General features: G+C 38.3%; 23 protein-coding genes, 2 long non-coding RNA genes and 1 pseudogene across 40 annotated transcripts in view; 9 read left to right on the top strand and 17 right to left on the bottom strand.

Moving 5' to 3' along the window:
- The first annotated feature begins 47459 nt into the window (after nucleotides 1-47459).
- On the top strand, nucleotides 47460-49075 carry LOC132140433 (atypical chemokine receptor 2-like). Its single transcript, XM_059549210.1, has 2 exons — nucleotides 47460-48763; nucleotides 48959-49075. The coding sequence occupies exon 1, from the start codon at nucleotides 47465-47467 to the stop codon at nucleotides 48365-48367; it is 903 nt and encodes a 300-aa protein (XP_059405193.1). The 5' UTR covers nucleotides 47460-47464; the 3' UTR covers nucleotides 48368-48763; nucleotides 48959-49075.
- A 14683-nt stretch (nucleotides 49076-63758) lies between these two features.
- Nucleotides 63759-75930, bottom strand: traf2a (Tnf receptor-associated factor 2a). The gene is made up of 11 exons (XM_059550818.1): nucleotides 75735-75930; nucleotides 75244-75494; nucleotides 74836-74914; nucleotides 67117-67215; nucleotides 66691-66852; nucleotides 66461-66535; nucleotides 66290-66364; nucleotides 65695-66195; nucleotides 65435-65612; nucleotides 65131-65279; nucleotides 63759-64120 (listed from the first exon to the last, which is right to left on the bottom strand). Exons 2-11 carry the CDS (start codon nucleotides 75429-75431, stop codon nucleotides 63902-63904), a joined length of 1725 nt encoding a protein of 574 aa, XP_059406801.1. The 5' UTR covers nucleotides 75432-75494; nucleotides 75735-75930; the 3' UTR covers nucleotides 63759-63901.
- Nucleotides 75248-84774, top strand: LOC132141368 (TRAF-type zinc finger domain-containing protein 1-like). Of its 2 annotated transcripts, none has more exons than XM_059550820.1 (11): nucleotides 75248-75382; nucleotides 77100-77137; nucleotides 77638-77773; nucleotides 78217-78270; nucleotides 78346-78751; nucleotides 79914-80275; nucleotides 80749-80997; nucleotides 81875-82004; nucleotides 82120-82324; nucleotides 83842-83902; nucleotides 84024-84774. In XM_059550820.1, exons 2-11 carry the CDS (start codon nucleotides 77103-77105, stop codon nucleotides 84060-84062), a joined length of 1677 nt encoding a protein of 558 aa, XP_059406803.1. In that variant the 5' UTR covers nucleotides 75248-75382; nucleotides 77100-77102; the 3' UTR covers nucleotides 84063-84774. The 2 variants fall into 2 exon arrangements, with proteins under 2 accessions (XP_059406803.1, XP_059406802.1); XM_059550819.1 differs by lacking the exon at nucleotides 75248-75382 and adding an exon at nucleotides 76580-76849.
- Nucleotides 84775-91553: 6779 nt separating this feature from the next.
- LOC132141366 (corticosteroid-binding globulin-like) lies at nucleotides 91554-93532 on the top strand. Its single transcript, XM_059550817.1, has 5 exons — nucleotides 91554-91650; nucleotides 91817-92456; nucleotides 92554-92836; nucleotides 92974-93118; nucleotides 93235-93532. Exons 2-5 carry the CDS (start codon nucleotides 91856-91858, stop codon nucleotides 93430-93432), a joined length of 1227 nt encoding a protein of 408 aa, XP_059406800.1. The 5' UTR covers nucleotides 91554-91650; nucleotides 91817-91855; the 3' UTR covers nucleotides 93433-93532.
- Nucleotides 93533-96149: 2617 nt separating this feature from the next.
- LOC132140431 (uncharacterized) lies at nucleotides 96150-97028 on the top strand. Its single transcript, XR_009433807.1, has 2 exons — nucleotides 96150-96183; nucleotides 96607-97028. It is a non-coding gene; the product is annotated as an uncharacterized LOC132140431 (long non-coding RNA).
- Nucleotides 97029-101387: 4359 nt separating this feature from the next.
- On the top strand, nucleotides 101388-102008 carry LOC132140430 (uncharacterized). Its single transcript, XR_009433806.1, has 2 exons — nucleotides 101388-101586; nucleotides 101682-102008. It is a non-coding gene; the product is annotated as an uncharacterized LOC132140430 (long non-coding RNA).
- Nucleotides 102009-117454: 15446 nt separating this feature from the next.
- LOC132141365 (corticosteroid-binding globulin-like) lies at nucleotides 117455-119428 on the top strand. Its single transcript, XM_059550816.1, has 5 exons — nucleotides 117455-117551; nucleotides 117763-118380; nucleotides 118478-118760; nucleotides 118896-119040; nucleotides 119153-119428. Exons 2-5 carry the CDS (start codon nucleotides 117780-117782, stop codon nucleotides 119351-119353), a joined length of 1230 nt encoding a protein of 409 aa, XP_059406799.1. The 5' UTR covers nucleotides 117455-117551; nucleotides 117763-117779; the 3' UTR covers nucleotides 119354-119428.
- A 1493-nt stretch (nucleotides 119429-120921) lies between these two features.
- On the top strand, nucleotides 120922-123169 carry LOC132140160 (alpha-1-antiproteinase-like). Its single transcript, XM_059548971.1, has 3 exons — nucleotides 120922-121010; nucleotides 122114-122731; nucleotides 122829-123169. Exons 2-3 carry the CDS (start codon nucleotides 122131-122133, stop codon nucleotides 123167-123169), a joined length of 942 nt encoding a protein of 313 aa, XP_059404954.1. The 5' UTR covers nucleotides 120922-121010; nucleotides 122114-122130.
- Nucleotides 123170-124624: 1455 nt separating this feature from the next.
- Nucleotides 124625-148965, bottom strand: npdc1b (neural proliferation, differentiation and control, 1b). 2 transcript variants are annotated; one of them, XM_059550814.1, is made up of 9 exons: nucleotides 148675-148965; nucleotides 133190-133336; nucleotides 129632-129727; nucleotides 128200-128409; nucleotides 128002-128068; nucleotides 127821-127905; nucleotides 127657-127733; nucleotides 126637-126736; nucleotides 124625-126137 (listed from the first exon to the last, which is right to left on the bottom strand). In XM_059550814.1, exons 1-9 carry the CDS (start codon nucleotides 148757-148759, stop codon nucleotides 126060-126062), a joined length of 945 nt encoding a protein of 314 aa, XP_059406797.1. In that variant the 5' UTR covers nucleotides 148760-148965; the 3' UTR covers nucleotides 124625-126059. The 2 variants fall into 2 exon arrangements, with proteins under 2 accessions (XP_059406797.1, XP_059406798.1); XM_059550815.1 differs by having other exon boundaries at nucleotides 129632-129724; nucleotides 148675-148964.
- A 1709-nt stretch (nucleotides 148966-150674) lies between these two features.
- Nucleotides 150675-183397, bottom strand: niban2b (niban apoptosis regulator 2b). The gene is made up of 14 exons (XM_059550812.1): nucleotides 183017-183397; nucleotides 172945-173075; nucleotides 172627-172755; nucleotides 172333-172438; nucleotides 171660-171827; nucleotides 164220-164335; nucleotides 159599-159703; nucleotides 159293-159455; nucleotides 157547-157734; nucleotides 157289-157444; nucleotides 156459-156572; nucleotides 156247-156354; nucleotides 152401-152512; nucleotides 150675-151824 (listed from the first exon to the last, which is right to left on the bottom strand). The coding sequence occupies exons 1-14, from the start codon at nucleotides 183069-183071 to the stop codon at nucleotides 150896-150898; spliced, it is 2580 nt and encodes an 859-aa protein (XP_059406795.1). The 5' UTR covers nucleotides 183072-183397; the 3' UTR covers nucleotides 150675-150895.
- Nucleotides 183398-187393: 3996 nt separating this feature from the next.
- stxbp1b (syntaxin binding protein 1b) lies at nucleotides 187394-198983 on the top strand. Its single transcript, XM_059550811.1, has 20 exons — nucleotides 187394-187522; nucleotides 189742-189791; nucleotides 190129-190210; nucleotides 190331-190407; nucleotides 191039-191117; nucleotides 191213-191316; nucleotides 193447-193595; nucleotides 193849-193933; nucleotides 194081-194211; nucleotides 194378-194485; nucleotides 195031-195091; nucleotides 195176-195241; nucleotides 195321-195401; nucleotides 195477-195615; nucleotides 195867-195976; nucleotides 196611-196715; nucleotides 196799-196884; nucleotides 196967-197121; nucleotides 197885-198011; nucleotides 198206-198983. The coding sequence occupies exons 1-19, from the start codon at nucleotides 187486-187488 to the stop codon at nucleotides 197992-197994; spliced, it is 1815 nt and encodes a 604-aa protein (XP_059406794.1). The 5' UTR covers nucleotides 187394-187485; the 3' UTR covers nucleotides 197995-198011; nucleotides 198206-198983.
- A 1791-nt stretch (nucleotides 198984-200774) lies between these two features.
- whrnb (whirlin b) lies at nucleotides 200775-270686 on the bottom strand. The gene is made up of 12 exons (XM_059550810.1): nucleotides 269494-270686; nucleotides 245082-245300; nucleotides 235642-235767; nucleotides 229503-229711; nucleotides 227141-227180; nucleotides 209552-209755; nucleotides 209148-209357; nucleotides 207610-207678; nucleotides 206121-206721; nucleotides 204894-205075; nucleotides 204224-204340; nucleotides 200775-201574 (listed from the first exon to the last, which is right to left on the bottom strand). Exons 1-12 carry the CDS (start codon nucleotides 270220-270222, stop codon nucleotides 201398-201400), a joined length of 2883 nt encoding a protein of 960 aa, XP_059406793.1. The 5' UTR covers nucleotides 270223-270686; the 3' UTR covers nucleotides 200775-201397.
- A 4066-nt stretch (nucleotides 270687-274752) lies between these two features.
- Nucleotides 274753-282514, bottom strand: noxa1 (NADPH oxidase activator 1). The gene is made up of 16 exons (XM_059549209.1): nucleotides 282296-282514; nucleotides 281888-282067; nucleotides 281115-281197; nucleotides 280787-280895; nucleotides 279588-279722; nucleotides 279276-279383; nucleotides 278943-279002; nucleotides 278808-278845; nucleotides 278537-278675; nucleotides 278248-278316; nucleotides 277677-277755; nucleotides 277237-277316; nucleotides 276090-276244; nucleotides 275833-275938; nucleotides 275082-275205; nucleotides 274753-274972 (listed from the first exon to the last, which is right to left on the bottom strand). Exons 2-16 carry the CDS (start codon nucleotides 282059-282061, stop codon nucleotides 274866-274868), a joined length of 1566 nt encoding a protein of 521 aa, XP_059405192.1. The 5' UTR covers nucleotides 282062-282067; nucleotides 282296-282514; the 3' UTR covers nucleotides 274753-274865.
- A 1642-nt stretch (nucleotides 282515-284156) lies between these two features.
- On the top strand, nucleotides 284157-288898 carry dpp7 (dipeptidyl-peptidase 7). The gene is made up of 13 exons (XM_059550809.1): nucleotides 284157-284448; nucleotides 284599-284743; nucleotides 284839-284978; nucleotides 285125-285288; nucleotides 286107-286242; nucleotides 286361-286442; nucleotides 286549-286715; nucleotides 286990-287050; nucleotides 287160-287278; nucleotides 287944-288100; nucleotides 288258-288322; nucleotides 288486-288556; nucleotides 288663-288898. The coding sequence occupies exons 1-13, from the start codon at nucleotides 284353-284355 to the stop codon at nucleotides 288763-288765; spliced, it is 1506 nt and encodes a 501-aa protein (XP_059406792.1). The 5' UTR covers nucleotides 284157-284352; the 3' UTR covers nucleotides 288766-288898.
- A 331-nt stretch (nucleotides 288899-289229) lies between these two features.
- LOC132141358 (endoplasmic reticulum mannosyl-oligosaccharide 1,2-alpha-mannosidase-like) lies at nucleotides 289230-296912 on the bottom strand. Of its 4 annotated transcripts, none has more exons than XM_059550805.1 (14): nucleotides 296550-296912; nucleotides 295585-295731; nucleotides 295329-295437; nucleotides 294978-295051; nucleotides 294683-294831; nucleotides 294458-294549; nucleotides 294101-294280; nucleotides 293541-293689; nucleotides 293255-293443; nucleotides 292959-293149; nucleotides 292657-292777; nucleotides 292383-292577; nucleotides 292159-292290; nucleotides 289230-290952 (listed from the first exon to the last, which is right to left on the bottom strand). In XM_059550805.1, the coding sequence occupies exons 2-14, from the start codon at nucleotides 295681-295683 to the stop codon at nucleotides 290746-290748; spliced, it is 1887 nt and encodes a 628-aa protein (XP_059406788.1). In that variant the 5' UTR covers nucleotides 295684-295731; nucleotides 296550-296912; the 3' UTR covers nucleotides 289230-290745. The 4 variants fall into 4 exon arrangements, with proteins under 4 accessions (XP_059406788.1, XP_059406791.1, XP_059406789.1 ...); XM_059550808.1 differs by having other exon boundaries at nucleotides 296707-296912; XM_059550806.1 differs by having other exon boundaries at nucleotides 296721-296912.
- Nucleotides 296913-297434: 522 nt separating this feature from the next.
- Nucleotides 297435-344367, bottom strand: si:dkey-61l1.4 (collagen alpha-1(I) chain). 3 transcript variants are annotated; one of them, XM_059550803.1, is made up of 68 exons: nucleotides 344118-344367; nucleotides 330514-330694; nucleotides 329057-329215; nucleotides 328759-328951; nucleotides 328104-328232; nucleotides 327432-327566; nucleotides 320025-320642; nucleotides 318518-318562; nucleotides 318328-318447; nucleotides 315750-315788; nucleotides 315603-315656; nucleotides 315313-315366; nucleotides 314562-314669; nucleotides 314325-314378; nucleotides 314160-314213; nucleotides 313843-313887; nucleotides 313673-313726; nucleotides 313550-313594; nucleotides 313149-313202; nucleotides 312764-312808; nucleotides 312610-312663; nucleotides 312434-312478; nucleotides 312275-312328; nucleotides 311983-312027; nucleotides 311820-311873; nucleotides 311604-311711; nucleotides 309798-309851; nucleotides 309542-309595; nucleotides 309054-309098; nucleotides 308911-308964; nucleotides 308722-308766; nucleotides 307913-307966; nucleotides 307667-307720; nucleotides 307525-307578; nucleotides 307369-307422; nucleotides 307222-307275; nucleotides 307079-307123; nucleotides 306955-306999; nucleotides 306506-306613; nucleotides 306344-306397; nucleotides 306211-306264; nucleotides 305893-305946; nucleotides 305676-305783; nucleotides 305083-305136; nucleotides 304866-304973; nucleotides 304711-304764; nucleotides 304536-304589; nucleotides 304384-304437; nucleotides 304139-304192; nucleotides 303951-304058; nucleotides 303814-303867; nucleotides 303617-303670; nucleotides 303424-303477; nucleotides 303196-303249; nucleotides 303055-303108; nucleotides 302897-302950; nucleotides 302752-302805; nucleotides 302618-302671; nucleotides 302433-302486; nucleotides 302293-302346; nucleotides 300555-300572; nucleotides 300400-300453; nucleotides 300252-300314; nucleotides 299947-300067; nucleotides 299738-299844; nucleotides 299174-299251; nucleotides 298915-299097; nucleotides 297435-298836 (listed from the first exon to the last, which is right to left on the bottom strand). In XM_059550803.1, the coding sequence occupies exons 1-68, from the start codon at nucleotides 344200-344202 to the stop codon at nucleotides 298681-298683; spliced, it is 5427 nt and encodes a 1808-aa protein (XP_059406786.1). In that variant the 5' UTR covers nucleotides 344203-344367; the 3' UTR covers nucleotides 297435-298680. The 3 variants fall into 3 exon arrangements, with proteins under 3 accessions (XP_059406786.1, XP_059406785.1, XP_059406787.1); XM_059550802.1 differs by having other exon boundaries at nucleotides 297438-298836; nucleotides 299947-300112; XM_059550804.1 differs by lacking the exons at nucleotides 327432-327566; nucleotides 328104-328232; nucleotides 328759-328951; ... (1 more) ...; nucleotides 330514-330694; nucleotides 344118-344367 and adding an exon at nucleotides 323362-323460 and having other exon boundaries at nucleotides 297442-298836; nucleotides 299947-300112.
- Nucleotides 344368-345678: 1311 nt separating this feature from the next.
- Nucleotides 345679-471006, bottom strand: cacna1ba (calcium channel, voltage-dependent, N type, alpha 1B subunit, a). Of its 5 annotated transcripts, none has more exons than XM_059550794.1 (47): nucleotides 470688-471006; nucleotides 470282-470421; nucleotides 429859-429950; nucleotides 429293-429445; nucleotides 428990-429177; nucleotides 408808-408911; nucleotides 402684-402799; nucleotides 401130-401213; nucleotides 400895-400978; nucleotides 400417-400650; nucleotides 399051-399163; nucleotides 398671-398783; nucleotides 397479-397610; nucleotides 394591-394663; nucleotides 394386-394503; nucleotides 393532-393599; nucleotides 392867-392973; nucleotides 391756-391818; nucleotides 386828-387625; nucleotides 386049-386233; nucleotides 385748-385868; nucleotides 384721-384850; nucleotides 384531-384590; nucleotides 383931-384037; nucleotides 375889-375985; nucleotides 373020-373180; nucleotides 372406-372543; nucleotides 371510-371711; nucleotides 370402-370566; nucleotides 369806-369916; nucleotides 369357-369440; nucleotides 367602-367718; nucleotides 367425-367490; nucleotides 367159-367250; nucleotides 365607-365757; nucleotides 363639-363766; nucleotides 362365-362461; nucleotides 359709-359814; nucleotides 358989-359096; nucleotides 358629-358756; nucleotides 358226-358365; nucleotides 357993-358119; nucleotides 357793-357903; nucleotides 351883-351921; nucleotides 351009-351219; nucleotides 349741-349943; nucleotides 345679-348176 (listed from the first exon to the last, which is right to left on the bottom strand). In XM_059550794.1, the coding sequence occupies exons 1-47, from the start codon at nucleotides 470865-470867 to the stop codon at nucleotides 347646-347648; spliced, it is 6876 nt and encodes a 2291-aa protein (XP_059406777.1). In that variant the 5' UTR covers nucleotides 470868-471006; the 3' UTR covers nucleotides 345679-347645. The 5 variants fall into 5 exon arrangements, with proteins under 5 accessions (XP_059406777.1, XP_059406779.1, XP_059406778.1 ...); XM_059550796.1 differs by lacking the exon at nucleotides 391756-391818 and adding an exon at nucleotides 389682-389717; XM_059550795.1 differs by having other exon boundaries at nucleotides 400417-400635.
- A 4044-nt stretch (nucleotides 471007-475050) lies between these two features.
- ehmt1a (euchromatic histone-lysine N-methyltransferase 1a) lies at nucleotides 475051-487616 on the bottom strand. 2 transcript variants are annotated; one of them, XM_059550799.1, is made up of 24 exons: nucleotides 487466-487616; nucleotides 486731-486797; nucleotides 485796-486193; nucleotides 484832-484931; nucleotides 484632-484738; nucleotides 484291-484528; nucleotides 483774-483919; nucleotides 483382-483525; nucleotides 482065-482267; nucleotides 481844-481936; nucleotides 481628-481710; nucleotides 481441-481547; nucleotides 481138-481260; nucleotides 480867-480968; nucleotides 480570-480674; nucleotides 479963-480117; nucleotides 479368-479535; nucleotides 478372-478516; nucleotides 478189-478266; nucleotides 477862-477977; nucleotides 476952-477038; nucleotides 476248-476326; nucleotides 475922-476097; nucleotides 475051-475803 (listed from the first exon to the last, which is right to left on the bottom strand). In XM_059550799.1, the coding sequence occupies exons 2-24, from the start codon at nucleotides 486747-486749 to the stop codon at nucleotides 475602-475604; spliced, it is 3174 nt and encodes a 1057-aa protein (XP_059406782.1). In that variant the 5' UTR covers nucleotides 486750-486797; nucleotides 487466-487616; the 3' UTR covers nucleotides 475051-475601. The 2 variants fall into 2 exon arrangements, with proteins under 2 accessions (XP_059406782.1, XP_059406783.1); XM_059550800.1 differs by lacking the exon at nucleotides 486731-486797 and having other exon boundaries at nucleotides 487466-487599.
- Nucleotides 487617-488093: 477 nt separating this feature from the next.
- Nucleotides 488094-497239, bottom strand: LOC132141353 (arrestin domain-containing protein 1-like). The gene is made up of 8 exons (XM_059550793.1): nucleotides 497022-497239; nucleotides 492905-493015; nucleotides 492758-492808; nucleotides 491495-491649; nucleotides 491228-491410; nucleotides 490604-490780; nucleotides 489828-490362; nucleotides 488094-488854 (listed from the first exon to the last, which is right to left on the bottom strand). The coding sequence occupies exons 1-8, from the start codon at nucleotides 497137-497139 to the stop codon at nucleotides 488817-488819; spliced, it is 1368 nt and encodes a 455-aa protein (XP_059406776.1). The 5' UTR covers nucleotides 497140-497239; the 3' UTR covers nucleotides 488094-488816.
- Nucleotides 497240-498197: 958 nt separating this feature from the next.
- On the bottom strand, nucleotides 498198-504723 carry LOC132140159 (P2Y purinoceptor 4-like). The gene is made up of 3 exons (XM_059548970.1): nucleotides 504554-504723; nucleotides 499385-499445; nucleotides 498198-499235 (listed from the first exon to the last, which is right to left on the bottom strand). Exon 3 carries the CDS (start codon nucleotides 499218-499220, stop codon nucleotides 498198-498200), a length of 1023 nt encoding a protein of 340 aa, XP_059404953.1. The 5' UTR covers nucleotides 499221-499235; nucleotides 499385-499445; nucleotides 504554-504723.
- A 279-nt stretch (nucleotides 504724-505002) lies between these two features.
- On the bottom strand, nucleotides 505003-506132 carry LOC132140158 (P2Y purinoceptor 4-like). The gene has a single exon (XM_059548969.1). The coding sequence runs from the start codon at nucleotides 506130-506132 to the stop codon at nucleotides 505143-505145; it is 990 nt and encodes a 329-aa protein (XP_059404952.1). The 3' UTR covers nucleotides 505003-505142.
- Nucleotides 506133-531435: 25303 nt separating this feature from the next.
- Nucleotides 531436-541574, bottom strand: nelfb (negative elongation factor complex member B). Its single transcript, XM_059550792.1, has 13 exons — nucleotides 541300-541574; nucleotides 536548-536708; nucleotides 536345-536444; nucleotides 535903-536133; nucleotides 535149-535334; nucleotides 534729-534841; nucleotides 534533-534635; nucleotides 533429-533524; nucleotides 533192-533334; nucleotides 533012-533118; nucleotides 532753-532894; nucleotides 532513-532621; nucleotides 531436-531937 (listed from the first exon to the last, which is right to left on the bottom strand). The coding sequence occupies exons 1-13, from the start codon at nucleotides 541399-541401 to the stop codon at nucleotides 531779-531781; spliced, it is 1752 nt and encodes a 583-aa protein (XP_059406775.1). The 5' UTR covers nucleotides 541402-541574; the 3' UTR covers nucleotides 531436-531778.
- Nucleotides 538291-539696, bottom strand: LOC132140428 (zinc finger BED domain-containing protein 4-like). Its single transcript, XM_059549208.1, has 2 exons — nucleotides 539121-539696; nucleotides 538291-538997 (listed from the first exon to the last, which is right to left on the bottom strand). The coding sequence occupies exons 1-2, from the start codon at nucleotides 539544-539546 to the stop codon at nucleotides 538557-538559; spliced, it is 867 nt and encodes a 288-aa protein (XP_059405191.1). The 5' UTR covers nucleotides 539547-539696; the 3' UTR covers nucleotides 538291-538556.
- Nucleotides 541575-542187: 613 nt separating the features above from the next.
- On the bottom strand, nucleotides 542188-545837 carry LOC132140427 (ectonucleoside triphosphate diphosphohydrolase 2-like; annotated as a pseudogene).
- Nucleotides 545838-546460: 623 nt separating this feature from the next.
- On the bottom strand, nucleotides 546461-556799 carry entpd2a.1 (ectonucleoside triphosphate diphosphohydrolase 2a, tandem duplicate 1). Its single transcript, XM_059550791.1, has 9 exons — nucleotides 556600-556799; nucleotides 551308-551425; nucleotides 550360-550510; nucleotides 549486-549645; nucleotides 549153-549380; nucleotides 548792-549055; nucleotides 548378-548497; nucleotides 547978-548112; nucleotides 546461-547219 (listed from the first exon to the last, which is right to left on the bottom strand). Exons 1-9 carry the CDS (start codon nucleotides 556726-556728, stop codon nucleotides 547016-547018), a joined length of 1509 nt encoding a protein of 502 aa, XP_059406774.1. The 5' UTR covers nucleotides 556729-556799; the 3' UTR covers nucleotides 546461-547015.
- Nucleotides 556800-562603: 5804 nt separating this feature from the next.
- LOC132141350 (glutamate receptor ionotropic, NMDA 1) overlaps nucleotides 562604-563892 on the bottom strand; it is a 25169-nt gene continuing 23880 nt past the window's right edge. For all 4 annotated transcript variants that reach the window (XM_059550786.1, XM_059550789.1, XM_059550787.1 and 1 more), the window contains one exon: nucleotides 562604-563892. This exon is cut by the window's right edge and continues 705 nt beyond it. The gene's annotated coding sequence lies outside the window, so the exon portion shown is untranslated.

Genomic DNA, 563892 nt, shown 5'->3' with positions numbered 1-563892 from the left:
GAGTAATTGCATAAGTCTACAGAGATGTCCATGATGGCGTTTCATAGCAACAAGCTGCCACCAAGCAAAAATCTCTGTCCTTAAAACAACAAGCCCTTAAAACTCCCCAGTAATTTAATGCCTAACTTCAAAGCTAAGGTTTGGTTAGAGAAGATGGAGACATAGTGGTGGCCAGAAACCATAAGATATAGTTTAATCATGGTGTTTTCTTCATCCTACCGCATGGTGCTCCACAAACTATGGTGGTGAAGACACAAGAGAGACACATGAAGGCCTTTCACTCAAAAACTCATCAAACGAGTCTGAGCTATTCAAACAGCAGTTAAATCAGCGGTCCTCATTGACTGGCTGCCAGCTCAAACATTCAAAGATATGCAGAGGAACAGAACATGGCCGTGTCCGTGAGCAATGGATAAAACAGCATGAGTATTCTGCAGAAATAACTGTACATATTTACAATTGTAAAATTGACTCCCTTTCATCCTTTCATTCGTGAGTGAATATGAATTTAAATTGCTACACACCAGGGGAAGTGGAATCTTTATTGAAGCACTTTTTACGCTTTCCTACTTGATAAGAATGAATTATGATTCTTTAAACAAATTTTTTATGTAATTTTGCATTCGGTTTGCTATTTCAGTTTTAATTGAATTAAATTCAAAAATTTGCTTGGAACTGAAAAGATGAATAAATACTGAGAGAATTAAATTTAGACATGGTATAAAGATTTTTTTAGCAGATGCATATTCAGATATAGGTAACCCAAGTTCATTTCACAATATGTAAAGTTGTGAAATCAACTTGGAAACTTACAAAACCTCAACATTTGTACTTGGCCCAGTTATGTCTTTTAAGCAATGCAAAAAACAGAGTTAAAAACCACTTCTCCTGGAGCCAGTGGAACCATCTAACATCTGTAGATTATTCGTTCTCAATGAGACAGCACGTTCGAGGAAAGAACTGAACCCCTCTGAAGGGCATTAAAACCAGAGTCAAGAATGTGAAAGAAGCCCTAGACAGCGAGAAAATGGAGATCAGAGAGGAAAAGATTTCATGATAAAGTGAAAAGATGTATGAGTGAGAGAGCGTGACTGACATTAAAGCGCACAGAGGCAGCTCGGCTCTCACCTCGACTGTCATCAGCCGTCCCCTCAGACGGGTCTAAGACCTCAACACCACTCGGATCCTAATTTACTCTACCTCTCTCCTCCGGTTTCCCTTTTTCTCTTTCCGCCTGTTAGTCAGCAAGCGTTTCCGACGGCAGTTTTAAAGCAGCGACGGGTCTAGGAATACGCAGAGGAAACGTTCAATCAGAACATCCTCAGTGGAGATTAACAGAGGTGAATAACTTAAAAGTTCAACAACTGTCTTTCTGAAAACCCAGTGGCAATGTCTGGACTTTTTCCCCCCTTTAAAAACCCACCAAGCTGAGTTGTATAATAGAACTCTGTATTATTCACTGCTGATTTTAACCCCCACCCAGCCCATCTAATGACTGGTGCATCCATTTATCTCAATATTCACTCAGTGGCATAAAGGAAGACTGAAGGGGTAAGGCTTACAGGGTTCATTCATGTGTGACTGACGTGCACAGCAGACCCCCAATGCCATTGTGGGCTGGGCTGCAAACGCCTGCAAAGTCCATTAGAGAAAGGGGTGTGCATTGAAATGCTGGGAGAGTATCTCCGAAGGATGAATGGACATGGTGGCCCTCTTGTTTTTGTTTCCGTAACTTCAACTGTGTGTGCCACTAGGCAGTGTTTAAGACAAAGAGCACACTGTTTCAGTCTCAAGGTGCAAAAAAGAGGAAGGACAAGACACACAGCAGCACGTACACATTCTTCTGCCACTGCTGAAAGATGCTTATTACTTCCAGCTTAGTCCTGGAAATCCTGCACTTTACATTTCAGTGCACATGTTAGTGTGTAATCATATAGGTAAGTGCAGAGTTAACTGTAACATTTAATATGCACAAACATAATTGCTATTCAAAATTATAATTTTTTTCAAACTTATGTTTTGATATATACACTGTAAACCGTTTTCATGTGAACTTTATTTTTTATTTTTTTAAATAGTTAAGTACAATCAAATTGGCTGTATGTCATTTCAACTCATTTGTAAAAAATCATGAAATGCATGTTAAATATGAATAATATAGGCCATTTAATATATTATACATAAATATGAATTAATGAGTGAATAATTTAATAACATTTCTACCACCTCTGGCATGCCCTCAAATAAACAAATAAATAAATAAAATGGTGCATTACACCCCTAATATGCACATTGTAGTGTAACTATATCAACTGATGTACATTTTTTTAAAATTATCTGACTCAAAACCTGGAGTTTGTTGTCCAAACATGCTAAGTAAATCCTGCCGTGCAGGATTAAACTGAACATCTATACTGGTCTGCATGACCTCCCATCGGTTAGTACCTGGAACATCTCATCCCTCCACAAAGCATTAATGAGTCATCTGTATCCAACCAGAAAAGGTAAGCCATGGATATTCATAGTGCTGCCTTTCACAGTCAGTCTAATGTAGTGCCTCAAACAGCAGGTTGCAGCCCTGGCCCGATGCTCCAATCATGCCCTGAGAGTATTAGAGAATAGTCTGATTGAGAGACTCTGGGATGTCTATATGGGCTCACCCAGTCCCAGCATGACATGTAATACGGATCAGATAGAGATTGTTCAATATCTTCTTGTGTCCAATAAGCTCATGCCTGGGTTCAGTCTCCCTCCAAAAACAATCACCTGTATTGTGAAAGCATTTATACTAGTAAAAGATCTGCAATAGATCATCAAATCCTGAAATATAAACCCACCGCAATGACCCAGGACCCCTCCACTCATTTTCTTACCTCTTCCTTCTATCACCTACAGTGAAAGACTGTGTCTACCCAATATCCTCTTTCTCCACAGCCCTGTTTGAGACAATTTTATCACGATCCCTCCTCATGAGACTGGCATATGGTAGCACCATACTGGCCGTCTGTGATGTGCCCTGCTATTGACACGCAGAGTTATTATTGCCTCCTGGGAGCTCTTAAAGCAGCAGCAGTAAACACATCTCCATGCTCTATTAATCTACTGGTATGATTGCTTGTGTTTGTGCAAAAACCAGAATGCACATTAACTATTATTTTAATAATACACTGTTCTGTTGTGGATTTAGTTTTTTGTGCATAATCCTAAAGAAAGTCACTATCAGTTACTTACGTTAACTTCCTTTGGACATTTAGACCTCGAAACTCAAAAACAGTGATTTTTATAGTGGTAAAAAAGAAAAACTCTTAATTTTTTCCCCATTCAAGACCAAAGCACTAAAAAAAAATTGTGTGTTAACCTGCATCCTTCTTTTTTCTTGTTTTTTATTTCCCCCAACTTATTCAGCAAGGATGTTTAAATTTGATAAAATGATCAAAAGTGACAGTACAAACATATATGATGTTACAAAAAAACAAATTAAAATAAATGCTGTCATAATAGACTTCTTTCAAAAACATTAAAACATTTTAATACACATAGGTGATTAAACGTGTCAACCTACTTATTTGATGTGTTTCTATATCTTAAGTGGTAGAGCATTGTGTTAGCAAGCGCAGAGTTTGGGGGTTTGAATCCCAGGAAACACATGTTAGGAAAAATTGTTAGCCTGAATGCAATGTAAGTCGCTTTGGATAAAAGCATCTGTTAAATGCATAAATTTAATTTATTGAAGAGATGTCTAATTAAGATGCAGACAGATGTATATACACAAATGCTACATTTCTTCAAGATATTCTTAGAAGCATATTCTTCAGAAGTTTGAACAGAAGGTTCTTCCGGTGTAGTATCTTGGAGCAAACAAGCAGACTTGACAGTTCTTGTCATTAATTCATTAACACCTCATCCTTACACAAATCTGAAACTGTCTAACAGTTTCTGCAGCCACTTATTTTTAACATTATACTTCAGAGCAAAACATCTCAGATACAGAGGGAAATATGATCATGAACATATTACTTAGACAAAAGAGTTGTCTTAATCATATTACTTTATCTTACTGAATCTGTTTGATGTAGTCAAGGAGCATGATCGTATGAACATATGTTCACACTCTCCTGACCCTGGGCGTATCACCTTTTCCAAGACTTCCATGTATAAACTCTGTGAAGAAAGGGCTATTTGTCCAGAACATTACCCTGATCATTTGCAACATTAAGCTACCTCATCCTGTAGGCATGAGTCACAGCATTCACATTTTCTTTCTTTCTAAATCAGGATTTTTTTCAGTGGAGCTAAACACTTTGGTGATTGATTTGCTGCCATTGCAATCCTCATGTCTGGTCAGGTTTGACTATCAGATGAAGGATACCTTTTCAGGAGAAACTTGGAAAATGACCTCACTGTTTAAGTCTGCTAGAAGAAAGCTGAGGAGGTTGTGCTTTTTTTGTCATTGGGAAGAGAGTAAGAATCCAAGCCATGCTTAATCCTATTTGTCCTCTAGGGCAGACAGTCTTCTCTGATTACCACCAGACCAGGCCAATGTCTGGCCATTTTGCACAGTTCAATGGTGAATTGGAAAGAAAGCCTTGGATGAGGCAAAACAGACAACAAACACAAAGCCGCAGAGTCAAGAACACGCCAGTGGCTGCTGCACACCTCTGGACCACAAATCAACATTATTTCTTCTTTAAAATATACACTCAGGAGTTTTTGAATTTCGTTCTTCCAGTTCAAAAAGCATCGAGCCTACGTTTGAAAAGTGACATACATGTATCCATTAATCTGAAGTGGTAATTGGTTGCTGTGGCTGGAGAGTACACATCTACGTCATCAGTTTTCTGAGCTTTTCTCAGGATTGTTCATGAGAATGAACTCTTATGATCCAATCACTGCACTGCATTATGCATGAGGTTGTCTTACAGTGGAGAATTCAAATATCGTGAGAGAGCTTCCGCGCTGCCAGTTCATTTCTGTAAACCCGACTGTAACAATAGCTAAAGTCCGCATGAAATCAAAATTGACTTTTTATTTTTTTTGTCTTGGAAATCTTTAAACAAAATCTGAACATTTACTTTCACTCTGGAATGGCTTTTCTGATGACTTTAGTTTAACCACGTCCTTATCAACGCCCCTCAAAGATTGCTATGAGAGACAGAAAGACAGAGGCTGCATCTGAAAACACTACAATGCTGCCTTCGGAGCCACACTCCTGTGCATTCCATTCTGTGATTGTTGAGCTAAAAAAAAAAAAAGGTTGTTTTCTGAACGTTGCGTTTGGTGGTCAGTTTGTATGTAAATGTATATTTCTGACTAACTTTTTGCACTTTTGATGTTAGGTCTAGCAGGAAATCCATATTATAGCAATTAAATATTTGTTTAGTTATCACAAAAACTTTTTTTTTGTAGATCATTAAACCATTATGCTGCCTCAGAAGTCTGTCTGAAATCAGTTTCTTTAGGTGCCTTCGTGCAAAAATGCTGACTGCAAAGTTATTGTCTCATATGGCAATGAGGCAGCAGGTCAGCTGCCTAAATTTTCGGATTATTGTGATGCACAATAAAAGAAAAATTCAAAGAAGAGTAAACAAAGTAACTGCCTTTATTCTTTCTGTTTAATTAAGATTTTAATATTCATTTGGCTGTATAATGAGTGTGTTGTAGGTCTGTGCTTTATTGGTTTTCTCCCCTCTTCACTCCCACTTTTCCACACTTGCACGCCCATTTCTAGAATCTTTTTCAGGTCTAGAAGGTGTGAAAGACCAATGCTAAAACAGGGGGTTTCATGACACTTTAATAAGAAAATAACATACCACCTACAGTAGTAAACCATACCCTAAACCTAACTGATAACAAAATTGTTAAAGGGGATCTACAGTATTATGAACCTTTTAACAAGATGTAAAAAGTCTTTGATGTCCTAAGAGTATGAATATGAGGTTTAGATCAAAATATCAAACAGATAATTTTAATAGCTTGTTAAAATTGTATGATTTGCAAGCTTTTGTTAACATGCTATCACAAACTCAATAAGTCCCATTTGTGATTATGAGCTCGACAAATTCAAGCGGTCAATTGCTTTCATATGCAATTTTTCCTGTTTATGATCATTCTGGTAGCATGTGAAGGCAGCATCGTGAAAAGAAGCAGAGACAACGGTAGCTTTAGCAACATTAGCCTTACAGAGTGCTAAGAAGCTCTTTCAGAAATGCAATTTGTAATACTTGTAATACTTCTTAGGAGCTGACATTATATATCCCCAGTAAGAAAACAGTAATGGTGGACTGCTGCTTCTCACTCAGGGCCGTTTTTCTGCTAATAGGGCAGAAATAGTCACAAACGGGCAGGCCTTTTTTTAGAATCTGGAACCGCTCGTTTGTAGAAACTATGATTTACTGGGATTAAAGAAAAATGAGTGGGTGGATTTTTACCATCATAGGCTGGTTGTTTTCACATACTGCTGCCACACAACTGTTTTCAAACACCATATAAAAGCAATTTTTGTATAACAGTTCCCCTTTAACAAATCCATGACATTTTAGCTGGCTTCTAAAAGTATTTGAACTGTTTATTAAGTGTTATGACTCGTGTTTTACAAGACTCATACCCGAGTGCCCTATAGACGGTTTCAACGGCAACAACATAAACAAACGTTACTGTGCATGCGCTCTTTTGTGGACCTAACTTAACTTCCGGTAGACTTCCAAATAGAATTAATAACAACAACCAAGTCCCTCTAGAGTAGATATTTTTTGATAACAAACAAAATTTGTTTGCTGCGTGGATCAGGCCGACTTAATGAAAATGCAAATTCATTCTTTGCCAGCAGGAGATGTTTTAAAGCATAGACATAAAGCGCGAGAAATAGAGGTTTCCCCAGTAACAGCTGTAAACAAAGCAGAGCTACGCTCACAGCTGCTTTATCAGACATATAACATGCAAGTCTTCCTTCAGAAATACAGCGATATATAAACACTTGTGCCTCGTTTTGATATTTAAACATATAAATGTAAGGAATTATTATTATTAAACGTGCAGTACATAACGTTACTCATGTTTATTCAACGAAGCCTTTTGAAAATCGATCAGTTTTAAAATTGTGGCGAGTCTCCAAAAATAAATAAATGTATGGGAAACACATCCCGCAGCACAACCACCTGAGCCCAACTTCAGTCTACTCATCACCTTGACTTTAACTGCGTTTGTAGAAGGCACCGCAGCCAGACCGATATACAAAACACAGACTGGAAGTTAACTTAGGGTCAGGCGCGTGCGCCCGATGAAACCGTCTATATAGAAAATCTATCAAGCTGATTATGTGATGCAAATTTCTAAATGTGTTAGTCTATAAATCATGCACTATGGTAAAAGTATTTTGAGGTCATAACAAATATTTATTAATCAATAATCTGCCCTTTAAGTATATTTTGTGTGAAAAAGAATAAAAATCATTGGTGTTTCTCTGCCACTTTTGTTCATTTCTGTTGGAAACTGCAGTGAATCGTGCTGTGCGGTTATACATATTTTTTAAGTTTTGCTAAAACCTACGTTTTTTTTTTCCAACGAGTCGAGGTTATAACAAAATAATAAAAAAAAAAATTATAAAATGAGTGCACTCTTAATGGAACACTATTCTCCTAATGTCAGTGTTTGTCCTAAAAGTATGACCTATCGGTTACAGTATCACATGGTCATTCAGAATATCTTGCAAGTATCGGGAGTTCACCTGTTTCCCATGGACAGTTCTCATCTTCAGAAGAAGTTCCTTCTGTCCTGTTTACAAAGTGACAGAATGGTCATCTGCTACTTAAGAGCGTCTGAGAGAGTATGATGTCAGAATGCTTAACCACGGTCCCATGGATCTGGAAAGCTGAGTGTCGTTGAGCATCGATGGGCCTGTTTTTAGCAACACAGCAGACTAAATAATGCCATTGGTTGTTGTGAAGAATGAAAAGGAGCTGGCACTGATGCTCTTCAGCTGGCACTGGATCCTATAGCAGAATGTTTCACTCTCAGAGAGAAGAAAAGGTCTTCAAGAGTCCCTAGCAGTAAATAACACTCAGACACTCCGTTTCAAAACTCAATTTCTTCACATATTCGTCAAAGAAAAACAACTTGATTGAGCTTGGAGGAGTTAGATGTATTACCGGTCCATTTTGATGGCTAATTTTCCTCTCGCCCAAAGAAACAGCTATAGCAAAAAGTGCCGTGGAAGGTGTTTTTCTCCACATCTTTTTATCATTAATTGGCTGCCAAGTGCACTTGACTGTGGAAAGATGAAACTCTCTCTCCGTGGACACTGTGTTCAATCCAGGGGAACTGAGGCCAAATGAGTTTTGTTTGTGCCAGGGCCCAGTGGGGAGCAGCAGGACAGCTGGGTAGTGTGTATTCTGTGTGTTTTCAGTTGCTGTAACTGGCCGTTAAGTGTCATGCAAGCTAAGCTCACAGCCCCTTTTAGATTCATTTCAGGAGCCAAGACGGGCATTTCATCAAAGAACATTTCATTGTGAATGTTTAGTCTCATACAATTTCTTACAAAAAGCCAAGAGTGTTGTTCATAGAGACTGAAACAAAACAAATCAAACAGCCTGAGAATGGTCCACTGGTCAAGACATTTGAGAATGCAAATTTATCAAGCAAATTTGATTTGAGCTTAACCTCTCGGATTCTTTTTGTAAACTATGCCTGCAATGAACTGCTGTCTATAGACAGTGCTGACATGTGCTGACTTAGCAGTGGTACACTTAAACTTAAGCTTATTTGCTTATTTCAACAAGGAATCCTCTGTCCAAGCAGACTCCTGTCACTTTTTCGACTTTTAAGGGCAAATATATTCTTGATCCCGCCAACTATGACCATTCCATTAGGGTCAGCTTACAGAAAGAAGCCTTTGGCAGTCAGGGAAGAGGTCTGGACAGATATAAACAGGAGTCATTGAGCCAAAATATCCATTTAACACACTACAACAGGCTATCCTTCAATCAAATGATGCTATTAAGGCTGCTCAAATGCTCTATGGATGATCAAGCAATTCTTAACCCTTTAATTGCCTATTTTAGCTAGCTGAATGCACAAACAAATTAACCCTAAACACTGAATATTGTGTTTTGTACTTTTAAAAACTCTCAAGAGCAGTGTCTCACATTTGGTTCTCATTTTGCATGGCAGATCATGACTTTTCTGGTTCTGCAAAACCTATCATTACATATATAATTCCCATTGAAATTTTTGTCTAATCCATCACCTGACAAAAAATGGCATAAGGGTAGCTATTTTTTAAACAGCAAATTGTTTTTAAAGCCTTATAAGTCATTTTTACTTATATTGCCTTATATAAAAGGGTCTGATAATTTGGGATGGTAAATGATGTGACAAGCTTTTCTGAACGATGAATTGGTTGGAATTGGTTCTTATTAAATGATACAAATGATAAACAATGACATTTCATAGTCATCAGTGGCTCTCAAGTTCCAAAAGGGAGGGAAAAACATTGAAAGTGTCATTAGAAAAGGGAGAAATTCTATTTTTTGTTATAGAAGAGGCTTTTATGCAGTGGCGCAAAAATATGCGCTATATTGGCGCCGCACTATGGGGGGTGCCAAAGCGATGGTTAATTAATTTTTTTTTTTTTTATAAGAAAAGTTATATATATTTATATCAAAATGTATATATAAAAAATATATATACATTTTAGAGGACTAACAGGCCCCGATGCCCTCATAATATTCCATCATAGAATTTAGACATAGAAGGGTAATATCGCGAGTGGGCGGGGCCCCGTGAGCGCTAGTGCGTTGTCGTTGAAACTCGAAAAATATGGATAAAACAAAAAAGCTATCGGGGGCTAAAAATAGAAAAAGAAAGAGGGAAAAGGAGATGGCATGTCAAGGAATGCGACAGAAGCTAAATAAGTGGATGGTGAAAGTCAAGCGGTAGGATTTAAACTGTGACGTCTATGCTTTTGAGGCTTGGAAATACGTTTGCTAACACTGGGAATGTAGCGGACAGAATATGTAGATATCTTAGAATATGCAAAACCGAGGTTGCTGAGCTGAAAACTGAAAGGTAGCATCTGGAAAACAACTTTAATATCTCTGGTTTAACGTGGAATCATACGTAGATTTGCTACCAAACTTGGAGGCTTGCATATATTAATGTTGACTGGCAAGTGTTTACTAACTTTCTGCAAAATAATGTTGCTGATATCTACATTTAGATTTTGGTTAAACCCTATGGTACCAATCCCATGTATGACATATCTCAATTTTATTAAAGTAAAATATAAGCTGCTAAATATAAGGTAGCATGCACAATAAATGATAGCGATGGCACGGTTTGCTGAAAAAAAACAAAACAGACCGTTCGGTTCACCACACACGACAACTTAAATCTGACAAAGCATCTGTAATATGGTTCGCTATAAATAGCACGTAAAACAAACAGGTTTCAGCTAATATATGTTTCTGTTGATGCATGCGCATTCTGGATTCCCAGACATAAAAAACGTGGACAAACCATGCACTCTAGTTCAATGTGAATGCCTTATGCTGGAATATGAGCAGTCATTCATTCCGTAATCACCCGGGTGCTGATAGCGCGCGCACACAGATGAGACCTGATCAGCACACATTGATATCTGTGTTTAAACTAAACTCATTTAAGCTTTGTCAGTTTAAACATTTAAGAGCCAGAGGACGCGAGCTCGCGGGTGCAGTGTGAAGATTTGTGCATGCCAATCCGAAGAGCAAACCCGCGCTTCGGGATGCGCGCAAATATAAGCTCTCTCTGAAGTATTGTATTTAAATGGACAAATGCACACAAAAATTGTCAAAATGCCCGTCTTGGTAAGTATCCTATAGCAGACATAGCCGGCTGAACGTAGGCCACTGTATCAGTGCATTCTCTTAAAGTGACAGTCTTTATATTAATCGAACAGCAACAACAGAGAAATCACTCACTGCTCTTGATTAAAAAGCTTTTGTAACTTTAATAAAGAACAATCTTTAACTTATACAGTCAAATATGCAATGCTGTTTTTCATTTGATTACTTTATTCAATTTCTGTACCTAAAACTAATGCTAGACCTCCCTAAAAAATATGGTATATATGTGTACATATACCATATAATTATGGTAGGTTTACAGTGGCTGTCTGATATACTTTAAAATAAACATTTATTATTTCAAGCCCATACATGATGATGTCCGACAATTATTTATTTAGAAGTGGGGGTGGGGGCGCCAAAATGTTTTGCTGCATACCCCTCTAACACTGGATAGTTGCGCCCCTGCTTTTATGGACTGCTTTTATCATGTTGGTGGTCCTTTTTGGAGCTTGACAGATGTGGAGACCGTAAACTGTCATTGTTTTGCAGGTTTGGAACAACATGAGTGTGAATAAATGAGGACCATTTTTTATTTATGTAGGGATTTAAGAAGCTTCATTTTCTCACAGTGCTTAAGGTTGATTGTGTGCAGAAATGCAGACTAATTATCTTTCATTTAAAACATAATAACCACCGTTGCTCGACATGCTCATGAGAGATGATAAAAGAAAAAGAAGAAAAGCCATTAACAAAACAGTAAGGCAGTGTATTGCTTGCAAACACATTGAACACTGCAAACATGATAGCATAATGATACCCACTGCTCTCCAGGCAGAGTTCCTCTCCTCATCTATGGAGTGTAGCCTGCATTCTTGCCAAGGTAATTCAGTAGCAATTCTGCAATCAAATACCTCAGAAAGCCTCTCTTGTCAAGCCACTCTCCACAGTGCCTCTGTGTCTCTCCTAGCACTGTTTTGCTTATTATCTTTGGACAGCCATGATTCTTATGGGTTTTCTTTGGTGAGGTTTAGCAACCAACTCATCTCATATATTCTTGTTAAGTTTAGTAAATACTAACAGGAGGACAAAATCTCCATCATATCTGGTAGCACTGAGAATGGAAGCTGGTTAGCCTTTAATCGTGCCATTTATCCTGAACAGCTTTCCTTGGTTCGCTTATAAAAGTTTACTTTTCAGAGGCGGTACGAGGACACACTCATAAAAGTATATCATTGTTTATGACAGCTCAGAGGCTTATTCAATATTTGCTTGGCTATTAGCTCTTTTCCCAGTATATCATAGCAAAATGAATGCATATAGGCGATGTCATATCCTTCCGTTCCTACTGATAACTGTGAAACAGGGGCACCAACTCTTACAAATAGGAAAATAAATCTTGTTGAGGTTTTGTTATTTCTGAAACAAGTACAAACAAACACTGTATAAAAGATAATCCATATAAATCATGCCTATATCATTGAATTTACCAAGGTTCAAAAACAGGGATGAAATCACTGTCATAGATTACCAACGTCTCTATGAAAAAATATAAAAGATTGTCAGGATTAAATTGAATTGAGATGAAACAGTGAATTGGCACGTCTGGCTCATAATTTGATTGGCAATCAGGTCAGTAAATGTTAAATCAGGGAACTGGTACTGAATCAGTTGCTTTCAATGCTACGGATAAGGCACATGCCTTTGGTGTGAGAGACCGGGTTCGAATCCACTGTGAGACACCAATGTGTCCCTGAGCAAGACACTTAACCCCTAGTTGCTCCAGAGCTGTGCGACCTCTGACATATATAGCAATTGTAAGTCGCTTTGGATAAAAGCGTCAGTTAAATGAATAAATGTAATGTAAATGTAAATGTAAATATACATTATATATATAGGAGCAGAGAGCTCTTAATTTTAGGCTAGTGAACTTGACAGTTAAACAGAAAGCTACCATCCTTTCCACTCCTGGACCTGAACATCACCACATCCTTCATGATGTCATGCACAAATCAGCAATGTGAGCACAATAATTTATGCTGAACTTCAGAAGAGGTGTGTGTGTGTTGTTGGTTTGTGGTTTGAAGCATTTCCAACACAGCTAAAACCCTGATGAAATATTTCAGACCATACCCTGGAAGCTTTGAGGGACTCCAACACATAGGAAGCCACAAAAATATTCCACTTGTTGGTTTGTTAGAATAGTTTAAGCCATGTATCCATAGCATCACACAGCAACACTCTCTCCGGTAAACAAAGACAACTTTGAGCCTGATTCAACAAGTAATAGCATCACTAATACAGGGCTTGGTAATCACAACCAGTCCATCTTTGCATGCAGTCCTTGAAGCTGTCTAAAAAGCTTCATGTCCCTCCTCACCCCTTAATCCCACATCCAGACAGGCTGATTCTAGCCCAGAGAATGACACAGCCTCTGATCATCCTACGCCCAGCAACACTGGATCTAAGTTCATTGCTATTTATAAAGTGTGCAGTGGAATACCAAACCAATGAAAATTTAAGCAGCTTTAAATGTCCATGTGACATTTACACAAAATTAGTGGTTGACCGATGTATCGCCAAGGCCGATATATGCCATTTTTTTAAATATCGGTATCGATATAAGTTTTTCTGCTTGGTCAATGTGTTCGAGGCGGGACTTTTATTTTGATGGTGCTGAGAAAGGCAGCACCCGAGCGCACACAGCTCACATTCCCCCTCTTGTTCGCTGTCGTTGTTAACAGTTCTGTCTAATATGGATAGAAGTCTGTCTAATAATCAGATAGAACGGTTAAACAATGAAATTAATGTATACAAAAAGTGTTAATGTATACAAAACGATTGCTTTTATATTATTAGTAATAGAAAGGCAAACATTATAATACTTTCTCATTTCCCGTCAGCGTTAAGCTGATACGCATTTATATCATTTAAACAAATCTTTGAATGGCTAATGAACATTTAATTTCACAAACTTGAAAACTAAGTCGAATCCGACTGTGAGATCTTGTGAAGTGTGCGTCTGTATCCATGATGACGTGTTCTCCGTGTGACAGTCGCTCCATGTGAATTGAATGCTTTGAACTTTAAACTTGTGATTTCAAATTATCCTGCACTTCATGCATTTGTACATATTCATGTCATTTTCTCTGTGTGCTGTATGCAAAATGAGTGTTACCCTTGCTTTATTTGAAAAAGATGATTCCCAAATGCACACTAACTTCCCAGAAGTGCCCTGTTGGTTACAGTGTTTACTTTTTATTAAATATTTATTTATTTGTGAAAAATACTTTGCCATCTAAAGTATAAGTATGTTTATTTTACACATATATTTTTTAATCCATTGTAAAAAAAGATTTCAAATTTCTTAAATATATTAAAAATAATGATTATATATATATATATATATATATATATATATATATATATATATATATATATATATATATATATATATATATACAGTACAGACCAAAAGTTTTTGGACACACCTTCTCATTCAAAGAGTTTTCTTTATTTTCATGACTATGAAAATTGTAGAGTCACACTGAAGGCATCAAAACTATGAATAAACACATGTGAAATTATATACATAACAAAAAAGTGTGAAATAACTGAAAATATGTCATATTGTAGGTTCTTCAAAGTAGCCACCTTTTGCTTTGATTACTGCTTTGCACACTCTTGGCATTCTCTTGATGAGCTTCAAGAGGTAGTCACCTGAAATGGTTTTCACTTAACAGGTGAGCCCTGTCAGGTTTAATAAGTGTGATTTCTTGCCTTATAAATGGGGTTGGGACCATCAGTTGTGTTGTGCAGAAGTCAGGTGGATACACAGCTGATAGTCATACTGATTAGAATTTGTATTATGGCAAGAAAAAAGCAGCTAAGTACAGGAAAACGAGTGGCCATCATTACTTTAAGAAATGAAGGTCAGTCAGTCGGTAAGATTGGGAAAACTTTGAAAGTGTCCCCAAGTGCAGTCACAAAAACCATCAAGCGCTACAAAGAAACTGGCTCACATGCGGACCGCCCCAGGAAAGGAAGACCAAGTTCATAGTTTTGATGCCTTCAGTGTGAATCTACAATTTTCATAGTCATGAAAATAAAGAAAACTCTTTGAATGAGAAGGTGTGTCCAAACTTTTGGTCTGCACTATATATATATATATATATATATATATATATATATATATATATATATATATATATATATAGGCTTTATATCGGCACCCCTGCTTTCCAAGATATTGGCATTGGCAAGAAAGTATATCGGTTGAGCACTACACAAAAGCCAGCAGTGCCTTTCAACTAAGGTCAATCATTCAATTTTAATAAAACAACTGAAAAATTTACATGAATTTCACAACTTATTAGTATGTAAGAACATTTTGGTCACATTTTATTTTAAGCTCTAATTCTTGCTATTAAAGAAACATTAACTACGACTTTTGGCTCAATAAACTAATTTGCTGCTTATCAATTAATAGTTTGTAAGGTAGTTTAGGTATTGAATATAATGTAGAATATAGTAATGCAGAATAAATGCTTTATAAGTACTGTACTAATAAACAGCCAATATGTTAATAATAGACATGATAATAAACAACTATTTAATAGTGAGAATTAGTCTCTATACTAAAGTGTTACCAGTATTTCTTTCAACAGTATTATTATCATAAAAAAATGAAATAAACAATATAAATCAAACTGCAAAAACTAAACTAAATTAACATTTTAAAAAAGTAATCAATGGAAAACTAAAAGAAAAATGGCCACAGATTAATTTTAATCCATTTTCGATACATGGTATAATGTATAACTGGAAACTTTTACAACTTGCCTTCATTACGCATACAAATTGCCACTACATAGAAATATCGTAACACTATATTGTGCCAAGAAATGTTATCTTTTAAAATCATGCCAGTTAGAATATTAACTTTGGCAGCCTTAAAATACTAAAATTAAAATAAAAGCTAAATTAACTAACAATGAGAGAAAAAAGAAAACTGGCATAAATGAAACAGAAATTGAAAATCAATTAGAATAAAAAAAAAAATACACCCTTTCTTATTATTCTTAAACATGTCAGAATTTCTTTATTTTCGAAAAAAAATTAGAAACCTAAAACTTTAATTACTTAAATATATAAAGGATTGTTAGGATTAAATTGAATTGAGGTGAAACAGTAAATTGGCACATCTGGCTCATAATTTGTTTGGCAATCAGGTCAGTAAATGTTAAATCAGGGAACTGGTACTGAATCAGTTGCTTTCAATGCTACGGATAAGGCACATGCCTTTGGTGTGAGAGACCCGGGTTCGAATCCACTTTCGATGCACGGTATAAAAAAAAAAAATACACCCTTTCTTATTTTTCTTAAACATTTCTAATTAATTTTATGTCAGAATTTCTTTATTTTCAAAAAAAAAAAAGTGTTATAGTATAAGTGTACAGTATAAGTGGCTAAAATCTCACCAAATCCACAGTACACCATTGAAGTTTGCCCATAATAGCCTTCACACCGAGTCATTAATATGTCGTATATGTCATCATAGTGTGGTGCTCTGTTTTCATTTTAAACTACATCTAGGTACAAACTTACTGACCTTTACTGCAAAGCCTTCTCTAACACCAAATGCCAACAATGCCACTTTATTGTTTAAACAGAATAAAGAATCGCAATGCATCTCTACCCTATCATTTGGTTTCTCGCTCTCTCATTCCCTCCTCTTGGATCAGAAAAAGCGATAAGAGAGCAGCAGTCACTTTGTTTGCAGTAGATTTTTATTTACAGGACATGCATAAGACCAGGTTTCAATATCACTCCTGAGCATGCCTGGAATCCTTATGAGAGCTCAGGCCTTCTCCATTCTGCTAGGTCTCCCCTCATCTATCTCACTTCCCACTATGCACCATTCCTTCAGAGAATGACCCACATCTTCACAGTGCCACTGTGTAATCACCATGGAGTGTCAGTCTTCCTGTGATTTACAGTCAGCATTATACACCAAACACACGCAGAGCTTTCAAAATATTCCCTCCGAGATGCTGCATGCATTACTGATCAGAGGGCTTTTTAATCTTATTATCCAGGTCAAGAGGGGGGAGAAATAAGCAGAATCCTGGCCAAATCCAACAAGAGCACATGAAATGTATGAAGACAGAATACTGCTTAATTTTAGATGGGCATAGATCAATACTTCATATGGGTGAGTAGGCTTTTGGGAATTTTGTTTCTGCCTGGTTAAATTTCACAAGAAAATTGGTAATGAAAACCAAATAAATATTTGATTAAGCAACTTATTGCTTTGTTGTGGAAATGACATAAACACATGGATTCCACAAGGTTGAAAATCTATTAATTTCTGGATTATCAGAAAGCTTTTAAATTGAACATACGCTATTTGATAGAAAATGTTATGAATGTATCAAATTGAAAGGGAGAAAAAAAATGTGGGTATCTAAATCCCTTCCTCTTTGCCCAAAATGCAATTCAAATACAGTTTCCAACCTAGTAGAGTAAAAAAAAAAATTTTTACCTTTTCAGATGGAAATAAAGTTCATCAGTCCTCGTCTTCTGTTGTCTGAAGGTTGCTGCTTATCTGCTGGTGGTTCCCCTGAGAACTGAGACAGATGTCGGTGGGGACACCTGCTTGACTATAAACCCAGTCCCCTCAACAGCTTTAGGCCCACAGGATCAGATGCCTGGCCCAAAAATGAAGCTTGTGACCAAATATTTGCAAAGTGGCTTCAGTGAAATGTGTGATGTCATTTAAAAATGAGAAGTTGCTTTGTATCTTTATTCATAACAGAAGTAACATACTGTAATTAATCAGAAAATCCTGGAATTCCAAAAATCTAGAGGCGAGAATCAGTCAGAATGGTTAATTCACAAGATTAAGAACCAGCAGTAAATTGTGGCGAATTCTGCATAAGTCTGGAAGAGGAGTTTAAACAAATCCAAGGAGCTTACAGTATCTTACTAATGGTTTATTTTCGGGGTTTGTTGGGGGTGGGTGAGGAAGCTTCATTCTCAAGACACCAAGCCATCTGTTTGCTCGTTTCCTGGTGGGTCCATATCTAGACCAGAGCGATTGACTGACAGCTCTGTAATCCAAACCCTCTTGTTCCGCTTGTGAGGTCCACATAAAAACTGTAATTTCATGAAGATACAGTATCTCATTTAGCTCAGCATAGGGCAAATCAAAAAGGATATCCATGGATTTCAACAATTTATGAAAATAAATGGCTGCACATTTTAGGGCACAAGGAAACAAGAATGTAAAGAGCATTAGACTGCCTGTTTCATATTAGGTATTCATGAAGATGTATTGCATTTGTGTATTATTTCACACCATGATAACTTTAACCTTTAAGAGTTACACAGATAACACATGTATTTTCATTCAGTGGCAAATACTCACATTTGACATTTTAGTAATGATTGTGCAGTTGAGGTCAAAATAAATGTATTCATTTCAATTATCAACAATTTAATTCTTATTAAAATTGTCCTAGCTGCACTCTCCTCTATGAACTCTTTTTTTTCTGTCCTGCTGTCTGTTCCGGTCATCAACAGATTGGTGATGTACCGTAAAAACGATGAACTGAAAGGAACACACAGGAAAAGCATCTGGTTGATAAACTAGTAGCATTTTGGCTATTGTAAAACATATGCTTACTGTAATTGAGTTTTAATAGTCAATTTGACAACAAATGTCTATGTACAGTAAGTGATATTTAGGCCATTAAGTTATTCTGGAAAGTTTTTAAGCCCCAGTGTATTTTTCTTTGGGGTTGTGTCCTGCTCTGGATTCAGATCATATTTAGAGGGTAGCCCTTTTGCAATCTGCCACGACAGATGGCTGTTTGTAAAAATAAATAAACTGTCCCCTTCCCTACAAATGTTTCAAGACCGATCCAAGATGAACTGGCCAATTCAAACTTGTGCACAATTTATGATGTCCCCCCAAGGCTAATGGCAATTTAACATGGAGAACATGGAGAACTTGTAGAACCTTTCTGACATTTCTGTCTAAGATCATCCAGAATAACACATGAGACAACCCTCCCTTATTATACTTAGAAAAATCACAGAGGTTTCTTTGTACTTCAAAGATTTAATGAATAATTATAGACTTTTTTATGACTTAGGTCCCTATTTTAATTTTCTACAGCTCAATTGGTAGAGCATGGAGCAAACAGTGGCAATGTTTGATTCCCAGGGAACCCTTGGACTAACGAAATGTATATCCCAAATACATTTGGATAAAAGAGTCTGCCAAATCAATAATCATAACAAAAACATATCTGGCAAATATTGTACTTAGCAAAGCATCCATTATGAACACAAAAGAAACATCGGAAAATGTCTGTTCAGCTTTTCAATTATCTCACCAAGAGATATATCACTGCCAGAGTTGGAGGAAATATCTATTACACCAATATTCAAAGCGTCTCAGTTTTCCCAAGCTATACCCTTGATGTGGGGTAAGAGGTTTCGGTTTATTCTCTGAGTAAACTATCTAATTTTTCCAAAAAAACGTTCTGAAAAAAAAATGCCCATCAGAAGATCAAAGCTTTCCATGAGCAACCGCAACAATGTTTTTCCATTAGTCAAATAAATACAAAGCCTTTACGGATCATATTCCTTGTTTTATCCTAGTACTGAATAGAATATCAAACATGAAAACTTTTCAAATGAACAGATATTCTTTCAAAGGCAAATTTTAGCCATGGGCAAAGGTAACCTCATAATAGTCCTTATCCTTTCATGCTTTCATTAGCAGCAATTACATGATGGTAACATTCCATTATGTATTTGTTTTCCAATCCCTTGTATCAGCACTAAAATCAAGTCTATTTACTCGAAGCCTTTCCAGCCTATCTTGACTCTGAGGAGTAACACAGAATTCTAATAAACTGCTATCACTGAACCACAGGGGAAGGTTCTTATCTGAAGGGGCCCAGCTTGTATTACTGTCAAGAGTTATTTTTTCCCACCCTGTGAAAAAGGACCATATTTCTGTCTTTGTTCAAATGCACCCATCCAAAACTCATAAAGCATCCCTCCTTTGGCCAGTGCATGGCTTTTTCCTTATCCTTTCTGAGATTTTATATTTGGTTGCCAAGGGAACAGAGGACACAAGCTCTAGAGCTTCTAGACGTCTGTAGGATACGAGGTTGAAGCAGGATTATTATTTATGGCAATAAGGCTAAATTTTGCACCTGTAAAGATGGGAGACAGCCACAAACCAGAGATGAAATTAGGTCAAATTGGTCTGAATAGGAGCCTGTGTTCTATAATGTTGGACAGAGTGTCAGCGCGATGTGGAAAAATCAGGAGTGACAGCTGCAATGAGTAGGGCCTATCTTCCAAACTCATGAAAATGAATGAGCACTGAAATGTGTTTATCTGGAGACTAGGGTTAGACTAAACTGATTGGGGATCATTAAGGCCTAAGAGTGGATAGAAAGGAGGAGATTCACACTATAGTCCACTGGGAATCATATTCCTGGCTTCTCTCTCCCATGATTGTCCCATTGTAATCACAGCATGAAAGGAAATTCAATCCTGTTCAATTTCAGCTTTTCATTAAGAAAGGTCTTTAAATGAATGTGTAACAGAGGGCAGCCTGGTCTAATTCAAAATTAGCTGTAACATTTTGTCTCATTGATTCAGATTACTGTAAGGCCATTGCTTCTTTTTCTGATTCCTGCCAAGTCAGTTTGGGTCTCCTTCTGTATTAGATTGTCAGCGTTCTTTTGTTCATGACACTCAGAGAGCTTTTAATCACTTTTCCTGCTGAGGTCATATGTCATTTAGACATCTCTAAATTGTGCTAACATATTTATAGGAGAATGTTATTGAATAGAACCCAATAACACAAGGTTATAATCACTGTATTTAAGTATATTGCTTTGACTGATATTGTTTAAATGAACACATAGCTTTTAGAAATAACTGTTGGTTTTGCCATTTGTTTTAATTTTTCTACAGTTTTTGTAAAAAGTAAGAAGCTCACCAAGGTTGTAAAAACATTGATATTATGATATATATATATATATATATATATATATATATATATATATATATATATATATATATATATATAATGTAATTTATTCATGTGATGATTAAACTAATTTATCAGCAGTCACTGCTCCAGTCTTCAGAAATCATTACACACTTATTTAGAATTTAGGACACGGTTCTTAATTTTATGAATGCTGAAAACAGTTGTGCTGCTTAATATTTTTGTTTAAACTGTCAAACATATTTTTTCCCCCACAGAATTCTTTCATGAATAGTAAGTTTGAATCTTACAACACTGCAAATGTCTTTACTGTCCGTTTTGATTAATGCAATGCATCCCACCTGAATGAAAGTAGGACTTTGTGTTACAATAAAATTTCGAGGGAGTTACTGTCTTTAAATTTCTAGCTTTGTTGCCATGGCATCCAATGTGCAATAACAATTCCATCTGTGTACTTTTCCTCTCCTTCATCTTTTAACAAGTCATGCCCAGTAGCCAATGCAGAGGTTGTCCTGAGCTGAAGGGAAGGGAAATAGCTATAACCACACACCCACGTTTGTTTTTGTGAAAAGTGGGGACATCCCATAGGCGTAATGGTTTTTATACTGTATAAACTGTATATTCTATCGCCCTTCACCAACCCTACCCCTAAACCTAACCCTCACAGGAAACTTTTTGCATTTTTACTTTCTCAAAAAAACTCATTCTGTATGATTTATAAGCGTTTTGAAAAATGGGGACATGGGTTATGTCCTCACAAGTCACCCTCTCCTTGTAATACCTGTGTCATACCCATGTCATTATACAAAGTTGTGTCCTGATATGCCACAATACACACACAAATTCTATCTAGTTAAGCCTCCTCTCTAGTTTTGAGGGAAGGTTAATCCATCGAAGGAAAAAAAAAAAAGTGTTGCTTAGTCATTATGGTTAATAACCACCTTTTTTGATAACCACTAATTCACTTACTCATCTACATATAATTTCAGGCAATTCAGGCTGGTTTTCAAAGTTATCCCCTTCACATTTATAGCATGATTAGAATCTCAATGAGTATGCAATAATGTCAAATGAGGCAAAAGATATTTATACACTCTGTGATTGTATATTTTGTGACATTTCCATTGTGGTATTATTATGTTACACATTTTCTCATCCTAATTGTTTTGAGGTGGCAGACTCTATTTCCTCCTAAGATGCATGTATATGATGACATGAATTACATATTAACTAGACAAAGTCTTTTGCTCATAGTTCTTAACAACAGCATCTGTGAAATCTCAGGAAGCACATCATATCATCATAACTCAAGGGCCACCATCTGTTGTGAAAGGAAAGATGCTGAGTACTTGGGTAATTTTGACTATGTTGCCAAAAATAAGAAATAGTTTCCACAGCACTGATAAATGTTTGTTCTGACCAACATTATGTGTCTACAGTCATCATACATCTTATTTACGCCTATCAGCCCATTAGATGGCTAAATGACTATGAAGATGCAGTTAGAGCAATTGTGATTTCTTTCACTTAGGGGAGTATCTATAAAATGATTATGAATAATCCTTTAACATCTTACTCCTACTTCTTGCACTACATTTTTGAGGTAACCTGGTTACCTCATCAGCAGACAAGCTCACAGCGCTGTCGAGAACACACTACAAGAACATCCCTCAGTGAGCTCTGCAGACCTGGAGGAAGTACCCTTTCCCTGGGGAGATCTCCTGAAATGTCTTTTAGAGATCAAGCTGAATAAAGCTCCCTCTCGCTCCTGTGCTCAAAGAAAATCCCTGAAACTTTCCCATGGATGCACAATTGAAATGTAATAATAAATTATCTAAGTAGAAAAAGAGTTTACACCAGAAGATTCATTCCTCTATATAGTGGCATTATGTGACAAGCAGATTTGAAACTAATTTACATTTTAGTTTTAATGTAAGACTGATTAACAGAACCACTGATTATTGAACTGATTAAAACTTATGGTTAACAATATGTCATTACTTAGAATTACTTTTTTATATGCACAACTGTTTAAAAGTTTGGGGGTCAGTATGATTAATTTAATATAAATTAATACTCCTGTTCCACAAGGATAGTATTTTTTTCAAAATACTATAATTTTACTGTATTTTTATCAGATACATGCAGCCTTAACTTAATTTTCTGTAAAGTTGCTTTGCAACGATTTGTCTCATGAAAAGCGCTATACAAATAAACTTGAATTGAATAATGTAATGTAAAATGTTACCAAATTACCTGCCATCGCCATTGTCATCTGATATATTTTTGAATACACATCGTAACACTCTTATCAAAATAGCTCTAGGAATGATATTGTGAAAAGAAAAATGAAAAAAAAAAAAAAATAATAATAATCAAACTGCTACATATTTTGAACAGACACTCAAACCACTTTTTCTTACTTTCACTCTAGCCTTTTCCAGTCAAACTTTTCCATAAATTTCAGATCCTAAAAATGTCCAAGTTGAACACACATAAATGGACATTTTCTCTGATGAAACACTACAATCCATCTTTCTTTATTGCTTTGCTGCCTCGCCGAGAGCTTGTGGTGCTTTGGTGGATAGTTGGGCTCAATAGAGTCACTGTGTACACGTGGAAATTTGAGCTCCCGAGAGATCAGCCCCTCCACTTTCAGCTCCTGATTGCCCTTTAAGACCCTCAGGAAAGTGCAGCTAACCTCACACCTCACAGTACACACAGATTTTATCATCCTCTGACACTGGACCCAGTCAGTCACCTCAGAGAAAGGGTGTCACTTCACAATGGCCTATCAATTACCACAAACACCTCTGGCAAACAAACTCAGGCTGTCTGTTCTATGTCAGCTATATTACACTAATTGTTGCTTTTACTAATTTTCGGCAAATCAGTGTTTATCCATTTAAAAAAATCAAAACAATTGACATTTATATCCAGTACCAAAGTATCCAATAAAAGTATATTTCCCAAATCTGTTTAGATACAAAAATTTGTGTAGAGTATTATAACTTTCAATCTGTCTTTCATTTTCTATATCTATTATATTTCTATATCACATTTAATTATTGTGGTCAAAATTTCAAAACTGTATGATAGTTGAATGTTTTTATTTTTATGGTTATTCAAAGTGCTGCCCGCTTATACCTGAATTAATAATGGGTCACACTAATTTATACGTAATGAGTTTAAAATAATTGCTGGTTGTAATGAACAGCATGCCGAAGAATGTGGTACTTAAGCTGAAAAAAATATATATTTTCTTGAAATCTCTTTAAACAGACAAGCCTAACTCGTAAGCTTGGTTCACACTCAATTCAAACCCGATATGCAAAAACAGTCCAACTGATTCTTGCAGACTTTCTCTCATTGCGAATCATCTCCCTCTATAATACCATCTCAAAGTTATCAAACACACATTTCAAGTGTTCACATGATCATATAATGTATGAAACAGATGTGAAAAACTATAGAAATGGAGGGGTTGAAACATCTTGACAATTTAAGCTTACTTCCTCTCCCATCAAGAGACGAGACTGCAGAGGTGAATGGGGTATGCTGGAAGAATTGGCAATATGAATGAACTAAGCAGCTGTCTGTTTACCATTACTGATTTGTTAAATTAAATACATTGTATTAGGCTCTCTTAATAGGATGTCTCAATTCAAGTTTTTCAATTCAAGTTTATTTGTATAGCGCTTTTTACAATACAAATCGTTACAAAGCAACTTTACAGAAAATTATGTTTCTACAATATTTAGTAGTAGCTAGTAGTTTGTGCACGTTTGACAGGATTTTAGAAAAATAAAAATAATAATAATAATAATACAAGACGTAGTCAGCTAGATGATGAACTATCAATATTATTAATTAATAGTAATTATAGGATGCAGTCACACATGTAGCAATAATTGTTAGTTCTGTTTGTTGATTCAAGGTTAGCATCATCTGGGGTCCTCTGAGGGTCAGCATCATCTCTTCTCAGGTGTTCTGGATCCAGACTGGAGCTTGTGTAAATCCTAGTTACCACGGGATGTAAATCCCGTGGCAAAACATAGAAACAAAATAGAGACATCATTAGCATAGCTGCTGATCCAACAAAGTAAAATTAGTTTAACCCAAGCTAAAGAATAAAAATGCAGATGCAACTACACTCACAATTTAAGAGATACATTATTCGAATGCTTGGCGAAAGAGATGCGTTTTTAATCTAGATTTAAACAGAGAGAGTGTGTCTGAACCCCGAACATTATCAGGAAGGCTATTCCAGAGTTTGGGAGCCAAATGTGAAAAAGCTCTACCTCCTTTAGTGGACTTTGCTATCCTAGGAACTACCAAAAGTCCAGCGTTTTGTGACCTTAGGGTGCGTGATGGGTTGTAGCGTGGTAGAAGGCTAGTTAGGTACGCAGGAGCTAAACCATTTAGGGCCTTATAGGTAAGTAATGATAATTTGTAACTGATACGGAACTTAATAGGTAGCCAGTGCAGAGACTGTAAAATTGGGGTAATATGATCATATTTTCTTGACCTGGTAAGGACTCTAGCTGCTGCATTTTGGACTACCTGTAGCTTGTTTATTGACGAAGCAGGACAACCACCTAGAAGTCCATTACAATAGTCCAGTCTAGAGGTCATGAAAGCATGAACTAGCTTTTCTGCATCAGAAACAGATAACATGTTTCGTAGCTTGGCAATGTTTCTAAGATGGAAGAATGCGGTTTTTGTAACATTGGAAATATGATTTTCAAAAGTCAAATTGCTGTCCAATATAACACCCAGATTTCTGACTGTAGAGGAAGTAACAGTACATCCGTCTAGTTGCAGATTGTAATCTACAAGATTCTGTGTGGTGTTTTTTGGTCCAATAATTAATATCTCTGTCTTATCCGAATTTCATTGGAGAAAATTATTTGTCATCCAATCTTTTACATTTTTAACACACTCTGTTAGCTTAGATAATTGGTAAGTTTCATCTGGTCTCGTTGAAATATATAGCTGAGTATCATCAGCATAACAGTGGAAGCTAATTCCGTATTTTCTAATAATATTACCAAGGAGCAACATGTATATTGAAAATAGAAGGGGACCTAGGACGGATCCTTGTGGCACTCCATATTTTACTGATGATAAATGAGATGACACCCCATTTAAGTAAACAAAATGGTAGCGATCGGACAGGTAGGATCTAAACCATCTTAGAGCCTGCCCTTGAATACCTGTATAGTTTTGTAATCGATCTATGAGTATGTCATGATCTATGGTGTCGAACGCAGCACTAAGATCAAGTAAGACTAGAAATGAGATGCAGCCTTGATCTGACGCAAGAAGCAGGTCATTTGTAATTTTAACAAGTGCAGTTTCTGTGCTATGGTGGGGCCTAAAACCTGACTGAAATTCTTCATACAGATCATTTTTATGCAGGAAGGTGCTCAATTGAGCAGACACAACTTTTTCTAAAATTTTAGACATAAATGGAAGATTTGAAATAGGCCTATAATTTGCCAGTACACTAGGATCTAGTTTTGGTTTCTTAATAAGAGGCTTGATAACCACCAGCTTGAATGGTTTTGGGACGTGACCTAAAGATAACGACGAGTTAATGATATTGAGAAGCGGTTCTTCGGCTACAGGTAACAGCTCTTTTAGTAATTTAGTGGGTACAGGATCTAATAAACATGTTGTTGGTTTAGATACAGTGATAAGTTTATTTAGCTCTTCCTGTCCTATATTTGTAAAGCACTGCAGTTTATCTTTGGGTGCGATGGATGAAACTGAAGTGTTAGACGCTGTAGAATCTACATTCGCTATTGTATTTCTAATGTTATCTATTTTATCAGTGAAGAAATTCATAAAGTCATTACTATTTAACGTTGGTGGAATATTTGGATCAGGTGGCATCTGGTAATTTGTTAATTTAGCCACTGTGCTAAATAAAAACCTTGGATTGTTTTGGTTATTTTCAATGAGTTTGTGGATATGCTCTGCCCTAGCAGTTTTTAGAGCCTGTCTATACCTGGACATACTGTTTTTCCATGCAATTTTAAAAACTTCCAAGTTAGTTTTTCTCCATTTGCGTTCAAGACTACGAGTTACTTTCTTGAGAGAGTGAGTATTACTGTTATACCATGGCACAGTACGTTTTTCTCTAACCTTTTTCAATTTGATGGGGGCAACAGCTTCTAATGTATTAGAGAAAATAGTGCCCATGTTGTCAGTAATTTCGTCTAATTCATGTGTATTTTTGGGTACAAATAGCAGTTGAGATAGATCAGGCAGGTTATTTGCGAATCTGTCTTTGGTGGCTGGAACAATAGTTCTGCCCAGACGGTAACGCTGAGACATATAGTTAATATCAGTTATACGCAGCATGCACGATACAAGGAAATGGTCTGTAATATCATCACATTGGGGTACAATATCTATAGCAGTAAGATCGATTCCATGCGATATAATTAGATCTAGTGTATGATTAAAACGATGAGTGGGCCTGGTGACATTTTGCTTGACTCCAAAGGAGTTTATTAGGTCAGTAAACGCAAGTCCTAATGTATCATTTGCATTATCAACGTGAATATTAAAATCTCCCATGATTAGCGCCTTATCAACTGTAACTAGAAGGTCTCCTTTTTGGGGCAGTATTCCTGAAATCTCACATATAGGATTTTAGGCATTGATATGTTTATGACCAACATGATTTACACAACAAAAGGGATAATATAATAAATACATGTAGCAACCCAGTCAGGGCTGTTAAAGGGTTAGTTCTTTTAAAGTGGAATTTAGAGACAGGTCTTTTAATAATTAAAAGACATTTTGTGTTGAAAGCTTTTTTTATGCTGTTGAGTACAAGTACTCATCTGATAAACCGGTACACGTGTTCATCCTGTGGAGTGTAATCTTGTGTAAAACTCAAACAGGTTTTTTTAATATGTTGAGCTATTAAGTTTAATCTGCTTTTAGTATAGAGATAACATTTAACTTAATGTTATCAAAGAACAGAAATGAAAACCATCTCAAATGGGCTTTCTAACTCTTCAAGGGTTCTTTTTACATAATGGTCAATAAAGATAATTACGCCTAGAGCCACATCTGTTTCACATAAATGTTTGCAGCTTCTGTTATCAACAGCCATACTGTGCTTGGGAGAGATTTTTAATCACTGGGAGATGTTGTCCTGTCATGGCTCTCGTTAAATGATGGAAAAGGAAGTGAGTTTAAGTGCTTAAATTCTCAAAGATGTGTGCTTCCAAAAAAGATCAAAGGTCAAAGGATACTCAAACCAGATGGTGTTTCTCATACTTCCCAGGTAGAAAATAATAGCTGCCTCTGTCTGAATAAGTTACAATTAGAATCCTTGTGTCTTGGGGTTTGTAAAAGTAAGAAATGTACAATATGAACAAATATAAATATAATATACAGTAAACACTGCTGTTAGAATATTAATAGTGCACATTTCAGTGCAAATATATCATGCAATGTACATGTGCTAGAATCCTTTTATGCACAAAAGAGATGACACTGTGTCCAGAAATGCATCCTACAAATATAATTAGTAGCAATTAAAATTAAATGGAGATCTACTACATATAAGAATTATAGCAAATGTATTATTATATTTATGTAAAGTGGACATCCATTTTTGAATTAGCAAACAGTGGCACAGGTTATCTCATTCTCCCCAATATATTAATCTTAGAGAAATGGACTCTCTGAATCTTTGATCTTCAAAAAAAAAAAAGTTAAATCTTCTGCATCTTACAGATTTATTCATTAGGATAACTTAACCCAGTCATTTGAGTCTTGGCACAGAGAAGATAACTCCAGACGCTAAAGCAACAAGGCTAAATGGCCTATAATCGGGCAAAGGTACTTCAAGTGAAAAATCATCCCTGAGCTCACGCACAGCTGGACCTCTAACAAATGTTCTCACTCCAGGCGTGACTCCTACAGTACATGAGTGTGCTGCAGAGCCTGTAAGAATAGAGGCTGGATCAAGGCGTTTCTGCATAATTATGTATTGAACTAGCCGTGGGGAATGACCCAGTTTCATTGTAATTGCCAGCAACATTCTGAGTGTCCATGGATGACATCTCTTTCCTGTCAACCCACATCTCTAACAGCTCAACAAAGATTCTCTATAATTGTTTGTTCTGGGTTGGAGGATTTTTACAAAAGGTGAAAACTCATGGGTAAACAAGTGACAGAACCAAAATACAAGCAACCAATCACAAGTCGTGTATCTAAGGACCATCACGGTTGCCATCATAATTGAAGACCTCCTCTAGTGTAAATGAAACACATGCTATTGATTGAGGGAACAGTGATTTCAATGAAAGTTTAATGCAGATTAATGATATCAGTGTGCAGAAGAGCCAATTTGAGAGCACATTAAGTGCCAGTTGTAGTGCACAGCATATGGACACTTTCACACTCATGACGGTGGGAGATTGAGTTTGGGCTGGAAGTGGCAAATCAATTCTGTCTCTTTGAATCCGAGTCAACTAATCCATTCATGCTGAAAACAAATGATCAGATCTATTGAAAAGACTTAATGAGAAATACAGTGCCTTGCGAAAGTATTCATATTTTTTTTTATGTTTTATTATGTTATGCCTTATGTTAAACTGTTTTTCTTTTTACTTTACTATTGTTTTCCCACATCAATCTACACTCCATACACCATAATGGCAAAGCCATTATAAAAAAAGAAGAAGAAAGAAACAAGTTCATTGCATAAGTATTCATACCCTTAACTCAGTACTTAGCTGAAGCAACTTTACAGCCTCAAGTATTTTGGGGTATGATGCGACAAGCTTTGCACATCAGCGATTGGCAATTATCTGCCATAGGTTGGATGGGGGCAGACACACATTTTCAGGTTTCTCCAAAAATATTTGATTGGGATCAAGCCAGGCTCTGGCTGGGCCACTCAAGGCCATTCACAGAGTTGTTTATAAGCCACTCTGGTGCTTATAGACAACGTGTGCTTAGGGTCATTATCCTGTTTGAAGGTGAGCCTTCTGCCCAGTCTGAAGTTCTGAATGCTCTGGACTGGGTTTTTATTATAATTATCTCTATATTTTGGTGCATTGAGCTTTTTTTCTACTCTGACAAGACCCTCAGTCCCTGCCCATGAAAAACAGCCCCACAGCAGGCTGCTACCAGCACACTTTACTTTTGGGATGGTACTCTGCAGGTGATGAGCAGAGCTGGTTTCCTTTAAACATGATGCTTGGAATTGAGGTTCTTCAGACCAGAGATTCTTGTTTCTCAGAGTCTGAGGGTCCTTTAGGTGATTTTTTTTTTGCAAATTCCAAGTGTGTATTCATGTGTCTTCACTGAGGAGAGGATTGAGTCTGGCCACACCGCCATAAAGCACAGATTGGTGGAGTGTTTTTTGTCCTTCTGTAGGTCATGTATGATCATGGAGCTCAACTATAGTGACCATCAGGTTCTTGGTCACCACAGTAACCAAAGCCCTTCTCCATCAATTGCTCCATCAATTGCTCAGTTTGGCCAGGAGGCCAGCTCTAGAAAGAGTCCTGGTTGTTCAAAACGTCCATTATGGATAATGGAGGCAACACGATTCTGTGACCCTTCAGTGCAGCAGAATGTTTTTCGGAACTCTTTCCCAGATGTTTGGTTTGATGCAATCGTGTCTCTGAGCTCTACAGGCAGGGTTTTTTTTTTTTTTACCTCAGGGCTTGGTCTTTGCTCTAATATGCATTTTCAGCTGTTAGACTTTTTATTAAGGCATGTGTGCCTTTCCATATCATACCCATTCAATTGAATGTGCCACAGGTTAGCTTCACTCAAAGTGTGGTAACATTAACAAACAAAATGAATGCTCCTGAGATCAATTTCAACTGTCCCAGGTAAGGGTATGAATAGTTATGCAATGGAATTTTTTAAGTTTTTATCTTTAATACATTTGCAAAGATGTTAAAAACCTGTTATTTGCTTTGACATTATGGTGTATGGACTGTAGATTGATGTGGGAAAATAAGGAATTTAAAGCAGTTTAACATAAGGCTGCAACATAAGACAAAAATTGAGGGGTTTGAATACTTTCGCAAGGCACTGTATATGGTATTTAAATATAAAATTTATACATACGAGTATATAATGTTATTTAAAAAAAAAAAAAGATCTCAAACCTCCAGTGACAAGAAACTATATATCAATCCTTCAGTGGTTCAACAGCATTGCACATAATGACTTTAGCATTGAAACCACTTGTTTGTTTACTGTGTTGAGACGTGCTGCGTTTGGTCTCGTACTCTATCCATACGTTGTCAGTGTTGTGCGCTTGCTTAGACCTTTGTTGTGATAAACAGTAAAGTGTGTTCAAGCGCCACCCAAGAGAGTGTAAAGAAATACCCTTTGTGAGAAGCAGTTAAATCAGCGGGAGTTAAAAGCAGATCGTAAGTGTATTTATTTCTTGTCTCATTAGTGTTTAGCGCAGTTGTCGTTGCTAGGAAACACTTGTTTGTTTACTGTGTTGAGACGTGCTGAGTTTTGTCTCTTACTCTATCGCATACGTTGTCAGTGTTGTGCACTTGCTTAGACCTTTGTTGTGATAAACAGTAAAGTATGTTCAGCTGAATTCAATTTCCGTTTTGTCGGGTTTAAAAAAAAAATTAGTATACCGCGGCAGCGGTCGCGGCAGCCCTCCAGTTAAGCCCTCCTCGTGTGAAGACCTAAGAGTGTAAAGACCATCGACTCTACCATGCGACTCCACCAGGCAGGGACATCGGCAGGGAATATAAGTATTGTTAGAAAGCCCATTTTTTCCTTTTTGTTTCATTTCTGTTTCAGTTGTTTTTTTGTTTATAACCAAATCTTACTATGTGTTTCCAGATCCCTATAACTACCACTCGCAAACCACACATCACACAATGTAGACAGCGCAATCTTAACAACCTACACACTTTGCCTATATCTGCTAATACACTACTTTCTTTTTCTATTGGTCTCTGGAATTGCCAGTTTGCTGTAAACAAAGCCAATTTCATTACTTCTATTATTAGTCATTCAAAGCTTAATCTCATGGCCCTAACAGAGACCTGGATCAAACCAGAGGACACTGCTACACCTGCAGCACTCTCCAATAATTTCTCATTTTCCCACTCCCCCCGTTTGACTGGAAGAGGTGGAGGTACTGGTCTTCTCATCTCTAATGATTGGAAATTTAATCCTTTACCATCTTTGGGTATCAACAGCTCCTTTGAATCTCATTCAGTTACTGTTACCTACCCTTTTAAAATACATTTTGTAGTTGTCTATCGACCCCCAGGACCACTGGGTAACTTTTTAGATGAATTAGATGTGTTGCTCTCAACCTTTTCTGAGGATGGTACTCCCCTAGTTATGCTTGGAGATTTCAACATCCACCTAGATAAACCTCTGTATGCTGATTTCCTCACTCTGCTTGCCTCTTTTGATCTCAACCGAGTGTCAACTACTGCTACTCACAAATCAGGAAACCAACTGGACCTTATTTATACACGACACTGCTCTACTGATCATGTTCTGGTTACTCCACTGCACACGTCGGATCACTTCCTCCTCACTCTTAACCTCAACATGGTCTCTGACACTTCACTTACCCCTCCACATGTCATCTTTTGACGTAACCTACGCACACTTTCACCCTCTCGGCTTTCTGCAATGGTTTCATCTTCACTTCCTTCCCCTAAACTGTTTGCGCAAATCCAGAAATACTACTGACCTTAATATGTATCAGTCACTCCTATCTTCTTTCTTTGCTAATGTCTCCACTGCTAAAATGACATACTAACATAACAAAATTAACAATTCGTCTAACTCTCGCATGCTTTTTAAAACATTTTCCTCACTTCTTTGTCCTCCTCCTCCTCCCCCTCCTGCTTCATCTCTAATATCTGACGACTTTGCAACGTTTTTCATTAATAAAATTAAACACATTAGTGCACAGTTCTCCACACCACAATCAGTCAAGCTCATATCACCAGCAAACTTACACTCATTTACATCATTCTCTTCACTCTCTGAGGCTGAAGTCTCAAAACTCATCCTTTCTAATCACCCTACAACTTGCCCGCTTGATCCTATTCCATCTCATCTCCTTCAAGCCATTTCTCCTGCAATTGTATCTGCACTCACTCACATCATCAACACATCCCTCCACACTGGTGTTTTCCCCTCATCATTTAGACAGGCACGTATACTCCACTACTTAAAAAACCCAACCTCAATCCATCTCTTTTAGAGAACTACAGACCAGTTTCCCTTCTTCCTTTCATTGCAAAAACACTTGAACGAGCTGTGTTCAACCAAGTCTCTACATTTCTCACACACAACAACCTCCTTGACAGCAACCAATCTGGCTTCAGAAGTGGACATTCAACTGAGACTGCCTTGCTCTCAGTTGTTGAAGCTCTAAAACTGGCAAGAGCGGAATCCAAATCTTCAGTACTTATCAGTACTTATCCTGCTTGATCTGTCCGCTGCTTTTGACATGGTTAACCACCAGATCCTCCTATCAACCCTACTGGCAAAAGTCATCTCAGGAACCACACTTCAATGGTTTGAGTCTTACCTATCAGATAGGTCCTTCAAAGTATCTTGGAGAGGTGAGTTGTCCAAGTCACAACATCTAACTACTGGGGTGCCTCAGGGCTCAGTTTTTGGACCACTTCTCTTCTCTGTCTACATGGCATCATTAGGTTCTGTCATTCAGAAACATGGCTTTTCATACCACTGCTATGCTGATGACACTCAACTCTACCTCTCATTCCATCCTGATGATCCAACGGTAGCTATTCGCATCTCAGCTTGTCTAACAGACATTTCTTCCTGGATGATGGACCATCACCTTCAACTCAACCTTGCCAAGACAGAACTGCTTGTGATTCCAGCAAACCCATCGTTTCATCACAATTTCACCATCAAGTTAGGCACATCAACCATAACTCCTTCAAAAACAGCTAGAAGCCTTGGGGTTATGATTGATGATCAGCTGACTTTCTCAGACCACATTGCTAAAACTGTCCGATCCTGCAGATTTACTTTATTCAACATCAAGAAGATCAAGCCCTTTCTTTCGGAACATGCTGCACAACTCCTTGTTCAAGCTCTTGTTCTGTCCAGGCTGGACTATTGCAATGCCCTCTTGGCAGGTCTTCCAGCCAATTCTATCAAACTGTTACAATTAATTCAGAACGCGGCAGCAAGATTAATTTTTAATGAGCCAAAAAGAAAACATGTCACACTTCTGTTTATCAATTTGCACTGGCTTCCAATAGCTGCTCGTATAAAATTCAAGGCATTGATGTTTGCCTACAAAACTACCACTGGCTCTGCACTCATTTACCTAAATTTGTTACTTCAGACTTGTGTGCCCTCTAGAAGCTTGCGTTCTGCAAGTGAACATCGCTTGATTGTGCCATCCCAAAGAAACACAAAGTCACTTTTACAGACTTTTAAATTAAATGTTCCCTCCTGGTGGAATGACCTCCCCAACTCTATCCGGACAGCTGAGTCCTTAGCCATCATCAAGAATCGGCTTAAAACACATCTCTCCCATCTTTACTTGACCCTCTAACTTTAACACTCACTATTCTAATTCTATTCTTTAAAAAAATCTTACTACCTTCCCAATCTTTTTATATTCTATTTTCTTTTCATTAATTATGCAATTGTATGTGTATGTCTGTATGTGTAAAGACCTCTAACACTAGCTTGCTCTATTCTTTTTTTATTCTATCTGTTTTCTTTATATTATATTATTTAAAATCCCATGCTAGGTGTACTGTGTTAACCTAACTGAGACTTGTTATAGCACTTATATATCATTGCTCTTTTTGTTGTTTTTGATTGCTTCCACTGTCCTCATCTTTAAGTCGCTTTGGATAAAAGCGTCTGCTAAATGAATAAATGTAATGTAAATGTAAAAGAACTGTAAACAGGAGTGTTCACCGGAAAAGTAAAAGTTCCAGTAAATGCATTACACGCCACAGAAACTGAAAATTAAAACAAGACTATAATGACTCATTTATACAGAAGAATCTTGTAACAGACAGGTCTATACTCTGATAATTAGAACCAGGTTTCCCTTAGTTTTTCTGTTTTGCCGGTCTCTTCAGTTTTAGCTAATGTCACTGTCAGTGTTCTGAAGATACTGTCGTCCTCTGCTATTACACTCATGGCATTCAATTACAATAATATGAGGCACACTGTGACGTTATCTAAGGGCAGTGTTTTAGTCCAGAATAGCTGACCAGAAGAGGGTCGAGTCTAAATCAGTAATAATGACTTGGCCTCAAATGAGCTGACTACTATGATACTTTATGGCGTTTTTGCCACTTGAAAGGTATAATGACCCACAACAAAGAAGAAAGTAAGTCATATGTCTGAGAATGAACTTGGGGTGAATAAATTGACAATTTTTGGTGAACTACTATTTATTACTTACCTCTTCAAAAGCAGTTCAAAAGTTTGTGGTTGGTAAGTTTTTTAATGCTTTTGAAAAACATCTCTCATGTTCACCAAGACTGCATTTATTTTATTAAAAAAAAGGGAAATTTGTATTGTAAAATGGTATAACAAAGTAACTGTTTTGTTTCTAAAAAAAAAATTAGTTGTACCTTTGATGGTGAATTACTCCAGTTTTCAGTGTCATAAGATCCTTCAGTCATTCTAATATTGAGCATATTATGATGATTTCTGAAGGATCTTGTGGTATTTGGTGCTCAAGGATTTCTTATTAATGTTGAAGACAATTGGGCTGCTCAATATTTTTGTTACCACCATGATGCATTTTTTCAGGATTCTTTGATGAATTGAATGTTCAGAAGAACATAATTTATTTTTGTAAAAACAGTAAAAGTATTCAGTGTCACTTTGATTTAATGCATCCTAACTAAATATAGATACTGACCCCAAACTTTTGAACAGTATTGTAACTATCTTTAAGCATCCAATAACTACAGTAGCTGACTGCCCATTTCCTGCCATCTCTTTCAATTACTAAAGTGATTTTTGGCTTCTGTTTCTGATCAATAGGTTTTGCGTCTATCTTAGAATTCATTCTGAGACTTATTTATCTATTGCCTTATTTCCTGCAAAACAAGCTTTTGTGTATGTTGCCATGATGCCAAACGAAAAGACATATTCTGTCACTGAACTTGAAAGCAAGCTGGAAGACTGTATTAGTGAACTAAGTATCCAAACACAGTTGCATAACTGGCCATGAAGTAAGAAAAAAGACAGAATGCTTCCTGCCTTCAAGTTTATATACCATATATATTAATGCTTGGGTGAAAACACACATGAGCAGAGCAAAAACTGCATCAGAAGGCCAGGTGATTTATTTTTATTCTAATCACAGGAGCAGAGCACCACTGGAATGTGTCCCAATCACTACCAGCAGAAAACTGCAGGAAACACAGCTGTCCCTTTCTGTCTCTTTTACGCTCATGCTGGATTTTTATGACTCCTGCTGCTCCTTACTCATAGTCTGTTCATTCATTCTCTCTAGTGTAAGCAAGTTCTAAAGTAAACTGTCTGTGGAAAAAGAGAGCCCAATACCACAGAAAAACTGACTCATCGGAAAAAGCACCAGCACAATCCAATTGAAACCATCGGACAAGTCTCGATACAGTGGCGCATTGACAATAGGGCTCTGTTCCAGACGGCTGGGCTCCCCTCCTAGGGCTTTGTCTGAGGTCAGGGCTTCCCTGGTGACATCACTGCTCAGCTGATTTTAAGCGCCCAGTTTTAATTATTTTGTGAGAGACAAAAAGACCTCACAGGCTCTCCATTCACATTTGGTGGACAGACTTGAATTTAAGTCCAAGTCACAAAAGGACTAAAAGGATGGAAAGCCTGATTCTGAATGTCAATTTCTGTGAATGGTCCTATATCACAATTTCTTCATTAGAATTCAAAACATGACATTACTAATAGAGTGCTTCACTTGATTACTAACCCATGCGTTTGAACAAATGAAATTAAACAAACAAGAAACACATAAGTAATTGTATCCACTATTATATTAAACTATTATCCACATTATATTAACCATTAATTATATTCCATGGGCCATGTCCTATGATCAGCAAGCTAATCTAATTCTGTTAGTTTTGGGGAATTTGGAAATATGGGAAGCGCAACAATAAAGTGACCCAGCTGGATTGTTCCTGCTCCAGATTTGAGAGCTTTTAAAAGCTCAGGCCTGGAGCCATAGACTGCTTTCAGAAATAAAGAGACAGGAATATAAAGAGAGGAAATGAAACAAAGGATTAGATATTGTATAGGAATCATCTGCTTTGCAATGAAAGAACACTGCAAAGTTAATCGATACTACTGGTGTAGACCAGTTCTAATCACAAGAGCAGAGCACCTTCATATTTGTATGTTTAATGTATAAAACACCTTTGACATGCTGTCAGTATGGGTAAAAGGTACATGTATGTGTCTATATAAAGAAAATGTGTGAAAATGTATGTATGCTATACTGCAGTTTATATACTGTAGGAATACCTGCCATTACTAATGTGTTCAAAAAGATATGCGTCTTCACTCATTGTGTCCTCTCATAAGTACCTAATTGTCCTTCTCTATAGGAAAGAGAAATTAAGCTCTTATCCATCATCGTCCAGAATAAAGTCACAAAGCATAATGTCAAAAAGGAAATTTCTGGATTAATAATAAAAAATACTGTGTTGAAGTGCTTATATGTGATCTGCATTCAAGTTGCATAGCTGGGGGCCAGAACCGTAGTGGCATCAAGTTTCAAAAAGTTAAGGGGTAAATGGACATATAATTTCACAGGCTTAACTTTATCCGGGTAGATGGCAGGCAGACAGAAAATAATGCAGTTCCCCTACATTTCTCACGTTTTGGACACAATGTCAACTATGTGATAATGGTGTTGAATCCTGACATATTACAAACATATGGTTTACTCAGTTCAGTCAGTCCATCTAAGCTATATCTGTATTTAAATATTTAGCCAGCAGATATTACCCAGTGGTCTAGCAGCTGAAACTGGTTTAGGAAGCTGTTAACCTGTAGAAAAGGTATCTTTATACAGTCCTCTGGATTCCAGAACACAGTTGGGGATTGAAAGAGAAATGGAGATCTATGACCTTTCTCACTATTTATCTTTCCTCGTGGGGTCAATCCGGCGTAAAACAGGGGCACTTGTTACCACGGGTCAGTGCGCATGGCACCAATTAAGAGTTCAGCAAGATGTCTACAGACATTAGTTTGTGCTTTGTGAATAAACGAACAAGACATGCCATGAGTTTTAAAACTGCAATGAGACAAGGCGAAATCAAGACTTGATTAACATTAAGTTTAAAATAATATTCCAGATTCAATACAAGCCAAGAGATCTTGTGCCATAATGTGCACACATCTTAATATTAAGCCTAAATGTATTTTAATGTCACTATTGATGAGGACTGTATGATCTTTGAATAATATCAGTCTTCAAATGCAAGGTATTTAAAGTGCACCTGAAGTATATTTGCAAAAGTTTCACTTTAGCACAATCAAATATTCTTCAATATATAAGTTCTGTACAATTAAAGTGCATTAAGCACAAAAATAGTTGTTCCAATTTAGCTGACTTTCAGAGTATTTCTTTAATGCAGTATCTGAGTGAAAATAAAGCAAAACTGACTTGTAAACAAACGTGAAAACTTATAGTCTTAAATGAAGGAGTCATTTCAGAGCATATACATAGCAAACAGTACATCTTTGTTTTCCCCCTGAGGTCATGACCTCCTTTGGCTTGCCAGAAGGTGTGCATACATTTCACAGGCTAGGTGAACCCCTATGTATGTTTATACAAAGTATTGTGCCATGCTACAGGCTTTTACGGAGACCTTTAGTCATCCATCAATGTCTATTTCTGACTTCCTCTGTCTGTAGGCCACCATGTCATTCATTATGTACTTGTTTCTCAAACACATACAAAGTCCTATTAACTTTTTAGTTTTATTTAATTTTCAGGTTCTTTTGAGATGATTGATAACAACATCCCAAGGTTTCAGATTCAAGAGGAGAAACAAATGTTTCACACAAAAACTGTTTCCTCACACAAGTCTCACAAGGCTTCAAGACGAAGGTAAATTGACTCAAGCTGTCTTCTATGAAAACCATTTCTTCTCAGAGTAACTGAAACAAAATTTAGTGCCGGAGCATTCACAGCTTTGGGGCTGTGAAATCCCCAATCTATTACCGCATCCAGCAGAGGGGCAAAATGAGTTCACCATGTTGTAGAGGTGTCTAGGCCTCTACTCAACATCTCTCTCTCTCTCTTGCTTCCTAGAACCACAGAGGGACCACTTACTGTATGCTGTCCTCTCCTTTTTTCAGCCTCCTTCTGTTATATAATTTAATGCTACTGTTTAAACGCCTCTACTTCAGACCTCCAAAACAGAAGTGTAGCCACCAAATAACTGTCATTATCATGTACAAAATATCCTACCATGCAAAATACAGACGTGCTCCAGGTGCCAATGTAGGTGCATGACCCTGAAAACTATGTTAGTGACATGATCAAAGCGCAGGGTTATTTTAAAAGGTGTAAAGCTGTCTGTAAGATACGTCTGGAGAACTAAAAAGGTAATCTGCAAAAATTAAGAGAAGGTGTTAAAAGTAATAAGCAGTTTTCAACTAAATGAAAATAGCAATGCGGCTAACTTAAAGGGTTCGCTGAAAAATGACTCTGTGATCATTTACTCTCTCTCATTTCATTCCAAACCAGTATGACATCTTCTGTAGAACACAATGGGAGATAATTGAATGAACATTCGGTTGGGTGAATAGCAGAAAACTGTGATTCACTTTAAAGCTAAATAAAGCACACAAAAGTAAAAATAAAAGTGGCTCTCTATTCATTTGCCAGGTGTTTTGTGTTCTGCTGATCAACACCCTGATATTTAACAAAAAAAAAAACACCTTAGTTTGCCAAACACCAAAAAACTTATTCATTTAATTCATTCTTAATATATATATATATATATATTCTTAATGTATTAAGAACAGGATGATGATGTGTACAATTTTCTTTTGTTTAAAGATCTTTTCTTTTTATTTTAATTAGGCACTGTTCTTAAGAAGCTACATATGTACTTAAATGTTTTCCAGAAGCCAAAATAAGTACTATTTACCCTGATCATCCAACTCAATTTTTACACCCCCAGCTCTTAATGCATTGTCTTCTTGAGCATCAGTAAATATTTTCACCTTATATTATAGTTACTGTATGTCTGAATCCCCTAATTGTCCTCCATGTAAAAGGATGGATCCCAAAATCATAGTTACTGTTGGAAAGGGTTCAAATATGCAGAAGATGCTGGAAAACCAAAGAATGTGCAGGAGCTGGAGGATTTTTCTGAAGAACAGCAGGCAGTTGAACTGTTCAGGACCAACAAGGGACTCATGAACAACTATGGATCATCCAAGAAACGATACACAGTATTAAGATTCAAGGGTAAACTTTTGAACGGGGTCATTTGTAAAAATTCAGTTATTATTTGTCTTGTGGAGAATATATGAACATCTGTTATGTGAAATATCTTATTCAGGACAGTATTAAATAAACAATAAGATGCAATTTTCATGACCTCTCTTATTTTGTTAAAATTATTAACATTTTGCATATTCTGCAAAGGGCATGTCAACTTATGAGTACAATTGTATTATGTAAATATATTAACTACATCAAAATAGTACCTTCACTGTATTTTCAAATTAGCTTCCTCTACACTGCTAAAGTGTAATCTGAAATGAGAGACCTAATTAAAGACAAAAACCTGTATTTTCAACTAACTTTTTTCATAATTGCAGTCTTCAATCATACCATTCACCTTGTTAGACCATGTCCCCATTCCGTCCTAATACCTCCTGAGAGCTGACATGAGAGGAGGAACAACATCATGTATTCTGTGCATTGCTCTGCAATTATATTCTTTCTTTAAAACAGACGTCCCTTTTTATTTCTTAATGACCCACTTTTTGAGTTGTGTTTCTCATGTCCCCTTCAATTTCCTCAGTAGCTGCGGCATAGTGGGTGGTTGCTCATGCTCACGGGAACGTAGGTTTGGTTCTGACCTGTGCCGCTTCCCGGACCTGTTGCCTCTCTCTCTCCTTCCCTCTCTCTACTTTCCTGTCTAGTCCTCACTGTCCCATAGAGCAAAGACTAAAGGCAATAAATAAAGTTTCTCAGTAGCTGTGAAGACAAAGCATGTTACTTGATGAAGATCAAGCTTTTACATCACAGTTAACATAGGCGGCGATATGCGACAAAGTGCTAACATCTGTGAGACTGTCTGTGCCAAGCTGAACATACAGCAGATCTGCAATAAACCCCTTCATAATACACTTCCTAATGAGAGCCATATTGAGTTACTGCTTTTTTGAATGATTTTCCCCTTTCTCGCAGGCTTTTGCAGATGTGAAGGGAAATTCTTAATTTAGCACCATGCCTCTCCACGTCAGCAACGCTCGATCAGCGAGAACACAAGCCCCCTCGATCAAAAACAGTAGCCGTTGACAAGAAAAACACAGCCTTTTCGAGAGGCCCTCCTGTCTCACACTAGCCGTGTTCCTGAAAGGAAAATAAAGCCTGGTGATCCAGAGAGTTTAGAGACAGAGCCTCCTCTACATCTAACCACACAAACCTCCGCTAGGTTATAAAACCGCTGAAGAATGGATTCTTTGTTGAGTGCAAGGACATCTTACAAGGAGAATCAGTTGATAGCGAGCTTAAAGGGCTTCTTGGAGACTCGAGGAAAACAAAGTTCCAAAAAAGCATTAAATCATCATGAAAGTCCTATCTTTTATTTGCTTGATGCTTTCTAAAATCACTTGTAATGGGAAATATAGACTGAATGGTTGTGGTAGTCATCCCATTTCAAAAATGCTATTCAAGTAGAGAAAAGATAAAAGCAGACTAGTGTTCTACAGATACTATCATTTTCTTGGATGAATTCTTAATAAAAATGACTTTCACTGCCGTGTTCCAGCTATACATTCCAACCATCTGGTGGTCCAGAACATTTCAGGTTTTTTTCAATAAATCAGTCTACTGTAAAAGCCAAAACTTGTCAGTTTCCAGTTGGTTTTAAACTTTTCATAAAGTCATTCTCAACACGAACAATGCTGAACAGATCTGCAACAGGCTCTGTATTTTAGTGTGTAATGCATAGTTTTAAACGAATAAGCCAATTTGCAAAATGCTTTAGCAAGAAAGAATCTGGCAAAGGCATAAATGAAACATACAATGTGTAGCTCTGTTCCAAAACCCACTGCACTGCATCGCTGTCGACAGCCCGTATAGTCATAGTCATCCTTCTAAAGCTGCAGTTGCAATTACTATTGCTCGCAAGTGATTGAAAGCTTTTTCTTTCTTTCTTGCCACATCGACCACTAGAAAGGTGTTTGATTTGAAAGTGACTTCTGTGCAAGCTGTGCTTCCTACACCAATATAACATTGACTATGGACAGGTAACCTTTTTCTTTTGTTTGTTTGTTTTTTTTACCCACAAAAGTTTGCTAATATGACTGCACCTTTAGGCAGCATCTTTATTTTCATGGAACCTCACAAGCAAGCAGCACGTATAGGAGACTCCTTTAGCATGATGCTAAGCATAAAAATATAATATTGTACAATACAAAACTGAACACTGAACTGTTTATTAGTACTGGCAACACTTCAGTATAGGGAGCAATTCTCACTTGTGACTAGTTGCTAATTAGCACGCCTATTACCATCGGTTGTTTATTAGTACTTCCAAAGCATATATTCTGCATGACCATATTCTACATCCCTAATCCTAACCCTAACTATTAATAAGCAGCAAACTAGGAGTTTGAGGCAAGAGTCATAGTTAATGGTTGAATTGTGAGAATTGGACCTTAAAATAAAGTAGGGCCACTTTTCTGGTACGGAAAGGTATCAGTAGCCTAGTAACAAAAAAGATTTATATATTTAAAATACATTTAGTTCATACTGAGTATAGTTCAAATCTATTAACATATTAAGCTATTAAAAATTAATTAACATATAAGCTATTTAAAGTATACTTGCAATAGTTCCACTTTAGCACAATCAAATATACAGTATATCTTTAGTTGGACTTCAGCACTATTAAAATACGTTAAGCACAAAATTCAGATTCAAAAAAATTATTTGCTCCAATTTGCCAGACTTTAGGTATACCAGTTTAATATAATAAAAGTACAACTGCAGGGTATTTTATTTTTAGTACTTAACTATGTAAATGCATTTGTAGCATAGATACCATGATATATATGCATTTCAAAATATTTTAGTATATTTACGTTTCATTAGGGTATCTATATTTTAAATTAACATTTCTTCTCTGCCATATTGTTTTTTTTTTCTATTAAGCTTGTCAGTCTGTTCTTAGACTTAAAATCTGTCTAAAAGAAGGCACAGCATAAACAAGTTGCCTATTTTATCTAATGCCTTAAAATATGTTTGAAAGATTCTGACACAGACCATTTGTGCAAAGCTAAGCTACAATAAAAACCTATGTATATACAGCTGTGGAATACAAATTCACTGACAACCTTCAGTGGGCAGTCATCTCAATAGATATAAATATTACTCCTCTCAAGCACAGAGACAAGTTTCCATGAGCTCTGTGAGCTGCCTATCCAGAAAGAATGCAATGGATAAACCTCCGATAGCCTCATAATTTACTCCTTTCTGCCACGCAGGCATGCTAGATTTCTTGCCATGCTTCTAATCTTAAAAATGACAAATTACTCCCTTCCTGCAAGGAATTTCTTTATTGGAGCTTCTGGTGTCTATAGTAAATTTAGGCACTGCCAGATGGGGGTAAAAAAAAAAAAAAAAAAAAAAAACAAAGAGGAAAATTAGCTGTTGCTCTAACAAATAAAAGGATTGCCATTAATTACCATCAATTGTAGAAGACACATACGGTCTTTAAAAGATTGTTAATTTTGTGATCTGCATACTGGTGAGACTCTTCCTTGAAAAAAAAGACATGCAGCTCTCTGTTTGGATTTAAATGGCATCATTAGTGGCATTAGAAATGTGGTCACGTAAGAACACATACTGGAGTTTTTAACTCTGATGCTAATGTCTGATATGAGTGTAAACATTTTTGCAGTCAAGAACCATAACAACATGGAAAGCAACATCCACCCACTGCACATGGAGTAATCACATCAAACCTTGCTTTACACCCTTTCACATTTCATATGTTTGTGATTTCAGACCACTTGTTGCCAACCTGTCCAATTAGAATGCAGCAGAGGAAGAAGAGAAATGACCAAGACAACCTCAGGGCCCATTTTTACAGACATGTACCAATCCAGGATCCTGCTGACATGTCATTAGTTACTCTCGGTCTCCTGGGAAAAACTGCACTGCTCTCAACTTTTCTGACCTTGAGAGCAGGGTTGTGTACTGTACCTTACAGAGTTTTAAAGGTAGGTGCAAGTTGAAAAAGAAAATACTCAGCCTATCATAATCCTTTTAATACAACTATTTCCCATTCAGTTGGTTCCATCTCATTCTGTATAAAGAGGCTTTTGCACTGTGTAGTTCTAGGATCCAGTGAGCAGGGTCATTCCTAGAGAACCAATTTCTCCCATCGGGACGTTTTCCGACATTTGGACAATCAGCGTACACTTACGTCACTGGCCTATACTGCCATGACTCCTAAAATAAACTTTTTCATTCCACATCGTCCCATTAAGCTCTTGCTGGCCGCTCCTCTGCTATCAACGGGAGGAATGTCTGTACTTACGCTACAGACAACAAAACTTTTTGGTTGTTAAAAAAGGTACGAAACAGGTGTGTTCGATCCTTCGCTAGCTGTGCTGATTTTACGGTGCCTGGGAGAGGACATGGTCGGTTCACTTAGTTTTGTCGTGGCCACATGTATTATTTATTAAATTAATTTGTAATTTATTATAGAAAATATTAAATTATTAAATTATTGTATTAACCATATACCTTGGCTACTGGACTTCGTTAAGTGTAATAGTCAGCATTCAAATTAAGTTTATCTTGAATAAAGAAAACATTTTTATCCATCCTACATTCTACTAGTTAGGATTTGATTTAAGGCTGAGCAGGCTGCATCGAATTATTTCTGCAAAACACGTGAGGGAGTGTTTATAAATGTATTCTCTAAATCCCTAACAAGGTGTTCTAACTCAAGTTGTTTTTCCAGAAGAATTTTTTTGCATGCAGCAGAATAAAATATTATTGAGCCCCTAACATAAACCTTCACTGTTTCCCAGAGGAGAGATGGATCTATATCAGGCTGCGTATTGGTTTTACATAAAAACACCTATTCTTTTTCAATAAACTCCAAGAATTTAGGGTTACTAAGCAGTAAAGATTGTAATTACCAATAATGTGATGCAGGGATAAAATACTCTATTCTACTGAACATACATTGCAGGTGCAAATAATATGTAAAGTCTCTAACTTTAGGGTTTATGATTCTCTATGCATAAGCAGGCCTAAATTTTCACAGAACTTTTTCAATTTAGCAGCCTCAAAGTTTCTTTTAGATGGTCTGAGCTGGGGCTGAGTGCATAGTTAAAATCTTCAATAATTATGTGATCAACACAATATATATATTATATATATATATATATATATATATATATATAAAATAAAAAAGGTTCAAATATATTTGGGGAATACACATTTCTGATAAGGACCCTTTCTCTGGCCTAGAATAAAAAGGCAACATCCTCCTGCATCTGTCATCATATCCTTAAATCTGAAAGTTAACCTATAAATTAAGATACTCTGAAAGTGGAAATGAAAACCTGACCCAGCTACACTAATTTGAGCTTCGAGGGGGTTAAAATAGTAATCTGAGCTTGTTTGCTTTTAAGGTAACCCACATGGAAAAAATACTATAGTAGTTAATAGTAAATACTATAGTGTTTTTTAACCATACTATAACAAAGTACTTGAATTAATTTGTTGTGGTAATTCTATAGCTGCTGTGGTAACATAACTGTAGTAAAAACAAATTATAGTATTTACTATAAATTACTATAGTATTTTTTCATGATGGAAGAGATTTTTTTTCTCTTAATTACATGGTTGACCCCTTCAAGATTTAATGAGACAATCTTAATATCATTCATAACCTACCATCCATAAATGATATGAGTAGATTGAGTAGAGACATCTGAAATTTGGCTACAGAGCGGAAATGATAGTAAAATAAAAATGGGATGTTGACTATTGAGAGCAGGGTTGTGTACTGTACCTTACAGAGTTTTAAAGGTAGGTGCAAGTTGAAAAAGAAAATACTCAGCCTATCATAATCCTTTTTATACAACTATTTCCCATTCAGTTGGTTCCATCTCATTCTGTATTCAGAGCGGACATGATAGTAAAATAAAAAATGGGATGTTGACTATCCAATCAGATGATGGTGGGTGGAGTTAGTGTAAATAGCCTCTGCCAACAAAGCGAAAATTGGGTGAAAGCAATTGCCACAAACATGATCAGCTTCCGCTCAAGTTGAAAATTTTCAACTACAGAGGGAAATTTGCTTGATGCGTTGTCACGCAAGCCAGTCAGAGAAGAGAATATTGACATGTCCGGTTTGACATCCAGTTGTATGGAGGATAGCATTATTGTAGCCATCTGTGGGCATCCCAAGATTTGACACTTTTTTTATTCATACAGAGAGCAGTCAAAAATGGACAGTACTTGGAGAAAAGAAAGCAAGGAAGTTGGACTACCTGTTAAGGATGGTAGTGCCCTTTACCATATCCGCCTGCAAGCTTCAGTGTAATGATTGTAACCCCTCTAAGTTCGTCTGCCTTGGGAAAGCTAGTTTGTCTCCGACATAGTGATAACACTCGATGCCTTCTCTAGTGCAGCTCAACCAGGTCTCATCCCGTTCGTCTGTATTTGTGATAGCACTAATGCCAGAAAATAAGCGTTTTAATACAAATTAGTTTTTGAAAAGTGATTTCTGTTGAATGAAATATGTCCTTTTGAACTGGACTTTGAGCTTTGTAACTTTGGAGAAGGTTTTTATGCCCTTTTAAGTTGAAAAAGTGAAAAAGCATAATAGTACCTTTTAATCACAACAGCCATAATCAATTGTTTAATTGTGCAGGAGAATTTTTTCCCCTTTATCTTGAATTTGTGAGAATTTTTTGTACATTTTACTGTATTTTTCCCACTGATATATTTATATATATAATGTTTTACATGTTTTAAGGAATAAGATCAAGACGAGACAGGATTCGGTCTTCAAAAAGCATTTATGCATTTTCTTGAAAACAGAACCTAATATATTCAGAACGATACAGTAACTTTTTGTCTAGGTAAAAGTCAAATAATGTTGACAGATGCGGCAGCTGGCCTCTGTGCACCCTCCCAAATACACAGTATTGCATTACATTTTTAGATGCTTAAGAGAGAAGGAAGTGCAACTTACAAACCACATTCATGCACCTTATACACCCAGACTAACTAAAACTAAAAACAGTAAAACCGGTCCTCTCCCTTAGCTGTTGCTGGGCAAACCTTCATATTCACATCAGCAACTGGCAGATGAAGATGGAGTACCAGAACATTTCTAACAGCTCTCTGTTTGCCCGTACCTCAGTGGAGGAGTTAGTATCCAGCACTGTTCTGGGATTGTGCTGTGCTCTGGGTGTACCAGGTAATATAGCGGTGCTGGTCATGCTCACCCAACATTTAAAGGAGGGCAGTTTTACTCCCAAACTGATGCTGAGTCTGGCTGTCTCGGATCTATTGAGTCTGATTTCTCTGCCTGTGTGGATCTATGCCCTCCTGAATGGCTGGGTTTTTGGTGAGGAACTTTGTAAGTTAATTTCCTATGTAGTCTACTGTAGCCTCTACAGTAGTGTGCTTTCTGTCACCTTGTTGAGTGTGCAAAGGTACCTGCAGGTGCTGTATCCACAGAGATGGGCAAAACTTGGACAGAAGGGCCAAAAGGGGCTGATATTTGGGATATGGACATTCAGTGGAGCTCTGGGTTCTTATGCTCTTTATTTCCGAAACGTGAATCAGAAGGAGGACAGGTTTCCAGAGTGTCATCAGGATTATAGAAATAATCAAGAAAAACTAGCTGTCTTACTTGTAGAGACTCTATTGATGTTTGTTGTGCCTCTCTTCAGCCTGTTGTTCTTCTACCTTCGACTTCATCAACGGATAAGTCAGTCAGTTTCCTTCAATAGCCAAAGGCTGACAAAACTGGCCGTCAGAATCGTAATGGCCTTCTTCATATTCAGCACCCCCTGTATGATCAACAACTTTGTCTTAATGGCATTGTCATGGGAATCAGATGTCAGCAATAATGTTACCGGGGCTCTTTTCTTCATCAACAGTTGTGTGAACCCCTTTCTTTACGCCTTCTCAGCCCGAACACTGCAATGCAGAAGAAAACAGCATTCAGACGAGCAACAACATCAGAATATAACAGAAAACACACTCTGACTAAAAACGTGCACTTCCAACGTGCAGTATTTTATGTTCTTTTTAAGTGATTTGTTATGCGTTTTTCTTTTTTTTATCTTACTGTATCTAGGGAAGTACATACTAAGAGTTTCTTCATACTCATTTTCATCATAATCATTTCCTCAACATGTCTCCTCAATTTGAAAAAAAATTTCCTTTTAAAAGTACATTGAGCCCTACGTTTTACAGGCTTTTCTTACAGTGTTACTTGTGTACTAATATAGCTTATACTTTGAACTTAACATTGTGTATAAATATTGGCTCTTATAACCCATTGTTCAAGATTTCCTCATTTCTAAATGTTGTGACATTTGTGGCAAAAAGTTTTGAAAATGTACTTTCTTGCAAGAAAAAGGTCATCATTCAGGTTTGGCTGTAAATTTTGACAAAAAGAAAAACACCCCAACAAATCACAGTGCATATTCAACATATGTGTCCACTTAAGGTTATTCAACAATGTCCCATTGATGTGTTTCTAAGTATTTAATGCAAATTATTTTCTATGAGGCTAGGACATCTAAGAAGCTAAAATAAATTTAGCAGTTTCATACTTGTATTGAGCAACAATAGATTTCCTTTTATCGCTCAGCTCATGAAAAACTCAAGCATACTGATGAAGCATCTAGCGCAGAAAAGTACACTGTTTGGTAGAGTAAATCAAATAAAGCTAATAATTCAGATAAAAATAAAATGTCCTCTATAGTAAGTCACCTTCAAAAAAAAAATCTGTTAAATGTATATAAAAAAAAGTTAAAATATATATTTCTTCTGTAGCAAAAAAATAATTAAAATAAAAAAATAAAAATGAGTGAAAATGGTGGTGGTGGTGAGCCTTAATTATTCACATTACCTGGGTTAATTTCAGCTGGGAGCGGGGGTGGTGGTAATTATGCCTTGTAAATAAAATGTTATACGTTTTTCCTTATTCTTTGCTAATGACATGCTAATGAAATGTGAGAACATATGGCATTGTGGCTCCTTTCATATTTCATACTCTTCTGCTATTTTGGAGTTTACAGACAATATGCAGACATGATATAGGGCCGATCTACCATTACATACAGGAAATACGTGGCATGGATATAATAAAACCATACAAATAAATCACAAATTCTTTATGATATTAGTAGTTAAGTATAAAAGACCTGAGTTGTTGTTAAAGGGAACATCGGATGCCAATTTTCCACAAGATGATATGATTCTTCAGGGTCTTAATGAAAAGTCTATAACATACTTTGGTTAAAATTTCTCAATGGTAGTGTAAGAAAAACACCCTTTTTACCCTGTCAAAATGAGCTGTTTTCAGCACGCATTCAGCAACAAAACACCTCAATCGCTTAATCAGAGATGTTCTTGTCTTCCCCTGCACTGGAGTTGACACAATGGCCGACAGCTCTCAGCTCACTCAGAGCAGGCCTAAGGTAAGAAATCCTTGTCAATCAACTATCATGGGAGGGGCCTGTTTAGAACTACATCATTCTGACAGGAACCTCAGAACAGCCTGATTTGAGAACGGGGATTATAAAATAGGGATTAAAAAAAAAACACATTGTGGATTTTTATCATTATAGTGTGGATGTGTGTACACACATTTATGTTCAAACAACAACAAAAGTTAATTTTGCTTCTGATGACCCCTTTAAAAAATTCTTAAACTCTTATTGTCAAGTCAAGTCTGAAGTGACTATTGCAACTTAAGTCACTAATTCAAGTGCCCATCTCTTCTTAAAATTATTGAAACACATCAGAACTTTCAGAATACTGAAATACATGTTTCTCTATGTGGCATGAGGGGAAAATGTCCAGTAATTCCAGACTCCATACTCATATTTGTGAAAACAGTGAATATAATAGTGATGCGATAGATAGACACTTTTTTTTTCTTTTGAATAGCAAATTATATGTTTTATTTCCATAGATTAATGAGGCTTATTGGGGGGCAATGGCCATATGAAAATCCACACTGGTCATTACAAGCAGGGTGATGAAGGAGGTTTCATTTTTAAGCCTTACCAAATCTTCTGAAGAACTATGAGGTAGAGCCACAGACTGGAAGCAGCCATGGAAGTGAAGTCAGCCAAGAAAAATGCACGAGATTTGGAGGTCCACCACATGAAAAGGTCTCCCAGGGTTTAGTGGAGAACTTTTCCCTGAAGACAGCCTCCTACAGTTTTAAGATGCTGACACAAAACTTACCAACAAACTATAACATATCTTATTTCACACAGATGAATGGACAACAGACAATCTTGTTGTCACTAAAGAATAATAAAATAAATTGATTAAACAGTCACATAATCTCACACACTATGAAGATGTATTACAGGAAAGGGCATGATTACAGAACACACATTTTCCATCAAACATGCAAATGCTGCCGTCAGACATTTTAAAGCAGCCATCAAAGGCATGGAAACTCCATGTGGGAAAAGGCTTACCAAACCCAGTCACTCTCAGCATGACTCATTCATGCAGAGCCATGTTCTCTCATCAGGTAGATCCATTCTGTCCAGTCACCTTCCCCAAAAGACCACTCTAACTTTCCCCACTGTGAACCATAATCATGCCATGTTACCCCTCAGAGCCCTGCCTCTATGATGTAAGAGTAACAACCACGTGCAAGGGATAATTCACTTAAAAATAAAGGTTCAATCATCATTCACTTACCCTCTTGTTGTTCCAAACCTGTGGTCCAAATAAGATTGGACCCCACAGATCACTTTCCAAACATCTTCATTTGTTATGCCTAATTTATACAGGTTTGGAATAGCATGAAGGTGTGTAAATGATGACAGTTTTATTTTAAGGTGAACTATCCCTTTACCGTAGAGGCAGACAGTGAGGATAGGTCTAGATAAACTAGTCTTTTTGTGCACTTTTCACTGCACTTTTAGTAAAGATGTACAAGGCAGCAAAAAGATGTACAAGGCAGCAATATACAAACAAACTGACTTGCTTTTCGTAACCAATCTAATGTGGTTTTGGTTGACCAGTATACTCTGAAATAATTGGCTGTGTATAACACCAGACTGCTAGTGGGACCTGTTCATTAACTCTGCTACAATGGTTGCTTTTTTGGGAGTTATTTTTTAAGTCTTATTACAATCAGTGTGATTTTAGTATTATTAATAGCAAAGTAGGACTGCAGCTATTTATTGTTTTAGTAATAGAGTATTCTACCGATTATTCCATTGATTAATCAAGCATTTGTATAAAACATATTTTTTCTTTATTAAAGAACAATATTTAATACACAAGAGAAAATAAGACATGTCTCTTAAAATAAACTAATTTGTTAACTTTCTACAAATTTTTATATTTTTATTGCTGAAATTGCATACATTAATAATAGTGAAACCTAAACCCATTTTATTGCCAAATTACATTCAAAATGCAAATACAATTAAAGCTGCAAGCAGCGATGAACGGGCCCTCGCACCCGGGCTCACCACCAGCGTGTTGATGTAGTAAAAAGATGAACGGTGAGAAATAGGCATTTCATGTCATAAACATAATTGCAATATGTCCAAGTCATTAATATGTGCCAATCTTCATGTTGCCAGCAGGTGGCGCTATCATTATAATGGAATATTGGCCTTCAGATGTGTTCAGGCCAGGACTCTTATCGATCATGTGAAGTTTGGGGAAGATAGAACATTTTATGCCTGAGTTACAACAATTTCTCTTGCTGTGGCGAGACATCAAATTTTGTCACAGCGCCATGGACACGCCCTTAAACAAAAATTCAAGATCTCCACAATTTAACATTGCAAAGACCTTTAGATTAGACTGACCAAAATAAAATGTTGATGTCATTAAATTTCTAGGAGTAGTTTGTTACAACGTAAAACATGTCACTTCCTGTTGCCAGCAGGTGGCGCTATGGCTATAACTGAATATTGGCATTTAGATCTGTTCAGGTCAAGAGTCTTATCCAACATGTGAAGTTTGGGGCAGATTGGACATTGTATGTCTAAGTTACAACAACTTCCTTTTTCATGGCGAAACATCGAAATTTGTCAGGCCGCCATGGACACGCACTTTAACGAAACCTCAAGATCTTCGCAATTTAACATCGCAAAGGCCTTTAGATTTAACTGGCCAAGTTTGATGTTGATCTGAATAAATCTCTAGGAGGAGTTTGTTAAAGTACAACCCCTGAAAATGGCAAAAACAACGCCAATTTTGCAGAGAAAATTCTAAATAACCGACTTCCTGTTGGGATTCGGATTTCGTACCAAGAGACTTTTTTGTAGATATTGGTGTGGTACATGTGTGTACCTATTTTTGTACATGTACGTGAAACATAGCTCGAGGTGCACTCCGTTGAAAGTGTATATGCACTCAGTTGAAAGTGTATAGGTGGCGCTATCGAGCCATTTTGCCACACCCAATGGAATATTGGCCTTCAGATCTGTTCAGGCCAGGACCCTTATCACACATGTGAAGTTTGGGCAAGATCGGACATTTTATGCCTGAGTTATAACATCTTTTATTCCCATGGCGACACATCGAACTTCGTCACGGCACCATGGACACGCCTTTTAATGAAAACTCAAGATCTTCTCAACTAAACATCACACAGGTCTTTAGATTAGACTGACCACAAAAATAACATTGATGACATAAAATTTCTAGGAGTAGTTTATCGCAGTGTAAAATATTTCCCTTCCTGTTGCCAATAGGTGGCGCTATGACTATAACTGAATATGGGCATGTAAATATGTTCAGTTCAGGAGTCGTATTAAACATGTGAAGTTTTGGGCAGATTGGACATTGTATGTCTGAGTTATAGCAACTTCCTTTTTCACGGCGAAACATCGAAATTTGTCAGGCCGCCATGGATACACCCTTTAACGAAACCCCAAGTCCTACGCAATTTAACATCACAAAGGCTGTTAGATTTGGCATACCAACTTTGGTGTTGATCTGAATGAATCTCTAGGAGGAGTTCGTTAAAATACAACGCATGGAAATGACAAAAATGACACAAAATTTGCTCATAAAATTAAAAATAACCGACTTCCTGTTGGGTTTCGGATTTCGTACCATGAGACTTTTTTGTAGGTATTGGTGTGTTACATGTGTGTACCGATTTTTGTACATGTACGAGAAACGGAGCTCGAGGCGCGCTATGTTGAAAGTGTATAGGTGGCGCTATCGAGCCATTTTGCCACACCCGATGGAATATTGGCCTACAGATGTGTTCAGGCCAAGACTCTTATCACACATGTGAAGTTTGGGGAAGATCGGACATTTTATGCCTGAGTTATAACATCTTTTATTCCCATGGCGAGACATCGAACTTCGTCACGGTGCCATGGACACGCCCCTTAACGAAAACTCAAGATCTTCACAACTTAACATCGCACAGGCCTTTAGATTAGACTGACCACAAAAAAGACTTTGATGTCATAAAATTTCTAGGAGTAGTTAGTCGCAGTGTAAAATATGTCACTTCCTGTTGCCAATAGGTGGCGCTATGACTATAACTGAATATGGGCATGTCAATCTGTTCAGGTTCGGAGTCTCATCAAACATGTGAAGTTTGGGGCAGATTGGACATTGTATGTCTGAGTTATAGCAACTTCATTTTTCATGGCGAATCATCGAAATTCGCCAGGCCGCCACGGACACGCCCTTTAACGAAAACTCAAAATCTTCGCAATTTAACATCGCAAAGGCCTTTAGATTAGGCATACCAACTTTGGTGTTGATCTGAATTAATCTCTAGGAGGAGTTCGTTAAAATACAACGCATGGAAATGACAAAAATGACACAAAATTTGCTCATAAAATTAAAAATAACCGACTTACTGTTGGGTTTCGGATTTTGCTTCAAGAGACTTTTTTGTAGGTATTGGAGAGATACATGTGTATATCAATTTTCATACATGTACGTGAAACGTAGCTCGAGGCTCACACCGTTGAACGTGTATAGGTGGCGCTGTCGAGCCATTTTGCCACACCCACTTCTGAAACCCATATCAGACGTAAATTTTCTGAGTTCTGAGGTGTGTGCAAAGTTTCATGACTTTTCGAGCATGTTTAGGCTCTCAAAAATGCGATTCATCTTAGAGAAGAAGAATAATAATAATAATAATAATAATAATAATAATAATAATAATAATTAAAGCTTGGCCTTCAGATCTGTTCAGGCCAGGACCCTTATCACACATGTGAAGTTTGGGCAAGATCGGACATTTTATGCCTGAGTTATAACATCTTTTATTCCCATGGCGACACATCGAACTTCGTCACGGCGCCATGGACACGCCTTTTAACGAAAACTCAAGATCTTCACAACTAAACATCACACAGGTCTTTAGATTAGACTGACCACAAAAATAACATTGGAGTCATAAAATTTCTAGGAGTAGTTTGTCGCAGTGTAAAATATTTCACTTCCTGTTGCCAATAGGTGGCGCTATGACTATAACTGAATATCGGCATGTAGATCTGTTCAGGTCAAGAGTCTTATCCAACATGTGAAGTTTGGGGCAGATTGGACATTGTATGTCTGAGTTACAGCAACTTTTTCATGGCGAAACATCGAAATTTGTCAGGCCGCCATGGACACGCCATTTAACGAAACCTCAAGTCCTTCGCAATTTAACATCGCAAAGGGCTTTAGATTACACTGACCAAGTTTGGTGTTCATCTGAATAAATCTCTAGGAGGAGTTCGTTAAAGTACAACCCCTGAAAATGACAAAAACAACACCAATTTTGCAGGGAAAATTCAAAATAATCGACTTCCTGTTGGGATTCGGATTTCGTACCAAGATACTTTTTTGTAGGTATTGGTGTGTTACATGTGTGTACCAATTGTTGTACATGTACGTGAAACATAGATCGAGGCGCACTCCGTTGAAAGTGTATAGGTGGCGCTATCGAGCCATTTTGCCACACCCGATGGAATATTGGCCTTCAGATCTGTTCAGGCCAGGACTTTTATCAAACATGTGAAGTTTGGGGAAGATCGGACATTTTATGCCTGAGTTATAACATCTTTTATTCCCATGGCGAGTCTTTGAATTTTGTCACGGCGCCATGGACACGCCCCTTAACGAAAACTCAAGGTCTTCACAACTTAACATCGCACAGGCCTTTAGATTAGACTGACCACAAAAAAGACATTGATGTCATAAAATTTCTAGGAGTAGATAGTCGCAGTGTAAAATATGTCACTTCCTGTTGCCAATAGGTGGCGCTATGACTATAACTGAATATGGGCATGTCAATCTGTTCAGGTTTGGAGTCTCATCAAACATGTGAATTTTGGGGCAGATTGGACATTGTATGTCTGAGTTATAGCAACTTCATTTTTCATGGCGAATCATCGAAATTCGCCAGGCCGCCACGGACACGCCCTTTAACGAAAACTCAAAATCTTCGCAATTTAACATCGCAAAGGCCTTTAGATTAGGCATACCAACTTTGGTGTTGATCTGAATTAATCTCTAGGAGGAGTTCGTTAAAATGCAACGCATGGAAATGACAAAAATGACACAAAATTTGCTCATAAAATTAAAAATAACCGACTTCCTGTTGGGTTTCGGATTTTGCTCCAAGAGACTTTTTTGTAGGTATTGGAGAGATACATGTGTATACCAATTTTCATACATGTACGTGAAACGTAGCTCGAGGCGCACACCGTTGAACGTGTATAGGTGGCGCTGTCGAGCCATTTTGCCACACCCACTTCTGAAACCCATATCAGACGTAAATTTTCGCCAGTTCTGAGGTGTGTGCAAAGTTTCATGACTTTTCGAGCATGTTTAGGCTCTCAAAAATGTGATTCATCTTAGAGAATAATAATAATAATAATAATAATAATAATAATAATAATAATAATAATAATAATAATAATAAACGGAGCAATTCCAAGAGGGTCCTCACACCATCGGTGCTCGGGCCCTAATAATAATAATAATAATAATAATAATAATAATAATAAACGGAGCAATTCCAAGAGGGTCCTCACACCATCGGTGCTCGGGCCCTAAATAGATCAATAAAAATAAATATATACTTTTTTTAAAGGTAAACATTACAACCTAAAACTAATGCATAAAACAAGAAATATAAAAATCTACTTCACATTTCTTTAAAACAAGTAAATAGTACAAACCTAAAACGAAGGCATAAATAAAAACAATAGTAATAAAAATAATCATCATCATCAGTGCTAAACATTGCATTTGTTGTGCAAATTAACTTTAATTTAAATTAAATTTTCAGCCTTACTAAAGCTCAAGCATGACATAAGCTTTCACTGTCTTCTTGGAAGGCTTTGTGGTTTTGTAAGAGGCAAAAATCAGTGGACAGGAAGGTAACTTGGAACAAGAGTCCATACACAATATCTAAACACATTTTTTTTTTTTATCTGCATCTGAAGAGGCATTTAGATGTAGGCCTATTTAAATGCTATTTAAAGGATTAATTCACTTTCAAATTAAAATTTCCTGATAAATTACCCCCATGTCATCCAAGATGTTCATGTCTTTCTTCAGTCTAAAAGAAATTAAGGGTTACGATAAAACATTCCAGGATTATTCTCCGTATAGTGGACTTTAACGGCTACCAAATAGTTGAAGGTCAAAATTACAGTTTCAGTGCAGCTTCAAAGGGCTCTACACGAAACCAGATGAGGAATAAGGGTCTTATCTAATGAAATGATAGGTCATTTTCTAAAAAATAAACAGAAATGCTCACCTTGCACTGCTCTGCAATGCACGTCCATGACTTCATGTAACACTTAATTATGATGAAAGGGTCATGCCTGACATAGGCAGAAGTATCGACTCAGTGTTTACAATTCGAACGTACAGCGACTAAGTCAAATGCCGTTTACAAAAAGGTAAGCATTTCTGTTTAAAATGGAATCGTTTCAGCCCTACGGCATAGTTAATATTTTGAAAAAGTTTGTTCATTTTTAGTAATTTAGTTGTGAGCGTTTGTCATTTTTATTAATATTTTTATTTTAGTTTTAGTTCCAAAGGCAACATTTCAAATTGTCATTTAAATTAAACATTTTATTTCAGCTAAATTTCAGTTAACAAAAATGTTTTCAATAGTTGCAGTTTAAGTTAACAACAATAACACTAATAATAACCCAAGAGTAACCCAGAAATAGTAACTTTGTGCAAGAAAACAACGTGCATATTCGTCATACAGCATATTGGCTATCTCCAATCAGACAGACTTAACTTGATTTTTTTATTATCTTCTATAAAAGTCGCGGTATAAAAGACAGCCCAAAGAGTGGTTACTGCCTTTTATTTTTCTAAGCATTACAACTGTTTCTTTTGAAAGGATTTGCTGGTTGACATTGGCATCAGGTGCAATACTTAAAGGAGCATGTGGAACAGCAAGTGTAATCTGTTACTGCTAAGATAAATCAGCAATTTTTGGGTTCCAGGAGGATGTCTGAGTCTGTTTTCCCAAGTGGGTCAAAGCGTTCTTTGTACATCCCTAAATGGTAATCTGAGCCCCAGCACAGGGGATGTCTTTAGGGCTGCTGAGATGATGGGAAATCAGTATGTTACAGGGGAAACAGACTCAGAGGAAGTCTCTTTGCTTGGATGATGTAACAGGACTCAGTAATACAGCATATGATTAAAACTCAGGTCATCTGTTTTCCGCACAATAAACAAGAAGAAATAGAAAAGAAACCCCACCATACTTCACATTATTACATGCAACCACAATGAAAGCATTTAAAACATATCCTAATGCGTCTAATTTTTTTAAATGCTACTGTTGGACATGTAACGATACACTGAGCCTATAATCAAGCAAAATGTTTAACAAGAGAAAATTGAAACTTGTGCCTTATATGCTTGAGCTGCATTAGTCAGTCTTGCTTTCATTGACGAGTAGGCTAGGTATCGACATACAGTATTCAACTAAATTAATTTCAGATTTTTATCCAATCCCATTTAGATTAAAGTTAGTTTAAAAAATATGCTGATTTTGAGTTGAAAATTCATGAAATTTCCATGTTTGTGAATCGCACTACTCTGGTCACGGGGTTTATTTTTGCATCAAGAGAAGACTTTTTCATGCAACAGTCAATTCAATTATGAATTCAAAAGTGAATTCAATACAGACTGTGAACTTGCATTCACCACTCAGCTAAAATATGATTTCTGAAGATGGTGAAGAGGATGTCAAAATGAACAATATGGCACAAACTATGCAGTTAAGGGGGGGTAGTTCAAAAGAACGCAGTGACATCTGCAGGACAGACACCGCTATACAAATACATTAACATGCCGCCACTAAAAATAGCCACAGAGTAAAAAATCTCTTATAATTAAAAAAAATCAGCACCATGTAAATGAAGCAATTGCGATTAATCAGATTTTTTTTTTACCCAGCTTTGCTGATGAGCCTCGGGCATTGGACAGCTTTGTTTCTTTCAGACCCATCCTTTTCTATCTGCCGACTACACACAGAGAGGAAGCTGTGATGGAGGGAATGCCCTCTTGCTAATCCTAAGATTAGGGTCTGTTAACTGTGATACAGAGCTCCAGATTTGCCCAGGGGAAAAGTCACGGACAAAAAGCCTAAGTGAACACTGTCTAGTAAGAAAATATCTCTGGCAAAATGTGCAAAATATACTGAGCTCCAACAAAAATAATTTAAATAGGAATACTCCCCTAAAAATTATAATTCTGCAATCATTTACTCAAATTAATACAATTAAGAGTAGGGTTGCAAAATTCAAGACTGGAAACTTTCCATGGGAATTAGCGGGAATATATGGGAATAAACTGGAAATTTGCAAAATTGCAGTAACTGGGGTCTTAAATGTTGTTGAGAAAAAAAAAAAAACCTGCAACATAATCTTGGTTAAAACAACTAGATTTCTACCCTACAAATTGCTCATTCACAAGCATACAGCACACTGCTTAATGCAGGGCTATAGAAGCCACACCCCATACATGCAGAACGGATAATTTCTTAAATCCTTCACAAAATGTCTTGGTGAGTATTCATGTAAATTATATGAATATTACAATAAATATTGTTTAAAACTTTACTGTGCTGTGTGTAGTATACTGTGCAACTAAATTAGGCTTTAAAAGCAAATACACTGACTGAACAAACATTTAGATGACATAATAAAACAAGTCTAAAAATGACCCTCCCCCACACACAATCCCCCCAGTCACCTTAGAGGGGGATTCCCATCCATTTTCTCTGAAGCAAGACTTGCTGCATGTACTACACCTGCCCAAATACTACATCAACAACATTTTGATTTTATAAATATATTTGATTTATGGGATTCAAGTTTAACTGGTAAATATAAAATGCATAACAAAACTGTAATATTGTGCAGTATGTTTTTTTTTATATGCTTTAAAATAAAATGCATTTATGTAATGCAAAGCTGAATTTTAAACCTCATTACTCCAGTCTTCAGTGTCACATGATTCTTCAGAAATCATTCTAATATATATATATATAAAAAATTCAGGATTCTATACACTACCATTCAAAATCTTGGGGTCAGTATCTTTCTCTCTCTCTCTCTCTCTTTTTTTATAAATTAATATTTTTATTCAACAAGGATGTGATAAATTAATAAAAAGTAATAGTAAAGATTGGAATGTTAGAAGAGATTTCTATTTTAAATAAACATTGTTTCAATCTTGAAAAAAGCATCAGAGTTTGCATGCATGTGAGCCTATGAAGTGTTTTTATTTATGTTTGTATATGATTTTATAAATTTCCCCAAATTCCCAATAAATTCCCATTAATTCCTGGTAAGCATCAAAATTGGAATGTTGGAATTGGAATCCAAAAATCCCAAGATGAAGTTCCCATGGTAAGAAATTTTCCGCCATTTTGCAACTCTACTTGAGAGTTTAACAAGGCTTCGTTCATGGACATATTTTCTACAGGACAGCCCTTTTAGGCAATCCACCATCTTGTACTTTCATTCAAATTGTTTCATAAACCAAAAGACTGAATCTGTACAATGACAGACTCAAGGAATGGGGAAAATCTAATTTATAAACCCTACACTTGCTCCACTGTAAGCTATTAGGCTTCATCATGACTGGCGATCTTGAAATCTTTATTAAGTATAGGCCTACATGTCTGGAAATTAACACAAAAATTTACTATATTTTCATACTACTGAATTACAAAATATTTTTTCCAGAGATATTATCACCTTGAAGAATTGTGGCTGAATACTTTTTAACCAGATAAAACGAACCGCATTCAGCTGTGCCTCATCTAAACATCAAGTAACGCAGGATATGTGAGATTGGCTAGAAGTGCCTTTGCTCAGACATCACCCTCTTCACCTCATACTGTAGCTCTCAGTCCAACAGGGAAGCCCTGAACTCAAGAGCACTTTACTGGACTCTGTGAAAGCAATCAGTCTGAGAAGCCCTTTTATTACACCCCCATAACAGCTCATAGGCTATTTCCTGGAATACAGAGTGAGAAATGCATTTACGCAAGAAGAGAAAATGTTTGGACACATACTATACCTTTGATTTGTCCATTATTATATGTACAAAATAAATCACAGTTAACAGGAATTAAATCTCAGCTAAGCTCAACTCATCTTCCTAAAATAACCCCCCACAGTGCAAAATGATCAATGGTGCATGAGCACCCCCATGAGGTCAAGTGTGATCCAACAGACCATACCACGATACAAGACTGGAGAAAGGAGAACAAAAAAAGGCTTTATTTTAGATTTCACTGAGAATTAAATCATAACACAGGATGAATCACACAGAGGTTCCTTCCTTGGCACATTGACTACAACAATTAGCGGAAGAAACCCACAGTGCCTTCACAGTAACATCTCTAGCTCTGTAAAACAGAATTGGGAAGATCAGTGGCACTGAGACACCATGAGAAAGGCATACAAAGTTACGTAGAAAGTCGGATTATTAAAGTAACCTCTATGAAATGCAACCTTGGAAATAAAAAGTATACAAATCCTAAGTCAGCTGAAGAAGGAAAAAAAATCAGTCCTGGATTCCTTAAATCATTATTTCTGCGAGTTTTAATCTCAACTGTATGCAAAAACGTAAAAAATAGCATATTTCTAGTGTTAGTGTATGCTTATCCAAAAATAAAGCGCAAGTCAGAGTCAGTTAACATATTACAGATAAAGGGGCTCTCACCCACATAAAGTCAAGCATTTCACCTCTTCAGCATATGAACATGAGCCCAGATTGAGTGAATGCAAACAGTAGATTTCACACTCAAGAACAAGAAGGACACTTGTATAACTGCATCAGCTAAAATGTGCACTACTACTAGTAAATCATCTACTAACATCTACTCAAAATAATAGGCAAATAAAAAGTGTTTTCCAAAACTCTCAAAAGAATATCATTAATATTATTAACAATACAACACCCTGGCCACATGCAATGTTAGCTAAAGCTATATAGAGAGAACATTTGTATAGAAGCAGTTATGCTACAGAGGCACGTCACATCTGTAGAACTATTCACACAAGTACTTTGAAATCTCATCGGGGCAAAAAGCAAGCGAGGAAATCTACGGCGGTGAGATTTATTAATGTAGACAGTATCTTGAGAGAGAGAGGACAATCCGGAAGATCTTTCAGAATCTCATTCCCTCAGAGGATGCTGCCAAAGTGAAGGAGAACTTACCAAAGCCCAAAAAGAGCCCGAACACATTTTGAAACCATCCCAACAGGAAATAGTACATGTATTATCGATATAAATCTATGATATATATTTATGATTCATATTTGTTATATCCACAGCTACATCAGTCGTAAAACCGTGTACACTGTATAGTTTATCTATTTATACTTAAATTAACAATATACCACACTCACATTTATATACTGCATCTCAATCAACAGATAAAAAAGATAAAGCAATACAAATAAAATGGTGGTCTACAAAGTAAACCAATAGTTTACAATATGGTTTTTCTTCTTCTCTATCAAAACATCTCATGCACAGAGAGATTTCGATATCTGTGGGAACTGGTTTGAAAATAGGCTGGGTCCAGGTGCTTTGTTAGCATGAAGGCATCTTAAAAAAGCATCTCAGACTCGGTTTCAGAAAATAACCAGACCAAAAAGCTCACATGGAAGACTCACTGTATACTAAAAAGCCCTTATGTAGGAGTTATGCATTGTATATGTATATTAATGCCTTCTCTGGTTGCAAACAAACCAAAAGAAATCCCATGGACTAAATGCATTGAACTGACTGTCTATTAAGGACTGAGGCTACTTCAAAATGGCATAACAAATCACATTCCTCATTTTCTAGCACATTTACAGAATGCAAACCCCACAGCCTTTCTGCGAAAAAGACGACAGGAATCACCACCTACGAGTTCTCAAACATCTGCTTGGTTTATACTGATCGACACGGTCCAAAGCAAGTCATATAGTTTTAATGGCATCCATAATGTTTGCTCAAAGCAGCACAATATCAATGGAACACCCAAAAACACAGGAAAACATCAAAATGCTAACAAAATCAGCCTTTCCACGTCACAATAAAGCACACGAGAGTATCTGTCCTACTTACACTACCTTTAGGCTAAAGGCTGCATCTTTTATTCACGTTTAACCACGTCGGCTGATGAGGCATTTGAGGTCCAAAGAAAAACTAGATGGTTTTGACACCAGCATGATTTCGTTGTTTTCTTCGACAGCGATTTTACAATGAAACTGCCTTCGCTTCTCAGGCTTAGGGTGTAAAACCTGGTTTGCTGCTAACTTGAATGTATCTTCCACAGATCCAACATGCAAACTAATACATCAAAGAACACCGAAAATGGAAACGAAGGCCAAAAAACATATCACATCTTCACACACACACACACAAACTCCTCAACTCACAAGCAGGTTATTGAAACCCAAATTCTGCACTTTAAATTCAAGCAATGTCCACCACTACAGAGAGCCAATGAAAACGAGAAACAGTCTAAGCACACAATGCTCAAAGGGAATGTCAGAAGACTGTCGATGCGTATGAAGCAAGTTAACTACACAGTCGCAAAATGAACGCATCGACATCATTCATTAGTGTGACTCTGTGTCCGTCTACACACGAAACATTCACTTAAGAGTAGCTCAAACACTAAGGAAAGCATAAAAGTACCCAAATAGTGAGTGCGACACAAGCCAAGCGCTTGGAAATGAAATGACGTGTGTCTTGTGGAGAAAGTCTTCTCAATCTCTATAAAAGGCAAGGTGCCACATCTATGGCACAGGCAAGTAGTTACGTTACAATCACAGCTGACAGCTATCCCACTACGAGAGAGTGAGAGGTTCCCAAAGGGCAACTATATTACAGTAAAACTGCAGAAACTCTGGGAACAATTTTGGTACAAGAGTGGTGTCGTAGTCCCTTTGGGCTCACGAGAGCACGGCAAAGAGCTCGGACCGAGGGAACAGGCCTCAGGAAAACAAGTACTGCACAGGAACCACTACAGGCTGGAGAGAGGAGCATGACGGAGCAGTGGCATCTGACACCTTAAAGGCCTGTGAGGTCAACAATGGCCTTGATGAAGATTGTGTCATCTCGGATGTAGGAGTTCTTGGAGTCTAGTTTGGAGAGAGGGCAGAAGAGAGGGCAGCCGCTGGCAATGTTCATGTCACTCACAGGCCTCTGGAAGGAGGAAGAGGAAATGTCTGGCCGGAAGGCATCGATGATGTGCTCCCTGTTGTTCTGATCCAGCAACATGAGGGTGACCTGAGGACCAAGGTGTTGGATAAATATATTTAAATGACAAGAAAGGTGTGAGCTGAGACAGGTATGAATGGATGCAAAGCTGAAGCCAGCCATTCGGTGGAAGGAACAAGGTCCCCATAAAAAGCATAGAGTGAGAACATAAAGGGATGAAAATGGCCATGGTCATACATTATGTTTGTGTTAATGACATACTTTAGGAGTGTCCACAACAAAGATATTACATGTTGGTTGCACATAACTGACAAAAATGTTTCTTGAAAATAGTATAAAACAAATTAAATGACTAAAAATGCAATGTTGTGATAACCAAGTGAAAAGCAAAACATAACACTATCATTCAAAATTTTGGGGTTAATTTTGTTAAAAAAAATTAATTATTAATTCTATGCCGTAAGGACAATGACAGTAAAGACATGTTACAAAATATTTATATTTTATATAAAAGCTGTTATTTCACTTTCTATTAGAAAAATCATAAAAAGAATGATGCATTTTTTAACACCAAATCACCATATAAGAATTATTTCTGATAAATCATGTGACACTGAAGACTGGAGTATATTCACCTTTGCCATCATAAGAAAAATGAGTGACTATATTATAATATTATTATAATTTGAAATATTAGTGATTTTACTGAATATTTAATCAAATAAATGCAGCTTTGATGAGCATTAGAGTCTAAAAAATAAAAAATTATACAATTTAACCAACCCCAACATTTGGAACAATTATATATTTTTCTTACATCTTAAATACATGATGTGAGTGCATTCAAGGTTTAGGTTTTTCTTTTTTTCAAAATACTTTCTTCATTTTTTTTTTATTCATTACTATCAGTAATTTAGTAATGAGTCACACCCCAAATCGCATTTACGGTATGTAGTTTTGAATAAAATAATAGGACAAAAAATAGCCAGCACTTCACTGACTTCAATCTGAAAAGTCTGTCAGGATTTCAGGAATACACAATGGTCAGACACAAAATGTTAAAAGTTGATCACACTGACCTTCTGATTGAAAGGCCACTTAAGCAAGGCATCACTGTGTCCCCTCATCACCACGAAGAATAGAGACAAGTGAGTACCACGTCCTGTCCCATCTCCATTCAGATAGATGCGCAAACACATCTTATAGCCATATTTGCTTGTGTAAAATGCTGTAACAAACAACAGGGCACCTTGGAGTGAGACGCCATACCACAAAATATATCATATCTAAGCTAAACAACAAACACAAGCAATCTCTCACACTTTTCTGAATAATTAATATGAAACTGTAAAGGTAAAAGTAAAACGTGCAAAATAAAAATACCAGGCGAGAACATTGCAGGTGCCCGTCCGGCTACAGCATCTTGTCTCTTCTTCGAGAAGTCAGAGATCTTCCACACAAATACACCATCATAAGTGGCAGCGGACATCTCCCTCATCTTTGCCTCCATCTCCACGATGGAGAGATCCCTAAGGCCTACTGTCCTCTCCAACTGCCGTACCTGCATAAAAATCTAGTATTGAATTAAACTATATCTCAGGCTAAAAAAAAAAAAATACATGCTTTTACATCAGACACTTTACCTTGTTGTTGAGTATCTCAATCTTGTCCTGGTCAAGCCGGTGCTGGCGGTTATAGGCCTCCATGGTGGTGGCGGAGCGCTCCATCTCACGGTTGAGCACGCAGACGATGTTCTCAAAGGTGCTTACCTTCAGCTCCAGCTCCTGACAGCGACGGCTGAGCTCCGCCACTTTGGTTTTCTCACTATGTAGCTGCAGCTCCAAGGCTGCCCCGACGGCTGTAGGGAGTGGGGTGAAAGACGTACCTAGCGTCGGAGCTGGTGGTGGCGGCAGCAGCGCAAAAGCCCCCTGCACGGGAGCCCCAGCTCCACTCAGCTGGCCCATCTTCAGCTCCAGCTCCCGCAGAGACTGGTGCAGCTCGTGGATCTTATGGCTGGCCAGTTCCAGACTCTGAGGCTGCAGACACTCCAAGTTCACCTTGATGCCCATGATGAAGTGCAATAGGAGGTTTAAGTGCTCGTAGGAACAGGCTTGCTCATGTTCACTGATCTTCTCCTTTTCCACCTTCAAGAAATCAGAGAGCCTGATGCTAATAAACATTTGTGGAACCGAAATGAATATGAAGTCTAATGGATGCAGAAAAAGGCAGATTACCAACCATCATATCACAGCCTACAACGTGAAATCTGCAAGGTGTTCTGAATTTGGTGCACAGTTTAATGTGGTCCATGTACTGCAGAAGGACAAGACAGATACCCAAATGAAAGTAACTATGAAAAGTTATAAATATAAATACAAAATAAAAAAAGCCTAAATGCTATTTACTTACTTTCTCTCTGGGAATTTTTTTCTTGGCACAACCTTCACAAATCATTGGGTATTTCGGACATATCTCATCATGGGCCTAAAAAAACATGTTCTTTAGTATCACAAGTATCATAAAAATCCAAAACTAAAAAGATGAAGCCATGAATGAATAAATGATTGATTAATGATCCTCACATTATATTTAGGGGGAATAAAACCTGTTCTGTTTTTTAATGTTAATAAGAGTCTTACCTTAATGTTTTTAAAATGAAATGGCTCCTTGCAGTATTTACAATTAAGAGTCCTTTCTGGGCACTCTCTCTCATTGTGACGTTCCAGTTCGTTGGCTCTCAGGAGCTCTTTGCATGATGGGCAGGGAAGGATCCTGAAGTCACACTTTCCCTCATGGTTTGCCTTTGAGAGATCAAGAACCATTCAGATGGTGCATGTCATTTAAAAACGGCAAACAACACTGCCTAAAAAAATAAATAAAAGATTATAAGATTTAGGTTTTCTGGTCTTAGTTGATCTTCCAGTCTGGTCAAGCTGGTTTGTTAGTGGGTTTAGGGTGCTTTTCAGCTGGTCAGGTTAGGAGATCTGCTTGCCAACCAGTTATGTACGAGCCTGGCAAAGCTGGTTTAATCAGTTTTTTGAAAGCATGGAAGGGACACAAAGTACCTCATATTCTTTGATGGTGCCTGTCCAGCTGCATTCCTCATTGATGCAAACAGCTTCAAGAGCTTCAACTTCTCTTTTTGCAGCATTATCGGGAAAAGCCTAAAAAGAATTTGCACATAGTGAAAGTGAAATCTTCTTCCAGCTTTCATTTGTCCCATTTCTGACAGTGAAAAACAGGTTAAGGCCTGTTCACACCAAGAACTATGACTACAAAGATAATTAGCGTTCACACCAATGGAAGATGATATTCTGTTTAGTTTAAGCAAACAGAAAAGAAAAAAAGAAAAAAAAAACGTTTCAATAATAACTGTTCCTCTGTGGTGTGGATTGTTCTTTTTTTATTGAATTACTATGTGTATTAATATATATATATATATATATATATATATATATATATATATATATATATACACACACACACACACACACACGTGGTGATGGCCCAGTGGATAAGACAAATGCACTTGGTGTGAGAGTTTGAATCCACTGTGAGGCACCAATGTGTCCCTGAGCAAGACACTTAACCCCTAGTTGCTCCAGAGGCGTGCGACCGCTGACATATATAGCAATTGTAAGTCGCTTTGGATAAAAGCGTTAGCTAAATGAATAAATGTAAATGTAATATATATATATATATATATATATATATATATATATATATATATATATATTTTAGGGCTGGACGATTATGGCCTAAAATCAAAACCTCGATTAATTGAACATTTTGCCTCGATTATGATTATTGAACGATTATTTTGTTTTCGGTTTTGTTTTGTTTTTGCCCTCATAGTTCACTGACAAGGTTTGTACTGTAAATATGATTGACTTTCAGCAATTTTATCTATTTTCGTAACATTTCTTTTTTCCGATTCTTATCGATTCCTAGTTTCGATTCCAATAAGATAAAAAATCCAATATAAAAAAAATTAAGTCAAACATTTAGATGTCAAACATTTTTACAAAGCATTCTGTTGCAGCTGAAAAACATGAGCAAAAATAAGCAGCCTACAAAACACTGCAAGAGGAATTTTGCCTGTGATTAAAAAACAAATACCATAGCAAAAACAACTAGATTTATATAAATTTCAAATATTAAAGTGTAAGTAAATTAAAGACAAGTAATAAGATAGGTCAGTAATAAGAAAGGAACAAACAAATCAATTAGCAAGATCATAAATAAATACAACTAAACTAAATTTCAGTTACAGAAACTGTAATTAAAACTTTAAAAACTGCATAGTTTTCTTTTTATAAATAAAATAATGATAAACCAAGCAAAGTTATTAAATATATTCAGTCAAGATCAGTGAATGATTTTCTTTTGTTCTTTGATTAACATTAATGACAGGCAGCGCGTTTATTAGGCTCTTGTCTCTTTAAGCAAAAATACTGTACATGTGTGTTTTCTTTCTCATCTGTTTATGTTCACGTAAGACAAAAACGGCTGCGTTTATGATGATATACTGATGTAGTTTTCTGTATCGTAGTTTCGACTCGGAACAACCTTTTCTACAGTTAAAATACACAGAACAGTCCGAGAACGGACACAAACCGGGAACTCGCAGCGCGACCGCCGACCGCTGCTCTCTATGCACGCGCTTGTGCTTCATGTGCGCTGCACACAAACATGCTATAATAAGTTTTGAGATTCTAAGCTACTTTAGTGATAAATCACAGGACAGCGCTGACAACTAGTTTCTGTGTTCCTCTGTGCGCGCGATCTTCACATCCACTGTTTATATGAGTGTTCGTGCCACAATGCAGCTGCGTGAACATGGTAGCTCGATATAATAATACACATCCGTTCATCTAATCGTTTGAATGTCCAAACCATAAATCAAATACAACTGACAAAGTTTAGTGAAGACGCAAGCCTCACCGCTCACACCGCTTTGCTTTTATGCCACTGACTGGAGAGCAGAGTCATGTGACTACGCACGCGCTAGTATGCTTTTAAGGGGGAAGTGTTAACATGATTAAAAAACCGAAATAACCGACATGGGAAAATTACGTCGGTTAGAGGTTATGAATTTCGGTTTTGATTATTTTTCGATTGATCGTCCAGCCCTAATATATATATATATAAAATTATGGTGGTTTTATCATTTGTGACCCTGGACCACAAAACCAGTCTTAAGTTGCAGGGGTATAGTTTTAGCAATAGCCAAAAAAAAAAAAAAAAAAAAAAATTCCTTGTATGGGTCAAAATGATTGTTTTTTTTCTTTTATGCCAAAAAGCATTATGATCTTAAGTTAATATCATGTTCCATGAATATTTTTTTGTAAATTTCCTACTGTAAATATATCAAAATTTAATTTTTGATTAGTAATATGCATTGCTAAGAATTCATTTGGACAACTTCAAAGGCGATTTTCTCAGTATTTTTTTGCACCCACAGAATCCAGATTTTCTCTGCCAAATATTATCTGATTCTAATAAACCATACATCAATAGAAAGCTTATTAATTCACCTTTCAGATTATGTATAAATCACAATTTCGAAAAAAATGACACTTAAGACTGGTTTCATGGTACAGGGTCACATTTTAGTAGATGTGGCACTTAAGTGGAAACTAGTGATTATACTGTGTGAATACTCATTTTATTTTTATTTGCTTATTTATTTTTGAAAGGGTTATCAGCAGAGGTGGGTAGTAACGAGTTACATTTACTTCATTACATTTACTTGAGTAAATTTTTTGGGTAACTAATATTTTTGGAGTATATTTAAAGATGGGTACTTTTACTTGAGTACATTTTTTGGGTAACTAATACTTTTGGAGTATATTTAAAGATGGGTACTTTTACTCTTACTTGAGTAAATTCTTTGGAAAAAAATCTGTACTTTTACTTTGTTACTGTGGGCGAAGCTCCTCTCGTTACTTTATCTTAATGCAATAAATGTTATAAATGCTTCAATTTGTTCCAAACGCGACGTCTACTTTTCTCTGGGCAATGAGCGATGCTCATTCGCGAATGATTCATTCTTTTGAGTCAATACCGTTCAAAGGCTTGATCAAACCAGTTGGCAAACGAGTGAATTAGTTCATGAATCTGTTTGAATGATTCGTTCAGTATCCTGCCGCGCACTGAGCGTTTGAAACGGTTCACTCAGAGTTGTAACGTTTAAAATCAGCAGCGTTGAAAACGTGGCTATGGAACTGCACTGAATTGAAAGCAAATCTGCAAAGGCTATTTGCTAGCGATGAAGATCTTTATTAGATGAACACCGCCGTGTGCGGTCTACTGTTCAACAGGTAATAACTTGGGTTACATTTGATTACAGTACACGATACAATTAGTTTGTTGTACGTGTGACTTACATAAGGGAACCAAGTTGAATGAAGCTTCCAAAAGACAAAAAAAGTCGATCAATATTTGATTAATTTTAATACAATCACACCGGAGTGAATACGTTCAGCAAGTCATATCAACAGCTGCTAAATTCAGATCTGTGATCGCTGGCTGGCGCTGAGCCAGAGATAGATGCATTTTTAAATCGCTGCGCATTATAACCAATCACACACGATTTTGTTGAGCTTATGAAAGCAATGGCCAATCAAAGGTGTTCAGATGAGTCATCAGTAAAATGCCGGTGCTTCCTTCACTCGCTTGCTGACTGAATAACTCTTTCTGGCAAATTCTCTCGTCAGAAACAAAGTGCATTTGTGCGTGTACGAATCTGTAAATAAGATATTGATTGCACAGTAATACCAGTTTCAGTGATTTTAATGGGAGTTTCTGAGAGTGACTGAACTCTAGACTGTCAGTGAAAATGATCTTTGATAATGTAAATGTTGTATTTGCTCTCTTTCTGAACAATGAAAGATTAGTAGCAGTTTTTATATCACATTAACTTTCAATGTTAAATTCACATTTAATATAAAGTCAGTCATATTAAAAATATGTTATGGCATGACACCTATTTCTGTTACTTAAGTAAACAGACAGGGTTTTTATAATAAATAGCATAATTAGGCTACTTTGACCATCGCATATTATCATTATTAACAATCTATGAAATGTGAATATCGAGATATTTCATTATATAGTTCATGCGTCTGGGAATGTTTCTAATAAAAATGAAAAATAAATAAATAAATAATGCTCAATAATAATTTGCCAATATGCTGTTGTGGCTGCTGTGTGTCACATGACGACCCCCCTATGCCTAGACACAGTTAATTATGATATTTCCACAATATTTATGCTTGCAGAAATATACTTCTGCGAGCAGACAGAAGAAGATCCGTTAATGTGCATTTGGTTCGTTATGTTCAGATGTTTGGTAACTTAGCGGTCATGTGAGGAGTTTTCACTCTTCTCTGTGTCAGAGGTTATTTATACATATACAGTCGTGGCCAAAAGTTTTGAGAATTACATAAATATTGGAAATTGGAAAAGTTGCTGCTTAAGTTTTTATAATAGCAATTTGCATATACTCCAGAATGTTATGAAGAGTGATCAGATGAATTGCATAGTCCTTCTTTGCCATGAAAATTAACTTAATCCCAAAAAAACCTTTCCACTGCATTTCATTGCTGTCATTAAAGGACCTGCTGAGATCATTTCAGTAATCGTCTTGTTAACTCAGGTGAAAATGTTGACAAGCACAAGGCTGGAGATCATTATGTCAGGCTGATTGGGTTAGAATGGCAGACTTGACATGTTAAAAGGAAAGTGATGCTTGAAATCATTGTTCTTCCATTGTTAACCATGGTGACCTGCAAAGAAACGCGTGCATAAAAATGGCTTTTTTTGACGGGATCAGAGTGCCACCAGTGCAGAGCTTGCTCTGGAAGGGCAGCAGGCAGGTGTGAGCGCATCTGCACGCACAGTGAGGCCAAGACTTTTGGAAGATGACCTGGTGTCAAGAAGGGCAGCAAAGAAGCCACTTCTCTCCAAAAAAAACATCAGGGACAGATTGATCTTCTGCAGAAAGTATAGTGAATGGACTGCTGAGGACTGGGGCAAAGTCATATTCTCCGATGAAGCCCCTTTCCGATTGTTTGGGGCATCTGGAAAACGGCTTGTCCGGAGAAGAAAAGGTGAGCGCTACCATCAGTCCTGTGTCATGCCAACAGTAAAGCATCCTGACACCATTCATGTGTGGGGTTGCTTCTCATCCAAGGGAGTGGGCTCACTCACAATTCTGCCCAAAAACACAGCCATGAATAAAGAATGGTACCAAAACACCCTCCAACAGCAACTTCTTCCAACAATCCAACAACAGTTTGGTGAAGAACAATGCATTTTCCAGCACGATGGAGCACCGTGCCATAAGGCAAAAGTGATAACTAAGTGGCTCGGGGACCAGAATGTTGGAATTTTGGGTCCATGGCCTGGAAACTCCCCAGATCTTAATCCCATTGAGAACTTGTGGTCAATCCTCAAGAGGCGGGTGGACAAACAAAAACCCACTAATTCTGATAAACTCCAAGAATTTATTATGAAAGAATGGGTTGCTATCAGTCAGGATTTGGCCCAGAAGTTGATTGAGAGCATGCCCAGTCGAATTGCAGAGGTCCTGAAAAAGAAGGGCCAACACTGCAAATACTGACTCTTTGCATAAATGTCATGTAATTGTCGATAAAAGCCTTTGAAACGTATGAAGTGCTTGTAATTATATTTCAGTACATCACAGAAACAACTGAAACAAAGATCTAAAAGCAGTTTAGCAGCAAACGTTTTGAAAACTAATAATTATGTAATTCTCAAAACTTTTGGCCACGACTGTATAATACATTAGTGTTGCACGGTGCACCGATACTTCAAAAGTATTGCAATTCTCAGAAATTAAAAACGTCATGATTCCTAAATGTATTATTATCGATACTTCAAAGAATGACTGCGTTCCAGATTTGTAAGAGACGTATTTCATGTTGGTGTGTGCAACGCACGCTTCCAGTGCCTCCCTATGGACATCTGTGTTTTTTCTCCTCACGCAAGCAACAAAAAAGCACTACAGCGAGATGGCTGCATTAGTGGCTTTACTAAACTGATTTGGCTTTACTAAAATGTGTGCATAATCGCATTAAATAGTTTAAATAACTCCGTCACATCTTGAGTAACTCTTTGACAGGATGAAACAGTTCACAGAGCTGTTCACGAGCTGCGCATGCGCTGCTAATAGCGCCGTGCTCTCGCGCTGCTGTGGAGGGAGGAACTTCAGTGAACAAGAAATATGAGTCAGTGGATTCCCTGAATGAGAACGATTCGTTCACCTAAAAGATTCGTACACGGACGAACCATCACTAGTACAATTCCCTATAGCCTATATTAAATATTTGGAATATATATTTTCATATTTTATTAGGTTCTTTGATAAGGTTACAAAACGAAGGTCTAAGCAGCAATGTATCTTCCATGATGTCCTCGATGCACGGGTCGGGGCGGGTAAAGAAATGTTAATTTATTTGCGGGCTGGGGGGGGCCAAATAATTTCATAAAAGCGGGACCCGCGGGTTGGAAAGAAACCTGACCCGCGCATCACTAGGCTGCATGTGCGAGTCTAAGTGATACTGTGGCCGCCAGTCCACGACTGGTAGAAAAAGATGACGCTCATTAAAGCTAACTGGCTGAGTTTTCTCCTCTGAAAGAAAAGGTTGCACAACTGACAGAATAAGTTACAATATCTGAGATATTGCTGCTAAATTTTATTTGCTTTTTTTTTTACTTGAATGCCATTGCTTAAATTGATATTATTTATCTTTTGACATTTAGCCTTCTGAGTTCAGAAACATTAAATATACGTTTAATATAATTGCTGTTCATATTTTTATTCAAAGTTCAGAATCAAGATAAATGTATTACTCTTATGTTTCTTATGATAACTCAGATAATAATGCTAAATTTATTCTTTCTTTCCCTTGAATGTCATTGCTCTAATTTATTTTTTATATTTTGATATTTCATATTTTGTTCAAATGTTTAAAGTATCTGCTGTTCATATGTTCATTTATTAGTGTGTTATATGATTAGAATGTTGTCCCGGTTTTAAAATAAAGCACAGCAATGATATTTGAGAGTGTATTTTCCCTTTTCAGGAAAATTGTCGAAAAAGTATCGCAATCGCAATTCTTGACTAGGTATCGGTATCGAAACAATAATTTTGGTATCGTGACAACACTATAATACATACTTTAAAATATAATTTATTTCGTGATGCAAATCCGAATTTACATCAGCTGTTATTCCAGTTTTCAGAGTTATGATCCTTCAAAATATAATTATAATATATTGAATTATTACCAGTGCTGGAAACAGTTTTGCTGCTTAATATTTTTTTTGGAACCTGTGACATTTTGTTTAAGATTATTTGATGTATAGAAAGATAAAAAGAACATCATTGATAGTAAATCAACATATTGGAATGATTTCTTAAGGATTATGTGACATTGAAGACTGGAGTAAAGGCTGATGAAATATATATATTTACACACACACACACACACACACACACACACATTTTATCTATATATCTAAATAAAAATAGACTCAGTATCTATAACCCAAAGTAACTTGTAACTAACTACTGGAGTAGATTTTTTTTTTATCCGATACTTTTTTAATCTTACTCAAGTAACTAATCAGACTAGTACTTTTACTTTAATACAGTTTTTGGGTACTCTACCCACCTCTGGTTATCAGCACTGAAAATATTTCAAGGCGATTTTCCTACCATTTCAATTGTACTGTATAACAAAACGAACACTTACACAGCCCAGTTTCAAAATTGATGTTGGTTCTTCAAATATGTCCTCCTTTATACAGGCACTGCATTTCTGTGGTCCAGAGCTACGATGCAAAAAAATAAATAAAGATTTCATACACACAAGCACTTAAAATAATAATAAATACAAAGGCGCACCACATATAGTAGTAATAGTTGATTTTGACAACAGCTACAACAGTCTGGCTATCGTAGTTTCCAGCGAGCCCAGCTAAACAAGAAACCGAACACAACCTGACAGCCTGCATTTATTTATGTTCCCCAATCTGAAGCAACGTTTACTGCTTGTATACCCATAAAATATACCATAAAAATGGCACGGGAGGCCTGACAGGTCGTGTTCATCTTTTGTAGCGTCGTATCAGGTGGGCCATCTGGACTGAATGCCGCTTACCTCACTGCTTTATTAAAACAATAAGAACAGAAACGATGTCCGCACTGCGCCTGAAACGGTCTCCTAAGGATTTTCAGACAGATATTGCACAGATGCTTATCCTCCAGCTTGTTGGCGAGTATTTTCTTGGGGAAGCCAGGTTTGTTGCCTTCTAATGAAGATGGTGGTGAGGGTTTCTGTGCAGCCATTATTCCCGAGCGCGCATGTGACCAGGCTCCGGAGAAGAGACACGGATCTTTCTACACATTTCACTGAAAGGGGTTGTAAACAGACGATTTTGCGTTGTGTCACATAAAATGATTAACTTAATATGCAAACGTCAGTTAAATACATCTAAATACACGCAAGGGTTAATGTTTATACAGGCATGACTGCTATGACAAAATAGCATCGTCAAAATAAAGTTTTATAGTAGCATGGTACGTTAGCATTTATTGTTATATTTTCATAACATTAAATATTGTTACGTTTTAAAATCACATATGTCCTACCATATTATGGTCCAATGAACATTATAAAACCCCCTGCAGTGCTGTGAAACATTGTATCAATTACATTTATCGTTTTTGCCGTGTACAGTCATAATTTATTATTATTATTATTATTATTATTATTATTTATAGTGTTCCTTAAAAAGGTGAGTAAGGGTAGGCGTCGTGTTCTCTCCAGCTGCTCATAGATGGTAGTGTCCACTAGGGGGCGAATGTTTTCAAAAGATGTGAAGCTAGAACTTTAACGTATTTAAAATTACAAAACAAAAGTCTTCTTTCTTTAATTGAATGTCATAAATTTAATACAATTATGCATAATAGGATGGATATTTATGATGAATTAATAAATGAATGAATATTATTATTACTACTACTATTACCGTTAGTGTTTTTATGTAAAAAAATCTAAACTAACGTTAGTCAGTGTTTACCATGACTGCCCAAAATCTGTCAAAAATAATCTTTAATCTACACGATGTATTCTTTCTGATTTAATAAATAAATACAAATAAAATCCACAAAACAAACGTCTAGCGTAAACACGTCATATGTTGCAGTAGAGCTCCTTTCAACCATTACTGGATAATTGTAATAAGTATTTTTGCCGATTATCTTCGTCTTTTATTTTGAAAATATTAATAATAACATCACCGTCACTATCTGTCAGTGTTGCTGTTTTCACGGAGACCGCCTCTTGTTTATACTGTTCTGTCACGAAACGAAAGCTGAACTGATAATTGCGATAGTTGGCACAGATCTACCTTAGGCCAGTAGTAGTTTATTACTTGTTTCGGTGTAGATTTACAGAGTCTTACAGAGTGAGCATTATACTGTAACTTAGCTGACCAGCAATGGACACTCTTCGAGATGGCAGCCCAATCATCTAGATTCAACTAATCAGACTTCAAAGCAGATATTTAAAATACCTGTGTGCCTATTCTGATATGACAAAACAATGTTAACTGTCTCTGTGTCATTGAATAATTCCTTTAATGTCTACTTGTTCTTGGACTGAGAACAAGAAAAAAAAAGGTACTAACGTTAGCGAGTAGTTTTACTTCTCTAGCCAAAACAGCAGCGTCAGGTGGTCGCTAACAAGCTTCAGCAATAATAAGGTAACTTAAGTGTGTAATGTAAGCATGTCCATTCTAGCAAATATTTTTTTTTAAGGAAAACCCGAAAAAAAAATAAGTCATATAGTAATAAAGACTGTTAGGAAGTCTGTGGAGAACGAAGTACGATCTTTGTTTCACTACGGTGTATTTTTTCCTTTTTACCATCTATATTTTATTAAGGACATCTTATCCAGAAAACCGTTTCATGGAGTCGGGTATGTGTTTAATGAGTTTTCTCTTTTTAACACAGAATATGGCCGATGAAAATACGCAGTTTTGCAGTAATTGGTAAGTAAAATAAATATAAATGAATAAAAATTATGCCGGAACGAAAGGGGATGTTAGTCAGAAGGACAGGTACAGTAATCAATCACTTTCATTTCACCACCCCAATGAAAGTAAATGGTGACTTAATCTGTCATTTTGCCAAACATGTTAACGTTGCACTGGAGGGCCGGTATATAGTTTTTATTTTTGGGTGAACGACTCCTTTGGATAAGGGATGCTGTTTAGTAGTTTCAGTTTATTAGAGAACCCTTTGCTTTCACTTAGATGTGTTACAGTCCCTCCCATCTGTCCGTCTGGCTGTACTCCCGGTCAGTGTCCTCCCTTCCCGACTATCATGATTTGGCTGATACGCTTTTGTCCAAAGCAAACTTTTACAACGACACTTTCTCAGGAATAACCATCAGTTAATTGTCTTTAGTCAAGAGGACAATGGCAATTGTGTGGTTTACTTAACTGATTATGTCTCAACCAACTGATTATGATATGCTCTTTGTCTCTAGCAAGCATGACATTCCAGAAGCCAACTTTACAACACATGAGATCCACTGTCGGCGGAATATTGCTCTTTGTGAGGTGTGCCAGGAGCCTTTTCCTCATGCTGAGCTTGTGCAGCACAAAGAGATGGACCATGCAGAGGTACGATCTGGACGTGATGTATGACATAAAAAAAAAGAAAACTTAAAAGTCGACAAATAATTCTATGGGTTCAGATAATCAGATTAAAACTTTAGATTTTTTTTTTCCAGTTCACTGTCCCTAATGTTGATCCAAACCAGTATGACTTTATTCTTAAGAACACACACACACTAAATATTCAGCTCTACTTTATTTCCTCATTCGAAAAGAATTTTAACTCGGATATATGTAGCATTAGAGAGGAAAAGACAATCACAATTTTGGCTCCATGCTGACTTCAAGACAGTAGAATATATTGAACATCAGCACTGTTTTAAAAAGCAATCATTTAAATATAGCATCAGTGTTATGTATATTGCAGAATGACACAGAAACAGTTGTTGTTGTTGTTCTCTCCAGGCTGCTAAATGTAGGTTTTATGAAATCTAAACCTGTTTTTACAGGAACAGTGCAAATGTGGATTAAAGATAGAGAAGAGGTTCATGGAGGTCCACCAGGTACAAAATAAACAGTTATGCATTTGTTGTATTCATTGAGGAGTTCTGTATTTGATGTTTTCCTACACCTTTCAGAGGTCAGAGTGCAGTCATCGACTGGTCCCGTGTCAGTTCTGTGATCTGGAGGTGGCCTCCTTTCAGACTAAAGAGCACGAGGATTACTGTGGGACCCGCACCGAGCCCTGCCCCGTCTGCAAGTGTAACGTTATGCTGAGAGAACAACAAATCCATCCAGCTCTGTGCGGAAGTCTGACTCCACCTCAGGAGAGGCACAGTAGTAGGGCAGGGGCCCAGTCCCCAGGAGCATGGTTTGAGGCGCATTCAATCCATAACCTAATATACAATAATAACAGCACAGGAGCAGCAGACCGCAGGGGTCCGCCACGACCTTTGGAGGACAGACTACACAACAGCACCAGAGGAACAGTGAGGGGAGGAACCAGGAGAAACACAGCAACAAGGAACAATGATTTTGCTTATTGTATGTATCTATCTGGATGTTTTAGTCCTTATTCAGAAAAAAATATTCACAATAAACTAGGGATGGATCATGAAATAGCCTTGACAGATATGTGCAAATATTCGATTTTTTTTATTTTTTTATTTATCCAGTCTGTAGATATTGGATATTTAATTGTGAATTTCCCATGCAAATGAGGCACAGACACACATCTGAAGTGGCAACTGCACAGACTGTTTAACGGTGCTTAAAAGTGGCATAAATACATTTAAACAACAATTAAAAGTACATTTCTAAAATTATTCTAGGGGCTGAGGTGGGTTAGAGCAACATTTAATCTGTTTTTTTATGCTGCATTGCATCTTCACACAGAATATTGAACAGACACAAAGCAGATGTGTAAAGTTGCCTTTAGATTACTTTTGTTGTCATCTAAAACACTATGTTAATCTTTAAAAACTACAAATAATTTAATAAAACTGTTAAATGTGATATATAGCAAATCTAAAAATTAATTTTCATTTTAAGTAATCTAAACCCCCTGGTTTTGCTGACAAGGCTTAAACCTAGTCCCAGACTAAAAAGCAAGTCTGAGTTGTTTCAATTTAAAGAAACGTGCACTGATTGATCTTAAAACATGTCCGTATCTTTTTTTTGTCTGGAGTTGCACACAAGTGATGTGTTTTTCTAAGGCATGGTTATAAAAATTACTTAAATGTCTTAATTGAACTTTGACCTAATCCTGGCTTAGTCTAAGCCATTTCTGTGAAACCAGACCTAAAATAAAACAATATTAAAGCTTAAAATAATGCTTCTATGTTTAATTTTACTTGTAGCATTTAAAATAATTTTTAATGATGGTTTTAATTTTTTTTTTTTTTTATTTAGACAAAATATGTTTGTCCACTTATTTTGGATAAATCCAAAATCCATCTTGGAATTGCATAAATGTGAAATGTAATGTAATAAAAATTGCGTAGAATTTAAATGTTGGCCATAACATTTAATTAATCTGCTTATTGTATGAGTTGGAGTTCATTTCAATATCATTTCATCCCAACAATGGGGTTTGAATGGTTTTTAAACATTAAACAAATTGTTGAATACAATGGGAGCTTTGGTTGGGTGTTAACAGGATGCTGGAGGAAAAAAAACTAACCTTCCACTCTGCTCATTTCCTCAGTGCTGGATCAGGAAACGGAGCTGGGTAACAACAACAACAGCCCGCTGTGGTCTCTGGGACAGATGCCAGACTATGAGTCCTCCAGTCTGGACTACATGCTAGCCCTCAGCCTGCAGAGTGAAGGAGACTTGGAGGACCCCCGTCAGGAGGGCGTGTGGACTGAAGTGTGGGACCTTCGCCTGGGAAGGACACCAGCCCCGAGCAATCTCACATCCCAGCTCTCCTCCAGCACTAACAACAACTGCACTGCGGCCTCCCCTAAAGCCAACCCGACAGTGGGCCACAGCCCCTCCTCGAACATCATGCTTCCTTGTGAGTTCTGTGAAGAGCTCTTTCCAGAGGAAGACCTTATCTTACACCAGGTAAGTGATCAGGCATCAATCATCCCATCACGTTACACTCCCTCTTGGCTTGATATTTAAGCCAGGCCTCTTGTGTCTTGATAGAGCTGGCAAGTGTGAAGTTGCAACAGCCACAGTGGTACTTAAAGCCTCTAGAGTCACCTCTTTTGAGCACCATTACACATCTACGTTAACGGAGTACAACATAAGCCATGTATTTCACAGCAAGCTATTGTAATGTCAGCACTGATGTCGACTCTCCCACTTCATTACTTCTTGTCAGGTCTCTGTTGTTTCACAATGTGGTGTTTAGTTTCCATGGGAACCTCCTCGAATTTCAGCCCTCTAGCTTCTCCCACAGGCCGAACCCTGATCAGATTCTTCTCCTCTTTCTAAGACCATAGAGGAGGGGTTTGCTATTCGAGTTGATTGTTTTGGATTTTTTTGCCTTTAGTGGCTAGGATGAAGTAAATATTTGTTTTTTTGTCTTTCAGACTGGCTGCAGCCCGACCTCTGCTATCGCTTCCTTCAGTAAACAAGCTCCTTCTCTTCAATATGAAGAAATCTTCAGTCAAGGGGCTAGTCATGTCATTACTCCCCGCACACCCAGTCCACCTACCCTGCCCCTCTCCGTTTCGCCGCTTTCCTACAGTTCCTCCTCCAGCCCTGTTGAGGGCGATGTGCTCATTCCTTGTGAGTTTTGTGGTGTTGCCTTGGAAGAGGACGTACTCTTTCACCATCAGGTATAACCCCCTTTGATTTTCTGCAGTACTTAGTAGGTCTTACATAAAAAAGTTTTACATATAGGATTTTTTTTTTAAGAATCTGCTATATTGTGTTTCATATTTTGCCAAAATCGTAATATTATTGACAACAAATGCAATTCAGTATTTCAACATTCTAATTGTGAATGGCACCCCGAAATTCTTTGTAAAAATGTTTATAAATAAAATGCTACATCATCTCCACAAAATAGGCACTCGTTATAATTCATATTAAATCTGTCTCAAAACATTCTGAGCAAACATATTTACATGGTTTTGTAAAGAGAGAAGCTTTGTTATGGTGGATATCTACAAAAGAATACTATTTCATATTATTTACGGTAATATGATTTTTACTGTCATAGCTCATGTGGTATTAAAGGTATAGTTCATCCAAAAAACAACATTTCTCTCATTAATTACTCACCCTGATGTCGTTCCAAACCTGCAAGACCTTTGCTCATCTTCAGAACACAGATTAAGATATACTTTTTGTGAAAACAAAAAGAAAACAAAAAGAAAACAAAAATAATGACTTTATTCAACAAATTCTTCTCTTCAGAGTTAGACTTTGATGCACGTTCACAAGTGTACTACAACACGACAATTAACGACTGAACTATCCCTTTAAGAAAACCTTCTAGAACCTTAAGTAATTTATACAAATTATTTATAAAAATGTGTAAATTTGGCTTGTAATTTTCCATTTTCCATCTAATTTGTTTTTTTTTTTTTTTTTGTTTTTTTCATTCATGATACATACATTTGTTTCTGTTAGAATTTGCAAGCACTTGTGAAAGTAGAGCAGAAATAGAGCACGCCTCTTAGTTGACATTCTTCAATCTATACTGTACAGGACAAGTGTGACCTCCGCCCCCAGACAGCTTATTCAATCGGTGGATTGTCTCCACGGAAACCACCCCACACCGCCAAAGAGGCCCACGAGGGGATATCTCCTGAGAGGCAGAGAAGGGTGAGACATCAAGGTGAGCCACCAAAATAGATGAAAACAATCTCATTGTACAGTCCACTTATTAATTGTACTTCTTATTTACAAATCACGTGTTTAAAATCAGTATGTACCTCTGTATCTTTCTGCAGCTGACCCAGATGAGGAGCTGCTGCGGGAGACGGCTCAAGGGTGGCAGAAAGGCACCTCAGGTTTGGACCTGTGGCTGCCCTCAGCCTACACTAAGAACACGAATGCTGAGCAGCAGGTGAAGAGCAGGAACCAAAGGCACGGAGCAGGAGAAGCGAACACATGCCTCAATGACACCCTCAAGCCTCGTTCTACAACCAATTCGGGGTATGCTTAAATCTTTTTGGTAACACTTTCTGTGAAGCCTATAATTATAATACATAGTAAGAGTATTCTTAAGGCACTATAATGTTATTGATTGATTAATAATGATTAATAATGCTTAATCTATTTAAAAACCTTGCAATATGTTATATCATCTTATGACTATTAATAAGAACTGTTTTAATGTATTGTAATTAGGGGTGCACGATATATATCGGCCGATGATTAATGCGCATCTAGTCAGTAAAGCCGGTTATCTAATCAGTGGTAAATTCCATCAGGTGCGTGATTTCACATAGAGCAGCTGGTACTACACGAAGCCGTTGTTAACAGACAAGCTGAGCAAATCCACGTTCATTATCAGCTTGGATTTGTGCAGCTTGTCTGTTAACAATGGCTGTGTGTAACTTACCGCTGATTAGATAACCAGCTTTACTGACTAGATGCGCATTAATCAGCGGCTGATATATATCGTGCACCCCTAATTGTAATATTTAGTTATTTGTGGTTATAGCTTTTAAGAGTATGATGATTTATAACACACAGTGAACATGGTGCATCCACTTAAGTTACAATGGATTATATTTACCATAGTTATAATGTATTATAAATCTCATATCTTGCCATCTTTCTTATGCTACTTAAAGCAATCAAGAGACCACTTGTAAGGTTAGTAGTAATAATAATAATAATAATTTTCTCAAACAGCCAAAAGATCAAATATCAGATCAGATTAATGTGTAATTTGACACATTTGCTTTGAACTATTTTTTATTGTAATATCAGTTTGATTAATTTGATGGTGCACAGAGCTGTTGATAAGTAATTCTGCAAATACAAGCAGTCATTGGAGAATTAGTAGTATGTCTGCTGCTAACACTTTATTTTGATGGTTCCCCAAAAGACAAACTGACTAAAAGTAACTTTGCTAGTATGTCAACACTCTACCAACCCTAACCTTAACCTAAGCCTACTAATACTCTAATGAGAATTAGTTGACTTGTAATTTCAAAGTTGTTTATAGTCAATAGACTGAGGGGACCATCAAAATAAAATGTAACCTAATATAAACAAAAGTTGAAATTATTAGCTCACATCCGAATTAATATTAGCCTCACAAGAAACACTCAAATAACACTCAACACCTAACCACTCACAAGATGTAGTAAGATACTGTGCAGACCTTAAATAAACAATGTCAAGAAGATTTATGTAGCCCACTATAAATGTAAAAGTAGATTTAATATGGTGTTCATTGTGTGTTGTAAATAATCATAATCTTAAAAGTTATAACAACAAAACTGTAAGTTTATAAAGCATTATAATTGTTATTATGATTATTTATAAGATGATTTAACATGATGTCACATCACCCTTATAATGTATTATAAATATGGGCTTCATAGAAAGTGTTACCATAATTTTCAGAATTAATTACTATGTATACATAGGTATGATGAGGATGATGATGATGAAAATTCTGGTTACAAAGATTAAATGTGTATATTTTTCCATGACAGACCTCCACACAGAGGAAGATTGGAAGGTCGAAGGAGTGATAACAACACAGAGACTCCAAAGGTATGTACGTGAATTGTTACAAGATCATAAGATTTGGAAGACCTGATATATTAGATGATATGACATATTTTGATTCTACAAATACTTTTTGACCTGTTCTACATTGCATTTTAATCCCTAGGTGCCTAAAAAACATAATGTTGAAAAAGAGGAGGAGTAGAAAAGGGGAAAGATTCTAATCAATCTTTGAGTAAAAGCAGTGACCTGTTATTACTGTCTATATGCTATTATGTTTGTGTCTGTAAATCATTTACATGTCCAGCTGAATTTATAAATTATTTGCCTTGTAAATGTATTTCTTTAATTGCACTAGTTTTTTTTTTTTTCATTGTATTTTTTTCTATGGTGTTTGTATGTGATTTTAAATGTTAGTTTTGTGCTTTGTCTTTGTTTCAGAGACATTGGAAAAATGTATTATAATTTAATGCAAACTCTACACGTTATCGTATAAATATAGAAACTCAGATAAAACTTTACTGTATTGTTTTATACATTAGTTAATGCAGTGGTTAACATGAACAGCTGAACGATGCTGCATTTATTAATCCTGGTTAATATTATTTTTTACATATACATTTTAACATTAATATTATTAGTTCATAATGCGTTGTGAACTAATAATGCTCTAATGATCAATATTATATTCATCAATTTTAATTAACAGATTAATTAATGCTGTATTAAAATATACTGAATGCATTCAATAAAGTGTAGTGTGTGAAGTGCTACAGAAATGACAAATTCTTATTTGATCCTGAGTGTGAAATAATTTTACAATGTACAGTTAAAAACATCAAAATGAAATAAAAAAAAATCAAACTGCATATCTGAGAACTTTTTATTGTAAAGCTGTCTGTATTGTGGCAAAATTTGTTATGTTGTCATTCTGATTGATTATGTTCCTTTGGTTATGTAACTATCACATCTTTTTTAATAAAAAGTATTTTGCTGTGCTAAACGTTGGATGGCCATCAGGTTTTTTTTTTTTTTTTTTGTAGTCTACAAAGTGTTAACTGGGCATTTCAACTATTTGAAGATCAATATGGACTCTTCTTTATCATTTTTTGGACATGCACTCTGTACCCTGCTTCTTGCACAAGAAAACCGTAAAGGGGTTATCAGAACAAATGAATATTCTGTTTGATACCAAATGATCACTTATCTTAAAACTTTGCATCTCTGTTCACTATAAATGAGAAATATTTGTATTTGCTTTAATAGTACTGCTATCATCTGGTCTACTGTATGTAGTACATACAGTATCAACAATTATATATATTTATGATAATATTAACCATTATATTCAAAATTATATTCCTTCTTAGACAAAAATGTTTTATCTGTGAGGATTTCCAGTCAGGATTTAGACCTTATCATAGTACTGAGACTGCACTCATTAAAGTTACAAATGACCTGCTCATATCATCTGATCGTGGTTGTATCTCTCTATAGTGTTATTGAATCTTAGTACTTCCTTCGACACTATTGACCACAACATTCTCTTGAATAGACTAGAAAACTTTTCTGGCATTAATGGAAGTGCATTACCGTGGTTCAAGTCATACTTATCTGACTGCCATCGATTATTTGCAGTGAATGAAAAGGTATCATATCGATCACAAGTGCAGTATGGGGTACCTCAAGGCTCAGTACTAGGGTCGTTACTGTTGTGTTCTCACACAAGTGTTGTTTGATAATGCATTGAGCTAGTGTTCAGTGATGCATCGAGTTTGATTGTGCTGTAAGCTTTCTGTCATGCCTGAACAATGTATGTGCTTGTTTACTGGGGTCTAAAAAAACAGAGAGGTTTAGTAATAAGATACGATAAGATGATGTTACTCGCTGTGTCGGTATGATCCTTGTTAAATGCAACATTTGGCAAAGAGGATGGCTGATATCACACTACCACCTCCTGCTCCCTTCTTTGCTCTACCTGGCGAGCCTCCGATTCCCTGGACTCACTGGCTACAGTCCTTTGAGACTTTCATCTTGGCAGTGGGGGTGACTGATGTGAGTGCAGCCCACAAAAAAGTGCTGTAACTCCATTGCTTGGGAGCCAGGGGGTCAACGCATGCTGCTTTTGGACACTGGTGCCAGTGTGTCGACCTGCAAGCAGTGTCTCTCCAGAATATGCACACATACAGCATTTTTTTTTTTTTGAGCACTGCCACTTTCGGCACCCTCTGCTTAACTCTGTGGTTATGGCGACTCAAAGATTGACTTAGTGGGTTCCCGGCAAGTTGACCATTGGGTATGGCAACAAAATTAGGCCCAGCATTCAATTTTGCCCATCACGGGGCCAACCTGATGGGTCTGGATTTGTTCTCAGCTTTGGGATTTTCTCTTGTTGACACAAAGTAAACAACGAAACTGACTGTATCCATTCCTTGGCAGGAAAAGTGTCCATCCCTGTTTGAAGGCTTGGGCTGCTTTACTGCTTTTGCCCATCAGCCTATCCTGAACTCTGCCATTAAACCAGTCATCCAACCACTCCGACGCATTCCATTGGCATTCCATGATGGTGTCTTGGCTGAACTTATGCAGCTGCTGAACTTAATGTGTTGCCCTGGGTCTCAAACCTGGTAGTAGCTCAGAAGAAATCAGGGGCCCTATGGGTGTGTGTCGACCTACCTCAGAAGAGCTCATTGCTCAGTTCCATGGCTCAACCGTGTTCTCTAAACTGGATCTCAGACAACTGTGATAGCAAGACCCACATACTATAAAGAGCAAAATTCCTCATCCTCTCTCAATCACTGATACGAACCTAGACTCCCCGCTTTTTCAAGGCGAGCTCTCGTTCGAGAAAATAAAACCTCTCACCTCTAGGGCTGTCAACTTTAGTCGTTTAGTTGACTAATCGGTCGATGACGTCTTGGTCGACTGACATTTATACTGGTCGACCTGTTGCATATTTTTTTTTCTTTTTTTTCACCAATGAAGAAATTTTCATTGATTTACTCCTAGATATTTATTCCTTTTATTACCAGTTATATATTACTGCATTCTAAATATAATTAGCCTATGTTTTATCCCAAACTTTAAATGCTTTAATTTAGACATAACAGCGCCAGAGTTTAGTGCACCACGTGAACACTCAGGAACCGTACCTGTGGCTGGCTGCACTGCTGCTTCGCTCTCAGTAAGGAATATAAGTAGGTTTGCTGTATTCATTCAATTAGAACGCTACTTGTTTTGGCTTTTGTCGACAAAATGTCCAAGGAATTTAAATCTTTTGTCTGGCTGCATTAAAAAAAAAAAAAAAAATCGACAAGACCGTTACTCCAATCCTCCCTGGCTGTAGGTCTTGCATCTGATTTGTGATCTACGCTTAGAATGGAGGCATACATGACAGTTAAAGCCCATTTTATCGATGCGGACTGTAAAATGAATAGCATTGTGTTAGAAACAAAGCAGCGCACACGGGAGAAAATGTCACTCAAGTCGCGATGCTTACCACATTCCACCAGAGAAGCGGGTGTCAGTGGTAACGGACAACGCTGTCAACATGCTCTCGGTGGAATTACTGAAGGGATCCGGTCAGTGGCCAGACATGAGCTCCTCACTTTGCAGTTAAAAAAATCACTTAATTTTCAAAGAATTGTATTATTATTATAGTTTTATGTATTATTGATGTTTTTCATTGTTGTTTTATAAATACTCTATGACAATTGTTAAATAAATGTTCAATCAAAATGCAAAACATCGCGTCTTTTGTCGACTGATCGTTGCGCAGGACAGGACTTTGGTCGACTAAGCATTTCTTTGGTTGACTACAGCCCTACCAGTGTTGGGAAAGTTCACTTTCTACATGAACTAGTTCAAAGTTCAATTCACAAATTTAAAAAAAAAAACTTGTTCAGTTCATAGTTCAAACTACAAAATTTTGAACTAAAGTTCACAGTTCCAAAAATGAACTAGTTCATAGTTCTTTTTTTTCCATATGTTGCTGCGAGCTATTATTTTTCAAAATTATTGCCACAGCCCATATAGAATCACAGACAGCAATTATTTTATCAGTTTTAACAATGAAGCTATGCGTCAGATTTCATCTTCATATCCAATTTTGAATCCTTATCCAACCAGGGTTTACATTAGCATTGAGGGGACAGCATTTTCCCATTGTTGCTTTAATGCTTTGTCTCCCATTCTCACCGACCTTGTCATAAACATCATAAATTTCTTTTAAATGATCATACGCCTTCTTGCTACATGCTGCTGTCGTTTGCTGTTTTTTTTTTTTTTTTGATGACGCGTCACGCATGCGGCGGACGGTGGCTGGTGTTGCCAGATTGGGTGTTTTTCCGCTACATATTAAGACCCGTTTACGGTGTGTTTTAGCCGGGTTTTCGCCTGGAAGGCTCTATAGAAATCTGGCACCCTATTGAACGAAGTTAACCTGAGAGAGCGTGCCGTTCACAGACACCAGAATGAACGAGTTCACAATAACGTTCATCAGGCATTAATACAGCACGTTCAGTTCACGTTCGCCCAAAATATGAACGAGTTCATGAACTATCGTTCAATGAACGCGTTCAGGCACAACACTGAGCCCTACTCACCTCCCATTAAATGGCCTGGTTAGCCATTCTGGGAATCTCGAGATGGGTTTTGGAAACAATTTAACGAGGCTACTCGCAAGAGTTCGCTCGCAGACCGCCTGCTGCTCAGTTGTTCAAACGGCTTTTTCGGCTGCTATTTCCTCGACCCAAAGAGAGAGAGTGGGCTCAGACCAGGCTTATGCGCTGGTCATTCAAGATGATGACGATTAAGAAGATTCTTGTGCATATTTGCCCCTAGGATTGGTTTTTGACCATGGATTTTAAAAAAGATGCTTACTTTCACATCCACATAGCCCCCCGTCACAGACCGTTCTTGAGATTTGCATTCGAGGGAGTGGCCTATCAGTATGCATACCTTATGTTTGGACTGTCCCTGGCTCCACGCACTTTTACGAAGTGCATAGATGCAGCTCTGTCCCTTCTCAGGGAGATGGGAATCCGCATATTGAACTACCTCGATGATTGGCTGGTTTTAGACCGATCAGAACGAGAAATGAATGCTCACAAAGAGCTGCCGCTCAATCACTTAGAGCACCTCGGGTTGGTCATCAACCCAAGCAAGAGCCAGTTGTTTCCCAGACGACAAACTGTCTTTCTGAGAATGGTTCTAGACTCCATCCTAATGCAGGTGTTGTTCTAGCTGGATCGGTTCCTGACAATTAAACGATAGACTGCGACATGCCCCCTGTGGGTTTTTCAGAGGCTGCTTGGCCTTATGGCTGCTGCTCCCTCTGTAACTCCGCGGGGCCTGCTCCAACTGCGGCCCATCCAATTTTGGCTAAAAGCCAGAGTTCCAGCCCATGCTTGGCAGTTGAAGAAATTTCTGGTCAGGGTGGACCACCGCTGTATCAAAGCTGTGGCCCCCGGAGGACCATTTGCCTGTTTCAGACAGGAGTGGGGATGGGCATGGCCTCCAGAATGAAAGTGATCATGACAGCATGATCAGCAATCCGGCGTTTGGCTCCTGGACAGCTCAGCAGCGATGCCTACATATCAACTGCCTGGAAATGTTGGCAGTTTCCTTAGCACTGTGTTCCTTCCTTTTGGCCATAAAAGGCCACCACATGCTGTTCCGTACAGACAGCACGACAGTGGTGTCTTACATCAATCACCAAGGCGGTCTCAGGTCTCACACCTTATACAGGTTGGTTCGTCGCCTCCTTATCTGGGCACAGAAAGAACTCCTCTCGCTAAGGGCAGTTCATGTGCCGGGCAAGATGAACCTGGGAGCAGACATGCTGTCTAGAGGCAAGGTAGCCCTGGGCGATTGGGAGTGCTGCATCCTCAGATGGTAAAATGAATTTGGGCGGTCTTTGGGAAGGCAGAGGTCAACCTGTTTGCCTCGAAAGACAACTCTCATTGCCCAATATTTTTCTCGATACAGAGAGACGCCCTGTCCCATGACTGGCCCAGGGCTCGTCTGTATGCGTTTCCTCCTATCGCCCTGTTTCCTCAGATCATCAGGACGAGTCAAGGAAACCAAATGCTCCCTCTTCTTAGTAGCTCCACTCTGGAAGAACCAGATTTGGCATCCCCACCCAGAGTTGTGGAGCCTTCATGTCTGGTGCCTTGACGGGAGTCTGATAGGCTCCCAGCGAGAGTAAGCAACACCATTCTTAAGGCAAGGGCGCCATCTACAAGATAGCTCTATGGCCAGAAATGGTCAGTATTCCTCAAATGGTGCTCTGGATGGCAAGTGGACCCTTTTTCATGTGACATGTCCTGCATGCTGACTTTTCTGCAAGAGCTGCTGGATAAGGGGTACGTCCCATCCACACTCAAAGTATATGTGACGGCCATCGCGCTGAATCATTCTCTCGAGGCTGGCAATTCAATAGGCAGAAACGACTTGGTCATTACATTTCTGAAGGATGCGAGGAACTTTCTAAACTGTTTAGGCATTCTGAACAATTAGTTTGCTTTGGAGGCCACCAGAAGGGTCTGCTGGTTACCAAACAAAGACTGTCTCACAGGATTGTTGATGCAATAGCTCTTGCTTATGCATCAGAAGGACTGGAATGGCCACAAGGGGATCAATGAGATCTGTGCGGCCGCTGACTGGCCACTTTTGCCAGATTCTATAACTTAGACATCCCCACCCTGCAGGTGCAGATTGTATCTTTTTGAACCTCCCATGTGGGTAGTGGTTTCTCATGCCCTCAGCTAAGCTTGGGGCGAGATAATGGCCTTAGGGCCCTTATTAGTGCTCTAACACTGGGCTCGCAGAGCAGCATGTAATTGTTGCTCGTAGTGTGGGGTAATATGATTCGTTCCCATACATAATGAGAGTGAACATTCAAAAGGGAATGCTTCAGTTACTTAACATAACCTCGGTTCCCTGAGATAAGGGAACAAGCATTATGTCACTTGCCACACTACAAGCTGCATGAATCGATGATCGTCGCTTCGGTCGAATGATCTGATGAATGGCACTATGGACTGACTTATATAGTGGTTTGTAAAACTGAAATTTTCAATCTAAAAATAAATATCTAAATTACAAACTATGCTCTCAATGTCAAATGTAGAAATGTACTGTAATGCTTTATTGGGTGGTTGTTCTGCATGCTTAATAAACAAACTCCAGTTAGTCCAAATGCAGCAGCTGGAGTTCTTACTAGAACCAGGAAGTATGACCATATTAGCCAAGTTCTATCAACACTGCACTGGCTACCTATCAAACATTGTATAGATTTTAAAATCTTGGTTATAACTTATAAAGCCCTGAATGGTGTAGCACCTCAGTATTTGAATAAGCTCTTATTACATTATTGTCCTCCATATCTGCTGTGTTCTCAAAACTCTATTTGATAATACCTAGAATATCAATAAACATAAACATAGGATTTAAAAATAGGATTTTTAGGCTGCATTATGCATTATTATGATATCTCTGAATTCAATGATGAATTGCCTTTTTGCATTATTGACAAACTATTTTCCTAATGCTGTTCAGTTGCTTTGACACAATCTGTGTTGTTAAAAGCATTTTAAAAATAAAGGTGACTTGACAGTCATGAGAGAGCTTCTGTTCACTGTACTGTTTACTCTTTGTAGTTAATAATTGTAGCATTTTCTACTAAACAAAAGAGTAAACAGAGTAAAGGTTGGTTTCTGATCAAACTTCAGGACAAACTGGCTTTATAATCCAGTCCAGCTTGAGGTAAGAGACGGCAGCTGTCTGGACAGGTAGGAAATTTATGTTCACAATTATATACAAAGGACTTGATAAATGCATAAATTTGATTTGTAAGAAAACTGGAAATTAAAACATTTATATTATATTTATAGTGTGACATGAATCTGTGTAAGTTTATACCATAATGTTGTAAAACTCTCTGTTAAATTTCCTCAGGGCCTAAATTCATCTATTGGCTAAACTTGAAAAGGAATCATGGAAAGGAAAATCGTACATTTGTGGATTTGTGCTTTTGCAGTAGTTCATGGAAATCAAGAGACTTCACCACAACCTTTCATCAGTGATAAAATCCCATCACTGATAAAGATGAACAATGATTTTGCTTTTCACCTGTATAAGAGAATTGTAGAAATACCCGAGTATCAGTCCAAGAACATCTTCTTCTCTCCTTTCAGTGTGTCCATGGCCCTTTCTGAGCTGTCTTTAGGAGCCGGTAGTGAAACCAAAGAACAGCTTCTCAGTGGCATCGGCCATAACAGTTCGGTCTTCAGCACTGAAGAAATGCATCAGATGTTCCACAGTCTCCTGGAAGAAATCGACCAGAGGACAGGGGTGGACATTGATGTCGGTACTGCTCTATATGCAAGCGACAAATTAAAGCTCCTTCCTGAGTTCTTGAAGGAGATAAAGGAGTTTTACCACTCTGACGGATTCACTGTGGATTTCACCATCAAAGAAACACTTGATAAAATTAACACGTATGTGAAGGAAAAAACTCATGGGAAAATAGTCCAAGCTGTTGATGATCTGGAATCTGACACTTTGATGTTTCTTCTCACTTACATATATTTTAAAGGTAAACTCACACACTTATACAATATTCACATATCTTTATAATTCTGGCAATGCCATGGTCTCAGATCCCTTTAAAAATGTCACTCTTTCTTCCAAAGGAAAATGGGACATGCCTTTTAACCCAAGCAAGACCCGTCAAAGTAGATTTCATGTAGACGCTGAGACCACCGTTCCAGTACAAATGATGCACCAGTACAAATCCCTCAAAGTTTATTATGATGTGGAACTCACTTCTAAAGTCCTCTGTCTAGACTACAACGACTCTTTCTCCATGTTTCTGGCTGTACCAGATATTGGCAGGTCAGGTAAGACCATCAAAGATCTGGAGATGGCCATTTCTAGACAGCACATTGAAAAGTGGAGGACAGCTGTTAGAAAAAGGTTGGTTGTCATAATTATTCAATATATATCAAAATTAAGGTTATCCTGAATGTTTCAAAAAAAGCTTTTTGATGTTAAAATGTTTTTAAGTTAAAAATCTCCATATGGACCAGTCAATGATTTCTTTTGTATTTCAGAAAAACTGACATCTATGTCCCCAAGCTCTCTCTGAAAACATCATATTCCCTGAAAGATATTTTGAAAGGAATGGGAATGGCTAATATGTTTACAGATCAAGCCAACTTCACAGGAATTTCAGAGGAAAATATGCTAATTTCAAAGGTAACATTTCTAGATCACTTTCTAAAATACTATTTTAAACTAACTGACCATTTTTAATGTACCATTTAAAAATAAATAAATACATTTTAAGAGGATTCGCTCTGATTCACTTTCAGGTTTTACATAAGGCCAGTCTGGATATAGATGAGAAAGGAACCACTGCAGCAGCAGTGACAACTGTTGATTTCAGACCAATGTCCGACAGCCCATTGAATACTTTGAGTTTTGACCATCCATTCATGATCTTTATCACTGACCAGAAAAATGACAACATCCTCTTCTTTGGAAAAGTTGTCAATCCGGCGGAAAAATAGTAATGTGACATTTAAGATGTCATGACATCGTTAGCCAGCAGGTGGCCGTGATTTAAAGGGTTAGTTCACCGAAAAATGAAAATTATGTCATTAATAACTCACCCTAGGGCTAGGCGATTATGGCCTAAAATCAAAACCTCGATTAATTGAACATTTTACCTCGATTACGATTAATGAACGATTATTTTGTTTCTGTTTTGTTTTTTTTGCCCTCATAGTTCACTTACAAGGTTTGTAAGGTACACAGGGCCATAGTTGGGGTTAGCAGGGCCCCGGTACAGGTTGTACCAGTGGGCCCTGTTTGAAAGTGTTTATTTTGTATGTTCGTTCTGTTTATTTGTTTGTGCTATTTACACAGTGTTTAAGTTTTTTTCAAGTTTGTAAGTGTCCAGGTACAGAAACTGAATAATTAAATGTAAAATAGCACTGTAAAAATTAAACATAGTCAAACCAAAATTTATTCAGACACCTTCAACATTTCTCACATTATCAGTTTATTTGCTATAGTTTAGAAAATGGTAATAAAATATGACTCAGAGTTAAACTGTCAGAAACAAATTTATCTTGATAATTTCAAATAACTTTGTTAATCTTTGTTAATAAAATTGTAATCCATTACATATCTTTCTATCAAACAAAACTTCAGACAACAGTCAATACTTTGTTGGCCAATTACCAAGCAATGATTAATTGTGTTCAGTCTGTGGTGTGAAAAGGTTTCATTAGCAATTCTGCATAGGAGAGCTCAGTTCAGTGTTACTGTCTGTGAGACGCGGCTCTCTCGCTGCATGCGCACCGACCACAGCGCGAGTTACCACAATGCAGCTGCGCGAACATGGGAGCTAGAAATAATAATACACATTCGACCGTCTAGCCAGCTGCTCAGTTCAGCTTTTCCGCGTCTTGAGTTTAAATGCTTTTTTTGAATGGTTAAATTGGCAAGTGGCAAGGCTTAATACCACGTGAAAATGATACTATTTCATGACGACACGCAGCAGCTTTCTGTCAACTGTCCTGAGCGTCTTTTTAGACTGGCCTCAGCCTGACGGTTGAGATCGACTATTAAAGGTGGGATATTCTTTCCTATTGAAAGAACGATCATAGCTCTCTATCAGCAGTTATTTTATCTATGTTCGTAACATTTCTTATAGATTATTGCTCAGTGTAAGAGATAAATAAAGATCAGATAAAGATAAATTGGCACAAGTACCAGTACGAGTGATTGCGTGTGTGAATTAGTCATACTGTCTCTATATTATTGTGAAGCTGTGGGTTGTAAATTACCTGGTTTCTTCAAAAGTAGAAAAATCTGCTATAATAAGTTTTGAGATTCTAAGCTACTTTAGTGATAAATCATAGAACAGCGCTGACAACTAGTTTTTGCGTTCCTCTGTGCGCGCGATCTTCACAGCTAACGTTACTGTTTATATGAGTGTTCGTGCCACAATGCAGCTGCGCGAACATGGGAGCTAGAAATAATAATACACATTCGACTGTCTAATCACTTGAATGTCCAATACATAAAACAAATACAACTGACAAAGTTTAGTGAAGACGCAAGGCTCACCGCTCGCACGCCATCACTATGTGTTGAACCTCCGTGTTTTGCTTTTATGCCACTGACTGGACGGGGCAGAGTCATGTGGCTTTAAACGCGGTAGTATGCTTTTAAGGGGGAAGTATTAACAGGATTAAAAAACCGAAATAACAGACATGGGAAAATTAAGTCAGTTAGAGGTTCTGAATTTCGGTTTAGATTACTTTTCGATTAATCATCCAGCCCTAACTCACCCTCATGTTGTTCAAAACCCGAAAGACCTCCGTTCATCTTCGGAACACAGTATAAGATATTTTCTATTTAGTCCGAGAGCTCTCAGTCCCTCCATTGAAACTGTGTGCACGGTATACTGTCCATGTCCAGAAAGGTAATAAAAACATCTTCAAAGTAGTCCATGTGACATCAGAGGGTCAGTTAGAATTTTTTGAAGCATCAAAAATACATTTTGGTCCAGAAATAGCAAAAAAATATGACTTTATTCAGCATTGTCTTCTCTTCCGTGTCTGTTGTGAGTGCATTCACTGCCGTGTAGTAACATCCGGTTCGCGAACGAATCACTCGATGTAACCGGATCTTCTTGAACCTAGCATTTCTGATTCCTCTGGTGAATGTATACTTGTCTGCCAAGTGGTAACTGTAACTAATTAATTGGGGAAAAAAATGAAAAAGTTAAAAGAATAAATTAGGAAATACAACCTGTCTTTACAGTTACTATCATACTCCACACAGTTGGTGTAGAAATGAAAATCTGTGTCTGTTGATTAGATTACCCAGATCTGAATAGAAATAGAGCTAATAATTAGGGAAATAAATAAAATAGTAAAAAAATCCTAAACTGTAATTCTAAAGGGCTCTCCTGAATAATCTCAGCTGCTCTCAAATTGTAATCATGCGTATACAAACAGGATGATTTGCTGATTGAAGAAGGCTAAACTTCTGCCCACTGGTATTTTTTTATTTACTGCATATATATATATATATATATATATATATATATATATATGCTAATCAAAAAGTAATAAAGTAGCAGCAATTAAGGGGCTAAGAATTACAAAGGCAAAATGAGGAGCTAAGCATGGCATGGAGCATCAGACCACATGCATCAATGAGTAATTAAAGCAAGTTTAGGATGATTTGATGCAAAATGGTGTTCATCATCATGCATGTGGTGTGTTCTGTGTGAGGTAACAATGGTTTGGTGTCAGTATGTCAAAGCTTTGCAAGAGACACAGCCTCAGACATAATCTGGCATTATGCGTCAATTTAGTAGTGGCGCTATACAAAAAAAAATCTTTGTGTATCAACACGAATTCCATAACTTGTTCTTATTCGATTTTGGTGGAAATTGGACCAACGGTCGAGGAGCAGTTAGAAAAAACAGGTTCAACATGGCCTTCAAAATGACGGACAGGAAGTTCGCCCACAATGGCATAATTGGTTTCTATGTTGTCGGCGTGAACCAAGGAATATTTTAAGACCAGTTTCATTATAATATGCTAATGCAATCAAAAATCATTTATGGTTAATGAATGTTTTATCACTATTGACCAATAGCTGGCGCTGTTACCAAAATGATGTGGCCTGGTTAGTGTGAGGTGACAATGGCACATAGAAAGTTTGGTGTAAATATGTCAAAGCTTTGCAGAGATACAGCCTCAGATGCAGTTTGGCATTTTTCCAGCAAATTTGTTTACATGCAAAACAAAAACCGTGTCATGTATCAAAACGAAATCCATAACTTTTTGACCATCTAGGAGGAGTTTGAAAAAGTAGGTTTTCAACATAAATCATAATGGCGGACAGGAAATTCAGCAAATTATGCCTGCCATAGACTCAAGAGTAGAAGAAACTGAAAAAATGGAAATGGAAGAAAAAGAATAAGAACGCCAATGTACACAATAGGTGCTTACGTACCTTCGTTGCTTGGCCCCTAATAAATATTTTGCATAAACCTCTGTAGTCTGGCTATATTTATTCAGTACAGCACTTGTTGGGAATTTAGTTGGTCATCAATTTAAAACATATTGTTCTAAAAATTGTAAGCCTGCTATCTTAACGTAATGTGACATATAGGTCACATTTTCTCAATAAAAGGATTTTGCTGACACTGAAGGTCAACGGCTTCCCTTCTCTTTACCCAGCCTACACAGTAATCTCTGTGTATTTCAACAGTAAGAGGATCAATATCTCTTATTTATCACTCATTTATTGACATGCACCTAGGTTTTACTCCTCTTTCATAATAATAATAATAATAATAATAATAATAATAATAATAATATATGTTATGCATGTCATCTATAGGGTCTAAGTAGAACTGTGTTATGAAGACTAAATTAAAATAATAATAATAATAAAAAACATTAGCAGAATACTCAAAATACATATTTGCTGGTAAAATACTGCATTTTATAATTAAAAGATATACTAAATGATACTTCATATTGAAAAAGGGATGAGTTTGAAAATGATGTTAATATTTGGTGCTCCTGCTCCTGCATATCTACGGTGCCCATAAGGTGTCATGTCCGGTTCACTTAGTTTTGTCATGGCCACGAGATATTAATTTGAGAGAACGTCATATTAACTAGTGTGAACGCGATACTATGTCATGGCCACAAGATCATTTTGCTATGTTGAGAGAACAACAACCAATCTTTTGTGGCCACGACTTCTTATGTTGAGGGAACTACATATGTTTCTCGTGGCCATGAGTTTAATGCATAAACAAACCTGCGTGACCATAGCAACCCTGGATTATCTGAGATAGATTTAGTCATATTTTATTTTAAATTAAGAAATGTATTATTAAATAAATATATTAACCATAGGCCTTGGCTTGACTGTATTTTGTGCGATATTCAGCATTCAAATTTAGTTTATCATGAATAAATTTTACATAAATTGTAAAAAAGTGGACCTCTGTGGAAAAAAGTACTGGATAAAGTGCATAATATAAAATATCCATCCTATGGTCTTGTAAGTCCATTAACTGATCGTCTTTTCCCTGTAATACAGGTGCTGGTCATATAATTAGAATATCATCAAAAAGTTGATTTATTTCACTAATTCCATTCAAAAAGTGAAACTTGTATATTATATTAATTCATTACACACAGACTGAAATCCTATTTAAACTTATTATTAAGTTGGCTTGAAAAAGCCAATTTACTGATCTACTATTTAATCTTATTATTATTCTTCTGAGCCAAATTTTAAACACTATCCCCTCCTAGAGCTTTCAAGCTAGAACCACCAAACTCGGGTCAGACCTTCAGACTGGTCTGACTCGGGTTGCTAAATCTTTTCTAATTGATTTGACTTTCAGTTTTCTTAAAAATTAATATTAAAATCATAAAAACCCCATAGACTTACATTGTGGAGTGCTCAAATTGAGCCAAGACTACGGTGGCCCATTAGGGCACAAGCCAAAAATTCAAATCAAAACTCCCTGAAGCCCTAAACAATTAAACTACCATTCTATGTCTATCTATCTATCTATCTATCTATCTATCTATCTATCTATCTATCTATCTATCTATCTATCTGTCTGTCTGTCTGTCTGTCTATCTATCTATCTATCTGTCTATCTTTCTATCTATCTATCTACTCATCTAATATTTCTAATCTATCTATCTATCTGACTGTTTCTATCTATCTATCTATCTATCTATCTATCTATCTATCTATCTATCTATCTATCTATCTATCTATCTATCTATCTACTCATCTAATATTTCTAATCTATCTATCTATCTATCTATCTATCTATCTATCTATCTATCTATCTATCTATCTATCTATGTTAGAAACATGCTAGTCGCATTCTATTCATGATAGAAACATGCTAGCAACATGCTAATCATGCTAACAACATGCTAGTCGCATGTTAGTCATGCTAGCAACATGCTAATCATGCTAGAAACATGATAGTCACATGCTAATCATGCTAGAAACATGCTAGCAACATGCTAATTATGCTAGAAACAAACTAGCAACATGCTAGTCTAATGCTAATCATGCTAGAAATATAGTAGCAACATGCTAATCATGCTAGAAACAAACTATCAACATGCTAGTCGAATGCTAATCATGCTAGGAATATACTAGCAACATGCTAGTCATGCTAGAAACATGCTAGCAACATGTTAGTCGCATGCTAATCATGCTAGAAACATGTTAACAAAATGCTAATAATGCTTGAAACATGCTAGCAACATGCTAGTCGCATGCTAATCATGCTAGAAACATGCTAGTAACTTGCTAATCATGCTAGAAAAATGCTAGCAACATGGATAATAATGCTAGAAACATTCTAACGACATGCTATCAACATGCTAATTATGCTAACAACATGCTTATCATGCTAGAAACAGGCTAGCAACATGCTAATCCTGCTAGAAACATGGTAACAACATGCTAATCAATGCTAGCAGCATGATAATAATGCTAGAAACATTCTAATGACATGCTATCAACATGCTAATTATGCTAACAACATGCTTATCATGCTAGAAACAGGCTAGCAACATGCTAATCCTGCTAGAAACATGGTAACAACATGCTATTTGCATGCTAATCATGCTAGAAACATGCTAGCGACATGCTAGCAACATTCTAACGACATGCTAGCAACATGCTAATCATGCTAGAAACATGCTAGCAAAATGCTAATCATGCTAGCAACATGCTAATCATGCTAGAAACATGATAGTGACATGTTGATCATGCTAGAATCATGATAACAACATGCTAGTCATGCTAACAACATGCTAGTCATGCTAGCAACATGCTTGTCACTTGCTATTCATGATAACAACATGCTACAGACATGCTAGTCACTTGCTAATGACATGTTAGTCACTTGCTAGTCATGCTGGGAACATGCTAGTTCCATGCTAGCTTCAATCTTTCTGGCTAGGCTTTTTCAAGCCAACTTAAAGTTTGACCACAAACTTTACTATCTAGTTATTATGTAACATACTGTTATGCTGTTTAAACTTATTATTATTATGTTGGCTTGGCAAACTTCTTTTTATTATTATTATTTTTCTGAGACTAAACGTATCTCCTCCTCGGGCTTTAAAGCCATAAGCCCCAAACTTGGCAGACACCTGCGGCATAGGGGGTGCTTTATGCTATATCTTTTCAGACTGATCAGACTTAAAGTTTTTGTTTTATTAATTTTTTAATATAAATTACCCATGGACTTCCATTGTCTGAGAAAAATCGCGCCCCTACTGTTGCAATACCCGGAGAGGAGGGAGGAGTCTGGTTTAGTTTCACTTTTAAATCGGTTAAAAATACAAGTAAATAATACAATTTCCTTCAAACTGACAAGCTAAACCAACATATCTGATTATTACAGGGGTTAGGGCTCATTAATAATTTATTTCTGGGCAGAGAGCAGTCAGAAAGACGAGAGAAGAATCACTGCTGGTTAGCTCAGGCATTGTCTCCACGGAGCTCACAACGAGGCAAATTTATTCTTATTTAAGACCTTTTAAAAATAAAATATTACAGCGATTTCACGCAATCTACCCATTAGAACACACCAAGAGCTACATTCAGATGTTTCTGAACTGTTTAAAGTAATAACATGATATATTCGCAGCAGCCAACTGCCCGCGAGCTCGCGATGTATTTCTCTGAACACTTGAAGTCCACATAGAGAATTTACAGCCTTTTACATTAAAACACTGCAGCGAAACGGCACAAAACAATTAGAAGAATATATTATACACATGAAAATGAGTGTTTATATGTGCTTGTGAGATTTTCTCTGTCAGGCTGAACGTCACATCGATTGCTCGGCGCTGCATAACATGGTAAAGCAGGGAACTACACTGAGACCTTTAGAAATGCCATTGCGATCCAAATTTTTATGAGATCGCAAATGTATCACTGATTATTTTTGTACCTACTTATGTGTTATGCTATGATTTAATATGAGCATTTATTAAAACAGAAATGTGTATTTTAAGAATACGTTTTATAACATGCTCCGATCGTTCAACTCATCAAGTTGGCTTCAGCCCCGCGATGCGGGAAAGCTGAACTGATCATGTGGTTGTGTTCGGTGCGCACGAGAGAGCCGCGTCTCGCGAACAGCAACACTGAACCGAGCTCTCCTTTAGGACGTTCGCGTCATCCTGCACCTGTACGAACAAATAAAAATCGCAGTTTAAATAAACAGAAAAAAAGAGCTCAATTCAGCACCGTGGTGTTCTGGTGTTCAGGGAGCAAGCAGAGACGCGTCTCGAAGTCTTCTTGCTTTTGTACCGACAAAATATGTTTGAAATATTCAAAATATGTTTTGAATAATACATTCAAAATATGTCAAAATACCGTCTTGGAAAGTGTGTTCGAAAAAGTATATGTGGTTATGTTGAAAAAAAATCAGATGTGTATCATTATAATGGATGCGTTTGTCTCTTAAGGTGACCGCGCCTAATTTACTAGCTCTGCTGTCAGTGTCTTTAATGTATGAAAATGAAAGTAAATCACTCACTGCTCTTGATTGAATTACTTTGTAGTTTTAACAAGAATTTATCCAAAGTCAATCCAAAAATCAGATAGAATTGTTTTACTAATGGGTGCAGGGCACTATTTCATTTATGTAAGGGAGGATGGCAAAATAGTGATCTGTGAAATATTATACCCACAGATTCTTCATACTGTAGGCTACCAGTGAAATTGATTTAAAAAAAAAATAATTAGGGACCTGACCATGTTTTGCTTAAGTGTTTCTTTCTTTAATTGCTAATGCAACCTTTTCACACCACAGACTGAACCAAGTTAAGCATTGCTTGCTTGGTAACTGTTCAACAAAGTATTGATAGTTGTGTAAATATTGTCATACTGACAGTTGTCTGAAGTTTTGGTTGATTCCATTACATATCTTTTTATCAAAGTTATCCGACATTATCAAGTTGAATTTGTTCTGAGTTATTGTCATATTTTATTACCAATTTCTAAACTACAGCAAATAAACTGTGATAATGTGAGAAATGTTGAAGGTGTCTGAATACATTTTGGTTTGATTGTGTATTTTATTTTACAGTAAAGACTATGCAGTGCTATTTTAAATTAACAAAAACAAACTTAAAAAATTTTAAACATTATGTAAATAGCACAAATAAATAAATAGATTGAACATACAGTACAAATTAAACAATTTTAAACAGGACCCACTGTACAACCTGCACCGGGGCCCCTCTAATCCCAGCTACAAGACGGAGCAATGCACTGTGTGTACTGTAAGAAATAGAACAAGGCATGTGGTTTAAAAGATGGCAAGTAAAATAAAAAGCACATCTGTATGCAATACAGTTTCATTATTGTTCATTATTATCCAGTAATTACTATAAATAATTTGTGCAACCAAATCATGTTTTGCGCCAGTAACTGAAAAAGTAGCGCAAGTGCCACCAGTGGAAAAAGTAAGTGTAATTCCCTCATAAATTTTTTATTTATGCACATAAATAAATTTGAAATATTACATGAGTTTGAATGAGTTTAAATTGATTAGAAATAGTTCATAGAAGCAAAGTTTGATTTAGTCTAATGGGATTTGGAGCTTGGCTCATCTGAACATCCTGTCAATTAAAGTCTATGAGATGTTTATGATTTTTAATATCTATTTTTATGAAAACCGTAAGTCCAATCAGTTAGAAAAGATATAGCACACCTCATCTGTTCAAAGACTTGAAAATGCTTCATTGATGTGCATAAATAAAAAAAATAAATATTCATAATTTTTTATAAACTTTCATAAAACCCAATATAGTAATTATGCAAAAACGATCATCTCCTAGATACCATTAAATTTGATCATATTTTAATAGTATTGCCAATATTTTTATCAAGTTATCACACATTACTGAAAAAGTGAAGAAGGGACACTATGATAGTTATCTATTTTCATGTTGTGCATATAATAGTACTCACAAAAGGACTCATAATTTACTTGAAAAGATACATGTCCATTGTGTAACTGCATCATCTATACAAACCATTGTGCTTGGACCCCTTATGATCACCTTGATTTAAACTGCATTGTTTCAGTTATCTTGTGTGTCGTTGCCCACAACGCGACGGTGACAGGACTGTGAAATAGCAAACACGAGAAAAATAGGCATGACTTATTTCGCATCCAGCTAGACAACCCTGTCGTAGTTATCATAGCCTAGGCTTTTTATTAGAATAGAGGGACCATGGAAAAAAAATATTACAGGTGTATTTTTTTTATTTTTATTTTTATTTTTTGCAGCGGGGCAGCTCAAGAATGTTGGGCACACAAGTACTGTGGCTCTTTTGCCCCATGGCCAAGCCAACATCAAAGTTAGTTCACTAACTTTTAATTCTAGTTATTCTTCTTTTTCTTATTCTTCTGACCCAAAATTTTGCAACTTTAACTCCTCCTATAGCTTTAACTCTACAAACTCCAAACTCGGGTCAGACTTTCAGACCAAATTAATATTAAAAATCATAAAAACCCCATAGACTTACATTGCAGAGAGCTCAAATTGAGCCAAGACTACGGTGGCCCATTAGTGCACAAGCCAAAAATTCAAATCTAAACTCCCTGAAGCCCTAGACTCAATTAAACTACCATTCTATGTCTATCTATCTATCTATCTATCTATCTATCTATCTATCTATCTATCTATGGTCAATTGATGACAGATCAGAAAAAGGTAGCTAATTGTTTAAATGAGTTTTTTACTACGGTGGGCGATAATTTAGTAAAATAGCTTCCAGCAAAATCAGATTTATATGATGATAATTTGGTTAAAGAATATTTGTCAAATGTGGTGTTGCCTTAGGAAGTTTTTCATTTAACAAAGTAAAAGAGGCGACAGTTTATAAGAAACTAAGTGAATTGAAGTGCAATAAAGCCACAGGGTTAGATAATATTCCGGCCAAGTTTATTAAAGATGCTGCTATTTTTATTGATGTAAATGGATCAAATCCTATCTTACGAACAGGTGTCAAATGGTCGATGTAAATGGAGTGTGCTCAGACTTTTTGCCGATCACTAGTGGAGTACCTCAAGGTAGTGTATTAGGGCCCTTACTTTTTTTAATTTATATAAATGATTTAAAGATGGCTTGTTCTAGCCACTTATCATTATATGCGGATGATGCCATAATAATAGTTACTGATGAAAATAAAGAAACAATAGAAAGCAAGTTAAGTAGAGAAATTGTAGAAGTGTCTAATTGGTGTTTTCAAAATAAGCTATTTTTACACTTAGGGAAGACTGAGGTTATTTTATTCGGTTCTGCTGCAAAGTTGAAGAAATGTCCCAACTCAGAAATAAGGGAGGGAGATGAGTATTTTACTTTTAAACAAGAAGTGAAATTTTTGGGATGTGTTCTTGATAACAAAATGACTGGAGATAGCATGGCAGCTGTAGCTTTATCAAAAATAAATAATCGAATAAAATTTTTAGCAAGACAGGCTGCTTATTTAGATAAACAAACAATGACAATGTTAGCTGGTGCATTAGTGCAACCTCATTTCGACTATGCAGTAACTTTTTGGTACAGTGGCTCTAAAAAACATGTTAAAAATAAATTACAGACTGCACAGAACAGGTTGTGCAGAATCGTTTTGGGGTTGCATCCTCGTATGCATCTTAACAATAACCATTTCAGGGAATTGGGTATTTTAAAAGTGGATAAAAGAGTAATGTTTATTAAAATTATGATGGTGTACAAAATAATTCAGAGAACTGTTCCTAAATACTTGTGTGATTACTATGTTTTTGTGAGAGATGTACATTGTATCTCTACAAGGGCAAGGATAAATAATATATATCTGTACCGGTTTAAAAGTGTAGTTGGGAAAAATTCTTTCTTTCTATCTATCTATCTATCTATCTATCTATCTATCTATCTATCTATCTATCTATCTATCTATCTATCTATCTTAAAAACATGCTAATGTTAGAAACATGCTAGTCGAATGCTAATCATGCTAGAAAACATGTTAACGACATGCTAGTCGCATGCTAGTCATGCTAGAAACATGATAGCAACATGCTAATCATGCTAGAAACATGCTAGTCAAATGCTAATCATGCTAGAAAACATGTTAACGACATGCTAGTCGCATGTTAGTCATGCTAGAAACATGATAGCAACATGCTAATCATGCTAGAAACATGCTAGTCAAATGCTAATCATGCTAGAAATATACTAGCAACATGCTAGTCATGGTAACAACATGCTAGAAACATATTAGTCGCATGCTAATGATGCTAGAAACATGCTAGCAACATGTTAATCATGCTAGAAACATGCTAGCAACATGCTAATCATGCTAGAAACATGCTAGCTACATGCTAATCATGCTAGAAACATGCTAGTCAAATGCTAATCATGCTAGAAATATACTAGCAACATGCTAGTCATGGTAACAACATGCTAGAAACATATTAGTCGCATGCTAATGATGCTAGAAACATGCTAGCAACATGTTAATCATGCTAGAAACATGCTAGCAACATGCTAATCATGCTAGAAACATGCTAGCTACATGTTAATCATGCTAGCAACATGCTAGTTGCATGTTAATCATGATAGAAACATGCTAGCAACATGCTAATCATGCAAGAAACATAATAGTCACATGCTAATCATGCTAGAAACATGCTAGCAACATGCTAGTCGAATGCTAATGTTACTAGAAATATACTAACAACATGCTAGTAACTTGCTAATCATGCTAGAAACATGCTAGCAACATGCTAGCAGCATGTTTATCATGCTAGAAACATGCTAGAAACATGGTAGCGACATGCTAGTCATGCTAACAACATGTTATTCGCATGCTAATCATGCTAGAAACATGCTAGCAACATGCTAGTCGCATTCTAGTCATGCTAGAAACATGGTAGCGACATGCTAGTCATGCTAACAACATGCTAATAACTTGCTAATCATGCTAGAAATATGCTAGCAACATGGTAGCAGCATGCTATGCTAGCGACATGCTAGTAACATGCTAATCATGCTAAAAAAATGATGGCGACATGCTTATCATGCTAGAAACATGCTAGCAACATGCTAGTCGAATGCATTCTTTCTGTCAAACTTATCTATCTATCATTCTTTCTTTAGAACTAATCTATATCATTCTTTCTAACTAATCTATCTGTCATTCTAACTAATATATCTTTCTTTCAACTAATCTATCAATCTAACTTTAAACTATAAACTTCTAACTTCTTTAAACTTCTTCAAACTTTCTGGTCAGGCTTTCTCAAGCCAACTCATTTTTTTCTAGTTTCTTTTAATTTTGATGTTTATAACTGACAACTAAGGAAAATCCCCAAATTCATCTTAGAATATTAGAATATAACTTAAGACCAATACAAAGAAAGGATTTTTAGAAATCTTGGCCAACTAAAAAGTATAAAAATGGAAAGTCTGAGCATGTACAGAACTCAATATTTAGTTGGGGCTCCTTTTGCCTGAATTACTGCAGCAATGCGGCATGGCATGGAGTCGATCAGTCTGTGGCACTGCTCAGGTGTTATGAGAGCCCAGGATGCTATGATAGTGGCCTTCAGCTCTTCTGCATTCTTGGGTCTGGCATATTGCATCATCTTCCTCTTCACAATATGGTATAGATTTTCTATGGGGTTAAGGTCAGGTTTCCTGGCCAATTAAGAAGAATGATACCATGGTCCTTAAACCAGGTACTGGAAGCTTTGGCACTGTGTGCAGGTGCCAAGTCCCATTGGAAAATGAAATCTGCATCTCCATGAAGTTGGTCAGCAGCAGGAAGCATGAAGTGCTCTAAAACTTCCTGGTATACGGCTGCATTGACCTTGGACCTCAGAAAACACAGTGGACCAATACCAGCAGATGACCAAGCACTTCTCACTGTACTCCTCCTCTAGCAACTCCAGAACATGTTGGATGCTTTTGGATCCAAAATGACTGACTTTGTCTCTGGTGACCAGAGTATGGATTCCCAGAAATCTCTTTTTTGTAAATATGGGCCTTGGTAGAGGTTAAATGAGTTTTATTTTGCTTTGCTACAGTAGGTAATTCTAGTGGTGACAACATCCATGCATGTCACTTCTGCAGGCTGCGTCATACTCTGTGAGATAAAGTGTCACTCTTTTTGGTTTTTGCCGGGTCTGAGACACGTGTATGTTATTTCTCCTGCTCTTCTATAGCAAAAATTCACTCATCACTAAATGAAAACCTAAAGTGAAGACCTGAGTATTTTGAGAGCCTTATCAAAAGTCCATTGTTTTTGAATGTTGGTTTTACATTTGCTATATTTTCAGACTTAAAACAATAATTTGGAATTGCTCTTGTACCATTGTCCTCTTTTCTGCTAAGAAATAAGTCACCTGGCAGTTCTCTCCCAAGTGGTTCCACTGTTGACAGCATTAAGTCGGAGTATGATTCAGTGGGCTATATAACACTTTTAATTGTCTGGAAATTACTTGTCTTTAAAGGTTTTGGTTCAATATACTTACCTGTTGATCAAAAATAGCCTTTAAACTTTTTTTTGTTTGTTTTATTTAGTAACTTTAAGGAGGGTGTACTCATTTTTGCAACACAAAATTGTATCACTTTGAATAATTTTGGCATTCTACGTTGGTAATTGATCAAGAAGGCTTGTTGGAACAACTCCAAAGAACCCTAACATGTCATCTAAGTAGAGAGTAATTGCTGAATTTGTTATGTTTTAAAGGGGGTGTACTCATTTATGCTGTGCACTGTATCTATTTATATGTAAATCTATTTTTGACAATCCCAGGTTGCTATGGCCACCAGGTGTGTTTACGCATTGAACTCATTGCCACGAGAAAAATATGTTGTTCCCTCAACATGAGAAGTCATAGCCATGAGAAATGGATGTTGATCCTTCAACATAGCATCTAGATCTCACACTATAGAGACTGTGTCTGTTCCCCGAACTAGAAAATACAAAAAACGTCCAAACCAAGTAAAGATTAACAATTTAATTGAGGTACAACAAATAAAAAACAGATGCAATATGGATAAAGCTTGGCTTATTGAATATCAGATCCAGATACAGACTTTTTGTAAATAATATGATCACTGATCATAATATAGATGTGCTCTGTTTGACAGAAACCTGGCTAAAACCTGATGATTACATTATTTTAAATGAGTGCACCCCCCAAGATTACTGTTATAAACATGAGCCGCGTCTAAAAGGCAAAGGGGGAGGTGTTGCTTCAGTTTATAACAACGTTTTCAGGATTTCTCAGAGGGCAGGCTTCAAGTATAACTCGTTTGAAGTAATGGTGCTTCATATAACATTACCCAGAGAAACAAATGTCAATGATAAATCCCCTGTTATGTTTGTACTGGCTACTGTATACAGGCCACCAGGGCACCATACAGACTTTATTAAAGAGTTTGGTGATTTTACATCCGAGTTAGTTCTGGCTGCAGATAAAGTTTTAATAGTTGGTGATTTTAAAATCCATGTTGATAATGAAAAAGATGTATTGGGATCAGCATTTATAGACATTCTGAACTCTATTGGGGTTAGACGACACGTTTCAGGACCTACTCATTGTCGAAATCATACTCTAGATTTAATACTGTCACATGGAATTGATGTTGATAGTGTTGAAAATATGCAGCCAAGTGATGATATCTCAGATCATTATTTAGTTTTGTGCAAACTTCATATAGCCAAAATTGTAAATTCTACTTCTTGTTACAAGTATGGTAGAACCATCACTTCTACCACAAAAGACTGCTTTTTAAGTTATCTTCCTGATGTATCCAAATTCCTTAGCATATCCAAAACCTCAGAACAACTTGATGATGTAACAAAAACTATGGACTCTCTATTTTCTAGCACTTTAAATACAGTTCCTCCTTTACGCTTAAGGAAGGTTAAGGAAAACAGTTTGACACCATGGTATAATGAGCATACCTAAAGAGAGCAGCCCGAAAACTGGAGCGCAGCTGGAGGAAAACAAAACTAGAGGTATTTCGTTTTGCTTGGCGGGAAAGTAACCTATCCTACAGAAAAGCATTAAAGACTGCTAGATCCGATGACTTTTCTTCTCTTTTAGAAGAAAACAAACATAACCCCAGGTATTTATTCAATACAGTGGCTAAATTAACGAAAAATAAAGCCTCAACAAGTGTTGACATTTCCCAACACCACAGCAGTAATGACTTTAGGAACTTCTTTACTTCTAAAATCGATACTATTAGAGATAAAATTGCAACCATTCAGCCGTCAGCTACAGTATCGCATCATGCACTATAGACCCCCTGAGGAACAGTTCCACTCATTCTCTACTATAGGAGAGGAAGAATTGTATAAACTTGTTAAATCATCTAAACCAACAACATGTATATTGGACCCTATACCATCTAAGCTCCTAAAAGAGGTGCTTCCAGAAGTCATAGATCCTCTTCTGACTATTATAAATTCCTCATTGTCATTAGGATATGTCCCCAAAACCTTCAAACTGGCTGTTATTAAGCCTCTCATCAAAAAACCACAACTTGACCCCAAAGAACTAGTTAATTATAGACCAATCTCGAATCTCCCTTTTCTGTCCAAGATACTAGAAAAGGTGGTATCCTCACAATTATATTCCTTCTTAGAAAAGAATGGTATATATGAGGATTTCCAGTCAGGATTTAGACCGTATCATAGTACTGAGACTGCTCTCCTTAGAGTTACAAATGATCTGCTCTTATCATTTGATCGTGGGTGTATCTCTCTATTAGTTTTATTGGATCTTAGTGCTGCGTTTGACACAATTGACCACAACATTCTTTTGCATAGACTTGAACACTTTGTTGGCATTAATGGAAGTGCATTAGCATGGTTTAAATCGTACTTACATGACCGCCATCAGTTTGTAGCAGTGAATGAAGATGTATCATATCGATCACAAGTGCAGTATGGAGTACCTCAAGGCTCAGTACTAGGGCCGCTACTCTTCACGCTTTATATACAAGGCATAATCATTGACAGACATATTCCCTTGTTTCAAGTTGTATAATCTCTCACCTATAGAGGAGTCCCAGGCAGGTTTGCCGAAAACTTCCCGGAAGTGTTCGATGAAGCTAGAATATGACTGGGTTATAGGATTATTCTGGGTCCAGAGAGAGTCTGCCCATTGTAAAGCCTTGCCTTTTAACTGGGAGATAATGAAAGCTACCGTTGGGTACGAGAGCGGTTGCATCTCCAGGACCAGTGAACACTGAAGCAAGAATCCGCTGCATTCCTCCGCCGAACCAGAGTAGGGCGCTGGCCGTGCCATGGGACTGGCGTGCACGGCAGGTGAAGGAGGGATGATAGGATCCGCGGAAGTGCTCGCTGGTGGTGGTGATGCAGGTGCTGACATAAGTGTACGGCGGAGTGCATCTACTAATTCCTGGAAGGGATCCGTGAGGCTCATGCTTGTGTCTCTTGGTGCTGGTCCGGTCATCTGTTACAGATCACTCGGAGACAGAGGAGTAACAGATGAAAGATGTAGTTTATTAAATGGACACAAGCAGAGGAGCGGGAAGTGAGGAGTGGATGGGTGCTGGGATCCGTGCCAGGAAGGAGGGTACCACACACACGTACCGTGGGGTCTTTAGGAGGATCTTGGAGGTTATCCTTGGAGAGAAGACGGAAGAAGAGACTTCGGAGGTTATCCTTGGAGAGAATGTAAAGAGGAGTTAGTCCTAATAGTTAGCGCAGGAATGATCTTGTCGCGAACGTGACCGGACAATGACTGAGTGCGTGTGTGTGGCTTTTGTGGTGCTGAGGTGGATGAAGGTGATGCGGATCAGGTGGTGATGATTAGTACTCAGGTGAGGGTGTGCGTCGTGATTGTGTGGAGGAGGAACCTGGCGTGTTTGTGACAGTACCCCCCTCCCCAGGGCCCGCTCCTGAGGGCCGGGGACCCCGACGTCGTGGTGGGCGTCCTCTACCCTCGGAGCTGGTCGGTTGGGGTGTCTTGAGTGGAAGGTATACAGCAAGGAGGGGTCCAAGATGTCGTTGCGTGGGACCCAGGAGCGTTCCTCTGGACCGTATCCTTCCCAGTCCACTAGGTACTCAAGCTGCCCACCACGCCGCCGGGAGTCCAGGATGTCCTTGACCGAGTAGGCTGCGTCGTCATCTAGGAGGAGAGGAGGGGGGGCTTCTGTCTCGCCAGGTTCTGTGGAGGGAAGAACAGAAGGATGGTGAGGTTTCAGGAGTGAGACATGGAATGTGGGGTGAATCCGGTACTCGGGAGGAAGTTGCGGTTTGTAGGTGACCGGATTGATCTGCTGAGTGATAGTGAACGGGCCAATGAATCTGGGACTAAGCTTGCGGCAGGGTAGACGCAGGCGGATGTCCCGGGTAGACAGGCAGACCTTCTGACCGGATTGGTACTGGGGGGCCTCGGAACGGCGAAGGTCGGCTGCCGTCCTGCGTCTACGGAGCGCCCGTTGAAGTTGGTGATGGGCCGCATCCCAGACCCCCGGGTGACCAGTGCCAAGAGATGTATGGGTAGCGTGGATGAGAGGAGTGCGACGTGTCCTGGGGATGTACTGGTGCCCTGGTGGGCAACCCGGCGGAGCGTTGGCAGGAGTTTAGGCTGGAGGTAGGGTTTCGGCAGACCAAGTGATAGGGGCAACAATAACTTTGTCTGGGAGGATGGGTTCGGGGTTCTCAGACCTCTCTTCGGGTAAGTAACATCTGGACAGAGCATCGGCCTTGACATTCTTTGCCCCAGGCCGGTAAGTGATGGAGAACTGGAAGCGGGTGAAGAATAGCGCCCAGCGGGCTTGTCTGGGGTTGAGTCTCTTGGCTGCCCTAAGGTATTCCAGGTTTTTATGGTCAGTGAGAACTTGAAAGGGGTGTTTGGCTCCCTCCAGCCAATGTCTCCACTCCTCCAGGGCAAGCTTGATGGCAAGTAACTCCCTGTTGCCAATGTCGTAGTTCACCTCCGCCGGGTTGAGCTTCCTGGAGAAGAAGGCACATGGATGGAGGCGGCTGGGCGTCCCCTGCTGCTGAGACAGGACCGCACCCACTCCGGTGGTAGAGGCGTCCACCTCCACAATGAATGGTAAATCTGGGTTAGGATGCACGAGGAATGGGGCGGTCGTAAAGGCCAGCTTCAGGGCCTGGAAGGCTTCGGTGGCGGCTGGAGTCCAAGACAGGGACTTGGGCTTCTGACGAAGGAGGTTGGTTAGAGGACTGGTGATGGTACTAAAGTTCTGAATGAATCGTCTGCAGAAGTTTGCGAAGCCCAGGAATCGGTGTAGTTCCTTGATGGTGGTAGGAACGGGCCAATCCCGGACGGCGCTTACCTTCCCCTCGTCCATCGGGATGCCACTGCGGTCGATGGTATAGCCAAGGAACTGCACTGAGGGCTGATGGAATGAGCACTTCTCTGCTTTTAGGTAGAGCTGGAAGTCCCTCAGGCGTTGCAGGACCTCCGCAACGTGGCGTCGATGTTCGGCCTGGCTCCGGGAATATATCAGGATGTCATCGATATACACTAGGACGAATTGATGGAGGAAATCCCGGAGCACCTCATGCATGAAATCCTGGAATACGGAGGGGGCGTTTACTAGCCCATACGGCATCACGCAGTACTCGTAGTGGCCAGTAGGGGTGATGAAGGCGGTCTTCCACTCGTCCCCCTCGCGTATCCGGATGAGGTTATACGCGCTGCGGAGGTCCAACTTGGAGAATACAGTGTCACCACGGAGATGTTCTAGGGCCGCTGGGACGAGGGGAAGAGGATAGCGAAACTTCTGAGTAATTTTATTCAGGGCTCTGTAGTCGATACATGGCCGCAAACCTCCATCCTTCTTGGCCACGAAGAAGAAACTGGAAGCAGCAGGGGAGGTAGATGGGCGGATGTATCCTTGAGCCAGCGCCTCCCTGATGTAATCCTCCATGGCCTTCTCCTCGGGAACGGATAGGGGATAGATCCGTCCCCTAGGCACTGGTTCACCCGGCAGCAGATCTATGGCACAGTCCCATGGTCGGTGTGGAGGCTGCTTGGAGGCCCACTTCGGGCAGAAAACATCACTGAAGGGGGCGTAGCACTGGGGTATGGAGATGGACTGGTTGACGACAGGGCTTTCAATAGAGGTGGTGTAGACAGGTAGTGATTCAGAGGGACGTTCCACGGGAACTGGATAGCCGGAGATACAGGATTGAAAGCAGGCTTCGCCCCACTTCAGGATTTCTCCGGTCTTCCAGGAGATCACCGGGTTATGCTGCTCCAACCACGGGCGCCCTAGGATGACGTCAGCGGTGGAATCCTCCAGAACCAGAAGATGAATCTCCTCATGGTGAAGGAGTCCAGTTTGGAGAGAGATTGGACCCACGCAGTGGCGTACATACTTCTTGCTTAACGGCCTGCCGGTGATGGTGTGGATTTGGTAAGCGGCCGCCGTGGACGAGGTCGGGAGCCTGAGTTGAACGGGGCGCCGGAGATGAAGTTGCCGGCTGACCCAGAATCGAGGAGTGCGGAAACTGGAAGAGACACATCAGCCGCAGTAAGTGTCACAACAGTGGTGAGTGGTTTCATAGAATATCGTGAAGGAAGGATGGCACTCACCATGGGACGAGGAGGACGGACGGGGCACCCAGCTATGTTATGCCCCGGAGCTGCACAGTACAGACAAAGATTCTGGGCCAGCCGTCTTTGATGCTCCGCCATAGTGAGGCGGTAGGAGTCCACGACCATGGGCTCGCTGGCTGGTTCTGGGGAGCTGACGTTCTCTGGCCGGCAGAGCGAAGAGGAGGTATGTGCCTGGCCCTGGTGCTCTTCTAAGCACGACTGCATACGAGTGGCGAAGCGGATGGACAGCTGGATGAATCGCTCGAGGCCGATGGTATCCTCGTATGCAGCGAGATGCAACCGCACTCTGGGCTCCAGTCCTTGGCGATAGGTAGTGAGAAGGGCCTGTTCGTTCCATCCACTAGAGGCCGCCAGAGTCCTGAACTGCAAGGCATAATCATTGACAGACATATTCCCTTGTTTCAAGTTGTATAATCTCTCACCTATAGAGGAGTCCCAGGCAGGTTTGCCGAAAACTTCCCGGAAGTGTTCGATGAAGCTAGAATATGACTGGGTTACAGGATTATTCTGGGTCCAGAGAGAGTCTGCCCATTGTAAAGCCTTGCCTTGTAACTGGGAGATAATGAAAGCTACCTTCGCTCGATCCGTTGGGTACAAGAGTGGTTGCATCTCCAGGACCAGTGAACACTGAAGCAAGAATCCGCTGCATTCCTCCGCCGAACCAGAGTAGGGCGCTGGCCGTGCCATGGGACTGGCGTGCACGGCAGGTGAAGGAGGGATGATAGGATCCGCGGAAGTGCTCGCTGGTGGTGGTGATGCAGGTGCTGACATAAGTGTACGGCGGAGTGCATCTACTAATTCCTGGAAGGGATCCGTGAGGCTCATGCTTGTGTCTCTCGGTGCTGGTCCGGTCATCTGTTACGGATCACTCGGAGACAGAGGAGTAACAGATGAAAGATGTAGTTTATTAAATGGACACAAGCAGAGGAGCGGGAAGTGAGGAGTGGATGGGTGCTGGGATCCGTGCCGGGAAGGAGGGTACCACACACACGCACCGTGGGGTCTTTAGGAGGATCTTGGAGGTTATCCTTGGAGAGAAGACGGAAGAAGAGACTTCGGAAGTTATCCTTGGAGAGAAGGTAAAGAGGAGTTAGTCCTAATAGTTAGCGCAGGAATGATCTTGTCGCGAACGTGACCGGACAATGACTGAGTGCGTGTGTGTGGCTTTTGTGGTGCTGAGGTGGATGAAGGTGATGCGGATCAGGTGGTGATGATTAGTACTCAGGTGAGGGTGTGCGTCGTGATTGTGTGGAGGAGGAACCTGGCGTGTTTGTGACAATTACGGCCTATGCTCTCAAATGTTAATCCATGCATTTATGACCTCAAGGTTAGATTATGGTAATGAATTAAATTAAATTAAATTAAATTAAATTAAATTAAATTAAATTAAATTAAATTAAATTAAATTAAATTAAATTAAATTAAATTAAATTAAATTAAATTAAATTAAATTAAATTAAATTAAATTAAATTAAATGTATGCATTTAGCAGACGCTTTTATCCAAAGCAACTTACAGTGCATTCAGGCTATCAATTTTAACCTATCATGTGTTCCCGGGGAATCGAACCCCCAATATTTTTTTATTTTTATTTTCTTTATTGGGTGGTTGTTCTGCAATGCTTAGTAAACAAACTACAGCTAGTCCAAAATGCAGCAGCAAGAGTTCTTACTAGAACCAGGAAGTATGACCATATTAGCCCGGTCCTGTCAACACTGCACTGGCTCCCTATCAAACATCGTATAGATTTTAAAATATTGCTTATTACTTATAAAGCCCTAAATGGTTTAGCACCTCAGTATTTGAATGAGCTCCTTTTACAATATAATCCTCTACGTCCGCTAAGTTCTCAAAACTCAAGGCAATTTGATAATACCTAGAATATCAAAATCAACTGCTGGTGGCAGATCCTTTTCCTATTTGGCGCCTAAACTCTGGAATAACCTACCTAACATTGTTCGGGAGGCAGACACACTCTTGCAGTTTAAATCTACATTAAAGACCCATCTCTTTAACCTGGCTTACACATATCATACTAATATGCTTTCAATATCCAAATCCGTTAAAGGATTTTTAGGATGCATTAATTAGGTAAACCGGAACCGGGAACACTTCCCATCTACGCCAATATTTATCTGTTTCTCTCTTATTCTGAGGTCAACGTAGCCACCAGATCCAGTCTGTATCCAGATCAGAGGGTCACTGTAGTCACCCGGATCCAGTACGTATCCAGTCCAGATAGTGGATCAGCACCTAGAAAAGGACCTCTACTGCCCTGAAAGACAGCGGAGACCAGGACAACTAGAGCCCCAGATACAGATCCCCTGTAAAGACCTTGTCTCAGAGGAGCACCAGGACAAGACCACAGGAAACAGATGATTCTTCTGCACAATCTGACTTTGCTGCAGCCTGGAATTGAACTACTGGTTTCGTCTGGTCAGAGGAGAACTGGCCCCCCAACTGAGCCTGGTTTCTCCCAAGGTTTTTTTCTCCATTCTGTCACCGATGGAGTTTCGGTTCCTTGCCGCTGTCACCTCTGGCTTGCTTAGTTGGGGTCACTTCATCTACAGCGAAATCCTTGACTTGATTGCAAATAAATGCACAGACACTATTTAACTGAACAGAGATGACATCACTGAATTCAATGATGAACTGCCTTTAACTATCATTTTGCATTATTGACACACTGTTTTCCTAATGAATGTTGTTCAGTTGCTTTGACGCAATGTATTTTGTTTAAAGCGCTATATAAATAAAGGTGACTTGACTTGACATAAGGATGCCGTTACCTCTACAAACTGATCTCGTGGCCATGACATAATATCACGTTCAAACCAGTTAATGTGACATTCCCTAAAATTTATATCTCGTGGCCATTACATACTATCATGTTCCCATGAGTTATTGTGTTGTGGCCATGAACAAAACCAAGTGAACCGAACATGTCACCTTATGGGCACCATACATATCAGCTGTCATCAATGTAGTTAAACACTGCAACTCCATTCTTGGTAGTTTATAATAAGTTTACTCTGCAGAGTAAAATAAAAGGTAAACAGAGTAAAGGTTGTTCCCTCTCAGTCGGTCACTCTTGACATCAGGTTGGATGACCAACGAATTGGGATCTCGCTTAGAGAGACCAATCCACTTCAAGTATAAACTAAATGAGCCAATACATATTGGCATGCTATATTTATTCAATATGCTGCTTGTTGGGAATTTAGTTGGTCAAAAAAAAAAAAATATAGGCTATATATATATATATATATATATTGTTCTAAGCATTGTAAGTCTGTCATCTTTTCGTAATGTGACATATAGGTCACATTTTCTCAATAAAAGTATTTTTCTGAAACCAAAGGTCAACGGCTTCCCTTCTCTTTACCCAGCCTACACAGTAATCTGTGTGTATTTCAACAGTCAGCCGATCAACAGTCAACAGATCAAAGTGGATCAATATCTCTTATTTATCACTCATTTATTGACATGCACCCAGGTTTTAGTCCTCTTTCATAATAATAATAATAATAATAATACAGGTTATGCATGTCAACGATAGGGGGTAAACTGTGTCATGAAGACTAAATCTTAATAATAATAAAAGAAAAACATTGAATAGCAGAATACTCAAAATACATATGTGCTGGTAAAATACAACATTTTGTAATTAAAAAATATACTAAATTATACTACATAATGAAAAAGGTATGAGTTTGAAAATGATGTCAAATATATTTAGTACATATCAGCTGTCATCAGCGTGGTTAAACACTGCAAACGTTTATTCACTGCACTGATTTGAGTCCATTCTTAGTAGTTAATAATTAGTTTTCTCTGCAGAGTAAAATAAAAAGCAAACAGAGTAAAGGTTGTTTCATGACCAAACTTGAGGACATGGGCTTTATAATTCAGTCCAGTTTGGGGAAAGAGAAACAGCAGCAGTCTGGAAAGGTTCATAAGATAAATCATACAATTATTAACAAATTATACATTTAACCCTCAATAGGATATTGTTTGATAAATATGTAAAGTTAACAAAGAGTGAAAATAATGGTTAAATGAATTAGGAAATATCTTTCTTTGTCAGTATGTTAAACTGTCCTGAGCATTTGATGCATTTCTGTCAATAAAATGTAAAAATGTTTTTGTTTAATTTCATCAGGTCCCTCAAACAAGACCATGGAAAGGAACATCATATATTTGTGGATTTGTGCTTTTGCAGTAGTTCATGGAAATCAAGAAACTTCACCACAACCTTTCATCAGTGATAAACTCCCATCACTGATAAAGATGAACAATGATTTTGCTTTTCACCTGTACAAGAGGCTTGTAGAAATACCCGAGTATCAGTCCAAGAACATCTTCTTCTCTCCTTTCAGTGTGTCCATGGCCCTTTCTGAGCTGTCTTTAGGAGCCGGTGGTGAAACCAAAGAACAGCTTCTCAGTGGCATTGGCCATAACAGCTCGGTCTTCACCACTGAAGAAATGCATCAGATGTTCCACAGTCTCCTGGAAGAAATCGACCAGAGGACAGGGGTGGACATTGATGTCGGTACTGCTCTATATGCAAGCGACAAATTAAAGCTCCTTCCTGAGTTCTTGAAGGAGATAAAGGAGTTTTACCACTCTGACGGATTCACTGTGGATTTCACCATCAAAGAAACACTTGATAAAATTAACACGTATGTGAAGGAAAAAACTCATGGGAAAATAGTCCAAGCTGTTGGTGATCTGGAATCTGACACTTTGATGTTTCTTCTCACTTACATATATTTTAAAGGTAAACTCACACACTTATACAATATTCACATATCTTTATAATTCTGGCAATGCCATGGTCTCAGATCCCTTTAAAAATGTCACTCTTTCTTCCAAAGGAAAATGGGACATGCCTTTTGACCCAAGCAGCACCCATCAAAGTAGATTTCATGTAGATGCTGAGACCACCGTTCCAGTACAAATGATGCACCAGTACAAATCCCTCAAAGTTTATTATGATGTGGAACTCACTTCTAAAGTCCTCTGTCTAGACTACAACGACTCTTTCTCCATGTTTCTGGCTGTACCAGATATTGGCAGGTCAGGTAAGACCATCAAAGATCTGGAGATGGCCATTTCTAGACAGCACATTGAAAAGTGGAGGACAGCTGTTAGAAAAAGGTTGGTTGTCATAATTATTTAATTATATTAAAATTAAGGTTTTCCTGACTGATTCAAAAAAGCATTTTGTTGTTCAAATGTATTTAAGTTCAAAATCTCTATATTGACCAGTCAATGATTTCTTTTGTCCTTCAGAGAAACTGACATCTATGTCCCCAAGCTCTCTCTGAAAACATCATATTCCCTGAAAGATATTTTGATAGGATTGGGAATGGCTGATATGTTTACATATCAAGCCAACTTCACAGGAATTTCAGAGGAAAAGATGCTAATTTCAAAGGTAACATTTCTAGATACTATTTTATAATTATAAAATTATGTTTATACTATTTTAAATGAACTGAAGATTTTTAATGTACAATTTACAAACATCAATTTTGATTCACTTTCAGGTTTTGCATAAGGCCAGTCTGGATATAGATGAGAAAGGAACCACTGCAGCAGCAGTGACAACTGTTGAGTTCAGACCTAAGTCCTTCAGCCCAATGGATACATTGAATTTTGACCGTCCATTCATGATCTTTATCACTGACCAAAAAAATGACAACATTCTCTTCTTTGGAAAAGTTGTCAATCCAGCGGAAAAACAGTAATGTGACATTTAAGATGTCATGACATCGTTAGCCAGCAGGTGGCCGTGATTTAATCAACTGTTGCATCATTATATTTCTGGTCTTGGAGACCTAGCATGTCTGTTTCATCTGATGAATGTATATAATTGTCTGCCAGTTGGCAACTGTGACTTCTTAACTGGAAAAAAAATCAACTTTAATATTTAAAAAAAATAATAATTAGGTATTACAACCTATGTCTTACAATTACTTTCATACTCCAGTTGGTGTAGAAATGAAAATCTGTGTCTGTTGATTGGATTGGCCAGCTCTGGATAGAAATGGAGCTTATTAGTGAAATAAACAAAAAAAGTACAATAATTCCTAAACTGTGATTCTAAAGGGCTCCCCTGAATAATCTCATCTGGTCTCAATTTGTAATCATGCGTATACAAACAGGATGATTTGCTGATTGAAGAAAGCTTTGAGCTAAACTTCTGCCCACTGGTCTTTATTTTAATTCATTGCATTTTGTATTTTAAATGTTAATCAAGAAGTAATAAAAATAAATATTTTGCATAAATCTCTGTGGTCTGGCTGCACTTGTTGGGAATTTAGTTGATAATCAATTTAAAAAAATAATTAAATTGTTCTAAACATTGTAAGCCTGTCATCTTATTGTAATGTGACATATATGTCTCATTTTCTCAATAAAAGGATTTTGCTGAAACTAAAGGTCAGTGGCTTCCCTTCTCTTTACCCAGCCTACACAGTAATCTGTGTATTTCAACAGTAAGAGGATCAATATCTCTTATTTATGACTCATTTATTGACATGCACCCAGGTTTTACTCCTCTTTCATAATAATAATAATTATAATACAGGTTATGCATGTTAACTATAGGGGGTAAGTAGAACTGTGTTGTGAAAGTGAAAAAAGAAAAAAAAAAGATGAAAGTGACATGTGGCCAATATGGTTACCCATACTTGGAATTAGTTCTCTGCATTTAACCCATCCTAATTGCACACACACACACACACACACACACACACACACACACACACACACACACACACACACACACACACACCGGAACAGTGGGCAGCCTTCTTTGCTGCGGTGTCCAGGGAATAGTTGGGGGTTAGGTGCCTTGCTCAAGGGTACCTCAGTCATGGTATTGAATGTGGGAGAGAGCACTGTACAGTCACTCCCCCACCTACAAACCCTGCCGGCACAAGACTTGAACCTGCAACCTTTGGGTTACAAGTCCGACTCTCTAACCATTAGGCCACAACTCCCCCCTTTTTTAATTTATGAAGACTTAATGAAAATAATAATAATAATAATAATAATAATAATAATAAAACATTGAATAGCAGAATACTCAATATATACATTTGCTGGTAAAATACAACATTTTGCATTTAAAAGATATACTAAATTGTACTACAAAATGAAAAAGGGATGAGTTTGAAAATTATGTTAAATATATTTAGTACATATCAGTGTGGTTAAACACTGCCAACGTTTATTCACTGCACTGATTTGAGTTCATTCTTAGTAGTTAATAATTCGTTTTCTCTGCAGAGTAAAATAAAAAGTAAACAGAGTAAAGGTTGTTTCATGACCAAACTTGAGGACATGGGCTTTATAATTCAGTCCAGTTTGGGGAAAGAGAAACAGCAGCAGTCTGGAAAGGTGAGACATTCACATGTTCACAAGATACATCACATTTATTAACAAATTATAAATTTTTCAACCTCAATAGGATATTGTTTGATAAATAGGTAAAGTTAATCTGTTAGAAGAACAAAAAGTGAAAATGGGGGTGAAGAGGCCATTTTTTTTAATTAATCGGCATTGGCCGATTGTGCTGCAGATTAGGCCGATTTCTAGATAGGCGCACTGACGGGGAGCTTAGCGTTGTTGCTGAATTCCCTCTGAAGCTGTGTGAGAGACAGATCAGCTCACACTCTGCAGTAGAGGCTTGTTTTCACACAGCTTCAGCTAATGGCTGGGCAGCACAGCCCTTTTCAAAAGCATAATTACGTTTTACCCTACTAGAATTGATGCCGGAAAGTTATCATATTTAAACTGTAAGTGCAACAAGTCATTTGCATGTGAAAGTAGAAACACATTAAATTCAGATGAAACTCCTGGGTTGATTATAATGTGCACAGTTAACTTTCCTCTTGAAATGTGCGTGGGGGTCCGACAAAATCCTCCACGATGTCACGCTCGTGATCAGCGCACTAAGCAGTTATGAGCCGCAGGCTGTGTAGGCCTTATATGTGTGAAATCTTTTATTTTTGTTATCACTATGGCCATTTGACTAATAGCAGTGTCCAGTGTTTCCTATACATTGAGTTATTTGTGACGGCTCATCACTATATCAAAACTGACCCCCACAAATAGATTTTCCAAAAGGGTTATACTTTGAATCGATTGTCTTCAGAAAAGCATTGATGTTATTTTAATATCGTAATTTTTCCTGTAATGCCTGATAAAGCAGCATTTGTGAGCAGCTTATTTGATTGCAGCCATTACACTGCAATAATAATTTGCTCAATCTCACTTTTATAAGATGAATGGGAAAAAAAGGAAAAACGGTCAAACATATCGGCCAAAAAAAAAAAATTGGCAATATTTATTGGCCCTGATTTTTAAATATCACCATCGGCCAGTGAAAAACCCTTATCGGTCGACCTCTAATCTTTCTTTGTCAGTATGTTAAACTGTCCTGAGCATTTAATGCATTTCTGTCAATAAAATGTAAAAATGTTTTTGTTTAATTTCATCAGGTCCCTCAAACAAGACCATGGAAAGGAACATCATATATTTGTGGATTTGTGCTTTTGCAGTAGTTCATGGAAATCAAGAAACTTCACCACAACCTTTCATCAGTGATAAAATCCCATCACTGATAAAGATGAACAATGATTTTGCTTTTCACCTGTACAAGAGGCTTGTAGAAATGCCCGAGTATCAGTCCAAGAACATCTTCTTCTCTCCTTTCAGTGTGTCCATGGCCCTTTCTGAGCTGTCTTTAGGAGCCGGTGGTGAAACCAAAGAACAGCTTCTCAGTGGCATTGGCCATAACAGCTCGGTCTTCACCACTGAAGAAATGCATCAGATGTTCCACAGTCTCCTGGAAGAAATCGACCAGAGGACAGGGGTGGACATTGATGTCGGTACTGCTCTATATGCAAGTGACAAATTAAAGCTCCTTCCTGAGTTCTTGAAGGAGATAAAGGAGTTTTACCACTCTGACGGATTCACTGTGGATTTCACCGTCAAAGAAACACTGGATAAAATTAACACGTATGTGAAGGAAAAAACTCATGGGAAAATAGTCCAAGCTGTTGATGATCTGGAATTTGACACTTTGATGTTTCTTCTCACTTACATATATTTTAAAGGTAAACTCACACACTTATACAATATTCACATATCTTTATAATTCTGGCAATGCCATGGTCTCAGATCCCTTTAAAAATGTCACTCTTTCTTCCAAAGGAAAATGTGACATGCCTTTTGACCCAAGCAGCACCCATCAAAGTAGATTTCATGTAGATGCTGAGACCACCGTTCCAGTACAAATGATGCACCAGTACAAATCCCTCAAAGTTTATTATGATGTGGAACTCACTTCTAAAGTCCTCTGTCTAGACTACAACGACTCTTTCTCCATGTTTCTGGCTGTACCAGATATTGGCAGGTCAGGTAAGACCATCAAAGATCTGGAGATGGCCATCTCATACTTTACTCTCTGGCTCTCAACGAAGGCGGTCGCATTTTCTCTCCCTCTCCTCTCCCTTACCTTCCCTGCTTTGCTCCTCTTGTCTCGTAAACTCTGAGAGACTCTCTCTGCACTGCTCTCCATCTAAAAATCATGGATTTGATAACTGGTCTCTCAAAGCAATTGACACCATCTTTTGGGTTCGGGGGAATCTGACTGCCCTGCCGGAACGTTCGCAGCTGGCTACACGATGGACACGTGGGAGAGGTGGCAGGTCGTGTGTCTGGTGGATCTTTCTGTGGAGGACATTATATCTACCTATTTGGAACCATGATAAAAGGTATTCTGCTGATTGGATTAGGCATTGCCCTGGTTTATCGAGGAATTCAGAAAACGGTGACAGCTCTCAAAGGCTCACAAGGCTGCCCGTCATGATCGAAGCAGTGGGCAGAGCGGTCAGCATTGAGACTGAGACTATTAACCGCAATATGGATAACAACATGGAGATGAAATGCAACATGGAAAAAATCATAGAGAAGCTCATGGCTTTGGAAAAAGCAATTGGATCGATCGGACACCAGAAATGGACAAAGAGAGTAGCCGTGGAATTGGAATGCGGCTACTCGCCCCAAGACCAAACAATTGCAATCTTATCATCTTTCGGCTTCCCTCATGCATTGTGGGACTTTTGTGAATGCACGACGAAGACTGACAGGGAAAAGAAGAAATTGTTGAATAAAGTAATTTTTTAGGTTTTCTTTGCACACAAAAGTATTCTCGTAGCTTCATAATGGTACTGCCACTGCCACTGATGGTACATGGACTATTTCAATGATGTCCTTGCTACATTCCTTGGCCATGGAGCATTTCAGTTGCATTGTTATCTATGCAGGATCAGAAATCTCTCAGATTTCATCAAAAATATCTTTATTTGTGTTCCGAAGATGAACGAAGGTCTTACGGGTTTGGAATAACATGAAGGTGAATAATCAATATCAGAATTTTCATTTTTGGGTGAATTATCCCTTTAAATTTAATGTGACATTCATATAGCATTTTTGCATTCACTTTGATTTAAAGTGTACTCTGTGATTTTCTGTCAGGTTAAACATCAAGCTGCTTTTTAAGTAGATGAGGAAGGAATAGAAAGAGCAGACTTTGGGATAGATTTATCCAGGACAAAACCACCAGTGTACAGATCTGATCCATTCATGATCTTAATTGTCAAACCAATGAATGACAACATACTTTTCAGGGGAAAAAATGATCAATCCAGTGGAAAAGCAGTGACGTGACATTCAAGATATCATAACTGACATTAAGCAGCCATGATTTTGTATAACTGCTTACTGAGTCTTGTAACAGGTACAGCTAGCATGTTACTGTCCACATGTGTTATTTAACCATTTAATAAAGTCTCCATCAGTGTGTTCAGGTTGAACTTCATTATCCTTAAATACCCTTTGGAAAAGGCACATAAAAAGATTCAAGTAAGCGTCTCATGTTGTTTGTCTGTAAATGCCTTCACATTAAAACTCCTGGTAGGTTTAATATCAATGAAAACAGGACACTATTATTTGAGCTGATATAAATATTTATCCCCTCTTTTATATATTCCATCTCTACATGCATGTCAGGCAATCTCAGTAGCTGAAAACAGTTTATCGGGCTCAACTAAAGACCATCGTGACTTATTTTTGAAAAGTGTAGGTCATTTCAGAGGTAACATCCCCACAATGACTGTCTAACAGAACAATAAGAGTTCAAATTTGAAGGGCTTCCCTTTGCCCCAATGCAACATCGAAAGACTGATGACACTGCCACAGCTTTTGACTAAAAGATTAAAAGGTATAAGATCCAGAGGAACTTCCCCTGCAGGAATTACAGTAAATGCTGCACAGAAACCGGCTACTATTGGCAGATTCCCTGAGAAACAGCAGCGAGCGACACGCGCTCTGGAATCAAACTATATCACGTTACCTAGTGATCTAGCATAGAGGTTAACCCACATAGATCTGAGAATCCTGGCCAGTACACAAGAGCAGCTATATATACATGTTACGCTGCAAATCAGGGTGTGATGCAAAAACTCCAATTTCATGTGTTTTTGCTCTATAAATGAACCAGAAATGCACACTGACTTTCTTCATTACACAGCTTCAAATCATGCATAGTAGGACCATTCTAATTATACAGCGGCTACATAATATCATTTAGGGTTATTTTTGTGAGCACAATTATAAAAAAATATTAAAATCACCATTGATATTTTAAAAAAATACAGTCACAGACGAATTTGGTAGAAGAAACCATAAAATATGCTAATTGTACAATTTACGTTGTTCCTCAAGGGGAGTCAACTTCCACGTCCATTCTAAAGATGACAAGCATTCGCAGGCAAGATATGTTCAAACAGTTAATGCTATAAATAAGTTTCCTTTCCATTGCACAGTACTCACAATATACTACAGAAGACGTCATAACAGAACTCAGCAATGACCTGATATTAAATGAGTCTTGAGCTTGTATCAAAAGCTTTTCGAGGATGCACAGTCTCTTACGTACAGTATGTTTATAATGGACATTACTATCAAACAGGTCCAGAAGACGTAAGGAAAGAAACAGGAACTCTGCGTGATTATACAGAATGGGTGCAACTCTTAGTCAGAAATCCATGCAATGTTTTTACACATCTGCCATTAAACTGAAAGGTACTACAGAGCAGTTTCCTGGTCCGAAGGGGCTGGTCTTTAGAAAGGATGCTTGTGTATGTGTGAATCAACATGTTAACAAGTTGAATTCTTTCTCGCAATGTTGCAGTGCATTTCGTTTTCTGTTCACAGATGGAAGCTGCAACACCAGTGTCAACTTGTATTTAACAGCACAAAAAAAAAATGCTCTCAAATGAACCATGATGACCTTTGTGACCTTTCCTGAATGGATCAGATAAGGAAAGCACATCACTGTGATTTAATGCATGACGTGATGCGTCCTCTGAGTACTCGTGTTCAGTTGTAACTTCTCTGCAGGTGAAGATGAAAGGTGGAGTCATCGAACAGTGGGTTCTTCACTTCCATTTCCCCAGTCTGGAAAGAGAAAGATACTTTAAAACACATTGGCACTACAGGAGACTTCAAACTGTAGCACAGTGGGTTACATTTAATACCAACGATTACACCTGCAGGAGTCATGATTTATGACAGTGACAAGTGAGATCTCTCTCATGTGTGTGACGAGTGGGGCGGGGCTGAGAGCCGTGGGAACGGAGCGAGGCTGGTGGAGTCATTGGAAATCAGCGACACTCACTGGTCTCGAGTCCCACGGGGGAGATCGGAAGCATACAAAAGAGGAGCGACGACAGTGAAGGACGAGAGAGGACCAGGCCTGGGCTTTATTTTGTGTTTGGTTTTTGTTTGTGCACGGCAGTAGTCCGCAAGGGCCGTTGCACTGTTTTGTCTTTATTTGATTATTAAAAGTTTCATTTGAATGTCCGTCGGTTACCGCCTCCTTCTTCCGGATGATTGAGTTTGTACGTTGTTACAACGTGATCCCTCAGAATTATGTATAGAAACATATTGCTCTTACCGGGGCAAGTCCTGGGCACTCATACACAGTGAAGTCTCCGTCTTCATTTTCCTCATCTGAAGTGGCTCCTGACTCAGGAATCTTGGAATCATTTCGTTGCCTGGATGATAACAAAACACAGAAGGCACAGAAGAGTTTTGAATAATAATGTAAATAATGTCAGTGCATGGTCAGAAAATAGACTGATGTATTTAACCTGATAAATTATAGCCAAATGTTCATGGGAAATCACATTATTTCATTTTAACCAACATATTTTTAAATACACACAAAAAAAGTACAAATAAAAAAAAAAGACTTAAATTGTTTTTATTAATGATTTGCATACATTTTGTTTCTCTATAACCTGTTATGTAAATTTCTCATGAATAATTTCTAATATTCCAGTGTTCCATTATTCATAAAGGCCTACATGTTAAATGACCGTGTGGATTTTTTATTCAAAATGGAGTAGATGACATATACAATACCATTCGAGAGTTTGGGATCTTTTTTTTTTTTGTCTCTTGCTAAGGCTGAAATTATGGGCTCAAAATATAATAAAAAGTAATATTGTAAAATGTTATTACTGTTTATTCCTGTAATGGCCACACTTAATTTTCAGCAACAATTACTCTAGTCTTCAGTGTCACATGACAGAATCAAACCAAATCTTGAACAAATTTGAAGAAGGATTTCTTATCAACAATATTTAATGGAAATTTCATTGGAGCAGAAAAACAGAGTAGAAATACAATACTAATTTAAACAGTTTTAGTTTAAACAGAAAGTCCAAAAGAACAGAATTTGATTTATTTATTCTTTACTGTCATGTTTGACCAATTTCACACATTTTCTGAAAAAGTCTTTCAATCTTTCAAAAAATAAAACAAAATAAATCTTACAGAACAAAATTGTTGAACAGAAGCATATATAATATACTCTAATCATTCCAAATCCAGGCATGCATGATAAGGGTTGCTGGGAAATGTGTTGTATACATAAAAGGCAGTTTATTTATTCTATTTGCCAATGACTTACTTGAGTGACATCATTTGCTGCTTCTGAAGCTGAAAGTGGTACATCTGGGCACTCTGTGCAAGTGTTTTATCACCAGTCTAATAATAGAGTAACAGGAGAGTGTGCATCACAACACATGCAGGAATGATGCTTTGCTTTTTTATGTGTATGTATGCTCTACTCACCATGCCACTATCATAAGAACTGGCACCCATTAACCCAAAAGCGGGATAATCAACCTTCTGGGCCAGATGACTGCCTCTCTGCATCCTGAGAAGAAAGCATCATCTTCAGTATCATTCATGTCTACTTATTCATGCAGGTATTTGAACCGAAAAGGTTTGTAAAGATTATATAACATCTCACCTGACCCAACACACTCCGGTCAAGACCATGGCAACTGAGCCCACCATGAGAAACACACCCAAAAATACTAAAAAAGAAGATTAAAAAGATTGTCATGAAAAAGGTTGAAGAAGCAAGAAGGAAAAGCACTGCAGTGACACAGTCCACAAACTCATATACAATTATAGACATCAGCAAACAATATACAGTATAACGCACTGATGAAAGAGTGGTCCTCAGAGGGGTACGGGATGATAAAGGGGCCGCTGTGCACAGCAGAGATAAAGGGAGTGTGTGAGGTTGGGCTGGTGGTCAGGGCACTTGTCAGAGGCTGTTCTGATGTAGCAGCAGCAGGAGATGCCTCTGCTCCACGCTGACTGCTTGGCCAGGATCGATCCTCAGGGGCTTTGGAAGTAGCTGGAGAGGGGGCTGAAGAACATAAGAATTTGAAAAAAGAATGAGACAGACAGATAGACACTGAATTTATTTTTGAGTTTTTATTATTATTATTATTTTTTTTTTATGATGTGGAATGTGTGGCAAATAATGGTAGCATAATTCACAAAAAACAAAACAAAAACTAATGCCTCATGTTGTGCTAAACTGTATGCTGTTACAAAAGGAGAAATAATATGCACCTTTTCCACACAACTTTATAATTTGTGTCAGAAGCTATCAATTCACCCTTCGTAGGGAGTTTGATTGACAGGCAATCTGACCAGTTATAATGCTGAATCTGCCAATTTTCTCCAACAAGCAAACCAGACAGGAGAGTAGATTAACTTTGGTGAACTTAAACTTGCACGTGCAGATTTCTTTCAGTTGTTGAAACAAGACCTTCTGATGTTTATTCATGTTTATTTTTCATGACACTTCAAAAAGACACAAAATGGTATTTATTGTTTGAATTAAAAAAAATTATAATAATAATTTGAAAGCTTGTTTCATATCTAAAGTAACCTGCTCTGTCTTGTCTATTGGTGTGTTGCTATGCTTTTCTGACTGCGTGAAAACAAGATAACGCGTGAGAGCGCCATGAGGTGTTGGACATAGCAACAGTAACAAAGGGTCAATTGCTTTTTTTATATACTGTATTTTTCTGACTATAAGTCGCACCTAAATATAAGTTGCATCAGTCCAAAAATACGGCATGATGAGGGAAAAACATATATAAGTCGCACTGGACTATAAGTCGCATTTATTTAGAACCAAGAATCAAGAGAAAACATTACCGTCTACAGCCGCGAGAGGGCGCTCTATGCTATTCAGTGTAGACTACAGGAGCAATGAGCAGCATAGGGCGCCCTCTCGCGGCTGGAGACGGTAATGTTTTCTCTTGGTTCATTTCTCTCGTTTCATGTCAAATTAATTTTGATAAATAAGTTGCACCTGACTTTAAGTCGCAGGACCAGCCAAACTATGAAAAAAGTCAGGAAAATATGGTATATAAATATTGAAATGTGCTTCTCACCGAAAGCTATTGTATGGCTTCAGAGACCCTGAGTAGACTGCAGTGCACATTTAGTATGTATTTGACAATATATGGAAAACAGGAGCACAAATACTTTCTCCTTTTATGTCTTACAAAAGATAGAAAGTTATACAGGTTTGGAATGCCGTAAGGGTGAGCAGGATTCCCATGCTACATTACCTGAGTGTTTCATCTCTGATTCTCTGTGTTTGCTGATGATGGAAGAGAGAATGTCTATCTCTTCATCCAGCTCTGGGAGATGGCTGACCTTGACTGCTAGGGCAAGAAAGTGGGACAGAGAAATAACATGAGAGTTACGAAAAGTTACAAAAAGTGTCTCATATGGCTCCGGGGGGTGAACAAAGGGCTTCAGTAGTGAATTGATGAGTTTTTGTAAGAAAAATATCCATATTCAAAATGTAATAATCACTTTAATCTATCTTGCGCTCACTGATGTAAAATGGAAGCAGTTCCTGGGGAATGACGTATGAGGTCAGCGTTGCATATGCGAGGGTGAGTCTCATGAAAACAAACATTTGTTAACAGGAGCAAAGGAAGCAAAGTTTCCTTACTTTAGCAAAGGAAAACCAGTCTCCTCTTGGCTTATATTGAAATCCTCTGACATTCTTCTTTACAAATCCTTGTTTTGCATTTCTAATTAGTGACAGTTATTTTGTTTTAATCTCTCCTCTGCGTTTCTGCGTGCGTCACTTCTGAGCTCCGTATGTGCAAAGCTGACCTCATACATCATTCCCCCAGGACTGCTTTTGTTTTACATCAGTGAGCACAAGCTAGATTAAAATAATTATTATGTTTTGAATATGGATATTTTTCTTACAAAAACACCTTTTTTAAAGGATGAGCTTTTTATTAAACTTCTCATAAACCGATGCAGTGCAACACCCGCTGAGCGGCATCAAACAGCTTAAAAGATCAAAGATAATTTTTTGAATAACTCTGACTGAATTTGTATGAAAGAAGATCATATACACCTAGGATGACTTCAAGGTGATTAATTTATGGGCTTATTTTCATTTTTGGATGAACTAACCCTTTAAGACTGGTTTAGTGGTCCAGGGTCATATATTTGAAAGAAGTCCTTTATGCTCACCAAGGCTGATTTATTTAATCAAAAACAGTAAAAACTTTACTACTGTGAAATACGATTACAGTTTAAAAGACGCATTTTCTGTTGGCGCCGATAGCCTAGTGGACATTGTGCTGACATAACAACACTGTGTTACAGGCATCCCAAGTTCAAATCCCAGCTCGAGTACCTTTCCTGGTCCTGCCCCCACTTCACTTCCTGTCTGTTCTACACTGTCCTGTTGTAATAATGGCAAATATATATATATATAAAGAGATCTGTTTTCTTTTTATAATACATTTTTTTTTTATAATTTACATTTATATGATGACAAAGATTAATTTCCTGTCTTCAGTGTCACATGATTCTTTAGAAATAATTTTATTATGTTGATTTGGTTCTCAAGAAACCTTTCTGATCATTACCCATGTTTAAATCAGTTCAAAATAGAAAGTTAAAAAGAACAGCATTTATTACCAACATCCCTTTACTGTCACTTTTGACCAATTTAATGCAAACTCGCTAAATAAAAGTGTTAGTTTTTAAAAAAACAAACAAAAAGTCTTACTGGACCTGAATGTTTGACTGGTAGTGTATTTGCAAATCGTATATACACATGAAACTGCATCTTATCTTAGAGTTAAAGCTTTCACTGTCACAGGTCAGTTATTGAACTATGTAAAGTGGGAACTGATAAGGTAAGTAAAATAATAATGCACCACGGAATATGACATATATCTTGGCATAGTTTGTTTTGCATTGGGTAAAATCTGCATGCCATACTGCTATATTTATGAACACCAAAAATGTGCGTGCTGAAGTGTTATGAGCTTATGCAATGCAGAATCCGTGAGTGTGTGCACTGCAGTGAGTATAGGTGGATTTGGTCAGTCGGTCTGCTGTGTGGTACTGCTATGCGTATGTGGGCAGTGGGGCATACAGTCGGGCAGGAAGAGGATGGGGGAGGGGCTTCTACAGATTCATGAATGAAAGCTGTCACCACTGCAACCACTGAGTAAGTGCCAAGAGCAAAAACTTCACGAGAGAAAAGAAAAAACGATAGAATGTTTGAGAGTGAGATCGAGAGAGAGAGAGAGAGAGAGAGAGAGAGGGAGGGTGTGTGTGACAGAGAGAGACAGAGATGCTTCAGCCATTCAACCATGAAAGATCTATTTTTACCAGCGTGGGCTAAATTTATTTAAAAGTGACAGATTATTTATTTTCCACTCCAAATAATGTGGAAAAAAGCTTTTGTTTGCTGTGGGCTACACAGTTAAGGGAAACAATTTGGTCTAGTGACCTCGTAATTTCATTAATAGCTAGACTGGATAATGGGAATTGCAATTTGCATGATTTATATTTGTATACTTGCATAATTAAACATAAATTAACAAAAACCTTTTTTTTTTTTTTTCAAAAAACACTCTAAACTGATCTCAGTGTTCTATGTAATGTTTCATTTACTAAACGTGTACAGACATATTTGTGTGTAAAACCTGTTTCATAACTTTCATAACTTATGCAATTCCTTAGGGTCTCATTGACTAAAAAGTGTTCTTGTGTGTAAAGGTTTTCCATGTCAAAATTTCTGCCATGCTTTATTAGATGAATCCAGACAACAGCACTGTTTAATTCCGATCAAACTATCGATCAATACTCTTCAAGGTTGTAGACAAGATGAACTTTTTTTTTTTTGTGGCTGAAAACAAAAATGAAATGCTTGTGGATATTTACATCTAACTGCTGCTTGCTTGTATGGATCAAGCTAAAGCAGCATTTGTCAATCCCTACCACTGCAGTGTAGAATGAGACCGCCTGAATTATTTCATTAGCCCCCCTCCTTCCTTTTGCATCTGCAGCAATGTGTGGGTGGGAGAGGGCGAGAGAGGGCGAGAGGGAAGCCAGACTGAAAGGTTGCGAGGAGTGACAGGTCTTCCACTGCAGTCCAATGCATATGATGGGGAACCCTTACATTTTGAAATACTATGTATCAGATTAGCATGTGAAATTATCTGACAAAATCACTGTAAACTGTTTTCATTGCTGCTACAAAAACATTTGGATAAACAAACCTGTAAAATGCGTGTACGATCAAAGATGGTATACCAAGATGGTTTAACAATATTACGTTGAATGGGAAAGGTGCAGCACGCAACATGGTGGAAAAAGTCCACTTTCTAATTAAAAAGAGCTAATCACCAGTTGGTAAAGCAATCGTGTCAATGCATTAAATGCTAAAGTACTCATAGAAAGTCAGCTTCCTGAGATGCATGCTTGGGATTATGCATGTGCATGGACCAACCTGAATTAAATTCTTCTTAAAAGCTATTTTATCATTAGAAACAACATTAAGGGCCCTATGAAATCGGTTTTATTTTCTTCCAGTTTCAGTTTTTTTCTACTTTAATTCTGTTTTAAAGGTTTTATTAATAAAAAACCATATCTAATTGATGAAATTAAAATCATGGAATGTAAACAATTTAACAGCACTTTATTTGAAAAAAAAAAAAAAAAAAATTATTTTACCAAATTCAATTCAGTTAGATAGAAGTTGGTTTTGCATGTCTGAAATAGCTGCCCAGAGCTGTTGAAAATATGCCTGTCAAGTGACCAGACTTTTGAAAGGCACTATTGTAGGACTCAGTACTCACCAGGTTGATTTCGTCTCCTGATCACACACTTTCCTCGTTTGTTCTCAACAAAAGGGTCTAGGCATGGGCCGCAGTGTGAAGAGCCGGGCTGGCAGAAGTGCCGTCGTTCCCGGGCACAGTCCAAACTCCGAGGACAATGTCCCTCAACTATAACAGAAAAGACAAAGACACTGATAACTGAGGTTGCCTCACGTTAATGACCATTGTTTTTCTAATTGTCAAAATGGCCTGACTGCTGATATCTGAACCAGTGAATGCAAAACTATAAATAACTCAAATAAATGAATTATCACCCAAAAATTACATTAAAAAGATGAAAGCGGATTAACAAAATTCTCTTGGTTCTCTCAGTCTAATTTGAGATGCCTCAGAGAGCAAGATGCAGCTTAAGTGATCCTCACATAGTATTGCTTAGCGTCCACTTGTACAACAAAACATGTCAGGCTATTTGTCATACAGAATAATTGCATAAAGAGCTAACAGTAATAAGGCTGATTATGTAAGAATAGCTCTCTCTGTGTATTGTGTCTTGTTACTGTTATGATGGAGAGCTCAGGAACAACAGTGCATCAATAAAACAGCAGTGCAACTGTATGTGGGCACTGCTGCTGAGGGCAGAACTGGGGCAGCAGGGCGAAGTGCAGAGGAGATCCAACACCCACAAATATCATATAACGTCCGAGAACAACAAAGTAGTCGTGTGTCTCTCTCCCACTGATTGTCAGCAGGTATTCATGCTGAGCAAATGTTCATCATAACACCACAAGTGCAAGAATCATTCTAACGAACATTGTTGGTGGAGATTGTAAAGCTTAATGGTATTCAATAGGGAGATCTGAATAATAAATAATTATTATATACATCTTTAGAAGATAAACTTCTTTTGAGTGCCTTGTGGCTGTTTAACGCTTGAGGCAAAAGATGGAATGCAAAAATGTGTTCTATGTGAGAACAGGTTTCATGTAAAATAGAAAACTGGTTGAAAATATATACAGGGAAACATATCTATTTCACAAGGTGGCAAAACGTTACAAATAAAAACAGTTGAATATTGCTTTCCTAACCAGTGGCGGCTCCAGGATTTTTTTGTTGGGGTGCAAAGGAGGAGCTTAACAGTTCAGAGGGGGTGCTAAAAAACGAATTACATTGAGTGAAAGTAATGAACGTCTATAAGCCTCAGCTATCTAAATAGCATGCAAATTCAGCCACCTTGTGTTTTTTATATACAGCAGCTCCGAAAAAAGGCAAATATTAAAAAAAAAAAATTATGTGGTATTAAACTAAATGCCAAATATTTTTTAACACTATCTATCTATTTAGTCATTTTTTCTGATCATCAAGTGTCAGTCAATCTCAATTCCAATTGGAAGAAAAACAGGGTAAATTCTAACAATTTTTAACAATAGATAAAGTGGCAACATTATTTCCATACTATTTAACTATATAACTATTTCCACACAGAGGCATAGCGGATGGTCACGCAGTGGGGCCCCGCAATCATCTCCCCGTGCTGAGATGTGTTATAATGTGTCGATGACAAGAGGTCGACCGATGTATCGTTTTGCTGATTAATCGGCACCGATAGTTGATTGCTGGAACAATCGGTTATCTACAAAAATCCATGCCGATAGTTTTCCGGGTTGTGTCCGTTGCTGGAGCGACTGAGAAGGGTCTGTTTTCACTATACAATGCGAGAGTGGCCTCTAGTGGTTGAAAACATTGACAGCGTTTGCTATTTGTTTAGACATGTGATGCTGCACACTGAACAGAGCGAGAAACTTCAGACCGCAAACTGCAGCTGAGAGAAAATCCTGCCGCGCCACAGAGCGCCATTCACATAGTTTTCCATTAAACTGCATTATATTCGCCCCGAATCATTGTTAATGTACATAATGAATTGTATATTGAGCATTTTCATTTTAATGTTAGTCCTTCTGTGGACCTAATAAAGTCTGTATGCTTCATTTATAGAGCTGTTTAGAGCTTCATTTATAGAGTGTAACAGTATATTGGATCCAGTTAGCTCTTAAAGTGACAGCAGTTAATATTCCTGCTGTCTGTCATTCATATTACTCAAACTACAAAAGAAAGAAAAACTCTCAGTGCTCTTGAATAAATCTCTCGTGTAACTTTAATAATAAGAAGCATATATTTAATTTACACACAGTGAAGAATGATTACTTCATACAATATATGTAGCATGTCTTATTTATTTGTTCTACTGTATAGTAGTATTGCTTGTTATTAGTTTCATATCCTTATTTAATCGCTGACTGTTGTCTTCAGTGTTTTTTTTTTTTAGGCTTGTGATATTGACACTGACAAGAATTGAAATGTATATGGTATCAAACATTTTGATATCAAAAAGACCATATTTAAAGCAAATATAACTAGCCTACATTGTGAATGTGATATATTTTGTTACCATGATATAATATTACTCATATTGTGATAAAAGATTTTGGTCATATCGCCCAGCTCTACTGAGAACCATATATCTTGTAAGAAGAATTGTTATTCATAAATATTATAAAAATATAATTCAACATAAACGTCTTTGATCTTATTCATTTTTCTTACCATTAATGACTACAGACCTGTGGCTCTAATGTCTGTCATCATGAAGTCGTTTGAAAAACTGGTTCTGGCTTATCTGAAGGACATCACTGGACCCTTACTGGACCCCCTGCAGTTTGCTTACCAAGCAAACAGGTCCGTGGATGATGCAGTCAACATGGGATTGCACTTCATCCTGCAACATCTGGACAAATCAGGGACCTATGTGAGGATCCTGTTTGTGGACTTTAGTTCAGCTTTCAAGATTAGAGTTGGCTTTCAACACCATCATCCCAACAGTCCTCCAGACCAAACTGACCAAGCTCTCTTTTCCTAGCTCTATCTGTCAGTGGATCACCAGCTTTCTGACAGATAGACAACAGTTAGTGAGATTGTGGGGAAATTCATGTCAAACAGCTGCTCCACCAACACTGGTGCCCCTCAGGGATGTGTTCTCTCCCCACTGCTCTTCTCGCTGTACACCAATGACTGCACATCTAAAGACCCTTCTGTCAAGCTCCTGAAGTTTGCAGACGACACTACAGTCATCGGCTCAAGAGGTTGAGGAGCTGGCTGTCTGGTGCAGTCTTAACAACCTGGAGCTGAACACGCTCAAAACAGTGGAGATGATCGTGGACTTCAGAAGAAACCCCCCTGCACTCCCCCTACTCACCATCATGAACAGCCCTATTGCTGCAGTGGAGTCATTCAGATTCCTGGGAACCACCATCTCTCAGGACCTGAAGTGGGACAATCACATTGACTCCATTGTGAAAAAGGCCCAACAAAGGTTGTACTCCCTTCGCCAGCTGAGGAAGTTTAACCTGCCACAGAAGATGCTGAAACAGTTCTACTCAGTCGTCATTGAGTCTGTCCTGTGTACTCCAATAACTGTCTGGTTTGGTTCAGCCTCAAAATCAGACATCAGAAGACTACAGAGAACGGTTCGGACTGCTGAAAGGATTATGGTCACTCCCCTGCCCACCCTTCAAGAATTGTATACATTCAGAGTGAGGAAAATGGCTCAGAAAATCACTCTTGTTCCCTCACATCCACGTTGCCCCATCTTTGAACTTTTCAAAGATGGGGACAGTCAGGCACAAGAACAGTTTCTTCCCCCAGGCAATCTACCTCATGAACAGTTAAATGTTCCCCACTTTTGCAATAAAAACGTGCAATATCCTTATATTTATTTGTTACCCCTCCATCCTAGAACATCCCTGCATCTTACTCAATCCTATTCCATTATCATTTATAGCACAATAGTTTTTACACTTATTTATTTGCAAATAATATTTTTTTTTCTTTGTCTGTGTGATGTTGTCTGTCCCACATGGAAAGAACCTATATGTGGATATATGCGCATATATGAAACCTATATGCAGTGTAAATGCACATATATGCTGCATATATGCACATATATGATAATATATATGCTGCATATATGCGTATATATACTACATATATGCTGCATATATGTGTATATATGCCACATATAGGCAAAATTGTAGATGCATATATGTGCATATAAAGGAAATATAGGTCTCCTGTATTGCTTCTTCATATCCACATATAAGCCCTATACATACAAGATATGTCTTCTATATACTGTAGCTAATGGCAGGATTTGTTCATTTTGTAGCTCATATCTCATTTTTGACTGTCATACATGATGCATAGCTCATATTTTCTATTATCAAGGCAAAAACTAAGAATTACGGAAAAAGAATATTCAAGAACGTATGTATGTGCGAACACGTGAAATTGTTATCACATGTAATTGGCATGTTATGGAATTTAACTATGGCAATATATTAACATGATATACAGAGCCGGACAGTAACGGAGTACATTTACTTGAGTACAGTACTTAAGTACAGTTTTGAGGGATCTGTACTTTACTCTAGTATAATTTTTGGGGAGTACTCATGACTTTACTCTACTACATATGAGAGGCAAATATTGTACTCTTTACTCCGCTACATTTTATCCATAATCGTAAGTACCCGTTACTTCTTCTGCCCCGTCCACACGGAGATGGACCCCTGATCTTTTTTTCCCTCTTCTCAAGAAATATCCGCGTCCACACGAAACCGATGTAGTAAACATGCCAGACCAGCATGTGGCGCTGTAATTCTGCCACAGACATACACTTAAAACGGAGAAGAAGACATGGATTTGCTGATAAACCTTGCGCGTGGTACACAAACGAACATGGAACAATACATTTATTAATCCGTGTTAATGTTAGTTAATAAAAAATACAATTGTTCAGTGTTTGTTCATCTTTTTGTTGCATCACTACGTGATGTAGTGGTGTTTGACTAGGGGCGAGACGTGGGCTGGGACGTGTTGCCTAGCAGCTATGGATTAAAATTTTACTATTATAGGTGAACATATAGGTGCATATATACGTGTATATATGTACCTATATAGGTATATGTATGCACATATATATGTGTACATATATGTGTAAATATATGTGTGCATATATGTACATACAGGTGTATATATATGTGTACATATGTGTCACATATATTAAAAACCTATATCAAAACCTATATTGAAACATATATGTATATATAGGTTTTTTCCATGTGGGGTGTACTGGAAGCTTATGCCACAAAAACAAATTCCTTGTATGCGCAAGCATACTTGGCAATAAAGTTTTCTGATTCTGATTCTGCACTACAATGATTATGACAAGCCTATGGGGGATTTTGGCACCTCATTGCACACTGTGGCTATAAGAACACCTCTTATGTATGGTAAAATCATAATGAACAGCCTTGAATTCTACTTCTGAAAGACTCAGCCACTGAAACCTTGGCTCTTGTTTCCATAACAACTGCTATGGCAACTGAGTAGGTGTGACATCATCAGGTGTGAGTCACTGCCAAAGCAGCATTTGAAAAGGGGGCGGGGATAAACTCTTCTGAACCAGAGCCAGTCATGGGAGACAGTGAAGGAAATAAAACACAACAATTGACGATACGTTATAAAATTTGCATTGTTTCAAAATAATTTATTGCAATGTGCAATATAAAAAAAACAGTGCAAATTGCCTAAATGTATTCATCCCATATGTACCACATTGTTTTTAGATTCATGAACAGATCTGTGTCACCAAATTAATTGCTATTGATTTCAAAGCTCAAACCAAAAATCATTGCCTTGCAATTTTCTTTTTACTGGAGCTGCCCATTAAGTCACTCATTGAACCTACAACGCATCAGCAGTGATGGTTTTTACCAGAATCTTTTATTGTCACTGCATTAGAAGTGATGCACACAACAGTTTAAAGCACAGCTGTTCAACGTTGTCTATCAGTTTCAGATCTTAATTTCATTAAGAGAGGAACATAAGCTTTTTTTATGTGAAAGCCTCTCAATCAGACGTATAGGCACAATTATGTATGCTTCTGCACAAACACAGACTCATTTCCTGCACTTTATCACTCTTAAAAACACAACAATGTAAGAATCTCTTTCTACATCACTTCCTCACCACATATGGTGATGGCTATCACAAATGCATCTGCATGTGACCATCTCCATCAAACCATGTGAATGTAGATCAATATACATAAAGATGTGTCAAGATAAATATAATTGTTTCTATTCTTTCTTTTTCTGTTCCGTTTCATTTCAATCAGCTATGTTTAAACACACATAAAAAAATAATGCTTTAAACCAGACTACTCAAATTTTACAGGGCTTTCGTAAGACCAATTAGCCAACTAGTCCTTCAGACATCCAGATGACTAGTTGATATTTTCAAATATGTAGATTTGCACATACTTGACCCAGACAAGAAGTTCTGTCGCAGTTTTGTAAAACTTTTTAGTTAGAAATTAAGGGAAATAGATCACACACACATCACTGCTATGGAGCACCACTATCATCTCTCACTCCATACTGCTCCCGCAAACTACCAACAAAGGCCAAAGTGGCTCTGCTGAGGGTGGAATGTGTCGGCGCAGCACAGAAGGTGTTCGCATAATTTACCATCACTCTAAAACAGGGATTCCCAAACTTCTTTGTCAGCTAAAATCATTTAAACTAATTTATTGACTGTAACAAATAACAGCATGGGATTTTAAGTTAATATTTCAATAATTTAATAATTTAACAGCATATTTGCATGTTCAACATTCATTGATAACAGTTAATGTTCACATGACAAGCAAGTAAAATATTTTGTTCATTATATATACAGTATATAATATTATATAATGTTATGCTATCCATCATACCCACTGAAGGCTCGTCAGTAGATCTAATATAGAGTAAAATATATATCGTCAGTAGATCACGCGTGCGCTGAAGTGAACTAACCCTGGAACATAACCTTCTGTGGAGCAGGTTATCTTCAGGGGGCATGTTACTATGGTTACTTACATACCCTGAAAGTAACCTCCGATTTTGGACCCAAAAGTTGAGGTTATCTGCTTGCTTATCCTCAGACATACCTGGGTATGTCACATAACCTGGTTTTTGGAATACCCCCCAGTTTGAGAAACTTAATTTTGGGAAAAGAGGTATGTGTAGTTTCAGAATGTCAGATAAAGGTCTGTCGAAAATCAACAATACATAATATAACACTATAAATACTACAAATAGGGCTGCACAATAAATTCTATTTTATTGTGATTACGTTTATTTGCATTATCTCAATTTTTTTTGCACATTTATTAAAAAAGAAAAACTGAAATACCACATGGTCCTAAGTATTCAGACCCTTTGCTGTGACACTTATATATTTAACTCAGGTGCTGTCCATTTCTTTTGATCATCCTTGAGATGGTTCTACACCTTCATTTGAGTCCAGCTGTGTTTGATTAAACTGATTGGACTTGATTAGGAAAGCCACACACCTATCTATATAAGACCTTACAGCTCACAGTGCATGTCAGAGCAAATGAGAATCATGAGGTCAAAGGAACTGCCTGAAGAGCTCAGAGACAGACGTGTGGCAAGGCACAGATCTGGCCAAGGTTACAAAAATATTTCTACTGCACTTAAGGTTCCTAAGAGCACAGTGGCCTCCATAATCCTTAAATGGAAGATGTTTGGGACGACCAGAACCCTTCCTAGAGCTGGCCGTCTGGCCAAACTATATCTACCCAAAGATCACTGTGGCTGAGCTCCAGAGATGCAGTCGGGAGATGGGAGAAAGTTGTAGAAAGTCAACCATCACTGCAGCCCTCCAGCAGTAGAGGCTTTATGGCAGAGTGGCCCGACGGAAGCCTCCTCAGTGCAAGACACATGAAAGCTCGCATGGAGTTTGCTAAAAAAAAACACCTGAAGGATTCTCTGGTCTGATGAGACCAAGACAGAACTTTTTGGTCTTAATTCTAAGCGGTATGTGTGAAGAAAACCAGGCACTGCTCATCACCTGTCCAATACAGTCCCAAAAGTGAAGCATGGTGGTGGCAGCATCATGCTGTGGGGGTGTTTTTCAGCTGCAGGGACAGCTCTGGTTGCAATCGAGGGAAAGATGAATGTGGCCAAGTACAGGGATATCCTGGACAAAAACCTTCTCCAGAGTGCTCAGGACCTCAGACTGGGCTGAAGGTTCACCTTCCAACAAGACTAAAATAACGAAGGAGTGGCTTCTCAAGAACTCTGTGACTGTTCTTGAATGGCCCAACCAGAGCCTTGACTTAAACCTAATTGAGCATCTCTGGAGAGACCTGAAAATGGCTGTCCACCAACGTTTACCATCCTGACAGAGTTGGAGAGGATCTGCAAGGAGGAATCCAGGCGTGAAAAACTTGTTGCTTCTTTCCCAAAAAGACTCATGGCTGTATTAGATCAAAAGGGTGCTTCTACTAAATACTGAGCAAAAGGTCTGAATACCTAGGACCATGTGATTATTTCAGTTTTTCTTTTTTAATAAATGTGCAAAAATGTCAACAATTCTGTGTTGTTCTGTCAATATGGGGTGCTGCGTGTACATTAATGAGGAAAAACTTAAATGATTTTAGCAAATGGCTGCAATATAACAATTTAAGGGGGTCTGAATACTTTCAGTACCCACTGTATGTGCATACCAGATTTTTTTTTTATGTTCCGTGGTTTACTTCTTTCACGTGGTCATTTGCAACTAAACCTGTGATCAAATAATGCAAGTTGATGTGTGGTTAAAGTGCAATAATTCTGACAGAATGTAAAAAATAAATAATTAGATAAATAAAATACCAGACAAAAATCATGGTTAATAATCATTTTTCTATTTCTTTAAAAAAAGATAATTTTGATTAACTGTTTAAAGGGATAGTTCACCGAAAAATGAAAATTCTGTTATTAATTCCTCAAGTCATTCCAAAACCCGCAAGACCTTTGTTCTGTGCATTGATCGTGGTAATATTTTTGCTGTCTATGGAGTGTAAGAGAGCTCTCAAATTCCATCAAAAATATCTTTATTTGTGTTCCGAAGATTAACGAAGGTCTTGCAGAATAAATGGACATGCTGAACTAAGTTGCCATCCACCAGTGTTTAAAGGTAGGTTTGTTCATCTTTTTAGTTCAGATCGACAAAGCCATGAAAGCTATATTATACAGATGCAACATATCTACATCTCCTTTATACTGTCACTATTTTTCCCATGAACTTCAATTGGATGTCTTATGAATCATCATTTGCCTAGCAACACCGTTCAGCAAACACAACAGAAAAAGGAATAATGTTGTTATTCTTTGCTCCAGACTATGACAGTCTTTTAAAAGTCCCTTTATGTAAACTTGCTTCTCAATACAAAGTTTGAAAAACGCACTGAAGCAGTGTGGACTGCATGTTGTCATTCTCAAGAACTTTGTGCTCTATGTGACATGACAAGCTGACTGGAAGGAGACAGAGCAGAGAACAGAGCTGCGGGGTTTTTTCTTGATGAGTGCCTTGAATTCTCTCATTGTGAAATGTCAAAAACTATTATTTCTGAAATGTTAAAAATAACATTGCAGCAAGTTAATATAAATCCACATTTCAAGCTGACTTATACTGTAAGAGCACAGAGCAAAATAAATGGTTACAGTCCTGTCGCTTCTCATCATTTAAGTATTTTCCCTGTTTCTAGAGGTTTTGTGCTAATCCTTTCCTTGTAAACTGCTAAAAAGTTGAATTGCATATTTTGCAGCTATGGGAAAAGTACCTTACAGAAAAGTGATGAAGGACAATGGAATACATAAACGTAGAAAATAAGGATTGGACATTATAGTGTACTGTTCAAACTGTATTCAAAATGTACAAATATTTTTTTTTTCTTTTCACATGTAGACAGAGAAACACAACATCTGCTATAAATATATAACGGTGTTGCGACGCAAATTTATATTTATTAACATTATTATTGACCAACTCTGAACTAGACATGTGCAAGTATTCGGGTAATGCGATATATCACGTTAATGAATATGCACGATATTGCTATCTAAATACCGTGAATAATTATACATTACAAATTATTCCGAATTTGAATGCATTTTAAGAATAATTTTCCCATCAGCTGGCCAAAATGCACAAACACCTCTGTATGCTGCTTGAAAGACGCATGTGCGTTCTGATGTAAACAAGCACGTTTGAGAAGCACATGGAGGAACACGTGAGAGATGCGCTGAATGAAAGTACATTCACTCTCTGACAGCAGATGGCACTAAACTGCAGAAAATGCAGCCCTTAACCTGGAAACCGATAAATAAAGCAGCTGCACTACTTTCTAAAACATATTTAAATAATTTCAAATAGCCATTCAGATTTTGTGGATTTGCTATGATCTTCATCACAGCTCCAAATACTTTGACTAAATAGGCTATTTATTTTCAAACTTTTTTTTTTCATTTTAATCTGGACTACAACATGCCCTAGATATTGTTTGAAAGTGTTTTGATTCTTTATAGTTCATTCACACTTTACATTAAGGCTTCATTAGTTAACATTAACTGCCAATGAAAAATTCTTCTGAACATTCAGTTATCTTAGATATTCCAATATTTAATAACATGTTGTTAAAATCGAAAGTTGCAGCTGTGTTAATTTTTTAACAAAAATTAGTAACTTCTGTAGCAAATGTAGCTATTGCTTATTGTGATTGTTAAAGGTTAACTAATGAAGTCTTATTTTAAAGTGATACCGATTTGTCTTTAATCACTTTTATCTGTATATAACTTTTAACTTTATATTTTTCTGTATTGCTTTATTGTATGTCTATATTGTAATGTTCAGTTATTTTTGTTATAAGAAAAAAGTTATTTAACCTTTTATACTGTATTATGACCACTGATATTTCACAATATCGTGATAATACCATATACGGTGATAAAAGCATTAGCAATTAATCGCAACAGGGAAATTTGATACCGGTTGAAAGTTGAGTTGTCTCCAGAAATAGTATTCTTTCATCAGCTGCTGCCACGATGAACTGTGAATATCTTAAAAAATGAAACATCTTCTTTTTTTAGCCACCTCACACTCTTACATCACGTCTGTTTCCTGGCCTCAGACTGGTGCTCATGTGTGAATACATTTCTCTTATTCAGGGCAGACATTAGGTGGCCAGTCTTCTTTCTAAATTAGTAATGAGGTGAAATCCATTGTGTCACTTAGAGGGAAAACATAATTATCCAATTAATCAACAATGTGCAGTAAAAACATGACATGCATCTATAATTGTCTCAGTCTGACAATATGAACACCAATATGACACTTAAAATATGTACATCTATGTGCAATGCAAAACTTCCTCTCTTACATATTCTGTCCTTGACTAAGCTTATCACAGAATATGCTATTTCAGGATAACACCTCTGCATCTAGAGCTAAAATCATTATGGACTGCAGAGAGAAGAGCCACCATTGTTCAAACAAGGAGAGAGAGCATTCTCAGGTGAGCATGACCTTATCCGACACATGTGCATCACTCCAGCCACTCTGCAGACACTGCATTGATCCTTCAAAAAGGAGCCAGAGAGATTTCACACATGCACTATATCAGTGTCAGGATATAAGAACATTTTTACGGGTGTCAGCCTGTCAGGTGGGTCTCATGTCACGGAGAACATCTTAATTAAGCATAGAGAGAAAGTTAGGTTTAATCCTGACAATTTCATACACATGGGAAATTATTTTATTACATAATTAAACCTACATGAATCTGTGTTAATAACCATTTTCCTGGATGACTGATTACCACATTATGAGATGGAGAGTAAAGAATTTATTTGATATAAGTAGTACATTTTTTGCCTTTAAAAGTGATTTAGTAATACAAAGCTTAAAAAATACTGTTACAGAAGATTTATATTTAAAATAAATATAGTAATTCTGAACTTTTTATTCATCAAAGAATCCTGAAAAAAAAAACATTATGGTTTTCACAAATATATTATGAATTTCAATTTCCAGTCGAGTTAATATTAATAATAATAATAATAATAATAATATGTCTTGAGCAGTAAATCAGTAAATTAGACTGATTTCTGAAAGATCCTGTGACAATGAAGACTAGAGTAATGAAAATATAGCTTTGTCATCACATTAATAGAAATTGAATTAAATGAACAATTCACAAATAAAATATAATAAAATAATATATATATTTTAAATTTTAATAATATTACACAACATTGCGGTCTTGCATGAAAAATCTTATTTTAAAAAAGATTTTAAAACCATAAAAAATTCTTTCTGACCCTAGACTTTTGAACAGTAGTGCATACAGATACCCTTTCCTTTCATAAGAAAGACTTTTCAGTTGATATTTATGTTCCTCTCATACTCCCTAACATTTCATGATCCTGGGATCATTCCCAAACCTCGCTGACTTCCCTTTAAATTACCTCAGAATCCATATTTAGAGGTCTATAGCACAGGTGTTCTGAGCTGTATATCTCAGCAGCAACCCTAATAATATGTTCTCTAAACTGCATCATGCTCTGCTGAAAATGGTTTGGAACTTTTACTTTTATATATTAAATGTTGCATTTTTCCTCATTTAATTTTTGCAATGTTGCAATTTTTTCAACTAATATATTTTAATAATAAAACAAATAATTAAGATTGTTCTATTTGATTCAATTGTGTCAATAGACAGTGACCATGTTGTGTGAATTTGGCATGCTGGAAGATTCTGACTGTAAATGTTTTCCTGTCAAACATGTTGCTATGATACATGTCAATGAGTGAGTTGCTGTTCACCCATATTTAGTGAAGAACAGGTATTTCATTACTTAAACATGAAGCAATTTTTGCTGCAGTGGGTCTCTGAGGGTTAAAAGAAAGAGAAAAACATGAAACAAACAGAAAACAGATAAGCAAAAACAAGTAATACAGAAAGCAGAATGCAAAAAATGAAGGCGAAAGGGGAAAGAGCAGAGAAAGAAAAAGAGAATAATAGATTAGAATGAAAGAAAGCAGCATAAGAGACAGTTTGAGAATAATCATGATGGATGATTTTTATGGAGCAACACTTGAGTGGCAGCTGTAACCTTTGAGTCTCAATAACACATTTCTCTATTGTGTCCCATTCTTACAACAAAAGAAAGCAGCAAAGCTGAAACAATGAAGAGTGGCAGAACAACTGAATTATACTTATTATACCAGACATCTCTCCAGCTGTTAAAATATACACAACGATTATAGAGCACAAGAGAAAAACACTCAACTTGATGGCAGATCTCTTCACTCTCAAAGTGGTGCGGTGCAAATCTTAGATTTAGGTTTCTACTTTGAAGCAAGATTAAAATGACTAGCGCACGAGGATTATAGTCAACCCGACGGGCTGCTTAAAACATCTCACCCTCTTTCACGGTAGCTTAAGTCTGACGTGATATCATGAAGCCACACAAACTCATGCAGACATGCGAGATCACAACTCAAACCCACAGGGAGCAGTTAGACACAGAGAGAAGCTGATAAAGAGAGAGAGAGAGAGACAAACTGGAAATGAGAAAGACTTCATGCGCTCCAGGTATTAAATCAGAGCATCTTGTACAGGAGGCAACATCAGCCAAAGGCAAGCACCAGAAAGCCAGACTCAAGATATTAATTGCATTAATCTCTTTAGACTTTTGGCTGAAGTGTTCCTTTAAGGATATATAACTTAAAAATGTACACTGGCAAAACCAGATAAACTGATTTAGTCATTTTATTCAGTGTATTATTCTTATATTATTTGGTGTAGCCCCTTGAACTGCCATTCAGTTATTTCTCTCATGGTTTCTTCTTTTCATTCCACTCTTTAGCAATAGCAACAACACCTACCTCTTCCCTCTGCATCTAAATGATCTATATTCTCTCTGGTTTCATAACTGCTTCTATACAAGTTCTCTGAAAGAAGAGCCATTTAGCGCGCTCATTTTTGAAGGTTACTTAAATTGTCTTCTTTCTCATTAGATGGTCAATTATCAAGTTCACAGCTCCTTTACAGCGTGAGCAAAGCCCTGGAAACTCACAAAAGCCTAAATAAAATGTCTTTGCTTTGGTTAAATATCATCTACCATGGTCACATTGTTTACTTTACTACTACTACAGCACACAACTGAAACGGTTATGGTCGATAATGGCAAATAATAGTATTCTAAACTATTTTTACTATTAAAATAAATTAAAGAATCAGTTTTAAGAGTGTTTTTTTATTTTAAATTTTTTGTATTGTTACAATGTTGTTATAATAAATAAATGAACAATGTGTATTAATTTACCGTGTCACCTGCACCAAGATATGCCTGTTTTTTTTTTTATCAGCAAAAACTGACAGCTCCAGGGCTTATGTCAAATCTACATATAGCATTTTTGTAGCTGGATAGTCTGATCAAACTCAAAACCAAAATACACAAAAGTGCATTATGGGTGTTGAGGTTTACTATTTTTTTCACCACAACCCTTTTTCTGTTTTCTCTAGTTGTGTAGCACCGATTGAAAAAAAAAAAAAAAAAAAAAAAATTGGAAATCAGCTTCTTGTTGGCCTCTTAAAAAGGAATTTAGGCATCCCTAGGAATATAGACATATTAAAGGTAATACAACTTTTTTTGTGTATTCTGTAATAATTTATCCTTTCAGCTGCTGAAAATATATACAACAGGAATTAAATAAATATCCCAGTAAGAATCAGATGTGAGTGCAAGGTATTGGACAATGAAAAAAAGAAAGAAAGAAAAAAGTCCTTTGTGGTTTAGCTTTTTCCTTGAGTTTCCAGACTGTCTTTGGTCTTGTGGTTTGAGGGACTCTAGTAGCTGTCATGTTCTGCATTCTTATTTTTCTTATTTATAGCCCAGACCTGAGTGGCAGGAGGAACGTGGCAGGGTCTGGAGTTCTCATTCCTGTCTGCTGATTGCCGATTTCCATTACACAACACTGAGGGGTTAAAGAATTGCCCTTGGGGTGTTAATGTCAATAAATGCTATGACGTTACCAGGACATTAACAGCATATCTTAAGTGCATAGTGGGAAACTCATGATGACATCAAGACACAATGTGAATGCACCCAAGAGTGCGCACATTTCCCAAAATGGACAGACAGGGGGTCCACATCTCTCCCACCTGCGTCACAGAGCACCTCTTCTCCCTGTACCATAACATCTTATTACATCTCATATAGACTTAAAATGTAATGTTTTTCAAACAGCAGAATAATTTATTTAAATCAAAGACAATTCTAAGAATCTTGAATTCATTTAAAATGAAAAACCTTCAGTCACTGAACGCAAGCAAAAACATTCTACTATTATTCATTATTTTAAATAAGTCTGATTTAAGGATACTTCAATAGTCTAATTATGACTTTTACAAACACTTGCAGTTCACGTGTACAGAACAAGCAAAATATACAAAACATCCCCACTATGTGGCAGCACAGAAACTGTTTGTTTGATCCCAGATATCAGTCTGGCATCACGTTAATCATAAATAAGTTTAATTAAGCGCATCTCACCTGCCATTGCAGCGCTGACGGCGACTGTTGTGATGAGGAAAGCCTCGGTGAGTAGCGAGGCCCACGGTGGGCTCAGTGATCGCATCCTTACGAACAGTACAACGGCCCGGGGATCCGGGGTTTATCATTCCCCCGTCCCACAGTTGTTAAAAACCTTTGACTGTAATTTCTGAGCAATGACACTTAAGTGTGCAGTCGGTAAGATGCGAGCAGATCATTCGGTGCGCGTTCACCGCCGATGCTGATGCGGATGCCTGTGCGCTGCTCGAGATGATGAACTCTCTCTCTCTCTCTCTCTCTAAACGAGAAAATACCACGAGCTGAGCTGAGGACTACGTAAAACGATGTCGTCATCACGTCAGGATATTTTCGGTCCCCTCTAAAGTAAAGATATATTATTTTAACAGGTGCTTGTTGGGGATAATAACGACGTGGGAGGATAACGCCAAATGGGGAGGTTGGAGTTCAAATATGTCGAACAATTAATGAGAAATATGTTTAAATGTCACGTATATTGTATGTAACCCAAATAACTAAAAATTGAAATAATATGTGATCCCGGACCACAAAACCAGTCATAAATAGCACGGGTATATTTGTAGCAATAGCATTGTATATGTGAAAACTATTCATTTTACTTAATGCCAAAAACATTAGGGTATGAAGTAAAGATCATGTTCCATGAAGATATTTTGCAAATGTCCTACCGTAAATATATATATATATATATATAAAATTGATGAATTCGGACAATTCTAAAGAAGATTTTCTCAATATGTTGATTTGTTTGCACCCTCAGATTTCAGATTCTCAAATAGTTGCAAACCAAATATTGTCCTATCCTAACAAACCATACATCAATGGAAAGCTAATTTCTCATTTCAAAATCTGTGGTGGCAGAACAAACCTTTGTACTGTCGCCTGCTGGTGTGGCCAATACATTTTACTTGTATCAAATACCATCGCGAAAACATCAGCTTAAAGACAAAAATATGCAGTCTCTCAGCAATAATGATTTATTGTTCTAAAAAATAATATAATAATAACACAAAAGGATTTGGGCAGGATACAATTAAAAAGGATAATGTATAGTACCAAGTGCTGTAACTAATAAATAAAAATATCCAATTACGCTAATTAAAAGTTGAAGTCGTTGCCATTTCATAGATAAAACTACTTTAAAAAGTCAGAAAAGAAGAAATTAGGAAGCTGTTGTGGTCATATACATGAGTCAGACTCTATTGATAACATTTTACACATCAAAAACTTGCTTGTAATTTCAGTCTGTAACCGTGGCGCTGTATTAATATGAATACCAATTGAATTGCTCTCATCTGCTGAATTGCCCTTTACAAAAGCCACTTGCCCTTAAATCAAAAAGCATCATAACATGACACTTATTTCCACTAGGACCCACAATTGATAGAGCGGTATCCTCTGCTTGAACTGAACTAAACTATATCGTGCATGCAAACCATAAGATACTGTCTGATATCATAATGCAATTACCAAATGCAATAAAAAAAATCCAAAGATTGAACAATTAAAAAGGAGGGAAAAAGCACCATATGAAAATGGCTTGCAGTCAGTTACACTTGTTTGACCTGGTTAATGAAAAATCTAATGCAGTCAATTCCGTCATCACAACAAATGATGGCAGTTTAAGAAAATAATGCTTACTCCACCAGCTGCAGCAATACAAGCAATACTCCAGTCTTAAACAAGCTTTCACTAGATGCAGCTTGTTTGGCATTCCAGGAAGTATTAGTGCACTAGCTAAATGTCTCCAACTCAACAGACTTCCTCAAAAAGATGCCTTGATTCAGCATATCACTGATGCATAAAATAAAGACATCATTCTTCTGCACCATGCACAAAGGAAATGACATTAAACTAGGAATGGAGATCTCTAATAAAGGTGAATATCGTGAACAGAAAGGTGAAGACATTTTGACCTAGAATGTGTTCATATTTGAGCCCAGCTCTAACTAAGAAGTGACTTTAAGTGCAAAAAAATGTGACAGTGTGCATGCAAAAAGATATAGACAATAATGTCTATACAGTCAGAGTAGTGAGACAAAAGTGTTTTATGGGCAAAAACGCCACAAAAAAAAAAGCCCCCGTCAATCAGGCAAAAGTCATTTTAGAGCAGTGGGTGATGCATTCACTCATTGTTTACAGGCATAAACACAAAGTAAATGAACAGAATTCATGAGATATTTTACTGGTGATCCATATGTGCACTTTCTCCTTTCCCAGTGTCCTCTCCTGTTTCAGAGTCATTGCATTCTTCCTTTCCAGCCTGGTGCTCCTCCTCTGCTGCTTCATTAGTGGACGACTGGAATCCGCTGTCGTCCGGCTGTGATGAAGCGAGGGGATTCTCCATCTGGGAGTCTTGAGTGCTCGCCGTAATGTGATTTTCCTGCTGGTCTGGTGGTGTCACTGCTTTCTCTTCCCTTACTGGCGAATCTGAAGGCTTCTCTGTGCTTGAAGCTGTATCTTTCTTTGTCTCTGCTGGTTTTATTTGTGCCCCATCTTCACAATTTGAGGTGGATTTTACCTCCTCGGCAGCAGTTTCTTCTTTTGGGGATGACGACTCTGCAGTTTCCTGTGTCCTGACTTCATGTTCCTCTTCCTGTACTGCTTTCTCGATTTCCTGTATGGCACAGTCTATGGCTGACTTGCTCGCTGTGCCCTGTAGTGACCTTTCTGTTGTGCTTTCTTCCTCTTTTAGTATACTTCTGTTTGTTGGTGGTTTGTCATCAACTGCATTTTTGTTTACATCCTCTTTGGTTCCATTGGACACTTGCTTTTCTGACTTTTGGGATAATGAGGTGTCTGAACGTACCTCCGTCCCCTCTTCTGGAATATCGTCTACAGCGGGCACTTCCAGGCATGATTCGTTGGGCAGCACAGAGGCATTGCCTTCTATCTGGATCATGGAGACCACCTGCTTCACCCTGCGCCGTCTTTGAACCTCCGGATCTCCTGTGTTCTCTCCATCCACCTCCTCTGGGCCTCCTCCATATTCCTCAGCCCAGTCGATGGGAGGATTCTCCCCCAGCAGGTGAAGGTTAGGGTCGCTGTCGGTCAAAACGATGCTGTCTCGGTACAGGTTGTGTCTCCTTTGGACAGCTGCTTCCTTCACAGCTGGAACATAGAAGGAAAGTTGATAAGGTCACAGTGTTAGTATGAAGGTATTTTGTAAAAGCTTATGAGATCTTACTGTGAATGAGTCAACCATGCAAGATTCGTTTATTTATTTTTTGAGCTTGTAATGTTTATACATTACAAGGTGGTGACGTGCCTGGCTTTTCTAATCATTTAGTCCAAATTTATAAGGCATCTAAAATGATCAAAATGTTGCTGTTGTACACATCTACCACATGCCTTGTGTATTTTGATAATACAGATAACTCTGTATTTTGATAGCCTTTTAAGAATGTGAAGAATAACTTTTATATTATAACTAATATTATCCAGATTAATGTTTTCTGGGCTGAAGCAACTTGAGTGTACTTTTACATTTTTAAGGAAAATCAACTACAAGCTCCTATTCAGACCAATCGATGGAACCAAGTACACGGCAAAAAAAAAAAAAAAAAATTACGACAATCTGTTTTACTTGGATGTACATCACAATACACAAGAAAACATTTGATCACTACTTCCAATAAATCACAACTTTAAATGTTTTAATCTTCTTGGCTTGTAAAGAAGTCTTACCCATCATTATATCTTTCATGACGGTGTGCAGCACCACCTCCTCGAATATGTTCTCCACCAGAATGAAACGAGAGAAATCCTCAAAAATGAGCTCCTGGAAATGAGGGAGTTCCTGAAAAAACAATAGAATGTAGTAAATGTGACAGACATAATTCACCATTGTTAAGTGTAGTTCTGCACACTGTGTTCTGCATAACTGTTCAGGTATCGTGGTCCCTTTAAATGTTCGGAATGCGTGATGACTTAACACGCCGGTCAGTGCCATTGTTCGAGTATTCTATTTTCTGCTTTGAAATAAACGAGACACGTATTCGTGTGCTCAAAGTGAGAAGTTGTCCCTTGCAAATTACTGCAATTTCCACACTGGTGACCCCGACATTAGTCTGGACGTATCCAGAGACACGACGCGATCATGACCACGAACGCGGTCACCCTCAAACTCCCCGAATTCTGGGAATCGTCAGCATCAGCATGGTTCGCCCAGACTGAAGCGCAGTTCGCATTGCGTGAGATCACCATGGATACGACAAAATATTACTACGTTGTGTCTGCTCTCGGAAATTCAACAGCATCCAGAGTGGTGAGCCTTCTTACGAATCCTCCCGAAAATGGGAAGTATACGGCACTTAAAACTCACCTGTTGAAAACATTTGAACTGTCAGACGCTGAGAGAGCCAGCAGGCTTTTTCTCACTTCTGGATGACAGCAAACCGTCCGAGCTCATGGACCGTATGCTGGACTTTTTGGGTGAACACAACCCTGATTTTCTTTTCATCCAGCTTTTCTTGCGTCAGCTGCCTTCCCAAGTAAGAGCTGCATTAGCCAACACCACAATCACTGACTGTCGTAAACTAGCTGAAGAGGCTGATAAATTTTTCCTGGCAAGTCAGGGACATTTTGCGGCCGCGCTTTTTCCCGCGCACATCTCTTCAGTGTTGAGGGATGACGCCACACTCATTGCTGCGGCCACTTCTCATCGGCAGCAGTCTTCTGGCACCCAACAGCCCTCAGGATTGTGTTTCTACCATGCAAAGTTTGGAACCAAGGCTAACAAATGCCGTCCACCATGCAGTTTCAGTGTTTCGGGAAATGCCAGGGCCGGCGCTCAGTAGTAGCCATGAGTGTCGGGCGCGTAGGCAGGCTGCTTTTCATCCGCGATAGCATCTCCGGACGCCGTTTTCTGTGCGACACGGGAGCACAAAGGAGCGTCTTGCCTGCATCCCGTTTGGACATGGTAAACGACAGCCACAGCCCCCCTATGGAAGCTGCCAACGGTAGCCCCATCCGCACATATGGAACGAGGTATGTTGAATTGTGTTTCGGAGGACAGCACTTCGGTTGGGACTTTGTTACTGCAAAGGTTGCCGTTCCCCTCCTCGGTGCTGATTTTTTGTGTGCACATGGACTGTTGGTGGATGTAAAGAACCGCCGTCTGATTGATGCTGTCACGTTTTGTTCTTATTCATGCACGCTCAGAGAAGCGGACTCCATACGACTGTCTAGCATGCTCTCAGCTGCCATTCCTTTTTGTGTACTTGGATGACATCCTGGTGGCGAGCACGTCCAAGTTTCAGCACCTGGCGCACCTCCGAACCCTTTTTGAGTGGCTTAGCCACCATGGACTAATTGTCAACCCTGCCAAGTGCCAGTTCGGTCTCTCCACCATCGACTTCCTAGGACACAGAGTCACTAAGGACGGGGCAGTTCCTCTCCCATCAAAGGTGGAGGCAGTCATACAGTTTTCACGCCCGCTCACTGTCAAATCCCTGCAGGAGTTCCTCGGCATGGTGAATTTATATCACCGCTTCATCCCTCGAGCCGCTCAGCTCGTGGGGCCCTTGCACGAGGCCTTAAAAGGTAAACACAAACACGCTGTGGACTGGACTGAGAGCAGAGTCGAGGCTTTTGATGCCACTAAAGCAGCATTAGCGAACGTCACCATGCTAGTGCATCCTTCTCCTACAGCCCCCAATGCCATCACCTCGGACGTCTCTGATTATGCTGTCGGTGCGGTTTACGAGCAGTAAGTAGGTGGGGCCTGGCAGCCGCTGGCTTTCTTTAGCCGTCAGCTGCGCCTTTGTGAGCGGAAGTACAGCACTTTCGACCGGGAGCTGCTGGGTATCTACCTCGCCATTAGACACTTTCGTTCCCTGCTGAAAGGCCGACACTTCACTGCTTTTGTGGACCACAAGCCGCTGACTTTTGCCATGGCCAAGGTGGCTGAGCCGTGGTCCGCCCGCCAGCAACGGCATCTGTCTTACATTTCAGAGTTCACCACGGACTTGCAGCACATTGCCGGTAAGAGCAACCACGTGGCGTATTGCCTATCACGGGCTCTGGCGGGGGCAGTCCATCTTGGTTTGGATTACAACCGCATGGCCGCGATTCAGACCACAGACCCAGACGTGCAACGTCTGAAAACCTCGACTACAGGGCTGCAGATCAAGGACGTGGTTTTTGGCAATGCCGGCACAACGCTCCTGTGTGACATCTCCACAGGTAGTCCTCTGCCTATCGTTCCCTCGGGGTGGAGGCGCCAAGTTTTTGATGCCATCCATGGTCTCTCCCACCCAGGTGCGAAAGCTTCACAGAGGCTTGTTTCAGCAAAGTTTGTGTGGCACGGCCTCAAGAAGGACGTTAGGGACTGGGCTAACACCTGTGTTGAGTGCCAACGGGTCAAAGTACACCGCCACACTAAAGCCCCGTTAGAAACATTCCCGGTTCCTGAGAGGCGTTTTGACCACGTAAATGTGGACCTGGTTGGTCCTCTGCCCTCCTCTCAAGGTTTCACATATTTGTTAACCATGGTTGACAGGACCACCCGCTGGCCTGAGGCTGTACCACTGACATCAGGGGCATCTGTCGAGATGACACGGGCATTTATTGGCACCTGGGTTGCCCATTTCGGCACCCCTTCGGACATTTCCTCTGACCGAGGTGCACAGTTCACGTCCGAGCTTTTGGACGCTGTCGCACAGAGCCTCGGAGTGAGACTCCACCGCACGACTGCATATCACCCGCAGGCTAACGGACTCTGTGCGTTTTCATAGATCGATGAAGGCTGCCCTGCATGCCAGCCTCAAAGACAGCAACTGGGTCGACAAGCTCCCGTGGGTGATGCTGGGTATCAGGACTGCGCCAAAGGAGGACCTTCAGTCCTCATCCGCGGAGCTTGTTTACAGGCAACCGCTGCGAGTACCAGGGGATTTTGTCCCTAGCACCACGGTTCCCTGGTCTGCCACTCTCCAGCGGTCTACTCTACAGGATAATGCGAGGTTTTTTGCACCTGTTCCTACTTCCTGTCACGGCCTCCCTCAGTCGCACGCGCGGACGGCCTCCTGCTCTGCCCCCACCCAGTGCTCCCACCCCACCCAAGCCACCCACACCCCATGCCCCTCTCCCGGGTAATGACGGTACACCAGCTGCAGTGGGGTCTCCTCGACCTCCGGTAGAGCGCAGTCGCTGTGGCCGGTTGATACGCCCACCCCCCCGTTGACAGTTGGGTTTTTCTGATATGGTGAATTCTGGGGGGTCGTGTGAAGTGAATGTGACAGACATAATTCACCATTGTTAAGTGTAGTTCTGTACAATGTGTTCTGCATAACTGTTCAGGGATCATGGTCCCTTTAAATGTTCGGAATGCGTGATGACGTAACACGCCGGTTAGCGCCATTGTTCGAGTATTCTGTTTTCTGCTTTGAAATAAACGAGACACGTATTCGTCTGCTCAAAGTGAGAAGTTGTCCCTTGCAAATTACTGCAATTTCCACAAGAATAACTTTAAATATTTTCAGAGCAGTTTTAGATTGGATAATGCATTATTGCTATACCAGAGCAAAGACTTACAGCAGAGCATGATGGTGAGAGCTGTTTCAGCATGTAAGGGATGAAAATCTGCAGAAGAGCCTCTCTGAAGAACTTCTTACGAACTGTGCTGCTGTCGTAGTCAAATTTCTGGACATAAAAGTTTGAAAACCGGTACACATTTTATAAACATTAAACAAGAACCTACTGGTTCAGAAAGATAGGACATTCTGCCGATGGATGTTCTGTTTCACCTTGATGACACGATCCTGGCAGCGCTGGATGGTTTTGCAGAGATCCTCCTGTTCCTGGCCCTCCAAACTCTGGTGCAGGAGCTGCTCAAATGTGTACATCGCATCATCCATTTGCTGCACGAAAACAGATGGATATATCCTTAAGGCAAGAATACACTACAATTTACAGTCTGGAGTAGACAGTGCTAGTTTCCAAAAGTCAGTTTGGTTTGTTTAAGCTTTTAGCCAAGTGTGACAGGATTCATGGAAAACAAATAGACAATAGAGACTGTGTCCACACCTTTTAATGATTCTTGCCACATGGGGGCATATTTCACCACACAAAAGGGTGGGAACTAGTGGAAGCACATTATGTTGATAATTCACAATGCATGTTCAGTCATGTTTCTTCACTCCCTGTGCTTTGAAAATCTGTCTCTGTTGTAAAGATATCTTCTATAAAGTGCTAAAGCATGATTAGCACTTTATATAAAAGACACACCTTTCTTTCTTGGGCTCACAATCAGCAGTCATATGCTAGTCTTAAAACTGTAGCTATGTAATTTAGTGACCAAAATGAGGTTTAACATACAGTTTCATACACACCACAACCACAAACCAAACCCGAAGTGGCACAGAGGCAAACACAAACCACTTGTTTTGCCCACAAAGGTATAATACCCTGTTAACAGAGACATTTGTATACTTCTTCAAACCAGCTGCAGTTTAACAAGCATCCTGATCACATAAACGCAATAAAAAAAGCTCAGATGTGTGGTACATATCTGTACTTTGTACTGTTTTAGAGTACTAGTGGTTTTGCTGTTGTTCTCGGTTCAAAGATGACTGACCTCTCGCATTAGGATTTGGGCTCTTTGGACAAACACGGAGGGGCTGGAAACGTCAAAGCGCTGCTGAAGTCCCTCTAAACTCAGAGTCTCAACCTTCTCATAGCAGCTCTGCATCTTTACAGGATGGAAGGCTAGCATGGAGATCTTCTCCATGTGCTGGACAGCAAAGGCAAAAGGGTATTAAGTCTATCAAAGTCATGGCTCAAGCAGCCTATTAGCAATGAAAGAGTAATAAAATGTCATGAGGGGGACCGTTACCTCTCCAAGTTTTTCCTTGTTGCCGTCATTGAGGAGGTTCTTGCTCATGTCTACTAGTTCTCTAAAGAACAAGTCTTTCACCTCAAAGAAGCCTCTGCTGGTGGGCTCCATCAGCGCATCCAGGATTGAGCTGATGTACGGCTGGATACTCACCTTCAGAAGCTTCTCTGCCTTGGGCAGCACAAGTGCTACAGACAAACAAAAAAATCCATTCAGTTGTATAAATGACAAAATGCTAGGGATGCACTGATATTAAAAATCTGGCAATAAACCAATATTTATTTTATATTAGATATAGTATAATTACTACACTTAAAATTACCTTGTTAAAAAGAAACTAACAAAAATGCTATTTGATAGATTAAAGAATTAAAGTGGGTTACAGTGATTTTAAGGATCACAACATTATAGTGTGATTGAAGCACAGCATAAAATCTAATAAATAGAAAATACATGTTATATTATGTTTATTAAAAATATCAGCCATCACTGCATGCGCATAACTTTAATACATTGTGTTCTTAAAGGGTTAAATCTTTGCCATAATATGTTAGTGCTAAATGATAACATAAATATTAAAATTAGGAGAAACAATTAATATTGACATTATTGACAGGAAGGATAAGCAGGAAAAGATGTGTCATGTGAACACCTCTGAAATCATGTTTTCTTCTCATTCATAGAAGATAAGGTCACCATAAAATGAAAATTGTTGTTTATCTGCTTACCCCCAGGGCATCCAAGATGTAGGTGACTTTGTTTCTATAGTAGAACACAAACCAAGATTTTTAGCTCAAACTGTTTCAGTCTGTCATTCTTATAATGTTAGTGGATGAAAATCACGTCTAAAACATTTAATTAAAAAACAGAACAGAACAACACTGAACAGTATTTATATAGTTTATTACCTCTGATTCACACAATGTCCAAACTTTTTGAACTCTCCTGAGCACGTCCTCCTGTGCGTGTTCTCAGCAGCAGGTGTGTGAGGCGTCGTCTTCTTGCTTTATGGCGGTTTGCAGAGTGCATTACCACTACCTATCTCTCAAGTGGACCACTGACACTCCTGAGATTGTAGATAGTGTCAACGTCCACTTGTGAGACAGGTGGTGGTAATGCACTTATAAGTCAGCGATCTGCCATAAAGCAAGACGACGACGACGCCTCATGCACCTGCTGCTGAGAACACGCACAGAAGAGTTCTAACAGTTCAGACATTGTGTGAATCAGAGGTAAAAAACTATAGAAATACTGTTCAGTTGCCTGCACAGACCGATCGTTTCGTATCTTTACACATCAATGTATCATCACGAGCTGCAGGGTTAAATTTGATTTTGTTTGTGTATGTTTTTTTTTTTATTGTATGTTTTAGCCGTGATTTCCATCCACTTACATTATAAGAATGATAGACTGCAACGGTTTGAGCTAAAAAATCTACTTCTTGTTCTACTGAAGAAACAAAGTCACCTACATCTTGGATGCCCTGGGGGTAAAGCAGATAAACATCAAATTTTCATTTTTGGGTGAACTACCGCTTTAAGGTAATCTGTCAAAATGAGACATCTGTCATCCGCCTTCTTTCACAATTCCTTGTAAATAATTTTCCTTAAAAGTGGATCACTAGAAACTTGATATGATCCAGTGTCAGGTTTCCTCAGATAACTGTTTGGCAGTTTAAATTCCAGATAAGCTACTTGACACCTGTGCCACTTTTAAATGAAGGAACAAATTGACAGTTAAAGTTACCTTTTATTTTGCTGGTCACATGTTCTTTGGAAGTGATGATCTGGTCCATGTCTGTGCGGATGGTGGTTTCCAGTGGGGGGCGACCTGCTTCACAGCTCTGCACTACTGCTTCATACTGCGTCTGAGTCTGGCTCTGAACCAGTCCGTACACTGCATCTGATATCTGGCCAAAAATGAAAGAAGCCACTGTAATACATCCAGGTTGTTTTAGAAATGCTTTTGGGCTACAGCCACACCTTCATAGTAATGCTCTGACCCACATATTATACTGTTGTAAAAAAACAGATTCAAAAATCTGTGACGTACCAGCATCCAATTCCTCTGTCTGTCATGCATCTTGCCCTTTAGTTTGGGGGTAATGAGGTCTCTCATCTCAGGGAGGAGGGTGTCCATGACAAGATTGGCAAGGATCTGGGAAGACAATTATAAAGCTGAATGTGTGACGATAAAACACCACTTTAACATGTGCCTTTATTAAAATCAACATCAATTCTGAAAAATCTAAGTTCTAAAACACTGCATGTGTTTTTTGATCATATAAGCCCGGAGGGTATGCATTTAAGATATAACAGGAAACCTGGCTTACCTTGAGCACATTACAATTTTACTATTGTCATACTGGTTAGGACACAGATCATATATCATTAAACTAGTTAATGTGACATCCTTTCAAAGCCTACCGGATTGTAAAAATGAAGAAAAATGAACCTGTGTAGGCTTAACCTCTATTATTCAACTACAACCCGAATTCCGGAAAAGTTGGGACGTTTTTTAAATTTTAATAAAATGAAAACTAAAAGACATTCAAATCACATGAGCCAATATTTTATTCACAATAGAACATAGATAACATAGCAAATGTTTAAACTGAGAAAGTTTACAATTTTATGCACAAAATGAGCTCATTTCAATTTTGATATCTGCTACAGGTCTCAAAATAGTTGGGACGGGGCATGTTTACCATGGTGTAGCATCTCCTTTTCTTTTCAAAACAGTTTGAAGACGTCTGGGCATTGAGGCTATGAGTTGCTGGAGTTTTGCTGTTGGAATTTGGTCCCATTCTTGCCTTATATAGATTTCCAGCTGCTGAAGAGTTCGTAGTCGTCTTTGACGTATTTTTCGTTTAATGATGCGCCAAATGTTCTCTATAGGTGAAAGATCTGGACTGCAGGCAGGCCAGGTTAGCACCCGGACTCTTCTACGACGAAGCCATGCTGTTGTTATAGCTGCAGTATGTGGTTTTGCATTGTCCTGCTGAAATAAACAAGGCCTTCCCTGAAATAGACGTTGTTTGGAGGGAAGCATATGTTGCTCTAAAACCTTTATATACCTTTCAGCATTCACAGAGCCTTCCAAAACATGCAAGCTGCCCATACCGTATGCACTTATGCACCCCCATACCATCAGAGATGCTGGCTTTTGAACTGAACGCTGATAACATGCTGGAAGGTCTCCCTCCTCTTTAGCCCAGAGGACACGGCGTCCGTGATTTCCAACAAGAATGTCAAATTTGGACTCGTCTGACCATAAAACACTATTCCACTTTGAAATAGTCCATTTTAAATGAGCCTTGGCCCACAGGACACGACGGCGCTTCTGGACCATGTTCACATATGGCTTCCTTTTTGCATGATAGAGCTTTAGTTGGCATCTGCTGATGGCACGGCGGATTGTGTTTACCGACAGTGGTTTCTGAAAGTATTCCTGGGCCCATTTAGTAATGTCATTGACACAATCATGCCGATGAGTGATGCAGTGTCGTCTGAGAGCCCGAAGACCACGGGCATCCAATAAAGGTCTCCGGCCTTGTCCCTTACGCACAGAGATTTCTCCAGTTTCTCTGAATCTTTTGATGATGTTATGCACTGTAGATGATGAGATTTGCAAAGCCTTTGCAATTTGACGTTGAGGAACATTGTTTTTAATGTTTTCCACAATTTTTTTACGCAGTCTTTCACAGATTGGAGAGCCTCTGCCCATCTTTACTTCTGAGAGACTCTGCTTCTCTAAGACAAAGCTTTTATAGCTAATCATGTTACAGACCTGATATCAATTAACTTAATTAATCACTAGATGTTCTCCCAGCTGAATCTTTTCAAAACTGCTTGCTTTTTTAGCCATTTGTTGCCCCCGTGCCAACTTTTTTGAGACCTGTAGCAGGCATTAAATTTTAAATTAGCTAATTAAGTGGATAAAAGTGTAAAATTTCTCAGTTTAAACATTTGCTACGTTATCTATGTTCTATTGTGAATAAAATATTGGCTCATGTGATTTGAAATTCCTTTAGTTTTCATTTTATTAAAATTTAAAAAACGTCCCAACTTTTCCGGAATTCGGGTTGTAGAAATATTGTGAACATGGTTTTAGTGTCACAAGTTACAGGCGGACACACTCCCACGACTTTCACATGATGTCCCTCTTTGTATTGGTTTCACTATTCTAGAGAGAAAACAATGGCATTAAAGAACTTCGCTAAGAAGGAAAATAATACTACTGTAATACTGGCAGGAAGATCACAGGTTAAACGCTATGGAATTACATTTGCTTCAATAAAAATGAACGAAACTTTATAAAACTGAACGTAACTTTTTCAGAAACTATCAAAAATATGCCATTACAAAAGAAGAAAAACACAATGAAAATGAAAAAAATTAACACAGTTGCACAAATGTAACAGGCTCTTCAAATATATTTCATTTTTGTTAATGTTTTTCAAAGATTCGTTTTCGCTGATCGTGGATTCTGAATGCATTGCCACAGATTTCGCTTTTGCTTCGCAGTTTTTCGTTTGGAGTTTTGACACAAACTTCTCGTGGGGGCGGGGTTAACGGTGATCTACTCTAATTGGATAGTGAGCTTTTGATGGACAGGTGCTCTCTGACCGGGAAGTACAGACATCACTCAGTGATGCCCAGAGAGTGGCGCGCATATTGGAAAGCTCTCGTGGTGATTTGTATTACTAAATATGTAAATAATATTTGACCTCCGATCGTCTCAGTCTGTAAAGATGAGCTGTTGTCTTTCAGGGCAGCTTGAAGTAAGCCTGTGTTACTGTATGACAATAATTACCCGCAACAACTGTTGCACACTGTAACATGAAAAACTTGTATCGATGTTATTGGTCACTCCAGTAACACAAGCTTACTACTTCAAGCTGCCTTGAAGAACAAGCGGAGGAGGAAGAAGATGCTGCTCCATGTCTATCCTGTGAGCTCATCTTTACAGACTGAGACGATCGAAGGTCAAATATTATTTACATATTTAATAATACAAGGCACGACCTATTGCATACAAATCACCGCAGGAGCTTTTTTTTCTTTTTCTTTTTTTTTATTAATGCAGAGAACAAAAACACACAAAAGTATAAAAATATATCACACAATATCAACCACAAAAAAAAACAAAAAAACAAAAACAATAAAGAATAAAATAGAACTAAAGGAAAGAGGGCCAAAATCTAAACAAAATTACACATGATCAAAGGCGGAACAAATTCTAACAGTCCTTATAGCTTTCTTTTTAGTAGATACTGAAATTACATTCAAATAGTTTTCCATTTCTTTTAGAAAAACAGAGAAGACAGGTTTACAGTTGGAGAATTTGCATTTGTGAATGTGAAATTTGTTTAGGAATTTTTTTTTAATAAAACTGATATTTTCGTTTGTGGGGTCAGAGTCATAATACCCAAATATAATGTTTTTCATATGTACTGAGAAGCCTGGCAAACTCTTACACTTGACAAACACACCAATATCATCCCAAAGTTTCTGAGTGTAGTGACATGACCAAAATAAGGGTACAGCTTAAAATAAATGTCTAACTTTGTCTGTGAAAAATAATTTTTGGGGTAGCAGATTTAATCACCGCGAGAGCTTTCAATACGTGCGGTGCGCGCCACTGAGTGACGTCTGTACTTCCCAGTTAGAGAGCACCTGTCCATCAAAAGCTCACTATCCAATCAGAGTAGATCACTGTTAACCCCGCCCCCACGAGAAGTTTGTGTCAAAACTCCAAACGAAAAACTGCGAAGCAAAAGCGAAATCTGTGGCAATGCATTCAGAATCCACGATCAGCGAAAACGAATCTTTGAAAAACATTAACAAAAATGAAGCATATTTGAAGAACGTTACATATGTGCAACTGTGTAAATTTTTTTCATTTTCATTGTGTTTTTCTTCTTTTGTAATGGCATATGTTTGATAGTTTCTGAAAAAGTTACGTTCAGTTTTATAAAGTTACGTTCATTATTATAGAACTAAATGTAATTCCATAAAACACTGGCATGCTACAGTTATTACTTTGTACTTCCGAGATACTTCTTTATTAAATTATCTGGTAAAGCTGGTTAATTAGCCACAGTATAGCATACTGTAGTATAAAAGATTTAATTGTTACAGAGATCACAATGACAAAAAATTTCCCTGTAAATCATGGTCTAATTACACTGATTCCACTATATCATAGTTGTATGAATGGTAATCCAGCATAATATATGCATTTCATTTGCAATGACTGGATGGATGGATACCTATAAACCCCTACCATTAATACCATCCTCTCTTTCTCTAACACCACAAAATAACTTTTCTACAGGGACACCATGATTTGAAACCGGTCACTTCCTGTGAATCAATTTAACTCGGACCATCATCTGTATTCTATTATAACCAAAACAATCACTGTGTTATTTCCTTTCACCTTCCTATGCAGTGCCTTTAAAAAAAAGATCATAGATTTGTCATATGTAGGGTCACTAGAGATGCAAACAGGTATCACAGGAGATTTCTATAAACTGAATAGTTTTTTGAGCATTCCTTAACGTGCCCTAAAACTCTTGGTAAATAAATAAACACTCAAACGTGCTTAAGAACCTAACAAAAAGAATCTAACAAGAGCTTCCCAGGATGCATAAAAGTATGTGTTTTACCTGTGGAGGCGTCCCACACATCATGTCCCAGGTTCCATAGTGACCATGTGCCTGTCGATAGAGTCGCACTGCATCTGTGAATGCGGGGGTCTGAACTTTACATTCCTCAGGCAGTCCTGAGCATGAGAACAGGACTTTATCAATATCATCATCATCATATTCAACATATGCAAGCAAGTAACAAACATTTTCATTTTTAACAAATTATCAAGAATCAAACACCATAAGTTATTAATTTCTAATGACATCATAACATGGCACAGTTCCTCTTGATTTAGAGAAGTGAAAAGACCAAGTGACAAAAAATGAAATAGGGCACATCTTTATATACACACACTCACAGGCACATCAGACTTCAATTTGCTTTGGTCACCGTGGTAAACAGGAAGCACTGCCTCATCGGCTACCATGTTATTTCCCTAAACAATGCCATAGTTACCCCAGTATACCGATGAGTCTTAGAGCAATGATGTATTTGATGTGTGAATCGAACAATTTGAAGACAAGCCATCTCGAGTTCGGTGCTCTGACAATCTGCTTCATATCTATATGTCAGTTATGATGACACACTTATTGTAAAAGCCTCCTTTACATACAGTATATGTGCACGATTGCTTGAACCCTTACAAAGAGAGGAAGTTTGAGCAGGCAGGGTGTGGGGGGCAGGAGGAGAACAGGCAGGAAGTCCGGTACTCCACATCAGCACAGCTTGACGCTTTTGTGAGTGCATGCACACATGGGCAAGCATGATTATGAACACGTGCAAAGAGAGAACCAAAGAGTGTTACTTGAAAACAATAGTTATGGGTCGGTCACTCAGGCATAGTCAAAGTAAAATAATAAAATAAATGCACATAGGTACTGTAAGTATATTCACGAACACAAAAGAAGAACTGGAGAGGTGTTAACAAAAGCAAGACAACATATATTAGGCTTCACTTATTCTGGCACAGAAATAAAATAAAATAAAATATTTATGAACATATTTATGAACATCTGGGGATAACCTGAGAAGTGTTATGCAAAAACTATAGAACAAGCGTAACGGGTCGCTTATTCTGGCACGGTCACTGTAAAAACAACTGAACTTAAGTCAGTCCAAAAACACCAGATGATAAAAGTTCAATGAGAGAAAAATGAGGATCCTTGGTGAAGAAGAAAAAAAACAGCTTTACACACCATGCTCCAATAACCCTATGACACCAATGAGCTGATAAATACCTTGCACAACATGAGGTTGGATAACACTAGACTAAGTTTAAGCATTGAGGTTTCACATTTTAAACCCTTTCAGTCGTAAATGTAACTGTGCATAAATACTCATTGTACAGGAATTCTAATTATTCTGAATACTATTCTAAATACGTTTCTGCATATTTGTGTAGCTTTTGTCAGGTTGTCAATCTAAGGCCTTTAAAATGACATTCAATAGGCTTTCAAAGAGCAACTTTGTGTCTGGACAACGGAGAGGTTTTAAACCACCTGGACTTAATTCATTAACATGCCTCTAAACCGGTTTAGTTGCCTAATAAAACCTTCTCCCAAGGCTGACATGCACCATATACATTATAAATCTCTGTAGGACTTTGTGTAGGCCATCTCATCATAAATAACAGAATTAAGTAAGGTTTGTGACATGTGAAGGAATTTTGACCTTAAAGGGTTACTTCTGGCCAAAATCTATAATCCATAATAACATTTCCTCCAGTAAAAAAAAATTCCCTCCCCTGTTGTGCTGTCACATCCAAATCCACCAACATGTTCATTTAGAACTGATTTTGCTTGTAAGAAAAAAGTGCTTAATCTGTAATGATTTCAGATGAGCCAATTTTTCCACTAGAGAAAGCATTTTTTCACTTTTTATTTCACTCCATAAGACATAAACTGATGGACTTAATCATGAGGATTTGTTGTGATTTTATCTCTCATTCTGACGGCACCCATACACTGCACAATCCGAGAACTCAATGAAGACATGTAATGCTAAATTTCTCTAGAGCTATTCCAAAAAAACTAAAAGAAAAAACTCGTCTACATCATGGATGACCCGATGGGGAGTAAATTTCAGCAAACTTTCATTTTCGGGTGAACTATTCCTTTTAAAGCCTGTCTTGCCTGCCAAAAATCACACAGGGAAAATCAGACAAACAAAACTATGAACAGCATGGTTAAATTGCCATTGCATTCCAGACTTTACTGGGCCACCAGTACAAACAGATTGCTCATGACAGCATGAGCCCGCTGAACTCAGTAAGCCAGGATACTTACTGCAACATCTAGTATAGTACACTAGACATGCATTAAGCGGTTTAAATATTGTACATGTAAATGATGCACTTCCAAAAACATGCTGTGACTTGTCAGGATCCAGCCCTAATCTTCCTCTGTTCATGCACGCTTGGGTTTACTCCTCTGGGCATCCAGTCACAGAAATAGCACCATCCTTTTGAATCACTGCATGTTCCTAATGTCCTGGCACATTTTAGGCCACAGATGAGCTGTTATAGACAATATATTAAGTTTCACATCACATTTAGCTCTTTATGGAGAAGTGCAATTTGAACCAACACAATTCTGACACAATGCTCACCCACAACCATATCTAAGATATATGCCTGGCTCATGTTTTCAGTTTAGATGCCTTAATTCTCAGCAGATGTTGCGTCAAATAAATTCACAGTGCTCAAGAAATAAAAAAAACTTAATATAATGTCAAATAAAGAAAGAGATTAGTATACGTCTACTTAAATACATTTAAATATTATATTGATAGTCAGGTTAAACATTTTAATTCACAGTGGATTTTTCAGATTGAACCAGTAACTAATGAGTTTTGAACCATTTAAAGGACTGGCTCAGAGTCATTTGTCCATGAATCATTTCATGTTTCTGATTTACTAAAAAAAGAACTGGCTTAAATTAACCCTCTACTGCACGGTGTTGCCATATGGCAACATACCCTTTTTTTGGACATTTCTTGAAATTTGAAAATAAACATGAGCTCTGATTGGTCTTAAATTCATGGTAGAACCTGGTGGTAACCAATGATATGCTTTGATGACATCACATGACACTACACACCCTTGCACTGTCATTCTTTTCACACACTTTTGATGAGTGCTCGTGAATATGTGAAGATTTTCCTCAATTTGTCATACTTCTTCAGAATTTAAAAATTACATCAAGCATCTGGGGTAAGTTCTAATCTTTTTTCAATCATTGTCACATTGTTTTGATACTACTATTACCTTTTTATTCAATAAAATAGGTATGTTGCCATATGGCAACATTGTGCGGTAATGGAACAATATTTTGCCCATGCTAATGCAGAGTAGCTTTGTATGAATGACAATGTATGGATGCACTGATATAGTTGGATGGTTGTATTCTACTCATATATTTATATATATTTGTATATATTTATAAAAGTAAAAGTAAAGTATAAAAGTATAATATATAAATGCTTATTTTGTTCAGAGTTTGGAGGTCCGTATAGAAGAGAAGCAGCACAAAGGACCCACTGCCCCCCTTCCACCAAGCAGCATCCGACTTGACCGCTTTGATCACTGGCCAGAGATGGGTGCACCAAAAGGAAGGTGCAAGAGTCCTGGCTGCAAGGGAATCGTCAGAGTGGTTTGCTCTAAGTGCAAGGTGCACCTCTGCCTTAACGGAGAGAACAACTGCTTTAAGGTGTTTCACATAGAGTAGTTTCACTTGAACAGTTCTTATGAGTTTGCGTCAGATGTTTTGTAAATATTGTTGAAATAATCGTTTCACATTGAGTAGTTTCACTTGAACAGTTCTTATGAGTTTGCGTCAGATGTTTTGTAAATATTGTTGAAATAATCGTTTCACATTGAGTGGTTTCACTTGAACAGTTCTTATGAGTTTGCGTCAGATGTTTTGTAAATGTTGTTGAAATAATACTTTGAAAATGAGTTTCATATTTTGTACACAAAGTTCTTGAAAACATTTTAAATAATAAAAACTATTTCATTTCTAAAAGACAGGTCTGTAATCATCTATGAATTTCATGTAATTTCGGGAGAAAACACATCAGGCTGTTCCATTGTCGCACAATGTTGCCATATGGCAACGCACCCAAAAGTACCCCACGAAAAATAAAAAAAAATAAAAAAAATATATAAATATGTTAATTTGAGTCTATTTTATATATATAAAAAAAAACCGTAACATTTTTTTCCATGATTGCATAATAATGCGTGCAGTAGAGGGTTAACTAAATTTAATTTAGTTGTGAATCAAACATCTCGATAAAAAGACATGACTTCTTGTCATCAGCTTTTCACATTAAAATATTAACTGCAAGCTCACATACACAACTTGAATTAAATAAGATTATTTTTGGTGTGGTGAAGTAGATTTAACAGCAGCAATGCTCAAAGTGTTGCAGGAAACACTGCCATTCACAAGCTCACAAAATTATGACTCAGTACCAGGACAGTACTTAACATAATTACAGTACTTACATAATGAATGTGTGATTTTGAAAGGTAAAAGGGAAGGGCAATCACATTTGAGTTCAAATTATGAATAACAGCCCATTACGAATTACTTAAACCTACACTCCTTCTGCAGGGCTTGCCTTAAACTGCCATGGTGACCAGGTACATACATACTCACAGAAACAACATCTTTTTAACCAATGAATCAGACCAAAGTTACATAACATTACAAAGAGTGTTTATTTAATACAGATACTGAAATGAGCACGGTGTTTAGATACCTTTCTGAAATTAAGCACTACGGTTTACTGCATGCTTCACCTATCCACTCCTATTATTGTCTGTAATAAATAGAAAACGACAGGCTAACATATTTTAAATATGTTAAATATGTCAGGGAACATCTTAAACAGACTAATGAAAAGCAAAGAACTTAACCAGAACTGAACCATCCCTTATTTGGGAAAAAGGCTCTGCAGATGTGCTTGCATTCAGAACTTACACGCAGCAGGGATTTGGCTAACTCTAACACACACACACACACACACACTTTCAGATGGCCGCCTTAATACCCCAGGGGACATTACTGCCCTCACCGCAAGTGTGCATTCCCTCTTGGCAGCCTCCCATCCAAACTGAATTATGGGTTGACAGCCCCAGCTGTGACCACTCTGGAATCTGGACTACAGTGGAGAGAAAACAGCTCTAGCAGCCGTGGAAGCTATTGTAAGATGCCTATGAGACACAGAGAACCACCTCACACTCAATACCGTAAGTATAATTAGACTGAATTTCTATTAGTCTTCTCTCTCCCACACCTACTGAATAGGCTATACCATAGGTACCCCCAAAACAACGCTTCCTTTGAAAACCAACGAACACGGCAAAAACTGGTGTAAAAACCAGACCATCATTTTTATAGAAAAATGCTACAGTAAAAAAAAAAAAAAGCCAACTTTAAATACCATATTCAATGAAAAACTCAAAATGGTTTAGCAATCAGATTATACGTACTTTTACTGTAAAATAACTTTTTTTCTTGTTTTTGGAAGTAAAAATTTCCTTTTAATTTACAGTGAAAAGAGTGAACATTACCATTTTCAGTGAAAAACTCCAAATGGTTTAACAATAACACTATATCTACTTTTACTGTAAACTACTGCTTATTTTATTGTATGTGGAAGTAAAAACTATGAATTTACAGTGAAAACTGTTAAAATAACTTATAACCATATAACTTAACCATATTCAGTAAAGAAAAAATTCTAAATGGTTTAACAATCACATTGTATTTACTTTTACTGTACATTACTGTTTATTTTATTGTTTGTGGAAGTAAAAACTATGAATTTCCATATAACTTACAGTGAAAACAGCGAAATGACATTCCCAAAAGTTCCTGTGTGACATTTTATTTTGTATACATAAATTAATTTCTTCTTTTTTTGTTATTAGTAATGTACATTCATGTACATCATGGCATTTTAAGTTGTATTATTTTAGTGCCGTGTTGGACATTGTAAACTGGTCATGTTTTATGGACAGGCCATTTATGACAACTCTTCATCATATGGCTTTGTACTACTTGTAGGGGCGGCAGTGGCTCAGTGGTTCATGTAGGTTGTCTACAAACTGGAAGGTTGGTGGTTCAATCCCCGGCTCCACCTGACCAAGTGTCGAGGTGTCCTTGAGCAAGAGACCTAACCCCAGCTGCTCCCGACGAGCTGGATGGCGCCTTGAATGGCTGACACCGCAGTCGGTGTGTGAATGAGTGTGTGAATGGGTGAATGTGAGGCAACTTGTAAAGCGCTTTGGATGGCCATGTGGTCTGTTGAAAGCGCTATATAAATGCAGTCCATTTACCATTTGTATTATTATGGTGGTTATCAGTACAGTTTAAGGTAAAAAAAATGTTGATTTTAGTAGTTCAAGTAGCTTGGTATAGCAACACTATATTATTTAAATGTATGTAAATTTAAGTATGTTAAGTATGTTAAGTATGTTTATGTATGTTTATTTAAATTGTAAAATACACCGTACAGGCACTAATGCCAACCCACAATGGCGAAAACATCGGCACAGTATTTTCTTTTTTCTAAGTAATCACTACTGAATTTTTTCTAACAATAAATTGAACAATTTTCAACAGTGTATAGTAGCAGGTGACAAAACCATAAGTTGGGACAATCTTAACACTCTTCAATAGACAAGTATACTCTTGTATGAGTGGCCTGACAAACAGCATATCAAAATCTAACAATGACATCACTGTGAAAGAGCAAAACTCTCACAGTAACAATAAACTTTCTGATAGCCCTAGGCATGGTGTAACTATTTTTACATGAGCAGATACTTAACTAAGATTTGTAAACTTAAATTTCAGTATATCGTCAAGAAATACAATCAAGATTTTTGCGCAACATACATGTCCAGCCTGGGAATTGACTTTGACTAGAATTATGCAACAAATAAAGGCCTGCTCAAATAAATGTTATTTAATGGCCATATACAAAACACAGAAAAGTGGCATTTATAGTGAAATGCTATAATTTCTGCTAATTATATAAAGTTACAGAAGCTCTACAGAATAAACAGTCATAGAGCTCACACACACAGAGTGAATCTCCAGCTTTCCCCATGATCTCATCAGACTCTTTTTACAGCCTTGAGCGGCAAAATTCTTTCTATTATCAAACAGGCCAAATGAATACCATCAACAATGCCAAACGTTCTGCTCGAGTTTCCTTTTTGATAAAGTGATGTCTAAAAGAACTGATTTATGAAATAGCTCATCAGTTCATCTAGCAAGTCTTAAAGCGGTTTATCCTCACAGAACAACAGAATAACAATCACTGTAATGAAAGCAGATTACCTGAAGTAAGGAGTCATGCCTTAAATATGTGTCTGAGTGTTAAAGAGACAAGGGAACGTGGACACTAGCCAGGCTGTTTTTAAGAACAGGGTTAATACTCACCATTGTTGGTGTGTCTGACGCAGTCTTGAAAGACAGCGCTCCACTTTTGCTGCTCCTTCTCCGTGACCACGCAGAAATAGTAGTGACGAGCATAAGGATGCCAGAGAATGAGGGGAAACTGCGTTGCACATTTCAGGAATGGAGAACTGCCAACTTTAGCTTTTACACCTGCAAAACGCATGTTACATGATTCAATATTCTATTAAAAGCGCCCTTATGAGAAGATCTCCATAGTTATCATGACTACATCTGCACAACACACAAAGATCACAGCCCATAACTTTACATTCCATTTATCTAGACTTGCTTAACTCTACTCTATATTTATTTAAAAGATAGGCTGCAAGTTCAACATTTTTTTTTTATTATAGCAAGGCACTTAGAGTGGGAGTACAGAGGTAATAAATATTTGGTTTTAAATGCCATAACCACATGACTTAAACATTATACATGTTCACATTAGTCTTGTGCGATAGAGCCGTTTTCTGACCTTGAATGTAAAGTTATCTAATCTTTCAACTTCTCTGTCATGATAACACAACGCTAGTAAAACTTGTAAGCCTGTAACTTTTGCTTTGTTTTATAGAGTTTAGCTTTCCTTTGGGAAAACTCCTTAAGAACTGAGGTTTTCCCATCTTTCGTTTTCATTGACCTCTCACTCCTTCAGACTAACCTGGTAGGCTGGTGTTAAGGAGCTCGAGATATTCTTCCATGGAGGTCAGGACCCTGTACCCAGCACAGTTAATGGTGCCTTTAGGATGCAGCCCTCTGTCATGAGCCTAAATTAAAAGAAACCGATAAAGAAAGCCGTTTTATTTCAAATGAATAAATGAATAAATAATATATTTAAAAACATTATTAAATACATTTATTCATTTAAACTTCTAGAATCATCAAACGTGCCTTTAGGATGGATGTTGATCAGCCAATTCCAATTTTTTGCATTTTGATTTATTACACACATTACCTGTTTGTTTTCATAATAGTTGATGTTGTAGGAGTCAGGAATAAAGAGAAAACGATTCCTCCATTTTTTGTTCTCTTCTAGATACTGGAACAAAGCACCTGAGAAGATGGACTTATTCTTCAGAGGCACCTAAGAAACACAAGAATTGAAATGTGGAAAGAGACGGTGAGAAAGAGACAGTTGTCCGTCTACTTTCAGTAAGGACCCAGCACTAATTATACATTATGTAGAGGGATGTTAAGACTGGGAGAACTTAATTTGTGTTTACTTTGCCCACCCAGTGTGTGTGTCCACAGACATACACCAAAAGGGCTTTACCTTCCTGTGCAGGAGCTGATTCTGAGGTCCTCCTCCACTCTCGAGGTCAAAGCGCATCTTGTTAAAGAGAGCGACTGCATACTGTTGCTCATATAGCCGACCAAACTCTCCCATCAGTTCCCCTGTCCGTGCTAAGAAAGACAATCGTGAATATACATAGAAGTCAAACCACCAGCATGATTATTACAAACAAACAATATTATATTACAGTTAAGTTAGAAATTAAAAAGTTATACATGTCTATGGTAAAAAGTAGGGCTGTGTATTGCCAAGAATCTGGTGATTCAATACGCATCACAATACAATGGTTCTGATATGATATGTTGCAATACTGTAAGCAAGGCGATATATTGGGATATTTCTTATTTTAGGAATAGGATATATTTTTAGGAAAGCTGTCATTCAGAAAAAACCACCATATGCAAACCTTAGCAATGAATAAATAAAAAAATATTTAACCAAAACACAATGGGATCTCCATATGCAATAATCAGTTCCTCTAACACTCAACATTACTGAACCACTTTTTGTGCGGTATGTAAAGGAGGTAAATATAAAGTGCTTGAAGGATCTTTTAGTTAAATGTAGGGCTGTGCAAAAAATCGAATGCGATTTTCATGCGCATCTCATCAGTAAAGATGCTCCTGTAATTAGAAGTACATCTCCAGCACGTGCGTTCAGATCAGGGTTGCCAGGTTTCACAACAAATCCTGCCCAGTTGCTTCTCAAAACTAGTCCAAAACTAGCCCAATCGCGCTTCCAGAAGGTTCCCCGATAAAAAATTGCTTCCCGGGGTTAAAATATACGTTTTTTAGCAGGGTTGCCTTGGTAAAATTCGCATTTTAGGGGCTAAATATCACATTATTTGTATTGGGGCCGCTTTGCCCCGCGGACATGAAAAACAACCACAGACTTGGCAACACCGGTTGGCATTTACTACACCGAGCCGTAATTCACTGACAATCTACACAAAATCCATTTTAAAATCGCAGGCGATTCTTTGTCGATTTTGAAAAACGATTTTGTGTTAGCTGTCTGTAGACCACGGCTCTGTGTAGTAACTGCCACTCCACCTTTTATGTCCGCGGTTTGATCAACCCCAATACCAATAACGTGATATTTAGCCCCTAAAATGCGAATTTTACCAGGGCAACCCTTCCACAAAATATATATTTTAACCCCGGAAAGCAATTTTTAATCGGGGAACCTCCCAGAAACGCGATTGGGCTAGTTTTGGACTAGTTTTAAGAAGCAACTGGGCAGGATTTGTTGTGAAACCTGGCAACCCTGATCTGAACGCACGTGCTGGAGATGTACTTCTAATTACAGGAGCATCTTTACTGATGAGATGCGCATGAAAAATCTCATTCGATTTTTTGCACAGCCCTAGTTAAATGTATAATACATATAAAATGAATTTTATAAAAGGACCATATATATCTTTAGACCCCATTTTAAAAGGTTCACAGTTCAAGTTTACAATTGTAATATACAATGTCATAACATTTTGATCTGAACAAAATAATTACATCTACTTAATATCAATGAAAAATAAAGCGCTTACAGGATTCCTAAAGAAAACAAAACAATTGTAAAATAATAAATAAATACAGATACTGAACCTTTCCACTTGGATTTCACAGGTTTTTCAGTTTTTATTTATGTCCCAAATGGAATCGCCTAAACCGCAACGCGAGCACCGCACCAACTGCACAAAACGCCCCCAAAATGATAGAAAACTGCAGCTGCGCAGCGACCCTACTGCCCGCGCGAGCCTCTTCACATGGGACACGGCAAGCGGTTGAACGAGGCCGCGCCCGTGCCACATTCCCGGTCGGGATATAAACTCAAAACGAAACAATTGCCATGAATCTTGTATGATTTTTTTGTTTTATTAAATATCGATATTCTGTTTTTGAGAATCGATACAGTATCGACAAACAAAATATCATGACACTCAAGTGTATCGATATTTTCTTACACCCCAAGTAAAAAGAATGTTTTCATATTCCAAACAATAATCTTGACTGGTCCATAAGTTTGCAAAAATACACCTCACCAAAGAAAGTTTAATTTAAATAATAAAAACCTTTTTAAATACACCTAGAGTTAAAGGAAGAACTAGTACTGTATAAAATATGCACATACCAAATATATATCAGCATGACATAATCGCTTAACCAGCCTTGTTTTTTTTAACTTTGATATTGCCGTCCAAGTCATGTCATGCTTGCCTGGTAGGTTTCCATATTAAGTGTAGTACTATAGCCAAATAACTAAACTCATAAAACATCAGTGAATAATACAATTTAAGATTCTGTATAATAATAATTATAATAGACACAAAAAAAATTATGCAAACACAGCAATAAACAATAAATAAATAAAATATATTATGTGAAAGGCAGTTTCATTAAAATTTTACAAGTATTGTAGGCCACTGCAGGCCAACAAAAGATAGTTATGGTATGATGAATCAATGGGCATTAAACATTAACAACAGTTCACACCAAGCTCCATGTATCTGATCAGAAGAGGAGATTGCAATGTTTGAGCTTCACTACTTTGCCCTTCACAACGCTGCAGTTGGCACAAGAACAAAGACAGCTCCATTATTGACCGCTTTCTGGAGGGATGTTTTCCAAATGACTATGTAGGGCTTGTTGTAAAACTTTGGAGGCATTCAGTCTCTTGGAAAGACTCCGGGAAAGGTAAAAAAAAATAACAACATTCCTGTCCGTTTACTTACAATGTGCTTACACCATTAAATTAAAGGAGAGGGGAATGGAATATAAATCACTTTACAATGGTCAAAGAAAGACAAACGTAAAACTTATCTAATTGCATTTGAATGTCCATTGTGGTTAGACTTAAGAAAGGTCAGTTAAATCACCTGCACATAAAAATAACTCCTAATACAGTTAACTCCAGTTTAACTCCCCTACTGTTATTCGCATTGTATATTTCAAGGTTAAATATATTTGCTATGACTGATAAAAATTACATTTCATACAGGATGAGACTCAAACAAATCAGATCCATACAGTTAAATGCTCAAATTCAAACATCAAAGCAAATTATAAACAAGCCTGACGTGTAGCATTTACATAATTCAGTCTGCCAAGTCAAATGCACAAAGGAACACCCTAAAATGTGTACGGTCTACACTGCTGAAATTAAAGTCTGTGGAGCTCTGCTTATGATTTCTCCTCACCAACTCTCAATCTATCATATTTGCCCCATAAAGAATATGTAATGAAATGAACTGCTAAAGCCATTAGGATGTTGTGCAGCCATTACTTAGCAGAGGGGAATGTGAAAAAGGAGACAAGGAGACTCAGAATAAGGTCAACCTGACCATCTGCATTGTTTTAACAAGTACCATATTAGAGGCGATGGAAAATACGTGATGACCTTACTTGCCAACAAAGCTATGAAATATGAATTGAACCTACAGTACTACAGTGCTGTTACTGTTAAATAAAACTATCGCTTGTGTTTATTTAAATAAAGCTGAAATAAATAAAATACAAATTTAAATTTTGTATGTCGGCACTAATAGCCTTGTGGGCAGTGTGCCGACATATAGCACCATTGCGCTTGGGGTGTCCCCAGCTCAAGTCCTGGCTCATGGACCTTTCCCAATACCATACCCCCTCTCTCCCTCTCCACTTTGCCCTAATATACGGTCCTATCCTAATTAGGCATGGGCCGATTACCGGTTTCAAGGTATACCGCCATTTGAAAGATTCATGGTTTCAAAACCACTAATATTTTCCATTATACGGTTCCTGCGGTATGCGCTGCTTTCCATGTCTCCTCAATGATTAAAACAGTAGGAATCCCTCAGGCTGAGTGCAGTGTAGAGAGTAACACACTGACCCCTCCTTCTGGAAACGCTGTATCTGGTGTTCCAGAAGCGCCTCCTGCTGTCAGAGAGTGAATATGCATCTCATTCAGAGCTTCTGCTGTTTGTTTCGTTCAGGCATGTAGGATAATTTCACAAAGAAAAATTAAGTTTTTGCTTCAAATTGGGTTGTTATTCAATCAAATTATGTGTATGATTATTATTATATAACTAAATGATATGAAATTATATACATGATTTGTATATGAATTATATAACAAATTAAATAACTGCAATTATAGATTTAGGTTAAATAAATGTCAGTCTTTTTATTTTAGGAAACAAATCAAAGAAAAAATAAAGTAATTCTACTATTTCTAATATTCTGTATGTTGCTCAAAAACTAAATATATTGTGTCTGGTGAAAAAAAAAAGTTTTTTTTTTTTTACCAAGTCATTTAAAAATAACATTTCAGAGCTATAACAACAATACCGTGATACCGTGAAACCCTGATATTTTTGCTTAAGGTTATCATACTGTCAAAATCTCATACTGGCCCATTCCTAATCCTAACAAAGGCAAAAATAAAGGCCAAAAATACATCTCAAATAAATAAATACAAATTTGAATTTTGCACTGGAAACAAACTGAAATTAAATGAGAAAGTATTCAAATGACGAAAACACATAGCAAAATAATAAAAAAAATAAAGCCAATATAAGATATATGAATATTATAATGGTCTATAAACAATTATTTGCATGTGTTCTTTATTTGCATTGTTTTAGCACCTGACGAATCACAAAACTACAAACTTTGTTTTGAAACAAAAACGAATTTCTATAATAGCAACATGTGTGAATATTAAAAGTGCAGTAGGAGATCTTGGAAAATGCTAACTTTAGCCTGATAGGACTGAAAGCAAACGTCCCACCCTCCCCGCAGATCACCGTCCAAAGCCACACCCCCACTCCATTTGAAGTCGTGCTGGAGATGTACTACTAATCACAGAACCAGCTTTACTGACGAGATGCACATGAAAATCACATCTGATTATTCGGCCAGCCCTATGTACAGTTAGTAAAAGTATTACAATACCAGGAAAGAAGATTGTTGAGGTTTGCTTGCCATTCTCACTCCGTCTCACTCTGTGTGTGCAAATACATATGTTGACAGGCAGGTAGGAAAGCCAATCAAAATGCTTGGAATGAGCATTTTAATTGGACAAACATTTATTGGTCATGCACCTTCCACAGAATATATAAATACATTTACCACTTAACTTAATGATTGATACCAGGATGTGAACAGACTTTCAACCAGCATAACAAAAAATGTTTATTGAAGATAAATCACCTACTGCACCTTTGAAAAACATTTCAGGATTATGGGTAATGTAGTTAATATAAGTACAGACCGTGATGGTGGGAACAGAGCTGACTGTAAGGGCTGGGCAGATGTTGCTGCACCAATGTTTGCACACTGATCAGGCATCAATCTTTTACATACAACCTTAGGCAGATTCCCAATGATCTCCTGTCATGCCAAATCATTCCTGAGACAAAATTTCACAATCACCATCTCATTACAAATCCAACGAACGGAGCTTGCTTTTTCTCAGTAACTGATTTCGACACTAAAACAAACATCTCAATAATGTGCATGAAGCTGAAGGTGGGAATTAAATCTTTCTAAGCTCTGCTTTGTTAATGTGGAGGTAGGAAGACAGACACTTAAAAGAGCAGTTCCACTAGTGAGGATAATTACAATACCATCGTGCCGACCACACAGGGGGCAGCTGGCCTTCGGGGGGGTGGGGAAAGAGGAAAAGGAAGTTTCTTTGGAATGTGTCCATGTCAGAGCTGATGAAGTGAAAGCCCTTGAGAGGGAAATCTGGGAGCTCAGATCCTGGTACTGACAACAAGAATATGCTTTGAATGTTCTGGGAAGGAGAAAGGTAACATGACCAAAGAATCTCTCCAGGCCTGGAAATGTAAAGTTGTTCATGACCATAGGAGGCTTGCAGCATATATGATGCATGAAAATACATTACTATACATTTCAGAATGCATTTAAAATAAAAAGGGTGCTAACAGAAGACATTTCTTTGAGAGGTTGAAAGAAAACAATGATTATGAACTAGGCCCAGGTCGGGAAGAAACCACAAGATAGAGGGCATGTGCATGTTCATGTGAATCTCTAAGGCTGAGTGCGTTTGTGTATGTGTGTGTGTGCTGTTTGTTTATGAGTCACTCACTGAATGAGTCTCATGTGATACTTGGTGCCACACCTTGTTCCTTTTTTATTTCATTACAAGTTCAAGAACAAATCAAGTTAGCATTACCGTATAACAGCCACTTCAAAGAGAGACTCCGAAGCCACACGCTGAAGATACTGCTTGCACTTCATTAGCCAATGAAACAATAAACTATAATCACAGAGCAACTCAATTACACTTAAACAGTGCAATCAGAAAAGTCTTTGTAAGAACTAAGACTGCATCTTTCCTTTGTTATATTCATAAACATAGTAAGCGTGTCTGTTGGAGTCATTCAGGCTCGTCTAGTTGAGCTTGCAGCAGGAAATCCCAAAACACTTGGATCATGGTCCTCTTTGATTCCTTCAAGAAGAGCATGATCATGGATCATCCCGAGTAATACCTGAATTCTTGATTTTGATTGGTTGACACACTTCCCAAGGGTAATTTTCTATAATTGCATAGCAATAATGCTGACAGCATTGTAGTTACACATCACAATGTTCTTCTTTTAACACTTCTAAAGTAGTAGTGTGGTTTGTGCATATTTTTAAATTGACCAACAGTTCCATTGGCCCTGCCACAAATTTGATAAATGTGTATTTTATTGTGTCAGGAAATATTATTTAACAGTTTATTTTATCATTTAAAATAACCTTTTTCTATTAATATATTTTAAAAATTTATTTATTTCTATGATGGCATAGGAGAATTTTCAGCAGCCAAACTTAGTGTATATTTGAATGCATCGTTGTTGAATACAATTTTTACTTTATTTCCAAAAAAACTGACCCCACACTCAGCATTACATTTGCTTTGGTATATGTGAAATAGCTGATCGCAAACTGCTGAATTGTTGAAATTTTAATTTTGAACACTTACAACTGCTCCTCATCTAGTTTATAAAACATTCCATTAATATTTCTAACAAATGGGTTTTGAATTTGACCGCACAAACAGTTTAGATAAATTGTATTGCCTATTTATATAGTACTGGCTGAAAACTGAGCTTTTGAATTCCTGGAATTTATGTCATAATCAGGGATTAGAGTGCATATAAAATGGGAATTTGGAAATTGTTAGGTGCTTTGTTTAAGGACAAAGCAGCAATGCCACACATCTCCTTTTTCAAAAATATTTCAAAATATTTTTGCATATGATGAAAGGTTATGCTTGGTATACATTATGACCAAACTGCAGTGTTTTTTTTTTTTGAGGATCTGTTGCTACAGTAAGTGAAGCATGCCGGGATGAGATTTATAAACATGCTGTGCTCATCATTTGTTTTAATTGTCATGAGAGCCTCATTGGTGCCGAGTCCAACATTGAGCAAGCCTGATGTTCATCATGGAAAATTCCCATTTAAACCTACACTGACTGCTGATGGAGTCACACAAACCCTTCTGAAAAACCCTAATTCTGAAAAATAAGCATATGCCTTCTATCATAAGAAGCAAATTCTGTGTTTGTTTTCCCACAATGACACTGCCATTCCAGCCAGATGATTTTTCAGACTAACTCCCCACTCACTTCCATTTTTGCTTAAATTCTAGTCAGTTTGGTGTATGACTAAGAATTGTTCACTAGAAAAGAGGATGAGTTAATGTAAGGAATATGAGAGGGGCTACACACACACACACTAGGAAGTTGAATGGATTGTGCACTATGACCTATAAAGTTCTATAACAAATATATTGTTCTTAGACAATTTCCGCTCTGTGTTCTACAACTTCCTAAGAAACACCCTTCCATGAACACTCAATTAAAGCATTTCCTGCAAAAGCCCCCTCATCCCCCCAGCTACTCATAACATTTGTGTCATTTACTTCCCAAACTGACTCAAACGTCACAATCTCTTCAAAATGGAAGAGCTGACCCAACAGTATGCTTCAACAAACATAAAAATACCATATATTTTAAAAGCTAGAATGTAAAATAAACATTTGCAGCTACTAAATGGGTCAAGCATTATAAACTCAAAGATATGAGACAGGAAGTGCTGAGGTCATTTTATTCCCTATTCACTATTGTATTTTGAGAAGATGACTTCATTCTAGACTACCGGAAGTTCTTACTTGGACACTTTTCAGACTGGGGGACTCCCTCTTTACTGACAAGAGAAAGGTGAGATCATGCAGTCAACAACAAACAACAGCCCACTGTAGATGTTTTCTATTGTCTGACAAGCTGAATCTGCATATAGGCAGGTTCTACTACAGTTCCACACATTTTGATAGAACCTGAACATTTAAGTCAGTCACACCGCCTATAATTTAGCTTATGACAGTAAGCATACACGGCCTGTTGAAAAAAGTTTATCTAAATGTTGAGTATGACAGATCATCCAGGCAGCCTCCTCAATGCTGTTTGGCTCTGCATGCATTCCTGAGATTCCTTATCTGGTATGCGCTTTCTCTTAAAATGTGCAAAAGGAGATAAATGGAAAGTTAACAGTTCTCTCTTGTATTTCTCAAATCAAATTCAGTCTTAATTTTCTCTTACAATGTTTTTAAATTATAAGCAGCAAAAACTGATAAAAGATAAATTTACATTATCCTTTGAGTTTAGTTCCATTTTTTTTTATACAAAATGTATCCAGTAGTTAAAGTAACCAAGTAGTTAAAAGGGTAAGAAATTAACCAGGACTCATGCAAAATTGCACAAGCATCCAAAAATAATAATAAAAAAACAAATAATAGTTTTATCATAGACCAGGATTCTATTATAGGATTGTATCATTTGGGTTTTAGTTTCTCAACAGACACCTGTAGCTGCCAAATATCAGTATTTACTGTATTATAAAATAATGTTGCAAAATGTTTTGATTGAAAACAACAACAAAACAACTGAAATCAGCCTTCAAATACTGAACATTTAAGCAAAATCCCCAACAGCTCATGGAACAGATTACATCTCAACCTATTCTGACCTTAATGCATTAAATACAAATACATTGTATTTGATGCTGATAGGACTTCATAGGAAATACCCATAACTATTCAAACTGGCCATTTAAGTCAGTTAAATGAGTTGTTTGTACATAAATGTACTACATGTTGTGATTTAACTTTTGTATTTGTTCCTAAAAGCAAAAAAAGTTAACTTCTGGCACTGGTAGATAATCTAATGCTACTAGTATCCACTGTGAATGTCAGCATTTACTCAAACACGTTCCACCCAAACCACAAAGTTCTGAACAGTTGCAGGCAGCCTGGTCACCCACCCACACGAATTTATTTACAATTCTCTTTTCTTTTTTCATGATTTAAGATATAAACAATAGTGTTTGTTTATTTCTTTCTTAACGCCAATCCAGCATCTATGGCTATATTCATGGAGAGAACCAGTTAATCCATACACAAGTTTTCTTTACACACACGTCCAGGGACAATTTAGAATGTTCAATTAACCAAACCTGCATGTCTTCGGGCTGTGGGAGGAAAACGGAGCACCCGGCGTAAACCCACGCAGACATAGGGAGAACAAACTCCACACAGAAAGGCCTCCGGACTCCGGTCCTTGCCGGGGCTCGAACAGGGAACCTTCAATATCAACAATAGCTAGTGCAACTCACATTTATCTTGTACATCCTAATGGAGAAGTATTATGAGTTTAATCCTCTCTCTCTCTTTTAAATTCTTACTAATTATACAGTATTTATTTGTTTATTTTTTGCACTGTGTTATTTAAAACGTGTAAAAAATAATAATAACAGGAAATACTGTGTCACGTCGCAACAAACTTTCTCTTTAGTGCGGGAATGACGGCACAATGTTCTTATCGCACGTTTACTTTTTGGAGTGGAATGTAAACCCTTTCACAAAAAAAACCCCAGCCCTGGCCTTAACTGAAATTGCATTGCAACCCTTTCGCAACACCTTATTTTACATACCAAGACTGATTATCTATCACATCTTGCAACTAGTTAAGCATCGCGGTTAGCAGACAGTTCCATCAGAGCGCTTACCTGTTATAACCTCCCGTTTGGCCTCGTCCAGATGAGTTGAGATCAAATCCCCCATCACTCCGCTGAAAGTTGGCAAATACTGCTGGATCGGTCAACTTCGTCTCTGACGAGCAGCTCTGTAGTAGCAGCAGGGCGCTGGTTTCTTATGATAATATATGAACTGAAGTTGATTTTAGCGGCTCCTCCCTCTTTTTACTCAAACAGTTTGTTTGAAGGCAGGAAGAATGGCTGGAGTTCGAGTTGACAGGAACCGCGCTGGATTACAGAAGGTTTAGTTTTCCATAACTCTTGGTGTACTGCTTTTTTAGTCCAGTGAAGCACAGACCCTGAGCTCGGTTTCTGTGTCAAAACACACGTTTCGTTTGAAGACATACGAGCGTGCTGAAGGCGGGGTTGCAGGATCTGAATTCACCTCCAATTAGAGGCGGGGCTGTGCGTTCATTCTAAGCACGCGTGCGTCCCAATGTGCATATCATGCATCCTGAATTCTATGTGATTTTAGTAATTTCCAGTATTATTATAGGGCAGATAGGATGGATATGCACATTGGGAAACAGTGTATGTCTATTCAATGATTCAAAGCGTTTATTGTCATATACCCAGTGAGAAAAACAAGTTTCCCTGAGAAATTAAATTCTTACTTTGCTGTCCACAGTGAATGCCAAGAAAGTGCAAAAACTATATACATTGTAAGAAAAAATAATAATAAAACTATGCTGCAGTAGTAAGAATATAGACTATGAAAATATAAATATATGTATATATGCGAGGATAGAGTAGGAATATGGAATGTGTAAAATAGAAATATAGACTATGTATATATATGTATGATATCTATATATGCGAATGTACAGTATTAACTTATGTGCAAAAAAAAAAACAATAGTGCAGTAATGTGGAAATTAAGTGCAACTACATGATAACAATAGCAGCAGTAACAGTAACAGTTGTGAAAATACATGAGTATGAGGCTACATGAGTAATATATCAACAAATATACAATGGTTGTAATGTTCAATGAGATGAAACAATTTGAACCGATTGTTCTCTGAGATAGATACAGTAAGTCCACTAGCTAGCTACCTGTTTAAGAGTCTAATAGCTGAGGGGAAGAAGGAGTTCCTTAATCTGGAAGTCCAGCAATTTACACTCCTATACAGTACCTCCGTCCCTTTGGTAGGAGTGTGAACAGTCTGTGTTGGGGGTGGGAGGGGTCTATTATGATGGATGCAGCTCTTTTGTGGATTCTACAATCGTCGCCAAAAGTTTTGAGAATTACATAAATATTGGAAATTGGAAAAGTTGCTGCTTAAGTTTTTATAATAGCAATTTGCATATACTCCAGAATGTTATGAAGAGTGATCAGATGAATTGCATAGTCCTTCTTTGCCATGAAAATTAACTTAATCCCAAAAAAACCTTTCCACTGCATTTCATTGCTGTCATTAAAGGACCTGCTGAGATCATTTCAGTAATCATCTTATTAACTCAGGTGAGAATGTTGACGAGCAAAATGCTGGAGATCATTATGTCAGGCTGATTGGGTTAGAATGGCAGACTTGACATGTTAAAAGGAAAGTGATGCTTGAAATCATTGTTCTTCCATTGTTAACCATGGTGACCTGCAAAGAAACGCGTGCAGCCATCATTGCGTTGCATAAAAATGGCTTCACAGGCAAGGATATTGTGGCTACTAAGATTGCACCTAAATCAACAATTTATAGGATCTTCAAGAACTTCAAGGAAAGAGGTTCAATTCTTGTAAAGAAGGCTTCAGGGTGTCCAAGAAAGTCCAGCAAGCGCCAGGATCGTCTCCTAAAGAGGATTCAGCTGCGGGATCGGAGTGCCACCAGTGCAGAGCTTGCTCTGGAAGGGCAGCAGGCAGGTGTGAGCGCATCTGCACGCACAGTGAGGCAAAGACTTTTGGAAGATGGCCTGATGTCAAGAAGGGCAGCAAAGAAGCCACTTCTCTTAAAAAAAAAACATCAGGGACAGATTGATCTTCTGCAGAAAGTATAGTGAATGGACTGCTGAGGACTGGGGCAAAGTCATATTCTCCGATGAAGCCCCTTTCCGATTGTTTGGGGCATCTGGAAAAAGGCTTGTCCGGAGAAGAAAAGGTGAGCGCTACCATCAGTCCTGTGTCATGCCAACAGTAAAGCATCCTGACACCATTCATGTGTGGGGTTGCTTCTCATCCAAGGGAGTGGGCTCACTTACATTTCTGCCCAAAAACACAGCCATGAATAAAGAATGGTACCAAAACACCCTCCAACAGCAACTTCTTCCAACAATCCAACAACAGTTTGGTGAAGAACAATGCATTTTCCAGCACGATGGAGCACCGTGCCATAAGGCAAAAGTGATAACTAAGTGGCTCGGGGACCAGAATGTTGAAATTTTGGGTCCATGGCCTGGAAACTCCCCAGATCTTAATCCCATTGAGAACTTGTGTTCAATCCTCAAGAGGTGGGTGGACAAACAAAAACCCACTAATTCTGTCAAACTCCAAGAAGTGATTATGAAAGAATGGGTTGCTATCAGTCAGGATTTGGCCCAGAAGTTGATTGAGAGCATGCCCAGTCGAATTGCAGAGGTCCTGAAAAAGAAGGGCCAACACTGCAAATACTGACTCTTTGGATAAATGTCTTGTAATTGTCGATAAAAGCCTTTGAAACATATGAAGTGCTTGTGATTGTATTTCAGTACATCACAGAAACAACTGAAACACAGATCTAAAAGCAGTTTAGCAGCAAACTTTTTGAAAAATAATATTTATGTAATTCTCAAAACTTTTGGCCATGACTGTACAATGGTAAATGGCCTACAGAGAGGGCAGTGGAGTCCTGATGATCTTCTCAGCAGTCTTCACCACTCTCTGCAGACGTTTGCGGTCCCTCAATGTAGTGCTGCCATACCACGCAGTGATGCAGCTGGTCAAGACGCTCTCAACTACACAGCTGTAGAAGTTGTTGAGGATCTTCGTTGACATGCCAAACATCCTCAGCCTCCTCAGGAAGTACAGCTGGGTGGTGTTGAGTGTCCAGGTGAGGTCCTCACTGATGTGGGCCCACAGGTATTTAAAACTGCTCACCCTCTCCACTTCAAGCTCTTGGATAAACAGTGGCTGGTGAGTTCACGTCTTTTCCATCAAGTCCACTGTCATCTCTTTTGTCTTGTCAGTGTTGAGGGTAAGATTGCTGTCCTCAAACCGTGTCACAAGACTGGCCACCTCCCTCCAGTATGCCTCTTCATGTGTGTCATCAGCAAACTTCAGTATGATGTTGTCCTTGTGGGAGGCTACACAGTCATTTATGAACAGTGTGATATGATTCTAAGAGCGAATCAAGGGGTTTGAACAAATCTTTGAACGAATCATTCCCATCAACTCTATGTACTGTAAGTTGTTCACTTTTGGAAGGGCATTTCAAGACATTAGGGACTGACTATAGCATGAGAAAATGAAGGTGACGGCACATCAACAAATTTAGGCCAATTAACGAGGCATCTCGTTATGAATGTGGGCAAATGACTAGCTAGTATTATACACAAAAAGTGGGTATAGGTCTAATGACGTAACTGAAACTCCCAATTAAGTCTATTGTCTTTTCTTCTATAGCTCAAAGTCAAGCCTAACATCTTCCGAAAGATTCAAAAGAATCGAATCACTTGGATGAATCAAATTTCTCGCCACAATATGCAGAGCTTGATTTTAAGACATACAAGAAAATGTATGCAATGTTCCAAAAATACTTTAAATAAAGCATTCAATTTAATTTAACTTATTCAGACTAAATAACTGTTATTTTGAATAAACTATGTATTTATTTTTATTGTCTGCGATACTTTGCTGTAGGAAAGATAGATGCAAAACAAATGCAAAACAAAATGCATAATCTCATGTATGAAATAATAATCTTAAATATATAAAATATAATTGTATACAGAGATTTTAAGACATTTTAAATTAAAATAAATGAGTGAAACATTTGTCTGAAGCGTCCACTTGCATTGGGCAGAATAAAAAGACGATGTCGCCCTCTAGCGGTCGCTAGTGCTCTTTTCTGGTATTCTTACAGAAGTACAACTACAGTAAATGCATTGTAACGCAATTATTGCGATAACGTTTATTTTTCTTGATGTGAATTTAAAATCCCTTTTTCATATAGCGATTCATATAACTGTATGCAATACCCCAAAACATGACTAAAACAAATCGCTCACAAAAACAGTCAATGCATCATCAATACATGACAGAAGCCACTGGAAGGCTATGCTTAATATGCACAAATGTGTGTGTGTTTAGATTACAAGACATGCAGCATATGTCAACAATGGGGCTGCGGAGGCGTGTGGTGGGATTAGGCATCGACGCAAGCACTTCATCCCGTTTACACCAACTGTAGCTCTGAGCGCGCTCACACTGCGAGTTCGAGTCCAGCAGGGAGAGACAGGGAACAGGAGACAGCATGGCATCTCTGGGGCTCAAGGCGATTGTCGGTGAAAGTAAGAAATGTTTTGTTTAAGTTGATTTAGGGCTAAACTTCTTATGTCTTTAAAAATGATATTTCAGCTTTTTTCTCATTTGTGGTATTATTGGCATTTCCTTATAAGTTTGTAGTGATTACATGTAATGTTTACATGTTAAATGTTACTGCACTATTTAACAACATAATCCTCATACAGTAACACTGCTCTTCTTAAAATCTTTAAATTTAACACCCTTGTTATATTAATTATATTATATTATTATATTGCACTATGCAAATGATTGTGATGTAGCTAAAAGCACACTGGAGATTGGAGACACACAGTAATTTGTGTAGTCCAGTGGGATTAAGGCTCTAGATGAAGGGAGGCTCATAGTGCTGTTGGGTGGAAGCATAAAGAGCGGAAAAATAGGACTGAATACAAATAATACAGGCAGGAATTTGTTCTTAGAAAAAACTGTTAAGAAATGCTGTTAAACAGAGCTGGCGTTAGATGTTAATTGTTCAGTCTGACATATGTTGTGTTTATTTTTTCTATCTGTCTTTTCTATCTATCTATGCAAGGAATTATGAATGTGATTCCATTACACCATAATATTAGTCACCTTTTGTTAAAACTATAGTATCAGCTCAGTGGATGTTAGATTTGTCCTATACTCCATCCCTTTACAGTTCTGACATGCCAGTCAAAAAAAAAAAAGTTCACTCTTTGCCATCTGTCCGGTGTCAGATGTGTCCTGTGTTCTTTCTTGTTATTTCTGTTGCCATATATAGGCTGGTGTTGATTAAATCTTAAAGATTCTGAGGAAAAACATCACCAATTATCACTTGTGAATATGTGTTACTTTTGCCAATGTGTAGATCAAGGACTATGTTTTCATTACCGCATCAACATCAGGAAAAAATACACTGATTACAATACAAAAATGCTGCTGGATGGTATTTGTCTATTAATGTATTTAGACATATTGGTTTGTAATATTAATATTGTATCTAGTTTTAGTCCGTAAGTATCTAAAAAGATTTCAATCCAGTTTCCACCCTTTTTAATCTCACCAGTAACTTTTTTTTTTTTCCTGAAATTTGACTGGATGTTGATTTGTTGTTCAACAATTTCAGTAATAGCCTGTGAGGCTCATCACAAGTTTATTTTAATGCAACAACACCCCTGGGTGTTGAAGTGACAGATCCAGCATCAATAGCTGTGAAATGTGTTATATGACTGCAGGAAGCTGTTGTGTTCAGGTTCTAGCCATTGAATGGAGCTTTTAAAGGGGAAGTAAAAAAAATCAGTAAAAAAGTCCACTGTGCTCACATCCAGTGGCAGAGATACACAGAGAGAAAGAGAAAGAGAAAAATAAAAAAAGGAGTAACAAAGAGCAGGAGAAAGAGATACAGAGAGACAGAGGAAGAACAAAAATAGAGAGGCTGGTGGTGTAAGAGGATTGGCTAGAGATTAGACCTGCGATTGCTGGGTCTCTCTCTCTGGGTCTCTCTGCTGTCAAAAAAGACATGAATGGTATATTTGATTTCTTTTTTTATTATGTGGTTTCATTCAATTTTCTTAATCATTAACTTATTACATCAAGTAAACAGTAAATGCAAAAAGGGGAAAAAGTCTCTACACACCAAATCACATTGAACAAATTAAAAAATATGCTAAGCAGCAAATATTAACGTTATAATAATAAATTCAGCCCAGATCCATGTTCTTCAGTCTCTGAATAGGGTTTTTTGCCGTTTTAAACATATTAAAAAAAAAAAAAGGAGATCAGCAACACCTCTACCTGACACTTTTGGCAAACTCTGCATAGTTGTCTCTGTGGACTGTGTGCAAGAAAACGTCTGCCAGAGAGAGTGTATGATTATGCAGTGTTTTAACACAGATATATTTGAAGTGACATTCTCTCAGATATATTTAAAGTGAGGTAGACATGCTTCCATTATCACACACCTATACTGGATATTTCTTACTCAAACATTACAAATGACAGTTTTTCCTCAATATTCTTAACATATATTGAGTATAAAAAAAGAGTAGTAGAAGATCTTTGTTTGGATATCTGTCTCAGTCAATGCTATCATCATTTCCGATCAATGTTGGTATATATAACATATATCTACACATTGCAACATCAGTATTACAGTCACAATGGTAAGAACCAAGGCTAGAGAATGTAAGGTTTTTCATGTGGTTTTTTTTTTCTTTTTTTGTTTTGTTTTTTTGTGCTACAGAGGTTATGAATGATGTCATTAAGAAGGTGAAGAAGAAGGGAGAATGGAAGGTACACATCAGTCTCACCGTCCGCTCATCTGAAGAATATGTCAATCATTATGAAGATTGTTCATGTTGTAATGTACATTATTTGTTTGTGTCTAAACACAATCTTGATTTAATCTGTGCAGTATGATAAAAAGAATCTTGAAATTAACTTGAATCAAAGATGACTCAAGTGTCACATTAGGCCTTTTTGCTTAAAAGACCATCCTAAACCAGCATTAAACATACGTACACAGAAGCATCCAATGTTGGCAAACAGCATTTAAAACATGTTGTGCTGCACTGGTCTCTGATTTGTTATGTATTGTTCTACATATATAATGCATGCTGTTCTCCCTCAGGTATTGGTGGTGGACAAGCTCAGCATGAGAATGGTCTCATCATGCTGTAAAATGACAGATATTATGTCTGAGGGAATTACAAGTGAGTTTCACTCCTGTAGAAATGCTTCAAACAGGCACAAAACCACTTAGCTGTATAAATTATACCGCAATTTGGCTCAAATTGACTTTTTTTCATAGCCATTTCCTTTAATTTCTCCAGTTGTTGAGGACATAACCAAGCAGCGTGAGCCTCTTCCTACCATGGAAGCCATATATCTCATTACTCCATCTGATGAGGTAAGTTGTCTCATTTATTTTTAGACATAAAACAGAGCTCATATGGGAGTTTGTATTATATCCCAACATATACAAGATGATAGTTATTGATATACAATACAATGATGAAATGTTATCAACTGTAATTTCAGCAAGGATGCTTTCATTTGAATAAGGAACAGTAAAGAGATTCATAATGTTACAAAAGATTCCTATTTTTAAATACATGTTGTTCTTCTGAACATTCTATTCTTTCAAAGAATTCAAAAGATCTAGATTCAAAGACTCCTGAAAAACATTTCCACTGTTTTCAACATTGATAAATAAGAAATGTTTCTTGAGCACAGCAGCATTTGAGAATGATTTCTGAAGGATCACGTGACGCTTAAGACTGGAGTAATAACTGCTGAAAATTCAGCTTTGCCATCACAGGAATAAATTACTTTTTAAAATATTTTAAAATAGCCAAACTGTTATTTTTTAAAATCATAATATTTCATAGTATTAATGCTTTACTTGTTTTATGATCAGATAAATGCAGCCTTGGTCAGCATGAGAGACTTTAAAAACATAACAATATGAACCAATCCAAAACTTTTGAATTGTAGAGTTTTTATTATAAATAAATATATAACATATGTGTTTTCAACAGTCAGTTGAGGGTCTCATCAATGACTTTAGAGATCCTCGTAATCCCATCTACAGAGGGGCACACGTGTTCTTCACAGACAGTGAGGACGTTTTTTTCCTGTTTTTTACCACATCTACTAGATATTTATCTAGAATATTTATCTCACTCGATCTCTGTTTTTATTTTCGATTTTAGCAATCCCAGACTCTTTGTTCAACTTGATAAGTAAATCCCGTGCTTCTAAATCCATAAAGACACTGACTGAGATTAACATCGCCTTCCTGCCCTATGAATCACAGGTGAGTAGCTTCTACTTTACACCCTGAGACTCGCGAAAGAAGGGATGATGCATAGGAGGATGTATGGAGATGTGGGGGGAAGTGTTTGTATCATGCTGGAACGTTCGAGAGCAGCTTTGGTTGGGTTGTCTCTGTGCCGCCAATCCTCTGTTGTTGTCCTCTATAATTAATCCTGAGGCGTGGCTGAATCAGCCCTCCTTATACCAACCCTAATCCTGCTCCCCATTGGCTAATGCCCCATCAATGAGAGAGAGCGTGCAGTTGGAATTGGGTTGGATGTCAGTAGGGTTATGTACTACATGTGACAGATGGGGCAGTGTGTTGAGGCTAGTGTGTTAGGACAGGGAGAGAGAGATACAACACTGATATGGATTATAGGTCAAGCTGAGGGAAGAAAAGAGGATAGTGTAGTTATTATGTGGCGGTAGATTAATCTGAAAACCATGTTTTCGTCAAACATGCAGATTGTACGGAATACAGCACACACATACTGGCACAGGCAAGGCAGGTGACATAGTGAGTTGTTATTACTATTGTAACAGAGGATTATGAGACCGTAACAGCCCTATAACAGCCATTAACATATATCCAGTGGTGGATGAAGTACCTTCACTTTTACCTTTTAGGTTGTCATGGACAGATGGACAATGGTGAGTTGCCATAGGACAGGAAGCTGCTTGGTAAAAAAAGTTACCTTTGGCACTAAACAATTACAAATAAGCAAGCTGGCTCAATTTTAAACTGCTTCTGTGAATCAGTAATATTGCAATAAAAATATCACATGGCTGAGAACATCCTGTGTAGAGTTGGTTCACAGTGGTGTAACGATGAGCCAGAGGCGTTCGGATCTATATGCAAAACTTTATTATAAGGATGGTCAGACAGGCAGTAATCAGAAACGGCGTCAGCTATGTCAGAGATATCCAGGATAAGTAACCTTAACAAGCAGAGATCGGGGCAGGCATCAGAGAATCAGAGTCGGTATAAACAATCCAAAAGTCAGACACGGAAGGAACAAACACAGGGAAAAACGCTCGGAAATGTCAGACAGGCTAAACAAGACTTTGCACTTAATGAGAGTCCAAAAACAGTTTGTAAAGGGGAGTGGTAATGGGAAATACAAAATGCCAGAGTCCTGAGTGGAGTGCCCTCTATAGGAGTTCATGGGCACTCCAGCTGATGATCGTGACAAGGGGACTTTATAGTTTTATTTTCAGATTAATTTTAAGAAGTGGTTCTCAACCAGTGGGCTGGAGCCCACTAGGGGGCCTCAGCACACTTCCAAGGGGACAACAAGATGGCTTAAACGTAAATATGTTACAATTATTTAAAATAAGACAAAATAAGCATCAAATAAGCTAAAACAGCTGAAGATGTGAACTGACATCATAAATATTTTGTATATCATGTTTGTCTTATTTTAATATTTTCCATCAACAGCTTGCAGTCTTTTCAGTCAAATAATGAGGGTTCCCATGGTCTAAATAAATAAAACCGCAGAGTAATAGGAATTTTTATAGTGAGTATACATTTTTGTGGTAATGTCAGGCTCTAAAATGTTTTATTGGGTGGAAATTACTGAAAAACTACTATTTGTGAGTCGAAAATATAATAATAGGCTGATAATAATAACAACAATAATTATAAAGCCTTTATCCTCTAATGACTGAATAAAATAACATGCAAATACAGAAAGAGTGTGAAAAGTTTCTGAAACTTCTGGAATTGCAGGAATGATTCATAATAGTTTTAATTATTTTAAATAAAATTAATTATTCAATTATTTTGTCACTCCTAGTTTCTGTTAATAAACATGTTAGCTGTCCTTGTTACAGCAGTAGCATCAGAAATATCTTCAAATATAGTCTTGGACACTGAGGGGCCTTTAATTTACATAGGCTGAAAACCACTGATTTACGGCCAGAACATGTAACCTGAAGAACATATATAATATTTGTTTACAGTTATGTGAAGCAGGTGTGTTTCAAATTAAATATACAGTAGTACCTAGTCAACATTATGCAATTTCAGTGATGCAGCTCATGAATCCACGTTTGACTACATTTGAATCTCATTGAAGATCTGAGATGTTAAGAATAAATGTATCTATTTTTGCTACGTTGTACTCAGGTGTTCTCAGTGGACAGACAAGATGCCTTCCAGGATTTCTACAGCCCGTTTAAAGCTGATGTAAAGAACCAGGTGTTGGAGCGTTTAGCCGAGCAAATAGCCACCTTGTGCGCCACACTGAAAGAGTACCCAGCTGTTAGATACAGAGGGTGAGCGAGGAAGAAGCAGCACACACATGAACGTCTTCCCATCAATCTCACATTCTCATAAACACCATCTGCTGATGAAACTCCAAGCATCATCAGCCATCTGCAATGAAAATATATATAATATATAATATAAACACAAGCCCACAACAGTTATTTTAAAAATCAGATATAACGTATTATAGTGATTAGATTTCTTTTGGAAGGTCATTGATGGTCTACATCATGATTGACTATGTGTTGCTATGTTTTGAAGAGAGTACAAAGACAATGCAGTCCTGGCCCAGATGCTTCAGGATAAACTGGACGGTTACAAAGCAGATGACCCCACTTTGGGAGAGGTGAGTCTAAGAGCTTGTAGCACAATATTTTGTCTCCAATGATAAAAATAAACTGCTTCTGTCTGGCATCGGTGATCTTAATTTCTCACTGTCCAACTTTAATTCCTTACTGTAGTGTTTTGTGCTCCATCTTTGTCTCTTTCGCAGGGACCTGATAAAGCACGTTCCCAGCTATTGATTCTGGATCGGGGTTTTGACCCAGTCTCGCCAATTCTACACGAGCTCACGTTTCAGGCCATGGCCTATGACCTGCTGCCCATTGAGAATGATGTCTACAAGTAATAACTCCAACTGTTTGTAATTCATCTATATACTGCTCTAAGGTCACTCAGATCATTTCAAGTGGTTGACTCTTCATGATGTTAATGTCTCCATCCAACATCATGCTGTACATGTGTGCTATAGGCAGTTTACTGGTGCTTATGGTGCATATGTGTTAATCAGGTATGAGACCAGTGGAATGGGTGACACTCGTATGAAGGAGGTGCTGTTAGATGAAGATGATGACCTGTGGATGACTCTGAGACATAAACACATAGCAGAGGTGTCCACGTAAGTCTGTTCAGTCCTACACAGGTTGACATTTATATATAAAAATAAGGTGGCATCCATTTAATAATTTGAATTAAAATTATAATTTACACTCAATACGTTATTGCATACTGTTTTTTACTGAGGCGCTGATAATTGCCACTATTTGCGATAAGTTGTATAAATAGCAGAATTTTAACAGTGTAAATAGAATCTATAGCTGTTTGCATCTACCTTTATCACCGCTGCCTTTAAAATTATTGTTTTCTATTTTTATGTATTTTAAAATATCATTTATTGCTGTGATGGCAAAGCCCAATTTTTGGCAATCATTACTCCAGTCTTCAGTGTCAGAAGTCATTCTAAAATACAATATCAAACTGAAATCTTTTGTAACATTATAAATGTTTTTACCGTTAATGTTATATGTTATACTGGCAAATTAAAAACAACATAAAATGTATTAATTTTTAAAGAAGAAAACGTTTGAATAATTCTAACTAATCAAATGAATAATGAATAATTGTAATATTAATGTATTGAAAATAATAGTTTCTCTCTTTTAGGGCTGTGACTAAATCACTAAAGGATTTCTCTGCAAGCAAAAAGATGAACACCGGAGAGAAGGTGTGTTATTAATCATCGATTAAACATTAACTGCAATTTCTTGATTCTTACCAATAACTGACAAAGTGTTTTGGTATCTTCCAGACCACCATGAAAGAGCTCTCCCAAATGCTTAAAAAGATGCCACAGTACCAGAAAGAGTTAAGCAAGGTACTGAGATCATTTATATGTTTTATATGAACTGATTCAAGGGGATAATATTGCTGATGGTGGTTTTATAATTTTGCAGTATTCAACTCACCTGCACTTAGCAGAAGACTGTATGAAGCATTACCAGGGCACAGTGGACAAACTGTGCCGTGTTGAGCAGGTAAAGCTTATTTTGGATTGGTCTTTTTGCACTCACATTAATTAGTGTTAATAGTGTTTGTATGCTCTGTCCTAGGATCTAGCGATGGGCACAGATGCAGAGGGTGAGAAGATCAAAGATCCCATGAGAGCTATTGTACCCATCCTACTAGATGCCAACGTTACCATTATGGACAAAATCCGAATCATCCTGCTCTACATCTACCTCAAGAATGGTGAGAGAGCTGCAAAATGGCCAATTCTTTGTATTCTCTCTGTTTTGCTGTGTGTGGGTGAGATGGGGGTGGTACGTTTGACATGTACAGTTTATACACACAGTCATTACTAATATTACACAACGGTGAGCCAAAACTGCGATAACGCTGTAATGCTGGGCTTCAAGGATTAAGAACCAGTTCAAACTCTATAATTACGTGTATAATTATGTATAATTATTCCTGACTGACTGTGTGTGTGTGTCTCATAGGTGTGTCAGAGGAGAATCTCTGTAAGCTCCTCCAGCATGCTCAGATCCCTCCAGAGGACAGCGACATCATCTCTAATATGGCCCATATGGGGGTTCCCATCATTTCAGAGGTCATTAATACACACAAAACATGTTTCCCTCCATTCTCCGACCATTTTAAAAAGCTGTATTTTCAGCATCGTTACTCCAGAGTCATTGTAATATGCTGATCTGGTGCCCAAAAACAGTTGTGCTACTTGATATTTTTGTGGAAACTATGATACATTTAACGAGATTCTTTGATGAATATAACATTCAAAAGAACAGGATTTATATGGAATAGGAATCATTCGTAATATTACAAATTACTGTCACTTTTGAGCAATTTAATGCATGCTTGATGAATAAAAGTAAAAGTAAATAAATCCTTATTGACCCCAAACTGTTGCATGGCAGCCTATATATATTGGCCGTCATTTCCACCTACGTTGACATTGAGATTAGACTATGTACTCACTTAATCTTTAATCACACCGTTAAATGTAATCTTAAGTAAATCTCAAAATGAATAGTGTGAATATTAATACTTTATAGCATGCATTCACTTGTAGCTTCAAAAATAATTTTATTTCTAGCTTGTTCTTAGACAACATAGAATATATCAGCCATAAAATGACAATAATTATCAGCTTTTTCAATCAGAATACAGTGCATCACTAATCATGTCTGAGGTCGAAATGCATAACTCTAAATATGTATCTACAGCAAGCAACAACACGTAAAGGGAAGAAATCTGACCGCAAGGAAAGAGTCAGTGAGCAAACATACCAGCTCTCCCGGTGGACTCCTTTGGTCAAAGATATCATGGAGGTGAGCTGAACCAACAGTACTTGCCTCACTTTGGATATGTCATCTTTCTTTTACTTTAATTTATCCTTATTGCATTACTATAGGATGCCATTGAAGACAAGCTTGACCCAAAACAGTACCCTTACATTTCCACACGCACAGCATCGTCAAAGACGACCACAGCTAGCAGGTAGGATTACCTGCACAAACACATGGATGCAGTATGCAACATCTTCATATCTAGTGATAATACCACTGCTGTCCATTTTCAGTGCACGTTATGGAAACTGGCATAAAAACAAGAGCCCAGGAGAGATACGCAACGGCCCACGCATCATCGTCTTCATCGTTGGGGGTTTGACCTACAGCGAGATGCGCTGTGTCTATGAGGTCACACAGGCCAATGGCAAATGGGAAGCTCTCATCGGTGGGTTGCAGTGCTCAAGGGCCCTTTCTGACACCACAGAACTATCAATGACTCACTGTTTGAGAGACAACTATTACAACAGACAGCATTACACAATTCTGCCTTGTCACTGTGCCTTTAAAAATTCCAAGCGATATATTGATCAGACTTTTTTTTTATTATGCACTACTATTCAAAATTTGGGGTCATGTACTGTAGTACTTTTATATTTAGCAAGGGAGTATTTAATCAAAAATAACATAAAATATTGGATTATTATTATTTAAATAATATTTTGTTTCCACAAAAATATTAAGGAGCACACCCATTCTCAATATTCATAATAATGAATGTATCTTAAGGACAAAATCAACTGAAGACGTTGACTTAGCAAAATTAAATTACATTTGAAAATATATTAAAACAACAAACAATTATTTTACAATATTGGTAACAACATTTCACAATAGTCTTCTTTCAAAATCATTAAAACATCTTACAGTCCCAAACTTTTTAATTGTAGTGTATATTTTTTGCTGACTTATGAATTATTGAGCATCAAAAGCATTCTGTTGTGGGACACATGGATTATGGTTATAAAAACACTGTCATTTACCTTGACAATAAATATAAACTGCAGTTAAGTGACAGAGAAGATCAATGTTTACTGATTATTGTATGTATGTGATTAGTGAACTGCTTTTAACCACACCCACCCTGTGAGTTAATATCGTTTTTCTGGTCCCAATAAAATCCCTGATCATGTTTCTGACTTCCCTCACAGGCTCCACTCACACCATCACTCCCGTTAAATACCTAAAGCATCTGCAGCACCAAGACTTCCTGGACCCCAATGCGGCCCCAGAGGACCAGCTTCCTGCAGAAGATAAGTGATGAAGACAAGAAAAGAGGTCAGACCTTTATCATTTTAAATGGATTAAATTGGATTTATTTTAAAGCCATTTTTAATAACACTATTGCTTCAATATAAAAAAATCTGCTGACATTTTTATCTTCACATTTAACACTTTTAATAGAGGCATTATGTAGATATCTTTTCATTTACTGTAACATTAATCAAATTTGATTCTTTTTTTCCTTTTAGAATGGGGTGACGTCATTACCCTGACTCACTATTCTGATGTCATCAGTGACATGTTCCAACTAGATGAGCGTTAAGACCCCCATGCAATATATCAGGCAGTCTGCCACCCTTCAGCACTTCCCTTGTCAGTAATAGGCTACAGTGAAGTATATAACATAAATAGCCTCTGTTACATTTATAATCACCTTAACATTAACCTCAGATAACATCAAAGAACATTATCTTCTCCATTGTTGGTATTATGGGAGCAGTCGACTTGAGTGTACCTCATAGGTAGATAAAATAAGAAGAGAAGATTATTTGAACACAGTGTAGCAAATTGAGTTTCCAGTTTCCTCTTCTGTAAACTTATTTTGAATTGAATCAGTACTTTGACCTGCCATGCAGTGTTAGCCAAGCATGATCTGTGTCTGTTGCGTGATCAGTTCAATACCGGATGTCCCATTGTGAATATTAAATGCAGTGTTATTTTAATATTGTGGTTTGGAGATAATAGTTACTAGTCCTGTATATAGACTGTTAATATAGTAAAACCTCCCTTGTTGATATTCTATTTTTCTTTTACATCTCGACTGCTCCTTTTGTAGTAAGGTAGTATGATTGTTTTTTTTATGTCATAATCTGTTATTTATGCTAAGAATACACATTCATTCTGTGTAAATATATCATCTATATGCCATATTCAAATATATTTAACATGTTTAACACATACGAGGTTATGAAGTGCAAACTATTGTCTTGTGCATATAGTAAAATAAACTGGCTTCTGTTAAAAATCTCCTAATTATGACATTTTTCATGACTTTCATGACACCACACATTCTCATAATATGATTGAAAATACACATTCGTTCAGTTGTAATGTTATTCATTTGGTTTTGAGGCAGATGCATCTGGATGTGCATTTAATATTTAACAGTTGGATATGTTGATATAAGAAACAGAAGAATGAAGAACGACAAATCAGAAGAAAGAAAAAAATATCTACTGATTCAGACTCAGATTCAGCCATTTTCAAACTCTTGAAAAAGAATAATGTTCTAAATTTAAATTCGAAATTACCTACAAGAATTTGAATGGTGTAACATTACTGCAGAGAAACCACATTAATTGCAAAAAGTATGGTATTATATTGTGGAGGTATAATATATTTAATAGGTATAATATATTTAAATTGTGTACTGCCTTACAAGTGTTGCAAACCTTGAACACACGAGGGCACCAAAACACAGCTTCATCAGAAAACAAAGCCAGATGTACACATTTTAGGATGACAACATTGATTTAACCATAAAATAGAAATATCAATAAATTACAGACATTTAATTCAGTCTTTATATATTTATTTTAGTCTCTTTTGCAGTTTGGCATAAATCAAATATTTCAGGCATAATATTGATACCCTCAGATTGTGTCTTTATATGGTGTTGTTCTATAATCAGCCTATGATAATTTACGTCCTGTAAATATACAATATTATGTGTTTTTCACATTGCAAAGCACAACAAATGACAAGCAACGAATCAACAAAAAGCAGATCTTTATCAACTTAAAAGCAGACTATCTGCATGTGGTATATGAATAAAATATCTGAAGGGACAACACTGAAAAACTAAAATGCTTCTATGTTACTATTCTAAGTATTGATGTTTTGGTTTCATATTTAAGGGTTTTAATGTCTTTGATGCAGTCTTTGAAAACATTATATCAACAGTATGTGCAAAAAATATATTACATAAAATATATACAGCTTTACATTATTTTACCTATGTACAATAACTCTCTGTATGTTGCATAACCAGTAGCCATGCATTTACTTATTATTCTGAACATCTGATCTTCAAATTCAAATACTGCTATACATTTCTTCATTATTCCTCTCTATAACCTCTCTTTGAAGTATGCACACTGACATACAGTAAGAGCTTTAAAAAAACAGCCTGATTTTGTGTGTATGTGAGAGAGACAGAGAGGAAAAGAAAAGAAAACAAAAGAAAAGAAAAACAATGAGAAAACCGTAAGAGACACTAGAATCCTCCTCCTCGTTCCTTCCGTCCTGGAATAACTGATCTCCATTCACATATTACAAAAGTTTATTAATATCCCTTCATTTCACTGTTTTCACTGAATTCCGTTCCTTTCATAAAAAAAAAAATATATATATTAAACACCTCTGAAATCAAGGACGAGTATTAAAAATAAAAAATAAAACACCTCCATAACAATGACTATGCCATTTGATATTATAATTAAAATGATATGTGATTTTCTGTAATAGCAAATCTATATATTTATATATTTTGTATAAATATATTTTCTGTATATATGTATTAGCTATAATAAATATGAATAGAAATGAATGAACGATTTGATTATATATACACAACTCTACCATTCAAAAGTTTGGGGTTAGTACGTTTTTTTTACTTAATACATTCATTCAGCAAAGATTCATTAAAATCAGTCACAAGTGACAATACAGACTTGATCATTGTCATATTTTTAAAAATATCAAATAAATTCTGTTCTTCTGTTCTTTTCATTTTTCAAAGAATCGTGAAAAAAGTATCATGTATCAATGCATGGCAAGGTTTTCACAAAAAGAAATTTAGCAGCACAACTGTTTTCAGCATTGATAATAAGAAATGTTTCTTGAGCACCAAATCAGCATACAGTATTAGAATGATTTCTGAAGAATCATGTAACAACAAAGACTAAAGCATATGGCTGTATACGGAGTGAAATATATTAAAATATACACAGATAAGACAGCATAAGAGACTTTTTTCAAAAACATAAGACCCCAAACTTAACGGTAGTATACGTATGTGTGTGTGTGTGTGTGTGTGTGTGTGTGTGTGTGTGTGTGTGTGTGTGTGTATGTGTGTGTATGGCACACATCTGACAGACTCGATATAACCCTGATCTCATCCTATCAAACATATCAGCATCAGTCTTGGCTCTGCAGATCATCCACTGGAACATACCAGGAACAGGTTCAGTGAAGGTGTGTGGCAGCTGCTCGTTGTTATAGCGAGAACACAGACGTAAGGTGGGCGTTGCAGCTTTTGAACTCTAAGCTAACTGTGACTCAGATATGACAAACATGACTCATTCAGCCCCTCTGTGTGGACGTGACGTAAAGTGACATTCTTCGCAGTGGCGTCTAGTAAAACTCTCGAGGGTCGACTTCTACAGAGCAGAGTTGAACTCGGTGATCAAAAAGTCGACATAGTCTTTGGTCTTAAAGGCCTCGGCAATGACCCGAGTTGCGTCCCGGTGCTCCATGCCTTTTAGAGACACGCCGTTCACCTCCAGAATCACCTGACCCACCCGCAACTGTCCAGAGATATGCACACAGCCCCCCTTCTGAGAAAGAGAAAGAGAGAAACAAGCAACTGACTCAAACTTTCCACAAAGAGAGATCATCTATCAAAAGTGTGAGAGAAAAGACAAGTGGGAAATGGGGAAGAAAATGACCGCTTGCTCTCTCAGATATGGCACTTTATATTGACAGGTCATTAGCTAACCTCTTATAAGATATAAGATATAAGATTTACAAAATATAAAGATAAAGTGCCTGAGGAGAGGAAGAAAGAGATAACCGAGATGAGCGTTCTGGCTGTCTTCTTCTGTTTAGCTGGAGGGAGGCCTGTCTAATAGTCCTGCTACCAACTCCTCTACAACACAAATGTCATATAATCCTGCTGGAGTCTGATCTAATTTGTCAATATTTATTACAGTTTAACATGACACCTGAGCTGTACGTGTCTGATAAAGACAGAATAGTGAATGCTCTCATAATGAACATTTGATTAAAACCAAAGTAGATCTTAAGGAGTCTGGAAGTGCGGTAGTCATGGTTACACTTATGACATCGCCTCATTGTGCTGTGCATTTCTTTCAGGTTGCATTCAGTTCGTAACTGTGTCAGGCGACATGTAACGTCAAATACTGTATGATGCTTTAAAAAATACTGCATTAATGAAGAGTCATTATGCGTGTTTTGGCTTTGAAATATGATCCACAGCACATTACAAGTCACTCTCTGAATATGGCATTTTAATAAATGGAGAAATATTAGTATTATCCTGGTGTAGGGTATCAAGGACAATCAAGAACAACTCCATTTACTATTCATTAGCTTAAAGCTAGAAAATAAATCTCTATTTTTCTAATGATTTTTCCTTCCTTCCAGCATTTTCAGGACAATCAAATAAGCAGAGGAATAATCTGATGGTATCAAACAGCACTTTAAAAAGCTTTTTGTTTTACAGTTGCTGTTTCAAATAGACCAGCCAACAAATTATGGTGTGTTCAGATCCTCCTGGGAAGTTCGTTTTTTCGGGGGTTTGAAAGCAGCAATTACGGTTTCAGGTGCATTCGCATCTCTTTGTTTGGAGTAAGATACTGCAGTAAATACAAGATGTGCTTTATATTTTTGATGAATTCATGAAGTTGCTGTAAAATGAATCAGTATATATATAGTATCATAATTACACAATACAACTGTATTTTTACATGCAACTATTGTAAACAGTGTTGGGAAATAACTAGTTACATTTAACGGAATTATATAATTTGGTAGCACTGTATTGTAAGGTGTCCTTGTTACATGTTACATACACTTACTAATATCTAACAATTAATTATGCATAATTACATGCAAGAAACCCTTAGATAAACCCTGATCCTAACCATATAGTAAGTAAATAATACTACTCAGTACTTAAATGTAAAATTACACTGTTACGAGGATACCTTAAAATAAAGTGTGACCTAATTTAATTACAAAATAAATGTAGCTGTAATCTGTTACAGTTACTGAAAAAAAAATGTAATTAAATTAGTTACTTGTGAAAATGTGAAAGATTAAATCTGAATATTTTTACACACATACAGATTTAATTGATTTCTTTCCCAATTTAACTTATAAATATGATTTTTCTAACATGACTGATCGCACCATTAGACAGATTCCAGTGGTATCAGACATCTATATACTGTAAGCGCTAAGAGATGCAAGTTATCTTACTTTTTCATCCCCTAAAGCTATAGTCATATCACTAGCTGCTTGATCCCAATCTGTTTTAAATATGCAAGCAAACATATTTCTGTGCAAAGCTACTTTGCGCTAAAGGGGAAATCTCTCACCTTCATGTTGAGGGAACACAACACTGAGAGAAGTGAGCATACGGAGACATAAACGGGTCCTGAATATGCTAATGTGCTCCATTTGCTAACAGATGCTGGGCTAAAGGTCATAAAAGAAATTTGAGGAAAACAAACTGGCTCCTTTATATTTAAAACTTCCTGTAAAGTTGTGACTAAAGATTAAACTACCATCTAAAATGCTCCTTGATGCACAGATGGGGGTCTATCTAATGGCAAAAGTATCAACCGTCTCATGACTCATTTTTAATAAGAAAACTGAAATTGTATTTCATGCAGAGTGGTAATTTTAGTCATGATGGAGAAGCAGGTTTTACTGACCTAAGCATTTATGTGACTATGATGCAACGGCTTTTAAAAGCTTTTTTAGAACCACATTATATAAAGTTACGACTGTATCTTGCACCTCGATGGGTGTAATATCAGAGCTTCACAGTACATTAGCTACCCTTTCCATCAGAGGAACAAAAGATACTTTGTGGGAATAGTAATTTTAAGACTTTGTGTTACTTTTATGCTAGCATTTCACATTTATTACAGAAAAACAATATGTGAAAACTACAGAATGTCAAATCAACAAACCATATGCTACCAAAACCTAATGAGCTACCTAGCTTTCTAAGCTAATATATAGGCTTGTTTTTATTATTAATATTTTGAAAACTGGAAGCTCATAGGTGACTATGAGTATTGTGTATTGCTAAGCTAACAATACAATATATATTGTAATAGTGTATGTATTTATACAAGATTTTGAATAACCTTGCTGTTGTGCATTCTGGGATTACTTAAAAAAAACGAATCTTTCTAAGCCGTGGCTTTGAACAGTGACCCACTCTGACCCACCTGTATGGTGGCGATGCGTGGCAGAGGCTGTCTGGTGTTGGCACCCCCTTCAACAGCAATCCCCAGTGTACTGGCACACTTGGGCACCCGTACAAGTGTAGGCTCCATTACTCCCATCTAAAACAATCACAAACAGGGAAGCTACTTTAGACGTCACACTCAAGAAGTAAGGCCGGCGACACACTGGATGCTTGGCACAAGCGTCTTAGCTGCGTGGTGTGTCTGTTTTTAATTCGGCTCCCATGTTAACAGGATAGAGCTTGCAGACTGCCTGCGTGAGACGCGTGTCTCAGGGGCGGCTCGAGCCGCGCGGAAAATGCGTGCATGCTAGAAATAGAACCGACGCCTATTTTTCACGCGACACGCAAGCGTGTTGGAAGCGTTTCCAGGCAAAATAGAATAGGAAAATATGTTTATATGTCATTTTCTACACAAATACATATTAATTCATTAATGCCATTAATTCAAACGCCACGCTAACGCCACGCAGCCAGTGTGTCACCGGCCTAAGAAAATACAGATTCCAAGGAAGGTAGAAGACACAAATGAAGAGTTTAACATGAAATAAAAAATCAAAAGCAGGGCAAACAAGACTAAAAAAGATTCCTGTATAATGGTTATTTATATGATGAAATGACTATAACTCATTTAAACAACTGAACTCTCTCACCTGTTTTGCGGTGGCCTGTGCGAGTCCATCTGCTCTGCGTGTGTCAGCTGTGACCTGGAGGAACGGAGGTTTACCTGGTCGCGGGCTGCTGTCCTTACTCAACCCCCCAGCCTCTGCGATATCCACTCCACTGTCCTCACTCAGAGTCTGTCCGCTGTCTGACAGCTGGGACAGTGTGGCTCCTGGGAACACAGACAAATGAGCACAAAGCCATAAATAACCCCACAATTTAGCTTTCACAGATTAGAGATCTGCATTCAGGGTTTATGTGGACCACACACATTATTTGGATCTGAAATGAGTTACAGAAGCTGGATGGATTCCCTGTGCTGAACTTCATCAAAGTTTTGATGGACCTGCTAGGACTGTCAATTTAGTATGTTAAATGAGTGTAATTAATTCTTTTAGATGAATGAGATGCCCTATGACCATACGTACAATTTGTAATAAGGTGTCCTGCCATCTGAGAAATTAAAGCCTCTAAAGAGAATTTAGTACCTCCTTTATGTTTAGCCAATTTTTTTTCAACCGTGCTGTTATCAATAGATTCCCCTGATTCAATTTGATTGTGATACATGCCGTCGTATTTCCATTTTGCTTGTGTATTTTCCCTTTTCTCCCACTATGAATGCTGTAAATACATAAAACTTCATATATTTCAGAAATATACATTCTGAAACTTACAAAACATTTATTATATACAGTATAATCATCAACACATCCAAAAATGTTTTGTGAATACCAACATAAGTAAACTTTAACATTTCTTGAAACAAAGTAACAAAGTTGTTACTTGAAAGTTCACAGACTTGCCTTACAAATAAAATGATCTACACTGGTTGTGCTGTATGTTGCATGAGTGAAGCTGGTGTAGATTTGAGAGCATTTAAATCAAGTTTTTAAATCATCTTCAATTAGAGGCTTTTCTCACAATATACTGATCAATTTCAGTCCCAACTCGAAGGGATAGTTTATCCAATAAAAAAATCCTATCAACATTTACTTACCCTCATGTTGTTCCAAACTTCTGTTACTTTTTTTCTTTTGTTGAACATAATATATACATGAAAAAAAAAGTCTCCGTTTTTTTTGTTTATACAGTGGAAGTCAATGGTAACCGAAACTGTTCATTCTTCAAAATATCTTCTTTTGTGTTCCACAGAAGAAAGTCATACAGGTTTGGAAGGACATGAGGGTGAGTAAATTATTACAATAGAGTGTCTTCACCTCGTAGTTGGGGCTGAGGCCTTTCCTCTGTCGTCTCTGGCTCGGGGTGTAGTGGGCTGGTCTGGGTGGCACCGCAGCGGTGTGTAGAGGGGGAGCCCTCGAGCTTCTCAGGGCTACAGGGGGGCGGTGCAGGCATTAGCAGTGAAGGCGAAATCGATGGAGAGGAGCGTGGAGAGATCATGGGGGTTCCTTCTCTAGAACGGTTTGGAGACTCTAGGTGTGGGGAGAGCACCGCCGCTTGCCTGCTCATCAGAAACTGAACCAAATCTTTACATGGGGGTCCAGAAGAAGGGCTAGCATGGTAGGATAATGATCGTGGAGAGCTGTGATGGTGAGAGCAGGGTGGAGGAGTGTGACGGACAGAGCAGGTGGAGGCGGTGTGGTGGATGGTACATGGGGAGGTGTGAGCAGAGCAGGGCGAGTGCGAGTGATTGTGGGTGTGGTTCTCCTGATGCCGCCTACAGGGGGCGGTAAAGAGCAGGTTGGTCTGGGACAGCTTGGACGAAGGTCGTTTGCTCTGATTTTTAGGGCTGGCGTGTCGAACAGGTGGAGGGGGAGGCTTGAACGAAGGGGGTGACTCGGATGACGGCTGCACCTTGTCCTGAAATAAAACATAAAACTTACTGTCTATATTTATCTCCTCACTGTTGCCTTCAACTACCAAGACAGGCAATTAAAGGATGCATTATCACTGAGGCAGGTTATGATAACACAGAGAAAGAATAGAAGAAAAAAACACACTCTGACATTTAAAAGCTTTTAAAAGGTGACATTTCCTTCTAAATTATCAGCACATTATGAAATTAACAGATGATAAGAGTTGTCTTTATGTACAAAAATTTAGCATAAGTGCACGTTTATAACAAGACGGTCAATTATGGATTCATCCAAGATAATCGTTTATGATTACAAGAGTTAATGTAGGGCTATTGATGCTTAATTAAAAGAGAGCAAGGAAGGGTAGGATAAAAATCTACTGAACTCAACTCAATCTTCAGCAAATTGACTAGATAAAAGGGAAATCTATCAGATGATCATGCTCTAATTTAGCATATATATTTAATTTTATTAATAAATTATGATATCATCATGCAATTTCAGCAAAATCAATACACACTTTACATATACTGTACATTTTTAAGTTTTAAGGTCAAGTGGAGGCATACTGTACATATACACTGCCTCTGCTAAATTTCAAACTATGAGACTGATCTATTGATCTTTGAGATATCAAAAAATAAAAGAGTATGAGTTTCCATCCAAAAACAAAATAAATCTTCTGCAATTTTCTTGTGACAGTATTTGTAGTCTTTCAGGGATAAATATTTTGTTCTCCTCCTGCTAAATTATGTCCCTTTCTTTTCTTGCTACAATCAAATGTTAAAATACAAAAGCCATTTTAACGTTGGCTGCTTTTTCTCCATAAAATGTTTATTTAATCCAATCTAACAGCATGCAAAAAACACTGCAAAAAATGTAAACAACTCACCAGAGAAACATCAGGAAGAGAATTTAGACTCTCAATTGGCATCAAACTACCGTCCAACCTGCACTCATTCTATAAAGGCAAAGCAAAAAAGCAAAAAAAAAAACAATCGCTGAAATAACTCAAGTGTACACAGCAACAATCACTCCAGAACAAAATACAATCAAAAAGATGTTTGAGTTTAAGAAACCGTTGCTCTACTTGAGATGCAGCTCTTTTTTTATTAGTTCAGCTCAATTATGGCTTGTGCGGATGACATTTTACAACAGTTTTGGAATCAAATCATACAAATACCAAGACATATCAGATCAGACCAATCAATGCAGGCACAGAAAAATCAGTCTGAATAAAGTTGCAAATAAAGATCTCTCTCCATCCAAATACTGTAGGTATTATTAGGATAGAACATCAAAAGCTATGAACGAATGAATGAATGAATGAATGAATGAATTTATTTATATCTAACTAAAGTTGGTATACATCACTACTTTTGATGCGTAAACTACTTTTCATTTACATTGTAAGTATTTTGAATTTGAGATTTATACATTATCTGAAAGCTGAATAAATAAGCTTCCAATTGCTGTATGGTTTGTTAGGATCAGACCTTTTGAATATCTGGAATCTTAGGGTGCAAAAAAAGAACAATACTGAGAAAATCGCCTTTAAAGTTGTCCAAATGAATTCTTAGCAATGCATATTATTAATCAAAAATTAAGTTTTGATATATTTATGGTAGGAAATGTATAAAAATATCTTCATGGAACATGAACTTTACTTAATATCCTAATGATTTTTGGCATAAAATAAAAATCCATAATTTTGACCCATACAATGTTTTTTTGGCTATTGCTAAAAATATAGCCCAGCGACTTAAGACGTTAAGACGTTTTGTGGTCCAGGGTCACATTTGAGGTCAAAAGTTTTAAAGAAATTAATAGTTCTGTAAATTGTTTCAATAAATGCTATTCTTTTGAACTTTTTTAATTAAAGAATCCTTTTCCTGGATCCTTTTCTATTAACCAAAAAATCCAGTTCTTTAAAATTTTAATACCATTTCACAATCTTACAGTTTTAATTGTATTTTGACTTCTTTCAAAAACATTTCAAAAGCTTTTCAAATTTGAATGGTAGTGTAAACATTGGTTTTAGTGTTAGTGAGTTTTATGTATTTTTCAAATTTATTTTATAAATAAATATGTATATATGCATATAAATATGGAACTATAGATTTATACATCAGACCTTCAAAACTTTGAGGTCAGTTGGATATATATATATATATATTTTTATAAGTAATTGAAAAAAAAAAATGCTGTTCTTTTAAATGTACTATTCCACAAAGCATCCTGAAAGAACATTATTGTAATAACATTTCGCAATATTACTGTTTTGTTCAGAAAAATAAAATATTCAAAAGCAAATACTTTTGTACTTTTATATAGGTACTTCTAATATAAGCAGAGTAAAACCTGTCCACCAGTGGATACTAATATTCACAGCACTGCATTACGCCAAATGATGCTCGCACATCCACGTGCCTTGTTGTAGCCAAGGACTGCATTGGTCAGCTGGCAGGCAGCAGGAATGTGGCCCTCTGGATGGGTGACACAGATAGAGTCAGGGTGCAGGAGGCCCAGGCCTCCGTGACGAGCTCTCCACGCTTCCATCTCACGATGTAACACCTGCCCATCGAATCGTTCCAGATCCTGCGGGACGACCAGAGTCCGCACCTCAGCCAGCAAGGACAGCTGGGGAGCAGGAACAGCCAAGAGATCATTAAAAGAAACACCTGAAATCATCCAAAATATAATACATTTTTCATTTGAATAGAATGCTGCTAACGATCAAATAAAGAGTTTTCAGTGACACTTTGCATTACATTACAAACATGCATTATGGGTTGTTATCAATTGTCCTGAGATTTTTTGTTCAGTCATTTCACCTTGGCATGTGTGTTGAAGAGTTCAAACAGGGCCATGGCCAGAGGCTCTGCCCCGATGTGTGCACGCTGGTACTCTTGAATGTAATAGCTCATGGTCTGTCTCTCTGTCTCTGTCAGAAGCATGTACGCCTGCTCCTCCAGTGAGCTCCAGGCTCCTGCGCGTACCGCTCCGACCGCTGGCACAACACCTTTACAACAGATTGACTGCAAAAGAGAAAAAATAAAACAATAGGAGGTGTGTCTACAGTGCAGTGTTGTACAGGCATGTAAAATCTCTTATGTTTGCATCATAGATGGCTTCATTTGTTCCACTTGTTGTAATCATAACCTATCAAATGTGTTATTTACTCCATCTCAGAACAACACACATCAGAGCTTTGTTACGAAATGAACTAATTCATTCATAATCATAAACTGATATATGTTCAATTTTTTTAGGGTTTTTTGGTTTGGTTTTAGTTTTAGTTAACTAAAATACCCCTGTTTTGAAATAATTGTTTTAATAAATTATTTAATGACTTGCCACCATAGAACTGGTGGATTTAGTTTCATATATTTATTCTTTTAATATAATTCATACATCAATATTCAATATTTTATTTAAAAAACTGTTATTCTAGTTATTTTAATATTTTAAATTCATTTTTTTTTCATTAAAATTTTAGTCAAATTAACTAATTAGTAATTTTGCTGTGTATGTTTGGCACTTTTATTGCTTTTTTTCTTTCAAAATTGTATTTAATAAACTGTTATTTTAATAACTTTTGAAAAATAATAATTGTAATAATTTTTCATTTGAATTTTAATTACAGTTTTAGTAATTTTGTTGTGTGTTGTTATTTTTATTGGTTATTGTTTTTTTTTAAGTCTACATAGTTTTCACTCATTTTTATTCTGAGATTAGTTATTTTAGTATTAGTTAGTTACTAAATAAAAATAATAAATGCTGCTTTACATTTCTAGCTGAATTTAATACAATTTCAAGTAACAATTTTTGGGGATTTTAGTTTGAGTTAACTGTAATAACCCTGAAACAGTCTCACAGTGTTATTTATGCAATTGCAATTTTTGACTTATACTCACAAATTAGCATATTAGTCACTAAATGTTTGCTTGTTAAGCTCACGTGACTTTTTTAGATCATTTTGAATGATGTTATGGTGTCCTGGAATCCTGTCTGAAACCCTTAGGAGATATTTCGTATTAAAATGCTCCCTTTGAAGTCTGGGAAAGCATCTAAGTTCGGTTTCGGATACAGCCAATGTTACATGCAAATAGTGGCATGTAGTGCTATAGTGGTATAAAATAGTTGTGCATTCATTAGTCAAACCATGTAGTTGATATGAACTGATGTAATGTGCATGTTCAGGTCAGTGTGTGGGCAGCAGGCACTCATGGGAAAGAGAGAATAGCAGCTGCAGGACTGCATCGCTGAGACCTCACCAGCCAGCCATGTCTAATATGTAATGCTACATACCCTAGGGTAACAAGCTCTCTCTCTCTCTCTCTCTCTCTCTCTCTCTCTCATTCAGTCATGCACCTTCTATTTGAAAACATGCTGCTTACTACTTTTAGACATTCTCCTTAATAAAACCTACATCACAATAACTCCGATCACTGTCAACAAGCTTCCTCTCTCTCTCCTCTTCCTGTCTCTATCCAATTTGCTCCACATCTCCCAGTCCTGCTATTGCTATAAAAAACAACAAACTCTGAAACACCATGTATTGTATATCTATGCCCCCGGTGTTTAGCTGGTGACTTACTTAGAGAAATAAAATCATCAAGTAAGAAACAACAAACCTTAAAAGTTCAACATGAGAGAAAATAGGGACGGATCCACAGAGCAGTGGGTTGTAACCTAAAAAAGGGTCTGATATGGTCTCAAACAACATAGAAAAAACAATACTAAATGTATCTAATTATATAATCACACATAGTTATCAACTTCTAAAAGGGAGGTGAAAATACTTCACATATCTTTTATTGCTGACATTAATAGGTGTGCATTCAATTTAACATTGACCCAGACTTCATGAAATACAGCTTCATTTGCAAGGAGGATGAATATGGTTGTGTTCACCACAATTTATTTTGTGCAGTGAACTACTGCCTCCTGGGAACCATCATTACTAAACAGATAATTAAATCATTTTGAAAACATTTTGTAACCCAACACTCAATTAAAAATGTAAAAAAAAAAATGGTTGTCTATTCTGCCCATATCATGATACAAAACCAGCATATTGATAGACCAGAGATACTACATTTTACTGTTAAGAAAGGTAAAAGTCATTTTGTTTACTTACAATAAATAATTTTGGTTGGTATTGGGTTGCCATCTAATGTCCAATGTAAAAGTCATCAAGTCAAGTCATCTTTATTTATTGTGTTATTGATCGTGTAAAAGCAGCTTTACAGTATTAAACAGGATGATATTGTGGTGATAATGCATGAGGGCATTGATGTCATCAACCAGCTCAGTTCAGTTCAAATAATATCTGTGCAAGTTAAGAAAGTGAAAGTCATGACATTTGCCAAGTATGTTTACCCATACTCAGAATTGGTGCTCTGCATTTAACCCATCCAAGTGCACACACACAGCAGTGAGAAGAGAACACACCGTGAACACACACCTAGGAGCAGTGTGCAGCTATAGATCCAGCACCCAGGGAGCAACTGGGGGTTCAGTGCCTTGCTCAAGGGCACTTTAGCCATGGGTATTGAGGGTGGAAGAGAGTGCTGTTCATTCACTCCCTCCACCTACAACTCCTGCCAACACCGAGACTCAAACCGGTGACCTTCGGATAACTAGTCCGGCTCTCTAACCATTAGGCCACAGCTGCCCGTGAAGTCGTGAAGGAAAACCATGTAGCAAATTAGCTCAAAAGGGAAATGTATATAAATGATTACAATTAATTATGATTAATTATAATTATTTATATCAGCTGCCAGTAGTAACAGTAGCAGAATTAAATTGCCATCAGCTAATCTGTTTGTCCAGTGAACAATCAGTGTAAGTTCATATCAACTCTAAAAAAGGATATTTTCATGGCCACAGAAAATATATTTTCTACTGTATTAATGCATTAGAGCATGTAGCTGGATCAATCGTAAAGGGACATTATTCACAAGCAGGACCAGAAACTCATGTAAAACAAAAGTTTTATCAACTAAACTCTAACACACATAAGTAAACAAAAAACCATACAGTCACTCATATATCCGGAAAGGGGAAATGAGACTTGATGAATGAAACCATCAGGAAAACAAGAGAATGAAGCTTTGAAAAGAGTCAGTTAACCAACCGAGTGAAACCATCAGCGCCATTTTACAATGAGGTCTATAGCTTATACTAAACCTCTGTTTTGTTTGGTCATTGATGAGTGTCCGGATGCATTCTCAGATGAAAGTCTTGATGTTTCAATGTTTGGACTTGCGTTCTTCCGGGTTTGAAGAGTGATAAACTCCAACAATGTTCTGACTCGGTGGTGACTGGGAGTTTCTTCCAAGGTAGAAATTGAAAAGAGAAGACCGTGGAGCTGGACAGACATCAGCTGAATTCCTTGGTGAATAAAAAGACAAGGACAAAGCCTGGCGCCAAAACTTAAGGGGTTCAGAAGAGTTCAAACTCAGCATCCCCATCCTCTTAGGATCTAAAGGTACCACAGAATGAGCTATGTCAAGCAGCAGCAGCGCCAGTTCTGAGACTTAGCAACCAGAAGATAGAAGGGTTATGAGAGACGAGTGCAGAGACTAAAAAGTAAGGCGGGTCACTGAAGTGAGGCCTTTTAAGTTCTGTGGAGGTCACACCTCTCGGGGGTAAAAGAGCCAATGGTGACTTGCACTTCTGGAGGGAAAGTTTACAACTCTTTGTCTCCGAACATTGTCATTTGCATATGTAACTGGATTGGATGTTTATGCAAATACTACTAAGGATTCTTAGAACACTAATATGTTGCATGGGTATAAACATAATATAGACTCTCAATGAGATCATATGAAGACGAATACATAGAGACCAAACATGCATAGGTGAGTTTATTTTAACTAATGATCTATCATAAGACCATATATAAAAGGAGGTAGTAATCATACAAAAAGACCTGGGGATAAACATGAAAGGAAAGTCAGAGAAAAATGTGTCTATGAATTAATGAAAGAAGTAATTTCCAATAGAAGTATGTGTCTGTTTTAGAGAGAACTGAGTAGGGAGGAAGATTCTCTTTATGTACTTTTAGGTTGTAAAGTTTATCTGATCTGAGGTGTTCTGGCCTGGAGATTGTTCATAGACATATAGGCCAAATCAGATATTACTAAGATTTCTAAAGGATCATGTATCACTGGTGAAGACCTGACTGGATCAAATGCATGGAGTCTTGATGAGCATAAGACACCTCTTTCAAAAACATTTTTACAAAAATCTTAACCCTAAAACTGGGAAACAGGAGTATTATATGTGCTACCAATTAATTAAAGTGACAGAAATAGAAAGAGAAGAGATCAGAGAGTGAGACGGATAGAGAAGAGGCGAGTTTGCTGTGACAAGCGTTATGATTTGCTTACGAAATCAATACTTTTTTGAATTCATTTGCATCTGTCCTTGAGTGCTACCATTTGAAGAAAAACAGGAGCATCTTTTCCTTCCTCAAGGACTTACTATTCTATTTCTCTACTTGCACATAGTCAGTGTTACAAACTTCTTCAGACCAATTCATGATCAGACTCTAATTATTCAGTATGAAATGCACAGACAGCCTATTTTATTCAACTGTTGTGTCTCTTGCCTCTTTTCAGTGTTCTATGCAGTGCTAATTCATGTTTTCAGCCTGCTATATAAATAACTGACAATAGTTAGTTATAAGTTGCAAGGTAGAGTGCTTATGTTGACAGTTTATTAGAGTTCCTGACACCTGGGACCTCATTTATAAAATGCACATTTGAACTTCTTGGAAAAAAAACTTCCACACTTTTCACACTTCATTTACTGTAGCAGCATAACCATTTTCGACTAATAATAATCAGAAGAAAAGTTTTTTGAGTGATCATGTGACACAGAAATAAATTTAAATTTAAATTTAAATTTAAAATGCATTAAATAGAAAACAGTTGTTTTAAATATTTAGCAATATTTCTCAATTTTGATCAAACAATTGCAACTTTGGTGAGACCTTGGTTTCTTGGTGAGAAACTTTCAAAGACACAAGACATCCAAACTTTTAAATGGTAGTGACTCCAAACTTTTAAATGGTAGTGTAGATATACTGTACAGACTTTTTATAAATTGTTCAAAGGAACATTTGGGAAATGATCAAAGATCAACATGTAGGTGTTTTATGTACATCTTATGAGGCCCTGAGTCCAGAAGTTTGAATTGTGCCCAGGGGAAAAAATTTAATTTTCAATAAAATCTTAATAGCTTGCACAAATAGATTATCATACAGCAGATTTTAAACATTCATATCTGCCAAAAAATCTAATTTTACATGAAGGACAGTAGCAGGTTTCATTTGGCACTCTGGTTCGCACTTTATCTCAAAGAGCCTAGACTGATGATGCCAGGAGTCTGGAGAGAGCCATTCATTCCTCATTACTGCCTGCATTCCTGGATATTGCTGATCCACAGCCCTGATCACTAAAACTGTCCCTTGGCGTTCCACTATGCCAGCCTTTATCATTAACCTGGGATAAGAGTGTCTCTGCCAATTTAACTCTCAAGTTTATACGGACATACACAAGCACCCTACTCACAGACTTGGCCCTCACAACAAACATGCCACCATGACTACAGCTGAACTGAGAAATTTCTAGCTGTTTTTCAAGTATGAAGAGTCATAGTGATTTTACAGGATGTATTGTACATTACAAGGACAATGACTATGGATGCTGATGTCACAAGGTCTGAATTAGTTTATTGAAATTAGTTATGACTCAGAGCTGGATACAGGACTAAGAGAGTTAAAACGTCTAGAACAGGAAGATGAGACAGACCCTCTCTGTCATGATAATGTGATGATTACGTTAGACAGTCAAACAGTCTACAAAAATATGTGGGAGTGACAGAGACAAAGAAAAGGACGCTGTTCTCTGTAAAACACTATATTAATTCGTAAAGAAACAGATCACTCAATCCAGTTTTTACTCACACTCCAGAAATCACAAACATACACAATACCATTCAAAAGTTCGGGGTCAGTACAATTTATTTTTTTAATGGATGTCTCTTATGCTCAGCGAGGCTGCATTTATTTTGCAGCATTTAGAAAAATGCAATCAAAACAGCAATGTTTTGAAATAGCCTGTTGTTCAATTTAAAATCACTTTTTTATATGAATATTTTTCAAATATGTTTCATATAACCCCTCCCCGAACTTCTGGCTGCCCTCTATCTTGCTCTCTCATTGGTTGTAGGTCATTGCCGATGTATTTTTCAGTCAGAACTCATTTCACACACCGTGTACCTAATTCAAACCAGTTTACAGTTTGAACTGGTATATCGCCCAACACTACAGTAAATCTACTGAGACAGACAGAGAGAGGGGAGACTGGCACTCTGGGTACACAATAGTGTTCAACCAGGTGTAATCTGAGTGACCTACATAAGTCCCATTGAAGTGGTTTGCTCAGGCTTGCTAAAGCTCTGATTCTTCAGGCTACATATGATGGACAGCTTGTATTGTATCCGTTCCGTCAAGCTTTCTAGAAGGACAAGGCCCTCTCATCTGCTCGCAGAATGATGGAAGATTTAGGTTCATTCCGACAAAATAAAAGCATGCCAGGTCTGAGGCGCGGGGGACAGGAGGCAGCCCAGCCTAAAGCACCATGTTTTGAAACGAGAAGGGTTATTCGTGCGCGACCAAACAAGCTAAACAAACAGCTTAAGGTTACTGAGACAAAATACAATTTGAGTCCAACAACCATAGAAAAGGTCTGATGGTCCCTGAACCAATCACTCCCCTTGTCTCTTGTAAGTTCAGCTTTTATGCTACAGTAAAAAACTGTCAAAACAATTCTCTAAGTCAACCTTAAATGTGACAAAGCATAACTATGTTGACTCTAAACCCCCATAGCTTATAGATGCCGCCATTTGCCTTTTTAGCACAAGGATTAACAACAAATTAGCAAATAAATTATCGCTTAATTTATGTTTCAGCACTGATCGCGGCATGCATTTTACTGTCTTCATTCAAATATAATTGTGTAAGCCTAAAGCAGTTCTGACGGTAATCTTCTGAGTAAAGATGAATTAGTATGCCTTGTCTCCAATCCGCAATTATGAACTAGCTGATTATTGTGAGAGGAAACACAGTGGCTGCTCTGGATAAATCGTTGGCTTAATTTGAGAAAAGCTTTTAATTACATTAATATGAAAAACATCATGGGTCTAAAAATTGTTTGTCACCCAACATTAAAAAAACAATTTATTTACATAGTTAACAATGTGCATTAAGTCAGAGCAGTGGCTTAATGGTTAGTCAGGGTGCTCTGAGCATAGCCAGAAAAAAATTATATTTATTAAAAAAAATTTGCCATGACTACCTCCGAGATTCCTAAATCAGATTCTAGCACCAGCCAGTCTGAAGAACCAAGCAAATCATTCACAGAACAGTTTGCAACATTAACACAAAAGAACACTTGGTGATAATGCCAACTCAGGAAGGAGATTGTCGAATCTTGGGCAAATAACCAAGATGATGGTCAAAGAGATGCACAGAATGACCATTCCATGTAAATCCATGATAATAATCACGATCACAAGCTCTTTGGATTGACCCCCCCCCCCCCTAGAAGACAAGAACCAGACTGAGTTTCCTTATGAGACCTTATAACCTCGCTCGTCTTCACAGAACATGTCCTTATGTTCACAGAATGGCACAGATGTAGAATTTTACAGATGTAGGTACATCAAAATGGTCTCAAAAGAATAAACAAATAACAGCCCATTGCTTATCTCCATATCATGTATGTAACCCACACATTTGACTATTATGTTCTAATCACTCACTGTGTGTTTTTTGAATAACTATTGATTAATTTATAGGTTTATATTCATGTTGGGTATATATGAGTTTGAAAATTCATGCTTTAAATGTTTCTATCAATCAATACTTTGTCAAATGTATTATATTATTGTTACAGAAATCATGTCCAAATTATACCCTGCAAGAGTGGGAAAATTCAGACCATGTGACTGATAAGATAACATGTTGATTCATGTATTGGCAGGAGAAACAAAGCAACACCCCGAGCAAAGACAATGTGTAATTGGTCAAGACACCATTTGGGATGTGTACAACAGCCCCGTTTAAATACTCAAGACACCATCAAGTCATGTCATTTTAGAAAAATCCTTTTAGTCATCACTTTTGTTTTGTGCTTTTTGCCATCACTTTTTGTATTCTTTGAGTGCCATTCCAGCATGCTTTGGACTGCACGCCCGCTGCTACTTAGCCATGTTGAGAAGAAAAACCATCTAGTCTCATTACTTATATTACTTTACTTTAGTTTCTTTTCTTTCCATTGAGAGTTTCTTGTTCTGAGTTAAGTTTTGCTGCGATGCAGTGTGAATATCTGAATGCATGTGTATTCATGTATTAGATTAGTTTATATGTCTTATATTTATCCAATAAAGTCTTATTGATATTGAAAAGAGAAGTATCTTGTGTTTTGATCTTACAAGTTAATGTCTTAAACTGACAATCTTATTACTGTGCTAATTAATAGTGTTTTCACTATATTTCACAATATCCAGCGCAGAGTTGATGTTATATGGCTTCTTCAATGAATCGCTTGGCCGACTCAGTGATCAGCCGTAAAAACAGTGATTCTGTCCAAATTCCCTATTAAAACATAAATGATTCCCTTTGAGCTAAATTGACCTGTTTCCCTTACAAGGCTTTCAATGATCAGAAGAACCCTAAAATAGGCAACCACCTAATTTAATTAGCTCTATAAGCTAACTAGAAGCATAATATGACTGTGAAGAACATACTTTTTAGTTTATTGCTGTTTAACATCACTGCTGTGTGAGTGAGGCTGTATTGCCAGGTCTTTAGAGTGACACGTCAATTCTCTGCTGCAGATAATGGCTCATCCCTCTATATGGTTATAATACTACTTCAGTGAAGATCCTTGTCAATCCGTTAGGTCACCTTGGACATAAATGGGTCTCAGAAATCCTGCACTTGTGCCAAAGTTCTCTGACAGGTCTTGGAATGCACAAATGGGAAATGGAATAGAAGAGCGCTTGCCATCAAATCCATAATAATTTGGTGTAAAAAAAAAAAAGCAATTCTCTTCAAAAGCTTATTTTTGGGGTTGGAACACTGAACTAAGTAAGTGACCATCACACAAAAAGTGTCATATGCAGCAATTTCGCTGTCGCTTTCTCTTCCACAGGGTCCTTTAACCATTCTTTAGTCACCCTGGGTAAAATACAACTCCAACCATGTGGATAAACATCATGTGTTCTCCACAGCTCAGAGAAGGCCACTCAAACCCTAAGAGAGCTTTGATTTGCCCAGCAGGATGCAAGTGTTCCTCCCTGTGTTCAGCAGATGAGACAGACGCTTCACACAATCAGTGCAGTTTGATGTCTCCCAGCTCAGAGCTGTCCTTTGCACTCAGTAATAGAGTGATGTGAGGGAGTTAGGCAGAGATCACAGCCTTGCAGCTGTGCAAAAACAACCCTTTAACAACCATCAGATAAAACCTCCAAAGACAATAGATCATGCCATGTATGGCAGACACCGTTAGCAGACATTGGCACAATGCATGTGCACACGTACACACACAGACACAGTGTGTTTACTCTGAGATAGCATTGTTTATTCAATTTGCACACTAAAAAGCTTGATTGCTTTGATCTGTGGGTAGACACCAAAGGAATATGATGTGGAGCCAATAGAATTCCTATTTTCAGTATCACACTAATCTTAAAGGGGTCATATGATGTGATTTAAATTTTTCCTTTCACTCTGGAGTGTTACAAGATCTTGAGTAGCAAAGACTAAACACTCAAATCCAAAGAGATATTCTTTATAAAAGATAAAAGTCAACCACTCCTACCTAAATACCTTGTTTAAACATCCCCCCATATGTCTACGTCACGATGGGGTAATAATTGCATAAGACCAGACAAATGTTCATGCAAAAAAAGAAGGCGTAACTTTGGTTCTTGCTGTTGCAGCTGGCGCCATGTTGTGGAGGAGACACTGTGCTTCGTTGGAAAAGCAAAACTTCTTTGTTTGTTCTTCCAAAAGAGGACACAACTAGAAATCAGTGGTTAAGTTGTATTTCAACACTGTTTCAGAACAGTTCAACCCAACTATTCAGATGTTTGCTGCACATTTTATGGAGGATGAGGACTGTTTCCTAAACCAGTAGCCTACAATGCATCTGTGGCACACGGCTGTTTCTATAAAGCAAGGCAGTTCCAACTTTGCAAGAACATCTGGCACTTCTGACTCCCTGCCTGTAAGTAACGTTAAGTTTTTTTATATTTAAATAATTTGCCAATGATGATTCAAACACAAGTTTTGAGCAATGTAGAGTAGGCTTGTTGTTTCTCCGATCACAAATACGGACATGGTTTTATGTTTACTTAGCGCGATACGCAATGCAACGCATAAAAAGACAGTATAAGTCATTATAATCAGTCATTTTGTCTCCACTGGATGCAACAAATGCTTGGTTTGTAATGGGTTCTCTTACGAGAGCTCTCTCGTACTGCGTCTTAGCTAAGACGCTACAGGAAAAGTCTCTTTTCACGAAATACTGAAGCAAAAAATTATCCTTAATTTTGTATTTTTGTAAAGCGCATTTGCAGCAGTACACAGCCATAGGCGAGACGGCTCGTTCGCTCATTGGCTTGTTCTGCGGCAACTGCACAGCCTATCGAGCGCGGGCTGATGCAACATCAGACCAATAAGGGTGCTTCGCGCCCTTCTTGCCACTTCCCGCCGAAACGGGTGTGGCCCAACCTATAAAAGGAGCTCGAAAAGGCTGACTCACCTGATTTTTCATCTCTTCAGCGAAGCTCACGCATCGCTGGATCACGGAGGAAGCAACGCCGTCTGAGAAAGCACATCAGCAGGACGAGCCATTCTGAAGCTGCTGGCATCGCCGCCTTCCATTGCCGTTCCTGCTGCGCTATCCGGCGCCTATATCCTTTCAATCCTGTTATATACAAGCTGTTCTTTATGTGTGTGTGTGTGTTCGCCCTGCGACACACACTCGTAAAAGAGCTCGCGTCTTTTTTAAGATGCCTTCCTGCGGCTCGTCAGAGCCCCACTCAGCGAGGGAGACCGGTACGTCATCTGTGTCTCCTGCCTGGGTGAAGATCATGCAGCGCTCGCTCGCTGACGGCGGATGCCCCCACTGCGAGCTGTTGCCATGGTGACTCTGAGGACTCGCCTGGCCTTTTTCTCTGAGCCTGCATTCTCCGCTGCGCTGAGGCGCCGTAAAAGCATCGCTGCCAGCGGATTCCGGAACCGTCTTCAGCTCAACCGAGCTCGCCGGTTCGCCCTGCTTCACCGGCCCCCCCTGCATCGCTTCCCGGTGGGCAGCGCCCGCTGTTTGCCGGCGCGTCGTCCGAGGAAGTCGATCTCAGGGCCGCGTCGGGGGAAGAGGACACGCGCTCTCTGCTAGCTTCGGGCAGTGAGGGCTGGGCGAGCTCCGAGGATCTCGCGCCTTCTGCTCAGAAACCCAGCAGACGAGCGGACATCGAGAAGGAGCCGGGGCGAATGCTCGTGTTGGCCGCGATGAGTCTCGGCCGCGAGTGGTTTGCACCAGCGCCCCCCCCTCTCGTTCCCGGCTGGATGGTATTTCCCTTTCGGATGAGCGTACTTCTCAAAGCCCGCCTCATTTCTTCCTGAGCTTCACGAAGAGGTGGCGAAGGCTTGGAACGCTCCATATTCAGCACGAACTCGTTCGTCTGTCTCACTAGCATTCTCCACACTGATGATGCTAAAAACAGGAACTACCACTCACTTCCGCCGGTGGAACAGGCGATAGCGACGCACCTTTGTCCGCCCTCTGCTGGACGGCGGCAAAAGCGGTGTTGCCATCTAAAGCCTCCTGTGTGACGCTGCGTCGGCACTACTAACGATGGCTGCTTCATCGAAGCGCAGGTGTACGAGTTCCGCTGTGGCCGAGCTCTCACCCAAGCGCGCCGCTGTTTCAGTTCCAGGAATTGTGACTGTCTCAGCATTTTCTGCAATGCGCAAGCCTGCACAGTTGCCCGCTTGCCTGCACACAAAAGCCGTTATCACAACAGCTTCAGCAACGCAGCTCGAGACCCCCGTTCTCGCTCTACTGGCCATCGCCCCGCGCCGCGGGGACCGCGGCAGAGGATTACGGTGAGGCCGGGAGCCCCGAAGCCATCCTGGGAAAGCCATCTACGCATGCTGCATGACGCTGCGTCGGCACTACACACGATGGCTGCTTCATCGAAGCGCCGGTGTACGAGTTCCGCTGCGGCCGGGCTCTCACCTAAGCGCGCCGCTGTTTCAGTTTCCAGAGATTGTGACTGTTTCAGCGTTGTTTGCAATGCGCAAGCCTGTACGGTTGCCCGCTTGCCTGCACACCAAAAACCGTTATCACGGCTACCCAGATATTTCCCGAAAAAGGTGTAATTTCTGGTGTCCCGGCCACGGCCGATGGTGCTATAAATGTAGTGACGATGCCCACTGCTCAGTGCCCATCTCCGCATATAAGCACAGCCCTTCACACAGGGCTCGCGCCTATAAAAGCGACTCAAGTCGATCACGCGCACTACATAGTAGACGTGCCCACTCCTCAGTGCCCACAATCACTATGTCACACGCGTCATGTGGTTTCTGTAAAAACGAAACCCGTGCACGTTCGTCCGGCCACGGCCGATGGTGCTATAAATGTAGTGACGATGCCCACTCCTCAGTGCCCATCTCCACATGTAAGCACAGCCCTGCACACAGGGCCTGCGCCCATAATGTCGACTCAAGTCGGTCGCGCACACTGCATAGTAAACGTGCCCACCCCTCAGTGCCCACAATTACTATGTCACACGCGTCATGTGGTTTCTGTAAAAACGAAACCCGTGCATGCTCGTCCGGCCACGGCCGATGGTGCTATAAATGCAGTGACGATGCCCACTACCCAGTGCCCATCTCCACATGTAAGCACAGCCCTGCACACAGGGCTAGCGCACATAAGATCGACACAGATCGGTCGATTGCGCCGCATAGTAAACGTGCCCACTTCCCAGTGCCCACATACACTATGTCACATACGGCGCGGGGCTTCTGTAAAAACGAGGCCCGTGCACGTACATTCTGCACAGGCAGACAGCGAGTTGAAAGTGGTAAAAGTGCACACATGCAGCCCACGGTTACTCGCAGATATATCGAGTCCCACGGGACCCGCTCAGCCTCCCTACAGTCGGTTAAGCGCCGGAACGGGGTCGAGGAAGAGCGATCTGCCCGCTGTGATCAGCGCGCTCCCCGCCTCAGATGCGCAGCACACTCGAGCGCCGCCGTTGCCCAGTCAACAGAGCGCGTTTCGCATCCAGCCCTTAGCCATTCATGCAGATGCATGGTCAGTGCTTCCAGGGGTTTCGGATTGGGTGCTAGGCATTATAAAGAGAGGCTACTCGCTACAGTTTTCTCGACGCCCACCGTGCTTTTCAGCGCGCGTCGAAACTACGGTCAAAACAGAAGTAGCACACATACTTCGGGCCGAAATATCAAAACTGTTGAGCAAAGGGGCTGTAGAGCCTGTGTCTCAAAGCGAGGGGGGGCTGTACAGCAGATACTTTCTGGTGCCCAAGAGAGACGGGGGTCTCCGGCCCATACTGGATCTAAGACAGCTGAACAGGCATTGATGAAACGCAGTTTCAAAATGCTCACGACCAGGAAGCTCCTCGCGCAGATTTGCAGAGGGGACTGGTTCATGTCAATAGATCTGAAGGACGCGTATTTTCAAATACAAATAGCGTCAAACCACAGGCGATATTTGATATTCGCCTTCAAGGGGCAAGCATACCAGTTTGCAGTCCTGCCATTCGGCTTGTCCGTAGCTCCTCGTACGTTTACGAGGTGCATGGATGCAGCGCTCGCTCCTCTTAGACTCAGAGGCACACGAGTGCTGAATTATTTGGACGACTGGCTGGTTCTGGCCCGATCATGAGCGGAGCTCATGGACCACAGAGCCGTTTTACTCGATCACCTCGAGAAGCTCGTCCTCAGTGTCAATTGGGTGAAGAGTTCGCTGAACCCCAGTCAGACGATCCTGTTTCTGGGTATAGTTCTGAACTCGTGTTCCATGACGGCGCGGCTGTCACTACAGCGCGCGATGGGCATTCAGCGTGCAGCGAGTTCTTTCCGCTGTGGCGCGACTGTGTCGCTCAAACACTGTCAAAAGATGCTGGGTTTCATGGCCTCAACATCTCCGGTTCTGCGGCTGGGCCTGCTCCGCATGCGCCCCCTGCAGTTCTGGCTGAAGGCTCGGGTGCCGCGCAGAGCGTGGGCGTCTGGCCGGCTGCATTTCAAGGTCGATCAGAGCTGTGTTGCGGCTCTAGCACCTTGGACAGCGAACGGCTGGTACCGATCAGGTGTAAGCCTGGGGACTTCCCCGAGTGTGAAAATGGTGTCGACGGACGCCTCCACTTCGGGATGGGGAGCGCTGCTCGAAGGCAGACCGTCCTTTGGCCTATGGTCAGAACGGGAAAAGCTCCATCATATCAACTGCCTGGAAATGCTGGCAGTGGAGAACGCGCTGACGCGCTTTTGTCCCCATATCAAGGATCACCACGTCATAGCCCGTTCGGACAACATGTCCGTGGTGTCCTACATAAATCGCCAGGTCGGTCTCGGGTCCCAAAACCTGTGCAGGCTGACGGAACGCCTCCTGATTTGGGCTCAGTGCAACGTGCGCTCGCTGAGAGCAGTGCATGTGCCTGGACTGCAGAATCTGGGTCCAGACAGGCTGTCCAGAGGCAATGTTCCTACGGGCGAATGGTCTCTACACCCGAAAACAGTCCGGCTGTTGTGGGAGAGATTTGGCATGGCGGAGGTGGACCTCTTTGCGTCCCACGAAAACGCTCACTGCCCCGCGTTCTTTTCCAAGAACGAAAGCGCGCTGTCACGGAGATGGCCGTGCTGCCCGCTTTATGCGTTCCCTCCCGTCTCCCTCCTTCTGCAGGTGATAGAACGGGTGAGAGAAACGAGATGTTCAATACTGCTTGTAGCACCTCTTTGGAAGAACCAACCATGGTTCCCAGATTTGATGCAGTTAGCAGATGTCGCCCCGTGGCCGGTACCGTTGAGGAGAGACCTCCTCTCGCAGGCCAGGGGCTCGATTTGGCACCCTCAACCGGAGTTGTGGTCCCTCTATGTATGGGCACTCAATGGTTACCCGCTGATCTCGCAGTGGGAGTGCTAAATACCATCACTCAGGCTAGAGCTCCGTCGACACAACGTCTGTATGCCTCGAAGTGGTCGGTGTTCTCCAGCTGGTGCACAGCTCGAGGTTATTCACCCCTTAGTTGTGAGGTGACGGAGGTCCGCTCCTTCCTTCAGGAGCTGTTGGATAACGGCAGAGCCCCATCCACGCTCAAAGTTTATGTGGCTGCCATCGCGGCGTTTTCTGAAACGGCGTCCGGTCAGTCAATAGGAAGGAATGATTTAGTCATCCGGTTCCTCAGAGGAGCTAGGAGGCTGAATCCTCCCAGACCTCCGTCAGTCCCTATGTGGGACCTCGCGGCGGTTTTGGAGGCCTTGAAAGGTCCCCCTTTCAAGCCTATCCAATCGATTAGCCTTCAGCATCTGTCGTTCAAGACAGTATTCTTGTTGGCTCTCGCTTCTGTGAAGCGTGTGGGTGATTTGCACGCGCTCTCGGTGAGCCAGTCGTGCTTGGAGTTTGGGCCCAATGACTCAAGAGTCATACTCAAACCTAGGCACGGTTATGTGCCGAAATCCCTCAACACACCGTTTCGGGCTCAGGTTATTGCCCTGTCTGCCCTGCCGGTGTCAGGGGAGGATGGAGACTCGAGTCTTCTTTGCCCTGTCAGGGTTTTAAAAGCTTATGTGTCTCGCTCTGCTGCCTTTCGGCAGACGGAGCAGCTATTTGTCTCGTTCGGTGGGCGTTCCAAGGGAATGGCTGTTTCGAGACAGACTCTATCCAGATGGATAGTTGACGCCATTGCGTTAGCTTACGCTTCCAGGGGCCTTCAGTGCCCGTTGGGCGTCAGAGCACACTCCACAAGAGGCATCGCCTCGTCGTGGGCGTGGTCTACTGGGATCTCCTTGCAGGATATATGTATGGCGGCAGGTTGGGCCTCGCCGTCTACATTTATCAGGTTCTATAACCTGGAGGTTCCTACCTTGCAAGCAAGGCTGCTGTCGGTATAGGCGAATCAGGGCCCTGAGGGGAATTCTGAGTTCACGAGCGTTATGCGCTGCCGACTGTTATATGGGCAGTATTGCGTAAGACCCGCATTGCCACATTGGTCAGGCCTTGCCTCGGCTGTGTGACGTCATATTGCCGCATCTACGGATGCTGCTAGATATGGGACGGAGGGCTTTTTCCCTTTTCTGTCCTGGACTCTCTGTGAGTCCCTCAGGTGACTGTGCACTGTAAATCCTGGGCGTTGCTTCAGGTTTATTGGTGTGTGATCCCTGCGCCTATGGCTGTGTACTGTTGCAAATGCGCTTTACAAAAATACAAAATTAAGGATAATTTTTTGCTTCAGTATTTCGTGAAAAGAGACTTTTCCCGTAGCGTCTTAGCTAAGACGCAGTACTCGTTCGCTCTTCTAGAGAGAACCGAGGTTACGTTTAGTAACCGAGTACGTTTTATTGGTTTTGTCTCGTCTAGTAATGTCCGGATCCCAAACGAATCGTTCTATTTAACCAGATCTTCTTAGTGAACCAGTCAAATTAGTTCACTTAATCAAACTGAATCGTTTGAAATGGTTCACATCTCCAGTACACACTAATCCACAAACTACTTAAGTTATTTGGTTTATAAATGTGCCTGATACTCCCTCGGATACAAAATAAACCAATATCCCGAGTTATACATTTACTCCTAACAGTACTGTACATTGACTGAACTGCTAAAGAGAACCGATGATGGGATGGAAACAAGCAGAGCAGCTGGAATGAGTCTCGTCCTGCTGGGAGACGGCATCACAGTATTAAGGAGTGTAACATTTCTGTCACACGCTTGAGGCATTCGGCCAATCACAATGCACTGTATCGCTGGCCAATCAGAGCACACCTCGCTTTTCAGAACAATGAGCTTTGTAAAAATTTATGCATTTCAGAAAGGCGGGGCATAGAGGAGACAAAGCAATGTACATTATATGGAAAATAATGTGGTTTTTTTACCTTAACCACATAAACACATTGCATTACACTAAATACACATAATAATGTTCTTTTTAGCAATGTCATATGACTCCTTTAATATCAGCTTTTTGTATTCTTATTTCTCAGACTTCCATAGGAAAACCATAAAATGGCACATTAAATAGAACATTAACCCTAAATGCTTATATTAAATGTGAAAAATTCAAACAGGTTTGTATATCTCTTTTTTGTACCTTACCTTTACTGAACTTCCTGCTCCAACATCCACAGGCAGAACACTGTTAGGAGAGACAGAGATTTTGTTTAGTAAAATGGAATGGATAAAATGAATAGTGCATAAACTAACAACTTTATTATGACAAGATCCTCTGCAATACTTGTTTCTGATCAGTTAATCTCCAAGAGTCATTAAGTAGTCAAATATATAACCATTGTCTATAGCGCCATACTTTCACATCTCTCATATCATTCCTTGGTTTCTCTTTTCATACCAACAAAATAATTGCTAATTGGTTATATATTGTGAATCAAAAAGGATAGTCAACAAGCCCTGTAACTTAGAATGGAGATTAATAATTAATATTGTAATACTAGTACCGTGTCATCGCATTGCTAAGCTTTTCTTAGGAGAAGCTTTATGAGCAGTAAGTACTTTAATGTACAAGAATAATTTTTTTTGGCAAGTGCCTTATAATAAGTGTTATGCTTCATATGAAGGGCTTTGTTTACTCTGAATGGGTTTATTTTGCAATTGGCAGACTGCCTATACATTGTACATTACTTATTATTTGATTTCCATATCATACAGTGTGCTCTTATTGAAAGACTGACTTACTTATATAGTGGATACAAAAGAAAGTAATCAAAATGCATCTTAGAAGTCAAGACTAATGAAGCATGGAACTAAAAGGCACCTTGCCGGATATCCAGGGGAGCACTTTAGAAATGAGCACACCCTCCAGAGATCCCAATCTGCCCATTTCCATTTGGGCCATTGAGAAAGCAAGAGAGACGAGATCCCTGCTGTGAGTCATAGTGCTACTGTCATCCATCTAGCATGTCATACATATTTCAACCATCACTGCTTATAAGGCACATCATCTAACAATAGCATCTGCATCTAGCTTTAAAATCATCACACTGTTATATTTAGACACTCTCTTTCAAACCCACTATCTGTATGACTAGATTCACTGACCTGAAAATAATTTAGTAAAAGAGTGAGACCACAGTTGAATTTCAGAGGAAAGCTGAAATATTGAATAAAGTGGAGCTATTACAGTAATAAAAAGAAATTAATTAATTTTCCAAATAAATGTCTAAATGTGACCCTGGACCACAAAACCAGTCATAAAAGTAAAAATTTTTAAAATTGAGATTTATACATCATTTGAAATCCAAATAAATAAGCTTTGTTAGGATAGGACAGTATTGGGCTAAGTTACAACTATTTGAATATCTGGAACCTGGAAAAAAAATAAAAAAATATTGAGAAAATCGCCAAACGAAGTTGTCCAAACGAATCTCTTAGCAATGTATATGACTAATCAAAAATGAAGTTTAAATATATTTACAGTAGGAAATGTACAAAATATCGTCATGGAACATGATCTTTACTTAATAGCCTAATGATTCTTGCCATAAAAGAAAAATCAATAATTTTGACCCATACAATGTATTTTTGGCTATAGCTACAAATATACCCCAGCGACTTAAGACTGGTTTTGTGGTCCAGGGTCACAAATTACATTAGGTAAAGGATCATTAAACAGTGTTAGATCTAATTATTTTATTTTATAATCACCTATTAAAATGAGTGACTCTTAAGGCAGATTTCAGCAAATGGTCTCATTGATTGTTATTTTACCATCTGACATGCAGTCACAAATTAAGATCTTTTTCCAAGCATACTGTATATTACAGCTCTTTATTACATTTTTTCTGAACAGTTTGTTTATTGAAATGTAACAAAATATATCAGTAATACAACAATAGTGCAGTTACATATTTTTAATATATGAAAGCAATGGAAAACAACAACAAAAACTTAATTACATTTCTAACAAAAAGAAGGTGAAAGAAAGCTAATCAAGGTTTTGGCATATATAGGCAAAAAAAAAATCCCATTCTTTTGGATATCTAAATTGTTCTTCTTAGAACACCACAAGATTAAATGGGTAAATGTCTGAGAAAATCAAGTAACCTCACATATCCCTTTTAAAGTTGCAGAAGAGCTTTTAACAATATAACTAATTTTTACATTTTTATTAAATTTCTTACAAAGGCACATTACAGTATCTGTACAGTGCCATCAACATTAATGTTACAGCTCTGTACTCTCATTGTATGTCAACAATTGTCTCATTTACAGTATGTTTGTCTTCCTGCCATTTATTTCTTGTATGAAATTATGGGAGAAACGTCTCTGAAAAAGTTCATATTGTACATCACGTGTGGCTCTGTCAAACGTGGCACTTTTTCAGCCCAAACAGCCCGACAGCAAATCTACTTGGTGATAAAATTCCATTTTGGTGGCGTATGAATGACCAGTATTAAATGAATCACAACTAAGAACCTGAGCTCTAAAAGAAAAGCTTTACCTCTGAGTGTTGCTATTGGCCGAGCTCTCAGCGATCTGTGCACTGGGAATCCATTTGGTCTCATCCACCACAGTCCGTGCGTGAGGCAGCCGCCCCACGTCCTTTATGGTCATCAGCATGTGGTGGGAATTCTTCAAGATCTGCACAGCCTCGTCATGAGAAATGCTCCGGAAGCTACGTCCATTGACCTCCAGAATCTGATCCCCTACCTACAAAGATGGAGACAGAGAGACACTCCAAATGAGACAAAATGAAACGCAACAATGCCTGGCACACTAGCACAGGGCCCATGCATCCCAAGAACCTGTTTGAAAGAGCTGCAAGCAAATTTACACATGGAGATATCAATTACGGCTGATAACTGATGAACAAGCTGTCCCTTCAGTGTGATTTGTACTTGAAATCATTTAATCTGTATTGCCAGAGCTTTTGCAAAGTGTGGCAGATAGACAGTTATGAATATCATCTGTCCTGTTTCCAAATTCCCTCAGTAACAGACTGACAGGAAGTGATGGGAGTAGACAATGAAGAGAAAGAGGACCATTCACTGGAAATTATTCAGTTACAAGCTACAAATAAAGAGCTCAATCTGTTCTCATTAAACCTACTCAGCCATAGCTGAATATTAGTGTGTTCTGCAAATCAATATAATGAACATAACTCATGAAAAACTCTCTGAGCAGTTCAGCACAGTGGGACAACAATCAGTGACTATAACACTGTTGTTTTACTGTGTCTAAATCATCTCGCATCTTAATATCTCATGTCATGAATCCATTAAAGGGACAGTTTACGCAAATGTTGAAATTCTATCATTATTTACTTACACTCAAGTCATTGCAAACATCAAAGAGTCTATTATTTTACCGCATATTTCATGTATTTCAAGGTTGCGATGTCTTAAAACTCATCCTGACTTTTTTCATCTAGTCAATAAAATAAATACCCTGCCAGCTTTTGTCTTAGCAAGACAAATTCTAAATGATGGATGGATGTTCTATGAAATGATAGAAGGAGAAAGAACCGAACAAAAAGGCCCAGGAAACTGCAGACTGTAGACCAGTTTTCAAATTGAAGAGGAGATTTTCCCGCTTTTAGACCCTCCTTAAAAAAACCTTGAATATTCCTGTTCCTTTCACTGCAAAAAAAAAAAAAAAATTAACTATTGACATAACATGATTTTTGTTTGCCCAACAGTCTTCCATCACTGGTGCAAACCAAACCTTTTCCATTACTCCTTTTGTTCTCCTCAGCAAAGGAGAAATAATAAAGAGAGATTAGTTATCGACGTGTGTCTGTTTCTTCCTCTCTGTGCAAACGTTCTTCATGCAGTGGAGTCAGCAGCCAGAACGCACTATAACTCACTGTTGTAGAGAGAGAGGAATAGTGAAAGAAAGACAGAGGGAGAGAGGGAGTGCGAGAGAGGGTGATTTAAAGCTGCAGGAACTCAAGGATCCTTCATTTACTCACAGAAGGGAAACCACTGGCATTCTTCTACCAACCATTTCTTCACCTTTATGACACTCTTCAATGCTCCGCTGCACTCTGCATCCCTCTATTCTAGCATGACTACTCCTCCACCCTCTGCACCATTACACCATTTTCTCCACCACTCTTTCATCCCTCCATCCCACTCTCCTCTAATAGCCCTCTACATGAATATATCCTTTATTAATCCTTTGGGGACAATCAACACTAACATTAAACATGTACTGCACAAATGTATGAAAGCAAATGCAGTATTGCTAAACAGCTGAGAGGGCAAAACATTCAAATAAACACAGTGAGACATGCATTTCGTATGCATTACCAGAATGGACTCAGACTGTTAACAACACTAAAATATGACAAGAGTGCAATGGAGTGTTAACTATACACACCCTGTGTGCATTAAAATGTATTTAGACATTTAAGCCAAATTAAATGTAAAAAATAACAATAAATAATAATAATAATTTTTAATAATAATAACAATAATTCTTAATAATAAATAAATAATAAATGACTATGAAAATTGTACAGTAACACTGAAGGCATCAAAACTATGAATTAACACATGTGGAATTATATATGGAATTATATACATAACAAAAAAGTGTGAAACAACTGAAAATATGTCATATTCTAGGTTCTTCAAAGTAGCCACCTTTTGCTTTGATTACTGCTTTGCACACTCTTGGCATTCTCTTGATGAGCTTCAAGAGGTAGTCACCTGAAATGGTCTTCCAACAGTCTTGAAGGAGTTCCCCGAGAGATGCTTAGCACTTGTTGGCCCTGTTGCCTTCTGTCTGCGGTCCAGCTCACCCCTAAACCATCTCGATTGGGTTCAGGTCCAGTGACTGTGGAGGCCAGGTCATCTGGCGCAGCACCCCATCACTCTCCTTCTTGGTCAAATTGCCCTTGATGCCTTCAGTGTGAATCTACAATTTTCATAGTCATGAAAATAAAGAAAACTCTTTGAATGAGAAGGTGTGTCCAAACTTTTGGTCTGTACTGTACACCCACTGACAATTGCATTAAATAAGCTGGATGCAATTACAAAAATGTCTCAGAAAATGCAACAATTCAGACATTTTTCCAGGGCCTATCTATGTGTTATATATTATAAAGCAACCATGTATCCATTAAAATCAAACAAGCTTAATCTTGCTTCACTCTCCTTTATGTACTCTAATAAATCCCTATACACAAATGGTTATTAAGAGAGTATGGGTCTGTCCCAAATCAAGACTTGAAACACCTTAAGGAGCAATAACTATGTTGGACTATAGACATGACCAATATAAGCTCTTGTATGGCTTCTCACTGGGTCATTTTGTAGCTCTATTTCCATGCTCGGTCGCCTCTGGCTATCTCTTTGTGTTCTCCAGGTGGGTTTAAATGAAACAAATATAAAAGACTCAGACAAAGTTATTAAACCGCAGGCAGGCTTCAGGCCCCCTCTTAAATATACAAACACACTGCTTGGGCCTCGCACATCCATCTGTCAGCTACAGTTTCACCAGACACTGGCAGTGGTGAGGCACAGATAAATGTGTCTGACGGATGTCCGCCACAGATCCAGGTGAGCCCATCTCATCTCAGAGGGGAACGGACATTAATTAGGCCCAGTGTTGAGCTACGCAGATGGGACAGATGCCGAGCCATCAGTCAGTTTTACCTCCAGCGCAGCTGAAAGTTTAATCTGCATGACTCTGAGTTCAGCAGACAGGGAAAGGGTTTATGGGAAATAGTGGGGGTGGATGCTTGAAGGGAAATGCAGTTCAGACGAAAGGAATTATGGAATAAGTTCAAAGGCCAGGAATTTTGCCAGAAGCTCTAACTAAAAAAAGAGCTAGTAGGAGGATCCAAAACTTTGTTGGACTAAGGAACACTGCTTTGTACTCCACACACACACACACACACACACACACACACACACACACACACACACACACACACACACACACACACACACACACACACACACACACAAACACACACACACACACACACACACACACACACACATGATAGGCAATGATGCACATATAAAATCAAGGATGCATTAATATTCTAAAAATGTTCTATTTCAAACAAATGCTGTTCTGTAATTTCACAATATTACGTTTTTACTGTATCAAATTAATAGCTAAACATTTCTCTAAAGAGGGTAAAAAAGATGTGCTGTCAACATAAGTAATTATTTTCCTTCAGGACTGTGACAAAATAAAAGAAAACAGTGGTATTTGCTTCAGGACAGAGAAAATATAAAATCGTATTATTTTTATTTGAAAAACAACATGTTGCTTTTGTAATATAATGCTAAATATATATTTTTTCAAACAGTAAAATGGGTGTTTGTCAATGAAAATATATATGGATCGTCACTATACTGCAAGTCACATAAATTCCACTTAGGTTAACATACTTGTCCAATAAATCTTTTTATCAAGACACAAGAAACATTTGCCTCTGATTCTCAAAGCTTTTGAAATTTTAATTAAGCATATCATTCATGGTAAGTGTGTCTAGCATCCTTTCATTGCTTATTTAGTTCTGCTTCAAGTGTCTATAAGAAAGAGAGTTTTTCAGTGGTCTAGACAGAGTTCTTGAGTAGAACCTCTGGTCAAATGATGAGGGGTTCATTGAAGAAGCACTAAAACCAAAACAATTATAGATAGAGCAAAATGAAAAGCCTCTCCAAAAAAGCAAGCAGTCAATCTTTCATCTCCTCATTGCAACCACCGCTCTCCATTAAAGCAGTACTGCAACAGTTGTTTGTCCAACAGAACACTGTTGAGCTAAGTAGATTTATGTGTTCTTGTAATATGGTAAGGTTTAAATCTATCGTAAGGAAAGTAATTTTTGGGGCTGATAATTACAATATGCAAATAAATGGACAAAAAGTGGGACCTTTTCCCAGTAATTTCTGGGAAAGCTGCAATATGGAGGTAGAAATTTTAGTAACATTCAAAGCATGTGGTATAGTGTAAGTGCAGGTGTATATGCAAGGTTATTTGTATGTACAGGTTATGCAAGAGCTCTTTTTGTATAAGCTGATATCAGCATAAAAGTGGATTTGACCTTAAGTCATATAATAACCAATGTTCTCCTACCTCACTGTCTGCTGCCTGCAAGGTAGACCTTCTTTAAAGTAGATACATCTATTAAATTTGTGGCACAGCATGTACTACATGTAACATGTATTGAATGCAATGCAAGAAGCTTCAGATAAAAGTGTTGCATAAATGTTATGTTTCCAGTGTAGAATGAGGCGCCTCCCCTCTACTTGTTACAATAAAAAAACAGCAACGCATAGTATACATTTTTATATATAGCCATTTATACGGTGTACAAATTATAAAATAGTAAAATATCATGCTATTATTCAATATTATAAAGATAAACAATAAAAAATAAAATAAGTTGGCATTTATACTGCACACTGATTTTTGTCATTTCAGTGCAGATGCACCAGATTTTCTAACACTGCCATCCTGATCCAGCATACATTCTACAAAATTATCTCAATATTGTGTTGTCTCACTATCCTGCCAAAATTATGATAAGAAATGTCTGACTTTTTATCACCAGCTCAAGTAAACACCAGCCCTGACATGAGACGATTACAAATCAACCCTTTTGTTAATATTTTCCCCATGCAGCAAAGCAGCAAGAATACAAATGAATGGTTGTGGACATGCAGAAGCACGGAGCTGAATTACCAAAAAGGTGATGTAAAATATTTATCTGTCTCTGGTAGGCCAGAGCTACTGTAGTTGCTGAAGCCCAATCACTGAATAACTCAAGCACATAAGGTTACAAAGAGAGACAGAGACTGAGGAAGAAGACGGGTAATATCATGAAAAATAAACACAATAAAAAAAAACAAAAGTTTATTATTATGAACAAAACAATTCATTTCAACAGATTAAAGCAGACTGATGCTATGATGAAGACTTGTGAAGGCTTGTGATATTTTCCAAAAAGTCTACCCGGCCCATTCTCCGGCTGAATGGAGAAAGAGGAAACATCTTTCATCTTTCTGTCCATGGACTGATGCCAAAATGTTAAGAGCTCGCTCAATCTTTTATGAGGCCAGCTTTGGATTTAGTGTCGCTTTGTTTCTACCTCTTCCTGCTTGGCAGAGGCCACCTCAACCAATATACTCACATCACAAATTTAACTAGACACACTAAATGCAGTCATGTTGAACCCCAGCAACACTTTTGGCCACTTGCGGCTTTACAAAAAAATAAAGTCAGATGTCAACATGTCTGAAACAATTTGTGTTTGTTTTAAGCGAACAGATGAAGAATACTCCCAGTCAAAACACAATGACTTGCATTTTCAAACATGATTAACTTTCCTGTCAGATGTCAGATGGCATGTAAATTTTGCACCCAGTAAATGAGCTGTTTTCAACAAAATCATTATTGATGAATCACTGACTGACTGAATCTCTGATTGACTGATGACTTCTAGCAACCTTATTAACAACTCACTGCACACTGCTCCCATCCAAAAAAGATTTAGACTGAAATAAGACTCACATCCGAGTCGAGGCACAAATAACTGTATTAAAGTCAAAGTAGGCTCTCAGATAGTCTAATATATGCCTGGTTAGTTTCTTCAATTGTGACTCAAGATATTTTACCTTTAGTCCGCTGTACTCTGCAGCAGACCCTCGGTCCACTCCGGTGATATAAATGCCCAGAGCATACTCAGCACCTCCACGGATCATCAAACCAAGAGATCGCCCATCATCCAGTGAGATATTCACCTAGGGAGAGAACACACACATTTGTATTTTATCCTGCTCATCTCACTTGTTTATGTATTCACTAACAAGTCTTCACACCAGCGCAACTCCTAAAGCAATCCAACAGTACACGTCCAATACATTCTCTAGCTGAGCAATAGGCTCCCTGGGGAAACTTTGGGATTGACAGCCAAGAAAGGGTAAAAAAAGTTCAACTTTATACAAATGAGAGGAAAAACAGCTGTGACGTCTGCCACAAGTGTTTCAAAACCTGCCGATAATGCTGGAGTTTGTGTTGAATTCAATGCATAAATCACATCTACATATTTCTAGATTCATCTTAGATTCCAAACTCAGCTTTGCACTCTTTCAATTCAATTACATTTCATTCAATATTCAATTTAGGCTGTATGTCTAATTTAAAAAAAAAATCACTTTTTTCCATCTGTAATCTATTGTAATTGGATACATTTATTAGTTTCATTAACTTTAGACACCATAAATATGTCATTTATGGGGCACTGTGTTTAACAGCATTTTGTGTGTGAATGTGTTTGTGCACTTTGGATGGGTAAAATTCAGAGCACTAATTTGACAGAATTAAATAATATTTTTACACATTTTGCATAATTTGACAAATTGTATGTTATGGTACTTTAATGTGACCTTCATACAATGTAAAAAATCTTTTTAAACCTGTCCTTTGAACAGACTCCTCTTACAATGACTGCATATTGAAATAATTTCGAGTACATACTAAATATAGACAGACTGCTGCACATTTTACAGGCACAGCTTCAAAGTAGCAGATATCCAGAACTGTAATTGAACACATATGACACAATGGACTATTAGTTAGCGGGTGGGATATTTACCCCCTAGTTGAGACTGTGGTTGCACACTTCATTTTGCTCATCAGTTATGGACGCCCCATAGCTAAAGGAAAATGCTGAGGCAATGAATTGGAGGTGACTATAAATTGACTCACCCACCCATCAGGATTCTAGTGACGTTCGATATGAATGAAATACCAATAAGATTCAAGTCTGGAATGCAGCACAACCAACCACTGCGGCATCTAAACATGATGAACATTTACCAATAAATCAATTAAAGCAGTGTTTATGACCTCTCTACGGGCTTGAATGTGTGTTTGAGGTAATTATGTTTCATCAGTTCTCATTTGTCTTACATTGTTTCATACTAAAACAATGCACAGATTCTCCTGAGCATTATTCAGACTATCAATGACGGTACATTCTGTGTCTGTTTGTAGAATAATGAAGCAGCCACATTCTGACCTCTGACAGAGGCATGTACATATCACAATCCCTCATAGTTTTGTCTGATTGGTTACACTGATGCAATGTACTGATTATTGGCTGGATCTACAAAGAATTCAAAGTGTCTCATGACCTTAAATGTCAGCTCTGCAGATATTAATCTAAAATATCAATATTATTAAACACAAATGTACATGTGTAGACAATTCAGTACACAAACATCCTTATTCATTCATCATGCATTACACATAGTGTGATAAATGTGTAATATGGATTTGGCTAGTTCATCTTAACTCAAGATGATAGTTCAAATGAGTCATATCAATCACATTGACATAGAGAGAATTTCAGGTAAGCCGGGCCCAAAGCATGCCTGAAATACTCTTTCAGCAGCCCCACATCTGAACCAAAACAGCACAGACCCCTGCTAAAGAATCTCTGCAGCTAACATGCTCCACTGCCTCCATCCAAAACAAATAGATCACTGTCAGTGCTTGTAATTAGGTCTACCTTGAATCATCCACAATCAAACCTGAGAAACAAACAGTTTTTGTTGTTGAATTAACCATTGTCTGGAGTTTAGACAGTTATTATGAGTTAAAATCTCTGTGTCTGCATTTATGGCATTATAGAGTTTGCATGTGGTTTTATAGGCAGTTGAAGGAATAGTTCACCAAAAAAAGAACATTTTGTTATCATTCACTCACCCTCATGTCATTCCAAACCTGTATAGGTTACTTTCTTATGTTTAACACAAAATAAGATATTTTGAAGAATTTTGAAGAACCAAACAGTTGGTGTCCCCATTGACTTCCATAGTAGGGAAAGAAATACCACAGAAGTCAGTGGGGACCATCAACTGTTTGATTACCAGCATTCTTTAAAATATCTTCTTTTATGTTCAACATAAGAAAGAAACTCATACAGGTTTGAAACAACATGAGAGTGAGTAAATGATGAGAAAATAAAAACATTGAGGTAAACTATCCCTTTAAGGTCCAAAATAAGGTCCACATCTGTCAGTTAAGAGAAGTGAATTAAGAGAAACTTATTTAGCATTATTTTAGTTTTTACAGATATTATTATTTAAAAGGGTCCAATTATGCTTTTTCACTTTTTGAATTTTAGTCAGTGTGTAGTGTGTATGTTTTTCTACCTTGCTGGGCATTTTAACACAGTTATTACACATGCACCTAAATATTTATGTATGTAAATATGTATGTTCAGGGCTCCAGACTGCGACCATTTTTTCTGCCTGTGTGACTAAATTTTGTGTGCGATCGCACTGGCACGACCACCTTATTGTTCAACTGTTTCAGAAACTGAAAGCATAATGAAACATTGCTACTCGTTTGTGTCATGTCCGCTGTCTGATCACCCCGTTCTTCGGTGTGTGCGTGTGTTTCTGTATATGTCTGCAGCTCGTGTGCACATGGTGTTTGGTTTTGGTTTTGATCGTTCGTCTTGCACCTATCTGTGGCGTTCATCCCTCCCCCTCATCACTACTGTTTCCGCTTCTAATTGTTTGACTCCGCTCACCTGAATTCAATGTCTGTTCATCTCTTGCTCTATTTATTCTCGTCTGTCGCGCCTATCGGTGCCAGATCGTTGTTCGTCAATAGTCCCGGTGTAGTCTTTCTGTCTGATCCTGTCAAGCCTTGTTCTGTCGTGCCATTGTTTGCTGCTACTGGTTTTGTTTTGTTTTTCTATTTTTCCCCTCCCTCATTTCCTAGACCGGGCACCGGCATACTTCTGAAGAGTTTTGTTTGCTCCGTCACTGGCTCTCTCGTGGCTTCCTCCCCTCACCGCTCTCTACGCGGCCGCGCCGTTGGGCACCCCCTGCCGGGCATTTTTGCAAGGACATTGAAGTCTCTTATTTTTGTTGGACCTTTTTCCTCATTTCCCGGCCTGTTTTTGTTTGTTGGAGGGAGCTTTTCTTTTGACTTTTTTGAATAAATTGGTCTCACACTGTAACCTGCATCTGTGTCCAGTTGTGTTCCTGACAGAACGATCTGGCCAAGATGGACACAGCAGGTGCAGATCCTGTCAGAACCGCAGTCACCCAGCAGGGTGTTCTTTTGGGCCAGCACGAAGCCAGACTGACGAACACCACAAGGGAGGTGGAGTTTCTAGCCAACCAAGTGGCTGAGCTGACCAACCGCATCCAAGAACTGCAACGAGAGGCTGCTCAGGGTGGTGCAGTTCACCATCTTCCTCGCCATGAGCCTGAGCCCCGATGCAATAACCCACCACCCTATGATGGGGACCCCAATTCCTGCCGGGCCTTCTTGTCCCAGTGTTCTGTGGTGTTTGCCTTGCAGCCACGCATATACGCACTTGAGATATCCAAAGTGGCTTTTGTATTGACTCTTCTAACCGGCAAGGCTAGAGACTGGGGAACCTCCGTCTGGTAGACTAAAGCTCCGTGTTGTGCTTCTTTTAAAGATTTCCGGCAGGAGATGGAGAGGCTATTCGACCGCTCTGCCAGAGGTCAGGAAGCGGCTGACCAGCTAGCACGGCTCCGTCAGGCGGGTCGCTCCGTAACAGACTATGCAATTCATTTCAAGACTCTGGCAGCTACCTGCGATTGGAATGAGGAGGCCTGTCGAGCTATGTTTCGTGCTGGGCTAGAGGATGACATCCAGGATGAGCTGGCCACTCAGGACCTGCCACGTGATTTTGACGATCTTGTTAACATGGCGTTGCGGATCGAGGGTCGCCTTCGCCGCCGTCGTCAACGCCTGGCAGTTCGTGCACCCTGGAGGACTGAGGAGTCGTCATCTGTTTCCCCCACAGAAACCACTGAGCCTGAGCCCATGCAGGTGGGGCGCCTTCGGCTCACTCCTCAACAGAAGCAGCAACGCCTCGCCCTAGGGCTATGTCTGTATTGCGGCAAATCAGGTCACTTCGCAGCAGGCTGTCCGCTAAAAGTCAAGGCTCACCAGTAAAGAGGGGGATCCTGGTGAGCGCTACCCCTTTATTGCACCCCCCCTCCTCTCGCACTCTCCTTCCTGTCTCCATTCAGTTTGGTGATGTCCTTAACTCCTGTACTGCACTGGTTGACTCGGGAGCTGAGGGCAACTTTATGGACCTCTCTCTAGCCACCCGCTGGGGAATTCCTGCAATTCCTCTTTCCGAACCTATTCCTGCCCGTTCATTGAATGGCACTTTGATCACAACTGTCTCCTATGCTACTCCTCCTGTCAATCTTATAGTCTCGGGCAATCACCGTGAGGTGACCACGCTGTACCTTCTTGAATCCCCGAGTGCTCCCATAGTTCTGGGGCACCCGTGGTTGGTGCAACATGGCCCTCACGTGGATTGGTCCAGCAACTCTGTCTTGTCTTGGAGTAAGTTTTGTCTTGCGTCTTGTTTGGGTGCTGCCTCTTTCCCTGTGTCTGTGTGTCCTGTCTTGCAGGTGGAGGCTGCTGATTTGAAAGGGGTCCCGGTGGAGTACCACGACCTGTGCCAGGTGTTTAGTAAGTCCCGGGCCACCTCCTTACCTCCACATCGCCCTTATGATTGTGCCATTGAGCTCCTCCCAGGCACTTCTACGCCCAAGGGTCACTTGTTTTCCCTTTCAGGTCCTGAAAGAGAGGCCATGGACAAATATATTAATGAATCCCTCAAAGCCGGTCTCATCCGACCCTCTTCATCTCCTGCAGGTGCTGGGTTCTTCTTTGTCAAGAAGAAGGACGGCTCCTTGCGTCCTTGTATAGATTATCGAGGCCTGAATGACATCACTATTAAAAACAGGTACCCCTTGCCTCTTATGTCGTCTGCCTTTGAGCTATTGCAGGGAGCCAAGGTCTTCACCAAGCTAGACCTTCGGAATGCCTATCACCTAATCCGCATACGTGAGGGGGATGAGTGGAAGACAGCTTTCAACACACCCACGGGACACTTTGAGTACCGGGTCCTACCATTTGGTCTGACCAATGCCCCAGCTGTCTTCCAGGCCCTGGTTAACGACGTGTTGAGAGACATGGTGAATCGCTTTGTCTTCGTGTATCTTGATGATATCTTGATATTTTCCCCATCTCTGCAGGTACACACTCAGCATGTTCGCCAGGTGTTACAACGGCTGCTGGAGAACCAGCTCTATGTTAAGGCGGAGAAGTGCGTCTTCCATGCCCAGTCGGTTCCGTTCCTGGGGTTCGTTGTTTCCGCGGGGGAGATCAAAGCGGACCCCTGTAAGGTAAGGGCCGTTGCCGAGTGGCCAGCTCCTGACTCTCGTAAAGCTCTGCAGCGGTTCCTGGGGTTTGCCAACTTCTATCGGCGGTTCATCCGGAACTTTGGTCAGATTGCTGCACCTTTAACGGCACTCACCTCTCCCAAGGTACCGTTCAAGTGGAATACTGGGGCACAGGAGGCCTTTGATAAATTAAAGTCCCGTTTTATCTCTGCTCCTGTCTTGTCTATTCCAGACCCTGAACGTCAATTCATTGTTGAGGTGGATGCCTCCGATGTCGGAGTGGGCGCGGTCCTATCTCAGCGGTCGCACGAGGACGGAAAGGTGCATCCCTGTGCCTTCCTCTCCCACCGCCTGAGTCCCCCAGAACGGAATTACGACATAGGTAATCAGGAGTTGTTGGCGGTCAGGCTGGCTTTGGGGGAGTGGCGTCACTGGTTGGAGGGCGCAGCTCGGCCCTTCCTGGTCTGGACGGATCACAAGAACCTCGAGTATATCCGTTCGGCCAGGAGGCTGAGCTCCCGACAGGCTCGCTGGGCCCTCTTCTTCGGCCGGTTCAATTTCACGCTGTCTTACAGGCCCGGGTCCAAAAATGTTAAGCCCGATGCTCTTTCTCGTCTCTTTGAGGTTCCTGGGAAGGAGGAGTCAGCAGACACCATCTTGCCCAAGGGGGTGGTGGTGGCTTCCCTCTCTTGGGACATCGAGAGACGAGTAGAGGAGGCCCTAATTAAGGGGCCTGTGCCGAAGGGGGGTCCAGCGGGTAATCTGTTTGTTCCCACCAAGTTGCGTTCTGAAGTCATCCAGTGGGGTCACTCGTCCAGGCTGGTTTGTCATCCAGGAGTCCGGAGGTCACTGGCTGCCATCCGCCAGCGATTCTGGTGGCCATCCATGGCCAAGGATGTCAGGCAGTTCGTGGCTGCCTGCTCGGTGTGCGCTCAGAACAAGACTTCCAATGCGCCTCCCGTTGGTCTGCTCCACCCGTTGCCCATCCCTTCTCGCCCCTGGTCACATTTGGCCCTTGATTTTGTCACTGGCCTTCCGGAATCTAAGGGTAACACCGTCATTCTTACGGTGGTGGACCGTTTCTCTAAGGCGGCCCATTTCATTCCCCTTCCCAAGCTCCCCTCAGCCAAAGAGGCTGCTCAGGTGATGGTTGATCACGTGTTCCGGATTCATGGTCTTCCGGTCAACGTGGTCTCTGATAGGGGTCCCCAGTTTGTCTCTCGGTTTTGGAGGGAGTTCTGTCGGCAGATCGGGGCCTCTACGAGTCTGTCTTCAGGATTCCATCCCCAGACCAACGGGCAGTCTGAGCGGGCAAACCAGGATTTGGAACGTACTCTTCGCTGCCTGGCATCCCAAAATCCCAGCTCCTGGTGTCAACAGCTATCCTGGGTAGAATACGCCCATAACTCCCTTCCGGCTTCTGCCACAGGTATGTCCCCATTCCAGTGTTCTGTCGGTTATCAACCTCCCTTGTTTCCCACACAGGAACCCGAAGCTGCGGTCCCGTCTGCTTTGGCCTTCGTCCGACGGTGTCGACGCACCTGGAAGAGGGCTAAGGCGGCCTTGGCCCAGGCTAGTAGGCGGACTAAAGCAGCGGCTGACCGTCACCGGACTCCTGCTCCCCGCTATGTGTGTGGTCAACGGGTATGGCTCTCCACCAAGGACCTGCCTCTCAGGGTAGCCTCACGCAAGTTGGCACCCAGGTTCATTGGCCCATACCGGATCACCAAGGTCCTGAGTCCGGCGGCGGTACAGCTCAAGCTCCCTACCACGCTTGGTCGGGTGCACCCTGTTTTCCATGTTTCCAGGGTTAAACCTGTGTTCCATTCCCCTCTTGTTCCTTCTGCCCCAACCCCCCCTCCCCCCCGTCTAGTGGATGGCTCCCCGGTCTATACGGTGCGGAAGTTGCTAGATGTCCGACGTAGGGGTCGGGGCTTTCAATATCTTGTGGACTGGGAGGGCTATGGCCCAGAGGAGAGGAGCTGGGTTCCGGCCCGGGACATCTTGGATCGGACACTGGTCGAGGACTTCTACCGGCGACGAGGTGAGCCCCTTCCTGCGGCGCCTGGTGGCGTCCGTCGGAGGGGGGGTACTGTCATGTCCGCTGTCTGATCACCCCGTTCTTCGGTGTGTGCGTGTGTTTCTGTATATGTCTGCAGCTCGTGTGCACATGGTGTTTGGTTTTGGTTTTGATCGTTCGTCTTGCACCTATCTGTGGCGTTCATCCCTCCCCCTCATCACTACTGTTTCCGCTTCTAATTGTTTGACTCCGCTCACCTGAATTCAATGTCTGTTCATCTCTTGCTCTATTTATTCTCGTCTGTCGCGCCTATCGGTGCCAGATCGTTGTTCGTCAATAGTCCCGGTGTAGTCTTTCTGTCTGATCCTGTCAAGCCTTGTTCTGTCGTGCCATTGTTTGCTGCTACTGGTTTTGTTTTGTTTTTCTATTTTTCCCCTCCCTCATTTCCTAGACCGGGCACCGGCATACTTCTGAAGAGTTTTGTTTGCTCCGTCACTGGCTCTCTTGTGGCTTCCTCCCCTCACCGCTCTCTACGCGGCCGCGCCGTTGGGCGCCCCCTGCCGGGCATTTTTGCAAGGACATTGAAGTCTCTTATTTTTGTTGGACCTTTTTCCTCATTACCCGGCCTGTTTTTGTTTGTTGGAGGGAGCTTTTCTTTTGACTTTTTTGAATAAATTGGTCTCGCACTGTAACCTGCATCTGTGTCCAGTTGTGTTCCTGACAGTTTGAGAGTAGAGCATGGTTTATCCACCTCTTTCTGGGGGGTGCTACAGTAAAAAAGATGAGGTGGCGAAAGCAGTATACCAATGGTATTTTGTGTGCTAATTAGTGAAGAGCTAAGTGTTTTTTGGGTCTTTTCTACTGTCGGGCCAGTGTGAGGCAGTGTTTTCAGTAGTACACCCCAAAACAAAATCAAAACTTTGTAAAAGAGCATAATATCAATATTATATAAAAAAAAAAGTGACATGACATTCAGCCAAGTATGGTGACCCATACTCAGAATTCGTGCTCTGCATTTAACCCATCCAAAGTGCACACACACAGAGCAGTGAACACACACACACACTGTGAACACACACCCGGAGCAATGGGCCGCCATTTATGCTGCGGCACCCGGGGAGCAGTTTGGGGTTCGATGCCTTGCTCAAGGGCACCTAAGTCGTGGTATTGCCGGCCTGAGATTCAAACCGACAACCCTAGGGTTAGGAGTCAAACTCTCTAACCACTAGGCCACGACTCCCCCTATTATTAAATATACATAAAAAATATCCCTCTAACAATATGATTATTTAGCTGTTTTTAATTAGCTGTTATTTTTCTCCACATACAGTATGTGATATCACATGGCCAAAAAACTCCTTTAGATATGCAATATAAACCTCTGATGATACATTTTTAAATTTGTGAGTCACTGACAGATGTTGTATTTAGTACATTTAGTGGCAACTGTTTAGGACTTTTCGGACCTTGTTGGCAGTGTTGTGATTGGTGACTGCTGTCCTTTGGGCATTTTTAGCTGAAGATGCAGAATATGGGATGAAGGTGTGAGAGGGCATAGCAGGGAAAGTTGATGAATGTGTGAGTATGTGAGTGTTAATGCACCTACCGAGAAAAAAAAGCCCTGCAGAGCTGGTTTTCAGTTAGCAGAGAGGAATCACTAAGGCATTACAATAATTTCTACACTCGTTAGAGCTGTCATTTTAAATATGAATAAACTGAGTGACAAAACACGTAGAGGGAAAAGCCACAGATGTTTAGCACTTTACAACATCACCCTGAATTTTAAATTGCTTACATTCCACTCAATCTGTCAACATGAGCGCTTATTTAGACTCACCTTCTTCTCAGCACCCTCGTGCCGAATGTGTGTATGGCCAAGTTGCTGGATTTCCAAATGTCTTCCTCCCGAGCCATGCTGCTCCAGCAAGTCTGGTGGTGGGGACACACTGCGGCCCTGAGGGTCCACCCATGTGTACACGTGATTGGTCACGTAACCACCTGGGATCCGTCCCATAGAACAGACCGACATGAAGAGCTTCTTAGAGCCTTTCAATACCTGTGAAGGGAAAACAGATGGATGAGGACAAGAAAGGAGGGAACAAGAAGAGCAGTGAAGAGGAAATTAATAAATAAAGGATTGTCTCTCTCTCAAAGTTATTTCTCTTTCTTCTTATACATATAGAAGTACTACATTTTGTCCCAATTAATGTAATTTATCTAATGTAACTATGATAAATATGATAAATATATGATGTAAATAATGTAAACATTAGATGATAAATGTTGCTTTGGAAACTAACTGAACTAATAACTAAAATTATTGAAACCTAAATCAAAACATAAAAAATGCAGGAATAATATATATATATATATATATATATATATATATATATATATATATATATATATATATATATATATACAGTATGTATGTATGTTTGTATGTAAACTGTATATATTTGGAGTGAAACAATACACGTATTCATATTGAACCGTTTGGTACGAGGCTTTCGGTTCGGTAAGCATTATAAACCGAACTATTCATTGGACTAATCCTATTATATTTGGAAAATAAAAGAGCTTAAAGTGTGTGAAATATAATGTTCTGAGTGCCACTGTGCTTAACAAGACGTAAAAAGGAGGAGGGGATGCCTCCATCGTGATATGATTTGATATGATCGGTTTTGATTGGAAATGATTGGTTCATGCGATAAATCTCGCCTCTTGTTTTCGTGCGAGCTCTCGGCCTGAATGAAGAAAATGATGGCATGATTGACTAAATATTAAGTAAGTAAACAACTCACCCGATTAGATATAATACTGCTATGTGTCATGTCAAAATAAAAATCTAAATGGCGTGAAAACGTGATGTCTGTGTCAGTGAGGATTCAGCTTGATAAAATGAAAGATGTTTTCATGTCTGTGACAGTGTCTACAGGGCTTTTATGGCGATGACTCGAAAATAAGTTGACTATTAAAAAGAAAAGCTGAACATCAGTTCACTTAAAAAAAAACTTGTAAATAGGCTGCCTTGTTGGCACAAACTATTTACACTAACTCTGGCCATCAGTGTAAGGTTACTTTAAAATTTTTATTAACAAGTCCAGTAGCGTAAAGCGTGTAGTGAAGTAATTTTTAATGCCATCGACCTGGGTTCGATTTCACCATTTACGATTTTTTTTATATATATATACAGTATATATATATATACTGTATATATATAAAAAAAAAATTTTATAACTGCCTCATCATTTTAAAACACCACACACACACACACACACACACACATGTGTGTGTGTGTGTGTGTGTGTGTATCTCAGCTGTAATTTTCTCCTCCTCAAGACTGCACAGTGATTTGACCTACTGTAGAAGTGTTTCTGCATTCATGGACTGCAAGAGCCAAACAAGTCCAATAAAATATCTTACTGACTCTAGAGCAGGTCTCTTTTGAATTGCCTCAAGTCATGTAAAACAGTCCCACCACCTCCCTGTACTGCTCTCATCTCTAGAAATGTCCACAGACATCCATCTCTGACATTTAATATGCTTTATAGGGACAGAGCTGGAGGTCTCAGTGGGGCTGAGAGTTGTTTTTTCAGTGTGACTGCAGATACAGACTGCACTGAGCAGGAGGTTCAGACAGACACCCGATTTTGAAGTCCCTTGGAAAGGTTAGATCAAATCACTTAGAAGCATTTCCAACAGTATTTGCAACTCTGTGTTTTGGCTTCCTCAAAGCAGACAGAGGAGGACATGAAGAAAAAGAATAAAGAGAACGATGGGTATAGAAAGACAGGGTTACTTGAGTCAGTGCTACAGAGAGAATATGAACAGTAGCCACTGATTCACCTTGGAGAAGCCTGACACTGACTTCAAATGATCATGAGTAAGAACAATTAGAGACATATATGAAACGTTGATCTTCAGAAAGCATCTCAATCAAGATCAAAGCATTCACTGGCATACACAGACACAGACACGCAAGTGAATGAAATCCCTCTGGCTTATGTTGGTCATTAACATGGATCTACATAGATTAACATAAATGTTTAATTGGAGCAGAACAACACATTCAGTGTTGCTTTTTCTGGTGCTGCTGTTGCTGCATGAATTATGAACAATGGCATGTGTGTCCTGGTTTAAAACTGCACTCACAAACACTTTTAAGCAAAGGTAGGCAGGAGGCTAAAAATACGAGCACCAAACCTGTGAAACCGCTTGGAGCGTTTCATCTGCAGCCTCTGAATGGAGCACTTGACCAAATGTGGTCAGCTACATAACAACACCTCAGTGTGCAAAAACAACAGCACGGACAGCTAGCAGAGCTGCTGAGCAGATCTCTTACATAACAGACAGTATGTGGGGAGTTTACAGTCACTGAGTAAGAGAGATGGAATAGGAGAGCGACTCAGTGCTGTGTGGATGTACAGCAGATGAGTCACGTTATTCTGTCTTAGGAGAGAGTAAGAGGGTTCAAAATGTATTTTCTAAAATGACAGGCTTTTCAGATGTCAAAAAGATTCATCATTTCATCAAACCTCAAACATCGAACTAGGAGTAGAGACTTACTGCTCAAATATAAATGAAATAGAAAATAAAGGAGTGCTAAATATGGCAGCTGTAGTAGTCTGGCTTACAGCTAAATAAGAAAAGAAATGCTCAATATGGTGACTGTGGGAATGGAAGAACTGTCTGACAGCTGAGAGAAGTTTGGTAAAGTTTGTTTACTCTAGAATATGAATGAGCATTAGCTGAAGTAAGGTGACAATACTGCTAAAGCAGCACATTATACAATATCAAATTGTGTTTAAATTTTATTCCCAATTTATGGAAGCGGAACATGGTCTTGACAAACAATTTTGGATATTTAAGTGTTTCCCCATTCAAGTAGATTGGAGTGTTTGCATGACTAGATATAGTTACCAAGATGGACATGCAGAGGACATTTTAAAAAACTTTTTTCATGAAAGTATGCCAGAAAATAAAAAGATTTCCGGAACAATATTAACCACAACTGTTTTCAGCACTGATAATAATAAGAAAAACACCAAACTGGAATGATTTCTGAAGGACCATACAATCCCAAACAATGGTGACATTTCAGAGAATTCCACAGAAAGGCTCAAGACAACAGGATGTTGTAAATCAAATCCTAGTGCCACAAGACAGAAGCAAGTCCATTAACTATCAGTTTGAACAGCTTTCAACATTAGAACAAAAGGACAATTATTGACAATTACAATTCCGAAAGGAAATTTGGGCAAGTAATCAAGATTGATGGTCAAAGAAATGCACAGTATGACCATCACATGTAAATCCATGATAGTAATCACGATCACAAGTTCTTTGGATTGACTTCCCCCAACCTATAAGAAAAGGGGACCTTTTAACCTCTGGTCTCTACAGAATGTCATTAAGTCAAAGAATGGGACAGAAACTGTCTTTTACAGATGTAGATACACCAAAATGAACTCAAAAAGAGTTATAAAGGAATATAAGTCCATTGCTTAACCCTCTGTAGTCTAAGGGTATTTTTGGGGCCTGGAGAAGTTTTGTCATGCCCTGAGATTTGTGCTTTTTTCAGTTTCTTATAAATATCTAAATGGCTAAAGTCTAGTCTCATTGTAATCAGCACAAACTGTGCTATAATAATATGTGAGCAGCATGTATGTACAGTACATGATTGTGTTTTTGAGGAAAAAGAAAGTTATGCATGGTAAGTGAAAAACTAAAAATGTTATGTGTGGTGTGCAGCCACACGGCAAAATCAACACATCACACACGAAAGTCGGGGCCTAATGGTTAGAGAGTCGGACTCCCAATCGAAAGGTTGTGAGTTCGAGTCCCGGGCAGGGCAGGAATTGTGGGTGGGGGGAGTGCATGTACAGTTCTCTCTCCACCTTCAATACCACGACTTAGGTGCCCTTGAGCAAGGCATCGAACCCCCAACTGCTCCCTGGGCGCCGCAGCATAAATGGCTGCCCACTGCTCCGGGTGTGTGTGCGTGTGTTCACTGCTCTGTGTGTGTGCACTTTGGATGGGTTAAATGCAGAGCACAAATTCTGAGTATGGGTCACCATACTTGGCTGAATGTCACTTTCACTTAGAACCAATTTGACTCCCAGGCTCCCAAGCATTCCCAGGTCAGATGGGAAATCTCGCAAAATCCTCGAGATCAAATGTGACTTCAGAGTAAACAATCATGGCGGACGAAGAGGATGCAGTGGCCATAGTTTGTGCTTTGTTTGTAACCAAAAAAAACATAAGAAAAACAAGAAAAGGCGATGGTCAAAAAAGTGGAGACGAAGTCCTCCATCTCCGACGTCCACCGGACTTTCTGGTGCGCCATGCCGCCGGCTGCTTTGATTTTGTTTCCTGGTACTTCCTCACCGCCTCGTCACCTCGCTTTCTGATTGGCTACACGCCACAGTCCACAAGCTGCGTGATCGTTTGTCCTCGGGGGACACCACACACGAGAAGAAATCGGGCCAAATAAATCCAACATGTTGGAAACATCGCAACACCATGAGCAAAGACAATATCTAATCGGTCAAGACAACATTTGAGGTGTAGACGAAAGGCCAGTTTTAAATGCTCAGGACACCATCAAATTTTGCTCTTAGCTTTTGCTTTTAGTTTAGCTCTTAGATGTTGCTTTTTTAGTCATCACTTTTAGCCATGCTTTTTGCCATTACTTTTTGCATTCTTTGAGCACTGTTCCAGCGTACTTTGGCCTGCATGCCTGCTGCTACCTAGCCACAATGAGAAGAAACACCACCTAGTCTCGTCAAACTTTACCTCTATTCTTTTACTTTAGTTTCTTTGCTTTTCCGTTGAGAGTTTCGTGTTCTGAGTTAAGTTTTGCCAAACACTGTCTCAGAGTCTGACCTCGAGTGCCCGTCTGAATCTTCAACCAGCCCACAACTCTGCATCTTCAGCCAACACCCAACCACTGGCTTCCCAAGACGTCACTTCAACGACTACTGAACTTCCAGCCAATCAGCAACATCAGGAAACCCCCTTTTCGACGACAACAAAGGGAACCCCCTTTACAGAGGCAACACAAGTAACTTACCTCCTGATTCTAGCTTAACTGGTGCATATAATATAAAGTTTAACCTCATTGAGGAACTCAAAGCGAGAGTTAATTAAGTGATTGATGGTTGTTCATGTCTATGCAATTTAATGTATTGCTGTAAATTTGGGATTTCACATTTTCATTCTCTTAAACTTATTCTTTCCTAACTTTCTCTCTTCCTGCAACTTGTGTGAATGTGTGAGTGTGTGTGCTTATGTGTTAGATTAGGTTATATGTCTTAGATTTATCTAATAAAGCCATATTCATATTGAAAAGAGAAGTATCTTGTGTTTTGTGCTTACACGTTAATGTCTTATACTGCCGATCTTGTTACTGTGCTAATTAATAGTGTTTTCACTTTACTTTGGATATTAATATCTATTGCAGAGTTGATGTTATACGGCTTGTTCAATGAATCGTTGGACGTCTCAGTGATCAGCCGTAAAACTGTGATTCTGTCCAAATTCCCTTTAAACTCTTAAATGATTCCCTTTGAAAATTATATATTATTATATATAAATATAAATTATAATATATTTGAGCTAAACTGACCTGTTTCCCTTATAGTTAAGAAACATGCATTGTGCACAGATAGTACTCCAAATAAAGTTTAATTATAATTTTTATATCAGTGACATGTCAGTAATTGATATGTACTATATGTAGTATGAAATAAATGTGTTTTAAATATATTACAGTTTACTAGGGGAGCGTAAGATTTCTTTTAAAAACACATACACTAGGGCAGAAAAAACTAATCGATAAAATAGATTATTATCGATAAATAAAAATCATTGACAATGATTCTCATTATCAATTAGTCTGGTCTGCCCACAGTGCACGTACATCTGCAGCCGGTCGCATCAAATTACAGCACTGAATAATGCATTTCTATGGACAAAATGCATCTACAAATATCGGAGGAAACAGAATGAGCTCCTGCTGTAAAAGTATGTGATCCAAGCTGCTCAAAACATGATAAATCTTTATTCTAAGCTTCAAGTTGATGCATTAGTGTAATGGCTTGCCTGACAGGTGCTAACTTTATTTGTGCGTCCTCGGTGCAAAAAAGTTTTAGTTAACGGTCATATCCTTATCTGTAAATGTCTAAAATTCACGCAAGCCTTTCTATTTTTGTATTAAGGCCCATCCTGACAGTCTGCATTACATTATAATCTTAACGGAAAGACCGGCAGGCACACGCATTAAACAGATGGAACGCAGAGAGGCAAGGGAGACAATATTCAGAGCAAAAACATTCAGTGTGCTAAAATATCGGTTGTTTAAGATTTATATTTAGGTTTAAAATGAGAGTAGGAACTGTGAAGGAAACGCAGCGTATAATTGTCAGAATATAAATATCATATGCTTTTACAGGATAAAGAAATTACAGTAAGAGGAGAATGACTGTGATCAAAGTGCATGCGACGCGTGTTCCTGCAGAGCATTACTGTGATTTTATTGGTCTTTATTAAATTATTGTTTACATTTTTGATCTAGAGATTTAAACTATATTCACTATATAGCCTACAGTGAAATTTATTAAAACAAATTTATGTAAGGTTTTTACCAATGTAAGGGTTGTGCCACTGCTTCTCTTAGCTAACAGTATTGGTAATTACCAAAATAATTTTTTAGCTTTCTGTATTGGTTAGACCTCCAATATATGTAAGCTTTTTAGTAACAGTAGTAAGCTATTTTTAATGCCATAACATAATTATTGCTGTTATCTGAGAAAGAAAGGAAGAACAAAATTTTCAAGTGCTTTATAGTGATTTTTTATTCAGATACCCATTTAATCAAAAAGTACATGAACAATGCCAGCAAGCACTTGAGCTGTTATCAAAGGTAAAGGAGGCCATTTTTGTTATTATTTGAATAAATACTATTTAGTTGTTTCAGTTTGTTATTTGTCCAAAAATTACAATAACATTTTTAGAATACTTTTTTTTAAAGATTCCTAAAATATTTGTATTTAATCTTTTTTTATTATGACTAAATAAATTGTCTAATAAATTGTTATGCACTGTATGTTTTCATAGCATTCAGTTGGCACATTTGTTTTTAGGACATTGAGCAGAATGTGGAATAATGTGTTTTTGTCAGTAAAATAAAAATAAAATAAAAAATAGGGTTTTAATCTGATTAATCAAAAAATAATAATTGGCCAACTAATCGATTATCAAAATAATTGTTAGTCGCAGACTACCAGAGCCAAAACACGTGTTTTAAAATAATTCTTCAAGCTGCAGCAAGAAAGAACACTCAAAAAACAAAAAAGAGGGAGACATAAGGAGAGAGAGTGAGTGTGAAAATGAGGGCGTCTGACTTTATAAACTGAGCTTTAGTGAATAAACCACAAGCGAGTGTCTCTTCATCACAGAAGCAAAGGACACACCTGACATTTCTGTGCTGAGCCTCAGCAGACATAGCCCTCTTCCGATAAGAACGTGTAACAATCCTATTCCCTGCTCCTATCGGACCAGACGCCAACTGAGACCTGTGCTGACCTGGATATAATGAGTAGTGACAGAGTCGGAGATGACTAAACAATGACCTCACAGCCTTTAACACGGACGGGTCTGCTTACTCATTCTAAGCTATGCAAATCTGCTGCCACAGTTGCAAACACTGAAAGCTGACAGTAAAATTATTTTTAAAATTAAAATGGTGGAAAGGTTACAACCAAAAGGGACAAGGTTTGACTAGTTAGTATAGCATGTTTTCCCCTGCTGGCCGATTCTGTAACTGTACCTTTATTGACCTAAAAGGTATATTTTTTAAATTGACGTCCATTTACAATTTACTGTTTATTTTGATCAAACAAAATTCACAGTCATAATAAGTATATAATATATACATCAATTACAGACAAATTGCATCGATGTTTTTTTTTTCAGTCTTCCAAATTTTATTCATAACTTTGGAACAACATGGGGGTAAGTGATTAATGACAAAATTTTCAATTTGGGGTGGATTATCCCTTTAAGTGTTGCATAAAGCCCCTTCACTGTCATTTTCCTAAGTATAGCATAAGGGTTGGAAAATATCACTTTAAGTGTTACACAAAATTCTTCTACGAGTCATGATCGGCCACTTTATATGTTGAACAGATTTTAATTTATGCATTTGTTCACATATAAACATTGATCAAATTACATACAGCACATAATTAGCTCAAACATAAGTGCATAACACTCGAGAGCTAATTTATATTCCATAATATTTTATTCCTTTATTTTCCTACATATTACCTTGATATGACCTGAAAAACACACATAAACCAGATATTGTTGCAATCGTGAGTTTATCGTGTTTACGTTTCTGCTTTTTGTTCAGTTTATAAGATTATAAGAGATTATATGCAACACTCTTAAATCATTCCCTTAGGTAAGGGGAAGTCACGACTTAAGTCTCATACTTAAGGGACAAACTTAAGGTGCTTTATGCAACCGGGCACTGGTTAACATGCAAGACATTCTCAACAGCGCAATGAATCGTTGAGTCACTATGAAAACGGATGCATGGAAAAAGTGTGCCATACTACTTCTTTCTTCTTCTTCTGTTCAAAGGCCATTTGCATACTTGACTCATATCGCCACCTAACTTGTGGTTGAGCAATCATTTTTCTTTTTTTCAGTTTAATCTTTAATTCTTGACAATAAGAATTATATTGTTTGTTTGATGCTAATAATAATCATATCAGATATGTTACTGAAATACATTATAGAAAAAGCTGATCCATGCTGTGTGAGATGATAATATACAATTAAATTGTACAAAACAAAAAGAAAACAAAAGTATAAGTTAAATTTGGAAAAATAATTGAAATGTCGAAGGGATCTCATTAGTGATATTACATTTTCCAAAAACGATGATGACCAGGAGATTTGACTACAGATGTGGCCTGTCCTCTGGGCTTTATCTGAGCTTATTCTGCTCTCAGTCGGTCTCCTTTCTGCATATTAATCATCACAACTGCAAATTAATGGAATCTACAAACTGGTTGTTAATATAGCACACCTGTACAGGTATCCCATAATACTGTACATACTGCAATTAAAAATGAAACACTTTGAATCTTGTAGGTGACTTTTCAAATTGAAGTGTAAAGAGATACCATAAAAAGCAGTGTAATCCAGTTTTACGAGGATTAATAATTAAACAATATTTTCTGTCGCAGTTTCAGTGTCCTAAACCCCAGGGATCTGTGGACAGTTTCGGAACAGCCCGTAAAAGCCTTGCAATATGTGCACTACCCCTGAAGACTTCAGACCTAGAAACACCATTAAACAGTAAAAAGAAAAAGTAGGTCTGAAGCACACCACTGAAAAAAAATGTCAAGAAAAGAAAACCTTCACTCTTTAACATGAGAAACTTTTTTGAACATACATCTCAGCCTTCCCTCTGTCAGATTAGCTTATCGCTAAAACACACTGATGATGCTAAATATCTTACATTAAGATCTTTAGGGACATCAGAGCACTAAACCTGCCATAAAAGCACAAATCTTAAAACATTCTGCCTTATGTGATAAATCAAGCTCATGCTTTTCATTCCTTCCTCTCAGTTTCATTTCTGTACCTCAGCTCATTTATCAAGCCTTCATATGTTACTCATTCTTTGTAAATCTGGATGGAGGACTCATATTGTGCACAAGGAAGGACTCTTCAAATTTCATGACCCATTCATAAAAGAAAAGGTCAAGAGCGTATGCCTCAAGGGAGGCACAAAATTATCTCACTTGAAAAGTTTGAAGGCAGCAAAGGTAGGTGAGATAAATATAAACATGTTATCTCTGTTTGCAGAGAAGGTTTACTGCATACAGTATGTTCATTTTCAGCTGCTGATAAATACAAAAAGTTGCAAACATGCCCAAAAGGAGCTTCACAAAGCAACTTATTTACTGTCTGGAAACGAGAAAGATTGGTTTATATCCAACTCTCCTCACTCTTTAAAAGAGATCTGAGGATCACAGAGCATTTGAGTCACCTGGGCTGCCAGTTTTTTAATTTGCTTGTTTATCGTTCCATTAACTGTGGCAACGTAGTGTGAAGACAAGCAAATAAAAGATGCACACTCCATTAAAATACCGATAGCACCTATTACCGTCAGTATAAATTTTGATTTTAGATGTGTTCAGTACACGGTCACATAACAGCACTGGAGAAAAACGGCATGGCCTCCAAATAAGAAGAATAATAGGAAAAAAAATATAGATTGAAAAAGATGCCCTAGATGAAAAGTTCATCGCTATTCCTATGCTTTTCTTTAGGATTCATTATTTTTCAGCATAGCTCGCACTTTAAACTCAACACTTTGACAGTGAATTATTGTTTTCTAGATATACACTGTCATATGTACCTGCTAAAAGTTAACAGGGATGACTAAAACTTAAAAAAGGGAAAATTATTTTAATTTGATTCAAATATTTAAAAAATGTAATTATTTCTGTGATGGCAAATCTGAATTTTTACCAACCCTTACTCCAGTCTTTGATCACATGAGCCTTCAGAAATCAGTCTAATATGCTGATCTGGTGCTCAAGAAACATTTCTTACTATCAGTGTTGAAAATTGTTTCGCTGCAATTTTGCAGGGAAATTTTGGGGGAAACTGTGATGCTTTTATTTTCAGGATAGTCCGATAATTAAACAAAGAAATCTTTGTAACATAATAAATGTTTTATCACATTAATCTGTCCTTGTGAGATAAATTAGTTCTTTCTAAAACAAAACAGTGGTAAATACTGGTCTCCTCTGGGAGTAAAAAAACAAAATATTCATGACTCATGAACTATTAATTTTTGTCCAATCAACTTCTCTCAAGAATGAGAAAGAGCACAATAGTGGTCAGAAATTAGCGAGTTAGCATCACTCCCTTAGCGTGCTGCTAGATAGCATAGCTGCACTATTATGCTAGCAATAACAATGTTTCTCTATTGATAGCTATAAAAGTAACAAAATATTCTTGGAGAATAAAATAAAATAAAAAACTGCCAATGAGACTAATGGAAATATTGGAAATATGAATGGAAATGGCTCTCTCTCTCTCTGCAAGTTATTGTGAGACCTCCTTGGTTAGCACAGGAAAGAAGGCTTTAAATCCATGCTCTCAGAGACATTTTACAAATTGTACTGCCAACATGATACATACAAAATTCTTAAAAGAATATTTAACTAAAGCTAAATCCACTTAAGCACTTAAGTCTACTTAATCACTGCCTAACACAAACTTTCTCTGTCTCTCAGCTTTTGTACATTCACACTGCATATAACACATGACCACACAGCTCTGCTGCATATGTTTTGTATTAACAGAACTGTCAGTCACCATAAATTCCGGAAGGCTCTCCCTCACCTTTTCGTTCAGCTTTTGAAAGCAATCTGACAGGCCCAAGACTGGACAACACCCCCAAACAGTATGAGAGTTTAACAGTGAAATGCACCACTTAGAAAATGCAATACATGAAAGCATCCAGCTTTCATGGATAAAAACTTTGAACCAAACATTTAATTCAGAGAAAGTGATATTCATTCAGGCAGGCGCCTGAGAGATTTTTTTCTCTGTAAAGTATTGGGTTAAAAAATGGGTAGCAAAACTGGTTTTGCAGAAGAACATGGAATTGGCTGGGTTTTACCATAAAACAAGCTAACTAAAAGGGCAGATACATTTGTTGTCACCTTCCATATGCATAGAGAATTACCTTTGTCTACCATTTGCAATTGCTCTTTGTCTCTCTTGTTGCTTCATGTCTTAAATTTCAATAATTTCGATTTAGTTTTAATAAAAACAGAGCTACTGTGCATCCACGCAAACAAACTGTCGTCTCACAAAAACCGCTGTGCTTCACTGTTGATTCACTGACATGATTCAGCACAGTAAATGCAGCAAATGCACAGCCAGGCACTTAGTACAGATGGAGTATATGTCACCTCCAAGGGCAGCAGTCAGACACGTTCTGATATCTTGAATCGGACTTCTGCGTTCTGCGAGATTGATCTAATATCTGTCAAGGCCAGCAGGCAGCAACAATAGTAGACAAGTTTACCAACTCATCAGTACGAAACCGCTGTCCCCACTGTGGTAATTGCTGTTTTGGGGCTTGAATAGAAGGAGATCAAAGTGAAGCAAACATAAACCGAAAGAAATTTAAACAGGCAGCCAAATGTCATGACAGAGGTCGAACAGTAGCTGGTTACAGTGCTTCATTTCACAGCATTTCAAATTGTTCTGGTAGGTAAAGCTTTATACAAAGAGCAAAACAGCTCATCAGTGAAGATGATTAATGCCTCTCTCTTCACAACAACCCAGTCAGCCATTCAAAAACACCCACAGTTTAAATTACACAACTTTATAAAGAACTAATGAAATAACTGACATTTACACTACCAGGCAAATTTTTGGACACACTTCCTCCTTTTGCATTATTACTATTTTCCACTACCATAACACAAATGGTAGAATGCGAATTATGCAGTGTCTTAAATAAATTATTAAACAAAATCAATATTATCTTTTTGATGTAGACACTAGTTTAAAAAACTCCTGGCATTTTGTGGTCTAACTCCTCAAAAAAATCAGTTCATACCAAGCCATAATCTCGACACAATCATTATTGATCATCTGTTAAGAAATAATATGCACCTCTGTGAGCCAATTAATTGCCAAAACATTTTTAAAATTTCATGACAGAATAATGAAAAACAAGGTTTAAGGTATGAGACAGAGTGAATTTGTATTCTAACTAAGTGCAGAGTGCGACAGGGTGAGATGTAGTAATTCACCAGGGATAATAGGAGGCAGAAGAAGAGACAGGGCACAGATCCCTACAAACAAGAAATCATCTAGTTCATTCAAACCCAGCAGGAAGGCCAGAGGTGTGTGCACAGGCAATCTATGACCACAAACTACAAACGTTCATGCTCTACCAGAAGGTAATTATAGAGTACAAGTTAAATTCCCCTTGTGCAGACTCAGACTCACTATTGTGTTATCAGCATTGTAAAAAAAGAAACACCTTAAACTGACCTAACTAAAAATAAGGCAACCTATTACAGTCAATGCTAATTTAACGCAAACAACTTAAAACTTTTGTTCTTCGAAAGAACTTAAACATACAAACCTTATTCTTTCATCATGTTTGATTTTGAATTATTTTTTATTAAAACTAGAGACAAACATATTACCCTGATATGAAAAAAATATATAAAATCCCAAAGGTGCAATGAGATGCATATATAATTTTACACACAAATCTCAGATCAAATTGTCAGATCAACAATTACTAATTCAGTAAAAATATGAACTCTGAACCATATTACCAGCTAACTAACAGAAACAACATCAATAGCAAATAAACCAGTAAAATGAAAAGCAATAATCATTTTTTATGTTGCCACATAATTAGGTCAAGCAGTAAAGCATGCTTGGAACTTGAAAACATTGCTCTTTCTTAAACTGTATGTTCAAAAGACATTTGGACAGATTTTGAACAAAAATGTGCACATGTATTTAAGTAAGGTTACTTTTTTTTCAAGTTGGATTTTTTTACAGTACATTTTTTTACCATTTTCCAGTGGAACCATAAATCAAGCACGTCTTGGTAAATAATATAGAATAAACAGACTGTAAAGCTTTAAAGCCCCTATTATGGGTAATGAAAAGTTCATATTTTGGTTTTGGGAGTCCCTGACAACAGGTTGACATGCATGCAAGGTCAAAAAACACTTTCATTGTCTTATAATATGCATTTATTTTTTACCTTACGTGCTCAATGACTCCCAAACGATTCGCTCACCGATTAATTTTACCAAACCCCTCCTTTTGCGTGACGCTAATCTGTGGTGATTGGTCCAATTGGTCTCATTTTCATTTCCTGCAATGTCTGATAAAGCAGCGTTTGTGAGTGCAGTGCTGCTTTGGGTACAGCGTTACCTGGGAAAACGCTATTTTACCTAGTTGCAAAAGAATAAATTAGCATATTCATTCAGACCAACGCGAAAAGACCAACAAGTGGGCGGGCAATATGCTAATGTTTCATGTTGATGTCCTCATTTGGATAAAAGCGTCTGCTAAATGACTAAATATAAATGTTACATGAAATGGCTTGGGATTCATTTTAAAAACGACTCGTTTCAATAATTCAGAGTCAACTCTTTCTTTTGAGAGACAATAACTTTATACACTTTTTCATTTTATCAGAGCACACATTAGTTACACACTGCAAAAAAGGTCATTTTCAAAAATCCATAATAGGGGCACTTTAATGTTCATTCAGGGTCTTGCATTAGAAAGAAGTTTTTTATTCATACTTGCAGTAGGTCTGATCTGAGTTTTTGTCAAGAAGGAAAAGCACTTTGCAACATCATGGTTGGTCTACACTATTCTCTTTCTAGAAGCCTCTCAGCTAAAACTGAGGGGAAAAGAGGTCTCTAATTGACTCTACATCTATTGGTTCCTCCGGCATCCGTTTGGCCTTTTAAAATCTCCATGACAGTGCGGCAGATGGACTGTGTAAAACTCCATTCCCATCAACCTCTGCCCCTCCCCTCTCAGTTTTGCTCCCTTTCCCTCTCTTGCTCCAAGCTATGATAAAAAACCATCTCTCTTGCTTTGATAAATTGAACCATCTTATCTTTCACCAACCCATTCTGTCTTTGATGATCCCCAGTGGTCGGAAAACAAATCAGCTTTTCATTGTTCTGACACTTACATAACCACAAACTCTCTACCCACAGCATTATCTCTGACTCTGACTTTCCCTCTATACATTATAAAATGGTCAATGTGCATCATGGTGGTGAAAATAACAGTGCCATTGAGCTCTGTTTGTTCCAGAGCCATCAGATGTGGAGTGCACACTGTTTCGGGCTTACTGTGTGCTGGGAATGGGATGGGGGTTGTTATTAGCTATTCTCGTAACTAGGGAACTCTCAGTTCTTAATGCTTATTCTACTAAAAGAGATAAATATAGGGGATCAACTTAAGACTTGAAATACAGAAGAGTACAAACAGCTGTGTCGCCATTATTTGCATTGCTGGCACAATTTGTCATTGAGAATAATTACTTAAGACTGGCAGGTCAATAGGGGTGAGACTCCGACGGCGAGAGCAGACGATGTGACTTTGCCTGCTGTACTTCTTTGTCAAATCCCCTGTTATTCAGCAGATCACTTTAAAAACAATGAGCAAAGCTTTAGTTATGCAGATTTAGATGACTGAACAGGATTTGAGTGTGTTTTTGCTAGGCTATGATAGTAATCACACTAAACTGGAGTATGTGTAATGTCAGTTCACGTAACGATTAAATAAATGAACTCCTGGTGCTTCGATTTATTGTTAACCACCCATTGATGCATCTCATCACACGCCAAACTCTCTGTCAGAACTAATCAAAGCTCACGGCAGAGGCAGCTTTGAGTGTGTTTCTGGCTTAAACACTGTCTGCTTAATTAACGGCTTTTATGAATTATTCAGGTCCTAATGGGAAGAAGAATGGATCCAATTAATAAACGAGAGCAAGAATCCCAACAGGAGTGGCTCTGAACACCCCTATTAGCTTAGCACGCAAACAGGAACTACGGCAATTAACGAGGACCAATGATGCTGGAAGAACTGCTGGAATTCATATAAAAAAGGATTTTACCATGTAGAATAATGATTAGTCTTGTCAGGGTGGGTTAGAATTAGTACATAACAATTAGTACATAAGAACTAATCACTGGTCACAGTGAAAAGAGGAACAACTGGTGACTGAATTTGACCAAGGTTTGTGTCATCAAGAAGATATCAAAGATTTTTTAGGCACATAAACAAAATATCCTCAAGTGTAACTGTCTGTATATTATATATATATATATATATATATGTTTTTTTTTTGTTTGTTTTTTTATCTTATCAGTTTAGTGTTTTAAGCATTTTACATTTATTTCAAAATAATAAATCAAAGCAGTAATAATTGTAAAAAATATATATTTAATTTAAACAATTATATATTTTATTTATGGACTTGTGTTCAGCTGTTCTTTTTCATAATAAAATTATTTTTGGAACATCAGTCATTTGAGCTCTGTGAACTGGTCAGTGGTCACAAATCTCAGATCATTTTTTCATGCCATTTGAAGTTTGATTTTGACTTGACAAAATGGTCATGTGTGTATGTATATATATATATATATATATATATATATATATATATATACATACTGGGGCGGTTTCTCCATTAGGGGCGATTGGTCGACGCACCACCAAAATGTGAAAGGGAGGGGTTTTTTTCTTTCACATTCAACCACAGTGTAATGCTAGCTTTCACTATTCTAGACCTTTTTTTGCCTCTAATTAGTCCAATCAGCGTCAAATCTCGTTTTGTCTAGTACCGCCCCTTTTTTGGCTATTTCTGTCAGACTTAGAAGACTCCCCGACTGCTCTCATTGACTTCCATTCAAATACATGTTTTTTCTAACTATAGGCACTGCAATGCAATCTCTATGAGTTCCGGGAGGGCTTGCACTAACGTGCTTTCGTCATCGTGTGTAACCTTAACTTGTGCAAAGATTGGTGTGACATCCAATAATATTTAAAAACTATTTTGAATATTAACAACGAAAAAAAATGAAATAACTGCTTTTATTAAATGTAAAAAAAAAAAAAAGAGTGAGTTGGGGACAGCTACGCCAACTCAAATTCAGTTGTCAGTTCAACTTTATCGACATCCTGGCGAACGTTACCTCAGCGCAGATAAAGTGAGTAATGCAAGTAAGCATTGTAATGTATGTGAACAATGTAATATAAGTAAGTAATGTTGTAAATGAGCAGTATAATATAAGTGAGCTGTGTAAATAGTGATTTATGTGACTTCATTTATTTTTTGTTAAACTCATTTTGAAATATGTTTTTTGGAAAACCACATCATGGCTTCAGTCTTCATTTGCTGCCGAGTTGTGTTAATATGCATATAGAAACATAAAGAATGCAAGAGATTGCTTGTTAGAGTCAGTTTATTTTTAATTAATACTATAATAGTTCAGTTTCCTTTACATCTTTAACGTTAATTTATCAATTGAATGGGTGACCTATCCTCATTAATCATGCAAACATTTGCCCCCCCCCCCCCCCCAATAGAATTGGCAGGAGCCACCACTGTGTGTATGTATATATATATATATATATATATACATATGTAGTCATATCCAATTATATCATGATGGAGGCATTGCCTCCTCTCACGTGACTTATTTTGTTTTATTTTCGTAATATGAATTTTTTTCTAGGGGTGTTCCTCAGGGCTTAATTTTGGGTCCCCTTTTATTTTTAAATTAAGATATTTGCTAAGCACGGTATAAATGACCATCTGAATGCTGATGATTCTCAAATTTATTTACCTTTAAAATATGGGGAGCTATCTTCTCTTGAGTCTTTGTATAACTGTTTGGCTGATGTGAAGTGTTGGTTGGCAAGCAACTTTCTCTAATTGAATGAGGACAAATCAGAGTTAATTGTTTTTGGTCAGAAAGGATGTGGTATGGATTCTAATGAAAATCTGTTACTGCTCCCTGGGGGAAAAAAATGTTCTTGGCTTTATTTTTGACTCAGAGCATAAATTTGATCGCCAAATTAATGTTGTTGATAAAAATAGTTTATTTTATCTTAGATATTTAGCCAAGTTGAAGTCTATCCTCTATTTCTGTGATTTGGAGATGGTTGTTCATGCCTTTGAGTCTTCTAGTCTGGACTATTGAGATGTTTTGTATCTGGGTGTGAGTTAGGCTTCTCTCTCTCTCCTGCAGCTGGTTTAGAACTCAGCTGCTAGGCTTTTAACTGGTACCAAAAAGAGAGACCATATTACAACCCGAATTCCGGAAAAGTTGGGACGTTTTTTAAATTTTAATAAAATGAAAACTAAAGGAATTTCAAATCACATGAGCCAATATTTTATTCACAATAGAACATAGATAACGTAGCAAATGTTTAAACTGAAAAATGTTACACGTTTATCCACTTAATTAGCTCATTTAAAATTAAATCCCTGCTACAGGTCTCAAAAAAGTTGGCACGGGGGCAACAAATGGCTAAAAAAGCAAGCAGTTTTCAAAAGATTCAGCTGGGAGAACATCTAGTGATTAATTAAGTTAATTGATATAAGGTCTGTAACATGATTAGCTATAAAAGCTTTGTCTTAGAGAAGCAGAGTCTCTCAGAAGTAAAGATGGGCAGAGGCTCTCCAATCTGTGAAAGACTGCGTAAAAAAATTGTGGAAAACTTTAAAAACAATGTTCCTCAACGTCAAATTGCAAAGGCTTTGCAAATCTCATCATCTACAGTGCATAACATCATCAAAAGATTCAGAGAAACTGGAGAAATCTCTGTGCGTAAGGGACAAGGCCGGAGACCTTTATTGGATGCCCGTGGTCTTCGGGCTCTCAGACGACACTGCATCACTCATCGGCATGATTGTGTCAATGACATTACTAAATGGGCCCAGGAATACTTTCAGAAACCACTGTCGGTAAACACAATCCGCAGTGTCATCAGCAGATGCCAACTAAAGCTCTATCATGCAAAAAGGAAGCCATATGTGAACATGGTCCAGAAGCGCCGTCGTGTCCTGTGGGCCAAGGCTCATTTAAAATGGACTATTTCAAAGTGGAATAGTGTTTTATGGTCAGACGAGTCCAAATTTGACATTCTTGTTGGAAATCACGGACGCCGTGTCCTCTGGGCTAAAGAGGAGGGAGACCTTCCAGCATGTTATCAGCGTTCAGTTCAAAAGCCAGCATCTCTGATGGTATGGGGGTGCATAAGTGCATACGGTATGGGCAGCTTGCATGTTTTGGAAGGCTCTGTGAATGCTGAAAGGTATATAAAGGTTTTAGAGCAACATATGCTTCCCTCCAAACAACGTCTATTTCAGGGAAGGCCTTGTTTATTTCAGCAGGACAATGCAAAACCACATACTGCAGCTATAACAACAGCATGGCTTCGTCGTAGAAGAGTCCGGGTGCTAACCTGGCCTGCCTGCAGTCCAGATCTTTCACCTATAGAGAACATTTGGCGCATCATTAAATGAAAAATACGTCAAAGACGACCACGAACTCTTCAGCAGCTGGAAATCTATATAAGGCAAGAATGGGACCAAATTCCAACAGCAAAACTCCAGCAACTCATAGCCTCAATGCCCAGACGTCTTCAAACTGTTTTGAAAAGAAAAGGAGATGCTACACCATGGTAAACATGCCCCGTCCCAACTATTTTGAGACCTGTAGCAGAAATCAAAATTGAAATGAGCTCATTTTGTGCATTAAATTGTAAACTTTCTGAGTTTAAACATTTGCTATGTTATCTATGTTCTATTGTGAATAAAATATTGGCTCATGTGATTTGAAAGTCTTTTAGTTTTCATTTTATTAAAATTAAAAAAACGTCCCAACTTTTCCGGAATTCGGGTTGTACTCCTGTTCTGATTTCAGTACATTGGTTACCGATTCGATACAGAATTCAATGTAAAGTGTTGTTATATGTTTTTGAATCTCTCCATGATTTAATTTGTCTATATCAACCTTTGAGATCTCTTTGCTCTAAGGATCAACTGTGCCCGATGATTCCTCAATCACGCTTGAAATGTAGAAGAGATAGAGCGTTTGCCGTTGTTGCCCCTAGACTAAGGAATGAGCTTCCCCTGTCCTAAAAAACATCTCCTACTCTAGGGTCTTTTCAAAGGATGTTAAAAACGTATTTATTTTCTTTGGCTTTTAATTATGTGTTGTAATTTGTATTTATATGGATTGCATGTATTTGTTTTTGTTTTACTCTTTCATGTAGAGCACTTTGGTGCCCATTGTGGTTTTTGAAAGATGAGTTGAGTTGTAGGAAAATATCGATACATGTATACACAATATTTTGTTTTTGCGATACTGTATATATATCACAAAAACGGAATATAAATATCTGTTAAAATATATAAAAAATCATGCAAGATTCATAGCAGTTGTTTAGTTTTGAGTTCATATCCCAACTGCTAGACAGCAGTCTTCATCTCTTAATTTAAACAGTGACAGGAGATACTAGCATTATGGCACACCACTATCGTTAGCGTTAATATAGTTTGCTGCCAGTAATGGAGGATGAAAACATTTTCCAGTTCCCATTTCGGTGTACAAAGCTGAAGTGTGGGGTCATTTGGACTTTTGCAGCAATGTCCGCCCTGGGGACCATGGCACGGGTGGCACCTCGGTTCCGCCATGTGCCGCATCCCATGTGAAGAGCACTTCACGCCTGCAGCTTTCTCTCGTAGTGGGGGTGTTTTGTCCAGTTGGGGGCAGTGCTAACGTCGCAGTCTCAGTGATTCCATGCAGAGCATAAATACAAACTGAAAAACCTGTGAAATCCAAGTTAAAAGGTTCTCAGAATGTTAAACATTTGTTTTTATTTTATTTTTTTACAATTGTTTTGTTTTCTTTAGGAATCCTGCAAGAACCTTATGTTTCATTGATATTAAGCAGGTGTAATATTTATACTCATATTGCATAAAGAGTGGTTCAATAATGTTGAATGTTACACTCTAAAAAAGCCGGGGTTATTTTTTTTTTAACCCAAATGCTGGGTTGAGCCTTTTGGGTAATATTTTTGGGTTATTTTTTTAGTGTTTGGGTAGTTTTTGTGTTACCCAGCTCCTGGGTCTAACAGAACGACCCAATGTTTCGGTAGTTTTTGTATTACTCAGATCCTTTTTTTTTTTTTTTTTTGTATAAATAAAATATGACAATCCTGGTTGGTCAATTTGTGATAGCAAGTCCAGTGAGTTGTTCTTGTCCAGAATAAAATGCACCATGGACAAGCTTGCCTCAAAAAGTGAAAAGTGAAGTGACATTCAGCCAAGTATGGTGACCCATACTCAGAATTTGTGCTCTGCATTTAACCCATCCAAAGTGCACACACACAGAGCAGTGAACACACACACACACACACTGTGAGCACACACCCGGAGCAGTGGGCAGCCATTTATGCTGCGGCGCCCGGGGAGCAGTTGGGGGTTCAATGCCTTGCTCAAGGGCATCTAAGTCGTGGTATTGAAGGTGGAGAGAGAACTGTACATGCACTCCCCCCACCCACAATTCCTGCCGGCCCAGGACTCGAACTCACAACCTTTCGATTGGGAGTCCAACTCTCTAACCATTAGGCCACGACTTCCCCAAAAAGCCATGTCATCTTCCATAAGATATCATGTTAACAACTCTGATACTGTCAAATCAGATCAATTCACACCTAGGCTTCATAGTAAACTTCACAGGCAATGTGAGACGGCCAATTCTCACCTCGAACATCTTTATTTAGAAATGCTTACAGACTGGCACTTTGAGAAAAACATGGTCAATCACTTTTAATCCCTCCATATGGAACCTGCAATCAAGCTTCACACAATAAAGCTTCACAAACAGACGTCAGGCCCTGAACTTCCGCTATATAAACTACAATATTAATGTAATTAAACAGCTATACTTGATACTGCTGGTGTGATTGACAGAAAGCAAAAACTGTCTGAATAGTGCCAAGCCGAGTGTAGCTGATACAGGACTGAGCTTCCATGCAACGATTTGACTCACATTGTTATTTTCTCTGTGCTTTTTTTAGTTTGTGGATTCAATTCTGATAGGCAAACAAGACTGCGACATGAGTAAGACAGGCAGTACAACAAAGCAAGGACGATACAAAAGAACGCCGCACTTCCCTCAGCAGTCTAATGTGAACGCTTGAAAAAAAAAAAATATATATATATATATATAAAGAATGAGCCTGCCCACACAAATAGTCAGAGAGAGAGAGTGAGCAAGCAAAGAGGAGAGGAAAGTTAGAGTGAGGTGGCTGCCTGTCAGTGCTCTTCTTCTCCAAACTATACAAGCTTCAATTGTTATGTAACCTATGATTTATCTCTCAAATCTAGAACTAAAATTAGAGATGATAATAGATTCTACCACAGGCAAATTTCTAAATGGATGTTACAGTTGATAAAACACCAGTATTTCCAATTCTTTTCACAATGCCTGAGACCAGCACCGCAGCTCTAATAGGGCGTTTTGAATCAATTATCCAATTTCCTGAAATTACCTTTGGACACACAGAGAGTGATAGCAAATGTGAAGAGGATTAGGACCATGTGAAGAGTTTAGTCACACTGGCAAAGGCCAGGTTGGGGTTGAAGCCAAAAGCTAGTGCACAGTACTGTGTAATCAACTGGGCAAAATAAATAAATAATTTAAAGATTGATTTTAGCCCTGCTAAAGCCACTAACTCTGACTGGGACTCTGGCCAAAGATTTTTCTGCAGGGCTGTGACACTGGTAAAGGACTTTATAGGATGAATGGAGGGAGGGTGAAAGCACTTTTTTAAGTGACAGATATTTCTCAGTTAATTATGGAGATTCAATCTCTAGGAAAAGATTGCTTCCATGGGGGGCCAATAGGGATAGGGATCAATTCTTCTAACACACTGTTTTCCTTATACTGTATCTGCTGTCCTTAAGTAGCATATTTAGTAAGCATGGAGTATCATTCCATTGCTCTGCCGATGATACTCACTTCTACTTGCCACTAAAACACCCAACGAAATCTCTTGACTCCCTCTCAGTGTGTTTAAAACATTATTAAAAATTGGATGGCAAAAAATGTTTTCATGTTAAATGAAGACTGAGGTTATTGTTTTTGGCCAGCAAAAGATTCTACTAAATCACTTTTAGATTTAAGCCTACTGACACCATATTTTAAAACATAGGTTAGAGATTTAGGTTTTCAAATCGATGTTAATTTAAAAATGGAAAAACAAATCAATTCTGTGTCACATGCTTTTGGTAAAGTTTTTTTAAAACTTAAAAAAAAAATTGTTGACAGCAAATGCTGACTTCGAAAGAGTTATTCATACATTCGATTTTTGTAACTCATTGTACAGGGGCATCTCTGCCGCATCATTGGCTCAATTACAATCAGTTCAGAATGCGTGAGAGTGAGGCTTCTAAAAAGGGTAAAGAAATATGATTCTACTTTTTCGGTATTCGCAAATTTGCGCTGGCTCCCTGTTTGTTTTAGAATTAAATATAAGAATTACATTTTTGTAGATAAATCATTAAACAACCAGGCACCTTTGTACCTCACAAACCTCTTGATACCTTAAAACTCCCCTAGATCCTTGTGCTCAGAAAACGTTAAACTTCTGGTAGTGCCTAGGACAAATCATCATTAAAAAGGCGACAGGGCCTTTGCAGTAATGGGGCCAAGATTGTGGAATGAGTTGCCGTTACATATCAGATCTAAATCTCTGTCAATGTTTAAGAGACTTCTGAAAGCCCACTCTGAGGTAGCAGCTTATGTGAGTTAAATTATATAGGTTATTTGTGATTGTTAGTTTGGTCAATATGTGTGTGATGGTTTTTTTTTTTGCTTTTATGTAAAGCACTGTGGGTAACCCTTGGGATTCTTTTAGTAGTGCTATATAAAATAAATAAAACAAACCAAACCAACCAAATCAAATGGGGTTGTTTGGGACAAAAAAAGGAGAGTCAACACTGTAAAAATGAAAAGACCAACTGGGGCTCTTCACACTGCCACACTGACAGATCTCTGTAAAGCATTGATTTCCAACCAGAAGTATGTGCACCCAGCAAAGCACAAATTTAGATTTTGTTTTGTTGAAGTTATAAAACAGAAATTATTGGAAATTAATACATTATTTTAAAAAGATATAATTTAAATTGTTAATTCATTCATTCATATTAGGGCATTCAAACCATCCTTAATGTTTTTTAATACTATTATTATTTTAGTTGGTATACATATCTTTATTTATATTCAGTGTGTCCCATTGGTTTTTCACAGGGAAAGTTTTTGCTTGATTAAAAGAACAGTCAGAAATGGTAAAAGACCAACAATTGCAACTGAAGTTCATTAAAACATGTCTCTTATAATGAGTTTACTTAAAGAGTTTTTGCAGTAACCTTATCCAAAAACTGCCCTTTTGATAAGATTCCTATAAGTTTTCTACAAGTTTCCATCAGTTCGTCAGTCTGATGAACCCCAAAAAATGTCTTTCATTTCTCACAACATGAACTGTTTAAAACACTGCAAAAAAAAAAAAAAAAAAAAACACGTTCACTCACACACACTAACACCGAGATCGCATATCACCTTGACTGCCTCTCCATGAGTGACTCGGTCAAACACCATGTTATTGACTTGCATGATCTGGTCTCCAACTCTGAGCCCCTCTCTCTCAGCGGATGATCCCGGCTCCACCAAAGACACATAGATGCCAACTCCATGCTCTGACCCACCCCGTATGCTGAATCCTAGGCCTTCGTGGCTCTTGCTCCTTTTCAGCGTAACTTGGCGGATTTCATCAGGCGCTTCCTGCATCAGCGCTGGCGCTGTCACCTCAGCCGCGGTGCTGAAAACCAGAGCCTGGTGCACGGATCCGTGACTGGGACCGGCCTGCTCGGACTCGTGCAGAAAATGCACGGAGGATGCTCCAACATGCGCGTTCGTGCTGCTGAGGTCTTCCGAGCACTCGTGCTTAACACTGGCTGCCAGCAGATCCGTCTTCAGATAAAGCCCTTCCGATGTGTACTGGTCGAACAGCAGCTGGTCCGAGCGGGGTATGACCAGGCGCAGCATGGGTAAGAGTTGGCGCTTTTTGGGTGTGTTGAGAATGACTTTGAGAGTCTGCACGAGATCGAAGACATTGCGCTTGGCGTGGTAAACGTTGAGACAGTGGATGAACTGCTCCCTTTCGAAGTCGTTGAGCAGCACGTTGAGCGCGTTGTGCAACTTCTTGACGTTAACGGAAAGCGCGCGGCCACCGGAGCCTAGGGAGTTCGCGCCTGACTTGAGAGAAGCGCACTCCAAATCCGTGCTCATTCTCGGACACCTCAGAACCACAGGGGGATTTCACATCAGGCATTAGGAACAGAGCACGGTCACTGACTGTTGCTAAAAACGGAAGCGCACAGCGATTCGTGCGTTAAACCTGTACCCAGCCATGCTGAGTTGAGTCTTCAAAATAACAACGCAGAATAACTAGTGCAATGTAGTTTCGAAACTTTAGATTATTAATTAAATTAGTTTAATAATCACTTTGAATAGTGGAAAAAGTACACTGTTCTTCCAAAGGCAAACAACAACCCCGAATTAAGTCCTGCGAGGATTTGACGCCCGTTATAGTGACTTTAATCCTTTTGGTAACTCACTGTGCGATGAGAAACGGGCGGAGAGACGCGTCCGGCTCCGAGAAAGAAACAAAAACACAGCAAGAACGTTTAAAGTTTGGAAGCTGCGCTCAGAAGAGCAGCGCGTCTGGTCAGTGTGCCTCGCTCGGATTTCTTGTCGCTACTACTGAGTCCGTAGTGAGATACCGACACTGCGCTCTGGAGGAAATGACGCACGCGCGAGGCGCCTCTGTTGCTTAGGAACAAACAACTGTGAGGAACACATTTGGACAAACTAAACCACATTTTTCCTGTGCGTGAGCTATTTTTAATGTTCAAGGCCCACCTGGCTACTGACGTTATCAATTGAAAATAAATCGTTTCCAAAGAGCTTTGCGCACTTAACGTAAAAGTTCTCAAAGGGAAACAGTCGAAACCACAGCCGCCTGCTTTCAAATTTACACGAATGTACCATAGGCAGATGATCTAAATGTTATTTATTCATTCGTTTTATTTATTTATTTATTTTAATGGATAATAAACATTCAGCATATGTCATCGTTGAAAAATAAACAAAGATAGGGCGATAAAATCATGACTGGCTCAGGCTGTCATGTTCCATGAAATGTTGATTTGATTTGTAATAAATCATTATCTTGTACATTAGCGCTTATAGATTCTGCTCAGAAAAATAGTCTGGCCTAGACGTTCTCAGAACGTTGGGTAACATTCTGTCAAGGTTCTCTAAGGTGATCATTCTTTCAGTAACGTTAATGGAAGTTCATTCAGAGTTAACTGGTCTCAATATAAAGTTCTTAAAACTTAAGCGCAAAGTTTCTATTTGTATTATTTACATTGTTTATCGAATGCATTTGAAACATTTTAGTTGGAGATTCGTGGTCGTCAAAAATAACATTTCCATGTCTGTGAAATAAAAAAGAACGCTCCCATAACCAAGACAAACTGGACGTTTTAAAGTTCAGAGAACATTTCATAATTTAATTGTAACTTTAGCAAGAAGTTCTTGTGTTAGAAGCTGGGAAGACGAACACTGCAACATACTTATGATTTAATATTTAATAAAAAAAAAAAAAAATTAATTTATCCATCTGCAATGAAACATAAAAATTGTGCCAGTATGGCAATGGTGGAACATCCCATTTAGAGATCAAAAATATTTGACCTAGCAAAGCCACAACTGACCAATCGGAATCAAGTGTTCCAGAGAGCCATTAAATACAGAAAAACTTCCAGAATAGTAGTGACCTAAATACATTTTTCAGTAATGACTAAAGACAACTAAACCTGATTATGATTGACATTTTCCTCTGGAACACTTTAAAAAGAAATATCTCAGTGCAGATGAAATTCTAAAGGCCATTACATTTAAATCTTACAGCTGATGTCACGGTTCATGAATTCACCGTCTCCTGCTGGGTTCATGTTACGTCATGTTGATTGTTTCATGTGGGTGATCGTCTGATCAGCGGCAGCTGCAGCTCATTCCAACAGCCTACTTAATGCCCTGTCTTTCGTCTCTTGTTTGTCAGATCGTTGTTTGAGATCCTCGTGGTTCATGTCTGTTCGTCCTCTAGCGTTCCTGCTCATGCTCTGTTTCCTGTTCGGTCGCTTCTGGATTATCACCATCATCCACCAACGCACTCAAGATACCCACTCACCTGTCTATGCTGCCGTCGAGGTCCCTGCGTCACTCTCCAACATCCACTCACCATAAACTTCCTTCAATAAACATCATTTACTTGCATTTGCCTCCTGTCCTCCATTTCACCGTGACAGCTGATTTCTTATCCTAACTTAAGACGGGGCAGTGAAAGCCTTTTTTTAACAGATTTACAAAACGAGGGCACTGTTTGGATGCATTTATGTGTGTGTGCTTTATTTGAGAGTACCATTTAAACCTGAAGCTTTCTTATCTCTTGTGTCTGCCTGGGAAAAGAGAGTAATATCACATCTAAAACACAGCTCTGCTCAAATCAGGTTAGTGTTGCGAGAACCCGACTCTCACAGAGGCTGACTAATACTGCATCTGCTGAAAAAAGCTGCATAATCCATACTGCACATTGATGGCAGTCCATGAATTGTTTTAAACAATTATAATTATCCTTTTTATGTAGACTGTCTGATGTGCTTAAAAGGCAACCAACAAGGTTTTAGGCCAGTCTGTGGATTTCAGCTGCTGTGAAAGCTCAGTTAAAACACCCGTGTCATCCTCTAAGCTCATAAAGAGGAATTAGAAAGGCCTGTCAGCATACATCCACAACCTACAGTTCACCAATAGTCTCACTCAGGGCTATTAATAAACTCATATGGACAGACTGTTGCTCCCTTTAAGGCTGTATTTAACCTCATCCATTTGTGCAGAGACCCAAATCATTTTAATATAGTGTGTTTTACTGGCCCCACAGCAACAAAGTGCATTTGTGTTGCCAGGGAGACTGTATACATAGGCGTTAAATAAAATAATTAAAAATATCAATAATACAAATTAAACAAAACAGAGTGCAGCATAATAAAATAAATGTGAACATGTACTAAACATTAAAATAAATGACAACAGCCTCTGTAGAAAATGAGACTAAACATCTATAGACCCTCTCAACTGAACTTTCTTCGTTCTACCAGGTGTCCAATCCACTGATTTACAGCCATTTAAGATGGTGACATTGCAGCAAAAGAGTCTAATTCATTGCTAATTTGCAATTACCGCTCTTGGCATCAGCACATTGTGGCAGAAATTAATGAACAATTAATGGGCCTAAATGACACAAAAGAGATACTCATTGATCTTTATGCACTGTAGAAGTGAATACACTTCAGCTGTAAGTCACGCCCAACTGTGACTCACTTACCAAAAGCACACATACACACTCAAAAGTGCTCCAAAATGAATTAAATTAAGTGCTAAAATGCCAAATATCTTCCCTTGTCCATTCTCTCTCCGTTTGTGTGTGTGTGTGTTTGTGAGAGTGATTTAATGAAGCTGTGTGGTTGGGTTGGTTTAACCTAATTTGAGTAACTCCTGTTCTCTTGGCTTAAAATTAAGTCTCCAGATTTCCCCCTGCACCATCATAGTTGGCTGTTTTCTGCAGTCTGCTTTCTTGATAAAGAGTCCCACATTATCTTTTGAGTACAGAGTAAGTGATGTACAGAATAAACAACTAACTTTTTAGTCGAGGCCATCAAATAGGCTACACAAAGACCCAAATACTGATCAGTTACAACTGACAGAAGCTTGTTTTGATGCTGAAACATGTTAAACTGTCTAACTCCCTGACACTTTACACCATTTACAACAGCTCATAAACATGACGCCGAATTTCTCTCTTTGACAAAAAAAAAAATCCAAGGACAGAAGGTAGGAGGGGAAGAACTGATTGGTAAACGTTGGGTCAGAATGCAGTACAGCTTTGATTAATAGCAGAATGTTTAATGGGAATTGAGGGAAATATGCATCAAGCTGGGCTCTGCCAACCACATAATTACAGCAATATAAAAGAGCAGAGTGATAGTATGCTGCAGTGCCATGCCCCAGTGCCCAGTCTGACAGAGCACACCACGCCATTAAACACTGCATTACAGATACCTCGCTGAGGTGTATTCAGCTCTCACTACAGGACAGGGCTGATTTAAAAGCCATTTTATGACATCTGACCAAGTCGGAAATAAAATCTGCCAGCGCTGTGTATTGTATGGGTGTGATGCAAGTTAAATCATCTCTTTTTGCTGCACTGCTCTGCTGTTCAGTTTGTATATGATAGATACCAATGTTAGCTGCAGGTTAAGAAGAGGTGGGTGGCAATGATGTAAACTAAAGCTGGCATTCCATGGAGCACTATTTAAAACTTTGGATTTGGCCTCTAGCCGCCCTGTTTTGTGATCTCAAATAGTACCTGAAATTCTCACTTTTCTATTAATATTAAATGAACTCACTCTGTAAGGCGAGCCAAGATTTTTCCAGTTAAAAGCACTTAAATACTGCTGTAATCTCATTAAGTAAATGAAAAAATAAATCAAGGAAAATGTTATTATGGAAAATTAACCTTTAGAACAGAAAAAAAAAAATATATATATATATATATATATATATATATATATATATATATATATATATATATATATGGAGAGTAGGAATTATTTTGATTTCAAATTTTAAAATGTATGCTCAAAAGTTATTGTGATCATGTTCATTGAGACAGCAGTTAGGCACAGACACATTTTGGCATGGAGATAAATACTAATTTTTAACAGATGGGCCCCTCAAGACTGTCGATGCACATGAGAAAGTTCTCATTCACTGAAGGCTAATACAGCCACCGTTGATGTTTAGAGGCTGTGTTAATCTGTTGATGCCCCACTGGTGTGGTCTGTATCCCGATAAGCAAAACTTCGAGGGAAGATGCCAATATTTCCAGCAATGTGTCCTTCTAACCACTCATCATTCACTGCAAAATGGAAAAAAAATACTTGTCTTAACCCATCACATGTGTGTAACATTAATAACAAAATTAATAACAAAATTAATAACAAAAAGATACCCCTATGGTTATGTACCTTCACTCAGAATGTCAATTGTGTCGCCTTCACTGAATTCCAAATCCTCTGGGCCTTGTGCACTGTAGTCATACAGTGCCACCATCTGATAGAGAATGGCCCTGTTGGCCAGAGGTTCCTCGTTCTTGGGACAAGATGGAAAAAACAGGTTGCCACAATATTAAAAATTGCATAATAGATTCATAATAGATCAAAGTTCATGGAGTTTAATAAAAGGTTAAAGGTTATACATTGATTTCCTCAAATGTTGAGAACACAGTGACTGTACAAGCACTAGCTCTATCACTGGCAGAAACTTTTGGCAAGATAAGATAAGATAACCAAACTAGAATTTTGCAATTCTTTTTGGTGACAGCAGTCGTACAAAAAGTATATTAATGGGATAGTAGACCCAAAAATGAACATTTTGTCATCATTGTCTTACCCTCATGTCTTTGCAAAGCTGTATGAGTTTCTTTCTTATGATGAACATAAAATATTTTGAAGAATGCTGGTTATCAAACAGTCAATGGTGCCCATTGACTTCCATAGTATTTCTATACCTACTATAAAAGTCAATGGGAACCAACAACTGTTTGATTCTTCAAAATTCTTCATAATGTCTTCTTTTGAGCTCGACACAAAAAAGAAACATATAGAAAACAGATTTGTAATGACATAAGGGTGAATAAATTATGACAATTTTCATTTTTGGGTGAACGATCCCATTAAGTCACTGATAGCTGTCAGTCAAAAATGGCAATTAGTTTACCTGGCACCAAATTTGGGCACGTCCGTATTTAGCCACATCGTCCAGGCTATCCAGTCTATCATCACCATTTAGTGGTGTTAGTGCTCTGGTGCCATTCCTTCGGTGTCTGTGAGAGGAAGTAGTAGTATGCGTTAGAGATGTTAGGGTGTGGGGGTTTGTATAATGAAAAAATGTAACCAGAGTTTTAACATACTTTAAAGCTGGGAATTTATGGCAACTAAAAGCAGGTCAAGTAGACTGCAGGTCTGCAATATTACCTGAGGCGAACGTTCATTGCAGGCTGTCCTAATTTTTCAGTGATTTTGTCTTGCAGATCCCGGAAAGAAGTTTCTAAAGGGACTCTCAGAGCCATGGTATATGAATAGTGCACCTTGACTATGACTGATCCAGACTCCTGAGGTGAAGTTTGAGCCTGAGAAATTGGGGTGGGGGGTGGGGGGGGCACATCTGAGGTTAAAGGTAAGATAACATAGAGCTACATATGATCAGTTCACTGGAAGGTGTAAGCCAAGTGAATATGAAGTTACAATACAAGAACTTGAAATTTCAATTTCAAATACTCCTTTTCCATATTACATTCGCAAAAGTTATTCGCATATTCAGATATAAGTTTTGTCACAAGGTAATGAGGTTTCTCTGCCAGACAGTGGCCTCAAATAGTCCCCTTTTCAAATTTTTATCAGCTTTCTTTTGCTCCCTTGGGTGTATTTCTGACTGAATCAGGCCAAATCAAAGGCCTGCTGCCTCAACACTCCACTCCACTTCATGTCTGAGTCACAAAACTCATTCAAAAGATCTCGTCTCATACAAAAGATCAACCATGACGGCCACTGCATTAATCATGCTCTGCTTCTATTTCCATCTACAGTACATGATACTGTCAGAAATGCTGGCTTTCAGGCTTGACAAATTGGACAAGGAGATAAAATGAATTTGCAGAAATATATAAGATATAAGCACAGAGGATGCAGCCAAATATGTGAATAGACCTGGGGCCTTATTTATCAACCGTGCGTAGCCATCAAAAGTTATCATATTTTGTCCTTATATTTACACCCATCCTACATATAAGGATAAGCTGATAGATCCCACACTTTACAGAAAACTGTTTTTACGCCTGGTCTTTCAAACCATGCTGAAAGACCACAAATCTGTTCCCTTTAATTCAATGAGCAAATCATTTTTAATAATTTAAGTTTATTGTTTAAAAGTCACTTAATATTCAGTAATATCTCTGATTATTGAACAAAACTTGAACTGAATAAATAAAGATAAACTGACTGGCAAAAACAGATTGTGTGGGTAAAATAAAACGCTGGAGTTTACATTCTAAAGGGATCACTGCTTTGCCCTGCCACAAGGTCAGCATTCTTTCATCATTTTCAAGTGTGTTTCGTTACTCACCTGCTGTGTAGGGACGCAGGTGGAGTTGCCGGTTGTAGGAGGAGTTGTGTGGGTAGCGGCGGCATAGGAGGGCTGCAACTCTACAGGAGAGAGGATGAAACTTACAGTACATCTTCACAATACCAGTACAGTCATTTCTGCTTTTTATTTTTAGGACAGTTAAAGGAGAGACAGGAAATGCACATAAACTGCACATAAGGGCATCACGCAACATGCTGGAGCATGTGCTGTTTTAAACAATGCCAGTGCAATTTTAATAATGACATCTATCAAATATTATAAAAGAGAAAGTTTACAGATGATATCATCTTTCATTTTTTATGATAATATATATTTATGAAATAAAAGAAAACACACACACACACACACAAAACAACTTTAGACATTAACAAACAGTTTCAGTTTGAATGTGTCTGTTTTATCTGAATTATTTTCTGTACCTAATGAACGTTGAGATGGAGCTTGTGGTCGATTTGGGGGTTTTAGGGCTGGTGGAAGTGGGATGCCATTGGCGAGTTCCTTCAAAGAAATATAAAGAGAAAATCACTAAATATGGGACTTTAATTCAGATATAGAACATCAGAGACTATAGAATAAGGTCACTGCTAATACAGTATGCCAAGCAAGGAAACGTAGATCCATTTTTTGCTCAATTAATCATCACATATCTGTCAGAATTGGTAACATGAGGCTGTAAACTTTAAAACCCTTTTTATTTTCATGATTGCTTTTCTTTTCTTTACAAAGATACTAAAAGTAATTGTGTGCTGAGACAAAGCGCAGTCTTTGCCAAATCTCTGTGGTTTATAAAGTGTGTAAGCACATTTTTAGACTAGAATTAAAAAGCTTTTAAAACCGTCTTCTTTCATAAAGCTCAACATACTGAATAAGAGAAAAGCTGGGTAAGACTTGGCAAATACCAAGACACTATTAAAAACCATAAAGCACACTTTGTGGCAAATGAAAGAGTTATAAGGAAGTGAAAAAACAAACAAACAAAGGGACACTTACAATTCGCTTGGTTTTCCCCTTGTTTTTCTTGCCCATGGGTTCAAGCAGGACTTTTGGAACCAGACCTTTCTGATATTTGTAAAGTTAACAAAGAGAAATATCCCAGTCATTAATCTATAGTCTGTCAAATGTTTAATATCATATATCATATTGATGATGCCACTTCAACTGCTTTTGTGAATGTCAGAAAAATAATTAAAAAACGAGACTATAAAGTTGAAAAACATTAAATGTGCCACCAAATCCTCTGTAACAGTCCATCATACTCTACAAAGAAAGAGTATCCCACCTTTCCATCATAAATGACGACTGCCAGTCCATCCTTGTCATCATCACTGTACAAAAACACTTCTGCTCCTGCAGGCACCATCAGCTCCCCTGCCCCTTTTGCCACATATGCACTCTTCAATATCATGTAACGAGAGTCCCTATGCAGGATTAACATATTCAGCTTAATTAGAAATACTTTGTGGTTAAATTTAGCATAGTACAATATATTATTAGTACATAGTACAATCTGTGTATTAAGTCTTAATATTTCCTGTATATTGAATACTTACTGGCCATCTTCTACCTTTGGCTCATAGTACCCTGGTTTCTGCAGAGACATACATAATGTCTAGTTAGAAACCAAAAGATGGTGAAAAAAGCAGGACAAAATTTGACAGGTGTAGTATATCAGGTAGTAATTGTACCTGTGGTCTGAGAGGATCAAAACCTCTGAAGTCATCATTTGGAATCAAAGAAGTGATGACCTGCTCAAGATAACGTTAAAAATATTGGTTGAGCCACTGACTTAGACCATGTTACTTGAAACAGGAAACATTTGCATTTTTAATGTTCTGAATACATGCCATTCCATGTTTGTAATATTTGACTTTGGGAACATTTAGGTTTTTCCAGTTTTCAACTGTATCACTTCTTTTGTGTTTGAATGTCTTATACTTTACTATTATTGGATTTTGCATCTTATAGTTAATTTCCAAACAGCTTTTAAAGCAACTGTACAATGCGAAAATGCGAGTCACCTTAGCTTCACCCAAGAAGTCCCTCGGTTTAAGCTGGTCTACCTCCTGTTTCCTGGGACGGAACACTTCACCCTCAGGAACCAAGAGAGGATCCAAAACATCTCTCCTCTGGGAATTAAATGGGCATTTCAATTTAGTGTTGTCAGCTCAAAAAACACAGACTGCTGAAATCATCACAATCTACTGCGTTCAGTGATACATTATCAGTATAAGAGCAATCATAATGTAGGGATCTCTTGCACTAAGAGAGAAAAAAAAACTTTTCCGTGTCCTCTTAGCATTTTCTTAATAAAATGATTACATAGGTCTTACAGAAATAACCTCCAGAGCTATGTCTACCAAGTTGCTCCGGCCCGCTCCTCTCTCCTGTGAGGCCGCCGTCAAAATTTCCCTGGCTTTGTCCCATTGCTGCAGTCTAGAGTGGACGGCTGCTGCATTATAAAGGACCTATGAATGAAAAAAACCCACACAAGTTGTACACACTATTCATTACAAAATTCTGATTTTTTAAAAAACTTTTATTTAGCAATTACAGTATGCATAAAAATCGATCAAAAGAGACAGTAAATACATTTAAAATGTTATAAAAGATTTTTAGATTACTCTCGGTTCATTGAAAAATCATTTAAAATTATAAAGTTCCACCAAAATATTAAACATCACAACTGTTTTTCACTGTGATAATTAATGTTTCTTGAGCAGCAAGTCAGCATATTAGAATGATTTTTTAAGGATCATGGGACACTAACCAGTTATTTTACATTTTAAATTATAATAGCATTTCACAATATTACTGATTTCACTGTATTTTTTTTAAATCAAATTAATACAGCCTTGTGTGTGTATGTGTGTGTGTGTGTGTGTGTGTGTGTGTGTGTGTGTGTGTGTGTGTGTGTGTGTGTGTGTGTGTGTGTGTGTGTGTGTGTGTGTGTGTGTGTGTGTGTGTGTGTATACACATAAAGTAACATTATATTTTTAACTGCACTCTTGGGAAACTGCAAAGTAATTCATTTCCTTGAACAGGACTCATTATTCCATCATCTCTGTTAAAGGAAATCACATAAACCATACCTATAGTACATATTCCTCATATCTAACAATGGACTAGTGGTGCAAATTTAGCTCTTTGGCTCTGTGAAATTTCTACAAAGGAAACGTTTCTATTTTTCAGCTAATAGGCTTTTGAGGAATAGAAAGGTTGTCTGTTCAGAAATCTGTTCAGGCTAACCTGAGCTTAACCTGACAACTGAGGAATGCTGGATATGTCTTATCTTCTTTCACCCTGGCATTTGACATTGCATAACCATGGAGCTTTTTCACTCAGCCCTCAAAGAGGCCTTGTGACGGATATCTGAGCAGGTGAACCCCATCAACGTTCATGTTTAATGGCAGAGCTGACACAAAGCTAGATAAAAAAAAATGTGCAATAAATTCATAAAATCATACTTTTATTAATGGTTTTGGTTGAACTTTTTTTGCACATACATAGAAAAATATCCTTATGTTCTGACCTGCCAGGTGTACATTTTAAAGCGAAGACCCAGCTGTTTGTAGTCAATAACAGGGTTTTCCCTCATGAATTTCTGCGCCCATATACAATCAGCCAATGCCTCCTCCAGCCTGGCGTTAGGAAAAAGTGACACACACAGAAATATAAAGAGAATGAGACAGGGAGAGAGCAAGAGAACAAAGAGGCAGTGTCAGATCAAAGTAAAACAGCTGTCCAGAACATCAACTTTAAACAAAAGAAGTCAATGTTTGAGATGTTTGTGTTGCATCACACTGTAGTGTACCAGACGGACTAGTCTGCTCATTCTTAGAGAGAGGCAGTATCCTCACCTATTTGCTATCATATGAACGGCAGACCTCTGAAAAAATCCCACAGCAAGACATGAATCCTTTGCGATTACCTGGTCGAGAGCCTAAAAGACATTATTTGACATCGTCAAAGACATCTCAAAAAACATCTCCTTTTTATCTAACAAACACATAACAATTACAGTTTATATTTCCGGATTCTGTTTTTTAACTACCTTGAAATGCCTAAATTATTAACTAAGCAAAGGGTTTTCAAATTGGGTAAAGGGGGCCCCCAGGGGGCCACAAGGTAGCACTGGGGAACCAGTGATAAATTATATAATTATATAATAATAATAGTATTTAAAATTTATTTGTGGGGAAAATACAAATATAGTATAACAATAGTCTACCCCCCCCCCCCCCCCCCCCAAAAAAAAAACACCAAGAGATTTAATGAAATAACTTCCTCAACAACTTTTTTAAAAAGAAACATAATTCTAATGTCTAAATCTGTAAACTTATAAATAACAAATAATTTTGATTAAAATAAAAAAGTAGGTCTATTAAGATAGATTGATATGACAACATTAGAGTTATAATACTATTGAAAGCAGAAAAAAGTAATATTCTCTACATTTATAATAATCATTTTTACAGTGCAAATTAGGACTTTATACATTCAAACACACAGCTGCCTTTTAAATTTTAGGATGGCACAAGGATAATCGTATTTTGTCTATTTTTCAAAAATAGTTTAACCACCAAAGACAATGAGAAATTGCAACATAAAAACATAACATTTATTATTGTACCTTGATGGCCGATTCCACCTGACCCAGGGCAATGTGTGTCGAAGCAACCACAAACATAGTGCGACAGTTGTGTTCTGTGATCTGGTTGAGTTTAGTGAGAGCACCCTGCCAGTCCCGGCTGTCTATTGCTCTCACAGCCTCGTCCCACAGCTTGATCAACTCTATGTACAGCATGGCCTTCTAGAACAAAAGAAAAAATAATCAACTGATATTTTAGAATATCTATATAGCAAGATGTACTGAGAAAACACTAATATTTTGCTTGCTAATAACACTAAGAACAAAAAGATTGAATGTGACAGCTGCCTGCAAATACAGGTGAAACTAGGAGCTATGCAGGTTCTTGTAAGAAAATCAAACCATAAAAGCAAAACCTAATACTACAGTAGTACAATGACCGACACTTACCACTGCTCAGAAACTGCCAGAAATAAGTCAGGAACTTTAACTGCTTTCTAGAAGTGATCAATCATTAATATGAACAGGTGTAAGCCAGAGTTCTTAGTGAACTCACAGGGAAGTGATTTTTTTCGTGTGAAACACAGCTGTGGTTCCTCCCACTTGCCATGCCTTCAGGAAGTCCCACATTCCCAGAAGAGAGAGACAGAGACTTGTTGAGCAGCAGGTAGGGCACGTACACAATGGCTCACTTAAACAAAAATGTGTTGTGTAAGGAAATTTAAGAGAGACAATGTGCACACTTACACAATAACATATACATCACACTACGGACAGAAACTTAAGGTTTACTGGCCAAGAGTTACACAACCAGGAAGCACTTAGTTATTACCTGATGTTTATTTTAATAGGGAAACAGTCACGAAAAAGCCTGGAGGGAAGAAATTCCAGCATTGCTATATTACTATTTTTACTTAACAAGATTAGATTTCTCCCAAATAAGGTTATAATTACATTTAATTTACAGTATCCTAAAAACAAACAAACAAAAAGGGAAACTGAGATACATTGTGCTGTTTTTTTACTCATTTGTAGCACATTTGTACAGATTTAGATATCCTAAGATATATGTTGACACATGATAAACTATCTGAGGTACAAGTGAAATATCCAAGAGAGCAAATCTACTCTAATTTAACTATATGTACAGCAGATGGCGCTACAGATGTTTGGTAAACAATCCATCGAGGGCTCCTCCGCTCTTACAGTATTTATAGGCCTAAATAAAAAAGCTGCAAACATCGATGGTTAGTCTATACCCAGAAGACAATAAAAAAATAAAATGTAAATTACTAAAAAATAACCTACATCACCTCGTTCATATGTAATACATTAAGTTTTGTTCTATGTGTTTCGAACATTTTGAAGCCATGTGTTCTTCTCATTCTTGTTTATTGGCCATTAACTCCTAATGAGTGCTGAGTGTTAGAAAAGAAAAAAGCTGCTAAACAATGCCCAGCCCTCTGGGTCAAACAGGGAAAACCAGTAGTAGTGGTGCTTCCTTTCTGAACAAATCGGGGGTTGTGAATGAAACTTAAAAAAAAAACTTTGTTTGCATGCTTACAAATGTGAATGATCCAAAGACTTCCTCATAATAACACACACAATACACGTGTCGCCTCCTTCTGGTTAGTAACGACCACTGCAGAAATGGTCACTGAACAAATTAGTGAACAAATCCTAATCCCCATCATTACCACATTCAGGCCTGGACTGTTGACGTCATTATTGAACAAAGCTGTCTATTATGGATCACATTTGCAGTTTCCACTTCTCTTGCTGATAACAGATATCAAATTTAGATCATTTTTTTCTCATTGTGTAGAATTAGGGCAGCCTTTTTGGAGAGAGAGCTGGTTACAGTCCAGGGAGGTTGAGCTCCCACGACGTCCAACAGTGAAAATAATTTTGGTATTTTCTTGTATTTAGATTTGTTTTTGTTTTTTTCCCACAAGGTCTTTTGAAAATAAATAAATAAATAAATAAATAAATAAACAATACATAATACATAATTGAAGATGCTTTCCGTCTAAGACCAATTTTTTTCCAGTAGAATGAGGAAAACTCTTGCGTACATCATAGAAATTACAAGAAAACCTTAAAGTTGTTATTATTATTATTATTATTATTTAATGATGATGATGATGATGATGATGATGATGATGATGATACTACTAATAATAGCCCGTCAATTATTTTAATCCATGAAGACTTTTACTTTGAAATGGTTCTTGGAATCTCGTTGAAATTGACTTTTATTTTGAAACTATTGGCTACATTATTGTTAAACTGACTGCGAAGCTGCTAATCATTGCTTAGACCACCTTTAACATAATAGCGGTGTAAACACGCACCGTACTCTTGACCCAGTTGGCGATAAGCGCTTGTCTGTAACGTTTATAGACGACTCGTAAACAGTGGCACAGGTCACATGATAGCTGACATGATCACATGACAGTCAATAACCCTGTGATTATTTCATGAAACTTTGCTAGATTTCAGGCTTGATGTCTGGGGTCTCTGTGAGAATGGCTGCTAATGGGCTTTTCCTGGGATTCATGTTGCTGATCTTCGGTGGAAAAACCGAGACACGTTTATCTGTGGCAAGTTCTGTTTTTCAGTTCTATATTTGTTTGTTGATTTATGACAGTGTATTGCTAACTGTTTCACTTGTTTTCTTACAAATCTCTCTGTTCTTTTGTCCTCTTTGGAATGTTTTTTAATTTCCCTCTTTGGGACGTTTTCTTTTTTAGAAGGAAAAGCTTAATAATGAGGCCATCCCATCTCACAGAGACCTTGCTCCTGATTTCAAGGAAAAGTATTTTAAACAAATTTTAGACCACTTCAATTACAACAGCCTTGGCAATGGCACATATGATCAGCGCTACCTTATTACAGGTGATGATAATCTACCACACTATCATCTGTTAGAACTTTTATTATCTTTTTCAATTATATCCATTCTAAATGAGTGCATTGTGTGTTTATTGTAGATCAGTACTGGAAGAAAGGCAATGGACCTATTTTCTTCTACACTGGGAACGAAGGGGACATATGGGAGTTTGCACAGAATTCAGGGTTCATCACAGAGCTGGCAGCAGTGCAGGGAGCCTTGGTGATATTTGCTGAGCATGTAAGATTTTCATGTAACTGTTGAATCATATGATCATGGAGGAAGTTAGACAAGTTGGGACATTTCACTCAGTTTTTGAGGTCAGGTTTATGCAGTCATACAGTCTATAACTGTCTACTAATCTTAAGCTTTGCTTTAAACTCTAGAGGTACTATGGAAAATCTCTTCCATTTGGGAAGGATTCATTTAATATCCCTGCTGTGGGGCTGTTGACGGTGGAGCAGGCCCTGGCTGACTATGCAGTCATGATCACAGAGTTGAAGAAGGAACTGGGAGCTCAGAAATGTCCAGTCATCGTCTTTGGTGGAAGGTGGGTTCTCAGTGAGCTTTTTATTTTGTTGATATTCGCATCATCTTCTGATATGTGTGTGTGTGTATATCCATACTTTTAACATAATATTATTCTATTATTATGAAGCTTAAGAAATAGAATAATAACAAAAATAAAAAACAAATACTGCCTGTACTGTATATTGGTGAAATTGTGAAATATTTCTACAATTTAACATATTTAAACATATAACATTTTCTGTTTAGTATTTAAAATGTAAAACCCTGTGATGGCAAAGCTAGATTTTCAGCAGCCATTACTCCAGTTTTCAGTGTCACATGATCTTAAAAAAAAAATCATTGTAATATCCTCCTTTGGTGCTTAGTTTTTATTGGTGATGAATTAATAATGGTTATTTAAATCTGTTGGAAAACTTTTTTTTGCTTAATATTTTTGTGGACGCCATGATGCATTCTTTGAATACAAAGTTCAAAAGCACAGCATTTATATGAAATTTAAATCTATTGTGACATTAAATATTTTTAACTCTTACTTTGGATCAATGTTATGCATATTTGCTAAATAAACTATTTTCTTCTTGTATAATTTTTTTTCCCAAAATGTTCAAATGTTCCCAAAAGCATACCATGGATTTCACAAAAATAAAAAAATAAGTAAAAACTGTTTTCAACATTGATAATAAGAAATGTTAATTGAGCAACATGTGACACTGAATACTGGATTAATAATGGCTGCTGAAAATTCAGTTTTACCATCACAGGAATATGACATTTTGATATGTATTCATTATTCTAAACTTTTTGTAATGGGTAGTGTATGTTATGTCTGTTTTTCAGCTATGGAGGAATGTTAAGCGTTTACATGAGGATAAGATACCCGAATATTGTGACTGGGGCATTAGCCGCTAGTGCTCCTATTCTGTCCACCGCAGGTCTTGGAGACCCTAGACAGTTTTTCCAGGATGTTACTGCTGTATGTTCATATTGAATCCCTTTCTTTTGTTTTAAAGCATGCCTTTAAAATGTAATACTTTTTGTACATAAAAGTGTTTATGATTTTGTATCAGCATAATATTAATTTGTTTCTTCAGGATTTTGAGAAGTTTAAGCCTGCCTGCAGAGATGCAGTACAAGGAGCTTTCCAGAAGCTCAACACATTGGCACAACAGAAAGGTATCTATTGTCATTCACTCAGACTGGATCAATCTGTTCAATCTGTGCATGCTGTTCTTAAAAATGCATTTAATTCTCCATGTTTTCCCATTTATACTTCATTTAGACTACAGACGCATCCAGTCTGCCTTCTCCCTGTGTAAAACTCCCTCCACCCCAAAGGACATTCATCAGCTGAACGGATTCTTACGTAACGCATTCACCATGATGGCCATGTTGGATTATCCCTACAGCACTCATTTCATGGGCAGCATGCCAGCCTTCCCAGTGAAGGTATTGGACTTGTCACTAGCATGAATATTCATCACCAAATGGAAAGGGGATAGCCAAAAAATAAATAAAAAGCTTTTCACCGAAATACTTCAGTGCATAATGCAAAACCTAATGATGTTAATCGAATGTTTTTCTGATGCATATAGCAAATGAAACCATTCCAGCCCATCTGGTTCCATTTAAAATTGCTTAGCAGTGCAGTTCCTGCAGTTGGAACTGAAGCGGTGTGATTGTGTGCCTTAAAGATAAATCACAGTGCTTTTTACTTTTACAGGTGGCATGTGAAACCATGCTGAATGGCACTGATCTCATGTCGGCACTCCGAGATACTGTTGGTAAATGACAGCAGCTTTGCACAGATTTCATTTTCCGTCTCTTTTTTAAATCCCTATGGTACTGGCAAGGCTCAAATGGCTTCTGCATTAATGTTATGCCACCCCACAGGCATTGTGTATAATTCCACTGGCCAGCTCACATGTTATGACCTCTACAGTCTCTATGTGGAGTGTGCCGATCCCACTGGCTGTGGCCTTGGCTTTGACAGCTATGCATGGGATTACCAGGTACCTTGATTAGTTCTCTCTAAACCCTGGATATTAGATTTTAACACAAGTCTTTAGTAAAACAGATTTATTTGGAGGCTGCAGAGATGACGTCATTTTGTAGGCCAACACAGACGTTTGTATCGCCCTGGTTCCAAAATGATTTTTCCATTGACTTTTGGATTATTGCAGGAAAAAAAAACTTCCAACAAAAGTTTGATTCTTACACAATTTGTTAATCAAGATAAACGTTAAATGAACATTTATGATTTTTGAAGTCTAAAAACAACCATCATGAGTGAAAAGCTAAACGTAGACTCTAAACAAACAATAATTGGAATAGATTGCAAGAGCACGTGATGACTTATAATATTTCTAAAAACCTCTTAGCTAATTGTCAGCAACCACCTTTTACAAGACGTTATACTTTTCAGTTAACCACAAATAAAAATATTCCAAAAAGACCACTGACTTCAGGACGATGGAACCAGAAATTCTAAATCGACTCCAGCTTCCAAAGTTCTTCAGTCCAAATACTTGACACTGATTTTTAGAAATTCATGTTAAATTACTTCTGTAAAGAAATGTCTTTTAAAAGTTTAATCTGATGTATTAGGGTCATTATAGTTTGAATAGACTTTTCTTTCACTTGTAATTGTATATAAAAAAACGTATTTGTTTTTTAGGCCTGCACCGAGATTGAGATGTGCTTTGAGAGTAACAACGTGACAGATATGTTCCCGCCTATGACATTCACCGAGCAGCAGCGAGAACAGTATTGCTCGAAGAGATGGGGGGTGATGCCACGTCAAGGGTGGCTGAAGACCCAGTTCTGGGGCGACGGTAAGCTGTATCTACCAAACTGTGCCTCTTTTTTTAAGGTTTTACCTCATGATTATATAGATCAGGTTCAGCTTGTCTTTGGTCCTTTTAATATTCATTGGATGCTCGCAATGAAATGGGAGCTCAGTGTTGCATCCATTTGAATTTTGTCTTCTAGATCTCTCCACCGCAAGCAATATCATATTTTCCAATGGTGATCTTGATCCTTGGGCTAATGGAGGGGTAAGGCAGTTTTACTTTTTACCTTTATTTTCCTTGCTAAAAATGATGATCTGAATAATTCACTTTAGTAATTCCCTTGTTATTGGTTGCTGTTGAGGTTTACGGAAAAAGTGTTTTGTTGTGCTTCTCTGTGAAATGATGATGGAATTATTTTCACCTGCAGATCAGGAAGTCACTCAGTCCATCACTGATTGCAATCAACATACCAGAGGGAGCTCATCATCTGGATTTGAGGTGCACATTTTCAGAACTTGCGTGTGAAATGAAGACAATAAAATGCATGTTATTTGGCTTTGTCATCTGATAATTCTGTTTGTTTGGGGTGTTTTTCCCCCCTCAGGGAGTCCAACCCTAATGATCCGGAGTCTGTGGTTGTGGCTCGGAAGAAGGAGTCTGAAATCATTGCTCAGTGGGTGAAGGCAGCAATGAAGGAGTCATCATGAGTTCATTTTTCTGTACAATTTATTACTTACATTGTAAAATATTGATTAAAACCATTTATTTTCCACAGAAAATAGACATTAAAAAGCTACATTTAAGAAATATGAATGTCAATAAAAAGAAAGGGAAAAGAAACATGTACAAACTCACTCTTATGTTTCTCTTATGTACCACATATCACTTGTCTCATCACCCCTGTTTTACAATATTTTTTGAAGTTCATGTCACATCTTTGGTGTATGAATGATTCAAAATGTTGATTTGTCAATATGCATGAGGCATCTAATATTGAGACATTTGCACAAACAATTAAGAGCGAGAACATGAAGAGCCCTTCATCTGAAATCTGTGAGATACACAAGCTCAACTAAGTCTAGCAGTCTTCAGTTTCTCACGCAATGAGAGAAAATAAAATAACCAGAAATGGAATACAGATAGCAAGTCAATTTAACACGTCCACACTGTATTATAAATGATCACAAAAGTATTTATTCACATAAAACAAATTGTAGATCGCTTCACAACAGGAATGAGATGTTTAAAATAGACTGAATTCTCATAAAAACTTGATTCTCTGGATTGAAAATAGAAAACATTTGTCATTGCTTTGTATGTAAAGGCACACGCGGAACAGAACTTCTCACTATACCATGACGACAACAAACCGGTTAATGCTCAGCCCTTGATGAACATCTGCAGTGGTTTTAATGTACATACTACCCACAAAAAACTGGATATTAATATAAGATTCTGCCCAGTGAAATGTAAAGTTCAACCAAGCTTTAAAATACAACGCACATAGTACATTTATAATCTGTGTAAACAGCAACACCTATTCTATTTAAGCTCAGGCCCACAAACTGATCTGTAAAAAGTAGCGAAAAATGAATAGCCAACATTCAGCTTTTCTTCCTGCAAGAAAACACTTGGGAATTTGAAGATTCTTTAAAGTTCTAAGAAAACCACCCCAAGAAAACAATACAACTTCATATTTTACAAAATAATCTACCAATACCATGAAGTTCTTCATCATACACACATAAAAATACTACTGACACAATCACATCTGATATAGGTCCCCTGAAAGAGTGAAAACTGCCATAATACAAACCCTTAAAAACATTGTGCTTGATTATCGCTCTATTAAAATACATAATTCTGACTGAAAGCACACACACATACACAAAAAAAGGCAACTAAATAATTATAATGGTCCACCTGCTAGTGAGTTTTAATGTCAAAAAATACATTTAATATATGTATATATAAAAATAATAAACCCTCTAACGTACACCAAGCTCAACAACACCAAATAAAAAATAAATAAGTTCATTTCTCCTATTCACAGGAAAGACATTTTACAAATCCCTCACAGTGAAGTTGGGGTTTTAAACTCGAAAGAAATATTGGAAATAATTAATAAAAACACAAAACATTTCCCCTTGCATGTGCTTGATCACAAGATAAGATAAAATCATACAATGCTGCCTGATAATTACACAGAATGTATTAAATGTTCACATAGGTGATATAAGCTCATGAAACAAATAAAACTTATGATGTAAAGAAAAGTTTTTTTTGCAAAGCTAAATAGACCATCAAAGACCCCCTAAATCCCCATGACACAAACAACAGTAATTCTTTCATTAGAAGAAAACACACTATAAAGTGCTTACAGTCCCCATAAGGTTTCACAGTATGAACATTTTTGTCCGTGTGCTTAGGCTGAGAGACTGCAATGGGCTAATTCAGCAACCTAGCTGATCGACAGCATAACAATAGCATAAATACAGTAAAAAAATTCACAAACTCTTACTAGTACTATTGCTAGTTGCTGTCATGGCTGTTCAAATTTTTTTTTTTTTACCAGTAAGTGGCTTTCAATTACAAAGAGTGTAGAAAAAGATGGCAGTTTGGATAGCAAATGTGTTCATGGCCCTGAGAGAGGTGTGTTTGGTTATGCACGTGTGCTTGTGGGTCCTTCACTCTGCTTGTGGCCATATGGGCAGAGGATGGGCCTCGGTGTTGAAGATGTACTTGTCTAAGCTGATAAGGTTGGGGTCATTAGAAAACAGCAGGTAAAAGTATTTGAGTGTCTCACCCAGGAAGAAGCTCTCCATCTTGTCTCGAGGGTTGGGATTGGCTGGGTCACGGACATTGTTTATGGAAGTATAACCTCCGGTGGGAACCTGTGGGGAGAGGAACACGCGAGTCTGTACTGAAGGTTGTTTGGTAGCATTCTTGTAAACTGTTGAAGTTCAGAGAAGCAGAGAAAGAAAGTGCAAGTACATTTGCAAATGGAGCGAGGCAATGTTTGAATAAACCAAGAAATATGAGAAGTAATTATATCATGAGTCTCGTTCTGACAGAGCACCAAAGTTGGGCTTTGGGCCAGATTGAAAAACAATCTTGAAACAGTCATAAGGAACACATTTTTCTTACAGTGTGCCAGCATTCAATTGCACATTTTCTGACCAATGATGAATAGATAAGGATTTATACTTCTACTTCAACTAACTTTAGAGATGACATTCACATTAGTATTAGTGAAAAAAACACTTTACAACGGGGCACAGCTAGACAAAGATTTGCTGAATTAAACTTTTCCATGTCCTCTTAATATTTTATTCATTTAAAAAAAGGTTTCATGCCTGAAAAAAAAAAGAACAATTGGTAAGATTTGTAAGATGTTTTTTTTTACAGACGTTTCTTATGCTCACCAAGGCCACATTTATTTGATCAAAAGTACAGTAAAACAGTTTTTTTATTATTAATTTTTATTTTATAATGTAACATTCCTGATGCAACACTGAATTTTCAGCAGACATTACTCCAGTCTTCAGTGTCACATGGTCCTTCAGAAATCATTCTATTATGCCGATATGTGTAAGAACATTACTTATTTTCAATGTAAAAAATAGTTGAGCCGTTTAATTTTTTCTTTTGAAAACCATGATTTGAACCACAATTGTTTCAAGATTTTATCATCAATTAAAAAGATTGAAAGAACAGTATTTGAAATACATTTTGTAACATTAGAAATGTATTTACTGTTACTTTTGATTAATTTGGTGAATTTTTGCTAAAACGTATTAAATAAAATGCAATTAAATAAATAAAGGTACTGATCTCAAAAGTAGTATAAATAATTAAACTGTCGAGCAATGGGACTGTGAACGAAATTGTGAGAAAATCATGCAAAAGCACAAACTTAAAAAATACACCAGGAACTGTACACCATCTGAAAACTCTTTTCAACACAATTTGATTTTTTATGCACTCATTTGAATCTCACATACCATTTACAAAGAAAACCATGCAAAACACGTACCTGCCACAGTTTTGCATGTACTAAAACATTTCAAAGTGACAGTGTACTCGTCTCTCTCACATACCCTTGTGTACTTATTGAAGTTCTGAAGGATCTCCCAGCCCCACTGCTGGTACTTCTTATCCTTAGTGAATCTGTACATGTAGAAGAGGCTCTCTACAGTCTCTGGCCGCAGTAGGTTGTGTCGGTCTGCAATCTGTAGGACATTACGAGATCAAAAAGACCATTTCATTTCACAAACAAACATCTGTTTCACAGCCGCCAACTGAAAGCGCTTTCTGAGCTCACCTTCACATCTACATCCTGTGTGCTGCCCTCATGCATGTTGAAATGAGCTATCTCCGGGCTCAGACCTGTCTCCATCTGGGCATACATCTGGTAGCAAGTCTCCATCAGCTGTTTAGCCAACTCCATGTGATCCGCAGGAAGGCCGAAATGTGTCCCCAGCACAAGTGTGCCAGGCAGGAAACAAACCAAGTGGTCCTTGAAGAAAAAAGGGGCTACATGAGCTATTTGATTCTGCTGGGCCTGAGGGCTTGTTTTTCTTTGAGAACTAGGATACCATTTTGGGACTGAAGTAGCCATGGGACAGCTCTCCAACAAATGTAAGGCTGGAAGGAGTAGACTTCTTCAGGAGGTTCTTCTTCACGCCTTCCACAGCCAGCAAGTAGTCATCCAACAATCTGGAAAAATAAAATTGGAGCACATAAATCTTTGAACCTGTATATATATATATATATATATATTTAATGTTAACAGTCACCCATTTTTGAGTTAGTATTCGCACTACAGGCTGTCATAATACCACAGCTGAAATTTTGGTATTAACTCTTTAATAAGTTGAAACATATAGAGACTACTCACTCGTTCTCGGTCTTGCCTCCTTGTATCCACTGCTTCAGCAAGTACTCATAGTAGCTGTCAGCCCTGGCACCCAGTGTGTAAATACCCTGATGGGTGAACAGGCCATTGTTGGTATTGATAAACATCGGCACTAACCCATCTTGCTTTCCATCCAATTTGTGCACCTGCTTCATCACCTCCATTACAGCCAGCTACAGAAAGAAACAGAAGAAAAGTAACCACCTGTTGCTATGAGAACAGAATTGCTTAAAGGAGTGTTTGGGTCTTAACTGAGAAAGACTGTCCGTTGTCTTGACCTTGTATTTGGGGTCTCCGGTAAGTCGACTGAGCTCTCTGAATTCTAGCTGAATGCTAGTGACCTCAGCTACGGTACTGTCTGAAGTCCACTGCGGAGGATGAGCCGTCCCCTTCCCAATATTCACATCCGAATAGGGGATTTTTGAGGCAGTGTTGAAGGCAGGCATCAGTCTGGAGCCAATATCTTTCTGAAAAGGAGTCATGTGATAAAATCACCAGAACACAGTAACAGGATAAAGAAAAACTTTGAAGACTCCAGCCCTTTTATCAGCATATCCTTCTTACAGCTTTTTCCAGGAACAAGGGGTCTCCGGTCAGATGGTAAGTACTCAGAAGGCCACCGAGTATACGAATGGTGCTCTCGAACAGATTAACATCCACGTTCTTATCGAAAGAGAGCTCTGTGGCCACCCACTCCCTGGCCTCTGCAAACTCTGTCAATAAGATTTATTTAAACCACATTACACACCATAAAAGATGGCAGATCATTTTTCTGTTACATTATTTTTCTTAACATGAAGACATATCACTATTATTAAGTAATCTTCCCAGAAAAATGTGAAAATGGTGATTCTGTGCTGCTAGAATTGCTTTGTTTCTTTGAACATCTCAACCAGCCTGACATAGTAAGGTGGGTTCAACCAAGGCTGTGAGTTCAGGGCTGATCTGTTTTGTCCACCAAAAATATATCAACTATATATTACACTTTTTCTAAAAAATGTAATAGATTTGAAAGTGTACAATGAAAAGTTATATAATTTCTTGTGACTTGGACTGGATTTCTTCCCCACAAGAAAAGTCTGTTTCGGACTCTGTAATGTATTTTCTCTAGCAGACTAAATTACCCTCTTTGAGACCCAAGATCCACATGGTGTCCAGAGCATCAATTAGAGTCAGCCCAAGCCCAAACCACTCTCCATATGATTTAGAGATTGGTTTTAGCTCATCGTGACCCCAAGCAAAGTCCTTGTAAGCCTTCCAGGCATGTCTAAAAGCTTCTCTCACAGCCTCCAGCCTGCTCTCAGCTGAAAGAAGCAGAAACACAGGAAACAGCTGCTTTAGTGCAATCCATAAAAAGAAACAAATGCATTTGGCAGATCAGCTGTATAAAATGGGTTTATATTAAGAAAGTATTTATAGATTGAGCAACTGGCTCTTATCCAGTTTAATATCAAATGAGTGTAGCTGACAAAATAACAAACCATGTGCTAATGAAGCTGGGTCGTCTTGGATTTCTGTGTCTTTGGTGTCAGTATCAAATGCCTGTTCTTCTGCTATCACAGCTCCACGCCAACTACACATGTGAGCAATAAATAATAATAATACATAAATCATAGGATTATTCTATACAAGCTCATTATCTTGCAAAATGCACAAGCTTTTGCATTTATAAGGTATTTCACTACAGATGACATTAAACAACAAACCTAATGATTGGCTTTCCTCCTTCAGATCCTTTATTTTCATTTTTCAGGTCCAGTCCCTTATTTTCTACTCCCAACAGACCCGAAACATTTGTTTTGGTTTGCAAACGGTTCTGCAAGACAGGCGGTACACGTCTACGGTACTCCTTTTTCTGTTTTTCAGAAGAAAACATACGTTACTGCCACGAACCTCAAATAGCAGCAAAAAGCACAGCCTGTAACCTTGAGTTATAAGGTTACTCATAAAAAGAGGCCATCCAAAAAGAAAGAAAGCAAGAAACAAATAAGTCGGACTAACCTCAGAGGGCGGCTCAGGAAGAATGGACTTAAATGGCTGTTTTCCATCGTACCCGCTCTCTCCTACCACACCATCTGAGAAACAAAAACACAGAAAAGGTATAGAGTCTGAAGGCATGAGTCTGCTTTGTAAACATGTGACTGATCTGATATACCTGAAAGCTCACATTCAGATCTGCTTTATTCTAACCAACTATTTCAATTGGCTATGCATCAGAAAAGCTCTTCTACTTTCATTACATCTCAACTTTAAAGAGGCCATATTATAATTTTTTTATGCATTACTCTCGTTTTTTATTTTTCAACAAGACAATTTGGAAACACATTTTCAATTGTTTTTATAGCATCTTACCTCTCAAGTGCCCTATGAGAGTGGGAGATGTGGCAATTCCACAAATCAACAGCAGCATGAGTGTAAACAGGACCAAGCTGCGCTGCAATCTGGACAGCTGTTTCCATTTCTGGTAACAAAGCCATGGTGATTGTATTATCCCATTTTTGTAATCAAATTTTTGGCAAAACAATCAGATTACCCTACAGACGGGCTTTCAAACTATTGGATAAACCACAATGTTAAGAAAGGAAAATTTTTCTAATATTTCACTCACTCTCCAGCAGGACTGCCGGTGCCACTGCTTGCTGTTGGTGTAGCTGCCACTTTCGCTGAGAGTCAGAGACACAAAATCCCTTCTTGATGGAGGCAGCATGATTCACTGTCTCTCTCCAGACTGTTCATAAACTCAGTGGCCAGGTTTCTGTGTACACAGAGAGAGAGAACAAACTTTGTCTAAAAACCTACAGAGCTGCCTACCTGTACAACATTTCTGGGTTGACCATGATGTTCAAAAGTGCAGTCTAGTTAGGCAGTTCACTAGGCGTTAAGACACCGCCAGTCCTGACTGTAGCTGCGTGGGCAGCTGGCAGTACTTATAACACAAATACAGAGAACCATTTTTTATGTTTTACATTTTCAGTTTAAAGACGTCGAAGGCATAAATAATTATGATGTATTTTGATTAACATAAAAATACATCGTAAAAGTTTATTTCACAGATAAAGTCTAAAACTGCTGCTCGTTAACTGATGACCCGTTAACCCTTTTAATAATTGATTTCAAAAGACAGATGTCGTCCAACCAATCCAATTATCAAACTATATATATCACGATAAAAAAAATCTAACCAAACAAGAATAATATTTAAATCGTAGACCGATTCATTATTTATTCTACAACCACTTGGACTTGATTCATTCAAAAAAAAAACGATTCATACGAGTCCACTTCAGCACGCGAATGAGTATTTTAGTATTATGTCCCTCCAAAGCGGCAGAGAAAACGAATATGAAGAAAATAAATTGGCTTCGGTATATTGTAAATTAAAGAAAACAACTGTTTCTTTTCAGAACCTGTTCTCGGTTGTCTACTGTCACACAACGCTTTCTCACGGACTACAAAATTGACTGAAACTCATTTACATTATTAAAGAACCCTTAAAACTATTTCCAATTTATTAAGTACAAAAAACCGACTAGTTTCTCCATTTAGTAAATAATAAAACTCACTCTGGGTTACTTTTCTCTGACGTTTATGTTCACGCACGATTAAGCGCAGAGATCGGACATCCTCAAGTACGTCGAGCGTTCAGCTGTGTGAAGCGGAGCTCCTCGAGCTCTGATCGGCTCAGGATCTCACGACGGTCCGAGGCATCACTGAAGGGCCTAGAGCTCACCAGCGATCACTCACACTCACAAAAATCCCATTCGACTCTTCAACTGTGGCGAACACCATGCGACTTTCCCAGCGACGCGTCTGAAAATCCTTAAGGATTAAATGTAGCATATTGCAGCCATTTTTTCTCGAAACAAGCGATTTCCTGGAGACGAAGGCATGCCAGCTGTAAGGAGGAGGCGTGTTGTAGACAAGGCAACTAACTTGTGGCTTTTCCAAAATAACCCTCTAGAGGGCGCCAGATGCGCCCTCTAGAGAAAGCTAGAAACTCATTGTTTGGCACATCTGTTATTCACCACACAGGTTTATAATACACAGTTCTGCACTGAAATTATAATTAAGAGTATAATAAATGAACGTGGTTGACTAAAACGCGCTTAGCCATTTTAAATATTAGATTTTTTTGTAAAAAGAAAAATTTATACAGCAAAGATGAATTAAATTGATCAGTTGATCAAAAGTGAGTTTTATACAGTTACATTGTTTATTGCAGTAATCCAGCAAAAAAAAGTTTCACGGTTATTTCCACAAAAATATTGAGCAGCACAATGTAAACAGTGATAAAAAATGTTTCTTGAGCAACAAAAAGCATATTAAAATTATTTCTCAAGGATTATGTTATGCAGAAGACTTAAAATTCAGCTTTGCCATCACAGTAAAAAATTACATTTGAAGATTTATATTATAATAAAATTTCATATATTAAAAAAAAAAAATCTTACAGATCAAGTTTTGAACGGTGATGAATATAATTATTTCATATTTTTATATTAAGCCATTTAGATATTTATACGTTTTTTTATGTTTTTATCTGGGGGTTTCCTTGGCAAAGTAACATTTACAATACTTAGGTTTTACCATTAACAGTGTCCTGATTCCTAAAAATATTAACGTGCACTTCCCAACTTTAAAAAACACACAAAAAATTCCTTGCTGTTATTATAATTCATGCTGAAGGCATTTTAAGTGCATACAGTAACCTGAAAGAACACAAACCCTTGAGGACTTCTTTTGGTTTTTACTAAGGCAACCATAACATACCCAACAATAAAACACACTCTTTTGAATAAAATCAGTTTGTTATAAAAACAGATTGCAATGAGCTACTTTTACAATGAGTTAAATTGTCATTACTTTTTAACGGGACTCTTTTTGCTATTTGCACACAAGAAAAACAATGTATTATTCAGAAACAATAATCATAGTGTGTTAATTAATGTATAGTGAATTCCATTAGATCCACCATAAACAATGGTCCAACAGCAACTGTCTGACCAAAATATTCTTATACTAATTAATTCATGTTATTAGTCTTCACAAGCAGTGCCCAGTATATTGTATGTTCGAGGAACATTGTTTAAATAGTATCAGATTTGAGTGCCACATACATCACATGGCCAAACGTGACAGCAAATCTCTGCATATGTTTAAAAGCCTTCCAAGAAGAACAGAAGCTGGTACAGCAGTATAGAGTGGATAAACTACCTATTAATGCGAAAGGTTTTAATATTAAACGTTCATCATGCACACCTTGGTGTTAAAATGTTCAGACACTTTTGGCCATGTAGTGTATATCACAGTGCTCTTTGTAATAAGGTGCAACAAAACCTGAATTAAAGGGCTTTTTTGAGGAAATCATGGTTTGTGGAAGTGTACTGCTCTTAAAATATGACGAGTAACATCCTGACATTACATAAATAATCAGTTATTTAACAGAAAACAAGCATTGTAAACAATATATTACATCCCCTCATGAGATTGCTGTTGCCACTAGACAACAAATCAGTTTATTGTACGGAAGGTACACTGTAAACTCAAGGTGAAAACTTCATTAGGAACCTCCATTCCCACAGCAGATGGAGAACAGTAGAGTAAAGTCCTGATCGTTCTTGGCTCTGATTCTTGTCTCAGCAGAGAGCTATCAGTAAGGGCTCTGCACAACAGCTCAGCAAGTCCTCAAATGTGTTTGTGTGTTTTAGCTGAAGCAGACTTGTCCTACAGTAAACTCAAATGGTTCTGTTGTGTCACTGTGGTCAAATAAAGCCAGATCTCTGACTGGTAAAAGCTCCAGGTCTTCAGTCTCAAACTGGAACACAGACTCTCGAGGACCTGTATCCGGTGACCCTACAGGCTAAACACAGACAGAAAGAGGACATAAGAAAATCCGAGAACAATGCAATGCGTTATCATTTAGATATAGTTATCTTACTTCACAATCCAGTAATGTTCCCAAAAAGCTCTGTCTTCTTGAATCTGCAAGGAACTTAATGTCTCTTTCATTGGAGCCCTGGTGGCTGTTTGGCTGGCATGAAAAAGTGATGTTCTGCTTCACAAACTTGCTGTTGAGTCGTAGGAATCTCATTTGTACCACGCCAGTTTCCATGTAATCGAACTAAAAAGACACAATGACTTTCTCAAGTGGGAAATGCACGATGGCAGGATTTAGTGGGTTCTGAGGAACAACATACCTGAAAGCCACCATCTATAGTGCTCAGCCATGTAAATGAGTCTGGCATGGTGTCTTTGAGCCAAGATTTCATGGGGATCTGAAGCAGAGAGGCGTCTCATTATCAGATGAATATTCACTTAACACAAAGCTTAAACTGTGAAGTCAGTAAGATTTTTAAAAAAAGAAATTAATACTTTTATATCAACAAGGATGCATTAAATTGATCACAATCAATTCTATTTTAAATAAACGTTGTTCATTGGACCGTTATATTCATCAATAGATCCTGAAAAAAACTGTTTTTAACACCGAATTGCATGCGACACTGAAGATTCAAATTCAGCTTTGCTATCACAAAAATAAATAATATTTTTATCTACAGTAATATAGACAACACTTATTTTAAAACTGTAATAATATTTCACAATATTACTGTTTTTACTTCTTCTCACCTACTCCAAACCTCTGAACAGCCGTGAGATTTGAGTACTGAAAGTTTCAGGATGCATTTAAGCTATTTTATCACACTTTTTTTTCTCCACATATGGCGATACTATCAGATGCCAAGGAAATATGTACTTACCTTTGGCTGCAGGGGTGGCAAACATGTTTGTCCACCTGCACCGAAGTTACAATATACCAGCAAAGCATCAGCAGGACTGCCCTGATTTGGGTCGATATAATACATTCCTGAGACAACAACAATAACAGTAAGTATAATGATTCACACAGAGCAGAATAATACAGTTAGGTCTACAAATGAACAATAACATTCATGAGAATGACTCTGACCACTGGTAAAGTTGGGGTGACTGAGCATCAACTCTAAGCAGGTGGTGGCTGGATGCTCCTTAGTGCCATCTGGAGGATCTATGAAGAATCGCAGGTCTTGCTGAAGGGAGTCCAGCAGGGTCTTAATAAGTGGATAGTTGGACTTGTCAGAGAGATACATGAGGTCCTAATTTGTGTGGGAAATACAAAAAGCATTATCACAACGCAATTAAGTTAACACCTGATTAAATATGTTATGTTATGCAATGAATGGATTCTGAGCAAAAACATTTGAAATATTCTAAAATCACTTATCAGCTGCTTACTTTTAGCTGAGTCAGTGTTAGGTTCAGAGATAAGCCCGGTGGACCTGAAAGACCTGGTGGACCCTAAGATAAACACAGGTACAGTTACAACAGCTCATACATTAATGTCATGACTCACTTAGGTGTCTGTCAGTACTGTCAAACTCACAGGAGGTCCACTCTTTCCTTTTGGACCAGTAAGTCCTGGATATCCTTTTAAACCCTGAATAAATCACATTTCATTATCAACAAATGTTAACTGCAAAAGTAAACTAGATAAGAGAAGAATGTGTATTTAATCCTGTTTAAATGTTTGTTCCAAACCTTTTCTCCAAACAGGCCCTGTGGAGTGAAGAAATGGACATAGTGAATAGCTAACATGAGTATCATTTGTGTATAAAAGTGTCTAATGCTACTGACCTCAAAGTGTTGTTTTTTTCTTGGATCTGAGCATAATTTAATCTTGGATTAACATAATGTAATCTTCAAATATTAACTTTATTCTAAACAGAGGCGTCGTGCCCATTCAAAGTGAGGGGGCACGTGCCCCCTCAGATTTCTGAGCCAAGTGGATTTTAAATGCAGCTTCCAAACGAAAAAAAAATATTGCAGAATAATATTTTTTATATATTTGATACAATCACAGCGGTGAGAATAGATCGTTCAGTGCACAGCATCAGCTGCTAAATTCAAATCTGCGTTCGCTGGCTGGCGCTGAGCCAGAGACAGACGCGTTCGTGCAACGCTTCATGATAACCAATCAGAAACTATTCTGTTGCGCTTATGGATGCAATGGCCAATCAGAGACGTCCAGAAGAGTCATCACTGAAACGCAGTGTTTTGTTCACTTGTTCGCTGACTGAATTATTTAGCGAATTCTCTCATCAGAAACAACAAAAACTGCAGATGTGCGTACGAATGTAAGTAAGATATTCGTTTCATAATGTAAAGTGCTTCAGTGATTTTAATGGGAGTTTTTGAGAGTGCCTGAACTCTGGCTAGACTGAATGAAAATGTTTTTTGATAATGTAAATGTTCTTTACTATCTGTAAAATGAAAGTGTTAAAATAAGTATCTTACAATATTGTTATTAAAATTTACATTAAATGCAAATTCAGTCGTATTAAAAATATTTTATGGCATGATATGGCACTTAAGTAAAAAGTCAGGTTTTTATGTGTAGTTAATAGATTACACAACATTTCCATATATTGATCAAATAACAATCTATAAAGGTGCAAAACGCGTTTACCTACACATATTTGAGAAACGAGATATTTCCTGATATATTAAGCATGTTTGGAATTGTTTTGAATAAAAAGGAAAAAAAATTATAAAAAAAATAAGCCTATATCAGTTATACAGTGCTTTCGTAGAATGACTTATACTCCCAACCCCCCCCCCCCCCCCCCAAATGTGCCCCCTCAAAAATCATGAATGCATGACGCCCCTGATTCTAAATATACACTGCTGCGGTCTTTTTTTGTTTTTGTTTATAAATTAATGCATACTTTCAGCAAGGATGCGTTAAATTGATTTTTGATATTTATATTGTTGCACAAAATTTCAATTTCAATTTAAAGCTGTTCATTTGAAGGTTTTATTCATCAAATAATCCTGGAGAAGAAAAAAAGCATCACGGTTTTCATAAAAATATCAAGCAGCAAAACTGCTTTCAACATTGATAACATTAAGAAGAAACGTTTCATGAGCACCAAATCTACATATTGGAAAAATTTCTAAATATCATGTGACTCATAAGATGAGAGTAATGGCTGTTTAAAAATTAGCTTTGTCATCACTAGAATAGTACATTTTAATTTGTAAAAATATTTTATAATATTATGCTTTTTACTGATTTTTTTTTAAATAAATACAACAATCTTTTCTTTTAAAAGCTTTAAAAATAAATCTTACAGACACCAAAATTTTGAACAGTAGAGTTTAAAAATAAGACATTTTAAATGACCAATTAAAAAAAAAATCGGGTAATAGTCTAGAAAAAAACAATTATTCGGAAAATAGTATATTTTTTATTTAATGCAGTGTGGCAATAACTTACTGGCATCCCTGGTAAACCTGGGGTCCCTCTTTGACCGGTTGGGCCAATATCCCCCTAAAAAGAGGCAGAAAGGATTCTATATTCTACATACCAACAGTCTCATTGTACATTTACATGCACATCTAAATACTGTATGTCACCTGCTCTCCCTTCAGCCCCTGTCTCCCCTTTTCCCCGGTTAGGCCCTGCTCCCCCTGAAATAATCCAATAAATAAAAGTCAGACACTATAACTAACACTTTCAGTATTTATGCACACAAAATATTAATAGATGCCTTGAGTCTTTTCAGTTTCTTTTAGCATTCGATTAAGATGAATGAAGGTACCTTCAGTCCATCTCCCCCTGGAGGACCAAGTGGCCCAAGTTCCCCTTTCTTTCCCTATAGACAGAAAGAAGAGTAAGCCTCAAGGTTCTCAGTTTTGTCAGATCTAATATGACATTTCTATTAAAGCCCCAAACCTCAAAGCCCTTTTCACCGCTCTCTCCTTTCTCGCCTCGAATACCTGGTAAACCCTGAAACAATAAATGTAGACTACTGGTGAATATTCTCATTGTCTTATCATCATATATATCATATGTACATTAGCCATATGTATTCATTTACATTTTGTCCTGGTCTGCCAGGAGGTCCAATATTTCCCATTGCTCCCTGTTGGCCCTGTTACACATAACAAAAAAGCTGCTTATGTAGTTATTTGTGATGAAGATCATATCTTTCCAGGTTAAGTAGCATTTAACAATGACTAATTAATAAATGAGTACCTTCTCCCCTCTAGATCCTCTGAGACCCCTCTGACCAGCTTTTCCCTTTTTCCCCTAACAGTCAAAGAATAATTTAAACTGTTCTGTTAATGCTGGAAATAAAATAATAAATAAAAATAAAAAACTTAACACTGTACTTACTCTCTTCCCAGCATGCCCTGGTTTTCCAGGAGGTCCATCCAGACCATCATTTCCCTGAAAAATGTGAAATGTATAGTATATACAGTAAGACAGTTTGTTACAGTGAATAGTTGTAATATTTTCAGAAATTAACAGAGCTACCTGAGAAGGAATAAGTGAATGTTAAGATATCAGATTGCAAATCCAATCCAAACATATGATGAATAAACTGATTTCGATCACTCTGACCTTATGACCTTTCGGTCCATCCCTTCCCTGAGGCCCAGATTTGCCAGTTGGACCCTAAAACATTAAGAATACAGTACATAATAAAACAAAAATGATACATCCTTCCCAGTCTTCAGGTGGTGAAAGAATATCACCATTTAGTTGCTGAATCATCACAGAATGTTTCTTGATAATAAATCACACAAATACTGACTTGTGGCCCTGGTGGGCCAACAGGGCCATCACCTCCCATTTCCCCTGGAAGTCCCTGGAAATAACAGCACAATGCAATTAAATTAATAAATAGATTTCTGAATTTTGATCACATGCAAAGAAGATTCATATATTGCTATATAGCATAATATGACTAAATATGAAAAAAGTTTGGACGATATAATGTTGAAATTCTACCTCATTTCCTAGTAATGCAGAGGGTCCTTTGTTACCAGGAAGTCCCGGTGGTCCCTAGACAAGAGACAATCATCAGATGACATCAAGCAGATTTCAGATGCTCGTTATAAAAATTCTCCTTTAATTTAGAGCTTCACCATTTGTCCTGGAGGTCCTTGTCTTCCTGGTTCACCTTTAGGTCCCTCTTGTCCCGGCATACCCTTTGGACCCAATAAGCCCTCAGGGCCTCTGGGACCCACGGCTCCCTGCAATATCAGTATTATTTATCCACTGAAAATCTAGCACTGTAACCGGGATTTACCTTGAAATGGTTAGCCGTACTAACCTGAGGTCCTGCCTTCCCCATAACCCCTTGTAAGCCTCTCTGCCCAGCTATTCCCTGTAGATGAAACAAAAACATAATGACTTTAATTTGACATTGAGAGGTTTACTCAGTTCCTGTAATCTTATATAGCAGCCAATATATGTGCAAAAAAGGGCAGTGAGAAAAATGCAGCATCTCTTGTCTTCACAATTCTAATGTCATTTTACCCAAACTGTTGTCTCATGGAAAACAATCATTGATTTTACCCGATTGCCTTGATCTCCTGGATGGCCAGGTGCCCCAGGTGATCCAGTTTCCCCCTTATGAAACAAAGAGTAGGTCTGTTACATTAAGAAATGCATAAGAGTAGTCCTGATCTATTACAAGGAAACTTGATGAAAGAAACTTGAAGCGATACCTTTGGGCCTAGTAAACCATTTGCTCCTGGTGGTCCCCGAAGGCCTATCAAACCCTGCATTCAAAGCCAACTTATAAACTCAACCAACCAACCCACTCCAAAAAAAACATGTTTCTTGTCAAAAACTACAATCAGGTTCAAGTTGATTTAGGTGCATCTTCTATAAAAATCCTACCTCTAGACCCATCAAACCTGATGGACCAGGCTTTCCCATCAATCCATTCTGACCCTTGTGAAGAGACGATCATTATTTTACGACGTATTTACAGTGCACAGAAGTTAGGTTGGTCTGTCCAACAGAAATGGGTTTTGCTCAGCAAGATCACTAACTTGTGGTCCAATGTAGCCTTTATTCCCCTTCAGTCCTCTCGCTCCTCTGTCCCCCAGAAATCCAGATGGGCCTTGTTGTCCAGAGAATCCTCGATGTCCAGGGTCACCCTGTTTGAATAAGAATACAGTTACTTCACTTTGTGTAGAAACTGTTCATAGCATAGACCTTTGCAGCTCATCTAATGAAATATTACTTAGTATTGTGCAGTTATTTTACCTTTTGTCCTTTAGGCCCAGGATCACCAATATCACCTGGAGGTCCAATACCTCCCTATATATGAAAAATCATATTCATTATAATTTATTGTAATGCACTTTAAAAGAACAAGGATGTTTAAGATATAAGCACTACTGTTTGGCATCAGTAAGATTTTTTTAAAAGAACTCTATGTTCACCAGGGCAGGGATGTATTCATATGATCAAAAAAATCGAATAAAAACAATAATATTGTAAAATACTATTACCATTAAAAAATTACTGTTTTCTATTTCAATCTATTTAAAACATAATTTATTCTTCTAATGGAAAGCTGAATTTTCAGCAGCCATTATTACAGTCTTCAGTGTCTAACATTTCTTATTATTATCAGTGTTACAAAAAACAGTTGTGCTGCTTAATATTTTTGTGAAAATGGACACGTGTAATGTCACAAAAATATTTTGTGACATTATACATGTCTTTTCTGTCACTTTTGAAGCTCTTGCTAAATAAAATCATTTGCTTTTTAAAAAAAAAACTCTTAATGACCACAAATTTAGCATAGTAAGGCTTAATGAGACTTGAAGCCTCATGTTATCACTGTCACTGACCTCTTTGCCACGTGGTCCTGGTGCGCCCTGCATTCCCTGAGAACCCTGAGGTCCCTGTTCTCCCTGATGGCCATTTGGACCAGGCTTCCCAATGGGTCCAGGTGATCCCTAAAATCAAATACCATAGTTAAACCATTTAAATTGTAAAAATCCTAGAGTGTAAGCTGACAGTTTTGATGGTTTTGATAGATGCATTTAAATCAGTATCAACACTTACATGTTCTCCTTTTAGCCCTGTTGGCCCCTCAAAACCAACTGGACCAGGATGGCCCTACAGCAGAAACAGTGAATAAACTGTATGTTAATTTTACTAAAACAATATCTCTAGCACTAGTTGTCTCATAGCATCTCATAGCACTTGCTATGTTCCTTATATCAAAATATTCTCATGCCTTTGTTAAAAACATACTAAACCAGAGATCAAGTTGCTTTCATTTTTGGTATGCTGCCCAAGAAAAGTAGAATTTGATTCAGGAAACTCAAACAGGATGCCTCCTTACAGCAGTTCATTCTGAATGAATTGAGATGAACCAACCTGTGGTCCATCCAATCCAATGGATCCAGGGTCACCTGAAGGTCCTGGCAATCCCTAAAGAAGAGCATTATAAATCAAATGCTGAATCCTGTGTTATGTAACATGCTTTAGTAAACTGAAAAGCTTACAATACCTGCCCTCCTTTCTCTCCTGCTTGACCAACCATTCCACTTGTTCCTGGTGAACCCTGAAGAACAGCAGAATATGATCAGAATCTCAGGTTGTAACGTTCTCTTAAAACTGTTTGAAAACTATCCTAAAAATGTCATAATCGAAGTGAGGGGTACCCACTCACTGGCAATCCAATTGGTCCTTGTTTTCCCTGTGGCCCCCGAGGCCCCTGGCTCCCTGGGGGGCCCGGCTTTCCAGCTACTCCTTCAATCCCTGGCAGTCCTGAGGGCCCCTGAATTGACACACAGGCACAAAAACACAACGTGTACAACATGTAATGAACAACAATTCCTCAAATCTGATGATCATTTGATATTCAACAGTGCTGACTGCATAAAAAGCATAAAGTTCATCAGCATTCAGGCTATTTCACAATTAATATTAAATATATAGAAATTATTATATGTGCATTTCAAAACAAAATACACATACTATATATAATATACATGCAGTAAATGGTGTATAACATATAAACAGATATTATGAAATATTGCAGTTTAAAATAACTTATTATACTTTGACTACTTTCGACTACTAAATCTAAATGTTTAATTCAAACTGAAGGCCACATACAGGCAGTCCTCGCAAGCCAGCAGGTCCTGCTTCCCCTTGACGACCCTAAAAAAAATGTTGAAAACATTATTAATACCCTTTCCTATTGAAATATTTAGCTCTATGAATGTAGAAGTTACTTCACCGGTGGTCCACGTGGGCCCCTCTCACCAGCCGGGCCTCGTAAACCCTTAAAAGGTTAACAAGGTAACAATTGTTTTAGAGAAGAAATGACCAAAATGTCATAACATTAATGATAATTAACAGATGACATTCAGATCAACTTACTGGTGGACCTCTTTGCCCCGGTGGACCCAGAGGACCCCTGATGCCAGGTTCACCCTGCAGATGCACATTCACACAATATATGTGATGCGACATCCAGATGGTGAGAGAAAAATTCAAAGTAAAATATTTACAGCAGAAAGTTCTAACCCTCTCTCCAATGTGACCTGGCTGTCCACGAATGCCTGTGGCTCCTGGATAACCCTGAGAGCAAGAAAACAGCATATAGAATCAAATCGCTGCTACAAGCCGATCATGAATTTTCATGTCAGTCTGGACTGGTTTATGCGGGATAGTGCCACTTACATACATGCCTACAGGCCCTTGAGCACCTGCAATGCCTGGTTTTCCAGTGAAGCCCTGATAACAAACACACACACTGGTGATATATGTGAACCCTATGCATTAATTACATTATTACATCAATACAATGCTTTGAAAGGGTTACCTTCTCACCAGGAGGACCTAGAGTGCCATCTTGGCCTGGACGTCCAGGTGAGCCCTAATGAGATGAAAAACCATGAATTGGTAATGAACAGTTGTGTTTTCAGCAAATGTTAATGAACAAGAATGAAAATGCTTTTGAATTCGAATTTAAATCACAATTTTGTGATGGTTTACTTTTCAAAGTTTGACTACTTGTGTAAAATGTTAATTTTCCCACAGTCCTTGTTTGTCCCGTTGTTATGCTCACCTGTGAGCCCGGAGGGCCTTGTTTTCCTGGTTCTCCAATCATCCCCTTCAGGCCCTTTAGATAACAAATATTACAGAAGATATATGATATATGACTAGAAAAATGAATGAATGACTAAAAAAGTCCACAATGAATACCGTTTGATGTAAAAGGAATACAAATATTTAGAATTCTTAACTATTTCTAGGCTACTAATCTAATTTGTGACACTGACCCTGTTAACTCCTTTTAGATTAAAATGTTCTTTCTTCCACTGAAGCACAAGATCATCTTTAGATCATTCTTAAATAATACTGGACTACAACCTCATCAGGTTTTACACACACTTGCTCTTGCAGCTCATGTGCTGCTGTCAATAAAGTAATACGAAGACATTCTGAAATTCATTCTGATTATTCATTTAAACATCTTACTAAAATTAAGCTGAAAATTGAATTCGTAAAGGTACAGTACACAAAAATATAAAACAGACACATGATAGAGACATATGATTCAGTCTACCAGTTTAACACTAACAAAACATGTTTCAGGCTCTTGCTGTCATGCTGAAACAGAGATCATTCCTCCATGACAGAAGGACCAACCCAACAGGATGTTTAAGACCTTGTAAAGTTTAATAGTCTCTGATCTTTCTGACCTCGACATGCCTGTATCAAGTGTTTCTCCTTCTTCTGAGGTCTAATGTTGGTAATAGCTCTTTTAAAGAATCATTTGCTATCAGTCTTTACAACACACTTTTATTATAGCAGCAATCTGCTCTCAACTGACTAATATATCTTATAAAATATTTTGGTTGATGAGAAACATACATTAGGTCCTTTATCCCCTGGGCTTCCAACAGAACCAGAAACTCCCTGCAAGACAGATAAATAAAATCAACACTATTTAGATTTATTTCTTTGGTGTAATGGTAAAGCGAAGGTTCATATGTGATAAATCACAATCACTGATAAAAAGAATAAATAAATAACTTGATATTAAATGTATGAAATGGGAACCTGTGTACCAGGCTTTCCTTCTGGTCCCTCAGCACCAACTGGACCTCGTAAACCCTACAAAAACAGCAAATTAATAAGATCAATTCAATAAAACCTGAACCAAATAAATCTGGACTCAGTTTACTCAAATACATTTTCCCTACCACTATTCCAGGTACACCAGGGGGACCATGTTGGCCAGCTCGACCCTGAGCATACAGAAACAACATGAGTGGATGTGATCAAACGATACAGGACCACTTACATTTTGTTCATTCATAACACACAATGTTAAATAGCTAGCTTGTTCATGAAACAAAACATAAAACGGATTAAATCTTAGGATTTAAAACCTAATTTAAAACTGGACATTTTATCAATAAATATTTCTCAAATTAATGTGACTTTTTCCTTAAACTATATATAGTGTTCCTGTAGCTCATGTGGTAGAGCATTGTGTTATCAAGCGCAAGGTTGGGGGTTCAATTCCCCGGGAACACATGATAGGTAAAAATTGATAGCCTGAATGCACTGTAAGTCGCTTTGGATAAAAGTGTCTGCTAAATGCATAACTTTAATGTAATTTAATTTTTAATAAACTGTTGGTCTAAGGATTTTTCTGATTTTTATATAAAACAAATGGCAAATTTACTTTGGATCCTCTGAGCCCCGTTCTTCCATTATCACCAGGTTCACCCCTGCTGCCCTTTTTTCCAAAAAAATTAAATAAACAGAAAGAAAGAAAAAAGAAAGAAAGAGATGTTATTGATTTAGGTGCATATATTAGTAGGACACAGTGAAAGCTCGTTTTTTAGAGGACCAATCACAGGTGGATTGATGTAAAATGGTGAGCTACAAGAATGCTTTTGGTCTCATCGTTCCACCTGAAAGTCATAAAGCACTCTGACCTTTTGACCCTCTTTTCCAAGTGTTCCCTGAGGACCTACTTCACCATTTATACCCTTTGGGGGAAAAAGGATGAGAGAAAAACAAATGTATTTCATCATGAAACCTTATTTTGAACCTCATTTGTTAAAGATTATGCCATATATGTACAACCCGAATTCCGGAAATGTTGGGACGTTTTTTAAATTTTAATAAAATGAAAACTGAAGGAATTTCAAATCACATGAGCCAATATTTTATTCACATTAGAACATAGATAACGTAGCAAATGTTTAAACTGAGAAATTTTACACTTTTATCCACTTAATTAGCTCATTTAAAATTTAATGCCTGCTACAGGTCTCAAAAAAGTTGGCACGGGGGCAACAAATGGCTAAAAAAGCAAGCAGTTTTGAAAAGATTCAGCTGGGAGAACATCTAGTGATTAATTAAGTTAATTGATATCAGGTATGTAACATGATTAGCTATAAAAGCTTTGTCTTAGAGAAGCAGAGTCTCTCAGAAGTAAAGATGGGCAGAGGCTCTCCAATCTGTGAAAGACTGCGTAAAAAAATTGTGGAAAACTTTAAAAACAATGTTCCTCAACGTCAAATTGCAAAGGCTTTGCAAATCTCATCATCTACAGTGCATAACATCATCAAAAGATTCAGAGAAACTGGAGAAATCTCTGTGCGTAAGGGACAAGGCCGGAGACCTTTATTGGATGCCCGTGGTCTTCGGGCTCTCAGACGACACTGCATCACTCATCGGCATGATTGTGTCAATGACATTACTAAATGGGCCCAGGAATACTTTCAAAAACCACTGTCGGTAAACACAATCTGCCGTGCCATCAGCAGATGCCAACTAAAGCTCTATCATGCAAAAAGGAAGCCATATGTGAACATGGTCCAGAAGCGCCGTCGTGTCCTGTGGGCCAAGGCTTATTTAAAATGGACTATTTCAAAGTGGAATAGTGTTTTATGGTCAGACGAGTCCAAATTTGACATTCTTGTTGGAAATCACGGACGCCGTGTCCTCCGGGCTAAAGAGGAGGGAGACCTTCCAGCATGTTATCAGCGTTCAGTTCAAAAGCCAGCATCTCTGATGGTATGGGGGTGCATAAGTGCATACGGTATGGGCAGCTTGCATGTTTTGGAAGGCTCTGTGAATGCTGAAAGGTATATAAAGGTTTTAGAGCAACATATGCTTCCCTCCAAACAACGTCTATTTCAGGGAAGGCCTTGTTTATTTCAGCAGGACAATGCAAAACCACATACTGCAGCTATAACAACAGCATGGCTTCGTCGTAGAAGAGTCCGGGTGCTAACCTGGCCTGCCTGCAGTCCAGATCTTTCACCTATAGAGAACATTTGGCGCATCATTAAACGAAAAATACGTCAAAGACGACCACGAACTCTTCAGCAGCTGGAAATCTATATAAGGCAAGAATGGGACCAAATTCCAACAGCAAAACTCCAGCAACTCATAGCCTCAATGCCCAGACGTCTTCAAACTGTTTTGAAAAGAAAAGGAGATGCTACACCATGGTAAACATGCCCCGTCCCAACTATTTTGAGACCTGTAGCAGAAATCAAAATTGAAATGAGCTCATTTTGTGCATAAAATTGTAAACTTTCTCAGTTTAAACATTTGCTATGTTATCTATGTTCTATTGTGAATAAAATATTGGCTCATGTGATTTGAAAGTCTTTTAGTTTTCATTTTATTCAAATTTAAAAAACGTCCCAACTTTTCCGGAATTCAGGTTGTATATAAAGAATTTAAAGTAAGGCATGTCATAGGAAATCTTCTGTGCAACTGTATACCTGGACACCTGGAGCACCTGGCTGACCTTTGACACCAGGGAAACCGGGAAGGCCTGACTGGCCCCTTTCACCCTGTGGACCCATGATCCCTGATGCTCCTTTTAGTCCCTAAAGCATACAGTAGAATCATAAATAAGCAATTTCATGAATCCTCCAATTATGCATTTAAAGCTTTTTGAATGTATTATGTTGAATTTATTGTGTGCTGGTGATTACTTTTTTCCCCTTGGGTCCTCTGTCACCCTTCTCTCCATCTGGTCCCCTACTACCCTGAATTTAGAGTCATTAATTATTGAGGTAGTACATGATAAAATACATCCATTTACAAATATTAACTAAAATGTCATACATATGGTGAGATTTGAATCAGATATCTTACTGTGACACCTGGAAAGCCTTTTAGACCTGGATCTCCAGTTGTACCCTAAATGAATGAATGAATGGTAATTATTGACTCCTAACTGAATTATCATCAGCAAAAGAATATATAAATTGATTTACTACTGTACAAAAATCAAAAATAGATAAACTAGGCATGTTTCCAGCCTGTCAGTTCACAGTAACAACTTTAAGGCCACATTGGTTGTTGAAAGTCTGCTATGTAGGTTTATAAGGAATTGTATGAATGTTTTCCTCTAGATTACATTTAATATATTGATAAACAGACTCACCATGGGCCCTTCAATGCCTTGTAGCCCTCTGTTACCTGCTGGACCCTCTGGCCCCTGTCCAAACACAAAAAAAAATCTAGGGCTTCCATTTTGTAAACACATAATACACATGCAATTGTACATATGCTAAATGTACACAGAAAGAGTTTGAAAACTTACTCTGTCACCTTTGAGACCCTGTGGACCAGCCTGACCTTGAAGACCCTGTGGGAAAAAAAACATCCATGACAAAACGTACTCTTGATTGAATATCACAACAGACCCATATTTATATGTTTTTCTACTTCATTGGGAGTAGGAGTATGAGTATTGCTAGCCTACATGATAAACTTTACCTGTGATCCTGGATAACCAGGTGGACCCCTGTCTCCCTCGATCCCTCTAGGCCCCTAGGATGAACAGTCAGGACAGGTTTTATATCATTTCAACTTCTGAGCATTCTCTAAAGACAGACTTCATGAAGCAATGACCCAAAACAATGTTGTATACCTGAGGACCTTTCCGCCCCACAGGGCCAGCAGGGCCAGCGTCCCCCTGTAACAGCAAAAGTGTTTTGGCTTATAACCAAATCAAGTCTTTCTTTGATAAATTTCTCATCCTCTTGTCATTTCCTGACCCATATGACTTTCTTTCTTCTGTTAAACATAAGGGGAAATATTACAAAGAATGTTGATAATGAAAACAACATTGGTTCTCATTGCCTTTCATTGTATGGGCAAGTGGAAATCAATGGGAACCCAAATGGTTTGGCTACAAACAATGTTCAGTCTTCTTTTATGTTCAACAGTATAGAGTCTTATGGGTTTGAAAAACAATAAAACAATATTTATTTTTGGGTAGACTATAACTGAATTTGTAGTAAGCAATCACTCACTTCTGAGCCATTAACACCTTGTGCACCAACCAATCCTGTAGCACCTGGTGCTCCCTGGCAAGACACAAACTCATAACTGAGCATCATTAAGCAATATCCATAAACACCAAAATACCTGTAGGGTGATTTCTTTTTTAATAAGAAGTAATTACTGTCCCCAATTCAGTTTTCCCAAATGGATTTTCTTTTTGGCTATAAATGAATACCCACTTTATAGTTAGATATAGTTAGTTATACATATAAGAAATATTTAAAATTAGGCAGTGGCAATGTTAAATTATGTAAAAATTTGTTGGAATTTTTTGAGTAATCTGCAGAAAACTTTTGTTTGAAGAACTTTTTTTTTTCACGTTTTTACAAGTGTCACAAGCATGATTTATGACTCCAGATTTATGACTCACCACTGTCCCTGGAGGACCACGTTTTCCATCATGTCCTGGATCCCCCTATAAAAACAAAATTCTTTATACTGTCAATATCAATGTAAAAACACACAAAAATAAATTGTCAGTTAAATCAATCACCTTAGGACCAGGTGGTCCAGGAATCCCTTGAACACCTTGTAAACCAACCGGTCCCTTAAAAAAAAAGAAAAGAAAACCAGTAATATTTACAACAATATAAGAAAAGATACTAACACCAGTTACTAGTAATAAAGTTTAAAATGAGCAGTTCAAGAATATGATTTACTCACTGGAGGACCAGAAAAGCCAGTAAACCCAATTTGTCCTTTGGAGCCCTATTTAAAAAAAATAATGACATTACAACTATAGAAACTAATACTTTTTTATGGTAGTGTCCCCTCCTGATTCACTAGGGGGCAGTATAGATGTTAAATTTCTAAATATAAACAGTACATACAAATTAATCAATCGGTGGTGGTTGAGGAGAGACCCCCCACATGATTTTAAAGAGCTTTGGGTGTACACCAATGAACAATAACGCACTATATAAATGTTTCACTCCTTCATTAAATGCATCATAAATCCTTCAGTTGAAGGCTTTCTCTACCTTCAGGCCAGTCTGTCCTTTGTCTCCTCTGAGGCCAGGAGCACCAGGAAAACCCTGTTCATGGAGGCAGGAAAACTGCTTTATACTATATTAAATATATTATAATCCTGTATGAGACAGTTACAGGGTCATGCTTTCAGGATATAATGTATCCTCATACTATACCTCATCTCCTTTCTCACCGGGGGGCGCTGTGTCACCTTTGTAACCACGAGGACCCTTGAGCCACAACCAGAAATATACAACATATTGTTTTCTGCAATTCAAGTTCATATGTCCCACAGCTACAATTCATAGCTTTACCATAATCTATCCGAAAACATTACCACATTCACACTAGTGTCCCAACTTGAACTTTTACAACAAAAAACTACTGCAGACGTCCCATGACCTTAGTCTCACCTGTAGGCCAGGAACCCCTGGAGATCCTGTCACCCCATCTGGACCTTTCTCTCCGTCTCTTCCTTGAGTCCCTGCTCTGCCTCGAACACCCTTTGGTCCAATGCCACCCTATTATAAAATGTTTGCTTGTAAGTAAATCCTGTAGGCACTTTGCATAAATCTGCACCAGTTTTTAAAGGTTTGGGTTCAGAAAGATTTTCTTTTGAAAGAAATGTATTATTAATAAATTTATTCATCAAAGATGCATTAAACTGATCAAAAGTAAATACTTTTAGATTGTTACAATGTTGTGCTTTTGAACTCTCTATTCATCAAATATTTGTGTGAAAAAAAGGAAAAGTATCATGGTCTGAACAAAAATACTAAGCAGCACAATTGTTATGAAAATTGATAATAAAAAAGAAATACTACTTGAGCAGTATGATTTCGATTTCTGAAGGATCGTGTGACACTGAAGACTGGAGTAATGGATGCTTAAACTTCAGCTTTTCCATCATAGGAATTAATTACATTTTAACATATTAAATAGAAAACAGTTCTTTTAAATAACAATAGTACTGAATTTGCTTAAAAAAATCATCAAATGAATGCATAAGAGACTTATTTAAAAAAAAACGTATTTACCCCCAACTTTTGAACAGTAGTGTACCTCATAGTAAAATTTAACCATTGTTGAAGATACCACTGAACTCTCATTGCTATCATAAACACACACGTGGGTGTAAAACCCGAAATTGTAATAAATAGGTACCATTTCGCCTCTTAGGCCTGGTGGTCCTGTCTGACCTGGGTCTCCAGGCAATCCCTTCAGGAATAAAACAATTAAACACAGTACTGTATATACCAAACCACACTCAAATCTAATCTGTCTGTAACTATTCATCATTCATCATACTACAATAAACAGCACTATTCACAGATCCACAATGACCCTAAATATAGTTGGTGGTTGTTGTAAAATTATTTCATATCGAGCAACACAGGTTCTCTAACAATTCAGTCTTCATTAAAAGTGTTCTGTGTGTTTAGGTGTGTACTCACAGGTAAACCAGGTCTCCCTGTTTCACCCATTGGTCCAGGGTGTCCTGTCTGTCTCTGCAGGACATCAGAGTAAAAAGGTTTAGTGAGAAGCCACGTGCATATATTATATTAACGTTTTGCTAATTCATTCTAATTTCAAATACTTACGGGCCATCCAGCTGCCAGCAACTGGTAATAATGTGTTCTCTACAAAAATAAAATAAAAGATAAACATACAAAATTAGAAATATTGCCTTGCCAACTAACTGAAAAAGTCAAAGTATAAAATCACTTAAATTGAAACAAAATTAAATTAAAAATAAAATAGAAAGAAAAATGACAAAAGTATACAAAAAAGTTACTAGAACTAAAATTAAAATGAACGATTAAAATATAAAAAAATCAAAATTACCAAAAATCCGAATCCCAAAAATGGCTTATATTTATTTAAAAACATTTTTTAAATGTATTTATTTATTTTATTGTTTTGTAACTGTTTAGGCTGTCTCAATTGACTCATTTACTCCCACATGTGGCATTTACTATGTAATGAATATTAGATGAGCAAACAATCAAGTGGTTTCAGACCCAGCATATGCATGAATGCATAAATACAATTCAGACCGCTTACGAGAGATGATGGGAAGCTCTGTACTTGACTGGTGTTAATAGGAGAAAAAAAACTGCTCAACAACAAATCATCAATCTAAACTCTTGTAACACTTAATGCCTGTATGTTTCAATTCCTCTCTATAAGAAACACAAACTAGGGAGTGGTGAAAGGCATGTCTCCTGTTCAAATAGAGGAGAAGAACTGAGAGACAGTGTACGCTGTCTCTGCAGTGTGGCCTGGAAAAGCGAGGCCTCAAACCCACATAGACACACAGTCTCTGTCACACTGATATTAAATCAGCCAGTCTGCCTCCGCTTTGTACAACATTTGTCTTGGCACATGCTCATTTTGGCAAAAGGGCAGAATTTGGCTCACTGCTGATCCAGTGAAGGTGAGTTTAAGAGAAGTTGGGGAATCGGACCTCCCAGTGCACTTGCCTTCCACATGTCCCACTGAAACACAGAGGGATCTAAACATCTGTCAAAACCTCCTCACAACACTGCAACTATTCTACAGAGTGCAACCTGGGTAAACAGCAAAGCACCATCAGCACAAACAATGTCTGTAAGTGTTCAGTTTATAATGACAAATCATCCCTAATCACCACTGAATACACAGAGAATCAGTCCCATTCAGCCACATCTATCGAAACACTACATATGCTATGGGTCAAATTATATAAATCAGAGATGAAACAGATAGAAAGGCTTTTTTATCATTGATACTAGTGGAAAAAAAATATGAGAAAAGGGTCAAAAAATATTTAAACGTCCTTTATTTAACAAAAATTACATGACGTTGCCAAAAATATGTACAATTGACTTCATTTTCCTAAATAATAGCCAAATTATACATTACACTATATGAATTCTGACCTTCCATATTGAAGCACTTAACTTCTACAATAAACTGGGCTAAAATAAAATTCACATACAGTAATTACTTTTTCATATAAATAATCAAATCTAATCTAATCTAATCTAATCAAATTATCCCTCAAGTGAAAGTACTCCAAATTGTGAAACCTGAAAAAATATTTAAACCCAAAACAAATCACAAAAACAGTCTTTGAATGTTCATAAAGTTTCACTCTTTAAAGAAAGGTACAACTCCCTCACCTACCACCCATGGCTCAATATACAAGCATTACTCCTCTTTGGAGGACTACACTCATCCATCATGTTTGAGGATTCTGCCAAACGATGATGAAAAAACAACATTTAGATATTCTCCACACATGCACGTACACACACACACACACACACACACACACACACACACACACACACAACATTAAATAATGCCAAGTTGCAGCTACACAAACATAATAAGCAGATATTCACAACCGTTTTGAGTTCTGAGAATCTACAGGGAGGTCAAACCCGAGGTTTTACAATTATACTTAAATATATGCTCAAAAATAGAGAGTCACGAATAGAGAGAATACAAGGTCTGGCAGGAACATAGAAAGACTGTGTCATCCAGCAGTTTGAGAGACACAGGGCGGTGGCTCACTGCTATATATTCATGTTTGGTAGGGATGGACAGGATGATCTAATTTATCTAGATAAAAATTTATGCCAATTTAGCTCATTTAAACTGTGGCACATGATTTCCGTGGCTAGTTAGACTACAAATAGTGAAGCCTGGTGTGACCATACATGCCATTTTTATGGGACTATTGCCTAAAATATCCAGGTTTTGGCTGTTTGCGCTCCACAGACCGATCGTTGTATGACATGCATGAGAGTAAAAGACCGCTCTCATGGTACTTCAATGGCATACAACGATCGGTCTATGCAGCACTGCTTCAAGTCAAATGAATGAATGAACACTCCTAATATGTGCGCATATTTGCATCATTTTGACTGCTCTCAGTTGAACCCACCTTCGACAATCGACCAAACAACGATTATGTACAATGCCTGCACATTATTGTTAAAACTACTTTTCGATCATTACAAGTATGAAAACAAGAAAACAAAGCAAAACTAGGATATTTTAGGCAATATACAAATCCTGGACAGGATATGTCCTGTAAAAATGGCACGTATGGCCAACCTAGGGAAGCCTAAGCTATAAGAGATTCACCAGTTAGATAGACGATTCTCCAGAATATGGGGTAAGGCCTACTTTAAATGCAGCCCAATCCTCCTCTGTATTCCTCAAAAGGTAGAGGACTGGGAGTCCTGGTGGACCTGGAGGTCCTGGTATGCCTCTTGGCCCATCAGCTCCTTCGTCTCCTTGAGAACCCTGGAGTGAAATACAGGTGCAAATAAGTGTAATCCCATAATCACTGAATATTATATTGTAAATTCCTTACCTTATCACCCTTGTATCCAATATAGCCCCTTTTGCCTGCGCACCCCTGTGCAAACAACAAAAGCAGTCTTAAACCGAGGGCTTTTGGAGAATATTGGCATTTATAAAAAGCATTTAACCACAGCAAAGTGTAAAGCTACTGTCATCAACCATCAAACTTAGTTTATAGAGGATTGGTTTCCTTGTTCAAATTTATCATGGAAATCAAGATACAGTAGAAGACTTTGAATCTCGGGTCAATTAATATTTATAGGCCCATGCCCTTTTTAATCTTATGTATGTTACGTAATGTAACACTCTTAGACATGCCAATTTGGAGAGTGCTGCCAAACCTCTAACCTTCTGCAAAGTGCACATTCAGCACTACAGCCTTATATTTGGGTTTCATAGTGAAAGGCTATCATTCAGAAAAGGGCAGATGTAGTAATGTTTGGTTATAGATGTGAAGCATATTCGAAGGAATGCTCGGCTAAACTCCATTAAACATGTAAAGATTACATACAGTAACATTCAGCTTTTGGCAATGACGTATTTCCAATGACCAAATTAAGTTTGAATACATAGTAAGATTAAGAATTAGTTCTCAGACTAGCAATTTAATGTGATTTCAGTTCAGTATTCCATTTCTAGCTCAAACAGCAAACACTGTCTGTTTTGCAAACTGAAAACTGGGCACATTTTCAGTTCCAGGGGAGACAGGAGGAGGGGGGAAAACACAGCTAGTGTAAATCACAAAAGACATGACATATTTACTTACATCATAGTAGCTACTTGTTTTAGTTAAATTTTTTTTCTTGAAAAGCTGAAGTTTTCCATCCTGGCGTACTTGATTCTGATTGGTCAAATCACAGCATTTAGTGGCTATATATTTCCTACAAAATATTCCATTGGTGACGGGTGAGACCTTTCCCCAAACATATTTTGTATATGGTTCAAGTTTTTCATGCAAATTTGCCATGTTGACCAACGGAATAAACCTTGCTTAGAAAGTGACTTCTATGTGAGCAGAGCTTTGTGCATCACTAAACTATTGACAGTGGTCCATTTTTTGCTGACAAAATTTCACTAATGTGACTGTGGCTTCAGTCTGCTCCCAACTGAAACTGATGCTACTTTCACGTCTATCGTTTTCATTTCATACAATGCAAATGTGTCATCACAGGTAGTGCAAACGGCTTCTGTGCTGATTTCAGGTTACTGGAAATTTGTTGCAATGCTCATCTTATTGCTTGGCCAATAGTTTTGAACATTCAAATGGACTATTTCTTAAAGAATAATTATACATTAACTCAATTAATTAATTCAAATTATTTATTTCTATACATTATCCCTCTGAAAAGATATTCACCACTATAATTAACTTAAGTTTATGCTTTCTCTGGCATGTATTTAAATGATACTATGCATATAACTTCTATTTTTTGGATACAGATTCCAATTTGGCACATATTACTGGAAGAAAATGTGCCTGGAAAAGATTTCATCAGGATTTAATTGTGTTAACTCACTGTTCTCCCTGGTGGTCCAACAGGCCCAGGAGGTCCACCGAGGAGCCGGAATCTCCTTCCATCCATGCCTAATATAATATCACCATGTTTAAATGCAACTCCTTTCTTGCTTGAGTGCTTGTAGTCAGCTTGTCCTTTGCCTACAAGCAATTCATATCCTTTTTTTGAGTGAACACTGACCAAAGGCTTTTTATCTACTTCGAAGCCCTTTGAAGGAAGTAAGAAACCTTCTTCAGTCAGCTGGCTTAACTCAGGATGGACTGTAGGCCTGACCAGATCCTTCTGACCAGCTGATGTCTTTACATTCAAAATAGAATCCAGGTCAGAAATGTCCCCAGAGGGCTTCAAAGGGAGCCGCTCAAGATGGCCTCCACCCAAATCTGCTTTCAGTTTTTGAGTGTTTAAGTTCTCCTCTGATGATTTGAAGGTGGTGGACTGGATCTTTTTGTCACTGGTGTCCTTATACCTGCTATGTGTGCTGACAGCGGGAGACGTGAGAAGGTCAGACTCATCCACCACTACAAAGCCACGAACCGAATGCTTTGCAGTTCTGTTCGGATTAGACGCCATGTCCCACTCACTACGAAGATCTTCATTCTTAGAAGAGACACTGGAGTTCTGGAAGAGAACAAAGAGATAGACTGTGGGGAAATTTTCACATGGCAAACAAAATACATTAACAAAATGCTAAGGGGATAATCCATTAAACATTTCAGAGCAAAACCATGCGATACTCATTTATCTTCTGCAATCCAGTCTAACTTGGTAAAATGTTGCACTAAGGGTATTTAAATCATTTTATTGTTATCAATTTCAGCATAAACTGTTTGCACCCTATTCGCTAGTCAGTGCTGCTTAGCTGGTACATATTGTGTACATTTTTATTGATTGTGGAAGCAGTTATTCATCAAAACATCACGACAGGATGGAGTTGAGCAACCTTTTTTGCCGTTTCACCTGAAACCAAAAACAAGTGGCAGATAATCACCAAATCAGGTACCATAAAAATGAAATGCATATTGCACAAAACAGAAAAAACTATCAATTGCGATAAGGCAATGGCCTCCATCTGATTCTGAGCTCAGAGACCCAGAGGCTCCATTCTACTGTCCTTCTCTCTTTCTCTAACAATAAGCTACAGAGAAAGAGCAGTCAGGCACTTAACACTGTAAGGCGGCTGCCTCAGATGAGAGGGACACTTGATCCTCTCAAGGGTGACACAGCTCCCCAAATAATTGTTTTACCCTCCTCTGTGCTACAGGTTACATCTTTGGCTGGAACTGTACCGAACACTGGAACAACTCCTGTGAGAGAAGTTAGAGCAGAACCAGATGCTACAAGACACAATTACACTTTGTTCAGAAGATCAGTCAGTGGGATGTTTGAAAGGAAGTGAGTAGATGCTCTGCATATTCTATGTTAAAGGTTTCAATTGCTATAGTTTCTACATTAAACACCAAAAATGCTGCTCCATTTTACTTGTAATCTACAGTTCGTATAGTATTTACTCGTACTTCGTAGGCTGAGAAATTAATTCCGTTTCAAAAATGTATAGAAAATCTATTCTTATTTAAAGACAAGTTGATAAAAAAAAAACACTGAATCCAACATTTGGTGATAATAAAGCGTAACAAGAGATCCCTTTTGTGACTGTGTAATTTTGTTCAAGATAAAACCATTTCAAAACAAACTTCCTTGTTAAACATTTAAGCTCACTAGTGTGATGAACAGTGCATTTCTTTATATTTTATTTAAAATGGACAAAATTATCCACAAATTAGTGCATAAGCTCGGATCAAAGAGGCCGGAGATCAATCAGTTCCATAAAGAAATAGAAAAACCTACCCTAATTGAAAGAAAACACTGACAAAAAGATTGAATCCAATATTTGGTGATATAGTTTAAAAATTGACAAGATATTTTTTTAGGCCGGTCATTTTTGACCAGGAACACCACAAGTGTAACAAAGTGGGGAAAAAGTACAAAAACAATCCAAAACATTTTGGGAAGTAGTTATACCCTGCAGGTAGCAGGTTTTTGTGAAGTTCTGTGTGAAGCCCAGGGAAACTACTGTAACTTCATACATCTACTGAAATGACCCAGGGACCTGTTGTTGAACAAGTTGTTGAACAGTCAAAAAAACATCTCTGAAAAGTGAAGCTAGTTCAGGGAAAAGCCTCAGCATTGTTTGTAGATGTCACTTGTTTTTTCAAATTTGCAATGCAATTAATTTAAAACATTTACAAGTATGACGTATGAGTCCAAAGGTGTCCAGATCCTTGCTAAGGCCATTGGCCATCTGCACTACACTGTTTACCATCATTTATTTACATTCTATCTTACAATGACACTTCTGGTTAGATGCAGTTTCATTGGCTTTGTACAGTACTTGACAATGTCAATAAATCTGAATCAAACTGAACGTCTATAATGCTAAAGATCTAAAATTGAAAGTGACTGAGACATCAATATCAGATAAAGCATCTGCCAGTGAGAAGGTAATAAATACTAACTCAGTTTGGAGGTTTACAGATATAAACAAATGTTTCACCAAGACTGGAAAATGATGACGTATGATGTCAGAGTTTGGAACTCAAGGCCTCGGGCAGAATATTATCAGTGTTCATCACAGCTGGCCCACCACTGAATAATGAAGACAGATGCCATAAATCATGGTTAAGACACAGGTATGAGGGAAATCCTTGCAGGTCATTTGTTGAGGAGCCCAGCTGGGCAAATCTGACACTCCCATTAAGAAAGTCACCTGGAAAATGTTTGTGGATGGATCATCAGAAAGGAAATCAGGGTGCAATTGGTTAAGAAGAAGAACAGTAGACAGTTTACTTGGCTACTAATGACCTCCGCACCTCAGTCAATCAGATTATCTAGACCAAAACACTCACTTAACATGTTGTTGACTTCCAATTTTATTGGTGTCTTATGATCTCCATAACCTCCATTCAAACTGCAATTTCCAACCCATTTACCTTTTTAGTTTATCCCTGTTCAGCAAGTGAACATGTTCATGGGAAAGTCTCCATTACGTATTCATTAACGATTAGACAAAGATCTCTAAACTCACCTTTATGAAAGTTTAGACATGTCATCTTATACAAGAGCTGTCTAAACTCAATACAATGTGATAATATACATTTGCACTTTTTGCCTTTAGAATACATCAGCAGATAATTTGATAAAACCAGATCATAAAACAAAAAATCCTTTTCATTTTGTTTTAAACAATTCTTGCGCAAACATCCAAAAAAAATCTGACCATCTAATAATGAATAATGAATTGAAGCACAGTTAAAAGGAAAGACATGTATTGGTTTCCTACCATGGCTTTCCATTTGCCCTCCACATTCATTCCAAGCAGGAGCAGATCGAGTACAAGGTAACATCCCATACAGACACAGCACACCATGACTGCTGGAGATACACACTGCACCACAGTCTCTGTATCCCTGCTAAAGATCCCAGACAGTGCAAGCTTTCTCCAAGTGCCCTCCCAGAGAGAGAACCTCCCAGACACAGGAGCTGTGCCCAGGCTTCACACACTCAAGCCAACTAAGCCTTCAGGCAGCCATTAAGGTGAACAGCACCCAAATAAAATGTGCAACATCCACTTGTCCTATTTGTGTCCCATTTGAATTATGTCTGCAGAACAAAATGGGATATTAGGTCATCTTGAGGGCGACAGAGGATATACAACACTGTTCAAAAGTCAGGGGTCAGTAAGATTTGTTATATTTATTTAACTGAATTATTCATTATGAAACAAATCCCTTATTTTCAAAAATACAATCAAAATATTAATAATGTAAAATTTGATTACAATTTATTGAAATAACTGTTTACGGTTTAAATATATTTTAATATTTAATTTATTCCTGTGATGGCAAACAGGCATACTCAAGTCTTCTGTCACATGCAACATTACAAATGTCTGCATCCTTGCTAAATAAAGGTATTCTTTTTTCAATACCTTCTGAACAAACATTTGAACGGTAGCTTACAAAGTACATTGTAATCTTGGCCTCGGTTTTGAAAATGGGATGAAACCAATGTCTTTTAAGTTGGGAGCGCTTAAAGCTGCTGAAAGTTTTTTTTATCCAAGAATAAAAATTCTGTCATTTACTCACCACCATGTCTTTCCTTAAGACTTGCTATCTTCCATGGAACACAAAAGGAAATGTTTAGCAGAACGTTCATGTTGCCGTTTTCCATACAACAATCGTCAATCATAAAAGTGCTCCATATGACGCATGCACTATATTCCAATATTCCTTCTGTGACTAACAGAAAGCTAAAACACCCTTCCCAGCAGCTCTCAAATCTCATTTGGCCAATTCTAAATACGAAAACTGGTTATGAGACACATGAACCAACGCTATTTGGCATTACTGAAGTCAAACCTTTGACATGCTATATTATCCATGATAATTGAACATGAATGGCATTTGAGAGCTATAGTGGTAAAGATTGCCAATGGATAACTTTCTGTTTTTCCACAAACAAAGAGACTGGTTTCAAAAGACTTGGAATATAGTACATGAGTCGTGTGGGCTGCTTTCATGAGCTTAATAGCTTGATAGATAAGAGAGACAAAGAGGACACGTGCTTGGAAACTTCATATCAGACAATGCCAGTTTTAGAACCAAAATAGAAGCTACTTTAGATTTTACATAAACATAAAGGTTTCCTCCATCACTGCTGAACCGTGACAAATAGAAAACACATTCATACAACTAAAGCCTGCTGAGACTGACACACACGCACACAAAAGCAGCAGAGAAGAGACAGATTTATGAAAGCACTGGTGAACCATCAATTAGAAATGACAATTTGTTCCAGAAATAAACTTGATGAGGTTGGTTTAATTCAAAGCAAGTTTTTAAGCAGACCTCCAGCTCTAAGAATCAAAGCAGTGGGATGCTGCGTGACCATGAGGTCATTAAAACAGAGAGGATTAGTGGTAATGGCTGCCATAGTAACAGAGGTAACTCAAGGAGATCAATCACAGATGAAGACTCTCTTGCCTGACTTTCCTGTGGGACCCTGACTCTGAGGTTTTCACAATTTCACTGGTGGTGGGTGTTGGAAACCATGATTCCACATAGCCTAATTAATCAAGCAGCAGAAACCACAAGGAATGATGGGAGATGGTCTTTTCATCTGACATATTCAGTCTGCACGTATCTACAGTACCATGGGGTTCAAGTCTGAGACCAAAGGGAAAAATCTTTTTAGCATTTATTTATCATCAATTTTTTTTATTACAGATTGCATTATTTAAAACGGTATGTCATTTGAGTTAAAGTTCCACATTATTTTTTTATGTATTGGTTATAGATATTAGGTATGTATTTAAAAGAACAACAACAAAGCCTAAAACTTACAACTTACTGTTAATTTAGAGGAAAAATTTTTGTTTATGAAACCATGAGATTATGCAAGGTTGAATATTAAATAAAACTTCACACTTTACCAACGTTTATATCTACATTATGACTTATTTTAGCTTCAGAAGGGTGCACTAAATTACAGTGCAAAGATCATAATTACATGTCTAACATTTATGAGGCCAGAATAAATGGATGACAGACAAACATTGCCAAGAACATTTCCATGCTGTGTTGGCGGACATGTGCAGAGCAGAATTACCAAACTTCCTCATTTACATATTTACTCCATAAACAAATGATCAAGAGTAAAAACAAAAGTAAATTTAAGATTATATCTGCCACATTTTAGAACATTATCCAGAGGAGGGTATTGGTTTAAGTGTGACAGTATTGTCCTCAGTAGTTTGTCAAACCCTGGTTAGCTGATAACAGGCAACATTATGAAAGGTCAGCCTCAATTACGCATCAAACGAAACCATATCCAGATGCAGGGGTGAGCTCTGCGCCATCTTTGATAGATGGGACAGTCCTGGAATTCCCCTATGTAAAATGCCACGTCTTGGGGGAAGATGTGTAACACTGATTTGCCTCGATCTTTAAGCTTAAAGCTGTTCACTTTCATTTGTAGTGTATTCAAGGATCATGCACAAATGTTCATGTCTACATAGTGTACATTTTTCTTATTTAATTGAAAACTAACAGATGTTACATTTTTTGTGCAAACAAAAAGTATTCTCATATCTTCATAATTTTATGGATGAACTGCTGATGTCACATGGAGTATTTTAATGATGTCCTTACTTCCTATCTGGGCTTTGAACGGGTCAGTTGCATTGCTCTCTATGCAGGGTAGAAAGCACTAACTCAAAAAAATTGTATTCCGAAGATGAACAAAAATCAGTGTTTGGAACGACATGAAGGTAAGTAATTAATGACAGAATTTTCATTTTTGGGTGAACTATCCCTTTAAGTTGTGGCCACAATATGCATGTCATGTATTGGGCTTCATAGAAATGAGCATGTATAACAACATCAATAACTTTACACTTTCACTCTTGAAACTCTTGCAATTTCTTTAACTGCATTACTGGCACTGTCAATTTACTGTCTCATTTTTTTCATCTCTGCATAGACTGTATGTATGTACATATTTTTATTTTTTTAGAGAAGAATGAAGATTTTCATTGTACTTTGTACATGGTACAGGATAAACAACTTTGACTAAAATGAAATATACTGACAGATACAAATAAATAAAAAATGCTGTATGATATGATTGACCATACTGAACCATATGCTATATTGTATATCTCTGCTTTCCATGAAACACCCAACCAGATGTAGCTACACCCACAGCCAACTATGCAGCCAGTGTCTAGCAAAATACTGTGTATGCAATCATAAACGCAAGCTCGTGAGGTACAGACTTTAACAATCAATTCATAATATATGTAAAAAAAAAAAAAAAAATCAGCGAAGGAAACTTCTTAAAGTATGTCCTGCAGTGCACAGAGCTCACTTAAAGTGCAAAGCAATATAGGTGTTTAATGACTTTCCAGGGATTTTGCAAGCTTTGGAGCTCTTCCTGGAGTATACCAGCAAACTCTCGGGCTGCCCGGACTTACTCTCCCAGACGGTGTGTTTATCAAACCGTCTCAGCACAGCTCCTCTCTGTTACAGCACAGTGCTGAAATGAGAAAGTTCCCATGATGATAATTTATCATCACCCTCCCCATGAAGGAAAATACAGCAAGAGTTTTATGAGGACAAATGAGAAGTCCGAGTGATCCCTACTTTCCCATTTATTCAATTTCCTGACCTCTAAAGTCACCCAGCTCTCTTCTCCAGCTGGGGTTCATTCTCCCCACATTGTACTCAGGCTTTGTCCATTCATAACTGCATAATTACTCACTGAGGCTGTATCTCAGCTTTTAAGATGGAATTCATACACTGTCTTTCTGGGTCTGGAATTAACACTGGGATGTTTCTTGTTGTCTCTTACCGAACCATGTGATTTTCTGGGTTCAGGCCGGAGCCCTGGAACTGAATGTATATTGGCAGTCTCATCTCTGCCAGTAGAGGGATCTGATGAGAAAGGTCTGTCTGTTGTTGAGCCAGCTGAGGACGACAACGGGCTCTGCAGGGTGAACAGAAGCAACAAGATGTCAATAAAACACATTGCTTTCCGTGTGGAAAGATTTTAAATGGCATGAAATGCACTCTTTGTTCCAATAGCGTCACAAAAATCAATTGCAAAATAACAACATCCTTAACACCTGCATCACTGGTTTAGCCAATATTGCTGTTCCCAGAGCAATGATAGCCCAGAGCCACATTTTACACACTTTTCAGGCAAAATGTAGTACTAACAGTTGTATTTGGATTATATTTGGATAGGAGTTTTGTTTAGTTACCCTTTTAAATTTTGTACAAATTTTATTCAAACTTAAATTAAACCATAAGTTCAAACATTTTATATACCTCTAACATTATTGATCATGAGTCATGACTGACATTTGAATGACCACATGGCCATTTAAAAATCTCATTCTTCTTAGATTTTTTGTATTCAAAAACATTGACTGTTTAAGCAGTAATTTAACAAGATTAGATGACATATCTCTCATCTCTCTTTTTGTATAACTGCTTTCAAGTACACAGTCATCAATCCTACCTCAGTGTTACTTTCTGTCTTAAGAAAGCCACGTTCTTTCACAGGTTCACACATATGCTGATGAAGAGCACAATGATCCTTGGCAGCATTTGCTTCTCCCATTATGAAGGTCACCTGTCTCAGCTCTCCCTGTGAAAACAGACACAGACATCAAAGACGTCAAAGACAACAACCACATTACAATCCATTAGATGAGCACTTACAGTATTTCATAAGAATGTTGGTCAGATGTTCACTTATATGCCTCATCGATTTGGGATGAATAGTGAACTTGATACCACAGTCGCATGATAAAAACCCATTTATAGGCATTCAATGCCATTGAAATCTTGGCATGCTGTTTTGTGACCATATATTTTTTATTTTTTTAAGTGCAGATCACTAAGATGATGGTTTTCACAGCTGAAAACCAAATTGGTGTGGCAGCTATAGATATGTTTCCCATGACGCATTGCCAGTGCTACTTTAGCTGGATAACTCTAGTTTCTTTAATAAACATTCTTCTACACCACTGCGTTGTAGTAAGAGATATTTAGAGTGTTTAATTAATGACTCTAGGAAAGGCTGTTTGCCCAGACATGATGGATTCTTGACACTGACTATAGTTATGCGCCTTTCCATACCCTCCTTGCATATAACAAATGAAGAATAATACCTCAAAGGGTGTCTCAAAGCCCTCCAGGATTCCCCCAATCATCAGTAAGCCATCCGTAGTGATGCCCATGTACGGGTACATCCAGCTAACTTTCTCCACCAGCACACAGTCCACATACACAGACAGCCATTCAAATGCAACTCCAACTGAGATCCAGTGCCACTGCGAGTCAGACAGCCCTGACACTGAAAACCTGAACCCAGAGTTTCAAATAAATTATTATTAGAATACCGTTATTTCAATATTGCTAAAGCTAAGTGCTCAGTGCTCAGTGGCATGTGTTAAATTGTGTTTGTACTCATAGTCACGCTGCTGTGTGGTGATGAAGGTGATGCTGTCAGGGCCTATACGGATCTGGAGTAAAATGTGATTATAGAAGTTCAGCAAAGTCAACACACTCCGGTCCTCTTCTTGTGAGCTCCGCAGCTGAATCAGAAGACTAAATTCATCTGCAAAGCTGTGAACACACACAGATACTTTGTTAAGTATCAAAGAAATGATTTCATTCGAAACGAGAGAACATAAATACATACTCTACCATTTAAAACCACTGTTTAATGCTCACCAAGGCTGCATAAATGTGATTGAAGATACAATAAAAATGTTTTTTTAATGATTACAAATTAAAATAATTGTTTAAATTACATATTTGAAAATGTAAAGTATTTGTGAAAATTTTCAGCAGCCATTACTCCAGTATTCAGAGTCTCAGCATGATCCTTCAGAAATCATTATACTGATTTGCTCAAGAAACATTTCTTATTGACACAGTTGAAAATATTGTGCTGCTTAATAGCACATGACAGTTTTTTGGGGGATAAACAGAGTTTTTAAATGAACAGTATTTATTTAAAAATACATTTTGTGTCACAATGTAAAATGTTCGATAAATTTAATGCACCCTTGTTGAATAAAACTATACATCATTTTATATATACCGGTATACACACACACACACACACACACACACACACACACACACACACACACACACACACACACATACACATATATAAACACATATATACATATACACACATTTAACATCAAACATTTGAACAACAATGCAAATTTAAAATAAATATGGTGATTTGAATAAAATCATAATGAAAAAGAAGTTTCAAATAAAATGGCAAAAATAATTAAATAATTACAGACATACAGACATACAGACAGACATACATACCTACATAATTACAGACAGAAATAAAGACCTACATAATTACAGACAGACATAGACCTAAATAATTACAGACAGACATAAAAACCTACATAATTACAGACAGACATAAAAACCTACATAATTACAGACAGACATAGACCTAAATAATTACAGACAGACATAAAAACCTACATAATTACAGACAGACAGACAGACCTAAATAATTACAGACAGACATAAAAACCTACATAATTACAGACAGACATAGACCTAAATAATTACAGACAGACATAAAAACCTACATAATTACAGACAGACATAGACCTAAATAATTACAGACAGACATAAAAACCTACATAATTAGACAGACAGACCTAAATAATTACAGACAGACATAAAAACCTACATAATTACAGACAGACATAGACCTAAATAATTACAGACAGACATAAAGATCTTCATAATTACAGACAGACAAAAAAACCTACATAATTACAGACAGGACTACAGACAGACAGACATTCATACATACCTAGAGACAAACATACAGACAGACCTACAGACATACATACATACACGCATAAATGTCAAACCTTGATCCAAATGCTTCCTGGGAGGGCATGGTGAGTGTGGAATACAGGCCAATGTCCAGCACTGGACATCCCTTGTCATCCTCATAAAGGGTGACGTTCCTGCTGGTTGGTACTAAGCCTGAAAGCTGCTCAAGTAAATCCACTCTTTGTGTGAAAAGATTCAGATATGTGTTGAACCCCTCTGTAAAGAATGAAAAATTTGATGAATGACCAATGAATTCACTGGATTCAATGGATCATTAATGGATTGCATGAAACTGCATTTATTAGTGAAAAAATATATTACGGAAGAATAGTGGGACATTGCGATGTTGCATCATTTCTTTATTCACCTTTATTCAGTCGTCCTTCCAACCCCCCAAAAATAAGTTTTAAATGTACAGATAAATAAAACCCACATCAATTATTAAAGACACATGGCAATTTTATGACACAATCTTTCCATTTTCATTGGGCGTCAGCATCACAGTTGTTCCTGCTATTTAAGGGGACGAAAATAAATAAAGGAAGAATTTAAATTTTTTATGATACAGCTCATTTACAGGGATGTTGAAAAAAGAAGAAGAAGAACTCTGTATATTTAACCTATACATAAACCCAAATCCCCAATAGCCATATATGGCAAAGCAAAGCAAAGCACTGTATGATTTGTTCTTCACAAGACATGACGCATGGACCTTACAACCAGATTAGAGATTTGAGTATTTCCTCTTTAGCAGTGACCAATCTCTTGTTTAATTCATTTTGGTGAAAAGGGCTTTTTACACTCACTGAATTCAGGCATCCGTCGTCACTCATAGTCCTGCATGCAGCATGACCATGAGCAGTAGACTCCGGTCACACATGAGCTCTCATTGATAACCTGATGAAAGGTGCACATGCCATTTTCTACATACCACATGCACACTAAGCTAGAATACATGTCTTAAAAGATGTTGAAAGGAACTGCATTAGAAAAAATAGCAAGTAATCTGACCTGTATTTTACAGAAAGACAGCACAAGCACACTTTTGACCAAAAAACCAGCAACAAATTATACATTTGTTACATTTAATAAATTTACATTTGCAATTGTTACATTTAAAATGATCAAACAATAGATATATCATTCAACCTTAACACAAAAAGCATTTGGACACTGGTTCTCAAATGTTGGCAAAATATAGTAAATGTGATGAGCTACAACTGTGTACAACTGACTTCATACTGCACATTCAATAAAATAACCTGGGTTAATGAAAGTTAATGACTCAGAAAAGTGAGTTAGTTCTGAGAAAAGGTCTCGCATAGTTTGTTTGGCGATGCAGGTTTTGATATAGTTAATATAGTATAGTTGATATAATTCTGATATGTGCCTCAAATGTCTAAATGCAACTACACAGGAATGTAGGCAGAAATTATGTTATGAAATCAATTTGTAAAATACAACAACAATATAAAAAACATAAATTCGAAAATTTCATAGCCATATCACCCCCTGTTGCCTACTGAAGCCAAGCAGGGTTGAGCCTGGTCAATACCTGGATAGGAGACCTCCTGGTAAAACTAGTTTGCTGCTGGAAAAGGTGTAAGTGAGGCCAGCAGGGGGTGCACAACCTGTGTTCTGTGTGGGTCCTAGTGCCCCAGTATAGTGATGGGGACAATATACTGTAATCTGTAATATAGTGTGTGTGTGTGTGTGTGTGTGTGTGTGTGTGTGTGTGTGTGTGTGAAGCCTGCAAGCTGTGAGGACAGCTGTTTAATCACATAACTAACTAGTATATTCATTTCCACATATACAGAGTAGAATATGAATCAATAGTACTGATATGATGAAGAAGTGTAGTTTACAAGTTAATTAAAAAGTAAAATTATACTGATAAACTAAATAAATTACAATGTTTCGCAGTGCTTCATGTAAGGTATGTTCAACGCCCCAAAACATACAGACCACGTGGCTGTAAAAAGACTTTAAACAGTTCAATATGATGGCATTGGGGTTAGAGTGGAGCCAAATCAGAAGAGTGCATTACCATCAAAGAAAATGGAGTGACTTCAGCAGGTTAAAGGGGAGGAATGATCTATAATCTTGAGACCATGTGCAAAACTGACATTCCCTTTCACACCTTAGCTTGTGGTAATTGTGTTTTGCAAGTATTCATTGCCCGCATGCTGATCTATAACTAACTCACCCCAAACAATGTCCCAACATTGAGAATGTTTAGAAAAGCCACAAAATGATCTAAGATCAAGTCTGTAAAGGGTCAGTAGGTACTCATGCCTCCTCCTAGAGCACAGCTGAACAAGCATTCAGACGACACAGTCATTAATATCCATGTACAGTACATATCATTACACAACACAAAGGATGAAATGTGACATTCTTGGGACATACCGTTTGGTGATATTTTTGTAAAGATATAAATAAAATATTATGAGTGTTTGTACAATCACTGTATTATAGTATTCAGCTCAATTTCCTACATATGGTCTAAATGTAAAAATGTTTTCTTTGAGACTTTACTTATTTAAAGTATAATAAAAAGCCCCAGGATTTGCATAAGTGACACACAAACACTAAAAATAACATGCAGTCTAATAACTCTTATGGCCAGCTGAAATTAACTGTAGTTGCATTAAAGTTCAATAAATATATAAAGCTGCACTATTTTACCATTCTTTTCCTTCCTTCTCCAATTACCTGCCTGTAGTTTCTACAGGAACTGGATGTTGAATGCCAGTATGTCATTTCCAAAAGTCCATTCATCTAGCATGCAGCCAGATTCAGGTCTAATGTTTGGCTACATTTATTTCCCATTTAATGCCCAATTAGCCCCCCTTGTGCCGGCTTGTGTTTCATTTACATGGACGGTTCGTTTAACAAAAGTCTTGCGGTAGCAATTATGGAATAAAGTGGGATGAGACTCCATTTCCTAAGCCGTTTCCTTTCTTCCAATAGTGCTATAAAGTGTAATCAGAGAAAGACTGATGGTACTTATCTCTTTCATTACGAGACTAAAGATGGGACACCACCTGACACCCCAAACTGAAGGAAAGGAAGGAAAGGAATAAATGTAAACGATTTCACTAGTGGGGATTTCTTTAAAAAAAAGCCTCTGTGCATAACTTGAAGCCATAGTGAAATCTGTGTAAGGAAATCTTTTGCCATCGTGCAAAACTACAGATCGCATTGATTCCTATTGAAATGACATGAAAATTTGCAGAACAACGTTAAATGTAATTCCACCTTAACTCACAGTGGTAGGTAAAAAAAAAAAAAAGAGAGATAAGCTTTATACAGAGAAGCATTCTGTCACCTTCAACCAAATTCCTAACCTCTTATAGCTATTTTCATTTCCCTCTTTAAAGTGGAATAATACGTTTCGATTATGGGCACTAGCATGACAAAACTCTAACTTGATCAACAAATGTCAGTTCCTCCTTATGTTTAATAGCTTTATGTCACAGCAATAACTTTTTAAACATTAAAACATCTTTGTCCTGAAAACAGTGGAACAGTCACAATTTGTGTTAAGACTGGTATTAAATAATACATTCACATGTTAATTTTGCTAAATAATAACTTACCTACTTTAAAAGGCAGCTCTCACAATTCATGAGTTTATGTTTCCATGTTCTGCTGAGAAAATGCTGGTCAAACATGAAAAACGATTGGCTTTCATATAAAATGGTGAGACTGGCATATTTTAAGAATCAAAGTCAATGAAACCTGATAAAGACATGGTAATGATATTTTATAGCCAATCAAGTGGAACAATATCTATTATGGATCAAATGCTGAATACAAGATAAACTGGTTCTCTCAATGGCTGGAAAATCTAGCATGACTGAAATCGCCCCAGCAGCTTCTTTCACCAAATCCTCTGGGATTCATGTCAGAACACACAGAATGGAAAAGAATTCAAGATGTTGCACTGCAGGAAGAATCCTCACTCACATCAGGCAGTAAATTCACAACTCTTACACAGTATTTATCTTGTCAAACTGTAGAAAATGCATTTCTCCAGATTTCTCTACTCACGCATTCCACGGTCAAGGAAATTTCAAATTGAAAAATTAATATTCTTTCTTCTTCTGCATTACCTTATTTCGTTTAAAACCCATATGATTTTCTCTTATTTCACAGAAATACAAAGAAAAGCTCAAGCTATTCCAGGCAGCTCTTTTTCCATACAACTAATGGGAATAAGAACTGCAGAAGTCCAGAACACATTTGCTATATATATATAAATATATATATTAGCCATACAAAAGAACAGACCAAAAAATGTTATTAAAAAAAGAAAAAACAAAGATACATTTCAAAAAGACAAAAGGCTTAGTAAATGATGACAGAATTTTTTTGTGTGTTGTTTATCCCTTTAAATAGTCTAAGAATTTTGTATCGGATTCATTTCTCAGCATGGACAAACTCACTGACTTCTATAAGAACAAAACTAAGGACATTCTTTAGGAACTGTTCCTGGATGATAACAAAACAAGAAAGGAAATAGTGTCCTCTCATATTAAGTTCCCCTTAACCAGAAACCCCAGAGGTGGTGACAGCTCTGGCTGTAGGTGAGTCTGGGCACATTCTGTGATGAAGGACAGGGTTCCAGCTCTCTACAGTATACTGTAGGTTGTGGTGCAGTAGTAAGGTACACATTCCAGCTCCTAATGAATACGGGGTGCTGAACACACAGGATTTATACAGCACAGGCTGACAGCAGCTTATCAAAGAGACTCCTGGCCACTTGCCCAACATCAACCCCAAACCCCTTTTGGATTGGTATCTTTTTGGATTGAATTCAACAATGCATCGACCCTTACAATGAATAAAAGTGCAAAGGATAAAAGTGGAGAACTGAAGGGCTTTTTATAAAAAGCTTATAGTACAGTACATTATAGCCTACAGTACAGTATTGTCTGGCCTAATTCACCAAAAATGTAACACCAAAACAGATTCAGCAAATGTCATGTGCATTCATTTACAGAATAATAATATGAAGATGCAATAAATATAAGAATGATTTAAAAAGTGTCAAATGCAAAAAAATTAAAATAATAATAACAATAATAAAAACATTATTGAAAGATTTATGTGCACTTTGGCAATATTAAACATAAAGAAAGGCATTTTAAAAGCATCTGTTTAGCATCATTCATTTGCCAAATGAAGCTTTTCATCATATCTTGACCCAGTATCTTGATAACACTGATGCCACTATGTTATTTTGAGATATTGTACTGTATGTTATTGGGCTACTGTCTTTTATACATGGCCTCTTCCTCTATTTTCCCCCTCTTCTGCTCTCCATGTATCATTACACTTTGTTTTGTTAAGTCCATTTAGATAGAATACAATCTGTACGCAAAGAAAACAAAAAGAACAATTTTTTTCAACTTCTTAGTGTCATTTTGGAGAGTATCCACTGTACGCAAACAACGTATGCTGTTCTGTGTCATCTGCACCACACGGATACGTTTTCTACATTTATTTACGAAAATAACATATCCATGTGGAACACATGCGCTGTTTGCGTTCAGTGGATACTCTCCAAAATGGCACTACAATGATGTAGAGGAGACGAATTGTTGAAAAAAGTTGTTCTTTTTGTTTTCTTTGTGTACAAAAATTATTCTCGTAGCTTTGTAAAATTACGGTTCAACCCCTGATGTCACATGGATTATTTTACCGATCTCCTTTCAACATTTCTGGACATTGATCATGTTACTTACATTGCTGTCTATGCGAAGGTCAGAGAGCTCTCAGAATGCATTAAAAAAAAAAAAAATTGTGTTCCAAAGATGAAGGGAGGTCTTACGGTTTGGAACAACATGAGGGTGAGTAATTAATGACAAAATTTTCATTTTGGGGTAGAGTAACCCTTTAAAAGTGCTGCAAGGAATTCCAACCATTTTGCAGCAAAATGTAATGTCTCTGATATTTACTTATAATATAACATTTTATGACAGGTAAATAAATAAATGTAAAAGCTTACATAAAAAAAGAATCTGCTGCTCTAAGCCCTTCTAGACATCTCCAATTCTTGCTATTTTTATTACAAAAGCAAATAACTCTCCAAATGCCAGACAAGCCATGACAAAACAACTGGAATTGTTAGAAAAAGCTGAAAATGTCATTCCTTTTAGTTGAAAGTGTTTGGTTTCTGTCAACTATGGCACTGACATCTCCAAATGTTCCATGACAAGATGCCAGGTCCTGGTTTCTTTAGTTGACGTGAAGCCGCTAATGGATCAGCTCATAGCAATGGATTATACAGAGCACCAATCCAACTAAAGTGATGATGAATTTTCAAAGGACATGGAATGATCCCAAAATATGATATACATTAAATAAAAATGTATGTTACATCACATGAAATAGACTTCACTTGACAGGTCTGATAGGCACAGCTGTTTAAATGGATTCATGTAATAGAGCAATCTCAATGCAGCATGGGAGACAAGGCTTCAAAGTTTCCCTAAAGGGAAGACAGTGCCAAGAAAACCCAAAGAGCGTCATTATCCACTCTGACTTTCCTTACAGAGTTAACAGGCCTGTTCCTGTCCACCAGCCACAAATCAACCACATACTGAAATTCTGCCAAATGTTGCTTCAAGAGTGAATTTCTCACTAATCAAATCAGTGTTTTGAGAGCCAAATGACTGGCGTCAGAAACGTCCAGGGGCACCCACAGGATTCCGATCCATGGTAAGTGGATAGAAAAAAATAAGCAGGACCTACACCAGTTTAATGTTTATATTAAGAGGGACATTGGCACCAAAACGCAACACTAACGGTAATATACTAAACAACCTTAATGAAATAAGTTATCAGCACAATATTGACCTGTGAGCCATCAAAGTAACCTTAATGCTACAGATTAAAGATCAAGAGTGTCAAGTTTAAAGGCATGTTATAAAGCTTTAATTCATCCATACACTGTATATGTTTTTACCTTTATAATTTTCAAGTAAAAAAAATGGAAAAAGTAAAATAAAATGTAGATAACTGGAACTGGAAGCAACAAGTCTGGTGAAGTATGTAGGACTTCTCCAATAATTTAGTCTGCTTTAAACCCATCCCTGTGAACTTGCATTCATCTGCCTCAATGAGCAATAAATACAGTCAATGACTGATGCATTAAAACTAAGTTCCCACCCTGCATCATTTTCTTTTTGAAAATACACTACACTCAGATGTACATCACAATAAAGTCCAAACTTCAATTTTATAGCATTTAATTAAATGTTCACTCTCCTAGACCCAACAACAAATTCAGAAGCTGCATCCAAATCTAGTTTGCTAAAAACAGTATGCAAATGTCCAAATCAAAGTATTCGTAAAAAAGTATAGGCTCTGACTTTGTTAAACAATGGTATACCCTGTATGCTTCTGTATAAGCCAGAACTCATGATCAAATTTATTGAAAGAAAAAGAAAGAAAATTAAAAGAAAATAAATTACCAGACAGGCACTACATTACCCACAATCCTGGACAACTAGAGAAAATCACTCTTTTCATGGGAAAGAAAATTGCAAAGATTACTGTTCGTTCGCACACACTTGATGAATTTGCAATCCTGTGCTTCTACCAGTGAGAAAGTGTTTTCTTTATTTAAGATTTGGAATGCTTCTGGAAGAAAAACAAAATACAACCTGAATCTTAATGATTTAGATATTATGTTAGAGAATGTTTTTTGTAAAATACTGGTGTGGAAAGGTGTCACGAACGGGAACACAGGAGACGGAAGATCCAAGTGCAGTGTGGTTTTATTAAGGGTAATCCAAATCAGGGTCAAAAACAAGCCGGGGTCGTAACCAACAATATCCAAACAGAAACTAACAAACAGGAACAAGAACAGGAACTCAAGGACTAGGAAACGCGAGGAAACTAGGTGACGGAAAGTAAGGACTCCATGACGACAATTGGAAACAGACCGGATTATATGGGCAGGATAATGACTATGAAAGTGAAGACACCTGAGTGCAATTAACAGGTGTGCAATTACCGTGATGAAGGGACAAGGCTTTGTGGGAATTGTAGTGCCTGCGGTGAGGTGCCTATGGGGAAGTGAGAACACTAGTGGACACCCAGGGAAACAGAGACCAGACAGCGTGACATTACCCACAGAGGAACACAGAGACCAGGAGGGAGGTGGAGCAGCGGAGGACCAGGGGGAGGGACGGAGGGCCAGGTAAAAATGGGGAAACAGAGACAAGAAGTGCAAAACAAAAACAGGGAGCCCAGGAGGGAGGTGGACCGGCGGAGGATCAGGGGGAGGGACGGAGGGCCAGGTCCATAGAGGGAAACAGAGAGAAAATGGCAAAAAACAAAACAAAACAACAAAACACAAGTCCAGGAAGGACAGAAAGTTCAGTGGCCCAGGGCCGAACCGAGAGGGCAGTAATCCAGGGTGGAGCAAGGTGGAACTGGAGCCATGCGGTTGAGTCAGAAACCCACCAGGGTGGCGCAGAAGACCACCACGTCCGTGCGGTCGAAGCAGAAGCCCACCAGGGCGGCGCAGAAGACCACCACAACCATGCGGTCGAGACAGAAGCCCACCAGGGCGGCGCAGAAGACCACCACATCCGTGCGGTCGAGACAGAAGCCCACCAGGGCGGCGCAGAAGACCACCACAGCCGTGCGGTCGAGACAGGAGCCCACCAGGGTGGCGCAGAAGACCACCACAACCGTGTAGCTGAGACAGAAGCCCACCAGGGCGGCGCAGAAGACCACCACATCCGTGCGGTCGAGACAGAAGCCCACCAGGGCGGCGCAGAAGACCACCACAGCCGTACGGTCGAGACAGGAGCCCCCCAGGGCGGCACCGAGGACCACCACAGTGGGATCGATGATACATGAGAGCAAGTCTGGATAGGCAAGTCTGAAACAGAGAACATGAACAAGTTAAGGGTGGCCTCCGTGACCACGACAGGATCAGTCGAGCGCTCAGAGAGTTCGGCTGAGATGTGGAGAGGCTCTGGTAGTTCCGCAGAGATGTGGAGAAGCTCTGGTAGTTCAGCAGAGTTTAGACTGGATTCAGGAAGATCAATGGTGACTTGACTCTGCTCATGAAGATCATTGGTGACTTGACTCTGCTCATGAAGATCAATGGTGACTTGACCTTGCCCATGAAGAACACTGGTGACTTGCCTTTGCACATGCAGATCAATGGTGACTTGAATATGTCCATGAAGAACACCGGTGACTTGAATCTGTCCATGAAGAACACCGGTGACTTGACTCTGTCCTTGAAGATCACCAGTAACTTGACTTGAGTCAAGACCTCCTGAGGTCTAACTGTGGTAGTGCTTAACTCATGAGTGTTAACGGTGACTTGACCTGACTCTGGAGTGTTAACGGTGACTTGACCTGACTCTGGAGGGTCAACGGTGACTTGACCTGACTCTGGAGGGTCAACGGTGACTTGACCTGACTCTGGAGGGTCAACGGGAACCTGACTCGACTCTGGAGGGTCAACGGGAACCTGACTCGACTCTGGAGGGTCAACTGTGGCTGTCATCCCGTGTAGAGGCGCTGGACAAGCGGCCATCTTGTGCCATGACTCCGGACCGGCGGTCATCCTGGGCAGTGGCGCTGGGCCGGCGGCCATGTTGGGCAGTGGCACTGGGCCGGCGGCCATCTTGGGCAGTGGCGCTGGTTTGGCAGCCACCTCTTGCTGGGGCGCTGGGCCAGCGGCCATCTTGGACAGTGGTGCTGGGCTGGCGGCCACCTTGTGCTGTGGCGCTGGGCTGGCGGTCATATTGTGCAGTGGTGCTGGGCTGGCGGTCATACTGTCTGTAGACCCCTGTCTAGAGTCGGCCATCCCACCGAGAGAGACAGGTGTGGCTGAGTCATCCCACCGAGATCGATGCTGTAGGTAACTGGTGAACCCCCAAAAGTCCAGTATCACCAGCCCCTTCATCTCCCACCCAGGTAAAGGGTCATCCAGGCAGTCGTTGAAAAGGTCCTTCAGTTCCTCATCATTATACCCCATCCCCACTGCCATAGTCCAGAACATTTGCGCCAAGCCCCCCACCTCACTCCCCTTTTGACGGAGAGTGGTTAGGTTAGAAAGTCTCCCCATCCGCTCCTCTACGGTGGCTGGGGAACGTATACGAAATCCCACACCGCTGGATCTTAGCATGATGGAGTCCTTCTGTCACGAACGGGAACACAGGAGACGGAAGATCCAAGTGCAGTGTGGTTTTATTTAGGGTAATCCAAATCAGGGTCAAAAACAAGCCGGGGTCGTAACCAACAATATCCAAACAGAAACAAACAAACAAACAGGAACAAGAACAGGAACTCAAGGACTAGGAAACGCGAGGAAACTAGGTGACGGAAAATAAGGACTCCTTGACGACAATTGGAAACAGACCGCAATATATGGGCAGGATAATGACTATGAAAGTGAAGACACCTGAGTGCAATTAACAGGTGTGCAATTACCGTGATGAAGGGACAAGGCTTTGTGGGAATTGTAGTGCCTGCGGTGAGGTGCCTATGGGGAAGTCAGACCACTAGTGGACACCCAGGGAAACAGAGACCAGACAGCGTGACAAAAGGTATGCCATTGTGTGTACATGTAATTTTAGTGCTGTTACACTACTTGGGTATTAAAATGTCTTAATTTTCTTGTTGTTTTTTTTGCTCCACAGAAAAAAATCATACAGGTTTGGAACAGCATGACAGTGAGTAAATGACAGAATATTCTTTTTTGAGTGCACTATACATTTGTCAGAACAAATTATAATTCTCTTTGACATTATGGAAAGCAACTTAAAATGCTACAAATCTATACAAATCTGAAACTTTAACTCCATACAATGGAATCTTTTCTTAGCATTTTGTGAAATCCTTCAATCTCTCTCTCGTATAGTGTAAAAACATATAGCTAACTGAAATCATGTGCACATATTACGAAGGCACAGACTGAGCTTTCTACTTCTTGGCTACTGATGGGATGTGATAAGAGTAAGTCTCCATGGCTCTATAGCTCACACAGCCAGCCTGCATTTGCCTTACAGTACAGTACTGCAACAGCCTCCAGACAAATAATCAGTTAGGTTTAAGGGGCTTGTTTCACCCTGGCTGCTCACCAGAGTCATGGTAATCAATCAGGGACAGCATTAATTATGTCTGCTACTATAGCTGCCTGCTTGAAGTCGCCACAGAGACTGACCCACCAGAGCTTTGATTTACAGTCAAAATGAGAAGAAAGAAGGGATTGTGTTCAGAGCAAACAGACCGTAACCTCGCATTTGACAGCCAATCTGTCTATTAACACTGTGCCATCATGCATACAGCTGATGTTCTCACTGTAATGACTGTGTAAGGACATGACTGGCTAACACTGGCTGAGAGTGTATTAGAGTACAGTAAAAGATGTTAAAGGAAAAACGTGTTCACAACAATATTCTGTATGTCCTTTTTCTTTGTCTACTGATAGGCTAAAGCAATCCCACTTGTTGGATACTGTCAACTAATCAACCATTAACTATCCTCATTTTTTAAAAGAAATTCCAACTCTGCAATTATCATTAAATTGATCAAAAGTGACAGTAAATATATTAATGATGTTGCAAAAGATTTCTATTTCAAATACATGCTGTTCTTTTGAACTTTCTATTCAAAGAACCCTGTAAAAAATGAGTATACCAGTTTCTACAAAAATATTAAGCAGTGCAACTGTTCAACACTGATAATCATAAGAAATGTTACTTGAGCACCAGATCTGCATATTAGATTGATTTCTGAAAGATCATTTGACACTAAGGATTGGAGTAATGGCTGTGGAATATTCAGCTTTGCCATAACAGAAATACAGTAAATTACATTTTTAGATAACTTGAAATAGAAAATAGTTTTTTAACAGAATATTTCATTACTATATTAACTGTATTTTTGATCAAATAAGTGCAGCTTTGGTGACATAAGAGACTTTTTAAAAAAAGAAATAAAAATCTTAAAATATTTCAATAATATTTTAACTGTATTTTTGATCAAACAATTGGAGCTTTGGTGACATAAGAGACTTTTTAATAAATAAATAAATAGATATCTTATGGGCCCCACAAATCTGCAACATTTTTATATTACATTTTCATTATAATATGGGAGGGAACAAAACATTGGCTGGACATTTTCAGCTTTGGTTCAAGTTAACGTTAACATATTGTACAAATTGAACATACTGTATTTTTTCCCCTTTTCAATAGTCTTTCTTTGAGATCAAATAGTAATTGACCTCCTACTGAAGGTCCTTGCCAAGAAGTTCTAAAATGACAATATGCATTATTCTCTGCCCATAGATATGGAACTAATACTGTACCACGATCAGACAGGGCTTTTAAAACCACATCTGCACATTCTGAAAGTCAGACATGATCAAAGTGGTACACGTGATCAAATAAAAGCAAGATGTGCTCCAAATTTCCATCAAAACTAGAACATTTTCCAAAAACTACAATACAGAGACCTGACCATTCTCATGAACTTCTCAATGATTTAATTTAGGGCTTTAACAAACAGTAACATCTCCTATAAATCAAATGTATCTGTCTTAGTAGTTTGAAAAGGGTACAAGTGGCAATAGAGCTGTGACTACATTTTATGAAGCCTAGCAATTGAAAACCAGAAAATGAAATGAACCCAGACTCATGAATGGCACATCTTATTAAAAGTTGTAAAACATGTCGCTGCACTGATTACATAATAGGTTCTGCAGAATGGGTTCGCTCTAATAATCCCCAGATTATCCACACTGTTCTCCAACCACTGAGAAGGCAAACCCCATTCAATGGGACAGGTGGCTGAAACAGGGCCCATGAGAAACTGTTGTAACATTAGCTCAATTAAAAAACCCAAATCAGATTCCTTTCACATATGGACGTTTTTAAGTACAAATTGTGACATGGTGGTATAAGACTGTAGAACACATTTCTGGAAAAAATGTAAAGAACTTGAATGTGGTTATATGGCTTTTCACTAAGAAATATGTTCAACAGCTGTTGACAGACAACCATTCCATGAGCTTTACCACCAATGTACAAACTGCAAATACATTATTTGAGTTTATAGTAGCTTGAAGCAGTCTGTAATAGTTTTAGCTTTAAATACCAAGTGATTAGGCTTATAATTAAACACGACAAAAAGGTAATGTACAATTAGAGAACATATCAATATTTATATGCGTTACTACACCGCCACCTCGGGATAAAATGGATACTACACAACAGCACTAGACCATGCAAATAGTTTAAAAAAAAAATTACTGGAATAATACGAAATGGCATAACCCATGCAAGGACCGACCGTATTACTATCTGTAGTTAGTATTATTAAGAGCATCTTTTGTAAATGACTACAAATTAAGAAAAGATTGATTCTTAATCACCTAGACATTAATTGTAGGTTGTAACTGTAAAGAGTTAAGAAAAAGTTAAGCGTGTGAGTTAGTGAGGTAAATGCTCTTTTAAATTTAATTTTGTATTTATTAATTTTATTTTTAATTAAACAAAGTAAACTAATTATACAATATTAAACTGAATGCTAGTCGTTTTGTTTACACTGCACGCGAGCGTCGACAGGTGAAGTGTTTCCGCTATGTTCTTACCTGCGTCCTGGACACCAGATCCTGTTTCCGAGAAATCTGCATGGAAAGCTTTAACCAGTGCACACATTGATAAAAATAACCACATCTTTGAAAAGCAGTGTTACTCCAGTTAACACTTAATAGTAGTAAAATGATGAAAACACCGGGGGGAAAACCATGAATATAAATTATAGCCTAAAAACTGATGCGTCTATGTATGGAAAGTTTACTAAGAACTGAGCGTGATATCTGTTATCAGTCTACTTCTAGAAGTTCTCTTGCTCCGCAAATGCACACTTCATAATCATCCCCATTCAAGTCCGCCCACATCACACGAACCAGCCAATCAGATCCAAGTAGGCCTCCAGACAGGTGGAACCTGGATTCACAAAATGAAAATACTCTATGATGCTGCAGATATCATATGTTTGATCGTATAATATGATCTATTGTCATATATTTGCATGCACGTTTTCAGGACATGCTAAACATTCAATAAACCACAGATCTCTATTATTTGAGTTCATTTTTTAATTCAAGGACTTCGCTTCATACAAAAATGTTATAGTAAAAACAACTGCAGATTTTAAAGTCTGGCCATGGAACAGAAATCAGGCAACAAACAAGTCACTAGCAGAAATAAAATAAAGGATGTGCCAGCTCTTATGCATGGATGGAGCTGTCAACATATGAATACTGTTTCCTTTATTTATAAATGTTTCAACAATTGTTTTTTTTTAATCAACAAATCCCCTAATTCATATCAAAGGTCATTTAAAAAAAAAAAAAAAAAAATACATTGTATCAAAAAGTACGAAGATAAACCATGGGAATTTCAACATGCACATACATTTTAAGACCATGCAAACATTAATCTTTCAAGAAACAGCCACATTTAAGCTTGGTGGATGTACAGGGGAAAAGAGCGTTTCAGATTTTGGCAATAAATTATGAAAGGTTTGGTAGATGAATATGATGTTTTCCCAAATCACAGAGAAGCTGAAGAAATTGGTTTATCGATAGAACCACAGTTTTGATCCACTATGGCAACATGCCGAAGGACATCAATAGATGTGCTAGGAGTGCAAAGATTTGTTCCTAGTTACACATGAACAATGCAACAACTCATAACAATATCAGCAAAATGTCAGCACATCCTTTAAATTCAGTCTCACAGAGCATGTAGAAAAATAGCAGTTGTTCAGACCATAGATTTGAAACAACATTTTTCTTTTTTCCACTGGCAAACTGGACATCTCTGGACATCATGCATGCACATACAGAAACTTGCAAATGTTTTCATATTTTATATATATATATATATATATATATATATATATATATATATATATATATATATATATATATATATATATATATATATATATATATACACACATACATATATATATATATATATATACATATATATATATATATATATATATACATATATATATATATATATATATATATATATATATATATATATATATATATATAGTTTTTTGTTTTTGCTGATTTCTGCTTTTTTTTAATCATTGTGCCTTTATGCATTCTAAAATATACTTTTTCATACATATTTTTTAATTAAAAAAAAAACAAAGAAGAAGAAGATTTGGTCACTATCATGCTAAAGCCTGAATCTGGATTTCCCAGCAGGTAAAGCTACAAAATGAATGAAGTATATTTTTCAAAGTGTCATCTTGTTGCATAGCCCTACATAAAGAAAATACATATATATAAAAAAAAATTGTGAAAATGAAAGAACATTCACTGTCAGCAAAGTCCTGACACATCATTGGCCAAGAATTACCTGATTAGCCAAACAATTCTCCAAGCGTCTAATGTATTCATGTATGTCAATGCGAAACTCGTGAAATGATCCCCGTCTGTACAGTGTCCCAATACAGAGGCTTTTTTCTGTTCCTTCAGACTGCCTCACCCTCTGGCTAAATATTCCTCTCATGTTACCAGCGTGATAAAAAGGAGCCGGCCATATTTCTATACAGCCAGCAGCTGGGGAACGGCGGCAGAATGAAAGCTGTGAGTGTGTATGTGTGTCTGGGGGTGCTTGGAGGAGTGCCATGAGGGGGAAAGTTTAACCCTAACACAGATTGGCCTACTGTACCGGTGCCAGGACCCTGATGCTACGCAACACAACACGCGCTCACATCAGGAAACCTACTTCACAAGCAAAGCACGCTCCTTTGTGACAGTTTTTCATCTAACCATACAAAGGATCAAACAGAGAAGACAAATAGAAATGCAGTCTGAGCATCTTCTTTAGAACAGGAAATATACACCGTAAATATTGGTTGCTTAACCATGGTCAATCAAGAATTGAAGACTTTTTTTAACATGCAATTTTATAACTGTGGTTATTAAGTCCCCATCAGGACAAATACACAACTACTGCAGTTTTTTTAATAGGTACTCCATACTAACATTTGTTTTTAGTGATGGAGTTTTTCAATATTCCATTCAGTACTAAAATTGTACAAAAAAGGAGACAAGAATTAAAAACAACAACAACAAAAACAATCATACTGTCATTTCCATTCCAAAAACCTAATGTGGTACTGTATCTTCTGAATTAAGGCCTGCATTCGTAACACCTTGTAGTTCCATTTAACCCTTAGAGCTTGTTCAGTTCACTCTGTCAAGTGTGGATGCACTAAAAAAGGCTGAGGTTGCATCACTACTACAATGTATTCAAAAGGTTAGGCACTTTGTAAATAACATCTGGAGCAGTCAAGAAGAATCGGTACACCTGACAGTATGGTGAAGCCGTAAGCGATTTACGTAAAACCGTCCATCTTTACAATAGAAAAAAGCACATAATGAATAGATAAAATATCTACAATTTGATATAAAACAAAGTACATTATGGTTGTCAAAGGTTTCACACATAGTGACGTGTGCGAGGAATGGCCATCAGCGGCATAATGTACAATCTGCTTTCGCAACAGAGTGAAATAACGTGGAATTCTCTTAGATGGAGATAGGGCCGAATAAAATAATGTTTCTTGCATTTCCAGCCACTTCTGTAAACTTTCGCTCCTAAAAAGGTACATCTATAATCCCAAGATATCATTTTCATGGGAATATTTGCATTAAGGGTGCATCTCAGAGGCTGGCTTTGAGGGAAACTGGCCAGACGCCCGTTGTGGTCTACACTGGGGTCACTCTTTTCCCAGGTTACACAAGCACAATTTGGCATCTTTTGCCCCTAAAAAAGGCAAAGATTAAGAAAAAGCCCATGTGTTTTCACGTAAACTGTCAAGCTTAAGTGTTTTTAAAAAGACCACACCCATTAAACTATTTAGCCTGACTGAAATACATCAAACTCAGGTGGGTTTGAGTCTTTTTATCCCACATCTACTGCTTTGTAAGCATAAATGTATGTTTTATCCTTTGGACATTGAAAAAAAAATTAAATACATGTATTACTGCATTTATAACCACCCGCAAAATAAGAGATGATAAAACTCATCATGATTGGAAAACAAAAATATCGTCTGTGTGTGTGTGTAAATTAAAGCCATGCTAGCACCAGTCGTCCATCTCTGCCTCTGGGTAGTACTGCCTTGCTCTTCCTCTGCTGGCCCCGGGGCCCGTGATGAAGTGGTATCCATTGGGAACTCTGCGGAACTGTTGTTGGGGAGGTGGGGGAATCACCACAATCGGCATCCCTACAGTCTGGGCAAAACGGCCCGTCTGGGGGCTCGGATCCTCTTGGAAGACGGCGAAGGCTTCAGACTGGAGGCCGGCAGGGTGGTCCGGGGGCCCCAAGAAGGGTTCTGAGTTAATGCGACTGACGGGGGCCGGGGAGCTGGAGATGGAGCCGCTGTGTAAGAGGGAGTTGTGCTCGGACAGACCGCGGCTCAGCCTGCCGGGACTCGGGGAAAGCAAGCCGGCCTGTGTGCCCAGAAATTGCACAGGGGAGGAGTTGGCAGTCCTGTAGGTCACGGAGGGACGAGGAGTAAGGGGGGTCTGGGGCAGCTGTCTGCGCCCACGGCTTGGAGTGCTCGCCCCTGAGGTCAACAACACCGGGCTCCCCTTAGCCCACCCACTGCCCTAGATGAAAATTAAACAAGCAAATCAAAACAATAAAACGATGAGGGGGAAATGCCCAAAAGGTTAGACAGGGACCAGGGGCCAAAGAAGGAAGGAAGGAAAGGACGAGTAACATGTTGGACGAGACGGCGGAAAAAGATGGACGATGAACAGGACAAAAAAAAAACGAAAGCCAAAAAGAAAGGAGAGAGTGAAGATGACAGTGAAGACAAAGAAAGAAAAGACGGAAAAATGCACAGAGAAATGGTGTGGAAGAAGTTTGGAAAGAGAAGTGAAAGCCTATGAGTGGTTGAACTACAACCGTAGAGAAGAGACACTTTTTCATTTATGATGGTTATATCACAAATTGTAAACCTCAACGATATCTCAATATCTTCATGGCTTAAGTAGGAATGGTTAGCACTTTACTGCATTTCTGTGTGACTTGTGCCACAGAAGCCTGTGCAGACGATTCTGTACTATGCAAATTCTCTGCTTAAACATCTGAAAAATACGTAACAGCATAACTGACTTTAAACAGATGAAATCCCTAAAATACAACTGATACGATTCTAAACTGTTGATTGTAATTTTAGACAAATCCGTTATTAGACAAGGTATAAAAATGTAAGATTACCTTTAAATGACAGACTAGCACTTCCAATACTCACTAGGCACCTAGTTTTTAATACAAGAGCATTTCGCAAATTGGCATTTGTCAAATTATTTTGATTTACAATTGTAAAACACACTGGTTTATACCGCAAATACTGTAGTTGCATTTTTTATATTTTTTCTAGGTATTTACCTTTAGTGGCTAACGAACCATAAGTCTCGTGCATTCACAGGAAATAGCTTACTTCTGTGTTAAAAAATAAAGTGGATAACATATTTCTAGGTTTTAAACTAGGTTTTAAACTTTAAACTTTGTACAGACAATAAACACTTTCTCATTAATGCAGTTACAGTTAAAACATGAATGAGAAAGGTTAATAATATATAACATATACTATATTATTATAATTAGTTATCATATTATTTAAGTCTTAAATATGTTAAACTGTGCATTTTAAAAGTCTTATTGGTTTCCATTGTAAATGTTCTGCTTTTTTTTTTTTTTTTAATTGAGGGACAAATGTCATAGACCATAGAGCAGTGGTTCTCAAACCTGTCCTGGAGTACCCCCAGCACTGCACATTTTGTATGTATCCCTGTATCAGACACACCCACTTTAGGTATTGCAGTCTCCACTAATGAGCTGATGAGTTCAATCAGGTGGGATAGATGAGGGAGACATACAAAATGTGCAGTGCTGGGGGTACTCCAGGACAGGTTTGAGAACCACTGCCATAGAGCATAACCTGTGTTTAACTCAGAACATTCTCTTCATTACTGTTTAATGCATCTTGGCACTTTCCACAGATTTCTACCTTCATAACTATTTAATTTGTACCTCGTCTCAAATCCCTAACATGTTTTTCATTAGATCAAACTCTTTATCCCTGGTCATTACCAGTCTTTAACTTCTGACCTAGCTTTTCATTTTAACACATGTCCCTGTCCTGTCTTGACAACCTCATCCCACCTGCTTGTTGAGACTGGCCTCTTGGGTCTCGCTGGGCGAGGTGGCACAGCTTGCCACGGCAGACTTGCTGGGACAGTGTTCCCGACTGCCGTATCGATCACATGAGTAATACCGCTGCTTCTCCGCTGAAGACGAATGATGCTTCCGCTCATGGGAACGACCTCTGTCATGTGACCTCTCCTCTACAGGGTCAGCTGCTGTGCCTGAGAACCAACCAAAAACATGAGGGAAAGAAAGACAAACCATTAAAACACGAACTGCAACAAAGTCTTTTCTTAAGCCGTACTTTTATCTTACCTTTAGACAAATCTTCTTGAAAAGCAAAATTGTGATTGATTGTTTTTAAATTATTATTATTATTATTAAATTACTTACTTTTTGTTGTCTTGACTACAAAATTCTATTTATGCTCAAAGAAAAACATGTAAATAAAGGTAAATAAGGTAAATAAAACAATTAAAATTAGTCTTAATATAATTTTTGCTTTTTATAATATTTGTATATTTATAATATTTGTAGTGGAAATCAAGTAAAACATTTTGATATCTAAATTGTTCAGATTTTTTTTATACTTTTTTATTGTTATTTTAGCTATGAAACAAGAAGAAAATCTCTTGTAGCACATAAAAGCAAAATATAATAATAAAATAAATATTTTCTTAAAAAAATGTAGTAAGAACTTAAATGCTTCTGTTTAAACAACAGAGAATTTCTTTTTTAATTTTAAAATCAAGTATAATTATTTGTGCCAAACTTAAGAAAAGGTCAGGATTTTTTGCCCCCCTCCTGCTTTTTGTCTTGAAAAATTTTGAAAATTAAAGGAAAAATAAAACAAAACAACAGGATTTCTTGAGCTATAGATCCCTGCTGTGGCAGACCCATCTCTTCCAGTCTCCCTCTCCTCTGGATTTTCACATTCCTCAACAGGCTCCAGTCAAAAACCTGACCGTCTGAATTTTTCTTCCCTGTTCTCAATTGGCCTGCTGAGAGGTAACCCAATAAATTATCAGGTCATGGGTCTGCACGTCTGTCAGTCCCTTTTATCTGTCTAATAGAGGCCAGCTGCAGCCGGACGCTCTCACACCAGGTCCTGCTTCTGCACTTCACTGATCCTCAACACAACCTGATCCCGTCTGGTTTTAGAATCAGTTCAACCAATGTAACTAAAAGTCTATAGAGAAATCAACATATAAAACATTGTGCTTCTTTACTTCATGCAGCTATTTTTTGAGTTGTATTTTACAAGGATCTAAAGGAAGTTTATTTACCTGTGGCTTTGTGTTGTCCCGTGGGCGACCTGTCCAGAGATCTTTGTTTCTTGTCTTTGTCCCTACGATGATGGCATCGGTGATGATGGTGATGGTGGTGATGTCGTTCTTGAACAGGTTTCGCCAATGTGTAGTCATTCAGATTCACCTCTTGAGGTCGCTGTGGTGCAAAAGTGGACGCAGAGCGTCTCATGGGGGAATCGGGAATGGTCTGAGAAAGAAAACAAGGTGGTGGTTACATAAAGTCAGGTGAATGCTTTTGGACATTGTTATCTTGGAATATTACAAGGAATGCTGTACTGAAATTGTCTATAATAACACTGCCTTTTATGCTAAACATCCATTTTATCTCAGATGCATCAATGCAGGGATGAACTCCAGACCGCAGTAACAGTCTAAGAGATCATTATGATATCAAAGTATTGTAACATCAATGTAACATCTGTAGCAGTTTAGCTAATCCCGTTTGAGGAAACACTCATTTTGGTCTTAGACCCTCAATTTATGCTCCCATCCACAGGTGCATAGGAATGGTGTGCCTCTGAATCTGTCTGAAATGATCAAAGGTCACTGGCTCTGAAGTCGCTGTACTAGACTTCCTTTGATTTCATGTTTTGCAGTGCAACAAGCTGCTAATCCTCAGATTCTTACTGACACTGAGGACAAACAGACCTGGGACTTACTGTAACCAGTAACAAAGTTCAGCTCAGGGGTTCTCAACATTGTTGGCTATATTGTTGTTTTGTATTATTTAAAAACAATTTAAATAATTTTGAGACCCTCTCAGAAGTGTGCTGATGCCCCACTGACGGAGATCCTTATGTCAAGCCAAGAAAATATTCTTAGAAAATGGGATACAAAAAGTTGTTCTTACTTCCAGTAAAGTCCCAGGAGAATGACGGGAATGACTCCTCTGATGAAGCATGTCAGAGGAAAAAATAGAAGTGAAGGGCAGGGAAGACATGGTGAGAGGGAAAAAAATTATTTTCATGATAATGCACTTTAAAGAAACATTAAAAGTAATTGCACAAGATAACGATTTTTTGTGATTTCATATACTTAGACAAGTGGTGTATATATTGCATACTTTACCTGTAACAAGCACTGTACTTTACCTAGCAAAAAAGCAAATGATGCTCAAAAATGTTGCTTTTTTTTTTGTCGTCTTTTGCAGTGAATCAACTTAAATGGATAGTTTACCCAAAATGAAAATTCTGTCATTAATTACTCACCCTCATGTCGTTCCAAACCAGTAAGACCTTCGTTCATATTCGAAACACATATTAAGATATTTTTGATGAAATCCAAGAGCTTTCTGACCCTGCATAGACACCAATGCAACTACCACACTCAAGGCCCAGAAAGGTAGTAAGGACATTGTTAAATGTTTCTTATCTTTTATGAAGTTACAAAAATACATTTTGTGCTTAAAAAAAAATAAAAATAAATTGTGGTATTATTTTTGTTTTCTTTGTGCATGAAATGTATTATCGTCACTTCAAAAATTTAGGGTTGAACCACTGATATCACATTTTCCTACTATTTTAACAATGTCCTTACTACCTTTCTGGGACTTGATAGTGGTAGTTGCATTGCTGTCTATGCAGGTTCAGAAAACTCTTGAATTTCATCAAAAATATGGTAATCTGTGTTCCTAAGATGAACGAAGGTCTTACGGTTTTGGAACGACATGAGGGTGAGTAAATAATGACAGAATTTTTTGGGTGAGCTATCCCTTTAAGCTTCCCTAGGAATCTACATCCTTGATTATTATCCATCCTCCTTTTCATCCATAACAAACACAAGTCATTCCTTAAGGCACACTTGTCAATCAAAATGTCATTGCAGATATTCCCCATATCATAGTTTTGCAGAGTTTCTGGGTTGTGGTTTAAATAAATCTCCATTTGAGGCTGTAATTTGGCTCTATTTTCATCCATTGAGCAGAAGGACTGGAGGTGGCCAGGTGCCAATGGTGAAGGGATTTCCCCCACAGAAATAAGAGGGATTTGGACATATTAGCAGGTGCTGAAACGTTACATTAAGCATCATATTTCTCTTATCGGTTAGTCCAGCACTTTAAAGAGATTTGGTTTTGGATGGGAATCAAATTTGGGAGTGAAATAGAAGCACTCAGTGAGCCTGAGCAGCCCATTAGCACTAGAGAGGTGTGGGATAGGTGTGATTTGATAGGAGGTATATCCTGATGAGGCTTAATGGATGGATTTTCTTTTGCGGAGTCCAAATGGAATGTGAATTTCATAGTCAGATGATTTTAGATTTATTTTCCAACGTCTCGGTTGTTCTCACATACTACGACTTTAAGCAAACTAAAAGCTGAGATCCCAAAACAACACAATCAATTAGTGAAATGCATTAACCTTTTAGTCGGTTCTGTGCAAATTACATTTAAAATAAAAACAGAAGAATACCATTCAGTATTCAAACCACTATGGATTTTTAAATCAATCTCAAAGTAATCATGAAATAATCTCAACCTATTTTACTGAGTCTGCTTATTCAGATTATGAGCTTCATTTCACTTCCTCTTAGCCCACACAAGCTGAAAACTGATCCAGGGTGAAGATCTGGCAACCTACCAAAAGACTAATTGTATTATGTTTTACTTCCCCTGTGCTCTAGAATAGGACAAACGTCCTATTTTCATTAGACTTGGCATGCAAAAACAATTAAACAATACATAAACACGCAATGTTTTCTTCAATATTCACCCTATTTTTAATGTAAAAGTGTGTGTGGCCATTTGTAAATTGAATGTGCAAGGTTTCCAATGTTATCTGCTTCCACTTATTTTAGCTGATCCCATTCAGTCGGTTCACTCAGTACAACACATGACTATGGAATATCGTGCTCTTGCCCCATCTGCCAATATTCACACCTGAAAGGCCAATGACACATGGCAACGTGGGCCTGCCCACAGCATATAAATGCCCAGTCGCTGTTAGAAAACCATCACACCACATTCACAAGAAAACCTATGGTTGAAGAAGTAAAAGGCATAAAAGAAAAGTTTTTTAGCTCAGGTTTAGCACAGCTAACAAATGGCTAATAAACTTTCTCCATCCACAATGAAGGTTATTGAACAGCAGTTAGTCTTGTCTTGCATTGAAGCTGCTGTGCCATTGCCAGTGTGCGGACCATCAAGGAATTTCCATGTTCTGCTCTATCTCACGCACGTTAGAGCATATGCATTTCAAGGTACTCCTTTGGCCATAAGAGCAGAAAGAGGTGTTTAGTGCATACACACTTTCTAGTTGACTTTGTTTCCAAGTCACTTGCACATGTGCTGTGGTACACGCACTGTTAGCACAGATGCCAAAATAATACAGACAGTGTGCATGGATGTCCGCGGACGCCCTCCTGTTGACAAGGTTTATTTCGCATGGAAGGTGTGTGGCATGTGGCAAACAGAGTACTTAGGGCTTAGGTCTATATACTATGTGTGAACTTTTGTTTGAGCCTTTAGAATCCTTGAATCTAAGGATGCTGCCTGGTTTTTTAAACCGCAGGCCATTGCCTTTTTAAAATAAAGATGTATAGTGCTGGTCCCTTATATGTAGTTCGGCGACTTTGTGGGGGTTGTATATATATCCCATAGTCATGTGCTGTTCCAAGTGAACTGACTGAATGGGAACATTGAGTTATGCATATATCTACTGTTCCCAGAAGGAGGGAAAAGAGGTACAACACCTCTGGTCCCGCGCAGTCGGAGGCTCGGTGAAGAGATGGACTAAACAAACGGAATGAAGCATACAACTGCATTTATATGCTGTGGGCTGGTAGCCACGCCCACATCGTCATGTCATTGGCCTTTCAGGCATAGATGTCCTCAGCAGATGGCGCAAGAGCACGATATCCCATAGTCATGTGTTGTGCCTCTTGTTTCCCACATTCTGGGTACAGTTGTTATATGCATATCTCAGTGTTTTCTTCATTCCTGAATGAATCAACAATTTAAATGAATCGAATGAAGACATTTATCACCACCTGCTGGCAGATTTAGTTTCTTATTTAGAGGATAATTTAATTAATTAATAATAATAATAATAATAATAACATTAAAGGGATAGTTCAACCAAAAAAAAATAATTCTGTCATCATTTACTCTCAGGTCCCTCATGTCGATTCAAACCTTTCTTTTGTGGAATATAAAAGAAGGTATTTTCAAAGACTACAGAATACCTTTAAAGGGACTTTGGTATTTTGAAGACTGTTGGGAACAAAGCTGTTTTGGGTAACAATGACTTTCATTGTATGAACAAATACTGAGATGTTTCTCAAATGTGACCCTGGACCACAAAACTAATCTTAAGTCGGTGGGGTATATTTTTAGCAATAGCCAAAATTCATTGTATGGGTCAAAATGATTGATTTTTCTTTTATACCAAAAATCATTAGTATATTAAATAAAGATCATGTTCCATGAAGATATTTTGTACATTTCCTACTGTAAATACATCAAAACTTATTTTTTAATAAGTAATATGCATTGCTGAGAACTTCATTTGGACATCTTTAAAGACGATTTTCTCAATATATATGTTTTTTTTGCACCCTCAGATTCCAGATTTTCAAATAGTTGTATCTCAACCAAATATCATAACACACCATGCATAATTGGAAAGCGTATTTATTCAGCTTTCAGATGATGTATAAATCTCACAATTTAGAAAAATTGACCCTTAAGACTGGTTTTGTGGACCAGGGTCACAAATTATCTTATTTTATGTACCATAGTTTATGTTAGGCCATTGTAACCTGAATGTTTATGTTTAATATTTTGTTGTTGTTGTTGTTGTTGAATAAAATAAAATATTGTTAAAGCTACAATTTGTATACTTGATACTTATACTCATTTAACACAAATATATCCTTGAGTAATCTTTAAATTATATATATATATATATATATATATATATATATATATATATATATATATATATATATATAAATAAATAAATAAATAAATAAATAAATAAATAAATAAATATATATATATATATATATATATATATATATATATATATATATATATATATATATATATATATATATATATATATTTATATATACATACATACAGTGCCATTCATAAGTATTAGATCAGTAAAGACAGCAGTACACTGTTTGGTGTGGAGTTAAGACATTTGCAAATATGATTAAAAGATGAATATGAGACAAAACTACAGAATGTCACAATTAATTTTGAGCTGTTAAAACACATACATGTTTTACCAAATAAAAAGATGTGAGCATAAGTATAGGAACAGTTGAACCTAAGGCAGATAAATGAAAGATTTAAAAGCTAATATTTAGTTGTAGATCCCTTGTGTGCAATCTGAGCAGTGAGTCTGCAACCCAAAAACATCACCAGACTCTTGGGCTTATGCTTTGAAATGCTTTTCCCCAGCCTTTAAGGCAGCCAATAACAACTGTTGCTAGTTTTGAGGAGTTTCTGCCTTTAGTCTCCTCTTCATCTGGTGAAATTCATGTTCAATCGGTTTTAAATCTGGAGATTGATTTGGGCAAACTAAGACTTTACATTTCTTTACCCTGATAAACTTCTTCACTTAATTGGCAGGATGTTTTGGGTCATTGTCCTAAAGCAATATGAAGCACAAGAGTCTGGTGGCATTTTCTTGAATATTGGTAGCCAGGATGGTTTTGTACCCTTCCAAATTCATTCTGCTACTGTCATCATACATTAAGTCATCATTAAAATTGAAAGGGCCTGTTCCAGAGACAGCCATGTAAGCCCATGCATGACACAACTTCCTCCATGCTTTAAAGATGAGGCTGTACACTAAGGATCATTTGCAGTTCCCTTTTTCTCCACACTTTTGCTTTTCAATCACTTACGTAGATAAAGGTTAATCTTGGTTTCATCTGTCCATAAAACTCTATTCCAAAACTTTACAGGCTTTTGCAAACTCTAATCTTGCCTATCTAGTTTTGTTTCCTGTCAGAGGTTTGCATCTTGCTGTGTCGCATCTGTAGTTCTGTGTCAAAATTTCCTGCGGACAGTAGATTTTTAGAGCATCACCCCAGCTTTCTGGAAGTTGTTGGTGATTTTAAAGACATGTATTTTAGGGTTCATTTTCAAAGCTTTTAAGATTTGTCTGTCATCATCTACTGATATTTTTCACAGTTGATCAGATCATTGTTGGTTGCTGATGTCGCCAGTGGTTTCCAAACTTTGTTTTCTCCATGCTCTTTGTTTTCAACTGACTTCCTCTTTTCTTTTAGCTTCCAAATTGCTTGCTTTTCTCTAGAGTCAGCTCCCTCGTCTTCAACCTGGTTTTGTCATCGAATGCAACACTCAGAATGCAGACGTTAAGCAGAATTGATATAACTGATACGACACATTCCCTGCTTTTAAATATCAGAAGAATTAATGCAACAGGACACAGCTGAACACTTAGAAAGACCTGTGAGGCCACCGTTCCAATACTTCTGCTCACATCAGATAGGGGATGAAACTCTAAAAGTGCTGATCTTCTTAGTTGGTAAAACACGTATGTGTTGAAACACCCAATAATAAAATGTGACAAATTGTAATCTTCTAATCATACTTACAGATTTCTTGACTCAACAGCAAGCAAAGCAATTTTACCTCTACTGCTCCAATACTTATGGAGAGCATTGTATGTACCGTATATGCATGTGTGTGTGTGTGTGTGTGTGTGTGTGTGTGTGTGTTTGTGTGTAGAATTTAGAGCAAGACACAAAGTTTTTAGTGAAAAACATTGATTCAATATAATACCTGCATTTCTGCATTGAGTTTTGGCATGGATACTGCACGTCCTTGGGCTTCAAGGCTGCCAGAGGTCACTGTGTTGGCACTGTTCTCCATCTTCCTCATTTCTACTGACTCCTATTAAATACACACAATAAGAGATTAAATATGCATTACAGAATGACATAGCATGTGTCAGAAAGAGTCAGAACTTTTATGTACAGCACCTGGGCAGTGTTTTCATTTGAGGCATCTTCTGATTGACCTCTGGACATTGGCCGTCGTTTAGATCGTGGGACCTCCTTGGACTTCTCCGAGGCCCAGGATGAAGATCCCTTTATTGTGTTATCAAGACTGGGCATGGATTTTGAAAACACATTAGAGTAGATACACATGTCATGACAAAGAGATTACTTCAAGTGTGCACTGAATATGAATGCAGCAAGGATTCTGTGCTTACTGTGTGCGTCCATTGTTGAGCATTGTGGAGCTGGGTCTGGTCTGAGCTTGAAACTCTGAGGCCGAATCTACACTGTTCACAGCCTGATCTTGCATGTGGGTCAGTGGGAGAATAGGCTCTAGAAGAGCTCTGACTTTATTCTTCAAACAGAGAGAATCAAAACACATATTCACTTTCAGTTGGAGGATTACAGTCTTTATATGATCTTTAAAAAATATATCCAAAGGCTTACATTTGAAATTAGTGTAGGCAAATTTATTTGACTTTATTTTATTACATATTATAACATGCACACATTTTCATTGAACATCTATTTGTTATTTTACAGTTTGGTGACTTTAATATTATTTAAAAAAATATGCAAAATAGCACAAAATGTGGTGTAAGTGTATATATGTATCACCTGAGATCCAGGTCCTGCCTGTTCTCTCTGCTGCTGTTGCTGCATCTGAAGTCTTTTGGCTCTGTTTTGCTTGTAATAGTCAAAAATCATAAGAGCCGCATATACCTTCCCCACTGTAAGCTCATTGGCTGCAAAGAGACAAATGCACCTTAGTTATGTTCCACTGGTGACCACTAGATGTCGCTGTGATTTGTATTTGGATATGTTTGCACATGTGAAATTAACTGGGTTCTGTTAATATAATTCATAAGCATGAGGCTGTACTTCAGTGTTAGTCTTGTAATACAGTATGTGGATGCAAGTATTTCTGTAGCAAAGGTAAGAAAGGATCCCTTGGGTGACGATTCATAATGTGTTTACGTTTGTGCGGCGTGACCAGCAGGTCCATAGTCTTCTGAGACAGGTTTGGCCAGACTGTAGCGAGCTCCTTCTTCAGTTCAGCATCTGACAAACGTTGGGCCACCATGCCTGTGGAGATATTCATGAACAAAAAAAGAAAGAGGCTAATTAGAACTATATCTTATATATACACACAATTCAGTTTAGTCTAATTATTTTGCTGTTTTATAAACATTTTAAACATTTCTCTTTTTATTTCCCGTAATATAATTATAAGTTCCTAAATTTAGATCAATGCATTGAAAGGCGAACACTTTTTGCTTGAAGAGCTGGAAGAATTTAGTGAAGCTAGAAAAACGATGTAATCTCCTGTTATCAAAATAATAATAATATCAAATTACTAATACATTATTTAAGTTTAGTGAATTTAGATCAAAGCATCGCAAGGCAAAACTGTGAAAATGAAGCTAGAAAACCCCATCCGGTGCCAAACAGATGCTTCACACACCATCCCACACACACTGCTCTGAACAGTGGAAAAGGCACTGTCAGCAGCAACAGAAAAGATCACACTGAGTAAGTGAGAAAATCTCTCCATTAGGCAATAATCAGATTTGGAGTTATTTGGAAAAGAGAAAGATGGATTTTAAAAAGAGAGGGAAGGTGGGACAATTATCTAAATGCTGATCTATACCATCATTACACAATCATTCAGACAATGAATAAGGGCACCAGACTGACCTGAAGCCAGTTTGATCTCCAAGGCTGTGCGGATCAGAGCCATCAGGGTGGAGGTGAAGTGCACACTGTTGTCATCTGCAATGGGCATGTTCATTTTCACCAGCCGCTGCATGGGGGGGTTCATGAGGATTATTAGTGGAGTAAAAACGCATCTCAAAATCAGCATCATCCAGAACAACCCACAAACTCAAACAAAACAGTTTGTGTGCATCTGAGATTAGACTTGATTATTTTATATCCTTCTATTGATTCAATTCATGCATTCTAGAAATCAAGCTATACATATATTGGATCAGTTTGGTAATTCAAAAAGGTACCATCCTGTTCTAATCTTAGCGTTTCAAGCACACAAACAGTTTTGTTCACATAGAGAATAGGAACGTACAGAATCAAACATTCACATTCACTGCTATAGGCTACAATCCGCAACCAAAGTGCACTGGTGATAAACCGACACCGACTTGAGAGTGGAAAAAAGCATGTACACATAACCATGAGGGGCTTCAGAGAACATGGGAGCTCGACTCAGTGTTACAAATCAATAAAATTGCAGCAAATAGCTAGATTTAAACGTCTCAAATGGTGACCAGAAGTGGCTTTTTAGAGCTGAAACAATGTTAAACACATTGGCGACTTTCAACTGAATCATTCTGATGACAGCTTTGTAAAATTAGTAAAAATCATGTCTAAAATATCAACTGTGTAAGAGTCTCCAAAATTACAAACTTCACCTTTAAAGGTGCACTCTTTTTTTTTTCTAATATTGCACCAGAAAATGCAGATGTTTTGTACTTACTGACACATAGTGGTGTGGATCTTGCCTCACAAAAATAAATAAAAATCTTGTATTATGCATTCACAGAGATAGTCTACTAGCAGTCAGTTATGGGTGTTACAGAAATAAAATCTTTAAAAAAATAACCCTCATAAGGCTTTTTTATTAGAGTGACTGCAGATGATTTTAAACATATTTCTCTATTAATTTCTGTATGGTTTTTAAGTGGAAAATAACAGAGAGTGCACCTTTAAACATGACAACTCAGTTGTATCACGGTATGTACAGATGTACAGTATGGTTTAGAGTGATTAATAGTAAAGAGTTGAGCTCCCCTGAGCAAAGAGTGCATAGATTTACTCGCAGTAGCAGTGCAAGAAAAACTGATCATAATAAAAAAAAATAGGTGGACATTCTCAAACAGACATACATTCTTATGTACTGCAGACAAAGAGAAAGACAGAAAGAATACAGGACAAAGAAAAGAGAGAGGAAATGGTCAAGTGGATGAGAGACAGACAGCACAAGCAAGAAGAGGAGAATAAGTGAAAGACCGCCAAGACAGGAAGAGAGAGTTCAAGTGCAAAGTTCTCATGACTGAAAGCAACTTAGGTTACACACACACTGCTCCATGAAACAAGGGTGAGAGAGGGGACCTCTTCTATTCTAATATAACAAAGGCTCTAAAACCGGTTTTGAGCTGGATTTGGGGCCTTCAAGTAAATCCCAAAGACATAGAAACCCGCAAAAAAAAAACTTTTTTTTAGTTTACAGAAACTATTTTGCAGGAGTGGTACAGAAAATCGCTTTTATAATGTTGTGCACAACCCTTACACAATGCAACATATGGGGAAAACTCATGAAGTATGACCACAGATAAAAATTAGATTTAAGCCTCAGTCATTTTCATTACAATTAAACAACATAGACCCAATGGAAATACATGCTTCAACCTACAAGTTCAAATAATTTTCCTACTGTATACACAAACAATTTGCAGCCATTTCCAGCTAAATTTAACACTAGTGGCAGTAAAACAACTTTTATACTTTTTAACACAAATAATTATTATGGGGCAGGTTATCGATCAATAAAGACTTATTTTTTGCAGGTTTCCTTACCCAATTCCCCATCATGACCTCAAAACACTTTTAACCTAATGTATGATTTATAGACTAATACATTTTGACATTTACATAATATAACCACCTCCATATGCATGGCTTTTTGATTTAGTAAACTTGCTCACTAGCTCACCTGGTACAGTGTTGCATTTTCAATATGGAGCATTCAGCTCCTAGACTTGCAGCTCAAAGGCTTGCAGCAGCAAGCTAAAATGGCATGGTTGCTTCAGAAAATGTGTTGTATCAATATGAGTTAGGGTTTTGCATTGGTGGTATGTTATTTTCAAACGCGATAGAGCATTATTATTTTAGCACCACTCACCAGTATATTTATATCACGTAATAAAGCATTGTTAGATAAATATTTAACTGTTTTGCATAAAACTGAGTTTTAAAGTCACTCACTGGACATTCAGCTTTGGTAGTGTCACAAAAAGTGCAAGTTATGTCAAAATAGGCATGTATTTCCAATGAATGTGGGTTGTAGTTAAACATTAAATAAACTAGAGTTCTGCAGTCATACTCATCATTAGTTTGTGACCATCCCTAGATTAAAAAGGTAGTGGAGGGGTAAACTTGAATAAAAAGGGAGAGGGACTACACCAAAAATATTAGAGCGTGGGGAGAAACAAAAACAGTTAAAAAACAAAACAAAACAGGGGAAACACTGCAAGAGCACAGAGATTGGCTGAAGAATAAGCCAATGGGAAGACAGTACGAGCAGGGCAGGGAGAGGGGGCATGTGAAGTTGAGCTACCTTGTAGGCGATTCGTGGAGGGCATTGCTTTCCCAAACCTAATGGTGGGGACATGTGGAGCAGCATCTCATACATATCGAGGTACTTGATACGGCCACTTCACAGTGCAGATAAGGCAAAAAACCCAAAATAAAGAAAAGGATGGGGGTTAGAGAGACGGAAAGAGAAACAAGGGGGGACAGAAAGTAAACAGAACAAGATGGGAAAAAAAACAGACAAAAACAACAGACGACAAAAAACAGAAATCTTTTGTTAATTAGATTTCCTAGAGTGTCATGGACAGGGATGCCATCCTGGCCTGGCAGGGTCAGAGATGGATCCCAAAGGTTAGAGGTCAGAGGTGAGAAAGTTGATCCCTGATAAGGAGAGATGGAAGAGGTGAGTGAGATGACACGAGGAGTGGATGGTGACAGAATGGCTGCATTGTTTGGAAGATGTCTGCATCTGCATGCTGAGACATCAGGGGGAGTTTCCTCTTTCAGTGCACGGAAACAAAGATTTCAACGCCAATTTCTGTTCTGTTCTATTTCATTTGACAGCTTTATACAAATAATACCTATGAGGTTGACTGGTAAATGTGACAATATTGGTTGATAATGTAACATTAGTGCCCTGAATTGTGAAAATGACAACTTTACATAAGTGTCATAAAAGGAGGTTTTAGCTTGATATGTGGCCTTGAAATCTTTGTTTCCCATCCAGCATCATTAACCAAAGCCAGTAAAATCTGGTGGGGCAAGTGCTTGTGTGTAGGCAAGTCATTTGAGCACAGCCATTCAAGTTTGGGTCTCTGGGCTTTTGCACACAGAGGCCACACAAGTGGAAGAAGTTGCTTGGGTTGCAAACCTTGTATGCTACCCTATTAGGGCAGTTCTTTCCTAAGCCAAGGGGGGGCGAGATAATTCGCAACAAATTGTACATATCCTTATAGGAAATCCGTCCGCTGCGGAAAGAACAAGCAAAACATGACACATACATGAAGAAAGCTTGGAGAGCACATTTGTGTTGTGGAAAGAATGGACGCGGATAGGAGTGCAAGATCCCATTCACATCCAGACCACAATTCTTATGGCCACTGTGTGGGAGATCTTCAATCACACAATATCACAGGGAATATTCGGCATTTCTCTCTCTTTTTTATGTGGTCTAATCTGAGAAGGCCTTTGAGTCCTAACAGAATGACTTTCCTTCTCTCAACTGTTGCCAAACTCAGTTACTATATTTATCACAATAGTAGGTCTCCATCTGGCAGGGGAGTGCAGGCTGAAACATACCATGCGGCTGGGTCATACTCTGCCCACACCCGGATAAACTCATCCAGGTGGTGAGGGCCCAAGATGGAGGAGTCGCGTGTCAGATATTCAAAGTTGTCCATAATGACAGCCACAAACAGGTTCAACATCTGGAGAAAGTGGTGGGAGAAAAGAATCTGAAGGTCATGGAGCAGGAAAAACTATCTGTGAGTATGGCATTAATTAGGGCAAAATAGGGCTGGGTAAAAATATAGATTTTCTGATTAATCACAGTCTTAAAAAAAGTGAAAGCCTCATCATCAGCACCATGGCAAAATAAATAATTACAATCAATAAAATATTTTACCTCAGTCGTAAATTTGAGTTTGCAGTATGTACATTAAATGTGAAGATTACATATAAATGTCTTTCTATTGAGTTGTTTGGGTGGGCTGCATGCAAAAATAACATACAACATAACCAATTTATGATCAAATTAGTCTCATAAACGAATTCTTTATAATGAAACAAAAAGTCTGGGAAGTCGTGGCCTGGTGGTTAGAGAATCGGACTCCCAATCGAAGGGTTGTGGGTTCGAGTCCCGGGCCGGCAGGAATTGTGGGTGGGGGGAGTACATGTACAGTTCTCTCTCCACCTTCAATACCACGACTTAGGTGCCCTTGAGCAAGGCATTGAACCCCCAACTGCTCCCCGGGCGCCGCAGCATAAATGGCTGCCCACTGCTCCAGGTGTGTGTTCACAGTGTGTGTGTGTTCACTGCTCTGTGTGTGTGCACTTCGGATGGGTTAAATGCAGAGCACAAATTCTGAGTATGGGTCACCATACTTGGCCGAATGTCACTTCACTAAAACCTACAGTATAGCCCTGTTGTTGAACCAAATGACTCTTATGAGCTTGAGAGTAGTGGTCACACTAAACGTTTTTTCACAAAAATACTTATGACTTAATGATTTGAGCATTCCTATGCATATGAATAGAAGTCTATGGAAAAAAGCGTAGTGAGATGTAAAAATTATTTACAGCATTAGAATAGACAATTTTGTCATTAGCAGATAGTAGTGGCATTTTATTGTGCATTGTGTTTGTGTTTCATCATTACTGCTGTGTATGTGACTGACTGATTTATTAAAAAAAGCCCAATTAAATTACAGCACACTGAATAGGAATCAAATAAGAGCTTGTAAATCAGAATCCCATCAAATCAGGAAATCTACATCACTACCCAGCCCTATTCCAAACACAAAGGAATATTTCAGCATCACATTTAGCAAGGATTTAAAATAAACAAGCAGTTTTGTGGCAGTAAACTTTGATGACATTCTTCAGTAGCTATGTTTCCATCCAAAGATTCAAATTAAACTTATGCGCAAAACTGGAATATCGCATAAAACATTTGCAAATAAAGCACCGTTTCCATCCAACAAGTCAAAGAGAACAAAACAGTCACTTCCTGGTAAACTGGCACTAAATATCCCTAAAAAAACTAGGAGAAGCCACTGAATATAATAATTTTCATGTATGATAAATGACTTGCGCCTTAGAGTGAGCAGACAAAACAATAAATGCAGTCATTGCTGTCGGAGGTAGATGCCAGCTGTTTGTGAATGCATTCGTGTAAGACAATTATACAGAAATACTTTGACGAAAAACTTTGCTCAGGCATTTCAGAATGAACATTTAGATGCTGTGAACGAGATCGGTAAGCTGGTTAGTCAAGTTATCTCGTCTCATAGCACAAAAAGTCTCATGGCTATTTTGATGCACATGGAGGAATTTATTCAGTAAATGTGTTTCTATCGTAGTATTTGCACATTCTTTCTCATCGAATGAAAAGTTTTTTATACACATTTTTAGAATATATGCGCATCTTGATGCAATCAAGGTTGTTTTTTTTTTTGTGATAGTCCAAAATGCGCATAAAGATAGGTGGATGGAAACATAGCTAGTAATAATAAATCTGTTTTGGCTGGTTCGACTCTGAGTACTAACCAAGAAAGAACAGAGGAAAATGAACGAGACAAAGTAGAAGTAGGCAAAGTCACTCCCGCACTCCTTTCCATAAATGCCTGAGCTTGCATCACAGGTGCGCTCACTCAGACAGGACAGCATAATCTCATGCCAGGCTTCACCAGTGGCACTCCTGCAAGAGACACGATGATGAGCTGAGTGAATAAATGCAGCATCTGCTATTAAAAGCAGGAATAACTGTCAGAAAATATTACAGATTAGAGATGATGGGAAAAGTGCTGATATTTAAATTACAGTTGAGCCAGATTTCATCTATAACACTGTTGTGACTCTAAAGTGCTGTCTGCTCATGGCTCTCAGCTCAAAGGAAGCTTCGAGGTAATGAACATAAGGGAAAGATGTAAATTCATTTATGAATTTCATTAGGAGATGTTGTTTTTTTATCAATATGGCTGATACTTTAAAATTCAATCTCACCAAAAGGATAGACAGACAGACAGACAGACAGACAGACAGACAGACAGACAGACAGATAGACAGATAGATAGATAGATAGATAGATAGATAGATAGATAGATAGATAGATAGATCCTATGATTCCATTCCATTTTAATACTTTATACAGTAATATTTCTGAATATGAAAGATCTTGATCAATTATAAATACAGCTCTCCATAAAATCCTAATTGCATTACAAAAATGTGCGCTATTAAAGTTGATATCAATCAAAGTATAAATATAGTGATCTGGCTAAATATAGTGTTCAGGGGCCGAATTACAGAAACATTCCAACTCTAACATCCTATCTAATCTGAATCATTACTGTATGTGACAGACTTTTAGACTTTAGACTCTGATACTTTTTTACAACCCCAGAAGCTTCTCTAAGATTTCCTGCATTCTCAGGCAGTGTTGGGGGTAACGCATTACAAGTAATGTGAGTTACGTAATCAGATTTGTTTTTTCAAGTAACTAGTAAAGTAACGCATTACTTTTTAATTTACTAGAAAATATCTGAGTTACTTTTTCAAAAAAGTAATGCCAGTTACTTTGATTTCCCATTTATTGACTGACAGACTTAGTATTCATCAAAATGAATGCAAAATGAAACAGTGAAATGCAAACTCAGAATATGACGCAAATCTGCAATAGTTTAAATATGTTAACACAAATGTATCTGATCCCATTTTATTAACTAATGTCTTGATGATCCAGTTCAACCATACTTATAAGCAAAAACTACTTTAGATAACCTAATAATTGTGCTTCATCTGTTTTTTTGTTTTGTAAATTTTTTGTTTTTTATTGCTAAACAGTGTGGAACCATCTTCTCTTGTATTCTACTGTACAGACATGAATTTACTTTTCCTTCAGCCTGAGGCTTTTACAATTTTCTATAAACAAAACTTCTTCTATTAAAAACAATAAAGCCCGGCTCATATAACGGAATTAGTTACTTTTTTAGGAAGTAACGCAATATTGTAATGTATTACTTTTAAAAGTAACTTTCCCCAACACTGTTCTCAGGTGACTTTGATTGTAGTAGTCAAAGAATATCAGGTATGTGCAGACCTGAATAACAGCATAAGCGCTTGGAGGAAAGTGCGAAAGTTGTTGTGACGATTGATGGCAGTATCATCGTTCAACTCAATGTTCCCAAACACCTGGAAACACAATACAGTTACTTTAAAAGCATTTATTTTGAAACATTTACATTAACAACCTTCAGGAAGAATACAATTTCTGTATTTTAATTTGCCTATAGTAAACTACACAGGACTAGTGCAATGATCTTTTACTGGAAAACACCATCAGTGAAGCACTTAAATTGCAGATACCTGCATTCCAATAATGGCGTAGATGAAAAACAGCATGGCGATTAGAAGGCAAACATAAGGCAGTGCCTGGAAATAGACATGAGGATTTCATGACTTATTTTAAAAAAAATTAATAAAAAAACTCTCCAACAATTAATATCAAGCAATATCAAAGTCAAACAGTCTAAATAGAGTTACCTTAAAAGACTGGACGAATGTCCAGAGCAGGATGCGAATGGTGTATCCCTGCCGGAGGAGTTTGACGAGTCTGGCTGCTCTGAAGAGCCTCAGGAAACTCAAGTTCAACAGACGGTCCTGTGGGAACACAAGCTTTTTTAATTTGAAAGTTCATTTCTCCTAATTTGCTCATTCAGCACTCTTTACTTCAACCCTCATATCTCTTAACATTAAGTTATTATTTTAGGATCCTAAAACATGCATAACAGTACTATAGTATAAGGCCTTAAAGGGATAGTTCCAGGCCCTTCACTGATGTCACATGGACTGTTTTACCAATTTCCTTGTAACGTTTCTGGGTCTGGAACATTTTAATTTCATTAATGTCTATGCAGGGTCAGAAAGCTCTTGGATGTCATCAGAAATATCTTAATTTGTATCCTGAAGATGAACAAAGGTTTTACGGGTTTGGAACGACATGAAGGTGAATAATTTAAATTTAATCTCTATGAGTCAGTTTCTCAAATCCCATCACACTGAACCTGAAATACTAGACTACAAATATCTTTTTTATTATGAGATTAAATTGATTTTTATTGTTCAAAAGTCAATGATGTCATTCCTTAAGGCAGGGATTCCCAATTTGGGGTTTGTGAACTTCTGGATGTATATGAGAGAACTGCACAGAGTCTGTGAGCTGATAAAAAGCCAACAATTAAAACATTCGAAATGAAACATTTTATTGTATTTGTTTACCTGCACGTCATATAAAATTTAACCAACATCAGAGTAACATGAACATATGAATGTGTTGTTGAAATTGAAATATTAACAACATCTGAAGTACTTAAAGTAAATATTTTAGGTCAAATAGATTTGGCTGACACGAAGTCTGGGAATCCCTGCATTAAGACATCAAGACTTTTCCAGAAATTGGAATTTCTGGAATGGACATTGGATTCTTTTTGAAAAAATGGTCAAGTAGGATGTACTCTTGGATCAGTATCTTTTGTTGGCCCTGGAACAACAATGCTGACAATCCAGACAATATAACTGGTTGATTGGTTGGACCAACAAGGATGTCAATCCATGACAAGCATCAGTGAAGCATAATGACTTCAAACCAGATCTATTTACAACATAGCCAAATGAAAAACATGGGGTGATTGTGAAATGATGCTGCATTATCTTCAGTGAAGCAGAACCTTATGATGTGCCATATTTTTCTGCAATAGGAAGTTCTTTCATTCCCAGCATGGTGGAAAAGAAATACGTTCAAAGATAAGAGAGCAACTCACCGTAGTCTATACATGAAGATGTTAAATCGTGGCAGGAGCAAGCCAAGATTTGAGTGAAGACATTTAAGGAACACAGGAGAACAAGAACAGCCATCACGCACAAATATAGTTACAAAACAAACACAATAACCATCAGTAGTTTTGACAATAACATGGACGTCAAGACATACAGTATAATACAACATAAGACTTGTGAACATCATTAAGCACAGATCAGAGCCACAAACTAGTGATCTAGTTAAAGTGAGCATTACCAAATGAATCTGGTTACTCAATTACTGTCATTTAATCTTGAAAAACAACACAGAGCTCTCTCCCTTTTGTTCCTGAGCCAGCTGTGATGGGTATCCAGCTCATCATCATTAATGTCTGGGCTTTTCTTCTCAGCCTATCTCTGCTGTCTGGTATTACACTCGGTCTAGCTCTGAGACTCTCCTCTAATAGAGCTCAAACACAGAGCTCAGTGCTGCTCACTTACTTTAATCTCAGAGACTAAGATGTCAGTGATGCTGCCCAGCACAGTCACAAAGTCAAACACATTCCAAGCGTCTTTCAGGTAATTCTGTGTAGAAGAGAATTAGAGAGATCATTTGGGGACAGGTTGGAGAGGCTTACGATTTCACACTCTTTTTAAGGTGTGTTAAAGGATTGGTTCACTCAAAAATGAATATTCTGTCATCATTTACTCGCCTTAATGTTGTTCCAAACCTGTGAACTTCCGTGGAACACAAAAAGAGATGATTGGCGGAATGTCTAAGCTGCTCTTTTCCACACAATGAATCTGGAAGTGGACCACAGCTATAGAAATTTTCCAGTGATTCTGTTCTACAAAAGATCTAGATTGACAGAAGCTTCATTTTTGGGTGAACTGTCCCTTGAAGATGGCTTTTAAGTGCAGCTCTTTTTGGACCAAGTGATGATACTCACCAAAGGGCCAAAAGCAATTATCTTGAGAATACACTCCATTGAAAAGAGAGCAGTGAAAACAATGTTGAGATACTTGAGCATAGCGTCATAAAAGTCGGGTGCATCATGGAACTGCAGGTATAAGAAGACAAGGGGGAAAAATTTAATTTATTTGATAAAAAAATTTAGTTACCGCAAATTATGTCATTTTACAAACAGCAATAAAACCAGCAGAAGTATATTTAAAAGTACATTTAAAAGTAAATTAATCCTGTGCTGGGAAAGTTGAATTCTGATCAACCATTACACCATTCAGTATTCACAGAAATCTAATATGCTGATTTAGTACTCAATGATATTTCGTATTATTATCAGTGTTGAATGTTGCTTAATATTTTTTTATGGAATTTTATTTATTTTATTTTTTTCCAGAATTCTTTGATGGAAAGAATTAAAAAAAATGCATTTATTTGAAACTGAAATCTTTTATCGTCACTTTTGATCAATTTATGCATCCTTGAGAATAAAAAGCACATGCAAAATGAATGAAACTTTGATTGCTGTCAAGTAACTCTCCAAGGACTCTACTGCTACTAAAAGAAAACTGGCTGACTGACCTTCATCATGAGCACCACCGTGTTGAGAGCAATCATGATCATGATGGAGTACTCAAATGGTGGAGAGACCACAAACTTCCACAAGCGGTACTGAAAGGACTGCTGGTTCTGTGGCATATAGCGGGTCAGTGGTTTGGCATTGATAGCAAAGTCGATGCAGGCTCTCTGAGAGGAAAAACAGCAAAAGAGGAATAAATTCTCATAACCGACACACAGCTAATGTTGTCCATCTTTATCTTTCAGAAAAAGGCTTTCTAAAGTCACATTCCCACCTCATAATCAAAGCAAATCATACAAATAGCAGTGACAACTGTGGAAGACACCGTCTAACCTGTTGAGTAACAAGAAAATGGACCTCTAATGGCACTGATATGTTTTGGCTGCGTTGCCATGAATGTTGATGATAAATGACTTCTCCTGAGGTCTGGGTTTTTACCACAGTTTGTGAGTCATGTTAGGCTGGCATATGGAGAGGAAGAGAGTGAAACGGCACAGGCTCAGCAGACGACTGGCTCCGTCTAATGGGGCCTCAGAGGAAATGGGACAGGAGCATCTTGCTGACTGCTCTTCCATGGCTGTCTCTATGTATATCTTTAGTCACTGTGTGTGTCAGTGTATGAATCTATACCTGTTTCTGTGTGTGTATTTAGGTGTGTGTGGTCCGCCGCAGGCAGATGCATTAATCCTGTCACAATTCCCTACCTGGACATCTGCAGCTGTTACCATGGCTGGCTTCATTGTAGGTACCGTATCACATCACTAAACACTAACAACACATCAAGTGTTTGTAGGAGAAAGATTAATGTCTGTCTCTATATCTCTCAATGTCAGCCTAAAAGTGGGATTCTTTTAGTTGAGATTTTGTTTAGATTCTTCCATGGTCTAAATAATTTTTTACCATACTTTTCTGACTGAACTCAGAAATTTATAGAAGTTAATTATAATAATATACTGTATGTAATATAAAAATACTATTATATATAATTATTATATTATTATGGCTGCACATGAAATGAAAGTTTTAACACTTTTTAAATTTTATGACGTTAAATACCAAACACAAATACAAAATATATATATATACAGTAAATACATTTTTCTGTTATACCTCATTCTTCTCCAGACTGCACTCTGACAAGGCCTTATCACCCTGTTCCTGGAATGTGATGATTATCAAGGCCACAAAAATGTTGACGAAGAAAAAGGGGAAGACCACAAAGTAGACCACGTAGAAGATGGACATCTCCATGCGGTAGCCAGGACTGGGACCCAGCTCCTCAAAAGTGGCATCTACAGAGTGCTTCAAAACCCTGTACACAGAAAACATCATACCATTACACCCTATACAGTTTAAGATAATAAAGTGCATTGTGGGAGAGAGAAGATTCATTTATTTTACCCATATTTTAAGACTGTTTATTTTACTGTAAGCTCTAAGATCTAAGTCACACAGTATTATCACAGTTCAACAGGGTCAGATGACACAAGGAAAGTGTTTGAAAGGGACAGAAGCTTTTATGGGTTCCTAATCCCCTACTAAAACATACAGAATAGCAAATGGTTGTACTGTATATAATGCTTAAAATATCTGTAATGTGTAATGGGGTTATGTGCAACAAACTTTTGTATTCTGTAAAACAGGTAAAGTCGCTTCTGGTTCAGGTCTTCTGTATTCATTAAATATACAAGATATTCAAGATATCTTCAAAGGAGATACCAAAGATGATCATAACTGATGACCTTCACATATGCAGATAGATATATAACATTTTTCTTCTTCTTTTCACTCTCAGTTGAATGTTAAAATTGAATTAAACGGCAACAGTAAAAAAAACTAACTAGGTTAGCTGATTCACTTAAAATTCCATAGAAACCACTAGCAGTCGATACTGCTATTAACACTTTTTCCAATAAGCGGATGCGATGCGATCTATTTTCTGGATTGGTCAAGTGACATTTGGCATATACCCCATTAAGGACCATCTCACATGTCTACTGACTTACGTTGGCCAACCCTCTCCAGTAGAAACGGTGAAGAGAGTGAGAAATGCCCACAGCACATTGTCGTAGTGGAACTCATATTTCCTCCATTCCCTGGGCTGGGCTTCCACTTCATCCTTATCGTAATCCAAGAACAGCCCTCTAATGAGCACAAAGACAATGACAGAAAGAGCAAATAAAAAGATAAACCCATTCAAAATGTCCGTTTTCAGAACACTGCTTACAGAAGTTTAAACCTGGTACTATAAGTACACTTCAGAGTTTAAAACCATTATTATTATTTTAAGACTTCAAGGAATCATTTAATAGAAATTATTGACAAAGAGCAGAAGGGTAAGTATTTAGAGCTGGACATAATTAGAAAAATGTACAAATTATTTTTTTTTTTTTTCCAAAATTTTTAATATGGCTTGTTTTTAAAATTCTCTGAGAGTTTTAAAAACGTGGAACTCCAAGTGTTGCATAGATCTGGGACTCAACACGTTATCTCATTATATCGTCATTTCTACACTCACTTTGGCATGGATTTCGACATTACTGCTGTTTGCCTGCAGGGGGAGCTGCAGGTGTGAGATAATCAGCCCCTACTCTCTGCTCCTGTATTAATCCCACTCTACCTGCAGTCTTTCTCCAGGCCTTTGGACTCGTCTGTGCAGTAGAAAAACTTGCCCTTGAAGAGCTGCACAGCAATGACAGCGAAGATGAACATGAACAGGATGTAGACAATGAGGATATTCAACACGTTCTTCAGGGAGTTCACCACACAGTCAAACACGGCCTAAGAGAGAGCAGACACACACAAATACACCCTGGTTTATTAACACTATACTACAGTCATAAAGCTGAATGCATTTTACAGATCGTTATGACATACAGTATCTCGAGAATCAACAGATAAGAGACTGCACAATCTGCCACAACTGAGAGGAATTCATTTCTGATTATCCACACCTGCAAGGCTATCCACACCACAGGTGTTTGAGAAGCTGTAGCTCTCACTGTGAGGAAAGCAGCAGGCATCCATGATCACAGGCGACAGCGATTGGTGATACCACAACATTTATTTTTTATTATGATGCCTATGAAGTTCTTTCAAGGGCAATAATGTTGATTTTAACAATTGATGTCTCTACTAAATGGAAATGTTTTGTGATTTCTGAGGATAAAATGTGTTAAAAATGACAATGAACCTGGCTGACTGTTTTTTGCAAAAGACACATTAAGACACATTTTTACAAGATTTTTAGTTTAAATATTATAAATATGAATTAATATTAATATTAAAAGGTAGGGTAGGCAATTTCAGAGAGGCTAGCAATATTATGCTAGCTTAAAAGCATAAGATCCCATCAACTCTGCAAATCACTCTCCATAGCCATGCCTCCTCCAAAACACGTGAATACTGTATGTAGACCAGAGGCTAACCAGCGACACAATGAAAGACAGCGTTGGTGGAGGGTTGAATGCAATGCTGTCAGATTATCTCATGTCTCATTCATCGGTGAGAAAACATTACAGTACAAAGCACATAATACTGTATTACAATAATAATGGCTTCCATTCTTCCTCTGTCTGCAATAGTGCAATGGAACGCACTGATAACATATAATGTATGCACAAACAGGTTGCGCAGAGGTATGCAAATGGATATGTTCACAGGAAAGCAGAATAGCCTTTAGTAGCCTTCAGACTGAGGGATATAACTGGACAAACATTTTATGGTCCTATATCTTCCGAAGACAATGAAAAGGAGACTTTCAACTAGCATAACAAAAAAAAATTCTGAACCATATCGCCTACCCTGACTCAACACCGTTTTAGAGTGATTACACCAAAGAAGTCTTTCAAAAATGTATAAATGCATTTTGTATATATAAACAGACATATACAAATATATATATATATATATATATATATATATATATATATATATATACAGTCGTGGCCAAAAGTTTTGAGAATTACATAAATATTAGTTTTCAAAAAGTTTGCTGCTAAACTGCTTTTAGATCTTTGTTTCAGTTGTTTCTGTGATGTACTGAAATATAATTACAAGCACTTCATACTTTTCAAAGGCTTTTATCGACAATTACATGACATTTATGCAAAGAGTCAGTATTTGCAGTGTTGGCCCTTATTTTTCAGGACCTCTGCAATTCGACTGGTCATGCTCTCAATCAACTTCTGGGCCAAATCCTGACTGATAGCAACCCATTCTTTCATAATCACTTCTTGGAGTTTGTCAGAATTAGTGGGTTTTTGTTTGTTCACCCGCCTCTTGAGGATTGACCACAAGTTCTCAATGGGATTAAGATCTGGGGAGTTTCCAGGCCATGGACCCAAAATTTCAACATTCTGGTCCCCGAGCCACTTAGTTATCACTTTTGCCTTGGTGCTCCATCGTGCTGGAAAATGCATTGTTCTTCACCAAACTGTTGTTGGATTGTTGGAAGAAGTTGCTGTTGGAGGGTGTTTTGGTACCATTCTTTATTCATGGCTGTGTTTTTGGGCAGAATTGTGAGTGAGCCCACTCCCTTGGATGAGAAGCAACCCCACACATGAATGGTGTCAGGATGCTTTACTGTTGGCATGACACAGGACTGATGGTAGCGCTCACCTTTTCTTCTCCGGACAAGCCTTTTTCCAGATGCCCCAAACAATCGGAAAGGGGCTTCATCGGAGAATATGACTTTGCCCCAGTCCTCAGCAGTCCATTCACTATACTTTCTGCAGAAGATCAATCTGTCCCTGATGTTTTTTTTGGAGAGAAGTGGCTTCTTTGCTGCCCTTCTTGACACCGGGCCATCTTGCAAAAGTCTTCGCCTCACTGTGCGTGCAGATGCACTCACACCTGCCTGCTGCCATTCCTGAGCAAGCTCTGCACTGGTGGCACTCCGATCCCGCAGCTGAATCCTCTTTAGGAGACGATCCTGGCTCTTGCTGGACTTTCTTGGACGCCCTGAAGCCTTCTTTAGTGCAATCTTAGTAGCCAAAATATCCTTGCCTGTGAAGCCATTTTTATGCAACGCAATGATGGCTGCAAGCGTTTCTTTGCAGGTCACCATGATTAACAATGGAAGAACAATGATTTCAAGCATCACCCTCCTTTTAACATGTCAAGTCTGCCATTCTAACCCAATCAGCCTGACATAATGATCTCCAGCCTTGTGCTCGTCAACATTCTCACCTGAGTTAACAAGATGATTACTGAAATGATCTCAGCAGGTCCTTTAATGACAGCAATGAAATGCAGTGGAAAGGTTTTTTTGGGATTAAGTTAATTTTCATGGCAAAGAAGGACTATGCAATTCATCTGATCACTCTTCATAACATTCTGGAGTATATGCAAATTGCTATTATAAAAACTTAAGCAGCAACTTTTCCAATTTCCAATATTTATGTAATTCTCAAAACTTTTGGCCATGTATGTATATCTACTTACCTAACCATAATGATTGTATTTATGGAATGCAGCCAAAAATGTACCTTCAGTTTGGGTAGACGTTTAATGGTCTTCAGTGGTCGCAAGACTCGCAACACCCTCAGGGACTTGATAGTGCTGATGTCTTTTCCCTTGGTTCCTCTACACAAATCAAAATAAGCAAATGGACAATAAATACAGGAACAAACATGCTGTTGACAGCCTTCAAAGTATTCATACATATCCAGACAAAACACATGAGAATGTGAGTAAACATGACGTAAATGTTTTCATCTGTTTAAATGTCAATAATGGGACACTAGACTAAACATACTCACCCTTTTTACAGACAAACTAAATAATACAGTGTTATTTTACAAAAGCACATGCTTTGATGACAGACTATGAAATACATATCTTTATTGCATGCAGGTAAAATAGTTAATATATGTATTAATAAGCTCCATCAGAACTGTTAGCCTATTATTCAATGATACTTTAGAATTAGCACTCTTCATGCATAAAATAAGAAAGGATACATGAATTAAACCCAGAGGCTGCTGTGCATCAGATTCTAAAACAACAACACGCCACCAATGATAACAAAGAAACCTGCCCTATATAAGGGCACTGTTTCTTTACAGGAACCTATGCTGTTTTGTTTTTAAGTTTGTATCAAGCTGACATGCTTCAGATGTGTCACCTTGATGAGCTGACTGCATAGATTTGAATACAGTGCATGTATTCATTAAACACAGAGCTTACAGCAAGAAAAGAAAAAGAACAGCTAAAGAAAATGTAATTCAAGTTATTTCACCCTTTAAAAAAAGAGCAGTACTCAGCAGAAATCAGTCATGCTTCAGTTCCTAAATGCTCAAATCATAACCGCCAAGCTTACAATGTCATTTAATGAAGTAACTGCAAGGACAAGCATAGTCAATAACTGAATCATGAGGAAGTACTCCATGGTCATATGAAATAACTGAAGCCCTTCGCATTATATCGAATGCAGGCAAAGAGCAAACAGAATCATATTATTTGTGTGACATCACATTCATTCCAAAAAACCTTCACTGAGCCCCTATTTCGATGCAGGGCATGTGTTTTGTTGGATGTCTGACAAAATTAAGTGAAGATAATTTACTATTTCTGTAATAATTCATTCTCCGGATTATCATATGTTACATTACAACTAATTATTACACGGCTCTCTGGAATATTTCATTCTGATTGGTCAAACGCAGCATTCAGAGGCCAGATATTCCATACCGCTGCCCATAGCAGCACTGTTTATAAAACTGCCTTATTTTCTACGCCTTTCATATTACACTGCCTGTAAACACCAAGTGATGCCATCTTGCATCTCAGTTATTAGTATAGTATATAGTATAGTGTTTGTCTCGAAGCTCAGCGGATTGCTTTGTGCATTGTAATGTATTATGTCATTTTAATTTTTCCTCTTAAAGGTGGTTTTATGCATGTAGAATAATTTCAGTTTAAATATTTCATGTTTTTATTTATTTGGTGAGCAGCCGTGTAATAAGCGAAATAATGTACAGTAAGCCAGGTCATTATAATTAGTATTAGTATTAGTTTGCAGGTACCGTTTAGTTCTTCCAGTGCAGCAATGGAAGAGAGAACAACAGAATATCTGAGAGGTCATAACGCATCTCATTTATTCACGGTTTCTTACTTCGATAATGCGTTGATATAAACAAAGCTTTGGCAGGTTTATGATTGGTGCTGACAGATGAACCAGCAGAAAGTAACTTCAAGAATTTAATGTAAAAATGCTTACAATAGAAAAATCCCCAAGCAGTGATTCCCCTCCATTGCACACAGACATATTTCAAAAGAAATGACCTACACCTGCAAAAGACCTTTCCATGTGCAAGAGCAACTGGTAGTACATTTGCAGATTTCTAGCATTTACATTAAGAAAAGGCTCAACGTCACCCTTAGAAAGTGCCAACGTCTACTCACGCATGCAGAGTTCATACATTATTCTATAAATCCAATAAACACCAATCTAACAGCCAATCAGCAGAGACCTTACAACATGGTCACAAATCAGCATGGTGAAGTTACTCCTTTGGCCCAATCTTAGGGCTCAACAAGGCCATGCAACTCCACCCATGCTCCCTGATGCACATTAGTCTAGCATGCATTTACTGTACAGGGCCTGATATTTGTTCCCCAAACCCACTAAAAGCTATAAAGAGCCTCAATAACGTCCCACTGGACTCCATGATAACTTTCACAGGACCCCAGATAACAATTGTGGTGGAGAAATACTGTTCCGCATCAATACATCACTAATCAGAAATCATTAAAGGGTTAGTTCACCCAGATAGCAAAATTATGTAATTAATAACTTACCCTCATGTTGTTCCAAACCCGTAAGACCTCCGTTTATCTTTGGAACAAAGTTTAAGATATTTTAGATTTAGTCCGAGAGCTTTCTGTCCCTCCATTGAAGCGGTGTGTACGGTATACTGTCCATGTCCAGAAAGGTAAGAAAAACATCCTCAAAGTAGTCCATGTGACATCAGAGGGTCGGTTAGAATTTTTTGAAGCATTGAAAATACATTTTGGTCCAAAAATAGCAAAAACGACGACTTTATTCAGCATTGTCTTCTCTTCTGTGTCTGTTGTGAGAGAGAGTTCAAAACAAAACAGCTGGACATCCGGTTCGTGTACGAATCATTCAGTTCACCAAATCGAACTGAATCCTTTTAAACGGTTCGCATCTCTAATACGCATTAATCCACAAATGACTTAAGCTGTTAACTTTTTTAATCTGGCTGGCACTCCCTCTGAGTTCAAACAAACCAATATGCCGCAGTAATGCATGCACTCAAACAGTACACTGACTGAACTGCTGTGAAGAGAGAGCTGAAGATGAACACCGAGCCGAGCCAGATAACGAACAAAAGACTGACTCGTTCACGAGTCAACAACCAGTTGCATCGGTTTTCGGATCACCAGTAGTTCTTTCGGACAGTTCGATTCAATAAACCGGTTGAAGAAAACGGTTCACCGGTTCTTTTGCGCTCGACGTAATGGCGTCATTTGCGATGATTGCCCTTGATTCAAGCCTTCGGTTTACCCGCGCTCATAACATTAGCACAGAATCTGTTCAGAATCAATCACCAAAAGAATCAGTTCGGTTCAGGCGCTCTGTGTGTCACTCTGCTTCACACTGAATCACACATGCGCAGTATCATCAGCTCCTCGGTTATTGAATCGGACGCGTCTGACAGAAACGGTTCTTGACTCGAGAACGAGACAGTCTGTTGTTCGTTATCTGGCTCGGCTCGGTGTTCATCTTCAGTTCTCTCTTCACAGCAGTTCAGTCAGTGTACTGTTTGAGTACATGAATTACTCCGGGATATTGGTTTGTTTGAGCTCAGAGGGAGTGTCAGCCACATTAAAAAAGTTAACAGGTTACGTCATTTGTGGATTAATGCGTATTAGAGATGCGAACTGTTTAAAACGATTCAGTTCGATTTGGTGAATGATTCGTTCGCGAACTGGATATCTAGACTGATTTGTTTTGAACTCTCTCTCACAACAGACACGGAAGAGAAGACAATGCTGAATAAAGTCATCGTTTTTGCTATTTTTGGACCAAAATGTATTTTCGATGCTTCAAAAAATTCTTACCGACCCTCTGATGTCACATGGACCTCTTTGATGATGTTTTTTTTACCTTTCTGGACATGGACAGTATACTGTACACACAGCTTCAATGGAGGGACTGACAGCTCTCGGACCAAATCTAAAATAAACGGAGGTCTTACGGGTTTGAAACAACATGAGGGTAAGTTTTTAATGACATAATTTTGCTATCTGGGTGAACTAACCCTTTAAGAGTTTCTGATGAAAGCCATCAGTGTTATTGTAGAGGCTCCAACCCTGTACAGATACCCTCACTTTACTAATATGTAGTGACAGTAAAGGACATTATCCCAGTAAGCCCAGGACAATGAGGATTAAAGAAGATTTATCATGGAGAAAAAAAGAATATCGGGGGTTCCCCACCTGTTTACGCTTTGATGTGATCTAACGAATGAGAAGAACACAAAGCAAAAGGCAAAACATTATGACATGCTGAGAACAGAATGTTCCTCTGCACTAACAGTAAACCACATCATCCTTTCAGAACATTGCACATAACATTTCAATGAGAATGAAAAAGACTTTTATGAGCACCATCACGTTCTTTTGTGAGGCTGAAGCACAAGGCATAATGACATTCGATGACTGTATGCAAGAGAAACAGGAAATTGTGGGACTTTTTTTAGGCAAATGTTTTGGAAACATTTGGAAAAAAAAGAGGAAGAAGCGTTGTATTGCAGGTGAAACACACTTCCAACTGCCATTCATTTCTTTTATGGGTGTAACAGAAAGACAGATTATTTTGCTGGAGTCTGTAGAGACAGCTGTAGGAGAGATTGACAAGAGAGGGAACAACTGAAGCTGGTTTTGAAAACCAACACAATCAAGATCTGGAGCGAATACCAAGACATGCCAATCTAGGAAAGAAATGGTGGAGCCGTAGATCAGTCCTGATCTGATTCATATCACACTTTTGAACCTAAAGCATGGCTGAAAGATGCCAGCAAATGGTTATAAACAAATTGTATAGTATTACTGTTATACTTTATTGTACAACTGTTTTGGTCCGCGGCATATGGGCAAAATGTTATATCTAGGGATGCATAATATCTTTGTATCAGATCGTTTATAGGCTCATAGTCAAATATTTTCATTTATATAGGTATAGCATATATATATATATATATCAGCTAATATACAGGTTATATCAACCTTTGAGATCAGCAGTGTCTGATGGTTTGAAATGTAAAGATGAGCTTTTTTAATGGTAGCTCCTAAACTCTTGAAAAAGCTTTGGAAGTCCTTAAACATCTTCCACATTAGGGGGCACTTCAGAGAGCTTTAAAAACTCATTTATTTTGATTAGCTTTTAATAATATTGTAAATTTTACGTATTTTTGTTGGGGTTTTTTGGCTTTACTTATGTGATTAATAAGAGTAACAGCACTTTTTTGGTTTTTGAAAGTGCACTAGAAATATACAGTAGTTGTTATAGTTTTATATAGGGTTGATATTGGATATATAATTTTTCATGCTAATTTCTCATATTTCAACATTTAGATTACGAACCTTTGCTGTCATCTAACAATCAAGTTAATCTTTAAAAATATATATTTTTATAATAACAGCTAAATGAAAGTGAGCTTGAAAAGATACCTAAAAAAAACCTCTAAATGAATAACATTATGATTATGCCTAAAAAATCTCAAAATGAATATCAATTTTTCATACATTATACTGTTAATTTTTGATGTTTTGTATTTAAATTATTTAGTCATTATAGAATTTTATTATCAGTTCATACATAGTTTGAACTGTCTTTTATGCTTTAAAGAGCCCTTTTAAAGCTCTGGCCAATCGCAGCAGTCACATTTGCAGTGCATCACATTCTCTCGTGAATCCGAAAACATGCAGAAAGATGAGCATGTACAGGAAATACGTTCGTGTTCTCATGCCTGATCCAACAAAAATGGAGCACAGATGTGATGTTTAAATTGAACGATGGTGCAACCCCTGGCCAAAAAAAAGCCAGACTTGCCCTGATATACCACTACAACAACTGAACAGGTCATTTTTGATATGATATGACACATGCACTGATCATCCTGTCTGAGGACAATGTGGGGATCGCCCAGGATGCTCCATATTCAGTAAGCACTGAAGACCAACTGAGAATGGTAGTAATGTTTCAAATGAAACAGATCAATAGTGTCTGCCCTCCAAGACAACAGAGAATTAAATGACATGGAGAAGAAGATCAAGCTCACTGGCTGCAATTACATGAGTGATGCTAATTGATGGATTATGGAGAGGCTGAAACACTGCAGAAGATCTCATGCTTCAACACGTGCCTATGGGCTAAGCATTATTTGACTCAGAGACAGGCAAGAAGATGAACAGTGAAAGAGAGAGAGACAGAGACATAAACAAAGACACAGAGAGAGTTAAGGCGTTACCCCATGAAGCTCCTTCAAGTGATTCCAGGCAGAGAGAAACAGAGGAAGAGAGGAAAGTCAGTGACAGCACATCAATAAACTCACATTTAACACGTTTTTGACATGACAACACAGCAACAAACATAAAAACAAACAAGAAGTAGGACAGAATAGTGAGTACAGCTGAGAGACCCCTTCATTCTGAGATACCCCTGTTATTCCGAAGCAGTATTGCACCCACTCTATGTTCAGCATGCCTTACTCATTGATAATTACTTATGACATGGCAGGAAACCATCCCATTTGCAATGATCTTTTAGGTAAAGCTGGTTAACCAAGAAAGTATTGCTGGTTAAATTAGATAAGAAGCCTAATGGGGACACCAGAGCACCATCAGTATCTCATTCCAAAGATTTGCATCCAAATCATGTCGGGGACTGCAATGTTGGACTTGTCAACAGAGTAATTAAATCACAAAATTAAATGCACCCCATACCCAAATATATATGACGTGCAGGAAAGAAAGAAAGAAAACAAGAAAGAAAGAAAGAAGCGTCAGGCACAGTACTGCCACTCCCTATATGCAGAGTACGCAGTTTGCGTTGGACACCAACTTGCAGGGGGGCACCATCCCAGTTGCTCAAAAAAATTATTATATTAATGACTATATTAATATTAACATATACATCTAAATAAAAATCTAAGCATTAACACACACACACACACACACACACACACACACACACACACACACACACACACACATATATATATATATATATATATATATATATATATATATACACACACACATTTTATGATGAACGCAGAAGGCTGTATAAGCACACGTGACAATAATGACTGGTTAATTAATAATATGGTTTCATTGAATAACACTGTTAAAATACATAATGTAGCCTAGCTAATAGAAAATAAACAATTTGCATTATTACAAATGCCTGCAAATGGCATCAAAGGCCTAATAATTGCTGTTGATACACTTACAGTATGACCAAATCCTTGTTTAATATTGACCAAACATTTAAGTTAAATATCCACTTAATTTAAATTTTTTGGCCACACTAATTGCGATAGGAATGCTACAGCCTCTTTAATTTTTAATTTTTTTCAACAAAAACATCTGGAGATCACAACCAAAATTAACCATGCTTAATTTTATTTTGTGTGATTTATGAATGCTTGAGTCTATAAAATCAATCAGGCAACGGTATTAATAAAATCATAACCATAGGTAACTGTCTAGAGCTTTAATTTCTAAATGATAAATAATACTATTGAATTACAACTTATTTATTTACTTTTATATTTTATTAAAGATTGATTTTTAACCCCTAATAGTTTTTTTTTTTTTTTGGAGGGGGCACAGCAATACTATTCTGCTTAGGAAACCCATTGGGCCAGCAGCGGCCCTGGTCAGGCAGTTGGTGCATCATGTGAAGACAAAACTGCAACTGATTTCATCATACAATATACTGTAGCACCAGAACCATAACAATTAAAACTCTTAACATTTCTGTTCCTTTCGGTTTTCTTTTGTGTTTCTAAAAGCAGCTAATACCATTTCCTCAATACTAAAGTGTTGCAATGGCCCATCCATTACAGCACAAGAGATGCAAACAGCGTATCGTATCAGACAACTCCTTTATTAGCTCCTTCTCACACAAACACAAACACGCACACACACACACACATTCTTTTTGAGACTGCATTCTCAAAAGTGCAATAAAGTGGTGTGAACTGACCCACACCTCTGAGAGAAGGACAGGAAGGAAATTACAGATCATTGGGAGTTTGCAGCTTTGAATGTGTACAACAAAGACAAAGATACTCTTGTCATGCTGTAGGAAGTAAAACCTTTTAAAAGAAGAGTATACGGGCAAGATCTTGGACTAAAAGGTGTCTCAAATTACTCTGTATTTTGTAGCCAAGATAAACGATAGACTTCGAATACACTTAAGTAAAAGAGTAAATTAAGAGTTTTCTGATTTATGGGAGTTTAGACAGGTGTTTGTAATATAAAGGCAACTTACGAGAATGCGAATGCCACCAGTGCACCACTGACCACAATGAAGTCCAGAATGTTCCACAGATCCCTGAAGTAGGCACCAGGATGCAGCAATAAACCTAAATCCACCATCTTTTCAAGGGAGAAACATAAATATTAAAGATTACTAAACCTTAACACCATCACTACAGCCATCAAAGCACCATTTCTGTAACAAACTCGCTGCCTTTACAATACATTTCAAGACAATTACTGACAGACTTTATATAATTCGCTGAGCAATGTTCCTATTATTAAACAGAATCCTAACAGTTTATTGTGAGGAATATGACAGTTTTGTAAAATAAAATCGTATAGAAATTCGGCTGATTTATTTGTTGAGAATCTGTCAGTTACTGTACTGACACTATTTATGAACACAAGATCATGTCTTACAGTATGTGATCTTAATAAGTCCAACTAGTTACCTAGTTGTTCAGACAAACCACTGACAAGTCGATTATGAAAATACATACAATAGTTGTGCACTGTCACCAAATAGCCTTTTCTCAGGTCATGAGGGGAATTCTGAATCACTTCTTCTATCAGAGATCCAATTAAACAGTGTCATTTATCACAAAATTACCTTAATGACCATCTCAAATGTGAAGACACCAGTGAAGACATAGTCCAAATACTTCAGGACCTATGAGGTGAAAGTAAAATTGTCATCGGACTATTATCAGTCATTTGGGACATATAGGAAAATGAGGTCAAACTTTGACAAAATCTTACTGTGCACAGTCAGACCAGACCAAAACATATGAGCGACGTACATTGTTACGAGGGGCATTGGCTTGGACTGGGTCTTCTGCAGCCAGGGCTATACTGCTCATGGCAATCACCACCAGGATACACATCTCAAAATAGCGCAGGCTCACAATGTAGTGGCACAGACGTCTCACCCTGCACACACATACACACTATAAGAATGAGGCTGAAGGCAATTACATAATGAAGTGTGATACCTAAACATTATTTTAAATCTACCGACAGATACATTTAATTAACCACCGATAATTAATATTTTCATGCAGGCCACAAGCAAGGTTTCAGAGTTCAATGATTAATTCAGTAATAGCGTAGATTTTAGCAGGCATGGTCAGATCAACAAACACTCATGTGGCATAAGTATATAGTAAAATAAAAGTATTCCTATATTGTTGCACCAACAGGATCTTGAAAGACAGCTGCATTTGGCAATTGCCCAATAATACAAAGTTTTATATGGAGGTTTATAGGATTGGATGCCTTTTAGTCTTAAAGATCTTAAAGCATTTACCTTTAACACACACAATTAAACTTTATAACCATTATTAGTGATGGCTTAGACAGATAATAACCAGGAACATTTGCAGATATAACAGCATTGGTAGTTTGCCAATCACCAACTACAAATGCTGTATCTGAATACTCAAAACAAAACTCAACTGTGTTGTGGAAGCTACTTTAAATGTTTGTCACACTATGGAAAAGATCTGTCAGTACTTTCATTTCATTACAAGCTATTTTTTTAGTCACCATAGATAACAAACTTCCTAAACATAACTTGAAAGCAAGAATATCCTTGATATGCTCAAATGACTGTGCCATGCTACACCAGTACTTGTTGACAAAAAAAGCCTATTTCTGGAAAGCCTTGAATGTGAGCTACTGTCAAATTACCAAATAAGAAATGTTGAATGAATACTTCTGCTTTCATTCAGATTGCAGCTCTGACAACAGCTTTTATTACACTGCACTGTGATACATTTTCAAATGCACATGGTTTTGAAAACATTGGGACTCCACACACACACTTACGGATTGGTTGGGCTGAAGATGAACATAGAGCTGAAAGGGAGGATGGGACGAGGGCTGCTCTGGTTCAGATCCTCCAGATTCTTCTCAGTCATGGGCATTGTCTCACTGTCTATACTGTTCACTGAGAAGAAAAACAAATGTCATGTTTGAATTTATACAATTGTAAGCCTTTGTTAGACCAACACTGGCTTGTTGCCAGCAGCAATGTTAACATGCTTAAAAAAGTGCCACACAAATGAGAGTATAAAATTAGTGAAAATTAGTCACAGTGACCTGATGTGGCTGTATGAGAAATACTAACTGGGAATAAGGGTGGTTTCTCCAGGGGGAGACGTGACGGTCACGGGTATGTGTGTGCCCATTCCTCCAGTCTGTTCAATATTCTGTTTATTGTCCAAGTCTTCTGGATTATCAAGACACCATCGGTTCCTACCTGAAGGTTGATGGGGGTTTATAGCCAATGAATCTCCGCCCATGTCCATGTGCCTACAGTAATCAAAATGAGGTTACACATTGGCGTTTTGGTCATGAACATCTCTGTGTTCCTGAACTAATCTTTTAAATGAACAAATCACATTATTGGTTGGATCTACTGAATAAGTAGACTTATCAATGAACGAGTTGGTGTTTTGAGTTTGGATTGACTCAGAAAGGCACTGGGAAACAAACTGACTCATAAACAAAGCACTCAAATTCGTTCTTGAATGAGGATGATTTGACTGACAACATTCTTTTTGTGTCATAGATATGTAAATACGCACATTTTATTCTATTCCTGTCCTAAAATACTTCCAAACAAATCTGTTGAGTAGATAAATGTTCTTATAGCACTTATAGTTCACTGGTCACCACCTAAGTGGGTGTCTACTAAATCAATGAATGAATCTCAATGAATCATTTTGGTGAATGGATTAAAGTGAGTTCTTGGGACAAATCAGAATCTCCACCAGTGCTGGAATAATGTAAAACAACAAGGTCTCATAGCTCCTGGAACGTAGTTCAGTTTTCTTGAGAACAAAAGTGCTGTTTATTATAATATATCATTTAAAAAAAATTACATCTTTTCCAAAATAGTTTTACCTATGACTGTGTGACTTGTCCTCCTCCTGCTCTCCATTCCCTTGTTGCTCTTCTCCTTCCAATGTCGACTGAGCTTTACTGGTACGTGGTCTGTGCCGTCTCCTCCCTCCATTACCTCCATTTTCACCCCTGGAGCACCTCTCCCCCTCCCTTGTTCCTGAACGTGAGCCATCCTTCTGCCTGGACCGCCGTTCACTCTTCCCTGCACTGACTACTCCATTGCCCTCTCTGCTATGCCTATGAGAGTGATGGTGACGATGTTCTCGCTCCCCACCTCCCACTCCCTCATCCACTGAGCTCTGATGGTGATGTCTGTGGCCCCCCTCTCTGCTCTGGCTCCTGTCACTCTTCCCCTCCTTACACCGTGTCCCATCGTGCTCCTTACTGCGGCTGTGATGCACATGATGCCGGCCTTCTTTGCCATGACCTGTGTCGCCGTTTTCATTGGTCTCATTGGAGGGACGCTCCCTGTGTCGGTGGTGTTTGCGTGGTGGCTGTGACTGTGATGGCTCCATCACAGGGTGGACTTGTTCCTCTGGTGTGCCGCCCTCCCCTTGCAAGTCCTGGGGTTTGTCCCAGCCTCTGTGGGGACTGATGGGACCATCGCAACGAGGTTCCACCACCAGAGGTCGGTCCAGGTGGGTCTTCATGTCAGGGCGGAGGTGAAGGTTGGAGGTCAGCCGGGGGTTGAGTTCCTCTTGGTACAATGCCTCGCTGCTAGCCAGCATGTGCTTCCGAATCTGCGTGGTGCGCTGCTCCCACACGGACATCATCTTTAGAGAACGCTGCTGTTCTTTACTAGTGAAGAGAAGATTTAAGGAAACAAATGTGTAAGCCTCAGACAGATTCAATTTAATAAAACAATTAGGCATGGTGTTGACGTTAGTCTCATCCATGTCGAGACCCCCTTTCAAGATGGTGATTGCCTGTTTTCATTCTTTAAAAAATCCTTACGGATTTGAAAACTGAGCTTCATTTTGGATTGCTGAAGTTCACACAAATCAATATTCTCAACAGAAGAGGGTTGAGTTTGACTCAAGACCGAGACCCAAAGAAGACAGAGTGTGAGTCAAGACCGAGACAATAAAAATATGCTCTTGGACTCAAGACAAGCGAACCAGGACTTTTACCTTGTCATGGACTCAAGAGCAGGTGAACCTCTCAGGTCTTGATTCTAAATCAGTTTTACTTCTAGTTTTGGTCTCGACTCAGATATGAATGAGCAGGTCTCAACTACAACATTGCAAGTTTTTATTAAATAATATACATTTTAGACATAATATGACTGGTTATTTTGCTTGTTTTTGCTCTGCTAACTAAAATCGCTCTAAACAAAGCCAAAAGCAGGATCTGTCTAACACTGAACACAGTGTAGAGCTTCAAACAGTAAAATGTCCCAGTGCTGCTGGACTAAATGTCAGTGCCCTTGGAATGGCATTACTTCAAGCAGATTTAAGGACTGGAACTAACCAATGTGTAAATAAAAAGAAGGTCTTTATGGATGCCAGATTACAAAGGTTAGTTATGGGCATGCTTTACTCATCTTGCAAACATTTGTGAACAATGGTTTAGGTCATGAAGTTTAACCTTGCATCCTATACCTTAAATGTAGGGCATTTAGATGGCTAGTGACTTCATATCTATTGCTCCCTTATAAGCAATAGTTCACGCAAAAAAAAAAAAAAAAATAATAATATATATATATATATGTATATATATATATATATATATATATATATTCTGTCATTGTTTAATCACACCCCATGTCATTCAGATTTAGAATGCATGAACAAATTATGACAGAAGTCTCCTATATTTCTCCTATTTTTGGGTAATGTCATCTTATACCTTATTTTTTTATCCAGTTAGTTAGCATGAAGAGAACATGAATCAATACAGTTACTGCTGTAAAGAAAAGTCAAGGAAAAGCTTCAACTTGGGAAAAGTAACACGTCTACACTCCTCTCTTCTCCACATCACTGTATTCTGGGCACACCTCTAGCAGGCAGGCCATGTTCCAGGGAGTGATGAGTGAACTACAGTAATGTGTAGACAGGTGATGGGAAAGAGAACAGTGTCTGAGGCTGGGAGACTGATTTTCAGACAATTTTTACAGCTAAAGCACTAACAGGACCTTGTGGTGTGAAACAGTCCTGAGGTCAAACTGTACCTCTTGTGGACAAGCAGGACAAGGTGGTGCAAACTCCCTGGTTTTACTGTATGACAGGACCTCAAGGTGTGATCTGCATTTCCCTACTGTGTTAATTTGACTTTTGGCCATGTTAATAATAATAGATAGCAGAGAGGGCCATGAAAACTTGCATGAACACTACAGCTCAATGAGTCAGAGTATATGTACTAATCATTATCACAGTTCCAATATTTCCCTTTTTCTATTAAATATTAACATACTTAGCAAAAATAAAGACTGGGATGTTCTTAACGTGCAGTACTATAAAGCTGCTGTAAACAGTGTTAGCAGTATTGATATCTCTGGCTATTAAAAACTATACACATCTTCATCAAACTCTCAATTTTAAGCATGGTATTGACCAAAACTTGTTAACAACAGCTTTAAAGTACAAAGAGTGAAATGTAGTTGATGAACGACTTTTTTTTTTTTTTTTTTACAGCTGGCCAAGGGTTAAAAATGAATCACAGGTTAACGTTGACATATATATATATATATATATATATATATATATATATATATATGAATGAGGGGCAAGATTCTGAAATGTCCAACACTGTACACATTGTCAAACACTATGAGGTGCGTCAAGGATGTACAGATGAGCAAAATACATCCATTCATGTACTGAAACAGTAGTCATGCCCTATGTAGTACCATTACCTCAAGTAGTGATGTGCAGGGGAGCAGACATAACTCCTAAAACACATACAGCACACATTGAAATACACATATACACACGGACACGCTAAGAGCCCCCACAGAGCCACAGAAAACAGGTAAGAAGACAAACATTTGACAAGAAAATCAGCATTGAACACATACGTTCAGTATAAAAGACAGTGGAAAATGAATGGTGGAAAAATTAAAGAAAGTACAAAACAGTAGAGAGAGATGAGATGATGACAGACTTATCCAGACTCTCTACAACCCAAAAACTTCAGTACTGCTCAAACTGAAGCATTACAGGAATATTCACACACACACACAAAAAAAATATATATATATATAATTTTTATCATCATTCACTCACCCTTATGTAGTTCTAAACCCACATGACTTTTATTTTGTGGAACACAATCGTTTAATGTCCAAGACACTTTAAATATAATTAAAATAAATGAGGAATAAGGCAAAATAAATAAATAAACAAATAACCATAAAAGTATAATAAAAGCATTTCATATGTCTTGTGTGCTACATTTTAAATCTTCTAAAGCCATACAGCAGATTTAAATGTTACTGACTGAAAAGCTTTATATTGTGAGTACAGAGTTCATCTGAGAAGTAGTGATGTCACATTTGTGAATGAATCCTTCAGACTGGTTTCTTGAACTAGAACAATCAGTTCATTAAAAAAAATTGACTCAAAAGACTGATTAATTGAATAAATGTATTAATAAACAATCATAACATTTCATAAAATAATGAAATACACCTTTTATTGTATGACTTCACATTACCAATTTTCTAATGCTTTTTTATCTTGTAACAGCTCTAGTCCTCATTCACTTTTATTATATGAAAATGAGAGGATATTCTTCAAACATTCACCTTCTTTGTTCCATTTAAAATGTCAGCTGTATGGGTTTGGAATTACATGACGGTCAGTAAATGATGAAAAGCATTTTATTTTGGGGTAATCTGTTCCTTTACATCACCAAAAACTAATTTAAAAAATATATATTACTAGCATGAATACAAAAGTCTTTTATCTTCTCAAAAGTTTGACAATGAGCCAAGTTCTCCTTCTAATTTCTGTTTAATTATGAATATAGTACTGGATTCCTAAATTCACCTGCCTGTACAGTATGTGTGAGAGAGAGTATAAGTGTGTGTGTGTGTGTGTGTGTGTGTGTGTGTGTGTCTCTATGCTCTCACAGTGGGCTCGTCTGACAGGAGTGCTGACTCATTAGGCACTAACAGTAGCAGAAGCTCTAGTAGTGATGCTCACTGGGAAACAGACGGCCGATTCTCAGAACACAGCTCAATGCCAGCGGCAGCTAATGAGCCCAGCGAACAGTTAATCTAGAGTTTCCAGAAAATGTCCTAACCCGCTAGCTAAAGAAATGTGGCAAACATAACATTAGGAAAGAAAGTACAGTAAGTATATAATCCACTGAGGCAGCTGCATTACACTGAAGCAGATTAATACTGATTTAAGTCTACACTTACACTTTTTCAGCAACACCTTATAATTGCTTTCATTAAGACGGAGAAAAAAAATCAACAATATCAGCAGCTCATGAAGATTTTAACATTAATATAAGCATATATGGGCATATGTTCCTATTAAAAAGTTAACAGATTTTTTCCACTACAAATTACATGATCACGATAACAATGTCAATGAAAAGTTTATTTGGAGAAAAAATTCTGAAAACGTATAATTCATTTAAAACTATAACTAGAATATTTTTTTAATAAAAAAAAAAAAAAAATCAATGTAGTCTCAGATTTGTTAACTAATGATTTGTAAAACATTAAATGTTGTCATTAAAGAATGGTATGAAAGCTATTATAAACGTTACCCTTCACCGGTTTTACTCTTTATGGTTTTCCTCTCATGACCCATGTATAATATTTCCATGTATTACATATATTTGATCAGTTAAACGACAAGATTAACTTTGAACGCCTCTAGTCAGCAAGACTAGTTTGGCTGTCAGGCATCATGCAAGAGCAGTGTGCTGGGACAGAGGAGGAGAGGAGATTTGAACAGAGTAAATGAACTCACGGTGAATGAGAGCTGGAGTTGGAGGAGCTGCATGAAAGAGCACCAGGATTTGGCCTTATAAAACTGCATATGCCAAAAACAAAAACCATGAGAGGGGAAGAAATAGTTTGGTGGGGGTAAAGTCAGTGTCAGGGACTGCACCTGTCAATCACTCTGACCCTAACCCCACCCAACTCAATGGGAAGTACATATCAACAATTGTGTCTTCAAAACAGAATTTAAATCAAAACAGGTGAGAAGACATCACAGTATTAGGAAAGACATTCAAATTCCAAGTGCATTAAAATGAATTAAATTATATTACACTAAATTAGTCATTATATTATTCTATTAAACAATCTAATAAATTGACTTTTTGAACACTGGAAAAATGTCTTTCATAATGAAAAATTACAAATAAAACGTTAATTCAGTATAAATATTACAAAAATCGTTCAGAATTACTACAAGATCCTGAGGGTAACAAAATACATATCCAGGGCCGTGACCACAATTGACATTGAAATGAACATTCCCCCAATATTCAGAATAGTCAGTGATCAAATATGATGGTTGGTTTTTAATTCTGAAGTGGATTTGATTCATTGGATTGCAACATTAACTGTCTTTAGCAAAAGTAAAACCGTCAATTTAGGTTCAAATGCACACAAGTAAATCAGATTTTGATGGCATGATTCATTTGATTCATCATTCATTGGCTACATATATTTTCTACTGTACTGTACTTGTCTAAAAACAAATCTTATCAAACACAGACTGATTTTTCAGTTGGCCTCAGCGGGAAAGCATAAAAAATTCCATAGATTTCCACACAGCCTGGTGGAATCGAGCATACGTGTCATTTAAAGATAACCAATTATGAGTGCAAGACCATCTGCAAAGAGAATAGATTCAGAGAGTCCTACAGAGACATACTGAGGACTAAATAAAAGTGACAACAGTAAAATAAGAAAACAACCAACACCAATGTGCTTACAGATAATAACAGAAATATGTTTCTTGGGACACATAAAAAAAAAAGCAACGATGGGGTGATGAATAGGTGTTTTGGAGGGTTAGTGAAAAGGGGAGGGCAGTACCCTGACTTCAGGTTTAATGCCCCCTGACTTACGCTGTGATGGAAATGTTAGCGGCCGACATGGGGCTGACCTCCTTTACCTCCTTGGCTTTCTGCAGAGCCAGTTTCTTACTGATGGCCTCCTCCTGCTCCTCCTCATCCTGGGAGAGGAGCAAGACAGAAAAACAGAGAATGAAAGACAAGAAAAATCTGCATCCAATGGCAAGCACCACTAGCATCAACAAATCAAGACAGTGATGTCCCAGAAGCCTTATGGCCCTATACTGTTGGTACCATCTTCACGTAAGGCTGTAAATCCCACAGCAGACTGAAAGTTTCATTATCTTGATTTATTGACCAGGGCAAACATCAGTCAGATCAAAAGAGCCCTTACAGACAGTCTTATGAAACTAATAAAAGCTGACAGTGCATGGCAATAGGAAAACACATTCGGTGTTCACAACATGTGAGACTCATGTGGTATGTGTGCAGGTACTGTACGGATGGCTGTGACAGTGACTGTACTGTATGTACTGTACATGTGGCCATATCTACAGCCTTAAACTGAAACGCTTTTTTTGTTAGTGCAAATTTGAATTTGTTCGTTTTTATCTATTATGTTTTGCTAACTAAATCTATGCACCTCAAAAATGTATAATTTGCCACAAGACTTCTTCACATTTTTTGCCATATGTACAGCCTTATCATGCCCAACCAACCTTGGTGAGTTCCTGTGCATTGGCGAGATTATCAACAGCGATGGCCAAAAAGACATTGAGGAGAGTGTCTGATCAAATGTGCTTTAAGGAAATTGTGTGAAAGTGGTCATCTAATAAAACTGTCAAACAAGTCAGGTTGTTTTTTATGCAATCTTTTAACAAACACTGAAAGTTTGGGCTCAGTAAGATTAATTGTAAAGAACTCAATGCTTTTATTCTGCACAGATTAATTAAATTGATAACATCATGTTAGAAAAGATTTCAAACAAATGCTGTTCTGTTCTTCATTTGAGCACCAAATCAGTATTAGAATTATTTCTAATCGATCATGTTATACTGTAGACTGGAGCAATGGCTGCTGAAATTTCAGCTTTGCTATCACACAAATTCCATAGTTCCCTAGGAATCGAACCCACAAGCATTTGATCTGCTAACGCAATGCTCTACAGGAACAGCCACAGGAACACAAATGATTACATGATTATGATAGTTGAAGAAGAGCAGGTCAGCATCAAAAACATCTTTACACCTACAATTGCATAAAGTTTGGGAGAAGTTATTTTTGTTTATTTACTTATTAAATTATTAAGTGTTAGCATTTTCTGTGCATTCTGAAATAGAAATACAGATGATGTTTTTGTGGCATTAGTGAAGAATACTGTTGCAGAAATCTACCTCTTTCTTGTGTCTTTAGTTTATACAGTACATGCAATATGCAGCACTGTATATCTTACAATGAGTACCATTATTAAAACCAACATTTGTGTGTATTATTTTGTTTGCTTTACTTGAAAAATTAGGCCATTAAAAAGCATGACAGTAATGACAGCCCTACGTTTATATATAAAGGATACAGTTTCCAAAGAGTGTGAGCACAATGAAGTACACGGAGCAGAACATTCCCCGGTGCACTCCTCCCTGGGATTCAATTCCATGATACATCACAGCATTCCAGTCTTCTCCTGTCAGAACCTGTCAGATAAAATACATTATGGAAATACTGTATTTCAAACGAATATGATGAGAGCGTTCAGACACATATCAACAGATGGTCAATACCTGAAACACTGTCAGGATAGCAGCTGGGAATGTGTCAAAGTTGGTGGTCGGGGTCTCATCTTCAAAATTAAACCTAGAAGAGAGATGATGAGCTGTGAATCATTTTCTTGGATGAGCCTCATGTGTATGCTTAGGAGCCAGCTTTGCTCTAATTTCAAAATCGTTCATTTTTTCAATTTGTTTGCTTGCAAAGACAGCAAAAACGGCACTGAAATTTTCTAAATAATAATGTCTCTCTTCATCTGCATATAAAAGCTGAGCTGAGCTCCTCTCTGCATCTCCAGAACTAATAACAAAAAAATACAATAAATATGTTTTCTTATTTCACCATTCTCTTCCATCTCTCAGGGGCTCTGTAGGGGCCTCATTACGAGAGAATGTGGAGAAATCCTCAAAACAAGAGAAGAAACATCTCACAACTAAGGGCTTGTCGACATTATTCTGGAAAACAAAATTGATGCCTTTCTTTGCCCAACCACTCATTTTATTAAAATAAAATAGCACAAAAACAATACAATGAGAGAAAACTAAAGTTAATGACCATTATAAGTAAAATGCTGCTATATATAGTCATATTTTAAATAGTCTTTGTGATAAGTGGGGCACCCCTAGTCTTGATTTTACGTATATAACTTTCATAAAATCATATGTTTGCACAATCCTCATGGGGGTGATACAAATATGTCATGCTACAAAGCCCCAACAATGAAATCTCATTGGTTCAAAAAACATGTACAGTAGTTGCATATTAATCATCTAATATGTTTTGATCAGCTGTGATTTTTCATTGTGCAGAATTTTCATGTAAATTGAGGACAAACATATATATATATATACACTCACCTAAAGGATTATTAGGAACACCTGTTCAATTTCTCATTAATGCAATTATCTAATCAACCAATCAAATGGCAGTTGCTTCAATGCATTTAGGGCTGTGGTCCTGGTCAAGACAATCTCCTGAATTCCAAACTGAATGTCAGAATGGGAAAGAAAGGTGATTTAAAGCAATTTTGAGCGTGACATGGTTGTTGGTGCCAGATGGGCCGGTCTGAGTATTTCACAATCTGCTCAGTTACTGGGATTTTCATGCACAACCATTTCTAGGGTTTACAAATAATGGTGTTAAACGGGAAAAACATCCAGTATGCAGCAGTCCTGTGGGCGAAAATGCCTTGTTGATGCTAGAGGTCAGAGGAGAATGGGCTGACTGATTCAAGCTAATAGAAGAGCAACTTTGACTGAAATAACCACTCGTTACAACAGAGGTATGCAGTAAAGCATTTGTGAAGCCACAACACGCACAACCTTGAGGCAGATGGGCTACAACAGCAGAAGACCCCACAGGGTACCACTCATCTCCACTACATATAGGGAAAAGAGGCTACAATTTGCACTAGCTCACCAAAATTGGACAGTTGAAGCCTGGTCTGATGAGTCTCGATTTCTGTTGAGACATTCAGATGGTAGAGTCAGAATTTGGCGTAAATAGAATGAGAACATGGAGCCATCATGCCTTGTTACCACTGTGCAGGCTGGTGGTGGTGTAATGGTGTGGGGGATGTTTTCTTGGCACACTTTAGGCCCCTTAGTGCTAATTGGGCATCGTTTAAATGCCACGGCCTACCTGAGCATTGTTTCTGACCATGTCCATCCCTTTATGACCACCATGTACCCATCCTCTGATGGCTACTTCCAGCAGGATAATGCACCATGTCACAAAGCTCGAATCATTTCAAATTGGTTTCTTGAACATGACAATCAGTTCACTGTACTAAAATGGCCCCCACAGTCACCAGATCTCAACCCAATAGAGCATCTTTGGGATGTGGTGGAACGGGAGCTTCGTGCCCTGGATGTGCATCCCACAAATCTCCATCAACTGCAAGATGCTATCCTATCAATATGGGCCAACATCTCTAAAGAATGCTTTCAGCACCTTGTTGAATCAATGCCACGTAGAATTAAGGCAGTTCCAAAGGCGAAAGGGGGTCAAACACAGTATTACAGTGAAAACACAGTGTTCCTAATAATCCTTTAGGTGAGTGAATATATATATATATATATATATATATATATATATATATATATATATATATATGAATTCTGAACAAGAATGTTTTATCTGCTCAGACTGTTCTCAATATCTCTGCTCTCTGATGTGCTTCACAACAAAACGTATGAAATCGTATTTCTTTTCCAACCCAAAAAATGACTACATGAATCAGACAGTCAGTTTATCATGTCCATCTACAGTCTTAAATATTAAAGCGCTATGGAGCTGAAATCCAGTACCAGAGAAGCACAAAAGCAATTTCTCATTTCACTAAGCAGAGATCTGGAAAGGCTTCACCACCATCAGGAGGGAATAGTGTTTCCTGCAGCTCACATTGTTATGTTTCAATAATATTTTCTCATTTCGCACCGACTATTTGTTTATCTGGCACTCTCCTTATTACAGTAGATCACATGACAGCGTTTGTACATCTAAGCTGATATTTACCTCATGGGAAGCGTGTGTAGAGGCAATTCCTTTGTTGCAGCGTACAATTAATAATTCATAGAACACAGAAATGAAAACTTGTGCCGTCTGGATCAGCTCAGTCATGTTTGTTAACATGTGGCTGAGGGGTAAATGAAATGAGAGGGCTTGGAAGAGTCACAGCTGCTTATGCAGAGAGAAATGTAAACGATAGGGAGGTTTTTTTCCATGTCAAGGGATGATTTATGATTTATTTAGGGTTATATTAATACAATTTATTGTTTATTAAAAAAATTTTTTTACTTTTGCAAGATACAAGATTTTGGGACTGTGTTGTCATGTCTAGTGTAAAACCTAAAACAACATAGACTAGACATGTGAGTGTAACCCTCAGCCTGGTTCTTACTGTCCACCGAAGAGCTGCATTCCCAGCAGAGCAAACACTACAATGAAGAGAAACAGCAGGAACAGGAGGCTGATGATGGACTTCATTGAGTTGAGCAGAGACACCACCAGATTCCTTAACGAGTTCCAATACCTATTTAGGGAAAGAAATATAACTTGATTTGTGGTATGATACTGATACTATTTAATATTTTATTACTTTATTACATCGTAAATCGATGATCAAGAGTCAATCATTCCACATATACACTATACAACTAATTTCAAAAATTGTTATACAATTTCTTGTCTAGTGTGTTTTGAAATTTCATTTGAAACAGTCAACAAATCAGAAACAAGCATTTAACTGCAAATAAATCCATGGTATAAATTAGGGTAGGTGATATACCAGCAGACATGATTAACCGGTAGAAATTTGTCAACTGGTAGAGATTGAGTTTACACACAACCGATAGAGATTGTGCAGCATTGCAGTTTAAAAATAAGTGATTTTAAGTCAAAATGCGATCAGCAGTGAAAGAGAATGCATGCATGTGAAGACAGTGCTTATAAAGCGCTGGAATACTAAACAGTTGTTTTTGCCACTTTGTAGGCCTTGGATGTTCCATCCTTGCAAGTATCCTTGTAAACACAGTAGGTCTTAAGTAAAAGCCAACAGTGTAGAAAGAAAACACATGTGAAAAAAATATATTGGATCCGTGCAGCTCTTAAAGTGACAGCAGTCTAATATTCCTGCTGTCCCTCACTCATGGTACTCATACAACAAAAGAGAGAAAATCTCTCACTGCTCATGTCTAAATCATTTTTGTAGCTTAAATAAAATATATATTTAATTTATACTGTGAAGAATATGCATTTTTTTATACATTTGTTTACTTTTCTTATTCTACTGTAGAGGTTTTTTTTTTGGTCATTGCTTGTAATTAGTTTCTTATTCAATCGCTGACTGTCTACTTGTCTTCAGTGAGCTTGAGTTTTATTGTTTTTTATTTAGGGTAGTTTTATTTTATATTAGGAAATATCTATCATAAAGACCTTATTTAAGCAAAAATAACATTATTGTGATATATATTGTTACTGTGAAATAAATTGACTCATATAGTGATATAAGATTTTGGTCATATCGCCCATCCCTAATATAAATATATTAATTTAGGACAATGATCTACAGAGCATCATGGATTATATCTTACTTGGTAACCTTGAATATCCTCAGCAAACGCAGCGCTCGCAACACACTAATGCCAAAAGAGGCTCCTGGTTTCACTGCTGCCCAAATCACCTCAAAAATGCTACCTACAATCACCTAAACACACCAAAGACAGAACACAAATACACCAGGCACAATTTATATTTGAAAACAAAGCTCATTTCCAGCAACAATTTCAAAAATAATAATTATAATCATATTATTTTTTTCAAATGTCTTGAAGCTGCTCTCTTTGAGGGGGCTCAGTAGGACATCAGCATTCTTTTGCTTCTTATAAGGCAGTACCTCTGGCATTAACTGGAAAAGAAACATGTACTGTCCTTGGTCCCGTATATCATTAGTATCTGATGGCATTTTACTCACCCCAAAGTCAAAACAGTTAAATGAGGAGTGAAAGTAGGTCCTGGGCCCGAGGCCATACATCTTCAGACTCATCTCTATTAGAAACAGACCAAGGAACACAAACTCCGCCAAATCTGTATACACAAAAAAAGCATTTATCAATGGGCTTTGTCAGTCACATCGTTTTTATAAGGCATGCATGCCAGTAGTGAAAGATGTAGTAACACACTGACAAAATGATCCTCATACTCTGTTGCTTCTGTAAAAGGTTTCAATGTAAAATAACAGTTAATAGAGCTGATGTATAATCATCCAGGCCATGGTGGTGGTCTTGTTAGAGATTCAGAGTGGTGTGGCCTCTTAGGTAAAGAACTGGGCAGGTAACCAGAAAGATTTCATCACATTGTGCCCTTGAACAAGACCCTTAAATCTTTTGGGGGAGCTGTCCCTGCAATAACAGTAGTGTATGTGGCCTTGTATAAAAGCATCAGCTCAATGGCAATTAATGATTAGTAGCAGTTGGCATGCAAGCAGAGGTATATTTAGGAGGTGGGGCAATGCTCCTTTCTAATTGTTGGCACCAATCTGCTACAAGGGACCCTATGGGAGTCACATCCTTTACACATCAACATAGTTGAGGCATGAATCGACCTTCAAAAGAGACAGTTCACCTGACATGGATCAAAACAAGTCAACACAGCACAAATTTTGACATTTTCTATAACCATTACAATTTAAAAGTTTGGGGTCAGTATATATATATATATATAGTATCTTTGAAAGAACACATGCTGCATTATTTTATCAAAACACAGTAAAAGCAGTAGTATTGTGAAATATTATTACAGTTTACAGGTGTTCTATGTTAATGTATTTCAAAATGTAATTTGGCGAAGTTTAATTTTCAGCAGCCATTACTCCAGACTTCAGTGTCACATGATCCTAATATGCTGATTCTAATATGCTGATTTTTTTGTTACTTAATATTTGTAAAAATCGTGAAATATTGTTTTCATGATTCTTTGATTTCAAAACAGAAAACAGCATTTATTTCAAACATATCTTTTGTAACAAATTTTTTACTGTCACTTTTAATCAATTTAATGCATCCTTGCTTAATTATTGGAAATTAACTTTATTAACCAATTACATTTTTAAACTAATGACTCAGGGGCAGTTTTAAGTGAAACTAAAATTCAGCTAAAAGTTGTACAATTAATAATGCAAAATACAAGGAGTATATTATTTAAAAGCACTTGTTTTCCATAGATTTTTTTGAAGGTTTAAATGACTCCCAGTGCACCTAGGCCATGTTCAAAAATAGTACACATAAACCTGTGATCCTCCAGAGAGCTGTACTAATGTTTTAAAGATGCGGTTCACTTACACAGTGCATATGTGAGCCAGTCGGGCTGGTCGTAGTGAACTATAGCCACACATAATGTGTTCAGTCCCACTATACACAGAACCGTCCAGTAGAAGCTCTGAGCCTTCACCATACGGCGGATGAAGAAGCGAAACCTCTTCTCTTTTCTGCGGAAGTATGAAGAGCTCTCATTCTTGCTGCTCTTCACGCTTGTACGGGTGAATGGAGAGCCCTGGGGAGCTGGGGAGAGATGGACTGTTTCAGATGTTCACAAAAGCGCACAGATGATGGAGAGGAGAAGAGAGGAGAGGGATTCAACACAAACATTCTTAATCCATCTTTCCACTCTCTCAGTCTCCTCTTTTATTTTGGTCATTATTCTCTCTATATGTTAAGTTTTATGATACTTTTGCCTCTGGTTTTTAATCTGCTTTTTATTTTCCATGCTGATTTTGGGAGAAAATCTACAAAGGTCACAGGCGTTGGGCCTGGATCTTACCGACTGATGAGATGTCAGTGAAGTGGTCTTCTCCTTCCTCTGCATTGATGAGGTCATTTTTGCTCTTTTTGGCTCTCTTCAATACTTAAAGTGAATAGTAAACAAACAAAAGTAGTATAAAATATAATAATACATTCATAAAGAATATAGTAAATTAAAAAATGTAATGTTTTTTATTAATTATGCTCTAATGATGAACAAACACAATACCGGTAATTAATTTCTCAATGGTTACCTGGGTTGTTGCATTTCCTCTTGTACCAGGCACCATCCTCCTTCTCCTCTGCATTTTTATCTTCTTCAGCAAGCATTACTTCCTCTGAAACAAAGATATTGCACTACTTACACTATGTAGTTGGTAGGTTGTTCTATTTGGTTGCAAGGGTGTTCTGGGTGGTTGCCCAGGAGAAGAGACAGACAAAAGCAACCACTGTAAGGCTTATTGTAACCTGATGCCACACACATTAATCACTGCTGTCACTGCAGATCTGACAAACATCCAGCAGGAGGCAGGGACAGCAGTGAGCAATGTATCACCCAACACATCAATGTTTTAAACAATGCAGTGAATATCTAGAATGGTAGAATGGCTGTAGCGAGACACATGAAGTCAAAGCACCTGTAAGCAGTTAATCCCATCATGAATTTATGGTGTTAAACATCAAAGCTGGGCCACCATGGAAAAGTCTGGGAAATCACCTCTCTAAGCCAAATAAATACCCATGGAAGAGCCCTAGTGGGCTTCTGGGAAACAAAACGGAGGAGACTACATACTGTGTCAGAGCTAATTAACCCCTGTGCTGATAAAGGATCAGTAGTTTTACAAGAAACTGTGCTGTCTTAAGAGAAACTACAGTATTAGGATGAGAGGAAGAATTATAAACGACCAACAACTTCAACATTTAAAGCCAAAACATTCCTTTAGGGAAACTATTTCATTTCTTTTTTCGTCAGATTTATTCTTGTTATGATTATTTGCTGTAACATTTTAAGGTTTCACACTTGCTGCATGTGCATCTAAATGGAAAATCAAGGGCTTTGTTCGTCGAGTATTTCCATTAATAATAGCCCTTAATTGTAAAATGGTTGCTGGAAGTGTGTCACTGAATATTATAACATTACATCATTATGAAATCTAAATGTACATGAAGATGAACATCAAATTTACATCTGAATGGTCATGAATGTAATGTACACAAAACGGTTTAGTTATGATAATAATTTTACTTTATGTGCAGTTTTAGAAACGCAGTATCACACTGTTCATACAGTACAAATACTGCAATCTAACTACATTAGCATTAATATTGATGGATGGAGTATGGAGTATAAACAAGTGAAAATCCTGAGAAAAACTTGAGAAGTCTGTTACTAAACTGGCCCCAGATCAGTGCAAATCCACAGCCACGGAAAGCACCAACACACTGAGTCCTGGCTGATGCAGAGCTGTTACAGGCAGTCATGGGGAGACTGAGGGTATGAACCAGCTGGTGGAGTGAGTGGAAGGATATGTGGTTGCCATGGAGAGAGGAAGTGCTGAGCAACAGATGGGCACGGATACATCAGCTCCCATCGCGGCCGAGAAGACAACCGGGGAGTGAGTGAGATAAACAGTCATGGGAGAAAAAGCACAAGGGGACAGAACCAAGGCCTTCTGATGTTTGCAATGTAGATAATTCTCATGTGTAATCTTGAAAAGCACATGAACATCTCTGGATTTGAAAATGGGTTCTGTGGCGATATTATATGTCAAGTGTTAATGAAGATATTGTTCACTTGAGAGACCGACCTGCTTTACAGATCCACTCCAGGTAGCCGGTCAGCTCCCTCTCGATCTGCTGTTGTCTGCGAAGCTTCAGAAACTCCTGCCTTTTCTCCACACGCTCTCGCTCCTTTGCAAACTCCCTGTTTGCACAAATACACATAAACACACATCCATGAACACACTGTACTGCACAGAGGCATCAGGGAAGCCCTGCTCTATGGCACAGGTCATGTGTACAAAAGCATGCATGCATCTACTGATGCATCTACAAAAGCAAATACACTCTTTGATGCAACCATAAGGTACCTGGTTGTAAAGCAAAAGTGAACAACACAAATGCACCAAAATGAAATGTTAGAGAAAAAAGCAAGTACAAGGTGTGGCATCCACATTTGCAAGAGCGGTAGAAAAATCAATGTTTTAGAATCAATAGAAAACAACGGCTAAAAGTCTACAGTTTATGCTTAACTTAAAGCTGAAGTGTGCAATTTATTTTGAATGGTTAAAATTCCTTCTCCTATCCTAACTTAAAATAGAGTCAAATAGTTAAGCCATTCTTATATTCATTTTCAAATATAATTACAGGATAATGCATTAATGACTATTATGTCTATCTAGATTTATAGGTTTGTAGATTTCATTAGATCTGCTTAATAAAGACCCATTAATCCTTGTTTGCAGCATCATTAACACCATATAGCATAAAACGTGCAATGACAAGCAATAAAACAATTTAAATATATAATTTAAAATCCCCACAAATTATAGAAATAATATATTTCAAAATATTGTGTTCATTACTATCATGGCGTTCAAATGAATGGGTTCAGTAGGATTTTTATTTTAAAGAAATTACTACTTTTGTTCAGCCAGGATGGATTAAATTGACCAAAAGTGAGAGTAAAGACATTTATAATGTTACAAAAATGTTTTCGAATAAATGCCATTCTCATGAATTTCGATTCATCAAAGAACCCTGAAAAAAATGTATCATCTTCCACAAAAATATTAAGCAGAATAACCATTTTTAACACGGATTAAATAAAATAAAATATTATATAATTTTTATACACAATATAATAAAAACCATCATCATTGGTAAAAACTAAAACAATTCTAATTCAAGATGAAAATGGTGCACTTTCAACTTGCATTCGGTAAGTTGAATTGACGAATGCAAAATGATTGATTAACTTCCTCAAGAGACGTTACAGCCTCACAAGGAAACAGAAGTCAGTCCATTACTGTCAGCAATGCACCTACAGGGCTAGACTGTTTCTCTCATCTAATCTAACTTTCACACCACAGTATGACAAAACTGTGTAGTGAGTGACACCTTGATTAGATATTTAGGTCGAAAAAAGTGGCATTTACTGACAAATAGCCATGCATTGCCTGTGAGAGGCATATTTTACCTGGACTTGGTTATTAAATGAGTCCCATTCATTTTCATAAGCATTACAGTTTTCTCTGCAATATGATTATGTAGGAGCACATAACGGAAAAAATGCACTGTTTGTGCCCCCTCACAACCTGCCATCTGTTATCATGCCAATTAGAGGACAGCGTGATGATTGACCACCATTACTCTTTAACAGGTGCGCAGAGCATACAGAAAGGAGGTGAAAAAAGGTCTATAAATGCAAAGAACAAAGAAAAGAAGAAAACAAAAGTAAAGTGGACAGAATGTGAAGGATGCAATGCTCCTGGAATGAAAATGTTCCCTGAGAATGTGATCAAAGCAGGAAGGGAATGTGAACAGAAAAAAATCAAAGGAGAAAATAAAATAGGAAAGCACAAGAAAACAGAAAAGAGAGTAAATATTACATTAGACAATGTGAGAATTACTGAATTTTTTTTTTGTTTTTTAATGTGTATTTAGAATAAAGGCTTCCATGTATTTTAGTAAGAATCAATGGGATCCAATAGCAACACTGCACTGGACCCATTGACTATTACAGTGTGGTCAAAAAATAGATTTAATGTTTTTAAATATCTTGTTTTGTGTGTCACAAAAAAAGAAAATCATGCAGGTTTGGAACAACATTAATTGATAACAATAAAAACAATTTGGTGAACTATCCATTTAAGATTGTGATGCTGACACTATCATCCAGCACACAAAGTACGCTGTTCTTCAGCAGGACTCCCACATGACAATGTGGGGGAAATCCTCTTTTTTTTTCCTCCCTGCATTGCAGTGGCAATGACAGTGAATCTGTGTACTTGTTGTGAGTGTGTGACAAAAGAGAGGGAATACTAACTCAGTGGCTCTCTTTCTCCCTCTCTGAGGGAGAATTGTTCATTATTTAAAGTCCCCCCGCAGTCAATAACAGGATCCCTTAAAACTCATTTTTGATAATCAAAATGACATATTTAAAGATCCTCATTTAATTATTTTTCATGTTGTAAATTATAATACATTGATGGCTGTATTAAAATTTAGTTGACATTTTTTCAGACAAAAAATAGTTTTAAGAATAAATAATTTCTCAGGTAAATACAGGTGTGCTTCATGAAGTAAACGTCACTGGTAATGGGGCTGCTCATGCAGTTAAGGTCAAAGGCCATGGTGAGGTGAGAGAGATAAAGATGAAATGGCTATGAATTGCCTTCTAGCTGGATCCCTGCTGCGCAACTACCCACTGAGAAGATGACACGGCTGCCCACCTCTTCTCGAAACCCCCACCCCGTGGCAGTCCTCTCGTCTCTCCATGAGGCCTCACAGTGGCCTTTTGCTTTGAAGGCAGCATGGTCAGACAGGTGAACTAACCTCCCGGCCTCCGCACACAAGCTTGAGAGACACAGCATGCACCATGGCAACCAGTGCATCCACACATGATTAAAGGTTCCTTCACACCTCTCCAACAGATACCAACATTTCAAACACTATTGGAATAAGAATGCATGATGACATGCTACAGTATGCTCCATCTAAATGGATCATTTTTTGTTAATCAGCTAAAATTGACAGAAAAGACATCTAAAATGCCACAAAAGATTTCTAATTCAAATGAACTCTTTTCTGTTCATTGTCGTGAAAAGGCATGGTTTCGACAATTTTCAATATACCAATAAGAAATATTTATTTAGTGCCAAATTAGCACATCTAAATATTTTAAGGATCATGTGACACTGAATATTGGAGTAACGGCTCCTGAAAATTCAGCAAAGACCATCATGAACAAAACAAAGACCAACTTAACAACAATATATAATATAATATAATATAATATAATATAATATAATATAATATAATATAATATAATATAATATAATATAATATAATATAATATAATATAATATAATATAATATAATATAATATACAAGACAATTAGACAGAAATAAGTCTAAGCGATGGAAACAAAACAACACAACTGCTGCAAAGTCTTCTGGGCCAGTTCACTTTCTCACAAGGAGAAGGACACAGCTAGAGAAGCCTGTGCCATGCCTTTATGTAACACTTTACCCAACCTAATTAGATCTGCTCCCATCATACTTTGCGGCCTGTGGTGTGTAGACATTTCACACTTCAGAAGGAGTTTGTAGAAAGCCTTTACAAGTGTGATAATTTGGGGGCTGCGCAAGCAGTCTTGAATGCACAGTAGTTTTAAACTAGGTTACCATGAGGATAGATACACAGTTAGAGAGCTCTCACAGCAAGTAAAAACAGATAGAATCCCTGTATGGCTAGATATAACGGCATAAATATTCTGTCACTTCCATACACACAGAAACACCCTTCCTGAATGTGCTGTGCACATTAACATTTTCTGGCAGTAGTAACTGTAAAAAAACTGAAAAAAACAAAGGCAAATCCTCTCAAGAATGTCTTTCAGGGCCTGTTTCACCTTTAAAGCTAAAAACAGCTTTAAATGAATAAATTTCACACTGTAAGAGTAGAAACTGATAACATTACTTGAAGGACGATGAGAGAGCATAAAAATTAAGAGAGAACAACAGAGATGGAGAGCGGATGGGGACTGAAAGAGCCTACAGGGACACTGGCAAGTTCATCAGTATTATAACACACAGCGTTTGATTCACTACAGGAGTGACAACTGCATTGTGCAAACCAATGTACTATTGCTAAAGTCTTATTCTCAGATTTGTTTTCTGTGAATAAGTTCCAAGCAACCTCACATGTCTCCACTACAATTTTTGAAGAAATCTCAATAATGCCTCGAACAATGTTCAAAAATCGAAACACAAAACTCAAACACTTCTTATTTCTCAAAAACACCAAATGCGACCCAAACGAAATGGCTCTATAATCTTACTGTATGTCAACAATTGTCTTATTTGTTACATACACTTCTGTCTAAAAATCTGGGGTTTGTAAGTTTTTTTATGTTTTTGAAAGAAGTCTCTTATATTCACCAAAGCTACATTGATCTGATTAAAAACACAGTAAAAATATTTTTCTTTTTAAATATATTTTAAAATGTAATTTATTGGCAAAGCTGGATTTTCAGTAGCAATTAATTAGTGTCACACGATCCTAGAAAAATCATTATACTATAATGATTTGCTGCTTATAATACACCCACTGTGCTGCTTATTATTTTTGTGTGATCCATTTTTTTCCAGTGTTCTTTGATGAAACGATGCCAAAGATAAAGCATGAAGAGGAAGACTCTCACTCTGATCTCACTCGCTTTCCTGTCATTCTGGGATTACTGTACTCCTCAGAGAGAGGGACCAGCATCACCACGTGAGAATGAATCTTTTCAACTAAAGCCTTGAAAGCAGAGATGTCAAAGGACGTTAGAGTCCCTCTGAAGGAGCAACAATAAATATTGAATGCCACACAACAGCATCACAGACATGAAGAGCCATTCAATGAAATACAGTGAACATTAGATTGAAAATTTCCAGGAAATCGTAAATTCAAATCCCACCGGCAGCTAGAGTTCACCACAAAGCATTCGTCCAGAGACTTTCCATTAAAACAGTATTTGTGTGTGTGAGAGAGAATAAGAGAGATAGAGAAAGAGAGAGAGATGTAAAGCATGAGGGGAAAATAAAGATGCTGTAGTGTGAGGGTGTGTTATTTGTTTTATAGAGAGTGTATGTGGCTTTTGGCTCAATCACAATTGATGGAGGAAAAACCTAATTGTGACCAACACTGCAGTGGCAAAATAAAGCTGCCTAATAGAATTGAGAAACAGGGCTCTACTGCACTTAACATTGCTTCTACTCTGGATATGCATAAGCTGTAGGTGAACAGATTCCAACCTGTAGGACAGAAATTATTTTACGAGGCTTTAAAGGGTTTTAGAAAGCCAATTTATTTCAAAAGAGCCCACCTAACAGCTATAAGATGCATCCCTTGAATAATTTTAAAGGAATGCTGTTTGTTTGCTTCCCGTATATATTAAATGGAACTGCATGCTTTGTATTGGCTCCAAATTGTTTAAATTTATGTGTGCAGCCAAACAAGATCATGAATTCTAATAGTTTAGTGGGTTGTATGAAATTTGCATCCCTTTATACTGAGACAAGAGTAAAACAGATTATCAGATGACAACACTGCAAACCAAGATTCCTTTCAACTCATGGATTGAAATCTGAACTGAACTGACCAAGTGCAAATGATTGGAAGTCTCAACTAATTGCAAGGAATAGGAATTCAAAGCAATAATGAATAATTATTTTCAATTATTTTTATACTTCTATAATTCTGATTATTTTCAAAGAGTTTATAATTTACCACCTAATGTTTTTGGAAATATCCCATAGGTTGTATGATAATAAGTTTATGGGTAATCATACTGAATTAGACTGAAATATAATGTATATATATTTTTTTAAATAACCTAAATAATCTGAATTCAATTAAATTCAAGCTAAATTTGAAATTTGAGCACATCCGTCCTCACTGCATCCTCTTTGTTACTTTAATTTAATTAAATTAGACTTTAATTAATTTCTGAATATAAGGCATTCTCAAATAAATAAATGACTAAATAGTTCCTCCATTTTACAATTAATGACCAATGTCATCTTTAGCAACCACCAGCCAGGAATTAACCTTAAAGAAATATTTTTAAGACACTTTTTAAGAATCTTGAAAAAGTTTACCTGCATGGGTACAAAAATTCCCACACAGTTGGGACTAATTGTTATGACTGATTTCAGACTCACCCTGACAGCACCCCCAGAACCAAGTTGAGCATAAAGAAAGAGCCGATGATGATGAGAGGGATGAAGTAGAGCCAGTTCCAGGTGTTCCCTGAGGCATCATTGGCCTGCAAAGAGACAGAAGTAATGAGAGCAGAAACTGAGAGGAAGAGAGGTACAGAGAGAAATACACATCAGAAGAACCTGGAGGAGACCAAATCTCCACAGGCTTTTCTTCAACCCCCTATCCCTCTAATAATCTCTTTAACACAATTCACAACAACACATCCTTATCTATACAGCCATAATCCTTCTTATTGTCTAAGTAATTGCTTTTTGCAGAGTTCCCAGGGTTTTGCAAGAGTAAAAAAGAATGTGAAAGCCAATCTTCTGGTCACCGCTCTGTAAAGAAGTTCGTTTTAGACTAGTAAGTGGAACTGACAGTGTTTCTCTTTGATTCACAAGCATATACAACACTGGGCCTTACAAAAAATGCTTATGAGGCATGCTAAGAGAAGATCTCTCCTAGCGCCCATTTATTCACAAATTGCTCTAACATATTGTCTGTAATTGTTAAGGGATCATGGAGAATGCTGATTCAGCAGTAACATACAGATCCTTAAACCCCCTCTACTCTCTTACACAGCTGTTTCTAAGGCAACCGGCTCGTCGTGCCTACCTCTGTCCCTTTATCTCTCTTGCTTGAGCTTTAAAATGGCATTTTTGGCAAGAGCAGTAAAGCTGTCAGAGCCAAATTCCATTGCTGCATCTCCACTCCTCTGAGTATTACATTTATTACAGCACTGTAGGGAATTTGTGTAACTGACTTTTTCTGAATTATTATTTATTTATTACTGCTAAAGTCCATATTGGTTACGGTTTCATGCATCCGAATGAAAGATGACAATATAATAGTATCTCCTTAGCCAAACATTTTTGTTTTAAAAAATGAACAGATTCTAAACCAAGTCCAGTGAAAGGGTGGGTTGCCAAATATTGCCATCCTTGTGGTGTGAAATGAATTGTAGTGATTCATCTTTTAAAACTGGATGAACGCCATCTGACATCAGGAAAAAAGGAGACAGCACTGAAACAGTTCCATCTCATTCAGAGGGTGGGAGAAACAATGGTGGATCACCCACATTTCCGCTAAAGCCTGAAAATGGACTTGACATACTAAAAGAATATGTGTAAAGTAGCCAAAATGAATGACATTGTCTCAGTGGGGTAGATGATTTCTACAGCCCTTGTATCACAGGTTTGTGTTTTCTCGAGTGATATGGGGATTGAAGGAATGCTGAATACAGTCTTCACAAGCAGAGGTGTAGTGGTAAAAATAGAGGTGGGTAAACTATAAATTCTGGGTGATCACATCGTGGTCACGGTAAGGTGGGCCACTGCCTACCGGTGTATGTGTATCCTGATGACATCGCTATAGGCTATCATTTGATATTACTACCAAGGGTATCACTGGTTGTTCCCTCATATAGGTCACACGAACACTATTCAATTCATACATTAATCTAAGTTCTTGTTAAAAATACTCAAGAAGGAATAATATGGTTGAAATCTATAAAGTTTACTAAATGAAAAAACAGAGAGAAGAGAGGGAGGCTTATATCCAGGGGTTCCAATGCAATGCACTTGTACATAATGATTAGGCATTTGGGATTATTTTCATAGTCAATTAATCTGTTGAATATTTTCTCAATTAATCGGTTAGTTGTTTGGTCTATAATATGTCAGAAAAATGTGGATCAGTGTTTCCCCAAAAGCCCAGGAATGGTCCTCAAATTTCTCGTTTTGTCCACAACTCAAAGATATTCAGTTTGCTGTCACAGAGGAGAGAATAATAATAATAATAATAAACTTTATTTTCTATAGCGCCTTTAAAATTTACATCTCAAAGCGCTTTACCAAGGCATACAGAAAGAAAGAAAAAATACATTGAGATTGACCCTCAGAGAAACATATCACATATATGCTAACTGGAAAAAATACGTTTTAAGAGAACATTTAAAAATACTAAGGGATTCAGCCTGTCTGATTTCAGTAGGAAGAGAGTTCCAGAGTTTAGGTGCCACAGAAGAGAAGGCCCGGTCACCCATAGAGCGTAAACGAGTTACAGGAATAGTTAAAAAAGCCAGAATCCAATGAACGAAGATTACGCATTGGGGTGTAGGCAGTTAAAAGTTCAGTCAGATATTCTGGAGCTAAACCATGCAGGGCCTTGTAGGTAAGCATAAGAATTTTAAAATCAATGTGAAACCTGACCGGAAGCCAGTGCAAGGACTCCAAGACTGGAGAGATGTGCTCACTTGTCCTGGAACTTGTCAGGACTCTGGCAGCTGCGTTTTGAACATACTGCAATCTGCCTAAAGTAGATTTCGAGACCCCCGTGAGCAAAGCATTACAGTAGTCTATTCGAGAAAAGAAATGTATTGATCGGTTTTTCAGCCACTGAAAAAGACAACATGGGACGCAGTCAATGTTTCTAAGGTGAAAAAATTATACTTTAACCATGTTCTGAACATGAGGATCAAAAGTTAAGTTTGAATCAAATATCATTTTTTAATTTTGCTTGAAACTCCATAATAGACCCATCCATCTTTAAATTTAAGATATTAGCTTTACGTATTTGATGGGGTGAACCAATCAGCATAACCTCAGTCGTTGGGCTTTTTTGGTACAGGTGTTACAGCAGCAATTTTTAGTGCAGCAGGTACAACACCCATGTTCAGTGAGTCATTTATTATACTCAAGACAACTGGGCATAGTGATGCAAAACATGATTTAAACAGGCAGGTGGGTATTGGATCAACTATGGAAGTGGCAACTTTCATTTGTGAAACCACATTTAGCACATTAGCAATTTTGGAACTAAAATGATCAAGAAATCCATTACAAAGCTGATCTGAGGCAGGTACATTGGAGGAGGTGTTACCTTTTAACAGTTTGTTAATGGTATGAAACAATTTTTTGGGGTTATTTTGATTATTATCAATTATCTGAGAGAAATACTGAGATCTGACAGATACAATATCTGCCTTATATTCAAGTAAGTGGTCTTTCCAAGCTTGATAATGAACATTAAGGCCAGAGGTACGCCACTTACGCTCCAGCTTACGACCCGCTGCCTTCCTAGAGTGCAGCTCACCATTATACCAGGGAGCAGATCGTACAAAGGCCACAGACCGGGATTTCATCGGTGCAAATAAGTCCAAACCAGACAAAAGAACAGTATTTAACAGAGAGATGTTGACCTCCAGAGGGTCTGATAAAGTAAGGCCACTTAAGGAGGATTCAATAAAAGCAGAGAAGTCATTGAGATCAATGGATTTCCAATTGCGATAATTTACAGTACGGAAAGGATAAATGTTAGTATGCGACAGTTCCATACTAAAAAGAATAGCAAAATGGTCAGACAATCCTAAATCTGTGACAGAAAACTGCGATAAGAATGATCCATGAGAGTTAACCAGATCTAAGGTGTGCCCCTTAATATGTGTGGAGCAATCCACATGTTGCTTCAAATCAAAACATTCCAATAAAGACACAAAGTCCTTAGTCATTACAGAGTCTTTTTTGTCCATGTGGATGTTAAAGTCCCCTAGAATAAGAGTTCTTTCAAACTTAAGACACAACATATACAGAAAATCAGCAAATTCAGTTAAAAAGTGTTCAGTAGTCTTAGGAGGTCTGTAGACTACGGCTATGACAGTCGAGATGGGCGCAGAGACACTCAGCACAAGACATTCAAAAGAATTAATCTGAGGAGTGACCACAGGACTTATAGTGAATTGTTGATTATACAACACAATAAGTCCCTCACCCCTGCCAGAGGGTCGCGGGGAATCGAACAATCCATAGCCAGATGGAGTAAGTTCATTAAGCACAAGCCCATCAGATTGTCTATGCCATGTTTCCATCAAACAGACCAAGTCCAGTTTGTTTTTGATGATAATATCTGATAACAACAGCGCCTTAATTGTTAACAGAGCGTGCGTTAAAAAGAGCCGATTTCACTAGGCACGGTGGCATAGGGAGTGACGGAGAAAGCTCCACGCGTTTAAGCGCTAACAGATTGTTAACATCCACCCCACTGCACCGAAGTTTGTTGGTTTTACGTTGAAATACTGGCACAGAGAAGCAGTCTGATGCATCATGGATAAACTTGTGCCTTGACGCTCGATGTATGTATCGCGGTGGTCGAAGAATTCCTTGTCTTCTAGTGGCTTAGAAGACACTAGAACATATTCACATTTAACAAGCTGGAATCAAATAATTTTTTACTTTTGTCTTAAAAAATTACTCAAACCGACTAATCGATTATCAAAATAGTTGTCGATTACAGTTTTTCCCAATTGCTAATGTAGCAGGTGCAGATTAACGACAGAAGGACGAATCTGGTGCCACATATTTTAACTGAAAGAAAACATAGTTTCTTTAATTAACACAAGAAAGACAATATAAGTTGCACTGTAGTTTCCACAAGTGTAATGGCTGCCGACAATAACAGACGATTTTGCTAAACTAAAAAAACAATAAAACCAAATTAATATCACAACAGTGCCTCTTTGTCCACTTGAGGTGATGGCTTGCTAATGATATCGTACTGATGTCATAGCTGACATGAATCAATAAGAGGAGTAATCGCTAGCTCTGTTAGCTGTTTGAGCTCTTCAGATCGCATAAATCAGTGCAAAATGAATAGAAATGTTATTCTGTATGATGAAATATTTTACAAACATGTCATAAAATTATTTTTTCTCCAAATGTGCGCACCACTGGACTGTATAGCCCTGGCGGATTGTGGATATTGTATGTACACGAACACAAATAAACTGGAGATGAGATGAATGGCTGCTGTATGAGTGATGATTTCTATTATTATTATTATTACTTAGGACGTTTACAGTGAACCAAATTAACCTCAAAAACATGTAGTTTAGTACTGTTTTCCGAGCTCACTCACTTCGGGCTTGTAGCCGAGGCCGTTTGCGGGCATCGGGAGGAGGGCTGCTGTCTTGACAGTGCTTAAAAAAATTGCCGGATGTCCATTTTTGAATCTTGATGCAGTCTGTTGCGTGTCGTTCATGAACTATTCGTTCAGTTTAATATGACTCGGGACTACCGAGTTGTCTCAGAGAGTGATTCGTTCATTTTGTGTTGACCGCCCAGCCAGCAATGACATGTGGGGCCCAGATGAGGGCTTCATGGGCGGCAAATGTGGGCCCCATTATGGGCTTGCACCCGGGATCCATATCGGGGTATTGGGGCAAGCCGTGGAAGCCCAGACATACTAAAAGTGGGACCTGTAAGGGTACTGCATGGGTCTCAACTGGGTAATTCATGTCAGACCCATTTCATTTAGCTGATGCTTTTATCCAAAGCAACTTACAATTGCTATTTATGTCAGAGGTCGCATGCCTCTGGAGTGTCTTGCTCATGGACACATTGGTGTCTCACAGTGGATTTGAACCCGGGTCTCTCACACCAAAGGCATGCGTCTTATCCACTGCGCCAACACCACCTCAAACTTTAAAGTGGTTTAAAGAAATGTATTGAGTTACAATTACTCAATCTCAACATGCTTGATTAGCCTACATGTAGAGTTACTACAAATTACTAAAAATTGTACAGTAAGTAATTACATAACTCTATAGGCCTGCATAATTACATTGCGCCTCTGCCATGCAGGACCCATGTGTTCCCAGTTCAAACCCAACTTAGAACATAAATATGCCATGCAGGACCAATATATGCTTTCCCAGATCAAACCCATCCGGCTAGCCCCACTTAGCCCATAAATATTCCTTGCAGGACCCATATATGTTGTTTCCAGTTCAAACTCATGGCCCATGCCTGTACCTTATGGGGCCCATGTAATCAGCTCATATGGGCTTCCTATGTGGGACTCATACTACAAAACCTACATGGGAGCCGCTGATTTCACCCAGTCAAAGCCCATGCCCACACAGTAACCATGGAACCCGTACTTAACCCATCTGGGCCCCACATGTCATTGCTGGCTGGGCGCACATGCGCATTACGCACCATATGGGTTCTGAATCGACAGGTAAGGTCCGAGTCTTTTATTCTTCCTGTCAGTCCCATAAGACGGAAAATGATGGTGATGGAAAGAGAAAAGATTAGTTAATTTTGCTGAACGAGACTCAAAGATCCGAGTCAGTAAAGTGACCCGAACTTCCTACTAACTGCCAACACCGCAAGCAATTGGTCAACACTGACAGTTGCAGCGCAATATGAAAGACTTCGTCTTAGGTTTAACAAACAACCTATGAAACTAATAATGAACAATATGAAACTAAAACGACATAAGCTTAATTTAAAATGGCTTAGGAACTGTAGGCTATTTAGAGTTGGATAAACTCAATTTAGAGGTGGATAAACGCACTTTGGAGGTGGGTAAACGCTATTTCCGAATTTTGGGAGGTGCGTAAACAGCATTTACGTGCGTTTAGCCTCCACTACATCCCTGTTCACAAGATTACCACAGTAATGACAAGAGCATCTGCTAACCAGACATGAGAGACAGTATAATGGTTAACAATTTAACCTGGGCCAATTATCCAGTGCTTCCATTCCAACTTCCTTACCACAACTTCCTGCTCTTAAAATGGCAAACAATACACAAATTAGGGCTGGGCAAAATGGCCAAAAATAAAAAAAAAATCATATCTCAGTATTTTTAGACCAAATGGCGATATACATTATACAGGTGTATTTTCTCCCTTTTTTTGTGTGTGTGTGTGGGGGGGGGGGTGTAAAAAAAAATCTGTGTATTTATTTTTTACATTTTATTTTACATCCTGTCCAATAAAACAATGTTCATATTAAAAAAATATATAGTGAATGCAACCAAGTGGGCTATGCTATACAGTATATTATGTGCAAACAGGGTTAAAATCACATTCACAGTATCCCCCTCTATTCTGCACTCGTATTTAAATAGGCCTATATCGATATAAAAAGTATTGCCTCATTCCATATCATTTGAACAAAATACATCAATATATATTTTACAAACTCGATATACTGCCCAGCCTTAACACAAAACTTAAAGGGTTAGTTCACCTAAAAAACACTTTCTCTCCTACATAATAAAACATGTATGCATTGGCTAATGATTAAATAACTAAAAGATAATCTTTAGATGGAATATAACCTTCATGTCAGCTACTTCAATACATGCATAAATTTATCTATATATTGCAAATGATTATAAATGGGACAGAACTACTGTATGTTGCAAAAGGGAATAACTTAAAAGATCTGTGCAAACCAGCAAAAGCATACAGTCTGAAAAAATCAGGAACACCAAATACATCTGAATAGGCCCTGCACATAAACAAGAAGCACAAAAAAAATCTGAATTTCTGTGAAAAGTGAGAATATCTAAGCAAGATGTGGAATCTGTGGATAATAAAACTGTGATAAATGTGGTAATCAAATTCTCAGCAATGCACTGGGGCATGAATAAATAAAGCTATGTTACTATTTATTGTTTTGCTGCCTACATTTATGCTGTTGTTGTGTTTGTTGACATCTTCAACTATTTGTCATGTGGAAAAATCACAACTATTCTTTCACCGTTCACTGTAAAAAAAAATATATATATATATATAATGCATCTGTAAAATGCCCAGTAGCTAATACTGTGACTCCTCTATCCTTTACACACTTTTCCAGAAATGTATATATAAATAAAAATGAGTGAGAACGGCATATAATAAATTATACAGTATATGAATACAGAGGCTGTGATCAAATTCCTGTGAGTGTGCTTCTCATCCCACTAAAGACAATTAGAGATTTGATTCATTTCCTATGACTGCACTGTCATTAATGAGACAGCAGAGCCTAGAGGGAAAAATCAATTGAGCAAAATCTTTCTATTAGTTGGCATTACTGTTTCTATTAATGTCTATTTCTTGACTTTAACGTTGATTAGTGAGACAGAGCCTGTGTTGGGTGTGATCACATTTAGCATTGTTATGCATATTTTCACAAGGGAAACCCCAGTATTTTCAAAGAGATTTTCACAACTGGAATTCATCGTAAATAAAATAAATAAAAAAAAAAAATGTAATTAAACCGATAAACTTATGCTACCATATTGGCTAAAATAAAGTAAAAACAATAATAGTTTAAAATATTATTACAGTTTCTATAATAAAATATATTTTAAAAAGAACATTTTCAGTAGCCATTACTCCAGTCTTCAATGTCAAGACAATCTTTCATTCTTAAATGCTGATCTGGTGCTCAAAAAAAAAAAAAAAGAAAAACGTATTATTATCAGTGTTGAAAACAGGTGCTTAATATTTTTGTAGAAATCTTAAAGGGATACTCCACCCCAAAATGAAAATTTTGTCATTAATCACTAACAGCCATGTCGTTACAAGCACGTAAAAGCTTCGTTTGTCTTCGGAACACAATTTAAGACATTTTAGATGAAAACCGGGAGCCTTGTGACTGTCTCATAGACTGCCAAATAAATTACACTGTCAAGGTCTAGAAAAGTATGAAAGACGTCAACAGAATAGCCTATCTGCCATCAGTGGTTCAACCGTAATGTTATGAAGCACCGAGAATACTTTTTGTACACAAAGAAAACAAAAATAATGACTTTATTCAACAATTCGTCTCCTCTGTTTCTCTCCACATCACCATAGCGCAATTTTGGAGAATATAAGCTGAACGCAGGCAGAGTACCCTCTTCTGTGTCAGCTGCTCCACAAAAATTATTCTTGTTATTATATTGTATATTATATGTTATTATATTGACTATGGTATTTGATGCTAATCACATCATTAGCATAGCAACATGCTAACACCAAACTGTTGAAATCAATTTAAAATCAAATATCCTGTGCGGAATGCAATTGGTGGGGTGTATTTATATATCTTACGGTATATAAATAGTTCCAAATCAGTCAATTATGAGTTTCAATTACATTTTTAGATGCTCTTTTAAAAGGTATCTGACTACTAGGCAGTAGGAAGTAAAAAGTTTTGGAACAGAGCCGCTTATAAAGTGTGTCTACAGAGTAGAGGTGTAACGGTACGTCTATTCGTACCAGACCATTTCGGTACAGGGCTTTCGGTACGGTGCACGTGTGTACCGAATGACTGAATGCAATATTTTGTGTGCGGAACATATACATTTTTGTGTTTCCACACGAACATATTAAGTGGCGGAAGTCTCCGCGTTCAGCGCAAATCCCGCCCTGCAGCTGATTCTAAAGTTTTCAAAAGGCATCACGCGAGTGTGAACATCACTTCAACTAGGAAAAAAAAACGACTGTAATTCAAACACAGCTCCCGTCTGCATTTAAACAGACCTTTGCTCTTAATTAATTTGCTCTTAAAAGAACGCATACTAGCCTCTAATTTTCCACTGACGTAAAGTTCTTGTGTCTGGGTTAATCAGATTATCTCTATGAGAGGCAAGATTTAGGAATATTTATCTGTCATTAGATCTCTCATCAAGGACCCAGGAGGACTGAAAGCCCAGTGTGCATAAGAACACTTAAGGAGGATGTCATCTTATAGGAGGAGAGAAACAGAGAAACAGTGTGCTATTGCTCGAGGGAGCAGCCATCCAGCGGTCATTACGCTCATAACTGCAACAGACTGTAAAACAATCTACATTCTGTCTGATGCCAAAACTACAAAACAAACAACTATTTTACTTACTTGTCCAAAATTGTGGCTTATTAAATAATGCAAACTAGAAGAGAAATCCACAAAGCATTAAAAGACTGAGTGCAGTACGAAGAAAGGGTTTATTTTATAGGTGAATGTTCTTTCGGTAAACCACAAGACCAGACAGGACTTGGCACACTCTTGTGGATCCAAACATGATCAATCTATGCTCCCTGCAGGGCTATTTTTAAACATTTAACAGCAAATTGATCTATAGGGCTATCATACTAACAATGCTGAATGCCAGGGAACATGGTCACCATATACCACACAGATCACCCTGTCGCCTGAGTCACTGTACAGCGTCACACAGCCACCTGGTAGATGCTACTGTTTAGAGTGCTACAAAGATACACAACATGACATAAATAAACACAATGTCACACAAACAAAGTCCAAGAGTGATGGGGAATACCAGAAAAACATTACTGTGCTTGGATTCAAATTTAAGACTACATTCACGGTATTAAATGGTAATAAAATATGAACAAATTCATCTTGATAATGTCAGATAACTTCGATAGAAAGGCATGTAATGAAGGAGGTTGAATAGCTGTCAACCGTTAAATTTAAGTACACAATTAGATAATACCAGATAAGGTCAACCAATTACCAAGCAATGCTTAATTTTGTTCAGCAATTCAAAAAAATACTTAAGCAAAACATGGTCAGGTTAAAATTTTTGGGTATAATGTCACATTTTACTTTATTTTGCTATCCTCAATTACATAAATTAGCTATAGTGTAAAATTAAAATATCAAACATTATATCTAGTGTCTGAATAATTTTGGGTTTGACTGTATCACTGTTTAATGTATCTATAATTCCATCTTTTATTTATTTATTTTACAGTCAGAAAATACGGAGCAAATTTTATTCTTAGGAATATTTCATGAATCTGGCTCCTGGTCTAAAACTGTAGTGTGTGAAATTAGCATAAGTGGTTATGAAATAACCAGAGAGTTTTGAAAAATTCATTGCACATGCCCCAAAAATAACTGGATGTCTGAGTTGAATATTCCAGAAAAATTACACCATTTCTCTGGCTACTCTTGCAAATGAGCTGCGCACTGATTGGAGCCTATCAGAGCTCTATTAGAAATGAGAAAATGAGGAATCGAGGAGAAGCATATTGATCTCCGGAGAGAAGCTACTGATTTGATACATATATTCTGCTTTCCAGCCTGGACTCTGTAGCGTGGAGACCTAATTAGAGAGAAGACGGCCGACGTTAGCATGCACAATTGCTCTTTAAGAATGAATGAGAACTTGCTGCGTCTGAAAAGAACTAGCACAGTAGTACTATGTTCATCCAATCAGCTGCTTAGCAAAATGAGGGTGTGTGACTGTTTAGTGATTTGTTGTTACAGAAATATAAATTGATGTGATTTTTGCATTAAGAGCAAAGCAATTCTTATATTCTTTCTCCTCTTCTTTCTGTGTATCTCTCTCCCTGCCCATTGAGGTTAAAGAGCTGTCAGGAAATGTCCCTAGTGAAGATGTGAACAGGGAGATAAGATATAGGAGTTCACCATTAAAGCACTCCCTCCACCTCCACCTTATCTAGCCATCAATTCATTCGACAAAAAGATCTTCTGCAGTCAGACTGGAATACCAAAAAAAAAAAATATGTCCAAAGTCCAAAGTCTGTTCTTCAAACAATGCAATGAGTATGAATATGAGTAAATGATGACAGAACTTCATGGCACATAACCAATAAATAACTTACTTGATTAACAAGGCTGAGCTTCCATGTTTGCCATATTTGATGATCTCTATGTCTGTCCATTGACCAATGTTTACATATGAACAAAAGCTTAAATTAAATCTGTTCATGAAGCACTTGTGTCTCCTCAGAAGGCTTGGATTAAACTTCTTGATTCATATGGATTATGTTTATGATCTCTTTCACAATTCAAATTGTCAAATTTTGGTGGAATAGACTTTCAGTGGAGGGGCAGTTTTATTAAGAATATCTTTGTTTGTGTTTTGAAGATTAATGGACATCTTATTGGTTTGAAAAACATTAGGCTGGGTAAATAATGTTCAATTTCTCTATGAACTAAGCTTCTATAAACTCCATTATTAAAAAACATTAATGTACCCATAAAACTTTAAGGAATTCAGAAGTCAAGATGCATAGAGTACCCCAAGAAAACACATCAGGCTATAAATACACACACAGAAACACACACACATACATACAGTACATACACAGTGCTGTTACAAGGTTTTTGATCCCTTCCTCTTTTAATATTATTTTATTTATCATTTTTATTTTGTATATTTGTCACACTTAAAAGATTCAAATCATCAAACACATTTTAAAGGGGACCCATTATGCCCCTTTTCACTAGATGTAAAATAAGTCTCTGATGTCCTCAGAGTGTGTATTTCAAGCTTTAACTCAAAATACCTTACAGATAATTTTTTATACCTTGTTAAAATTGCCACTTTTAAGGTATGAGCAAAAACGCACCTTTTTCGTGTCTTTCCCTTTAAATGCAAAAGAGCTGGTGCTCCGGGGAAGAGGGCGGAGCTACAAAGGTTTCAAGAGCTCATGCTCCGGCAATACCGGTGCTAACCTTTACAAATAAACACTCCACCATTGTACCGTGCATAAAAAAAATGCACTTTATGAATTACACAGACGGAAGCATGGCGCGATAAAAAATAATTCATGGTGCCTTTCAAACTTTATAAGCCCCACTTGTGATTATGAGCTCAACGAATTCCAGCGGTCGACTTCACATTGCTTTCATATGCAATTTTAACTCCAACTGACCTGTTCACGATCATTTTGGTAGCACGTGAAGGCAGCATCAGTGAAAACAGACAGACAGTGGTAGCTTTAGCAACATTAGCCTTACATAGCGCCAAGAAGCTCTTTCAGAAAGGCAATTTGGAAAACAAATGCATGATATTTACTTCTTCTGGAGGTGCAGCTGGATCACGAACAGTTGGCACTGCTTCATCCTTCAGGAGCAACTTTTGTGCAAAACCTACTTTATACTGACCCTCATTCACAAAGCAGTCTGTTGTAAGTGATTTGCACAGACATAAACAAAATTTCGGTAGAGTTGAGGGAGCATTTTCTTCAAAAACTAAATTAATCCACCTCGTCTTCAGTGACTCTCAGGAGTAGATGGAGAGAGCTATGTGGATTTATATATTCAGCTACAGAACATCTAAAACGCCTGGGAGACATTCTCTTCAGTGCAGCAATGGCAGACTGTATACAACTCGCTGTGAACTCGCTCAGGGCACTTCTAATTTAGAACGGCAGTGTCTGTCAACTTTTGTGGGCGGGGCCTCTGGCTAATTTGCAATGAGTCTTTCACAAAATTTTGACCGACTCTTCTTTGCCCCATTGTTTTAATTCAGCCACATTTGGAGGGTTTTTGAGAATAAAAGGACTGTTTAAGGTCATGCCACAGCATCTCAATTGGATTTTGAAAAGGATTTTGACTTGGCCATTACAAAACCTTAATTTTTGTATTGTTATTTTTTTCAGCCATTCTGAGGTGGACTTGCTGGTGTGTTTGGCATTATTGTCCTGCTGCTTAACCCAAGTGTGCTTGAGCTTGAGGTCAAAAACTGACAGCCGGATGCCGTTTTTGCCTTATTGTTAATCATGAACACTGACCTTAATTGAGGCAAGTGAGGCCGGAAGTTCTTTAGATGTTGTTCTGGGTTCATTTATGACCTCCTGAAGGAGTCGTCATTGAGTAATTTTGGTAGGCCAGCCACTCCTGGGAAGGTTCACCACTAAGATTTCTCCTACAGCTCTGACCGTGGTTCACTGGAGTCCCAAAGCCTTTGAAATTGCTTTATAACCCTTTCCAGACTGATCTATGTCAACTATTTTGTTTCTCATATGTTCTTGAAATTCTTTAGATTGCGGCATGATGTGTTGCTCATCAAGCATGCTTCACTTTGTCAGACAAGTTCTATTTAAGTGATTTCTTGATTCAACACGTCTGGCATTAATCAGGCTTGGGTTTGACCAGTGAAATTTAACTAAGTGTTCTAAAATAACGTGGTCAATCACAAATCTTTTATGATTTAATAGGAAAGGAGCCATTAATTTTTCAGGCCACGTAGGTTTGGACAGCTTTTTCCATTAATAAATGAAATCATAATTTAAAAACTGCTTTTTGTGTTTATTGGCATTATCTTTGTGTAATATTAAAATTAGTTTGATGATCTTTTAAGTGTAACAAATACACACACACACACACACACACACACACACACACACACACACACACACATACATACATATACATATATATACATATACATACATATATATATAAGCATATTCCCCCTTACTCTACTAAACCATCAAAAGCCAACAGATAGCCTCAGCAGACTGGCCTCCTACATTAGCCTAGTGCAGTATCATGTTGCAATAGCCCTTAGCTAACCACAGGACCATTAGCCTCTATCCGTCCATCTTATCTCCCAAATGCTGCTTACCACTTCAAGAACCAGATGTCTGTTTTATCATTCAATGAAACCAATATATACACTGTCCATATCATCTGAGGAGAAAGCTAATTGCAAACTGTGCATACAAAGCAGATTTTGTAAAAGTACTTTTTCAAATCATTTTAGAAGTTTTTAAAAGGGTTAATAAAATATATGGTAATGATATATTTATAATTATAAATATACTGAAAATAATATACACTTTATATAAAATAGTTTGTCATTTCAATTTATTCATGAATGCTCTCTCTCTCTCTCTCTCTCTCTCTCTCTCTCTCTCTCTCTATATATATATATATATATATATATATATATATAGAAAATACATAAATTCTAGTTTTCCTCCACTAATCTTGAGGATGAGTCTCATGCCACTATAAGGATATCATACCACACATGCAAGAGTTTGTGTTTTTCCTTAATCATACACTTCCAGAACCATCAGCAAAACAGCAAGAGGCCTTCGGGATTTTAAACCAAAGACTTGAAAATGAGACAAGCCACCACATGGATCAGAGATTCTTCTTCTCCTCCTAACATCTCAATCAAATATGTCCCACCTTCGCCTTTCTAACACTTCCTAAATATCTATTAATATTACCTTGCTGTCACACACACACACACACACATTCTCTTTCTTCATGATGGATAGCAGACCACTCACAGATTCTATATATCCACTAGAACCACAGGGCTAAATTCAACACTAATAGATTCATAGGACACTATGATTAATCATGATATTTTTGGTCTTGGTGAGAGGAAGGAAAGACACTAGTTAATTAAAAAATCAGACATAAAGATTATTCATGCTGGTGTAAGGAAGATGAACTAGAGCCCCCTACAGATCAGAAAAGTAGTGAGCATAATTCACTGCTTAACTGACAGCGCCAACTCAAAACACCATTTACAAAAGAAGAAATAGCCATGGATACATCCACAGATGGAGTCATCCTTTGATTAAACACTGATATATCATATACTTAAAATAATTAAATGCTGATATGTAACACTTGCTACCATTGCTATGAGATATGCTGTCATTCAAAATTTTGGGACCAAGAGAATTGTTTAATGTTGCTCACCAAAGCTACATTTATTTGATATAAAAAAATACAGTAAAAAAAACATTTAAAAGCAGGTGTCACTATTTTAACTATTTTAGTTGACAAAAATGACACATTAAAGGGTCAGTTCACCCCCCCAAAAAAAATTCTGTCATGAATTACCCTCATGTCGTTCCACACCTGTAAGGCCTTCGTTCATCTTCGGAACACTAATTAAGATATTTTTGATGAAATCTGAAAGCTCTCTGACTCTCCATAGACAGCAACACAACTGCAATGTTCCAGTGTCCAGAAATGTAGGAAGGACATCAATAAAACGATACAGTGGTTCAACCATAATTTTACGAAGTTACGAGAATACTTTTTTCAATTTCAATTTACTTATAAAGAACAACTAAACAACTACTGTTGACCAATGTGCTGCACAAATTAAGTAACCATTAACAGAATTAAAACAAAGACAAGGTCACGAATAAAACTGCAAGACACAAGGCGAAGCAAATGCAAATCATGATTAATAAGCCAGATCAAATAAAAATGATTTTAACCTAGATTTAAAAATGGATAGTGTAGGGGCAGTTCTAAATTCTGTAGGAAGACTATTACAAAGTCTCAGAGTGGCTATGGCAAATGCTCTATCACCCCTACAGACTTGAGTCTGGTTCAAGAAACCACTAAGAGCCTTAAAATGGCAGACCTAAGCGCTCTTGCAGGTTGGTGGTCTATCAACAGATCAAAGAAGTATGAGGGTGCTAAAACATTTAAAGACATAAAAACCATTAAGAGCACTATAAAATTAATCCTGTAGCACACAGGTAACCAATGTAAAGACTCAAGGACAGGGGTAATATGCTCACGCTTTCGAGCACCCGTCAGGACTATGGCATCCTCATTTTGAACCATCTGAAGGTGGTTTACGGAAGACTGACTGATCCCCAAATAAAAAGAGTTACAATAATCAATCCTTGTGGTGATAAAAGCATGGATTACTCTTTTAAAATTAGTAAAAGACAGAAAGGACTTCATTTTTACCTAGGGTTTGCAACTGATAGAAGTTTGACTTCACAATTTGGTTGACTTGTCTATCAAGCTTTAAGGCACTGGCCAACACCACACTCAGATTTTTCACGTACAGCTTTACATAAGGTGCCAGAACACCAAGATTTAGATCTGGTATACAGTGTGTATCATAAGGGGTAAACACCACAATCTCTGTTTTACTCTCATTTAGACTTAAAAAATGTAGGGACATGCATGCTTTAACATCCAAGATGCAGGCGGCCACTGGGTTTTTCAAAGGAATATATATTTGTGTGTCATCTGCATAACAAAGATGACTTATACCATACTTCTCAAAGATAGATCAGAGGGGAAGCATATACAAGGAAAATAACATGGGAGCTAGATCAGAGCCTTGAGGGACCCCACAGGTCAAAGGTACAGAAGAAGAGTGAAATTTTCCAATATTGACTGAGAAAATCCTGTTCATAAGATAAGACTGGAACCAATTTAGGGCAGAACCTCTAATGCCCACTACTTGTTATAAGTGGGACAGAAGAACATTGTGGTCTACAGTGTCAAAAGTGTATGGGAAACACATCCCGCAGCACAACCACCTGAGCCCAACTTCAGTCTACTCATCACATTGACTTTAACTGCGTTTGTAGAAGGCACTGCAGCCAGACCGATATACACAACACAGACCGGAAGTTAACTTAGGTCCAGACGCGTGCGCCCGATGAAACCGTCTATAGTCCGACATTGAAAACAATCTTAAAAAATAAAAATGCCACCCCTTCTCACAGAACTGGAGGAATTAAAAAATGTACATTTGGGCCGTAAAAGAGAAAGGAGTTAAATCTCCATAGGGAAGCCACATTTCTGTGATAAATAGAAAATCCAGAGCTCGGGAAGTGAAGAAGTCTTAACGAATAAAAATCTTATTTACCACAGACCTCGCATTTACCAAACAGTCTTCAAACAGCTGCAATGATCTTTGCAGTGGGCGAAGATGATGTAGAGAAATGCCACGACAGCAGAGGCGAGGTGAGCGGTGTTGAGGCCGTTAATCCCATGAGCTCAGTAGAATGGGTACGTTCCAGGACTATGCCCCCGCAGATGAACGTTAGATGATGGAGCTGTTGCAATCACCTTCTCTCGTAGACAGATCCAGATTAATGTTCAACTCGCTGCTTGCCTGAAGCAGAACCTTAAGCTTGACGACCAAACTGCCCCACTTACTCATTTCCAAAGCATTTTCACAGGAAAACAATATGGTGAATGGTGCAGACAAGCAGATGCTAGGAAGGGAGGAGGCGAGTGCCGTGGTCATTTCTGAATTTGATTAAGTAGCACTATAGAGGAGATTTGAAGATTTAAGAGCGTTTGCTGGTCATATACTAAAAGAGGCAATAAGACTTTACAATAAAAGAAGCCAAATACACATAGGGCCCTATCATACACCTGGCACAATGCGACGCAAGTGTTTGCTAGTTTCAGTCTGGCGCAGTTCGCATTTTCCCGTCCAGCGCCACGTCGTTTAATTAGCAAATGCATTTGCACCCATTTGTGCGCCCATGGGTGTGCTGGTCTAAAAAAGAGGTGTGTTCAGGTGCATTGCTGGCGCATTGCTATTAAGGAGCTAAAAACAGACTGCGCCATAGACCAACTCAAACCTGGTCTAAAGTCTAAAGTCAATGGCGCAATATTTTTTGTCAAAAAAAAAATTGTCACTACGGTCATTTAAAGAGTGCATTGGTAGAAAATGCGCCTCTGGCCGGTCCACAGTGCGCGTTGACTTTGCTTATTTGCTTATTACACACAGGGATGCGCATCACACAAACATGCCAAATATTTAAAACAAAAGGATTACAGTGTAAAAGAATATTATTGTGTAGGCTACATAAATATAAAAATGTAGCCTAATGATGGATAGTCATTGCGTGTATTAGAATTAGGCTACCTATTTGCAATTCAGCCCATTACTACTTATAATGATGAATTCAATTCTTCTTCATCCCACGCCTTCTTCACCTCGGGAAGCTTTGGTGGATGCCTGCTTTTCCCTTAGATGATCTTCTTGCGCGCTTTAACTTCGCGCACAAGCAGATCGGTTTGTTCGCTTGAGAAGCGTTCAGCTTTTCCGCCAACAAATTCTGCCATGTAAATAGTGATCCACCATGGCGCGAGCGCATCTCGCTCTTAAAGGGAATGGGAGATGACACTCTGGTTGGTTTATTGAACGTTATGCCCATTACTTATTAAAAGAATAGGGAAAACCTATTCCAGAAATGTGCCCCGGTGCAAGGACCATTTTTCCATCGTTAAACTAGCAAAAGTGGATTTGGACACGCCCTGAGTGCACCTGCGCCGTGCGCTTTACACTTTGCATTTAGATCATTCAAAAAGGGCCCATAGACATAAACAAACTAAACGACAGCAGACTGAAACACAACGGCGACATCTTGATTCCAACCTTTTGTGCACAAAGAAAACAATAATAATAATTTATTCTCCCCGAGTTACCGTCTTCCACCATCTTGGAGAGTACCCCAGAACGTAATGTAATCAGTGTTGTTTTACGTTCAGCATGAGAACGCTTTATCCTGAATGTAAACAGTGCTGATTACATTGATTACCAATGTCCTTGCTACGTTTCTAGACCTGGGAATATTGCAGTTATGTTGCTGTCTATGGAGGGTCAGAGAGCTCTCAGATTTCATAAAAAATCTCTTTATCTGTGTTCCAAAGATGAACAAAGATCTTACGGGTTTGGAATAACATGAGGGTGAGTAATTCATGAAGAAACTCTGACTACAGAGCTTACGCATATTTTCTAAGTGTTTCTGTGTTATTTACACAACATTTTCTTGGATGTGTTGTGCCATTATTTGAAAGAGCTACCAATTTGTTTCCCATCAGTCTTTTACTGTGGTATCATCGATTTAGATTTTCCTACCACTAAACATCTCATAAAAAAAGCAAACAGGTCATACAGATGTCACTCAAATTGACTTTTTCTGTCTAAGTAGACTCTATTTGGTCATAACAGAAAGATTTTAACTTGGAATCAAAAGTCTGGATCACCTCTTCATGGCACAATGTTCAGACTCAGCGGTGTCTAACCTGGGTGGAAGATGTCTATGATCCTGAATAATTACAGCAGCGTAGTGATACTTCTGAGAGTACAGGGTTCAAAAAAGGTCAGCATCACCAAACAGCAAAACATCAGAGACTAGTGCACAGCATGGTGCTTCATGGCATTCAGCCGATGATTCAAGAAGCGTAGTAAAAAGATGACAGGGACTAGAAGACTAGCAGCTTATTCATGGCTGTTCATTGTCTGAAAATACTAAATAGTTTTGGAGCAACACTAACTGGGATTGTTCATTCCAGATTAGACAATTCAGTTGAACACATAAATATAACTAAACTCCAGCTTTGAGTAAAGATTCAATTTGGACATGGTACCCATCACTCCTGGCTTGGTATTATTTTACAAGAAGACCATGAAATGAAAGCACTTAAAAGTCAAAATTATTTAGCTATTTTGACATTTTGGTTCATGAAAATGGAAATTTTATATAACCTTTCCTGGATCTGCTGCAGCATTATTTAAATGAGCAACCACTTTGTTTTCCATCAGTCAATTATTGTGATATCCTCAATGTCAGATTTACCAGCAACAAAATGTCTCATAAAAACAAACTTGTCATTTAGATGTCATTCTCAGTTTGTTCTTTGTGTCATGTATGACTGTTGTGCATCTAACATAATTTATAACATAGTAAATGTGCTATCCTAATTATGAAAAAAAAAATCTGCACAAATGTTTGGCAAATTTCTTTTTTTGTCAGTTGTTCTTAATTTGTTCAACAGTAATTATGCAATAAGATGTTAGTGTTAGACTCACATTGTAAAGGATGTCCACCCATCCTTCCATAGTGATGCACTGGAAGACGGTGAGCACAGCGAACAGGATGTTGTCAAAATTTGTTATACCGAAGTTTGGACCAGTCCAGTATTCCCTACAAACTGTGTCACCTTCACACACCCGAGCTGGAGGTTCCAATCCACATGGAAAGTCAGCTGCCTGTTCCCCTTATAGAACAACATTACTGTCAGCCGTAAACTATCACAGCAACTAAAGAACATATGAGTGCTTAAACAATAAACTGTAACCATAAGTTCCATTAGCATGCTAAGGTTCACATACCAGTATCGTTTCTGAAGCAGGTGCGGTGAAACTTGCCCATGTAGAAGTCTAGGCCAATGATGGCAAACATGAGTATGGCAAAAAAGAGCAGAAGGCCGATCTGAAGCAGAGGAACCATTGCTTTCATGATGGACTTCAGAACCACTTGGAGACCTAATGACATACAGAAGATACAGTATGTGATACAAGTTACACTGAACAAAATGATAAATGTAACACTTTTGTTTTTGCCCCTATTTTTCATGGCCTTTTATTGTGGCCAGCCTAAGGCACACCTGTGCAATAATCATGCTGTCTAATCAGCATCTTGATATGCCACACCTGTGAGGTGGATGGATTATCTCGGCAAAGGAGAAGAGCTCACCAACACAGATTTAAAACGATTTGTGAACAATATTTGAGAGAAATAGGCCTTTTGTGTAAATGGAAAAAGTCTTAGATCTTTGAGTTCAGCTCATGAAAAATGGGGGCAAAAACAAAAGTGTTGCGTTTATAATTTTGTTTAGTGTATAAGCAGTAATAGCTGCTTAGTAATAACTTGCAAAAAATTTTGTAAAATGACTTACTTGGAATTCCAGACACCAGTTTGAGTGGCCGCAAGACTCTTACTGCCCTGAGTGTCCGCAAATCAAAGTCTGGCCCCACTACGGTCAGAATCCTGTTGAGAACACACAACAATGTTTATGGGTTTATGGGAACAGTTTATGGGAATTCACAGTCTATGCAATGGGTTTTTAGATTTTTACAATATAAAGCAAAACATTTTAATACTTGTTTTCAAGAAATGTGAGACTATTGTAACAATGCTTTGTTTCCACAATTACATATTTGGGTTTTATATTATCAAAGTACTAAAGGCAGAGCAAATCATTAAATATTACTTAGAAAATATTTAGAAACAAAGTTTTCGATTAAATTGAAATTTATTTAAAGCATTTTTCAATGGTTTTTCCAGGTTTGGGATCAGTAAGACTTTTTTTTAAAGAAATTCATGAAATCATTTATCCGACAGGGATACATTCAACTGACTAAAAGTGACAGTAAAGACATTTATAATGTAACAAAAGGTTTCCATTAAAATAAATTATGTTCTTTCAATCCATCAAAGAATGCTGAAAAATATTAAGCAGCAGAACTGTTTTCAACACATGTGAGACCGAGACTGGAGTAATGGCTGCTGAAAATTCAGCTTTGTCATCACAGGAATAAATAAATGACAGCTTAAAATCTATTCAAATAGAAAACAGTTCTATTTGATCAAATAAATGTAGCCCTAAGCATAAAAAGCCTCTTTTTAGAACTCTGACCATTCTCCTTTCTCAGGCTTTCACATTCAGAAAGGGAGAGGCAAGGACAGTATGCATTAATATATTAATAGTGTTCACTTTATCCTCAGGTTTCTTTCATTCGCTCATCTCCCACAGAAGTGTGCTCTGCTGTGATTTTTTGTATAAAAACAGCAAACAGAAGAGCCTGGCCTCACTGAGAGGGACAGCCCAGCAAATTATGGCCCAAAGCACAGCTTGGATTCGCAGCTGGTATGGGGACACAGTGACAGTTAACTAAATGGGACTGGATGATGCTGAAGGCAGATGGATGTTTGCTCGAGGACAGGAAGAAAGGAAGCAGAAAGGCACTAGTGTGATAACTAATACTTGCAGTCAGTGGCTTCAGAGAAAGAAAAGTCTGCTCAGAGTATATAACCTCATTTGCACTGTTCAAGTTGTTCTACATTTGTTGTCTCCTTGGCAAGAAAAGACAAGACAAGCTTGTTGGAAACGTTCACTTAGAAATTAAATTCTTTCATCATCCTCATGTGAGCTATATTACCGTTCAAAAGTTTGACGCGATACGATATTTTTAATGGTTGATAAGTCCCGTGTGGTAACCAAAGTGGCATTTATTTGATCAACAATTGTATATTATTATTGTTAAATATTATTGTAATTAATTATAATTTTATGTTTTAATATATATTTTAATTAGTCATTTATTTCTGAGAAGGCATAGAAGAATTTTCTACTGACAGTCTTCAATGCCATCTGATCCTTTAGAAATCTTTAAAATATGCTGTTTTAATGCTACAAAGCATTTCTTCTCATTATAATTAATGTTAAAAAAAAATTAAGGAAATTTAATCAGAAAATCATTTTTTGGGGATATTCTATTTCCAATTATAGGCTTATAAACGTTTTTACGTTTTTACTAAAATTATTAATGTCTTGAAAAATTTGACAAATGTTTGTTCCTTGGTGCATCATAACTGATTATAAAACACGCACAAATCAATAGCATTTGGCATTTTTATAGACCATATTTGAATGTATGTAAATGTGAATGACTGAATGAAATGTGCAGTAAGTTTGAAAGCAGTTTTTTTGTGAATAACAACTTTACTACGTAAATTTCAGCTTCAGAAGATTTTGAATATGCTGGTAAACTGTGCAAAACATCTACTTTTTTTACCATACAATTCAGTGATATTGAAACGTGAGTGGAGTACTAACTATTGACCAATAAAAAGCCTACAGTTAACTCCCACATCACAGCGAAAGATACATCAGATAATCAAACATCAAAGCTGAAAGATGCATCTCTGCTCTTACATCTCCAGCTCCAAAGAGTCTTTTTTCCCCCTCTCAACCTGATACAAGACCGTGGTTAAAAATGCTAGCTTTTATATACGGCATAGTAACAATGTTTTCAGGGCAATACTGTTGATTTACTAGTTGTGTCACTGAGGCACTGAACGAACCTGAGAGGATGGCTCAACCTGTGACAACACTGAAACGAGAGATGCTCTAGACATCCACCAGGGAAATCCAATGCTCAGGCAAACACAGCCCTTTGTAAGATGATACTCTGCTAAAGTAAAGCACTGTGCGCTGCCCTTTAACAGCTCTGGGAGAGTAGAACATGCTAGAACATGCTCAGCTGCTTGCATAAAAGACTCTTTATTTATCACCATCATACAGAGGTCACGTGCAAACAGAAGCTAATTTCATATTGTTTGTTAGGTTTGTAATGCAATAATTTGATCAAATCGGAATAATAGTTACACATTGTAATATATAATCAGAAACCCTGAATAAAAAGTGGAACAAAAAAAAAATATACAAATTGGAGTATATTATTACAAATCCTAAATATTTAGCTGTACATTTGAATATATATAAATGTTAAGTTAAATATATAAATGCAAATCTTACTTCGTAATTATACAGCCTGCATATATAGCTGTAAATATATATATGTATGTGTGTATATATATAAATGTTTGTAAAACACTTTGGTTGTACAGCAATACACAATAGCACTATATTAATAACCTCATTCATTCATGAACATAAATCTGACTATAAAATCATAAATCCTGAATATACATGCAGTTATAAATATTTAATATAAAAAGGCAAATGCAAAGTTACAAATCAGAATCTATGCTACAATCTATCATTTATAAAGACCAAATGTAAACAATAAGTTTGAAAATGGTTGCAAATCCAAATATATAGCTCTAAATCTGAATATTTCAATGTAAATCTGACCATAAAAGAATATATTAAAGCAAATTGTAAATATATATTTATAAATCAGAATATAACTCCAATTATAAATTCACAATTTAACAAATAGGTTTGATCAGAATACATCTGTATATTAAAGTATGTACAGTTATGAATGTGAATATATATTTATAGCTAAATATGTACATATAAAAAATGCTCAGGCATATATTCCATATTGCTTTGTATCACTCTTAAAGCTTCTGGTTTTTAAATTAAAATTTCCCCAAATATAACATAAAATACATTGTTTATAAAAGTATATAAAATAATAAACACTTTATAATATTATGCATATTTTATTAATTTTTTAATCAATGAAAATAGTACTCATCTAGATCATACGTTTAAAAGGATAAAAGAGCTTGAGAATGTAAATGTGTCTGAGAATGAGTTATAATCATTTACTCTGTTAATGTGTCAGCCAATGACTTGTCTTCAAGAATAAACAATTTATTTGTGACCCACATCTCTTGAGATACTCTCTAACATATGAGCATACAAATATTGACTGTATTATCTGCTCCATGTCTCTGTATATTAAGCCACTCTGAGAGAAGAATTGCTTGCCATTGCACCATTTGTCTTTGGCCTCTTTTGTGTTTTAAAAAGAATAAAAAAAATAATAATAATATAGAAATCTCTAGAAACCATTCATGTCATTCAGGAAATGTTGCTCAAATCGTGAGCAAGGTCAAATCATTACAAGAGCTGCATCCAAAACACATTAAAGTTTTATACACTGCCTTTAGGCACTGTTCAAGATCTGAGAGGCTATTGCACTAATTATAGGCCAAAGGACGTCACCTAGATGGCGCTAAGTACTATTTTAAAGTTGGTGCTGTACCTCCATTACCTAAGTGCATTTTACATGGTCAGGCATTCAGCCCCACATTAGACATTGTGCAGACAGAGAGCCACACAAACAGACTCATCGACAAAAATATAATGGAGGAGACTCTCAAAGTGCATTACATACAGATACAAAGGTAAACAAGACCTACAATGAACATTTGACCAGACATACATCTTAAAGGGATAGTTCACCCGGATGCGCTGCACATTGTTTGCAAGTATGCATTGTGGTACTCTCATGAACAAGTGTCAAAGACTGACAGGGGAGATAGGAAAATGTTGAATTAAGTAATTATTTTTGTTTTCTTTGTGCACAAAAAGTATTCTTTTAGCTTAATAACATTACGGTTGAACCACTGCTGTAACATACTATTTTAATGATGTCCTTACTGAATTCCTTTCTGTATATCGGTTGCGTTGCTGTCTATGAAGGGACAGAAAGCTTTCACGGGTTTGGAACTAAATGAATAGGAGTAATTAAAGGCACAATATGAAAGTTAATGTGCAAGCACTTATTCAAAACAATAAAAAAAAAGGCATGATGAGTGTGGAATCATGGGAGTTGTCGTCTTCATCCATACAGCCGATGCAATCCGACAGGACTCGGGCAGAAATCATGTTCATGGTTGAGCTAATTATTAATTAACGTAGTAGAATGAAGCAGGGTGAGACTGTAAGCTGTCGAAGCAAAACAAAACCACAAGTGTGACACGGCTTGAAAGCAGCGGAGCTTTTATTATGCCACAATCGACCGCTTCCGCTCCTTCTAGTCGTGAGTATGTGTAAAGCAGCTCTGTTTTATCACACATCATATGTTTGAAAGTTCTGTTATAATGCTACTCTGTGCGGTCGTCACCTGTCTAATACAAAGCATAATATATTAAAGCGTCTTTGGTGTTGTCACAGTGTCTGGGTTGTGTTCCCTGGGTTTCCACTAGGTGTCCTCAGTTCCCACGGTGTTTATCATATTATCACTTCCTGTCTCCTTATTTGGTCACCTTCCTCCTTGTTTAGTTAATTGATTGTTCCCCACCTGTCTCCTGTTTCCCCATTATCCTTTTGTGTATTTATACCCGGTCTGTCCGAGTCTGTGTTACAGAGTGCTTGTTTAATGTTTGAAACTCATGTCCGTCAGCTCTTGTCCTTGCCTTGTGTTCGTGTCTTGTTTATGTTTGGATTTGGATATTCTGGTTTTGACCCTGCCTGGACTGTTTACCCCTTTTGGATTACCCTTTAATAAACATCATACCCGCACTTGGATCTCTCCGTGTTTCTTGTATCACCACACGTGACAGAAGGACTCCGTCAAAGCGAAGATCCAGCGGTATGTCTGCTCATGTCTCCTCCCCAGCCACAGAGCGGGAGAGGAACGGATTTGAGGGAACTCGCCTGGTGGTTTTCCGGGGGACCAGGGGAGGTCGCCGAGGAGGGAGTGGTCGAGAGGAGATTCAGCACCGCTCTCAACCATGGCCTCCCTTCGACCCGGGGCTCGTGTGGGATGGATCAGAGCCACCGTCTCACCATGGCGGACGGAGAGGGGAGAGGAAGCGCACGTCCGCCACGGTGGCGCCACTGCCCATGATTGCCGCGAGTCCAGCGCCATGGTGCAAAATGGCCGCCAGCTCAGCGCCAACGCCCAAGAAGGCCGCTGACTCATTCTTGGATTATTTCGCTACGCTGTCCAAGATCCTAGAGATTCCCAAGACGGTTAACGTCATGGCTGCTGAGCCAGCGCCTCAGCACAAGATGGCCGCCAGCCCAGCGCCACAGCACAAGATGGCTGCCAGCCCAGAGCCACAGCACAAGATGGCCGCCAGCTTGGAGCCACAGCACAAGATGGCCGACTCAACGCCTGAGTCTCCAGACAAGGTGTCACCGACTCGCCATCATAGAGGGCGGAGGAGGAGGAGACAGGCGTCTACCGTTCCTCAAAGCCCAGAGGACGTTCCCGAGGCGGTGCCCGATGCCGTTCCCGAGGCCGAGGCCGAGGCGGTGCCCGATGCCGTTCCCGAGGCCGAGGCCGAGGCGGTGCCCGATGCCGAGGCGGTGCCCGATGCCGTTCCCGAGGCCGAGGCCGAGGCGGTGCCCGATGCCGTTCCCGAGGCCGAGGCGGTGCCCGATGCCGTTCCCGAGGCCGAGGCCGAGGCGGTGCCCGATGCCGTTCCCGAGGCCGAGGCCGAGGCGGTGCCCGATGCCGTTCCCGAGGCCGAGGCCGAGGCGGTGCCCGATGCCGTTCCCGAGGCCGAGGCCGAGGCGGTGCCCGATGCCGTTCCCGAGGCCGAGGCCGAGGCGGTGCCCGATGCCGTTCCCGAGGCCGAGGCCGAGGCGGTGCCCGATGCCGTTCCCGAGGCCGAGGCCGAGGCGGTGCCCGATGCCGTTCCCGAGGCCGAGGCCGAGGCGGTGCCCGATGCCGTTCCCGAGGCCGAGGCGGTGCCCGATGCCGCTCCCGAGGCCGAGGCGGTGCCCGATGCCGCTCCCGAGGCCGAGGCCGGTCTAGAGTCAGGGCTAGTTCCTGTTGACCTTCCAGAGTCGAGTCAGGTCCCAGTGGACTCTCCAGGGTCGAGTCAGGTCCCAGTGGACTCTCCAGGGTCGAGTCAGGTCCCAGTGGACTCTCCAGAGTCAGGGCGGGTCACCGTTGAACGTTCAGAGTCAAGTCAAGTCACTGGGTGGGCTGCTGCTCGGCCCTGTTGGACTCCGGCATCGACCACAGGGGGGTGGTGGTCATCCGCTCCGCCCTGGGGGACCCTGGCGTCGACTACACTGTTGTGGTGGTCCTCCGCTCCGCCCTGGGGGACTCTGGCGTCGACCACGAGGACGTGGTGGTCCTCCGCTCCGCCCTGGGGGACTCTGGCATCGACCACTAGGACGTGGTGGTCCTCCGCTCCGCCCTGGGGGGCTTCTGCTCTGACCACGAGGATGTGGTCAGTGGGACGAGCGTCTGGGAGCCGCTCCGTAGAAGGGGGGTACTGTCACAGTGTCTGGGTTGTGTTCCCTGGGTTTCCACTAGGTGTCCTCAGTTCCCACGGTGTTTATCATATTATCACTTCATGTCTCCTTATTTGGTCACCTTCCTCCTTGTTTAGTTAATTGATTGTTCCCCACCTGTCTCCTGTTTCCCCATTATCCTTTTGTGTATTTATACCCGGTCTGTCCGAGTCTGTGTTACAGAGTCCTTGTTTAATGTTTGAAACTCATGTCCGTCAGCTCTTGTCCTTGCCTTGTGTTCGTGTCTTGTTTATGTTTGGATTTGGATATTCTGGTTTTGACCCTGCCTGGACTGTTTACCCCTTTTGGATTACCCTTTAATAAACATCATACCCGCACTTGGATCTCTCCGTGTTTCTTGTATCACCACACGTGACAGGTGTTTCCATGTTTTCTACAAAACAAAACGGAAATCAATGGGTTATGATGTGATTGGCAGGCGACACAATGACACCAAAGACAAGGTCCGTGACACTAGTTAAAATTGCTTATTTCTCTGGATTTAAAAATTCTTTGAAACATTTGGGATAATGTAAGTACACAAGTGAGCAAAATATATAGCACAGTTCTAGTGGTTTTGGGATATTTTATTAAAAAATATTTCATATTGTGCCTTACATAGACAGCCCACACAGTTGTCGCATTCAAACTTATGAACATCTTAAGTTAGCAACATCTGCACAAACAGGCATAAAAACACACAAGCACTTACTGGGAGATGAGCTACTTAATGGAGCTGAAGAGATCAGCAATTATACTCCAGCGCTCATGTCCCAGCGCAGGAGGATTCAACCGTACAAAAAAAAATCAAGCAAGCCATGAAGACTTCATGCCAACAGGACAACTGGAAGAAAACAAAAGCCAACAGCTTGGCTTCTTTTGTCTTAGCTGACTGTGCCAGCATCATTCCAGGCAGCATCTCCTGCTTCTATAATAGGCATCATTTATACACAAATTAGCAAAGAAGTGGGGTCAAAGTCAACTTGTCAGCACAGCTGAGATGCCATTCATTATTCCAGACTGATCTTTGACTGGCAGGTTATTACTCCAGCCAATAAAAGCCTGTGATGCAGTTTGTCTTTGTTTGCTCCAGCCAACCAATGCAAAATCAGACAAAGTGCTGTCACTGGAGGCATAAGATCTGACAGAACGAGGTCTAGAATACCTGAAGAAAGCTCCAGGGTGAGATCAAAGACATCTTTCAGAACTTCCTGAATGCTGTCGGATTGATGAGTGACACACAACTGCAACTGCAAGTTCTAACAGTTACAACAGATTAACAAAGAACATGAGCCAGAAAAATGCTAGAGAGGCATATTTTGCAATTAATCTAATGCAGTTGACTGTATGGTTTTAGAAAATTGGCACTATGCATTCTTCATAATTCATCAGGCTTCAGATGCAAATAAATAATGCATATGCTCATTGCTACTTCACCACAATCAGCGGAAACAGATTAAATCTAAGTATGCGCTATAGAGGTGAAAGATAATTTTTCAATTTGTGACAATTTTTGAGAGCAGTACAGAACAAATCCTCTATATATTGGTGTTTTTCATTGAGTCTGTAGCTGGGATATATTATTGCTTCCTCATACAAATAATCAAGTAATTTGAGGGGGACGGGGCACAGAAAAACAACAGAGACGCTTATGAAGATGGAAATTTACCATGACATGATTGGAATATTAGAAAAAGACTTTTCATTTGTTGAATACATTTGTTCATGACACTGAATGTCTCTCTGTAGTACAATGTGAAAACTCTCTGGTGCTCGCTCTCATTTTCAGTGGTCTGAGATGCAAACAGACCTCTCAACATCACAACGATAATAAAAACATATGGCACATCTGCAAATGGATTCCATAACCCCTCAGTAATGACCCTCCAGAACCCGCTGTGCAGATGAGCTATCAATTCCCTTGCGAGGCAGATTAGATTAGATAAGGAAGCGATCACTGGAATCATTATGCACTGGTGACTGAATCTATAGAGGAATTCTTCTGCACTGTTAAAGGGACAGTTCACACAAAAATGAAGATTTCTCACATTTACAAAAGGAAGAATGACAGACGATGTCGAACTTGCATTTATAGGTCTTCTGAAACAATAAAATAGCTATGTGTGAAAAAAGTTTTAAATTCTCACACCTCTGCCATATCTTTCAAATGTAGGGGGAAAAAATAAAACAAAATAATTGGATATTATAATAAATGGATTAAACAATAAAACAATAAAATGCTAATTCATTATAATTAAATGAAATAATGAGCCAGTCTGATTACACCTTTTGTTTGTGTTTAATATAAGCATATTATTTTAATTTATTAGTTTTGTTTTGTTTATTAAGTTATGAATTACCCAACATAAAGTATTTCTGCATAATATTAAATGAATTCATCCTGTGCTCCTGACAAAAATTCCTACTAATAATAATAATAATAATGCTAATACAAATAATAAATATTATTAATTAATAAGAGAGAGGAGATAATCACATAACTACAGCTATAAGGACTACTTTTATGGTCAAATTAAAAAACAAAAAGTTTTGGGGTTCTCTTACGAGAGCTCTCTCGTACTGCGTCTTAGCTAAGACGCTACGGGAAAAGTCTCTTTTCACGAAATACTAAAGCAAAAAATTATCCTTAATTTTGTATTTTTGTAAAGCGCATTTGCAGCAGTACACAGCCATAGGCGAGGCGGCTCGTTCGCTCATTGGCTTGTTCTGTGGCAACTGCACAGCCTATCGAGCGCGGGCTGATGCAACATCAGACCAATAAGGGCGCTTCGCGCCCTTCTTGCCACTTCCCGCCGAAACGGGTGTGGCCCAACCTATAAAAGGAGCTCGAAAAGGCTGATTCACCTGATTTTTCATGTCTTCAGTGAAGCTCACGCATCGCTGGATCACGGAGGAAGCAAGCGCCGTCTGAGAAAGCACATCAGCAGGACGAGCCATTCTGAAGCTGCTGGCATCGCCGCCTTCCACTGCCGTTCCTGCTGCGCTATCCGGCGCCTATATCCTTTCAATTCGGTTATTTCCAAGCTGTTCTTTATGTGTGTGTGTGTGTGTTCGCCCTGCGACACACACTCGTAAAAGAGCTTGCGTCTTTTTTAAGATGCCTTCCTGCGGCTCGTCAGAGTCCCACTCAGCGAGGGAGACCGGTACGTCATCTGTGTCTCCTGCCTGGGTGAAGATCATGCAGCGCTCGCTGATGGCGGATGCCCCCACTGCGAGCTGTTGCCATGGTGACTCTGAGGACTCGCCTGGCCTTTTTCTCTGAGCCTGCATTCTCCGCTGTGCTGAGGCGCCGTAAAAGCATCGCTTCCAGCGGATTCCGGAACCGTCTTCAGCTCAACCGAGCTCGCCGGTTCGCCCTGCTTCACCGGCCCCCCCTGCATCGCTTCCCGGTGGGCAGCGCCCGCTGTTTGCCCGCGCATCGTCCGAGGAAGTCGATCTCAGGGCCGCGTCGGGGGAAGAGGACACGCGCTCTCTGCTAGCTTCGGGCAGTGAGGGCTGGGCGAGCTCCGAGGATCTCGCGCCTTCTGCTCAGAAGCCCAGCAGACGAGCTGACATCGAGAAGGAGCCGGGGCGAATGCTCGTGTTGGCCGCGATGAGTCTCGGCCGCGAGTGGTTTGCACCAGCGCCCCCCCTCTCGTTCCCGGCTGGATGGTATTTCCCTTTCGGATGAGCGTACTTCTCAAAGCCCGCCTCATTTCTTCCTGAGCTTCACGAAGAGGTGGCGAAGGCTTGGAACGCTCCATATTCAGCGCGAACTCGTTCGTCTGTCTCACTAGCATTCTCCACACTGATGATGCTAAAAACAGGAACTACCACTCACTTCCGCCGGTGGAACAGGCGATAGCGACGCACCTTTGTCCGCCCTCTGCTGGACGGCGGCAAAAGCGGTGTTGCCATCTAAAGCCTGCTGTGTGACGCTGCGTCGGCTGTGGCCGAGCTCTCACCCAAGCGCGCCGCTGTTTCAGTTCCAGGAATTGTGACTGTCTCAGCTTTTTCTGCAATGCGCAAGCCTGCACAGTTGCCCGCTTGCCTGCACACAAAAGCCGTTATCACAACAGCTTCAGCAACGCAGCTCGAGACCCCCGTTCTCGCTCTACTGGCCGTCGCCCCGCGCCGCGGGGACCGCGGCAGAGGATTACGGTGAGGCCGGGAGCCCCGAAGCCATCCTAGGAAAGCCATCTATGCATGCTGCATGACGCTGCGTCGGCACTAGACACGATGGCTGCTTCAACGAAGCGCCGGTGTACGAGTTCCGCTGTGGCCGGGCTCTCACCTAAGCACGCCGCTGTTTCAGTTCCAGAGATTGTGACTGTTTCAGCGTTTTTTGCAATGCGCAAGCCTGTACGGTTGCCCGCTTGCCTGCACACGAAAACCGTTTTCACGGCTACCCAGATATTTCCCGAAAAAGGTGTAATTTCTGGTGTCCCGGCCACGGCCGATGGTGCTATAAATGTAGTGACGATGCCCACTCCTCAGTGCCCATCTCCACATGTAAGCACAGCCCTGCACACAGGGCCTGCGCCCATAAAAGCGACTCAAGTCGATTGCGCACACTGCATAGTAAGCGTGCCCACCCCTCAGTGCCCACAATTACTATGTCACACGCGTCATGTGGTTTCTGTAAAAAACAAAACCCGTGCACGCTCGTCCGGCCATGGCCGATGGTGCTATAAATGCAGTGACGATGCCCACTCCTCAGTGCCCATCTCCACATGTAAGCACAGCCCTGCACACAGGGCTCGCGCACATAAGATCGACACAGATCGGTCGAGCGCGCCGCATAGTAAACGTGCCCACTCCCCAGTGCCCACATACACTATGTCACATACGGCGCGTGGCTTCTGTAAAAACGAGGCCCGTGCACGTACGCTCTGCACAGGCAGACAGCGAGTTGAAAGTGGTAAATGTGCACATATGCAGCCCACAGTTACTCGCAGACATATCGAGTCCCACGGGACCTGCTCAGCCTTCCCCCAGTGGTTGAGCGCCGGGACGGGGTCGAGGAGGAGCGATCTGCCCGCTGTGATCAGCGCGCTCCCCGCCTCAAATGCGCAGCACACCCGAGCGCCGCCGTTGCCCGGTCAACAGAGCGCGCTTCGCATCCAGCCCTTAGCCATTCATGCAGATGCATGGTCAGCGCTTCCAGGGGTTTTTGGATTGGGTGCTAGGCATTATAAAGAGAGGCTACTCGCTACAGTTTGTTTTTTTTTTCGACGCCCTCCGCGCTTTTCAGCGCGCGTCGAAAGTACGGTCAAAACAGAAGTAGCACACATACTTCGGGCCGAAATATCAAAACTGTTGAGCAAAGGGGCTGTAGAGCCTGTGTCTCAAGCTCAAAGCGAGGGGGGGGCTGTACAGCAGATACTTTCTGGTGCCCAAGAGAGACGGGGGTCTCAGGCCCGTACTGGATCTAAGACAGCTGAACAAGGCATTGATGAAACGCAGTTTCAAAATGCTTACGACCAGGAAACTCCTCGCGCAGATTCGCAGAGGGGACTGGTTCATGTAAATAGATCTGAGGGACGCGTATTTTCAAATACAGATAGCGTCAAACCACAGGTGATATTTGAGATTCGCCTTCGAGGGCCAGGCATACCAGTTTACAGTCCTCCGTGGCTCCTCGTACGTTTACGAGGTGCATGGATGCAGCGCTCGCTCCTCTCAGACTCAGAGGCATACGAGTGCTGAATTATTTGGACGACTGGCTGGTTCTGGCCCGATCACGAGCGAAGCTTGTGGATCACAGGGCCGTTTTAATCGATCACCTTGAGAAGCTCGGCCTCAGTGTCAATTGGGCGAAGAGTTCGCTGAACCCCAGTCAGACGATCCTGTTTCTGGGTATAGTTCTGAACTCGTGTTCCATGACGGCGCGGCTGTCACAACAGCGCGCGATGGGCATTCAGCACGCAGCGAGTTCTTTCCGCTGCGGCGCGACCGTGTCGCTCAAACACTGTCAAAAGATGCTGGGTCTCATGGCCTCAGCATCTCCGGTTCTGCGGCTGGGCCTGCTCCGCATGCTCCCCCTGCAGTTCTGGCTGAAGGCTCGGGTGCCGCGCAGAGCGTGGGCGTCTGGCCGGCTGCATTTCAAGGTCGATCAGAGCTGTGTTGCGGCTCTAGCACCTTGGACAGCGAACGGCTGGTACCGATCAGGTGTAACTTCCCCGAGTGTGAAAATGGTGTCGACGGACGCCTCCACTTCGGGATGGGGAGCGCTGCTCGAAGGCAGACCGTCCTTTGGCCTATGGTCAGAACGGGAAAAGCTCCATCATATCAACTGCCTGGAAATGCTGGCAGTGGAGAACGCGCTGACGCGCTTTTGTCCCCATATCAAGGATCACCACGTCGTAGTCCGTGCGGACAACATGTCCGTGGTGTCCTACATAAATCGCCAGGGCAGTCTCGGGTCCCGAAACCTGTGCAGGCTGACGGAACGCCTCCTGGTCGGTGAGCCAGAATCTGGGTCCAGACAGGCTGTCCAGAGGCAATGTTCCTACGGGCGAATGGTCTCTACACCCGCAAACAGTCCGGCTGTTGTGGGAGAGATTTGGCATGGCGGAGGTGGACCTCTTTGCGTCCCACGAAAACGCTCACTGCCCCGCGTTCTTTTCCAAGAACGAAAGCGCGCTGTCACGGAGATGGCCGTGCTGCCCGCTTTATGCGTTCCCTCCCGTCTCCCTCCTTCCACAGGTGATAGAATGGGTGAGAGAAACGAGATGTTCAATACTGCTTGTAGCACCTCTTTGGAAGAACCAACCATGGTTCCCAGATTTGATGCAGTTAGCAGATGTCGCCCCGTGGCCGGTACCGTTGAGGAGGGACCTCCTCTCGCAGGCCAGGGGCTCGATTTGGCACCCTCAACCGGAGTTGTGGTCCCTCCATGTGTGGGCGCTCAACGGTTACCCGCTGATCTCGCAGTGGGAGTGCTAAATACCATCACTCAGGCTAGAGCTCCGTCGACACGACGTCTGTATGCCTCGAGCCTTTTCGAGCTCCTTTTATAGGTTGGGCCACACCCGTTTCGGCGGGAAGTGGCAAGAAGGGCGTGCTCGATAGGCTGTGCAGTTGCCGCAGAACAAGCCAATGAGCGAACGACAGCTCGCCTATGGCTGTGTACTGCTGCTAATGCGCTTTACAAAAATACAAAATTAAGGATAATTTTTTGCTTCAGTATTTCGTGAAAAGAGACTTTTCCCGTATCGTCTTAGCTAAGATGCAGTACTCGTTCGCTCTTCTAGAGAGAACCAGGTTACGTTTAGTAACCTAGTACGTTTTTTGCGTTCTACTGAAGAATCTGAAATGAAATGAGAATGGGTAAAATGACGACAATTTCATTTTTTGGTGAACTATTCTTTTAAACTTCATTCTAGGCGAATTATTTAATAATGGGTATATTTTTTCTACAAGGAAAATGAGTGATAAGGCTTAAGATATGATGAACGCCCTACATAATAAGATAAATGCACTACATAGCATTTATTAGTGGCACAGAGCTAAATGATCATTCTCAGCTCAGGCATGCACATAGAAATGCTAGCTGTGTATTTAGCATTTTAACAGTTGGCCAAACAGTTCATTAAACATGCATTTGGGCTCTATTATCCTGGGGTGGCATGGGGCACACTTACTCCATAATTGTAGAGCATGGCTCATAGCGGAGCAGATTCGAATACAAATTACACAGCTGCAGCATCCCAGTTCTTTCCTTTTCCTCATCCAATCTCTGAAACGTGAATGAAACATGCATGGCAGACATTGGTAAAACATGATGCATCACAAATGGAGACTTATCTAGGGGCTAACTTGCATGTGGGAGTGATGTCATTGTTTGCAACAGGTTTCTATACTCAAAGTCATCTGTGTGTCCCTTTTTCCTGTAATTATTACTTTATAATCGAACACAATGTCTAGTAGCTGCTTTAGTGCCTCAGTAGTAGGCATCTTTTTAATTGGCCATGCTCTAGATTAAATAAGTGTTGTTTTAGAAGCTGAACTGAAATATCAGGGGAGAAAGCGAAGGGCTTTTCCAACCTCTGAGCAAGACAGAAACATACACTGGAGACAGCCAGTCTCATCACCATAGAGACAAAGGTCTCCACCGCTCTCATTAGAACACTATGACAGATAGAGCAAGAGAAAGGGAGAGGAATGAAAGAGAAACAGAGATGATTTTTGGGAGTTGTGGATACAAAGGGTAAGAAAATTTGGAACATGAGGGAGTTCTCACTGCCATTCTTTCATTGTGTATATATATATATATATATATATATATATATATATATATATATACACAGTACAGACCAAAAGTTTGGACACACCTTCTCATTCAAAGAGTTTTCTTTATTTTCATGACTATGAAAATTGTAGATTCACACTGAAGGCATCAAAACTATGAATTAACACATGTGGAATTATATATGGAATTATATACATAACAAAAAAGTGTGAAACAACTGAAAATATGTCATATTCTAGGTTCTTCAAAGTAGCCACCTTTTGCTTTGATTACTGCTTTGCACACTCTTGGCATTCTCTTGATGAGCTTCAAGAGGTAGTCACCTGAAATGGTCTTCCAACAGTCTTGAAGGAGTTCCCCGAGAGATGCTTAGCACTTGTTGGCCCTTTTGCCTTCTGTCTGCGGTCCAGCTCACCCCTAAACCATCTCGATTGGGTTCAGGTCCAGTGACTGTGGAGGCCAGGTCATCTGGCGCAGCACCCCATCACTCTCTTTCTTGGTCAAATAGCAAATCATACTCAAAAGATGTACATACAAATCTCATTTGAGACTATATCAAGACACTCCTGACAGCCTTACAAATTATACAAAGCAAAAGGCCTTAAAAGCAATTAATTTGAATATTCATGATATAAATGTTCTCCTGGACACTAAATTAAAGTTATCTCCACTTATGAGACATGACATTTACGCAATTTGCTGATGCTTTTTCAAAGTGACCTGCAATGCATTCAAGGTAGGGTGTAATATGCGTAATTTCAATTAACGACATATATCACAATATAGTTAGTTTTTCTTTAAATAAGGTCTTTATGATATTAAAATTTGCGATACCATAGAAATGTAATCATTTTAGTCACTAGTGTAAATCACAAAAAGTAAGTAATATCTTCACTAGTATTCACTAGCGCAGTAATATCTTCACTAGAGGGAGCGGGGGCCGGTGAGAGGATTTTTCACGAGTGAAGATATTACTGCGCCAAGACGAAGTGCTTACAAGCACTTGCCATGGTATTCCGCCACACAATATAGTTATCCATTTTACACGCTTAGAAAAGCGCAACGTTTTGTTTTGTGTTAACGTCCTAGGTCGAGTTACACTACGCAAGTAACTGTATTTAAATAGGGAAAACTTGGAGGTGTTTGGTAGCTTCTCTGCTTGGCCCATATTGAATGAATGGGCTCAGCTAAGTGCTTTCAAAGTGTCACCGCGCGCCAAAGCGATTGAGTGCATGCACTGAGACGAGAGAGGTATGTATCAACTCGTCTTAGGTAAGGGAAAAACAGTTTAATATGAAAACACGGTGGAGTATCCCTTTAAGGGTGTACTAGAAAATGCTTTTATGCTTGGTGATTCGAAAAACACACATTTTTCACATAATTTACATTATTAAAATACCTTCCTCCACAGTCTGGCACAAACAGCTTGATTAGTTCCAGGTTTGATAAAGGCCCGCCTTCCAAAAAACAAAATGTGTTGTGATTGTTTAGCTGTCCCATTTTGTTGTGATTGGTGAACAGCTTAGACAGTGTTTCAGTACTGCCCCTCCCCTTGCCAAAGCAGCAAGCAAAGAGTATAGACCTCCTAGTGGAGGTGGCTAAAACATGATTTAGCCAAAAAAACAAGAACAACGTTGCCACTCCAATATGTCTTGCAATATCTGTGCGTGCAAAGGTTCTATGAGATCCTCTTGTTCAATATTCTCTGGGTCTGAATCCGGCTCAAACTGATATGGCAATATTGACGCCATCCTTAAAGGGATAGTTCACCCAAAAATCTAAAATTTGTCATTAATAACTCACCCTCATGTCGTTCCAAACCAGTAAGACCTCCATTTATCTTCGGAACACAGTTTAAGATATTTTAGATTTAGTCCGAGAGCTCTCAGTCCCTCCATTGAAACTGTGTGTACGGTATACTGTCCATGTCCAGAAATTTCCAGAGCGTCAGTTAGAATATTTTGAAGCATCGAAAATACATTTTGGTCCAAAAATAGCAAAAACTACAACTTTATTCAGAATTGTCTTCTCTTCTGTGTCTGTTGTGAGAGAGTTCAAAACAAAGCAGTTTGTCATATCCGGTTCGCGAACGAATCATTCGATGTAACCAGATCTTTTTGAACCAGTTCACCAAATCGAACTGAATCATTTTAAATGGTTTGTGTCTCCAATACGCATTAATCCACAAAAGACTTAACCTGTTAACTTTTTTAATGTGGCTGACACTCCCTCTGAGTTAAAACAAACCAATATCCCGGAGTAATTCATGCAACCGGGTTTTGACTCGTGAATGAGTCATTATCTGGCTCGGCTCGGTGTTCATTTTCAGTTCTCTCTTCACAGCAGTTCAGTCAGTGTACTGTGTGAATAAACAAACTGCTTTGTTTTGAACTCTCTCGCAACAGACACGGAAGACAAGACAATGCTGAATAAAGTCTTCGTTTTTTCTATTTTTTGACCAAAATGTATTTTGGTATTATTTGTAATATTTCGATGCTTCAAAATATTCTAACTGACCCTCTGATGTCACATGGACTACTTTGAAGATGTTTTTATTACCTTTCTGGACATGGACAGTATACCGTACACACAGTTTCAATGGAGGGACTGAGAGCTCTCGGACTAAATCTAAAATATCTTAAACTGTGTTCCGAAGATAAACGGAGGTCTTACTGGAATGGCATGAGGGTGAGTTATTAATGACATCATTTTGATTTTTGGGTGAACTATCCCTTTAACTATACCCAAACGAAACTTAACTGCCCCGCCCCTTACCAAAGCAGCAAGTTCCATCTTAGGGTGGCATCAATATTGCCATATCAAATTGCGGTATATCGCCCACCTCTAAATTCAAGGCATCCATTTTATAACTTAACACATTCTCTGTGAATCAAACCCATGACCAATGTCACTGCTAGCACTGGAATTTAAATATCTGAATTTGAAGTGAGGTAGCAAACAAGAACCAAAACAGCTATTTAATTTAAAGCAATAATTGACATACAGACAGAGATCTCCATACCAACCAATGTCGGCCCCGAAAAAGAACATCTGGAATACCAGGAAATAAAATATTAAGAGCTTATGAGAGCAAATAGGTCAGAGGACCTCAGTGGCCATGCACTTCAAATAGAAGAGTCAATCAAAGAGCTCAGTGCTCCTGTAGCTTAGTAGGCCATATGAACATTAGATATGGTGAATGCAAACATAATCCAGAAAAACTCTGTGAACAGTGTCCATGAAAGTTTCCTTATTATTATCAAAAATATACAGACCAAAACTTTGTTTGTCAAAGCGCATTTATCTTAGATTACTGGTCAGATTATTCTGAAAAGTACAAAATGAAAGCCCTTAAAATAAAAATCACTAAAATCTAACAAGCGACTAATAGGCAATCATTTGTGAGCTCTGCGCAATGTGAGTGCATTCAAGCTTTTTAGACAATAACCACAGATCAATGCTTTATGTGGAGATAATGTGAGGAGTGCCAGACACAACGCATCATGTGTCTCTTGTTATGGATAACACTTTTCTCTGTGAGCACCACTCAGCTCAACACAGCTCTTATCATGACTTCAGGCCATCTTATCATTAGGTAGACGTGATTGAGCATTTAACTCTTATTCATGGTCACTGGATGATATATGGTGAAGCCACAGCATTTGGAGGTTTTTGATCAGTCGTTTTTGAAATGCAGGTCCCTTCAGCAGTTGACCAAAGCTTATTAATATTATTCTGAGGAGGACAACAGAAAAAGGTGTTAAGGTATTAAAATACAAATTCAGAACAAGAACTTCTTAAAGGGGTCATATGATGCGATTTCAAGTTTTCCTTTCTCTTTGGAGTGATACAAGCTCTTGGTGCATGAAGAAGATCTAAAAAGTTTCAAAGACTAAAGTCTCAAACCCAAAGAGTTATTCTTTATAAAATTTAAGACTCATCGACGCCCTCCTAAAAGGCCTCATTTAAACACGCCCCCACATGTCTTTGTCACGATGTGGGCAGATTTGCATAACGCCGCCGAAAAGTACAGGCAAAGAAAGAAGGTGTAACCTTTGATTCTCACTGTTGCTGCCGGCGGCATGTCGTGGAGTATGGAAGTAAAATAATGACTTATGTCTTTGAAACAAAAAAGCATGCTGAATAGCACTAACTGAATAATAATGCATTGCATCAACAGTACTTGCATTTTAATGCCATGAATTTCCAGGGCTTGCATTTTTAGGTCCTGAAATTTTATATAGTTGTTCATTTAAGCTGTGAATATTTCAATACAAAATATTTCACACACCTTTTCATAATTACAAAAATCACTAATTCATATTCACGTTCTAGAATTCACTTTCAAAATATTAAATCGGTTTAAAAATAGGATGTATAATATTCAACAGGCAAATTTCGGTCCATTTTATTTCACTTTCCAAATTCGCTTCCACAAATTCAGTGGTTAAAATTCCGCAGATAATTCGCCATTTCACATCCGGGAGCTGCAGGAATAGCAGTAGAGCACAGAGGCATGATCTCCATCTGCTGTCAGTCGCTCACCAGCAGGTGGTGCAAGCGGCTGTTAAATAAGGCCTGTTAAATAGTTATGTGTATTTCAACATCTTTGCTGTTACCATAGGCTGTATAAAGACTGTAATCCGTAGCCTACAAGTAAATAGCATTCAAAGGAGATTATAATGGTGTTTTACCCAACGCTGAAGTAAAGAACTAACATTACATATAAGGAAGACATATATTGCTTTCGGTTGTTTAGTTTCTGTAACTTTGTGTCATGGCTTGTGTGTCACTGTGCCATAATACTGGGGATCCCCTCACGTCACACTCCAGGATTCCCCAATGACGAGTAACGCTTGTCAATCAATTAATACTGTAATGAATACTAATATAAGACCTCAGATCTCAGAATACACTTTATTGATGATTATGCAAACTATATACAGGCAAGCAAATGAGGTAAAAAAAAGAATCCAATGCGCTGCATTTTCTTTATAATTGATTTCCATTACCACTGATCTATAAAGTCGACAGTCCCACAAAGATATCAATACCATGATTAGTTTTAACAATATGCAACCAATTTATATTAACATAAAAAAATGAGTTAAAAACAATCTAGGTATATTAATTCTGAAAATTTAAACTGAAGAAATTATTGACATGCTACCGCCCCCAAGGGACCGTCTGACAATTCCATTGACTGGGTTAAAAGGTCCAATGTGTTTTAATTACAATTTTAAATAACACACTGTCAAATTCTAAATCTTGTATTTCTCATAGTGATTTTCTACAGGTGAGATTTTGCCAATACCTCCCTTCATATATTTACAGTAGATCCCTGGAGGGTTTTTCATGTTCCAACAGTTGTAGTACATTACTAGATACAAGACTGACTTACTACAGGTTAGATTTAGCCAATATCTCCCTTACATTACGTACAGTACATACATTTCTTTAAAAAAAGTTAAAAAACGATTTACCCAAAGGGATTTTTTCATGTTTCACAGGTTGTAATATGTTGTTAGTTACGTAGTTCATGTAAATTGCTAATATCTGCCTTATAGTGTATGTGTCATTCACAATTATTTAAAACAAAACAAAATCTGTAAGACCCCAAAAGGGATTTTTCATGTTCCAAAGGTCGTATTATAAAATATTGATGTACTTAATGTACAGCAAGGGAGGTATTAGCAGAAATTTACCTATAGTATGTTAGTCTAGTCACTAGGAATGTACTACAACCTTTGGAACATAATAAAATAATGAAATAAAATAAAAATTATGTGAATTACAGTAATTTCTTATGAGTTATTATATTCTGTATATACAGTGAGGAAGATATTGGCAAAATTTAAACTGTAGCAAGTCAGTCTGGTCACTAGTAACATACTAGTAACATACAACATTTTGAACACGAAAAAAAGTTTTTTAAGTATTGTAATTTTTTCTTAAAAAATATTTGTGTAGTGTCCATTTAAAGAGAAATAAGTTATTGGCCATATATATTTAGTCAGTTTGAGTAGATTATTAATTTATTGTAAACTGATTAATTTGAATATATTATTGTACTACGTTTCGTTTTGAGGTAAATTTGCAGACTGTCCCTAAAGCAGCTTAGGCGAATACGCAGCAAACATCAAACACAAAACTACTGCGGTTGGTTTTCTTTTTACGAAAAATAAAATGGTGAAATTTGGTGAAACTTTGTGGTTTGTGAGGCTCATTTCTGGGCTCATCTGCTTAAATGTAAATAATATACAGTAATATATTGTATTAATAAGATGTCGAATTTAATATCTTGAGGCAATAAAAGACGTTAATGTTTTATATATATATATATATATATATATATATATATATATATATATATATATATATATAACATGCAGTTTTTCTTGTTCCGTGACTTGTGTTCATATCCTCATCTTTCTGTATATAGTTTGCATCATGAGTAAGATGTTGAGTTTTGTCTTTTAATCGCTGTCACTGTTAGTGCGCTGAGCCACGTAATGTGTTTTCTTTTCTTTAACAGATTTCTGAGGGAAACCGCGTGAAACCTTGAGCGTTCGTTCATATTTTACATCTGCTTAACTGTCTATATAGTTTGCATAATCATCAATAAAGTGTATTCTAAGATCTGAGGTCTTACATCACAGTATTAATTGATTGACAAGCGTTACTCGTCATTGGGGAATCCTGGAGTGTGACGTGAGGGGATCCCCAGTATTACGGCACAGCGACACACAAGCCATGACACAAAGTTACAGAAACTAAATAAATGAAAGCAATATGTCTTCTTTAGATGTAATGTTAGTTCTGTACTTCAGCGTTGGGTAAAACACCATTATAATCTCCTTTGAATGCTGTTTACTTGTAGGCTACGGGTTACAGCCTTTATACAGCCTATGGTAACAGCAAAGATGTTGAAATACACATAACTTACGCACAATCAGCTTTTCCACATGCCCCGATAATCAATACTTCTACTTAGCGCTTTCTTTGATTTCTGCAGATCAGTTTTTGTAACTGTATTACTTAATCCACCTGTTGCTTTGGCCTTATTTAACAGCCGCTTGCACCACCTGCTGGTGAGCGACTGACAGCAGATGGAGATTATGTCTCTGTGCTCAACTGCGATTCCTGCAGCTCCCGGATGTGAAATGGCGAAATTATCTGCCAAATTTTAACCACTGAATTTGTGGAAGCGAATTTGGAAAGTGAAATAAAATGGACTGAAATTTTCCTGTCGAAAATTATACATTGTATTTTTAAACCGATTTAATATTTTGGAAGTGAATTCTGGAACGTGAATATGAATTATTGATTTTTTTATAATGAAAAGGTGTGTGAAATATTTTGAATTGAATTATTCACAGCTTAAACGAACAACTACATTAAATTTCAAAAAGATGCAAGCCCTGGAAATACAAGGCATAAGAATGCAAGTACTGTTAATGCAATGCATTATTTTTTCAGATACTGCTATTCAGCATGCTTTTTTGTTTCAAAGACATAAGTCATTATTTTACTTCCATAGTGGAGACACTGTTCTGTTCTTCTGTTGTGAAAACGAAAATACTTTTTTTGGCCTTCCAAAAGAGGACACAACTATACATTTTTTTGGAAGACAGTTTCCTGATCCTGGGAGTAGACTACAACGCCAGCTGTTCTGACTCACAGTCCGTAAGTACGTTTACATATGTAAATATGAAACGTATATGTTCCATTCAAAGTACATTGAAGTGTGCAAGATGTGCATTTAAATTGTATGTATTTACAGGTATATGATGTCACACTTGTCTGTGTTAAAATGTTGTGCAGCACAAATTTGCAGCAAAATCATATGACCCCTTAAATAGATAGAAACATGCAGCAATATATAGTATACAATTAATATTCAATTATTTTTATTAATATTGGTTAAAATAACTAATTTTACATAAATATTTATTCTGAAATTGAGGGAATAGTTAAAGGGATAGTTCACTCGAAAAAAAATCTTCTGATTGTTTTTTTAAGGATATAATTATACTAAATACACTAATATACTGTAAATTCTAATTCTAATAATAATATAGATCTTAATTATGTTTTTATTATACTAAAAAATACTTACAATTAAATCAGCTGCACTTTATTTTTGCCCCCCTGTTGAATGCCCAATTGCCGGACACATATTACACAAGGTCCCAAAAGCCTTTAAAACAAATTTCCCAATACCTTCTGTCAAACAGAGAAATGTATGTCTAGCGAAAACATGGTAGTAACAAAATGAGGTAATCGATGCAGATTGCACTTGCTGTCAGTTCTTATATACAGTGACTAATGAGTCTCTCTCTCAACACGGCCAGCTAATAGCATTAAAGCATCATCGCTTCCTCTCGTCAACTCGACTTCCTGCTAACAGCCACTGTCGAGCTCTGACGTGTATGAGCACGCAGGCCCATGGAGTGATACAAGAGAAATAAGAAACAGGGACTTCTGAGAAACAGATGATAAGAGGGAAAGTGAACGAACGAGGGAAGATGAAAGAAAGAGAATTCTGGGGGGAATAGGAGGAGTATTCCAGAAGGCAAAAGAGGACAGTGATGTAAGGATGAGAGAGAAGTAAGTAAGAGGACCCCAGAGAAAAGGAGAGATCCTGAGCGAATTATGGGACTCTATCAGGGGACAAACATCAGCCCTCGTCAATTAAAAAGCAGGGTTTACACAAGAAGCTATTTTTATTTGTTTGTTTGCTTGGCGATCTGCAATAACACTGACATCTGGCTACTGGACACGCATGGCATGCTTAATAATGCATCCGTAGGGATCACGCCATCAGCATCCGCCGTCTTCAACATTTACACAGCTTGATGTGTGTGTATAGTTGTGTTTAGCGAACAGAGGCGCTGTGGTTTGTGGTGAAAGGTGACATGCTGTCACTGCGGAGGGACTCCACCCAGCAGGGTTTCCTCACACACCTGTCCGAATGTCACAGCATTTCAGAACAAAACTCTGCCTGACCTCAGTGGCTGTCTCATCATCCCCACGGGTCTCCAGGGATGAGCGAATAAGCCTCATCTATAGTTCATGATGTGTACTGGAAGTGTACTATGACTTTCATACACATTTGAGGTTATCAGAGACAATCAGGAAGTCACTAGCTGGGTTTCCATCCTCAGATTACAAAAACTAGGTACTTGTAATTAGATTAAATTACATTTTAAAATACTCTTAATCAGAGTACAACTACTTTTTTTATTGATTACTAAATCACATATATACACACAACAATAAATTATTCATAATTTATTGATTCTCCCTAATTCCTTTTCATCTTTTAAAATGCACTTTATAAAATGCCTACATGACATGTAGGTAAAGAAAATATTTCATTTTTTAGTAAGCATTATTTTGATTGATGTCATTTTTTAAATTTTTTATATTCATTTTATATTTTAGCTTTTCATTAAACACCCTGCAATTCCTTCACAAACCCCAGTTAGGAAAACCTTGACATAATGCAATGCTTAATTCGCTTTATGTTGTTAGTAACAACGAATGAAATATATTTTCTTTGCATTTCAATATCACATTTTAATATTTACATTCAATTAATGCGATAAACGAGTTAGGTTAAAAGTAATCTAAAAGTAGTTTTATTATATTACCTAAAATGTGTAATGCAATGGATTACATGACTAACTAAAATTTTTGGTCATGTTATTTGGAATCAGTAATGGACTACAATTTAGAATTAGAATGATTTCTGAAGGATCATGTGACACAGAAGACTGAAGACACACGCACTCTTCACGCAGACCCTCATGTATGCATACAAACCCAAGTACTGTATTTTGCCCTTGACTCAACAAGTCATGTGACTGAATGATTTGCTCAAGCAAACGTCTCCACAACTTCCATTTCTATTTTGCATCATATGTGATGATTCTGCTCTCCTGAACACATTGGACGGAAACGCAGAGTTATTCTGAATAGATTTCGCAATATCCAGATTATCTACATAAATTAAATACACAGCTCTAACCTGAATCACTCTGAGCTGGAAACTTGTCACAATGTGTCTGGTTAGGACACTGTGTAACACTGAAATATGATGCCCTGCATGTGAGTCTTATTTCAGTGAAAATGTTTTATTGGATACTAAGCAGGCAATAAATTGTACCTCCTGATAAAGGCCATTTCCATGATGGCTATCTCTGCTTGTAAGAGGGATTCTAATGACCAATAAAACAGCAAAGGGAATAGACAGTCAATTGCTGATCCTGCTTACTTTAAAATGTCTTTTTCACAGCCGAGCAATTTAACCTAAAACTAAAGAGAACATGATTTATAGCTCTAGGTATACTGATTTTTGTATCAGTGTATTTGTTTGTTTCGCTATAGAGAAGAGCTGAATCACAAAGGTCATATGACTCTAATGACTCTAGCCAATGCAAACAGTAGTCCTGTTACTACATCCCTGTGTGTAAACAGACAATCCCTCTATTAGAGAGCCATGTGACTCGGGAGAGAATGTGATGAAATATACCTCAAATTATATCCACCGTTCAAAGAGACTGAAAAGCCTGACCCAAATGGACAGGCTCTGAGATATTGTTTGCATTTCTTTATGAGACAAAGCCTCTTTCAAATATTTGACTGAGTCGCTTCTCACTGTTTAGGATTAAATGACATCTGATTTCCCCAACTGCTCCCCTCAAACTACCAGATTTTCAGAGCACTATCAGAATAAGTACAGCAGTCGAATATTGAGTCTGGAGGTTCATTTTACATGCACGCACACACAGTGTTACACAAGAGCAAACAGACACAGTGAGGTGATCCGAGGACAACTGAAAACAGAGGAGACTACAGAAATAATTATTCCCTGGCTGTATGTCTCTGAGCACAGTGTTATTTAACCTGCCTCGGCCTCTTTACATCACTATGAGTGGATTCTGACATATTGCTGGGAATAAAATGTCTTATAACAGCTATCTATGTGATTTTAAAGGATAAGGCCTTGCCTCAAAGAATAAATTACAGGGGCTTTATCATTAACACTAAATAGTCCCCTACCTGCACCAACAGCTCAAGACAGATCCATGAAATCACGTCTGGCCTGGTTTAAAGCATTTCCTTTTGAAACAAGTAATGTATCTGCTAAAATTATTTAAAAACAGCTGCATTAAATATCTGGTGGTGGTAGAGATGTTAACATCCCAAAGCTATGCATCCCAAAGCTATGCATCCCAAATCGATTTCATATATCGCTACCTATAATTTCCTGTCTCTCTACACTATGATGGTCAACAAAAAAGGAAAAGATCTTATAATTAAAAATAATTAAATAAACATAAGCGTTTTTAACAAAATAAATAATAATAATAATAGACAAATCCCTTATATAAGACCCCTTTTTTCTGGAATATTTCATTTATCTTCTGGGTTTAAACCTCACAGCAACAATTTTACAATTATCTAAAAGTAGCACAATGGTGATTCTTCAAAAATAAGAAAAGCCAAAACACAATGAAAGCTGCATCAAAAGGCTGATTTATGCTGATTCAAATGTTCTGAAATATCCTAGAGACCCGCATAAATTCTGATAAACAGAAAATCCATTTCTTCCATTATCATTTCTTTAAGGAAAGTGCCTCAGTTGCAGGTTTTGTTAGAGTAAACAAAACCCATGCTTGGCCATTCCCACAAGAGCTAAGACTCCCTGTGCTCTCGCGATTCAGATGTTAGCTGTGAAGATAACAAAGGGACACCTGCTTGAGACGCTAGTAGCAGTGCAGATGATACAGAGAGAGCAAGTGAGGAAGAGCTCTGTTAATTGGTTGGTATTTAAATTAAACCCCTTCTTCCAAACTAACACCCTGCTCTCACTCATAAAACGCACTGACACTTGTCAGACTGAAGCCCCAACTGTGTCTCAGTGATGTGCCTCAACAGGAGGCAGAGACAGCACGTCTATAAGCCTCTACAACCATTCTCAGATGAAACCTCAAAGGTTTTTACACAGACAAACCCCTCCAAACAAAACACTTTATTTCAGCTGCTGAATCACAGGGGTAAAGACTTGTTTATTGATACTTAATTTCACAAAGGACTGAATGCGTATAAACTGCTGTCTCTACTCAAAAGTACTTAAAGAGACACTACCTGTTAGTATTGATCTGATCAGGACAACATTGGAAGCAGGATTCCAATTTTTTGTTATTTATGGAAGCCCTTTTATGCCACTGAATAAAAAACAAATAAGGTAATTACAACTTTTTAATCTCACAATTACCATACAAAATTTTTTTGCAGAATTGTGTGATACAAACTTGCATACACTTCTGATGACATGAAGTCAACACAGCATGATATAAACTCGCAATTGCAAGGACCACCTCAGAATTGCAAGTCAAACTCACAATTCTGAAAACATGTCAGTCTTTACAATTGACACGTCACAATTGCAAGTTCATATCTAAATTCTGAGAAAGAATTGCAAAGAATTGCAAAAAAAGGTGAGAATTACAAAAGAGAAAAGTAAGAATCGTAATATATACAAACTCGCATTTGTGAGAAAAAAGTTGACTTGATTTCTCACAATTGCAAGTTTATATAAAACAGTTCTAAAAAAAAGTAAGTTTACATCTCACAGTTCAAACATCATTTCTCAGAATTGAGTTTTATATCTCACAATTCTGACTTTATAACTCACAATTGTGAGTTTATATCTCACAATTCTAAGAAAAAAAGGTCAGAATTGAAAGATTGTATTACGCAAAACTCGAAATTGTGAGACAAAAACTTGCAGTTACTATTTTATGTTTATTCAGTGGCGGAAACAGGCTTCCATAGATGTTGGTTCTAAATCAGAAATAATTTTTGGTTATTGGTATTGACCAAAGTCGCTATATAAATATGTGTGTATTGCATGTAACTAATTTTTACTATTTAAATAAAAATGTTTTTAGCGTGTATTTGTGTGTGGTAGTGTTGTCACGGTACCAAAATTTCAGTATTCGGTACCGATACCAGTGAAAATCCACGGTTCTCGGTACCAATTTCGGTACCGAAGCAAAACACAAAAATATGCTAATTTAAAAAAAAAACTTTTTAGCACTAAAAATAAAACCAATGCCATTCTTTATACTTATTTACAATTGTGTTTAAAGTTTTTCTACAAGTTATATAATTATGAAAAACAGTAAACAAGTTTCACCCAAATTTAATTTGTCTTTTAATTTATGAAATTTAAACATTTTATTTCTGGTAAATAAAGGGGATTTTCTATTAAAATTAAAACGTAAGAAATATTGTGATTTATTTCTTTAAAAAATAAAGTTTTATAAATTTTTCCAACAGTAGTAGCAGTATCACATACATTATACTAAATAATAGTAATATTTCTAGCACAATGCCTTTATGTAAAAATTTACTTTTAGGCCTAATGAATGCATATTTGTCATTTTAACTGAACTTAAAACTGGTGGTGATGCTTAAGATATTTTTGGTCATTGATGGTTTCTGTAAAAAAATAGTAATAGATCATATTAATTATTATTCATATTAATTATTATTAAAAGATAATACTACTACTAATTCTACTATCATACTAATGTATATCCAATGCACTATGAATTGATGAGCTGGTGGGTTCATGAATATTAATCACGTTGTCTGCGTTCGGTCAAACTGATTTGCTGAAATCAAAACAGGGACGGTACTAAATCAGCGCCAGCCAATGACATTGCCATTTGCGCATTAGCTCCGCCCACTACCGGAGAAACCGGTATGTCTTCTGCTTGTTCAAAAATGAATATGAATAATTCTAAACCATTACAGGAACCATTACAGGACCATTACAGGAAAAGACAATAAAGAATAGTTTACATATAGCGTGTCGATTCAGCGTGGTAAGACTCTCTCTCTCTCTCTCTTTTGCATGTGTGAGAAACTGAAAAGATCGCTTGATGGAGAGAGAACGTACTCGGTTACTAAACGTAACCTCGGTTCTCTCTAGAAGAGCGAACGAGTACTGCGTCTTAGCTAAGACGCTACGGGAAAAGTCTCTTTTCACGAAATACTGAAGCAAAAAATTATCCTTAATTTTGTATTTTTGTAAAGCGCATTTGCAGCAGTACACAGCCATAGGCGAGACGGCTCGTTCGCTCATTGGCTTGTTCTGCGGCAACTGCACAGCCTATCGAGCGCGGGCTGATGCAACATCAGACCAATAAGGGCGCTTCGCGCCCTTCTTGCCACTTCCCGCCGAAACGGGTGTGGCCCAACCTATAAAAGGAGCTCGAAAAGGCTGACTCACCTGATTTATTTCATCGCCGAAGCGAACCAGAGTGAATCGTACGCACGGCAGAGAACGCAGTACTCGTTCGCTCTTCTAGAGAGAACCGAGGTTACGTTTAGTAACCGAGTACGTTCTCTTACGAGAGCTCTCTCGTACTGCGTCTTAGCTAAGACGCTACGGGAACCCGATGTAAAACGCCGTGCGCGCAGGGATCACACACCGATAAACCTGAAGCAACGCCCAGGATTTACAGTGCACAGTCACCTGAGGGACTCACAGAGAGTCCGGGACAGAAAAAAGGGGGAAAAACCCTCCGTCCCATATCTAGCAGCATCCGTAGATGCGGCAATATGACATCACACAGCAGAGGCAAGGCCTGACCAATGTGGCAATGCGGGTCTTACGCAATACTGCCCATATAACAGTCGGCAGCGCTTAGCGCTCATGAATTCAGAATTCCCCTCAGGGCCCTGATTCTTCTATACCGACAGCAGCCTTGCTTGCAAGGCGGGAACCTCCAGGTTATAGAACCTGATAAATGTAGACGGCGAGGCCCAACCCGCCGCCATACATATATCCTGCAAGGAGATCCCAGTAGACCACGCCCACGACGAGGCGACGCCTCTTGTGGAGTGTGCTCTGACGCCCAACGGGCACTGAAGGCCCCTGGAAGCGTAAGCTAACGCTATGGCGTCAACTATCCATCTGGATAGAGTCTGTCTCGAAACAGCCATTCCTTTGGAACGTCCACCGAACGAGACAAATAGCTGCTCCGTCTGCCGAGAGGCAGCAGAGCGAGACACATAAGCTCTTAAAACCCTGACAGGGCAAAGAAGACTCGAGTCTCCATCCTCCCCTGACACCGGCAGGGCAGACAGGGCAATAACCTGAGCCCGAAACGGTGTGTTGAGGGATTTCGGCACATAACCGTGCCTAGGTTTGAGTATGACCCTTGAGTCATTGGGCCCAAACTCCAAGCACGACTGGCTCACCGAGAGCGCGTGCAAATCACCCACATGCTTCACAGAAGCGAGAGCCAACAAGAATACTGTCTTGAACGACAGATGCTGAAGGCTAACCGATTGGATAGGCTCAAAAGGGGGACCCTTCAAGGCCTCCAAAACCGCCGCGAGGTCCCACATAGGGACTGACGGATGTCTGGGAGGATTCAGCCTCCTAGCTCCTCTGAGGAACCGGATGACTAAATCGTTCCTTCCTATTGACTGACCGGACGCCGTTTCAGAAAACGCCGCGATGGCCGCCACATAAACTTTGAGCGTGGATGGGGCTCTGCCCTTATCCAACAGCTCCTGTAGGAAGGAGAGGACCTCCGTCACCTCACAACTAAGGGGTGAATAACCTCGAGCTGTGCACCAGCTGGAGAACACCGACCACTTCGAGGCATACAGACGTCGTGTCGACGGAGCTCTAGCCTGAGTGATGGTATTTAGCACTCCCCCTGCGAGATCAGCGGGTAACCGTTGAGTGCCCATACATGGAGGGACCACAACTCCGGTCGAGGGTGCCAAATCGAGCCCCTGGCCTGCGAGAGGAGATCTCTCCTCAACGGTACCGGCCATGGGGCGACATCTGCTAATTGCATCAAATCTGGGAGCCATGGATGGTTCTTCCAAAGAGGTGCCACAAGCAGTATTGAACATCTCGTTTCTCTCACCCGTTCTATCACCTGCGGAAGGAGGGAGACGGGAGGGAACGCATAAAGCGGGCAGCACGGCCATTTCCGTGACAGCGCGCTTTCGTTCTTGGAAAAGAATGTGGGGCAGTGAGCGTTTCCGTGGGACGCAAAGAGGTCCACCTCCGCCATGCCAAATCTCTCCCACAACAGCCGAACTGTTTGCGGGTGTAGAGACCATTCTCCCGTAGGGACATTGCCTCTGGACAGCCTGTCTGGACCCAGATTCTGCAGTCCAGGCACATGCACCGCTCTCAGCGAGCGCACGTTGCGTTGAGCCCAAATCAGGAGGCGTTCCGTCAGCCTGTACAGGTTTCGGGACCCGAGACCGCCCTGGCGATTTATGTAGGACACCACGGACATGTTGTCCGAACGGACTACGACGTGGTGATCCTTGATATGGGGACAAAAGCGCGTCAGCGCATTCTCCACTGCCAGCATTTCCAGGCAGTTGATATGATGGAGCTTTTCCCGTTCTGACCATAGGCCAAAGGACGGTCTGCCTTCGAGCAGCGCTCCCCATCCCGAAGTGGAGGCGTCCGTCGACACCATTTTCACACTCGGGGAAGTCCCCAGGCTTACACCTGATCGGTACCAGCCGTTCGCTGTCCAAGGTGCTAGAGCCGCAACACAGCTCTGATCGACCTTGAAATGCAGCCGGCCAGACGCCCACGCTCTGCGCGGCACCCGAGCCTTCAGCCAGAACTGCAGGGGGCGCATGCGGAGCAGGCCCAGCCGCAGAACCGGAGATGCTGAGGCCATGAAACCCAGCATCTTTTGACAGTGTTTGAGCGACACAGTCGCGCCACAGCGGAAAGAACTCGCTGCACGCTGAATGCCCATCGCGCGCTGTGGTGACAGCCGCGCCGTCATGGAACACGAGTTCAGAACTATACCCAGAAACAGGATCGTCTGACTGGGGTTCAGCGACCTCTTCACCCAATTGACACTGAGGCCGAGCTTCTCGAGGTGATCGAGTAAAACGGCTCTGTGGTCCATGAGCTCCGCTCATGATCGGGCCAGAACCAGCCAGTCGTCCAAATAATTCAGCACTCGTGTGCCTCTGAGTCTAAGAGGAGCGAGCGCTGCATCCATGCACCTCGTAAGCGTACGAGGAGCTACGGACAAGCCGAATGGCAGGACTGCAAACTGGTATGCCTGGCCCTCGAAGGCGAATCTCAAATATCGCCTGTGGTTTGACGCTATCTGTATTTGAAAATACGCGTCCTTCAGATCTATTGACATGAACCAGTCTCCTCTGCAAATCTGCGCGAGGAGCTTCCTGGTCGTGAACATTTTGAAACTGTGTTTCATCAATGCCTGTTCAGCTGTCTTAGATCCAGTATGGGCCGGAGACCCCCGTCTCTCTTGGGCACCAGAAAGTATCTGCTGTACAGCCCCCCCTCGCTTTGAGACACAGGCTCTACAGCCCCTTTGCTCAACAGTTTTGATATTTCGGCCCGAAGTATGTGTGCTACTTCTGTTTTGACCGTAGTTTCGACGCGCGCTGAAAAGCACGGTGGGCGTCGAGAAAACTGTAGCGAGTAGCCTCTCTTTATAATGCCTAGCACCCAATCCGAAACCCCTGGAAGCACTGACCATGCATCTGCATGAATGGCTAAGGGCTGGATGCGAAACGCGCTCTGTTGACTGGGCAACGGCGGCGCTCGAGTGTGCTGCGCATCTGAGGCGGGGAGCGCGCTGATCACAGCGGGCAGATCGCTCTTCCTCGACCCCGTTCCGGCGCTTAACCGACTGGAGGGAGGCTGAGCGGGTCCCGTGGGACTCGATATATCTGCGAGTAACCGTGGGCTGCATGTGTGCACTTTTACCACTTTCAACTCGCTGTCTGCCTGTGCAGAATGTACGTGCACGGGTCTCATTTTTACAGAAGCCCCGCGCCGTATGTGACATAGTGTATGTGGGCACTGGGAAGTGGGCACGTTTACTATGCGGCGCGCTCGACCGATCTGTGTCGATCTTATGTGCGCTAGCCCTGTGTGCAGGGCTGTGCTTACATGTGGAGATGGGCACTGGGTAGTGGGCATCGTCACTGCATTTATAGCACCATCGGCCGTGGCCGGACGAGCATGCACGGGTTTCGTTTTTACAGAAACCACATGACGTGTGTGACATAGTAATTGTGGGCACTGAGGGGTGGGCACGTTTACTATGCAGTGTGCGCGACCGACTTGAGTCGAGATTATGGGCGCAGGCCCTGTGTGCAGGGCTATGCTTACATGTGGAGATGGGCACTGAGGAGTGGGCATCGTCACTACATTTATAGCACCATCGGCCGTGGCCGGACGAACGTGCACGGGTTTCATTTTTACAGAAACCACATGACGCGTGTGACATAGTGATTGTGGGCACTGAGGAGTGGGCACGTCTACTATGTAGTGCGCGTGATCGACTTGAGTCGCTTTTATAGGCGCGAGCCCTGTGTGAAGGGCTGTGCTTATATGCGGAGATGGGCACTGAGCAGTGGGCATCGTCACTACATTTATAGCACCATCGGCCGTGGCCGGGACACCAGAAATTACACCTTTTTCGGGAAATATCTGGGTAGCCGTGATAACGGTTTTCGTGTGCAGGCAAGCGGGCAACCGTACAGGCTTGCGCATTGCAAACAACGCTGAAACAGTCACAATCTCTGGAAACTGAAACAGCGGTGCGCTTCGGTGACAGCCCGGCCGCAGCGGAACTCGTACACCGGCGCTTCGATGAAGCAGCCATCGTGTGTAGTGCCGACGCAGCGTCATGCAGCATGCGTAGATGGCTTTCCCAGGATGGCTTCGGGGCTCCCGGCCTCACCGTAATCCTCTGCCACGGTCCCCGCGGCGCGGGGCGACGGCCAGTAGAGCGAGAACGGGGGTCTCGAGCTGCGTTGCTGAAGCTGTTGTGATAACGGCTTTTGTGTGCAGGCAAGCGGGCAACTGTGCAGGCTTGCGCATTGCAGAAAACGCTGAGACAGTCACAATTCCTGGAACTGAAACAGCGGCGCGCTTGGGTGAGAGCTCGGCCACAGCGGAACTCGTACACCTGCGCTTCGATGAAGCAGCCATCGTTAGTAGTGCCGACGCAGCGTCACACAGGAGGCTTTAGATGGCAACACCGCTTTTGCCGCCGTCCAGCAGAGGGCGGACAAAGGTGCGTCGCTATCGCCTGTTCCACCGGCGGAAGTGAGTTGTAGTTCCTGTTTTTAGCATCATCAGTGTGGAGAATGCTAGTGAGACAGACGAACGAGTTCGTGCTGAATATGGAGCGTTCCAAGCCTTCGCCACCTCTTCGTGAAGCTCAGGAAGAAATGAGGCGGGCTTTGAGAAGTACGCTTATCCGAAAGGGAAATACCATCCAGCCGGGAACGAGAGGGGGGGGGCGCTGGTGCAAACCACTCGCGGCCGAGACACATCGCGGCCAACACGAGCATTCGCCCCGGCTCCTTCTCGATGTCAGCTCGTCTGCTGGGCTTCTGAGCAGAAGGCGCGAGATCCTCGGAGCTCGCCCAGCCATCACTGCCCGAAGCCATCAGAGAGCGTGTGTCCTCTTCCCCCGACGCGGCCCTGAGATCGACTTCCTCGGACGACGCGCCGGCAAACAGCGGGCGCTGCCCACCGGGAAGCGATGCAGGGGGGGGCCGGTGAAGCAGGGCGAACCGGCGAGCTCGGTTGAGCTGAAGACGGTTCCGGAATCCGCTGGAAGCGATGCTTTTACGGCGCCTCAGCGCAGCGGAGAATGCAGGCTCAGAGAAAAAGGCCAGGCGAGTCCTCAGAGTCACCATGGCAACAGCTCGCAGTGGGGGCATCCGCCGTCAGCGAGCGAGCGCTGCATGATCTTCACCCAGGCAGGAGACACAGATGACGTACCGGTCTCCCTCGCTGAGTGGGGCTCTGACGAGCCGCAGGAAGGCATCTTAAAAAAGACGCGAGCTCTTTTACGAGTGTGTGTCGCAGGGCGAACACACACACACACATAAAGAACAGCTTGTATATAACAGGATTGAAAGGATATAGGCGCCGGATAGCGCAGCAGGAACGGCAATGGAAGGCGGCGATGCCAGCAGCTTCAGAATGGCTCGTCCTGCTGATGTGCTTTCTCAGACGGCGCTTGCTTCCTCCGTGATCCAGCGATGCGTGAGCTTCGCTGAAGAGATGAAAAATCAGGTGAGTCAGCCTTTTCGAGCTCCTTTTATAGGTTGGGCCACACCCGTTTCGGCGGGAAGTGGCAAGAAGGGCGCGAAGCGCCCTTATTGGTCTGATGTTGCATCAGCCCGCGCTCGATAGGCTGTGCAGTTGCCGCAGAACAAGCCAATGAGCGAACGAGCCGTCTCGCCTATGGCTGTGTACTGCTGCAAATGCGCTTTACAAAAATACAAAATTAAGGATAATTTTTTGCTTCAGTATTTCGTGAAAAGAGACTTTTCCCGTAGCGTCTTAGCTAAGACGCAGTACGAGAGAGCTCTCGTAAGAGAACTCTGAAGCTCAGATGCTGAAATTAATGCAAGCGTCATGCGCTTCAGTCTATGTAGTAAACAAACCCGCACGTCTCTGCCATTCATTAATTCACACAGGGACGCGCAGAACACGGATTCATATTTCAAACAACTTTTGCGTCTTAACATTTACAGATACTGGTCCATATGGAGATTTGATTTGATTAATTTATGCTAACTTTGACAAATTCTATGACTGTCCATATTAAAATGTAAGTTTCATTTTCATGACTGGATTTTGAGATTCCGTCCTCATTTTCATGAGGCAAATCATAGCGCTGAACCGGGTTTGAACGGGACCTCGGTACTACCGGTACTTAAAGAAACCTAGGACCGTCACATTTAAATTTTTTTAGTACTGACTTGGTACCGAAGTACCGGGTCTTTTGACAACACTAGTGTGTGGTAAATCAAAAATCAACTCTGTTAGGAGAATCAGGGACTGCCATTGGAATGAACTACTAAACATTGCTATCAAGACAACCTAAATCCTTATTTGAATATCATCAGAGATGATGAGTAGCAACAGTGGGAGAGCTTATTCAATATGCGCCAAGTCCATAATGCAAAATTCCCGACTGTTCAATCCCACACCTCTTGACCTGGCCTATGTGCTAAAAGATGCAGAACTAGGCCATCAAACAGATCACAACATGATACAGTACATACAGCAGAGAAAATCTACTCAGAGATCAATCACAACAAAGCCTCTTGTTTTTAAAACCCTGACAACTTGTCAAGCATTTCAAAGTCTTCATCAGTTAATGACATTGCCACATTTATGTCAGCATCAAGGGAGGATTGCAACACCCTGAATGTCTAAAATACTGTCTACCTTCAAGCAAATTACTTTAGTCACCCACAGGAACACACTAGTATTGACAGGAAAAGGTCCTCTGTGGCAACCACAGAAACCCAATCTACTCCCAGAGAATCGAGAGAGGGGAAATCAGGATATTGCTTTAAGAAGTGCAACTACTGCAAAATCTATTTTTTTCAACAGGAAGGTGGAATATACACAGTGTAGGCTGTTACACAATGCAGTGAATGAGATCAATATATATATAAATAAATATATATATATATATATATATATATATATATATATATATATATACAACATCTTTACCACATACAGCTGGACACAAGGGGAGCTGGAACTAGATGAAAGAAGAAAGACATTTTTTGAGGGAACATGACTCAATCACGCCCCAGACTGCAGCAATTAAACAGGACAAAGCAAAAGCGAAAGCTCCGGACAGATGGTGTTTAAAATTTGAGTTTGCTTCTTGACGTTGTGCTAGAAGCAGCAGGATATTCCATACCACCTACACAGCCCTCAACAGATGGAGGAGTGAAATATAATGTAAGCACATAGGCTATATTGCATGAAAAGCAGGCGATTCTAAATCAAGGGTCTTAAACTGACACTAGTTTAATACGGACCCTCAAGCATTCATAGTCCATCCTTAAATCCAGTGTGAAAATCAGTTGTTTCAGCTTTTGCATTTTGGTTTGCCATTTAATGTTGTCTTATACCATTCTTAAATGATTCCTTCACAGCAGCCAAGTGTATTAACATAATATCATTTTTTAATATGTCTTAATAAAAGCCTAGTAGACAATAAAAACAAACCTCACATTCGCCCCCAAAAAATAAAAATAAAAAAGTCTGTCAAACTGCCAACTGTATAACCGAGCCAATTACTGAATAATCATTTTGTAGAAAAATTTGCATTTGTCATTAAGGTTGAACTGAGTTTGACACTCTCAATAATTCTCATTCCGACTTTTTGATAATAAAAAAAAAATCATTAAATCTCACCTTGTGATTTCAACAATAACTACATACAAAGATTATTCAAATTTGAAGAAATCATAATTTCAACATTTAATTTTTTTTTTAAATATAAAATATAAGATTACATTATGTATTATAATTATATATATATATATATATATATATATATATATATATATACATACATACATACTACTACAACTTTTGTAGTAGAGCTCTAAAAATAAATAAATAAAAAAGATGCAAAAGATAACAGAAACAGAAGAAAACAGATTTTGAAGAACATAAAAGCAGTGTCTGCTTTCTTGCAATGCACTGTTGGATGCTTGTATCTCATGCATCATACATCTCAGGCTAAATTTTTATCGATAAAAATTCTTAGCTATCACACCACGTAATGTCTACTAACAAAAGCTCATCAGTCTTGCTACTTCCAAACACAATACATTTCCTTAACTTAATATCCAAAGCCCTCCTCAGGACCCTTTCTATGGGGGCCCAGAGAAACTCAAGGCTGTAAACATAATCGTCCTCCAGGGAACCCATGCAGCTCATTAAGAGCGATTGATCTGAGCAGGAAACCCCAGCGGCCATTCGGTTCATCGCAGCATCAACAGCAGCATGATCCCTGGCCATCACCACACCCCTCACCCGCTAAAACCGGTTGGAGCGAGAAAGGAGGGAAAGAAGGAGTGCACCACTCTAACACACAGCCATAAAGAGAAGTGGTGTAGCAAAGCCATTCCCTTTCTGTTTGGTTCAATACAGTATTGATCGAGATGTGAACCCAGAGAATCAGATATATTCTCTTATTAGCAAGTCCAAAGATCTTATTGGAGGCACATTAGAGCTGTGAGACGGGATAAAGAAGGGGAATAATACACCTATTTTATTACTATATAACTTTTATTAATTCTATAGTATAAAACATTCAGATAAAACTGTTATTCTGTGTGAAACAATACTGAATGTGATAAAATAAATAATGCAAACATAAACATGAAATTAAAAGACAACATGTAAATAATAAATCTAGTTTGTATTTTATTAAACTGATACTGAATCTACCAAGTGAATCCCCAATAATTTTGTAAGTCAATTGGTTTCTGTTTCTGCAATGTCTGCAGGACAGCCCCACCCACACTCGAAGCTCATTGGGCCAAGTATTCAAAAGCATTTCCATTTGGGATTTACACCTCTGATAATCGAACAGCAGTCTGGGGTTGAAACATAGATCAATAAGTATTGACCGAGACTGATCAAACTGAACTGCTTGTGTTTGCACCCTTTTAAAGTATAATTATTATCAAATCATATCCTGTCACCTTTTAATGAGGCAAATCTGTTACCTGTCAAGGATTTTATGATTTTAGTGATGGACCAGCTTGTATTACCATATATATATTAAAAGCAAAAATGCATTATGATTTATAAAGACACCTTAAAATCTAATTTAAGAGACCCACTTTTATAATGTGACTTCTTTATGCCTGTTATAAACTCCATTGGCTGCCTCAGATGTCTAGAGGCAAATAGACAGCTCTTTATCCTCTGGCTTTCTGCGCAGACTTTTCCGCTGCAGGAACAGAACTGCTTCTACTAAATCTGTTTATTGCAGTGAGATGATGGGCTGACGTAAGCCTCTGTAGATGGACAAAATAAATATCCCTGCCATTAGCCCGAGAAAGGCAGTGCCAGTAACCATACAGGGACCAGCTCCACCGTAACTCCATGCCCATCACGGCACAGTCCCCCGGGATGAGCGCACACCCCTGGGGCCTGGCAACCAGTGGAGCCAGTCGTGTTGTCTCACTTGCTGTCCATTTAAATGACATTGACTCTTCCTATATAAAATGAGTCTTCTGGTTATTCTCCATTGAAATAATGTTATAGATTTAACTACTATAATCTGTTTGTTTTTTTAAAGAACAAAAAATGTATTTATAATTGTCTAACAGTACAAAATTCAAAATACCAGTATAACACCTGTAAAATATCAATATAGAAAATTCCTTCATAAAAATAAAGTACATTGTGCCCTATTTTTATGGATTTTTTTAAATAGCATTTCTAATAATGTTATTTTTATACTTTACATATTTATTTTAATTTTGAAGTTTTTTAATCATTTTTTTGTGTTTTTTTATGATTTTAAAATGTTTATAGCTTTAGTTTCAGTTAACTCTGATGACCCTGCTACACTTAAAAACATATTTGTAAATAAAAATGTTTGTGTATTATTTGCAATTTCTTTGTAAGTGAAATTTACTAGCAATTTCTGAGTGAAATAGTTTCTACACCAATTTTTTTTTTCAGTGTACAAACCAATAATTTAATCAATACTTTGTGAAAATAGCACTGAACTACCCTGTATAAGAAAATATCTTGACTTTTTCAATCACAAATATTGGAAATGACAATGCAATACAACTAAAACAACTGCAATGAAATGAGCATCTGTAAGTTGCACAGTAACAGGAACATCTAAACAAATAAAGCTGAATCCTGTTATTGAATGTTCGCCTCAGTTTCGGAAAAATTTAAAAAACAACCAAAAGTAATACAGGGATATTTGAGGGCAAACAGAAATGCTGACAGCAAGAATCATCTACACCAGATTATAATGCTTTAAATAAGGATCAGAATGTCCCCTCTGTATGCCTTGCTGGAGATGAAGTAGCTTCCTCTCCACCCCATTACACCTCCAAAGTACCAGGCAGTTGTACTACTGGAGCGCAAGCCATATCCCCTGCATCCAGACCCCTGGTCTGACTGCAGGCAAGATTCACAAACATCATTTATCTATGTTCAGGACATCCGCTACACTGCCTGGGTCAAGCAGACCAATTTACTTCTCAACTCAGTTCCACTGAGGTTTTTGTCAACAATAGCACGGAAATGACAAAACAATTGGCCATTTTCTTTTGTGACCGACCATGGCCAAATATTTTATATCTAATGCTTTCCTCTGGTTTAAATTTTTTAATTTACATTCAGATCTTACAGCAATCATTCAAGTGAGTAACAATCTGAAGAATATTTGGACTTACCCTGTCAACACGACAACAAAGTCCATAACATTCCACCCATTGCGGAGGTAGGAGCCTTTATGAAAAGCAAAGCCTAGAGCGATGATCTTGATCCCGGCCTCAAAGCAAAATATTCCGATGAAGTAGGGTTCAGTGTCATCCTGTTACGAGAGAGCAGAGACATGAGTGGGTATTTATACAAAATAAGGCTCAAAATGCAAGTTTACAAATGAAAACTTTGCATAAAGAGAATCCTAAATCTCTCAACTATCATTAAACTGTTTTTCTTCTATAATACACTACAGCAGCACAATACAGAAAAATAAAGTGAATTTAAGGTGGAGAATGGGTAGAATTCAGACACAAAGGATACTCAAATGACAATTAAGTGCAAAATTGCTGTTTAATGAGGGAAAGTCCAACTTACCAGTCGCTTTGACATGGGTGTCTTGTCTAAAGCTGGTAAATGTTGCTCTAAACCCAGTACAATGCAGTTTGCTATAATGGTGGCAAGAATCAAGTACTCAAATGGAGTGATGGTGTTAAGGAAAGAGTCCATGAGATACAAATAGTTGGAATTAATGCACCACAATAATATGATCATCATTCAATTTTGGAAACTAGTGCAGAGGTTAATGAAGAACAGGTGTATCTGTGACGTAATTCACACAGCTCTTGACTGAGCAGTTCGGTGCCTGAGACGAAGAGAGAGTTTTTATCAGTAATTTTGGTTAAAGAGCTACCCATATTTTATTGGACAAATATTTAAAATGTACCCTCCTACAACCCCACTATCAGTTTTCCAAGAGAATTACTGATTAAATGTCTCCCACTTCATCCCAGGTACCTTATGGCTCAGTCAAGAGCTGTGTGAACTGCGTCATTCCTCACAGAGCTGCTGGTTAGTGGGGAGGAGGATAATTATTTCCCGTGGCACTCCTCAAAACACATTTACGTCAGACTAGTAGACTCATTGTAGTCATATGAACATAAGGGGAGCGTCAACAAATAGAGAATTTAATTATTTAGACTTCTTTAGCCCCCCACACCACAGTGATTAGCAATAGTTTTTTTAAACAGCTCCTTGCTTGTTTGTTTGTGACTATGACTACACACAGAAATTTATCACATATTAAACTTTTTGTTGGCATTCTCATTTAAATAATACAGACAAGTTGGACACCACATGTGAAATGAAATGCCCTCCAAATGTTGTTTTCCAGACAAACAAGTTGCGAAATGTTGCCTTGTTTGTTCATTAAATTTTAATTAAACTAAATAAAAATTCGAATCTTTATTCTCTTGTGGTAAAACTGCATTTTACATTAAGGCGCTCAATGAGCCTCCATCGCTTCCGCATTTCCCTGGACGCGTTTTAAAGGCGTAGGTGTTTCAGCACCTTGGAAAGCGACTAAAACATCCCCTCAAACTTTTCCAAGTGAAAGGGAAATAGGTACTCAGTTTCTCGAAATCATTAAGATTGGGAACGACTCAGATTTGAGGACCGCCGGTGGGGACTCGGGAATGATATTAACTTTAAAGCACTAACCCGTTCCGCTTAAATCAGCTTTATTGCCTTCTGACTGCATCCTACGATTTAAGCTGCGAATGCTATAATATTATAACGTAAAGACTTAGCAGGTATATCTCAGTTACTTTATGAGTGATATTCCCAGGGGCAAGTCTCCGTAGACTGCACAGCAATTTAGGCAGCCTAACGCAAGAGCTGTCTCGGTTGCCATGAGCGACAGAGAGGCTCGTTTCCCGACTGAAAAGAATCAATACCGCAGTGACTGGATGTGAAAGGGACAAAAACAATACAAATTCTAAGTTGCATTTTACATCACGAGAGTTGCATTAAATATAATCACACGCAAACAATTATGAATTGCATATCGCGTCCCAATTAGAAGCTTTTCCAGAGGCATTTCGTGAGCGCAAACCAATAGGACCGACCCCCCTTGTAATAGGCTAATGTTTGCTCCATCAGCGAGACAACACCCTGCATGCTGCATGTCATTTCAATCCAATAAGAGAGAATACAACCGACACGATATTAACACAACTGCTCATTGTGTTGAATAAAACTTTTGCGACCTTAACTGCTGTTTTACTAAGACTGAACCAGAATTATTGCTGATTACAAACTGTTATCTTTTGCCCTCTTACAAGTGCCTGTGATTTATGTAAAGGATATGGCCACTCTGTTATTTTCTTTGCATATTTCCGAATGATATTATCTTCGCTGAAGATAAACAGGGACCGGTTGACTGTGAAACAGTTCTGTTTGATCGGTATCGGGTTGTATATGGCCATTGTCCGGGCTCTTTGGGCCATTGTTTGCTTATACACCCTCTGTCCGCCCGGGGGGCCTGGGAGCCGGCTGGCCCCTCTGCCTGGACCCGCTGGAGAGCCACCACCTCCATACCGGGTCGGGAGATCGTCTCCGAAACGAGCCATTCTAGAAACGCGCAGATTTGACTATAGACATCCAAATTCTCATCAGACAGAGAGTAAAGAAGAAGCATCACAACGCGCGATGTAGTCCCAGCCACGAGTTCTTCTCATTCGTACAGGTCTGGCATCCACAAGAGCTTGTTCAGTCGCCACAAACACGCAGAGTTGCTTAAAGTATTCCAGCCGTTCAGAGCACATCTAAACGCATCTCTGTTATGAACCGAACGCCAGTTAAAGTTTAGCGCTCCACGTTACACAATCCAGCAAAAAAGCGAGCGCTCATATCCAGCAAGGACAATTTTCACGCCTCACTCGAAGGATTCAGATAATCAGCCATGTCATGAATTAAGTCCAGCCGCGAAGGTGCCTTTATAAACTGTGTTGCGACTGAATTGAGTCAAGCCCGCAGATTGTACGATCCTGCTTCCTGCGCTGTTGCAGATGCTTGGATGTTTTCCTCCGATCTCGCCTGCGTTCTTCGCTCTAACAGATGATAACGCGAGCGGTCCGTCGCCTTCGCGTTTATATCGTTGAAATGAAGACGCTCCAACGATATTAACAGCCTTTTTTCCACTAGACCGTAGCCTGGTGATGAAATTTTAACCAATTTCTGCAGCCGCTGCTTCTTCTAAATCAGATCACGTGACTGTGAAGCAGCCTGTCAGTGGCTCCACCTGTACCGCTACAGTATCCATGGCACTGGGGCAAGAGGGGAAAATACAGCATGTACCCTTCCAGACCCAAGCAGTGAATTAAACAGCTCCTCAAACCGTTTGGACCGGTACTTTAAAGTAAGTTAAGAAGAACTGGGCACATCTGTGAGGGATGGGTGCGTCTGCACTTCCTACAACTGTAAACAGATCGTTGATTTAGAAAAGGGTGGAGAAAATCAGGACATTATCTCGTGACTGACGCCTTTCGGAGGGTGCTCGGTCTCTTTCACATTTACGTTATCCCTTCAACAGGGCTGTGCAGTTTGTCGTCCGAAAACCCGGAAGAAAATTAGCGTTTTGAGACATGGGATCCCTTGGGAATTTCTAATGGTTTTTTTTTTTTTAATGAAGCTTTCGATTTGAGTAAATTAAGGTCGGTGTTTTACATTAGCCTTCTTGAAGACACGTAACGTTCACGTTTTGCTCTAGGCCTGCTACATAAATTACGTAACCTCTTCCTTGATCAATTAACTTCAGCAACTTATAATTTATGTTTTTAAAGGGTTTGAGGTTGATGATTGCATGTCATTCATTAGGTAGAACAAAATGTGAAGGTGTCTTCAAGTAATGTTAAGCACAGACAATACTTCGCTCAAAACAAATAATGTGCTTTAGTGAAATTCAGAGTGTGCTTATGACTACAAATACTGACGTAATGACTGAACAGATATTGTTCTTAAGCGTATTATTTTGCCTGTTTTAAGTACAGAATATCCAATGAAAATACTAAACTGTTTGTAAATACTTCAAAAATTTTTTTTTACATACAGTAGCCTATATATGAATATACTTTACGTGTATACACTGACGTTTTAGTAGCCTAGGTTTTTAATGTTTTGGAAAGTCTCTTATGCTTAATTTACCTGATAAACAATGTTGCAAAATATTATTGCTATTTAAAATAATTGTTCTACATTTTAATGCATTTTCAAATGTAATTTAATAGTATGAAGAGAAAGCTGAATTTTCAGCAGCAGCACAGGATTCTTCAGAAATCAGTCTAATTTCCTGATTTGGTGCTCAGGAGATATTTCTTATTTTATATCATTATCAATAATTATTTTTTGTTGTTGTTGAAACCATGTTCGATTCATCATGTTTCTTGGATTTTTTTTTCCAGAATTATTTGATTAACAGAAAGTTCAAAATAACTTATATATATTCATTCTTTTTAACTTTCTATTAATCAAATAATTATAAAAAACAAACAAAAGTAACCTCTCTGTGTGTGTGTGTGTGTGTGTGTGTGTATGTGTGTGTGTATGTGTGTATATATATATATATATATATATATATATATATATATATATATATATGTATATATATACATACACACACATATACACATACACACACTCACAGTGTAGGTAAAATTATAAAGTAATGCACTCAAAAACAACATCTGTTCAGTCATTACATCAATATTTTACATCAAATTTGCATGCAATTTGTTTTGAGCCAGGTATAATATATATATATATATATATATATTTTTTCCTGTAGTAATAACAAATTGATTTAGTGCTTCAGTGAAATTCTGAGTATGTTTATGACTTGTCCAGCATGACAGAATGACTGATAGGCCACAGCTAAATTACAGATAATCAAATTAATAATAAAAACAATCACTAAAAGCTTTATTTTTCAGAGGCATGATATTTAGAATTCTGTAACCATTTCCTAGTGAAATTTCAATACATGGAAAAACTGATTAGAAAACAGCCCTGATCTTTGCTCCTGAGGACATGGAGTAAAAAAAAAGCCAGCAGAGCTTGTCCTTCTGTTCTAATACTACTTTCTTTTTTGCTTATGATAATCAACTAAAAACCCTGTTTTTTTATACCAAGTATATAATAGTTGATGCTTAAAAATGTATAAAAGTTTAATATGCTAGTGCCTATATCTCATACAATTATCGAGCCTCGCCATCATCCTATGATAAAAACTTTGTGAGACATGCATTCAGATTTAAAATAAAAAGGCCCAAAACACCTTTGATTAAAAGTCTTTTTACAAACGCCATCAACAGCATGTTGATAATAATAAATGATGCTGTATCTCTGCATAAATTGTCCTTCCTTGGAGCTAAGATTCAGGAAATGATGCTTTGCACTTCTAGCCATATTTATACGTAAAAGGTCTCCGCATATCTTGTTGTACGTGTGCAGGGCTCAGGGCTGAGTTATTGCTATAGCTGTGTTAGCTGACTGGATGTGCTCCACCTGAGCAACGGTCTGATCACCGAGCGCTTGCACTGAGCTGTCTGCATGGTTCTGGCCTTGAACAGTCTCAGAGTATCTACATCTTGAAGAGCCGCACTGACAACGGAAGTACTTTTTCTTGATTTGCCAGTAGGGATCACCATAGTCAAACCTGAAGGAAGGGAAAAGAAAATTAGTTTTACTTCAAGCAACCTGGGGAATTACTTTGATTGCAAATGTGTGGATAAATGTAACAAACAATGAGGGGGGAAAAAATAATGAAGGTTTACCCAAGCTCGTCTCCAGCTTGAATAGCCTTGCTTGCATAGAGTGCAATTCGAGGAAAGCGCATGTCCTGGTGTTTGGTGAACACCCGCACCGGGAATAGATTGGGTTCACAAAGGTGATTCATAAACCTACTAACATTACCATAAAACTGGGCATCAATGCAGTAGACCTCTCCAGCCTAAAAACAAAATCACCATTAAATACACTATCCAAATGAACTGTGCGTGAGCTCCATTCACATTTTAATATACGTTAGCGCCCCCTGAAGGTGACATGTATGAAAACATACAACATTTTTGCACAATTTTAGGCAAACCTCTAAACTTGCCTTATTGTCTAGGTTAAACATGTACGAGTCATTTTCCCGAACATTAGCTTCCCCATCTGAAATAATTTCACCTGCAAACCTGCACACAGAGAAAAAATCCTCAGGGCACAAGTATTGGACCAAAACAGCATGAGATTAATCACGTCTGAATAATTGATAATTCCCCTAATGGCTTTCATTTTCGTAGCACATTTGGCATTAAATTAATATCCTTGACACTGGAGTCAGTAGGAGAGTTCTTTAGAATGCAGGCATAGCTTCCTTAATATGCTGCATGTAATTTGTAATGTTCAAATAATTCAACACCAGGTTAACTACAATAATAAACATTTAAAATGGGCCTTAGCAAACTTCCAAATAAGCCTCAAGATAGCAAAATTATAAAAAAAAAACCCAAAACAACTGATGTATATATTCCAATAAAGTAATATTATAATGTGTATATAAACTTAATATGAATTCTTTTTTTCTTTAAAGAACCAGGATTCCTACTGTCCTGGATTTCGACAACTGGATTGTTTTTTTATTTTTTCTAGTTGTGCCAAGCCTTAAAAAATGACATGGTAGAAACTATGAGCAAAGCTAATTTTTATCCAGTAAATAAACAACTGGGAAAAGTTATAAAGCCTTTGAATACTGTTGTGGATCTGAGTTCATTTCTGTGTATTTTTATTAATGCAACTGATGTAAAGAGAGGGTCATACTCGCATACGAAAGTTCCCTCAGGAATATCCTGCAGTGCTCTGACCCCCCAGCCCATCTTCTCAGTCCTAAACACCTGCAGTCTGATCCTAAAGATGAGAAAAATTTAAGTACATACATTTAGAGTTTACAACATATTTCTTGGTCTGAGCTGTCGACACGACAGATCTCGTCACAGTTGTTGTTGTTGGTGCGTCCTACGATGTGAATAGAGGCCGATCCTTGACGCACATGACCGGCGACAGGTGTCGCACACAAACTGGCTAGATGTTGTTCTAGATGTTAAGGCATTGTGCTTTCTGCATCTTCGTTTGTCTACAGCAGGAACAATACGGCTGAGCTCAAAGGAGTGTATGGCAGTGTGGCACTGTGCTCGCCATGATGTCCTGTCTGCAACCATCTCTTCAAGGTCATTTGGGTCCATATTGCACAGTTTCAAATTGGCTTTGAGGCCATCCTTGTAGCGTTTTAGTTGCCCTCCTTGAGAGCGCATGCCACTCTGGAGCTGTCCATAAAAAACCTGCTTCGGTAGGCGTGAGTCTGCCATACGTACAACATGTCCAGACCAGCGAAACTGCGCAGCAAGCAGGAAGGCCTCAATACCAGTGATGCCACAGGTCTGAAGTACCTCAGTATTTGGGGCCTTGTCCTGCCATTTAACATGTGCAATACGACGGAGACAGCGCATATGGAACTGATCAAGTTTGGTAATCTGCCAGCGATAAATGGTCCAGGACTCAGATCCATATACCGGTCGAATACCGTGCTCATCCCATACTCTCTTGGACAGTCGACCGAAGGCAAAACTAGCTTTTGCGATGCGGGCACTGATGTCGGAGTCCGCTGTTGTATCATTTAGAGTTTACAGCATATTTAGGGAATAGGCAATAATACATATATTTGTTATATTACCGAAGGCCATTCTGTATCACTCTATTTCGGCACGTTCTCCAACAGGAACAGGCATGGTTACACTCAAACAGGAAGGGTGGATCATCCCTGGAGAACTCCTTCAACAAGCGGCCATCCTGGGCACCAAGAAATGATAAATGCTACTAATTTTAGGCATTATAACAATCCCCCTCTAATCATATGGTCATATACAGCACAAACATGGTGAATATTAATATGTTGTGAAACAGCTGCTAAAGAGCTGGGATTGGCATCATTTATTGTTTATGTCACTCTATCATTACCATGTAATTTAAAATGAATAATTTATCACTAGCAGCATCTTACCTTGTCATACCAACAGCGCATGCTGAGCTGGCCACAGATACAGCTGCTTGATGCACAGTCATCTTTACAACTGCAGTGCTATTCCAGTGAGAGATCGAGAGAGAGAGACGAGCATTTCATAAAGCTGTAATAACAGCATTAACCTTGTTACGGCTTTTGACACTACGACTCTAAGCCTCTTACCTGTAAGTGTGTTATGTTCTCGTCTATATTCACTTGAGAGGTAAAGCAGTTCTCTGGAATGTATTTGAAGTTGCTGGGACATGGCTCATGGTCCATCCCATTCACACACGGCACAGGGACGTCCTCATAGCCTCGGGACACATCTCTGAAAACACAAGGACAACAGTCCCACAATCACATCAAATATTTACCCACATGTGCCAAACATTCAATATATTTTAAGGCCATTCTAAGTGGCGCATGGGCACGCAAAAATAAGCAGAACGAAGACTCAGAAATGTGTGGATACTTTAGATTTCTTGAAGTCAAGCTAAACGAATGGATTATTGATTAAGCTGTAGCCAGTTTTCACTGGTTTTCAGTATGGACCCGAGAGTACACAGATCTTGTTTGAAAAGATGTAGAACTGATTCATTCAAGATAAATACTGCATTACAGTACATGGACTTATGATTCATAGCGGTTTCAATAGAGAGTAGCAAATTCTAGCTTACAAAACATACAGAAGCCACAAATTATTTTTCTCACAGTGCAACATTTTGTGTATTATTAATATTAAAAATAATAATTAGTTAGCTTTTAACAACAAACTGCTCTTCCACTTGAATAGTTCCACTTGAATAATCTCAAGGAGAAAAAGACAGTAAAAAGTAATATATCAGTGGTTCTTCACCAAAAGGCTGGGGCCCACAGTTAATAACTCTATTTTACTTTATTTTCTATTTCATATTGAAGATCGTGCATTTCTTGCCATTAATTGTAATAATACAGTGAGATATCATTATGCACAAGGAGCCTCAAAACTGAGATCTGAGCTCACCATCATCAAGTCTGTTGGTGATTACATAAAGAGACAGAAAACAAACAAACTAAACCCCTAAGAACTGTAAAAGCATCTCCAAGATGCTTGGAAAAAGAATAAAATATGTAACAAAATACTGTCTGTGATCTTACCCTGCAAAACAGAAAGATTTCAGCATAGTGCTTTTGCATTACCTGCAGAGGAGTCTTTCTCTTAAGCTGTCTCTGCCTCTCCTAGCGTCTGTCAGCTTCTTATTGGTGTTGAGGATAGTCCACATCTTGGAATTTATACTACAGCACTCCAAAGGAGTCTCACCGTCCTTGTTTTTCAGATTTACATCTGCTCCTCGAGACAGAAACAGCCTAGAGATAGAACTTAAGATTAGTCTTTTTACAACTTACAGTTTCAGCCACCAACCTTTGAATTTGAATTCTCTATAATTTACCTTCCATAACTCACACTGATATTTTCCCATCTCTAAGAAGCTGCTTTAACCCAATCTATATTTTATAAAATGCTATAGAAATAAAGGTCACTAGAAAAATTCAATATATTTTGGAAATTTTTGTCATCCAATTTATTTGAAAGTCATTCATTGAAGCAGATTTGAGCTGTACTTGAATGTCTTTTGCCTGCAGAGAAAACCAGTTTGTTACCCAAAAGGCCTCAAGTGAACTGACAGCCCCTAAAGGGACCTTGGGATAACATGAATAGTTCCTTTATATTTCAGTGCTCTTAAAGGGTCTTGCTCCCAGTTACCTAGGTATACTCTTTTTGTTCTACACTTACATTACACAGTCCAGCTGGTTCTGTCTGACAGCAATGTGGAGCGGTGAGTCTCCATGGATGTTCACAGCATGTAGGTCAGATCTCTTGTCAAGCAACAGCTGAGCGATCTCATCACAGCCAGAGAATGCTGCCCAGTGGAGGCAGACATTCTCCTCCTAGATAACACATCAGACCACAACTAAAAAATTCATCTCGTATCTATCATACATAAGCACTCACTACTGTTCCAAAATTTGGGATTGGTAAGATTAATGTCACATGATCCTAAAGAAACCATTCTAACATGCTAGCTTTGTTCTCAGGGAACATTTCTTTTTATTATCAATGTTAAAAACAGCTTCATTTTTTCAGGATTCTTTGCTGAATATAGAGTTCAAAAGAAGAGCACTTGTAATCAATTGAATGCCTTTTTGCGGAATAAAAGTATTTTTACAAAGTATGAATGGTAGTGAACATGTTCAGCTAGAAATCTATTAACTGCCTTAGATTCAGATCATTCAACATGCAATTATTTGCAGGCAATGCATTTGAGCAATCTGATTTAAACAACGAGGTGAAAAAAGTGCTTTAAATAAAACGGAAATATTGAGATGAAACACTCACATACCTTATCTCTTATTTGGACATCAGCTCCCGCTGAGATCAGCATCTTCACCTGCTCTAGATTCATGTTCTCAGTTGCCCAGGTAAGAGGAGCCCACCCGCCATCATCCTGACCAAAAGACAACGACCTATAATCTTCAATTATTAAGCACTCCAGTATCTAAGAATGTGTAGTTTTGCTGTCAAAAACTCCTTACAACATCCTCACAAAACTCAAATTAAAATGTAATTTAAGGGTAAATAAATATGGCATGTACACAAAAATATATATTCTATATAACAAACTCATGCACATTGTTACCTTACAGTTGACGTCTATGGATGGCATGGAAACAAGATACTGCAGCACACCTGTGTGTCCTCTTCTGGCTGCCAAGTGAAGACATGTAGAGCCTCTCATATCCTGTGAAGGTGGCATAAATCACTAGATTCTCATCATGCAAATACTTTGCATTCTGAACACATGGCATACAGCAGCTTAGCAATTTCAATACCTCATTAACTCAATGAGATAACTTGCATAACATTTTGTATTTCACAGTTGACTGACAGGTGAAGGCTGGCTATCGCACCTTATGCCCAGTAGAAGCACCAGCTTTCAGTAAGTATTTCACTGTTTCTAGATGATTGTTCTCACAGGCATACATCAGAGGAGTCCTCTGGTCCACATCACACATGTCCAGGTTCGCACCAGCCTATAGAGATAAAGAAGTTTTTTCTAAATAAAATAAGAGAAAATACGTTTCTTGAGCACCAAATCAACTAATTAGAATGGTTACATGAACTTACAGACCCTAGATTTTTGAATGGTAGTGTATATTAAGAAACATAGATAATTACTGAATGTGAATGTGTGCTTTTAGCGTAAGCAGTACCTGCACTAGTATATGGCAGATCTCTTTATGTCCCTCCTCAGCAGCACAATGCAAGGAAGTCTTCCTCTTCTCACCGTCCATCCGCAAATTTGGGTCCACACCTTCCACTGATTACCATCAAAAGAATAACAGTTATCAATCACAAATAATCTAGTACATCATGCATATATCTTGAGAAAAATCCTACCCAGCATATGCAGGATCCTCTGGAGCTCTCCTCTCTTTGCAGAGAAGTAAAGCTGCTTTGGGGGCAGCTTGAATTTCTTATACCTTGAAAAAAATTGCAATGCTTGTTTTAAACCATAGGCAACAAAGCAAATCTACAAATGGTGAAAAGTCAAAAACTATAATGCATTTATTTAATGATATAGGATTTTTACAGGACCAGGACACAGATCCTTACTTCCCATCCTCGAGAGCATCTAAAACACTTTCCAGTGATTCTTTAGCAGGGTCTATCACTCCACCAACAGTTACAGAGTCCAATTTAGCCCTGCTGTAAGACACAATAATAAATGATATACCACAACATAACCAGTGTGAGCAAACACATCACTATATCAGATGTGGGAAAAGATACAGAGAAATATTTTCAAACACCGGGATGACCTGATTTAAACTTACTCCATTAAGGCGGTGTCTCTTTTGTGTGCGGGCACAGCGGCTGTTGGCACTGCACAGTCTGGTTTGGGGATCGTGACCTCCTTAGCATGACTAGCCTCCTCGCCGCAGTGAGGGCAGTAGACCTGACCTCTGATCAGAGAGGCGCAGCTCCGGTGAAAGCGGTGAGAGATGTTCCCATCTGGCTGACATTCCATAAACGTCCCCTGGATTAGACAGATCGCTATAATATTAATTTTTTTGTCATTTCAGTGTATCAGGGTTTATCTCCCAAGTTGAACTATTAAAGGTGCAACTTTTTGTAATTAAAAAACTGTAGATGCTAAAGAAATTAATAGCACTTAAAATGTTTCAAATCAAGCACACTCACAACTGTTGAATTCTACATGGACCTCACAAAACACTTATTAATCATGGCTGGCTGCTAATAGCTGATAAAATATAATAACAGCACATTTCTACAATAGCATCCCAAGGCCAGCATAAAAACAATGTCCCTAATGAACAGTATTTGTTTGATAAAAACAAAAATTGAATAATGAAAGTGTATACATTCTTAATTTTGGGATACTTTGGGAAAACTCTTTTCAATCATTGCCACAGGAAAGAAATTACATTTTAAAATATATTGTTATGTTATTATCATATTACGGTTATTATAATAATATTTCACAGTATAAATGTTTAACTGTATTTTTAGGCTACGTTTACAAAGCGATGTAGTCAAAAATGGAAAAGTTTTCCCTTGCGTTTTTAAAATTTCCACATATACACGACAACGTTTTCAAAACGTTTCGCGTTTACACAATTCTGCAAAAATGGCCAAAAACGCTGTATTACATATGCCAGGCCTGTAGTTGGCGCTGTCACCTTGTTAGTAAACGGTACCTTAAGGGAAGTGAGGATTATATGTATATGACTCTGATGTTGGTTGTAATATTGGTGAAGTAAAACCACACTTTACAGAAGAAGCGTTAGCAAACTCTTGAGCTGCAACAACAGTATCATGTACTCCGCCATTGTTGTGTATGTTTGTTCACGCTTGCCTTTAACATCAACATGTACTGCACATGTAGTCACCGTTTTCAAAGATTTCCGCATTGGGTGTTTACACGGAAACGATAATGGTGTCTTTTCCAAAAATTGAAACCAATACGTTTTCAATCAGCAAAACACTGTTGTCGTGTACACGAACAGTCAAAACTCATAAAAAGTTTCTAGTTATTGGCTGAAAACATTGTTGGTTAAATGGTCCCTTAATCAAATAAATTCAGGTTTAAAAAAAAAACACTTCTGAAAGCTAGTGTATGATTTACTTACAGCCCTGCAGAAGAAACCACAGCCCGGGCAGCTCTGGTGTTTCACCATGCCTGCACGATGATCCTCGCACAACACCAGCAACGGAATCCTCAGAGAGGGACGCATCATTTCCTGCTTCAGAATCACCTTCCGACATAAACTCAACTAGAGAGAGAGGGGGAAAAAAACTCAAATTCACTCAAAAATGTTTTTCTTTAATACTTTCTTGAAATGGATTCCAATTTTTACTAATCAAACACATTAGTATAATGCTATCATACATAAAAAGATATATAAACTAATGTTACTGTGGGAATGTAACTGTAACTGGTGCAGTGGTGTGAATGTACTTAATGATTTCATTCTGTTATCCTTTCACAGACAGATGTTTTGAAACATGGCACATGTTCTACCTTTCCATCAACACTCTCTACAGCCATGCACTTCCCCTCAGCAAGAGCTACTACATCCTGGTTCTTCGGAGCCTCCATGCGACAGCTACACAGTGGAGGTTCCAACGTGTCATCAGCCTCCATGTTCTCTTTATCCTCCGGCAAACCTGATAAACACAAAGTCCACTTTAGGTACTTGAGGGTGGTGTTCTTACAGTTTTAGCCCGTTGATACTAGACTATCCTAGGCTACTAAACCCTTCCTGATCTGCCATTTCTTTTCTTTTTTTTATTATGGTGTATAAAATCAAGCCAATATGCAACAAAAAGTTGTTTATTTTTCCAAAAGGGCTGCGTGTATGTTGCCATGTGGTCTTATTGTCTTACAAAGTCTGAAAACCTGCCTCTGCTCATTCTGAGATCAACCTATTGTATGAAAACAAACAGATAGAAAGTATACACATTTCATGAGGTGGCAGTATGAAATACATAAGAAGTGGACTTCAATTTTATTGTCTTCAGGTGCAGATAATATCGACCTGTGGGGACTGCCATGAACATGCTTTCATGAGCCAGAGCATGCAGAGGCAGCTCGGTGTATTCTTCAGCGTGGTCTTGTGGAAGGTCCTCCGGTTCCTTGTTCTTATGCGGTTCTGCTGCAGTTTCATTCTCAGCCGCTGAAATCTGCTTCTCTGGTTTCTCAGAACTAACTCTATTTTTGAATGCCTCTTCAATGGACATCTGCCCACCTTTGGAGCCAGCTGTACGTGAATTCTTCTGCAGGGTTTGGAAACAAAGATCTTGAATGTTCAAGATTTGGCCAAGATGAATTACTTCATTTCACACACGTGGAAGTAGTCGAAAGTGTAAGATATCAGACCTGCTCATTTGAAGAGGACAACGAGACATTCGGTTTCTTGGACACTTTTGGTTTCTTTTTGGGAACAAAATTATATAAGCCCATTTTTCTTTTCTTCTTCTTGGAGGCTGCAGAAGAATACAAACAGAGGGGCATACAATTGGTTTTACTATCTTGTGTTCAAAGAGAGCAACTAAGTTTTTTAGCTAAAAAATTCCCACCTGTTTGTGTTGAGTCTTTGAGTTCCTGAGGTAAACTGATATGCTGTGTTGGCGAGGACTCCGTGTCTCTCTCATACACACTCTTCTCTCTGTTCATTGTCTATGTTGTTGCATGAATGAAAACAGACATATAGAAGTCTTTTTTGGACAGATTTTGTTATCACTTCAGTATAGGGACCAATTCTCACTATAAAGCTGATTATTAGTATGCCTATTATTAATACATTGAATGTTGATTATTGCATATTCTTCATGACCATATTCTTTATCCCTAATCCTAAACTTAAAAACTAGTACCTTACCTTACTTTTAAAGAGTTAATGATTTTATTCAGTAAGGAAACTTACAATTCACAATTGTTCCCTAGTCAAGGTAAAGATTTTTATTTATTTATTTATTTATTTATTTTAATAAATGTTGTTTTTCTTTCTAATCATCAGAATTAGGAAGAATTGTGGGGGGGGGACTGTATTAACCAGTAAAACCATTTGTGAAAATAATAAGAAACTAGCAGCAGATCAGCATATTAAAATGATTTCTGAAGGATCACGTGACAGTGAAGACTGGAATAATGGCTACTAAAAATTCAGCTTTGTCTTCACAGGAATAAATTACATTTTAAAATTTGCATTAAAATAGAAAACAGTTATTCTAACCTGTGATAATATTTTACAAATTACTGATTTTGCTGTATTTGGTGCGCATAAGAATAAAAATTGACAGTCACTGAGTTCTTATTGAACGGAACTGCATACGGTACATAAGAAATATAATTTATGGACGTCCCAACCATAAAACTGTTTTTGTCTCAGGCTCTTTGAATTTGGCTATGCATCAGTATAAATATCTAACCACGTTCAGAAATGTCTGTCAGTCCCCCTAACAAACACATTTTAGGTTATCATCCACATTTTCCTGACTCATTAATATGAACTAGACAGTACATAAGCAAGCAGCAGGCTACCTTCAGAGCAGATGGAGCTGGTGCTGGTCTAACCATGGTTTTCCAAGCCAAACGTTGCGGAGCAGGATTCACAGCTTTAAACTCCTCCGGCCCTCTCTGGGCATCCCCTTCCTGTCTGGCTACAGGTGAGGACAAAGTGGGGATGCTCTTGGCGGCATTACCAGACTCAGAACTCTGTGTTTCTGAAGCACCTTGTTTTTCTTGCTGGATAGAGCCATGATTTCCTGAGATGATGTTTTCAGCTGGTAGCTTGAGGGATGTCTGGCCAGGGAGTAGCTGAAAGCTGGTCCCTGTGCTCTTCGTGCTGTCTAGATCACTCTGTTTAATAGCTTTTGGAGCAGCACCAAGGGATTTGGTCTTCCTGCCTCTTTTCGGTGGGTCCGTCGGGCTGTCCATACCTACAGCCACATCATGATAAAATGTGTGACCTTATACCACAAAGCTAGTCATAAGAAGCATGGGTATATTTGTAGTAATAGCCAACAATGCACTGTATGGGTCAAAATTATAAATTTGTTCATGCCAAAAATCATTAGCATATTAAGTACAGAAAAAAAATTGTACTATAATATTAGTCATAGAAAAATATGCAATATGCATTGCTTAAAATTTAATTAGGACAACTTTAAAGTTGTTTTTCACCGTCAGATTCCAGATTTTCAAATAGTTGCATCTTAGACAAATGTTGTCCTATACTACCAAACAATACACCAATGGAAAGCTTATTCATTCAAATTTCAGATGATATATAGATCTCAATTTAAAAAAATTTACCCTTGTGACTGGTTTTGTGCTCCAGGATCACATATAAAAAAACAGATATGTAAACAATGTGCATTTCACACCTGACACATGAATCAAATCTGAAAAAGAGTACCAGATGCTTTTGTGGTATGGGATGCATTAACCGGCCTGAACTTGCATTATGAAATCACCTTTTTTGGACTTTGCCATGGCAGGGGGAACCTGGAGCAATCCAAGAAGACCTCCAAGTTCCTTCCTCTGTGAGAATTTACAGTGTTATAATATGATCATAGTAACATTTTTGAGAATAATCAGATATTTAAAGTAAAAAATAAATGTGCGACTAAATAATATATAAAAAAAATATATATAGTCATAATGTAAATTATATTGCATGATTGGATCATGAATGGTTATTTCCTATGTAAAATTAGAAGGGGAAAAAAGGCAATTTAAACGATTCTACATGTGTTCCGATCTTTAGTAAAACTGGTATTAATGTGAGGGGAAATAATTTATCAACCGTGCTCTAAAGGGCTGTGTTTCAAAATCTTGTAAACTGCCTACTTAGAACATTTTTGCCATCAAATGCTCTCTGGCTGGCTGGGCATCACACTAGATTTAGCCACAGCCAAATAATCTGTCTCTTCAGCCGTCCAAAACGCTCAATTTTACTTTCTTTGCATTGCTGAAAAGGCATGACAGCCTTATTAGACTCGTGATTTCCTGTGTCTTATTAACTGAGGAATATAACAGCATTTGTTATTGTTTATGTCGAATGCAGCGCTCACTGTGGGCGGAATTACAATGAACAACATGAAACAATGTAGCTAACGGCATGACAAATCTAGACGGAGCATGAAACTGTAGACTACCTTCGGCGTGGGACATTTATCCACAAAAATATCTGCTTTGCACATACTTACCCGTTAACTTATGATGGTCTGCATTTTTGTAAAATAACTCAGCTCATTCCGAAAGTTTAGAGGCTTGGATTGTCTTCCTCTCTGCAGAGCACTTCCCTGCTACATGCACCCTGCGAGTGTCATGTGACCATACAGCGCCCTCTACTGGTAAGGGGGCGTTTACAGTCTGGCTTTAGACCTCAGGCCCACTATAAACCATTCGTGCACTTTTTTTTACCTTCTCGGTGCGAAACATAAGTATCGCAATAAATAAATTGTAAAAATAGATTCTTGGGGAAAAAACAATATTGTTTGTACCTCAACAAATTGATCCCCAAGAATCGCTGTGCCTGTCTGTACCTATAGAAATTCATTTGAAATCACTGACCACACACTTTTCTAATGTGTGGCAGTTGGCACTTAAGGTTGAACTGTATAATTTATCCTATGGTACACAAAGCTTGAGTTATGGCCACTATTGATGATTTCTAACCCTACAGGTGCTTTAATGGATCTTTTCCATGAGCAACAAGTAAAGAATAATGAAAACAGCCTAACAAAGATCCATGTCAAAGTCATAGGCAGCATCAAAGATTCATTTTCATTCTGTTTAACAGTACAAAATGCAGAGGTTTTTTTTCTTCAGTTTAACATTTTTATTAATCTGTACACTATATATAAATGTAAATCACTGGTTAAATAAAAAAGTTTTAACATGAAAGTAATGTGCAATACTAGCAAAGGGAGAAATGAATCATTAAAGTTAGAAATTAATCAATAAATACCAAAAACTTATATATACTAAATATTCAGTGGTTTTTTATAATGATATGAGGACATGTATCCACACATAGTATAAAGTTAAGTTACAATTTCACTTGAACTGGCTTCATCTTTAGTTTATCAGGAACATAAAAAACGAAGCCTGAACATGCTAATTAATTAAAAAAACATTAAAAAAAGTACCCTGGTGACTGTGTGATTGCAAGCACAAATGTACAAAACAAGCAACAGTCTAATAATAGAAGAGTACTTAATACTCTTCCATGATGAAACTCCTAAAAACAAGTGGTAATATCTTTGCAAGAGGCAGATCTATTTTACAGATCATCTGCATGGACAAAAATGAAAAGCAAAATTACTAATTTCCACCTGTTTGGCATAATAGCTGTCAAATCACACCTAAAGTATTGTATCAGCTGACTTAGGTTAAATATCACATTCTTCAGCACAGACACTGTAAGTACACGTAATGCGGATATGTGCACATTTGGTTCAAAACGGCTTGAGGTCTGCATTTATTATAAAGTCACATGATTGTTATGGATATTTTCAATGTTTTTCTCCCTTCTTCATTTGGTTGGGAAACATCCTATATATTGCAGCTATCTTCATAAGAAGGTGGAGCCTCTATCAAAAGAAATGAAATCAAATTAATCACCAGGTAACATTGCCTTACCTAATGAACAATCAATTAAATATAATAATAATTATAATAACAATTCAAATCAAAACAAAATTTAAACAAACTCATTTTAATTAATTTTAAATATTATGTAAATATATGCTATACAATATATGATCAACAGTGTTGGGGAAAATGACTTTTTAAAGTAATGCATTACAATATAGCGATACTCCCTAAAAAAGTAACTAATTACGTTATTTAATTACGTTTTATTGAAAGTTATGTGTTATGTTATTTTTGAGTTACTTGCTTGCTTGTTTTTAATATAAAAAAATTATTTTACATATGTAAAAGCCCTTTTCAAAACAAAAGTGAAATGAATATGCCTCAGGCTGAAGGAAATGCAAATGCATGTCTGTACAGTAGAGCTCAAACAAACTGCATGAAGAATATGATGCAGGAAAAGAAAGTTAAACACTATTCAGCAATAACAAAAATGAAACGTGTCATTTTTTTAGTATGGTTGAATTGGATCATTGAAGATCAGCAGCAAAGACATTGGTTAATAAAATGGGATTAAATACATAAATAATATGTGTCTTATTTAACATTTAAATTACTGCAGGTTGCATCATATTCAGAGTTTGCATTTGACTGTTTTTATTCATTTTAAGGACTACTGAATCTGTTTTTGTGCAGGTGAGATAAATGCATGTTCATATTTAGTCTAGAACAACAGTAATATCGTGTTCTTCTGCACTTACTCCCGATTTCATTTCAACATGGCAACACAACAGCTGTTTTTAAATTTAAAAGTAATACGTTACTTTACTAGCAACTTGAAAGTAATCTGTTATGAAACTTGCGTTACTTGTTATGCATTACTCCCAACACTGATGATTAAGCTCTTGGGTGTTATGGCTCAGATCATACATGTATACATTTTAATTTAATTATTAAATAACCATGTCATACCATGTGGATATGGTGAACTTCTATAGTTTGGAGGCAAGCTCGCTGAAGAGGACATTGCACTCCTTTCTTGAGGGCTGGTGGATGAAGTGAAGGGGGGTGCTGATGGGCCATTGGAGCTCTGTTTCTGATTGAAGTTGAGTCCAGGATTGTAGCTGAATGCATTGGGAGACACTGGTGCCTGGGAACCAGACTCATACTGTGGACTCTTTGGCATTTCCCCGCTGTAGTTAGCCACACCTGGGAGTTCTGGGTACAGATCAGGGGGAAGCACATTGAGGGATGTGTAGCTGCTACGAGGCCTGGGTTTGGGTGCAGTTTTTGGGGTTTTACGTGATGGCAGGCTGGTTGGGGCAAATTCGACTGGAGCAGCAGCAGGAGAATGGGCAGGGGCAGGGGTAGGAGCAGGGGTGGTGTTATTACGTGGGGATGGCATTGGTGCAACCGACCGAGAGCGGGAAGGCCGAGTTGGATCCACTGCGATGCTTCCAATGTAAAGGGGCAGAGTTACTGATACCTCTGGGTATTTCAAATAGACCTGGAAAAGCAGAGACAAACACGCAGATGAGATTCAATGAGAGGAAGGAAGAAGGAAATACAAAATTCAATTTGCATGAACTTCTGATAAAATGCATCTCTCTGATATACATGTTCCCAGTGTTTCCATAAATATTATTAAACACATGGAGAAAAATACTCACAGGAAAGAAAAGTGTCACACTTTGCATTACATTATGTTAATGTAATATGTGTAACAATAACTTAATTTAAATATTCACCTGAATGTAGTGGCAGATTTGGATGAGGTTTCCATCAGTCAGGGTGGACAGATGAAGAGAAGGTACAATTATTTGCTCCTTCCATTCAGTTTTTTGTCCACCCTTAACTCCAGGTCCTTCTACCTCCGCGACAGTCCGCAAGTCATATGTCGGCTTCTTGGTATTATATGTAACTTTCTAAGATTAAGAGATGAGCAATATTGAGAATCTTATCATGATATTTACCAAAGTGTACCTGCATATTCAGTCACAATTATTTATATAGCCATATAAGTCAACAACAAATCTGAATATACACTACCGTTCAAAAGTTTGGGGTCAGAAAGATATTTTAATGTTCTTAAAAGAAGTCACTTGTGCTCACTGAGGCTGCACTTATAGGATCAAAAATATAATCTCAGAAATTTCTCAAGAAACATTTCTTATTATCAGTGTTGTGCTGCCTAATATTCAAAATCAGTGGAATGTTCAAAAGAACAGAACTTAGTCTTTAGAGTCACTTTTAATCATAAATAGAAAATCTTACTGACCCCAAACTATTTTCACACACTATACTCAATTCTTTAAACTAACTGAAAACATTTGTTCTTAAAATATAATCTAATGTAGTTAGTGTAATCTTACCTGCATTAGACTGGCAACCACATGACCTGTTGACTTCTCTGATTTGTTTTCAATCTGAGCGAACACTTTTATGATCTGTCCAGTGATATATCCTCGCATGTCACTCTTAGCTTTCAGCACCACTGTCCCATTTTTCACAAGCATGTATGAGAAATTCTTGGTTACAGAAGAGGAGCTAGGTTCCTGCAGAAAGCAATTAATTAAATGTATAGTAATGTAAATCAATGGCAGAAGTTAAGAATATGGAGATCTGTGTAGCACATTTACCTGAATACCAGGTATTCCATTCAGGTTGACTGTGTTCTTCATAGTGAAGGGCTTCTCTATCTTGTAGTCTTTTGCAAAACGAGGTGTGTCTATGAAAGCCCGAACTCTGTATATAATAATTCCATAAGGCCCTTTAAATGATGTAGGTGCAGCAGCTACAAAAGAGAGGATTAGAGAGGTTTGTATGTCTACTCTGCAGGTGCAGATACATGAATAAATAAATAAAAAATTTAAATGAGGATGAGGCTAATAATTTGCTTACTTCTCATAACCAAAGTTTGGACTTTTGCATTGGAACAATGTTCTTTTCAAACAGAAAGGTTTAATAGGGTGCATTATCCAATAAGCTTGTATGTTTTTAGCAAAAGGCTGAAAACCACAAAAGCCAACGGTACAGCACGTGAAGCACGATTCTCTAAGAGAGGCATTGTTCTGTGAGGGGGGAGCCGGGGAGTCTCAGATAATAGAGGAACAACAGATGGAGATTTCAAATAGCAGCTGAGCAGCTCCAGACAATAAGAGCTGGGATAGCCTAGATGGGCTAGCGTGTGTCTTAGCTTCACATTGTGAAGAGAGTGAATAAAATGAACAAAAATTAAGGAATCCAATTTACCTCCAGTTGTATGAAAATTTTACTGACCGTAACCGAACTCACACTAAAAATTTTTATTATTGTTACCAAAGAACCTACTTTACATAAATGCTGTTCTTTTAAACTTTATATTTACCAACGATTCTTGAAAAAGAAAACACGTATCACAGTTTCCACAAAGTTGTTAAAGTCATCGTAAAGCAATGACACCACAGAAAAATGTGTTATTAACCACGCAACCAAATTTGGATAATAAAAAAAACGGCAAACAAATAAGTCATCAAAATCTTGAAAGAAAAAAATCTGCAGTATTCTCTGCTCTCAAATTCTGGAGGTGTTTCCTCGGTTGAAACTGAAACCACTGCCAATTGTGTTAAACCTCTTTCAACTGTCAAATACTGGTACAGCCTGAATGGATGCTCACTGTAGCAGCTTAATTACACAGCGATACATGTTTATCACATGTGTGGGCAAACCATTGATGCGGATACCCTCTAGTTATTATTGTGCACCTGTACTGGGTGACACAAATAAGTTGTATTTGGTTATAGAAAGTTGACATTTTAGTTTTTTTTAAACAGTTGTTCTGTTGCCGTGGATATATGTAAACAGTGGTTAATCTCTGACATGTCTTGGAGGAATGTCGAGCGACAGCCAAAAGTGTGCCTCACCTGGCAAGAGAAACTTGAAGGGAAAAGTGTGCTCGCCATCTTTCAGAGTGCCTGGGAAACATACAGAGAGAAACTGTAAGGGATCAGAACAAGCATCCTCCTACCTTTTAATGTGTGCGTGAGACCATGACATCTTTGTACCTGTACCTTTATCTGCTACTGAGACTGAGCTGCTGAAGTACTGCTCCTCCTCTGTCCAGTCTGTGTCATTTGATTTGCTGGTCACTCCACAGAAGCCCTGGCAGTTCACTTTGATTGCTGATTATGAAATAAAGACATTGGTCAGTCAAAAGAAATGTGCCTGCACAGATGCAAAATGCTGATAAGCAGCAGGTATCGCCAGATCCTTTTTACTGGGACACGAGCTGCAGAAAAAAATTCTGCTTTGTCCCAGTAAAATATTACTGATAAATCCTTATGTCAGTGAAAATTACCGTATACCAACCTGAGAATCATTTTTTTCTGACAATCAGCTGTTTAGAATCAGAACTTGTGATGCCAGATTTGCGAATTAATCACTCTTTTGATCTAACTGGTCAAACATATGTTCACGAATCACCATACAGTTTGAGTCATTAAAAAAGTTCGCTCACATACTTGATCATTTGCAGTGGTTTCTCGCACCAAAATAGTAACGGGTGATATATAACTGGACTGGTACAGCAGATAAAAAAAACACACACACACACACAAAAAAACATTTATATCCATTAATATCCATTTATATCCAAAGCAGTACCGAAAAGAACATTTTTTTACTCATGAAAGGCTATCAAAAGGAATGCTTCATTGTGTGAGATTATGTTCTGACAGTTATTTAAAGGAACATTTCATGAGGGTCAGTTAATGATGACTGTGATTGTCTAGGACCAAGATGATAGCCATGTTCCTTTAATGAGAACTTAATTTGACCTCACTCTGTCCTTCACCCTTACCAGCAGGCGTTCCATTAAAACATACTGTCATGGTAACGTTACATGGTAACAGACAAAAACACACAAGCCATATGTCATCAACAAAGGAGGCCAAACAAACAACTCATGGTATCGAGTTTACTAAAGAAAATTTCTATATTACTATAGAGAAAAAAATTAATTAAAAAAATTAACAAAAAAATACATCTTTGCTGCATGACAAAATTAGCAACAGGGGACAGTAAAAATGTTTTGCAATTGAAAACAACTGACCATGTTTTACAGTTGTTAAATGCAGATATTTTTGCAGCCTGTGTATAAAGACAGTGCAAATTTATTTGTATTTTTATACCTTTTTTATACCACAAGATTTTAAGGGGGGGGGGGGGTACAATGGTTTTTCATGTATTCAGAGTTGTTCACAGTGTTAAAGAGACGGATTCTCATGCTTAACATGGCCAAAGTTGAAAAAAATTATTTAGAAGCATGACTAAATAATGAACAAGTCATTATCTGGCTCGGCTCGGCGTTCATCTTCAGTTCTCTCTTCACAGCAGTTCAGTCAGTGTACTGTTTGAGTACATGAATTACTCCGGGATATTGGTTTGTTTGAACTCAGAGGGAGTGTCAGCCACATTAAAAAAGTTAACAGCTTAAGTCATTTGTGGATTAATGCGTATTGGAGACACGAACCGTTTAAAATGATTCACTTCGATTTGGTGAACTGGTTCAAAAAGATCCGGTTACATCGAATGATTCGTTCGCGAACCGGATATGACAAACTGCTTTGTTTTGAACTCTCTCTCACAACAGACACGGAAGAGAAGACAATGCTGAATAAAGTCGTAGTTTTTGCTATTTTTGGACCAAAATGTATTTTCGATGCTTCAAAATATTCTAACTGACCCTCTGATGTCACATGGACTACTTTGATGATGTTTTTCTTAACTTTCTGGACATGGACAGTATACCGTACACACAGCTTCAATGGAGGGACTGAGAGCTCTCGGACTAAATCTAAAATATCTTAAACTGTGTTCCAAAGATAAAAGGAGGTCTTACTGGTTTGGAACAACATGAGGGTAAGTTATTTTTCATTTTTGGGTGAACCAACTCTTTAATGGAACAACATGAAAGATCAGCATTATAGCTCCACCCAACGCACGCCTTCAGGAGCTCGGCATTTTCTGGAAAGAATCGGAAAGCTGTATTTTTCTTTTATAAGTATGATAAAACTAAAGAATTTTTGGATATATGAAGGATGCAATACTACACTATAGGTACTCAATATTTTTATGAGATTAAGTGAAACGGTGTATGTTATGTACCCTTTAATTGTTTATATAACTCTCTCTCTCTCTCTCTCTAACCTCAAGACACACACTGACTGCAAGCAAGCAGAGATGTTACCACAGATACATAAGCAACCATGGGAGATATGTCAGAAGAGACTCCATTAAGAAACTGGGTGAACAACAACATCTTATGATCAGTCACTGACGAACTGAACAGAATATGAGTGCTCATAAATTAACATTTATGAAGTGAAGCTGGTAGAAACTTTTGTCCAACTATATATAAATAAAATAAAATAAAATAAAATCTTCTATTGATTAATAAACAGGAAAAGAGGGCAAAAATATTGCTCAGGTCAAAAGAGTCAACTAGGCTACTTCAGTAATTTAATTCAACCAAAAATAAATAAATAAAGACTCAAACAGAACTGTTATTGTTTTAAATACTGTCAGATGACTTCTTCATAATGTTGTAATGGTGACTGTGCGATTGTTCTTACTGTTGTTCTTGATCTGGAATGTGAGCAAACCAGTCCGGTGAGTACACTTCATCAACATCTCAGATCAAACAAATAGACCAGCCCCAAACCACTGACATAACCACATGGCCTGCTTTCTTTCTCATATCACAGTAAAACTGAAGATTACATCTGGTATAACAACTTTTTTTTCAAACATCATCTTGCACGCTGACTCATTTTAGTCTTGTCACATTTGCCTTGCCAACAGCAGTTCTCAAACATGCAAAAACAACACTTTTAAACATGCTTCTTCTTCACATTGGTTGGTGGGGTTTTGTTTGTTTGTTTTTACACAAAATAGGTCTATATGCTGACATATATAACGTATATTCATAGATGTTTCACCTTGATCCCACCATGACCAAGATAAGGCCCAAAGTCAAAATGTAGCTGTATTGTCTTTCTGGACAATATATTTTGTTGGTTACTCTTATATTAGCTTTATGGATGTAGATACACAAGCCAGAGCTGTACTTTATCTGCATATGAAATCATTCGATATGCATATTGAAAGTAGCAAAGCTTTCTACTTTTTTGATAGCTAGTCATATTCACATGCCCATACCTATTCTGCACAAAAAAAGCACAGTTAATGGGATCTTTGAGGCTTACATTTCCTCAAGTATCCAGAAATTACAGCAGATTTATTTTTATATACTGCAGTGGATAAGAAAAATTGATTGTCCATCTTAGATGTGTCAGGATATTTGACCTTAACATGAACAGGTGAGGCTGGGTGAAACAGGTGCTGGTATCAACAGCTGGTGAGTGAGAAGATGCATATGCCACTTTTATTTCTGCACCAAATATTCTGACCAGTATTGCAGCAAATTGCATTTATGTATGAAAACCGATTTCAAGATTTGTTTGACAATCAAAATATGTTTCAAGGTCCGTGTGACTGACTCAAACACGCTGCTCAAGGCTCAGGCATAAATATGCAAATTGAGCTTTCGGAAAAACAATCAACACCGCCAAGCAACTGCTCACGCGTTACATCTATATGTAGATTTCCTTAAACTATTTTAGGTCCTAGGGTAGGCCTACCTAACTTTCACTTAAATATAAGTCTTCATACTTAATTTTCTGAGTCACTGTTTTAAAATGCTGACACTGATAACCGAGACTGCTATTAGTTCACCTGGCAAGGTATCGAGAAACAGATTGGATTATACACAATTAGCCTATTTCCGCGCGGTTATTAACATGTACACTCTGTTTATGGTTATTACGGAAATTTCAGAGAACCAAGATCGGAACGAAAGCGGTAAGAGATTTATGCTCTATATTCCGCGTTGGTATGTCAATATCCGCAACAAGTTTCGCTCACACCAGTTTCAGTCCTCGATGCGAGAACACAAACCCACTCTACACGTAAGAACGTCTAGGAAAACATCCATTTGGCTAAGATTTACGTTTGATACACAAGTAGGCTATTGTACTTTTAGAAGTAAACTTGTTTAGAAACTAAAATAAATAATCCAGTGAAATATTGGTGGCTGCGTGCTATTATTGGAGTCATTTATTTACTTACCTTTACATTCTATTGGCTGTGCAGTTGAGATTTTCAGAGTTCCGGAAATTGATTCACCTGGATTATAAACTGTTTTGTTGTTATTAAGAGTTATTTCGAATTCCCGAATCTTCCCCATTCTGTTCTCTGTCCAACGTGAACAGGTGGTTGAACGAAACTGATCCACAAGGAAAGCAAATTCTTTACCTGTGTGACCGACGTCACGCAAATAATGTCTGACGTCAGTCGGGAGCTGCGGTTCTCGCCATTAACAGGAAAAAAACAGACATAAACTGACTCACTTCTTAAAATCTTTTTATTATAGCACAGATAAGAAAAGTTTAACAACATGACATTTTATTCCTTGTTGTTTTTAAAAATGTTTCTACAGTTATTTTTTTTACAAAACATTTAAAATTTACACAGATACAAATAATAATATAGGAATAGGAATAATAGCTAATAGGAAAAAGACTGAGGACGTTAGTTTTATATCTCGTATCATCAACAATCAACAATGACATAAACAGTTTAATGGATCTTTTGTTTATTCAGTTTCACTCACGTGTTAGCATGACTGTCACAGGCTATTTGAAATTCTACTATCTACAATTCAAAATATTAGTTTAGAATATAATTTTTTTCATAGGCTACCATCTGAAAGATTCAGCTGAATAAAACGTTCAAAGCTTATTACTGCATTTAGCCTAGTTATAATTAGCATTTTGTGAAAGGTTACTAGCCCAGAACATTTGTATATTCTTAAACATTACTTTGTGGGCTAGAATAAATATTTACAAAATTATTTTAACAAATTCTTAATGCATTCCACAGTGTTTTTAGCAGAAACACCCTTTTTGGTGTGGATGCCACAGTAACATTTTCTGTCAAATTCACAATACTACCAGCAAGATTACACTTAAAAATATATATTTTTTATTATTTAATATTTTTATTTCAGTATTGTGGAATAGGATAATACAGGACAAACAAAGACAAAATATTTTAGGTGTAATCTTCCAGTAGGCTGCTTATCAAAGCAACATTAAAATCATCATGAAATTAAAATGGACAGTGTTTTGGACTTTTTTTTAGTTTATGTACCCTTATAAGCTTTACTTCAACTTGTAACAAATCTCTTCTCTGAGGATGTTTTCACTGGCATGAGTTCAGAAAGTCTTACAATTACTTAATGTCCTAAGAGGTAGCATAAACTACATTTCTGTTTACACTTTGGCTTACTGTTTCTGATTCAATTTTGTTTTCAACATATGGTTTGACCCCTATTACCTTCAGAGATCTTCTGAAAGCTTTCATAAAATTATGTGAGCCAAAAAAGTATATGAGGGGGTCCAAGCAGCAGTTGATACCTGCCAATATATAGCATGCATAATATGCTGTTTGCAACTGCAACAAAAGTCTACATTTACTAGAATGATACTTTTTCACAACTACTCCGATAGTCCGAACAACATTGAGAGGAAGAAAGCAAAGGCCAAATATGAATACACATATCCCTATCATCCTCATAGACTTATTCTTGACTGACTGGCCCTGGGCAGAATTTATGTTAATGCGGGACACTGAGCTCGCCAGGCGACTGTAGCAAAACACTAATATAATTAAGGGGAAAATACACCAAAAGAAGAAAATCACAAAGTTAATTATAAAATAAGCATCAATCAATTTTTTCTGATGAATAGTAAGACAATGCCCATTATTTTCTTCAATGGTTACAGGAAGCAGCCATCCATAGAAAATGCCAAGTATTATCAGAACGCACCAAATCCCAGCACACAGTTTCTTTATGAAGATCTTCCTTTTTATCAACAAGGAGCGGTTGAAGTGAACCACGGACACATACCGATGAACGCTAATAAGCGTGAGGAAGATAACGCTGCCATTAAAGTGGATGCTTAGCACGGCAATCTTCAGCCGGCAGGCAAAATCCCCAAATTTCCAGTTACTATCCATGACAAAGTACGCTGCCATCAGTGGGGTGAGTGGAGTGATGATGGCATCAGATAGAGCCAGATTAAACTGCAGAACAGCTCCAGAGTTCCATTTGTGAACGCGGCAGGTGAAGACCCACAGGCTGAATCCATTGAGCAGAAGGCCCAGCAGATAGACCAGGCAGAGGATCACAGCAAGAGATATGTGCTGAGGTTCAGGAGAACATGTATTGTTATGGCTAGCGTTGGCTACATCTGAGGTGTTCATCTTTGAAGAATGCCACTGTGCAAAAAAAATTAGAGGTTGTTGATCAGAGGAACTGAAAATTACAGTAGCCCTGATTTGCAACTTTAAAAAAATAATAATAATTAAGTTGGGGGGATAAGGGCCTTAGATCCTTCGTGAGGCTAAGTCCTAAGATTTTCTCTCACTTTCTTTCTCACATTTTGTTGTTCTCTCCAAAAAATATTCTGTCTCCAATTTTTTCTCTCTCTTCAAAACGAGAAGAAGTGTGCAGTGGTTTCACATGGAATGCCGAAGCTGCCAATTTTAAAAATAAATAAATACATAGATAAATATACAAATAAATGTAAATAAGAATAAATAAATACATAGATATATAAATAAATATACATAGAAAAGCAAAAAAACGAAAATAAATAATTATTTATACATTTATTTCCATATTTATGTATATATTTATTTTTTTCCATATTTATTTATTTATTCTTTTATTTTTTATACATTTATTCATTTCTAGGTTTATTTATTTATACATTTATTTATTTATACATTTATTTATTTCTTCATTTATTTCTTCCTACATTTCTTCCTGCGTAGGGTAATGAGGAGGGCGTGGTTTACCTCAGACATAGCAATCGAGCTTAGAGTAAGCGAAGGCGAAGGGTTGAGGCCACAGTGAAGCCTATTGTGTGGCGAAATACAATTAGTATAGCTCACTGACGTTGATACGGTCTGTGACTGTGAGGTATATAGTCAAAATCCTAAATCTTACTGTGTGACATGGATAGGCTACTCTTTATTCCGGACATGGCCGTAGAACATCGTTTGGTCTGGATTTGTAAAATGTCCTGGGCTAACAAACATGAAACAGGGACTCTGCAGTGCTTAATTTGTAAATTGCGAGGTCCCGGAACAAAGCGGGGTAACGGATGCCGGATGCATGTGATTACAGGAGGGAGAGGTGATGGAGCACTCGCGCAATCACATTGGTCAGCAGTTTAAGTGATTGACTGCATGCATCAGTTGCTTTTAGGGTCTGTATGTTCATGAATAACATGGAAATGCCATGCAATTTTAAAACAACAATTTTCAGGCCTAAAAACGTTTTGAAAAAGTTGTGGAATTTTATTTTACAAAACTCTGTATAATAGAGTCCTAAATTTCGGTGGGGGACTGTGTAGCTATGTCGCATGGTTTTAATAATTCTCGCAGCTTTCAAGTTTATAATGAGGAAAATTCCTGCATTTATTCAACATAGCTTGTAGGTTTGAATAATAAAATTAATCCACGCAAAATTTAAGATTAAATAATTCATTCGAAACCAGTCTTCGAATCCATGAACTCTCTCGCGCGCTTCTCATCAGCGCATCTCGTCTGCACAGTGACCTGCAGCACGCGCCGACACAAGACTTCACTCGCATCTCGGGACAGCTGACAGAACTCTCACTTGACTAATCGGGTCATTGTTGCATTGTCACAAAAATTTATAATTTGCACACATTTTTAAGTATTTTAAGCCATATGGTACCTACTCGCGCACTCCGAAGGCTGTATAATGTGCCCCTCATAGTCACATCCAAAATTCACGCGTATAAAGCCGCCTCGCGAGTAGCCTATTATATCATATGAGTTATTTTTCGTAGTTTGTTGAGCTTAAGCAATCAAATACACACAATATGATGTCTGTTGTGGGTGTTGACAAACAAAACAATTTCATGTCACACTCTACTTAAACACATGGGGAAAAAATAAAGAAAAGGGGGAAAAATCAATAATTAAACAACACTGTGTCGTCAGTGTTGGTATTGTATCGGACACTTGCACTTAACATGAGGCTATATGAAAAACAAGCTCAAATGGAGTAAACAGGTTTTTGCTGGCGAATGAGGAGATCGCATCTGAGGCAAGTGCATCGCATTATAAGCTTTCATCAACTCTTACAGGTTATATAACATTTATTGTTGCTATATGGGTGATTTGTTTTTCTTGTTGTCTAATTCACTTGGCCAAAATCTCATGATATAAACGATTAAGCGCTTATGCACAGGACATTTAAAACGTACAAAAGTAGGCTATATTGGCTTGTGAAAAACCAGTCTTCAAACACACAAAAACATTAGCCTTTACAGACATAGTGTTTGAGTAAAGAAAATAAATAATAATAACGAATTATAATAGAGATATGAATTTTGGATAGTTTTTCACGGCACATCTGGCTATTCTCTGTCTGCCATATGGAAACACCGCCCCTGGAGGAGGGGGATCCGCCAAAATGAGGTGCCGGATCGGATTTTGGAGGTGCCGGATCCAGATCCGGCGTGTTGCGGCACAAATTAAGCACTGGGACTCTGAGACTGTAGCGCTTGATATTTTCCATTTTTCGGTCAGAACTCACGGAAAGGACGCAGGGCAGATTTAGGCTATACAGTGAAGTCGACGCAAGCATACTGACCAATGCTTTTGAACATTTTTTTTTATTCTATTAAGCGGTGGTAATCTTTAGCCTACCTCCATAAACTCATGTCCAGGGGCAACCTTATTAAATGTAGCCTATGAATGTCACGTTAATCCACATCGATAAATTCAGTTAGAGGAAGACTGTAGGGCAGTTAGCCTACCACTAAAATCCAACCAGAGCTTCATCAGAGCCATCAATACAGAAGAGATCTTAATGCATTTACACAGCAATTAGCCTACAAGTGCATATAAATATTATGAAGTGTTTTACATTTTGAAGACATAAATATGACATGATGGAATCAATGAAGTGATAGACCTACGTTTAATATGAAACTAAAACAGACACCAGGTGGCAGAAAGACACAAGTCTTAATGCGTGCGTTCAATCCACTCGTTTGATTCCTTAAAATACACCGAATCAAAAACAACTCGACGTGTTGAAGCGGATCAGCTTTGGATTTGTTTCTGATCATTTCTATTTAGGCCTATGCGTTATATAAATAATAATAATAATAATAATAAATAAATGACCAAATGTTCAAAAAGTTGGCAGAGAGGGGTCATGTTCAGGGAAACAACATAATTGTTGATAGACTATTTTTCGGGGACATGAGTTTAATGCGCAAACCTGCGTGACCATATAGCAACTATTCAGAAATGGAAATTACGAATGCATTAATATTTTGTTTTGAATTTAAGAAAAGTCGATTGAATATTTACAGGTTTGATACTCGTTATTATTTTCAGAATAGTAAAGTCTTTGTAACCAACCATAGTGATCAAATATCGAAGCTATTTATTGTTAAATTTTGTAAAAATTTCTGTAGGCCAAAAACTGCCAAAAACATAACAAAAAAATAGCTAGTAGCCTACATAACTTTTTAATTTGTATTATTATTATTATTCTTTCTTTTTATTATTATTATTATTAGGCTATTGTTATCATCATCATCATCAGCGGGCAAACCATTATGGAGTCCATTATTTAAAGGGAATGATTGTGGCGGGGAGTTTGGTCAAACTATGGCAGCAACAATAAACGTTATATAACCTGTAAGAGTTGATGAAAGCGTATAATGCGATGCACTTGCCTCAGATGCCTGCATTTTGTTGACAGACAAAACACAGATCTCCTCATTCGCCAGCAAAAACCTGTTTACTCCATTTGAGCTTGTTTTTCATATAGCTTCATGTTAAGTGAAGGTGTTGACGACTCAGTGTTGTTTAATTATTGATTTTTTCCCCTTTTCTTTATTTTTTCCCCATGTGTTTAAGTAGAGTGTGCCATGAAGTTTTGTTTGTCAACACCCACAACAGACATCATATTGTGTGTATTTGATTGCTTAAGCTCAACAAACTACGAAAAATAACTCATATGATATAATAGGCTACTCGCGAGGCGGCTTTATACGCGTGAACTTTGGATGTGACTATGAGGGGCACATAATACAGCCTTCGGAGCGCGCGAGTACCATGGCTTAAAATACTTAAAAATGTGTGCAAATTATAAATTTTTGTGACAATGCAACAATGACCCGATTAGTCAAGTGAGAGTTCTGTCAGCTGTCCCGAGATGCGAGTGAAGTCTTGTGTCGGCGCGTGCTGCAGGTCACTGTGCAGACGAGATGCGCTGATGAGAAGCGCGCGAGAGAGTTCATGGATTCGAAGACTGGTTTCGAATGAATTATTTAATCTTAAATTTTGCGTGGATTAATTTTATTATTCAAACCTACAAGCTATGTTGAATAAATGCAGGAATTTTCCTCATTATAAACTTGAAAGCTGCGAGAATTATTAAAACCATGCGGCATAGCTACACAGTCTCCCACTGAAATTAGGACTCTATTATACAGAGATTTGTAAAATAAAAACGTTTTCAAAACGTTTTTAGGCCTGGAAATTGTTGTTTTAAAATTGCATGGCATTTCCATGTTATTCATGAACATACAGACCCTAAAAGCAACTGATGCATGCAGTCAATCACTTAAACTGCTGACCAATGTGATTGCGCGAGTGCTCCATCACCTCTCCCTCCTGTAATCACATGCATCCGGCATCCGTTACCCCGCTTTGTTCCGGGACCTCGCAATTTACAAATTAAGCACTGCAGAGTCCCTGTTTCATGTTTGTTAGCCCAGGACATTTTACAAATCCAGACCAAACGATGTTCTACGGCCATGTCCGGAATAAAGAGTAGCCTATCCATGTCACACAGTAAGATTTAAGATTTTGACTATATACCTCGCAGTCACAGACCGTATCAACGTCAGTGAGCTATACTAATTGTATTTCGCCACACAATAGGCTTCACTGTGGCCTCAACCCTTCGCCTTCGCTTATACTCTGAGCTCGATTGCTATGTCTGAGGTAAACCACGCCCTCCTCATTACCCTACGCAGGAAGAAATGTAGGAAGAAATAAATGAAGAAATAACTAAATGTATAAATAAATAAATGTAAAAATAAATAAATGTATAAATAAATAAATTTAGAAATGAATAAATGTATAAATAAATAAAAGAATAAATAAATAAATATGGTAAAAAAATAAATATATACATAAATAGGGAAATAAATGTATAAATAATTATTTATTTTCATTTTTTTGCTTTTCTATGTATATTTATTTATATATTTATGTATTAATTTATTCTTATTTACATTTATTTGTATATTTATTTATTTTTAAAATTGGCAGCTTTGGCATTCCATAGTTTCAAGTGAGAGAAAAAAAAGGGTTTTGAACAGACAAAAAAAGTTAATGGAGAGAGAGAAAAGTTTTGAATAGAGAAAAAAAAAATAGACACACACATTTTTTCTTTCCACTTAAATTCTTATTAAATTACCAAATGTAACATGCCTCTGAAAAATGAATATTAAGCTAAACAGAGCACTTACCGGGTCGTACAACGCCCCCCTCAAACCTCATTTGAAATATGTAAATTGTATGACGAAGTGACTATATGAAAGCACACAACTTTACTTGAACATTTCAGTAGAAGTGTGATAAAAAGGAACCAAGACAGGATTTCCTTTTATTAGTCAGCAGTCATTAACATAAACTCCACCCTTTTCTACCACTATAGTTTGAGCAGTGAGGTACTTTAATAAGAACACCAGCTTCACAATTCATGGATTTTAAGACTATTTAAATAAGGTCTAATGTTCCACATATATAGAATGTTAATAAAAAAAATAATAATCCTACTACCATAAACCATTATATTGTCTGCACTTCAGTGCAGTCATTAACAAACCTAATAATTTACTTCAAAAAGTAAGCAAAAGTATTTAATTTGCATTAAATTGAATTAACTATGAACCTACATACAGAATTTCACTGCAATTTAAAAAAACAAAAAGTTTCTGTGAATTATCAACACAAAATGCCAACACATACAAAATACATACAATATATATACTGTAACAACAGTTTCAATATGTTCCTTGCTAACCGAGGGTTGTTTTTGCTAACATGAAGGCAATCTTAAGAAGAATCCCCATCACTCATTTCAAGCCTAAACCGTATTTTCCTAAGAGAGATACGAAGTGTTTTTGTGAATTTCTGACAGCTGAAACAATAGATAATTGGATCGAGACAGCAGTTGGCAGCAGTCAAGATCCATGACACATAGTATGTAGTCTCCACTTTTAAAAGGAGACTGCATTCGTTGGGTAAGAATTTCTTGACCACAAGACCCACACTGCGTGCCACATTCATAGGCGTGAAGCAAACAACAAAAATAACCAAACAAACAGCCACCATTTTACATGATTTGCTCTTAATAGCTTGTCCACTCTCATGGCTAGTGTCGAGATGGGACATCGAGTGCACCAGAAGAGTGTAGCAGATCGCAGAAACAAGGAATGATAGAAGTAATCCAGGAATGAGGACAGTGAAGTTTACAATGAAATAGAAGTCAGTATATTGTCCTTGATGAATGCTGAGGCATAACGTGTGATTGTCCACGGTGCTTGTGTCTAAAACAGCTGCTAAAACAGTTCCTTTAATCAATACAAAAAGCCAAACTCCAACACAGAGCTTCTGGACAAAGTCCTTTCGATTCATGTGAGAGACTTGGTTGTAGCGTACCACGACCACATAGCGGTGAATGCTTATGAGAGTCAGAAAGAGAATACTGCTGTAAATGTGAAAGCTTATTAAAGCTATTTTAAGCCGACAGAGAGCTTTCCCAAAAGACCAGTTAACAGTGTGATAATATACTGCCATAAACGGTCCCATAGGACACAGGAGGACATCACTGACAGCTAGATGAAACTGTAGAACAGTGTTGGACGTCCATTCTGGTGTCCTGCATGTGAACACCCACAGACTGAAGACATTAAGCAGGAGTCCCACCAGGAAAGTGAGACAAATGAGCACAGAAATGGAGATATGCTGGGGATTTATGGGACAAAACCTACTGCTGTCACTGCTGATGGTGCTAGAGTTGGAGTAGGACTCTGTACTGTTCATCTGGAGAAAAAAAAACAGCAGATGAAAATATTATTAGGTTTATAATAAATCATGGTTACACTGAAGATAGAAATATTATTAAGGAATTAAGGTTAGAGGGATTAAGATCCCTTGGATTTTTAGCAAAAAGCTGAGAATACAAAAAAATACTTCAGGATAATATTCAGTATGATTATCAAAGCATAAATCCAGTAAATCGTTTCCATCAATACCTCCAAAGCTTGCACAAACATATGCCACTTCCTGGATCAACATTTTACTCTGTTACATTATGCAGTTTTCATTAATATGCTGTCTTTTGCCAGTGGTCGACTTGTAAAAAAAAAAAAAATCATGGGGGGATGGTGTGGTCAATTTCTACTTGGGGTCCCACAGCTAATTTTAAACAATGATTACAAAATTTGCCTTAAATGATTAATTAAACATTAACTATAATGTAAAGCTTTATTTTCCTTCTGGGGCCTGAAATTGAGCAATTTGGGTCAATACTGCTAATTAAACAATATTTTGATAAATGCGTTCTTGTGCTGGCACCTTGGCTGATTCAGATAAATAAAATTACAATATAATCGCCAGTAGATGGCAGCAAATCCCGGTTTAAATTAATTATTTATTGAATCATTCAAATCAAAGGCTTCTTTTAAAACGGTTGATTCCATTAGAAACGTAAACAGGTGAATGGATCATTGAATCACTGGCTCACATGATAGTAGTGGGCGATATTGCAAAATTTGGTATCGATCCGATACCTAATACATATAGGGTCAGCATTGCTGCTACCGATACGATACTTTTAACTTAAAAATAAAAGATAAAAAAATAAAGAATAACAAAAATCTCTCCCTTTTCTCCTAGAGAGTCTGGCTGCAGACTTGCACTTGCAATCTCAGACTTGCATTCTCAGACTTGCATTCTCAGACACTTGCACTTCCACTACCGACGTCACTTGCAGTCTTTTTTTTTTTTATTTTGTTCTATTTATTGATAACTTTTAGTTTGAATCTCTCAACATTTTATAACAGTAGCCAGGTGGCGAAGACAAGAAAAAATAAACTAAATTACAATGTCACTTGCAATCGCCACTTGCACTCTCCGCTACCTGTGACGTCACTTGCAATCAACACAAATCGTGCGTGTTGCCAATGGAGACATGAAGCTGTGGTGGTGATTAAAACGATTAAACCTAATTTAGTACTGTATCGTACAGGGTCCTGCAAGAAAAAGACAAGACCGGCAAATCTGTGGCCAAAGAACAGCAGAATATGAACGCTTGCGCAAAGTCTCTCGCTAAGCGTAGAAAAACATAAACACTTAACATGAATTAATGTATTAAGATGCTATTAAAATATAAAAATTAAATATACAATTCATTATTTTAATGAATATGTATATAGTATTTTCCTCACATACCGCAAAATGTGGCATAATGGACTAAGATGATAAAAGCCAAACTCAATATGCTTCTCTGCATTATTAAAATACATAACTATATGTACAGGCGAGCCCAGAATAAACGCAACATGCAAAGTTTTGCGTTAAGCATTTTTCCATATAGAATAAACTGTCTACAACTCGTTTATATAACTGTCTTTGTCCATTAAGCTACATTATGTGTTTTATTTATAATGATTTTCTACAGGAGGAAAACTTAATGTACTATTTGCACTGCGTTCTGTACTCGTCTGCTTGCCTGTACGGAGTTGATCCTTCTAAAATCACTTAATGCATTTCATAATGTACGTTCATATTTTCTGGTCTGTATATACGTTGAGTCAACAACAAGACATATAGGCTAGACCTACTGAATTGTCTTTATCATCTTAGTCTGTTATTAGGCCACATTAAGCATTTTGCTGTATGGGAGGACAAAGTTTGCCCATTGTGTTCATAGCCATCTGCTTGCATTGTAGAACATTAATGAGGCTAATAACTATATATCGAATTTGGTATTTTAATTTAACTTAAACGTATCTTTATACATTATGCCATATTAACCCTCTGACCCTCTTCGTTTGGGAGTCACACTTACCTTCTTCGCGGTCAAAAGTGACCGAATCCTTGAAATGTTAATTTTTTTTTTCAGGAAAACCAATGTAATATATTTTTGTTCAATAATATTTTATGATTATTATATATGATTTTTAGGGAATTTTCTGATACTATGCAATATTTATAAAATTTTTATGAGCTATTTTCTCCATTAGAATTAATATATATTTTTTATCTCTTTATTTATTTACTATTTTTTAATAAATGCAATAGTTCACATTAAAATAGAGTGAAAGTATTTAAATTAAATTTTTTGATGTGAGAACTGGGCAATCTGGAGGCATTAAAAAAAGTAAAAACTTGTGTAATGTTGCGTAACCTCTTGTATTAACACCCTATATAGATATATACAGAGGCTTTTGGATTCCCATAGTTTTTTAGACCTCATCTTTATATTTTTTTTAGGTTTTGCATTTAGATCTATATCGAGACATTCTAAAAGATACCTTTTTGTCAAGGTTTAGATATTTTTGGTTAGATAAGTATCAAGTTTTACATTGTGATTACAGTCAAACATTACAGTCAAACAAACATTTTTTGATTTATGATTTATTGATTTTATTTCAATAACTTGAAAAAAAAAAACATTTTTCTCTGATGCAGTCTTACCAGTTAATTTGTGTGTGTGTGTGTTTGTGTGTGAGAGAGAGAGAGAGAGAGAGAGAGAGAGAGAGAGAGAGAGAGAGAGAGAAAGCAAGCCTTTTGTTTTATTGTTTTCATTTATTGATTTCACATATTCTCACAGTGTGCTCTCTTGGAGTCTTACCGGTTCATTTCTGTGTGTGTGTGTGTGTGTGTGTGTGAGAGAGAGAGAGAGAGAGAGAGCCCCTTTTGTATTTTTTCCACTTATTGATTGGTGTCTATTTTGGAGAGTCACCCGTTGATTGCTGCACACTTTTTTCCTGACCAGTGGCTGATTTGTAGTTTGTACCATCAAAAGATTCACTGAGTTTTCACATTTTTTCGTATTTCCCATTCATTTCCTATGTCGGTCATTTTTGACCGCGAAAAAGTTAAGTGTGACTATTTTCTCTTTTCTCTCTTTAACATATCCAAATCATGTCCATGATATTTTTTGTGTGTTCATATTGCTAATGTGACAAAAGTCACCAAGTGTCATCTCATTCCGTTGAAGCTACGATTTTTTAAATTTCAAAATATAAAAATTTTCGGTCAAAAATGACCAAAGAAGGGGCAGAGGGTTAAGTGTTTGTTTTTTCTACAGGAGGAAAATGCTTAACGAAAGACTTTGTGCATTGCGTTTATATTCTGCTGTTCTGTGGCCACGGATTTGCCGGTCTTGACTTTTTCTTGCAGGACCCTGTACACTGGGGCACCGGACTGGGGGTAAAACCAGTACTGATTACCAGGGCCCCAAAGGAAGAGAGGGCCCTAGAAAAGTCTGGAATATATATTTTCAAAGGGGGGGGGGGGGGGGGCTGGGGGCTACTAATTTAGTTCCCTTTCATAGGTCACTTCGATGCTGCGGTGACGTCACCATTTGGGAACACCCCTCGGTGTGACGAATGTCTGAAGCCCTATACCATCCCGCCAATCCTATTGGCCAAATAGCGCTTGGCACCACCCCACGCATGCGCACGCATCGTATACCTGGGTGCCGCGCGCTATTTCGCTCAGATTTCATTCCTTCAGGAAAGCGAATCATCTGTATCCTAGGAATCATCTCGCGTTCTCAGCAGTGTTAACTCCTCGCAAATGTAAGGAACCGTGTACCAGGTTCATCACAAAGGGAGACTCCCATGAAAGGTGCGTAGTATGTTTAGGCTTACATCACGCACAGGCGGCGCTTAGCGGCCTTTCTTCTTGTCCCCACTGTGATGGCCTGCGGCTTAGAGTACTGCGCTCGAGGGTAGAAGTGTTTTCTAATGTCGCCCCCGTGTCTAACCCCCGTCATGTCACTTCTGCGGCTGCCGAGGCACCACACGAGGCGATAGCTTGGGGAGACACGTGCGACATGGATTTTGAGGACAGCGCGGCGCTGGAATTTTCTCCACGTCGCTCGCTCTCCCCTAACCCAGTGCAGGAAAAGAGCTTTGTCGAACCAGTCGTTTTCTCTAACGAGGATTTACAGTCCACAGCGGAGGCATACGGTGCTATCTCCTTTGGTTGTGGACATTACGACGACGACATTTTAAAACGTTGTAGAAAGCGGAAATCTTGAGACCGCTAATGTTGTTTCGGGCCGCGTGGGAACGCTTGCCCGGCATCTCACAATGGGTGTTACGCACAATTCGTCACGGATACACCATTCAGTTTCGAAAAGGCCCACCTCCTTTCCGCGGAATTCTTCCCACGGTTGTGAAGCCAAAGGAAATAGCGGTGCTGCGACAGGAGATGTCAACTCTCCTGAGCAAAGGGGCTATAGAGGAAGTACACCCCTCTCAGATGGAGTCAGGTTTTTACAGCCGCTATTTTGTGGTGCCAAAAAAAAAAAAAAGACGACAGGTTGCGACCCATTCTGGATTTACGCCGTTTGAATCTTACACTCAGGACGACCAAATTCAAGATGTTAACGGTAAAGTCTATTTTGTCTCAGATTCAATCAAACAACTGGTTTGTCACGATCGATCTGAAGGATGCATACTTTCATATTCAGATCATCAAGAGACACAGGAAGTTCCTCAGATTCGCTTTAGAGGGCAAAGCGTATCAGTACCGCGTTCTTCCCTTTGGCTTAGCTCTGGCTCCCCGTACTTTTTCAAAATGCATGGACGCAGCTCTGGCCCCGTTGCGGCTCCAGGGCGTTCGCGTGTTGAACTACTTAGACGATTGGCTGGTGTTAGCACAATCGCAGACTCAAGCATACTCTCACCGGGATCTTGTGCTGAATCATCTAAACAGCCTGGGCTTACACACGAATTTCCAGAAGAGTGTTTTAATTCCCTCTCAACGGATAACCTTTCTGGGAATAGACTTGGGCTCTCGCGCGCTGACAACAAAGCTATCTCTCGTTCAGTCGATCGCGGCACGTGTGCGTCGCTTCATAGCTGGTCACACAGTGACGGTGAGCTTGTGTCTCAGACTTTTAGGTCTAATGGCAGCGGCATCCCCTGTAATCCGTCTGGGATTACTTCATATGCGCTCTTTTCAGTGGTGGATGAAAAGTCGGAACATTTCACCCCGTTGTCTTCCGCATCGGACGATTTCGGTGACACGGAGGTGTGTTATGTCAATAAAACAGTGGATGTCAACCGAATTCCTTCTAGCCGGAGTTCGGCTGGGGATTTGTGCTTCCCGAGAGACTTTCACGACGGACCCGTCTTTGACCGGTTGGGGAGCTGTTTGTCAAGGGCGCCCAGCTGAGTGTGGAAAGCGAAACAACGCAGTTGGCATATAAACAGGTTAGAATTACTGGCAGTTTTTCTAGCTCTCCAGTATTTCTCGAATCTGCTGATCAGCCGTCATGTACTGCTCAGGTCAGACAATATAGCGGTTGTGTCGTATCTGAATCATCAAGGAGGATTACGCTCTCGCCCCCTGTGCAGGCTAGCAAGAAATGTTCTTCTTTGGTCTCAGAACAGATTTCTGTCGATCCGAGCGGTTCATGTCCCCAGACATTTGAACTTCGAAGCGGATTTGCTATCCAGACAGACTCTTGAGCAAGGGAAATGGAGATTGCACCCCCAAACGGTGAGCCTCTTATGGCAGATTTTTGGAGAAGCAAGAGTGTACTTATTCGCATCGAGCATGACTACGCATTGCCCGCTGTGGTTTTCCCTATGCCCTCCATCGCCCCTGGGCTTGGATGCGTTAGCTCACAATTGGCCCAGAACCAGCTTGTATGCTTTTCCCCCGATTCGTTTAATTCCAGCGGTGTTATCCAGGATACGGCTGGACAGAGTGGAGCAGCTGCTGCTGGTGGCTCCGTGGTGGCCCACACAGCCGTGGTTTGCGGACCTGATCCGTCTGTTAGCAGGCTCTCCATGGGAGATTCCCCTCAGACAGGATCTGCTATCGCAAGCGCAGGGAATGATTTCGCACCCAAGGCCAGATCTATGGAAGCTGTGGGTGTGGCCTCTGAGCGGGGTGAGTTAGTATGTCCCGGTCTTTCTGTTGAAACCACCGAGACTATACTGAATTCTAGAGCAGCTTCTACGAGACGCTTATATGCTTTCAAATGGAAACTGTTTACGACCTGGTGTGGAATTCGTAATATGGATCCAGTTTACTGCCCAGTGGCTTCAGTACTGGAGTTCCTTCAGGACCATTTCTCTGATGGAGTAACGCCAGCCACTCTGAAAGTTTACGTGGCAGCCATTTCAGCTAACCACGTATATATAGATGGTGCCTCAATGGGCCGTCATCTGCTGGTTTCTCATTTTAAACAGGGTGCGCGACGGCTGAGGCCTTTCCGCCCTGTGTGAGTTCCTTCATGGAATTTATCTATTGTGTTGCAAGGTTTATCAGGGCATCCGTTTGAGCCCCTGGAAACTATACCGGATAAAATCCTGACTCTTAAGACAGTTCTTCTTGTGGCTTTATCCTCCCTCAAGAGAGTTGGGGATTTACAGGCTCTTTCTGTTTCATCCTCGTGCATGGAATTTGCACCAGGCTCTGTGAAGTTATTGCTGCGACCGAGTCCTAATTATGTCCCTAAGGTTGCTTAAACCTTAAAAAGCACTTTTATCAAGTTTTACAGTCTGGATGTTAGGATGGCTCCTGGCTCCAGGGTTCTCTCCGCTTGAGCAGATGCTTCCTTGGATCCCAGCTATCAGGTACGTCAGGCGTTATGGTATAGGGGTTCCCATACGGTGACGTCACCACAGCATCGAAGTGACCTCTGAAAGAGAACATCTCGGTTATGTATGTAACCATGGCTCCCTGAATAGGGAACGAGATGCTGCGGTCCCGGCCGTTCCATACCTTGATAGCATTCTTCTTCTTCAGTTCATGAAATCTGAGCGAAATAGCGCGCGGCACCCAGGTATACGATGCGTGCTCATGCGTGGGGTGGTGCCAATCGCTATTTGGCCAATAGGATTGGCGGGATGGTACAGGGCTTCAGACATTCGTCACACTGAGGGGTGTTCCCATACGGTGACGTCACCGCAGCATCTCATTCCCTATTCAGAGAACCATGGTTACATACGTAACTGAGATGTTTAATTGCCATTGGCAACACGCACGATTTGTGTTGATTGCAAGTGACATCACAGGTAGCGGAGAGTGCAAGTGGCGATTGCAAGTGACATTGTAATTTAATTTATTTTTTTCTTGTCTTCGCCACAAGCCTACTGTTGTAAAATGTAAAGAGATTCAAACAAAAAGTTATCAATAAATAGAACAAAATAAAAAAATAAAGACTGCAAGTGACGTCACTAGCGGAAGTGCAAGTGTCTGAGAATGCAAGTCTGAGAGTGCAAGTGCAAGTCTGCAGCCAGACCCTTCTCCTTTTTTCTGGTTTTAAAAGCAAATTAAATAAAGTGAAATAAAGTGTACACAATTATTACTGAAGAACAAACAAAGAACAAATATACCTGTGCAATTACATTCCCTGAGCCCCCCTTATGGACCCTGTCCCCTGTTGAATTCAGAGGTTTTTATCGAGAAAAAACAACATATTAAAATTTTTCCCTCCTCATTTCTTCGATTTTGTAGCTCAGCATTTTCCTTGTCATGTGTTTTAAGTGTAGTGTTGTCACAGTATCGAATGCTCTTTTTACACTTTTCACAAGTTGCAGTATTATCATTCAGTGCCTAAAATAGATCCACACAACGCTTCTCTTCCTCGCGGCCATCCTGATCTCTCATGTGCTAGCAGCTCCGCTCACTCCTTGGCGCGTTGTGTCAGTGAGTCACGTGACGAACCAACAACGAATCACAGTAGAGCAGAAGGAGGGGGAGGAGTAGCAAAGTTGGCCAGGATGTGAAAGCAGCGTTTGCTCAGGATTGTATAATGAATGTAGAGGAGAGATATTTTAAATTAAAATACCAGTGTTGACATCGATACTATCGATATTTAGATCCCCCATCACATGATTCGATAAAAAACAGGAAAGAAACACTGCGTTGCTCTATAAAATGTTTAACTTATTTATGTGCTGATATTCAGAAAAGTATTGCTTGTGCAATGAATGTAAAAATATAAAAACTGAACCTCTAGACTCTCAATGTGTGTTTTTTTTTTTTTTGCAAAGTCGGTGACATAGGCTACTCGTTAGCTCTGTGGTGTGATCTATAATATTGTTACATTGCCTGGACTCCAGGGGGCGGTAGAGGGGGTCACAATGTTGTTATGGGGGGAGAGTTCATGGGTGAATAAACGAGAAGCCATGTGAAAGATATTCGGCTCTGTCTTGATTCGATGCAAAAGAACCCAACGCGACATGGTGTCAGAAGTGGTGCTACACTGAGAGAAAGGATAGTGGGTATTATATGAGAAGAGGGAGAAAGGAAATAACTTAAGTGGAGAAGCTTAAGCAAACTTTGCAAGCATGTCACTCTCGCAACGAGGACAGCACGCTGAACAGAACGACCCTCCGCAGCTTCCTGCTAAAGCATCTGCGACGTTCTCAATAAACCCGCCGGAATCCTTCGACTTTTCGAAGCCACAAGATTGGGAAAAGTGGATAAGACGGTTCGAGCGCTTCAGAGTGGCTAGCGACCTGGATAAGTCATCAGACGCTAATCAGGTGAATACGCTGATATATTGCATGGGGGACGAGGCAGATGACGTGCTAAAAGGGCTAACATTAACCGCTGAACAGAAACTGATATACAGCTCCGTCAAAGACGGCTTCACAAACTTTTTCGTGCCGAAGAAAAATGTGATTTACCAACGAGCTAAATTTAACCAGCGAGCTCAGGGGCCGTCTGAATCTGCAGACTCGTTTATAACTGCTTTATATGCACTGGCTGAAGATTGCGAGTATGGGACACTGCGCGATGAACTGTTGAGAGACAGGATCGTAGTAGGCATTAGAGACAGTGTGCTTTCGCAGAAAATGCAGATGGAGAGCAGGCTGGATCTGGCAAAAGCCATTAACATGGTCAGACAAGCAGAGGATATGAAACGGCAACAAACAGATCTGAGAGGTGATGCTTCACATGCTACAAAAAAAAACAACAGTGGATGCTCTACACACTAAGAAAGCAAAACAGCAGGCATGGAAAAATAAAAGACTGCCATTTAAACAGCATAAAGACAAATACGAAGCACAATCAGGAGCAGAGCATAGGTCATGCCCTAAATGTGGTAAGCTGCACGCTAAATTCCAGTGCCCTGCAAAGAATGCAGACTGCCACAATTGTGGTAAGAGAGGGCATTATGGCAAAGTGTGCAAGTCTGCTAAAAGCGTGAGTGCTGTCAGGGAAGATGATGATATATTCCTGGGAACCATTGATGCAGGAGAACATGCATGGACAGTAGACTTACAAGTTAGACATACTAATGTGAGGTTCAAGATTGATACAGGGGCAGACGTTACTGTCATACCAGAGCAGGTGTACAGACAGATATGCAGAGGCACCGCATACAACCTTACCCCAGGTAATAAAACGCTGTTCGGGCCAGGGCATGTACCTCTCTCAGTAGTCGGTGTAGCCAGAGAAATACTGAAATGTGGTGACAAATGCACCACAGAGGACATTTATGTAGTGGAGCACCTGAACACAGCTCTGCTGAGTCGACCCGCCTCAGTTAGCCTCAGACTGGTAGCCAGAGTAGATAGCATCGACCTGGACTCCGTAAAACAGCAATACCCAAAGCTGTGCGGGGGGCTAGGTCTAGTACAGCAGCAGTACACAATTAAGCTCAGACCAGATGCCAGGCCCGTGTCTTTGAAAGTACCTCGCCGTGTCCCACTGCCCTTGATGGGAAAAGTAAAGCAGGAACTACAGCGCATGGAGCAGCTAGGAGTCATCAGCCGGATTGAACAGCCGACAGAGTGGTGCTCTGGCATGGTGGTCGCACCAAAGAAATCTAAGGATGAAATCCGTATTTGTGTAGACCTCTCTCCCCTCAACGAAGCGGTGTGCAGGGAAAAGTTTATCCTCCCGTCTGTGGACCAGACACTAGGCATGTTGTCTGGTGCAAAAATATTCACAAAACTGGACGCCAATATGGGGTTTTGGCAGATCCCATTATCAAGAGACTGTGCCCATTACACCACTTTTATCACCCCATTCGGGCGTTATTTCTTTAACCGCTTACCTTTTGGTATTGCCTCAGCTCCAGAACATTTTCAGAACCGGATGGTGACGGAAGTGACAGGAGGCTTAGAAGGAGTCGTCTGCCACATGGTCGACGTCCTTATATGGGGTTCCACACAGGCAGAGCACGACACACGGTTGCATGCGGTTCTGCAGAGGGCACAGGCGGCTGGCATCACATTGAATTTAGCCAAGTGCGAGTTCAGCAAAACCCAGGTGAAATTTCTCGGGTACATCATTGCGGCAGAGGGGATAAGCCCAGATCCAGAAAAGACACGTGCTGTACGTGAGATGGATCCGCCACACAACATCAGTGAGCTCAGGAGCTTTCTGGGCATGGTAAATCAACTAGGCAAGTTTGTGCCCAACCTAGCTGAAAAAGATAAAGCTCTCAGAGACCTGCTTTCAAAAAAGAACCTGTGGTATTGGGGGCCTGATCAGCAGAGGGCGTTCACCAGCCTCAAACAAGAGTTAGCGTCCACTCCAGTCCTGCAGTTGTATGACCCAAACAAAGAGCTTAAAATATCAGCCGATGCCTCGTCATATGGGTTAGGCAGCGTACTTCTGCAGAAATGCCAGGAAACCTGGGCGCCGGTGGCATATGCGTCCAGGGCACTCACAAGCACGGAGCAGCGCTATGCTCAAGTGGAGAAAGAAGCACTGGCCCTCACTTGGGCATGCGAAAGATTCAGTGACTTCATTACTGGTCTCCATTTTGAGCTGTAGACAGACCACAAACCCCTCGTGAGCCTGCTGGGTGGACAAGCGCTGGACTCTCTCCCACCTAGAATACAGCGATTTAGAATGAGACTCATGAGGTACAGATACACAATCATGCACGTCCCAGGGAAAAGCCTCACCACAGCAGACACACTGTCACGGGCGCCGCTGAAGAATGGCGTGACCGATGGAGACGGTTTGATGGAGGAAACTAACATATATGTTGACTCTATAATCTCAAATTTACCAGCAAGTGAGACTTACCTGTCCGAGCTGCGAAAACAGCTGAGTGCAGACAGCGTGTGCGCGGAAGTGATGAAGTACTGCATCGAGGGCTGGCCAGATCGCGGCAGACTGGATGTGCTGGTAAGACCCTACTGGACTGAAAAAGCTGTTCTCAGCACTCACAATGGACTGTTATTGCGGGGTACTAGGCTAGTTATCCCTTCAGTAATGAGGAATAGAGTGCTAGAGAAAATTCATGAAGGGCACCAGGGAATTGTCAAATGCCGTGAAAGAGCCAAACAGTCAGTGTGGTGGCCTGGATTAAGTAGCCAAATTGGAGAGCTGGTGTTGAAATGCACGGCGTGCGTTAAAGAACGTGCCAATGTGACTGAGCCTCTTATGCCTTCCAAGCTACCTGAGAGGCCATGGCAGAAGCTAGGGGCTGATTTGTTTACTTTGAAAAACAAAGACTACTTGCTTGTTGTAGACTATTTTTCCAGGTATGTGGAGGTGGCCCAGCTGAGCCCGACAAGAAGTGTGGATGTGATAAAGCACCTCAAGTCAATTTTTGCCAGGCACGGCATACCGGAGATTCTAGTCACAGACAACGGGCCCCAGTTCGCAGGGGCTCACATGACAGCTTTCGCCACTGAGTATGAATTCGAGCATGTAACGAGCAGCCCGAGATACCCTCAAAGCAACGGCGAGGCCGAGCGTGCCGTCCAAACCATCAAAAATCTGCTAAAGAAAGCAACAGACCCCTACCGTGCGCTGCTCTCTGACCTGTCACCAGGAGATCAAGTGTGGATCACAGATACAAGGTCTACAGGTACTGTGTCATCTGCACATGAAACACCTAGATCTTACTTGGTCAGTGGATCACAGGGTACCGTAAGGAGGAATCGCCGCCACCTTGTGCCCATGTCAGCAGACAACAGCAGTAAAACATTAGAGCATGCTGCAGGGGTTGACCTGCAGGATACTTCGACAGACTCTGGTCAGGTGTCTCCGGAGGGGCCTCAGGGCACTCCCCAAACTGTGAGAACCAGGTCTGGCAGGTCTATCAAAAAGCCGGATCGACTGGACCTGTGAGAACTCAAATGCAAAAAAAAAAATGAATGAAAGAAATGCAAATGTGAAAAGGAAAAAAAAGAAAGAAATGGAAATGTGAAAAAAAAAAAGAAATACAAAATGTATTGGGGGCAAGGCAGGGTGGTTTGTTAATGTGGTCTTATAAGGGTTTAATAGGGGTTGAATCCTGTTGTGGGTTAACTGTTTATTGTGGCTACGGTGTGTTCATTTGTAGCTTAAAGAAGCCTCTATGAGTTCATATTCTTTAGTGTAAGCCGGTTTAAATAAGAGTTCTCCGGAAGGAACAGGTTAAATAAGCACTGTTAAGGGAAGTGTTATAGAAGACCAAATGTTTCACAGTGATACAAAAGTGAGATTTAGAGTTTGATGCAACTAGGTGATAAATAATGTAGGTCACAGTCTATTGCTTTTCAGAAAGGGAGATGTGGTGTGATCTATAATATTGTTACATTGCCTGGACTCCAGGGGGCGGTAGAGGGGGTCACAATGTTGTTATGGGGGGAGAGTTCATGGGGGAATAAACGAGAAGCCATGTGAAAGATATTCGGCTCTGTCTTGATTCGATGCAAAAGAACCCAACGCGACAAGTATTTCTCCAGAATCATCAAGGAGGATTACGCTCTCGCCCCCTGTGCAGGCTAGCAAGAAATGTTCTTCTTTGGTCTCAGAACAGATTTCTGTCGATCCGAGCGGTTCATGTCCCCAGACATTTGAACTTCGAAGCGGATTTGCTATCCAGACAGACTCTTGAGCAAGGGAAATGGAGATTGCACCCCCAAATGGTGAGCCTCTTATGGCAGATTTTTGGAGAAGCAAGAGTGTACTTAAAAAGCACTTTTATCAAGTTTTACAGTCTGAATGTTAGGATGGCTCCTGGCTCCAGGGTTCTCTCCGCTTGAGCAGATGCTTCCTTGGATCCCAGCTATCAGGTACGTCAGGCGTTATGGTATAGGGGTTCCCATACGGTGACGTCACCACAGCATCGAAGTGACCTCTGAAAGAGAACATCTCGGTTATGTATGTAACCATGGCTCCCTGAATAGGGAACGAGATGCTGCGGTCCCGGCCGTTCCATACCTTGATAGCATTCTTCTTCTTCAGTTCATGAAATCTGAGCGAAATAGCGCGCGGCACCCAGGTATACGATGCGTGCTCATGCGTGGGGTGGTGCCAATCGCTATTTGGCCAATAGGATTGGCGGGATGGTACAGGGCTTCAGACATTCGTCACACTGAGGGGTGTTCCCATACGGTGACGTCACCGCAGCCACCATGGTTACCTCCGTAACCGAGATGTTTAATCGTTTAATCACCACCACAGCGTCTCCGTTGGCAACACGCACGATTTGTGTTGATTGCAAGTGACATCACAGGTAGCGGAGAGTGCAAGTGGCGATTGCAAGTGACATTGTAATTTAATTTATTTTTTTCTTGTCTTCGCCACAAGCCTACTGTTGTAAAATGTAAAGAGATTCAAACAAAAAGTTATCAATAAATAGAACAAAATAAAAAAATAAAGACTGCAAGTGACGTCACTAGCGGAAGTGCAAGTGTCTGAGAATGCAAGTCTGAGAGTGCAAGTGCAAGTCTGCAGCCAGACCCTTCTCCTTTTTTCTGGTTTTAAAAGCAAATTAAATAAAGTGAAATAAAGTGTACACAATTATTACTGAAGAACAAACAAAGAACAAATATACCTGTGCAATTACATTCCCTGAGCCCCCCTTATGGACCCTGTCCCCTGTTGAATTCAGAGGTTTTTATCGAGAAAAAACAACATATTAAAATTTTTCCCTCCTCATTTCTTCGATTTTGTAGCTCAGCATTTTCCTTGTCATGTGTTTTAAGTGTAGTGTTGTCACAGTATCGAATGCTCTTTTTACACTTTTCACAAGTTGCAGTATTATCATTCAGTGCCTAAAATAGATCCACACAACGCTTCTCTTCCTCGCGGCCATCCTGATCTCTCATGTGCTAGCAGCTCCGCTCACTCCTTGGCGCGTTGTGTCAGTGAGTCACGTGACGAACCAACAACGAATCACAGTAGAGCAGAAGGAGGGGGAGGAGTAGCAAAGTTGGCCAGGATGTGAAAGCAGCGTTTGCTCAGGATTGTATAATGAATGTAGAGGAGAGATATTTAAATTAAAATACCAGTGTTGACATCGATACTATCGATATTTAGATCCCCCATCACATGATTCGATAAAAAACAGGAAAGAAACACTGCGTTGCTCTATAAAATGTTTAACTTATTTATGTGCTGATATTCAGAAAAGTATTGCTTGTGCAATGAATGTAAAAATATAAAAACTGAACTTCTAGACTCTCAATGTGTGTGTTTTTTTTTTTTGCAAAGTCGGTGACATAGCCTACTCGTTAGCTCTCCTATCGTCTTTCAGTCCCTCACAGTCACAAATACAGCACAATGACATTAAGTCAGGGGAATGTCTTTGAATTCTAATGGAAGAAAAAATATACCACCTGTTGTCTTCTTTTTAAAGAAGTTAAAACGTTGCGCTGAACCATTTAACACGAAAAACGATGGAAACTCGCTTTGGCTTTTTACAGTACCGTGTTCTGATTGGCCAATCGCCGTTATTTAGTTCGTGAATTAGGTTACCATGAGATAATTGTAACATATCGTATGCATAAGTGATGTACTTTTCATGATAACTTTTAAAATTAGGCAGTAACAATGTTGAATTATGTCAAAATTCGTTGGAACAACTCTTTATTATTATTATTATTAGATATAATTATTATTTTGAGTAATCTGCACAAGAATTTGGCTTTTATTAAATTCCTCTAACTCAGTATAGTTTTATTGGCTGAACATAATTTTATGAGAAGTTGTCATAATTCCAAAATAGTTGTTGCTAAGCCAAAACATTTGTTTGTAGATCTAGTGTTCTGTTTTGTGTTTCTTTGTTATTAGGTGAAAATTGTAACTAAAGTCTTGAGTCTGGACACGCTAATTCATTTAGGTTTGTATGTAAATATTCTTATTGTTTTTAAGAAAATAAAATGTTTGAACCTAAGATGACTCTCAGAATTAACACAAAAACCACCAGTATTGCTGATAATTTTATCATTGTATTTTATTTTACAATCATTATTAAAATTATTGCAGTTATCTTTTAATTAATTTCATTTCAGTTATATTAATTGTTCATCATTGAGTGGGATCATTCCATTTGAATTCATAATCTATTCTTTCAAAACGTTCCTTCAATTAAAAAAAATAAAATAAAAAAACCTTTACCATAATTTAAACCAGAATTTAGGTATTCCACCAAATTGCTGTTAATTTACACAGAACCTTAGATTCAGCAATTTGGATTAATGACATAAATCATATCAGCAAATATATGTATATCACATGTATTTTACAACTGCAAAAAATCAGATGGCAGCGTGAAAAATGTTCCCCAGGCCTTTTGCACTAAACAGAACTATAAAGGTGTTTTATAAAGAGGACAAAGTGTGAAAACACCTTAAGATACAGGTACAGAGAGAATATAAAAGATCCCTTATCTTCATCGCATTGTAACATCTAAATTTAAAAGGTAATCAAAATTAAAAAATAAACATTTTTGAAATAACATTTTGTATAAACAATACATTTGCAAAGAAAACATAACCACATTCTGTTACCTTTAAATCCATCTGTGAGAAGCCTGAATGATGGAGCTCAATGGAACGAATTAATCTCTATACATCTGTAAGGCATTATATATGGCCATTGAAGACTTCCTGTGTATATTTAAATCATATTTCCATTTAATCTGAGGGATTTTGTTTGATGCTATCTTCAATGTAGGTGCGAAAGCTTGCAAGATGGGCACACACAAACTTGACTGCTGAACTGCAAAAGCATAACTTGTGAAGAGCGTACTAAGGAGTTTCATCACTTTGTATATGGGTGCAGTAAAAGTGAAAGATAAAAAGTAATGTGTCCCTATTATTAGATCATTTGAGAAGGTTGAAATTCAGAATTGAAACTGAATCAAAATAAATGCATTAGGCCTATATGCTTTCTGTCTTTCTATCAACAGTCACAGTTAGTTTCATATGTAACTGCTTCATATATTTAAAGGTAATCAAATGCACACTTTGTCTGAATTTCTAATATCTTTGCACTTTTTAACTGAGTATTTCTTTAGCCTATAACTGCAAAGGATATGATACTGGCTTCATGCCACCCACAAATCAAGTGAAAGGTCATAAAAGTCCGGGGATGGCTTGAATGGCATACAAATCCCACACTAAACAGTTTCCAACTTTATTTTATTTGATTAAAAATGTTTTTTAAAAGTCTGTGAAGTTTTTAGTCCAAAACATCAGACTATAGCATAAAGGCATATATATTATTTGTCAGGCCTAAATGTGTTTGTTGGGTATTTAATTTCAAAAATCATGGCCATTAATCCAACTATTTTGCAATGCAGACGTAAGGTATTTTCTGTGAATGTGCGATTCAATAAAATAAAATAAAAAGATTTTAAAACTGCAGTAAACAGTAAAACTATTTGTACTACAAACCAATGTGTTCATGATTATGCTAATAAATTCAAATAATGTACTAATAATGTAATAAAATACCTTTTTTCCAATATCAAACAGCAGTACTGTTTTAGGCCTACTGCTAAAATAACACAGGAAGTGCTCGTAAGACAAAGTTTTTGGCATTGTTCAAGGTAGAAAGAGAAGCAATAAAAATTTTTTTTAATTTAGGATGAAGTCATTCCACCAGCCAGGAATGGTGAACGAGAATGTTCTGGAAAGTTATTTTGAGCCTCTCTGTGATGGTACCATAAGGCGTCGCTCACTAGCGAATCTCAGACTTCTGGAGGGGATGTAGATTCGTAGTAGTAAGTGGAGCCTACACTGGTAAAAATGATTGTTGGATGATTGTTGATGTTGGATTTACTTAAAATATATATGCACCATTTTTGCAACACACTTTTTAAGTAAACCCAACTTGGAAAAAATTTACTTAAAATAAACAAGATAATCCTTGTTATATGAACTTAAATATTTCAGTTCACTTAACATTCTTTACTTAAAATATTCAACATTATATAATCTACCAAGTAATTTCAAGTTGTGTTAACTTAACATTTAAGCTCATTTATATTTAAAAATTTAGTTGAACCAACTTAACATTTTAAAGGGATAGTTCACCCAAAAATCTAAATTATGTCATGAATAACTCACCCTCATGTCGTTCCAAACCAGTGAGACGGATACACAGTTTAAGATATTTTAGATTTAGTCCGAGACCTCTCAGTCCCTCCACTGAAACTGCGTGTACGGTATACCATCCATGTCCAGAAAGGTAAGAAAAATATCATCAAAGTAGTCCATGTGACATCAGAGGGTCAGTTAGAATTTTTTTAAGCATTGAAAATACATTTTGGTCCAAAAATAGCAAAAACTACGACTTTATTCAGCATTGTCTTCTCTTCCGTGTCTGTTGTTGAGAGTTCAAAACAAAGCAGTTTGTGATATCCGGTTCGCGAATGAATCATTCGATGTAACCGGATCTTTTTGAACCAGTTCACCAACTCGAACTGAATCGTTTTAAACAGTTCAAGTCAACACGCATTAATCCACAAATGACTTAAGCTGTTAACTTTTTTAATGTGGCTGACACTCCCTCTGAGTTCAAACAAACCAATATCCCAGAGTAATTCATTTACTCAAACAGTACACTGACTGAACTGCTGTGAAGAGAGAACTGAAGATGAACACTGAGCCGAGCCAGATAATGAACAATAGACTGACTCGTTCTCGAGTCAAGAACCATTTCTGTCAGACGCGTCCGAATCGAGAAATGAGGAGCTGATGATAGTGCGCATGTGAGATTCAGCATGAAGCAGACCGACACACAGAGCGTCTGAACCGAAATGATTCTTTTGGTGATTGATTCTGAACTGATTCTGTGCTAATGTTATGAGCGCAGGCAGGGGCGGACTGGCCATCAGGAGCACCGGGACATTTCCCGGTGGCCTGACGGTCATTCTGGCCTGCCGGGTGCCGCTGTGCAGTCGATCAGGCTGACGTGCAATAGGCTGGTATGCAACTGCGAATTAATTGACGGTCTTATGAATGTACGAATCAACCGATCGCGGAGTGAAAATGACACCACCACATGACCAAACATTAGCGAAGCACTGCCTAATTGGCTATATCCAGAGGTAACGTAGGCTTTATCTTAGAAAATCGCGCAAAAAATGGAGCATAAACACAAAGGAAGAGCAGAGAGAGAGGAGAAAAGCCCTGGCCACAGACGCAGCTGGTTGCTGCAAAATCCCAGCCATTTTCGCCAGTAAGGGAGCAGGTCGGTCAGAATTACATTTATATTTACACGAGGCAACCGTTCAGTTTACCACACACGGTTCGGCACGCGCTGGGACCGCTGTTCAACTTAAATCTGACAAAGCATCTTTAATATGGTTTACTATAAATAACACGTAAAACAAACAGGGTTCAAATAATATACGTTTCTGTTTATGCATGCGCATTCTGGATTCCCAGCCATTACAACAACAGCGATGAAAAAAAAACTCTACAAATCATTCACTCTTGTTCAATACTAATACGAACACTGTATCAGTGCATTCTCTTAAAGTGTCAGTCTTTATATTAATCGAACAGCAACAACCAATAAATCACTCACTGCTCTTGATTAAAACGCTTTTTTTTTACTTTAATAAAGAATAATCTTTAATTTATAGTCCAAAATGCAATGTTGTTTTACATTTGATTACTTTAATTTCTGTACTTAAAAACTAATGCAAGATCTACCTAAAAAAACCTGAAAGTCAGTTTATTTTATTAGTATCTTTACTCTATTGTATTTATTTTTGCTGTTGCTTGTAGTTAGAAAATTCTTAATAATATTCTAATAATATAATAGTATAGTTTTTCCATAAACATAGCACATACAACTATACCAAAACTGTGACTCTAAAACCGTGAAACCAAACTGTGAAAAAGTTGAACTGTTCCACCCTAATATTTACATAATCATTTGGCAGACAGATGCTTTCATTAAAAAAATAAATAAATAATTGACTGAAAGAGCCAAAGAGTTTAGCAGTCTGGGGGACACATGAACTGGGTGGTGCGGACTGCAGCAACAGAGGTGGCCTGGGATGGAGTCAAATTCCCGGCCTGATTTATTGTCCCAGTTCGCCACTGAGCGCAGGTAAACCGAAGGCTTGAATCAAGGGCAATCATCGCCAATGACGCAATTACGTTGAGCGCAAAAGAACCGGTGAACCGTTTTCTTCAACCGGTTTATTGAATCAAACTGTCCGAAAGAACTACTGGTGATCCGAAAACGATGCAACTGGTTCTTGACTCGTGAACGAGTCAGTGTTTCGTTCATTATCTTTCCAACAAGAACTTTTGTTGAGATGAAAAAATAAAATTGTATAGGTTAACCTAATTTTAAAGTAAAAAACATTGGTTGCTTTGAACACAGAAAGGCATACATTACTGGTAGGTTTACAAGTACGGTCTGAGATTACACTCAATTTTTGTTCACACTCTGTACATCATAAAGCAAAATAAATGTAAAATAAATAAAACACTTAAGAAAAAATATAAAAATATATGAATATATGTTTTTCTTCATGCATCTATTTTCTTTTGTCTCTGGACTCTTACTTACTAAAAACAAAGTGCGGACATGAATCCTACATGAAAGCAAAACATTTTATTTATTTTGCTTGCATGTTCATGTTTTCTGCATGTTTATGTTTGTGTGTTTATGTGAGTGTGTGTGTGTGTGTGTGTGTGTGTGTGTGTGTGTGTGTGTGTGTGTGTATTTTGTTTGTTTGCTTGTCTTTGTGTACTTGTTTGCATTCTCAGTACGTTAATGTTTAGGTTAACAACATTTTGTCAAACAACATTTTCCTATGGTTTGACTTGTTAAAAGATCAAACATCCTTTTGACCAGTAAATGAACTTTCAGCTAACCTCGCGCTCACAGGTCATAAAGTTGAAATTGTCACCCTTTGATCACTGAATACACAAAATTGTTTTTGAACTTTAGCTAACCTGCAGCATTACCATTTACAATGCCAGAACCACTCAAAACTAATTAGCTTACAATTTGAGTTGCAAACCCCGAAAAACCTTTAGATGTTTTACAATCTTCGCAGACATGGTCGTAACAGTAAACACAAAGACGTCAGATGCCAGACACCAGATGTGTTTCTATGCACTACTTGAGATGAAATATTTAGCCTTTCGTGTAATATTGTAAAAGTTTCTTTGGCAAGAAAATCTTGACTTAGCACATTCATTCCTGTTTAATATTTGTATGCGTGTACAGGGTTTAAACTGATATAGCAATGCCAGAAGTTAATATTGACAACATAAAAAACATATTAAAGGATTTAGGCTGCTAAAGTAAGTGTGAGTGGCTTATTATTAATAAAATAAAACAACACCTAGTTTTAAAGTAACTCATATACATAGATGCATCTAAAGATCCTGAAACAGTCCATGCAGCAGCAGCAGCAGCAGCAGCTATATATATTCCAAGGGTTAGGTATAGAATAGCAAAAAGAACATCTAATCATCTGTCAGTTTATACTACAGAAATGATTGCTATATTTTTGGCTCTTCAGTGGGTTGAACACGTTAATATACCTAAAGTAGTCATATGTTCCGACTCATTTTCAGCACTATCAAGTTTAAAGAGTGGCAAATCTTCAACTAGACATGACATTTTGTCAGTCATTTTACAGAGTTTGTTCAGAATTCAAACAAAAACAAATAGTTATTTTGTATGGATACCTGCACGTATAGGAATAGAAGGTAATAAAGTAGTGGATCAGATAAAAACATTAAAATGTCAGACATCGAATTTGATACTCCAATGAGTAAATTAGAAATAAAAATGGCTAATTAAAAAAAAAAAAAAAACATAAAAAGATACGTGGCAAATTAAATGGGGTGATGAGAATAAAGGACGGCATTTATCTAATATTCAAAGAACAGTTGGAAATGAAAGGAGAATTTTGGGAATAGAAAGGAAGACAGCATAATATCTCACCATAGAATTGGACACATTGCACTTAATCAGTCATTATTTATAAGAGGAAAAACATGTGTCTGGACTTTGTGTTAAATGTGATTTTCCTGAAACAGTTGAACCTATTTTAATAAAATGTAAAAGATATGACAACGAAAGATTACAACTTACAGAAGCACTTAATATAGAAATAAATCAGATCTCATTTCAGACATTGTTAAATAAAGATGTGGCTATAGAAATGTTTCACAGATTAAGTATCTCAAAGAGTTGATAAACAGGATTTAAAGAATCACTACTAAGTTTATTATTATTTATTTTATTTTTGAAATTTCTTTTTATTGGCTAGCGGACCCCCACCTGCTGTTAGCATCCCATTGACTCCCATTCATTTTGGCGTCACTTTGACAGCGAATAACTTTACATCTGAGGCGTTTAAAGACTCCATTTGTCGATTAATTATTTCTAAAGAAACACGAAAATTTATAAAAGGCTCCATTACGTTGTATCGTTATGGTCCTGTAGAAGCAAAAATACCAAAATGTGCTCCTGTTCACGCTCGCCTTCTCTGCAAGATTCGGTGGGTGATTCAGATTTCCCTTGGCACAGCGATTAGAAGACTTACAGGTTGCTCACGTGACAATTACGTCATCAAGCTCAGTTTTAGTCTGCGCAGTACACTCGACCCCCAGGAAGTGCATGCTTCTAATTGACTTCATTTGTCTCCGTTGAATCCAGGCGGGAAGGAAGTCGACCGGAAGTTGAAGTCGGCCGCGTGCCACCATCTTGTAGCAGAACTTCACTTGCGTTAGCATCCCATTGACTCCCATTCATTTTGGCGTCACTTTGACAGCGAATAACTTTACATCTGAGGCGTGTAAAGACTCCATTTGTCCATTATTTATTTCTAAAGATACACGACAATGTATAAAGGGCTCCATTACCTTCTATACATTATGGCCCCGTAGAAACAGTTTTTGTAAAAATAGGCTAACGATTGCGTCATAACCACTTGACTCTCTGTCGCACAGTAGAGAAATTACCGTACAGACAGGAGGAGAAGCTGGCAGGCAATTGGGGAGACGTCAAGAGAGAAGCCCATAGATACAAGCCCTGGCGTTACATTTTGAAATACTATACAAAATAATTAATCAGAATACGTTTTTTTCAGTGTATGGCTGTTCTATACGCAAGCATCAGTGTCTTGAACTTGAGATAAAGAGAGGTGTAACATGGGCTCTTTTGGGTTCGTTGAAGACGAGTCTGCTGCATTCTGAATGATTTATAGAGCTTTGATTGTGTTTGATAAAAGTCAAGCCAGAAGAGCATTGCAGTAGTCCAGCCTAGAAATGACAAGGGCCTGGACAAGCAGCATGCTCCGTTAGAAAGGGCCTGATTTTTCTGATGTTGTGCAATGCAAACCTGCAAGATCTAGCAGTCTTTGCCTGCGTTTGATGAATAATGAAATGAGGCAACGTAGGCGCTGTGTGGCAAGTATGATGTTGTCCCAACTGACAGAACAGGGACAAGCAACTAACCCATCAGGAACTGCTCCTACAACTTCCAGGCTAAGAGACTTGCAAACTACAAATGCTAAGACAGGAACTACTTTCAAAATAAACATGCTTTTAAATTTTCACAAATGTCTGAGACCATATTAAAAAAAACTGGTATTTACTTTTAATGTTATATCCAGAGTTGTATTTTGAGAAATTTAAAGCAAAGAAACATTGTGATATAAAATAAGAGCGTCAGTTAAATACATTTATGTGAACTGAATGCTCTTCTAAAGAAGAGTGATGCTCTTAATGGGAACAGATATAGTGCAAAAACCGCTGCATAAACCGAGACAGTATAACAGGCCTTTTTTTAACTGAAGTAAAAAGAGGAAGAGCTCATCATCTCTGTGGGCGCTTGGCATCTTCTTGGTTTCAGATGTGGTCATGTTTCAATTCCTATTTATTGCAACCAGTGCTTTTATAAAGTAAACACACTTTAGCAGAGTGAGGAATATGTTAAATATCACTGCGGTTATTTTATTTCCCATGGGGAAACACCATATACCATAATTTCCACCAGGTGATGACTAGAAAAATCTGACTGAATGCTATCAAGATTAGATAGATAGATAGATAGATAGATAGATAGATAGATAGATAGATAGATAGATAGATAGACAGACAGACAGATAGATAGATAGATAGATAGATAGATAGATAGATAGATAGATAGATAGATAGATAGATAGATAGATAGATAGATAGATAGATAGATACTACACAACTGATAGCAGCTGACAATTAAAAGTTGAGCTATGACAGTAAGAGGAGGGACTGTAGAGGTTACCTGTCAGATTACGCTGATCTACTGCATATGACGCACCACCACAACATCACAAGACAGAAGGCCATTCACTGAGCCAGGCTCTCATTACAAGACACTAGGTGGAGACAGCAGCACAGAGAATGTTCTGGGCATTTATGTACACAGGTGAATCGAAGAACAAATAACTAATAATTAATAGTTAACTAAAGAAAATTAGATTGTGTGTATTTAAATCGTTATCTCATTAAAAAGACTCCATTTGCATAGAACAGACATCTTAACATTCGATGAAGCCAGGTTTAAAATTCGCACACATACTGCTTACACAGGCTACTTTTTACAATAGGGAAAAATATATTTTGTTTTATTGCTCCATGAATCAGAAAATATTTGTTAATAAACGTTATGTTTGAATGTTATATGAACAAACACCTGTTAAGGCCTCTAGGAATGTGCATTCTACGGGAAGTGAAAAAAATATGTATTTGGAATTGAAATGAACAGACACAAATAGGTCAAATGTAATAAAGTACTTAAATGTATTTGAAGGTATTTGGTGCTAACCAGAAAGTGTTTCTTCTCTTTTATCATGCTGTAATCTTGAGCATTTTTTGATATGGCATCTCAGTCTGGTTTGGCAATCTTAGTGTACATTTGAAAGCCCAGATTGCATGGCTAACACAGAGAGCCATGAAAATGATGGGAGTTAAGCAGTATCCCACACTTCAGGCTCTTTTTGAAGAAACTGCTATTAAACAGGCTCAAAATAATTATTTCAAATCCCACTCATGTCCTTCACTCTGAGTACCAACTTCTTCCCTCGGGAAGACGCTTCAGGGTTCCTCAGTGTAGGCTCATGCATTTTAAGAACTCCTTTGTCCCATTGACCATTAAATGATAAGTTAGCTAGAGGTCAACAATTATAATATATGTTTTAATTTCTCTCTCTCTCTATTTAGTGTGTGCAACTAAATATGAACATGATGATTAAAGGTGTGTTGCAAAATAGGTAGGGTGCAGTTTAGTTGTTCACTGTTATTCGTATAAAATAGCAGATATCATATTGTATGTGTCCAGAACAAATTTCCTTTGGGACAATAAAGTTTATCTTATCTTATCTTATCTGTGTACTTTAGAGTTTTTCCCACTAGTCTGAAAGAATACATGCTATGGAAAGAAAATAGGCCAAAGTCAAAAAATTGACCAGAGCATGCAAAAAAATAATGGTTTTGCTACTAGTGTTAGACTGGTTCAAAATGGGGGAAATTTTACTTATTGAAGAAAACGTTTTGCCTACTTTTATAGCCATATTTTAACACCCATAATGAAAGCAACAACAGATAATTCATCTTAGACCTTAAAAACCTTATGTAAAAAAAAAAGTGCATTCCGTGATAAAGGTAGTCAGTTACTGAGTATGTATTTTGCATATTGTTAAATGCTTTTTCATTATTTTTATAATGATAATAATTATAATACTTTGTATTTATCTATTTGGTTGTGGGTGCGAGACAGCAGTTAGCTTGCAGAAGAGAGTGACAGGAATGGAAGTGACAGATTGTGCTGCATTTTTTTACGATATCTGGCTTGGACAGTGTTGGGCAAAAAAAAAAAACATCTAATCAGTTAAGTTTAATGCATTCAAAATGCTCCAATATCAAGGACCGTAAACTTTCTTACCAATTATTTTATTTACACTAGGGCTTGTCACTGACACAATCCAAAGCACAACATACGTAACCATGAAATGCTGTTCATAAGAGACTATGTTTGAACTCATACAACATTGAAACAAGACTAAATTGTCTTAAAAGAAACATTTAAATGGTAAAAGAGCTGAGCCAACAAAATGGAAAAGGCTTTTAAAATGACCCTTATAAAAGAAAAAAATTCATAACCAGCACTGGATTTTATACATGTTCAGGTCAGTCTTCACAACATAAGGCTCGCTGTCGATCCCCATGTGATCATGATTGCTGTTGCTGCTCTCTAGTGGCTAGGGCATCCAGTCTCTCTCAAAGAGGGGTTGTAGGGGTGGAGGGGGTGGAGGGCACAGCAACAGGGTGAAGGCCCAGATCCATAGAAGGGGCTTCCTCTGGCTCTGGGGGGCTTTTCTTAGAAGCTTCAAGCTTCTCCTTCAACAGGGTGTACAGCTCCTTCACTGACTCACTGCTCTGTAATAGCATGAATTAAAACATGGTTACTTTCTAAAATGTCAGCATTAGAGAAACCATATATAGAGGAACAGAGAATACTTTTAACATCTGTGAACAGAAGTGGATAAGGTGCCATCTAGCGAGCTTTAAAGTCAACATTAAAACAAAACTGACTCCATTTACTTTCTTAATCTGGTTTTATAAAGAAGTCATCATTGCATGTTGTTTCAATGGGGGGGGGGGGGATAAAATACTACTACTTCTGGTTAATCAATGGTATATGCTTCTGCTGAAAAAGCATCAGCCTACATTATTGCAACTTATTTTTTAGATTTGTGTTCAGCTGCAGAATTCCAACATACATTAATACAGTAACTCTGCTCATATCTGGTTGGTTTGATCCATGTCTTTTAACTCTTACACTTTTTTTTAAAACTCCGTATAGTATTTTTTATAATCTCTATTATAAAATAGACAAAATGGCAAAATGGACCGGAGCTGTTGCATTAACATTTGACAATTTTAATCAGTAGTTACAGTAATTTAGGCAATATTTCAGCAAATTCACATTGATTCTGTTTCCTGTTTAATACCTGTTTTGGTGGTTCAAGCGTCTTCATTAAGGTTTCCATGTAGGACACCAGCACCTTCTGATGGAGATGATTCAGCAAGCGAAGACAGTGTCGGTGAACATTCTCCTTACTGCAAACGAGAGCGAAAAACATACTAGAACTGCAATGAAGTGAGTCACAGTATTAACCTTGATTTTTATCCTACAAATGATTTTCTTTCCAAGCACTGAAGGATTTGGTCTATAAAAAGGTAATACAGACCTAGAGAAAGATGTGAGGAGGAAGTTATCAAAGACTGCAGAACAGAACTCCTCTGATCCAAATTCATCAGAGAGCAGAGTCAGATGACCAGTGAGAAGATGGAGAAAGATGTCTCCAAATGCCATGTCGTTATAGGTATCAACTGCACACAGACACACACACACACACACACACACACACACACACACACACACGATCAGTGTCTGAGAGGCTTTGACTAATGGATCCATTAATCCAAAGTCTCTGAGTGGAGTCTCACCCAGTGCAGGCAGAAGCCGCTGTAAAGCATTTTTATTCCTCTGCTTGGCAATATGAAGCACATAATAAAGACCGATCTCACATGCCACCCTGTTTTCCTGTATATACCTAGACAAGACAAAAATACCATCCGTTTTAGAAAACTGAGTGTTTGCTGAAAATATTGAGCTGTTGAGCATACCTGGAGAAGGTTTCAGGCAGCGTGGTGGGGTACGTCAAAGAGGTTTTCTCCTCACTCGGCAGTTTCTGCTCCACAGTGAACGTGTAGTCATCCACCACTATTGACATCATGGCAGGCAGGAAGCGCGTTACCACCTCCAAATCCTGATGGTAAACAAGACCAGCCTTGAGTAAGTGTACAAACCCATTTCAAATGTTAGGTTATAGTGTATTGAAGAATGCCAAGAGTAAAAATTACCATTCGGGGCTCTTTAAAAACCTGGCTGTCAATCATATCCCAGGCACCCTGGCCAAGAGAAAGCATCCGCAGCAGAAGGAGAAGGTCAGGGCTGTCCTGTGCATGAAAACAGAGTGATTTCAAAGCATTAAATATTAGAATGATATTTTAGTATTATTTCTATGCTATAATTGTATGTGATTATATTTCAAATAAACTTTTAATTTTATATTTTAAGTTTAAAAGATGTGTGTCCTTTATTTTTATTTTCTAATAATTTTATTTAGCTTTTACTTAATATTTTTGTATATTATCATCTTTATTGAATTTATACAATTTACTCTACAATTTGAACATGTAAAGTTTAAGCTTTTGATCTAATATTTATATTCTACTTTTAAATTCAGCTTTATTTTAAGAACCAACAGGGATGTAATAATTTACTCAACTCATGATGCGATACGATTTACGATACTGATTCCACAATATGATTTTTTTACTTTTTTTTTCATCATTTTTTACAAAATTACATTTGAATTATAAATGAAACAAAACTATATATTTTAAAACTAACCCAAAATCAAATAAATTAATAATGAAAAAAACAAACTAAGGATTTGTCTGTGCTCTTTCAATCTGAAATTAGAGGCCACCACTGAATATTAATCATGTTACAAACAAAGATGCTGCATAGTTTGGGATTTAAATTCTATTGCATTATTTCCAAACCTGATGCAAAACAAAGTTTAGCTTTGTGAAACTGTACTACATAAAACATCTGAACACAAACAGCAGATGCGCTGAATGAGAATGCAAATTCACTCTCTGACAGCAGGTGGCGCTTTTGGAACAGCAGAAATATAGCATTTCCTTAATTACTGCTGTAAACAAAGAGTACTTTAATATGTATTATACAGATGCAAAATGAAAAGAAAATGTAATCGAACCTTTTCTAAAGATAACTTTTTCCCCCTCAGAGATACATTCATATAAACAACCAACCCAACTCTATTGAGATCATTTAGCTCATTTAACATCTCAACCGATTTAAATTGCCGCATATTTTTTGTCAATAACTACACAAAAGAAAAGTCTACTATAATGTAAAATCAACTGAGCTCTTACTCTGGGCAGGGCATCCTGGCTCAATAGCTCCTGAAGGTTCCTCACGGTACTCAACACTAGTGTGTTACAGGCAAATGGGTCACAGAGGATCATAGACAGGTCACTGTGAGAAACAGAGACAGAATGTCTAACATTTTTAATTTTTTAAGGTTAAGCTATGTTACCTCATGTCTGTATGGATTGGTGAATCTTTTACCCTAACACTTGTTCCTGCCCTTTCTTCACCCCATCCAGGAAACCTTGTAACTCTCGGGCACGTTTAGCATCCACAAACTTTTCCCTGATACAGGCATCCAAACACCAAGAAAACTACCAAAGGTTAAGAGCAGAGACAAGGATTTTGCATTGTAGGGTGTGTTTGAATCAAAAGTGGTCAACATTATGATACATGATCACACTGCAATAGCTCCAAACTGTTTTTAATTGTTTTAATTTATAAAAAAACAAAAACACTGCTTTGAGGTCTGGCTTTCATAAATAACTCAGTTCCTTTACCTTTTTGTAACAGTTACTTACAGTTGACCATTTTATACAAACACGATAAATAGAAGGCCCCTATAAATGGTGCTGAATCATGAAGTTGCAGTTGAAAACAGACAGGAAGCTGGTTTCACACCTTGTGACAGGGGTCAACTGAACAGATCTCGCTGATGTCAAGGTCATGGAGGGACATGAGCAGCTCAGCTCGCAGGGTGCAGTAGTGAACATTACGTGTGCGCAGGAATAGTGTCCGCAGGAACTGTAGTACCATATCATAGAGCTTCACATTCTTCCCAATCATCTGAGTAAGCTTCAACACCACCTGACAAAAAAACAAAACAAAATCACAGTGTGGACACAGTTGATTTTTGCTCAACAATCACCAAAATTACAAGTTTGTCAAATAATAAATACATAGGAATAACATTAGCCAACCTTTACAATACCATTGACACAGCATTACATTAACACTAAATCACCATCATGCTAACATTACATAAAAACTGACATTAGTATGTCAGTTAAGAACATAAGATTATTGTTAACACAACATTGATACAACATTACAAAAACATTTACTTATGCTAAATCTTAATTTTTTTTAAGTGTGCTTTTAGGTATGCATAGTATTGCAAGAAAATTAGATGTTTTTTAATAATGGTTTTAATGTTTTAGAATTTCATTAAAGAAACAGTACAGTACATTAACACCGTCATAGTTTTCAAATTAAATGATAAGATTATTAGACTGGCCCATTCTGCTTTAGTATAAACATACTTTAATATAGACTCTGTATCTAGTTGAGCAAATTACAGTTACAGCTGAAATTTCTATGTTTTAAAAAATGACTATCAATTCCAATAGTGTAAGAAAAAACACCTGCCACTTACCTCACCCTGTCGCCGTGTTTTGGGTGAAGGACTGAAAAAGTTGTGAAGGATGGAGAGGTCACTGCTGAAAAGAGCCGCCTCCTTCTCCACAATATACTGTTTCAATAGAGGAGACACCTCGTCCCCGAAAAGAGCCTGATTGTCTTGCCAAATCTGCCGCTTCACCTCCACTGCGCAGACTTTGTACAGCTCTTTATCAGCCATCACCTGCTTCAGCTTCTTCTCAGGTACCTGCATAAGAGTGCAAACAGATTTTCACTGTTGAAACTAAAAGCACTGCTATGACAACTATAATAATACATTTATCAAAAAATAGATTGCACTCCTAAGGCTGAAATCTGCAAAATAAGTTTTAAAATGAGTCAATATACTGTGCTATATTGAAATATATCTGACACCCAACCACTATAGTAATAAGTTATTGAACAGAACACATTCAAACCTTTGGCAGATGTTTCAGCACTCGCATGACAATGGGCTGTATGGATGGCATCTTCACCAATGGGAAGCTTTTCTCAAGAAGTTCTTCCAGCTTTATGTACCTGTGTGAATTTAAGGGGATGCATTAGTATGATTTTTATCTGCTGGTTATGATTATGATCTGCTGTATAAAAAAAAAAGTTCGAAAACAAAATTTTCATTCACCTGTCCTCATCCTTGCCCTCTGCAATGGTGGCAACACGCTCCATCAGCTTTTCTCGAAGTTCATCAAAGACTGACTGATGAAACTCCAGCCGTGGAGTCCCGTGAAGGTCCAGGAAAGGCAATGCTGACTGTAGAGTTGGCAACAATATGCCATTTTCCATCTGTGAATGACAATACAGTTGTATTAAAAACATAAGACACAACACAACACGAACATACTTTTTAGAAAGGTACTATTTATGGAAATAATATGCTTTTAAAGCATACTTGAATATATGTTTTCAGACACTTAACTGCAATAAGCAGATTTTTTAAATTTATTTATTATTATTTTTTTGCCAGATGAAGTAGCACTTTTTATATGTAATTTCCTAATTACTGTTAGTGTATGTGAAAAATAGTTAAAATGCACTGTTGAATGTACTGACAGGCATTTATGGCAAACTAAAATATTGGTTGCACTTTATTTTACAGTACGTGTACTAACATGTACTTATAGTGTACTTACAGTGTATTTATCTAAGAAAGTTCTGGTAATACAAGGTAACTACATGGGGTAGGGTTAGGTTTAGGAGTAGGTTCAGGGTTAGTACCAAGTTATTACATAGTTATTGTAATTACTATAATAAGTACATAGTATGTACATGAGGAACAGGACTGTAAAATAAAGTGCTACCAAAATATTTCTGAGGAAACTACATATAAACTATAATATATTTGTAATTACATATTTTTAATGATGAAGTTGCAATTTAACAGAATTTTAATATATTAACTTTAAATGTAATACCAAATAACACACTTAAGTTAATTAAATCATAAACAAGCAAATTACATGTGCATCAGTATGTTGGAAAACACATCAAATTAATTGTACAAAAGATTTTAAAAAATGATTAAACATACTTTTAAGTAAAACTTTTAAATTGACAATATTGCAAAACACTTTTTTTAAGTGTACTCAAGTGTGTTAAGTCAGTAATGTGGACTGTACATACACTTGAAAGGACTTTTATTTAATTAATACTATAGTATCTGCAAGAACAGGTTATATATATATATATATATTAGGGCTGTTTCGAATGCCATTTTTTGAGCTTCGAAGCTTAGGTGGCAATCAATATCGAATATTCGAAGCTTCGGTGGGTGGGGCTAAATATATAATAATAGTGTCGGTTTGCATTTGTATCATCTTTCACGACTTCACGTTTCACTCTTCGGCATCGTAAATGTGTTGCGGCAGACCCAGTGGAGTGCAGTGTTGCATTTGGTGCAATATGATCAGGTGGCACACATTCTTTAAATATTAATAAACATTTAATAATCTTTTAAATAGAACAGTTTCCGGTACGCATTACACGGGCAGGTTTATGCTCCGAAAACGGACAGTGCACAAGTGATACAAAACACAAAGTCTGTTGAGAGCAAGAACTTTAATAAGGTATTAATAACGAACATTTCTTTAAAACAAATGAATCCCAAAACAGAAATTAAATTAGTAACACACAGTGATTTCAACGAACTGTAATAAATAAAGAACACGGTAGCATGCTTATAAACAGTTGAATAAGAATAAATGAATTGTTTTTAAAATGACACAAAATGTAATATCTATTACAATTAGTTTTATTCTATATAAGGGATTTATTTTGTCTTATTCTGACTTTTTGTTAATTTAAATCTTTAAAATGCGCGATGCTTTTATTGAAAGCATGTTGCGGTGTTTTTTTTAATTTATTATTATTAGCCTGCAGTTCGTTGAACTACATTCATTTATTATTCGTAAATGTAATAATTACTGACACCGTAACGGGTTGGCTATTTAAATTTAAAGTAATTGTAATAAATTTTATTCACTCCCTTATATAGAATAAACTGTAATAGGTTAAATAGAACAAGGTAATGTTAGCCTAGCTAGACAGCTCACATTTCAATGACAAAAATATTTAGGCTCTTTCAAACACTTATATAAATCGCAACCCAGTGGTTGGAAACTATTGTGAAACTACCTATACTCGTTTCATGTTGTGTGCGAGGAAGATGAGTTTGTCCACATTTTCTGGTAAAAGGGAACTTCGGGTCTTGTTGACGATGTAGCCAGCTTTTGAGAAAATGCGCTCTGATGGAGTTGAAGTGGCCGGAACGCAAAGAAGGTGTTTGGCTGCAAATGCCAGTTTAGGGTAGCGGTCACTGTTTTGCTTCCACCATGCCAGTGGGCCCGACTGTAATTTAGTAGCATCTCTCAAATACTGCTCCATCTCTGTCTTTGCGCTGTCTCCGCGTTCTTCTTCCTCTTCGTCATCAGCCTGCATCAGCATTGAAATCTCCTGCTGTTTTTTTTTGGCGGGTGGTGGTGGCGCATCCGTCTCCTCTTCTCCGTGGCTTGCTGACAGCTCTTCTCCCTTGCGAACGATCTGTTGCTGATGCAGATGTTCAGCTAGTCTGACAACCTAAACAAATAGCATTTTCTTAGTCTAATCTATGCGTAGCGCACACAATAATCTTAGTGGCATAATCACAATACATTTTAATTATTTACTATTATATAGTAGTAATAAAAATATAAGTCTAACCTCAATGTATACCAGGTCCTTCTTCTCATCCTCAAGGAATTTAAGGTGCTTAAATCTCACGTCTAGTGCTGAAGAAAGGAGATAGATGCTGGTGGGTTCCAAATTTAACAGTTCCCATCTGCTGTCGATCTCCTTGACAAGGGTATTCTTCATTTCTCTGATGGCAGGGCTGTCATCCTCTTCTGGTGACAGGTGGCGTTTCTTCAGGTTAAAGAGCATTGGCACTGTTGCCGACAACGACAAGTTTGCCTCCTGTGATAGTAGTTCTGTGAGTGTGAGCAGGGGCCCAAGTAATTCTGATGTCTCTTGTGCCAGTTTCCACTGGTCTCCTGTCAAGTCAAGGGTGCGATTTCCTTTCTTAGTGATGCTGGGATCTGACAAAACAGCTGTCACTGGCCATCGCTGCTCCACCAGTCGGTTAAGCATTTCATACGTAGAGTTCCAACGAGTAGCAACATCTTGAATGAGTTTGTGTTGTACAACGTTCTGCTGCGTTTGTTTCTCTTTCAAAGCAGCTGTAGCCTTGGCACTTTTTTTGAAGTGCCCTACGAGATTCCTGGCAGCTGAAACTGTGCGACGGATTCGGTCCAGTTTCAGAGCTTCATTTATGCATAGTTGCAGCGTGTGTCCTGAGCAGCAGACCCCTTGAACGGTTCCCCATTTCTCCGGTTCTTTATTCAGCGTCTCGGTGCACAGCTTCATATTGCTGGCATTGTCGTGAACAACGGCTATTCGCTTGTAATTTGGAATTGCGAATGCATCTGCCGCGTCTCCAAGCTGTTGTGCAATGTTGACTCCTGTATGGCTTGACTCAAATGCTTTGGTTTCCAAAACGAAGGCAGAGAGTTCCCACTCCTGAGTTATAAAGTGACAGGTGACAGCCATATACGCCTCCATACTCACGGAAGTCCAGATGTCCGTTGTGAAACTTAAGGCCGTAGCTTTTTCAACGAGAGCATAAATTTGGCCTCGCAGATCGCTGTATTTAAGAGACAGGGTGTTTGAAATACTGGAACGGTTTGGGACAGTGTAGTCTGGCTCCATTATCTTCATTAATTTTCTGAAGCCTTCGCCTTCAACTACATTAACGGGCCTCATATCCATAGCGACAAACTCCACTATGGCATCTGTTATCTCTCTCTTTCTTTTCTCTGTTAACGGTTTTCGGAATTGCAGGATCTGCTGTGAAGTTTTGGGTTTTGTTGAGCATGTTGATGGCTGCGATACCTGTGGATGTACCTATAAACAAATTATTATTAGCCTGTGCTGCTGTATGTTTTTAAATAGTGTCGTATTTGCAATTAGCCTATTTATCATAGCAAATTAAGCGCATAAAAGCAGTTTTTTTTTTTGTTTGTTTTTTTTTTGCCGCGTGCTACTTACAGAACTCAGGTGATTTTTCAAACTTGTGGTGCTGTTGTGGTAGGCCAGTTTCAAATCGCATATTTGACACACTGCCTTTGTCTTGTCATCCTCACTTAATTTAAAGTGCTCCCAAACAGCTGAGGTCTTGGGCATTTTGTACCTATTCAGTATGAGATGAAATAAATCACTACGTTCGCCAACGGGCGGTTCAAGCATGAGTGAGAATGAGTCCGCGACGGAAGTCACGTGTTGAAAAAAAAAAAAAAGAATATTCGAATCTCAAAACTGAAAATCGAATGCCACCCCACCGAACGAATATTCGAATATTCGATTATTCTAGTACAGCCCTAATATATATATATATATATATATATATATATATATATATATATATATATATATATATATATATATATATATATATATATATATATAACATTATGTTTAAGATTTTAACTGCACACTTATTACAACTGCACTCTTTTTTTACAATGCTATTCATTAGGCACTTATTTCTTAGTTATTAGTAATGAGCTACAATTAGATGCTAGAAGAGGGCATATTGAATTACGTACTAGTGATTCAAATAAATACCAGTAACATATGAATTAGTAAGCTTAAATAGACATCTGTTTAATCACTTTGTCATATGCTGTCATACTGCAAGCTACGCCAGAAACTAGATCCCTCCCATTATAATCAATGAAGATGACTTCTGCATGCGAGCGAAATGTTTTATGCCGAATGCAAGACACTTAAAGACTGTGACTGTTTTAGAGAAAGAGGTAGCTGTCCAAGTGTATTAAGCTCTAACCTGAAACTGGTCGATGGCTTTCAGGGGTTCTGTACAGTTAGTGAGAGTTTCTTTCAGATCTTCTCCATTGGATATTCCCAGCTCCGGTAACCCTGCGAACATTTTGAGTGGCTGTCACTGTTTTAACTGCATTAAAACGAAATGAAATACAATGCAGTGACAACAGTAACACAACAGATGTGGGCTAGAGTTGCATTGTTCGTTGTTATCTGTATTCGCACACTTCCTAACTGTGCAACGTCGTCAACAGACCGTTGTTTCTGACACTTCGTAAAAGGTTCCGCCTAAGAAGTGTTCCTGACTTGGTGCCAAAAATTCTCCAGTATTGCTATGTACATGTGAATACTAAAATGCCCTTGTCATTAAAAAAACATTATTAAAAGATTTTAGAGAACATCTGTGATTTAAATTATTTGTTAGTAAAAAATTAATAAATGAAAAAAGACAACATTACCATTGCAATATTACACTTGTCTTTATTATAACAATTACAGAGTTTACTACAACTCTGACTCTTGGACAAAATAAAATAAAACAAAATAAGAAATAAAAAGTAATAATAAGTACTGTGTGTAGTACAAAGATGCAATGAACTATGGGCTTTTGTTCAGGCGATTGAGGATCAGAAACTAAGAGCTTTATGCAACAGTGGGTGGCTAAAATAGAAATATTTCCTTGTTTTAAATTTCCACATTCACCAAAGTCCTTAAGAAGTGGAAGCAAGGCCTTTTAAAGACCAGATAGAATTTCTGACATTTTAGTGTGCTGGTTCTGTTTTTCTGAAGAGGTCTTTACATATTAATTAATGTCAACTTTATACTATACGTCTTTATTATTTCCATATCAATTTTACTGCAAAATTACACTGACACAATCTGACGTAAAAAAAAAAGAGTCAATACAAAAGTTTATACTTTTTCATATGCTGCAAATACTTACAGCTTTTCCCGTAAGGACAGAAAAACTCTTTAGTGCATAAAGATCAACAACATAATTTAGTGGCATTCTTCTGGTAGGTTCGCAGCAGAAAAAATATAGATGCAATAAGAAAGACCGAGAAGAGGAAGACAGCAGCACGCCAGGCATCTGGGAGGAGTGTTTTTCTCACAAGCACATTTTCAGCTGGCAGCAAGTTGCTTAAACTTAGCATGTAGCCAAGGGACCAGCCGACAGAAGTGTCTTCAGCCTGCAAACCAAAGTAACAAGTTGACATATATAATAACTATAACTTAAAACGGCATATAAAGCTGTCTTCCTTAGGGCTTACCTTCTCCCGAAAGGAGATGTGTGGGAAGGAGAGATCATCAAAGCCATATCTATTGATCAGGAGCACCTGCAGAAGGATGGAATCTGCACAGTAATCCCTCAAATGGTTCCCCTCATCAGGAAACTTATTCTGCATCTGAGAGAGAGGAAGTTAGAAAGAGATATTGCCGGGGGGATTTTTTTTTACATTTCATCACATTTAAGTTTAATTAAAAACTAGGCTTAGGAATTATTCACTCTGACAAGTCTGACAAGGTAAAACACTTGACAGACAAACAGCTAAAACAGCTTCAATATTGCATCAGTTGTTAATGATTGAATCAAACAATACACAGTGAAAATATGCCTATAATTATATATATTTTCATAGAGGAAAAATGCAAGTCCTCTTAATCGGTTGTTGTAGAATGTTCTGACAAGTCAACTTAAAATTGCAGGGCTCCAAATTAGATTTACCTCCTGAAAGCTCATGTTGCAGACAACACGGATGGCATCCTTTAAATCTGCTGGAGACATTATGGTGATGCCTGCAGCTTTCTGGAGGAACGAATGAGTGTAGAAAAAGGCAGAAAACGCCTGCACCTAATAAACAGGAATTAGCTAGTGTAGGCCTTAACACATTAAAACAATGAAGCGCATCTAGGGATGCAAAGCAGTGCTTGATTCACTAAGAAGAACTGACTCATTGGAGACATTAGTAAAGGGAATCAAATTACAGGCTGCACTGTTTGTTTGTTATTCACTAAAAAGAACCAACTCAATAAAGTCATTTATTTTGCAATCGTATACTTGTCGTGCTGTCTTGTTCATGCTATATATTCAGTAGCATTGTTGCAGCCATGAGTCATGAGTAAAGTAAGAGTATTTTTGTACAATGTTTCATCTCCGTTAAAGGAAGTATGCAAGACCAAAGGTTATTAGAACTGAGCATCATTTGGTTTTGTTATTATTTTAGTCATTACGGCATATTTAAAACAATACAAAAGAACTGAATGCAAAGGGTTTAAATGCTCCATATTAAGCACTCTACAAACTCGTACCATAAAGTTTCCAGTAATGTTGGGCTGGAAGACTCTATCCAAAGAGCATCTAGAATAAGAACAGTTGTTAAAGGAAAAGAGATGAGAAACGTTTCCCAGGCATTGATCATAGATCCCTGTGCCTTTGATTTGCAGGACATCTTCAGGTTTATAAGGAGTTTGTCTTTTATTGCATGGAGTATCGAACACACTGCTCAGCTTCACGGAGTCACTGTAACCTGCAGGATAGCAGGGGTGAACTATGGAGCGGTCTGAACCCTGAGTCTATGAGATATAAAGAGAAAACATCAGAAGATACACTCTAAATATGATCAAATCAGTTAATCAGCTTAATCATTTAGACTAAAGGTCTGCACTTAACCTTCATCAGAAGTGCCAGCAGTCTGAATAACACCTGATCTCTCCCATAACACAGAAAGCTCTGAGTGTAAATCTGATAGTCTCGTCCGTACAGCCACAGATTCATCAGATTGTCCTTGTTCTCCACCGTCTGTTTAGTTTCAAAGGTGATCTGAGTAGAAGCTCCACCCAAGTCTAGCGCACCAACTGTGTCTCTGCCTGGAGACAGCCAATGACCCACAAAACCATACTAGAGAAACAAAGGATGAGATAGAGAGAGAGTATACATAAAATCAAGTGGCATCTAAAATATTCTCTGAAATATTTATCTTTGAACATCAAAAAACTTCAGCCCTTACCGTAATAAATTTCTCAAGCAGGTAGTTGACTGTGACCCATCCATAAGCTCCCTCCTCTTGTCCACTTAAGATGGTGGCCCCTTTGAAGCTGAATGGGTAGGTCTTCAGTTTGTCTGCCACTTCCTTCAGAACCTCATCTGACTCTTTAGGTTTAGAAATACTGTGTGATAGGACAAAAACATAAATATATTCATTATCTGTGATTAATTTTGTAGCTTTCCGATCTATTAATCAGCACAAACTTTTACAGAGTATAAACTTGTGACGTGAAACAGCATTGTTGAACAATTTGTTGTTGTGACAGTGGCCATTGAGAAAAGATAGAAACAAAAAACATCTAATATATTAAATATATACATCTAAAATGAATCATTGATATTTCTGACTCACTGCAGTAGTCTCATGCCCGCTGTGGCCCCGAGATACACAGGGGTGAGTTTGTGTCTTGACTTTGGGATCTCCTGCATGGCTTTTTCCATGCATTCCTTAAGACTACTGGCTGCTCCTCCTTTGTTATCCGCATAACTGGAGATCCCACCTCCTGGGTAGGAGAGAGAAAAATAATAAATAGAAAGATACTTTGAAAATTTAGATGAATGATAAATGTGAAACTGAGATGATTTTATGCATTTTTTTTTTCCACTATACTTACTCACCCTTCACATGACACTGTATTGACTGACTATGCCGGTACCATTCTCCTTGTCTGCAGGCCATTTGTAGATAAACATAGAAGTATGAGAAGATCCAGCATCCAGGACGATTCCATACTGAGAACAAACACAACCGAAGTCAAAATCAAGTAAAATCAAAGCTAAAAAAAAAAGCTAATCACTGACTTTTTAATTAGGGATGATAGCACTCATATTTGACTTTTTGCAGCTATTTATTACAACAAAATAAATGCATGAAAATATATCTTAAGTGTTCTTTCAAATCAATTAGATTTATAAGCGCTTTCACAAGAATCAATTTAATGTTTCTGATCTGTTCATGGAAGGAGCAACAGCAATCATGCGTCAAAAGCAGCAAGTCAGAGTGTCATTAAAGTTGGCAGTTGAGAGTCATTGGCTGCCTGCCAAATGCCAGAAAGAGATTCATCTTCCTTCTGACAGATTTTTTTCTATAGTCAAATCCAATAAAAACTCTGTCTGGACAGCTTTGTGTCGTCTTCCTCAGATTTGTAGCCTATTTTTTATTTCTTTGAACATCAAAAGTGTCATTACCATGAGCTGTGCTTGTCCTTTGATCTCTTCAGTGTTGATGACGAGCAAAAGAATGCCTATAAATGAAATTAACAGAGCTGCAATTGCGGTACATATTGGCAGTTGCATTGTAATCTACTGTAAACAAAAAACATTGACATTTGCTGAACGACTACTTTATAGTCAACTGCAGTCAGGATGTTGTAGATTTCTGTCTCTGACACGTTAGTTAACCAACCTGTCAGACCTGCTCAGGCATGCTAACCATATCATCTGTATTAGTTATTGTAATCCTTATATGAAACATCTGACTGCCAAAGTGTGGATTTTTATTTATTTTTTGCTGCTGACCTTATACTATATTTGATTGTGTGTTATGACTTTATACTTTTTGATTGTGTGTTAAACCTGTATCCTGATGTTCTGCTTTGGTAACTCAGTCAGTGCTTTTAAATGGTCCACACAGTTGGTTGTATGTAGTGCACTGCTGGGATAAGATATATTTACATAGTAGTAGTTAAAGTAAACTTTTAAGGGTCAACAGAAGAAGCATCACTGTTTTTGTGCCTTAAAAAGAGGTCAGAGACTGTGAAGAACAAAGACACAACACTTCTCAGACATGCAAACAAATATCAATCTGACACTAGGTGGCATTAGAGCAAAAACATTTTTTTTGTTGTTCCTCATTAATAACAATAGACAATATGCTTTTGGGAAAGCCCTATGCATCTAAAAGTCTTGGGGGAAACATAAATATAAGTAAAAGTGAACAGATTCAAGACATTTAAGGGCTCTTTTTTTTTTTAAACAGTCAATAGTCTGTGGTTACATCAGTCTTGAACATAATTAGCTGCGGGTGGTGTTAGGTGGAGGGATATTCTCATTCTTGAGAGCATTTAATTGGACCAAAATCTGTGCATCAGCATCATTAATACAAGGACTAAAGGCCAAACACATTCATTGTTTTATTATATCTACAAAGTACAGAAAATTAGTAAACACTTAAACTCATTTAATATTACAAAAGCTTTCCTGATTCAGCAGAAATAGAAGCAGCCAATTACATTTCAAAATCAAATACATTCTTCTATTTGCATAGTAAAATTTTCAAGATTTTCCATTTTGAATGTTTCAGTGCTTTTGACTTTGGTTTACAGAACATTGCATAGCACACAAATACATCTAGAAAAAGGTTTCAAAACAAGAATACATCATATGATATTAAGGCACAGCATAGTATACATAAACATTCAACATTATGAAAAAAATAGACATCTTGAAATGAATGTTCTTGATTAATTAGATTTAACACTTCTAAAATTAGGTCTCCTGTTGTACAATCTCTTCTAAAATGATCATTTATATAAAATGTGCTTAATAAGAAATTGGTGATTGAAATGAGATAGGTTTGAGGAAATGTGATACAAAAAGTCTTTTGTGCATCTGTGTTGTTTTCAATGCACTGTAAACAGAAGCGTTATAAATGTACATAGGGAGCAAAAGAACTCTAAATGACATTACCAGTGTCTTTCTTTCGGATGGCTCGCAACAAAAAATATAGCGCCACAATAAGAAGGAAGCAAAAGAGGACGATCAGAGCACTCCAGGCGCCGGAGCGCAGTGATTTCCTCAGTAAAACATCTTCAGCGGGCAGCAGGTTACTTAAGCTTAGCATGTAGCCAAGGGACCAGCCAACAGATGTACCTCCCGCCTGCAAACCAATGCAACATGTCAGCTTCTTTTTTTTTTTTTACCTAGAGGGGTCTACTTATTCACCAAGCTTTGGGGAAAAGATCACACAAAAATAAAAATTTCCTGAAAATACTACTAACCCTCAAAACATTTCTCACCCTCAGGCCATCCAAGATGTAGAGGAGTTTGGTTCTTCATCAGAAAGAATGGAGGAATTTAGCATTACATCACTTGCTCACCAACGAATCCTCTGTAGTGATTGGGTACCATCAGAATGAGAGTTTAAACAGCCAATAAAAGCATTACAATAATCCATCAATTACTGTCCAGTGAAGAGAAAAACTTCATGCTTTTATTACCAAATCTCATTCTGATGGCACCCATTCACTGCAGAGAATCCATTGGTGAAAAACTGATTCAATGCTAAATGATTTCAAATCTGTTCTGATTAAGAAACCAAATAATTCTAGGATGGTCTGAGGGTGAGTAAATTTACAGCAAATTGTATTTTTTGGTGAACTATTCCATTAAATCAACACAAAAATCTACTCCTGTTTTTTTTTAAATTAGGAATAAAAAGAAATCTAGTACTTGATTTTATTCATGTGAAATTGACTGGACAGTGAAAAGTGCTCTCCATGTGACAAATGTTTGGAAGGAAGGGGTTGAAGAATTAGAGAGTTTGGTGATATCAAAAATAAATGTTGTATGCCTATAAATAGGGAATGTGAATTAAGGAGGTATATTGTGTCAGTTTTTGCAAATAGGTCTGACTACCTTCTTCAGGAAGGAGATGTGCGGGAAGGATCGAAAATCAAAGCCATATCCATTGACCAGGAGCACCTGCACAAAGGCAGAGACTGTGCAGAAGTCCTTCAAACGGCTTTCCTGACCCGAAAATTTTGTTGTCATCTAGGGCAAAGAAAAAGAAAGAGAAATTTGAGAGGAATATCTGAAAGTCATTTAATAAACATTGGCTAAATAAATAAGTTAAATATTCAATACTGCTTCATTAAAAAAAAAGACAGTGAATATATCAAACAACATCTCCATATAAGATAAAGTACTGTAAGTTCTCTTAATCTGAGAACCTGAGACTCAATCAATGGTTGGTTGCTGAGATATGGGGAAAGTCATCTCAGAATAGCAGGGCTCAAAATTAGCTCAGGGGCAGTACCTTCTGAAAGCTCATGTTGCAGACAACATGGGTAGCTTCCTCTAAATGTTCTGGGGATGTGATGCTCATGCCTGTTGCTTCCTGAAGAAAGGAATGTGTGTAGAAAAATGCAGAAAATGCCTGTGCCAGAGAAAGAAAAAAATGGTGATGGAGAGGCAGATTGCATAATCATAATAGTGACACATGCAATCATGACACGGAGTGTCCAGAAAAGGAATTCATGATTTATTTTAATGCTTAGAGTGGTCTCACTTAACTGCTTACATGTTAACCAGTAAAGACATTAATGTTACCAATGGCATGAGAGATGAAGAAATAAACTCCATGTTATGTTGGTTGATAAAATATATTTAAAAAATAAATCAACTAAATGCACAGGGTTTGCTCCATATTAAGCACTCTAGAAACTCATACCATAAAGTTTCCAGTAATGTTGGGCTGGAAGACTCCATCAAAAGAGCATCTGGAATAAGAACAGTTGTTAAAGGAAAAGAGATGAGAAACGTTTCCCAGGCATTGATCATAGTTCCCTGTGCCTTTGATTTGCAGGACATCTTCAGGTTTATAAGGAGTTTGTCTTTTATTGCATGGAGTATCGAACACACTGCTCAGCTTCACGGAGTCACTGTAACCTGCAGGATAGCAGGGGTGAACTATGGAGCGGTCTGAACCCTGAGTCTATGAGATATAAAGAGAAAACATCAGAAGATACACTCTAAATATGATCAAATCAGTTAATCAGCTTAATCATTTAGACTAAAGGTCTGCACTTAACCTTCATCAGAAGTGCCAGCAGTCTGAATAACACCTGATCTCTCCCATAACACAGAAAGCTCTGAGTGTAAATCTGATAGTCTCGTCCGTACAGCCGCAGATTCATCAGATTGTCCTTGTTCTCCACCGTCTGTTTAGTTTCAAAGGTGATCTGAGTAGAAGCTCCACCAAAGTCTAGAGCACCAACTGTGTCTCTGCCTGGAGACAGCCAATGACCCACAAAACCATACTAGAGACATGAAAGAGAAAAATGTAGGGTAATGGCCAGTACCAAATTTAGTAAAGGACATTCAGATGTTGTGAGATATGCAGTATGGCTAACAATATACTGTACCTTGATGTAATTCTCAAGCAGGTAGTTGACTGTGACCCATCCATAAGCTCCCTCCTCTTGTCCACTTAAGATGGTGGCCCCTTTGAAGCTGAATGGGTAGGTCTTCAGTTTGTCTGCCACTTCCTTCAGAACCTCATCTGACTCTTTAGGTTTAGAAATACTGTGTGATAGGACACACGTGCATTTTTTTTCTGAAAAATGTCACTGTTTATACAATCTCTTCTTTCTATACTTTATGATTCTTTGATGGATAGAAAATTCAAAAGAACAGCACTACATTGAACTAAACAATTTGTAACACTATAACTTTTCTACGGAGCCCCGCACATGACATGCAAGAAAAAAAAAAAATTGTGCACACGATTTACTAATTCGTTCCCTCAATTTACTGAAACGTGCACACGATTACTATTGCGTTCCCTCGATTTACTATTGCGTTCGCTCGATTTAGCAAATCGAGGGAACGAATTAGTAAATTGTGCGCACAATTTATAAATCAAAAGCAATAGTAAAACGAGGGAACGCTATAGTAATCGTGCGCACGTTTTAGTACATTGAGGGATAGAATTAGTAAATTGTGCACACTATTTAGCCTTATATTTTTTCCTGCATGTCATGTGTGGGGCTCCGTACTTTTCTGTCACTTTTGACCAATTTTATGCATCAGATTAGCTGATAGATTTTGATAGATTAGCTGATCAAAAGGGTTCATGTTTTTTTTTTTTTTTTTTTTTTTTACAATTTTACTGATCCCAAACAAACAGTAGTGTGTATTGCAAGTTATAAGAGGTAAGTTATAAAGGATAATGATACATTTGTCATATGTGGTTATAAAAGCAGCTTTAATCAAAAAGCGATGAGCTTTCTGACTCACTGCAGTAGTCTCATGCCCGCTGTGGCTCCGAGATACACAGGGGTGAGTTTGTGTCTTGACTTTGGGATCTCCTGCATGGCTTTTTCCATGCATTCCTCAAGACTACTGGCTGCTCCTCCTTTGTTACCCGCATAACTGGAGATCCCACCTCCTGATTAGAGAAAGTGAGAGAGGGAGAGAGAGGTTAATTCATCAGACAACTTGAAAAGATTAACAGAATTCCATTTAATATCTAACGAACTCTGCATGGGCAAGAACTATCAGTTCCTATTTCACTGCCTGGAATGCCACGGACACTTGACTACCATAAATGCAACCAGACATGTTTTTAGGTGACTATTCCAGATGTTTCCGTAGAACATTGCCACTCAGCAATATTTGAGGGGTACTAAGAGTTCAAGATCCCAATTCTGTGAATGTCAGATCTCTAAAGAAGAGTGGAAGACTGAACCAAAGTGATGAAATTTTAAAAAGGGCAAACTTAAGGCACCACCACGAAAAAAAGGAAGCGGGCAACAATGTGTTGCAATTCAGCACTCTTCTTAACAATTCCATATATCAGTCCAAATGAACTTCAATGCAAATGTTCAAGCAGTGAATCAAGAATTCATTTACTACAATTCATATAATGAATTAAAACATTTGATGTTGTCATTTGGATTTTGTAATGACTGTTCTGTGAGTAACTTTTGACAAGTGTGATACATTTTAAAACAAAGATTTGGGAAATTGTTTCTAAAAAAAAAAAAAGAATAAAATGTAGACAAAACCAATTATTTTAAGCTACAGTATTGCACAAGGTTTTAGCAATCTCACATCCCTGTTGGACTATTCTTTTTCTTTCAGTCTTATTGCCTGACATTTACATTTAATCTCATACCAGATATTTTTTTATCCAAGACACTTTAAATGAGGAACATCATAAGCCATTTATCATAAAATACTCACCCTTGGCATGACACTCGCTGTGTTGACTGACTATGCCGGTACCGTTCTGCTTGTCAGCTGGCCATTTGTAGATAAACATAGACGTATGAGAGGATCCAGCGTCCAGGACGATTCCATACTGAGAACAAACACAACAGCAAAAAAAAAAAAAAAAAAGAGGCTGAGGCTAAAAAACCTGTGGTGACAAGAATTTGGTTGCAAGGGGAGACATGCATACACAGACACACCTTGAATTTGTTTTCATGCAAATGCTTTTATCCAGCAAAAAAGAACACATTAAATTCAAAAGTGACAATAAAACATTTATAAATGGCACCCCAATGGTTTCTATTTCAAATAAATGCTGTTCTTTTGAGCTTTGTATTCAACAAAAACTCCTGGAAAACCTGCATCACAGTTTTCACAAAAAAAAACAAAAAAAACGCACAACATTGACAATAAGAAACGTTTCTTGACCACCAAATCAGCATATTGGGATAACTGGAGTAATGGCTGCAGAAAATTCAGATTTGCCAGAATAAAATGACATTTTTAAATATATTAAATACATTTTTTAAAAATGGCAATTTAAAATAAATAAAATATTTGTATTTTATTTTTTTAAATTGAAACATGCACCAAACTACATGATTGAAGTCTGACATGAGTTTATTGATCATTGATTGATCAGTTTGCCATTTTATTCCAGACTTCACTCCTGGATGATGGATTCTATGCAGAGTCACACTTTAACTTAGTTTAATGGTGCAACACTTAAATATTTAGTAGTGTGTGAATTCCAATATAGGACTGATTTACGACTAACTAGAAATGATAACTTGCACATAGCTGGTGTAACCTGCTCCAGGTAATTTCATGTAAAGTCTCATGCTGTTAAAAACAGGGTGTGTATTTGAGAATAAGACATGTGAGAACTACATTAGCTTTTACTGAAAAATCTCCTCTTCAGTTAGAATATGAATTTGTAACTTACGGTTGATAAATGTAAACATATTAGATGCAGTTAATACTTGAGGTTTTCTGATTAATTAACCTGTCCAGTTTACAACTCTACTAGATGCACCTTGTTGCTTTAAAAACTTAACTTTAAAAAAATATTTTGAATTTTAAATGGTCAGGCATCCTCCTTAGACAATTCATAATGTAATGCTGATTATTCAAGTGAACATGACTCACATCTTTTGCAAATATGATTTACTTAAACATTTCTTTGAAGTAGTGTAAAATGTTTGCTCAATGACTATAATACATTTTCAGAGGTGGGTAGAGTACCCAAAAACTGTACTCAAGTAAAAGTAAAAGTACTTCTAGAAATATTTACTCAAGTAAAAGTACTAGTCTTGAATAGTTACTTGAGTAAGAGCAAAAGAGTATAGGATAAAAAATCTACTCAAGTAGTTAGTTACTAGTTACTTTGGGTCATATATACTGAGCCTATTTTTATTTAGATATATAGATAAAATGTATGTAATGTATGTGTGTGTGTATAAATGTATATATTTCATCAGCCTTTACTCCAATTTATGTAATTTATTATAAAACCCTGTCTGTTTACTTAAGTAACAGATATAGGTGTCATGCCATAACATATTTTTAATACGACTGACTTTATATTAAATGTGAATTTAACATTGAATGTTAATGTGATATAAATATTGCTACTAATCTTTCATTGTTCAGAAAGAGAGCAAATAACATTTACATTATCAAAGATCATTTTCACTGACAGTCTAGATTTCAATCACTCTCAGAAACTCCCATTAAAATCACTGAAACTGTTAACACTGTGAAATCAATATCTTAATTAAAGATTCGTACACACATCTGCACTTTGTTGTTTCTGACGAGAGAATTCGCCAGAAAGAGGTATTCAGTCAGTGAGCGAGTGAAGGAAGCACCGGCATTTTAGCGATGACTCATCGGAACACCTCTGATTGGCCAATGCTTTAATAAGCTCAAAAGAATCATGTGTGATTGGTTATAATGCGCAGTGCTGTAAAAACACATCTCTGGCTCAGCGCCAGCAAGCAATTACAGATCTTAATTTAGCAGCTGATGATATGACTTGCTGAACCTACTCGCACCGGTGTTATTGTATTAAAATTAATAAAATCTTAATCGGCTATTTTTTGTCTTTTGGAAGCTGCATTCAACTTGACTCCCCTCTGTTATAAGCCACACGTACAACAAACTAATGTCAGAGGTATCGTATACTGTAATCGAATGTAGCCCAAGTTATTACCCGTTAAACAGTAGACAGCACACGCGGTGTTCATCTAATAAGGATCTCCATCGCTAGCAAATAATAGCCTTTGCAGATTTCAATTCAGTGCAGTTCCAGCCACGTTTTCAACGCTCTTTCTGTTCTTAAACGTTACAACTCCGAGTGAACCACTTCAGATGCTCAGCGCGTGCGGCAGGGAACTGAACGACTCATTCAAACTGTTTCATGAACCAATTCACTCGTTTGCCAATTGGTTTGATCAAGCCTTTGAACAGAATTGACTCAAAAGAATGAATCATTCGTGAACGGGCATCGCTCATTGCCCAGAGAAAAGTAGACGGCGCGTTTGGAATAAACTGAAGCATTTATAACATTTATTGCATTAAGATAAAGTAACGAGAGGAGCATCGCCCATAGTAACGAAGTAAAAGTACAGATTTTCCCCCAAAAAATTTACTCAAGTAAGAGTATAAAGTACCCATCTTTAAATATACTCCGAAAAGTATTAGTTACCCCAAATAATTACTCAAGTAAATGTAACAAAGTAAATGTAACTCGTTACTACCCACCTCTGTACATTTTTAACAACCTAAAGATCAAGAAATAACAAGCCTCATTTACATATGCCACAGACTCTTGTTTTCATCCCTTCCTTTTAACGCACACACCTGCAGTACATGCTTCCCAAAGGATTGTGTATTTTGGGCAAGACACTGCCTGAACTTTATTCATTTCATGCAAACCATGATAATCTCTTCAAAGTACATATATCTTACCCGTCCAGACTTTGCCTACAGTTTGCATACAGCCATTTTAGCTTAGTATAATAACGGTGTCTAGCAGCTCTTAAGTTCAATAGGCGACTTAAAACATGTTCAAGTTTGCCTTTCTATGTCAATGTGACTCTGCTTAGATTGTGCCATAAGCCATCTGTGTACGTAGGATTCAAGAAATGATGTTACCCTGGAGCTAAACGGAATTGTCAAAATATGATGAAGGACTGTTAAGTAATCTAACAGTAATGGGTGTGTACGAGGAAAATATTGGAACAAGTACTATATGCAAAATTCCCAGATCTTCAAAAGCACAATTCTTAATGTGCTTTCTAAGAAGGAAAAGGGATTAAAGTATTGAATCAAAATGGCTTGGAAATACAAACAATGAGATCCAGCCAATATGACCAAGAGCTTTTATGTGCATAAGACTTTAAATCAAAAATAGAGCGCAGCTGGAGAAATATAGCTCAACTTCTACTATCAGATTACAATTTTTTTTTAATTTAGTTTGGCAAGTTGGCCATCAGGTATAATAACATTCAATGGTCATGCAGGCAAAGGCAACTAATGATTAATATTTGTCATGAAATATTATTGTTGTAACAGTTTTTGTCATTCTGAACTTTATTATTTGTATGACAACATTAAATAGAAATGAAACTAACTTCAATATCTAACTGACAAGAACATCTATTGTGAATGATTTTATTAAACATAAGATTCTATAAAATTACAAATCATCTGCACTAAACTTTTATTGTTGTCTTTAAATGATAACTGGGTGGTCATTTACAAAAAGTATGTAAAGATGTATTTCATTATTTGTGAGGGTCTATTTTAAGCACTGTGACATGTTTAAGGCTGTCCTGATGGATTATGATCATTAAATTGTACTCTATTATAAACTAACATTGAACCATGTCAGATTTATGATCATTAGCTCTGAGCTGACATAGATGATGTTCCACAAACCAGCCTGCCATGCCTTTCTGAAATGGCATACACCAAACTGGACGACTATGAACTATTTTGTTTTTTTTTCTTTTTAAAAAAAGTGAATTAAACAAATTTATATACACTTAAATTTAAACAACTGATATTTGGTTAATTTTGTGATTCTATTATTTTGTTTCACTACATTTACATTTAGGAAAGTGGCAGTATTGTGCAATAAAAAAAACATGTCTTTGTTTTATATCCCAGAAAGCATATTGCTCTAAAATATTGCCTCCTTCTCTATTTCATTGTGGCCTTAATGTTACTCTAAACCTACATTCAGGTAACGTCTCCTCTGTTTCATTCCTCTGAAAGCATTTCGGTCTGATGTGACAAGCTGCAGATACACGGCAAGGTCATCAAACCTGAAAAGGCATCATTATAGGTTACCCAATTCCTTTACCCCTATTTCACACACAAAACAGCTTAAATGTTACCAAAAATTCACACTGGTGGTGATTAAATGTATTTATTTAGTATCTCATAAAGCATACTGTTTTGATGTGAACAACTGCAGATATTCAGCAGGGTGACCAACACGGATTCATTATAGATCACTGGTCACCAAATCACACATCATAAGCTACCAAAATCAGTTTCTCCTCTCACAATGGTTTAAAAGTCATCCACATTAACTCTGGTGATAATTTTTTTATTCAGGAATTTGAGGGTGCAAAAATCTAAATATTGAGAAAATCGCCTTTAAAGTTGTACAAATGAAGTTCTTAGCGATGCATATTACTAATCAAAAATTAAGTTTTGATATACTTATTGTAGGAAATGTACAAAATATCTTCATGGAACATGAGCTTTAGGACTAGCCTACTTAATATCCTGATGATTTTTGGCATAAAAGAAAAATTTATCATTTTGACCCATTCAATGTAACCTATTGTTGGCTATTTCTAAACCATGTTACTTATGGCTGGTTTTGTGGTCCAGGGTCACAATTATACGACAGCTATATTGAAAGAGGGAAAAATCACCCAAAAGGTCTTTATTATAACCGTTGCCGTTTTCAATCTGAGAGACTCTGCATGGTTTCTCTGGTGGTCCAAACTAGAGAGCTTTCTGAGGCACCTTGAGCAAGACAAGACAGGTGAAACATGCAGAGGAAGCGCTCGTTATTATCTCTGCTCTACCGGAAACGGATCGATATTATACAGATACGCTGCTTATTTGTTCACAAGCTCGTATAACGAGCGCAGCGTAACGTCGCGGCAATTTGAAATGTTCCCTTCGCCTCTTTCAAATTTGTAGCCGGTGTGTGTCACGAATGAGAAAAAATATTATTACCATAAACTCTGGGGGCTCTTTGAGGTCTTCAGTGGGTACGACGAGCAGGAGAATGCCACAGACTGCCAGAAACAGAGCCGCGGTAGCAGTAATGACCCGGCATTGCTGTTGGTTACCCATGGACCCCATCCAAGCGACGCGATCCGCACAAGACAAATGACCGCGTCTGCGACGACATTCGTTGGCAAGTCAGGTATTGTGACGTGTGTTAAATACAGGCGGCAAACCCAAGTGGGCATGGCACTAACATTATTGTTCCTCGTCATGTGTTCGTGGCGCAACAGGACATGTTCTCGCTGTTAGATTGTGTAGTCCAATAAATCATATAGTCTACTTTGCTTCAAGTGATTATGAAAGCTATTAAACATTAAATAGTTACTGCCCGGGGCAAAATATTCAGATCGGTCAACACACGTTTACATTTGTGACAGCATACCCCAATAGCATGTCGCTCTATAAGGGTTACAGTAGCCAATGTGGTTTTCAGGCTATTAAAACGAAGCACAGAAATGTAGCTTACTAAAATAGTCCTATCAAATCATTGTGCATCTTCGTTTGCGCAATTAATTTTAGAAATAATGTATTGTGCAAAATTAAATAGCATTTAAAACACACGTGACAGTTTCCTCCAACCTGACAAAGTATCTTAAAAGACACATAGCCACTGATTTAAAAATCCACCTTTATTATATAGTTGAATTCAGTGAATGTATACTAGTGTGGTTGATTATATGATTATAATATTATATTTTTACTTAGGAAGACAAAATTCACAGAATCTTTCTACCTGCAGCTTATATTCCTTCACATTTTGAGTGGTGAAGAAGATTAACAAAATTTCAGAGAAAATCAAGTAGGCTATTTATAGAAAATTTTTATGTCCATTTGTAAACCGCTTCTTAAAAGAGTGCACACACACACACACACACACACACACACACACACACACACACATACTTCTAAATTTAAATTTTATTTACTGAGATATAACCCTTGTGACAACACGCCTGTGTGACAACTGGCCCCACTAGTCTATTTTGTCAACTTTTGTCACAAAAACCTCACTGCATTTTGTGTACAGTGTTCCACACACAATGTCTGACAGCCATTTGCACTCATACTTGGAAGCTGTGCATCGTATAAAGTTCATGCTTTGATGAAAGCTACAATGGCTTTTGTTTTTTTCATTTTTTGAATGTGTGGTTTAAGCCAGGGGTTTTCAAACTGTGGGTCGCGACCCACTCGTGGGTCACGGAATGGAACAAGGTGGGTCGCACAAAGTCACTTGGCTGCAGCTAATTTTGCGTTTCAATGACACACAGACACTAACACAGTTCAGTCTAGGGCTGCACGAATGTGACGAGTGGGGCGGGGCCTAGTGCCATGGGAACAGAGCTAGGCCGGTGGAGTGATTGGGAAATGAGCAACACTCACCGGTCTCAAGAACCACGGAGGAGATCGGAAAGATACAAAAGAGGAGCGATGACAGTGAAGGACGAGAGAGGACCAGGCCTGGGTTTTATTTTGTGTTTGTTTTTTATTTGTGCACGGCAGTCATCCGAGAGGGGCTGTCGCGCTGTTTTGTGTTTATTTGGTTATTAAAACTTTGTTTGATTGTCCGCCGGTTCCCACCTCTTTCCACGAAGGAGTCATCGAGGCGGTGGGCTGGAGTGAGTTCGCCCCCCCCCCCCCCCCCCCCCGGCAACTCACTCCAGCCCACCACATCGAGCACCCTCGGCGGCAGACTCCTTCGCCCTGCTCGATGGCACTGCGGATTCACCCCAGCGGCGAAGGATCTTCGGCAGCGCGCCCCTCCTTCCTCCCTGGCTTCGGCACCAGTGTAAAACATTAAAATCTTCACAATCACAGGAAGAAGGAGGCGGGAACTGGGAACCCACTCATCACAACGATATAGCCCACCAACATTAATAATGAACTGCAATATCCTTAGTGTGATTTTCAAATTGCAATTAAGTCCGTGTGCGTTGCGTGTTTTGAAGGTCTCAGAGCAATGTCATTAAAAGGTTCAATCGGTCTTTTTTTACCTATTTCACAATTATTTTAATCTCCAAACTGTTTTAGATAGTTCTGCTTTGCTTCTTATGCTTTTCTAAAAAAGTGTTGGATTGTGCTCCGTTCTCGCCGACACACACGGAAGGATCATGAATGCAACAAAACACAGCAGCGCAGATCACACTTCACTGGAGTGAGCCTGCTTCACGTTTTTATGGACACTACATATTTTAACGCCAGTAAACAAAAATTAAAACTTGTAAATTTGTAGTGAAATTTTCAGTTGTACTCTAAAATAAAATGGTTATTTTTCTTAAATACTTAATTTCTGTCATAAAAATTTTAAGTAAGATTAGGTTTAAAGTAATTTCACTCGTTGTTTTTTTTTTTTTTTTAATATTTTGGTGGGTCGTGAAATATATTACACTTGTCTAGGTGGGTCGTGGAATGGAAAAGTTTGGGAACCACTGGTTTAAGCTGTCTGAAGTGCAGATGTGTGTGAAGTGCTAAACAAACTGAAACAGGGCTGCATGGCAGGTTGTGTTGCGTCAAACAATAAAACGCTTATCTCTGGATTCTGCAAAAAAAAAAAAAAAAAAAGTCACCAGGATTGTAAACAAATTACAAAAACATCAAAGGTGTGTAACATGACCATTATCGCACTGCGCTCATACTGCAGTGCAGAAAATGTATCGGAAACCATGAGCAGATGCATAGTCTATGTCATAGAAAATGACTGCTTGTGTGCCAGGAGGATTTATTTAAAATTTAAGTGCATGCCTTATGCGACATAAACACAAATTATAACCACAGAAAATATATGAATCATTGAACAGAGCTATTATAATTCAATCAATTTAGATTCATATGTCTACAAGTGCTACTAATAATTCACTATACATTACTGCAGCCTATATTTATATATATATATATATATGTGTGTGTGTGTGTGTGTGTGTGTGTGTGTGTGTGTGTGTCAGGTTAAAGATAAAATGAATAGCTCAAATGTAGATATAGGGTTCTGTGCATTTTATAAACACTGTTTCTATCCCCCCCAACCTCAGTCTCTGTGTGCCCTTTGGAACAGTCTTTATAAGCTGCTTTATTCAGCATCACAGATTCAGGCTGGTCCATATGAAGAAAGCCTTTGCTGATCCATATCAAACAGCACATACTCCGAACTGTGCTCTGGGTCCTGGCACATGTGGTTAACAATGAAACACTGGTAGTTCCACAACAGAAGTAGCACCATGCCACACAGGGCCAGCAGTACCAGGCTGCCCAGCAGAAGGCGCTGTTTGTCCAGGAAGCATCCGTTCTGCCAGCCTTCATCAGTGAGATGTGTGTACCTCCACAGAGATCTCTTCAGCACAGATCCTGGGCGCTGATGTGGATACAGAGACACGACGAGATATTTTGTTTGTGCTGTGCTCATTGTACGGGGAGTACACAGAGATTCTTCCAAGCTGCCTGCTGTGGGAAAAACAAGTGGTAGGGCAGCAGAGATGAGATGAATATTGTAGTTCATGATGCACAGGTCTGGCTAGGGCTTATGTATGTAAACAATATTTTCAGATATAGAATTCATGAGTGTTAGGGTATAAATGAACTACATTTTCAGTAGTGTGAAAGTTCATTTTTTTAATAGAGTTGTTTTTCCAAAGTATGGTTTCATAACCCCAGTGTAAAAACCAATGCTAACCTCGATATTAAATTACAATTTTACAACGACGACTTTTTAAAGTGTTAGGTCACCCAAAAATGATAATTCTGTCAATAAATACTCACCCTCATGTTGTTTAAAACCCGTAAGGCCTCCATTCATCTTTGACCCAAATTAAGATATTTTTCAATGAAATCTGAGAGCTCTTGGACCCTTCATAAACAGGATACTACCATGATCAAGGCACAGAAAAGTAGCAAGGACATCAGTAAAACAGTCCATGTGGCATCAGGGTTCAACCATGAGTATACTGTACAAAGCAGCAAGAATAATTTTTGTGTTCAAAGAAAATAATAGCAATATGTTATTTTACAACACTTCAGTTGAACCCCTGATGCCACATGGACTACTTTACTGATGTTCTTTATACGTTTCTGTACCTCAATCGTGAAAGTATCCTTGCTGTCTATGGAGGGGCAGAGAGCTCTCAGATTAATTTGTGTTCCGAAGATAAATGTCTTACTGGTTTGAAACGACAAGAGGGTGAGTAATCAATGACAGAATTTTCATTTTTTGGTTGAACTAACCCTTTAAATTGATCAGCTCGTTCAGCCTCCCTGTACTGTTACAATAATTGCAGATTGATTATGTAAATCTGGGTGATTTTGTTGCAGTTATTCAGTATGAATTTACCTGCTCAAGTTTACTACTATCATTCTAAAAAATAATGTCTTTATGGCTCTGATTAAGTTATACATTTTATCATTGTTATTTTTTTTATTGTTTATATATTTCTTTTTATTTATAAAAACATTCCCCTTGGTATCTTTAATGTAGTTAGCCACTTTTTGTTTGTAGCTTGTAGTGTAGCGAACTACTGTTTTTATACAGTGGCTTGACTGTAGCTTAACTGCTTCAAATAATGATTAATTTGTAGCTTGACAGGCTTTACTTTTCCTAACTTTGAAATGCATATAAATATCTTATACTGACTGGGTAATAAATCCAATCCTTATATGCCAACATATTTTGATCAAGTTTTTAACCAACAAATGACCTGAAATAGACTCTAAATAGAATATATTATATTTAAAAATAAACTAGACATGTATTGTGGCTTTTTTTGACTGAGGGGTGCATCAAAAATACCCCTGTTTACTGAAATACCACATTAACTAGATTCTGGTGAGAGGTAAATACGTGGTTCGTCTACCATGGCAGCGATAAAACAGCACAAATGCAATATAAACACCAATAAAAGCCTACCTCGCCAGTTGATGTAGAAGCAGTAGGACTGCTAGTTTAAGAAGACATACAAGCATCAGGTTGCAAGATGCCCCAGGGTTTGTCCATTCACTGAACTCCTGTTTGGATTACTTCTGCTCAGAATGTCAAAGCAAACAGATTCAGAACAGCTCCTCCTCTCCTGTCTTGGCACAGCACCTTCTCCACACCAGATTGTGACCATGTCTGTTTAATGTGAGAGGCGGATTGTGCAATGATAATTATATTTCAGTGGTTTAAAAAATTATACTTTCCATCCATCAGACTGTGGCAGTAGATACGAATGAATATTTCCCACAGTACATTATTTGCACCTACTGTAAAAAACTCACAACTGCTTCCACATATTTCAGAAGATGAAAATAGATTGTCAGTTGTTTTTTTTGCCTTGATCGTGACAGTGAAACAAATGTCTGTGCATGCTCTCACACGGTGCAATATCCCCATGAGAGCAAAGTGGTGCCAAGATACTGATGATAAACATTATTGTGGCATATTTCATACCTTTTTGAATATTGAAAGTGACTGAATGTTCTGAGTGATGAATTTTGTTCATGGTGGTACACCCATTGAAATATTATATGTAATACATAAAACATACAGCACATAGAAAATATTCACATCAAAAACAGTAATGTAAATAAAATATGCGCTTGGTATTTAACCAAATATTCAGTAGTGCCCTCACAAATAATAATAATTATTTTTTTAATAGGGCATTCAATGTGAAATTTCATAGTTAATTACAGAAGACAGCCGGCTGACCTTTGCTCTTAATCTTGTAGTGAATCCTCATATCTGATTTTCTGTGTTTCTCAAATACTGGCCTACCACTTCTAGTGCTCTTTTATTAAATAATTATGAAGATATTGATTTTCTGAAACTTTAATGTTTCTAACAAAAAGTAGGGCAGAGAGAGAACATTGAGCATAAAGTTATTCAGTCCAGGTTTTTTTTTCATTTGATATATATTTTATTGGCACACTGGAGTATAACAGTTATACATTTTTTAACATATATCTTTGTTTGAATTTAATTCTGGAGTTTTGTTTTTTTTACACAAACAGTATTGGAATAGTCATCAAAAGCACATTTGGTAGTCGAGAAATATGGTGAAAGCAGATTTAAATGGCCTTGCAATATTTTAAAGCCTTAGAAATAATGCATGTTTGCATACAACAGTGAATGGGTTACATTGCTTTGTTTGTCAAAGATGTGCTTCCCCTTGAGCCTCACAAGTACTTCAGGCTGCACACTTTTATTTATACCCTGCCACCATCGTGGGTTTCCACCACACAGATTTCAATTATATGTTCAAATATTAGCTTGATGGACACAGCAGTGCATATGGCAGCATGTATTTTTCTATGAAGGATTGATTATGAATCTGTAGAGAATTTGTGTATCTGCTTAACGTGTTACAGTCTTCATAATGAATTTCACAAAGCAGTTTACAGTCATGTTCACAGTAAAACTGGACTTCAGACACTTGCTGAACACAAACCAGCATAATATTTTTAGGCAAAGACCACCAAACCCTGAATCTAATGGTTTTCTATAAAAACTCTCAATTTTAATCTAAAACATATATTTTTCTCATGTGTTCATCTTATAAAACAGTTTCATAACTTACTGTTACAGTACACATAGTTCACATTCTAATCTTCTCACAACAGTTAGCAAAGCCCTCAGATTGTTTGAGACAAACGTTCTATACAGTGATCTAAATACGCCTGTTATTGGTCAGTATAATTTTAAAAGCTCACAGAAAAAGACGACTGACTCATAATATAAATTACCAATTTTGCTGGTAACCATTTAACTAGTCCACAGAGCAAAAGCTTGGAACAAACGATGGAAATAGCATCTAGTGTTATTATTCCACACAGACAAAATATAATACTGCTTATATATTATAATGATATGATGATATATATGTACATATATATCATATATGTGAGGAAAGTTCCCCAGTGTGGTAGCTAAAAGATACTAGCTACCAGCTAACACAATGATACAGAAATTATTGCAGGGAATTTCAAGCAAGGTTCAAAATTAAGCTCAAAAATCCTGTAATAATATCTGCTTCATTACATCTACGCCACATTTTTTCATAAGCGGGTTCCTTTCGTTCATTTGAAGGTTTGTCTTTAAACTTTTAATGATAAAACAAGGCTGGATCTGCTACATTTAGCCCCTGGCAGGATAGACCCCATATAATATGCTGATATTCAGATAATTCTCATTAAAAATTTTGTACAAAATATTAAAAACATAAATAAATAAAGTAGTGAAAAAAGATCCACAGTATGTGTCCAAAGCAACCTGGATAA

This window comes from Carassius carassius, chromosome 5 (genome assembly GCF_963082965.1).
Source record: "Carassius carassius chromosome 5, fCarCar2.1, whole genome shotgun sequence".
NCBI classification, from domain to species: Eukaryota; Metazoa; Chordata; class Actinopteri; order Cypriniformes; family Cyprinidae; genus Carassius; species Carassius carassius.
Note: the sequence above shows the minus strand (reverse complement) of the source record. Positions and strands in the feature narration are given on the sequence as shown.

What these genes read in the sequence shown, in the direction of transcription:
- LOC132140433 (XM_059549210.1), top strand. Translation starts at nt 47,465, where the DNA reads ATGGAGTACCAGAACATTTCTAACAGCTCTCTGTTTGCCCGTACCTCA.
- traf2a (XM_059550818.1), bottom strand. Translation starts at nt 75,431, where the DNA reads ATGGCTGCACAGAAACCCTCACCACCATCTTCATTAGAAGGCAACAAA. An exon ending in TTGAGATACTCAACAACAAG is followed by an intron (nt 65,613 to 65,694) that starts GTAAAGTGTCTG and finishes ATTTTTATGCAG; the next exon opens with GTACGGCAGTTGGAGAGGAC. An exon ending in ACCTGCAATGTTCTCGCCTG is followed by an intron (nt 65,280 to 65,434) that starts GTATTTTTATTT and finishes TGTTTGTTACAG; the next exon opens with CATTTTACACAAGCAAATAT.
- LOC132141368 (XM_059550820.1), top strand. Translation starts at nt 77,103, where the DNA reads ATGGCCGATGAAAATACGCAGTTTTGCAGTAATTG. An exon ending in AAGACCTTATCTTACACCAG is followed by an intron (nt 80,276 to 80,748) that starts GTAAGTGATCAG and finishes TTTGTCTTTCAG; the next exon opens with ACTGGCTGCAGCCCGACCTC. An exon ending in ACGTACTCTTTCACCATCAG is followed by an intron (nt 80,998 to 81,874) that starts GTATAACCCCCT and finishes TATACTGTACAG; the next exon opens with GACAAGTGTGACCTCCGCCC.
- LOC132141366 (XM_059550817.1), top strand. Translation starts at nt 91,856, where the DNA reads ATGGAAAGGAAAATCGTACATTTGTGGATTTGTGCTTTTGCAGTAGTT. An exon ending in CACTTACATATATTTTAAAG is followed by an intron (nt 92,457 to 92,553) that starts GTAAACTCACAC and finishes TTTCTTCCAAAG; the next exon opens with GAAAATGGGACATGCCTTTT. An exon ending in AGGACAGCTGTTAGAAAAAG is followed by an intron (nt 92,837 to 92,973) that starts GTTGGTTGTCAT and finishes TTTGTATTTCAG; the next exon opens with AAAAACTGACATCTATGTCC.
- LOC132141365 (XM_059550816.1), top strand. Translation starts at nt 117,780, where the DNA reads ATGGAAAGGAACATCATATATTTGTGGATTTGTGCTTTTGCAGTAGTT. An exon ending in CACTTACATATATTTTAAAG is followed by an intron (nt 118,381 to 118,477) that starts GTAAACTCACAC and finishes TTTCTTCCAAAG; the next exon opens with GAAAATGGGACATGCCTTTT. An exon ending in AAAAGATGCTAATTTCAAAG is followed by an intron (nt 119,041 to 119,152) that starts GTAACATTTCTA and finishes ATTCACTTTCAG; the next exon opens with GTTTTGCATAAGGCCAGTCT.
- LOC132140160 (XM_059548971.1), top strand. Translation starts at nt 122,131, where the DNA reads ATGGAAAGGAACATCATATATTTGTGGATTTGTGCTTTTGCAGTAGTT. An exon ending in CACTTACATATATTTTAAAG is followed by an intron (nt 122,732 to 122,828) that starts GTAAACTCACAC and finishes TTTCTTCCAAAG; the next exon opens with GAAAATGTGACATGCCTTTT.
- npdc1b (XM_059550814.1), bottom strand. Translation starts at nt 148,759, where the DNA reads ATGCGATCACTGAGCCCACCGTGGGCCTCGCTACTCACCGAGGCTTTC. An exon ending in CGTCAGCGCTGCAATGGCAG is followed by an intron (nt 133,337 to 148,674) that starts GTGAGATGCGCT and finishes TTTCTGTTATAG; the next exon opens with TTGAGGGACATTGTCCTCGG. An exon ending in CAGCAAATGATGTCACTCAA is followed by an intron (nt 126,737 to 127,656) that starts GTAAGTCATTGG and finishes GTTATCATCCAG; the next exon opens with GCAACGAAATGATTCCAAGA.
- niban2b (XM_059550812.1), bottom strand. Translation starts at nt 183,071, where the DNA reads ATGGGGGATTTGATCTCAACTCATCTGGACGAGGCCAAACGGGAGGTT. An exon ending in CAAACGGGAGGTTATAACAG is followed by an intron (nt 173,076 to 183,016) that starts GTAAGCGCTCTG and finishes TGTCTTTCTTAG; the next exon opens with CACGGACAGGGGAACTGATG. An exon ending in ACAAGGAAAAACTTGGAGAG is followed by an intron (nt 157,445 to 157,546) that starts GTAACGGTCCCC and finishes TTTGCTGTCCAG; the next exon opens with CACATGGAGAAGATCTCCAT.
- stxbp1b (XM_059550811.1), top strand. Translation starts at nt 187,486, where the DNA reads ATGGCATCTCTGGGGCTCAAGGCGATTGTCGGTGAAA. An exon ending in CCAGCTGTTAGATACAGAGG is followed by an intron (nt 193,596 to 193,848) that starts GTGAGCGAGGAA and finishes TATGTTTTGAAG; the next exon opens with AGAGTACAAAGACAATGCAG. An exon ending in AACTGTGCCGTGTTGAGCAG is followed by an intron (nt 195,402 to 195,476) that starts GTAAAGCTTATT and finishes GCTCTGTCCTAG; the next exon opens with GATCTAGCGATGGGCACAGA.
- whrnb (XM_059550810.1), bottom strand. Translation starts at nt 270,222, where the DNA reads ATGAGCACGGATTTGGAGTGCGCTTCTCTCAAGTCAGGCGCGAACTCC. An exon ending in GAGCAGGAAGTTCAGTAAAG is followed by an intron (nt 209,756 to 227,140) that starts GTAAGGTACAAA and finishes TCTCTTTTGCAG; the next exon opens with TCAATCTGTTGTAAAGGTGT. An exon ending in CAGTCCTTGGCTACAACAAG is followed by an intron (nt 207,679 to 209,147) that starts GCACGTGGATGT and finishes TTGCCTTTATAG; the next exon opens with AATGAGTGCAGGTTGGACGG.
- noxa1 (XM_059549209.1), bottom strand. Translation starts at nt 282,061, where the DNA reads ATGCTGTACATAGAGTTGATCAAGCTGTGGGACGAGGCTGTGAGAGCA. An exon ending in TCGTCATTTATGATGGAAAG is followed by an intron (nt 278,317 to 278,536) that starts GTGGGATACTCT and finishes TACAAATATCAG; the next exon opens with AAAGGTCTGGTTCCAAAAGT. An exon ending in TCCATCTCAACGTTCATTAG is followed by an intron (nt 277,317 to 277,676) that starts GTACAGAAAATA and finishes TCTCTCCTGTAG; the next exon opens with AGTTGCAGCCCTCCTATGCC.
- dpp7 (XM_059550809.1), top strand. Translation starts at nt 284,353, where the DNA reads ATGTCTGGGGTCTCTGTGAGAATGGCTGCTAATGGGCTTTTCCTGGGA. An exon ending in GTCATCGTCTTTGGTGGAAG is followed by an intron (nt 285,289 to 286,106) that starts GTGGGTTCTCAG and finishes TCTGTTTTTCAG; the next exon opens with CTATGGAGGAATGTTAAGCG. An exon ending in ATCCTTGGGCTAATGGAGGG is followed by an intron (nt 288,323 to 288,485) that starts GTAAGGCAGTTT and finishes TTTCACCTGCAG; the next exon opens with ATCAGGAAGTCACTCAGTCC.
- LOC132141358 (XM_059550805.1), bottom strand. Translation starts at nt 295,683, where the DNA reads ATGCTGCCTCCATCAAGAAGGGATTTTGTGTCTCTGACTCTCAGCGAA. An exon ending in ACCGGCAGTCCTGCTGGAGA is followed by an intron (nt 295,438 to 295,584) that starts GTGAGTGAAATA and finishes CTTTGTTACCAG; the next exon opens with AAATGGAAACAGCTGTCCAG. An exon ending in CCTTGTTCCTGGAAAAAGCT is followed by an intron (nt 293,444 to 293,540) that starts GTAAGAAGGATA and finishes ACTCCTTTTCAG; the next exon opens with AAAGATATTGGCTCCAGACT.
- si:dkey-61l1.4 (XM_059550802.1), bottom strand. Translation starts at nt 344,202, where the DNA reads ATGTGGTTATTTTTATCAATGTGTGCACTGGTTAAAGCTTTCCATGCA. An exon ending in GCTTTGAGACACCCTTTGAG is followed by an intron (nt 328,233 to 328,758) that starts GTATTATTCTTC and finishes CTGTTTTCACAG; the next exon opens with GGAGAGCTGAGACAGGTGAC. An exon ending in CAGGTGCTCCAGGTGTCCAG is followed by an intron (nt 309,852 to 311,603) that starts GTATACAGTTGC and finishes TTTCCCCCAAAG; the next exon opens with GGTATAAATGGTGAAGTAGG.
- cacna1ba (XM_059550794.1), bottom strand. Translation starts at nt 470,867, where the DNA reads ATGATGATCATATTATTGTGGTGCATTAATTCCAACTATTTGTATCTC. An exon ending in GGAGATCAAACTGGCTTCAG is followed by an intron (nt 359,097 to 359,708) that starts GTCAGTCTGGTG and finishes ATATCTCCACAG; the next exon opens with GCATGGTGGCCCAACGTTTG. An exon ending in GCTGGTCACGCCGCACAAAC is followed by an intron (nt 358,757 to 358,988) that starts GTAAACACATTA and finishes GTCTCTTTGCAG; the next exon opens with CCAATGAGCTTACAGTGGGG.
- ehmt1a (XM_059550799.1), bottom strand. An exon ending in TAGAGAGTGTTGATGGAAAG is followed by an intron (nt 483,526 to 483,773) that starts GTAGAACATGTG and finishes CTCTCTCTCTAG; the next exon opens with TTGAGTTTATGTCGGAAGGT. An exon ending in GTGATACAGAATGGCCTTCG is followed by an intron (nt 477,039 to 477,861) that starts GTAATATAACAA and finishes TCTCATCTTTAG; the next exon opens with GATCAGACTGCAGGTGTTTA.
- LOC132141353 (XM_059550793.1), bottom strand. Translation starts at nt 497,139, where the DNA reads ATGGGGAAGATTCGGGAATTCGAAATAACTCTTAATAACAACAAAACA. An exon ending in ACAGCCAATAGAATGTAAAG is followed by an intron (nt 493,016 to 497,021) that starts GTAAGTAAATAA and finishes TTTCATAATCAG; the next exon opens with CAATCAAAGTGAACTGCCAG. An exon ending in AGTCTCAGTAGCAGATAAAG is followed by an intron (nt 492,809 to 492,904) that starts GTACAGGTACAA and finishes TATGTTTCCCAG; the next exon opens with GCACTCTGAAAGATGGCGAG.
- LOC132140159 (XM_059548970.1), bottom strand. Translation starts at nt 499,220, where the DNA reads ATGAACACCTCAGATGTAGCCAACGCTAGCCATAACAATACATGTTCT.
- LOC132140158 (XM_059548969.1), bottom strand. Translation starts at nt 506,132, where the DNA reads ATGAACAGTACAGAGTCCTACTCCAACTCTAGCACCATCAGCAGTGAC.
- LOC132140428 (XM_059549208.1), bottom strand. Translation starts at nt 539,546, where the DNA reads ATGCTTAACCGACTGGTGGAGCAGCGATGGCCAGTGACAGCTGTTTTG. An exon ending in AGGACCTGGTATACATTGAG is followed by an intron (nt 538,998 to 539,120) that starts GTTAGACTTATA and finishes CTATTTGTTTAG; the next exon opens with GTTGTCAGACTAGCTGAACA.
- nelfb (XM_059550792.1), bottom strand. Translation starts at nt 541,401, where the DNA reads ATGTTCGCAGGGTTACCGGAGCTGGGAATATCCAATGGAGAAGATCTG. An exon ending in GGGCAGGAACAAGTGTTAGG is followed by an intron (nt 534,636 to 534,728) that starts GTAAAAGATTCA and finishes TGTTTCTCACAG; the next exon opens with TGACCTGTCTATGATCCTCT. An exon ending in CTCCTCACATCTTTCTCTAG is followed by an intron (nt 532,622 to 532,752) that starts GTCTGTATTACC and finishes TCTCGTTTGCAG; the next exon opens with TAAGGAGAATGTTCACCGAC.
- entpd2a.1 (XM_059550791.1), bottom strand. Translation starts at nt 556,728, where the DNA reads ATGGGGTCCATGGGTAACCAACAGCAATGCCGGGTCATTACTGCTACC. An exon ending in AAGAGCCCCCAGAGTTTATG is followed by an intron (nt 551,426 to 556,599) that starts GTAATAATATTT and finishes GTTTGTTCTCAG; the next exon opens with TATGGAATCGTCCTGGACGC. An exon ending in ACATCTCCTTCCTGAAGAAG is followed by an intron (nt 547,220 to 547,977) that starts GTAGTCAGACCT and finishes ATTGGTTTGCAG; the next exon opens with GCGGGAGGTACATCTGTTGG.